This window comes from Panthera pardus, unplaced genomic scaffold (genome assembly GCF_024362965.1).
Source record: "Panthera pardus isolate Hobbes unplaced genomic scaffold, ASM2436296v1 HiC_scaffold_13, whole genome shotgun sequence".
NCBI lineage: Eukaryota > Metazoa > Chordata > Mammalia > Carnivora > Felidae > Panthera > Panthera pardus.
Genome location: NW_026526688.1, coordinates 16,677,852 through 17,175,405, shown reverse-complemented (window position 1 = coordinate 17,175,405; position 497,554 = coordinate 16,677,852). Strand labels below are relative to the sequence as shown.

Below are 497,554 nucleotides of genomic sequence, written 5' to 3'. Positions count from 1 at the left end.
CATAATGTTACAGCAAGGGGACTGGGAATCCATACATGTATCAAGAATTATCTGTACAACGAACATGTAATAACTCTTACATGTATGTACCAATCATTATTATATAGATAGACACTGTATTAATGAATAAAATAAAATTTGTTTAAAAGGAATGACAGGTTTTTGGGTTTTTTGTTTGTTTTCTGCTTGCTTGTTCAAGTAGAAACAATATCATTGGCTTTCTTCACCAAGTATTTATGTTCTTTAAAAAGTACTAGAAGCTTCCATCCTGGGAAGATGGTGGCATAGGACGATGCTGGGCTCACCTCGTCCTGCTGATCGCTTAGATTCCACCCACATTGGCCTAAATAACCCAGGAAACTAGCAGAACGGACTCACCGGAGCCAAGCATAGAAAGGAGGCCCATGGAAGAGGGTAGGAAGGGCAGAGAGGCAGTGCATGCTACAAGGACTGGCGGGAGGGAGCCGGGGCGGTGGAGGGGCAGCCCGCCTGGCAAGGCAGAGCCTCCGAAGTCTGGCTTGCAAAAGCAGAGGGGCTGTACTCTGTGAATTCTGACAGCCAGGGGGACTTAACATCTGGAATGTTAAAAGTCAACAGCTCTGCTCTCAGATAGCAGGGAGGGCGAGAGGACACTGGGAGGGAGAGTTGTTGAGCCCTGGAAGACAGAGCTCAGCTCAGCGGGGGAACAACAGGGCTGGTAAGCGCCATCTACCTCTCCTATCCCCCAGCCAAAATTCCAAAGGGAACTAGTTCCCGTCACTGAACTTGCTTGTACCGTGCAAATGCCCAATGCTGTGCTTCTGTGGATCCATCCCTCCGACGGGCCTGCCTCCTTCCCGGTACTGCAGGGCCCTTCCCACAGGGGACCACCAGGGGCAAAGCTAGCTAAGTCTGCCCCTCCCACCCCTGTGCACCTTGCGGATCCACCCCAGCTAATACACCAGATCCCATCAAAGCAGGACCACAAGCCTGGCAGTGTGCAAGTAGCCCAGACAGGGGCCACGCCACTCCACAGTGAGTACTGCTCCTGGGAGGGGGGGAAGATAAGGTACACACCAGTCTGACTGTGGCCCCAGCGGTGGGGTGGGGGCAGACATTGGGTCTGACTGTGGCCCTGCCCACCAACACAAGTTACTCAGGACAGCACAGGGGAAGTACCCTGCAGTTTGGAGCCACCACAGGGACTACCCAAAATGACGAAATGGAAGAATTCGCCTCAAAATAATCCAGGAAGTAGCGACAGTTAACGAATTGATCAAAAACGATTTAAGCCATAAAACAGAACAAGAATTTAGAATAATAGTCATAAAATTAATCACTGGGCTTGAAAAAAGCATAGAGGATAGCAGAGAATCTATTGCTACAGAGATCAAGGGACTAAGAAATAGTCATGAGGAGCTAAAAAATGCTATGAATGAGGTGCAAAATAAAGTGGAGGCAGCCATGGCACAGATTGAAGAGGGAGAAGAGAGAATAGGTGAAGCAGAAGATAAAATTATGGAAAAAAGAGGAAGTTGAGGAAAAGAGAGATAAAAAAATCCAGGAGTATGAGGGGAGAATTAGAGGACTAAGTGATGCAATCAAACAGAGCAATATATGCATCATAGGAATTCCAGAAGAAGAAGAGAGAGAGAAGGGGGTTGAAGGTGTACTTGAACAAATCATAACTGAGAACTTCCCTGATCTGGGGAAGGAAAAAGGAATTGAAATCCGAGAGGTAGAGAGAACTCCTTTCAGATGTAACTTGAATCAATCTTCTGCACGACATATCATAGTGAAACTGGCAAAATACAAGATTAAAGAGAAAATTCTGAAAGCAGCTAGGGATAAACAGGCTCTAACTTACAAAGGTAGACACATAAGAGTAGTGGCATACGTATCTACCAAAACTTAGCAGGCCAGAAAGGAATGGCAGGAAATCTTCAATGTGATGAACAGAAAAAAAAATATGCGACCGAGAATCCTTTATCCAGCAAGTCTGTCATTCAGAATAGGAGAGATAAAGGTCTTCCCAAACAAGCAAAAACTGAAAGAATTCATCACCACTAAACCAGCCCTACAAGAGATCCTAAGGGGGATTATGTGAGTGAAATGCTGCAAGGACCACAAAGTACCAGAGACATCACTACAAGCATGAAACCTACAGACATCACAATGACTCTAAACCCGTATCTTTCTATAATAACACTGAATGTAAATGGACTAAACGCTCCAGCCAAAAGACAGGGTATCAGAATGGATAAAAAAAAAAAAAAAAAAAAAAAAAAAAAACAAAAAAACAAGACCCATCTATTTGCTGTCTACAAGAGACTCATTTTAGACCTGAGGACACCTTCAGGTTGAAAGTGAGGGGATGGAGAACTATCTATCATGCTACTAGAAGTCAAAAGAAAGCTGGAGTAGCCATACTTATATCAGACAAACTAGACTTTAAATTAAAGGCTGTAACAAGAGATGAAGAAGGGCATTATATAATAATTACAGGGTCTATCCATCAGGAAGAGCTAACAATTATAAATGTCTATGCGCCGAATACAGGAGCCCCCAAATATATAAAACAATTAATCACAAACATAAGCAACCTTATTGATAAGAATATGGTAATTGAAGGGGACATTAAAACCCCACTTACAACAATGGATAGATCATCTAGACACAGGATCAATAAAGAAACAAGGGCCCTGAATGACACATTGGATCAGATGGACTTGACAGATATATTTAGAAGTCTGCATCCCAAAGCAACAGAATATACTTTCTTCTTGAGTGCACATGGAACATTCTCCAAGATAGATCACATACTGGGTCACAAAACAGCCCTTCATAAGTATACAAAAATTGAGATCATACCATGCACACTTTCAGACCACAATGCTATGAAGCCTGAAATCAACCACAGGAATAAGTCTGGAAAACCTCCAAAAGCATGGAGGTTAAAGAACAGATTACTAAAGAATGAATGGGTCAACCAGGTAATTAGAGAAGAAATTAAAAAAGATATGGAAACAAACGAAAATGAAAATACAATAATCCAAACGCTTTGGGATGCAGCGAAGGCAGTCCTGAGAGGAAAATACATTGCAATCCAGGCCTATCTCAACAAACAAGAAAAATCCCAAATATAAAATATAACAGCACACCTAAAGGAAATAGAAGCAGAACAGCAAAGACATCCCAAACCCAAAATAAAAAGAGAAATAATAAAGATCAGAGAAGAAATAAACAATATAGAATCTAAAAAAACATGATTCAGACAAAATCATGAATGAAAATGGAATTATTACATCCAATCCCTCAGAAATACAAGCAATTATCAGGGAATACTATGAAAAATTATATGCCAACAAACTGGACAACCTGGAAGAAATGGACAAATTCCTAAGCACCCACATACTTCCAAAACTCAAGCAGGAATAAACAGAAAATGTGAACAGACCCATAACTAGTGAAGAAATTGAATCAGTTATCAAAAATCTCCCACCAAATAAGAGTCCAGGACCAGATGGCTTCCCTGGGGAATTCTACCAGGCATTTACAGCAGAGATAATACCTATCCTTCTCAAGCTATTCCAAAAAATAGAAAGGGAAGGAAAACTTCCAGACTCATTCTATGAAGCCAGCATTACTGTGACTCCCAAACCAGACAGATACCCAGCAAAAAAAGAGAACTACAGGCCAATATCCCTGATGAATATGGATGCAAAAATTCTCAACAAGATACTAGCAAATCAAATTCAACAGCATATAAAAAGAATTATTCACCATGATCGAGTGGGATTCATTCCTGGGCTGTAGGACTGGTTCAATATTTGCAAATCAATCAATGTGACACATCACATTAATAAAAGAAAAGAACCATATGATCCTGTCAATTGATGCAGAAAAGGCCTTTGACAAAATCCAGCACCCTTTCTTAATAAAAACCCTTGAGAAAGTCGGGAGAGAAGGAACATACTTAAAGATCATAAAAGCCATTTATGAAAAGCCCACAGTTAATATCATCCTTAATGGGGAAAAACTGAGAGCTTTCCCCCTGAGATCAGGAACATTACAGGGACATCCACTCTCACCGCCTTTTTTTAACATAGTGTTGGAAGTTCTAACATCAGCAATCAGTCAACAAAAGGAAATCAAATGCATCAAAATTGGCAAAGATGAAGTCAAGCTTTCACTTTTTGCAGATGACATGATATTATACATGGAAAACCCGATAGACTCCACCAAAAGTCTGCTAGAACTGATACATGAATTCAGCAAAGTTGCAGGATACAAAATCAATGTACAGAAATCAGTTGCATTCTTATACAATAATAATGAAGCAACAGAAAGACAAATAAAGAAACTGATCCCACTCACAATTGCACCAAGAATCATAAAATACCTAGGAATAAACCTAACCAAAGATGTAAAAGATCTGTATGCTGAAAACTATAGAAAGTTTATGAAGGGGCGCCTGGGTGGCTCAGTCAGTTAAGCGTCTGACTTCAGCTCAGGTAATGATCTCACAGTCTGTGTGTTCAAGCCCTGCATCGGGTTCTGTGCTGACAGCTCAGAGCCTGGAGCCTGCTTTGGATTCTGTCTCCCTCTCTCTGACCCTCCCCCGTTCATGCTCTGTCTTTCTCTGTCTCAAAAATAAATAAAAAAATTAAATTAAAAAAATTAAAAAAATTAAATTTAATTTAATTTAAAAATTTATTTAATTAAAAAATTAAATTAAATTTTAAAAATTTTAAAAAAAGAAAGTTTATGAAGGAAATTGAAGAAGACATAAAGAAATGGAGAAACATTCTGTGCTCATGGATTGGAAGAATAAATATTGTTCAAATGTCAATACCCAAAGCTATCTACACATTCAATGCAATACCAATCAAAATTGCACCAGCTTTCTTCTCGAAGCTAGAACCAGCAATCCGTTGTGGTATGGAACCACAAACGACCCTAAATAGCCAAAGTAATATTGAAGAAGACCAAAGTGGGAGGCATCACAATCCCAGACTTAAGCCTCTACTACAAAGCTGTAATCATCAAGACAGCATGGTATTGGCACAAAAACAGACCCACAGACCAATGGAATAGAATAGAGACTCCAGAATTAGACCCACAAAAGTGTGGCCAACCAATCTTTGACAAAGCAGGAAAGAATATCCAGTGGAAAAAAGACAGTCTCTGTAACAAATGGTGCTGGGAGAACTGGACAGCAACATGCAGAAGAATGAAGACCACTTTCTTACACCATTCACAAAAATAAACTTGAAATGGATAAAGGACCTGAATGTGAGACAGGAAACCATCAAAACCCTAGAGGAGAAAGCAGGAAAAAAACTCTCTGACCTCAGCCACAGTAATTTCTTACTCAACACAACTCCAAAGGCAAGGGAATTAAAAGCAAAAATGAACTATTGGGACCTCATCAAGATAAAAAGCTTCTGCACTACAAAGGAAACAATCAACAAAACTAAAAGGCAACCGACGGAATGGGAAAAGATATTTGCAAATGACATTATCAGACAAAGGGCTAGTATCCAAAACTTATAAAGAACTCACCAAACTCCACACCTGAAAAACAAACAATACAGTGAAGAAATGGGCAGAAGACATGAATAGACACTTTTCCAAAGAAGACATCCAGATGGCCAACAGGCACATGAAAAGATGCTCAACGTCACTCCTCATCAGGGAAATACAAATCAAAACCACACTGAGATACCACCTCATGCCAGTGAGAGTGGCTAAAATGAACAAATCAGGAGACTATAGATGCTAGTGAGGATGTGGAGAAATAGGACCCCTCTTGCACTGTTGGTGGGAATGCAAACTGGTGCAGCCTCTATGGAAACCAGTGTGGAGGTTCCTCCAAAAATTAACAATAGACCTACCCTATGACCCAGCAATAGCACTGCTAGGAATTTACCTAAGGGATACAGGAGTGCTGATGCATAGGGGCACTTGTACCCCAATGTTTATAGCAGCACTTTCAACAAGAGCCAAATTATGGAAAGAGCCTAAATGTCCATCAGCTGATGATGGATAAAGACATTGTGGTTTATATACACAATGTAATACTACTTGGCAAAGAGAAAGAATGAAATACGGCCTTTTGCAGCAACGTGGATAGAACTGGAGAGTGTGATGCTAAGTGAAATAAGTCATACAGAGAAAGACAGATACCATATGTTTTCACTCTTAGGTGGATCCTAAGAAACTTAACAGAAGACTATGGGGGAGGGGAAGGAAAAAAAGTTAGAGAGGGAGGGAGGCAAACCATAAGAGACTCTTAAAAGCTGAGAACAAACTGAGGGCTGATGGGGGGTGGGAGGGAGGGAAGGGTGGGTGATGGGTATTGAGGAGGGCACCTGTTGGGATGAGTACTGGGTGTTGTATGGAAACCAATTTGACATTAAATTTCATATTAAAAAAAAAAAAGTACTAGAAGCTTTCCTTTGGATGGTTGCTTGATTTCCCTCAGAGTACATTAACTGCCTTTTTGAATTTCTTGTCCTTGTTTCTTGAGTATCTCCTAGTCTTTGTAGGAGGCTGTGAGTCACAGCAAAGAAGTCAGGTATGAACAGATTGCTGATATTTCTACTGGTTAACAGAAGACCGGGGGTTCTCGAAGGAGAGAAACTGAAGTCGATCGGATGCTCTTCCGAAGTGAAGTCATTTTAGATCATGGCTGAAAATAACTCAGGATGCTGACCTGACCTGGGCTTGACAAGAGTTCAGATACATAAAAAAAAACTCTGCTCCTTCTTGAGGATAATGGGTAAGGGAGAAACGGATACACCCAGTATCTTTTTTTTTTTTAAGTTTACTGCCTCAGTGCCTTGTAGCAAGAGCAGGAAGAAAGGAGTTTGTCATCAATATGACTTCAGGTGTCATTTCATTTTTTTCAAAGGTCCCCCTTTGCCTCCCACAGGACTAGTCCATCATCAAAACAGACATGCAGTCACTGGCTAAGTTTAACTATGTGACTGGGCAGCAAATTAACTCACACTGCATTCAGATATGTAAAGAAAAGGTAGCTTCTCAATTTCTCTAGACCTGATCACATCTCACTCCTGAGCGTCAGCCTGCTGGGGTTAGTGGTGGGGTGGGACTGTAAGTCAAGATTTCGTTCAACCTGATTTATTAATTTAAAACCCCCATCTTCAGCACATGCTCAGTTTCCCGGATTTCCTCTTTCTCTTCTTCTTCCCAAGCTCTCCCAACACAAAGGGAACAGACACAGCCCTTTGCTCTCCTCCCTTAAAGTTCCTCACATCCGTTACATCCTCCCCGTCTGGATCAGAAGGGATCTCCAGACCATGCCCTCCTAGGTGCAAGGTAACTTCACTGCCGTGGTAGAAACACTGTGATCTCAGATATCCAAGGTGGGTTTTCTATATGCTTAAGAGATTCAGCAAGTTCTCTTTCTCTCTCTCTCCATTTCTCAAATCTCTCTCTCTCTCTCTCTCTCTCTCTCTCTCTCTCTCTCTCACACACACACACACACACACACACACACACACACACTCTTGCTTGTTTTCTCTTTCTCACGCTCTCCTCTCCAAAGTCTGGCCTTTGGTCTTACTGTCTTGCTGCTCACAGCAATAAAAATCACATTTGCATATTAAGGTATTATAGCTGCAATAGAATCCACTTTTCCCTTGAATCCCTTCACTTCCGTGGCTGGGATGCCCAGGCATTAAGATTTACTGGAAATGGATACATGTGAGAAGAAATACATCAGAAAATACATTTCAAAATACATTGTGCTCATTGGGAACCATCCCCAGAAGGAAGGGAGAGGAGGGCAAGGAACTTTCTTTTCACCGTCCTTCCCGTCTATCGTGTCATCATATTTCATCTGAGGAAAAAATTAGTCCAAGGGCTGTTAAGGTGGCTAAGTCATGCAGCTTTAAGAGGGCAGATCACAAGGAAGAGTTTCCTCTGGAAAAAGAAAACTCACGCAGAAAGCTGCGTATCTGTTTGCTTGCTCGTTGCTGATTTGCCTTTGAAATATGGAAGTCTGACAAATTAATCACTTGAAAGGAGAGTGTCTCCGTGCCAAGTTCAGGCTTCTCCAGCAGCACCAGACCACTTCCTGTTCTCCCGGGTAGCCAGATAAGAACAAATGGGCCTCCTCTTTATTCTCCAGTAGAAGCCCTACGTGGCCGGGACCAGGCTCCTGGCCTCATTATGTCCGGGTGGGGCTGGGAGGCCCTGTAGGTGCGACTGACCTTGATTTGATCCTTTCCTAGGAAAGGAAAAGTGAAGGCAGAAAGGGGTTCCTGAACCAAGCAGTAGGTGACACCAAAAGAACTGGGAAGTTGAATGCACAGACGGAGCCCTACGTTCTTGTCACACTGAAACGGAGAAAAACGCCCCAGCTCTCGGACACCCACATACCTTCCCTTCTTGCTAATCTTCCTTCCTGGCTACTATTCAATAACTGAATCCTTTCTCAGGCTTTTAGCCAGCTTTAAGCTTGTAGAAAGAGGATGAAAAAAGTGCACTCTAAGACCTTGGGTTTTTTTTTTTTTTTCTCCTCAATGAATCGATTTGAAAGGCCAGCTGGCACACCTTCCAGAAACGTGTACAAACGCCTAATGGAGAGATCCCGTGTAGCTGCTGCACGGCTGTCCAGGCATTCCCAATCGTGCTTCAGGCTGCTGGCCTGCCCTGTAGGGGAGTGACCTAGCAGCGACACGTTTTCCCACCTGCAGCGCGGCTTGAAGCAGCTCAATATTTCCTGGGGGGGGGGGGGGGGGGGGTTGGGTGGGAAGGACATACATGTTGATAGATCCATGATCAAAACTGCCGCATTTAAAGTGAGGTCATGAGGGCACACATCATCTCAGTCTCCTTACTGCACTTCCTTCCCCGGGGGATGTCGGAGAGGGGAACGTAAAGTTGTGAGTGTAAGTATTTTTCCGTGGAAGGCGCCATCGTTTTTTTTTTGGGGGGGGGGGGGGGAGCGCTGTTCCATTCTCAAAGAGTCTGCCGATTTGTTCAACAACATTTACCGAGTGTCAGGTATCTGCCAGGCATTGTACTTGATAGTGAGGATATCACAAAGAACAGGGTGGATAGGATCCTGCATGAATGGACCTTATAAGTTTATTTATTTTAAAAGAGAGAGCGTGCAAGAGGGGGAGGGGCAGAGAGAGGGAGAGCCAGAATCCAAAACAGGCTCTGGGCGGTCAGCTCAAAGCCTGATGCGGGGCTCGAACTCACAACCCTTGAGCTCGTGGCCTGAACCAAGATCAAGAGTAGGATGCTTAACCGACTGAGCCACCCAGGCGCCCCCACCGATGGACTTTACAAACGAACGGGGTGGAGGGACACCTTAAGCAAATAAAAATAAATACACAACCACGTGCATTTTGCTTTCTTCTGAAGGTTCTGGCACTATGAAGGAAATGAAGAGGGTGATGTGATGGTACCTAGCTGGGTGGTAGGTGCAGTAGATATTGGATTGGCTTTTCCAGCTCCCGTCCTGTCCCACCTAAAGATTCCCTTCCTGAACTGGAGGCAGGCTGCCTGCTTACACTGCAGAGGCAGAAAAGTCAAAAAGGTTGTTTGTTTGTTTTTTAATTGAACTGACCTTTCCAAGACTCCCTTGCACTTGGGGGTCTGACTGCGGCCCAATGTGAGACAGGTGGAGGAGATGGGCAGCACCAGACGGGGCACAGGTACGAGGAGGTGAGTTTAGGGGCCAGTCCGCTGGGAGAAGCACTAGCATCGTCCAGTGCTTGGCCAGAAGCTCCTTGCCTGACCTCCAGGGCTGTAGGTATAGCTGTGGCCGAGAGATGGCCACAGGGACACACGTGTGGTGTGTCGGGTCTCCGAGCTGCCGCTCCAGACTGCACAGCTCCCAGGAGCGCTGGGCAGGACAGTTTCCGGCCCCTTTCCCTGTGGCAACGTACCTTCCTCTGCATCCAGTGCGGGATCCCCCGGTGCAGGTGCAGAGCTGGGTCTTTTCCAGCCTCTCCTCCAAGGGTGACAGATGTACTTCTCCTCCACCCCCAGCGGCAGGGCACCTTTGTCAGGGACCCTTTCCTGCTCTGCTGCGAATAATCCTTCTCAGGTGCACGCAGAGGAAAACTGCGGGGAAAGCAGTGAGTGCGTGCGTGCATGCGTGCGTGCGTGCGTCAGCGCGTCCGTGCGTCCGTGCGTGCGTGCGTGCGTGCACCTTCTCCTGGCGTCTGAGCCTCCCAGGCCTTCCAAGTGAGCTCACCTGCCTGCCCTCAGCCTGTAACGATTCGTTCACATTCTAGCCGTTTTCTTCCCACCTGCTTTTCCGGCGGCCCCATCCTCTCCCTTGCATTGGCAGAGGTGAAACAGCCCGTGTCACCCATTTTCTCTCAACAGACTTGTTGCTCTTCCGAACTGAGTTTACTTGGCTGCTGTACAGCCTGAGGTTTCTGATGCGCTCAAGAAAAGTCACGGTTTTGCAGATCACCGGGCCTTTCCCCGTTGTTAGGGTGGTAGTGACCTCTCCTTCGGAGCTATCCACTCCTTAAGCAAAAGCAGAATTCTCTTTCTGGTTATAGAGATTCAACATTGGGGGAGGGGGGTCTGGAGTTTGGGTTGTTCCCTGGAAGGTGATCAAAGCACCTTCGCTGCTAAAAGCTTCAGATGTGAAACATTTGCTAATTCCCTGGGCATTTATGGTCCCACAGCTGCTCGCAACCCAGAGAGAGGGCACACGAACAACTGTTATCGAGGGGGGTGAGGAGTGCCCTAATGGGGGTGGAATGGGAAGAACGCGACGGGAATAAACAGGACACGGGATGCTGAGGGGGTATAATCGTTTGGGTCACTTCTGGAATCTTCAGGAAGAGTTTTCCAGGCATGAAAGGTGAGGCGACATCCGCAGAAGATGATTCCTTCAATTCCTCATTCACTAATAAGAACGCCATGTCCTGGCAGGGTTAGCCGGGATCCGAAATTCTCGTCTGGAAACAGTCCCTTCAACCCCGGTCTTGACCATGGTCAGCTCTGTGCCCATGTCCTTCAGGTGAACTCAGCATTTCTACAAGGTCAGCAGGTCCCAGGTCAGCAGAACTAATAACAGAAACTGTAGTAGACTGCATTTGACTAAAAGCAGTACTTTCTTCCAGAACAATCCAGAATTTTGATACCCATACCTAACATCTATCCTTCACGCTTAACCCTTTTATGTTTTTATTAACCTCTAGATTTGCTATACCCCGAGTGGGTGGATGCCTGGCCATTGGCTTATTTGGACCCCTGGGAGCAGACATCAGCATTGCTCTAAAATGAAAAGGGAGGCTAGACGGTTGCCGAAGATCTCCCGTTTGGGGCCCTTGGCCCAGCCAGGATGGCACAAAATGTCAGCACCAAGACAGGAATATGGAGCCAAACACGGACTTGCCAGAGTCAGATGCCCAAAGGAGATGGGGTGTAGGCCAGTATTTATCCTTGGCACAAAACCTGAGTCTGCGGCAGGCTGGGGTTCGACAGAGTATTAACACAGCAAAGGATGTCAACTCCCAGGCATGTGCGTGCAGTAATGAGTCTGTGGACAAATCCAAGATCAGGAGGTGATAACAGATAAAACCGGGAAGCAGGACAAGAAACTAGATTGCTCAGGTGATCTCATGAGGCCGCTGAGACTCATGTGTGCCAAAGTCTACCCCACCGCCCTCGGCCCCATTGTTCAGTCAGCCTCCGTTGTCACTTGAATATCACTTTCCGAAAGCTACACACAGCATACGTACAAAAACACGCGGGCCTTAACTTCAAAAGTAGGACAATGGGGAGCAAGGAAAGTACACAGCCAACGTGCAGGTGGGTCTGTGTTCTCAGCATACTGTAGCGTTTACTTCAGAATATTAAATTTGATAGTGATACATTGAAAGGTAACTTGAAATACATAAAAAAAGGTATATGAAAGGCACAAACCTTATTATTCTAAGAAATAAAGAAACACGTTTCAGTGGTTGCCAAGTTTCCCTTTTCTGTAACTACTGACTGCTGAAGAGAGCAAGTATCAGACTACAGAAGAAGACAGAAATTCAGTGTTGTAGAAAATTCCATACTTTGCCACCACATATGCTGGCGCATGGATGCCCTCATTTCTTGGCATTTCAGGGTCCACCTGGGCAGGGGTGGTGGCTGAGCCCCGACCTGTCAACACGAATTCCTCTTTGCAGACTAAACAGCTGGCCCTTTCTCGGTTGTGTCAGCATCCCTTTGACCTCATTTGCTGTTACTTTGAACTTTCAAATAAGTATAAAGTTAAAATAGTTGTCAACATTGGCCAGGCGTGATCTTAGATATCCTGAGGGTCATTATAAGAGAACCAGAAAAAAATTATTTTAAGTCCTTGTTTCTCTTATTGGAAATGTGCCTTCACATTCTATCTTCTCGGCATAGTATAAGGGAATATGTTTCCTCTTCCTTGATTCCTGAGTCCGAGATTTCAAGGAGAATTTCTTCTGAATTACTCCCTCCACTGTCCATTTCCTTCCGTAGCAAACACATGCATGCTTATAAAAATGGTTGTGCAAGGGCACCTTACTGTGTCGATGCCCTGGGAATGTGCACTAGACAATCTTTAAAGAAAATCTCTGTAAGTGAGCCATAAAAGGATAAGGACATATATCACCCAAAGTGTAAAGTCACCAATAAAGTATTTTCTTCGCGGGGAGACTTTTATCAGTGGGGCTAGAAGAGAGCTGACTGCACAGAATATAAATTAGTTTTCCATTACTTGTATGTGTATATATATATATATACATATATATGTAACTTCATATATTTATATATATAATATCATTATTGTGTTGTATTTCTAGGTGAAAATCCTAAACCCCCAAATTGAATTGAGGAAGTGTTTTAAATGATAACAGATGAACACGCGTTTTCCTCAATAATAACATTTGCTCAGAGCTTTATACTTCTGTTTTCATATACTTTTACTTGGCCCCCCTTATAAGCCTATGAGGTGGACAAGGGGACGCTATTTCCTCATCGAACTGATGAAAAACTACATACATATTTAATGGGGATAGAAACATCTTGAATTTGCCATTACAGAAGCTGAATTATGAATAGAATGGATACATGACTCACTGCCCCAAAGGCTGGATCCAAACATGTAGCCATCATTACCCAGACCAGCCAGACAAAACCAGGATTATTTGGGCCTGGATTTTATCCAGTAAATTGTATCTGTTGTACCCTTCACTTTGGTAACAGTAGATTTCCCTGGGAATCACTGTCTCAGGCAAAAAGAAAAAAGAAAAAAAAAAAAAAAACAACCAATAAAAATAAAAACAAGTATGTTGATTTCCAGTTCTGACTTCTAACCACGAGAGGGTAGTATTGCTCTTGCATGCTCTATCTGGTATCTGTTCCAAGATTAAAGACTGGAAACCTGAAATCAGTTTATCCCACACCTTCACAGGGTATCCCTAAACCGTAAATATCAGGGATGGGGCTTTGAATCTCCAGTTCTAGGTAGTGTCTCATTTGCCAGACCTAAGCACTGATAACTGGCCTCTATATCAGATAATGTGGTTTGGATGGAGGCAAAGAGACGGTCTTTCTTCAATTAACCACTCTCTGATTTGGGGCTCCAGCTAAAGCTTTAGAACCCACAGGCCTCTTCCTATGTGTTAAGCTACCAATGAGCAATTGTCATCACAGGCTCTTATATTGTTAGCCTGATTCACTTTCTAAGCTTTTAAAAATATTTTTGAGAGAGAGAAAGAGACAGAGCATGAGCAGGGAAGGGACAGAGAAAGAGGGAGACACAGAATCCGAAGCAGGCTCCAGGCTCTGAGCTGCCAGCACAGAGCCTGATGCAGGGCTCAAACCCAGGGACCACAAGATCATGACCTGAGCTGAAGTCGGTTGCTTAACCGACTGAGTTACCCCGGCGACCCAGCCTGATTAATTTTCTGGAGAAAAGAAAACAGTGAATATATTGCTTAATCATGGTATTAGGTATCAAAAATTATTAAAGGGTACAGCAGGAGGAGAGAAAAAATTCTCTGCTATGATTAACTACTATATACAAATATGCTATATAAAATACTACATAAAAATATATATTGCATAACCTAAAGTATAATGTACTTTCACTAATGTTCAAAATGCTTCTGTGGTTATGTGTAGCTGGAAGGATGTTTCTGGGGCACGACAGTCAAGTGTTGCCAGGCGGATACAGAAAGAGCCTGTAAAAGTTTTCACTGTGGAAAATAATGATCCCTAAAAACTGAGAACAAACTGAGGGTTGATGGGGGGTGGGAGGGAGGAGAGGGTGGGTGATGGGTATTGAGGAGGGCACCTGTTGGGATGAGCACTGGGTGTTGTATGGAAACCAATTCGACAATAAACTTCATACATTGAAAAAAAAAAAGAAAAGAATGATCCCTAACTTTGGCTTCACAGCCAATACGACTTGTGCTCTTTACAGTGCTGACAGAAGATAACAGCTACTGATTTACAAACTTCTGCAGCAAGGTGCAGCCACACGTGGTCACAAACCTCATCTCACAGGGGACGGCTTCATTCACGTTTTCGGTTTCAAAGTTTCTCCCTCCTCTGAACTAAGTATCTGCCTCCCTGCGGCACTTACCTTCTGCTACCTTGTATTTATTGTAAGTCGATTTCCAGAGAGACGATTGATAATTCATTTCTACAGAGCTAAGGAGTCTGTGAGTTCCATCAACATCCCATTCGCGGCAATGATCTGTTTTGCGGGTTCTTACATCTCCCCGAAGACATACGCTCTCCAGGCAGCTCGTCCTGCTTTGATCAGATGGCTGAGAATCCTTGAGATGTCTCACCAACATCCTCCAATGTTCTGCCTCGCACACCCACCCTGTCTGCGTGTGTCACCCTAAAGGCCCATGACGGCAAGACCTCCTTGTATGGCTGCTGTCCATGTTACAGAAGAGGACCCCCATCTACTGACCCTCCCTGGGGTCTTCGATAACCCAGGGGATCCTCTCCCACACTTTCTACACACACCACCATAGATCCAGGCTGAGGGGCCAACAGATCACAGCTAACCTCTCCTCATCTGTCCTACTCACTCTATTTCCATGACAACCAACCCTGGGCTCGTCCTCCAGCCATAAACCTCCTCCTCGTGGTCATCTCGGGCACTGCTAAATTCCACCGTGGCTTTAGGTGAGCTTCCCTAAAAAGGGACAGATAACAGAAGGTGTTTCCCCTTAGGAAGCTCACATTCACGGCTTGGCCTTTTCCCGATAACTCAGTGGCTTGAACTGTACATAGTAGATGCCAAGAAAAGTTTGGTGAGAGTTGTGATGATGAATGTAGGAATTTGTGTCAATCGTAGGAGTTTCCTAGCCTGTCATCCAGTCAATGTTCATCCTGGTAAATCCTAAGATAGCTATCTTTCGTATTTAACACCCAATTTACTAGCTGGCGCGAACCATATGACAGAACCCATCTTTACTTACCTATTTCCAACGGTTTCACGTTTAATAAACCTTATCTCCCTAATGAGACCATAAAGTTTGTGAAGTCAGGGAACTGATCTTCTATTTCTCCTATTTTGTTTTCTCTCATTGCTGTCACATACTCTCTCTGTAATCTCCATGCCCAGCGTCCCCAGTCCCAATGGTCACCTCTTGTATTTCCAGTTCATTCCTTCTAGCCACCCATCAACAAACATGGTCACCTCTTGTATTTCCAGTTCATTCCCTCTAGCCACCCGTCAACAAACCTCCCTCACATGCACCCTTCACGTCTTTGCTAACACATCACCTCCAGAGACCTCTTCTTACCACCTTATTTAAAATTGCATTCTCTGCTTCATTTTACTCCACAGCACTTATCACTACAGACATGCCATCACTTTTTACGTTGCCGGTTGCCAGCCCCCGAGGAGAAAATAAGCTCCACAAAGCACTTGTAACTATTCTGTTCACTCCTGTAGCCTCAACGCCTGTAAAAGTGTCTGACACATAATAAGCATTCAAAAACTATGTGTTCGACAAATTGACAGATCAAGGATTTAACATCGTATTTCCCCGGAGTGGGCGGTTAAGAAATACTTGCTTGTTTATCTTAACACAGGTATGTTTGCACCCGTTTAGGAAAATGGAAGGTCAAGAGTCACTTAGGGATGGCGTGCCACCCTGAGGAAGCTCACCAAATGTGAAAATCTCCAGACAGAGTTTAAACGTGACTTTCTTTGGCAGCAAAACAGGCAAAGAATGCTTTGGTCTGGAGAGTTTGGAACCGGCTCCGCCTCTAGGATAGTCGGCTCAGGATTTCAGAACAATTTGCCCAGCAGTGCTCTTTCCATTGATAATGTGACACTAACGATTGGCAAGGCTCTGTGCTACAAAGTACGGAGAGTATTTAGCGGGTAACACTTGGCTACATTAACTGTTCCTAATGTTTCCCTTTCTCTTACAATTAGGGAGACTAGGTATGAATGTGCCATGGCCCCCAATGTTATTTGACGTTGCAGAATGTAGGTGTACCAACCACGCCTGGTTTTTTTTTTTTCTTTTCTTCAGCTTCATCGAGTTATAATTGACATATAAACTAGGTAGGTGTAGGGTGTAGGGTGTGACGATTAGATGTGTGCGTAATTGCAAAATGGTTACCACGACGCGTTGACTACCGCATTCTTCAGCTCACACGATTGTTCTTTTGTTGTGGCGGTGGTGAGAACATTTAAGATCTACTCTCTCAGCAATTTGTCAGTGTGGAAAAGAGCATCGCTGGCTGTTGTCCCCCTGTGGTACATCAGATCCCCGCAGCCGATTCATTCGCGACAGGGAAGTTTGTAGCCTCCGTATTTTCTGCACTTTGACGCTTTACATCTGGAGCCTTCTGGACCCTAGGGGACAGCCCCTCACGCAGCTAGCCAGTTCCTACAGAGGATAAACAACTCACCCTCAGCCTGCCAGGAGCCCCGCCTTTCAAAACAAACCTACCATTCCAGACCCCATACCCCCAGCCACCTCCTTTATCAGGTTCTCAAACTCAGAGCCATTATTCCCTGCCCTAATTGCCCTCGGAGATTTCCAGAAACTTCAGAACACCCCGAGGCCCATTGAACTTATTCAGAGGAGCCAGTCTTGAGGCTGTTTACATTGCTGAGCCAGTTCCTGCCCACGAAGCCACAACACAGGCTCTTCCCCATATTTTTGCTCGCTCCCCCTGCCTCCTGCCTGACCCTGTTTCCCTGTGGGGCACCATGTGGTGTGGCATGTCCCCTCCTCTTGGCAAGTGTGAGTAGGAAACTACCTTTTCAGTGGCTATTGTTTCCTGGTCTGTTTGTCTTGCTCCCCCTAAATAATTCTAAAAACTGCATTTCAAAACAGTGGAAAATAAAATAAGCTAATTCGTGGTTTCTAGGGGCTCCCCTAGCTCTGGCATATAAATAAACAACTGCTATATTAACAAGCAAATAGGCTCGCAAGGATGAAAGTTCTGTAATTTAGAGAAGAGGAAAAGAGCACCGGATCATAACAGAGATGTCGGACTCAGAGGAGGGTTCCAGACTCCACCTTTCCACCTGCCCCCCTTTCCCTCTCTGGGGCTGAGCCTGAGTGAGGAGCGTCAACAGAGCTGCAAGAGGTTTGGGGAAGTAAAACTGAGACAAACGTTTATCCCACTTCCTCTCTGGGGTTCTAGTACTTGGCGGTTTTCAGACATCTCCCTGGTACGCACAAGAATTCTTTAAGGTAGGTCTTAATAATTTACAGATGAGAAAACTGATGTCTAAAGAGGCACACGCTTGTCAAATTCATGGGATTGAATTATAAGAATGATGCCTGTCCTTTACTGGCTGCCTCCTATAGGACACACGTATATACGCTCATGATGCGATTTTGTTTTGTCTGTTCCATCACGTATTACGGTGTGGCACAAATACGAAGCACACGGACGCTGCATTTATGCAGACTGTTCTAATTCTGAGTCTGCTATTGAGTAGCAAAGTATTTCACCGCCCCAGGTCGTAAGTCAGTTTTCATTTTATTTATTTATTTTTGTCTTTAAAACGTATTAAAGCAATAGATGAACAAAGTTCAAAAAAAAAAAAAAAAAAAAGAAGGGCAAATAGCCCTCAAGGTTCGTAATACAAAAACAGCAATCCCCATCCGACTCTTTTTTTTCTTTTTTTTAAATGTTTATTTATTTTTGAGAGAGGGGGTGGGGTGGGGAGTGAGAAAGAGACACAGAATCTGAAGCAGGCTCTGAGCTGTCAGCACAGAGCCCACTGTGGGTCTTGAACCTAAGAGCGGTGAGATCGTGACCTGAGCCGAAGTGGGAGGCTTAACCGACTTAGCCACCCGGGCGCCCCTACCCCCATCAACCTACTCCCCAGGGGCAAGCACTTTTTATTTTTTTAGATAATATTTCCACATAGAAGGTAACACGTCTATGCTGTCAGTTTTGATCAATCCATTTTAGACGATACCGATCACCTCGCTGTTCTAGAAATGAAGATTTAACTGCTAGACGTGGATGGGCTTGTCTAATGCCCCACGATGCCCTTTCCACCCCCACCTCCGCCTTCATAAAAGATATCTGTTACTTTTTGATTCCATAAACACTATTTATATTATGGTGACTGTAGCTTTGGCTTATGGCAGAAACAAGTCCTGGACGGTGCTTACGCTTCTCTTCTCCCAAAGCGTCTCTTCTTCTAGGGGTTACTTGTTGTCCTTCCCTGTTTTATCTCCATGATGCTTGAAACTTTCCAACGTTCAGTGTATCCGTTTTTCGGTTTTCCATTAGGTATTGTTCCGTCTCCTTTCCCTGGAATGCAAGTGCACGGGGGCGGGAGCATGTGTCTATGTTCCATCCACTGCGGTGACACGAGAACACACAGTAGGGGCTTCAGCACACCGTGGAGCATCCGCAAACACCATTGAGTGAATGGGCGCCCGTGAGAAAGGACACACTCGCGTGAAGTTAACAGAGCCGTTGCCAACGAGCGGGTGGGAAAAATAGAAATATTGTGTGATCTCCCCGAGGGGACAGAGAGGAGGAAATGGTGCTGAGACGGTGCGTCACACGGTTCCCAGCATTGACCTCTGTCTGTGTGCCTCCCCGAGCCCCGGGTCGTAGCTTCCGTACAGAGGAGGCGAGGGGATGGCAAGAGGGAAAACACAGGAAAAAGAAAGGAAAAAACATCTGCTTCCAGCTGTTTGTCGATCTGAACCATCCATGAATGAGATGTAATAGGATAATACCTGTCGTCTTGCCCGTGATGGATCAAACTTCAAATAATAGGAAGAGTTTGGAGGCGAATGTTCAGGTTAATTGATTTTTCTGCTTAACATCAGATTGCCAGAAAATCCACTTTAATTACTCCTTTGTTAAAAAATAGTTTAAAAGTATCTATGTCTACTTATTTCTTCAACAGAATAATATGTGGAGTATGATTAATTTGTATTTGGATAATGTGGTAGTTTTCATTAGGCTTAATGGAAGATTAGCTGTGGTCAGATAACACGATGTAGGAGAAATAACTGTCTCTTGAAGCCGTTCTTTCCTTGTCCTCATTTCACCCTATCTGTCCGATGGTGACATTTTCTATGTCCTTTATTCTAGCCTCTATGATTTTGCCTCTAAATAAGGGTATGGAACTAAGTGACCTGACACTCATCAGATTTTAACAGGCTATTATTCTGCAACAGCTTACATATGGAATATGAGGGGGGAAGGGATTTTTAATGCTGATCAAATCAAGTATCTGGGAAATCGTGGGTTTAAAATATTATTTAAAGGGGCGCCTGGGTGGCTCAGTCGGTTGGGCGACCAACTTCGGCTCGGGCTGTGATCTCATGGCTTCTGAGTTCGAGCCCCGCGTCGGGCTCTGTGCTGACAGCTCAGAGCCTGGAGCCTGTTTCAGATTCTGTGTCTCCCTCTATCTCTACCCCCCCCCCCCCCCCCGCCGCTCGCACTCTGTCTCTCTCTGTCTCAAAGGTAAATAAACATTAAAAAAACTTTTTTTAATATTATTTAAATAAACCCCTCATCATTTGACTATCGTGATTCTTTTCATCAACAGATGAAGAGCAAAAATTTTAGGCGTTTGGTAAATTTAGTCGTATGCTCCCCATTAAATGAAGTTTTACTGTGCTACATCCTGTACTTCCAGTAAGGGTGGAATTGTACTTCTGGTCATCATCAGTGATCAATGGTACATTTCATAAAATCAGAAACTCTCAGAGTTAGTCTTAAAGTTCTAAACATCATTTGGCCTATTTCTTATATCTTGATGTACAGGAAAAAATGGACCTAAAGGTATGTGTGTTTGTGTGAGAGACAGAGACAGAGAAACAGAGAGGAGAAAAGAAAATAAAGGCATTTAAAAAAAATCTTTGAGTGTATCAAACCCACAGCCACCCAAACTAGCAAGTTCTAGCTCCTGGATTCTCTTCTCAAAAAGGAAGCAAAAAAGTATCGGCAGAAAACAAAACAAAAGTTGAAGAACATCAAGTTCTTGCGTTTTCCCAGTTAACACATGGAACATTCACATGTAACCTTGGAAAGAAATAGCAATGAAGGTGTTGGCACCTCTGGGTGGAATCCATATGAACTCACAGATGGTAAAAATATTAATGGGCCCAAGACCTGAAGAGGTAGTGAGCCATCTTCATGAAATCCAGTAAAAATATTTTTTATGACTTTTAGCAGGACATACAATTGATATCAAATTCTTGTGGTAAGAATGGGAAAGTGGGGGGGTTATCAGTTAATAAGGAAACAGAGTGAATCCATTTGCTTTGTTGTTTGAAATTATTTTTTTTGTAAGTGCTGAAATGTTTTCCTTAATAAAGAAAATCTCATGATAAAATATGTGAGTGTATGGCAGGTTTTTCCTACAGGGCTTGGAAAGCAAGCCCAACACCAGACCCACATATCTGGAGTGGTAAGTCTCAAATGTGTTAATTTACAAACTTGATGTTTTAAGTTATAAAATTTTAAAGGTTCTTACAGAGTTCTCCTAAAAATGTTTCAAAGGAAGCGCTCCTTTAACTCTGAAACCTTCCTCCGCATTCATAACCCTACGTTTATAAAAAGCAAAAGGTGGATGAGAAGACCAAGGTTTCTGATGGTCCAGGGTAGGAGGAAACATACCATCGACATCTTCTGCAAGGAGAGAGAAGCTTTCAGAAGGTATCTAACAATGGAATGTCTTTCCTTCTCACCACAATTTAGGATCATCTATGTACAATCATGCCTTGTCACAGTTTGCAAGGAGAGAAGGCGATTCCAGGTAACCATCAACTTTGGGAGGTGTTTATTTTGTGGAGCCTCTGGCAGGGGGCAGATCTACTTTGGTTCAGCATCACACAAAAGTAGGCGGAGGCAAAGCTGTAAGGCATTCAGCGCTTGAAGTTTGACTTACTTGCTATCGACAGTTACTACATTTTTTCAATGGCTATGATAAATGCCATTATCAAGAAAATAGCTAGTTCATTGTAGACAGATTAGAAGTGACCATTCAAAATAGAAAAAAATATATATCACATCAAAATTATTTATATGTGTTAAATATATATAACTATATAACCCGTAGTTTGTGTGCATCCGTGTCTGTGTTAACACACAGTACAAGATACAACTCGGTGCTGGTGTCGCGGACTTGCATTTTTATGGAATGAGATTTCTTAGGGTTGTAGAAGGGGCAGGTGCACAGGTCTGTGGGGTACCCATCAACTTCTCCTTGGGGAGGAGCTTCCGTCTTGGCTTTCTGTCTCCCACGTCCCCAGGAGTATGAACATGAACTTACCTTCCCATGTAATGGTGATCCTACGTGTGTGTGTACATGTGTGTGTATGTATGTGTGCATGTATGCATATGTGTGTATATTTACATGTATATGTGTGTGTATATTTATTGGTATGAATATGTGTGTTTGCACACACTCCTCCAGGTCTTACTAGCCTGAAGAAATGGATAGAGTCACACTAAGTAATAACAGCACTGTCACTAGTCCTTCCTTAGCTCTACCTGACCGCACAGGACATAGGCATCCTGCCAAATTCTTTCCAGGCACCTTTAAAGGTCACTGAGTGTGTATAGAGGGGGATTGGCAGAGCAGTGGGTTTCCTTGTCCAATCAGACGACTGGAGACTTCCACCAGGCACATTTTTTTTTAATATGAAATTTATTGTCAAACTGGTTTCCATACAACACCCAGTGCTCATCCCAACAGGTGCCCTCCTCAATGCCCATCACCCACCCTCGCCTCCCTCCCACCCCCCGTCAACCCTCAGTGTGTTCTCAGTTTTTAAGAGTCTCTTACGCTTTGGCTCTCTCCCTCTTTAACCTCTTTTTTCTTTTTTCCCCCCACCAGGCATATTCTAGTAATTCTACAATGTACTAGGGGCTGTGGCTATTTCCCCACCCAGACACCAATGCACTGCACTGGTGACTTCCTGGTGCAAAAGCCAAATAGGAGGTCATCCGCGGAGAAGTGGCGAGACTGTCTCTTTCGTCGTTCCGTGTTCTGTCCCGTTGCGTGGCACAACCCAAAATAGCTCTTCCCTTTTGTGTTTGTTTTTCCTTCAAAGCCTCCCTGTCCTAGGACCAAGCCTGAAGAGCTAGGGCAGGGAGAGAGCTGAATGGTGGCACCCTGCTGCGCTCGGACTCACTCCACCCTTAGGTTGAGTATTTTAGAGAGAAATTATTATTGAGTATTTTTTGTGTCCCAGGAATGAGGGCTAGGTGCTGGGGACACAGTCTCCATGAACAACTTAGAATTCCCTGACCTCACGGAGTATACAGTCTAGCAGAGAAGACAAACACTAAATGGATATTTACAAATTAATTATGAGTATGTAAAGTACCGAGAAAGGGAGTTACTAGGTATGTGATTGCGACCAAAGGACCTAATCAAATCCAGGGGCTAGATTATTCCAGCTTCCGGGGGCACAAATCCACTTAAGAATGACAACAACAAAATCAGGAGACTATAGATGCTGGAGAGGATGTGGAAAAACGGGAACCCTCTTGCACTGTTGGTGGGAATGCAAATTGGTGCAGCCACTCTGGAAAACAGTGTGGAGGTTCCTCAAAAAATTAAAAATAGACCTACCCTAGGACCCAGCAGTAGCACTGCTAGGAATTTACCCAAGGGATACAGGAGTGCTGATGCATAGGGGCACTTGTACCCCAATGTTTATAGCAGCACTCTCAACAAGAGCCAAATTGTGGAAAAAGCCTAAATGTCCATCAACTGATGAATGGATAAAGAAATTGTGGTTTATATACACAATGGAGTACTACGTGGCAATGAGAAAGAATGAAATCTGGCCCTTTGTAGCAACGTGGATGGGACTGGAGAGTGTTATGCTAAGTGAAATAAGCCATACAGAGAAAGACAGATACCATATGTTTTCACTCTTATGTGGATCCTGAGAAACTTAACAGAAATCCATGGGGGAGGGGAAGGAAAAAAAAAAGAGGTTAGAGTGGGAGAGAGCCAAAGCATAAGAGACTCTTAAAAACTGAAAACCAACTGAGGGTTGATGGGGGGTAGGAGGGAGGGGAGGGTGGGTGATGGGTATTGAGGAGGGCACCTTTTGGGATGAGCACTGGGTGTTGTATGGAAACCAATTTGACAATAAATTTCATATATTGAAAAAAAAAAGAATGAAAACAACAAACCAACCGAATTTAAAAGGAAAATGTTGTCTCCCATATTCATAAATTCCAAGAGTAAATATTTTTTTCGGGCAAACCCACATTAAATACTGTTGCAAGGACCCTGTGTTTATATCTTAGCTCTGGTTTTTTGTTTTGTTTTTTTAATTTTTTTTTAACATTTATTTATTTTTGAGACAGAGAGAGACAGAGCATGTACAGGGGAGGGTCAGAGAGAGGGAGACACAGAATCTGAAACAGGCTCCAGGCTCTGAGCTGTCAGCACACAGCCCGACGCGGGGCTCGAACTCACGGACCTCGAGATCATGACCTGAGCCAAAGTCGGCTGCTTAACCGACTGAGCCACCCAGGCGCCCCTAAGCTCTGGTTTTAAGATGTGGGCTTGATTCTAGGGAAGATTATGTCGACGTGATGGCAAGATGTCTTTTATATCTTCAGACGTACAACACAGCGGTTCAGCAGCCCCATAGGAAAAAGAGCTCTTTTTTCCCCAATAGTTCAAAAAAAGTCCTGTGGTCAACTCTCTTTAGAACGGCTTATGTCATGTGACCATCCTTAACGTAATCACTGTAGCCAGAAGTGTGGGATATGCCAATGGTCCAGACCAGGATTAACCCCCATATTTGAAGCCCGGGGATGGCAACCGGGACCTCCAAACCACGGAGGCCAAGAGTAAAGAGGAATGCCACGACGTTCCAAAAGAAAATCAGGATCCTTTTATCAAAGGAAGGTGTTTGAATAGTGGGCAGCAAAACCAACAGATCTTTTCAACCCAACTTAAATTTTTTTTCAAGCGCTGAGAAGTCATTCTCGCTAGGGTAGTTGCATTTAGGCTCACTTCATCCACAATTAATCATACTAATGTGCTCCTGTAAACTTAACAGAAAACTCAAAATGTCTTATAAATCACCGTATACTATTTTGTTTTCTACAAGTATATACAAAGCATATTTTATAGGGCAAATTCAATATTATAATGTTGTAAGTAATGAAGCTAACAAGTCAACATATTTAATTGGAAGTATGAATGCATTGCTGACCTAGAGAATAAGGGAAAGCATATTTAGGATTTTTACGGGCGTGAAGAAAAACGGTTGAGAAATGGCTCCTGGAATTTACACATAAGTGCAAATAAAACCACTCTGTAAGTTTTAAACACGAGCCATCATCACGAGGAACCTTAACCATTAGAACGTGCCTTGAGTGCTTTATTGGGTTGGTAAAATTATGCTAAATGCAATTCAGCCTGAAAATTTCTGTGGAGTTGGTTTATTCTGATACAATGGAATGCGAGTGACTGAGATTCTAAAACCTGGCAACTCCCCCGATATTACCATAATTGGGGAGAAATTCAGCCGGAGCATGAAATCTTGTGTTTATGAGGGACCAGTTTATCTGAATCCTTGTTTTCCAGGCTGTAAGCAATTATGGTGTTAGCTCAGCAAATGTGGCTTCTAGAGTCCTCAAGCCAGCAATAGTTATAGTCCCGTTATTACCAGATAGGAGTATATTATTCTGAGTTATAATACAACGCTCATTCATTCCTCCTGTTCATCTTTAACAAATGAATAAGGGGCTGGTTTCTGACCTGAACACAGAACGGAGCTAGTTGAAAGTATTAAAAACCTAGTGGAGACAAGCAAAAATGTTTACGAGTAGTATTTTTGTTTCTAAATCATTTGCAAAGCTTTGGAAAATTTCTGACTCATGAAAATTCAGTAGTTTGAGGAGTCAATCTGTGAACAAGGTAGTAGAAAGTGGCATGCAATTGAAATGTAAATTTACAGCCCGCAAATTTTTTTCAAAGTGCAAAACTGTGGTTGTGAAAAATATTACAGGACACTAATGAACGGCACTGGACTTAGAAAGTTTTACCCGGCTGGCAAAACAGGCATTAGATGCCAAAACTTAATCCACCATATGTAACGACTATACTGAGAGTAGGAAAGGCAACACACCTATTGAATGCCAAGAGCTTCTCATTTCATTCTGTTACCAAACGCGTTACACAGATGAAGAAATTGAGGACCGGGAAGATTAAGAAATTTACATCTAGAGGGGCGCCTGGGTGGCTCAGTCCGTTAAGCGGCCGACTTCAGCTCAGGTCGTGATCTCGCAGTCCACGAGTTCGAGCCCCGCGTGGGGCTCTGTGCTGACCGCTCAGAGCCTGGAGCCTGTTTCGGATTCTGTGTCTCCTTCTCTCCCTGACCCTCCCCCATTCATGCTCTGTCTCTCTCTGTCTCAAAAATAAATAAACGTTAAAAAAAATTAAAAAAAAAAAGAAATTTACATATAGAAATTTACATATAGAAATCACACCTGAGATAGGAACCAAGGTCTAGCTGGATTGCCAATGTATGCCCTTTGGCTACACCATGTCATTCCAAGGAGCACCGAGGGTCACTTTTTCACCGTTTTCTGCAAGGAGTAAACTCAGTTTCTGTATGCTGATATATGTTACTGTATAAATTTACCTCAGATATGTGACTTTTTCCATATATATGTGGAAATATTTATTTATTTATTTACTTACTTAAATACTTCAGAATCACTTGTTATATCTTTTTGTATGTGTGTCTGTCTGCCTTGAACAGCGGTGAAGTATTCAAATAAATTGACTCTTTACATGTGACACTTTCGATCTAACTCCGTAGAAGACACCACATGGTAAATCCTATTACAATTCAGACATTATAATTCTCGGATATTCCAGGATATCATTTACTCTTGCCTTCTAACTAAGCCAACAAACTAGTGATATTGTCGAAGCTTACTTTACCTATGCACGTTGTTGGAAATCTGCTACAAACATATTCAAGTAGCATGTGCTGCAAGCCTTCTGTATATCCTGTCACATCTTAACGACCACTTTATGGGACATTTGATTGTCATCAGAGTTGACTCAGTTTATAGCCACCACTCCTGTACTTGGTGAATTCTTTTCCTAACGCATCCACCTGGAGCTGCACTGCCTGTTAATCGATCCGAAAAAAATGGACGCCAGATTTATTCCCCAGACGGTCCTTTTTTATTTGCTCAGCCCATGGCCCTCTCCGCCTTACAGCGCAGCCTCCATATTTTCCTTTCCCTCCAAGCCATTTCCATTTTGCAGAATTCAATTTCTGGCTTGAGCCCATGTTTCAGAGGAATGAGGTCACCCAAATATCATTTGCCAGATCTCTCCGCTGAAGGACAATAACCAAGGTCTAAATGGAAAACCTCACACAAAGCCCGATTAGAATTTGCGCTAATGAGACTGGGGTATTGGTTACAATGATGCTATCTCTCAAAGGCAGCATAGTTACCATCAACGCCCCGGTCATCTTCCTCTCCTCTTCAAGCTCTCTTGGGCAGACCCAGAGACTCCAAGTCTAGATGTGACCTTGTTTTCCAAGAGCTTTGTTTTCTTTACCGTTTGAGGTGGCCAGCGCAGGTTTTAAAAATTAAAGCATAACATTCTAGAATACAGCAGAGGTCTCTGACTCCAACCGCAGTCAATGCAACCCATTGTTTTATACTTTTCAGTTTCATCACAATCGTGGCACATCGTAGAGGGATTTCAGTAGTCAGAAAATACATGCATCTGGAACTGGGAGCCCGAATTTATGTTCAAATTGCTTGCCCTATGGTTTCGTTTAAGGCACCGAAGTTCTCTGGGCTTTTCTTTCTCCATTGTTAAAAAATTGGAAAAGAAATCATAATGCCTGCCAAATTCTCCTCAGACATGTCGAACTACTACAGAAACATGCAAACGATAAAGGCTTATGGCATGTAAATGATTGTTATGTTTAATGTGACACCAGAAAAAGACTTCAACCTTCCGATGATAAATACCGCCGTCCCAGGAATGGTATGATAAACCAAATTGAGTTTTCATCGCTGTGCATATCAGAAAGGAATACTGAGCCGGTATTTTTTGTACACATCCGAACAGGCGTAACTCCCATGAAATTATGCTTTTCATGGAAACTTTGACCGTATTAATCTTGGCAGAGTTTGGGTAATATTTTTGGAACTCTGAAAGGACTCTTTCATTTTAATTCCCATGAAAGGCTTTATTTTTATATACTGTATTAGAGTAATCCAAAAAGAAAAAAAAAAAAAGACACCATCATACTGCTGATATTTCACGGAAATGGGAGATCAGAAGAGTAGCCTCAGATGTCACCTTCACCACAACTGTAACCTACGTATGAAAATGAGCCTGCTTTCCACCTTTATTCACTAATTGTTCATTTCACCCTCAGTAATCTCATGAGTTCATGTTTGCACAATCCATTAACAAATGGGCATTTTTGCCTTTCAGCGGTTTTTAGGCAAAGTGAGTCAGACACCTCCAGCTGCTTTCTACTTCTAAAACGCCTAACTTTCCCAAAGCACAATGACTCTTTCAGGCCGCCGCAGCCGTGACCTAGTCTGAGTGCTGTGCTGGCTTGCTGGGATTGTCAGCCAACTTCAAGGCTGGCAAATGTGCCCAGAAAAGCCAAAAGACTTGAGAAAAATCATCTTGCAGTGCTTGATTGCTTTACACGTACTATGCTACTCACAGGAAGATTTCGTTACTATTCTCAACAGCAGAAGTGAAAGAGGGATGTTGAAGGATTAAGAAGTCCTAAGGACTCAGACCCAGCACCCTCAGAATATGGTAAAAGAGAAGCCACCCATCCTTCTCCCATGAAAACCGCCTTTAAGTGGTTTGGCCAAAACAAGTTTCTCTAACAGTAGGTGATTGTCAAGGCTCCAATTAGTAAATCCCTAAGCCCCAAAGTTAATTATGTGAGTAATGAAAAGTGGTGGAAAACTCTCATTCCCGGGAAAGGGAAGAATCCGATCAGCCATTAGCCCCGTTGGGTGCATGGAGGGATTAGAGTTCACCACACAAAAAAAATGTTCATGGTCCTCACTAAAATGGGATGAGAACTCTTTAGTGATTATTACTGCTAGGTAAGTGTCAGGAATTTTTGGAAGGCAATAAGAAGACAGCAAAGGACACTTGGGCGGCGTCCTCTCTTACAAGGGTCGTTCAACTCTGATGTACTATGAGGGAAAAATATAAAAATATGTGTAAGATATTAGGGAAAAGGAAAGAATATATTTTTAAAAGGATTTTCCTTTGGTAGGTGCATCCAGGAATCTCTTAACTAGTGTAATGAGAAAAATTCTGGTATTTAATTATTGAGAGTAATGTCAACCCCACAAAAAAGGGAGGGTCAATTTATACCAAAGGGAGATAGTATGCTATCAAAACGTTACACAACTGAACATGAGCACGAAAAACAATGGTGAAAGACTACAGAAATCGGTAAGTTTGGTTAAGGCTTCAAGCCCAAGATACCTGCAGACCAGCACATTTAGTAAATGAATTGGAGTCGACAAACACAGGGAGATACCACCTGAGAGAATTTATGAAATGCTAAGGGCACTGGGAACTTCACCCTTAAATGGCAAATGAGCTAATAATTCCTTACAAGAAATATTACTGGGTTGGAGGAGGCTGCTGGAAATCCACCCAAATCTCTTTTCCATTTTTCCACCACATTTTTCCACCAGAGACGTTGCTGTGCCTGTCACTGCCCAATCAGATACCACATTTCCAAGTCTCCCTCGTGTACAGGTGTAACCATGTGACTAAGTACTCAAGACAATGACAATGAAGTGATGTTTGCCACTCTGGGTCTTGGCCCTAAATCATTGGGGAAGCATGCTTCCATGCTTCTTCCCTTTCTCTCAACCTGAAATACTGAGGTACCATTGACCAAAGGAGGAAAACACTCTGTAGAAAGGAGGGGGAGAGATGATGGAAGAAATCTGGTCCCCTGAATGCCTGCCTGGAGAGGAGCCACACTGACAGCCCAGACCACTCACCTCAGTACTGTCACCAGAGAGGGAGACAAACTTTTAAACTTTAAACATTTAAATATTAAATATTGTGAAATAGCCCCAATTTGCTTAGGAGAGTCCTGTCTTATTTGTTGTCTTGGTAGAGTTAGAAAAAAAATTCTCGGGGCGCTTGGGCGGCTCAGGCGGTTGAGTGTCCGCCTTGACCTTGGCTCAAGTCATGATCTCATGGTTCATTAGATCAAGTTCCACACCGGGTTCTGTGCTAACAGCGTGGAACCTGTTTGGGATTCTCTCTCCCTCTCTCTCTCTCTCTCTCTCTGCCCCTACCCCTAGAGCGTTATCAATCTCTCTCCCTCTCTCTCAAAATAAATAACATTAATAAATGGATTCTCTTTCACCGCCAAAATAACAGCAACCCTATTTTAATTCAATGTATCATGCTACCTCTTTATATCAGCACCTTAACTTGTCCAAAACTAGTACAGAAATTAGTACCTGGAACTTGCACGCTAACAGAAACCGAAATATGTGTGAATAGCAGTCATGTGGTGGGAGGTGAGGGTGTGTGTATATGAGGTTCGAAGACAGGAGACCCTTGTTATACTCTAGTAAAATATTCGATAAAATTGTCCCCTATGGTAACTTGAAAGGCAGACCGTGAGTATATACCAACACCGTAGCCAGAGTGCCGAAATGTTAATTTGTTTTGGTTAGTCCTTGCAGGATTTAGCAAGATATTAAAAGAAAGAAATAAGCAAGAATTGGCAAGTTTAAAAGCAGAGATGAAATAGAACAGATGGGGTTGGAAACACCTCCTCCTGCTTCTATTCTTCAAACAGCAGTAGATTCATAACTGTTGTATCTCAAAGAACTACCGTTAAACAAAAGCAAAAAAATAGACCAGATTAAGAATGTTACCTTTACACACAAAAGCACTCTTCCAGATGTCCTCACAATAGGTGCCTTTAAAATAAGGAAGAGAAAAATGGATCTCGGAAGCCAGGAAGTAAGGCTGGCCTAAGAACTATGGGCAGAAAAGGGTTTTGGGAGTGGTGACTGGAACCCAGGGCTGACTGGAAGAAATACTACTATTAGAAAGTCTAGTATAGGGCACCTGCCTGGCTTAGTTGGTGGAGCTTGCAACTCTTGATCCAGGGGTCATGAGTTCGAGCCCCGCATTGGGCGTAAAGATAACTTAAAAAAAATTAAGAAGCCTACTAAATTTTTGAAATCACAAACCTGGCTTACAAATGCCCATGACTGTTTGAACGCTAGCGAACACATATTCCCTGTTCACTTCGGATATCGCCAAGGAAACAACGAACAGAGAAGACCTCCCCAAAATGGCACAGCCAGGGGCCAAGGAAGATGAAGGTCAAGAGAACTACTCCGAGCGAAGCAGAATCAGCTGTGGCAGGATGAACTAGCCGAGCATGCATTTAACTGTCAGGGAAGAAGGTCTACAGGATTCCTGCCCAGTAAAGAACATCAGGGAATTAGCATTGTGTCCATCCCTTTCCCCGACAGGGAATTAGCATTGTGTCCATCCCTTTCCCCGACTGAAGTCTTGTGGGTTTGCTCCTCCTGCTCCACCCCCGTGCAGGGGTGTGGATGTGAAGGGGGGCACAGATATCCGGCCCTTTACTTTATGGGTCACTGGACAATGTGCAGCTACCTCTGGACCAGGTCAAAAAGATTGGCCATTACCTAGAGGACCTAGACCTTGAGCCGGGTCCAGTGCAGATGGAACATTGAGGAGAACAGATGATGGATGGTTCGGTGAATGGGTGAGGACACACACACACATATTTTGGTGATGCTTGGAGGGATTTGAGGGGGCGAAGCTAGTTATACATCAAGTTTTTCTCCACATTTTTCCTTAAAAGTTGTGCCGCGTCTTGACTCGTGGCTGTCCTTCTATAGGTAACATTTCTGAGCCTCCTTTGTGGATAGCGGTGACCTTGTGACTGAGTTCCACTCTTGGAATTTGAATGGAAGTGCTCCTTGCCGCTCTGGATGGGGGCCTTGAACTATCGGCCACGTGCTTCTCTCTCCTTTCCCTTCACCAACGCGACACACGCGGGTGGCTTTGACCCAGCCCCGGTCTTGTAGCAGAGGATGCCCCAGACAAGGCGGAAGCAACCTTGTTCCTGCCAGGCTTCACGCTTCACCTAAGTGTTGTTACGTAAGAGAGATAAACTTAAAGGTTTTTACATCACTGTTTGGGGGGGATTTCTTTTCTTTTTTTAATGCTTCTGCGAGAGAGAGAGAAAGAGAGAGAGAGAGAGAGAGAGAGAACATGTGCACACAGGGGAGAGGCAGACAGAGAGGGGGACAGAGGATCCAAAGCAGGCTCTGTGCTGACAGCAGAGTCTGATGTGGGGCTCAAACCCGCAAACCACGAGAACATGACCTGAGCCCAAGTAGGATGCTTAACCCAGTGAGCCACCCAGGCACCTCTGGGGGATTTCTATGTTACCTTAGCTAAGTCTTGACACTAACTGATTAGAGCTCATCGTAAATTTGGTTTGTCTGTAACCAATTAGAGCTAATCGTAAGTTTGGTTCGTCTGTCTGCCTCTCTGTCAGGTAAAGCAATGTGCGGTGAGCACCTACTAGGTGTCAGAAACCATGCCAGACTTCTAGACCCGCTGGCCACGGCCACTGGTCAGTCCTTGCTGCCCTACCCCTCCGGCTTCATGCTGTGTCCGGGGCTCTGGTTTGTATTCTCTTGTTTATACCACTGCCTGCAAAGCCACACACATTGGAAGTGGAACTGGAAAGGGAACCCACGATTTCCTGACTCTAGAACTGTTCATCTTCCAATTTATAGCTGCTCACTTTTGTAATTAATCTTCAAACACGCCCAAATCTTGCAGGAATGTAAGGGCTTTAAAAAGAAAAAAAAAAAAACAAAACCCAACAGACAAGTTTATTTTGCCTTTTCTATTAGATGTTAGAATCATTCTGCCAACATTTTCATAACTGGAGTTTTTTATATAAATAAATAAAAGCACAGTAGGCCCAATGCCAATTTAAATTCATATGCTTCGGTTCTGGGAATTTTCCATATGCGTCAAGTTACAATTGAATTTTTAGTAAAGCGGCATTTTAGGCAAGTGTGTTAGAGCTTCAAGATGCCGTGGCTACAGTGAATAGCGGGGTAAAATACGCTATTTTCATATCCCAACATATATTAAACTTCGTAACGAAAAAGGCATTCGCAACTTAAAAAAAAATACATACTTCAAAAGGAATGTTCTTTGGTTCATCTTGGTAAAATCCACGCGGTTACCTAAAATCTTATTACACAACGTTTGTTATTTCTTTGTGAAGGAAAAGCAGAAGGAGGCGGTTTTCTTTATTTTGGCAGTGTGCCGATCCAAAGATGACATCTCTTTTTATAATCGGTGCTGGTTAATGTCGGTCCTTATTCTATCCTTTAAGATCATGAATGTTTCATACATAATGCTGAATGAACGAACTCCTCAAGAAACCAGATGCCTTGTCTCTGAAATTCTCAAAGGGAAGTTGGGAGAATCTAGATTTCCACTGTGCCTACAACAAGATGCCGCCTGTGTTCAGCCTGGTTCTTGATCCTGGTTCAGGATGTGCTTCCCAGGCAGTTGTTTGGTGCTTCTCAACATGACATGTCTATGGTCTCAACTGTCTTTGGTGACGTTTAACTCTGGGGGCCTGCTGCGGTACAAAATTTCATTATTCCCTTGAGCCGTCTCTGAGCTGTGGCCTGACTTCGGCTGGCAGCAAATTAGGCATCTCTAGGCAGAGGCTGGGGACATTAGAACTGGGGAATGGAAGGTGGAAAAGGAGCAGAATCACAAGAGAAAGAGCAAGGAGCACATGACTCACAGAGCAGACATCCATTTACGTGAGAAGGGACGGCAACCAGGTAAATGTTCAGAAACACTGATGTAAGGCACCACTTGAGGCTCTAATACGGCCCAAGCAGAAGTTTCTGACATGCTTCCTTCCAAACACCCTGGGACACAGAAAATTGAAAGCTACCGTGGAGAGAGAAGCTTGAAGCTGGCTTGGGAGAAAGGAGGTAATTTATGAAGATAAGCCTTGTTTCAACTGGGTTCTCCTTAACCAGAACCAGACAAGTCCTTTACATGGTGACTCTCAGGAGGCAGCATAGAAAGGTGGGGAAATTTGGATTCGGAAGGCTCAGAAACCAACCAAGTGTGTGCTATCTAACAATTGCCACTCACTAAGGACAACTGAGGCTCAATCCCAGCAGGGAGCTTTGGGGAGACAGTGAACAAGGTAAAACTGACTTCATAGATCCCCACTGGTCTGATGTTGAAGAAGGGGCTAGACAATGAACTTCCAGGTGATATGGATAGAACACTACTAAGAGAATATATGAGATTTACAACAGATTCAGGTTTAAATGACGTTTCCTAGGTGCTGAGCATTGTGTCACCTTTCGCAAGATGTTTTGCTTTGTCTTCACCATAATCTGATAAAGTAGGTACTCTTGTCCTCATTTTGACATAGGAAGCAACAGAAGCTCAGAGGAGATCAACGCCTTACAGAATATGATATGGCTACTATACAGGAGATCCTGGATTATATTCAGGTTTCCCAACTCAAAATGCAGTGAAAGGCAAAAGGATACTGCGGAGAACAAGGGTGTTCGCGTCCTTTTCTCGTTTGTACTCTGTTGAGGTCCAAGGTAATATCCAAATCTCAACAATCAGCAATGGCGTGGGGGTGACCTGAGCAGAACAGTTGCTGGCCGCTATGTGGAACAGCTATGCCTGGCCGCCCACCAGCCCTGCCATTCACTTTGGGCCAGCTCCTTAACCTCTCTGGGCTTTAGTCTCTTCATCTGCAAAATGGGTATATAAGATCTACTTTAAACGCTAAAAACTTTGCCCACTGTCAAGGCTAAGTAAACTCAGCTCTATTCCATTTGTTCCAGTCCACATAATTGATGCCCTAACACCGAGGCAAATTCTCAAATCAGTTTGCTGCTGTTGTAAATACCGATGTCCATAACGAACAGTGCACGCCAAAGAAACCAACCACGTCTGCAAACCTAAAACGAGAGGCTGGTATTGAGAGAAACAACATCTACTCCAGCTTCATTAAGCCTAAATATAAAAAATTAACATTTTCCTTTGTCTAAGTTTTCCCTTCGGGTGCCATGAGCATTACAGAATTATGACTAGCTTGTTTTTCTAGTTTTTAATTAGTTCATTAATCCATTGTTAAATAGTTATGAAGCAGCTTTATATGCCAGGCGCTAAGCTAGTCCCGGGTTGGAGGGGTGAACGAAAGAGGCAAGGTCTCCACCCTACTAGACCTTAAGAGTCTAGTTGTGGAATCAGGTGCTAACAAGAGGTGCAGGAAGAAATATTATTTTATTTGTGATTCCAATGGAGGATAATGGATGTGAAAGATAACTAATGTTGCATAATATAGGCATTGAGGAAAACATTCTTTTTTTTATGTTTACTTATTTATTTTTTGAGACAGAGAGAGAGAGAGAGAGAGCAAGCTGAGCAGGAGCAGAAAGACAGGGAGAGAGAAATCCCAAGCAGGCTCCGCACTGTCAGTGCAGAGCCCCAGGCGGCGCTCGAACTCACGAACTGTGAGAACATGACCTGAGCCGAAACCAAAAGTCGGAGGCTTAATAGACTGAGCCACCCAGGCACCCCGAGGAAACCATTCTTAAATCAAACCTTTTAAAATGTTAACCGTTCCCCAAAAGAAATTACAGATAGATGTTTCCTAGTTCTTATTAAAGGACAGTTTCAAGGATTCTCCAGAAAAAAATATTTTAGTTTAAAAACCAACAGTATCACCTGCGAACGATTCATTTAGATTGAATTCAATTCAGTTTAACCCCGTTCAATTCAACTAATTCAACCTAATCCTCCTTCTGCGAGCATTGCATTGTATCAGTTTGGAAATGAATGGTTCTTTCTCTTGGTGCCCTAAACATTCACTCCCCTTCCCAAGGCCCTAATAAGCTTTAGACTTGACCTCATTCTACCACCTAATGAGAGCTCAGAGGATGACGTAAGTGGCAAAGCAACATGCCTTCGCGTACCCGCAGGAACGAATTGTAAAGTTTTGAGGTATTTTTTTAAACGAATCAAGGGAGTGATTGACCTGTCCAGTTGAAAGCAATTAGAGAAGAATTATGCTCTACTCTTTTCTAGACTAGGTGGCGACAATTGCTATCTGTGTGCAGTTTCTTCTCTAAATTCGAATTTTCTAAAAATGATGCGAATTTTGTGTGGTTTTTCACTTAAAAAAAAAAATGTCTGTGGCCCTTTTCATGTACTTACAGCCCAGCTTCATCTTTTAAAAGTCAGTTTCAGGGGCTTTAACGTCTCACTCACAGTTTGCCCATCAGCAGTGCCAGAAAGGCTGCAGAGAATGAGATAGGGATTTTCACACTCCATAGGGCTCACAGGAGTCTGTGCTAACTGAGATTTCTATCCATTGGAAACATGTTTTCTGCCTGCACAACTCTAATGAAACTGAAGCGAAAGAAATTCCACCACTGAAGATTTCCATTGCTTTAGCAAGAATGACAAGAACCTGGCAACGATTGTGCGTGAGCTCCCTTCGGTGCGCCACAACCTCCACCACATGTCTGTTTCCATTTTCCGCAGGGCTGAGAAACGGATGGTGGTCAAAAAATGTTTCAAGCAAAACGTGATGATGATTTCGTGTGGCTAATCCTGTGATTTTACTTTTCATCATCCCCTCGATAGGATGAAATGTCTAATAATACGGACAGGGGCTGCTTACTTAGTTTGGAATTCACTAAATTTTGTTCATGTGTCTGCATGTTGACGGAGAAAACAAGAGACGTGGGAAAGGTCACTTGGTGTTTTACGGTGACTTGAGATTACCGTGCTATTATCTGCAATAATCTTCGATTTGTGCCACACGCCTCTTCAGACAGAGAGCCCTGGTTGGAAGTGACCTTGAAGACATGTTAGCCCAAGGACATCATTTGATAGATCAGCCATCTCCAGGAAACTCTCAAAGAGAGCTATTTCCAACCTAAGTGACTAACTAAACCTAATGATCTCTAGGAAGCCTTAGTCGAGGCACTATTACACCAGAACGAACTTGCTTCTGAAATGTGCCTGGAGATACTATCAATCCTGAGATTGATATTCTTAATTTTTCATTTGGGGGCTTCAAGGATCCTGGGGAACCACAAATTGTTATGAGGGCATGCCTAAAGTTACATGGGTTTTTGTTTGTTTTCTTCTCACCCCCCCACTCCGCTCCGAAGCTTATAAAGATAAATGTCTTTCCCTTTGACAACAAAGAGGTTTGGTTTTCTTTCTAATCCTTTATTTTTTTTTTTACCAGGAAAAACCTAATCTCTTAAAGACTTCAGATTTATGAAAAAAATCTCAGCTCCAACTCCCTGCCATGTGTTGACCTAAAGCCTTGCCACTTCCTGCTCCCGCATTAGAACACAAAACACTAATTTCCCCGTGTCAGCAAATAATTCCAGGGTTATACTGCATTAGCCTTTCCTGAACCACTTAGAAATAGAGTCAGGTCCTTCAGTTAAATGTTCAACTAAGCGGGGTAAATATTTATTGTTTTTTTCTCTGCTCTTTTCAAGGTTTTTTAGAGTCATTTTCCAGAATATCTAATCCATAGTATTTGGGGAAGTAGATGTCAATATATTATTATTGTACTTATGACAGGCCACAGTACCCTCGACAGTCCTCTATCTGCCCTTTTCAAACACTTGCACATATTACCTTTCTAGCCCTCTAAGGAATTGACTTTGAGAGCCCTGTGTTTATTGTGAAGGAGAGTAACACATTATGTCTTATTCAAATGTATCCTGGCGTTCTTAATTCCAACCTTATAGTTTCTTCGTTTATTTTCCTTCTATCAGGGAGGAAAATATTTCATTTTTCAGTCCTTCAAGAGTAAATAAATTCCACATCATCTACCAAAAACAGTGGAAGATTAAGAATAGAAGATTATTTTTTCTAAACTTCAAGAAGAATATCGAGTGGAAGGGGAAAAGTTATAAAGGCCAAAGTTTAGAGAAACATCTCTTTAGTATATTTATGCCACAATTATTTACTGAGCTCCTCCCAGGTGCCTAGCAGTGTATGAGTAACTGGGGAGAAAGTGATGACTTTAGACAACCCTGGTTGCTTCCCTTATAGGGCTTTACAACGATACCGTGTTCTAGAAGAACAAATAGTTGGTATGAGCCAAAGCGTAATTAGTATACTGCGTTTCTCAAAGGCTATTTGCGGACACAGATTCATCCAGAAAAATGAAAAGCCTGTGAAATTAAAGGCTGCTTGAAAGCTTCACTGCTTTGAATGATACTGATCATGGAATTCCCTAGGTCTTAGCACCACGGCCACGAATTTGCAAACTGGCTTCCTGTCTACAATCTTATTTTTTACTTTAATTTTCTGTAGTTTCAACATGAGTTTACACATGAATATATTGATTCCGCGTAGAACTCAGTGCGTCTTTAATCTGAATAATCACGCCTTTCTCTACTTCTGAAAGAAAACCCTCTCATACCCAGCACTTACTTAAATTTCATACAGCATAGGTGTCCACATCAACGAGCTCATCTTTTTTAAAAAAACAAGAGGGGCACCTGAGTGGCTCAGTCAGTTGGGCATCTGACTTGACCTCGGCTCAGGTCGTGATCTCGCGGTTCGTCAGGTCCCCGGTTCCTTAGTCTGAGCCCCACATCAGGCTCGCGGCTGCAGAGCCCCCTTCAGATCCCCTGACCCCCTCCTTGCCCCTCCCCCACATGCGCGTTCTCAAAAGGAAATAAACATTTAAAAAATAAAATAACAATATATCTTTATACATCGTCGACCCCCATTCTGGCTAGTCTTTTTTCGAAAACTCCCATTAGGTGTACATTGGGCATTCTCTTTTTGTCCACCTTGTGTTTTAACTTCTCTTCCAGAAATTTCCATCTCTTTGTTTCTGCTTGCTTCATCTTATGCGACTTCCTCACACTTCTGTAGCAGATGCCCTTGTACCAGGCAGCCCACCCCTCCTCTAGCTGTTGTGAGTGCTGGGTGTGCCTTCTCTGGAGAATTGTCCTGGATGACAAGAGGCACCTCACCAGGAAATGCCTGGAAGCTTACTCCTCTCCTCCGAAGGGTAGCTACCCTCCTCCCCTCAAAATGACTGGTTGTTTTGGGGTCAAAGGCCTCCACCATCGTCCCTCAAGGTGGACAACTCTATGCTATTCGAGATGTGCAAGTCCCTCCTGGATGGAGCTAAGGCTTAATCACCTGAAACCCATGTATGCGTGACGTTTCTTCCTGCCCTGGCCTGCATGCTGTTCCTTCCCATAAGCACTCACTCCCTATCTCAGGCTCTGCTGAGCTGAGATACCCTCACTCAAGGCTTCTTCCTCATTGTTGCTAACTTCTCTTCAGTGGTGTTTCGTTTTTAGAAATTCTATTTCGTTCTTTTCCAGAACTGTGGGGTTTTTTTCACTCTGTCATGTACTTTGAGCATGGTTTCCAATTTTTCACTTATGCCTTTGTCTTGCCAGAAGTGGACAGCTCCTGAAATCTCTGCTTGTCTCTTAGCCTCCCAGTTGCTGACTTCTCGTTGGTTCCTCGGGGGCTTGGCCCACATGTGTGTAGTTTAGGAATCAGCCAAGCACTTGTGAGGAATTTGATGCTGATTTTGGAGTTTCAACTGTGGCTCCCTTTTGTCTAAGATTTTGTCCCCTTGATTATTAGTGATTCTGGTATCTTTGAACTCCAATTTCTGTGTCCTCAGCATGGTAAGACTTCACCTTTCTGGCTTGATTTTTGAGCGTGATTTCCTCCTGCATTATGTGGGTTGGGAGGCCCCCTTATGGGAAAAGTCAGATAAATATGGAGGTCACTTAATATCCGTTGTCTTTTTTTCAAAGATCTTCTACTGAACAATTTCTGCCTGCTTTGAGTTGCATTGTTTTTTTTATGTTTTGTCTAGGGTCTATCATTATTATCAGCATGATAACATAGTTTATCTCATAGAAACAAACTCCATTATTATGTCATTCACTGTAAGTGTTACATTTCTACTATTTTCCTAACTTATTTGACCCCTGTGGCTTCCCTAAAGCATGAGTTTGTAACCCCTATTTTAAATTTATAGTTTTTGTATTTTTTTATTAAATTTGTTTTGTAATGGATGCTGAGCTGTTGTTTTAATCTGAAACAACAAACCTCTCAGTGAGAAGGAACTCTTTTCTGGATTTACAAAGAGATAGAAATGGTATATCCCATAAGTGAGAGATCTGAACACTGTGATGAGAGCATCCTGTGGAAGGAAGGCATAGGCCAGACCTCCAAGCAAACGATGCTTTCGGGAGGCAAGACTCTAGGCTTCTGGATCCCCAGCTTCAGCAAAGATCACCTGCCCTATTGGAGATCTGGAAACAGAGATCAGAGGGACTCAAAGAGAAGTCAGTGGTGATCATGGTAACCTTGATGTCCATTTCTTTACAATCACGAAAACCTCCCAGAATCTGGAGCAGTCCTGGGAAGTAGCCCCTGTAGAACTGGAACTATCATTCCTCACCAACACAATGAATGGGACTTGAGAGCCAGAATTAAGTTCATATAAAGGAAATAGAGAAATGTTTGCTCTACAGCTGAGAGTCCTTTTTTGCTGTCCCATAGTAGACAAGGTGACACATTTATAGACCCTTTTCACAAGGTACAAATCAGAGCACACCAAAGCATACTTTTGCAAAACAGTGTTTTGTGCATGGATCATATCAACACATATGAGATCAGGGGATCCTGCTCCCCATGGCATCACTTGACCCTGTCAATTACTGTGTCCGAAGAAAGAGATACTCGTAAAAGTGAGCTCTGTATCTTTAGACCAGGTAATGGTTCTGGGCAGCCCCCCAGCTCATCTATAGGAGAATAGAGAGTTCACAAGCCTTTTTCCCATGGCTCAAAAAATTATAACCGTGAGAAGAATTTTTAGAAGGCTAAAAGGGAAGAGATTGTCCTCCAAGATGGAGCAAACACAGATAACCGTGCTGGGCTTTCCAAATGTGAGATGTGACCTAGACAAGCTTCAACTATTGATATGCTTTTCAAAAGTAAGTTTTATTGTATTATTATTTGTTCTTTTACTGAATGAATCTTGAGCACTTACTCAATAAGGGCAAAGCACTAATTTAGGCATCAAGAACGCTAGAGGGTCCTAATTAGAAACAGTTCTACTTCTGGATAAGGTATCTAAAAACATAGGAGACTTCCTTTGTTTATCAGAATGACTGGGAGTTTCAACTGACGTTATTAACTGCCAAGGACTTAGGAATGGTTTAAGTGTGGCGCAACGTACACGATGTTCCTGCAAACAAAGAATACCAATAGCACCTGCCCTGGGCAGCTTGTTCAAGAACACAGAAACCACTCTAGCTATTTCAAATGAAAAACAACTTACCGTGAATTTGGCATGGTCGAAGCCACCGTAAGTACAAGGCAAAGAAGGCTCTTGCTAGCTCTCAGGTTTGCTGTTATTCAGAGATTTATGAAGTTGCTCCTGCCACCCTGGTCAGGAACTACAGGAATCCAGCACCAATAGTCACAGCTATCTTCACAAAGGGATGCTCTGAGGTTGCTACCAAACCACAGTTTATCTCTGTACCCAGGGAAAAATAAAAGCCTTCCGCTCCCTTATTGCCTTTCCAAATCTAAGCCAGAACCTAACTGAGAAGGATCCTGGAAAATGTAGTGCCCAGTTTCCTGGTTCCTGTGAAACACAGGAAAAGCAGAGATTAGAGGTTCTCAAACCTTCGCAGCTCTGGGAAGGCAGAGATTATGGTTCAAGTCCAGCCAAGACAGAAGGAAATCTGTAAACATCTTGGACTTACCATCGAAAGCTCAGAAGAGGCTTGCTTCAGGAGAAAGGATCATGTCTCAGAACTATAATTTAAGGAGCCTAAATTTAAGGACAAATATGAAATAGACCTACCGTAACAAAACCTAAAATCAAGTCTCCGCAGAATCAAGGATATCCACCAAGTTTTAACTGTCTGCCAGAATGAAACTGTATACTTGTTAAGGGAAGAAAGTAGAACTTCAAGTGTCTACATGATACTGTACATGATACTATATTGTACATGATGCTTAGAATCCAACATAAACTTACAAGGAATGCATAAATATGGGAAAATCGGTTCATAACTAAAAGGAAAGCGGGCAATAGAAATAAAGTCTCAATTACCCAATGTTGGAAGTAGCAAACAAGGACTTTAAAACAGCTACTATAATTATGGGGTGGCTGGGTGGCTCAGTCAGTTAAGCATTTGACTTCAGGTCACGATCTCACAGTTCACGAGTTGGAGCCCCACGCTGGGCTCTGTGCTGACAGCTCAGAACCTGGAGCTTGCTTTGGATTCTAGGTCTCCCTCTCTCTCTCTGCTCCTCCCCTGCTCACACGCTGTTTCTCTCTCTCTCTCTCCCTCAAAAAATAAATAAATAAATATTTTAAAAACTAAAAAAGAAGAAAAAAGAAAAACAAAGAAAAACAAAACAGCCATTATAATTATATTAAAGGACGTCTAGGACAATATGGACAAAATGCATGAACTAATGAGGGATTTTAGTAGAAAATTGAAATTGTGAAATAGAACCAAATAAAAACTCTAGAGCTAAAAAATATTTAAAATGAAAAATTCATTGGAAGGGCTAAAGAGCAGAATGGACACACAGATGAAAGGATCAATGAACTTGAATACAGTTCAACAGAACTTACTCAAAGTGAAGTATAGACAGAACAAAAAAAAAGAGAGCAGAGTGCCTGTGACCTAGTGACAAGAACATACAGCGTAACACAGAGGTCCGGCTTATCAAAGACAAACCCAAGGTCAAAGACATTCAGCAAATCCCATGTAGGATAAAAAGAAAGATCTCACTTGGGTATGTCATAGTCAGATAGGTAAATTCAAAGACCAGGAGACAAATCTTAAAAGTAGCCAGATAAAAGAGACATAGTATAGTCAGAGAGGCAATAATAAGAGTTATGGCTGAGTTCTCCTTAGCAAAGAAATGGAAGCCAGAGAACAATGAAATAACCTCTTTGAAGTATCAAAAGAAAATGTGTCTACCTAAAATTTTACATCCATTGAAATTTTCCTTCACTGTGAAATGTGAAAGCAAAGACTAATTCGGGGGGGGGGGGGGGGAATGGCCAGAATGAATCTTCAGCAGTTTTGCAACACAAAGCATATACTAAAGGATGCATGTCAGGTAGAAGGAAATGGTCTTGGTGAAAACTTAGACCTGCAAAAACTGAACACCAGAAATGGTAAACATGTGGGTAAAATGGAAAATAGTTTTTCTTAATTTCTTTAAAAGTCAAGTAACTGTTTAATGCAAAGATAATAAAAATGTGCTGCAGAGCTTATAAGAGAGAAGTAAAATGTACGATATAACTACACAGGAGTGCCTGGGTGGCTCAGTTGGTTAAGCCTCTGATTTCAGCATCAGGTCATGATCTCGTGGTTCATGAGTTCAAGCCCCGCGTCAGGCTCTGTGCTGACAGCTCAGAGCCTGGAGCCTGCTTCAGGTTCTGTGTCTCCCTCTGTCTCTACCCCTACCACCCTCACTGTCAGTCTCTCTCTCAAAAATAAATAAACATTAAAAAAAATTTTAAAAACTAGCACAAAGGGCTGGAGGGGGTAAATGGAATTATACTGTTTTCAGTTTTTTATATTGCATATGAAATAGCATAATATTAGTTTTATGGAGATGGTAATAAGGTTGGGATGTGTATTGCAATGCCTAGAGCACAAACAAAAATAGGGGAAAAAATAGTTCAAAAGCCGACAGAGGCAATAACATGTTACACTAACAATTATTCAATTAATCCAAAAACAAATAAAGTAAGATAAAAGGCAGAAAAGATGGAACAAAGGAAGAAATAGGGGAGAAGTAGAAAACCAATGTTAAGATGGGAGATTAATCTAACCACATCAATATTTACATTAAATAAAAAGATAACTGAACACTCTAATAATGTTAGAGAGTGTCAGGTAAAAGAGAAAGACCCAATTGAATGGAAGATACTTTAAAGAGACAAATAGCTTGAGAATTTCAAAAAGTGGGGAAAAAAATACCATGCAAACACTAATCCCAAGAAATATAGTGTGGCTATATTATCAGACAAAGTAGGCTTTGTGATGGGGGTATTAAAGAAGATAAGGAGGGATATTTCATAATTATAAAAGGGCCAAAATATGAAAGACATTATAAGAAAAAAATTACAGACCAATATTTCTCATGAGCATAGATGTAAAAATCTTCAATAAAATGTTAGAAAATGAAATTCAGTAATACATAAAACTGATACTACATATGACTAAGCAGCATTTATCATAGGAATGCAAGGTTGGTTTAATACTTACAAATGAATTAATACAACTCACACCTAATGGAATAAAAAAACAAATCATACGATCATGTCAGTATATGCAGAAAATGCATTTGACAAAATTCAGCACCTAATCAGGATGAAAAATAAAAGCACCAACATTGCAGCATGTAGGAATAGAACCTCCTAAAATTGGAAAAGTGCACCTATGGAAAGCCTACATCTAATATACTTACTAAGATATTGAATAGTCCACCCCAACCTCCTAACATCATAAACAAGTCAAGGATTCTTAATTTAACAAATTCTATCCAGCAGGCACTAGAGATCCTAAACTGTACAACAGGCAAAAGAAAAGAAAAATTTAAAAACAGGAAAGAAGATGGAAATAAAGGCATAAAAATTGAAAAACAAGAAAGTGGTGAAACTGTCTATTTGAAGACTATCCATGACTGGATACACAGAAAATCTAATGCATTCTATACACCACTAGAAGTAATACGTGAATTTAGCAAGGTCAATCTATACACTAGCAATCCAGGATTCCAGTTATGGAATGAATAAGTCATGGGGATGAAAGGTATGGCATAGGGAATAAACAGGAAAAAATATATATTGGAAAATGCAAAATGTTAGGAGAACAATTTAAAAATCCTCTTAAAGCAGATTCTTCAGTGTTTGCTGTCCAGTGGGGAACAGGTAAGTGAATATATACCTAATGTCATTGAAAGTCTTAAGGTTTTAAAAAAATAACATACTCAAACTCCTTCAGAGAGGCACCCCAGATAATAAAGCCAAAGTCTCCATAAGCCCCAAGACATAACCAATGTCAATAGGTAGTTTTTTATTTCTGGTATTTCCTATGCACGTGCTCACGTACTTTTACTAAAAATGAGGTTATGCTACCAAATTGTGTACCATGATTTAAAGTCTAAGCACCCAAGTCTAAAATCTGATTTATACACCTGCAATTATTCACTGGGTTACCAGAGGTTGTATTCCCTTGTCTTATTCAGCATGGAGGTTATCTGTTGCTAATGTGTTTATAACTTGGTGGAGAAGGTGAATTCAGATCAATTGAAATCCCAAAGTGGAAATAAATCAGCTGCCTCAAAATATTTTAGGAATGGTACAGTGTATAAATGAACTGACTTTAAAGATAAATATAGTGGGGCGCCTGGGTGGCTCAGTCGGTTGGGGGTCCGACTTCAGCTCAGGTCATGATCTCGCGGTCCGCGAGTTTGAGCCCCGCGTCAGGCTCTGGGCTGACGGCTCGGAGCCTGGAGCCTGCTTCCGATTCTGTGTCTCCCTCTCTCTCTGCCCCTCCCCCATGCATGCTCTGTCTCTCTCTGTCTCAAAAATAAATAAACGTTAAAAAAAAAAAAGATATGGGGCGCCTGGGTGGCGCAGTCGGTTGAGCCTCCGACTTCAGCCAGGTCACGATCTCGTGGTCCGCGAGTTCGAGCCCCGCGTCAGGCTCTGGGCTGATGGCTCGGAGCCTGGAGCCTGTTTCCGATTCTGTGTCTCCCTCTCTCTCTGCCCCTCCCCCGTTCATGCTCTGTCTCTCTCTGTCCCAAAAATAAATTAAAAACAAAAAACAAAAAACAAAAAAACAAACAAACAAAAAAAAGATAAATATAGTAACCAGTAGAGTACAGAGGGAAGAAAAGATAATGCTTAATGTCACGCTGATACTTGTGGAGAACAGGTATTTTGTCACTAGATTCCAATGCTACTCTTACTTTATAATTGTGGCTTTCCACCTTCTTTTTAGCAACAGACTTCTTTCTTCCGATGAAATTTTATCAGGAACCCAAATTTATGAAACAGATACAACCATAGCTATTCTGATTGAATAGTTTGCCAAAAAGCTAGTTTGTCAAGGCCACATCTTCTGTCCTACCCACGTGCCTCGTTCCCCAGAAGAATTTCTAGAACTCCAGTGAAGTTTGGAAACCATCAGTATAAAAGACAACAGTTTTGTCTATTCTTTTACTCATCTTCCCTCTCCCTAATATCATTCCTTTCTCTCCTTTTGTGAAAACTTAGTAACTAATTAAGAAAGAAATTGTTTTATATTTTACTGGTTTGGGTCATATAATCAGAAGAATGGTTGAAAGATTAAGATGTTGGGGCGCCTGGGTGGCTTGGTCGGTTAAGCGTCTGACTTCGACTCAGGTCATGATCTCACGGTCCGTGAGTTTGAGCCCCGCATCAGGCTCTGTGCTGACCGCTCAGAGCCTGGAGCCTGTTTCAGATTCTGTGTCTCCCTCTCTCTCTGCCCCTCCCCTGTTCATGCTCTGTCTCAAAAATAAATAAACGTTAAAAAAAAAAATTAAAAAAAAAAAAGAAAGAAAGATTAAGATGTTATGATCAATAAATTTAAAGTGTCATCAAATGAATGTTTCATTTTGATAATTTTCAAATCAGTGCAGGGACACCTGGGTGGCTCAGTCAGTTAAGCATCTGGCTCTCGATTTTGGCTCAGGTCATGATTTCAGTTTGTGGGATTGAGCCTTGGGTTGGTCTCTATGCTGACAGGGTGGGGCCTGATTGGGATTCTCTCTCTCCCTCTCTCTCTCTCTGTCCCTCCCCACCTCAGAATAAATAAACATTTAAAAATTAAATTAAATTAAATTAAATTAAATTAAATTAAATTAAATCAGTGCCTTTGTTGGCCCTTAGTTTTCAATTTAATGATCAGCTCCATTGTTTCCATCAGGAATTGACTTTCACCGTGGGATTCTCACCTGAGAAATTAAGAATGGGATATACATGAATGTTCAATATGTTAAAAATATAATGGGTATTGGGGCGCCTGGGTGGCTCAGTCGGTTAAGCGCCCGACTTCGGCTCAGGTCACGATCTCGCGGTATGTGAGTTCGAGCCCCGCATCGGGCTCTGGGCTGACGGCTCAGAGCCTGGAGCCTGTTTCGGATTCTGTGTCTCCCTCTCTCTCTGCCCCTCCCCCGTTCATGCTCTGTCTCTCTCTGTCTCAAAAATAAATAAATGTTTAAAAAAATTTTTTTTAAAAAATATAATGGGTATTGTAATTTTCCATCACAGCAAAAGCTTATACACAATTTTAAAGTTCTAGATTTCGACTGGAAATGTATCAGCTAGCCAAGGTATCTCCAGTTATCTCATGCTGACTTATGCTTTATTGATTCTATTCATATTTGATCTATTAAAGATCAAAGGAGTCATACAAATTCTCATCACAAGAAAACAAATGTTGTAACTATGTATGGTGGTGGATGTTAACTAGACTTAACGTGATGATTGACATGGAAATGTTGGGGTTCAAAGCAAACAGTCAAGAAAGAATTCTTGAGAAGTCTTTGGTGCAAGCAGGTGGTTTTATTAAAGCACAGGACAGGACCCGTGGGTGGAAAGAGCTGCAATGGGGCGTCAGGAACAATTAATTATACACCTTCAAGTTGACAGAGGGTTAGGGATAGTGTAAATCTCGAAGGAATTTTGGAAGCAAGGTTTCCAGGACCTTGAGGGGGCTGGCTATTGTTAGGAAATGGCCATTTATTACTGTTTACTAAAACCTTAGTCATGAGACCCTTCAGATGTATATCAGTGGGCTGTATGCCTGGAGGATGATTGCTAACATATATATTGGGAGGTAGATATGAAGGAAGTTTCCAAAGGAATTTTATGTTAAAGGAGACTTACAGGATCCTGGAGGTTGGGATGATATTAGGATAAGGTTGCCTCTTGCCCTTAGGAAAGTCTTAACATGGAGGCAGTTGAGTTCCTAAAGGAAGGTCACTCTACCTGTCTCAAGGACTTGTCAACGGGCTTTAAGTTGGCAAGGAAATTTCAGTTTTTTTCTTTTGCCTTTGTTTCCCACATCAATGGTCATTTTGCAATGTATACAAATACCAAATCATGATGTTGCCTGCCTGAAAGTATTATAATGTTATATGTTGATTACATCTCAATAAAACATAATTTTATAAAAGATAAAGGGAGATGAATTTTTATCTAATAAATGCAACTCATTTGGTATTCTACATCTTCAAATCATGGAGTGCATCTAGGGAAAGCCATAAAAGGATTACTTGGGTGGGGGGGGATAAGGTAGTGCTGACCTTCAATAACACTTTTGTTGAATTTTGGTCTTTATCAGCTTTCTTCCGGAGTGCACATACCACTGAATTTTCCTTGTTTCTCTCCTGGTTCTCAGTACCCTACTTTGCCTCCTTTAAACTTCCCTCTACCCTCTTACCTTGAGACAAAGTAGGAAGATGCTTTGAATAAAACGCATTCAGTTCAATTTCTGTTTCCCCATCTTCCTTTGCTTTCGTGGGGGCCAAGCATCAACAGCAGGCAGCTATGATTTAAGTGTGTCTGAAGGAGATAGAAACAACACAAGTTTGGTTGAGGGGAGACTTATTTTTATCAGGGAAGAGAGTGGCACCGTAAGGCATGTTTTAAAGCAGAGAGCTCTCTGCTCGATAGAATTACATACAGAGACAGAAGTATTTTATTTCCTCCGCTTACTGCCCAGCAGAGCTAACAAGACTGAAACAATTTATCAGAATAATAATTAATTTTATCCGAGCACTGGTCTAACAAGTGCCTTTCGTGTGAATCAGCATCATAAGTCTCCGTTTTCATGAAAATAAATGAATGAAGTAGGTCGAGGTGGTAAATCTAGACCAATAAGGTTAGCTGTTAAGGCAATTCTGAAACAAAGGATTTCGGCTCTAGTAAGCAGACACCAGCCAGTTGCATTGTGTTTGGAATCCGCAGCTGAATATGGCTTTGAAGCGAACAGACAAAAGCAGTGGCAGACTCAAAAGAATTAAACTACTGTAAACCAATGCCGAGGAAGGAAAGGGGCTGCCTTTTCATACCATTGGTTAATTACCAGAAGTGTGTTTTGTATCCCTGTTTTCAGAACTGGAGCTGACAGCTAACATTTATATTTCAAAACTTTAGAGTTTCCCTTACTTTATAGTACGGTTTCTGCTAGAAAGGCATAAATTCAATAGGTTAAATAGGTCGTCTGCCCATTTTCTTGGCTGTTTCACAGCAAAAGAAGTTACTCTGTTATTCAATTGCGTTCTGAAAGCAAAGACTTAAGGAAAAGTCTGTAATCAGTTTTGGAAAATTGCAACTAAAGCTAGAGAAAATTTACAAAAAGCATTTTCTTGTATGGATTACATAGACATAGGAAGAGGTAAATTTAAAGAGTATCTGTGGGTGTGTAGTATCTCTCGGTGTTTGTATGAAATGGAGGGTATAGGACAGACAGGACAGATTATACTTTGGCTAGGTCAGTCTCTTCTTCCTATACTTGTGCCTCCTAGCTTCTCTCCCTATACCTTGAAATCCACAGTCCCACACAAATTTGGGTACCAACATGAAGGAGGTATTCAGTCTTCGATGAAAAAGTGAACGAATGGGTAAAACGATTGAATAAAAATACTCCTTGTGGAAAACTGTCTTTTATAACAAGTTAGTCTTATAAATTATATCCTCAAGATAAAAACAGATGGTAAAGGAATGCTTATTTTATTCCCTAACCAAAAATGCTGATTTAAAAAAGTGTTTCCTATGACTGTCAAATCCATGTAGATCTCTATAATTGGCACGAGTATCCTTGACCTTCTCCAAATTCCCCAACAGTCATCAAATGGGCACTTGAAGTTTTTTTTTTATTACCTTTGTTTTCATTTGTTTAACAGTCACTAAGAAGTAAAGTTTATAACTGATTTATAAAGTCATAAAATACTTCCAGTGCTAAAGGAGTAGGACATTTTATTTTACAGCTTCTTTCATATTCATAAATGAGATTGTATTTTATATTTAAGTAATTAAAAATAATTTGGAGAAAATATCCTGAATATATTTGTATATTCCTCTTGAATGCTATTTTATTTTATTTCACTTTTTCATCACTTCAGGGTTTGGAACACTGCATGCATGTCTGATCATTGATTGTAAGATGTGTTATTTTTTTCTAAAGTGCCTCTAAGTAAGAAGTGATTGAAATTGATCAGACTGAAAGAAAATGCCCACAAGCATATTATATGCAGGGGAGAATTCCAGGTAGAATTCAAAATTTTTGCCATGGAAGCCAGAGATGATCTTGAGAATTAAGCTGGAACTCAGTAATAAAATGCTTAAATATTGGGGACTTTTATTACCTTCCATAATCCTCAATATCAAGCAAAGTATCCTACAAAAACAGATATTATAGAATAAATTATCACACTTATATGGGATTGAAAAAGAAACACATGAGAAAACTACCACTGGAGAAGTGGGGGAATTATATAGTTTTTGTATTTCGTAAAGAGCTCTGCTATGTCTTAAGATTATCTTAGATTTGTTTAGCACTAAAAGTTTTGAAGGATCTACAGACATTTGATTATTATAATGTGGGTAGTGAGTGTGGTAGGCAAATTGAAGACGGTTGAGATTCTGAATGTTTATATGACTTATCCAAGGTTACTCAGCTGATAGATGGCGAAACAAGCATTAGAATTAAGATTCTGGGGGACGCCTGGGTGGCTCAGTTGGTTAAGGGGCTACCTTCAGCTCAGGTCATGATCTCACAGTCTGTGGGTTCAAGCCCCACATCAGGTTCTGTGCTGACGGCTCAGAACCTGGAGCCTGCTTTGGATTCTGTGTCTCCCTCTCTCTCTGCCCCTCCCCTGCTTGCACTCCATCTCTGTCTCTCTCAAAAATAAATAAGACATTAAATTTTTTTTTTTAAGAATTAAGATTCTGGGATGCCAAATTATACCACGTCCATTGCTTCTATGCATGAGCCAGGCAGCCCTTAACCACAACTACAATTTCACCACCAGTGACCAACAAAAAACATTCCATGTTATTTCTCTAACTCCCCGTAACTCCTTTTCTCTGCCTCCAAGATTGCCTACCAATACGACCTGCTTCTAGTCTTCCCATGACAAGAAACCTAACCTCCATGAAAATTCTGTTCCCAGAAAGTATTACATCCGTTTAGAAACTTCATTGAGGATATTGAGAGAAGTTGATATCTCACTAGCATCTGTTTGATATCTCACTAGCATCTGTCTTGTTCTATCCCCACAGACTAACAACCAACAAGTTCTCTTATGGAGAGTTTTCAAGGAATTTCTTGCCCATTACACAAGGAAATTTGATGGACAATGTTTACATATGCTTTTGAAATACGTTGTGTTTGTGACATTATACAGGTCACATTGTACATGCTTATTTAGCATGGTGTGTTACTCTCATTTTCATTCCTATCAAAGTCTTAGTTTTTTTTTTTTTTAACACAAATTCAATATGAAGACCAAATTAACAGGTTACTAGAGAAGTACAAGTACTTACGTGGCAAAAGTGTACTTCTTTCTTTTAGGTGTTTCATCACTTAAAAATTATTTAATTTTGTTGAAAATTTTATGATCCATTTTTTAACGGTATAGAAAATATATAGGGAAGACACGTTTCCCCTCCCCACCCTGGACCCTCTAGATTTGCTCTCCAGCGGCAACCATATTCAATGGATTAGTTCCTTATGCATCTTTCTGAAAGGTATTAATACTTCCTTTTTTAAACACCATTCCTTCTTTTCACGTTGTTATCAATCTTGCATTTTCCCACTTAAACCATCAGTGAGTGAAGAGTTACAAGTTTACCTCTTTTCAATATTCTGCTGTAATTTTTATTTCCATTAGAGTTACACATGTACACAGAGGCAAATTCAGTGACTGCAAACACAGCAATCCTTGCCATTTCTTGTTCGCCAGAGGCAGTCACATTAAAAATTCTAAGTTAATTCTAGTATTTATTTGCAATGTTCCTGTACTTACAATTAATACAACCCAAGGCAATCCCGCCAATTGTATGAATCTTCTCTCGAAACATCAAATATATATTTTATCAATTTATCCTCCTAAAACATCTCTCCTGGAACCTTCTGGCCTGCTCCATTTGGGACAGGTTGTTCCCTGGTTTGGTTACATATTATGTATTTTGAAATCTTACTTCAATACCATTCTAGGAGGGAGAGCTCCTTTGCCTTTTTATTGTGTTGGGTCCCAGGTTTTTTTTTTTAATTCTCTTATTTTGGTGGGGTACATTCTCCAATAAACTCCTGAGAAAAGGTTCTCAAGATGGAAAATTTAAAGACCTCTCATGTCCAAAACATATGTCTTATTCTATTTGAACTTTTCGAGATAATTTGGCTAGATGTGGAATTTTGGATTGGAAATTATTTTTCCTCTGAGCTTTAAAGACAGTTTTCCATTGTTTTTCAGCTTCTAGTGTTGCTGTTGAGAAGAATAATAGCATCCTAATTCTTGATCCTTTTCATGAAACTCATGGTTTCTTTCTAAAAGTTTATAGAGTCTTCTTTGCCTATTTTCTGAAATTCTACAATCATGAGGCAATCATGTGCTTTAATGACATATGTGCATTCTGGAAACTCATGGGAATATTTCTTAAATTTTTTGATGGTTTTCTTCCTGGCGTCTTCTTCATTCTCTCTTGCTAGATTTCCTGTTTTTCAGATGCTGGATTCCTAGACTATACTGCTAATTTTCTTATCTTTTTAACATAATGTTTCTCTTTCTTTTTGCCTTTTGGCTCACTTTTCAAGAACATTTCCTCAACTTTATCTTCCAATCTTTCTACTGAGTTTTCCAAGAGCTTTTTTATGTTTCATGTATTTCTTTCTTGTAGTTACCTGTTCTTGTTTCTCAGATACTATATAATCAGTCTTTATTTTGCATGGTAGTACAGGATTATAAAAATGACCAGACAAGATAAAACTGTAATCTTATTAGTGGGGGAAATGACAACTGTTCTGCAAACTTAAACAACTTTTTCAAAACATTAAAACTCTCACTACAAGTTTTAAATGTGCAGGGAAATAAAAAACAATCAAACATATACTTTCTTAGGATACTGTGATTTAAAGCACTAAAAACATGGAATATCGAAGTGTTTTTGTTCTGGAAGCAACGTTTGCCATATTTTCAGGGTATAACCCACAATACTAAGTAAATATCTTTTCCATGTCTTGGTGAATTGCCGTACTCCTTTCCAAGTTTGGATCAGCTTCCAACCATTTTAGTGTCATGAAATATCTCCAAGAGCCCTTTAAAGTGATTATTTTGCTGCTATCACTTCCTTTCAGATATCTTCATCCTTTTCATAACAAACACTTACATTTATATAAAATATCTGCTAATTATCATATCCAGTTGCCTTAACCAATCCTTGGAATCCAGATGCAAATTTTATGACAGCATCCTTTTCTGCTCTCTCAACCTCACAAGATAGCATAACATTAATCAACTCATGCCAACTTTTGAAACAATCAAACTCGCATTTACTGGCAATAAAAGTTTATTCTTCCATTCCCTTGTAATTACCTTTTTTTAAAAAAAAAATATGGCAACAACATCAACACTAACCCGAATGCTAGCCAAACTAATTATTGTTTTTTTATTACAGTCTTCAGTTCAACCATAGGCATCTTTCTGCTCCTGGTGCAATTTAAACTAAAAGACGTTGAAACAACTTTACCTGACTTTTTATATTCATTAGGCTTTCTCAGTATGGTTCCAAGAGACCCTTCCTAGCTTCTTTTGCCATCACCATTTTCTTATATCCAATTTCACTTTCTGTCTTATCATCTTTCATTTCATTTGCTGCCTTAGATCTTGGGATCTTGGGATCTTGGGATCTCCAATTCCTTCTTTTCATTATCCATCCTGGAAAATGGTGCATGGGTTTATCATTGGGAGACAAGGAGGTCACACAACTCCAGACTTTGCTGTGCATGCATGAACTAACAGATGCCCAGTGACCAATCACCGACAGACTTTGAAGGAAGTGATGTGATAGGCTACTGATGACGATGTGTATCTATTATTAATGACTGTGGGCAGAAGAGCTAACAGGGAAGCTTGTGTTCTATGCAATTATCCACAGTTAATATGTTGTGGTAACCGAAATTGGAACCGTATTACCAGGAGAATGGTATTATAAACTAAACTGTGTAATTCATATTCATGAGTATTAGAACCATGCAAAGTGAGAACTGCCTGTGCATCCCTTAATTGAACAAGGGAAATAAAAATCGTATTGAAACTACTTTGCGGTGCCTGGGTGGCTTGGTCAGTTAAGGGTCTGACTCTTTGTTTCTGCCTGGTTCATGATCTCACTGTTCGTGGGATCCAGCCCCATGGGGGAGTCTGCAACCACAGCGTGGAGCCTGTTTGGGATTCTCTCTGTCTCCCTGTCTCTCTGCCCCTGCCCTGCTCATCCTCTCTCTTTCTCTCTCAAAATAAATGAACAAACATTACACTGCTTTCCCTCTACACTCAGTGTTTCCTCCAATTTGGTTTTTTTTTTTCCATGTTGGTTTGTCTGTTTGTTATTTTCCCATTTCTATTTCATTTGTTCTGTTCTCTGCTTTGATTTTAGAGCCTTGTTTGATCTGCTGGTACATAACACTGGATGCTGCAGAACTTACTAACGTGGCTTTCACTGCTGGGTGATCTGGCCAGGCCATTTCTTAGAGAGTAGCCAATTTTAATGTGTTTAAGTCTTATCTTTTGGGATGGTCAGAATCACAAGAGAACACTCTTCAAATGTCCTTTCTGAAGAGTATATACCTTGCTACCTGTCTCCTAAAAGTTTGGTGTGGTCAAGAAGGCCTGTTTTCTGTTTTCTCCCATATTTTCATTTAAGTGCCTTTATTCTTAACCATGCCAACCCAGGGACATACTTGGTTTAGTCTCTCCAGAGAAAACCCTCAGGTGTTCTCCTAAGGTAAAGGGTGGGCAGTCAGGCCACCTGCTGTTATTAGGCCCCCACCTCCCATTGACTTCCAAAGGTCCATTGTGTCACCAATTCCAGAGCTTCTTGGGGCGGGCCTGTGTAAATTGTGTCAACTTTTAGGACTTTCCCTGGCTGCTAGTCTAGGATTCAGCTTTTCCTGTTTACTTATCACCTATCTGTCTACTTTCTAGTTTTCCAAATTTGGTTGCGATTTTCCCCTGTTTCTTTGTCCTCATGGGTGCATGGTTCTTAAAAACTTTATTGTCATTTTAGTTCTTGTGAGGTTTTACGAGGGAGAGAAGGTTAAATATATGTAGTCAACTTATCCTTCATTTGAAGCCTCTCATTTTAAAAATATGCCAGTGGGTATTTTTTAATATCCTGTACTACATCCTTAACCAAAGTAAAGTATAAAATTCGACTTAATATATGGATAGACGATAAAGGTGTATTCTTTTATTCTTTTCTTCGTTTGCCTGCCTTCACAGAACAAGATTCGATATTTCTTACTGTTACTGTTTTCTTCCAGGGATGTTAACAAAGGCTTTACCATTTGTCTGTCATTGATCTTTCTGTTCTCATTATCATGGCTATTCAAAAGCAACCATGAATATTGTAAAAGCATTTTGTATAAGTGATTTATGCCACTTTCTTGAGATGGCTTCAAATAGCCTTATTCCACTGCATCTCCCAGCATTTTTAATACCCCTCTTAATATATCCTGTCACCCCCATCTGTTTTGATTTAATGTTGATCATACAGACAAGCTGTGCTGGAGAAAGCCACCTGATCACATCAGTACTGTGTTATGTGTGCATTAGACTCCAGGTATTTTCAGAGAGGAAACATAAAACTGCTCTTGTTAAATTATATCTGTTTTATTAGGTTCCTCCTGGGTAGATTGTGTAGGACTTGGGAAAATCAAGCATTAGACATGTTCATAGAACATGCTTTATAAAAGCAGTTCAGTGTACCCTGCCATCAATTCCCTAAGTGGCAATTCTCTGACTACGTCCCCAGGGAAAATATATTGAACAGCCGAAGGTTAAGGCAGAGGAGTACAGTGAGACAGGAAGCAGCCAATCAGATGGCGAGGGTCTAAAGATCTGATGCCTCCGGGCAAGCAGCACCAAGCTGAGCTGGTTAGTCTCCTTTTATCGCAGAGGAGCACCACACACATGTCGTAAATGGTCCCTGTGTTGGCCGCAGCCACCAAGCAGACCCCGTAGCTAAGAAGAGTGGGATGCATGCCCAAGCAACTCATTCTGCACAGCGGCTGACAAGACAACGATATTCCTGTGCTGGAATGTTCTCATTCAAAGGTATCGGTTCTTTTTCATTGAGTTGCTATATTTCTTAAGAATTACCGACAGCAGAGATGCTGGTGCCGGAGAAAGATCTCTCCGCTTTCTAGCAATGCTTTGTTCCTGTTCTCAGTCTAAATGCCAGCCTTTTGAGATGCTTAACCTCTGGGGGAGCCAGGAATAAGCAGAATAAAGGAACACTTTACATTGCTTAAGCTCATGGTGCACAGACCCTTTATCAGGACAGACTCTTTGTTATTGTTGCTATTGTTCTGAAGGTAAGCCGGCTAAAAATGCAGCTTCAAATTGTCACATTCTGCTACATATATAACTAAAGAGACCCAGGGAAAGAACTGGGGGGGAGGGGGAGGGTATAGGGGGCTGCATATCTTAAAGGTTGCTGCAATTTATCTAGCCATCTACCAGCCTCAGAGAAGAGAAAGGGCCCCACAATTGCTGATCTAAGGTAGAGGAAAAGAATTTTGTCAGTATGAGGATCCCTGTATGCTTAAGACACAAGTTTTACAGAAAACGAACACTTTGCACATTCTCCTCCTGCTTAATAATTAAAATGCCTTAATTATCATTTATTACTGACAGCTGGTAATTGTCCAACAGTCATCAGCATATCAGGAGCCCTTGTTTTAGTTGCCAAGGTAATTGAAAGGATAATTTAATATGTTACAGAGTAACAAAAGACTCATGAGAAACATATTGCATTAGGTGAGGCATGAGATTGCTTTGTGGAGCATGTATTTTTTAGAGTGAGTCCCTTCTTTTGTTTCCCCTCTGTCTGGATTGATTAGCCATTAGAAGGAATGGAAAAAACAAGGACTTCCATCAGGTACCACATATTTAGACTAACAATCATTCTTTATTCTATACATCAGGCAAGATTTAAGTTACGTCTGACATTAAATTGCTGGTCATAAGAAAGGTTTTTCTGGTTAAGCTGTTCATTATCCCCCACGGGACATTTGAAATCGCGCTTCGGTGGGCTGTCGATGGTGGCCTGAATGAAGTCAAGGAAACTGTTGTCCCAGGGAGCAGAAATGATTGCAAGGAGCGTTCTGCTGGTTTTCCAGCTCTGTCTCAAAGGCAGGGCCCATTATGATTCTAATCTTCACGGCGAATTATCAAGGCTAACTTTTTCATATTACATCTCTTGAAAGCTCTCCCCAGGAATACAGATTCTTCAGGAAGTTATTTTTTCAAAGAAGGGAAATTTTAAAACATTGATGATAGTTTCTGAATTGCCAGGTCAGCGGTATTTTTTATTCTCATTTTTGTTCATTTATGTATTGATTATGGCCTGTGGGGCTCAATACACTTTGCCTCTGTGACGTCATCAATTTATATTACTGTACGCTTTGTGATTTTCAGTTTCTTTCAATATGTACAAGGTGCATGATTTTATTTATGCAATATCATGTAAGGCAAGTAAAAGTAATGCATATAGCGTTTGATAGTAATATTTGAAAATCACTATTTAAACTCGGAAAGTCACTATTTCGCTATACGTAATATAAGTCATTATAATAAGGTAACAGAAAAATTAAAATCTTAGCTTTAAAATTTAAAAATCAACTATAAAATAAAAAAAGATGTTTTTCATATATGTGTAATTATTACCTTCTATCTATGTTTAAACACAGATTGCCTTGGAGACGGTAAAATTAACCAATTAATTGGATGACTGTAGGGAATTCGTTTGCAACTTTGATGGATGGTAATGGGAATATAGGAATTAATATTATTTTGCAAAAGAGAACACAGAGGCATATCTTATGCTTCGACTATAAGAAGCATTTTTATACCTAGGATGATGTAAAATTTATTTCTACTAAAGAAGAATAAAAAGAACGGGCAAAATGTAATCTTAGAAAATAAGGTCAATAAGGAGTATTGGGACAGCAAGATACTGGTTACAAGGAATGAATTAAAGCAAAAGAAGGCGCCTTTCCTCTGAGGCAGTTTAGGTCGAAAATAATGGACTGAGATTAGACTTTGGCCCTAGACAGCCCTGGCTTAAATCCCAGGCCTACTACCACCAACTCCCTGCATGACATAGGTGGATTAGCCCCACCTGGCTGCCTTGTGAGTTAGAAGGTCCCGTACTCATAAGTGGTTTGTGTAAACACGAGAAGGATGTAATTAAAATGATATGATATCAAAGTCGGTTCTGACCTCATTGGGGCATTCTCACCCCACTGGTGGGGTGAAGATGGGATCATCCCTTCCTTCCAGTTAGAAGAGGGGACTGGAAGCGGGAGAAAGGCCATGTTAGTTCATCGCTGTCTCCCACACCGTCCATTCTCTTCCATCTCCTTAGTGATGTCTACACTTGTATCTCTGGAGAGCAGTGCCTTCAGTGGGATGCTTTGAAACTTATTTAAATGCAAATAGCCTTGGCCAGGACACTTGGAGGTAGTATTACACCTTGGTCTTCTGGCAGGCCCTGAGAGCAGATGGTGATAGGGAATGCTGAGTAGGAGAGAGATTTTAAAACGGTGTGGGGAGGGCGGGAGGGGCGCGAAGGGGGTGCTAGTTCCAGGCGAAAGGGATGCTATTGAGAGAGGAAGAGCTCCTTGAAGATTCCAGAGGCTGGGAAACACATGCTATCGCTCCACGATAATGTAATAAACCCCTACAGAGAGACCAGGTCAACTAGGAACATAAAATTAGGCTGTGGGTCCGAAATCAAGTAGAAAGCCTAGGCGGCCAGCTGGGTGAAAGATATGAGGCATACAAATTGTTTCTCCTGGTCACTTGTGAGGTTGTTTGTGCCAGTAATGGCTTCGCGCTGTTCAGAGGAAGGACTTATTTACTGGCTTGAAGGGGGATAAACAAGGGGAAAAGGAAATGAAATCTAAGGGACAGAGCAAAGTTTTACTTTCATGGCACAAAGGGTGCATGTGAGGAGATCATGTGAAGAATGTTGAAAACCAAGCTCAACTTAGATGTACGGAAAGAGCATCGACATAGCCTCTGAGCGGGGCAGGGGGAGTCGGGGGCGTTGCTCTTCCTATCTGTGTAAGTCTTCCAACCTCCCTCCCCCCCCCATCAAGGCAACTCAAAGGGCACCTCCTTGATTTTCTCAAACTTGAAATGACTCCCACTCGCAGCCATGCTCCCACCTGTTTACGAGTGACTCAGTCTAGAGGAGACTGCTTGCTCCTGGAGACCCAATACTGAGGACACTGCCCTGAGAGTGTGGTGAATGGGAGGGTCCTGATGTTGGCTCCGTCGTTTACTGGTATCTTGACTGTACCTTTCACGTCACTGGAATGTAAACACTTCTGGAAAAAGTAACACTATGCAAAGCTACTCTGACCTTCCTCTTTTAGCACTCTAGTTTTCACCTTCCATATTCTAATTTTCACTTTTAACATTCTGCCGCCTTCTTATAGTTTTGGCGATGTTCGTTCATGTATCCTTCGCCAGGTTGGAGTCCCTTCAGGAAAAGGGCAGACTGTGACTTCACGTTTTGCCATTGCCTAGCAAAAGGCCTGTCACATAGAAAATACTACGTAAATATTTGCTCAACTTATTAACACAGTTCATTTCCCAAGGAGCTCGTGGATGTATGTGTATTGTACTACTAAGCTACCTGGGTTACACAGAGGATCAAGTGGTCAAACTAATAGCCTCAATTTGTCCTTGCAATAAAATCTGTAAACCAGGGGAAATTTACTTTTGTTGTTCAACGTCTCCCAGCAGCCTCCGGTCAATGTATCTTGGCACCCCGGGCGTACGGCTGGTCCCAGGGACCTATGTTCGTGCCCAAGCAAATCCAATCCGTCCACACTGACAAAGGAATAGCTCGCTCTTATTAGCGTAGGTGCCATGCGCAGAATGTGCTTGGGAGTGTCAGGGACGGCTGTCACGATGCCAAGGGACACCGGAAGGGGCTGCCCCCTCCACCGGAAGGGGCTGCCCCCTACTGGGAGGTGGGGGTTGGCTTCTAAGAGGGACGGAGGGCAGGGTGGACAGAGCAGCCGCAGGAACCAGGCAGGGAGCTGAGTGGCTGGAGCCCGATGACGGACCTCTAGAATGAGCCAGAGAGAGCAGCCCCCTTCTAGCCATCAGAGAACACGTGAACCCGCTCTTTAGACACCGCACGGAGCAGTCCTCTTTCATCAATTTTGCGGACCTTTCTTAGGCCTCTCTGCAATCCGTGTCATGGACTGAGAAGGGAGGCCAAGTGCATGTTTTCCTTCATATGTCCGAAGCGGTTGTGGTGGTACCTGCCTGCTAATGACCAAAGACGGTGTCATTATAAAATCTCTCTAAGGCAGGTGGTGGAAAACAGTGGAGTTATTCTGCTGGAATGCTACCAAAAAGCTGTCTTGTTTTGTTTTCCTATGATGTCATTAAGGGATCGTTTGAAGGTCGTGTCTGGGTTTATGATCTGCGTGTGAATGAATCAGTCTAAGATGCCATCCTTCCCAGCCCCTTTGAACTCTACCATGAGAATTTTTCCCACCGGCGGACACAGGGAAACACTTGTATGTTCATTCAGGGGACGTTAAGCTTCGTCTGGAACCGTCTGGGGACTCTCTGCTCCATTCGTATTTTGCTCACTGAGACATTCAAGCTCCCTCCCCGCAATACCATGAGAACAACCCGCATCGTGCATGTGACTGTACAGTTTCTGACTTGTCTCTCTAAAGCATATTCAGCCCGTTTTTAAAGGAAAATCAGGCAACGCTAATAAAAAACAGACTGCCAGTAAGTCAGCATGTGTATTAAAAATTAAAAACATTGTTCCCAGCTCGGTCTTTCTTAAGGCTCCGAGCAGGCATTTAAAAAAGTCATTACTGGGGTGCCAGAAGGGGCACTTTTCACTGCTGGGCCACATTATTGGGCACACAAGGCCCGCTAGGTGAATATTTGAGTTGAGAATCTCTGTGAGGTAACTAATAAAAACTATCCCCAAACTCTCAGCCTGTGCCATTAACATACAACTTCCATAACCCACCCTGGTCTCTCCTTCGACCAACTGTGGCAAACCGTAGCTTTCTCCCTTGACTACTGTCCTTCTGAGAATTTATACGTTACCTGCTTCTGATTTCATTTTATTCTTCAGCCCGGGGATTGCTTCCCTAATTCGTTATCAAAGACGGGGTGAGTTTTTATCTGTAGCTTGAGGTTACTTCACAAAACTCATTCTCAATACCACCCATTACCAGTTCTAGCAAAAATTCTTTGCTCTCGTCTTCTTTTCTTCTTGCCCTTCAGTCCTTATGGTGAGACGGGGGGGGGGGGGGGGGGGGGGACCCTCCTTGAGTTGATGTGACAAAATGCCAACAAGCGTTTTGAGAATGCCTATGTCCCAGATAGCTCTCGACCCACCGATTTCTTTAGATTGCTTTCCGTTAGCTTTGCTTAGACTCTTACATCTCTCATTAGATTTCGATGGGCTTTTCTGATTCTAATGGGCTTTCTTTCTTCAACCTACTCTCCATACTGCTGCAGTTATGATGTTCAAAAACAAATCTGTCCACATTATTCCTTTGCATATGACATGTCAGAATGCCACTCCTCACTTAGTCCAGCCCCTCCCCAAATGTGGTAAAACAGAATATGAACTTTGCAATCAAGCGGACCTTCCTTCAGATCGTGACTGTACCAGGCGTCTAGTGGGCCCTTTGATTTTAGTATCAATGAAACGGGACTGATTCTATCTACCTTGTATTTCATTTGAAGTTTAAATAGGACAATAAATGCCAAGTATCTCTGATGCTGTCTGTTGACGAGCAGGCATGTAATAATTTGGAAACAATTCTTTCTGTCCCAGAGTCAAGTCCAAATGCAATTCTTGGCATGGCATCGGGGGGACTTCTGCTCTCTGCCACACGCCTACCTCAGTGGCCTTACCTCCTGCCCCTACCAATCCACTGCCTCCTTCCCCAACCTTACTCTCTAGCAGTACTTGGATTCTCAAACAATATAAGCTGTGTCCGTCTGCATATCTCTACGGGTGCCTTTACACACGGTGTTGTTTCCTGGACATGGCATGCAGGCGGTCTCCCTGCTCACGTTCTCACAAATCTCCCGTTCACCATTCAACACATAACTCAGGAATCATATGCTTCCGCTCATTGATATTCTTAATACCTTATCATAAGACATTAACATTTGATGATCCTTTCTCTCTGCCAGGTGCTCTCATTTATCCAGGTGCCAGGTGCCACGTTATCTAAGTTGATGCTGAAATTCATCACTCTACTCATCACAATAGTTGGTTTGTCTTCCCTACTACATTTTGAACCACTCGAGTGTAGAAAAATGTGATGACCGTAGCTCGAATGAATGAATGAATGAATGAAGGGCAAGACAGATGGGTGGAAGAAGACAGGGAGGATTCATGTGTAATAGGAGATATAAAACCAGTTCCTGAAACGGGCCCGGTATTTTAGAGAGAAAGCTATGATGAAGCCCAGGAATTTGAAAGATGCTGCGTCAATAAATAAACAAAAACAAGCAAAACAAACTTAAACCAGAATGGACGGCGGGGATTGAAGAGATAAGTACAAGTACAGTTGGTCTGATGGGAAACATAAAAAATAAGAAGAGAGAAGCCAAATCAGGAAGCTCCTGAAAAAAGAGTCGAGGACCGCGTTAAGTGTGGATTTCAGTTTCCAAAGAAACTAGCCAGAGAAGTCTAGATAGAAAAAAAAGCAATCACTTCTGGAATTAATAGTAATGTATTCTGATCAGCACTTCCATAGTGCTAGGCCATATGCTAAACATATTACATGAAATGACTTATTTAAACTTTTCAAATCCCAAGAGAAGAGGGATTCTGTCATTCTCATTTTATAGATAAGGCAACAGAGGGTTGCCAGGCTTGTCTACGACTCCAGAGCTGGAAATTGGAAAGTTGGGTTTGAACCCAAGTTTACCAAAGTCCAGTTGCTTAGACCCTGTATTACGCTGCTCTTCTGGTAAACTGTGGGAGATGGCTCAGGCTAGTGAAAAGATGAATTACTTCGGAAGAAAAAACGTGGCATCATCCCCAAAGTTTGGAACGTGAGGAAAATTAAGAAATGGAAAGCCAAAGGAACGGAGATGCTGGGGGAGACAGTCTTCCATTCCGTGTTGGACTCATCGAAGACTATGGGATTTCTCTACCTACAGAGTGTACCCCCTAAAAGTCCTGTTCCTGGGAATACTGGAGACACTGGAGGATTGTATCCCTCCAGATGAGGGAGCGGTGAGAGGACGGCAAGGGAATTCAAGAAAACTGAAAGGGGGAAAACTACGAATGCCAGGACCATGAACTTCGGAGGCAAAAATCCGTGCTCCTTTGACCCCATCTTTACCATGCATGTGTGACTGCTAGAGAATGGGGTAGAAACTGGGGGAGAGGCAGCACCAGATTACAGCCCAGGGACCCACACGTTAAGTTACTGCCCGAGGAGAGGTGGTTGATTTTATCCCTCAACACAGACAGTCATTGATGAAGGACAATTTCTGGAGTCAGGGAGCAATCCAACAGGCCATAATTTTGCATTTCATATCATTGAATGACATATGTTTTACCTGTTTGATAAAATAAAAAGCTACCTGACATTTTGGGGAAGGTTTTATTACCTTATTCAGGACTTTACATGCCACGGTTTAAAGAAGTATGCTGTAAAATATGTCCTTTTTGACAAAATGAGGTTCAGATGTTCATTAAGTGTTAAATTTCTCCCGGTGATAATATTTTTGAAAGAATGAATCCATTATTTCGGGAAGAGGGGAATAAGGTCGAGGAAGAGATGGAAGTTTGTTTTGCTTTTCGGTTTGTTTGCTTTGGTTTGTATTCCCTTTGCTGACATTTTGATTGGAACACTATCTACCAAGGGAAAATATTTTGAAATATAACTGCTTGATGAATGCCATACATTGATTTTTCTGCAGTTCATTCACATCTCTATCTAACCCTCATCACGAGCTTTGTGCCTCATGCATTTTCGGAATCTTTCAGAGAGACTTAAAAATGTGTTTGTGGGTTTATTGCTCTTTTCAGCCCATCCCTTCTTTCTCCATTCTCAGCCACCTTCTCAATTCTCTCTCAATTTTGTTGTTGTTGTTGTTCAGGTGATGGCAGTACCTTGTATTGCCGGGTCTCTGGGCCTATCCCCTTCAACCTCTGCCTAAAACCCAGCATTCTCTTTCTCAAATGCAGATTTACTCATGTTGGTAACTTCAACTTTTTTGGAATGGCTCTTTGTTCTTGGGATAAAGTCCAACTTCCCCCATGGGTTACAAAGTCTTAACCATCTCTCAACCTGTGAGATTTTCTCCTAATTACCTCTGCACCCACCCTTCTATTCCATACATTTTGAACTACTCATAGGTTGCCAAACATATCTTGTCATTTCACACCCCCACCCCCACCTCAAGCCTTTCTGATTGCCAACACTTCCCACCTGGAGCGCGTTCCCCACACCTCCATGCTGCGACTTGATGACTTTGACCCCCAACACCTCCATCTTGGCATGTCACCTGTTGTAGCAATGCCCTGCTCATTCTTTCCACTGCTCACATACTTACCCAGCACGGATTAGACATCCTTCCTCTAATCTCAGCACCCGATTCGTATTTTTAATGTATGGGCCATGGTTTATTTATGTCTGCCTGGTTCTCAATGAAGACTTGTTGAATGAATGAATAAATGAATGTATGAATGAATGAACAATGAGAAAAGCAAGAATCCTCTAAAATGAAAAGTGGAAAAGAAAAAAAATTTTTTTCCCAGGGGCGCCTGGGTGGCTCAGTTTGTTAAGCATCTGACTTCAGTTGAGGTCATGATCTCATGGTCCGGGAGTGAGTTCCAGCCCACATCAGGCTCTCTGCTGTCCGCGCAGAGCCTGCTTTGGATCTTGTCTCCATCTCCCTCTGTCCCTCCCTCTCGAATGCACTCTATCTCTCTCTCAAAAATAAATATTTTTAAAAAGAAAAAATATTTTCTATAAAAACATAATAAATGAAACACTGTAAGAGGATCTATAGATGAAATCCAATATGCTTTTAATTTTTTTAAGTTTATTTATTGATTTTGAGAGAGAGAGAGAGAGAGCAAGTGTGTTGGCAGGGGGTAGGGGGAGAGAGAGCAGAAGAGAGAGAATCCCAAGCAGGCTCTGTGCTGTTAGTGTAGAGCCTGATGTAGGGCTTGATCTCATGAACCATGAGATCATGACCTGAGCCAAAATCAGGAGTTGGATGCTTAACCAACTGAGCTTACCCAGGGCCCCCAAAATCAAATATACTTTTAAAGATTTTCCGGAATTGTGCAATGATCAGGAAATAACTTGGGATTTGAACTGTCATCATTTTTCATTCTTATTGTAAAACATTGCCCATTAAATTAAGTCCCTCTGACCTAACCTGAGTCAAAATTTTGAAGACAGAGTTAAAAAATGTGCTAATTAACATAGTATACCTTTTAAGTGTTGATAAGCTTGGCTATACATTTGGTTTGGCTTCCTCATTTATCTAACATTCTGTTAGAAAGAAAATTGATGGGTTCAGAAACTCCTCAAAATGGCCAGCTTCTCATTGTAATAGTCCCTCGCTGACAGAAGCAAATAGGTAGATTAAGCCTCCAAGCAGTCACGGTGCTGGTATTGTATTTATCTTAATCGCTGAACATCAATATTCTATTTAATGTTCAGGACTCCTTTCCAAATCAACACGGACTTTTAAGTAAAATGTGGGGAGCACTGGCATATACGACCACTTTGTTTACTGTGATTCATAAGCTCTAAAGGTCCCCAGAGCACTAATGATCTTACAGTTGAAGCATCTTTATCAGGGCTCTTTGTCCCAAGGATTGTTAATTGCTGCATGTGAGGAATTCAATAAGAGGGTGATTTGTAGCAGATGTTAGACGCCATTCTCGGACGGTGGTACCGATCCTACACTTAACTGTGCCATAGGATTCAAGGGAAAACACACTGTTTCATGGTTGCTGGCTTTCCCATAATATTTATTGGCCTACAAACAACTTTCATGAAATTCACAGAATCACACTTCTTTATACTTGTCTTCGTTTTCCAGGACATAAAGTCCCTTGATCTGTCTGTCTAATGACTGCTTTCAATGAAGCTTCACACACACGTGTTGCAGAACTTTTTTGCATGCCAGCATTTGCTTGCTAAATATTTATGACTTTGTTCCACATTTCAGTTTTTCTATAGTGTGCGAAGTGTAAATGCATCAAAAACGCTATGTGATTTCTGCATTCTGCATTGCAGATCCAAATTTTAGATGTGCTCTATCTTTATTGTATTTCATTATATTTATCTATGCTACGTCTTTACGGTATTTTACTCTATTATACAAATTCCTAGCCTGGACTCATTCGTTGGAAATGGAAGATCATGCGATCCAGATCTCTTGAAATGAAATGAAACCGAGATTCAGTCTATGTAGGCATTTAAGTGGCTTGGCCAACATCATATACCCAGTCACAGAAATGTAAGTGTTGGAACCCTGATCTTTAAACTCCCAAGCCAGTCTCTACGCAATGGCTTTAATTTTGTACCTAATATCCCTGCTTGGGGCCCTCCAATACATTTCACGCCAGTCATTTTTTAGAATTTGCAACAGATTCGGGAAAGGAGAATAGATAGTTGTTTGGGTAGTATTATAGGATAGGGAATTTTCATAAAATGGCTCCTAATAAAGAGTGCAGAATGACAAATGTAAGTGGGACATAGCTTTGATGGGTAATTTTCTAGAACACCATCATTAGCTTTGTTTTGACATCTTTCCATTTAATATGCAAACAGTCAACAGAACAGTTGAAAGAATGGTACATCAAATATCCACTACCTAGATTTATTTTTTTTAATTTTTTTTCCACTACCTAGATTTAATTGTCAACTTTTTGCCATATTGCTACAAGCCCAGACATGGGCATTTTGAAGAAGCATTGGAAATTAAGTTGTAGACATCGTGATTTCACTCCTAGATATTAGATATCCCAAGATATAGGACATTCTTTTACACAGGCTTCATTCCACAACACGCCTAAGAAAATTAATGGTCTCTTAATATGATCTAATGCCTATTTCATTTTCAAACTCCTTTGTTCCTTTTAAATTTTTTTAAGTATATTTGAGGGGAGGGGTTGGACGGACAGAGAGAGAGAAAGAGAAAGAGAGAGAGAGAGAGAGAGAGAGAGAGAGAGAGAGAATTCCAAGCAGGCTCCGCCCTGCCAGCACAGAGCCTGATGCAGGGCTTGAACTCACAACCGTGAAATCATGACCTGAGCCAAAGCCAAGACTCGCCACTTAACTGACTGAGCCACCCAAGTGCCCCTCTTTTAAAACAATTTTATTTTTTTGTTCTTCAATCAGGTTATATTTGAGGCTCATGCATCTAGTCTCTATTAATCTAACTATATTCCTCCCAACTGTTTTTCCCTGTGACATTGACTTTGTGAGGAGAACGAAGTAGTTATCTTGTAAAATGTCCCACAATTAGAATTCACGTGGTTCTTTCATTGTGATGATGTTTACCTTGTTTCTCTTTCCCTTTGTCTCCTAGAAATGGAAAATTCTTACAGCTTGCATAGATATTGTTTATATGTTTTGGGCAAGATTGTGTCTTAAATGATGTTTTATATGGCATCCCATCTGTGGGCATATGTTCATTTCCATGAGGCCAAACTTCAGCAATGCTACATTTGATTTTTTGATTAAGGTGGTGATTGACAGATCGTCCCATTACAAAGAAAGGTTTTCCTCTTTACAATCATTAGGTGATCTGAAGGCTGATAATTTGTCACTATGTGGAATAGCTTGTCCCCCAAATAACTACTAAATCTGTCCATATTGAAATGGCCTTAAACAACTGAAGAGCTCTCTTGGTTATATCTTGCCTGAATGTGTTCAAGTTGTGATTTATGAAAGGAATTCTTTTCACTAGAAATACCATTAATACAAGTATAGTCCATCAGAAGAAATGTCAAAAGCCTCCTAAAAATTATTGTTGAATTAAATGGTCTACATTACAGAAAATATAGATGATGTCATACCGGATAACTGTGGGATTTCTTTTCTCTTGTCCTAACAATTAAATATGCCACTGTCTGTTCATCACCTAGGCATTAAACACATCTCTTCTGTTACATTCCCAGAAATAATTAGAGCATTTTGGGATCCATGACCTCTTACTCAGGCCATTCCCTCAGAATATGAACCACTATGAACTGTAAAGGAAGATCTGAGATGAAGGCACACATCGTCTCTTTCTCTATATTATAAACTCTCTAAGGACAAGAACTAGAATTCTGATTGTTTTTGGAATAAAAGCAGGGGCACGGGTGCAAATTATTCTAGGTGAGAACATGAGAACACATTGTCCTGAGGGTTAGGAGTAAAGAAAATATAAAACCGGGGTAACGTAGTCACTTAAATACATGCAATACTTGACCCGAGAAAGAGAAAGAGTGCTTTGCTAAGCTCTGGGGGCTGCCGTCCCGGAAGCTTCCATTAATTCCCTCCTCCTACCAGCATCTCAAAGTGATATGCAAATTCCAAGGAGAAGAAAGAGGACATTTTGTCAGTATCGAGCTGAGTTTCTTTGAGTTCTATTTTTCTCATATGTAAAATAAGTAATTTGAAGTTTATGATCTCCACTGTTCTTTCCACCAGAACAACTAGAGGGATCCATGGGCCTGAAGTATGCTAAGATTTGAGGTGAGGCTGAAGAAATGGGTACAATTTGTGCAAGGATGAGGAAAGAGAAAAGAGGACAACCAGACCCAACAGAGTGTGGGCTGAGTGAGAGGCAAAGACAGAAAGCAGAATGCCTCATTGCCTGGGAAGCAGGCTTTGTTTAAGAAAATCATGCAAAGTAATGCTGGAAAGGCATGTAGGGCTCTTCATTTATTCAAGATTTTTGAGGGCCTGCTATGTGTCTAGACAGAGAGGATCCAGGGATAAGTAAGACAGACAAAGCCCCTGTCCCCATGGAAATGGCCTACTGGTGGGAGAAGACAGATAACAGACAAGTAATAATAATAATAATAATAATAATAATAATAATAAATCTCAATCAATCAATAATAATAAGCAATCTCACAGCCCTATAATAAAGTTTAAAAGGACAGGCTTTGGAGCCAGTCTGGATTCATATCCCACCCCCTCATCTTGACCTCAAGAAAGATATTTAAGCTTCCCATGCCTCAGTGCCTCACCTGTATAGTGAAGGTAACAATGGTACCTATCTCGTTGGGTCGGTGCGGGGATCCATAAGGAAAATATATTTTAGAGTTTGACTGGATTTACAGTACAATGTCTGACACATGGTAGATTTGAAATAAATAAATTTTAGCTATTATTATTATACTGGTAAGTGCTGTGATGATAGTAAAGTAGAGTAGTAGTGTGGTTTTTAAGCATCAGCATTATTAACCTTTGGGCCAGATAATTCTTTGTTGTGGGGGACCGTCCTGGGCATTGTGGAAGTTTAGCAGCATCCCAGGTTTCTACCCATTAGAGGCCAGTAGCATCCCGTCCAGTAGTGACAACCCCAAATTTTCTAGACGGTGTTCAATGTTGCCAGGGAAGCAAAATCGCCCCCGATTGGGAACCACTGAGGTAGAGAATAAACGGGTGCAGTGTTTTTAGACAGGGTGGTATAGAAAGAAGAGCTCTTCGAAGAGAAAAAAGAACAGAGCCCTGAATGATGGGGGGGAAAAAAGTAATGGAAAAAACCAGAAGAGAATGTGCTGGTAGCACACTTCACCAGGATAAAGGCCTTGAGGCAGGAACAAGTTGGTGTGGCCAGCATGGCCGGAGAGGGGGTAAAGACACCATCAGAGAAGTAGGTTGGGTCAGGGAATAGCAGACAAGAGAGACTGTAGTAATAAATGTGGATTTTATTCTTTATGTGCTGAGAAGACATTAGAGGATTTTAAGCGTGATGGTGTGAGTCAGTTTCTGTTTTGTAAGTTTACTCTCAGACTGCTGAAGGGCAGATACGAAAGCAGGGAGACCAGTGAGGTGACGAATGCATAGTCCAGTCAGAGATAAGGGGCTTGCACAGGGGAAGCTAACGGTTATGGGGTGGAGACGAAGAGATGTAATCAGATTCTAATATATTTCAGGAGAAGAACTTATAGGATGGGGTAAGTGTATGAGGAATAAGGATAAATGGGGGAGAGGCAAGTTGGTACAAAAGGAGTTTCCATGATTCTGACTAGGCCTTGTAAAGTTTGAGCTCCCAGTGGTCAGCCAGGCAGTAGTTGGGCGTTGGCTAGACTAGTCTAGAGATGAAAGAAGAGGCTGGGGCTGGAGATATATGTTTGGGTGGTGTCCTGGAAGATAATAAGAGAAAAGCTTCAAGAAGGAGAATGGTGGGGCACCTGGGTGGCTCAGTTGGTTAAGCGTCCGACTTCGGCTTAGATCATGATCTCACAGTTCTGTGAGTTCAGGCCCCACGTCGGGCTCTGGGCTGACAGCTCAGAGCCCGGAGCCTGCTTCGAATTCTGTGTCTCCCTCCCTCTCTGCCCCTCCCCCACTCACACTCTGTCTCTCTCTCTGTCAAAGATAAATAAACATTAAAAAAAAAAAAGAAGGAAGGAGAATCAGCTCTCAGTCAAATGTTGCTAAGGCCAACTAAGAGGAGGGCTTTGGATTTGCATTCAGTTGACGAGGTGGAGAAAGCCATTGAATGTGACAAGGATGGGGATGAAAAGTTCTCTGGAGCATGTTATAGAGGGGTGAGCAGTAAGAAAACTGAGAGAGAAGCTTGGGCACTTCTGCTAGGACGGGGAATGGATGGATGGAGGAGTAGGTTTGGAGTGATGTGGGCAAGGGGAACACTACCTTCTTGTTAAAATGGGAAACACTGCAATGTATTCGAGTGTCGATGGAATTATTCCAGCGAAGAGAAAGAAATTGCTTGTCCCGAGAGGCATTAGAAACAATTTCATGAGAGAATCTACTGAGTAGGGTAAGAGGTAAGGGTGCCTCTAGGGCACAGTGGAATGGTTTGTCTTACACCGAGAGAGGGAGGGACAGTTCCATAAAAATGAGAGAGAAGAGAAATTCAGGCGGAGTGGTATAACTGGCGTAGAAAATGAGATAATCCTCGTCAGACTATTTCTATTTTCTGGACAAAGTGGAAGGCAAGCTCATCAGCTCATCGAGTATGGCCGGAGAACGCAGGTTGAAGGGTTGAAAAGAAAATAAAAAGGTGTCAATTAGTCCTTCAGGAGAGTGAACTAGAGGATTTATGTGGACATGGGTTAGAAACGCCGGGCAGTATTAAATTAACTCTTTGAAATGTGTAGTCATATATTTAAAGCAAGACCTGTCAGCACGTTTCTCTGCTTTGCGTTGGCCACAGTCATGCTTTGAAACTGACATCAAGTAGCTGGAGATTGTCACTAGACTGGTGTATCACTGGATATGTCTACAAAGGGAGAACGAGAGGCGAGGGAATTAAGGAAGAATACGGGGGGGTGACGTACAAATGGAATGGGTAGTGGAATCCACACAGCTGGATAGGAAAAGCAGCACATGGTAGAATGGAGTCTAAGGGTCGTAAGAACTTAGGACCAGAGCCCTGGAATTCGGAGGGACATAAAAGATTCTCGGAGCGGAAGCAGTAGAACCGTCGTCTAAAACGATAAGAGATGATTATCAGAGTGGAGGCTTACAATAGATTCCAAAAGTGGTCGAGCCATTGAAGACGAAGGGTAGAATGGTAGAGAAGTGTGACTTTCAGGACAAGACGTTTGGGCTCATCTTCTTGAGAAAGTGGTTTAACATGGAGCTCGTGGACAGGCTTTCGAGCGCTGAACTCGAATAAAAGTGTGCGTAGGGTGTGTGTACTATCTCCTGTGTGAGACGATCCCCAATTCTCCCAGATTATCAAAAGATCATCTGAATACACAATATTAGGAACCACTCTAGAATCTAGGAAGTGAGCAGTCACTGGAAGTGTCTGGGTAGGAGTGTATAATGAACATGCTATTTAGAAAAGTGAGATGGTGTTTGAAGGGGCCGAGAAAAGAGGAGCTGTTCTAAGTAAGGAGGAGTGAAGAATTCTCCACTGGCATTGCACAGAAAGGGTCAGGTGCACAGAATACCACCTCTGGGACTGAAGGCCAGTGTTAACCTGAGGCAGCATCCCTGTCTCACACCGTATTGCACTCAGCGCCTCTACTCTCCCCATTTCCCCCTTCCCTTCCTTTTCTTATTAAAATAAAGTAGCGGTTTGTGCTTCATGGTTTTAATTACGTATCATTCATGAGCTCTTGAACCCCGATTCAATCAGTTGAATCCTCCTGTACGAGGACTTGACCAAAGACGCAGAGTTTCACTCAGTGAACCTCTCACCACTTTGGGCGCAGGAGGACAGACCTAGAAGTACGTTCAGCAAAAGATTTTGCGTGTTTGTTCTTTTGCTCAGGACACACGGGGTGCCAGCTTCTGAAGGTAATCACAGAGGGCCAGTCGCCCTTGAGATTAAGGCAGTACGGTGTCACTAAGGAGCAAAAGGTTTGGATTCGGGGAAAGGTGAGGCAGCCATTTCACTTAATCCTCACAGTATCTCTGTTAATAAATTGTATCAGCCAAGTGATGAGAAACTGAGAGGCGTTAACCTGCTCATGATTAGACAGCTAGTAAATTACGGGACATCACATGCTTCATGAAAAGGCACTGCGGTGGACAGGGAATGCAATTCTCAGAAGTTGAAGAAGTATTTGCTTCTAATTCTCTTAAAGCACTCACGCCCGCACCATTATAAGACTAGTGAATGTTCCTGAAAATTGGATTAACGTAACAAGCAGAGAGTAAACTGGCATCATTAAAATCAATGAAACGCCATGTCAGTAAATAATAACTCATCATTCCAGAAGACAATCGTGAGCAGAGCTTCAATTCAACTCGGAATAAAAATGATCATGCTAGAATTGTTTAGAATGTAGTTCTATCGGTCTCTAAGAAGTGGAATTTGCTTTTTAAAGCATTCTGATTAGACATTCCTGAGGTCTTTCCACCTTCAGTGACGTTGATAACTATCCTAGAGCAGAAAATAGGGAGCAGGGAAAGCAAAGGAGGTTCTCGCACATTCTGGGCCCTGCAGAGCTAGGGAAATCCGCTGTAATCTACATCTCTAGCCACCATCGTGGCCATATTTCCTGACCTGAAAACTGGGACAGGTGGCCTGACAAAAAGACAGACCAGTCAAAAGTAGGCCTATCACAGAAATATGGGTTTATAGTTATCATATTATTAGCAATGGTAGAAGGAGTCAACTTGGAAAACTCAGGCTTACAATTTAGGTCAGATTTGAGATTTAACTGAAAATTAATTTGTGAATATGTCACACTTGTGCACATTTAATGCTATCTTGAAAGCCGACCACCAACTTGTACTAAACTTCCCCTTTCTGAGTTCCCATCCCTGCCGGGTATACATTTAGTGGCTTTGTATCATCGAATAGAGTTTTTATATTTTCCGTTGCCCATGCCGAACTCTTCATTAAGACTTCATAATCCTGGTGCCTCGTAGAGTACCCACTCCTAGTAGGCCCTCGGAAATGTTTGCTGAAGGTATAGAGGATGAGTGAAACTGAGGCCAACCACAGCCACAATAAACTGCAGGCCTTGCAACTTCTCCTGTGAAAGCTTCAGGCTTACCCTTTGGGTGTACCTAAAACTGGGACTATTTGAATAGCACACGTCCCCTCACTGAAAACTTACCTATGCACTACCCTCCCGCTTAATTGTCAGACAAAACCTATGTCTCCTTGCCATGTTATCCCATAATGCTTTGCATTAATTGCCTATTATCTTTCAAGTTGACTGTGGGTACCTCCATAGAAAGTAACACCCACACACACATCTCAGAATCAGCTCACTTCACTAGTTAACTGGAGAGTTTCAAACCGGTGATAATTAAACCTATCAATACCAAGTTAAAGTTAGAATGTCTCAAGAGCTCGTTCATGGGTGCTGACCATGGCTCCTCAGCGGTGAAAATGCTATCCTTTTTTGTTGACATCTGTTCTGATTATTAAATATCTTAATATTGGCAAAGTACTTGGAATGGTCCTGTTATACAGTGAATTCCATTTATGTGTCTCCAATTATTTTGTTCTCTACACTTTTCAACTTTGCCCTTTTCATCTGAGGGCAAAGCAAACTGATTCAAAAGTCAAGGACTCTCTTAAACATGTAGCCTTCCATAGATTTTATTTGGCTTTATCACTGTAGACAAGCAGTATTGAAGAATGAAACAAATGAGAAATTTTGTATTGACAGTCAAGACTCAGGTCTATATAGTGGGACAGAGGTACATGGAAATAGTAGATACAATGCATTAAACCCCTTGCACCTTTAAGATCAGAGAAGCCTCTCAATTATTGAATTTGGCTTGAGTTTCATTACACAGCTCATCGGGCAGTTGGCACTTTGCCCATTGGTTTGTGGATATAAACTGTGTTTCTTTGTGTTTTCTCAAGAATTAGAGAAAGAACAATAGCCTTTGGTTGCTGGTTTATTTTGGTATCTTTAACGATTTGATCCGAGATAGAAATATACAATATATTTGGTACATACAAGGTGCCACCAAAATATCTAAAATGCAAATAAAGCAACAGCCACTTGACCCTGTAACAAACTGTCTGCAAGAATCATGAGCAAGTACCTTATATTTAGAGGACCCTAGGGATGCACGTAGGGGACCGTGGAATGATTTTCAGGAATATCTGACTAAAATCTTGACTATCTAGTCAGATTTGAATGTTAACAACTGCCTGGCTTTCTCTCCTATTATTTTTTTAATATGTAAAACTCACATTGCTTTATAGAAAGGTAAGAACTTTCTAAATTAAAGCAAATTGGATACCTTGATTCAAGAAGGATGTCTTTATTTGGCTTTACCACTAGAATAGAAGCCCTTGGATATTGAGGACCATGACTTTTTCATGCTTTTATCCTTAAGGGCCTACAGTGCCATCAGGAGTGGTACTCAAACTATTTGTGGAATGAATAAATGAGGGAAATAAGGAGAATCCTCTTACCTTTTAGACCCTCACTCGAATAGTTTTTGAGTTGCTATACCATCCACTGAGGGCAGGAGAAAGACAACACAAAGATTGAGAGGTAGATCAGTCGATCAGTCAGCCAAATTGCCAGCTAGGGGGGGATGCTTCTAATGAAACCTCCCAGGAAAAGTTTGAGAATGTGTCTTCCCTAAAGATTTTATTTTTTCCTATGGGTAAAAAAATGTTTTGAAGATGAAACTTGATTTAGAACAAAACTAGAATCTCTGGAAAGCATGCAGCATAGCAGGCTAGATATAGAGACAGTTAAGAGCCAGTCAGAGGTCAATGTCTACCCCTAAGCTTTACAGTCTTTTCAAGAAAGATTCTAATTTCAGGTGGCCTACTTTCACCGTAATACCTCCATGACTTAAATTGTGTCCTCTAAAATTCATATTTTTAAGTTCCTACTCCCCAGCCCTCCAGAGTGTGACCTTACTTGGAAATAGGTTGTTGGCAAGGTAATTAGTTGAGGGGAGGTTATGATGGGCACTTGGTCCAGTGTGACTGGTGTCCTTATAATAAGGGGAAATTTGGATGCAGACACGCATGAATATGGAAAACACAACGTGAAGATACAGAGATTGATTGCACATGCATCTACAAGTCAACGAATGCCAAAGATGGCCAGCAAACCACTAGAAGATGGAGGAGAGCCAGGGAACAGATTCTTCCTCACAATCCTCAGAAGGAACCAACCACAACTAACCCCACGGACACCTTGAGCTTCCAGACCTCTAGCTTCCAGAACCGTGAGGTAATAGATTTCTGTTGTTTAAGTCACCCAATTTGTGGTATTTTATTACAGCAGCCCCGTGAAGCTAATAGGTCCGCAGAAAGCATTCAATCACTGCTCTAATGCTTTAATGGCTACTGCTGAATACCACAGTTATTTAGCAGTTATGATAATTCCACAATGATACTGTTGAAGCGTTGTAACTTTAAAGTAGACATAAGATCATTGGGTGGATAGTGTTTTTATCAAGACACGAAAATATAATTAACCATGACCCACTGTAGTGCCTTTGAAGACGCTGCTGGTGTGAGTGATTCAGACCTTCCTTGAGGAAACTGGCCATTAGGAGTCACGGTGATACTTAATCAACTTTGTATTTCTGAGAGGCTAAAAATACTCATCGTAGGGCTGGGTGCATGGGATCTACATGTTTTATCCATGTTGTAATGATTTAAAAAACACTTAATTAGCAGAAGAAGACATTTTTAGGAGAAGCATTTAGAAGCAGAAGGCATAAGAAGAATTCTGTTTTCCTTATGAGTGCCAAGGTGTTGACTAGAGACTTGCATTATCTCATAGAAGGATAATTAATTTAAGGATCACTTTGTGGTGTTTAAATATCTGCATACGGATGATAAAAGTCTCAAGAAGCTTTCTGTATGAGTTGGTAGAAAAAGGTGTTCCCTTCTGGGGATACGTCATAGATGGCTGGCCAAGAGGACCGAGCGCGGGTGGCCCCTCTGCTGTAGGCAGTTTACGCAGATGCTAGGCTCCGATGCTTGCCAAGGAATGCAGCCTTGCAATGTGGGGAATGTTACTTTCAGGTGACTCTCTGTTCTCTTCACATTTTCTAACAAAATTTTGTCTCTGGATAGAGAGAAGAGGCCGTGCAGTTGGCTTCAATCCTTAATGATGTTGATTTGGTACAAGTTTGTAGGTCTATTTTTAGCCAGCCTTATACTTAATGCGTGAGGATTTTTTTTTTTCATGGCAACAGCAGCCACTGGCCAAAGTACACATCATCATCCTTGCCTTGTATTAAGAGGAGCAGAGAATCACAATCTTCCTACTTGCTGGCAGAGACAGCCGACCTTGTTAAAACTATGTGTGGGTTATTAAAAGATGACTTAGCTCCCTCTTCTAAACTCTTTAATGTCTTTACATGAGTCCTCCAGATTCTTAGGGGATCAATCCCCTTTTCTTCCTTTATCTACTGCCTTCTTCTCTGCTCTCCCTCTGACAAAATCCTCTTCATCCCAGAAGCAGAGTTGTGCAGTACCTCTAAGTAATCTTACTTCCTCGTGAGCTTGGGACCCAACCCTCCAACTGGTTTACTAGATATTTGTTTGTTAACGTACAAAGAACGTTTCCTCCTTAAGAGGCACACTGGGGCAAGCTCCCACAGGAAGTTTTTTTCACTCACTCTTACTTGCTCACTCTAAATGCCTGCAAATCTAGAGGCCACACCATTTCATTGCATATTGTCATTAATTTCTTCTCCCTCTCTGTCTCTGTCTGCATCTATCTGTCTCTGTCCCTCGCTCCTTTTCTTTCTTTCTTTTCTTTGTTTTTTTTGTGTAAGTATTTTTCTTGTAATCAGACTATAAGCGTTACCTGGACAAAAATTTTCTCCCTAGCTCCTGAAACAGTATTGGGTATGGGAGTTGCTCAACAAACATTTGTTGATAGATTTTGCTTTTCTCCATTCCCGCTTTCCCCCACTTTCCCATCATTCCCCTTCCTCTCACTTCCTCCTTTATTTTGAATAAGAATGAAATATGATCATAGTAAGTTCTTTAACATGATCATAATTTATGTAATTTGGCACAGAAATGTTCACGTAGGTCATAAAAGTGAATACGTGTTTTCAATTCAGATACGGTCATTCAATCAGTACGTCTCCAACTTAACTATCGATGAAATCGTCTGTTTCAATTGGGTGTGCATATTCATGTGTTGAGATTTTAGAGATTCTTAACATTTCACAGGCACTTGGACTTTTATAAACATATGCTGCACCCATGCGTTCATTAATAAAGGGAGAGGCAGAAATTCACAGAAGTTCTTATACCCATCATGGCTACTTTGCCCATTACAGAACTCTGCCTCTTTTTATTTTATAGGAACAATGTAGAAACTATGGTTTTTCACATTGTTTGGAAACAAATGGATAGCAATTAAGGGAGAAGATCCTATTTTGTGAGTTGTGCACTCAGAATAATGTATGACAATGATAGGAAAAAAATAGAAAACAGAGAAAGCTCAAGAGATTTGAAATCTCCCAATTTAAAACTACATCCTAGTGTTACAGTGGAGAGAGACTTTTTCCGCCCACTGACATGAAATAACAAACACTACAACTTTGTGTTACTTTGTTATGTTTGGAGGATGGGGAGGTGGGTCTGTAAACCATCCTAGTAAATCAGTGCAGTCTTACTAGTTTCATAAGTTTTCAGCATAAGGCATAGATTCTTATAAAAAAAAATAATGACAATCACAGCAATAAGCATTCATTCTGCACGCTGTGTGGCAGTTGGAGGGTTAAGCACTTTGCACAGGTTATCTCATTTACTCTTCATGAGGTCAGCTCTCTTATCATCTCCATTGTACAGATGGCAAGAATGAAGCCCGGAGGTAAGGTATCTAAGTTCAGCCTCCTTTAAATAGCAGAATATGAAACTCAAATGCCAGCTTCCCTAACACCAAAAGTCAGGCTTTAAAAAAACAAAACTCTTTGCTATTTAAGAAAAAACAAAGTTGACGTCAATAGAACCTAAAGAGGAGGTGTTTGACATGAACAGATACTCAACATCACTCATAATCAGGGAAACGCAAATCCCAACCACCACGGGGTATCACCTCACACCTCTCAGGATGGCTAGAATCAGAAAGATTCAGAAAGATGAGAAATAACAAATGTTGAGGAGGATGGGAAGAAAGAGTCCCGCTGTTGGAGGGAATGTAAATTGGTGCAGCTACGGTGAAAAACAGCATGCGGTTTCCTCAAAAAATGAAAAATAGAAATACCATATGATCTACTAATTCCACGGCTGGTACTTACCTAAAAGACAAAACCAAAAATGAAACAAAAACAAAAACAAAAGGAGTAATTCAAAAAATATATATATATGCACGCCTATGTTTATTGCAGCATTGTTTACAATAGTGAAGACATTGAAGCAACCCAAGTGTCCATCGGTAGATGAATAAAGATGTGGTGTATGTTTATATACAATGGAAATAAAAATAATGAGATCTTGCCTAGAGGGCATTATACTAAGTGAAATAAATCAGACAGAGAAAGACACATACCATATGATTTCACTTATCTGTGGAATCTGAAACAAACGAACAAACATACAAGCAGAAATAGACCCGTGAAGGGGCGCCTGGGTGGCTCAGTCGGTTGAGAGTCTGACTTTGGCTCGTCACGATCTCACGGTTCGTGAGTTCGAGCCCCGCATGGGGCTCTGGTGCTGACAGCTCTGAGCCTGGGGCCTGCTTCAGATTCTGTGTCCCCCTTTCTGTCCACCCCTCCCCTGCTTGTGCTCTCTCTCTCTCTCTCTCTTTCAAAAATGAATAAACATAAAAAAAAAAAAAAGACTCATGAAAGAAATAGACCCATGAATACAGAGAACAAATTGATGGTTGCCAGAGCGGGGGTGGGGGGTGGGGGCGCGTGGGGCGTGGGGGATGGGCAAAATGGGTGAAGGGGAGTGGGAGACAGAGGCTTCCAGTAATGGAATGAGTAATTCATGGGGATGAAAGGCACAGCACAGGGAACACAGTCAACGGTACTGTAGTAAGGTGGTACGATGACAGATGGTAGCTACCCTTGTGGTGAGCCCAGCATAACATTCAGAATGGATGAATCGCTAAGCGGTATGCCTAAGACTAATGTCACATTGTGTGTCAACTGTATCTTAAATTTTTAAAAAAGATGAGGTGTTTGGACACTACAAACTCGATTACAAGAGACTTTGGAAGCAGGAGGGACAATGACTTAGAGGTCGGAGTGTGAATCGAGTTGGACCAAATGGATCCCCAGTGATCCGGGAGGTGCTTATGGAAACCTGAGCCACCTCCCTCGGAGGCCTTATCTTTAGATCTGCAGAATCAGAAATCTTACAAGATGGTGTTCAGAAACCCACCTCTGTAACAAGCTCCCCATAGGACTCTTATGGAAACTAAAGTTGCAAAACCACTGTTTTAAGCATGATTTCTTTCCTTTTACAGGCAGGAAAAGATTTCATTTAAATGTGTACATTTAAAAGAAAATCACTGTAATTTGGATAAACCTTGGAGTTACAAACTAGTGGCCTGAATGGCAGCAGTTTTCAGTGTGGTCGGCACTTTGGTGTTTTTTCTTAAAGAGGGTATAAACGCCTACACAAAGGGCACGGACCCCCTACTTAACTATGCTGCCCATGGCTTCCTAGCACTGTTGCCTTTGTAAAACACTAGGCTGATCCCTGAAGACAGCTGGAAAGAAGAACATTCTTTTAAATGGGATCCATGTGATACTGGGATAAATGGTGTACTTTCTCAGACCCAGTGTTCCTGACTCTCCCAAAATGCTCTTGACTTATCTACATAGTTTTTTCTCTTTGGTCATGGGATTAGAGAAGAAAGGAATCTTTTTTCTTCATTTCGTCTTACCCTCAATAAATGAACCAAAGGGCATCCTCATACGTCATTTGAGAGCCCAACTCTTTTCGAAAAAGGACAAGGGAAAGAATGAAAATGAATAAATTAGAAATATGAATATTTTTCAGAAACTAGGGAAGGAGAAACAAAATTTATATTTTGTTATAAATTAAAATTTATATTTTGTTATAAATTAAAATTTATATTTTGTTATACATTAAAAATTTATATTTTATCAGTCAGTTAAGCATCTGACTTTGGCTCAGGTCATGATCTCACAGTCCGTGGGTTTGAGGTTTGAGCCCCACGTTGGGCTCTGTGCTGACAGCTTGGAGCCTGGAGCTGGCTTCACATTCTGTGTCTCCCTCTCTCTCTGCCCCACCCCCATTTGCTCTCTCTCTCTCTCAAAAATAAACAGTACAACTTTTTTTTAAATTTATATTTAGGCTCAGAAAACAGCATATCAACTTAAATGGCTCAGACTTCAGTGTCATTTGGTGATAAAAGTTCTAGGAATTACGAATCCCTTCAGTGTCCAGAGTAGTACAAAACATACAATGGTTTTGAAAAGAAGAGCTAGGTTAAAAGTAATCAAGACACATTTAGGGGAAAAGATTAGCCATCCAATGAATTAATCCAATCTAAGAGAAAAAAATAATAAAAACGACACATAACCTTAACTTTATTCAATCAATAAGGGTAATCGCAAGTAATCAAGCTTTCATTTTCTAATATGTATAGTTTTGAAATTAAGACCTAATGGAATTTTCATGAATGTTTTCTCACTTAATTAGGAGCTGTTAGTTAAGTACTGAGTGCTGAAAAATGTCCTTAAAACAAGTTAAGAAAACTAAACAAATATATATATATATATATATATATATATATATATATATATATATAGACATAAATTAACATGATTTTAAAACAGGATGACAGGTTCAATAAAAAGAAGGAAAGAAACTATATAACCATTTCTATTAGACTTTCCTTTGGCTTTTGGGCTTGCATGGGGCTCTCCCAAATTTTCTCTGCTGATTGAGAATTACATATTTGTGATTAGGTTTCACTGACACAGTCAATGTCAAGGTCGGCAATGGGTGCCTCTGTAAGGAGAGCCCATGTCGTACTCAAAGGTGACTGTAAAAGTTACTCACTTAGAAATAAAGAAAAATCCTTGTGGTACATCAGAAAGCTTTTAAACGTGCCAGCTAAGCTAGCATGTTTCCAAAGGAAACACCCGGAGATATTGGCAGAGGTAAATAAATCTATAAGGAGGGTCACCAGATATTCACACTGAAGTAATATAAAACAGAAACAAACTCTGCTCTAAAATTAGCAGACGCATTTGAAAAACTTGACTCATAGAACAGAAATCTATGTGGTTATAAAAAAAATGTCATGGAGACATTTCAGACTCAACATGTCCAAAGCTAAATTCTTTCCAACCAATCTGCAAATGAATCAACGTTTCCACCACCCTCGAAATGATCACGCCAGAAACCTAAAAACTGTCCTTTAAAACGCTCCCTCCCTTAGTGGTCATCTCCCACACCCAGCACGGCAGCAAATCCCAAGGCCCCGCCTCCAAGACCTCTCCTGAATTCACCCACTTTTCTCCAACTCCACCGCCACCACCCTAGCGTCAGGCACTGTAACTTCTTCCCTGGAAACTGTGATGTGGCCTCTTACCAATACTCTCTTGACATCGTAGCCAGGATAACCATTTTAAAAATGTCAATCAGATCACACCCACTCCTGTGCTTAAAGCCATCCGCGATCCTCTGTGTACCTCACACAAAATCCCCCATGAGGCATAGGGTCCTGCGTGGTGCAGTCCTTGCCTGGTTCTCCAATCCCATTCTGCACTGCTCTCCATCTTACTCTCCGCACCCCGGCACGTCTGGGCAGTTCTCCCTCAAAATCTTCATGTATGTTGCCCCGTGTGCCTGGATCCTGCCCTCCCACATGCCACACTCCTCCTTTCTACCAAGGAACTGGCTTCTCACTCTTGACTTTCCAGCTTAAATCCTGGTTTGTCAGACGAAGCTTCTGTGTTTGTGATACTGGGGGGGGGCTTCGGTCTTCAATTTGTCCTTTCTTCTAGCACCTTGCATTTGGACTCATAGTGTTTGTAAATTTGGTAAATAAAATACCAACGGAGCTTAAGATCTGCTTCATCCTTTAGATCTTAACCCTGTGAGGATGGGATCAAATGTGCTTTCTACCCCAACTCTCTACCCTGTACCTACAGCTACAGTACAGAGCCTGACAATGGTCACTCAATAAAATGTGTAAAACGGATAGATAATGTTTGACTTTAAACATTTTTCATAATACATTGACAAAATGTATTTTTTCAAATACGCATTAACAAATACGTGTATTTTATACATATTTTGAATACGTGACTATGACTTTAAGAACATAACAAAACTTATTATCATGGTAATCTCTGAGTGGTGTCATGCACTTAAGAATATATATTCCTGAAGGTGCCCGGTTGGCTCGGTCTGAGGAGCATGTAACTCTCAATTCCGCGGTCATGAGTTCAAGCCCCACGTTGGGTGTAGAGATTACTTATAGCAATAAACTTTAAAAAATAAATACATAAGTAAATATAGTTCTGCTTTCTAATGATCCATTGGCTACTTTCATCTTTAAAATTAGCAACAGCATTCTATTTTTTAAAGTGTGTCCCTCTCTCTTGTACTAATCTGAACTCTGACCATCCACTATATGCTGCACTATATCTGGGGCTACAGCTTCAAGACATTGTGTTTATCAGTGTCAAACCCAACTGTACCTGTACCTATTTAAGGACCAGTGACATTAGAAAATGTGCTAATTCTCAAAAAGCAGCATTACTGCTTTTGGAGAAAAGTCCAAAGGGGCCTCAGCAAATCACTCAGGATCCCTGAAAATAAAACTAATGATAAGACAATTAGAGTATCATAAAGGCGAGCAGAACAGGAGAACATCTTCTATCCCTCCGTATGAGAACAGGAGAATATCTTCTATCCCTCCGTATATCTATCCTCAAGGCATAAAGTGCTCAACCCATTCACATACTCATTTCATTCAATCCTTCATTTCACAAACATTTATTGAGACTTACTAGATTCAAGGCTGTGCTCCAGGCTCTGGAGATAAGGAACGACACAGACCAGGCCCCTTCTTTCGTGCTGGTTCCATTCTAGACGGACAATACACAGTACAAAAGAATGAACTGATACACGGTAGTTTCCTGCTTGAGCTGCTGGTTGAAATTCGTGTCCTGAGCATCAACTGCTTTAAGGATTTAGGAAAATATCTAAGAAAATAAGAGACTTTTTTTTTTCTTACTTGGCTTTTTAAAATAAAATTTCATTTTTTTTATTAATTTAAGAAGCTAAGTTTAGAACCCTAATAACAAATCTAAGGAAAAAGGTAGGAGATTTTTCTCTCTCCTTTTGTGCCTTTTTTATTTATAAATATAATGTGTCGTTAAGCCTACATTCCACAGTAATCATCACCATGGAAATAAGTATTCATTGCCCCTCAGATCTCAACTGAAGTTTCATAAATGTTTTATAAGAAGGTTTATATAAAAAGTATTATGACTGATCTCTGAGAATAAGCTACTCAGGAAAGGACACAAGACGTACTGTACTAACTCCATGAGCCACAGGGATCCAAGGTTGGCCAGAATAGAGCCAACCAAGAAGACAGAAGGATATAGCAAAAGACACTTGACTTTATTAAGTATATACTCAGTATCTGCTGGGTTCGGTTAAGGACCCCAACCTAAAGGGTATTTTCTTTAACCTTCACAACCTCATGGGGAGTTAGCTATTATTGTACCATTTTACATAGGGGAAAACTGAAGCTCAGACAGACTGCATAGTTTTCCCAGATCCCTCTTGTCCTTAGAAACTTCAGCCAAGGGATCTAACTTCAAAGTCCTAACTCCTTGTGTTAGGAGTCAGCTAATAGGAACTTAGGTCCCTCAACTGACTAGCTTGAGACTCTAAGCAGTTTACCTCATAGGTCCTTCTTTCCTGATCTATAAATGAGAATAGTAATACCTATTTCATAACAGGATATCAATTTTTAAAGGGAAAGCTGTGTGAAATCACTTTCTAATCCATAAAGTACTCTAGGAAACATAAGAAATTTAAAATAAAATTTTCTGGAAAAAAATGGAGAAGAAATGATCATCAGCTATATTTGTGGAGGAAAGATAAGGTCAATCGCTGTCATTAATTACAAGTGATAAAACAAAAAGGAGAGCAGAAGTGGTATGTCACTCATAATAAAAAACAGGTTGTGACAGGTTCCAGAAACAGTAAGAAAATCACCACAATAGGATCCATTCCTGGGACCCAGTTCCAGGATTCGTTGCTATGAATTCAAGATGTAAGAGCTGGAAGGAATCTTTCCTGGAGGAAGCAGCACCAGGGGAGCTGGGGGCCTTGCTCAGAGCCAGAGGCAGAGTCAGGACCCCGTGTGGTCCCCCAGCCATCAGTATTCTACAAGTCACTTTAAGTAATGGGCTGTGGTAGGGGCTGGAGATGGGCAAAAGCCACTGCTATCAACAACCTGCCTGAAAAAGAAATGAAATTGAGGTCTCAGAAACTGTATTTATAATAAAGAATGACCACACAGTAGTGGCAAGATAAGCTTTAACACTAAGTTCCTAACCCCCCAGTGTGGTGAACTTCACTTCAGGTAGCCATCATGTGTCCGATCAGGGCTGTGGCACCTGGTAACTGCCATCAAGAGCTCACGGATCAAGGGACCATGTGAGAAACCGAATCTGTTCGTAAGACGAAGAATGCTTTTTGCGAAGTGACCAGCTCCTATTTTCCCAATGTGAACTAGTGTTTGGAGCAACTCACTGCCTTAATAAGACGATCGGTGATGTTCCTGAAACAGGTAGATCAAATATTAGAGCAGCCTCAGGAAGCTAATCTCTGGGAGCGAGGCTCTCAAGAACGTTCATGCTGGGGCGCCTGGGTGGCTCAGTCGGTTAAGCGTCCGACTTCAGCTCAGGTCACGATCTCGCGGTCCATGAGTTCGAGACCCGCGTCGGGCTCTAGGCTGATGGCTCAGAGCCTGGAGCCTGCTTCCGATTCTGTGTCTCCCTCTCTCTCTGCCCCTCCCCCGTTCATGCTCTGTCTCTCTCTGTCTCAAAAATAAATAAACGTTAAAAAAAAAATTAAAAAAAAAAAAAAAAAAAAGAACGTTCATGCTGGCAGGGCTGACGACCCAAAGCACCTCTGTGAAATCCTAGCAGGCTTGCAAACATCTTGCATAAAGAAATCAGCTAAAAATAGCATCTAACTTGGTGGTAGGCTGATAGCCCATATCATGGAAGCATAAATGTCCGTCCTTTGTGGTAGCCTAGGAGCTCAGGATCTTTATAAATCTGTCTTCTCATCGACATACTCTTTACTTCTTAGTATACCAATTAAAATATACCCCCACTCCTTTTTCCTCTCTTTCTCTCTCTCCAAACTTCGCTGTGAGACATATTCTTTCAAGACACTAGGCAATCATTTAATAAAATGCTTTTCCAAAGCCACTATTCCAAAGCATTTGGGTCGTTCTTCCTCTCTCCGTCAACAACTCACGATTAGGAGGTAGTTAATTTGAACAGACCCGTAAAAGATGAGATTCGGTTTTGAAGTAACATAAAAAAAAAAAAAAAAAAAGACGAGCCTACAGTGATTGTCAAGTACCTACAAATATGCTCAGCTAATCCTCATGGCATTGCCGTCATCCCCAATTTAGAAATGGCTAAGTGGGGCGAGATTAAAGCTGCCCCAGAAAAGATTAAAGAGTAGCTATCTAATGTCTTTGAGAAGGAGAACCATGGAAAATTGAAGCCCACAAATCATACCGAAATGCCACTTAAGCCAAGAGCTATCTGCTTTGCCTCCTGTCCCCTCCCTGATCTTCCGCACCCTTGTGGAGAGGAAGTCAGGCTGCTAATTGCCAAGGAGGGCAGCAGCATTTTCCCAGCCCTCCGCCTCCCTGGGCCGAGTCGCTCCCGTCAAGGGTGGCCGTCTGGCATATTTAATATTCAGACCTTCACGACCGTGTGTCTCATCGAACTGATCCCTGAAGAAGCATCCCCACAACCCATCTTTGCGGTTGTCATAGTCCACGAACTTGTGCAGGTGACCTGCGGTGCGATTTTATTAGTAAAAGAGAGAAGAGTAACGTCCTCTCTTGTTTGTTCTCTCTTTTCTTTTTACCAGCAAGATGAATTTTATTAAATTCTAAGATTTAATGCATGGAGTCTGAAACACCCCAGGTTCTTCAGGAAAAGAAACCAGTGAAAATTCACAAACGCAGGGTTGTTGTTGTTGTTGTTTTTAAATATAAATTTCATTCAAGTTTCTCATTTAAAAAATAAATAAATAAAAACCTTCAAGGTTTAGGTTACATCACGCTTGGAATGTTGAGTGGCTGGACTCTCAGACATACACATTCTATTCTGTTCTGCTTTTTTACCTTCCATGGCTCGAGCACTTTTAGGAAGGGTGGAATGGGGCTACTTTGTGTGGCAACAGTAGATGAAGCGGGATCTGTTACAAGTTCCCTGGCTGAAAAAGTACGCTTCTTTCGGCACTATTGTACATCAGCTGTCTCCAGTTACAGCCAAAGTAGGTGTGTAATATACGACTAGACTTGCTACGAACGCAGACACACAAACCCCAGGACAGAGACACCTTGTGCTACAGTAAGGTGATCTGCCCCGGGCTTCCATTAAGTCATCCAGGGCACAAAATGGGAGCTCACATCAGACATGGTGGGAATTAGCTTGCTTTCTGATTTTTATCTGGCCATTCAAGAGCTTTTAAAAGACTGAATTTAAAAGTCCTCCTTTGTAGAAAGCCTGAAGGCCATTTAAATATCCCGAATTCAGAGCTATGAGTCTAAGATTATGCTGCCTTAATATTTAAAAAATTTTTTTAACGTTTATTTTATTTTTGAGACAGAGAGAGGCAGAGCATGAACGGGAGGGGCAGAGAGAGAGGGAGACACAGAATCGGAAGCAGGCTCCAGGCTCTGAGCCATCAGCCCAGAGCCCGACGCGGGTCTCGAACTCAGGGACCGTGAGATCGTGACCCGAGCTGAAGTCGGACGCCCAACCGACTGAGCCACCCAGGCGCCCCAGGTTGACATAAATATCTAACTTGCTTATCACTCTATTTAGCCGATTTCCTAATATTCTCTCTTAGAATTACTTTTTTTTCCCCCAATGTGAATGGCACACAGTCTGTATTATCCTCACATGGAAATACTAAGACTGTTAGTATTATTAAGGAAGGTGAATGAGGAAGGGGGCATCCTGAAGCTAATTCACTTCTTAGTATGATACTTCACTTTTTTGATTTTTTTGCAGAGTTTTTGTTCTTTTTGTGTTTTTTCTCGCATGGTCGTAGAGTCTGAAATATAGGGTTCTACTATCAGAAATCAATCACCCTGTTTTCCCTGAGTTAAAATGAAGCTGAATGGGGAATTACAGTATGTAAACAGTGTTTGAGGTGCCCCTGGAAACATTGCGATGTAGTAGGAGATGTCATCGGAACCATATAAGAAATAAATGTAAGACGTGGGAAAAACAAAGCCCGACACCGCACCTACGTAATTTGCCATATGTTATTGGGCATCAGGTATGTGCCCCCTTGGGCTTGGCCTCCCCATTTCCCATGGAAAGATGAATGCAAAGAATAAGATGCTACTTTCATTTCTAAATGAAAAGGAAGATAAAGAGAAGACGAGGAGTAAACAGTGGAGCAAGACCATTGTCACCACCATTTCTAGCTATTTCAATCTAATAACGTGCCTCTGGGAAGCGGCTGAAAAGCCTATGTGTCAAATTGCTTCTTGTGTGGTATGTGCTTACCTTCTCTTATTTGGACTATCTTCCAGACCAGAAATTAGACTATATTTTAAAAAACTCTATAAACAAGCATTGGTCTATGCACTCTACATTATCTCATTTAATTATTACCAAATCCTTAACAAAGAGATCACACTAACCTCCGTGCACAGATCATGAACCAAGGCTCAAAAAGGTTAGGGAGCGTGTCATAACCACAGATCTGAGAATCGGCTGAGCTGCGATGTGAACCAAAGTCTGGATGTGGAGTCTGTGCCCATCTCAACTTACAGAGTTGCCCACAACGACAAACACCATCTGCCTTCAGCAGCACGTCCTATGACACCAGAGAGAGTAAAACTTGAGCCAGATTGCTGGGCAGCATGCTTATGTAATAAAGTATCTGAGAGGTACTTTTCAAACCCCAAGGAAGCTGGAGATTGAACTAAAGAATCATAAACCTATGTGTTAGGAGATGGGCTGACTATGTTGGTCATCAGAGAAGAGACTTGACCGCACTAAAGAAGTTCAGGAGGGGCGCCTGGGTGGCTATTCTAACTTATTCTAACTTACATGGATATATTATATACATATATATATAATATATATATTCTTTGTGTGTTGATTGCAAGATACTTTGTGTGGACTTTTAGGGAATCTTCATAAATCTTCACGAACATTTAAACCATAATAACGTAAGCTGTAGTAATCAGGATATCAACAGAAAACAACGCAATCAAATTAGGATACCAAGATGAGAGTTTAACAGTGAGACTGTTTTCAATGGCGTGGCCATCGTGTAGGGAAAATACAAGACATACGTAATGTCTGAGGGCTCTGTTTCCAAGTCTAGGCTGAAAGAGGTGAGTGAAGACAGACGGAGCTGTACAAAGGGCTGTCTGATATGTGCTGTGGTAAACACCACCAGGCTACGGTGACCTCTCAGGGAAGAGCTGAGAGAATAATGACACCCACCTTACTTTCTTCTCTCACCCTCTAATCAATCAACCCAAGTCAAAGCCAGAGGTCAAGTGCACCTGTTGACATAGTCCACAAAGATAATTTGGGCATAGGTGAAGGGTGGAGAGTGTGTCCGGAAGGGGAAGCAGAAGACATCCAGGACATAAATCTAAAAGAAATTACTTATAAGCAGAATTTAAACCGAAATTATTAAAAGTTAAGATGATAAAATCACTTTCTTCTTCACAATGTGTTATGAAATAAATTGCATTATCTGCTAAGAGAATCAAATTGCATGTCAACTTCGGAAAATTAATTACAAATTTAATTTCTGCAAAAAAATGCCGTATCGAAGATAATCGGAATGATGCGATAATTGTCTTTCTGTGACTGGCTTTTTTCACTTACCAAGATGTCCTCTAGGACCATCCATGCTGTTGCAAATGGTAGGATTTCCTTTCTTTCTTTCTTTCTTTCTTTCTTTCTTTCTTTCTTTCTTTCTTTCTTCTTTCTTTCTTTCTTTCTTTCTTTCTTTTCTTTCTCTCTCTCTTCCTTTCTTTCTTTCTTTTCTTTCTCTCTCTTTCTTTCCTTCTTTCTTTCTTTCTTTTCTTTCTCTCTTTCTTTCTTTTCTTTCTCTTTCTTTCTTTCTTTCTTTCTTTCTTTCTTTCTTTCTTTCAAGACTGAAAAGGATTCCATTTGTACGTATATAACATATTTTCTTTATCCTTTAATCGATCAATAGACATTTAGGTTGTTTTCATACTTTGGCTATTGTGAATAGTACTTCAGTGACCATGGGTGTTCAGACATCTACTTGAGATCTTGATTCCAATTATTTTGGATACCCACCCAGAAGTGGGATTGCTGGATCATACAGTAGTCCCATTTTTAATTTTGTGAGGAACCTCCTGGGTGGTTTTCTAGAAGGTCTGCACTGTGTTTCAGTCCCACTAACAGGGCACAGGTGTTCCAGCTTTTCTACTTTCTTGCCAACATTTATCTCTTTTTTTCTTTTATCACAGTCATCCTCACAGTCATAAGGTGATAGCCCCCCATGGTTTGATATTTCTCTTTCTCACGTACCTTATATAACCTCATTAAAATTACCAACATTTCCCCCTCTGCTTCCTTGCCGCCCGAGTCCATGTAGACCTTCACCACTGAGCATTTGTATGAGCTGCTTTGTCCTCCACCCTCCTTCCGTGTAGTCAACTCCAGTTCCTCAAATTCCAGCTCCATTGCTGCTTCGCCTACAAGCTTTCCTGACTGTGAGGTGTCGAACGCTCCAAATTATCAGTGTTGGGTTTGCTGCTTAACCCTCTTATCATAGAGGTGTCCCTTTCATTCAGAGCATGGATCTTGCTTGGCAAGCAATCGCTTGTCCCTCCACCATTAGATCTAAAGACGTGGGGTTAGGGCTGGTTAATTTTCTTCTCACTGGTACAAGTCTAGCACATAGGAAAGTCTTAATAAATCTTTCTAGAAGAAAAGAAGAAGAGGCAAAGAGATGGAGGGAGACAGGGAGGGAAAGGGGGAGAAATAGAGAAAAGCATTAGACGTCACATGTCAGCACGTGACTCCAGTACAACTGGCTTGTCTTTACCCTCCTGGTGCTACATAGTCTATCTTAATAGATGGCTTTTTTCCCCCAATGCACCATCATTTTTTCATGCCATCATTATGATCTTTTGAGTTGATTATCACTTAGGCTTCTAGCCAATAGGCAAAATGTTCCCAAGTCTTACATTTTAAGAAAATGCTTTGCAAGGTGTTAGATAAAACACTCATGAGTCTATGGTGACACCCTCAGAAGAAGACTCGCGTGAGACGAAATGGAACACAGCAAGAGTTGCTTCAGAAACAAATGCTCCATTCAGCTCTGTTCAGATCTCTCTCGTAAGCCATTGTTCACTTGGCTCATTTGCTGACATTAAAAAGCTGTTGGAACCTGGGGCGCCTGGGTGGCTCAGTCGGTTAAGCCTCCGACTTTGGCTCAGGTGGAGATCTCACGGTTTGTGAGTTCGAACCCCAAGTCGGGCTCTGTGCTGACATCTCAGAGCCTGGAGCCTGCTTCAGATTCTTGTCTCCCCTGCCCTCTCTCTACCCCTCCTCAACTCATGCTCTGTCTCTCTGTCTCTCTTTCTCAAAAGTAAACAAACTTTAAAAAAATTTTTTAAAAAAAGCTGTTGGAAGCAGTACAAAGGCCAAAAACTTATTTTTTAAATAATACGAAAAACTGAAAAAGTGTTATCGGTGACCCTGTCCCCCAGAACATCCTTTCGGATGAAAGCCTCTTGTTTTCGCCAGCTGCCCTTCACATCAGTCTTGAGTGCCCCAATTCATTACACAGTCCATCTGCATTTACAATCCTTTTGCCGCACGTTGCCACCGAAGAGATGAAAAAAATCCATTAGACATAGCTCAGGCTTTCTCCTACCAGCAGGGATCAGACAGTCCCGTAAAGTCATTTCCTATTAATTACAAATTGATTGTGTAGGAACACTTCAACACTGGTTTCCAAATGATAATAAACAAGCTGAGATTGGTTACAGAGGTAGGAGAAGAATGGTGTGACAGGAAGAGGGAAGGGGAGAGGCAGAGAAATGAAACAAAGCCGCCTGACCATCAAGCTTCGTGGTATTTATAAATGTCATTGGCACTGAATGATGGATGAGTTTCAGAAACCTCAAAACCCAAAGAATGCATAATGTTAACTTAATAGATTCTTTCAGGCCTCGGTTACCAGAGTATTTACAGTAATTGTACATTCACGGTAATAACATAATAGCACCTTTCAGCCCACATCTCAGATATTTGCACGGTTATAAACCATCAACTTCTGAACCAGCTGGTGCACAACATTCCCCTCTGTGCCTATATAACTTGTTATGAAACAAGGCTATTGAGTGGCTTTTCTAAGGTAACGGGGTAGAATGGCAACTCTGTGGACTAGATTATAAAAGCGTATTTCTAAGAAAGGGTAAAAGAGTGAAACATCGTGTGTCTAGAAATGACGCTGGAGTGGGGAAATGAGACTGTCACAGATTTTTCACCTGAGACTTACTGAAACAACAGTCGGTGTAATTAGACAAGATCACTTTCCATTTTCAGAAGTTGAAAGGAGGGAAAATACACTCATTTCTAAACTGCCCGGAGAAAAATGGACGCTCGAGTGTGTTTCATCTTTGTTTTGTGTGTTCGCTTGTTTACAGCTGGGTCTTGCAACTTTTTCAAAGCCACACTAAGCTTGTTATTGTCTGCATTAGAAACAAGTCGGTTATAGTATTGTGGAATTTCAAACCGGAAAGGGAATACTTTAAGACATGCCTACTTTGGTTCTCCGAATTTTCTCTTTCTTTTTTAAATGTGTGTGTCTAACATTTGTATGCGTCTAAAGGCGTATGTGCCGAAAACCTTAAGAAAGGTGTATGGTTTTACAAGGAGCTGCTGCATTTAAATTCAGCGTGACCTAGAGTTAACTGAGTCCCACGGGGGATATTATAAAGATTAAGTTGTGTCCTCTACAGGAACTTTTCTTTAAATTGAACCTTCAAAGCTCAAAAAATTTTATTTTTCTGGGAAAACATTCAAACTAAGTCATTGTAATGAATGGGCCTTTGAAAAGTCATTCATACGTCCTAAAACCCAGAATGATGAGAACCTACTCTAGTTTTAAGATCCCAGAGAAAGACAGTTCTTGCTGGTAAGAAATTACTTCCTCTAACTGCTATCTTGCTAGAATGACTGAGTCCCCATGCTCACCAGAGTCTCATCTAATTAAATCCTCAAGAAGAAATAAGAAAAATATTAGTGGCAGGTAATTGCTTAAAGCTTTTGACACAATAATTGAGATAAGAGAAAAGCCGGGTATGGATTACAAATTTAAATTGAATCCCATCTTAACTGTATCAGTTCAGACTTGTCTTAAAGGAGTCACCCGGTGAATCTTTCTAGCATGCCTTTGGCATATACTTTTGAAAACTCCAAATGATGGCCTATCAGGTCAATCTAAATCAAGGTACACCAACATTCAAAAACAATTTTAGACAGAATGCACCTCAATTGTAATGTTTTGTCGAATGCCATCTCACATCTTTTCAAAACTGGCTTTATTGGGTTTATGCTTATTTGTTCCATAAATAGATGTGATAATCACGACTCTGTTTTATATAATGCTAGTTTATGTAATAGGATATAACGGTGCAATGGCTCCCAGGAACATTATTATATTTGTTTGCTTCTGTTTTCCCAAATATATGAAAGAAGCCAAGCAGACTTGTACATTTTTAAAGTTTATTGTAGCTCTTGGATTGCCATCCAAATTGAATCAATTTCAACACAGCAAGACATTTCTAAATTCAATCCTACAGCACTTTAGCAAATGAAAACTATATTTTCCATGAGTCATTCTTTGAATTACAAAATGTTCATCATCCAGGAGGGTTTATTGTATCCATAAAACTAATGCAGCACAATAATAGGTGTTAATGTTAGCAGTATCCGGCTGTTTACTTAGCAACATTCAATACTAAAAGGTTAGCACTTAATGCTTCTATTTGTTGTCTAACATTGCAAATTGTTCATGCGATTGAGGGCTTAGACAGCAGGTCAAATTTTTTCTTGATAGTCTCCAGAGCAAAAACTGAACATTTATTTTTCTTTATAGTCAGCATGGTGAAATAGAGGACTTTAAAAAAATCAGTTGCCAGGATCCCAGGGGCAATCATGTTTTTCTCATCTAGGTTCAGCTTCTCATTTTGGATACTCTCCCTTCTTTTCTATTCTGACCAAATAGAAACTCCTAGGGATGGAAAGTACCCATCTCTGAATATCTAGAGTCAATCAACTAAATTGCTTTGCAGAATACTTATGTTCTATAACAGTACATAATGTCCTTCCTGACCATTAGGATGTATGAATGGCACTTATATTTTAGCATAACCTAGAGAATTTGTCCTACTTAAATTACCTTCTTCCTTACCCCAATTGAGAAAAGAGAAAGTATACAAAACATTTTCGTATCCATGTTACTGACTACCAATTTTCCTACATTGATACACTTATTCTCCAAGTAAAAACAAAACCAGTTCTTCCCCAAAATGACAGATTTTTTTTAAGAATTAGGAAGATCACTTTAAGTTGCTAATAACTTTTAACTGTTAATAAACTTTAAATTGTTAAATTGTTAATAATTGTAATATCAACTCTAACGTTAATAATGGCTTTAAACTGATAACTTTAAATTTTACTTCCTGATTAATTTGTTCTGTGTCGCAAAGAAATTACTTGAATGGGACTAGGAATTGAGACAATGTTCTACATTCACTTCTATTATACGTTTATTGTTTGACCGGTACCCACACTCTCTTCCTTTTGCTCAAGTGTTTTTGCTTTTTTTTTCAGGACAAAATACCTGCCCAGTAAACATACTGTAAGGAGGAAAATATGAATTTAGGTAGAAGGCTTTTAAGAATAAAAGTATTAGACTATGTTAGCTCTACCACAAAGTATATAAGAAGCACACCAACAATTTGCCACAGTGAGTGATCTTTTGATCTAGGATTGAAGGCTGAAAACCAAGGCTCTTATTAACGTATCCTTACAATAAAGTTCACAAAGGACATCGCTCTCCCTAAGGGCTTAGTGTACAGGTTTCTGAATCCTGCATAAAATTGAAAGGTTAAGTTTTGGGGAAAAGGGAAGCCATTCTTCATTAAATACAGTAAGAGGCCATTAAATGATTGAGAACGGTATACTAAGTCTACTAAAATCCAGACCGATTAAGCAAAAATCTCAAAGAAGTTTTTCTTAAATCTGACAAAATACATAGAAAACACTTTGGGGGAAAATGCATGAGAACTGACGAATTAGTTCACTCAGGATACATGTTTTTTAAATATAGCACAAAAGGGGCGTCCATTAGGGTTGCAAGGTAGAGAATGAGTTGGGGCAGAGCAAGAATGGAAAGCAGGACAGAAGAACGGCCAGCAGGCAGGGAAACGCGTTCCGACTACGGTGATAGGGGTGAGAATGGATAAAAGGGACAGAATTGAGAAATACGTGAGCAGGATAACCACTTAATCTGTCATCCAAATACGGACACCCACGAGAACGAAATGATATGCTAGAACGGTGCCCTGGACAAGCAGGGCTTGAGGTTATGACACCTGGAAAAAATAACACAAAAGACCACTTCAGGCTGATGGAATTTAAAGGGTGAGATTACATAAGAGGAAAAAAGTGTTCTGAGAAAAGAGAATGGAAGGATTAGCCTGACCAGGTTGGAAAACACATTGCAGAGCGACAATAAATTAAACGGTATGCTGGTAGGTACACAGTGGTCCCCAGCTTCCACTAACGGCTGTTCCAACTCGTTCCCAGATCAACGCAGTTGAGACACAGGGACGACGCCGAACGAGCCGTGCTGTAGGGCCACACCGCACCCACTTCATGGGAAGTAAAATCTGTGGGTGGTGCCACTCCCCGTCGCACTCTTTCATTCATTCGGTAAATATCCACTAAGCATCTACTCTGTCCCAAGCCTGTGCCAAGCAGTGAGGGTGCCACAGTGAACTGGACAGCTAAGATTGCCTGAAAGCATCTCCCTGGATCTTTTCTCTTATTTTTCTCAGAGCCATGAGCTTATATCGAGCCTCACGCAATCATTCTGCCGCCAATTGTAAGGCTCTCTGTCCAGTAACTTATCCATTACATCCTAGACTACCTTCATTATGTGGCGCCCAAGCAGAAATAGCCCCTGAGCTCAGTACCGGGTCTCCCTGCATGGCTTCCAGGACGCTGGAAATTGTGTGACTGATAAGGATCTCTTCTCTGCCCTGGTCACTAGAAAGCTGAGCCAAGTGTGGAACCTGCCCACAGCACCTATGAGAAAACTCTGGTATACGTGTCTAGCTTCATTCAGGGCTCCATTTGAATCTCACCCTTGGCTCGTTTGTTGATTTGTTGCTTATTTGTTATCATTTCCCCTTCCTGAAACCTATTTCAGTTTCATGCTATTTTGTCATATTTCTAATGCACGAAATCGTCTATGGAGAAAGGCATGGCGTATTTTGTAATAAATAAAAAGGGCCATGGGAACAGAATACAACCAAGCAATAATGTACGACACATACAAGAAAAATGTATGTATAGATAGTATCTCAAAACAATTAGGGAGAGAAAAATGACTTAACAAAAGGCCTGTTTAATAAATAGGATACAAAAGCAGCTACCTGAAAAGCAAATCATTTAGATTTATATTTCTGGTCTATAGCAAGTCTCAAATGGATAAGTCTTAAAAACAAAACTTAGTGTTTATCAAACTTGGCAAAAATGGAAGACATAACAAAGACATTTATCTAAAACTTGGTAACTGCTGCAACATGGGAATATAAACAAAAATAGAAAGTAAAATAGACTGTATAATATTTATAGAAATAAGATAGACAAAAGATTTCTCTCAAAAATATATACAAATTGCCAGTGTAGCTCTTCATAGCCTTTAGATTAGTAAATGAGGAAGAGAAACAAGTCTTTTTTTTTTTTTTTCATTCTCAAGTTAGTTAACATAAGTATAGTCTTGGCTTCAGGAGTAGAGCCCAGTGATTCATCTGTTACATATAACACTCCGCACTCACCCCAACAGGTGTCCTCCCCAATGCCCATCCCCCGTCTAGCCATCCCCATCAACCCTCAGTTTGTTCTCTGTATTTAAGGGTCTCTTATGGCTTGCCTCCCTCTCTGTTTTTATCTTATTTTTCTTTCCCTTCCCCTGTGTTCATCTGTTAAGGAGAAACAAGACATTTAACAAGAGAAAATGTGATTGGCAAACAAGCTTGTAGGAAAGTAAACATCTCTATTTGTCATCAGAGAAATGTCGATTAAAATAATTATGTGTTCTGGGGTGCCTGGGTGGCTCCGTCAGTTAAGCGCCTGACTTCGGCTCAGATCATGACCTCGCGGTTCGTGAGTTCAAGCCCCGTGTTGGGCTCTGTGCTGACAGCTAGGACCCTGGAGCCTGCTTTGGATTCTGTGTCTCCCTTTCTCTGTCCCTCCCCTGCTCTCTCTCTCTCTCTCTCTCAAAAATATATAAATATTAAAAAAAATTAAATAATTATGTGTTCTAATCCTTTATATTAAAAATATTTTAAAGTGTTAATAACATGTAAATTTGGTTGGAAAACTAGAATACTGTGCTGGTAGCAGTGTAATTTGATTTTATTAACAAAAAAAACTATAAAAATACTCATTTCTTCTTATAATCCTCCCTCTGTATATTTGCTCCATGAATACAGTATAAGAGAAAATATAAATACATAAGGAGGTTTATTGAAGCACTTATCTTTAGTAACAAACATCTGGAAATGACAGGATTGCCCAATAATAAAAGATACTCTAAATAAATTACCCATATTTTATTACTTCTAAGATGCCATCTATTACAAAACACACCACTGCGAAAAGGAAGAAGCACTACTAATTAAATAATAACACACACAGAAAGATCTTTTTAGGGTATTTCAACCTAAATTTTATCATATGTATTTTTGTGTATTTTGTGCCCACATAAAGTGAAAAATGTAAGGGAAGTAATTGAATTATCCTTAAAATTTCTCTCATACAGAATCCACTTCTTCTGAGTTACTTCTCAATTCTGAGTCATCAAAGTCCACGTTTTTCCATAAATCTTCCATAATTCTTCCTGCCGCCGAGAACATGAGTGATACAGCATTTCCTGTTAGAGCTCTGCAGTTGCCTCTGGGATTTTCTTCCAAGATGCACATACCTACCGTGGCCAATCCTGAGGCTAACGGTTTCTTGGTCTCACAAGAAGATGGCACCAAAAGGTTTTCAGAGCTAGGACTCTTATTCTCTCCTCCAGTGGCTCTTATGTTGTGTGTAGACCCACCATCAAGGAGTTAGAGTTATCCGGTTGTGTCACAGGAATGTAACCGTGTTTACTGCTGTGGGGCAATGGCAGCTGTCACTGCTGCTACTAGACCAATCGTGAGCGTCAGCTGCCCTTGACCGTGAGATACATCCTCGTCTAAGAGATGTTACGTTGTTTTTTAAATGTGCATCTTAGAACCTTATGATACGGGTTAAACGTATCCACCGAGAAGGAAATTTGTAGACTGAAAACAATCACAACCCTGTAGTGTGTTAGGCAGCTTTTACTGGAGATACGAGATAAGCTTCTGTTAGGAGACAGAGAGGAAATGAAGTTTAATAGAAATATCATAAACTTGAGTTTGAATCCCTTGCAACTTAGCACTTGTAAACTTGGATGAGCTACTTAACGAATCTGTCTGGAGTCTTTATTTTTGAACAGATCAAATGGAAAGTATTAATGCCTTCTTTGTGAAGCAGTTCTGAATACTAAATGATTTAGTGTGTAATAGTTTTAGTATATTCTTCATGGAACATTTAAAAAAATCAAACATTACCTTTTATGTAAGAAATGAGTCTTCCTAAGTGAAACCATGCAAATGAAAAAAGACTGGAAGAAAATTTGGATAATGTTAAATTATGATTTATCGAAGTTGAGCAATGGTTTCCATTTTATTTTTTAAAGTTTATTTATTTATTTTGAGAGAGAGAGAGACAGAGCGTGAGCAGGGGAGGGGCAGAGAAAAAGCGAGAGAGAATCTTAATCAGGCTCCACACTGTCAGTGAAGAGCCTGATGTGGGGCTCGAACCCCGAACCGTGAGGTCATGACCTGGGCAGAAATCAAAAGTTGGACGCTTAACCAACTGAGCCACCCGGGAGCCCCGAAGTTGAGGAATTGTTAACAAATATTTTATTTTTCATTAATTATATAATTCTTTCTGTGATATTGATTTATATCTATATTTAAAAAAAAAATTTTTTAATGTTTATTTATTTTTGAGACAGAGAGAGACAGAGCATGAACGGGGGAGGGGCAGAGAGAGAGGGAGACACAGAATCTGAAACAGGCTCCAGGCTCTGAGCTGTCAGCACAGAGCCCGACGCGGGGCTCGAACTCACGGACCGTGAGATCATGACCTGAGCCGAAGTCGGACGCTTAACCAACCAAGCCACCCAGGCGCCCCTATATCTATATTTTTACACACACACACACACACACACACACACACACACACACACACACGATTTAAGTACACAATGAAAGTTCCACACCAGAAGCCATGATTTTAAAGTTCTATCTGTGTTCCAAAACCTCAGGGAAGGAGAGGGAGGGAAGAACAAAGGTGGCAGGAGAGTAGAGGGATGAGAAAGGTAATAAAAGACTCCAGAATCTGCAGTATTAATGGGACTGGAGATTACCAAATGGAGTGAGAAATTTTGTAAAAGAGTCTTCTAAGGATTGACTAAGCCTCTCTAGCATTTCTTCCCAGTGAGAGATAGAAAATGCAGGAAACAGCGAAAATGGGGTAGGGTGTGGCCAGGCCCTTATTTTCCACTAGTATCCAGTATTTTAGCAATACCTGATTTCCATGATTTCCAAAATCATCTTCCTCTATGATTTGACGTGTTGCCCATATTGCAGAAGAAAGGGTCACTGGTGGGGAAGAGCATGGTTATAGAGCCAAACTGGTCTAGTGGGGATTCGGGCTGAAACATAAATCAGGTGTGTGTCTTGGAATTTCCTGTCATTATATCTTCAACAGTGTTAGTCACACAGCCAGGCAAGGTGTTGAATCAATGAACGTTGACTGACGGAAACAGAAATGCAGAAGAAAAACCAACTGGCAAAGTATGGTTGCAAGCTAACACTTCTTTGCATGTTTCTCTATGTTTGGAGATCAAGATTAACGTTTTTATAAGCTGTATTTATTAAATCAAGTGGCATTGAAACAGCATTTCACCACAAGCCCTCCTAGTTCCTCAAAATCTTTGGCTATAGTTATGAGATGATAAATCCCTGCTTAAAAGATTTTTAATATATTAACTTGACTTAAATTTATAAAAAAAAAAAAGGGGGAAGGACAGTAGAGGAAGTAGGAAAGTAGGAAATTATATATTTATATATATATATATATTTTATAATTTTTTAATGTTTATTTTTGAGAAAGAGAGAGAGAGCCTGAGCACATGTGCGAGTTGGGAAGGGGCAGAGAGAGAGGGAGAATCTGAAGCAGGCTCCAGGCTCTGAGCTGTTAGCACAGAGCCCGACGCGGAGCTCAAACCCACGAACCGCCAGATCATGACCTGAGCCAAAGCCAGACGCTGAACCCACTGAGCCACCCAGGCACCCCTTTATATATTTATTTAAGGATATTTCAGAGCCTCATGCCTCAGTATTTCATTGCCCACCATTTCTATCTTTCATCCTGATAAAATGAGATTGTGCCACTGTGTCCAAAGTAGGGCTCCTATATTTTACTCTCCTAGGCTCAACTCACTTTACTCCAAGTTTTTACTAGTTTTTAGAAATTTTCACCAAAACCCATTTAATTAAGGAGTCATTAGTCAGAGGTGTAAATAGTTGCCTCCTGAGGCAAAGACAAAACAATAAACCTTGAAAATGATTGCTACACCATCCTCTTGATTGCTTCTCTGGGTTTACTTAGTAGACAGACTCATTTTCCAGCAAGTCCTTTCTAAGGTTTAGAGTTTAGCAGCTTAACAAAAAAGAGGGGGGGGGGGGAGGAGGAAAGCAATATCCTTTTGGATGTATTTGTTTCAGGAGAATGGGCATGGAAATGTGTAAAGAGCTAAACAATTCCCTGCCCGATGACCTCTTAAGGCAGTTTTCCACAGTTACCTCTCAAATTTCCTTAAATATTTAATTAAATTTTATAATTAGCTATGTTGAAAACAGAGTTCTAAGATGGTTTCAATCTCTTAAAGGCAAGCAATTGTATGTATACGGTTATGTTTCACCAAGAGAGAGTATAGGTCTAATGAGTTTGAAAACTAAAGCACCTTTATATAAGGAAGGGATTTGAAATGAGTTAAACTAAATTGTACAATTTAAATACATGCAGAGAGGGGGAGAAAGAGAGGTTAGCTGTCGTCTACACCTATAACTATATCTATACTATGTCTTCATCTATATGCCCTGCATTTTTCTACTCAAGAACTAAGGTAGCTTACGGGGCACCTGGGTGGCTCAGTCGGTTAAGCGTCCGACTTCGGCTCAGGTCATGATCTCATGGTCTGTGAGTTCGAGCCCCGCGTCGGGCTCTGTGCTGACAGCTCAGAGCCTGGAGCCCGCTTCAGATTCTGTGTCTCCCTCTCTCTCTGCCCCTCCCCCACGCATGCTCTGTCTCTCTCTCTCTCTCTCTCTCTCTCAAAAATAAAGATTAAAAAAATTTTCAAAAAAATAAAGAAAGAACTAAGGTAGCTTAATAAACCAACAAAAGTAAATACTATGGACAGACAGTACATCACTTTAAATAAAATATCAACTATCAAAACATAAAATAATAGACAAAAAACAAAATTACTAGAAAAACAGTAACCGAAACATGCAGGCCACAACATGTGTTTCCTCAGGACAAAAGTGAAAATGAAAGCCTGGCAAATCCATCCCAAAGACTCTAAATACCAACTCCACAGGAGAACCTAAACTTTTTCTACTTTATAGCTGTAGAATACATGTCTTATGTGGAATTTACGAGAGCATAGGCATACACTGCTGTTAGTATATGCTGGGGGAGATTTTATATGTGTATAATATACAGATACAATATCATATATACCCACCTATTCATATATGACTCGAGATGACTACTGCTTATAGCTTCTCCCCATAAAAGCTAACATTATAACATCAAAAAGCAACTCAGGGAAAACATTTAAGGTGGGAAAACAGACTACTAAGGAAATTTGGTCTGAACATTCACCATCCCATGGTCTGACTTCAACCAACAATGACAAGCAAGCATCTAAAGAAATAGATAAACACAAATCTTCCCAACAATGTCTCATAAAGGTTATTTCTCTCAAGTGGGTATCTGGGGTGCAAGGAGCAAAAATCATGTATTAGAAGAAAGACCGTTGCCTTTTTATAGCTATAGATACCATAGTATCGTATCGGTGTGGGTCAGATTCATGTATAGAGTCCAAGATACATATAAAAATGTATGAAGAATGGGAAAATTTCATTCATTTTTCATAATGGTTCTTTCTTTTAAAAAATTTTTTTTAACGTTTATTTATTTTTTAGAGACAGAGACAGAGTATGAGCGGGGAGGGGCACAGAGAGAGGGAGACACAGAATCCAAAGCAGGCTCCAGGCTCTGAGCTGTCAGCACAGAGCTCAACACAGGGCTCAAACTCACGAACTGTGAGATCAGGACCTGAGCCAAAATCAAGAGTAAGACGCTTAACTGACTGAGCCACCCAGGCGCCCCCATAATGATTATTTCTTTACAGAGTGCTACATTAGGTATCTTCTTAAGCCATGATTTATGGGTGACAAATCTCAAGTCACTTCCATATACATTCATTTTATACCAATATGCAATCCTGCTAAAAATAATTTTAAATTTTCTGGTTGGGACTCAGGGATCTCCACAAATATCAATAGTAAACTTCCCAATGTCTGTAAAGGGTTTGCTTTAAATAAACAATTCATAAGTACATAACAAGGATTGTTTCCTTTTTGGATGAAGTGGCATATTAAATCTGGAGATGTATAAAGCAAGCCATGCTTCCAAAAGCGAACAGAAGTAACAATTTCTAGCATCGATATAGCTTACACGGCTTGTATACTCTACCTGTGAACACCACACAGAAACCAAGCTGGATTTCTCATACCTGCCTTTAGCGCCCTCTTCCTCCATAGAATTTTCTTGGAGATAACGCCCGCAGTCCACAACTCGGCTATCACCATGGCAGAGAACAGACTTCCACCCCCCCTTTCCACACACCTTCCTTACCTAGAAATAGTCAAGCATTTTTAATCACTTCTCCTAGGTTTTTTTTTCTAGAATAACTTTGATAATTACTTTGCTCTGTTTTCCCCCTGAGTAAAACTGGGAGTGGAGAGGACAATGTGACTTGTCCCAAATCAGCACTGCCCTGTAATACCTTGGGCTCAGCCACAATATGGGAAAGAGGCAGACAGCCATTGCCTCTCTGCCGGGCCCTGAAGAGTTTGTGTTTATCCCTATGTCAGCACAGACTAATGAAAAACCCTCATTTTTATTTTTGTTTGAAAGGCCCTGATTAACACTATTTGTCTTGCACTTGTGGTCTTTGACCTGGAAATTAATATAGGGTCATTACTTACAACACACATATACATAGAAAAAGACAGAACAAGTTAAAACCTAGTTAAAATGTGAACGTCAACTATTTTAACGGGTATATCATTATACTTTAGAAAGGGAATACTGTTATGTTTGAGAAATGGAATACTGTTTGGCTCTGGAGTCCAATATACTTACAAGAGAGTCATTTTTCAGAGCTCAAATATCTTGCAGACCTCTATAATAAAAGTAATATAACGCGTAGGATCTCTCGATTGAGAATAAATACTACTCTAAAGTCAATAGTATATTTAAGCAGCTTCTACATAGATTAAAAATATTACGTTAGGGGAACATGGGTGCCTCAGTCAGTTAAGTGTCTGACTCTTGATTTCGGCTCAGGTCGTGATCTCACGGTTCATGAGTTCGAGGCCCATGCGACTGACAGCGCGGAACCTGCTGGGATTCTCTCCCTCCCTCTTACTGCCCTTCTCCCACTTGTGCTCATTCTAAATAAATAAATAAATAAATAAATAAACAAATATAAACAAATAAATACACAAACTTTTTAAAATATTGTTGTATATACATAGTACATATACGCGCATCGTGCATAACTATGTACATACACATAAAGTCATCTGCAAACAAGTCCCGTTTTAGGTACAGTTTTATGGACTCCTTGAAATTACCCTCGAGTTCTCTCAGTGCAGTGAAGCCCACAGGTTGGGGACAGCTGATATCCTGGGGTTGCCTAGCTCCTGTTAGATGGCCCAGCAGGCTGGCATTATCGCCTCGCCCCTTGGAGGGGGCTGCACTTCTCATCTAGTCAGAAGTCCTGAGCCTCGTCACAGTCCCTGGGAAACCACTTTTTTTGCACTTTCTCCTTTTCTTGCCACATCAGGTGCAAAATCAGATTCCAGGTGGCCTCACATAATATTTGATGTTTACAGGTTGCTTCTCCATTGGGTTGCCTGCAATGTTATCTACTTCATGAGCAATTGTAGAGAAATACCAAGTCAGAGGAATGTTCTTTCTTCCTGCCTGCCTCTGAGATATTACCTACAGACAGAGCATCACACAAGGGGAGGCTCCTTACCGTCTCCCAGAGACACAGTGTCTCTCCAAAGTCCCGAGGCTGAAGAAGCCACAGTCGCTAAAGAAGCCTCTTCCTTTGTCTAGCTCTGGAGTCTAACCAGTGCCTCTGGAGTGAAGTGGGATAGGCTTACTTTAATGAATTTCCACATTCCTCTCATTCCCTGCCGCCATTTCTAAAGCCCAAAAATAGCGTCTTCCAATCCAGTTGCATTCCTTCTGGTATGTAGACCAAGATCCTGCTGCCCTTACATCGTGTGGGTGGTGGATATTTCGGGCAGGTCTTCCTCCCTCAGAAGTCACGTTCATATGAGGTTTTACGCTCGTAAATTAAATTTAGAAAATTAGGGTCACAAGAGGAGGCCATAGTTCTCAGGTGAAGAAAATTCAAAGGAGTTTAAAATAAATACGTGATGGTTTTTAGACTTTTGAGAAATACATTATACTGTTGCCAAGGAAGTCGGTTTCCAGAAGAATGAGGTATTTTTGTCCTAGAAGCAAAAATATTTGATGGCAAATAAGACAAAATTATAGGGGCCAGTAGTTTCCTAAATCAAGCACGATCTTAACAGTACACCATCGCCATTATCCTAGAGTTCTCTGCATGCCTTATTGGTTTTAATACTTTGATACCTTCCATTGAACGATTCCCTTGAACGTGATTCCTTTATAACCAGAGCCACTTTGTAAGTTTCAAGGTTATAGTGCACTTTGAGAGGCCCTGAGAAAGATTTTCACAAGGTAGTTACTACTGCTCACGCAGGCTCTTCCATCATTATCTTGGTTTAATGAATTATGCGTCAACATGCAAAACCTTAGCCGGAAAAGAAGATAAAAGCTCAATTATTTAAGCTATTCAACAAATGCTTTTCTAAAAAAGCAGGGTGGGGAGGAGGGGGGAAAACGGGTGATGGGTATAGAGAAGGACACTTGTTGGGATGAGCACTGGGTGTCGTATGTAAGCAATGAATCATGGGAGTCTACCCCCAAAACCAAGAGCACGCTGGATACACTATATGTTAGCTAACGTGACAATAAATCATATTTTAAAAAAATGTATTGGCCGAAATAAAGGGAAATGGTCTAGACCTGCTGGTACCTAAGGGTTTCTCCTTTTGAGGGGAAAAGGAATTTAAAGAAGGGTGCACATAACTACAAACTTAGTTTTCGTAATAGTCCCGACAGGCAATGACTTCTGCCCATTGTCTTCATTCATGGGTCGGGCCAAAATGGACAAGAAATAAATTGATGAAATAATGATGATAACAGGAGTAATAGCACAGCTACCACTTCCTGACGATCTGACACTATGTGACATACTTCACACTCATCATCTCTGAACGTCACAGTAATCTTAAAGAGCCAAAGTTTTTTCTCTAAGGATTATGGGTTTTTAATTCAGGATCAAGAGATACCAAATTATTTCATTGAGCATACCCCCAAAAAGATCACCACACAAAATCAAGTTGTATGACATTCCTTTTGGTTTTTAATTAATAGTAATAATGGTGGCTGATATTTAGTGCCTGCGTGTTATGTACTAGGTAGTGACCACACTGAGAACTTTCCATGGATCTAATACTTGCAACACCCCCACGGAATCAGTGTTATTGTCATCCTTAATTCACAGATGAGGAACCCGAGGTTTAGAGAGGGTCAGTAACTTCTCTAAAGGCGTGCGACTAGTTAATGGCAAGGCCCGATTCCGACTCTGCAATTATGACGTCAGAGCACGAGTTTTTAATTACTTTGCCACAGAATTAACATGTCAGTTGGGAACGCTGTACTAAGCCCAAACAGATACAGAAGTTGCTCTCAACAGAGGTGAGTTGAAGTAATATACAGAATTGACAACTTAAGAGATATAATAGCATCCTTAGCAGGATATAGAAGGCAATCAGGATTGAACATGCATGATGCCATATATATATATATATACATATATATATATATATATATATATTTCAAACATACCATTCATATCTCTAACCTCTCCCTCACACACAAAGAGCTTAGAATTCCCCAGGTAAGTTTTTCCCATTATCCTCTCTATGATCATTGACGTTAGTCTTCCCAAGAAGATAAGCGGTCAAAAGATTCATGTAATAATTGCCATTATCCGCAATCATTGCCAAGATCTGTAATCATTGTTAGAAAACCTAATTGTTAAAAGCTCTGCAGGTGAAGATTTGAGTGATTAGTAGGAATCTGTATTAATCCCAAACTAGCCCCTTGACATTTTATTTTTTTATTTATTGAGAGAGAGAGAGAGAGAGAGAGAGAGGAGAGAGAGAGAGAGCATACACTAGCCAGGAAGGGGCAGAGAGAGAGAGAGAGAGGGAAAGAGAGAATCCCAAGCAGGCTCTGCGTTGCCAGCACAGAGTCTGATGCTGGGCTCAACTTCACGAACCCTGAGATCATCACCTGAACCGAAATCAAGAGTCGGATGCTTAACCAACTGAGCCACCCACGTGCCCCAGTCCCTTAACATTTTAAAAACATTTCTGCCATATGTTATTTTATTGTACATTTTTCTCTTCAAAATTTTGGGTTAGGCAAGGGGAAAATCTACTTTGGGAACCACATTTTTCACAATATATGTATTCTGGAAAGATGGATATAATTAAATTTTATAAATGGCATCATCCTTTCATCCTGACTAAGGGGATTCCAGAGCTAATTCTTTAAGAAACTAAAAAAAAAATGCAACCTAATTTATCTACCTTGTTTCAGTTAGTTGAGATTGCAAATGTTGGATTTGCACCAAGTGAGGTCAGACTTGACCCAGAAAAAGACAAGCGTCCATAAATGGTATCTTAGATGACTTAGAACTGCACTGCATTCATTGGACTATCCTCAGGCTCTAGAGTAAATTTAGTTCTTGCTTTTAGTTACTGGATCAGATTTATGGTCTGAACTGTTGCAATATTTCTCCTCTCTCCACCTCCCCCCTCTCTCAACACACACACACACACACACACACACACACACACACAATCACATATATATCCAGAATATTGCAGCAAACTGCGGAAATTTCTGTCTTCCAACTCATCTAATCACACATCTTACAAACATAAAAGTGTTGAGTATATAATGCACACCTATTCTGGTATCACCGCCTTACTGAATTTTATTCCTATGTATTTTATTCCTATCTGTGATCTGTCTTCATCTGCTCTCGGTTTTGTCCTAAATTCTTTCAGAATTGTTGGGAAATGAGGTCTCTGTCACTTTGTAGGTAATCATCTCTGTAGACTAGCGCCCTTAATCATTTTATGGCCAGAATGGTTTTCAGGTAAGACTTACAGAACTGACTCCCTTGACCTCCCCATAAGTCCAGGTTGAATCCTATTTGGTGAGAAAACTGAGACTGGCTCTTGGCTAGAGAAACTCCCATTGTTGATGTAGAGGCTGTGTGGTGATCTGTTGGGGTCTCACTATGTAAGGGGCCAGTCTATTGTTTGTCACAAGTTAGGATCTATTCAATTTAATCTTCTACTTTTCTGTGTAGTAATTATTTTTTTCTATGTACTGTGCTTTTTTTTTTTTAACTTACGAACTACTGACTGTGTCTAAATTTCTCTTGTTTCTGTCTCCTCCCTTCTAATGCCACCGCTTCTCCCTTAGAACGACCTCATCTCTTTTCCTGTACACTGTGGCAGTAGCTTAACTAGTCCCCTATTTTCAGCTGCCCCCCCCCCTTTTAAACAAGTCTTCCATATTGTCCAGCATAGTAAGCATTTGAGGAATGCTTACGGAATGACCGAATAAATTCCTCAGTTATAAATACTGTGTCAAACCTTCAGGGTGCAGTACTTACAGACTCTAATATGACATTTAGCTCATGCATGCACAGATCTACTTATTCAGACAGAATTTGTTCATTTTTTTTCCCCTCATCTTTTTTTTTGCAACTCTAAACGTTGAACTCATGACTCTACTAGATGGTCTTACCTCTGGGAATTCCCAGGGGTATTGGTTGATCGGTTGGCTGGTTGATTACCAGATAGGTTCTAAAGGCAGTGCTCACAAAAAGAGACAATCAAGCATGACTAAATCTACATCCTGAAATGAAAAATACATCCCAATCACCGTGCACGCTTCAAACACGGTGAATGGTACACAAGATAAAGTGGGTCCTGAAAACAACAACCGATTATTCTTACCTGAGAACCACTGCTAACCCTTACCCGTGTGACTGAGGAATAGTTTCTGCCCTGGCTCAGCTTGGATCATCTTTGGCGTGTCCCAAATAACCTTCTCTACCCCAGAAGAGCTGCCTCTTATGGGCGGGCCTTGTGAATTGCGGGGTTGGTGGTACTACACCACACCATCGTTGTCCAATGCGAGCGCTCCGTGTCAGAGCCACACGTCTGTCTCTTGTGTTCTGCAGCAGACTCCTCTGGAAACTAGCATCCTTTCCATGCACCATGATGATGGGAAAGATGTTAGGCCCCTTTAGCTACAAAAGCATCTACTTGCTTGAAAAGTGAGCTAAAAGGAATCCTTCATCGAACCAAAGCGGGATACATTTTGTGTAGCTCTTCTAAACATCCCCTAGGCAAGAGTGGCTTGGGATCTTACCATTTGATCACACCATCCACAACGCTGTACAGAGTTACCAGCATAATTGTTACTTAGACTTACGCTCAAAGCACCTTTATTAAATCACACAATGCCTTAGGCTGTATAGTGAGGTTCACAGCCTCTAAATAATATTCTCTTTGCTTTGCCTGAAGATTTTGGGTATCACCCCATGCTCAACTGACAGCTTGTTAATGTCGTTCTTCATTTTATTCCTACTGAATCTTTGATTTTTTTTTGTTCTAGAGATAAAGACAAGGCAACAGGACTGAATGTAGATCAATGTTGTCACAAGTTAAATCTTTGTTTTTGTAGACTTTGTTTTCTATTTATTTTGCCACCCGTTTACTGACTAACCCCAAAGTAATACTGCACCTGAAATGCCCAGAAATTATTGTTAATATTTGCATTCTTCTCTCTGTCCCCTATCATATCACTGAATGTGATGGATTTAACTCCTACATTTATTTATTTATTTTTTAATGTTTATTTATTTTTGTGAGAGACAGAGACAGAATGTGAGTGGGTTGGGGCAGAGAGAGAGGGAGGCACAGAATCCGAAGCAGGCTCCAGGCTCCAAGCTGTCAGCACAGACCCTGACGCGGGGCTCGAACTCACGAGCTGTGAGATCACGACTCACGGCCGAAGTCGGCCGCTCAACCGACTGAGCCACCCAGGCACCCCAACTCCTACATTTAAAAACAACAACAAAAAACAACCAAAAACTCTCCCTGCTCTTTTTCCTCATAGACAGAGAACTAGGTTCAGGCCTCTCTTATCTTTGACACAGACTATTGAAATATTTTCCTTTCTAATCTGTCTTCTTATATTGTTCCCTTTTCATTTCCCACTGTTTAGTTGCTAGAATTATCTATTTACAATATAAATCTTAAAACTTTCGATGGCTTAGGATATGAATGCATTTCTGTGGGTATCGCATAAATAGAAATAGTATCGAAATCCTGTCCTGTGACCTTTGTTCTACCTTCATGCATGAATGGGATTTAATAAGAAAATATTCATAGGGTGGCAGGGTGGCTCAGTCGGTTAAGCATCCAACTTCAGCTCGTGTCAGATTCTCACCGTTCACGCTCTGTGCTGACAGCTCAGAGTCCGGAAACTGCTTCGGATTCCGGGTCTCCCTTTCTCTCTGCCCCTCCCCCCCTCAAAAATAAACATTAAAAAATTTTAAAAAAGAAAATATTCATGAAAGACGCAAAGCCTATTTCTATATCAAAAGTCACGGTATAATAGTCACTATGTTTCTGTACAATGTTCACCTCTGCTTCAGAACTGTCAAACTCTTCAGATCTTGAGCTTTCTCATGTCTTACCTTGAACTCACACCCGTACGTGTCCCATGACTTTACGCATGGCTACCTGTGGCAGGTCCTGGGACACAGCCCTTCCAGCCTTCAACATTCATGTTTCTACTTTTCCGGTGGCTCAGTAATACACACTAACAACTGACACGTGGTAACTTTTTTTTTCTCCATGTGTGACTATTGTCATGGAGGACAGGTATCCTTGGACAGCTGGGAACCACCGGGTGAAATTTGTCAACATGCTGTTACTACTTCCCAGTGAAGTTATCCTTCAAATGAGGGCCCTGTGACGGCAGCATTTGCAGAAGATAAGGCTCTTTGTTAGCGGGCGCACTGCAGACACATGTGCCTAAGAAAAGGGTACAGAGAACACCTAACGGGAGTCACAGGACACCCCTTATCAATCATTCCCTTTCATCACACAGTAGCTCTGCGTTTAGAAAAAGAGCAGTAAATCGAAATAAGGAGTAATTGCACACAATTCCCCGATGTCAAAACCCAGTGATTGGCTGTTTAAAGGAAAGCATTCTATCATGTGAGGTCTCAGTACCTGTCGCAGAAAACAGTGTCCTCCACGTTAAATTTTACTTACGATTCCAAAAGAAGAGAGCTCAGGAAAATTCCACTTTTCGAAGTTTTACCTTATCAGCATAGTAAGGCTCTAGTTAAGCTCTGTATAAATAATCTCTCAAATATTTATTTCTCTGGTATTCTTCCATTTTTAGAGTTGCCCTCATTCTTGCAATTGTTTGAGAGGTCTAAAGCTCCATTCTTCTACCGTTGTTAGAACTTTCCCTTTGCCTTCAAAATCAACTTTTGATGTTAGCGTCCATGATTAAATGAAAACACATTACCACCGGCATTTCCTTTTTCCTGGTCTGCATTCCCAGTCCCACTGAGGTCAACCCCAGTACAGCCTGTTCTTGCTATGAAAGCTACTTCAAGATACAATCCTTGCTCTGTGGGAGGGTGTTAATGCGACCTTCGTTAACTACCACTACTCTCTTTAATCTGACAGCCTGCTTATTTTGACATCTGCTAAATAAACTAAGAGCAGCAAACATGTCTAAATCTTTTCTCTGAGTTTGCCTCGAATTCAGAACCCAGCAATGCATAACATTACTCGTTTTCTTTAAGTGCATTTCCTTATGCATAAACCCATTGGACTCTTTTGACCAATCCAAAGCTATTTTCTGGCGAATGATCATTTGATCCTTCTTTAGAGATGAATTATTATGGCCATATCCATTCACTGGGATTTCAAACCCCATCATTCTAGTATACTCTTTTAATCAGTCCTTATTGACTCTTTTCTCTGGTTGATTATAATACAGGTAAAGGTTTGTGCTATAAATCTGTAATCCAATTTTTCCACTAATAATATTTTTGAAAGGAAAATTTCAAAATTTCATTTTGTTAATCTCAAAAAGAAATGATCAATGCTACCATGTGCTGAAGTCACTATCATTCAAGTTTCTTATTGTTACGGTCAATTTCTCAGAGAAGAACCCTGTCCTTCCTTCGCAACTGCCTTGTGTCAGCCCATCAGAGTCAGAGTACTGGTGGGCACCACAGACATTGTGTCCCGAGCACTGAGCAAGAAAGCAGCCACGCACTGGAACCGGATTCCGAGGGGTCCTGACTGACATGGTGCTATCACCATGGAACGGCAGATGGAACGGCTATCACCATGGAACGTCAAGTCTGAAATTAAGGGAAGTGTGTAAAGCAATGTGATTCGGTGAAGGGGAACTTCGGAAACCGATGTTGTGGCAATACTGGGTAGTGTATCAGTAGAACCAGCCTGGGAATCAGAAGGCAAGGCTGGGTCCAGGCTCTGTCACTAGCTGACTGGTGATCGTTCCCCTTCTGTCTCCTCTCCAGGAAAATGCTGGGCTGGGATGGGGCTGTCTCCAGGCCCCCTCCATTCTCTGGCAGTCTGTGATTTTCAAGCCACAGTGATGTTTGTCGTAGCAATGGGGGGCAATGTCTGGGATGATTGTGTGCTTTGTTCCCTTAATGGGGACCGAGGCAACAGCTCAATTTGGCCTGAACTGGGCTGTGTCAGCACAATGGAGCTGATTGGCTGCGCCCCAAAAGCAGACCCCAGAGAGATATTGGTCCTGACAGGCAAACAACTTAAGGGGAAAATTGGAGCTTTGTAGATAAGACATCTGTGCGCCTGTGATGCCCTTGGTCAAGTCTTCAGCGTAATATATGATTTCATTGTTATGGACCGAAATGCTCTAGGTTAAGACCATTCTTAAAAGAAGCTGGAGACTATGTCTGTGGCACTGGGAATATACACTGAAATTTTCAAAGTTATTTTTATTTTTGAAGACTTCCAACATCAGAAATGACTATCTCTTTATATTTCTTACTTCTGAAGCCAAGTAATATGTTGGAAAATTAGTCAAAATCTAATTTTAATGTTATGTGACTACGCTGGGGGCCACAAAGCACTTGACAGGTTTTACTCCCACTTTTCCCCAACACCTCCTGCCAACATTTTCTTCTGCGTTTGATCCTTTTGCTCTGTTCTTTTTCATACTTTTTCTTTAATATGTTCCCACACTATTTTTACTCTTGAAATATGCATATTGCGATGGTTGTGCCCATCACACTTTCCCAACATCCATGAATGAGGTACTGTGGGGCCCAGAACCCTCAGTATCACAGAGAACGAAGGAGTTTTATGAATCCAAGCCCTTTTGTTTTTTTTTTTTAAAGTTTATTTCTTTATTTTGAGAGAGAGAGAGAGAAACAGAGAGAAAGAGAAACATGGGAGGGGCAGAGAGAGAGAGGAAGAGAGAGAGAGAATCCCAAGCAGGCTCTGTGCTGACAGCTCAGAGGGGCTCAAATTCATGAACTGTGAGGTTGTGACCCGAGCCAAAAACAAGGGTCAGATGCTTAACTAACTGAGCCACCTGGGCACTCCCGAACTCGAGCCCTTTTAGTGGGTGTATTCCAGCACCAGCAATCAGTCCCTGTGGCCTCACCCTTACTGTGACAGTGGGTGCTGTCATTTCAACCTGTCCGTCCTGCTCCAACCAGACTCAAGAGTGCAGCTGTCAGGACCTTATAGCAAGCCCTGTTACAACACTTGTCCCTTTACCATATGCATTAGTCTGCTCAGGCTGCCCTAACAAAATATCATCGATGTGGTGGCTTAAACAACAGAAATTTATGTCTCATCATTCTGGAGGCTAGTAGTCCAAGATCAAGGTTCTGGCCAATTTGGTTCCTGGGGAAAGCTCTCTTCCTTGCTGTCTTCTTGATGTTCTCGCTCGCTCTCTCTGTCAAAACTAAACATTAAAAAAAATTAAAAGACTAGCAGATAGTAAATCTGAAAGGCAGATTTGACATGATTTAGAACGAGGCAATGATGAGACATTGGAAGTGATCTTTGGGGGGAGAAAAAGACGGCGGGGAAGAATTAAGTAGTGCGGCAGAGCAGGGTCTACTCGCATTTTCTGTACGTTAACATCGACGGACCTTAGCATGTTCTTCGTAACAGATGCAAACAGAGACGGATAGATTTTGAATGTTTTCCGAAAGGGGAAAATGGCTGCAGAGCTGGAGCTGGGGAGTTCGAACAGCAGAGAACCACTTCTGCCTCTAAGATAAAACAGAAAAGGTAGGACAGAAAGCCAAAGTACTGGGGGCAGAATAGTATTGGGTAGTTGAAGAAGCCTACCCAGCCTCAGGCTTCTCACACTAGGGACAGTGTGCGGCATGCTCTGACATGTGCCGTGCAAGAAACACGCACCGGGCGCTGACAATTCAGAAGACAGGTGGGTCGGTCAGGCTGGGCACTGTGCTAGATATTTTAAATGTATCTCACGCGGTCTACGGGCAGTCATGACAGGCTCTTCAGATGAGACAGTAAAGACTCAAGGGTTTGGCGACTTTTCTCAGCATTGAGTGTTGGGTGGTGGAGTTGAGGGACCCCCTCGTGGTGGCTGGATTGGAGACGGGGGCTGCTCCCCTCGTGCTGTGTAAAGGGAAGCCTTGACGCATCCGCAGGATTTTGCTGTACAGGGAACGGAATTCCAGAACATTGTGTGAGCAATTTTGAGGAGTCAGGGAAAGGCAGCAAAGCGCACTCTAGAGGTGAAGAGCACGATTCGTTTTCTTGGGGTCGCTTAACAAATTACCGCAAACCGGGTGACTTAAAGCAACTTGAAAGAAATTGATTCTCTGAGTTTGGGAGGCCAGATGTCCAAAATCAAGGTGTCAGCAGGGCCCCGCTCCCCCTAGAGGCTCGAAGGGAGAATCTATTCCCTTCTACAGCTTCTGGTGGCTGTGAGCACTCCAGTCTCTGCCTCTGTTTTCAGGTCCCCTGCTCCTCTCTATGTCTATGTCACATCTCCCTCCGCCTCTCTCTTATAAGGATACCTGTGATTGCATTTAGAGCCCACCCAGATAATGCAGGATAATCACACCTGCAAAGACCCGTTTTTCCGAATAAGGTGACATTCACAGGCTCTGGGAATTCATGCTTGGCTATATCGTTGGGAACCACGGCTAGCCCAGCACAAACACTTCGCGGTGTATAATAAATGCAGTGAGAATTCCGAATAAATTAGGACAAGCAATATGTTAGATGCCAGCAGACAAAAATCGAGAATGGCAGGTCTCCTACAGTTTGTGCTCGTCAGAACTATAATGGAAATGCGTAACAACTCAATGTGTATGTGTATCTACACTATGTAATTCAGTCATGATAACTTAATAAAACAAAAAGCAAAAGGGCCACTATTTTTACCCTGACCACAACGTAAGGATGAAATCTTTGAGGAATACGATTACAGACATGTAATTGGATTATGTGTTATGAAGAAGGACAGCAGCCGCTTCTTCTTGGTAACCCTCCAGAAAATAGGAGATGATGCTAATAACAATAATAAAAATAACCGAAGAGCGTGTTCCTGGAGGATAATACCAGTCCTCAGGCTTTCCAAAATCTTGCTCCGTTATGGTTCTCTGTGTGAGGATACTAACTTGTTTCACTTAAGTTACAGTAGCCCATTTTCTAAAATATATATATAAAAAAAAAACCTATTTCCAATCACTGGCAAGAAAAATATGTTTAACAGACCACAAAGCCTCTAGTCCATAAACCTGCGTCCTGCATGGTATAAGCTTACAGCGTCGGACTCTCAAATAATAAAGACCACGGGGTGGGATAGCCTCTAACTTGATTTCCCCTTCCTGAAGCCACATCGCGGCTCTTAATTAAGCAGTGGTTTTTCAACCCTTTAAACAACTAGATCTTTATGCCAGTCTTGGTACCGTATAAAAGAGGGAAACATGTTTCTTCAAACCCTGGAATTTTGCTTGCTCAAAGACTTCCTCAGTACACAGAGCACCGTCTCTTCGACTCAGCCCAGATAGCGTTTTGCTAACAGAAGGAAATGTATTTTTTTCCTACATCCCTTGAACTGTGAGTACACATGGAAGCGAGTACATCTACCCTCTCACTCAACAACCACGCTTTGTTACATGAACCCCATCCCCTCGCTCCTTCCTTGAATGGCTTCCTCTGCTTCCCACCGGATGGCTGTCCAGCTTTGCTAACGCAACTCAAACGTGCCCACAAAGCCCGCATTCCCCTCTCAGGCAGCCGGTTCTACCTTCAGACCAGCTGAAGGTTCTTCCTCTCAGAGTCGAAATGGCTTCCTCTGCAGTTTCCAACCATTGGGTGTAAGCTACATGATATGGAGCGCACCCAACAGTATGTAACTCTCTCCAAAGTGCAGCTTGCTGAATATTTGAAGGCGATGGTAATGTTCCTCTGGCCACGGAGAGCATCCTCCAGGCCAAATGACCCAGATCTCCTCACTCACCCTTCATGCCTCATAAACTCTGGTCATCTCACCATGCCGTTTCCCTTTTTTTGTTACAGATGTTCCAAATCCCTTTCAGTGTAGGCTTCCCTACACCGAATCCCATAATTCGGATTTGGCCTGAGCGGTAGATGGCCGAGCACATCCAGACACGCAGCATTGGTAGTCAACATCTCTTAATACAGCCTAAAGCGCCCTGGCCTTTTTGAAGCCCACCTCACAATTTTTTTTTTTTTTCAAAATAGTTTCTTGCAGGAGATTTACAATTCTCCAGATATTATAGTCAGGGAACAAGTCATTAATCAGCCTAACTTATTTCTTAGTTTAGTTTTCCTTCTTTGCCCACGGACCTGCTGGGTTCACTTGTAACACACCGTATTTGCTCGAAAATACCTGTATCTCCCAACTTGTCACCTGGTTTATTACCAAGGAGCAAAGAAACGCATAAGAGAAGGAACATTTAATGCCATGGGTTTCCTCAGAGCTTTTCAATAGGAAAAACAAGTCGAGAACGGTGCCTTTTGGTACCTATATGTTAAAATAGAACGTTTTAAAATCAAGCATCATTTACCTTATGAAAACTTGTACAAATAAGACCAAATTCTTTTTCTCTAAAAAGATATCCCCAGAGAGTGTAATGGAAAATGGAGTGGGTGTGTGTGAAGCACGATTTGGCATTCATCGCACTACTTTTTTCTCTACAGAGATGCCAAGGATATTCTAGAGAAATCTGAAACAAAGAGCCAAGTGTTCAAGTTCACTTCTACATTATATAGTTTATTCTGTCCCAAACATTTTGAAGAGCATGATGAAAAGCCACAAAAATAACTGGTTAGTTCGTTTTTATTTGTGTTTATATATGGCAACATAGACGGTGGGCCTAAAGAGATCTTGAAAAGTAAACTACGAAATGCTAACTTTTTGAACTATGATTGGCAATGGATCCCATGAACTGAATGGGGTCTGTGAGAATGGAAGTGATCCAGGGTAAAACTTAGCCCCTGAGCAATAGGGGGTGGCCCTAAACACTACAGCCCTCGGAGCTAGGCCTTCAATCGGGGCCTGGCCCTCCCTGAAATGCTTTATTCAGCGGCATGAGCCAAGGTAACAGGTGCCCTGGGGGGCTGTGTCTTATTTTGCAGGCAGGAATGTGAATGGGCGAGAGTGGACTTCACCTCCCTCACAGCTGTAGTTAACACAACAGCATTTTACCCATCCCCAACACCCCATCAGAAGGCTTCAAACAACAATTACTTATTTCTGGCTTCAGTCTTAATAGCTTTAAAGAATAAGGATTATCCGTAAGTTCCGTTTTGCTAAACAACGCCACCTTGCTTTCAAGCAACTTTACTTGACCATTTTGATCCTTTTTTTCTTTTTCTTCCTATTGGTATCATTCCCAAGGTTATTCCAGGACAGGTGTGGAAGAGCTGATACACACCTTGAGAACAGATGGCAGATGTGACATATCAAATTTGTCAGTACTACACCTGACTTTTTCTGCAGGAAAATCAGAAGCATGATAAGACTTTACCACTCAAAGTATTATATATAAGTCTATGATCATTATATATTGAATATAACATACTCAATAGATTTATTATGTATTGTATATATTAGTTTATATTTATATGTATAAAATATGTAATAATTACTTCCAAGGACTGGGAAAGCATTATGTCAATAAAATAAGAAAACTATCTAGAGATTCTCTATTATACGAGCATTCTCTATTACATGAGCATTCCAGGAATACACTGACTTCATAAAAGACTAAATGTTATAAATGTATTGGGCGTCAATAATATTATTGGTGACTAATATTATTATTGGCGAACTCAACCATGTGAAAGATTAAGGAAATTAACAACGTTATACTCCCTTCCTCGGTCCTTTCCCTACTTGCTGGTTTTTGGGTTGTAGTGTTAAAATTATTTTGCCAAGACGATAACACCTTCAATTCTGTAACCAAAATTCCCACAATATTTTAGCTTTAGTGTGATATTAAGAAAAAAAAATTATCCTTACACTCATCCTTACCATTGCTTTTCTATTCCTGACATTTTGGCTTTGGTTAGTAACATATTTGGCCAGATAACACAGTCCAAAGTTGTTGGGTTTGGTTTTTTTTTTGTTTTAGAAGAATTAATTTGTTCTATTCTCCCTGACTTTTGAAGAGGTCTGTGGCCAGCCTCAGTGTTTTGCCACTTGTAGATGGCTTCCTTTTTTATCCTGTCCGGATGTCTGAAAATTCTTTTTTCACGCCTGATGCTAAATAATTTTAAAAGAATATATTTGGGGATCAATTGTTCTGTATGTATTTCTCCTGGTATACAGTTTCTGCTCCTCGTTTCAGAGAATGTTCCTTAGTACCAAACTCTTACACAAAGAACTGTTGGGTTTCTTTTTTCTCAAATGCTATGTATCTGGATCACTGTTGTCTAGTCTCCAAATCTATTACCTTCTCTCTTGCTTTAATCTCTTTTCCTGTACTCTCACTACCATTATCTGTTTATTGCTGTCTCCCATGTACTGTTCTTCAAAGGTTATTACTTTGTTTCTTAATTTCCTTATCTCCCTTTTTATTTCATACTTTTGTTATTTGAGCATCTCAACTTTGTTTTACCGAAGTTACATTATAAAGTCCTTCTATGGTCCCTCTATAGTGTTTACTGGAACATCATTTAAATTTTACTTGCAAAATTTTTTTTTAATGTTTATTTATTTTTGAGAGAGAGAAAGAGCAAGCAGGGGAGGGGCAGAGAGAGGGGACAGAGGATCTAAAGCAGGCTCTGAGCTGTCAGCCCAGAGCCTGATGTGGGGCTCAAATTCACAAACTGTGAGATCATGACCTGAGCCAAAGCCGGATGCTCAACCGACTAAGCCGCCCAGGCGCCCCTCAGACTTACGCTTACTGAATTCGTCTCTTCTTCTTTTATTTCCCTCTTCTTCATCTCCTCTCTTTTCTCCTCTTCCTCCTATCCTCCCCCCGTCCTCCCCCACATCCTCCCCCTTCTCCGTGCTCCACATGTACAGCTACCATCCCATTTTTGCCATGCCTCTGCTTACCATAGATAGTACTTTCCAGATCTTTTGTTTGGTATCACAGAATGAGGGAAACTATCCTACACCTGTTATCCTTATCGGACCTTATCTGAACAAGGTCCATTTGCCCCTAACCTATCAGGTAAAAAATTGGGTGTTTTATTCTCTTTGGTTTTCTGCAGTTTGAGAGCTGGGCAAGAAAAGAAAATGCCACATGGTCCTGAGCGCAATGTTTGTTAGAAAAGATCAATGAGAAACCTAAGGGTAATCCTAGTTGTTTATGAATACCATATTGCTACTTTTGTAGACAGTTTCATCATTCTTGGTGTTTAGAGTTTCTTTACAAAAAAATAGATACATGTGTGTTCAAGATTGCCACAATAACAAAACAATATTCTTTCCCCCAAGACGCCATTCATTAGCTTATTTCTGTTACAGTATGATTGATCAGTTTTGACAGGGCCTAATCTTCTTCATTTTGTTTTAATAAGATCGCTTTTCTCAGGAAATCAATGCAATTGTAGAAAATTCACAAACCATATCAAACTTCACGAGCTCTGAGACCATGCGGAGTAAACCAGGAGTCGGCATGACATACATTTGATTTGAAGATTCAAATCACAATTGCGACCATCTATCCTAACATCACGTGAGGCTGCATTCACTACAACACAAGATATACAGGCCTGCTCTTTCTACCCTCCAGGGACAGGATCCCAAAATCTGCCGATGACAGTGGGGCAGGGTGAGAAGGTAGCACGCACGTGGGAAAATGTGCAGGAATCAGACTGATGCTGAGTCTGAATCTATCCAAATGTCGGCTATTTAATCATGGGCAATTTACATGTCTTCCCAAGCCTCGAGTCTCCAGTCTGTAAATGGGGAATGTTTCCATTTTCCTTTTATTCATTCTTTCAGTTTCGCAGTCGGAATATATCGAAAGTCCAGTGAGTGACACAGTTGCTCTCGACATGGGGTAAAGCAGGGGACAAGACAGGTGCTTCTCAGGGCGCTTCCCCCTCCAGTGTTCATGACAGGTATTTTACTGAAGCACAGACAAACAAGATCATTTCAGACAGTTGTGAGTCTTCACGAAGAAAACACAAAGTAATTGCGGAGTGAGTGCTAAATTATCTGCTGCCCCTGGAAAGCCCCGACACAGACATGAGCTCAGCCTGGTGGTGGGACAGCAAGAAGGTGCTGCTGCACCACGTGGCCTGAGGGGGAGAATCGTGGGAGATGATGTCAAGGAGGTAGGCAGGGACCACATCGTGCAGGCTGAGATAAGAAGCTGGAGTTCTATTCTAACTGAAGAGGGAAGCAATTGGGATGTGTTTATCGGGGATCAGATTTGAGCCGCAGGTTACCCTGGGTGCTGGATGGAAACGCGCTGCAGAAGGGCAAAAGTGTCAGCAAGGGCCCCGGTTCGGGAGTGGTTGGTTGCCATGATCACGGAGAGAGTCCAAAATGGTTGGAGTTAAGGTTTGACATTGGAGGTCGTAAGAGGTAGTTGTATTCAGCAAGTAGTTAAAGTCAACAAAGTTTGCTGCGGACTTGGGCGCAGGGATGAGGAAAAGGTGGAGAGCACGCGTGGATGCTCCGAGACAGAAGCCAGGCTCCCTCTGCTCATCTCCCAGGTCAGAATGGGGCGTGTACCTGTTGCTGTGACCACAGGTGAGGACTTCCTGTGTCCACATGAGGCGGTTCACGTAGGGAGGAGATGTAGAGCTGGAGAGATGGAGGGATGACACTAGGTGTGGCTTCTGGATTTTCGGCCTAAGGAGCTGGATAGGTGGAGGTGACATTTACCAAGATGAGAGAGAAGAAGGAAGGGACAGGGTGCGGTGGGAAGAGAGGGGGCTTGGATCAAATGCTTTGTTTTTGTTTTTAAATAAGATTTTATAGTGACCTTCGTATATGGGTTTCCTGAAAATTTTATAGCTTTTCAAATGATGTTAATTTCTTTTCACATTCTCACTTCCACTTAACAGCTAGAGAAAATGTATTTAAAAACTGTCAGATATATATATATATGCAAATTCTTGAAGTTTCTTTTCAGCAAGAATCACTTGGTTTTTCTAGGTATAAAATAATATCACCAACAATGAGAAGATTTGATCCTTTCTTTTTCAATGCATTTAAAATTACTTTATACCATGGGGCGCCCGGGTGGCTCAGTCAGTTGGGCGTCCGACTTCAGCTCAGGTCATGATCTCACAGTTTGTGAGTTCAAGCCCGGCATCGGGCTCTGTGCTGACAGCTCAGAGCGCGGAGGCTGCTTCAGATTCTGTCTGCCCCTCCCATGCTCGTGCTCTCTCTCTCTCTCAATAATAAATAAATGTTAAAAAAATAAAAATAAAATTACTTGATACCTTAATCATATATACTAAAACCTTCAAGGGTAGAGGGACCTGGGTGGTTCAGTTGGCTAAGCATCAGACTTCAGCTCAGGTCATGATCTCAAGGCTCGTGAGTTAGAGGCCCACACCGGGCTCTGAGCTCGAGCCTCTTAGATCCTCGATCTCTCTCTCTCTTCCCCTTCCCTGCTCGCTCTCACTCTCTCTCTCTCAAAAAAAAAAAAAAAACATTAAAAAAAAAAAAAAACCCTTCAAGGATAATAATAGTAGTAGAAAGTGTTCCTATCTAGTTCTTGACTTTAATTAAAAATATTTTAATTTAGTGCCTCTTTTAGACAATGTTTATTTTTGTTTTTTGGTAAAGAGTTGTTCTATTTGATTGTCTCCATTCATTTATATTTTTAATGAACAATGATTACTGAATTCTGCCTTTTCAGTATACCATTATACAATTTTTTAACTTTTAGGATAGATAATTGCATTTTCAAAATTATCAAATCAAATATGTGTGATGTTCATTCCTAGTTTACGCGGAGTATTTAGAGACCATTAAAGTTTCATACGGTTTGTAACTGTATTTGAATTGTTGTGTAACTGCATTCATTTCTTAAGAAAAGCAACTTATTAAACAAATATTTTTTTTCCCCTGAGTAACTTGGCTCTTTTAAAAAAAGATAACCTTCAAGGTGTTTTTTTTTTTCTTTTTTAATCAGCCCTTAACTTTATAGTTAATGTGTTTAACAGATTGCAAATTGTAATAATAGGTTTTATCCTTCTGGCTCTTATGGACAGTTATATATATGACATTATTATGGCTGCCGTTTATTGTGCCCTCAGGAAGCCATTTTTAAAGGAAATGTAATTATGTGTCTATCCTTCATGATCCAGGGGTTATTACAGCTAATTTTATTCTCTTATCGAAGCAGATCTTTGACTTATGGCCTCATCAACCAAGAGAAATTGCATTTCAAAATTGAAAACAATCCTAAGCTACAACCATGACTAAAAACCAACTAAAAAAGTACCTTGTTATTTTAACCTCATGAGCACATTTTCAGATTCTTAAAGTTTTTGGTTTTGGGGTGACGTGAATAGTTTGATAACACTCCAGTTTGTCCGGTACAAATTTAAGTTAATTGTTCCAGCATCCTACGTGGTTTACAATTTGTACTGGAATTTTCATTTTAAATGAATTGTTGTTGTTGTTCTTTTTAACATAACAATACATTAATATTCGCATTTCAGTAATATTTGTTATGAACATTTACATTTAAATAAGCTAGTAGTACTTAAGCCTCTACTTTGTTCTTCCAAGGTCCCTGGTCTATCAGTGTGTAAGATAGGTGAGCAGGGAAAGAGGGCTCATTTAGAATGGGACTAGATCTGAAAGCTGACCAGTGATAACCCTTGTCTCTTTGAGAAACACTGCTGGACATATTAAAACCAAGGCTTTCATTTACAATAGCCAAATTATGTAAGGAGCCCAAGTGTCCAACGATAGTTGAATGGATAAAGAAGATGTGGTTTCATACAATGGGATACTATTCAGCCATTACAAAAGAATGCAATCTTGCCGTTTGCAACAACATGGGTGGGGATCTAGAAGGTATCATGCTGAGCAAAATGGGTCAGAGAAAGACAGATACCATATGATTTCACTCATTTGTGGAACTTCAGGAACAAAACAAGTGAGTAAAAGGTAAAAAAGAGACTCTTAACAATAGAGAACAAACAGATGGTTACCAAAGGAGGGGGGGGGGACGGGTGAAATAGGTCAAGGGGATTAAGAGTACACTTATCACGATGAGCACTGAGTGATATATAGAAGTGCTGAATCACTATATTATACACCTGAAACTAATATAACACCATCTATTAACTACAAAACACAAAACACGTTCCTTTCAAATATAGAATGAATGTACTCAATGATAAAACAAAACGTCCCAGAGACAAACACACCTGCGGACAGCTAACTCCTTCCAGCCTCGGTGGAAGTATAAATTAGTAAATCCCCTTTTGAGGGTGAAGACATTTTACCAGTAAAGATCAAAGTCTAAGTGTGTAAAATGTTGAAACCTTAAAACGAAAGTTACTGCAATTCTTCTAGGATTCTGTCATACCCGGGGACTTCACACCCATGTCAAAAGTTGTATGAAGAATACAAAATATTCAGAATTGTTTGTTTGCCAGGGAGAAGACCTGAAAAGAACACAGATGACCACCTGTGGGGTGGGAAATGGTTAATTACGGTATAGCAACTCCATATTATGACATACTATGCAAGGTTTTTAAACAAGATAGATTTGTATATACTGAGGTAATTAAAAAAAAAAAAAAAAAAAAAAAAAAGGCTCGCCAGTCATGTTATCCAAAGAAAAAAGACCAGGGGCGCCTGGGTGGCTCAGTCGGTTAAGCATCCGACTTCGGCTCAGGTCATGATCTCGCGGTCCATGAGTTCGAGCCCCGTGTCGGGCTCTGTGCTGGCAGCTCGGAGCCTGGAGCCTGCTTCGGATTCCGTGTCTCCCTCTCTCTCTGCCCCTCCTCTGCTGATGCGTGCACATGTGCTCTCTCTCTCAAGAATAAACATAAAAAAATTAAACAAAAAAGATTTTAAAAGATCGAGCCCTTTAAAAAATATGAGTATTTGCACTTGTGAGGCATTATGTTAAACACTATATTCTGTAACATGGAAAAAAAAAAGTAGGGAAAAAAGTGATAATAACCATAGAACTTTGGAATCAAATAAATGGCCTTGTCTCTATTTTAGTGGCGAGGTCATTCACACAATTACAGCCAAAGACAAATAATGGAAGTTTAATGTCAAAAAATAATGGAAAACAATTGTTGAAATACTTAAAGATAGATACAGCAGAATTTATCTATAATTAGCTCCTTTATAAAAACTACCTAAAAATAGTGATAGAGAGACGAATGTGTTCAGAAAAATGGGAGTAGAGAATGCCTTGGCCCTAAAGCCGCTGCTTAACTTACGTAGGTCCTTAAAAGTGCATTTTTTAATTGCGAGAAGCAAAAGAAATCTAAAAATCATAAATAGGTAAAAGTATCCTATCCCAGGTGCTGAACAACAACAACAACAACAAATTATGATCTAACGAACAGATTCTTATAATTCCACTACTTACGCAAAACTAAAGTTCATAGTTTGGGGTATATCTTTTTATCGTCTCTCTTTACATTGACACGTGAACTTTCTCACAAAGGTAGAATCATCGTGTGAGTGTTTTACGCTGAAAATAATGTAGCCACGTTTTCTACATTATTAAACATTTTCTCAACAATAGTGTTTCCGTGGAGGCAGCGTATTCCACCGTCTCACTGAACTGTAGTTTGTTCAATCAACCCCTTGTTTTCTCAGATCGCCTTATTTTTTTTTTTCATCATTGCAAGCAATATGATGGACATCATGGCAGATAAATCCTGTATCTTTGGGATCAAGTATAGGGAGTGAAATTGCAGAATAAAGGGTTATAGGATGCTCTTCCATTACTGAAGTTAACACACTGTTTTAGTATGAAAATTAACGTTTGATATAAACTAAGCAAAGCTTTACATAGAAGTTTCTATACATTATATTTAAGGGGAGAACTGCTTAATTTGTATAAAATTGTTAAGAATATAGCATGTTTTTATGTTTGTATATTAATAATTCTTCTTAAGAGAACAGTTACATAATTTGGTTTAAAAAGTCTATTCCTTGGGGCACCTGAGTAGCTCATCGGTTTAGCGTCTGTCTCTTGATTTTGGCTCAGGTCATGATCTCATGGTCCTGATATCGAGCCCCAAGTGAGGACTCTGTGCTGACAAATCTGAGCCTGCTTAACATTCTCTCTCTCCCTCTCCTTCTGCCTCTCCCCTGCTCGCACATGTGCGAACGCGCTCTCTCTCTCTTTTCTCTCTCTCTCTCAAAAAAAAAGTCTATTTCTTATACCTTATTTTAAGGAACAAATTATTTTAAAATCATAGTTTTAAGCAATCTATGGGAGAGATATACAAAATAAATTATGAGCATAAAAGTGCTTTAAACTCCAGTCTTTCTCTAACATATTTACTTTTATACAAAAGAAGAGATTATAATCACTATAATGTGATTAGTCCCTTCTTGTGATCAGCACCTAGCAGCAGAGATAAAGAGATATTCATTTCTCTAAATTTCTGAATTATGACTTTAAACTTCCTTTTCTGGGTCAAGCTTTTTCAATTTCCAAGTTTAGTTGGAAACATAACTAAAACTATTAAAAATGTAGGTATCTTATGCTATAGCATTAAGACATTTCTTATTCAACTGGATTTATACTGGAATCAGTTGGAAATTCAAAAAGCAAGACAGAATTTATTGACAGCTGCCACTCAGGGGAGGAAAAACCTAGAAGCAGGTATTAACATATTTCTCTATGTCCATTTCCATAAGCTCACATAATGTGAAAGACAGCTATATGCTTCTGGAATTCAGTCTATCAGAGAAGATTCAAGAACACTTTATTATTTTTAAGTTTATTTATTTATTTTGAGAGAGAGAGAGAGCAAGAGCAGGGGATGGGCAGAGAGAGAATCTCAAGCAGGCTCTGCACTATCAGCACAGAACCCAACATGGGGCTCAATCTCATGAACCATGAGATCATGGCCTGAGCTTAAATCAAGAGTTGGACGCTTAACTGATTGAGCCACCCAGGCTCCCCAAGAACATTTTAAAAATACAGTCATTGCAACATACAAACTGATGACTTCCATAATGAGGGAAGAGCTATACCACTCCATAAGTCCTTCTTTGGGTGAATTGTTTGGGGTGAAAACAATTTGTGTGGGGTGTGTGTGTGTGTGTGTGTGTGTATGTGTGTGTGATTTTTTTTTATATAGAATTCACTTTATAATAGCGTTGATTTATCTATTCATTCTTTTAGCCAATATTTATTGGGTCCTCCATATGCCAGATCCTACGGCTCAACGGTGGGCATATGGTAATGAATAAAATGGGTGTGTCAAGCTTATGTATCATCAATTTACCACCAAGTCTACCAGTGATTCTTACCATAGAATCTCCCACAACTAGAGATAAGCAAGGACTGCGAAGGTGTGAGCAGTCAGGTCAGCCACTTTTGTGCTCCTCAAAAGACGCAACTGTCGGGTAGAAAGAGCCCCCTCCCTCCCTCTCCTCCCAGCATGGGAGCAAGGCTTTTGTTACCCACTTCTGTGGAACAACATAGAAGTGCCTGAGAGAGGCAGAGAAGTTCCTTTCTCTTCTCCCCTCTCCCCTTCCCCACTCTTCTCCCCTTTCCCTGCTCCTCCCACCTTCTTCTCTCCTTCTCTTCCTGAAATTAATCCAAAAATGATCTTCATTTTAGGCTCTGGCTGCATAGACAAAGTAAAAGACAAGCAATGTCTTGTGGCATGTTTCCCATTTGAAGCATCTAATAATCTAAAACAGAAAGAAAATACTTTCCTGAAAGCTGGTAGGATTTTTTTAATGTTTATTTTTGAGAATGAGAGAGTGTGAGCAGGGGAGGGGCCGAGAGAGGGGAACAGAGGCTCCGAAGTGGGCTTGCACTGATAGCAGAGAGCCCCGTGTGGGGCTTGAACTCATGAACACAAGATCATGACTTGAGCCAAAGTTGGTCGCTTAACTGACTGAGCCCCCCATCCCTGTAGGATGCTTTTATTTATCATCATCTCATCATTCTTCATTGTCATCATCATTGGTCATTTGCTGGTTTTTTCTGTATTCCAAGCACACACATGTATATACGCACATTTTGTGAAATTCTCACAGATTTAGGCAGCAGATATTGTTATCCTCCTTGCACAGAAGAAGGAAAACAGAGGCTGGGGCTATTTATGTGACTGGCCCAGGGTCATGCCTTTACTAACAGACAGAGCCCAGATAGATCTTCAATGCTCTAAATCAAGCACCAATTTCCCAAATTAACTGTATGTACTGTAGCGTGTGCTTCTCTGATAAGAGTTGCCTGTAGAAGGAGTCATTGGATTTCTCTTCTCTCCCTTGTATCTATCCCCCAATATAAATCAAACCAGAAGTTCTATTAAAGAGTCCCATCAGAATACACAAATGAAGCAAGACACCATCTTGATATATCTTTAAAAATCTATGACACATTTTAGATAAAAGGTTTAAGAGTACATCGATGCTAATTTCAGCATTTCCCCAAAGAAATTCCATATGGCTTGCTCTGATGAGCAGTACATCACGAGAGACCGACGTTACCCTGAGAGAGATGGGTCGCATCGACACATAAATCAGATTCTGTCATCAGCCACAAAGAGCTGACATTTATCAAGGTATTCTGCACAAAGAAATGTAAACTCGGATCCAGAAATCTGGCACAGTATTCGAGCTGTGCATCAGAGGGGAGCTGCCTTTCCATGACCGAGTGACTCTGGTGGGAAAATGTCTGCCATCCCAGAAGCTCAACCCCGTCTGCAGCCATCAACTCCAGGAGAGCCTTCCCTAGGAAGAGAGGGGACCTTATTCACTGCAGGAACACCTGCCTACCCAGCGGTCGCCGCCATAACCCCCATGCCTCAGAGCAGTGAAGGCAGTGAAAGAAAGGAGATTCAGAACCTCTATCAGGGGAAATCACTACCTGCAGGTCTTAAGAATCTGAACATTTCAAGTGCAGCTATCTCTTCTGTTCTCATTTCCTTCAGATAATCACCCACAAGTGGGGACGGCTGGACCATTTGGTCGTTCTATTTTTACTTTTTTCGAGGGACCTCCATACAGTTTTCATGGTGGCTGTTCCAATTTGCATTCCCACCAACAATGCACGAGGGTTCCCTTTTCTCCACATCCTCCCCCACACTTGTTATCTCTTGTATCTTTTATGACAACCGTTCTAACAGATCTGAGGTGATGCCTCCTGGTTTTAATTTGCTGCATGAACTTCCGATTTGGGAAATTATTTCTTTTGAGTTCCTACGTGTACTCAAGAGTTTGGTAGTCACCGTTGTGCATATGAAAAGAAGCTGAAAAAAGGAGAGAGAGAATGACCAATGTCACTTAAGCTTGTTTCCTCCAACCCTAACGCAGTGATGGAGTCTTAACAGATGCTCAGAAAGTTTAAATGAATGACTAAGGCTTCTTTCCTTAATGTTCATGGGAATATTTAGAAAACCAAGTCCTTGATTAACACTGCATCTATAAATGGGACAACAGTGTTATACGCCTTCCAACCAATAGCATCACCTCAACCGAAGTGGATTCGTAAAACTTTCCAAAAAGGCCTGGGTCCCAGGATTTGCCTGGCAACAATCATTATCCAAAACCTTTGGAAAGCTGGTGGTAATTCACCGCAGAAGGCACGTGAGAAAGCCAAGCGCGGGGCCTGTGTGGTTCTCCCTGAGTGATCAGTGCAGCATCTGTCTATGCCGACCTCAGAAACGCGCTGGGCAGGGTTTTCTGGTGCTGCCATCAGTTTGGTCTCATTAGAGACACAGCTCTTGTGATCAAAGTTCACACGGGATCAGAGACAAACAGTTTGAAACGTAATACTAGGAGAGTGGTTGTGGCTTCCAATTATTTTGAATGAGTCTCCTTCGTTGGGATAAAGAGTGGGGAAGCCTCCGGTAGGTCATGAGAAGAAGAGAGACAGGGCTCTGAGAGCGAAGGGTTTTCTGCGAGAGGCTGGGGCAGCCAGGAAAGACTATGCTGCCCTGCGGGCACCTGTCATCTCCTGAAGACTGCACGTGGCTTGCAACTCCCCCAGGTAGGGAACCCAACTTTTTACTGACGTCCCTTTGCGTGAGATCTCTGACTAATGGGCACGCCATAAGGACACTCTGTAATGACAATTATATTTTCCTCACTTAAAAGGCAGAGGGAAGCAGAAGTTTAGAGCATGCAATGGCCCAGCTCGTTTGAAATGTACTGTTTTAATCGTGGAACTTATTGTAGCGGCCAGCTGTTGTGATTATTTCGTATCTAATGTACCACACAGTTCGTTGAAAGTCTTCCTAAGTAAGATGTTTCAGCTCTTTATTCCGCAGAGGCTTATGGACATAAAGAGATTAGTGGGTTTTATGTTTTACGGTTATCTTTTGGTTGAAGAAAATGTTAATAAAGCAACTGACACATTTAAATGATTCCTCAAAGAAACTGATTCTCCCAGAACTAGAAAAAGGATCTCCTTCATTTTGCGGGTGGGAAAATGTGCTAAATGTGCAGAGTCAAAAGCAGAAACGAGGCTCAATTAGCCCATGGATCCATGAGACTTCTTCCCTGCCTGGTGACTACGGAAGTCCCTCCAACTTATCCACCCAATATCCAATTGCCCTTCTTACTAACAGAACCCCAGTGACAACATGCCCGAGCTAGAACTACATTTCTCAGCATCTGTGGCATCCAGTTTGGGTCAATGACGTGCCACCAGGCGTCAACAGCATGGGGCTTCAAGAAATGTTGGCACACGCCTTCTTGTCCTTCCCGCCTTCTCCTTTTCCCTGCCCGCAATGTGCATATGAAAGCTGGGGCTGTGGCACAACCCTCTCTGAGCCAGGTTTGTGGTCCGATTGTAAGGGTGGGAAAGCACAAAGCTAGGCACGGCCTGGAACAGAATAATACAGTGGATCCTTCATAGAAGGTCTTCATTTGCCTACTTACTCTTCTTGATAGAAAAAATCCAAACCTTGAATTTGTTTAAGCTGCAGTTATTTGCACCTCTCCTAGCGATCAAATGAATAACCTGAGAATACGAATGCAGACCTTCGGTAAATCGGATCAGAAAAACGTTTTCTATCAATCACGTATATCATCTCTGTCCTTAAAGTGCGCTGTTTAGAGCAGAAAACTGCCGGCCTGGTAGAGCCCCTGGCTCTTGGATGAGATCCCCGCCCTTCCCCTGTGTGCTGGTCTACTTTTTCCCCACTTATTCATAACCAGAAGCAAATTATTTCCTAATAGTCTGAGTATCCAGAATTTTGTTGTGACTTTTCTGCTCCATCAGATCAGCATTGCTTCTCCTCTAGATTCAAGCCCAGAGGATTTTGTCTTTATCACTTTGTACTTACAGCAAAACATTCTGACCTATCTTGAATGAACATCAGATTTGTATCTGACAAATTGTCCAAACACTGCCCAAGACAAGGGATATTTCTATATTGGTTCAGAAGGGAGACTCTTTCGTAGTTATGTGACACAGTGCAACATCCTTCTGGTTATGGAAACAATTTCTCTGCCACTGAATTTTGCCACATAGCTTTAGCTTTTCTCTCTTCCACTAAGCAAGCTTTATAGAAAGGGGTCAATGTTTAAAAAATTACAATAGGTAACAGTACACAAAAGATGTCACTTGGCTAAGATCTTAAACAGTGGTGAGGTAATTCGCTGAAATATCAACATGGCTATGTTCTCTCTCTTTCTCCCTCCATACCTCTCTCCCCTGCAGGAATGTCTTTTTCCTGAGATTTTAGGGTTTAGAACTATAGAAAGTAGAAGGGTCCTATTTCCACCCTTGGGAAACAAACTACGCTTTGCTACTCTTCTCTTCTCCATTCCTCTGACTTCCTAGTAAATGTTACTGGAATTTCCTGTCTTTTATAGCAGCTTAAATGAGTTGAGATTAGGCAAGGGAGAAAGGATTTGGCTTCAGAAGGCCTCTGAGGGAGAGATTTCCTAACAGATGAGATAGAGGGGGTGGTATTTTTCCTGCCAGTAGCCTGTGGATTTAGTTGATGGGCCCGCAGAGAGTTGGGTGCGTGGTGCCCCCTCAAGGAATACACTACCCCAACTTTGCCAGGGTCTTCCGGATCCAAACATGGCAACAAGCAGTAAAGTCCCCAGACCTGGAGGTGATACAGAGAGGTCAGATAATGGACGGCATTTGCACTTATGCCTGGGGCCTCTTCTCAATACCTCTGAGCCTGGAAAGATACCAGAACTATGCCTGATGGGGACGTGGCTCAAGAAAAAGAACCTCTGATAGTGACTAAGGTTTCAATTCTTGACGGTCCGATGGTCGAAATCAAATTTAAGTTGGACTTAAACAACGGAGGAATGTGATCATTCCTCCCCACTTGACTTCTTGGAGATGATATTCGCCAAGATTCTGACCTATAACATTGTGTCTAGGGGAAAGGAAAGATCTGCAAACGGAAATCTGTAACCATGACGCAAAGTTTTCCTCTGACCTTCGCACCTTTTTAGCTCTATTTGTGCCTGTGTATCTTATCAGATGAATAGGGATCATTCTGGCTTCATTCAGAGTCTGGATCAGTTGACAAAAATTCATTAGCTCTTTGCTAATAGAAAGTACTATCTTGATCTTTAAAACAAGCTTCAATATTTTAATGTGCCCTGCATTACACTTAAATGATACCTCTTCTCATTAGAGCACTGCCGGTATCATTTTCTCAGACTTCGGGATCCTGCCTTCATTCTGGCAATTCTGAAATTCTGACGTTGAAATAAACAACTAGCTGAAATAAATAATCCAGATTAGGGAATGTACATTTATCGAAGCTCAAAGTGCAGGGTAGAGCACTAGTGATAAAATAAATTCTGAGATGGCAGGAGTCTGCCTCTTTTACTGAGGTTTCTAGCCAACTGTCAAGATGGGAAACAAAAAATACAAAAATGCGTATCCAGATTAGAGTTAAGAATCTTGAGAAAAGGGGAGGAGGAAGGGAAAATGAAAAAACAAACAAACAAACCTGACTCTGCTCCACCTGCAAATAATTTTTAAAAATGCCTTGAACTAAATGCATTAAAACAGAGCCACCTCAATTTACGTAAAGCAAGCTGACTGAATGTGTTATTACCTCTACTATGAATGCGGCGACAAAAAGTAGGAGAAAGAAAATCATGCCCTTGAATCTGGTTCATGGCCCTTATAAACTGAATGTGTTTTAAAGGCAGGCTATGTGTATGAGTGTATTACTGCATCCCAGAAGGGCAGTTCTCTTTAACTCAAACCTATTTCCAATGTAAAATATTTTATTTTATTTTAAGTGTTATTATTAACCATTGGATTGAGTGAATTAGAACTGACATGGAACTCGATTTGGAGCAAGCACTCCTCTTGGGCTTCCGGGTAAACACTGCACATGGTTTGTTTGCTGTGAGGCCAGGAACACAGGCTGTTCAGTCTCCAAGCTGGTATTTACCCAACACCAACTTGCCCCAGCCACCCGCCGGTAAGAGTTGTCACTCTCTTACAACTGGCTGGTGACAGGGATCTTTTAAATACAGAAACCAATACAGGGATTAAACAACAACAACAGCAACAAGAAAATCCCGTCAGATATGACTACATTTTTGAGGTCTTCTGGAATTTCCCTTGGCAGTTTGTACGAATTATGACCTGCATTTCCTGGGTAAGAGTTCAAGAAGACACATGGCAAAAAGTCTAGTTAAGTCACGTTTGAAACCGGTTTGTGGACTGTGTGTACTTCAGAGCTAAACCTGTTTCGTCACTAAAATAAAAATCTCAGCACTCTGTGTAAGATAAACTAAAAGATAGTGTTTATCAGGAAAGAGATAGAAGTCTTGCATTAGGGTATCTAATAAAACTTGGGAGCAGAATTTAAAATGATGCTGCAGCTTGACTTGAGACCAGAACCAGATGTTATGGTAGAATGAATTAGAATGCATTAGAATGAATATATAATATACATATACATATACATATACATATACAGATACAGATACAGATACATTTATATATATATATATATTCTGGGTTATTTTATATATATATGAGGATATATTCTGAAGGCATACTACATTCTGCAATGGGAACATTGAACATTTTACAATATCCTATTTCCAGCAGCATCCTTACTAAACGAATTATTCACCCACTAAGGAAATTTTCAGCATCCTTCTACTTTAGCTTCTAGATGTTTCCTTCTACTTCAAATCCTTTATATTTGTCTCTAGTCTTCTCTACCATAACCTCTGGTTCTGGTCTCACATCAAGCTGTAGCACCATTTTAAATTCTGTTCCCAATTTATATGTGTGTATATATATATATTTTTTTTTTTTTTTCTCAGAATTTTTTTTTTTTTTAACTGGGTCTCGGGAGACAGAAGCAGTTAGTCTGCTGATTTTAGGTCTGGGATTTGTATAGGACACTTCAGCAAAGAGGACTATTTCCAACAGTTAAGGTAACTACTGGGTCTTGTGAGGAGTGGGAACGCCAGGGCACAGGGTGGAAGAACAGGGAGGAAAACAGTAGAAGGAGTGAGTCAGATGCCCTCTGTGGCCCCTGAGCAGGAGACCGGGTTGGTCAGTTCACTATTGTCACTGTGTCTTTGACGTTGCAGCCACTTGAGTTGGAGGTTGATAATTAAACGTAAGTGAATTATTCTCTTTTAATATTAAAGGGAAATCTAAATTATTCCATTTTGGCAGCCACATCAAAGACAGGACAACACAGAACAGAAAGACGCCCAAGGTCATGTCTAAGCTAAGCATTCATTTGGGGGGCACGCAAAGTTGTAAGAATATGGGCTGGGCAAGGGCAAAGTGAAGATTTATACCCTAAAACAACCACTTTAATGTCTCCTGTTATGTGCCAACTTCTATTAATCTTTACCTCCCGTTCTCACTACATACAACCCACTTTCTACAGGTCGTTCTATTGGCCCCCATCAAGTTACTTTCTTTTGGGAAACTGTTAACCAATTCCTTACCTGCCCCCACTTCCCAAATTCTTAGAACTTAATTTGATTCAATAAATCTAGCGACAGGGTGATGACTTCAAATCTTCCAATGTGATAAAAATCTAAATTTCAACTGGGATATTTCTATCCTAATTTTTCCACTTTGTAGAGGAGTTTGCAAATCCACATGTAAAAAGTCTTACCATATAAGTAATAAGCAGAGCACCAGGAAATAAATGTAACATAAAATAATCCTTCCATGTCTGAGAGACCACATCCGTTTGGGCTTTCAATACCTTTCCTTGCATCTAACGCTTTCTTGTGGGGAAAATTCAAGGTGATATTCTTTACCTCAAAGGTATTTGTTGGTTGGATGAGGTTTGTTGGTTTTTTTTTTTTCCTTGAAATATGTTTTCACCCTTCTGGCTTTTTATAGTATTATGAGAACAATGACCTCATTCTCTCCGGTTGATAATAACGGCATACTTTTTATAACTTGAAAAGGCATCTGCTTATTGATATGGGAGTTAAAATTAACTATAACGCAAGAGTTAGCCGCTGCGTGCCTCGCCTTATCTTGTGGGGCAAAATAAATAGGATGGAAAACATGTGAGGCTGGCATTTAAGTCTTTGGAAATGATCATTTGTGTTCTGGTAGAGACATTTATCTTCTTTGTATGCTTTATTTCACAGCTGAAAAATGAAAGAAACCAGTATTGTGGAAAATACCTCCTTCTCAATACGACTGAAATGGGGACAAAATAAAAGTGCTATAATGAAGAGGTCACATTTAATTCACAGGCATAACATCTGACAGGTTAACAAGGATGATGGATAAGCTGATCCTTCTCTTTGTAGGCGACACATCCCACGCGGGACTCTATTCTACTTAGAAACCACAAAAATACCATTCAAACTGATTAGAGGTTCGATCCTAAGCAAGAGGAGGGATGATAAATGAATTTAAGGGGCCTGGCAAGATAGAAAACCTGAACACTGAATAAGTGTAATAATTTTATGCCACGGCACGAATGTTCTTAAACTAATCTATGAAATCACTTAACCCCAAACGGATACGAAATCGGTACATTTAACGTGAGGTCTTTAGTTTAGGAGTTAAACCTGCTTGGATGGTGGGTTGCAAACAGTGATAAGTTCCAGACCGAAATGAGGATAGGACTCTGCACTGTACTGTGATTGCCTACTCACTCATCCGTCCTCCTCAATGAGTTAAAATATCCTTATAGGACTGCATATTATTCTTAACTCCTCAGGAACCAGCACATTGCCTGACACTTACAGGCACTTGATAAGTTCTATTGTCATTCAGACTATACACGTTGCTGAAAGAAGGCAGATCCTACCATTCTTAACCTAGCCCAGTGTCCTTTGTAAATTTTTTAATGCCGTGCTTATCCTATCGTAAAAATGCAAATATCGTGTGGAGGGATTATGCGTTTAGTCTAATCGGCATTGAACACGTTGGGATAACAGATAATTTAAGGTACTTGAGAGCTTTCCAGCACTCTCTCCTTGTCCCATCTCACCACGGGCACTGGCATTGGCAGGGATGAGGGAGTATATGGAGGCTGACACCAGACCACTGAGCAGGGGACCTGCAGGAAGGAGTCCACAGGGTTCTGAAAGGGTAGGGGGGTACCCAAGATGAATTTTACCAGCTTCCCAATTGTCATTATGCCCACGCTTAATCACCTATTCAGAAGGTGGCAGGTGTATGTGAGGAGGGAAGACACCCCCTCACCACAAGGGGGAGAAGGGAATGAGGCCAGAGGAAGAAAGGCAGAGCTCCCAGGCCTCGTCTCTAAGCCAAAATAATCCTATAACATGGAACATTCATTCAAGAAATCTGTTTCCTTGCATATTATGCGTAAGATACTGTTTGGGCCTTGCTAGGTGTTTTAAAAATGAATCACATCAGCTGCTACCTTCAAGGCACAAAGAACTTAGCAAGGGAGGCAAGAGCCCCGCACAGGGAGTCCCACAGTAGGCAAGCAGTGATGTGGGCCACATGAGGGATCTCGGTGAACTTTCTGTTGAGGAGAGGAACTTAGCAGGCTCTCCCACCATGATGGTGAGCCTGACCTCTGGTGACCCTCCAGTCAGCTGTCTTCACGATAGGCACACAAAAGCAAAGTTGTTCAAAGTCAAATTTCTCATGTCACTGCCCTGCCTGAAACCTATCAGTAGCCATTCTTCATTGCTTTTCAGAGAATTTAAATGCTATACCATGGCCTAGAGGCCTCCAGGCTCTGTATAATCTGGCCTCCTCGATCTAATCTGTAGTCACTGCCAGGCCCCTAGCCTGTCTCCATGCTGCACATGTGCAACTCCTCTCCCCCACTCTCCTCTCTTCCTTTCTCTTTCTCTCTGTTTCTCCCTCTCTCCCTGTGTGTGTGTGTGTGTGTGTGTGTGTGTGTGTGTCTCTATCTCTGTCTCCCTCTGTCTCTCCATTTCTGTCTGTCCATCTTTGTCTCTCCATGTCTCTCTCTCCCTCACACACGTTTTCTATCACATTTATAAAGTATGTCTAGAAATTATGTTCTCTTCATTGTCTCTACCCAGTTAATCCCTGTGGTTTTAATTTTCCTCCCCTCTGCCACCAGCACCTGCCCAATCAATCCACTGCCCTCTCTCACCTGGACTATCGTTGTCTTTGCCCTGCTTCCAATTGTTCTCCTGTTATCAAAAATCCACACAGCAGGCAGAGTGTTCTTGGTAAATCAGACCTCTTTTCACTTATTTCATTAAAATCCTGCAATCATGAAATCCAGGTTCCTTTCCATGACAGGTAAGGCACTGCCTCAGTCACCTTCTATTTCTCTGGCCTCGTCACGTGAATCTGTTTTCCTCCAACTCTGCGCTCTGTGACACCAGCCGTCTCTCAGTTTCTCAAGGACCCTGAACTCCCTCTGACCTCAAGGACCCAGACACATCCCATCTTCCCAGAACATTCTCCTCCTAGATGTTCTCATGGCTTTCTTGGCCACTGAGGTTTCAGCATAAATGTGAACTCCTTAGAGGATTTTTTTCTAAGCAGCCAAATCAAAGGACTAAAGTAATCTTTGGATTATGGTCTTATCACAAGGCACCCTTTATTATCTTCATGATACTCCTCACTGAATAATCTGAAATTATTGCCTATAGATTTGCATATTTGTTTACTTGTCTGTCTTCCCCTGTGCTAGAACGACGGCAGCCTTGTCTCTCCCGTGCGTACTATGGGGCTGGTGATTTATGGAGATTCAACAACTGTTTTCTGAATTAACAAGTGCATCCTCTTTCTCTTGGTCTTCTCAGTCCCCATTTGCTCACTTTTTGTATGTAATTCTGTTTCATATCACGTTCACGGTAGAAAGTTTCCCAGAACCTACAGGTGCTTACACAGTTACCTTACTTATGGACCACCTTCAAGCAGCCTCCAAAGTTAAATAGAAAAAAAAAAAAGTTATTCAATTATGGAAGAATCTTTAACATATGGTTCAAATTATAAAAACTCAGTTATCATTTTTACCTACCACTCATCTCTCTAAATAACTCACAGTATTTGTTTCTTTACCTGCTCATTATTTCCAAGCACCTGTTCTTGGAAATCATAGCCACTGGCATCTTACGTTTTGTTCACTATTCACACGCCTTCCTTCCAGTTCTTATCCTACTATATCTTTCTATTTACTCTCCCATCTTTTAATCGTCACCTATTATGCACCAGGCACTGAGAATGCAAAGATGGTCCCTGGGTTCAGGTAACTTACGGTCTCCTAGAGAGGACTGATATGTAAATCAGCCAGAGTAATATATGTTATGGGGTTAAGAATACAGTATGTGCAGGAAAGAGCAGTGCCCAAACCAGAGGAAGTGGCCGATTTTCCATGGGGGTGGGGGGAGGTTAGGAAATGCTTTGCAGAGGTAGAAGAGAGTGCACCTGCAGAGAAGGAACGGGCATTCCTAGCAAGAAAGCAAGGTCAGGAAAGGCAGGAGTTATAAAATAGTCCAGGAGCGCCTGGGTGGTTCCTGACTTCAGTTTGGGTCATGAGCTCCCAGTTCCTGAGTTCGAGCCCCACATCAGGCTCTGTGCTGACAGCTCGGAGCCTGGAGCCTGCTTCTGATTCTGTGTCTCCCTCTCTCTCTGTGCCTCCCCTGCTCGTGCTCTGTCTCTCTCTCTCTCTGTCAAAAATAAATAAATGAACTTAAAAAAAAAAAAATAGTCCAGCAGGTTGAGGCATTGCACAGAGCCTGGGAAGCACGAGGGGGGTGGATTAAGAGGTGAGAAGAGAGAGGCAAGCATGGACAGAGCATTAGAGGATGAGGTGTACCCTGTTGAAAGATCTGACCGCTACCCCGTGGTGAAAAAAAATGGCCACTGAAGATGTTTATTTCCCACCTTAAGAAACCCTAAGAAAGCCGTAGTCCATTTGCAGAACGAATTTAACTTCTTTAGTTTTTTCGACTGAAGACTTTGTTTTCCACTGTTCTTTTGGGTTCACCAAAGTTAATCCCCATAATGACAAAAATTTTTTAAACTTTAAACAATTTTTTTTAAAGTTTATTTGTTCATTTTGAGAGAGAGAGAGAGAGAGAGAGAGAGAGCAATAGTGGGGGAAGGGCAGATAGGGAGAGAGACAGAATCCCAAGGAGGCTCCCGGCTGTCAGCACAGACCCTGAGGCAGGGCTCGAACTCATGAACTGCAAGATCATGACCTGAGCCTGAGCCAAAATCAAAAGTTGGTAGCCTAACCAACTAAGCCACCCAGGTGCCCCCCACCCCAATAATGACAACATTTTAAAGGTTTTAGAGGAACTAATCAATAATTAGTACTTTCAAGGCACCACTGGAGACTGTTGTAAATAAATATTTAGACTCCTCTTAATGTTCTTAGCCTCTTTTGCTTTTGTTGTAAGAAACAGAGAAAGTTATCACAAGGAAAGAGAATTTTTTTATTATACCTTTTTTGGATTTTCTCCAGCTATTGCATGCAGTAAATTCCTGAAGCCAATTAATTCTCTAGGTAAAAATGTGTTCAGATTTTTGTTTAAAAGTAGATTTTGATGTTATTACATGGTGGGCAAGGTGGGCTTCTTTCAAATGTTTTCTGCGTCTCTTCCTTATGGCACGCTTTGAAACACCGACTTGCCTGAGAGACTGGTTTCAGTGTTTACAGCAACCTTAGCCCAAAGGCCATTTATGGATCTGGTAAAAAGGAAATATGTCAAATGGCCATCTACACCACCCAACGAATGCAAAGCACCTGGTTTGACCATAGCATGTTCATTTCGGCTACCTAAGGGAGAATGTGGGGGAGGGGGTGAGAATATGAAGTATGAAAATAGGTAGTAAAAAAAAAAAAGAGTATTTTCATCTGTGATGCTAACAAAACGTGGCTAAAGGGGATTTGGCGCTCGTGAAAATCCTGAGATTGACAAATCTCACAAAGCTTTTAGCTGAAGGCAAGACAATGGAGTGACTAAAAGGGAGGGGTGAGAGGAAGAAAGAAGTGACTTGCATCGTGTGTCTTCTACAAGCCAGGGGCAACCTAGGCATATTATTTCATAATCCTATCTATCGCTGGCCACAATTTTGAATCGTAGTCAGACGGTATTATTGGGATTTTTACCTGGAAGGAAGCTAAACCTCAATGGTCACACAGGCGTGTGGAAATGGGATTAGAATCCTGCCTGGCCCTGAAACCCACGACCTTTCTCCTTCCTAACACTGCTTCTCATTCTCCAGTAGGAACGTCCTGGTTAAGATGCATGATTTAAGTTGGACTTTGGACTAAAAGAGTAAACCAAAAGGAATGTAAGAAATGCATTGACACGTATCCCAGTGTTTGTTTGAATTTTATACTTGTTCAATTTGAGTGGAGGTATTGTATTATAATCTACAATGCAGATTTATATTTGGCTTACATTGAGTACCGACTGTGTGCTGAAAATCACAGAGATAAAGTTTTCATTAAAATAGAGCCACTCTTTCCACAAGCCCAACAACCAAGGCCGTGCCTTATCGTCTTTTGACAATCAGTCATGGTTGACTTCAAGGAACTAAATGAAAACGGCATCTTCACGCTGCACTGGACTAGTATGTCCGATGTCAATTACAGCAGCAAGTTGTGCTGATTCAGCAGGTGACGGTGGTGGTGAAGGAGAGCTTTCCTGGGCATTGAGACCCGGGAAGGGTTTAGTGTGAGTACTCACATCTCAACAGACTTTGGGCGCAGACTTTGGCTCCCATTCTGCTTTGATTCCTGATGATTTTTCAGCGTTTTTCCAAAGAAAAGCAGACCTCTCTGAGTGTGCTTTCAGAAAGTGCTCTCCTCAATGGTGTGTTTTTCAGAAGGAAGGTTGTTACCAGATCAATGTGCTTAAGGAAATGAAAAGCCCTTGATTAGCAGCCAAGAAGCCTCCTAACGAAATGACATTTCCCTCCAGGGATCTCAAGTGCTGAATAAAATCTAGTGCTCTCCGTGTAGAGTGCTTATGTTTGTTGTGTGTTCTTCTTTATTTTTTTAACGTTTATTTATTTTTGAGACAGAGAGAGACAGAGCATGAACGGGGGAGGGGCAGAGAGAGAGGGAGACACAGAATCGGAAGCGGGCTCCAGGCTCTGAGCCATCAGCCCAGAGCCCGACGCGGGGCTCGAACTCACGGACCGCGAGATCGTGACCTGAGCCGAAGTCGGACGCTCAACCGACTGAGCCACCCAGGCGCCCCATGTCGTGTGTTCTTCTGAGGTGCACTTCATAAACATGGGGACAACCATAATGCTGGCCCCCCAGAGAGATGAACGTGTGTGGCCACGCCAAGTGTCGAAGCAAAAGCTTTATCTGCCTCACACACCTGGGTTGTGTAGCTGAAGGTAAGTTACCGTTGACACGTCCCTAAAAGAACGCTTCGTGAGGCCCTCAGAGAGGGGGCGCCGTACTTGTTAGTCTGAAAACAGCATTATCTCCTAAAATCCTCCAGAGAACGTGAGAGCGTATCGTGAGGAAAAACTAAGTGCTAATTCTTGCCGAAACGGATAATCCCTTTTGATTTTTGCAGAGGTAATCAACTACTAGACTACGGTCCTTGTTCCATCAGCATCTAAATGTGTATGCAGAGATAGAGATTATAGTCTTTATGGTGTCTTCCTACTTTAAGTACGAGAAACCCACTGCCATATGGTTAGAAACTAGTAGGAAACATTTGAATCTTGTGGGAGAGTTTCACGGCACCAAGGACAAGTTTGGATTCAGACACTAGCAATTTCTTTCTCTCTTTCTCTCTAAGCAGCTTCTTCATTTCTCTTTCTGAGGGTGTGGGATTTCTGCAGCCACCACACGAATTTCTAGCTGTACATCCCTCTCCTCAAGATGATCTGTTTGGGAATACAGTCTTCGAGCTCCAAATTTAGATTCACCGTCGACCCGCTTTATTCTACTGAAACATAGCGATGTGTTGCGCAAACGGCAGTGCCTTGTCGTCTCTTAGCAATCGACCATAGTTTACCTCGAGCGACAAGAAAAATAAAACGTCTCAATGCCAAATTAGTACCTCAGACGTAAATTACAGCAGCAAGGCCTAGCTTGGAACAGCTGCCGTTTCCAGAAACAGTTGGCTGTAGACAGAGGTTCAGGCTCACAGTGTATGAGCATCTTAGCCGTTACAGCAAGATGCTTGGGGGGGGGGGGGGCAGGGAGGGCACAGACCCCCCCCCTCCCCCAAAGAAGATGAGGCAAAGAAATTTCAATATGTCTACTTCAGTGGCCTTATATAATTAAAGAGATTCCAAATTAAAAGGGAGCCATTGCATTTTACAGCTAAACTTCAAAACAAAAACCGTTACCACTAATATTTTTCATATTCCCTATACATTTGTCTCTACCTGGAACGTCCTCTATGCCCCCAACATCCTTGCTGACCAACTAGTGCTCAGCTCAGGTTTCTACGCTCTTCCTTAACTCTCCCCTTCTTAACTTCCTCACATCTGATCGTTCCTGTTTGGAATAAAACAAAACCAAAAAAACGCTTGTCACGCTCTTTAGTATAATCACCTGTTTAAAGATTGTGATGGCTAATTTATGTACTGGGTATTTTATTTCAGAGATTATTTTCTTAAACTCTTATGCAGAAATGAGTCTCAGTAGTGCAGATGGTTGAATCCTATACTAACATCTCAATAATAGATCTCTAGTTCTCTTTCCACCTATTTGGTGCTTACTGAAAGATTTACCAACAGTCCTAGACCCATGCTAATTATGCCTCAATTAATAATAATGAAGTCAGTGAGAGCGTGAAAAAAAAACCCTAGACACAAACCAGACTCCACAGCCTTGCCTTCATCTTAGAAAATACAAAAAAAAAAAAAAAAAAAAAATTCCTTCCTTTTCCTTCTTAGACCTTGCTCAGGGCTCCTAGGTGTCAGCTCCCTGAAAAAAGAATTTTTTTTTTTTCTGGTACATTCTCCATGTTTCTACTCCTTGTCTGATGGCACCATAATACCATGTGCCTATAGGTAAAAGACGGTTTCAGAAATTTTACAAAAATAGTACAGAGAAGGAAATCCTGACGCTTGCTTTCTATCTCACACAAGAAAATGAGGCTTGCATATTTCTCCCCCACAAGCGGACAGGAGATATATCTCATTTAATGTATCCCTCTTATCTTTCTCTTTTGCAAGAACAAGAATGAAAGATTATGAGGCTGACTAGTGTCGCCATTCGGACTGCACTCCCGTGTGCTGCACACATTTGGGGTGTGGTAGGAATCCTGTATGTGACGTAAAAGAAGCCAAAATCGTGACTCAAAGAATACTAGGGTAACACATTTTCTGGTTCTGCATTAATGTATTTGGGGAAAGGATCGGTACTTCATCCTGCAAGTCTTTGGAAAAGTGATTTTCTGTCTTTCAGCTTCAACGTATTCACTCATAAAATTAGCCTTCTAACACCTGCCTCCCTGAATGGTTGTGACGGCTGGTATCGTTTATCTAAAACCCCAAGCATATGTGAAGCGTCATTTACCTCCCTGTGGTCTTCAAGTTCAGGATGACACTCAAATGGGAAGCCAGACCCAGGGTCACCACACGTGCACTGACAGCAGGAGCTGTTCCACGGCTCGTGTGTTCATACTTCTCCTTCAGTTTTCTCAGTTTGCTTCCACCAGTCTACTCCCATCACTTATCTTTAGAGCATGGGGACCCTCATGATCGCTAAGGACCTGTAGCAGGGAGAAGGGGGGAAGGGGTAGGGAGTAGCTAGAGAACAAGAGATCATACAGATCACAGCTTCCTGGAGTGGTAATTCGCTTGGTGGTGAATAATTTAAAGCACTGTTTTCGTATTAATGCAAATAAAAAAGGAAAACCACCAGAACATGAAGTGCTGGTAGGAGACTGCTCCCGATTCTTCCCAGACACCCAGGATTTGAGTCCATTTGCCTCTGCATTTAGGGTTTGGGATGGATTTTAGAAGCAGTCAGAATGGAACAACCTGAAAGAGTGGTGAGCAGAGTAATGTATCATAGAGGTTAGGCCCCGAGAACCTAAAAATTCAATCTGAAATGCAACTCAGGTGAGGAAATCCATTTCTTTCTCAAGGTTCTCCCTGAATTCAAGGAAATCTCCGGAAACCTACAGCAAAATCAAAACCTGGGGACATAGCACAGAAACAACTAGCTGAGCGGAGTTTTCTAGAGCGGACCCAAATTAAAATGTTTGCCCTTATTGTCCCTGTAAATACAGGGGTGCTTGGTAGAGATGTACTTTTGTTTTTGTTTGTTTGGTTTGGGTTTTGGCTGGATTTGAATATGGCGACTATGGTCACTTTTTATCTATGAAAAATGACTATAATCCTCAAAAAAGACAGAATAGTACCCAGCTCTGCAAACATCAGTTTGGGACCAAAAGGTGTTAATGAGGTCTGTGGACATATGGAAATAAGCCTAAAGCACTAGTTCTCAACCTATTTTTTGTTCCAGCCTGCCTGAGTGATAGGACGTAGTGAATAGTAACTTAGAGGCCATGCCTTTATAAGAGGGTATATCAGGGCGCACTTGGGTGGCTCAGTTGGTTAAGCATCTGACTCTTGGTTTCAGCTCAGGTCATAATCTCAGTTTCATGAGCTTGAGCCCCGCGTCTCTACAAAGCCTGCTGGGGAATCTTTCTCTCTCTCTCTCTGTCCCTCCCTTGCTCACACTGCCTCTGTCTCTCTCAAAATAAAGAAACTTAAATTTTTTTTAATTAAAAAAAAATTTTTTTAACATTTATTTATGTTTGAGAGAGAGAGAGAGACAGCACGAGCAGGGGAGGGACAGAGAGACGGGGAGACCCAGAATCCGAAGCAGGCTCCCAGCTCTGAGCTGTCAGCACAGAGCCTGACGCAAGGCTCGAACTCACGGACCGCGAGATCATGACCTGAGCTGAAGTCAGTCGCTTAACCAACTGAGCCACCCAGGCACCCCAATTTTTTTTTTTACTTTTAATAAAAAAAAAATAAAATAAAAAATAAGAGGGTATATCAGAATATGAGAAATGGGAGAATTTATAATTCTGAAAAGTGCCCTGGGGATACTTACAGGAATCTGTTGCCTGTGGCAGCATTGAGTATATGGCTTTTGCTACTATAGTAAATGTACTAAAAGTTTTGAATTATAGTACACCAAATGGGTTTGTTCATTTAGTAATCATCTCTCGATACGCGCCAGGCTCTGCATTATAGGAGGGTCTCTGTTACTCAAAATTTTCCTCTACGTTCTTGCACGGGGGTGTCAATTAAAAAAAAAAAAAACACATCAGTTTGTAAATAAAGTTGTAAATACCAGATCATGATCTTTATGATAGTTTAAGGTATATTCTTTATTTAATTTCTGGGAATGTACAGGCTTTCTGAGTTCAACAATAGCCATGTTAGGGGCAAAATATGGAAGAAAAGTTGTGCATCTTTTCGGCTCTGGACAGTTTTGACAAGTGCTCTAACTATATCCTGGCCCCACTCAATATGACTAGCATCTTGCAAAATGTATGAGGTACAGAGCTCAATGCTTTTAGCACAGGTGGTTGTCCAGGGCAACTACTGTTTCTCAAAGAGGGGGCGGGTTTTTAATCACTCATGAACCGAAGGCATAAAGTCCTTTTTCTGCTCTACAAGAACAGAGAGATCGTTGAAGAAAACATTTTCTAAAGCCCGGGAAGCCAGGATACCGAAGAGCTACACGCTGTCATTTGCTTGAGTTTTTCTGCCAACCATGAAGAAACTGTCCTCTTTCCCTCTAGCAACTTTTTTTCATGAAGATGTGAGACTCAACATATGGGATAAGCCAATGGAGCAGAATGTTAAACTTCCTGTAATATCTCTGCCTCACTCAAGATTGCTGTGAGAACCCATGACATGTGGATGGCGAGGGAGCTGTGTGGTTCTCCCAACTCAGTCATTACCAAGTGTACAACCCACATGAAAGCCACGTTTGGTATTTCTCCATATTTTAAGAGGAAATGGTGACTCATGCCCGAGAGGCAGGGTGAAGAGGAAGGTCTCACAGGCCTCTCTAATCATATTCTTTTCTGCTCTGCGCTTACACCGTGAACAAGTGTCATTTCATAAGAAAGCAGAGACCAAGCCTGAATTAGTATCTGCACGGTCTTGAAGACTTGAAGGCTTATGCAGTTGGCAGTATTTGCCAGGGTGGATGTGGGTCAAAAAGGACTGTAGAAACCCTTACGCCACCGAAAACAGACCGTCTTCTCTACTCCAGCTGTTCGTGTAATTTTAATAACCATAAGCTTGTTTTCTGTTTTCTGGCATCCTAGATCTGCTCTTTATTTCTTTTTTAGCCTCAATAGAAATTAAGTGGTTTTGGCCATCACATTCCTGCCTGTCTTCTTTCAGTCTCCTGTGAAGAGGGGCGGATGGAATAAGGCCTTTTATAGTTCCGACACATTCACTGGACTCGACATAATGGGCTGCGAATTTCCCATCTTCATAGGCAAAGACCCAGGCCTGCCCCGTGAGAGCATGGCATGCTGGGCTACTGTCTTATTCTACGATGAGAGGTGAAGCGTCAAAGATCGCATCTAACAGAATAATTGCAGAGACAGGAGAGGGTTCGTTAGGAGAAGAATTTCAGAGTGTGTGAATGAGGATTTATCCTTGCATTGGAGTTAACTTGTCTCATTGGAATGCTACCAGGATCTTTAAAAAAAAAAAAAAAAGAAAAAAAAAAAGAAAAAAAACGAAAGAGGAGGGGAGGGAGAGTGGTAAATGACCATTCAACCCAACTGGTCTGAGCAGTCAATTCAGAATGTCACTTTGAATTCATGAATTCTTTACTTGGCACTGAAGAGAAATAATGAAGAAAGGCTTTTCCTTCAAGGAAAATACTGCTTCCAAATACAACGGGCTGTCTTGCAAAATTTCAACTCAGACTCACAGTGGCCTCAGTGAGGGGCCTGTGGCCCCTCGTATCGTGCCTGCTGACGAGAATGGCAAAGAAACAACAAGCATGTGCCAAGATGCAAGAACCTTATCAGGACCTTTTTAGGAAGAACCTGCTTTATCAGTGTGACAGAGGGAACAACAGTGGCCATTTTACTAAGGAGACAGTTCAGATAGCACACTCATGATTAAAGGGCATTACCCAAAAGAATAAAAATGAAACTTTTCCAGACCAGTCAGTATGAGTCAACTCACTATGACACAAATACATCACTATCACTTGCTTCTTTGATATAAATAAGCCACAGTGGTAAAAGTGCCACAGTAGATAGTCCCCTCTGGTTCATCTGGGAGCATCCAACGGTCTCAAGCAACTTGAAAATATTCAGGGTATGTGATTTGTAGGAATGAAACATGGAACTGTGCCCAGCAGACTTAATAGTGATAGGAAAAGCTTAAACCCTTTGTCAGGAAATGTTCTTAGAAAAAGAATATGCTTGATTCCGAGCCATGAGAATCTTCATTTCCATGACAATTTTTCCTAATTTTTATAAGGTTTATTTCCCGTAAATTTGTATCTGTTTGAATTTCCCTTTGCATACAGATTGATTTCCTGGTTTCAAACTCACAGAGTCACGAAGTTACTGACGTAAGAAAAAAATTGCCAAAGCACAATTTGAGACAGTGTGTCACAACGGGATTTCACAGGGTTAAGAAACACCCAGGCCCTACTCTGCAGTCACTTCCATTTCCTTTCTTATTCCATGATATTAGAGGATCTGTGGTTAAACGCAGGTTGACTGTCACCCGTATGACAGACGACTTCCCTGGAATGTCCTTGAAGACCTGCATCACCATAGGAACCATTAAATTTTATCTGAACCCTAGGCCTTTATGAAAAAAACAAATGGTCATAGCTATACCGTTTTCTCTGTCTCCATTCCACCGTACCCTATAACTTGGGGGTATCTGAAGCTAGAGTTTAAAGCATAATTCCCAAGGGTCTCTACAGTTCGTCAAACTCTCTGGATTGCCCTAAACTCAAGGCATGACTTGTGGACACATCGGCATTCTTAAGTTTCTGGATAGTTCAGATCCCAGAGCATAGGTCGGCCCAGCCCTGCATCTCAGCATAAATGTGAGAAGCTTGTAGAATGCCAAAGAGCCAGCTAGCTCTAACATGAAAGGCGAGTCAACTGTTCTTTGAGGAGACCAGCCATCAAAAAGAGTTGTAGAAAAATCCTTTCCATTGTGTAAGAGACATCACTTGTTCTAGACATTTTAGTCATTGTCTATTACGCCAATTACTGCCTGATGGACGAGTATCTTCAGATGTGGGCTCCCACAGTGCAGTCACCTCCAGGGCCCTACGGCACAACTGATGGCTCTGGAATAACGCGCTGCTAAGTAGTCTGTGGGGTTTAAGTTGTCACATTCCTTACGGAGCCGAGGTTACTATAATCGTCACTACGGCGGCCCCGGGAAGGGTAACGGGGTGGAGCGGAATTTCACACATGCCATGTGTCGCTTACTCATCCTGTGAAGTCTGGCTTGGATTTGCTGCAGTTGGGAAGAGGGAGGAGATGCGTCTGGGTGCTGCAAACACGGGGACCCCAGATCCTGCAAGAGCGGATTCTGAGCTATAATTGCTCACCATGACTCACGTGTCCAGCTGGATTTATGGCACCAGCATTTCACCGCTCAGCCGTCACCTCCACACGGGGCAGAGTGAGAATTGGGTGCATTAATCCAAAAGATACCGAAAGTGTTTGCAAAGGGACGCCAAATCAGATCATTTCTTCCAGACCCAAAGAAAGTGACTTACCTCACCATTTACGAAATAGGCAGAAACAAAATTAGATTTTTTTTTTCTTATCTTAGAACAAGTTGTTCCTGGTTAGTTAAGGCTCAAACACAAGGTGGTAAAGGAAATTAAAATAATATCAATATTGCATCTATTATTAAATACAAGATGAGTGTAAGTTTATGGGACATAATTTCTCTAATTGGTTTAGCCTGTGCTCCCTTTGGTCGTAAAATATCTCATCTCCATTGCCTCTATGGCTACCCTGAAGAATTCTCACAGTGAGTCATCCTCTTTTTCTGGGTATCCTCATTAAACCAAGAGGTTTTGTCAAGCTCTACTGTCCCTAGTTTTTACTTGACAAATAAGCTTCTTTCTCCAAATTAAATATCATAAATAAGATTTTTCAAACGCAAATGCCCCCTGGAGATTCTAAATCATTACGCCCTCCTTCTGTCCGCCTCCCCCCAAAATTTCCCTGGTTTTGAATTACAAGCCTAGAGGAAAAGACACATGGCAGCTTAACTTGATTAATGTAGCACTCAGCCGAGGCCCACATCTCATTCTCTGAAGAACGCCTTGCTTTCTACCTCATTGGATAAATGTATGCTATTATCTCAATCTTGCTTCAGGCTTTACCAATGAAATTGCTCTCAATAGGATTGCCAATGCCCTTTCATTTGCCTCAACCAACTGCTATTCTCAATCATTTTTCATAACCAGATTTACAAAAGGAAAATTTATTATACAGTACAATGCACCCACTTTAGGTGTATGGTTATATGAATTTTGAAAAATGCACGCAATCATATAACTCCCACCACATCAAAATATGGAAAATTTCCGGGGCGCCTGGGTGGCTCAGTCAGTTAAGCATCCAACTCTTGATTTTGGCTCAGTTCATGATCTCACAATTTCATGGGTTCAAGCCCCATGTCGGGCTCTGCGTTGATGGCACGCAGAGTCTGCTTTGGTTTCTCCCTCTCTCTCTCTCTCTGCCCTTCCGTTGCTCACACTCTCTTTGTCTCTCTCAAAACAAATAAATAAACTTAAAAAAAAAAGATACAGAAAATTTCCATCACTCCCTTTATAATCAAGTCCTCCCCCAATTCCAGCCCCTGGCAACCCTTGATCTGCTTTCGGTCCCTATAGTTTTGCCTTTCTAGAATGTCCCACTCCCGAAAACATGCAATCAGTAGACTTTTGTGTCTGTCTGCTTTCACTAGCAAAATCCATTTCATATTTGTCCTTGTTCTTAGATACATCAGTTTTTCTTTTTTCTTGCTGAGTAGCATTCTATTGTATGAATGTACCATTCTCCAGCTAATGGATATTTGTGATTTTTTTTGCATTGTAGCCCCTATAAACACTTATATGTAGGTTTTTGCGTGGCCACAGATTTTCATTTCTCTTAGATAAATACCCAGGGAATAGGATTTTTGGATCACATGAAGTTTATGTTTCACTATATCAGAAACCGTCAAAATGTCTTCCAAAATGGCTGTACCCTTTTGCTTTCCTACTAGTAACGAACGGGAGTTTCTGTGGCTCTATATCCTTGCCAGCATTTGCCATTGTCAGGTTTTTTTGTTTTTTTTTCTTTAATGTTAGCCATTTGAACACATGCGTCCAAGTATCTCATTGCGATTTTAATCTGCATTTCCCTAATAACTAATAATATTTGGCATTTTATCATGTTCTTATTTGCCATCTGTATCTCTCTGGTGAAGCGTGTGTTCAAAGCTTTTGCCTACTTTTTAATGAGTTGTTTGTTTTATTACTATTGAGTCAAGAAAACTTTTCATATAATCTGGATATGAATCTATTTTTGGATATATATTTTGCAAATATTTTCTCCCAGTCTGTGGTTTCCTTTTCATTTATCTCCTCAGCAGTTGAAAACTCAGAAGTTTTTGATTTTAAGTCCAGTGCATTAATTCTTCCATTTATGCCTTGTACGATTTCTGTGCTATATAAGAAATGTTTTCTCTGACCCAAGGTTACAAAGATTTCTTCTTCGTTTTCTTCTGGAAGTTTTAAAGTTTGTTTTATGGCAGTAAAATGTGCATCATATAAAATGCACTGTTTTACCCTGTTAAACGGTACAATTCGGTGACATTTAGTACTTACACATTAGTGTGCAACCATCACTCATATCTGGTTCCAGACATCTTCATCACTCCAGAAGGAAATCCCTTCGGGACCAAGCGGTCGCTCCCCCTGTTCCCCTCTCTCCTGCCTGTGGCATCACTAATCTGTGTTCTGTAACATCACACGGTGTGTGGCCTTTTGTGTCTTGCTTCTTTCATTTAGCATTAGTTTTCAAGGTTCATTCGTGTCACTGCAGGTATCAGCAACTCATTCTTTTTTATGACGAATATTTTAATGTCTAGATATACCATATTTTGTACATCCATTCATCGACTGAGAGATATTTGGCATGTTTCCACTTTGGGCTACTGTAAATAATGCTATGAGCATTTGTGTACAAGGTTTGTCCGACCACCTGTTCTCAGTTCTTCTGAGTATATACACAGGAGTGGAATTGGTAGGTCACATAGCAATACTATGTTTAATTTTTTTCTTAATTTTTTAAGTGTTTATTTATTTTTGAGACAGAGAGAGAGAGAGCACAATCAGGGGAGGGGCAGAGAGAGAGAGAGGGAGACCCAGAATCTGAAGCAGGCTCTGTGGTCTCAGCACAAAGCCCAACATGGGGCTCGAACTCACAAACAGTGAGATCATGACTTGAGTCAATGTCAGACACTCAACTGACTGAGCCACCCAGGTGCCCCAATACCATGTTTAATTTATTGGGGAATCACCAAACTATTCTCCAGAGTGGCTTCACCACTTTACATCTGATCAGCGATGTGTGAATATTCTGAACGCTCCACACCCTTACCAAAATGTGTTACTTATCTTTTTTTTTTTTTTTTTTTTTTTAAGTAAACTCCACAACCAGTGCGGGGCCCAACGTGGAGCTTGAACTCATGACCCTGAGATCAAGACTCGAGCTAAGATCAAGAGTTGGACACTTAACCAAATGAGCCATCCAGGCACCCCTGTTATTTATGTTTATATGATTATAATAACCAGCCTAATAGGTATGAGGTGCTATTTCATCATGGTTTTATTTTACATTTCCTTACTGACTAAAGATTTTGAGCAAATTTTCTTTTCTTTTTTTTTTTTGAAGATATAAATCTAACTTTAACATACTGGCAATGAACAAAAACTTAACTTTAGTGGATAGAATTGTTTAGTTTTACTTTTCAGTATCATCAGTTAGTATCAATTACTTTAGCTACATAAAATCTCCCATGATTCTACATGAATTTCATTCATTCCCTTATATCTTTTCTTCCGAGAAAAAATGTTCTCCAACAAGCCCATTTAGATGACTAAATCAACAAATGTTTCAAAGTTTTAATTTTATCATTTTTTTATTAATAGTTTTTTTTTTAATGTTTTTATTTATTTTTGAGACAGAGAGAGACAGAGCATGAGCAGGGGAGGGGCAGAGAGAGAGGGAGGCACAGAATCTGAAGCAGGCTCCAGGCTCTGAGCTGTCAGCACAGAACCCAACGCGGGGCTCGAACTCATGGACTGTGAGATCATGACCTGAGCCAAAGTCGGACACTTAACCAACTGAGCCACCCAGGCACCCCTATTTTATTATTTTAAATTCAAGCTAGTTAACATATAGTGTAGTTTTGGTGTCAGTATAGGGCAAAATAAGATAAAAACAGAGAGGGAGGCAAGCCATAAGAGCATCTTTTCATGTGCTTGTTGACCACTTGTATATCTTCATTAGAGAAATTTCTCTTCAAGTCTTTTGCCCATTTTTTAATTGGGTTCTTTGGCATTTTTTTGTTTTTAGCTTTATAGTTTTAAGTTTTACATTTGATTCTATGACCCATTTCAGGCTAATATGGTTCAAGATATTTATCAAGGTTCAAATTTATCCATACGGTTCCAGGTCATTTATTTAAAAGACTATCCTTTTTCCATTGAATCGCCTTGGTTGAATTGGACTGATGTTGTGGGATATTTTTAGCCTTTAGTTTCTCCCACTAATCTACACGTCTTTCCTTTAGGAATGTGTTATGCCATATACTCTTGGAATGTCCATTCTTGAACACTATAGCTTTATAGTTAAGTCTTAAAATCAGATAGTGTGACTCCCACAACTTTGGTTCTTCTCTTTTCCAAATTGGGTAGACTATTCAACTTCCTTTGATTTTTCATATAAATTTAGAATAAGTTTATCAATATCTAAAAATACCTTGCTGAGATGAGATTTGGACTGAAATGGAATTCGATTGGGATTTATTGCATGGAATCTAATGATCTATTTGGAGAGAACTGACATCTTCACATAACTGGGTTTTCTCATCCATGAACATATGTCTCTATTCATCTAGGTCTTCTTAGTTTCTTTCATTAATCATTTACAGTTATCAGCATGCAAATCTTACATGTATCTCCTTAGATTTATTCCTAGCATGTTATGGTTTGGGTGCCATTGTGAACGTTATTATTTATTCATTTTAGTTTCTAATAGTTTACTGCTAGCATATAGAATTATGATTGCTTTTTGTATATTTACTTTATATCCTTCAATCTTTACAAATTCATTTATTAGTTCTGGTAGCTTTTTTGCACATTCTTTGAGACTTTCTGCATAGCCTATCTCATCTGTGTGAAGAGAATCAGTTTTATCTCTTCTTTTCCTACCTGCACAACAGTTATTTCTTTTTCTTGCCTTGTTTCTCTGGTTAGGAACTCCAATACAATAAGGAATAATAGTAGTGAGGCTGGACATCTTTCCCTTGTTCCCAATCTCAACCTTTTTTTTTTTTTTTTCAATATATGAAATTTATTGTCAAATTGGTTTCCATACAACACCCAGTGCTCATCCCAAAAGGTGCCCTCCTCAATACCCATCCCCCACCCCCCATCAACCCTCAGTTTGTTCTCAGTTTTTAAGAGTCTCTTATGCTTTGGCTCTCTCCCACTCTAACCTCTTTTTTTTTTTTTTCCCTTCCCCTCCCCCATGGGTTTCTGTTAAGTTTCTCAGGATCCACATAAGAGTGAAACCATATGGTATCTGTCTTTCTCTGTATGGCTTATTTCACTTAGCATCACACTCTCCAGTTCCATCCACGTTGTACCCCAATATTTACAGCAGCACTCTCAACAATAGCCAAATTATGGAAAGAGCCTAAATGTCCATCAACTGATGAATGGATAAAGAAATTGTGGTTTATATACACAATGGAGTACTACGTGGCAATCAGCCTTGTTTTAATTGCTCTTTGACTTTCCCTTACTGAAATTCTCTTCACTGCTCTAACCCCATATCCTCCAGATGCCCTTCATATCTTAATGTATTTCTTTTGTAGGGGGCTCTTCCTGCAGTTACCTTTATAGGTTCCACAGAGTCTGTTTTAACCAGATGCTCTGTGCTGTTCACACATACTCCCTGTGTTACCTCACATACTCTTGGAATATCCAATGTTACCTATGTGTAGATGATCCCCAATTCCATATTCAATACCAGACCTTTCCCAGAAGACTTATTTACCCAATTGTGTGACAGTTACATGGCCCAGAGGCATGTTAGACTTAATATTTTTAATGTTTATGCCATCATTGCTATCCTCTACATTTGCCTTGACAAGTTGGTTTCTATAGTGATATTTTTATTTTTTTATTAAAAAACATTTTTTTAATGTTTATTTATTTTTGACAGAGAGAGAGAGAGAGAGAGACAGAGCATGAGTGGGGGAGGGGCAGAGAGACAGGGAAACACAGAATCCAAAGCAGGCTTCAGGCTCTAAGCTGTCAGCACAGAGCCCGATGTGGGGCTCGAACTCACGGACTGTGAGATCATGACCTGAGCTGAAGTCGGATGCTCAACCAACTGAGCCACCCAGGTGCCCCCCCCCCCTTTTTTTTAATTTGTTTTAATGTTTATTTATTTTTGAGAGAGAGAGAGAGAGAGAGAGAGAGCGAGCGAGAGCCTATAGTGATATTTGTAAAACACAAATCTGATTGGGTTGTTCCTTTGCTTAAACATTTTAATGACTTATTTCAACGCTTCACAATGGTTTGGAAGCCCCTACATGATCTGAGTCCTAATAACTCTCAGGCTACATTTCCTGTTATTTCCCTTGTTGTCCACTATGCTCTAGCTACATGAGCTTCCATTCTCTTCCTTGAGCTAACAAAGTTTGCTGTCACCTTATACAAGAAATACATTTTTGCATGACTAGTGCTTTTTGGCCATTTAGGTCATGCAGGCTCACATGTCTCCTTGGTGAAGTTTTCCTCTCTTCAGTCTAACTTAGCCAATACACCACTTACACATTATCTTTCATATGGTCCTCCTATTTTCTTCCTAAAAGTTGAAATGCCTTCACTTAATTATTGGTTTCTTTTGGTCTTTTACTTCTCCCTCTAAAGCTCTAGGGGAGCAGAAACATTGATAATTTTGATAATAGTAACTGTATCTCTGCTACCTATACCCATGCCTGGGCATATAGTAGATATCCAATGAATAATGAATGCTGAGTGAATTAATGGATAAACAATCTAATTCACCATCCACCTGGCTACCTAAGCCAGAAATTCGGGTATCATTTGATTTCATCAGAGTCTGGCCAGTAAAACAGATATTTTAAGCAGGAAAGTATTTAATACAGAGAACTAGTAAATTCCAGAATCAATTAGAAGCACGAACGAAGCAAAGGTCAGAGAAAACTGCTGCTGGCCATTAGGAAAATAAATTACAGAAATTTTGAGGAACTTCCACCAAAATCTCAGTAATCTATAGCACCCAAAGTGGTGATCCTTAAGAAATTACCCTGAAGCTACTAGCAAAACCGAATTCTGCCACCTGCCAAAACCCATGCTCCTACTCACCATTGCTGGGATAATAATAGTTTTTCCTTGTTTTCTGTTTTCTTAATCTTCCTTGAGTACCTTTTGTAGGAGGAACCTAATATGAGAACCTGCTGGCTAAAGAGTGAGAAAAATGTAGGTTTCAGGGCTCTGACATCTTCAATATAGAAGAGTATAGAAGGAAAGAATGGCAGTGAAACATACAGCCCATGAACTCACCCACCTCCAATACATGGGCAAGTGCTATAGACTTTACTGTTACATTTTCCTCAAATATCTCAAATGTCTTGCCTCCACTAATGTCTCCCACCTTTGCCTCCATTTAGGCCCTCATTATCTTTTGCAACAACTTACCTGGTATCCCTTTCTTCAACGCCTTGTTTTCTTAAAACAATCTGTCTAAAATATAATTCTGACTGTATTATTCTTCACTTACTTCAAGTGTTTTTAGTGCTTTGTATCATCTACAAGGTAAATTCAAGTTCCATAGCAGGGGAATAAGGACCATTCATGTTGCTTGGTACGCTTCCTGACCCCCTCCACCTAATATCCACTTATTCTTCAAGACATAGCTCAGGTGTCCCCTGCCCCAAGAAAATTCAAGCTTCACCCCCTCACGCTTCCTTCCCCCTGGCCTCTCTGTTAACGTCCACACCCAGGCTGAGTTAGGAGCATCTCCTTAGCGCTTCTATGCGTATGATAAGAGTTTATGGATCCGTCTCCCTGGCAAGAGAGTTGCCATCTTTAGAAAACAGATCCTGCCACCTGGTCTTAGTATCGAGTGCCTGACGACACAGAGCACACAGCAAACGTCTGATGAATGGTTGAACGAATAAATACATGCACACGTAAGTACTACGTGTCCGATCCCTTCATTATCTTGAAAGACTGTGTGTGCGCAAAGAGAATGTAAGAGAAACAAAATGAAGGTGTGCATAAAATGGGGCCAGGACTTCATATTTCTCAGAGACCATTTCTGATTTCTGTTCCAAGAGTAACACATTTTCTTTCCGCCTGCCTAGTTGGATTTGATGGAAAAGAAGATTGGAATGGCATTAAAAGGGTTTTTGTACCACTCAGATAGCTTACAGACATACTTAGAGGAAATTAATAGCAGGGGCCAGGGATCAGACGTGCAGATACTAGCATTGCTATTCTTTTGAATCAAGCAGTTGGCCACACAAAAGAGATGCTTACAAAAGAACCACACCAAAGTCCAGTCAGATTCAATCTAGCATGAATGAAAGATATTTCTGGTCTACAAATAAGTAGGTACTTACTACTTTGGCATTCTGTTTGGCCCATTCATGGGAAGCTGCCTGTCTGTTCTTCTCAGAGCATTTCTGTACTACAGGACGATTTTACTTTTTATCTGTTTACCCAGGCGATATGCTCAAAATGAGAAGGCCCCCTGTTTGTCCATAAAACACCCTGACTCTACCAATAAGCTAAACAGCCCAGAACCTCCCTCCTGGGCTTCACAACTAGTGAACTATACCTGGGCTCCCAGGCTGTCAGCAGTTGTGCTCACACTCACTTATAAGGCGTGAAACCCTGCTTGGAGCTTTGCTGCTCCCACCACCTTTTCCAGTCCTTCCACGGGAAATGACTCACGATGAGTGAGCACCAGTTTATCGCCTACCTAATAAACACAGTACATGATGCTTTCTTCCCCCACTCCACTCCCTGATGCCCTCTTAGTTCTCTTCTGGTGTCAGTGCTCCCTGCCTTGAGGACTCTGTCCCTCTGGGGGCCCTTCTTGGATCCAGCCAAATATCTAACGCTCCTAGGTAGTAACTTAAGATTTCTTTTTCCACCTCCCCGGATTCAAAGCACACAACATTTTAATCTGTACAAACTGCTTTTATTTTATGGTGCTATGGCTTTTAATTTGCATCTTAGAGCTTTATCAGTATGCCCTTTATGGAACAAGACTCAGAAGACAATCCCATCCAAAAAAAAAAAAAAATCCTGACAGCACTATCAACAAATTAAAAGCACAAGAGGCACTACAATGCATGAGATGTTCCACTGCTCTTCTCGCCTCCCCCCCACGCTTCTTCCCTAGGGAACAAACAATGTGCTATGGCTTTTTCTCTGGAATAGCGACTATAGGATGCATGGATCTTGTAAATATCACCAAAGAGATCCCTTGTGGCCCTCCTGCCTGACTCCCGGGGCCTGTGTCAGAGTCCCAGAACTGCATTAAGGGCATGAATGTTGGGTACAATAGTCTGATTTTTCCGGATCTGCTTCAGTCCTCGTCAAGAGACTCATTTGGAAATTCTCAGAATGTTATTCATCTTGTATACGCCCTCTTTCTCTGCCTGGACAAGTGACAAAGATTAAATCAGAAGGCTGGGGGCGCCTGGGTGGCTCGGTCGGTTAAGCGTCTGACTTCGGCTCAGGTCATGATCTCACGGTCTGTGAGTTCGACACCCGCGTCGGGCTCTGTGCTGACTGCTCAGAGCCTGGAGCCTGTTTCAGATTCTGTGTCTCCCTCTCTCTCTGCCCCTCCCCTGTTCATGCTCTGTCTCTCTCTGTCTCAAAAATAAATAAATGTTTAAAAAAAAATTTTTTTTTTAAACTCAGAAGGCTGTATCTGAGTTATCCTGGGCATTTACCATTTGAATTTGTCTTCTGACTCAGTTCTCTTCTGAAAAGCTCCTTTTTTTTTTTTTTTTTTTTTTCATAATGAAGCATGAGTCCCATTCTTCCGGAATCTCTTTAAAGACAGACAATAACAATAGAAGGAAGAGAGATGTTCTCTCCTCCCTTAGAAAATAACACCATATAGCATTTGGTCCTTGAAGATTCAGTGTCCAATTGATGCCCCATGGAAGATAATGGTACCTGCTAGGAGGACAAATACACGTCATATAACTCAACATCAACAGATGCCAGGTGGAAGTCAAGCACACATATTTGTGAGCATATGTGAGACACCTCCTGGTGATTCTCAAACCCTCATGATGAACTACTAAAGATAGGAAGTTCTGTGTCAAGATGAGGACAGTAATATCTGTATGGTTACAGTTTCTAGGACTTAACCAGTTTCCCTAGATGACAGAGCCTGGCAGAACTTATGTGATAAGCTAATACTTTATGGGAGAAAGAAGGAAGTGCAGTCCAGAGATCCAAGAGTGAGGGAAAACTGAAAGAGAGTCAGGCAAAGAAGAAAAGCAAATACAAGTTGATACATTACTGAACCAGCCAGAACTTCCCAAGGAAATATGGGTGGCTTTTAGGTAGTGTGGAGTGAATTACTACATCTCAGCTCTGTTGGCTCCTCCCTCTCTTGGTCAGCGTTAATCCCCCCACACTCCCAGGTTCTATGTGACCCCCTAGGTAACCTCTGGGGAAACCAGAGTGCTCATAAGTTGCATTGGGCCAGACCCGGGGGATGAATTGCTGTGGTGCCAACCCTACTAGACATATGGCGGCCTGACCCAAGCCCCAAGAGAAAAGAGGGGAAGCCTGTGGTGAGGACACGAAATAGCAGAGGCTATTGCTGTGGCTTTATAACCAGAGGAATGGCACGAGTCATGGCTGGGACGTCAGCTGGGAAGCCAGGCAGACAGCTGAGGCTGATGGGGTGAGTGGGACCAGCCAGACCAGGGTGTGTTTCACATGGGCCCTATACACAGTCCAGCGTGCCACAGGTTGGGAAGATGTGAGAGGGTGCTAGTTACATCCAACATTTGCAAATTTTAAATAACAGTCCTCAGAAAAGTGTCATCAACTGGAATTAGCATCAACTGGGAAACATTATAAAGGAAGTTGTCGAATTTCAGTAGCGATAAATACAGACTCACACACTTGGCTCAATGGAAGAGTTGTTAGGGACCATCTCCGCACACAAAAACCTTCAAATGGAAGAGGTCAGGTGACTTGCCCAAGCAGCACCACAAAGGAATCTAGAACCTTCCTTTTTTCAATGCAGGGCTTTTTTTTTTTTTTTTTTAATTAAAGAAGCTATGCCTTTGGGGGATAGTCTGTGTAGTCATAATTTAGGTAATATTTGTCTCTTTTTAAAATTTTTTAAAGTATTTCTTTATTTTTGAGAGACAGAGTGAGACAGAGCACGAGTGGGGGAGGGGCAGAGAGAGAGGGAAACACAGAATCCAGAGCAGGCTTCAGGGTCCGAGCTGTCAGTACAGAGCCTGACGCGGGGCTCAAACTCATGGACCGCAAGATCGTGACCAGAGCTGAAGTCAGATACTTAACCGACTGAGCCATCCAGGTGCCCTTAGATAATATTTGTCTTTAGATCCTTTTCATATTTACAATTTTGTATTTTAATAATTTTATGATGATTAACTACATAGAGATTTATAGGCTATTCAAAAGAAATACCTCTACATGTCTCAAAGGCTTATTTGTAAAGAGCGATCTGACTGCAGGAATGTTAACAATTATCTTAGGGGTTATGGCCATAAGTCTAAAGAAGAATACTACCTCAACTTAATTAGAATGAAAGACATCTGAGCAAAATAATGAGCATATATCATCTTTCAACCTAGCTGCATTCGATTAAAGATTGTAGAAGAACTTTTCCCATACTTGGCTTTTCTTCTGAGGTTTTGAAATGTTTAAGGGGGACAAAAGTGTTTCAAGAGCTTTGAAACCAATAACTTCCCTGTTCCTAAAATGTAAAAACACTAGAGCCTAAGAGTTAACAATTTCAAAAACATTTTTCAGGTTGAGGTTCCCTGGTCACCTGCAGTTCTTGGCCCAGAAGTAAATGGCATTGGAACTTCTGGAAACACTTTGGCCTTCATCTGTGTTGAGACCTGCATTTCACTAGGCACAAATAGTCAATAAACTCCATTTTAGGTAAAATCCAAAAATCCATGTCAATTCAACAATTTCTGGATATCAAGATTACTTAGATTTTATATTAATTTTGGTTTTTGTATACATACTATATTAGTGCTAATATACCTATATTGGGCCCCAGTATGCCTAATATACCTATATTAATTCTAATATACCTAGATATTAGAAAATAGTTCAATATTAATTTCTAGACTACTATGAAAATGTGAGGCCCTATGCATAGGCAAAAATATGACATGAATAATGTAAGATCTCTTTTTTTAAAAAAAAAAACCTTGCAGGTAAGATAAACACATAACCAAATATCCATTAGTAAAAGGCAGCAGATAATTGTTATTCCAAGTGTTGTGTGAACATAACCACCATACGGTTTTAGAAGTAGAAGTCTTGGACATTTCTGTAAATGGAATATATCAGAGTCAAGAGATCTCGAGTGGCTATCCTTAAACCACAGAGCCAGTTTTAGGCAAAAAAAAATGCATCTTTTTAAAACTCAAGTTACTCCCATACTTTCTTATGTACTTTAGTACTTTTAGGTATTAAAATTCAAAATCAGATTTGTTCCATGAGTAACTTGGAATGAAAGGAGCTTGATTCTTGGTACCAAAGACATGATTCCCTGGGTTTGAATCAAGGCTACTAGTCCTGTGAACTTGGCAAGTTATGTAACTCTCTGAGGCTCAATGACCTGGTCTGTAAAATGGGGACAGATTTTATGCTCATCTCATAGTTTCGTGTAAAGATTAAATGAGTGACTTCTATAGAACACTTAGTGATGCACACATAGTAAGCACTTAATAAATATTGTTTATTATGATAATCATTTAAATTGTTTTAATAAATTTATGAGACAATTTTGTGATACATTTACCCTCACAATCTCTCTTTTTTTTTTTTTCTGTATACCACATGGCCTTTTCTGTAAACTGACTTCTATCTGCTTGTAGAAGGAGATGCTGAGGACTGTAATGGGGAAATGTACAAGGGCCTCATTGTTCAGTTAGTTTCATCGGACCACTGTGGATTTTGACACATTAACTTCCCAACTACTTTAGTAAAATGCTCCATAATTATGCATTTTAACAAATGAGACAGATCCATGATCCGAGTTCCAGGTAGGTAAATATTTGCCTCAATCTTTTTATCAGCATCATTCTGGAGACCTAGGCTATTGGTTTTTTCTTGCCTAGAATCCCCAGAATTAAACTTGATTGTCATTATGAGAGAACTTAACTATGGATATGTCCAAAGGCCTCATATTTTCCTTTGAGTCTATCATAGATTACAAATGGAAATTCTTCAAGGCTGAGTTGAGTCTCTTCAGAAATTCCTCATCTTGTGAAACCAAGTGTCCCAACTTCAAAGGAGGTTTTCAAAGATTGAAAGTTGACTTCCATGCCATTATATTGGCTTCTGGGTAGAGGAGAACTGACATACGTGTTTCTCTATTACTTAATCCCCATTTGCTGAATACTGCTGCTGCTATAAAAACAAAATTCTTTTCAGAACTGGCAAAAACACAACAAAATTTTAAATCCCTCCATTTTTATCACTGTTTTTGAGCAATGCTCATATAAATTTTCATTTGAATTTTTATATTTGTAAGCATATTCTAGTGTTCTGTTGATAAATTCTTTTTTCCATTATAGTATAGATTCTCAGGGGAAAACATGAATGGCTTACCTGAAAATATAATGATATAAGTTCCTTCCTTTTTCTACTAAACAAGTCAATATAATTTTGAACTCCATGGGAATTACCATATTGTCTTATTTTCCTTAACCAAGCAACATTTTTTACAGTCGCCCTACATGCTTTATTCCATCCCATCTTTTTCCATAAAATTATTGAAAATTACTTTTAGAAGCACTTTTTTGATATATTTTATAACTTTAATGTTAGGTTACTTTATAATTTATGAACATCTTTACTTTTTTATTTTACTATTTTTTTGAAAAACAGTAATACAGGTTCTAGCAAAAAATTATTTTTATTGTGTGCAAATCAAATCAAACATATACTGGTACTCCATAATCTCCATGAGTAAGTCATTTTGGTATTAAAATGTATAAGACCCAAACTTAGAATTATTTTAGTTAGAAACATTTAAATTCACTCTTTTGGAAAAATAAAGAGAAGTTCTCATTTTAGGAAGCATATATCTGGCAGAGAAATATACACATTTAGCACTGAGCCATTCTACCTGAATGGAGAATTATATGTGCATATTTTTTCTTCACTTCATGAATCCAAACTTTTCAAGAGCAAAGGGGCATATTTTGTTCCTAAAAGCATGGTAGGAACGTATATGTGCTGAAAGTACACTGTAAAATAATGTGTTAAGCTAATCAGTGTCTCATAGGTATATTTATTTTATACATTGTGTTTATTTATTTGTGGAACACGTATTGTAAAAGTGGGTTTAGCAATTTTATTATCATCTGAATTATCTGGTAATTGGTGTCTCTAATGCCATAATTTATATCGATACTGTCCCTTGATTAATTCTAGAGCTATCTGTTGAGCGTGTGTGATGTTTCAGGAATTGTGCTGCTTGCTCCCGGACCTTCCAGTCCACTGAGGGAGTCAGACATTATTTATGGGATGCAAAACCGTCAGGTGCCTTCTGAATCAAAATTTAAGAATAGTTCTTTCCATCACAATCATAGCTTGAATTGTATTACATTTTAGCTTTTGGTTCATTGCGATGAAGATTAGTTGAGAATTAGTATTAAATATTCATTGGAAATTAAACACCCAAATTAAATATTAATTGAATTAAATGCCCTGTGCAAATCCTTGCAAAAGAGCCGACGAATTAGATGCTACAATGCCCATTTTACATATGGAGAAACAATAAGATGATATTCCATAGTCACAAAGTATTAAGCATTGACAATCCTTTTGTATTTCATACGTGGTAGTGAAGTATCACTCAAAAAGTATGTTTAAGGTATGTATTAATTATATGGTTTAATAATGCTAATTGCTTGACCTTTTACACTTGAGAGAATTCAGCTGGGCAAACTTAAAAGCACAGAAGCTACAGTATTACAAGATAATAATCCCGGGAGCCGGGTACATGATGTCATTTAATTAATTTGAATGACCAGTTTCTGGAATGCTTAAGCTTTGTTGGACTTTCAGGAACAAAGGGGACAGTGACCTCCCCATGAAAAGAATGCTGTGGATACGCTGATCAGTTACTTATCAGCTCTGGTATTGTAACTGTGCCAACCAGACGTGTCCGCATGACTTGGACATGATGTGCAGAGGCAGTTCTACTCGGACAGGGGTGATAAAAATAAAATTATGACTTCATTTCCCATGGATAACTTATTCTTTGTTCTTTGGAATTGGCTATCTTAAGACCATAGATGAGGAAAAGGTAATTCCGAAAACTGTTCCAGCTTATATAGAAGTATCTTTAATACTCTGTAGCAGCCAGACGGGCCAGTTCTTATAAATATCAAACATGACAAATTTGCTATTATGAGAAGAAAAAGAATGAAAGGCAAGTTTCAAAAACTATTAAACCTCAGCGTTACACTTGAATTCTAACTAATGACTAATGATAAAGAATTTCATTTTGTTCAGAAATGACTTCCAACTTAGATTTTGAAAATGAAGTCACAATAATTGTAAGATTGACTGTATTTAGGGGCGCCCGGGTGGCTCAGTCAGTTAAGCATCCGATTTCAGTTCAGGTCATGATCTCACATTCATGAATTCAAGCCCCGTGTAGGGCCCTGTGCTGACAGCTCAGAGCCTGGATCCTGCTTCAGATTCTGTGTCTCCCTCTCTCTCTGCCCCTCCCCTGTTCACTCTCTCTCTCTCTCTCTCTCAAAACATAAACGTTAAAATTTTTTTTAAAGATTGACTACATTTATAACCAGAGAACACGAACCATAGTGTTAATAATATTTAACATTTATTGAACAGTTAGTATGTGCCAGATATTGTGCTAAGCCCTTTGTAGGAGGTACTTCACTTAATGTGTAGCTCTGTTACATGCTATTATTAGTTCCAATTTAAAGATGAGGACATTGAGGTCTTTCTAACTTCACAGTTTTGGTGCTGGTCAGCCCTAAGGAGACAAACGGGGATTGCAGTTTTTAAAGCACCAATAACATGTCAGAGTATAGTGGGAAAAGTAGAACTTGGAGAGTCAAGAGACCTCCATTCTAGTCTAGACCATCAGCTATCTGTGGTCTCTATCTTGGTTACTAGCCCATGACCAACGCGCATCCTAATGCCTGTGACATGATAAATACTTAATAAGTCTTTACGGAATGACAAAATAAACAAACAAACAAACAAATAAAAGGGCTGCTAACTCAGTTTATGGTCTGGACGTTTGAGCTCCACCCTTTTTTCTTTTATATCTTCCTTGTTTTCAAAAATGATTTCAGGCATCATAATAAAAGATACAACTGCACACGACTTTAAAAGTAAGGTCTTGGGACGCCTGGATGGCTCAATCGGTTGGGCGTCCGACTTCAGCTCAGGTCATGATCTCGCGGTCCGTGAGTTCGAGCCCCGCGTCCGGCTCTGTGCTGACAGCTCAGAGCCTGGAGCCTGTTTCAGATTCTGTGTCTCCCTCTCTCTCTGACCTTCCCCCATTCATGCTCTGTCTCTCTCTGTCTCAAAAATGAATAAGCGTTAAAAAAAATTTTTTTTTTTTAAAGTAAGGTCTTTATGACCCTACAAGAAGGGAGAAAAGAAGATCTAATATCAAGGGTAAGATTAGCAGTTTCCTTTGAGATGAAATTTAGACTGAAAGTTGCTGCAGAAACCGCATCTGCTCGAAACCACCCCACCTACCAGCTTCTGCCACATTTGGCCAGAGCAACATGCACCTAGAAGGAGTCTTGGAGAAAAGAAGAAAAAGGCTCCAAATATCACCTATGCTGTCTAATTATTTTTAATCATTCAATCATTCCAATTCTAGACGATCATGCTTGGTCTATTTTAGAGTAATGATCTAAAACCCAAACAACAGAAAAACCTTGGGTTGAGAAACAGGCTTCTCTCTTTAGTGAAATGTGAAATACTCTAATGAACACAGGAATTAGAATAGATTGAAAGGTAGGAAGGTGTCTAAAGTGCAAGTTTAAAAGCCCAGAAAGAATTAAGTCAGAGCAAACCATAAATACCAACATAGCAGCCCAAATTAGCCCTCCTCCTCACTACCAGAATGGTTACTGGAAACAAAAGAGATTGTAAGAGAAAGAACAGAAATATGTTCCCCCACTATCACACAAGCCCAGCTTGACGTGATCACTTACAGCTCTAGGGAGGTTGTTTGTTTTGGGTTCAGGCACAGCAGTTTGATAAGAAAAGAATCTGAGCCAAATGGTGAGAAAGGTAAATAATTAACTATGCTACTCTGACAAACAGTGGTAATCTGAGATATCCAAATTATGCCTCAAAAAAAGAACCATTAGTACCAGCAAGGTTCCATCCTGAGAAGTTTTTCCTTATCTTTTGGAGTCAGCTTCTTTGCCTTTACTGCAGAAGCCACTCCCTTTGTTGAGTTGTACTTCAGAGATCAAAAGGAGACCCTTTCCAACACATTAAATATACACTCCTACTTCTTCAATGTTTATGATGGTATTTGCTCAGCTGCTTCCTCCCATAACTGTTTTCTGTTTGCAGAATAAAATCAGATATTGGGTGATTCAAAGAGCCATTCAAAACACAATGTGCTTTCTCACCTTACTGCCCTTCATATGTGTTCTGGATTTCCCGCCTCTATGTGGTTATCCTGCAGATTCGTTAATTCGGAAACTCCCAACAGCTTAGCGGCTCACCCTCAAACTATGGTCTGAAGGCATCTAAATGGCCAACCAGAATGTAAATTTTCTCACTGTTGTTCTAAGCACCTTTCAATTTTCTCCCCCTGTGTTAATAATAGTAACCAGGGAAAAGGAAATAAGGAAAAAATGTGAAGAAAAAGAAGTAAGAAGAATATGGGGTGCCTGGGTGGTTCAGTACTTTGAGTGTCAGACTCATGATTTCAGCTCAGTCATGATCCCAGGGTCGTGGAATTGAGCCCTGTGTTGGGTTCCATGCTGAGTGTGGAGCCTGCTTAAGATTCTCTCTCTCTCTCTCTCTCTCTCTCTCTCTCTCTCTCTCTCTCTTTCCCCCTATGATGGTTCTCTTCCCCATTCATTCTCTCTCTCTCTCAAATAAGAAAAAAAGTAAAAAGAATACTTGATTTAAAAAACTGTCATTATGAATATATAATAAAATGACACGCAATCACCATTGTGTTTCTTCAAATTATGTCATACATGAGGACTGGAACCCTTGGGGAAATTATGGTGGAAATCGTTGAATTCAAAGATATAGAATGCATTAGTGTTAGTTATACTTCCCCTCTTCTGTCCAGTCCAATTCAGTATAGTCACTGCAACTGAAGATTTAAATCTGAAAAGCTTATTATTTATTTTGATTTACTTAGCAATACATCTTTGGTACCACTCAAGAAATTGGGTGGAGAAATTAGGAAGTATGGATTGATTGTATAAAGCAGATATTTGGAATTAATAATCAGTGAAAAAATATCTTGGGACATGTTTTATGAAATAATTTTTTCACGGATGTTTTATTCCAGTGCCTAAGGATAGAGTAGGTGTTAACATTTTATATATAATGACTATGTGACAGAAATTGGGTGCAAAACTTAAAGAAAACCTACTCCTCTATCTTTTGATAAGTAGGATGTTCAATCTGCTCCATCTAACCTTTCAAAGTCATCTCCTGATTTGTGTATCTGTGTGTCTAGTGGGTAGAATGGGAATAGGATAGCAATTACCTTTTCTCTCTATCTCTCATTCTCCCCTTCCCTAAATTTTCCATGTTGTTCCGTCTAATATTTTTATTTATTTGTGTGCATGTATGTGTGTTTATGTGCATACTCTAATAATACTGAAAAGAAATTCAAACAAAATTAGAATCCACCAAGATTTCAATAGTTGGAATGAAAGACAAAATTAAGTTTTACTCATATCTATGCAAAGTCCTACAGTAGCATTCAAAAAATGGCTAGCTGCATTAGGACAAGACTGAGAGACAAATGGCTTTAAAACAGAGCTTTATTTAGCAACCATCTCATACTGTTCACACATGAATAGAGACCCAGTAGCAAGAATGAAGATCGTCGCATCCTTTTTTTCATGAGTTAGAGAAAACTTGGAGCAATCTTCACAGTTTAAAACAAAAAAAAAGAAGATATTCAAAGGATAGAGGCCAGGTATACACTTTTAAACTATTACAGATTAAGAACAAGTTTTGGGAATTAAGCACACTTAGTTTAAGGAGAAAATGTGTATGGCACATATGGAAGATAGATTAAATCTATTCTGTTATCCCATAGCATAGCAATGGGACCAACGAAGAAAGCAGATTCCACTAATATAAGGACAAGTCCCTGACAACAGAATAGGCTGCCTGGGAATGTAGAGCCTTCATTGCTGGAGCTGATCCACCTGGTAAAGACTGGATAGCGCTTGTCAGGGTCGCTAAGGAGAACTCAACCCCAGGGCAGCACTTACATCAACTGACCTGCAAGGCCCTCTCTCGACCTGAGAACTATCATTCAATGAAAGAAATGGAAATTGAAGAGTGATCAATGTGGAGACAAGAGATACTTGATTTGGAATTGCTGTACTATGCTATGTGTCTGCTTCTTGGGCCATGTAGGATGTGATCTTGCCATCACTGCAGGTAGAGCATAGTTCCTTGCCTTCCTAAGATGCTCCTGGGGTTCAGCTATAATTTGATGCTTACCTATCAGGGCAACTCTATCTTTTCCTTCTTTGTTGTGTTGGAGAAGAGAAATGAAATGACTGTGTCCCCAAGGACTCCTGGAAGGCCGTTTCAAGCCCCAGACGATGATGGTGATGACGGTGGTGGTGATGATTTTAGCGGGTGCAGCACTCCCTCCTATCGTCTTTTCAGGCCCGAGGCACACTCGTTCACCCAGACCCCAGGAGTGTGTACTGTTGAGGGCTGACAACTGCATCTCTCTTCAAAACTGGCTTCACCTGACGTTATACGGCCTCCATGTAGGCAGCCTGCATGTAATGAGTAGATAGAGGGGTACAAAGGCCCAACCTCCTTGACGTCACTTGGGACAACTGGAAAGGGTTATCTCAGCACCATAGCTTCCTGTGGCCTCTGCAGAAACTTTACCAGTGTGCACCTTCTCTCTTTGTCCAAGTTTCCTTCTCACACTCCCTCCCAGGTATTTTAAGTAAGGGCACTCCCCAGTAAACCGCCTCCAGTAAATCCCCTGCTTTTTGTCTGTTTCTGGAGAACTAGACTAAGACCACAGCAATAACGATGATGGCGATGAGGGTGACAACCATGGTGATGGGGGCAGGGGCGGTGGTGTTAGCAGTGGAGAAGGGAAGCAAGCTGAATTCCATCTCACTGTCCTTTATACTAGCAAATAAAAAGGTTCATTTGATCCTCATAACAATTTGTCAGTGGGCAAGGGCCCAAAGCATTCCCAACCTACAAATAAGGGAACGGAGAAATGCAGTTGGTGATTTGCTGATGATCATATAATTAGGGATACATTTTACGGTAATTCTGTCTTCTGATGCTCATTTTAATGTTATTTCACCCGATGATGGTGCCTGGCACATCACAGAACTCAGAAATGTATTTGTTCGATATACTAGCGTGAGTTCATTCGTCCCTTATCTTTCCTGTTCTCCCCACTAACGATGCAAGTTAGAAGAAAAGGGGGGAAACAGTACATGCTAACAGCCCTGATTTTGCAAGAGAGCCGTAATTTCAAATATGCTGAATCACTCGTGTCGATAAATTTGCTAATACCAGCTGACACGATCAGCTTCTTTCGTTTAGAATGAAGACACGACGACTTATATATGAATAAGGTACAGGGCAAGAAAAAGAAACTATTCACAAGAAAACTCAAGAAAGATTTCCATGACATGCAGACACATGGATTTACGTTAATCATAGACTGGTGTAACCTGAAAAACAGGTATAAATGGTCAATAAAGGCACATACCTCAGCCTGGTGAGTATACATGATGGGCCACTCTTGAAGAAAAAAATAGGTCCACTAAGGTGTGAATATAAAGAAAAACTGTAGGGAAAATCACCCTGGTTCTGAAGAATTGTTTGTTGTTAATTAAATGCATTGAGGTGGCAACGGACTTAAAAGAATTTGAGTCCACGCTTGATGCGGTATCACTGGTTAAAATATTGCTGACTGAGTCTTGCTGCCCCACTTTGATTTGCTCGAGTAAAATTCTTGTTTGGCTTGTTCAGCCATGGGCTTTCAACGCTTTCAGCCTAGCTTGTTTAATTAACTGCAGAAAGGCTCCCTGTGGTGACCTGGGCTATTTCACTTTGCAGGAGTTTTAGGTGAAGATGTTGGGTAGCACAGAGAGGAAATCTTAAGTGAGCTAGGTCATTGCATCTGAGAGAAAATCAAAACCATTCTTATTCCTTCTTCACAGTGGCCTTCGACTCAGTGCAGAGAACAGCTGGCAACAGAAGCTGTTTCATTCGCGTCAGGAGCAATTCTGTAGTTTGATTTTTAAGTGACGACTGTTGCCAGTAAAATAATCTAGAGTCTGAATTCTGATAATGCTTCCTTTTTCCACAGTTCTATGTGCAATACTCCAAAGCAATACAAAAGAGAATACCTTTATTCTAAGGTGCAGACCCTATAATGAGCATGATCGAAACAATTTAGCCAAAACAAATGGCAAAACCAAAGAAACAAGCAAACAAAAAACACCTTGGGAATGCCACCATTGCTTTTTTAAGTTGACTTTCAGTAATCTGATTGAAACAGGACCAACAGGAGTCTCTACATGTATAGGCAACCGATTAAGACAGTGCTTAACTAAGAAACTTAGTATAGTAGAAAGATTACGTGATTCTCTGACCTTGAAAGTCATGATTTTTCAAAGTCTGCCTTCTCATCTGTCAAGTAAAAATAATTCCTACTTGGCAAGGTCTACTATGAGGAACGGATTTAATATTTATAAAACTGGGGGCATGGTGCCTGGTACACGGTAATCTGCTAAATGAATTACATGGACTATGATTACACCGTGCTTTGAAATTAGAAATGATTTCCAATACACTAAAACACAGAACAAAATGAATAAATAAAAAGTTGTTTTCTGTGTGCCTAATAATTCTCTGCAACTTTAAGCACCTTTGAAAGCTGTGATAACAACTTTAGATTACGGGAGGCCTGAAACCGCTAAAACCACTTGACCTATAACCAGAGGATAGTATAATATCTTCGAAGAGTCTGAATAAAGAAGCAACGCCTGTATTTGGAAACACAATGAACTCACGCATGTTTCCTCTCAAAAACTGACGGGTAGGGAGAACTCAGCAGCCTGATCAATCTCAGAAATCTGCCTGCCTGAGCATCAGATTGCCTACTGCCCAGGCGCGGGGGCGGGGAGTTGGAGATGAACTTTGAAGTGTAAGTATGGGTTTGGACGAGATTACTTGGGAAGAGTCTTCTGGAAAAAGCAATCAATCTGGAAGAGATTTGGTAGGATATTTTTGACATATCAGATATATTCCTTTTTGTTACTGTTGCTTCCGTTTGACAATGGTACATTCACTCTAAATCCAATAGAGGAAATTTCTAGGCAAATCAGTAAAGGAAAAAAGCATCCAAGTAAACATTTTGCTTGATGTTTCCCACCAATTTCCTGGGGATTCATTCATTTATCAATTCCTTTCGGTAGACTAATTGGCCATACTTCAGTTCTTTGCAGACCCAACCGTGAATAGAGACTGACAACTTTTTCCCCAAAAAGAATGGCAATTATAACATCATAACCGTTACGGGTTGAACTGGGTCTCCCAAAAGATATATTGATGTCCTAAGCCCCTAAACCTGAGAATGTGACCTTCTTTAAAAACAGGGCCTTTGCAGGTGTGGTCAAGTTAAGATGAGGTCATAATGAATTAGGGCGGGCCCTACTCCAATGACTGGCAGCCTTCTAAGAAAAGAGAAATTTGGACACAGATACACAGAGGGAAGATGATTATGGGAAGGTGGAAGAAGAGGTTGGAATGATACTGTCAGAAGCGAAGGGACACCAGAGATTTCTGGCAACCGCCAGGGGCTAGGTAGAGGGAAGGAAGGATCTTTCTCTAGGGCCTTCAGAGAGCATGGCTCTACTCACCCTTAGATTTGGACTTCTAGCCTCCACCACTCTGAGACAGGAAATTTCTGTGGTGTAAAGCCAACCAGTTTGTGGTGCTCTGTTACAACAGCCCCTAGGACTGTTATCATCATAACCATTTTGATGTCAAAGATGAAGCTTGTGACGTTTAAGCAATTGCCCGAGACGACCTAAGTAGTAACACGTACTCCTGACTGCATACATGGAATGAGCTGTAGACTGTTCACTTACGGTTATTTCTCCTCAATGGCTGAACAAATTTTGAGATAAAATTTAGTGAATTCTCTACTTGACCTTTACATCAAACCACAGGCAAATGTGTCTGACTCATGTGTTTAAAAAACTCTATTCCATAAATATCTGACCTTGAAAAAGACCAACTAAAAATTGTCCATAATGCCTACATTCATTCTGGCCCTCTCTCTTACTGTACTTTATGACCAACACTTTTTAGTCTCATGTGAACTTGAAAAGTCTCATAAAGTAGGCCCCGACTTTCTCATTGTTGTTGCTGTTTATTTAAATATAACATGAGGGGTGTCTGGCTGGCTCCGTCAGAAGAGCATGTAATCTGGGGGTTGTGAGTTCGAGCCCCATGTTGGATGTAGAGATTAGTAAAATAAATAAATAGATATCTAGACAGATAAACAGACAAATAAATAAATAAAACGTGAACATATTTTATGCCATAAATAAGAAAGTTCTAGGTTCAAGACTCCTTGCCTTCTCAGAGTTTTCAATGCTCAAATGCACTGTAAAAGCCTAAGAAAGGGACATGATTTTCAGGATTTCTCTCTCTTTTTTTTTTGCTTGTGGTGCCCTTTTTGAATAGCTACTCACAGAACACACTTTTAAAAATATCATTCCATGGGGTGTCTGGGTGACTCAGTTGGTTGAGCATCCGACTGCAGCTCAGGTCATGGTCTCTCATGAGTTCAAACCACGCATCAGGCTCTGTGCTGACAGCTCAGAGCCAGGAGCCTGCTTCGGATTCTGTGTCTCCCTCTCTCTCTTCCCCTCCCCTGTGCATGCTCTGTCTCTGTCTCTCAAAAATAATTAAATGCTAAAAAATTTTTTTAAATATCATTCTACATAGTTATTTTTAAATAATTTTAATAGAACATCTTCCATGTAGAAGTACCATATCTATTTAATCAGTCCCTTATTATAGACATCAAGTAATCATTACCTTTAATGTATTCCTTGCATACTTTGTAAAACTCCCATACTTTTGAAAATATCATCGCTTGATGATTCTAAGATGCACACTGTCTGCAATTTAACAGCCCAGGAAACAATGTATTTCTCAGCCTGGTAGCAACTGTGATACCCTTGTCCTGTGTATACGTCGTCGTCGTAACTCACCAAATGTAAGAAAATACAGAAAACACAAGTGGTACACTCACTTTAAGAAGTACTCCTTACACACTCACTCTCCTGATGCCATAGTGCAGGGCTTCTTAAACTTTGAGGGTCTTAGAATGTTCTGGAATACCAACACAGAATACAAGAAGCCCAGGCTTGTTGAAATGGAACGTGGTCTATGCCTCTATTACCATTTTTCTGATTCAGATACAGGCCAAACTTTGAAAATTGTCAAGTAGATGATGATGGTGTGTGTTGGGGGGGGGGGGAGCATGAATACCAATGTCCCTGATCTAAATATCATTCAGAAAAGTTGAACCCTGAATATAAAAAATTTTTAGGAATAATTTAACTACTTTCACTTTCTTTATTTGTATGTGCAGTAGTAGAGGATGAAATGTAAATAATCGCCTTTAAAAGAGCTCTCTCAACAAATGACAAAAATGCTAAGGTAGAAAAGAACACTGTGACAATGTCATCGGCAAGTTTTTTCTTCTTTCTAGTGGAACATAAATACTGGCATATCTAATGATTTATGGGTCCTTCGTTTTGTTGGCACTTCCTTTGGCACCTAATATAATACCTTACATAAAGAAGGGGCTCACCAAATATCTCATAAAAATAGGCAATAAAAGAAATCAGAACATAAAACCCTATGAAAATACACTTCCATTAAAATATACTGCCTACATCAATGTGTTCGAAAGCTATCTTCCTAAAATACAAACATGATCACCTCTTTGTTCTTTTCAAACACCCTATGGTGGTTTCCCATTTCCTGAAGGACAAACTCCAAGGTCCTTAATGAGGAGAACAAGGTATTTCACAAACTATCACACGTCTACCTTTTCAGTCTCATCTCTTCTTGTGCCTGCCCCAGCCTGCGCTTCAGCTACATTCAACTCCTTGGGTTCCCCAAACTGCAAATTTGCTTTCCTGTCTCTGTGCTGCCCTGGAAATCCTATCCCTGATTTCCCGGACTAGCAAGCCCCTCTTTATCCTTTTGGCCCAGCTTCAGTACAGCCCCTTCATGCAGCTCAGGGACTAGCCATTTTCTCGTCTCCCATGACTGCCTGGATACAGTCGTACTGAAAGGCAAATCACATTGTAACATAACTACTTATTCACTCGTATTTTCTCCCACCCAGAATGTGAGCTGTAATTTAGTAATCTAACACCGGATGAGGTTCTTGGCATGTAGTACAGGATAAAGGAATGCTTGTTGGATTGAATCGAGGGATGGCCTTGGAGGAAGATACAATTCACCTGTGACTTCCCCCGCCGGCTCATTCATTCATTTGTTCATTCATCATATCTGCCTCTACACACCAGGTGCTGTGCTAAGCAATGGATATAGGGTGAAGACAAAACAAACGATCCCCGCTCTCCTGAAGTTTATAATCCCGGAGGACAGACAGAGTTTAAATAAATAAGAGCACAAGGAGAGTGTAACCGCACAACGTGCACGGTCTCTCCGTCATTGGGCTGCCCTAAAGCCCTGTCTGTGAGTGGTGTCGCTTTCAAAGTCCAGTTGTATACTTGAAGAAAAAGGTGACTCTTTCCTAAAAGGGCCACTCTGACACAAAACATGACTGATGACCCCTGGCTGATACCTGGCAGACAGAGGGAGCTTGCTGCCTACACACAATCGTTCCCCATTTCTTCTTCAATAATAGAACACTGATTTATCTAGGGCTACGTGTGTCCAGCTCAAAGACGGCACTTTTGAACCTCACTTGTAACTGGGAATGGGCAACGAGATATCAGTAGAAATACTGGAGTTACGGAAAGGTTCTTTACAAGAGGCCAACTCATAATATGATAGGTCGATTATATCTTGATTTTAAAAAAGAAAAAAAAGGAGGCCAACTCAAGTGGAAAATGTGCCCCCTTGCACTCCTTTGCTTTTTCTTGCCTGGAACATGTACATGATGTCTGCGGTACAAGCAGCCATTCTAGACTGTGACTATGCCTTAAGGATAGAAGCCGCTTTCAAAAGATGGCAGAACAGGGACCCTGGGGCCAGCTTTCTACTAGCCTTGAACTTTTTGTCTCTCACTTCGGCATGGTCTTGTTTAAGCACTGTAATTTGGGTTTGCACGTATATTCAGCCAATCCTAATCCTAACAGATAACCGTGATAAAACTATTTCTCATGTTACCAAAAATTGAACAATAACCTGAGTTTGTTTATAATTGCTGAGTTGAAAACCTTTTCATATATTACCTTACTTGATCCACATAAAAATCCTGTCAGAAAATCAGGGGATCCATTCATGTCACCTAATTTATGAAAGGACAGCCACCAACCCCCTCACGTATCTTGGACTTGGCTCATGGTATTCCCTTGGTTTATAGACTTGGTTATGTCGTTCCTTCATTAAGTCCTCCTCCTTATCCTTCAAGACGTAGTTTAGTATCAGCTCTCAGAAGAGTTTTCTTTATCCACCCTCATGCCCACAGTAAGTTAGCTGTGAAATGATTTTTGTGCTAATTTAAACCCACAAGGACTGTTTACAAAATTAATCTTCTTCCTTCGATGTACAAATTGTCCAAGACTATTCTTGCTCGTTACCAGTTTAAGCCAACTCACCGGCAACTAGGACCTGCGAGTCTTTCTTTTGAGGACAAAGGAAATGAATTCTGACTTGGGTAGGCGTGGGAAAAGAATCGCCATTCTTGATTATCATCCTAACGGGAAAAAATGAAGCCCCCGTCCAGGATTCCTCAAGATCACATGCTTTATCTTCCCAAGCTGTGTATGCTGTCACTGGTGGGCCTTTAACTGGGTATCTACGACATCCAGGCGTTTTTGTCTGGGGCGGGGGGGGGGGGGGGGGGGGGGGTTGTTTTTCAACCATTTTTCCCATTTGGCCATTTCAACCAATTCTCACATCAGGCAGTCGGATTCTCAAACATGTACCACACCAGGTATTACTCAGACCTCATCACATTATTTGTTCATTTTGACGAGTAAGTCAAAATTCTAACCGAACAATTCTAACCCCACGTGCCTGTAAAGGGGGTCGAGCCCCTCTGGCTGTCGTTTCTGTGAGATTTGCGCATGTGGCTCCCGCGGGCTTCGGCGGCCGCCTCTTCAGAGTTGGCAGAAACGGCCCAGCTTTCACCTCGCGCCTCCTAGTGCGTTTCAGCGGCTCAGGTGAAAGCGGCAGCATTTGTTCTAAAACGCTTCTTGCCAGGTTGTGTTTGCCAAGGCTGATGTGTTTCGTCACTAATTCAATAACGCGGTGACGGCAGGGCCCCCAGGCTTTTCTGTGCGACCGGGCATCGCGGCCATGGCCGCGGCCCGGAGGCACCTGGGCGTCACTGTTTCCAGAGGAAACAATGGTTAAGTGGAAAAGGTCACCAGAGATACACTCCGTTGATCTGGTCAGAGTGCCTCTCGGAGAACAAAGTGTGGCCCTTCACAGCGGAGTGAACGCAAGCAGCCTCCTCTTTCCAGGTCACTTTCCAAGCCTATCATTATGAAGTATAAACAACCAAATTCCGTGGGAGCAAGTGCGCTTTTTCTATATTGCTCACAGGCTCTCTGGCAACGCAGGCCTAAAAAGAAGACCCGTATGATTTTCTTTGGCAGGAGCAAGCAAGACATATTTGTGTTTGGGCTCACCAGGGCTGGGGGTGGGCTGCGGTGGGAGGGGCAGGGAGAGTTCATCGTTCGCTAGCTTTTTCTTTTGCTATGGGCTGATGCTACAATTTTTCCCCCACCTGGTAGCGACGCGTATTAATGCCCGTTTTAAGATAAAGTTGTTCTTGTAAGCTACCGTGATTGGAGACGTCCATAAACCCGGAGCTTGATAAACCTGAAATATTCAAAACAATGTTGTTATTATTAACCGGTCAAGACCAAGTTCTCCGGGTTTAGGCCTGGCCAAATCTTCTTCCTGTACGTCCTGCCACATCGTCCCTGTTCTTCACCTGGACAGAATGTAGGACTCCAAGTGAGTTTTGGTAATTGCTAATGCAATGTTCTTTTGTGGTGCACACATGTTATTTTTTGTGTTCATAGACACTCAGATTTTAAAACCAGTTTTATATGGCTGGCATTTATATGCTTATCGTTCGCCCTTTGGTAGGGTTTTGTTCTTCTGTAATCATTTTCTCATTTTAATTTATTCAATAAGTAGTTTTCCAGGAAGCCTTCCCTCTGCTGGGTTTGTTTCGGTTTCTGGTACCTCTGATTTGTCAAGGTCGTTCTGGATTCTTATCAAGGTCAGACTCTCTCAGAGGATGTGAAGGCATCTGATTAATAGCCTGTGGGTCAGTCTGCTTCCCAGCATACATTATTCTTAGCGGATGGAATCTTAAAAATAAATCCAATTTGCTTTGCTGAGATATTCCAATCCTCTTTCTAATCCTGCCCAACGTAGTTGTCACCCTTCCCATCTTGGTCCTACGTAACAGTGTATTGTTCATTTCATTGCTAATGTAACTAAACATGCAAGATTTGAGAACAAACTTTAGCATATTCTAGTCTATTTGTTGCTAGGAATTAGAAATTCAGTCTAAGCCTCATAATAGCCTGTGCTGTCCCATTAAACAAACCATGCTCAAATTCTATTCCCTAAGTTGTACAAAGAGCTTCTTTGTTACACCAGGGACCGGATCCCTTGGTAGACTGTCACCCAGCTGTGGAAGCTGGAGGGATAGGTGAGGCTGCAGGAGAACATGTTGCTTTGATCAACAGTTATCTCGCTGATTTTTACAGTGGCGAGGGAACCAGATTAAGAAGGATTTCAACATGGGAACCAAGGGATAAGTGGCTTAATAACAGTAAAGCAGGAAATACAGCAAAATAACAGACTTCTTTCAATAAAGTACAAAATATTTCCGATACTTTCTACCAAAATGGTCTCTTAATAATGTTAATAATCATAATGATAATAACCACCTTAATCCGTCCCTAACTTATCAACTCGTAGCTTTAACTCTGATAGTTAGGCCCTCATCAAGTAATCTTACCTTAAATCCGTTTGTGTTCTGAACACTATCTTTTGTTTTTATTTTAATCCTTTTTTGAGAGCTTTTTATCTTGACAACAAAAATTTTCAACTTACAGAGAACTGGAAAGAATAGTAAAATAAACTAGAAATACCCTTCACCCAAGATTCACCAGGTATTGGTGTTTTGCTGTATTTTGCTAGCCCTCGGTAAACAAATCCATATCTATCTATCCATCCATCCATCCATCCATCTACGTATTTATCATTACAAGAGCTAAATTATGCCATACATACACACACACTACAAATATACTTTTACGCATTATTATTCTTTCTGATGAATTAGGTGACCCTTCAACACGTTTCCTAAGAACTTTAACGCCACAACATAATCACCAAGTTATGCAAATCTAAAACGCAAACAACACTATTACCAAATATACAGTCCACATTCACATTCACCAGTTGTCTCAATGATGTACTTGCTGCACCTGTTCCTGGCCCAGCCCCTGGTCCAGGGTCGCACACAGCCCTCCACTGGCCTCCTTGCCCTCCTTCCATCTGTCCCAGCTCCTCGACCCTCTTTTTCACTCGTGCTACATACTATTTACTATTTTAAACATGAGAGCGATATTAATTTTTCCACTCACTTCTGCTGCCACATTTTTTGTGATGAGATTTGTAGGACCTTAGGTTTTGTTTGGGAAAATCATTCTTCATATGATGCCCGTAGTATTCAGTATTTTTCATACTGAAAAAAACATTCTGCATGGAGATTTTCACCCACTTCCAAAGAATAAAAACCAAAACAATTAGCAGTAGGAATTACTGGCTTCTCTTGGCATGCCAATGGATATCTTATCAAGTTCTAGTTATGTCATAAATTTAATTATAACACTTACATATATAAAACTTTTGAAAATGCTTTTAATGACCATTTTGTTTAAAATTCCACATGAAGACAACAACCTCAACGGAGGAAAGAGGCTAAAAGGGATGGACAGGAAATGTATAGGAGGAGGTAAGCGAAAAGATCATCAAACATGAACAGATATTTAGGGGCAACTGGGTGGCTCAGCAGTTAAAAGTCTGACTTCGGCTCAGGTCATGATCTCGCGGTTCGTGGGTTCAAGCCCCATGTCGGGCTCTGTGCTGACAGCTCAGAGCCCGGAGCCTGTTATGGATTCTATTGTCTCCCTCGTTTTCTGCCCCTCCCCGACTCGTGCTCGGCCTCTCTCTGTCTCTCAAAAATAAACGTTTAAGAAAAAATTTTTTTTTAACATGAAGAGATATGTAATTGTGTTAGTAATTAGAGAAACGCAAATTAAGACAATAACAAGCTATTACTCCGCACCTATTGCATTGGCAAAAATTTTAAAGCAGTGTAATGCCAAGTGTCCTACCATGGCTGATTGGAGCAAAGATTAGAATCTGACACAGAGCATTCTAGGTAGAAAGCTGCTGGCAATTTATGAAGCATCTCATTTGGCTCAGAAAGATGAGATGGAAAAATCCTATTCGTTCCCTGAAAAATCTGTATTTAGCAATTTTTTTTTTTTTTTAATGAACAAGTTAAGGAGGGACAATGAACGTCAGAGACATGAGGTAGAGCAGAACCAGAAGGGTCATGACAGGCACGGTGGCCAGAGCTGGGAGGGGTAGGGCTTGGGGGAGGTGAAGAAGCCAAAGGGCGCAGAAATAACAGAGCTCCCCCACAGAGAGTGATATATAACAATTACTCAAGAGAGCATGAGGGGCACCACGAGACATAGAAATTAGCCTCAGTTTCTGCCAGTCTTTTACTCGGAGTAGCTTGGGTGTTTTCCAGTTCTCTTTTGGGGGACTGGCATCTGGGGACATAGTGACGCAAGAACATACAAGATTTTTTCAAAAGAAGGCCCTCAAAATTCCCAAGGAAAATGGCTAAAAATATTCTCACACCTAGCCAAAGAATCAGTCACAGGTAGGTGTGGAATAAAGACATTTTCAGACCTGCAATCCAAAGAAAACCCACCCTCAAACACAAAATGAACTAAGATGTTTCTTAATAACTTTTTCTTTAATTTTTTTTTAGTTAACATATGGTGCAATATTGGTTTCAGGAGTGATAACTTTTTTAGCATGCCAACATTTAATCAAAATCACTTAAGTTTTTCTGAAGTTATAATACTGACAAAGGTGTGATATTGAAAAGGTGGATTGAAACACAGACTTCACACTCTCCAGTCATTCAGCACATGTTCAGACAGTGTTTTAGGTCCTCGTCCAAATTGTTTTAAGATACTGAAATATCTTAAAGTTATAATTAAGGGGCGCCTGGGTGGCGCAGTCAGTTAAGCCTTGATCACCGCTCAGGTCACAATCTCATGGTTTGTGGGTCTGAGCCCCACGTCGGGCTCCACGCTGACAGTGCAGAGCCTGCTTGGGGTTCTCTGTCTCCATCTCTGTCTCTCTCAGCCCCTCCCCCACTTGCTCCCTCTCTCTCTCTCAAAATAAATAAACATTTAAAAAAAGAAAATTAAAACATGGACGGCAAGTAAGACACGGATGGACAAGGTTGGCTTTTGGGGACGTGACAGAGCAGAAGAGTCAGACATGAAAGGACATAGCTAACAAGTCAACGGGACACAAAAAGTATGGCAACAGTAGAGGGACATCCCAGGTACAGCAGAAGCATGGCGGAGGCCCCTGCGTACTCTGCCTGGGAGTGTCATTGGCGGGGTGGTCTATTTGAGCAAGGTGTTGACAGATTATGTAGAAAAGGCAGATTTGGATGGAGGTCAAAGGTACTGGGCAGCTAAAATCTGGCTGAGAAGCTTTGAGGTAGCAGGGCCATCTGCTAGACAGGGAAGCAAGAAATAGGAGTAATGCAAGGTTACTGAAACGTGAGGAGTGAGGAACGGATTACGAGGCGGAAGTTGAAGGGAGGGGCAAGTTCAAGGTGCCACACGCTGAAAATAACTGAAGGGAAGGTAACTTAAATGAGAACAGGTGAGCAGGCTTCAAACAATATGGAGTCACGAGGACTGTACCAAGCAGAAAGGCCCATCCCCTAGATCTGTTAACCCTGAGGTGGCTCAAACCTACCAGATGTGAATGTGGTTGGAGAGGGAAGGGAAATGGGGTCACCAAATCTGCATCCACGGGGTTCTTAGCATACTAACGTTGGTGAATTGCTACGGAAGGCAAGCGTGCCGCTGGGGGTAGGGAGATGCAATCCTGGGAAAACACTAAATCGATGACTACTAACAAATAAAGCATCTACATTTACAAATCCAAAGTGTTAGCGCGGCTCTTTCAAACAGGTTGCTAGAAATGAAAAAAATGGGATGGTGTCTTAGAAATACATCGCATAGACCGTGACCGGTGACAGTATTGAAGAGAGGAGTGGGGATTTTGCAGAAAATATAAACGGTTAACAGCGTTAATCATGGGGAATTCCCAAAGGAGGTGACATTTTAAGGAAGGATGGGGTGTGATCCATCTAACAGAGAAAGTAAAACTATTCCTGCTTTGGAGATAATGTGTAAAGCAAAAGGTTTTTAATTTGGTTTGGATTGTTAAAGTATTTTTAAATTAAAAATAAGTTATAATTAGGTTAAATTAAATAAGTTATAGTTAAATTAAAAATAAGTTATAATCATTTTCTGCAATAGGAAAGGGGAATTTTTAAAATTCTATCTTAAATTGTATAATACATCAAAATATATTCAAATAACTAGATGCATGAAATCCATAGGCTGCCTCTTATAAAATATCCTTATGTGATTCGGTTGTTGTTGGCCCTATATAATGAGTCGTAGGGCTTTGTTTCAATCACGTGGCTACAAGCTCTTCATTTAAAAACACAAAGTATAGGGGTGCCTGGGTGGCTCAGTCCATTAAGCGGCTGACTTTGGCTCAGGTCATAATCCTGCAGTTTGTAGTTTGGAGCCCCAGGTCAAGCTCTGTGCTCAAAGCACAGAGCTTGGAGCCTGCTTCAGATTCTGCGTTTCCCTCTCTCTCTACCCCTCCCCGACTCACGGTCTGTCTCTCTCTCTCTCTCAAAAATAAAAAAAAAAACAATTTTTTTAAACAATAAAAATAAATAAACAAAAACACAAAGTCTAACTGCCCACATCTGCCAATCTCCCTTACGCCCATTCGATGACGTGAAGGTAGAATCTGTTTTGACAATGATTCCAATTAGCGTCTCTACAGTGACTTACATGTTATTAACCTGGAAAGACCCGAATCCATCTACCCAGAAGGGCTTCCCTTTCTCAATTTCACATGGAGCACTGGCTCATCTAGCAAAAGTTCCTCACGAAAGCTGAAAACTCAGAGCACTTGTGCTATCGGTGAAACATTTAGAAAGACACCGGAAGCTACCCTCCGCGAAAAATGAGGAGTTTGGTGAAAAGAAATTAACAAGCTGTGTCGGTGTGCCGCACATGATCAGCCATGCCTGCTGTCTAAGTCTGTCTGTTGGTTGTTGCCATGACTACGAAAAGCCAGTGGAACCCAATGAGCTGTCTGCAGCAGTGCTGAGAGGGCCAGCCATTTTACTTATGGAAAACCGTGTGGCATATTCTGCTGAGCGTCGCCCTGGAAGAAGCATTTTCGAAAGATCCATTCAGAGAAGAGAGAAGAAATGGGCAGGCTAGCACGCAGTTATTACGGCCAAGCATGCCCGCGAGCTGCCGTTTGGACAAGCTGTTGCCTGCTGTTCCCGTGAGCTGATTTGAGAAAGTGGAAGGCAGAGGGATCATGCTGCATATCTGCTATCAGACGGCAGAAGAGGGTTTTGTCTTGGGCAGGCAAGCTTCCCCTGCAATGTTATCGCAGCTGCTCTCTAGCTGCTTATCCTGAAAACTAGTGACCCCAAAGGAGGGCGTTACCATCTGCGAACGGCGGTCCTGCGCGCGGCTGCTGCATATGAGCCGCAGGTCTGAAGAAGCAGGTGTGTGCTCCGATGGGCACCGGACTGTAACGCAGGCGGGCGCTCTCGGGTGTACCTGCTTCCTGTTAACAGATTGTTGGCTCGCAGAGAATCTGCCTACACGCTGAGACCGAGGCTGGGAAGGAGGTCCCTGCGTATCTTCTTGACTGACAGAGGTAAGCTTCTTTGCCTTTTTTTTTTTTTTTAAAGCAATGCATAACAATAATTTGGAGCAAAACTTAACCTCAAAGATTTACACTCATTGTGCTTTCTGGATTTCCCAGAGAAGCATACACACACACACACACACACACACACACACACACTTCCATAAAATAGTGTCAGAAACATAGAGTTGTTATAGTGACTTGGGCTCCGGAAATTGTATGACAAAAAAAAAAAAAATTACAATATGCCTTGGGGTTTAAGATATTTAGTGTTGTAACAAACCATGACAGCTTGTTGTTCTGGACAGTCTTCATAACCAACAACCTTTCTCCCTTATACACAATGGATCCTTTTATTAACTGTACTTTGACATATATTAAGAGAACTACATGGAAAATCAGCAGTGTGAAAATTATGGAGCATTTCTGAAGCTTCATAAATGATTTCTTTGACAGCCCTTAACAGCATACCCACGTATACATTTCAATCAAGGAATTCCGTTCCCTATTTAGGTCACAATAGCCAGTGGATTTTGCACTTGCTTATTTTGAGCTTAGAGTCGTGGCGTGCCGTTTGATTTACTTCAGGGTGGTTGTAAAGCAAACGGTGTAGATATTGGAAGCGGCTCACACTTCCTTTCCTAGTATCACGCATGCCACGCTAGCCCAGAGCACAACACCCCCATTGTGCTCCCCCCCCCCCCCCCCCCCCGCCTCAGCATCCAAGGAAAGAAAGGAAGGGAGATCTCTGCACTGAGTTCAAGCACGGCTATATAGTATGTGCCGGTAAACTTCTTCTATTGCCCAGTTTTTCTCCCAAGCGGATAGGTTTCAGAGACAGAGACTGAAACCAAACACACTGCACACCTCCTGCAAACACTAACGTTTGCTGTGGAGGTTTGTTGTCAACAGCACAGACTTTGGATTGCAGGACGAGTTGCCCCTTAGTGAGTATTTCTTTGATTGAGAGTCTCTGAGGAACAGAGCTGTTTCTGTGCATTGAAATGGGTCAAATCAAAAGCATTGAGAAGGAAATGACCAAATAACGATTAAATTCGGTTTCAACAACATTCTTGCTTTCCCTAAGTCAACTCTATTGTTGGTCGACCAACGTATCAGATCGTTTACAATGCTACTGAAAATATTTCACGCAAAACATTTTGTTGGAAGCTTTGAATAAAAAGCTCTACTGAAGACTGAGGCTACCATGAAATGTAAAATAAAGAATATCTGAGAGCTCCTCCTAAGAAATGTATTTTTATTGCTTCCTTTTTCCCCAAAATACGGATGACATGGGAATCACCTTTATTAATTAAGTATAATATAATTTTTATTGCTACATATGAGCGTACGTCACCTGTTTCACAGAGACAGCAATGGCAAAAGCCCTCTAGTAAGTGACTTATAAAGTAGAGGGATAATATCTTTCAAAACTCATGTTCTAAATGTCACCGGTACTCAAGATACAAAGACACAGACTGAGCAAACTCAGTCTAGGGAATCACGTTCAAACATTTAATAGTGAGAACAAATAGGAATAATGCCTATTTGTTGCATGTGAGGCATTGTATGGAATAAAATGGAAGTGATAGCATTGTACTCCACTCCTGTTTAGCTTTCAAAGGAAAGCTACATGAACAGACTTAGTTTTGAGCTAAATTATGTAAATAAAAGTATCAGCCAAGGAAGTGTTTCTGTTACAACAGAATAAAAGGTAGAGAGAGCTTCTCTCCAATTTAATTCCTTTTAGAACTTTGCACAAAAAGATAAAAACACTTAGAATTAGCACAGTGAAAAGACCTGCAACAAGAAAACAATTTCGTATTCGTTTTTCTTCGAGTGGCCGTGAGACGAACAATCTGCGGAATACCTCAGGTGCACCTGCTGCCGCGCCTTCTGCCTTCATGGGGGCACCATGCGCGAGGGGACCCTTGGCTCACGGGAGGGGTGACACACAAACTTTATACCTGTGCTATTTTTCCCTACATTAATAACCTTTAAAGGCGATATGGTACAAAAGATTAGCATTCTAAGTCCACTGGTGCACGGCACATCTACACAGTTATTAATTCAACAACTTTAAGGACCACATACAGAGATGTAATACCTATCTTTCAAAACCACCCCTTAGCTTTTGTCTATTTACGTACCCTTACTTTCTGCCACTTCCCAGATCACTTGCTAGCAATATCAAATACTTTGTAATTTCCCAAATGCACTATGCCAAACTTTTTTTTAATGTTGTTTTTTGTTTTGGTTTTTTGGAGAGAGAGAGGGCACGAGCAGGGAAGGGGCAGAGAGAAAGGGAGACGCAGAATCCCGAGCAGGCTCCAGGCTCCAGGCTCCAGGCTCCGAGCTGTCAGCACAGAGCCCGACGCCAGGGCTCTAACTCATGAACCTTGAGATCAGGACCTGAGCCAAAGCCGGACGCTTAACCGACTGAGCCACCCAGGCGCTCCACTATACCGAACTTTGGCAAAGCCGCTGTACAGCCTTTTCTTTAAGTCTCCCCACAGTGGCAGCCACCTGTCATGTATCCTTCAAAATGTAGCCAGGATGTCTCCCCAGATGCTTCCTCACTTTCTCCTTCGCCTACATCTGAATCTTATGTCTGTAGTTCTGCTCCCTGTACCGTACTGCATCCTGTCTCTGCTCACAGGCTCCCAGAGTTTTATTGACCCATCAATGTACTTTGCCCGGTGTCCAGGACTTGGCATTTAGTCATTGTCCCGGTAACCTCAAACTTCACTATTTTCGTATTAGTGACTGTAAATACAGACTTGATCTCAAAACAGAAAACCTATTATATATTATACTACCTTATCAGAGAAACTCAAGATATTGAAAAGTAGCAATGAGTCTCTAATTTCCCTCACGATGAAAAGATGGCTTCAGGGCCACAATGTGATAAAAGCTATAAATGTCCTATATCAGCAATTTTTGAGGAATAATTTTACAAAATGTAAACTTTAAACAGAAATGGCTTGAAAGCTTTAGTAACTAGAAGATGCTGGGTTTTTTTTATTTACAGGTATTATGAATTTGCAGGGGTAAATAAGTATAGTAAGTACTCCTATTAGAAGTTCATTCTAAAATCAGACCATTTAAAATTAATATTGAATTGCTGATAATTGATAATTATAACGAAGATACTTATGGAATTATTCTTCATACTGAAGCTGGAAGGAAGTAGAGGTCATGAACTGGAAAGAGACCAAGTAATTGACATAGAACCTATAATTGCAGAATTTCTTTTAATTTTCCTAAATAAGCCTAAATATTACTGGTAATCACTGGTTACGTTAGGCTTACATTAGGCTACAACTTGGGCTCCTGGGTGAACCTGTTAGGATCTCTGTTAATATACACATACTTCTGGTTATAGAGACTTCCCACACTTTTACTATACTATATGGCATGATAATCATTTTTTTAGTTAGGCCTAAAGGCTTATAGCCTTTTATGAAAAAGTTGACACAATGCTGTAATCAAAAATAAGAATGGATTAGGAATTTTACTAAGAAGGATTTAATATATATTACTTTGTGTCCACAATAACCATGTTGAAAGCAAAAGTTGTATTTAATATTATATGAAATTTGTACATAAATTAGCAAAGATTAGGAAGTTTCAAATATCCAAATGTTTGAAATAGAAATCAAAATATTTAGAAAAATCACTTAAGTTCAGGTTTCTAGGGGCGCCTGGGAGGCTCAGTCAGTTGAGCGACCGACTTTGGCTCAGGTGATGATATCACAGTTCATGGGTTCAAGCCCCACATCGGGCTCTGTGCTAATGGCTCAGAGCCTGGAGCCTGCTTCAGATTCTGTGTCTCCCTTTCTCTCTCTGCCCCTCCCCCCACTCACACTCTGTGTCTCTCTCTCTAAAATAAATAAACATTAAAAAATTTTTTTAAAATTCAGGTTTCTGCACTTTTTCACATTATGATTCAGCATTGACTTTTAAAATAAGTATAAAATAAATGGCAGCTTTTAATTGTCATGCTGTCCTTTTAAGGCTTACTTTGGCTATCTTCCAGCTGATTTTAATGTATAGCATGCTAATTAAATAAAAGTGTAAGATGACATTGGTTCTATTCATCTTAAAGAACTAAGCACATTTAATCAGCTATTTTAAATTGTCCATAGTAATTAGACTTCAGGAAACGTGATTCTGTAGTATTTCTACATCATTTTTAGTATTTTCTATTTTAAGTAAGTTATATTTTGAAGGCCTAAATTATTTATAACTACATTTGATATTAAAATGAGTCTGTTCTTGTTGCATTTTATAATAAAGTATTATAATATTTTATTATATTAGCTATTTTTTCAAAATGTTCCCCAAACTAATGATTTCTTTATGGATATGTATATCAAATTCTAAATGATCACTGCAAAAAATTATATGGTGATTTTCCAAATCTCTTTACCTCATTTCTGAAAAAGTTAAGACATATGCCTTTAGCCTTAAGGAAACACTTCTGTAGCTATTAAGGAAACACCTCTGTAGCTACCGAGTTCCAATATTGACAATTAGGAACTCTTATTCCAGCTTAAGGTTAATTAAGATCATCTTATTTAAGTGACAGAGAACCAGCAAAGACAAGTTTCCTTGTTCGTGTTTTTTGTTTTTTTTTTCTTAAGTTTTAACAGCATGACATAGCCATCTGGAACTATACTTTCTTGTCTCCTGGTCTTCAACACAGAAATGTCTATTTCACCAGCTAGGAATTTTAGCCAAAAGACAGTGGTTTCCTCCTTCCCCATGCAGGTCAGGTATGCATATGTCCAGCGTTGATGATGCACCTTTAAAAAGCATTATTTGAAAGAAAAACAAAAAGGTTTTCACTTTTCTTAAATCTAACTAAAGATCTCACTTTCAAGGGAAATTTTCCTACCCCCCAAAATAATAATAACATAGCGATATTATCATTATAGTTCCTAATTTATTTTTACATCCAGGTTATAATTTAAGGAAAATTTATTTTTAATCAAGTATAGTATTTGAAAGTTTCAGTGCTTTTTAAAATTTGTGTGGTTGTCTACTTTTTAAATGCTTTACTTTCTATTTAACCTAGACATTCAATCTTTTGACTTTGTTTATGTTTTCTCAATTGTCAGCATAAATTGCGAATCAAAAATACTTTATTGTAATCAATTATATCCTCATTGATTGGAGAGTGAGTCCGATCAACGTAATAATAATTCTTCATTTTGGATTCTTTTCCTCATAATTTTTTTTTTCAGGAATGTGAGGAACAGCATAAAACCTGCAGGCTCTAAACCTCCTGATGTTCTCTTCAGAACAGTGGTTAAAAGGCTCAGCCATAAGGAATCCAAAAAACTACAGCAAAAATGAGCTTGTAACCAAGCTTTGCAGCACATGTTAAAATTCTCTAAGAGTGCAAGCAAGGAATGGCATGAGGAATGGTGTTTTTGTTTTAATGCACAGAAAAAGCATATGCAAATGAGACATTCTAAAGAATTATTATCGGCCATGCTGTAGAGAGTGTATCTGTGTAAATAGTCATTCTGTCCTCCTCTAAAAAGCTGAAGTCCCTGTACCGTCTTCTAAGTGGGGAAAGTTAGCTTCTTGAAAGACATTTGCCCTCTATGAAGGTGACCATGGTAGAGACAGCAGCCCTTTGATCAAAACAAAACAAAACTGAAAACGAAACATGCACATGCTTTTGACTTTGTGGGAAATCATCTACCATCTGGTGACAAGTCAGCTACTTCTGGCTCTTTAGGCTGTAGTAATATCAGATCATAATGCTTTATAAGGTTTCCTACACTTAACATTACTAATCCAAAAAAGCAACACTTGGTTGCTTAAAAGTGAGCTATTTCGTAGATGATCAAGATGCCTTCACATCTAAGTGTTTCAATTCTCTGTGTTTAAGTTAACAAAGGAAAAAATACTGGATAACGATTTCATCCGTCCTGGGCTAATTGTGTCATCTGGTGAACAGTTTGAGCCCTCTCTGAAACGAGTGTACCTAATCTGTCAGGTACATAATTGCAGTATAGTAAATATTATATACTATATCCTGTGGGGATAAGTAACTTCTAAAAGCATTTGCCTCTCAATATCTAGGTTTAAAGATTTACCTGGCATAGCATTATTAGTAGCAAGGATGATTACTAGTAGTGAAGATTAAAAAAAAAACTGATAACCACTTAGTTGTTCTGGAACAGTGTGAATAAACTTGCGTTGTTTGGTATACCTTGAGCACCGGCTTGAACCGTTTAGGTAGCAGAAGTCAACGAGGGCGCAGAAAGTAGCAAGAGCTAGCAGGAGGAAAAGGGCCAGGTTGCTTGGGCAGAGTGAGTCACAGGGAAAACGCGGCTTGCTTTAGAAGAGCGGCTGGAACATTGCAGGCATGCAGCAAACAGGTCAATATATGAAATATTCAGTCAGTATTTGTTGAATGATAAATGGCTCATAGTGATCAGTTCTTCCCTGTGTTGTGCTAAGGCTGCTTGAATTCAGAGACAAAGTAATAATTTACAACAACCATGATTTTTCTGAAATCATAAAATAAAATGACATAAATAAATAGAAACATATTTAACATAAATAAAAAACATCACAATTTTAGAAAATGCTATTACTTTAAAAATTAAATTACAGTCTTCCTGGTGAGAAGCACTGTATTTAATAATTCTATAAAACAAGAGTGGAACCAGAAGCTTAGATAAAGCTCAAATGTAACACATCGTTTGGTGAATAATTCAGACCAAGAAAAATTGATTTCTACTCTTCACTTTCTTAAAGCCTCTGGTTATAATCGCATTCATCAAGCAATATGACCAACTAAAGTTAAATTTTTCCTTTTTAAATAAGCCTAAGAGAGAAAGTTTAAACCTAAAATTACAAAATTTAAGATCTTTATTTTAAGGCTTTAAAATACAGTTAAATAGAGGAGCACCTGGGTGGCTCAGTTGGGTAAGTGCCTGACCAGCTCGGGACATGATCTCATGGTTCATGAGTTCGAGCCCCACGTCAGGCTCTGTGCTGACAGCTCAGAGCCTAGAGCCTTCTTTCGATTCTGTGTCTCCCTCTCTCTCTGCCCCTGCTGCTCACACCGTCTCCCTCTCTCTCAAAAATAGATAAACATTGGGGCGCCTGGGTGGCTCAGTCGGCTAAGCGTCCGACCTCAGCTCAGGTCACGATCTCGCCATCCGTGAGTTGGAGCCCCGCGTCGGGCTCTGGGCTGATGGCTCAGAGCCTGGAGCCTGCTTCCGATTCTGTGTCTCCCTCTCTCTCTGCCCCTCCCCCGTTCATGCTCTGTCTCTCTCTGTCTCAAAAATAAATAAATGTTAAAAAAAAAATTAAAAAAAAAATAGATAAACATTAAGAAAAAAAAAAATATATATATATATATATATTTAAATAGAGAATTCAGGATAGAAAAAGGGATCAGTCTGGGAGATATTTTCAATTTAAAAACTGTAAGAGCTGAGGGGAGCGTGGGTGGCTTAGTCGGTTAAGTGTCCCATTTTGGCTCAGGTCATGACCTCACGGTTCATGGGTTTGAGTCCCACGTGGGGCTCTGTGCTGACAGCTCAGCACCTGGAGCCTGCTTTGCATTCTGTGTCTCCCTCTCTCTCTGACCCTCCCCTACTTGTGCTCTGTCTCTGTCTCTCAAAAATAAATAAACGTTAAAAAGTTAAAAAAAAAAAAAAACATAAGAGCTAGAAGACTTTACATGGTAATCAAAGTATCTGCTTCTGATTAAACCTAAGAACACAATAAAAACCCGAACAACCAGAGTCCAATAAACTACAGAAAAAATTATTCAATTTATTCAATCCAAAATGTGTTGATAATATCAAATCGTATAGAGTTTAGTCTGTGTTAGGTACTATCCCAAGAGCTTTACACATGTTACCTTGTAATGAAGGATCTGGGAAATTACAAAACTTCCAAGGTTATTTTAATTGGAATTTTCCAGAAGTATTCAAATGATCTTAAATTACTTCCCAAAGAGAGATTTAATGAACAACACATTGAGTTGCTACTTCTTAGATGCTCTCATCCCACTTTGTACACTATATTTCTTTTATTTCATTTTTATGAAGTTTTTGTATATGTCTAATCTTTCTGTGCAAAAGTAAACTCCATGAGAGAGCAACAGAGTTTTATTTCTATTTTTACCACCATCATCTTGTCACATGTATGACCAAGAGTAAATTAAGTAAAGGATGATTAGCCCAAGTAGGCAGTTATATCGTATGTCAACAAATAATATTCACGCCAAAGAAAATGGATGTAGTCAAATTAATATATACTGTCTGTTATTCCATGTAACCTCCATCATGAGAGGGGCACCTGGGCTCAGTTGGTTAAGCGTACAACTCCAGATTTCAGTTCAGGTCATGATCTCATGGTTCGTGAGTTCAAGCCCTACATTGGACTCTGAGCTGACAGTGCGGAGCCTGCTTGGGATTCTCTCTCACTCTCTCTCTGTCTCTCTCTCTCTCTGTGTCCCTCCCCCACTCATGTTTGCTCTCTCTCTCTCTCTCTAAAAATAAATAAGTAAACTTTCAAGAAAGAAAAAAAAACATCATGAGAAAATTAATTCAGTCTGCACATCCTTAGTGTTTGTTTGCTTCTTTGTTTTGTTTTTTTGAATTGTTTGGTTGGTTTTTTTGTTTTTTTTTTTTTTCAACGTTTATTTATTTTTTTTGGGACAGAGAGAGACAGAGCATGAACGGGGGAGGGACAGAGAGAGAGGGAGACACAGAATCGGAAACAGGCTCCAGGCTCTGAGCCATCAGCCCAGAGCCTGACGCGGGGCTCGAACTCACGGACCGTGAGATCGTGACCTGGCTGAAGTCGGACGCTTAACCGACTGCGCCACCCAGGCGCCCCTGTTTGGTTGGTTTTGGTTAGAATGTTTTTCATGTAAAACACTAAGTTAAATGTCAGAGCAATCCTTTTTAAGTCATCAGACTCCTCAACAGAGGAAACACAATCTAAAATGATCTGGCTCATTTAAACCACTATAGACTTCTTCCCTGATGTAACCTCCTAAACAACCTAACTATGTGTTAGTTGTCTATGACAGTCAAGAAAACAATAAAAATGTAGGAAAGCATAGCTACCTCCTTTACCGTAAAAACCATTATTCATTTGTTGAAAATATATCTGTTTTGGGAAAAGGGCTTTTTTAGGTCAGTAATTCAGATGAATGGTAATGTATCCTGAATTCTTTGAAACTGACTTTATTTAGAAACATGACTTTTTACATGATATGTGGTCTGAAAGCTGATTATATCACTGGCTTCCTTTCTACCAGAGATTTAATTTTATAAGACTAACATAACTGATTGACTTCTGTAATAATGACTTTTTTCTTGAATTAAAAAAACCAACAACTTCCTTCTGCAGTTCACAAAGGGTTTTGAACATATTTTAAATTATTTTCTAGATTTATTGGCAGCAGAGAGGACTTCCATCGCCCTCATTATATAAATAAAAGCAAATGACAATCAAAGCCCTAAACAATCTAGTTTAGTTTGAAAATCACCTTCCTTTGACACAAAGTCCCACAGGTCCCTTCAGGGGGACATGCGCCTCATATATTGGCAGTTCTCCGGTAAAATAATTGAACTTGATCCATATATTATTACATGGTGCATTAATGCATTATAATCATTTTGAAGGCTACATTTTGCTTCCTTTGAAATGAATTGGGAAAACATACCCTCAAAACTCTGGTTCACTCTTCTTGGCACTGATATTTCACTATGCAACTGTCAAGAACTAAAAGATTATGATCATAAAATTATGTTTCCTGGGGAATGTTCCATTCACGAACTGCCTCATTCCCAGACTCCTCAGTCATTTTATTGCATTTCGCTTCTGAGTCTGTGAGAAGAGACGCTAGGTTTCTACCATCCAGATTAAAACCGGAAAGAGGAGCGAGCAGGAGCTTCTGAACTAGGACCTAAAAGGACCCTGGTCCTCCAAGTATTTGTTATCCGATGGGGTCATGCAACCAACTTCTGAGTTTAGCAGAAATTAGTGGAAGTATTGGTTTGAAATCTTCATGTTCTGATTTCCAACCAAAAGCAAAGCAGTTTTGAGAAATCTCTATGCATTCTATCTAAAGCATCTCCGAGAGTGAGAGTATTTTATCTTGGCCAAACAGAATGGTCAAATTATTAATTGATCAGTGTATTCTTTTGGGAAATAAAGTCAGAATGTCATCCGGCAAGTATAATGCCACATGACAAATGGTTTTAAAATTATCATCAAATTATATTTGGCCAATAAATACAACAGAGCCACGAATTTCTAACTGCCAAGAGGAGCGAAATATCTGGAGTCAGTCACCCTTTCCTGTAGATGGGCTTGACCATACACTGACAAGTTCTCTAACTCTCCTCCTTCCAGACTTTTAAAGATTGCTGTCTCGATTGTACGTTAGTATAAGTTAGCTAGTCACATCCTTTCCAATTTTATCTGATACTGAAAAGGAGGCTTTGTTGGGGGAAAGCAGAGAATGAGAAATCCACAGTTCTGCGTATGACTTAAGGAGAGAACAGAGCCAAGTTTACTATGATGGCAAAGTTGTAATTGTACATTTTAAAATGGTTTTTGAGTTTTCATATCATTCATTTATTGCACACCCATCAAGGACCTACCATGTGTTTAGGCTGAATGAAAAGATAAGAAAATGATCCAGAAAGCCATTAAAAGAGCTTACAGTGCAGTGAAAGAGAGAAGACAAGAGCTCTAATTTACTATAATTGAAGACAGAAGGTGATAAAGTGCTGTAAGGGGGATATAATCAATGCATTTATCTATTCTTTCAAACAGACACACAAAAGCTACTTTTATACAATGAAGAGGTAGAACCTCTGTCTCAAAAGATAAAGTTCTAGAGATGGTAATAACCAGCTCAGGGAAGGAAGGAAGTTTTCTGAGAATCAGGGAAGATGATTTAGAGAAAATTATATTTGAAATAGGACTTGAATGAGGTGGGATTTCAACAATTACTCAGAAAAACAAGCTTTGTAGGCATCAAGAATTGTTTCACTCAACTAACATTGAGTTCTCACCCGCTCGCTCGCTGCTTGAGCATAACTGCGTTGTCTGCACAACCAGTCTCTGAGGTATATACTATCATTGCCATTTTACATGAGAAAGGAAGAAACTGAGGCTTAGTGAAATGCCCCCCTGGATTTCATTCTTATGAGTCAGTTGCTGACTTTGAGGAGTGTTTCATTCCAATGCAGGGATAGAGGCATATCAAAAGATTAAGAAGTGAGTATTTTTAAGGATGTGGAAGTAAACGATACAGCTAGGAAATACATGGAGAAGAGTCCAGCTGATACAGTAGAAAGAAAAGGGGAGGAAGGACGAGAAATGAGGAAATTTGTGGCAGCGAGGAGCTAAGCCTGTTCATAGCTATGGACAAAGCTCCAGCAGAAGAGGGGGACGATGCAAAAGAAAGTGTCTACTCCAGGAACAAGACCCCAGAGGGGTTAGAGAAGGCAGGTAAGACCCAAGGACAAGGGATAGCCCAGCCTCAAAGGGAGTTGGGGAGCCTGGGACCTGGGAGTCGTAGAGGTAATGTAGTAAGTGGGGCCATTCCCTGAGAGCTATGAGAAGGTTGAAGAAGTTCACAAGGAGAGACTTCGCCACCCTGAGGTGTGGGTAAGGTCCAAAGATGCAAGTGAGGTGGAGGAGGAACCCGGTCCCATCCACAGTGGAGAATCAACAGAGACACACGGAAAATGGAGTAAAAGCCAATGGACCGAGAGCCAGGAGTTGAGGGCGTATCGGGCAGAGCACCGTCTCACACGCTCTCCTCCTGTATGCCCCGGCACGAAATGTCTAAAGACACATTTTTTTAAAAATTATTAATATAAATGACTATGACTTTGAATGGCCAGTGTAGGTGATATTTTTCTGATCCAGTCTTTTTAACAGGAAGTGGTATGTCGCCGGCTGGGGCTGGTGTTTAAAAGCATGGATTTCAGACTCATACACTGCTGGGTGGGATTCTCGGTTCTGCAGTCTGCTTACGGTGAAGACGGCCAAGGTATAAAACCTCCCTGCAACGTGATTTTCTCATCTAAAATGAGCATACCGAATGTCAAAGACACCTACGTTGTACGTAGCATAACGTCTGAAATAGAGGAGGGTTCCATGTCAACCACTACTGTTGGCTTTAGTTGTTCACGGATTAGGACTATATTGTAAGAATCTCCTAATTTCTGTGGTCCCGTTACTAGCTCTGAGTGCTCTAAAGTCTTTGGAAGCCACGCACGTGTGTGTGTTTGAAGGGACATGACCAAAGCTACTTTTCAGGGAGATCCTCATTTGCCCCATCAGGGTACGAAGTCTCAGCCTCATGGATCTCGGGCCCACCTTCTAATGCTCATTCATCAGTTGATCAGTTCAGGGTGGTAAAAGATACAGAATTTAAGAGGAATCAGGTAACTGGGTAGATGATGAGGCCATTAACCAAAATGGGAGTGGAGAAGAGTTCTTGTGGGGTTTTTTTTGCTTTGTTTTTTTATATAAGGGAGAAGATATTGGGACATGTAGGACTGGGTACATTTGTTGGAAATATCTAGACGAAGGTGCCTAAAGTAGGCAGCTAGAAATTCCATTTTAGCTATCAGGAAAGTGAAGGAAAACCTGAAACAAATTCGAACCTCAGACACAGCCTAATTCAAGACAGGAATGGACAGATGACTGTATACAGCTTGAGAATATATTACCTCTACCAATATTATATTATCACCTCCATTAATATTATGTAGTATTAAAGCCATTTTTTCTGATTATAACATTTTTAATTAATAAAAGATTACAATGATGTCTTTTTAGCCACTCTGCAGGAAAAGATCCACATTTCAAAGAGTGGCTTTTGCGGGTGAGAGGGGGGCATCTGGGTGGCTCAGTCAGTTAAGTGTCCGACTGTTGATTTCACCTCAGGTCATGATCTGATGGCCCTGTGGGATTGAGCCCTGCATTGGGCTCTATGCTGACAGCACAGAGCCTGCTTGGGATTCGCTCTCTCCCACTCTCTCTGCCCCTCTCCTGCTTGCACAAACTCTCTCTCAAAATAAATAAACTTTTTTAAAAAGTAACATTTTTTAAGCCATTGAACATGGTTGCTTAGTATACTTAAGTTAAAATATTTAAATTGCCTCCACCAGTTTTTTTCCATTTATCTTCACGCATGAATTTTAAAAGTGAGTACTACTTTTTAAAATTTCTTTGTTTAAAAAAAAAAGAAGTGAAATCTTACTGGACTAAATGCGGTTGTTGGGAAGAAAGAATGTAAATTAACGACCACCAGCATATTAGGCAAATTTTATTTTATGGAGTCTAGTATTGAGCAACAGTGATTTTTTTCTATTAAAGTCACAAGTGCGACCAATTTAACTTCCTTGGGAAATATAAATAAAAAGTAAAAAGGTAAATTATCTCCAAAACTTTTTGTGAAGATTAAGTGGCTTATGCATGTTAATAGGTTGTTCATGCCTATTGAACAGGGCCTGGCATATAGAAGGCGCTCAAGAAGTGTTTGCAAGTATTTTTTTAATGTTTTATTTTTATTTCTGAGAGAGAGAGAGAGAGAGAGTGAGTGTGGCAGGAGCCGAGAGGGCGGGGGGGTGAGGGGGAAAGAGGATCCAAAATGGGCTCTGCACTGACAGCACCGAGCCGATGAGGGGCTCAAACTCACAAACCATGAGATCATGACCTGAGCCGAAGTTGGGTGCTCAGCTGACTGAGCCACCCAGGTGCCCCCTCAAGTATTATCATCATTCTTATAGAACTCAGTTAAACAGAAAGGCAAGTGCTGTGCACCACTGACTGTCCAGGCTAACTCAGTTTAGTGGTGACCAGTGGGAGTCACAGCTTTTGAGGATGCTTCAGTCTTCAGGGACAAGGGAAGGGATGCTAATAATCACGCAGCATCACGAGTGCCAAGACAGGGGGGCAAAGAGTCACAGTAGGTGTGAATGATCCACCTGATGATTTCAGAAGTGTGCATGGCTCACAGGGAGGTTGTGGATTGAGAGAAAAACATGTGCGAATGAAAAAAAACAAAAAAAAGAGGTTAGAGTGGAAGAGAGCCAAAGCATAAGAGACTCTTAAAAACTGAGAACAAACTGAGGGTTGATGGGGGGGTGGGAGGGAGGAGAGGGTGGGTGATGGGTATTGAGGAGGGCACCTGTTGGGATGAGCACTGGGTGTTGTATGGAAACCAATTTGACAATAAACTTCATATATTGAAGAAAAGAAAAAAGAAAAGACATGAAAGAACACTGGAGATGGGTTGATGGGTCTTGGATGTGGGAACAATAGGGAGACGAGGGTCTGGTGTGCTGTGGGGTCAGCAAGATGGGTTTTGCTGTTACATGACTTTGGATTTCACTTCTAGCTCTGTGATGGCTAAGCGAGTATGTGGGAACAAGTCCCTCCGCCCCTCTAGACCCTCTATTTTGCTGTTTGTAGAGTAGAGATACTAGCACACGCCTGTGAGGATGATCATGAGTTAAATGAGATTATTGTAAATGAGGGCACAGCGCCTGCCTCCTCAGAAACACTGAAGGAATGGCAGCCACACCTATTCTTATCACCAATATCAGAATCAGCCTCATGCTAAGTAGTTTGAATGATTTTCTTTTTTAGTTTACTTATTTATTTTGAGAGAGAGAGAGAGAGAAAGAGAATGAATCCCAAGCAGTCTCCACTCTGTCAGCACAGAGCCCCATGGCAGGGCTTAATCTCACAAACCCTGAGATCATGACCTGAGCCGAAATCAAGAGTCGGACGCCTGACCGACCGAGCCACCTAGGTGCCCCTAAGTAGTTTGGATTAATTCTTTAGAAAAATAAAACCACCATTGGAGATTCTTTAAGTGGGGAAAAGTAATGCTCGTGTTTGTGTGTAAAAAAAGATAGAACTGTTAACAGTATATCAAAGTAAATAAAAAGAACAAGAAATGGTTACAGAGAGACAGTTTCAATACCTTAGGCAAGATAAAAACAGACATGAACTAAAGTGGGAGTCAGGGAGGAAAGAGTGAGGGATTTATTCAGCCAAGAGTACCATGTATCAGTCGCTTCCTAAGTGTTTAGTACGCACTTAAGACAGTGACTGCAAAGTCTTAAAAATAGGCAATTTTAATTCAGTGTGGTATTGCATTAATAGAGATGTGGGATGTGCACGGGATCTTCTTGGTGGAGGGGCTCATGAGGCATCCCTGAGGAAGTGTTGGGGGGCTAAAGAACACGTGGACATTCATCTTGGAATGTTCAGAGCCCTCCATGAGGAAGGAACAGTATGTGCGAGAAAGCACAGAGGCAAGAAGGACGTGTTCCAAGGGCTAATAGTTCTTGGTATTACCAGAATGCAGGGTGCCCGATATGGAGAGACAGAAAGTAAAACTGGACAAGCAGACAAGAGCCAGATTGTAATGTAATTGTGTTACACTGAGTTAGATGAGAAGGCACTGAAAGAGTTCAATCAAGAAAAGTGAAATAATGAGATTTCCATTGTAAAATGTCTAGCGGTATAAAAGCATGCGGGTGAGACCCAGTGATACAAGGATACCAGACAGAGGGATAGTGCAAACTACAGGAAGAAAGGCCAAAAGCCCCAGCTGGGATAGGACACTAGGTCTGGAGAGAAAGTGCTGGAACCAAGAGAAATGGAGAAAGAATCTATAGTACTTAATATTCACTTGGGGGTGAGGGCAGGGGTATAGCTTGAACTCTAGTTTTCGGTCTTGGGAAAGTCATATACTCGGGGAAAAGTATATTTAGGGGAGACTTTTTGAGAGTTTTTGAGATGGAGATACAAGGGGGCATCTCAGTAGAGTAGTTCAAAGCATGGTTTTTAAAAACAGGAGATTTAGACCGATAGGAAAAAAAAAATTAACCTGCAAACTGAAAAGCCACATATAAATTTAAATTTTCGAAGAGCCCCATTAAAAAAGGGTAAAAAGAAACAGATGACCTCAATTTTATAATATATTGTATGTAACCCAATATATCCAAAAGATTTCAGTAAGTAATCAGTACTAAGAAAAAGTAATGACTTATTTTACAATCGTGTGGTCCCTGTAACAGTACACACAGCACAGCTCTTGACCTTTAGAGCCAGTGCAAAAGATGTCTATTTGAGAACCAGAATAAAAATCTGAAGTTGCAAATGAAAGAGAGCTTATTAGGTGCGGGGGGTGGGGTGGGGGCAGAGGAGGAGTAAAGAGAGTTTACACAGTGGCAGGAGAGAGGGAGGAAGTACCACAGTTGCCCTAGACCTTGCTTTTCTATCTTTTAAGGATGTGAGATAAGAGATTAGAGTCTCAGAAAATTGGAGAGACTTGGATTATTTCTGCTGAACTTTTCTACAAGCAGGAACGTCTACATAATATGCAGAGCCTAGTGCAAGATTAAAATGTGAGACCCCTCATTTAAAAATTACTAATAATTTCAAGATGATTACCAGAGAGTATTAAACCCAGCCTGTGGCCCTTCGAAGGATAGGGTCAGGGGCAAATACTCAGATTACAGGACTGAGAAGCCCATACTGCACACAGCTTGCCTTTTTATGTATCATGTGTGAACACTCTTGCCTTCTGTGAATCAGATTCAATGCATTTAATAAGATGACTAGTGACATGATACTTTGGAGTATCACTGCTTGCAGCCACTCTTCCTGGCTTGAGGAAAAGCAGGCTCTTTCCAGGCTGGGGAGGGCTTGGGATGCATGAGTCCTGCTGTACGCTTCCCATAAACACACACACAGGCCAGGAGCTCAATCATGCCACAACATCATCACCCCAATCCTTGCATCATGTTGAGGGGGCCTACAGAGCCCCCAACCTAGTAGGTATCTGGCAGTCCTCATTATTATTTTGCCTTCTAGAAAACCCTTTTTTCCCACCCCTTCTCATGATAAGAGAGTATCTATCATGGAAGTCTACAGATTGAGCCTCCTCAGAAAATGGGAGGAACGCTGGACCAAGGAAACATACCGGAAATTTCCTCAAATGAGCAGAATACCAAGAGTTTGGGGTGGGGTGCACATTCGCAGGTCTAGTTCCAGGCTGATGTTTGAAGGTGTATTATTTGATTTTTTTTTTTTAATTGAGAGCTTTCTGTGAATGAAAGTCCCTCTACCTTAAACTGTAAATCTAATGACAAATTTCAGACTCTCTGTAGCACATGATATATGAAAGCAGTGGTCTACCTCATCGAATAGCACCAAAGACCAAAATGGCGCTAGATACTCACAAATGTTAGTGTGCCCCCCCCACTCCTTGCTCCAGTCCAGACTCCTCCTTCTTCCTCCCCCATCTGTCTCTCCATGCTCCTTTCTCTGCCCTATCGCCCCAGCTTGTCATTGCTTTATGTGATTGTCATAAAAACCCAAATTACAATTTGTCATTTATTATATTTAGTAAACAATTTTATGTTATTTATTCTTGGTTGCTTAGTTTTAAAAGTCAATAAATAACAGGGGTGCCTGCGTGGCTCAGCTGGGTAAGAGCGTCCGACTTTTGATTTCAGCCCAGGTCACGATCTCGTGGTTTGTGAGTTCGAGTTCTGCATCGGGCTCTGTGCTGACAGATTCTCACTCTCTCCCCCTCCCTGCCCCTCTCTGCTAGCACACTCTCTCTCCCTGCCCCTCCAAACCTCCCCAAATACATAACTTTTGTAAAAATCAGTAATAACAGTATTTTTTCTTAAGAATACTTAAGTATTCTTAAAGAAAATTTATATATTTTCTTAAATGTAAATAAATTTTTTTGAAGTAAATAACAGTATTCTTTCTTTGAAAAAGAAAGTATATGGGGCACCTGGGTGGCTCAGTCAGTTAAGCGTCTCACTTCAGCTCAGGTCATGATCTCGTGGTCCGTGAGTTCGAGCCCCACATCAGGCTCTGTGCTGACAGCTCAGAGCCTGGAGCCTGCTTTGGATTCTGCGTCTCCCTCTCTCTCTCTCTCTGCCCTTTCCCTGCTTGTGCATGCACTTGTGTGTGTGTGTGTGTGTGTGTGTGTGTGTGTGTGTGTATGTGAGCACGTGCCCTCTCTCTCTCTCTCAAAAATAAACATTAAAAAAAAAAACTTAAAAAAAAGAAAAAGAAAGTATGAAATACTTTTTAACATTTGATAACCTATAATTGATTCTCCCTGTGCATATGCCTTATCAAAAACAAGGTTCCTCTGATCCAGCATGAAAGTCCCCCCAGTTTTGCTAGAAAGGAGGGAGCAGACAGGGCAGGAGGCTGTGGAGAGCTAGGTGTACAAGGTCCAGTTGTGGACGTGACAGTTATGGAGGTGTGACCTCTGTGACCTCTGACACCCTTCAGCCACAGGTTTGGGGCCTGAAAAATGAGGGTATGATGCCTAGATCACAGGACCACTCATTCTATGATATGAAATAATTTGTGGGAAGTACCCAAGGCAGTGCCTAGCACATAACAGAGTCTCAATAAACAACTATGCCATTAAGAAAAAAAAAAAAAAAAATTCCTGGGGTGCCCAGGTGGCTCAGTCAGTTAAGCATCTGACTTTTGATTTGGGCTCAGGTCATGATCTCACAGTTCGTGAGTTCAAGCCTCATGTGGGACTCTATGGTGACAGTGCAGACCCGCTTGGATTCTCTCTCGCTCTCTGTCCCTCCCTCTCTCCTACCTTCCCCCTCAAGATAAAAAAAAAAAAAAAAAAAATTTAAAAATAAATAAATAAATAATAAAAACATTTCCTGGGATGAGGGGTGCCTGGATGGCTCTGTTGGTGAAGAGTTCCACTCTTGATTTCGGCTCAGGTCATGATCTCACTGTTCATGAGTTTGAGCCCCACATCAAGCTCTGCACTGGCTGTGTGGAGTCTGCTTGGGATTCTCTCTCTCCCTCCCTCCCTCCCTCCCTCTTTGCCCCTCCCCTGCTGGTGCGCGTGCTCTCTCTCTCTCTCTCTCAAAATAAATAAATAAATAAACTTAAAAAAAATTTCCTGGGATGAAAGAGAAATGCAGAAATCAATTACTAATAGATAAATAATTCAATTTAAAACTTCTTACTGTAAGACCCATCAGACATTTAACGATCACATAGTTCTTAAACTTGAAGTTTACCTTAACACTCAAAGAAACTTCTAAGAGAAAAACAACCCACTTCTGTAACTTCTGGTCTTGACTATATTGCATCATACCAAGGTGAACTAATCATTGGGTCACAAATTATGCAAAGCATCAACTGCAAACATGATGTTAGGATAGAATGGGGGAGACCACTATTTTCATTTCAAAGAATCGCCATCCTGCCATTAACTATGCTAACAGAGGAGAATTTTAATTACTCCTACAATTCTAAAGTACTTGCTTAAGAACGCATTATATGGTCTTTTTCCAATAGATTTACCTGCTTAATTATGTTTCTTTTGGACTGATCTAAAATTAATCTTCATGTCACATGGTCTTGAGCTTTCTGATGTACATGGTTAGTTAGTTAGGAATGTAAAATGACAGTAGGTATTCTTATAAATAATAATAATAATAGCTACCATTCATTGAATGCATACTGAGTCAGGCAGCTTGCCAAATTCTTCAAATGCCTTTCATTGACTATTCACAGAAACACTCTGATGAGGGTATTATTCTCATTTTACGGAAGAGGAAACAGGCTCTGAGAAGTTAAACAGCTTGCACAGGGTCACATATGAGGTAGGATTCAAACTTGGGTCAGCCAGATTCCAAACCCTGTACTCTATTTTTCTAGACTGCCTATTTGTGGGAAATACAGATCAGCCAAAAGAAAATGTTATAACTTCCATTTTACCATCCTCTTTATATTTTTGTTTGGGGCTTTATGAAAACATCCATTTACAAGAATACACCAAGTTTCTTTATTCATAAAGACCAGAAATAGCACAACAATAAAGAGGCAGGGAGAAAAGAAAATCTAGAAGGTCGATAATGATTTTCTTTGTGTTAAGTTTGTGGATGTTTTTTTCTTTCCTTCTTTTTGATTGTCCATATTTTCTAAATCTACTTAAAATTATGAAAATTTCAAAGTAAGGAGGTACATATAGATGAGGAACAAAGGAACTTGTGTGGCACCAGTCGTATTTAGACATCTAATTATGATATTACAACAAAGAAAACCAACAAACAAAACTCTCTGGATACAAACGTATCTAGAGATACGTTTTACTGTTAAAATTTGCCTCCACTTTAACTTGGGAGGTGACGAGGAAGATGTGCCACCAAGAAATGATCACTGCCAGCTTGGTCCTCTGAACTGGATGCCAGTGGGTCTGTTTACTGGCAACAATGGTTTTACCTCTGGATTAAGAATGATTAGTTCTACTTTGGAACAAAATACAGTTCAATTGGGGCTCGAGAAGAACTGAGAGTCTTGTGGCTATGTACATGTTGAACAATTTCCCTTTGTTAACTAGAGCACCCGGATCTAAAGAAGAAAAGTGGCCACTCTGAGAGGGTATACTTTGGGGAAAAACAATCTGACTTCTTTCACATTGTTGAGAGGTGATCTTAGTAAGAGGGATAGCAAGCGTTAGCAATAACTTTTTTGATGAATTCCATCTCACAATTAGTTTAAAACACTAGACAAAAGAGATGACCCAAGGCATTTAAGTAAGAAAAAGGAAGAGAGAAAAAAAAAAGAATAATTCAAAAGATCATACCCAAAGCAGTCACCATCCAACATACATTTGCTGACCTGCCTTGCCTAACTTTGTTCGCCCATCATCCCATCCTTCATTTTCGTCAGCATGAGGTAAGGTTTCCTCAGGAGTTAGGCTCTATACCGTAAGAACAAGACAGAAGTTCTTGCCCTCCTGGAGCTTTTACTCTCAAGGTCTACTTATACTTTGTATATGAGGCTGAATTGCCCAATTCATGAATTATAGGCCTGTATAAACAAAACATATAATCATATGAAATGCGGGAAAGCTTTTTCTTAAACATTTATGGTATTCATAAATGTATTACCTATATTTTGTTCTTATGAAGGTGGTGAATGTATGCATACCACTGAAAATAAAGGTGTGGCCTATAACAAAGTATACTCATTCTAATTTAAACAGGTGTAGTTTTTTTTTTGTACGTTTATTTATTTTTGAGAGAGAGAGCACAAGCAGGGGAGGGGCAGAGAGAGGTAGACAGAGGATCCAAAGCGGGCTCTGTGCTGACAGGAGTGAGCCCAATGCTGGGCTCAAACTTGCAAACGGCAAGATCACGACTTGAGCCAAAGTCAGATGCTCAACTGACTGAGCCACCCAGGTGCCCCAAACAAAACAGGTGTCGTTTTTAAGCTGTACTGAAAATTAGCATACGTTTCAGAATTAGTACTCAGAAAAACCTTCAAAGTTGTTTATGAAAAATGTCATTTTAATCAGCATCATTACAAGCAGCATATCTTAAAAGCATGTTAATATATTTGATTACTTTCCCCCCATATTCATGGTTTTCAATTCAATGTTCAAATTTTTCGGAGTGTAAACATTATGGAATATTTATAACCAAGTACCAAAATCAGTTGTCTTTCCATTTATGTGATGTGGAAGAGGGACAACTTCAATGATACGAGTCAATGCTGAGTCACAAAAGTGGCTCATTTCAGGAAAATATGAGCAGGGGATCTTGAGTTGTGCCCTAAATTAATAAAGCCAATTGTTGGGTGATAGATTTTAATGTGTTTATCTGTGAAATGAGAGAGACTTTCTACCAGCCCAATGGGACTATTACAAGAATGAGGAAGTTAACATTCTTGATATTAAAATGTTACGGTCTCTTTTACTTGAATTAACCATCTCAAAGTGTGAGTGGGTGGGCGCTTGGGTGGCTGTTGGTAAGCGTCCGACTTCAGCCTAGGTCATGATCTCGCTGTTCTTGAGTGGGAGCCCCCAATGGGGCTCTGTACTGACAGCTCAGAGCCTAGAGTCTGTTTCAGCTTCTATATCTCCCCCTCTCTCTCTGGCCCTCCCCCACTCGCGCTCTGTCTCTCTCTCTCTCAAAAATAAACATTAAAAAAAAGTTTTTAAATAAATAAATAAAAGTGTGAGTGGGTACGCAAATAATGGAGTAAAATATGAGTCCATAGATTTCTCAGGTCTTTTGAGGTAGACACAACTCCAATTTTAGAATCACTTAGCTACTCAGGTATCTTGTAATAACTCCTGAAGTTAATAGTCCTTATCCATTTGAGGGAAGGCCATTAGTGCATACTCAACAGATGAAATGGCAAAGATACACTTATTTTACTTGTCGAGCCACAATGATTATCATGTAAGTGAGAATTTGGAATGTCTTAGTTTAAATGTGGCATTGTGTGTGAGTGGACACTAACCAGTATGTGTTAAAAGACTGATTTACTTACTCCATTGTTTTGGTGTTTTCCATCTTACCCCAATGCCATTTTCTCTCAGAACAGAGTTAACACAACCACTGAAGCAGTGAATGGAGATAAGTGATGGGAAATAAAACCCAAATCTCCTTGCCTCCTTCTAGTCTGTGTAACTAGAGCCATGTTTCATCAGCTTAGAAATTAGCCAGGACCGTTCACGAACCTTTTGATCATAGTAGAGACATTGTTGCTTGGTGAAACCGAAATGGCAGACATAGCCCGTGAGGAACTGCTCACTTTCACTTGCAAATGGTGTTTTGCAAACGGTGTTAAGAGTTTATGTGTATTTCTACGTGTAGGAAGAAACTTCAAGTTCAAAACTATTGAACGTCCGAATCAAAAATTTGGAACTTCCCAGTGCACTAAGACAGGGAGAAGACGATTCAGAAGGAAGAACAGCAGCAAAATTACATAACCATTCCTCACCTTGTACATTCTCAAGAATTCTTTAATACTTACAAAGAGTTTTACGAAATATTGCATTAAAACTCAAGGTGATGTAAATGGGATTTCTCTCTTGAACGGTTCTGTTGTAAGAAACTAATGTGTTCTGAAGTTACTATGCAAATTTATCTTTTTTCAAATAAAAGTAAAAATGAGTTTGTAGAATAAAATTAGGATTTTATTTGATAAATTATATCGCTATAGGGGCACCTGGGTGGCTCAGTCAGTTAAGCATCTGACTCTGGAATTCGGCTCAGGTTATGATCCCAGGGGTGTGGGATCGAGTCTCACATCCAGCTCTGTGCTGAGCACAGAGCCTGCTTGGGATTCTCCTCTCTCTCCCTCTGCCCCTCTCCCCTGTCCTTCTCTCTCTCTCTAAAATAATATTTAAAAAATACAATAAAACAGAGGGGAGATAAATTATATCAATATAATGTATTGCATAAGTTTAATTATGTGATTATATATAAATATAACTTATATAATAGTTAATATAATTACATAATACATAAATTATAATTATAAACATAACTGATTTGACAAAATATATCTTGACAAAATTGTTTTGACTTTATTTTGAATAATTTCCGCATGAAACATGAAGGCTCTGAGTATCTCTGTATTTAACTCAAATCTGGATGAGTTACCACAAGTAAGAAGGAGTTCTCTATGGAGAAGGTCAGGAAAAGAAGGAAGGCGATGCTATTTCCTGTTAACAGGGGTTAATGACCATCTCAAAGCAGCACAAAAGTAAGCTTGAACAATGGCCTTCAACCCGATTTTTGATGGCTCAAGGGGCGGCGGGGAACAGAACAATATTATGTCAACTGGAAGAAAAACATCATCGCAACAATGACAAGCTAACCTGGTCCAGATCTGTGAGTGAAGCACCTCAAAGAGCAGGTGGCGCCCATAGCCCGGATGTGCCCTGAGACCCGGAGTCATGTCCTCACCATCTCACGTGCTTCGGTTTATAGGCTGTGGTGTTTGTTACTACCTGAAATTTCCAGCACCTTTGTGGTCACCCAAAATAGAATGTGGCACACAAGTCCAGTCTGGAGTCTCAAAGGTGTGTTCAAATGCGTGCCAAGTCTTTTAAAAAGAGGCCAAGTGGATAGATCTTAATCGGCCACATGAAAACAGAGTTCAGGTTACAGAATGGTAGAGTCACTTGCGGTTTATAGCTCAGGTGTGCCCACAGCGATGGGCATCATTTGCAAAGTCCTTTCCAACTCCTTCTTCCCTTACCCACTATTGGACGTGCAAATTTAAGGACGGCCTGAATTTAGTCCTCTTTATCTTTTTTGTGTAGGTAGGATTCCTTACAGGGTGTAATTGTAAGACTTGCCAAATAAGCGCATCCTGATATAATGCTATAAAATAAACTCAGCTGCAGGTTTCTCCTTGTAGGGAGATTTTACGAAGTGAGGCCTGTCTTAATAAAAATAATTTCTCACAGAATTATCCCATCTCGAGCCATTTTTCTACTTATCACGAGCGGTGTTATTCTCCTTTGATAACTGATTGATTCTAGGATCACCCTACTCAACAGTCTGGCCAATGCCTCGATTAAAATATACTTATTATTAAACTCTGAAGCTCCAAGTTTTACTTATTTCCTCATGCAGGTAGAGTCTGCTAATTTCTTTCCCCCACTGAATCCCTTCTCACTAGAATTACTGAGAATCTCTCCTCTCCTCCTCATGTCTATGTCTTTTCTTCTGTCTATGAAGACATGTCTTCCTGTCTTTTCTCTTTGAAACCCTCTTTTTTGTTGCCTTTAAAGCTATCCCTATCCCCTGACACTTAAAGGTGATACTTACTATTGTGAAGAGCATTACCCTCCAATTTAGTTCATTAGGGGGTGAAGGATGTGACTAGCACACCGCTAATCAGAGCTGTTTGCAGGCAAAAGAAAGTAGCAGTCGGTGCTAGAGTAGCCTTGGTGTTCAAGGTACAGACTGACAGTCCCAGGGGGACTTCTCCTATCTCGGATCTAGAATACACTGTCAGTGCCCTTTTACCCACCCCACCCCCCACCAGAACAATGCGTCTCAGACCCTGCTCCTAGTAGTGGCTTTTCTATAAAGTGATCCTGTACACCCCAAGTGTCAAAATGTAAAGGGGATGATTAGGTAGGCGTTGTAACGTTTCTTCAGCTATGACTTAAGGTTAAATGAAAGGTAAGAGATATGGGGTGCAAAACTGGTGCTGAAAATCTCCAAACTATGCCATGTCTGAGAAATCTTCCAGACAAAGATCTGGGGGTAGAACCACTACATAAAGCCTGACCACCTAGGATTCGTGTCGCTAGATTGAGACATAAAACCAATGAGCCACCAGGGTGAAGATACCTAGTATAAGAAAGAGAGAATGTGGGATGCAGGAGGGGTTCAGAGAGCAATTAGCAGATTTGAGTTTTATATAAAAACTCCTGTGAATTAAAGAAAGAATCAGGCACAGTTCACAAAAATCACGGATCTAAAGTCATTACCATCTTTGTACAAAGGAAGAAAACACAGGTAATATATAGAAATAGCCCCATTTAAAGATGCTAGTTATAATCCCCTCAGGTGCCATCATGATCACCACTGAGAACATTTCTCTATCCCTTCCAGCTTGTCCTTCCCTTCGAAATATGTTGTGTGAGGATAATGTTGTCCTTGACTTACTTTTTACTTAAATCTACTCTCCAGAACATCAGTTCAATTTGTCAATGCCTGTCCCTCTCAGCTATTTCCACTTAAACAAGTGAAGCCTTCTATGCATTTCTGTGGTTGTTTCCATGTTTTCCCGCTCAGTATCCCTGTCTTGGCTCATCTGATACACACACATACACACTCAGTTCATTCCAGTGACCAGACACTGTTCTAGGAACTGGCTGTACTTATGTTTTCAGAGGGAGTCCTGTTCCCAAGGAGCCTACGAGTAAGAAAAAGACCAGTCAACAGCAACAACGAAGTATCAAACCTATATGAACTATATTAAACCCTGTTCTGCAACAGGCTGTTAACTAAGTAACTGATTTTCACGGTCTCATTTCATCCTCTCAAAAGTGTTCTAAAGAAGTAGGTGGTGTTGTGTGCATTTTATTATACAAGAAAATCAAGGTTCAGACAGATTGACTTGCCCAAAGTGATAGGCATTGCCACTCAGGAAAATAAGCCTGGAGGTCAGCTCTGCATGATTCCAAAGATTTGATTCTTTTTTTTTTCTTTTTTACAATGTAATAATTGCTGTAATACAGGGATGCTTATGCCTCAATTATCATTCATTATAAGCGCGGTCAATGGATATAGGTGTTTGTAACAAAGATACATAAGATTATAACTCTGCCTCTCCCATCTGTGAGGTTATGATAGACTCTTACAGGGCCTTTAAAAGTCAATTCTCTGCTTCTTTTTAATGCCAGTATCTTTCCTCTTCAACCTTCTTCCACTCACCAAATAAGATGGTGCTAATGTTATTGCTTTAAGGAGGCCATTATGTCAATTATAGATAACGTCATGAGCAGAGATGGGAATTTTCTTAATCCAGTTATTGAACAACTCCATGAATTCTTGTTTAAAATCAAAATGGGGGGGAAAAACCCTGTAAAAGTCATAATGTGAGCTATCTGAAATAAGCTATATAAGGAAATTATATTCAATATCTAGGTATGTCTGATCGCTTTCATTTTCCCCATCAGCAAAGTACATGTATTTGTGAAGATTAATTGCACGTTTGTGAAGATCTTTTTTTATCTGATTTTTTAAAATTACTAACAATTACTGTGTGCCGTCGTGGCTTCCATGCGTTACCTTCTTACTCCTCTTAATATGCTCAAGGGTAATTAATGATATCCCCACTTTTCAGATGAGGGAACTGAGACACAGAGATCATGCCCAACTCAAGGAGCTGATAAGGGACAGAACCAGAAAATTAGCTAAAGACTCTTTATGCTCAAAGCCCATGATTTAACTTTATGGGTTGTGCCTCATTGAGATAATGATGGTAACAGCACAACTAACACTAATGAGTGCTTCTTGTGTACCAGGCATTGTTTTAAGGGATTTCCATATATTAGCCCATTCATCCTCATAATAATCACATGAGTCAAATACTGCTACGGTTCGCATTTCATCAACGAGACAAGGAAATTCCAGTAGCCGCACTGTTGGAAGAAATCTGAAAGTAGTCAGATTTTTATGGTTGGCAGACAGCCTCCAGAACCTTGTTCTCAACCATGCTACTCTTGGCAAATATTGAGAGAAAGACAAAATATTTATACATGACCGCCTGTTATAAAATGGAATATATTATGATTTATAGCCATTTCTTCAATTTAGGGTATTTAATCAGAAGCCATAAGACAAGAACACTTAAAATAGCTTCTTCATTTCATGTGTATCTTTAGTGTTTTTAAAACTGGAAAATTATTGGCTTCCTGATCCGACATCACTTCCTCTCAATTAAGACTGATAGCATTCACCATTTAAAAAAAAATTATAAGTAGAAATCTTAAAGGATAATTTAATATTCAAACTCAATACATTACCAGTCTTGAGGATCTTTTCAACATCTTTTTTTTTTTGTAACAAGGACAAATTTCATCATTCAATTTAGATTTTAAAGGCTGGGTAGGCTACGTCCTTTTTTTTTGTAACAAGGACAAATTTCATCATTCAATTTAGATTTTAAAGGCTGGGTAGGCTACGCAGAAGTTCAAAGTTTTCGGAACAATGCTGTGGCCATGTACACTGAGAACAGGATAAACAATGGGTTCCTGTTTTGTATTTCCTGCAGAGTATTACTATGTTCTTAGTCCTCTTGACATCACTGATCATTTAATGTTAGTTTTGGAAAATAGCATCAACTATGTTACTATATTTAGAACCAAAAATATTTAAATGATGCAGCGCTCAGGGCTTTAAACACATAGGCTCTGTTTGTCAGAGCAATTTTCACTCCATTTGGAAGTGATAAGAGCCTAGAAAACTGAATGCTACACTGTTGTGGGGGCTTATTGTTGATTCCAGAAGGTTCTTTCAAAACTTTGGAAACTAGACAGCCTACTGCTATCTTTCAGCCCACCTGATATAATAAACCACTTCTTAATTGTTTGTGTCAAGTACGTTTTCAACCTCCAAGTAAGAGATTATCTCAAGACGACCATTTCACCAAGTGAGAGTTTGGTTTACCTCAAACAACGAGAAGTCCAGTGTGGGTTCGACTCTGTCACCCCACCCTTAGCATGTGCCTCCCAGAAAGGAATTGGCATTTCTGTCAGCTAAGAGGAGCAGATCTTGGTTAAAGGGCAAGGGCTTTTGAGTGGCTCAGTTGGTCGAGTATCCACTTCAGCTCAGGTCACGATCTCGTGGTTTGTGAGTTCAAGCCCTGCCTCTTCGGATCCTCTGTCCCCCTTCTCTCTCTGCCCCTCCCCCACTTGCACTCTCTCAAAAATAAATAAACATTTAAAAGGCAAAAAGGGCAAAGAACCCTTCTTCTCAGGAGGTTCTCTGCTGTTATTGTGTATGTGATGGGTCTTCCCTACATCTTATTAGCCAGAACAGACGGCAAGAAAATTTGGGAAGGTAAAAAAAAAAAAAAAAAAAAAAAAACTAGGAAGGTAAGTTTTGAAATTGGCGTATTACCAGGATTCTACAGTAAAGATGAGGGCAAAAGTGGATTCTCAGTAGGTAGAAAGCATTGTCTGCCACAACTGTGGAACATAATTCATTTATTTGAGAGAGGAATAAGGATGGAAATCGTGACTTGATTATCAAAACGAAATGTATCAGAGAGAAACTTCAGTTGAAAAGGATGCTTAAAGAAACACTTGCTGTAAAAAAGAAGGGCACTTGCCAGAAGGCAAAAGGTGTTGGCTTTGACTCGGAGGTCCAACCCCACCCCGTGTCTGAACACAAAACATCCACTGCTGCTGGCAGGTGGGCCCTCTCCTGGAGGCCCGTCCAGATCTAGCTCCAGATCCCGAAAGTCTGGATGTATTCTCCCACACTCCCTTTCTTTTTTTGGAAAATTGAGCTATCATTACTCATTTCTTGACATTTCTGACAGACCCCTCCCATACCATCTTATTTCTCGTGCTTCCTTTTGTGAATAAGACTATTGTTGCTGTTTTTAGTAGGTTGACCTTGCTGGTTGGAGTATGCTCTCCCAAACCTCTCTCTAGCCAGCATGCTTGGAAGGGAGAGTATGTGTAGTCACGCCGAGGTAAACAAATGAGGTTGCTAAGAGCCAGAGGTGAGGGTCTGGGAGCCCCAGCTTCCCCTGGCCACCCGACAACTGGAGGGATCAATATTGCAGCAACATCTGCAACCCACCCGGACACACAAACAGATTGCACAAAGAGGTAGGAAGTTCTGGCTCAGAGGGCGGACGACACAAAAAATATTAGCATTTCCAGTCTCTGAAGTTTCCCATCCCCGACTTGCATTCATTTTGGAGGTCATTTCTCTTATACGCTTGATATAATGAATCTGTAGTTCCTTCCAGCCTTTGAATGCTGGTCCACCGTTCCCTGTTGTTCTTTACTTAACCGTCATCTCTGTGACTTACAAGGATGCTTTCTAACATTCCGTGTATTATTTACGTGTGTGATTATTCTTGTAAAATTAAATTTTATGGTCATGGCAATCATGGAAATGTGCCATGGATTATTGGGTTAATTCATTCTTTGAATCACTCAGAAAAGATACTTTTCATCTTCAGACATTCTTATTTATAGCAAATATCCCTCTGCCCAAGGTAGAAGAGAGGGTCTCACAGCCTCGTCTAAGACAACATGGCAAATACCAGCCTCCAGCCTCCAGCCTCCAACTCCTGCTATGTAGCCCAAGCCACATAAAGTTCTCCTTTCCTTTCCTGTTGACATCACCTTGCCCTTTGCCAGAGAACAAGACTGTAAATCTCCCAGCTACTCGTCAGTGACAAGTAATTCATTGTACGTTTATAACTAAGGGACAATACGGACATGAGAAAGCGCTTCATGCCATAGGAATCACAATGGCCTGACGGCACTGCGTTGTTGATATGGTGTTTCTCTTCTGTCTACTCAGAAACTAATAAACAATATCAGAAATGGGTCGCAGAGAGCCAGGTGGTATAACTATCTAGGAACCATCTAGGAAATACGTAACTCTCTCAACAACCCTAACCGCTTCACAGCGGGGACCTCAACTGAGCGATTATAATTAATAATACACCCTACAACAAGTCTTATTACATGGTTCTGAGAAAGGTCTGGAGATATGATGTACGAGTGCAGTAACTTGCTTTATTTCAAACCTATGTTAGAAGATTTTATGTAAATTATTATGATAATAGAATATATTACAGCCTGAAGGTTAAAACAAGTGACATTTGCCTCTTGAGAAAGCTTTTAAACCAAAAATATAACTACAAAGCAATATATTTCAGAGAATCCTCTTGGCTGGAAATAGCTACTTAATTAGAAGACACAGTTTTTTGCTTTTTACAGGATAAGACACTTTGTATTTCACAAGTTCTGATAAATCTATAACAAAACTGTCATCATGTGTTGCTTAATGCCTTCTGGAGAACTGCTTAATCATTTATTTATTCAACAAATACGCATTAAGCACTTACTTTGTGCCAGGCACAAATGCAATAAACGTGGAGGAAATGCAATATGAAGGGGAAACGGGAACTTCCAGGCTAATGGAGGAGAAAAGCATTAGTGCATCACACGAACAAACACGACCAAGTCTGCCACTCAAGGAAACAAAGAATATGATTGATTGTTCACGAGTGAAAACACAGGACCTTGGGTGGATCAGGGAAGCCTTCCCGAGGAAGGGGCACTTTGCCTGAAGGACGCACAGCATTAACTGCTGAGCACGGAAGGCATTCCGGTGACAGAGAATAGTGCATGCGACAGCCCTAAGTGTGGTCCATTCTAGGAACTGAAAGACCAGACAGGCTAGAAGCCATGGGGCTACAAGGTAGGGAGGGAGAGGTGGGCGGAAATCTAAGAAGATGGTGCAGAGCCTTAAATAGACCACCTTAAGAAGGCTTATCTTGAAGATGTTTATACCACAGTTAGCAACTGTTGCGTATGCCTCGATTTCAACAGAACATAAATATCAAGAAGAGCTATGGTTAGAAAAACAGCAGAGGTACTTTTTAACTATACGTGGGATTCAAACAGCACATATAAGACCGACAAAGGTTTAACCAGAAAACTGAGCTTGAACACGTTTTAAGATGTCTTTTCTAGATACTCTCTTGCATTTGATGGTAGTTCTCTAACCATTCCTTAAGATTGTCACCTTATTTGGGAAACTCCGGCCCCAGATTGCATAATGGCACACACAGGATGGCACACCATCTCCTAAGAAAACATTTGCTTCACTTTGGTAACCAGGTAGTAGAAATAATTGGACATATTATTGGACATTCGATATTGGACATTCGACAACTTTCGAATAACTACACCTGCAGGTGGAGAGTATGATGGGGCTTGCCAAACGTAATTCACACAAGCCCAAGCAAAAGCACAGATGTTGGCGTTAAGAAGGGGCTTCTTGCCCAATCCTTGTGCCTACGTTTCAGGGCACAAGTGTGTCGGGTGTGTGTGCCTGGTCCCAAATCACTCAAGCTCTTGGGCTTTCCTCATCAGTGCATGTATTCCCTGTTCAGCACTCAACATACTCAGGTTCCCACAGATCACCTGGCTGACACTTCCTAAGCACAAGATGCCGCCACACGTCACCATTGGTACTGAACGTGCTTCACTTTGTCTCAGGTGGTTGAAGCAGATAAGCATCAAAGATGTTATTTCGCTTCATCTAGCGCTCATTTTGCACCCAACATGCCTGACTTTGGGGTCCACCCCTTCAATCCATCAGCATTACCTGATTTCTAGAGTCTCTGTAGTATGAGACTCTGCCGCTTCAATACACCTTTGAAGCTCATGCCGGTGTTTCAGGCAGTCTTGCTGCCTCTCCCTAAGCACTGAAATATTTGACTAGGAGAATGATACATTGTTCTCCTGGAATATTAGACAATGCTACTCAACTGACATGGGCCAGGGAAGCCTTCCAACATGGAGAGTGCAACTTATTTTTCAAAGGACTTCAGGGAGAAAAAAATGTAGCCTAGAAAACAATATTCATGGGAAAACTACATTCACTTCCTTCCTACTGAGATCCTCACAAATAATAGGAAGTGATGAGGAATCAATCGAGAATTCTGAGTTCTCTTGGGAAAAAAATTTAAACAACGCTCAAAGAAGCCTTCAAAACCCATGCACTCGAGAAATCACACCCATAAAAGTCCCTGGAAATCATTTTGGTACCTAAAAAAAGTGACTGGATTTGACCATACATGGCAACCTGCAGTTACTTTACTCTATTTTCATTGTTAGGTCAATGATAGCATTTACCATGTGCCAGACGTTTCCACATTCTTTTCAGACAACTCCTTTAATCCTCATAACAACCCCACGAGGCCCCATGGTAGGGAAGGAAACGGAAGCAATGGGAGGTGAAGGAACAGGCCCATGGTCACAGAAAAATGGCAGGACCGCTATCCAAATCCAGACCCACTGGCTCCAGAATCTCTGTTCTTAAGCATTACACATGTTTAATGTCTTCTGAAACAACCAAATAATAAAGTGAGAAGGGAACCTACAGACGGTCTCTGCCCACAGAATTAGGATTTAATTTTTTTTTTTAATTTTTTTTTTTAACGTTTATTTATTTTTGAGACAGAGAGAGAGCGAGCATGAATGGGGGAGGGTCAGAGAGAGAGGGAGACACAGAATCCGAAACAGGCTCCAGGCTCTGAGCAGTCAGCACAGAGCCCGACGCGGGGCTCGAACTCACGGACCGCGAGATCATGACCTGAGCCGAAGTCGGCCGCTTAACCGACTGAGCCACCCAGGCGCCCCAGAATTAGGATTTTAAATACGATCACTGTGGGCCCCCCTTCTCTGTTCCAGTGAGGAGTGCCCTTTTCTCAAGCCCTCTGGAGCACGGAACATCCTGAGCCCACCTGAAAAGCGAGGAGTCATCTGGCAAACTGGGGAGATTGTTCCAAATACAGTGCTCGCTTACTTAAAGGCGGAACAAAGGTGTGCTGCAGGATAACAGAAGGTTTCTCTACTCCAGAACCTGTCTTCCTCCCAGTTCTATCAATAGAGAGTTACTTAACTTACCGAGATCCTCTTTTGAGATACAGATATCCTCTGGGACAGTTTGATCTATGTCAACTATGTCCTAGCATGCGTTGGTTTTAATTTGACCACCACTCGGCTCAGAAGAGTCTCAACTTTTATTGCACACAATGGAAGGAGAGAAAGAAATGTACAACTAAACTGATTTTCAACACTTCTATCTATTTCCCCCCTCCTCATCTCTGAAAGATTATTCCAGACCCAGCCTCTGAAACCGATCCTGTCCTTATAGAGAGTTTGAGAAATTCGGTCAACATGGCAGCTGGTCCCACTCATGACTTACACCAGGTTTTTTTCTAACCAGGTCCTCATCTTATTTTCTGAGCCTGCATCTCTGCTCAGACAACACTTGGTCTGGTGGTCTGGTTCCTCTGAGACCAAGGCTATGCTCTTCTTTATCCAGTCTTCCCTCCAACTCCAACCCTGGGGCAGCTGGGGGCTTCTGTCAGACTTGCAGAAGCCAGGAACACCTCCTTCCAGTCTCCCCGTGCTGGCTGCAACACCCACCCAACTCTACCGTGTGGCTCCCACCAACTCCAGTCTGTTCGAGTCTTATTCTCCCAGCATCTGACAGTCCCGAAGCGTCTGCCCCTCACTGCCCTTCCAGAACATGTCCGGTTTCTGGGTCCTGCTCCTTCTGCCTCTGGTCAGAGGGCCCCACTGCCCACCAAGCTCTCAGTGCTTGCTTTTATGTTAGAATTACGTGGGGGAGCTTTTCAGATATTTTGGGTTTCGATCGGATTAGTGAAAGCAAACTCTCTAGAGATGGGTCCAGTGTACTGATATTTTCAAAATTTTCCAGATAAGCCTCACATATACCCAGGAATGAGAGTCACTACGCTATATTAATTTCTCACAAATCTCAATGTGCACACATATAACCTGAGGATGTTGTAAAAATGGAGGTGCTGGTTCAGTAGGTATGGGTGGGGCCTGAGTTTTCACATTTCCTACAAAATTCCAAGTGTTGACTTTGATGTTGTCCATGGACTACTCTTTAAGTAGCAAGGCTCCAGACCAGTGGTTCTCAAAGTGTGGTTAAGAATCATTTGGGAAGGTGCCTGGATGGCTCAGTCGGTTGAGTGTCCAACTCTTGATCTCAGGTTGTGATCTCACAGCCATGGGATCGAGCCCCGCATCTGGCTCTCTGCTGAGCATAGAGACTGCTTGGGAATCTCTCTCTCCATCTCTCTCTCTGCCCCTCACCCATGCATGCACATGCACCTGCTCTCTGGTGCACGCTCTCTCTCTCTCAAATAAATATTTTTTTTTTTTTTTTTAGAAAAAAGAATCACTTGGGGACTTGTTAGAGATGCAAAATTCCAGACCTCGCCCCAGACCTACTACTAAATCAGAAACTGGGGATGGGATCCGGCAAAGGCTTTGACAAGCCTTCCAGGTCACTCTGATGCTTGCTACAGTTTGAGCACCACTGGCCTAGATGGCAGTGTGCAACAACGAAAGCCACATATATAATTTAAATTTTTCTAGTTGCCACATTAAAAAAAAACACAATTAAACAGGTAAAATTCATTTTAACAGTTTCCTTAACCTAGGATGTCTGAGGTACTCACAGTTCAATATATAATCAATATAAAACATGAGTTTACATTCTTTTTTTATAGTAAGTCTTCAAAATTCAGTGTGCATTTTGCAATTATACGACATCTCAGTTTTGACTAATCACATGTTAAATGCTCAATAGCCCATGTATCCACCATATTGGACAGCCAAGCTCTAGACTTAGAACAGTGATAATAGTATTAATTTTTATTGAGTGCTGGCTATGTGTCAGGCATTACTCGGTTAAGCATTTTATGTGATTATATAAGCCCTACCACAACCCTGTGGATTGGTAGTATTATCATCCCCATTTTATACACAGGAGGGGTTATGCCAAAGCCGTTATCTGTTGCACCAATATAGGAAGCCCACTCCCATATAAGCGTCCGCAATTGTTTTCAATCACTTTGTGTATAAAAACCAAAATGAAAGAGAGAAAAAAAATATGATAAAATCATGAAGATTAGTACTATGAGAACAGTTGCTAAGACATCAGTCGCTTGTAAAAGTCATGGCGGTGGGGCGAGTAGAAAAGACCCAATATGCTATCTTCTCATTTTTAAAAATGTGCCAAAAGTCCAACTTGTACTCTTCTGTGCCAGCAAATCTGCTGAAAGGTGTTAATCTGCTTGGCTGTTTGGACAGTTGGGATCTCTGGGGAATGGCGGGACCTTGATGAGTCATGACGCAAGACAGGGCTCATCCTGGATGCAAGCAGCTAGCAGGGTCAGAACCTGTCCGCTTAAGAGGAGACTGTGACGTAAAACGACTCTAGTAATAGTTAAACATGAGGCAATGGGCTTCTCTCAGTGTTCGTGTGGAAAGCAGGAGGTTTGGAATTTAACCAAATTCCAATGGCTGCCTTGGTGGTCTTCCTTTTGTTAACTTCCATAGTGTTGCAAAAACAGCCCATTTTCACACGTATTTTTCTTTTCATTATAAACTGTACAGAGGAAAAAGGAAAAACAATTAAAAAGAATTTCTAGGGGCGCCTGGGTGGCTCAGTCGGTTAAGCGTCCAACTTCGGCTCGGGTCATGATCTCTCGGTCCGTGAGTTTGAGCCCCGCGTCGGGCTCTGGGCTGATGGCTCAGAGCCTGGAGCCTGCTTCCGATTCTGTGTCTCCCTCTCTCTCTGCCCCTCCCCCGTTCATGCTCTCTCTCTCTCTCTCTCTCTGTCTCAAAAATAAATAAAAAAAAAAGTCAAAAGAAAATTAAAAAAAAAAAAAAAAAAGAATTTCTATCTGAGGCTCCAATTTGCCGAATTCCCATCTCTTGTTTTGCCAAGTAAAGCACCCTTTTTGAAACTGGCAGGTATTGGTGACATAGTAAAATGTGACCATTTAAAATAAATGAACAGAAAAATACATGATTCTAGACAGATTTTTAAAATTCTGCTATGTATTTTTAAAATAAAATTTTTTTTAATTTGATTAGATATTTCAAACTTAAGTTATAGTTCTTTTTTTTTTCATTTAGATGTCTGTGTAGTTTTTTAATTTTTTTAATGTTTATTTAATTTTGAGAGAGACAGAGCATGAGCAGGGGAGAGGCAGAGAGACAGAGAGAGGCAGAGAGAGAGAGAGGCAGAGAGAGAGAGAGTGAGAGTGAGAGTGAGAGAGAGAGAGAGAGAGAGAGAGAGAATCCGAAGCAGGCTCCATGCTCTGAGTTGTTGGCACAGGGCCTGATGCGGAGCTCGAACTCACAGACCCAGACCTCAAGATCATGACCTGAGCTGAAATCGGACACTTAACCGACTGAGCCCCCAGGCGCCCCATCCGTATAGTTTTATAGTGTAGGGTAGCTGAAGGATTTCACTATTTTATCACAAGACTTGAAATAGCAGTCATGTAACCGTTTTTTTTTTTATGTATCATGCATAATCTTCAGTATTTTCTATCATCAATACCAGTGTCTTTAACTGTAAAGACACAGTTGGATTTGATCTGAGCCTCTAGCAACCCACCTTCATAACATCCGTTATCAAATACATCCGGGTGGTTTTCACACTGGACTAAGGATCAGGGACTCTTCTCCCACCCCTTCTTAGCAGTACTTTCTCCCTGCCTAAGCATTCTCTAGGTTACTCTCTAGCATCTTCCTGCAGTCCCAGTCAAGAGAAATCCCGATCTCCCGTGGCCATGGTTTGAAGTCTCCTCATGTGACCAAGAGATTGTAACAAATGCTCTGTATTCTTTATTCTTGCTGCCTCGGTGTGCTGTGAGCCTTCTGAGGCAAGGACCCTGTTTATTTCACTCACTCTTGTTATTCTCACAATGTATGACACACAGGAGGCTCCCAAGTACCGGCCGCATAAATTGCTGAATGAATGAACAGCACTCCTAGATCTTAATTTATAATTCTAGAAATAAAGTGAAAGCCCCAAGTCTGCTGCTCGTTGTTGGTGACCCAATCCGAATTACTCCTTTGGAAGCACAAGCAAGGGATCCGTGTCTGTCTGCATCATGTCACTGAATGGTCCCCAGTCGCTGCCAACAGATAAGAAATGTCAACAGCTTAACCCAGTAGCTTTCAAAAATAGCACAGTTGACGAAACTGGAAATTTAGGTGCGTGCGAGAAATAAACCATTTGTGTTCAGTCTTAAGAAGGATAGGGTGACAACAGACATTCCTCGGAGAGATCTAAAATATTTTTTAAGACCCCCAGAAGCGAGTAATCAGCAGAAGAAACATCTTCCCTCTCAATAAGGCACAAAGAGGACACCTTCTTTTCAACACATCAGGTAAGTCATTCGGAAAACTTGAGGATTGCGGCACGGCACCGTGTGTCTTTAAGATTTCAGTCAAGTTGTTTCTGCTGTTGTCGTTTTCAACAGTGCTGGCAGTTTTCCTCAAAATGTAAATGAGTATTTGTACAGCGAACCACGTTGTCGTGGGTTTCCTGGTTCGTGCTCCCCCCCCCCCCACCACGTGGGGAAAGGGGGAGGGAGGTGGCGACTCAGGGAAGGCTTTTTCATCCCTTTGCAGACAACTCCGGCTGCTGTTAATGCTGAAAATAGCTCAAATGCTCTCAGAACAGTGGCACCACCCAGCAGCTGGGATTCTTTCCCTCTCTTATTTGCCGTCTCTCTTGCCTTTTTTTCCTTCAGACACTTGGATTGGACTTAATCTTAAACCTCTGGAGTTCAAGACCTTTTAAAAAGGGCTAAATAAACAATCTCTACATGTAAAAGGCCACTGACTCCTACTTCCTCTGTTTAGAGCAACTGTTGAGCCCAGCTGCCTGTAGGTAAGATTTTTTTTTTCCTTCTGGAATTATTTCATTGGTTTCTGATATGTGTCTGACGATCGTCTTTGACATAACTCATTTATAGTGAAGGTATGGGGCGGCTGTGCACGATTTGCAGGTAAATGTGGTGTTCCGGAATACAGCAATGGCATCTGGACATTTCTGTGGCTGTACTTTTAAACTTTGCTCAAAGCTCTCTGTCACGTTGACCTGTGATACATACTGGCCTGTGACTGAGCTACATCAGAACTCCAATTAACCTGACTGCCAGCAGTGAGAGGGTCCAGACATCGTAATTTTGTTGTTTAGACTGTTTACTTATTTTTAACTTTCTAAGGGCATGGAAAAAGAAAAGGAAAAAGCTGCAACCACCTGAGCCAAGAAAATGTCAGTAATTAGTCTTTAAGGAGAATGAGATAGCTCTATTTTATTTTGTTCTTGGATCACTGCTTTGTTCCTTGCTAATGTGGAAGCGGTTTTTTTTTTATGTTTCATTTTTTAAAATTTTTATGTTCCTGCCACAGTTCAGGTGACCTGGTTTTGCAAATGCTTTACCTAGCTGAAGGTCTTTGACTAGCAGGTTTCTGTAACGGGACAGTACAGTATTCTGGAAAGTCTTCTGTGCCTCTCCCCTCGCCCTCCTTATGCTCATGCTTGACATTTTGCAAAGTACTTTGATCTGTGGACTTTAACTTCAAACACAGCAGTTAACTTTGATTGTGGGTATTTACTGTGTTCAGTAAAACGACTTTTTTTTTTCCTCAATGCTTTTATACCATTTCCTTTCAATAATCTATGTGGCTTTGGTTTTCCTTACTGATGATGTCTGAGGTTTTACTTGTATAGGAACTCCCAACTCAAAGGAAAAGACTGTTTTATGGGAAGGTCTTTCACCTCTCACCATACAGACTTTAGGACAACTCTCTGCCCCCCTCTGAGCAGACGTGTGAAAGCAGCAAAGGACAGTGCATACAACCTGATTCTATCAACCCCTCCCTTGAGTTGCCCTGTTGCCTCAAAATTACAATGTGCCTTGGGGCCTAATGTTGCTTTTTCAACATGGACACTGAAATCCTTGGAATTTAGATTCTTGTCTCCAAAGAAGTTTATTTGGTATCTCAGACCACATGGCAAAAGAAAACATGCATTTTAAACACACTGATCTTCTGGGTAACTTTTAAACAATACAAAAAGACAAAAAATTAAAAGAAAGAAATTTTTTAAGAAGGAAAACTAGGGGAAAAAAAACAGAAAGAAAGAAAAACGCTTTGTAGCCAAAAGTCTGCTATGTGAGTGAAACATCTGCTAAATGAGGGATAAGAATTTTTTTTAATGAATTTCTTAGAATTGGCCAAGTGGAACAGTTTCTCGCCATGCAGTAGGCTTTTAAATGTTCTCTTTACTTTGAAGAAAACTCGTGTGTTAATTACATTGCTCTGTTAGCCTTTGCTTCCCTAGCCCAAGCAGAGGGTGTTTCCAAAGTCCTCTGCTAGGTACTGAGCTTGACGTTCCCTGGCACAGGGTCCCCGTGTGTTGTGTTCAGGTTAGGAGTAGAACGAGCCTAATCCTGTCAGGAGACTGCTTCAGTCCCAGCCAAGGAAGTGGCTCCTTACAGCGAACACAGTCTGCTCTCTGTACCCTGCACCTTGCCGGGAAGGAAAGCAAGTGGCCGCAGGACAAGTTTTCAGAGGGCTGTAGCTACAGAGGATGCTATGGGTTAGGAGGTCCCTTTAGGTTAGGAATAGAGGCAAGATAAGCTCTAGAGTTTGAGTTTAGTAGGAAAACCTAGAGATGCGCCCTCTGGTTTTTATTTCCAAAAGTTGGACATTTAATTGCTAGCTTTTTCCTTTCAAATCTGCATTTTAAGGAGTCTCTTCATCATCACATTTCTGCATACAAATTTTAAACCCTCCAGTTACTTTGAGCACGTGCTTCACTGCTTCCTAGGGCCTTTGAGGGTCTAGCATTTTCTCCCCCGGAGTACCAGGAAGCCTTGATTTGGCATTGATGAGCGCAGATATAGGCTGAAGGCAACATAAGTTTAGTGGCAGAATCCAGTGGCACCAAGATGAAGCCATTTGGAAGATGACAGACAGCCATTTCATTCTCCGGCAATTCATTTTTTTCTGTTTTGTTCTTGTTGAGCGGTTTTCTGTTTGTTTGCCTCTTTGCTTCCCTTCACCCCTTAATTTTACTCTGAAACTTGGGATTGTTTGAATGTGAAACTCAAGGTGAAAGCTAGCCAAAGCCACTGAGTTTCACACAGGTTCCACATGAAAGAAGTATTCTACCCAGGCTTGCTCGAAACTTGGCCCGTGTTTTACCAAAAGTTTCATGAATGTCAGTGGGCCTGGACTTGAAACACAATCCCAAACTGGTGACTTCTGGCGACTTTGAGGCTTTATTGTGTGAGTATAGAATCTGTCAAACAAGGACATCCATTATTTTCATATCTTCTACTGTAATTTCACGTGTACACACATTTTCCCCAATAAACTCTCATTTGTTCGGTGATATTTTAAGGCCAGGTTCAATCTTAATATGAATTTTTATAGCTGTGGTATTTAAACATTGGCAAATAGAAGTCTGCATTTCAAATTCCAACGCAGTCTGAACCACAGTGGTGTGAACATGTTGGTGTAATTCAGCTGAAGGAAGGAAGTCCCAGGAGAGTCATGGAATGTCTTTCTTTGCTTAAATATACCTCTGTGCTCATGAGGAACAAACAGTAACATTTTGTCCAGGTCTATCCGCTTGACAGTATGCCTTTTGTTCCCCCTCCAAAGGTGGTGTCAAATATATTGGTGGAAAAATAATAAACTTCCAGATTTTTTTTTTCACCTGCTCAACCGATACACTCCTAGGGAACATTGTAAGCATTGAAAAGTTCAGTACTATTACTTGTAATGTAATGTATACCGAGAATAAAGGAGTACTCAGCAGACTCAATTTCCTTCAGAAAAGCTGGGTGACCTAGAGCTGATGTGTGTATTAACAGTCAGATGGTGCAGGGTTTTGAAGGTGTGTGTGTGTGTGTGTGTGTGTGTGTGTGTGTGTTTATGTGTTCTAAGTAGGGGTAGTGGTGGGTAGAGAGGAAGAGGGGACTTGTGAGCTTTGCTCAGCAAATCTGTCACATCTGAAACAAAAAATAATCAAGCCCAGGATCTGAAAGCATTCCTTTCTTTTGTTGATCACATAAATACGTATTGGCTGAACACTGAATTGGGGGGAAGGGGACATATTATTTTTCTCATTAAAGATACCAAGGATTACATTCTGATCACTAGGATTCCAGAAAGGGTAAATAATCTCTAATAGAAACATGACCAGTTAGGAGACCTACGTAGCTAGAGATGAACTTGCATGAGTCAGTTTCAGAAAGATCTTAATGCTACTATGACCACTAAAGGTGCTAAGACAGCCAGAGAACTCAGATTTGATGATGTCTTTTTATTAGCTGGAGGGTTTCTGAACTCATTTGAGGCATTTTCCTCAAAATAAATTTGTAACCTCACTAAAGATTTAGTTTGACTAAATGTAGTGAGATTTACAGTCATTCGTTTATTATTTTTTATTTACTTATTTATTATAAGATTAAATTGCCATCAAAATACACTTTGAAAATTTTATCATCTTAGTCTTAAAATAGGCTTGTCAAAGATATAGTTTGCATTTTTGCAGGCGATGTACAAAATGACTACCTGATCCCGTACTAAATAAGGCCTTTGCAAAGCTGACAGTAACAAAGGTCTCCTGTGTAAGAGCTACATTATAACACTGACTTATTCATAATGTACTATATCTGATTTTGTTATCCCAAAACTAATACAATAGATGAAAGAAAGATGCACAAATGAAGGTGCTAGAGGAAATAAGAGAAAAAAATTGAGGGCCATTCTACCAGGGGGGTTCTCCCTAAACACATCGTTGCTCCAAGACTCTGATATTTTGAAAACTATCCTCCATAATAATACATAAAGAGGGAAAAGTTAAAAATACCAGGCTGACAAATGCCCATCAACTGATGAACTGATGAATGGATAAAGAAGTGATTGATATGTATTGTGGGGGGGGGGGGAATGTGTATGTGTGTGTGTGTGTATGTGTGTGTGTGTATATATATATATATACATACATATATATATACATTCTTGTTCCATTCACATACATATAATACATTCTAGTTCCATTCACACTGTTGCAAATGGCAAGATTTCATTCTTTTTGGTGGCTGGCTAATATTCCATTATATATGTATGTGTATGTGTATGCACACACATACACACACACACACACACACGCACACACACACACACATAATGGAATATTAGCCAGCCATCAAAAAGAATGAAATCTTGCCATTTGCAACAATGTGAATGGAACTAGAATGTATTATGGTAAGCGAAGTAAGTCAGGGAAAGACAAATGTCATATGATTTAACTCATATGTGGAATTTAAGATACAAAATAGATGAACATAAGGGAAGGGAAAATAAGATAAAAACAGAGAGGGAGGAAAACCATTAAAGACTCTTAGATACAGAGAACAAACTGAGGGTTGCTGGAGGGGGGGGGGGATGAGCTAAATGGGTGATGGGCATTGAGGAGGGCACTTGTGATGAGCACTGGGTGTTATGTGTAAGTGATGAATCACTGGGTTCTACTCCTGAAACCATTATTACAGTATATGTTGACTAACTTGGATTTAAATAAAATTTTTAAAAAGGCTGAAAATAAACTTCAAATTTGTGCATATGCAAATGTTTCTTTAAATCACAAAAAAGACCGTCTTTCAAGAATGACCTCACTAGTCATTTAGGAACGCAAAAATCAGTCACTTAAAAATCTTCTCTTGGGCTTACTTTATTGTCAGAAAAATGGAGTCCACATAGTACTTATCCATTCTCTAAGGGTATATTATTATAGCCCATATTTATAGTATTGCATTATTTTTCTTAAAAAAAATTAGTGTAGGTGATAGTTATCAGTGACAGATACCATGATCAGACCATGATGACACAACAGGGTCCCTGCCCAGATAGGGCCGAAGAGGATTATTTACCCAAACCAGATAAAACAATCATTTCTAGGAAAGTCATCCTTTTATAACTAAATATTTATTTGTTATTTGGGTATTATAAGTTTCTCTGAAATAAGTATTTTAAATAATCCTTTAATAATTATAATACTAATAATTATAATACTATAATACTATAATAATAATAATTATATAAAAAATATAATTTTAGTATTATAATTATTAATTCTCCTATCTATCTATCTATCTATCTATCATCTCCTCTCCTATCTATCTTCTATCTACCTATCTTCTCCTATCTATCCAAGATGGACTGTCAAAAAGTTGTGGGCAGAAACTGTGTCAGGAGATGGTGAGGTCTCCTTACCACTCTCATCCTGGGCTTTATCCTGGGGAATCATGAAGTAGGAGACCCCAGTGACACTCTAAGTCTCTCCTATACCCATTAGGAAGAACAGCCCACTCGGGCCACGGGCTAGAGTTAGGACAGAGGTGGGAGGAAAAGGAGACCCCCTTCCCTCTGTACTTGGGAAGAAGGCCTTCCTAAGTTTCTTGGTTCAACTTTCTTTTCACCTGGCTCTTCTCTTATTTCCCCTTTTCTTCTTCCAGGAGAAACAAAGGTCTTCCCTGCAAATTTTGCCATTTTTGAGTTGTTGGAGGAGGAAAAAAATCCAAGGGAGTTAGCTGTGGGGTCTATGAGATTCACACACACTACAAGGCTAGCCCACGGCCACCTGAGTTAGAAGAACACTGCATGCGTGCCACCGGTAGAGCTGTGTTTAGGTACTGTTGAATAGTTCATACTAGGATAAAAATTAAGTAGATACGAGGGACGCCTTTCAGGTCAAAACAATATCCATTTTTTCAATGTTTATTTATTTATTTTGGAGAGAGGAAAAAAAGCGGGGGAAGATCAGAGGGAGAAGGGAAGAAAGAGAATCCCAAGCTGACTCTGCCTTGTCAGCAGGGAGCCCGACATGGGGCTTGAACTCATGAAGCGTGAGATCATGACCTGAGCCGAAATCAAGTCAGATATTCACAACCGACTGAGCCACCCAGGCACCCCAAAATATCCATTTTTTTAATCAAACTTTTTATTTTAGAACAATTTTAAATTTAGAGAAAAATTGTGAAGATAGGGCCAGAGTCCCCATACACCCCCCACCAACTTTCTGCTACTATTAACCGCTGACATGAATATGGTAACTTTGTTACAATAATGGACAGTACTGATATGTTATTAGCTAAAGTCCATACTTTATTCATACTTCCCTAGTTTATACCTAATGTCCTTCTTCTCTTCCAGGATCCCATCTGGAATATTATGTTATTTCAGTCATGTTTTCTTAGTCGTGTCCTCTTGGCTCTGACGGTTTATTAGCCTTTCCTTGTTTTTGCTGGCCTTGATAGTTTGAGGAGTACTGCTCAGGTATTTTGTAGAATATCTTCCTATTGGAAGTTGTCCAGTTTTTTCTCACGATTAGACTGGGGTTATGGGGTTTTGGAAGGAAGATCACAAAGGTAAGGTGCCATTCTCATCACGTCACATCAAGTGCACATACTATCAGCATGAGGTATCGCTGTTGATGTTGACCTTGATCACCTGGCTGAGGGAGTATCCGTCAGGTTTCTCCACTGTAACATGAATCTTTCCTCCCCTTTCCTTACTGTACTCTTCCAGAGGCAGTCACTTTGAGCAGCACACGCTTAAGAAGTAGAGAGTTATACCCCTCCTCTTGATGGAGTATTTACATAAACTATTTGGAATTCTTCAGGAGAGATTGTCTATTCTCCCCCAATTTATTTAAATTCAATCATTTGTATCAGTATGAGCACATGTATGTATATTTTACACTTTGCATTATAATCCAATACTACTTAAGTAAAGTAGTGGCTCAAACTGCGTTGTGCAAATGGTTCCAGCTGTAGCCATTGGCCTCTCTTTCACTAGGCTCCTTGTGAGGATTTTCCCCCTGGTACTGCAAGATACTTCAGGCTCATTTTATAGATTCCCTGTTCCCAGTCCTAGAATCAGCCATTTCTTCAACGAGCCATGGCTCCTTTTATTTAAAAAATGATACTAGAAACCAAAACCAGAACATCTATTTTAATTTTATTATTGAGAGACAAAGCATGAGCAGGGGAGGGGCAGAGAGAGGGGGAGACACAGAATCTGGAGCAGGTTCCAGGCTCTGAGCCGTCCGCACAGAGCCCAGCATGGGGCTCGAACTCACAAACCACGAGATCATGACCTGAGCCGAAGTGGGACGCCCAACCGACTGAGCCACCCAGGCGCCCCTCTATTTTAATTCTTGAATGTGACATTATCAGTCACTTACTTTTTCACTGGAAAAAAATTTTCTTGTTGTATATGCACTCTCAGTCTGTAGCTGATAATATCTTGGTATGTACGTAAGGATAGCCTTTCTTGATTTTTTTCAGAGTAGCAGGACACATGCTGCCCACCTTTCTGTGATTTCGAAACAAATTTAATTCAATATGACCAAATTTGTTCTTTGTTGTTAGTTTTGGTGGGAGACTGAAAGTCTTAGATGTTGTCTTTAAGTCTTAAATGTACTATTGAAAGGCAGAAATCAGTTGTTTCTTCCTTACATAGATAAGAACATCTGACAGAAGTAGAAACAAGAAAAGGAGACCAGCCGGTGTGGAGCATGAGCCGTCAGGACTGTTCCATACTGCCCTCTTCAACTAGCCTTTGCCCTAGAAACTAAAAGTCTGTCCACAAAATAACTGCACCTGTAATTTAATGTACCATTCAGTATTATCAGAGATAATAGGTTGTATGTTGATTGTTTCACCAAATGCATAGCTATTTCATATTCAATAATTACTTTGATTTTCTTGGTTGTCTATTTAACCTAGGGCGCTATTACTCTTACCATGGGGTTGGTCATGCAGGCATTATGTTCCCCAATGTACACATGAGGACACAGACACCCAGATAAGCTGCCGCATCATCCTTTTTATGTCCCTAGCAAATAGCAAATGGTAGATTGGCTTTCATGTCGAGATTTTTAAAGTGTTCCATTCTACCCAGTTATACAATACAAAGGTATAGAACAGGTTAGAAATAATAGCCAAAGAATAATAAGAAAATGGCTAGCCCAAGCAATGAAGGAGATATTTCTGAATTATAACAAGTTTTAACTTTCTGTACTTCACTGAGAAAAAAAACATAAGCAAACAAAAGCAAATCTGAAGGTTACAAAGAAAGCCATGAATGTGCCACTAGCATAATGACCAAAAGGCTATAACTAGGCTGATAGACACAAGATACAGGCAGGAAAAAGAAATAAGGTTTAGCAACTTGACACGGTTTAAGGAAAATACTGAGTTCTCTTACAGAAGGTCAATTCGGTATTAGGAAGTATAGTATGGAAACATTAATCTCTTGTTCTAAATCTAACTTTTGGCTTGAAAAAAAGAAACTGAATTTAGTTTAATGGAAAACCACACGTCCAGCATGTGTTTTTAAAGCATTGCACTTTGAGGACTTTGACTCGTTGCATATCCTGGTTCCAGTACAACTTTGAATTGGTTTAATTCTAGTGGAGCCATTGCTCTTGACATGCATTCAGCTCAGTGGTACTTCTCTCATTCAATTTTGCAAACCTAAGAAATTTGGTCGGTTTTGAATTTAGCTCCAACTAGAAGTTTTGTGCTTGTTTGAACTGACCATTTAAACATTTTAAAACCATTTTGCAGCACTCAACTTTTAGAACAAATTCTTACTGTTAAAAACACCCAAGAATGTCAAAAAGTTACATACGGGTACCTTATAAGTGGATTTCTTGAACGTACAACCCAATACAGCTAAGAAATATACTTTTGATCTAAGATCAAAAATATTTTCTATTCTACGTTTATCTTGTTTATTCTGAAAGCATTCACTCTTTTAAAAATACTTAATATACTGAGACTAAAGACCATGGTTAAAAGTGGAAAATTATCCAAATGCAAATACGGCTATCTAAACATGCAGTTAGATTAGCAACCCTATCCTGTGGTCCCAGCAGAGCCACGTCGTAGAAGGTATGGCCTGGCATCTGACCGACCTTCACGTGCACATCTGTGAATAGACCAGAACAGTGAGGCTATACTGAAAGATTCAGCAGGACAGTGTTGGTGATAAATAAAGTTTTGTGCTAATTCAAGAGGGGTGTTAAATGTCAAACTAAGAGATCCAGGCCACATTCTCAAGTAGGAAGTGGTCATTATCCTTGACTCTGTGCAGGGCAATAAAAATGCTTACTTTTGGGAGAAGTAAGATAGCTTATAGAGTGTCAGCTCTTAGTCATGGAATTTAAAGAAGAAATCAAATTATTTGCTATAAAAATCATTTTATAATTGGGAATATAAAGTATTTTACATTTCTATTTAATTTATTTAACTAAAATTTTAAATAAACTATAAATTGCTTTTATAATTTGAAATAAAAGTTATTCACATATAATGTAAATTTTAACATGTTAACTTCGTATAACAATGTAAACAACTGTTTATAAATTGTTTACTATAAAAATCAATATTTCTGACATGAAGTTGAATCATTGAAATTTTCCTTTTTATCAAGGAAAATATAATTATCTTCATTCAAGGCAGAATTAAACCAAAGTTAGATATAAACAAGTTTCTAAACTTTATATTGATAACACAGAAGGCCGTAGCTTATGATACAGTTTTCAAAAATAAGAAGAATAAAAAAACTCAGTGAAAAAGTAAATGCAGTAGGAATTAGATGATTTATTATGGAAAGAATAATGAAAGTGTTTTTTGTAAATATATATATTTTTTTTTTTTAAGATGACTACGGATCTTTAACATAAAATACATTTTAGTTTGTGTTTGAGCAACTCTACTTTAAAAATTAATGAATGTATTTCATGTTCCAAAATTTACTTAGAGTTGGCATTCAGGCTTTGTCTCACATGGGGGGATTCATCACATAATAAGCACAGCTTGTGCAAAAACCTGTAAAAACGTGTCTAGAAGCAAAGTGATAATTTCTATGCTAAGCTGAGAAAATTTGATTGCAGTGAGATTTTTCCCTTCCTTAGAACATTTTATCTATGTTGGATACTGAAATTAAACAAAAAGCATTGGGAGTTAAAAGTCATCTGTGTCCACATCAGAATTTTATATATTCACACATATCCTTTTCCTAATCAATATTCTGAATGACTAAATGAGAGCATTTGTGTAAAAACACTTGGCAGAAAACCATTTCGTGTTTCTCAGTGAACATTACTGCCTTATAAATTTAACACTTGACTGTACTTATTAATTTAAGAAGAATGGTCTGCATATAATTAAGAAAGGAAGAAAATTAGGAGTTTACTAGTAAAACCAAATACTGTTTTCAGCGACCACAGATAACTACTCCTACTGCCTTAAGCAATTTATATTTATTGAATGAGGTATTCTCATAAAGATCTTTTTATGCTGCTTCAGTCATGATTTCTGAGAGACTCTTTTTCCCATCATATGTGAATCATACAGGATTTGAGGGGTAAAACCTTACACTCTGACTATGGACCAACCTCAATGCAGGAAAAACTGATGGCACCTAATCTTTCAAGAGAACAATTCATAACCAGACATAGAGAGGAAAGGCTTTCACCTTCAAAAACAAAAACAAAAAAAAACAAACAAAAAAAGGCATCCATCAAAACCCTGTATCAGGAAAGCACACAGAAACATATGGACTGAAAAATATGAAATTCAGACACTGGAGGCGGGGAGGAAGTTTCAATCAGGGAGATGTACAACACGCTTTAACTGAATTCAAATGTCTTCTATTTTAAGATGAATGGTGGGTACGTGGATATTTGTTATATTATTCTCTTTTGAATGCCTGAATAAAGACCTTCATCAAAAAGTCTTTTCCCTCTATTTCCCATGCCTTAAGTTTAAGATGTATTCTGTAAGCAGGATATATTTTAAATATATTGCTCAGTTGCTAACATTGAGAGATAATATTAATTTTTTTTATTTAAACCAGGCCAGATTTTCTGAAAATTTACAAAGAGGAAACTACAACAGATGCCACCATGTTTGGCCTATATTTCTATATTTTTGCCTAGAGTCCAAAACTTCTTCCAATGGTGAATCAGAAAAGAAAATGAATCTAGTTCTTTAGCAGACAAGTATCTACTGTAAACCTACATTCAGGATCATTTTTCCTAATGTATCGTTCCACAAACATTGTTACATACAATTCTTAGAACCTACTAAATGTGTCTGGGGTGCCTTGGTCGCCCAGTCTGTTAAGGGTCTGACTCTTGATCTCGGCTCAGGTCATGATGTCACGGTTCATGAGATCAATCCCAGCATCAGGCTCTGTGCTGACAGTACGGAACGTGATTTGGATTCTCTCTCTCGCTCTCTCTCTGCCTGTCCCCTGCTCACTCTCTCTCTCGCTCTCTCTCTGTTTCTCTCTCTCTCTCTCAAAATAAATAAGTAAACATTAAAAAAAAGAACCTACTACATGTGATCTTTACTCTTTAAACTACTAAATATTTTGTCATTATGCTTTATGAGAATTTGTAATGGGGTTTGGATCTAGCAGGGAGTAAGTAAGTGTATTTTATCTTACATTTTTATCATTGGCTTTGGCTTAAGAGATGGAGAAGAAAGGATTCTTGTTTTAAGATTCTCTATGCAATGAAGGTAGGAAAAGTGATTTGATAACGTACATGCAATCCTCTCAGTTCCCAAGGACCAAAGGTACAGTTAGAGACACATGAGTCCCAAGTTAGCACGATACTGTGCAAAGTGAGTGCTGCCTATGTTTAATACAAAGACTTCACTCTGTAACTTAATACATTTCTTAACATGTAATTTATTTAAAACATTTACATATTACAACTATTCCTTAATTTTTACATTAAGGGGGAAAAAACCCCTAATGACTTTTCATTACCATTTGGCAGGAATCAATATCTAATTTTGAGGATTTTTAAAAATATTTATTTGTTCGTCCATTCATTCATTCATTCATTCATTCATTTTATGCAATCTCTACACCCAATGTGGGCTCGAACTCACAACCCTAAGATCAAGAGCTGCATGTCCTTCTGACCGAGCCAGCCATGCACCCCAATTTTGAGAATTATTATTCTGATTTTTTTCTCTTTGTTTTATAGAGAGAATCATTCCAATATGCTCAATTGGAAAAGCTGGCAGACATTACTGTATTTTTAGAAGTTTTGACAAATGATGGATAGTACTGAATAATTTTTTTTTATTACAAGTAATTTTACATGTAGTCTGAAAACTCAGTACACGCCAAAAATTCATTATTTTAGGAGCATCTGGGTGGCTCAGTCAGTTAAGTGTCCAACTCTTATTTTCGGCTCAGGTCAAGATCTCGCTGTTTTGTGAGTTCAAGACCCATGTCAGGCTCTGCACTGGCAACATGGAGCCTGCTTTGGATTCTCTGTCTCTGTCTCTGTCTCTCTCTCTCTCTGCCCCTCCCCCACTAGTGCTGTCTCTGTCTCTATCAAAATAAAAAAACTTAAAAAAATTCTTTAAAGTTCATTATTTTAAATCATAAAATTCAAAGAAAAAATATTTTCTGTTTCTATCTAGGTAAATGCCATAAAAGTATACATATAAATACTTAAATGGTTAAAAATAAACACATTGAGAGAAACAGTGTTCTAGTAACATAAAGAGTAACTTTGAATTTCCTCATGTCATTGTTACTAAAGGTAGGAAACGAATTATTACTAATACAGAGTTCTATTTGGAAACAAATATGAGAAAAGGACTTTCAGATTACTACCATTAGACAGTGCTGATTCTCTGACCTTCATTAGAATCCCTTCTCCTTTGTCTTTGGTGACACTGAAGGATATTCCTTCGGTCTCTCTGATTACTCCTCAGTTCTCCCACAGGAGCCTCTTTCTTTGTCTGACCTTAAAGATATCCCCTTGGGTTCTGTCCCTCGTGTCCAATTTCCTCTGATTTCACCTGTTTCTTCCTTCATGATAATCCCCAAATCTATGTCTCTACCCCTGATCTCTCTCCTGAGTTCCAGATTCACATTTCTAAGTAACTGGTAAACATCTCATGTAAATTTCTGCAGAGCACCTCAAATTTAATACTTTTAAAACTCATCATCTACCGTCTTCCAATCTGCTCTTTTTCCCCAGGACCGTATTTTAATAACTGTGACACCAAGTTATTCAGAATCAGAATCTTAAACAAGGATTCACATTTTTCTTCATACCAACTGAAGTCACTACTCAGTGATTCTGCCCGCACGCATCTTCCTTGAAGCCAGAGTTATTTTACCAAAATAAACAAGATTTGCATGCAGATTTCCCATCTACCAAACTCCCCTGTCATACAGTAAATACATTCCCTTTGCTTTGTCTTCAGGCTTCAAGCACCAGGAAAGATGGCCATGTCAACCAAAGAAAGCAAATTCCGTACATGGTGTTTAGGCATCAGTAGCCCCGTGTTTTGCCAGATAAAAGGCATAGTTGGCAACTTTTCCAAACTCATTAGTAAGAAAAAGGTGTGGCTTACTGTGCCAGACATGGAACAGAGATCCAATGGCAGTCATGTTACTTATCTCAAAAAATGCTTTTCCTCAAGATTCTCCTTCTGACAGGGTAATGGCAGTGTTCACAAATCACCTGCTTTGTTGCGACTTATTATGTACCGATGTGATGGGTGTAGGCAGATGCTAAATGATCAATGTTTTGCTAAAAAAAATAAATTGGGTATAGTCAGAACACAAAGTTTTAAACCACAAACTCCATATCATCCATGTGGTATAAAAGAAGTCTTTAAGAAAAAAAATTAAATAGAGATTTAAATCTAAAAAAAAAAAAAATGTGCATATAGTAAATAAAGGAAATAGCAAATAGTAAACCTAAATAGAAAATAGTAAAATAAATAAATGACCGAAGCAATATAAAAAGATGTTATGACAATAGTTCACTCAATAAATATGAAATGGTTTAAGGCATTAAAAGTTGTTATCTGTGGTCACTTAACACACTGGCTTTACTAGTAAACTCCTAATTTCCCTCCTTTCATACTTATATGTAAGATCATTCTTTTTAAATATAAGTACAGAAGTGTTAAAAGTATGAAGCTACAATGTTCAGTGAAAATACAAAAACAAGAGATGGAATTATAAGCTGAGAATGGCCCTACTCATTGAGTTATTATGATAATTAAAGTAAATATAACTACATTTGCATAGCATGAGATAAAGGATAAAATTAGAAATATCAGTCTTCTGTGTCATCTAACATTTATAGCATCATTTGTCTTTCCAGCATTTAATCAATAATCATTTGTTGAGAGCCTACTTGGTACTCTGTCCACAGCACAGTGGAGACAGTTATTGGAAGGTAATTGCTGTGGCCGTGTGATTGAAATTGTAATGAGAACTATGAATGAAAAATGTGGGGGGCTATGAGAGCAGAGTCTGCAATTTTGAGAACCAAGGATCAATGACAAAAAGACTCTGGATTTGGAACTTAGTGAAATAATGGGGAAGATGAATTACTTGGGGGTAGGAATCAGAAGAGGTGTTGCGTTATTTCCAGAACGAGAGCCCCTTTTGTTAGCAGCTGAGGAATAAAGAGTATGGGGATGATTCCTCCAAAACCCAATATAGCAGGACCACCGTTAACATCCACTCTCTAGATACAAGTACATTTGTGTGATGGCCTTTGTCTCTTGGAGAAAATATCATTAGAATGATAGCTAGCTGTGCTACCATATACAAACCTCCGTGGATTACAGAGATAGTGTTGTATGCTCCTATTTAAATATCGAATGAGTATGATTTCTGAAATCACCTATGAAAAATGAATGTGACTTTGGAGAAAAACTTCTTTCAGCTTTGAGTAAGGATTTTCAAGATAAACATCCAAGAAAAACCCTAACAGAGGCGTATTGAAACAAAATTTCTCAATGAATAAAGAGCTTACTGATTGCAGCTATGAATTTGAGTATTTTGACATGTGTTCAGGTGTTTGCTTTGAGGCATGTGAGTTAAAAGTGAAAGAAAATGTTTAAAGTTTTCTTTCTCACTTTTAGCTTTATTTCAAAGAAACATGTAATTTCAACATAAAGGATATAGTTCTTCCATCGACTAAAACAAATATGTGTGCATGTAAATGAGGGAATTAAATCTTCTGGTTGGGGTTATATCTGTGCATTTTTATTATGTAACTGAAATAGCATTCATTTAAAAGAAAATATTTTCTGCTTTAATAGTATGGTAACAAACTATTCAGAGTAGGATTGATAATGATTTTTTTCTTCTGCTCCTAACACTTATTCATATTTTTGAAATCAGCAACAAGCTGATTTAAGAATGTCAGTATTGCTCTAGAAAATGCTGTTGAAATCACAAAGTGCATATCTGTATGTTTTTTCAGATTATTCCTTCCTTGTGCTGTGGCACAGTGTATTTTATATAAGTTGAATATTTAATCTTAATTGATTGCTGAAGTTGACTCAGAATACTGATTACAAGTATAGGATTTAGCAAAATGTGATAAACTTTGAAATAATGTAAGAGTAATGTAAAAGGATAAAAGCAATTAATGGAATTATAACTATGGAATCTTACAGATTTATTGTACTGATGAACTATCTGAACTATGACCATCTAACTTTGGGTATTTATCACTAGCAGTAACTCCTAACAGCATTCATTCAAAGCACTGCTAAATCTTATCAAGTTATTCCATTTTCCATATTCTTTAACAATTCATCTATTTCAGAAATTTCTTAGGTCTTCTCTACTTAACTCCTCCAGTATCATGAGATTTTGTGAATTGGAACTATGTTCTCTCTACCCACTGTCATTATATATACCCTGTCATAGTCATGTGGCTCACTCAACCCTTAGAAAAAGACATCCCTTTTCCCATTCAACGCACACACACACCTACACACAAATTTTATTCTGTTTCTCGACAGATCAAATGGAGCACCTTATCCCCATGTATGAAAAGAGTACAACAGAGCCTAATAATGTGTGGTATTGTGAGACCTTTTAAATTTTGACTTCTGGGTAGGAGAACGCACACCTGAGAAAAAAAAGCAATCAACTCTTGGAGGTTGTTAGTTGAAAGGTGCTTTCCTTATATGAGGCAGAAATAGTTTTCACTCCTACTTCATATCTTTGAGCCAGAAACTTATCTTTCGCTCAGGCTTTTGGCATACCACAGGATATGCTTCATATCTAAACTTAGAACACTGACGTCTTCATCACTGTAGAGACAAAACAGTCATTCACTCCCGCAGATACAATCTGAGCACCTTCCAAGAGGAAAGCACTATTTGGGTGGTTTGAACTCACTGTGTGAACTCATGTGTTGAACTCACTATTTGAACTCATCAGTGAACAGCACTGGTAAAAATTCCTGCCCCCAAAGAGCTTACATTACCTTAGGAAGAAACAAACAATAGAAGATAAAGAGGTGAATTATAGAGCAGGTTAAGACAGTAAGAGTGCTTTTAAAATATAGCAAGGTGGGGATTCCTGGGTGGCTCAGTTGGTTGAGTGTCTGACTCTTGATTTCCACTCAGGTGGTGATCCCAGGGTCGTGGGATCAAGCCCCACGTTGTGCCCCAAGTCAAGCTCCGCTTTGGGCTCTGCACTGAGCACAGAGCCTACTTAAGATTCTTTATCTCCGTCCCTCCCCTGCTCACACTCTCTCTAAAAATAATCACAATAAGTTTAACTAATTAGTTAAACTTAATTTAATACAGCAAGGTAAAACTTAAGTGTTCCTTCTTGTTGATGGTTGATTATTCTTTCCATTGATTTAAACTTACACTTCATTTAGATCCCATATGCCCAGTGGCCATGCATCCCAAAGCCACTGGGCCATTTGAATACATAAGCACTACTATTTGAAGAAGTATGTATATTCAAGTCTGTTAACCTAGCACTGTGACAGTAAGTGCTTCCTGCAGATGATTCTGACTCCTGAGATAGATAGATAGATAGATAGATAGATATCCGGATATATATATATGGATTATTTATACATATTTTAACATACATATAAATAATACATGTATTATTTATACATACAGATTATATATATATATATATATATATATATATATATATGGATTATTTCATTGAACTGTATAAAATGGGTATTGATAAATGCATTTACTAGAAAAGAACACTGAAGTGTAACGCGAGAAAAATTATTCTGATTTACTGGCAATTTGTGAATTACTGTTCAGGGCTGGGGTTTTTCTGCACCACTATTCTTACTAACGGTGTGAACAGTTGATGCCTTGATGTCAGCAACACTAGGAACAATAGTCCCTCCCCAGCCCAAAATATATCAAATATAGAAGTCTTTATTCTGGCCATCACCCTCTTTGTTAACAATCTCTCGAAGTTTCCATTTACTACATTCAGTCACATCAGGGGGCCAACCAATTTGTGGAATATATTGCTTGAAAAATAACTCCCATAAGAGTTAATAAGAGAGCTATTATTATGGCATCATTTTTGAACATCTAACCTGTTACCATCCAGGTGTATATTTCGAACTGGAGGGAAAGCAGAGGTTGTAAGGACTTGAAATAGCTGAACTAATTTATATCCTTGTCTCTGTGATATGTTATACAATAGGGAGCAATTCTATACCAAATGGGTGTCTCTCTGCTAGACTGGTGTGCCTCTGTGTCTTGATTATGTTACCTCGAAGGAGTTAATACAGTGGTTCATATTCCAGGGACTGAGAATAACTTAAAATATAATTGTCACGTTGGTACAAAGCAAGTGATGTTAAAGATAAATGCTATTTTCATACCTTGAAATTATTTTATAAAGGCATTAGCTTCTGAAGTCCCCTGAATAGCAAGTTAACAATGAGAAGAAACAAAAACAAAAATCTCTAAATGCGAGAATGTACAGTTAAAGACTAAAATTTGATATGAGGCTTAGGTGTGTGTTTTCCTACCCAAAAATCAAAATTTAAAAGGCAGTGAAGGTATTTTGTCCTACTTTGCCTTCTTCACATACCATGAATTTCTTTTCTCATTTCTGAAGCTAATCATGAAATGACAACATAATCAGATGTTTCTTTTTATAAAGCCATGTTTCTTGAAGGGGCTTAGCACACTCTAAATATCTTACTTATGTCATAATAGAAGCTGTCAAAGTCCAGAGAAGTGAACTAAACTTGATAATGTCTTAAAGTCTTCTAGTAGAAGATCAGGTCCCCTTGGGGGGCCTGGGTGGCTCAGTCGGTTAAGCATCCAACTTCAGCTGAGGTCATGATCTCGCAGTTCATGGGTTCGAGCCCCGCATCTGGCTCTGTGCAAACAGAACCTGCTTTGGATTCTGTGCCTCCTTCTCTCTCTGTTCCTCCCCCTGATCACGCTCTGTCTCTGTCTCTGTCTCTGTCTCTGTCTCTCTCTCTCTTTCTCTCTCAAAAATAAAGATAGATTAAAAAAATTTTTTTAAACAACAACAAAAAAAGATCAGGTCCCCTGAACAGCAAGCTTCCTGCTTTAACATGTAGTTCAATGAGGAAACCATCCCAAAAGTGGAGAAATGGAAACCCTATTCAGGATCCAGCCCTGGGGGTGAAGAACCTATATTACCTATAAGGGCATGTAGCAGATAAACTTTTGTTGGCTGACCACGTATACTTAAAGTTATGCAGAGTTCAGACCATACTCAGTGAAGAGTAGAGCATGAACTTTGGATGGTTTCAATATATATATATTTTTTTAATTTTGAGGACTCATTGATATGATGTCTTTCTAGGGAATAAGCTATCTAGAACTAGGATCCTAGAATAAGAGTAAATTTCATGGAATGTTCTCTTTATCAGAAAGCGACTGCCAGGGTGCCCGGGTGGCTCAGTCAGTTAAGCATCCGGCTCTTGATTTCAGCTCAGGTCATGATCTCACGGTTTGTGGGCTCGAGCCCTGCACTGGGCTGTCTGCTGACAGCACAGAGCCTGCTTGGGATTCTCTCTCTCCCTCTCTCTCTCTTCCCCTCCCCTGTGCTGTCTCAAAATAAATAAATCAAAAAAAATAAAAAAGAAAGAAAGAAAGAAAGAAAGAAAGAAAGAAAGCAAGCAAGCAACCGACTGCCTAGGTTTGGGGAAAACATGATTAAAAACCCATCTAAGTAAAGAGAAAAATTATACTATACTGTATAATTATACTGTACTGAGGGGAAATTTTTAATTTGATTTACGGTAATCTTTAAATCTTATAGAGATGCATGTTCAAATGTGAGTAATGATTTTTGATAGCATAAACACAATAACAATCATGAGCTAGATTGAGAAGACCTTCTGTGGCACATCTTCTATTTGATATTCTTGGAACATCCTCTCTCCAAGAAGCTGTAAGTGAAGAGTTCAGCTGATTTAACTTCTGTTCTGCCAACCACCGGTCTAAATCATTTGCACACCATTAAAATTCCTGGGTGTCTTCGTTTGTTTCACACCAAGCTGCCTTGATTTTGTGGTCGCTTCAAAATATAACATATGTAAAAATCTGGGACTTTAAAGCTTGTTTTGTTTTTTTTTACATTTAATCGGCGTATTATCAGGTAATACACTGATACTTACTTCAGCTCTGTTTTCTAACATTCAGAGTTAAATTTGTTCTTTGAATCAGGGTGACTGGGTATGAGATCAGAATAAATGAGATGCACAAACAGAAGACTTCTACCCCAAGTGAGATATGAGAAATGAGAAGCCATTGCCTTCTTTATATACATTTGAAAGGAAAGGTCTTGAAAGAATGAATAGGATTGTTCCCAGTCCAAATGGTGTTGATGGTGTGTTCTCTACAGAGTGGTGTTTGCTGAACTGTAAGAAGGTCAAAACGAGACCTGAGTTAATGGATGCTTTAGCCCTTGCTTGACCGTCACATCTGGGTTTTTAAGACTTGTTGCTACCTCCAAGCTCTATGGCAGTTTTCGTTGTTCTGGTAATGTCTTCCAGTAAAAATGTGGCTAGCATTATGCAGGATCTGATATTTATGCCAAATTTCAAGTTGAATATTTTATAACTAGGAAACTGTCTTCCATGTCAGACTCCTCACATCTGTGATATTTCCGATGTCTATTATTTTCTTGTGACTTTCCCTTCAAATACTTTAAAAGGGCATAATTCTGAGATAATCAAAGGGCAGTGGAATCTACAGGCTCATTCTAGGTGACAGCGACTTTTCCCCATGGTAAGACAAAGATACAGGGGATACTAATCCAATCTTTCCCATGAACTAGGCATGATTATTATGGGAAGAAAGACTGTAAGTTACAAAGGGAAAGGAGCATGATTTCTTGAAAGACCAAGAGAGTGTTATAGCCATGATGACTGACCAGGTCTGTTCCCAAATTACTGCTTGGAACAGAAGCCTTCCAACCCCATTCTCACCCCCACACTCCACTGACCTGCACTGGACATTTAATTTTCTTATGTTAAGCCACTAGAATTTAAAGGTTGCAGGTTATAGACATTGGCCAACTTTACGAAGTGGGTAAAATTACAGAGCTACCTGACTCTAATATGTAATATGTCAGTGTATTTTAATAAATTATGTAATTATATATGAAGATATATTTCTCAAGGGTAAATTTTTTTAAAAGATTGGTGAATAATATCAGGAACTCCTATCCAATGGTGCCATGATTTTAAAACAACTGGAAATCATCATCGAATTTAACTTTTTTTTTTTTTACTTCATTTGAAAGTATTTAAGTTATGTGTATGTCTTTTGGACAATGCTGACTAAATATTTCTGCCTTCTAAGAGGATAAGAGTTCTATTTAAAGTAAAGAATATACAAGATATTCATTGTTTTCTTCCACCTGATGAAAGTATTATCCTTTTTACTTTATTTGACAGGAGCATTTGTATAAAAAAAAAAAAAAAAAAAGTCTTTAAAAACAGACTTGAACCTGTCAAATTCCAAGCCAGGACTCTACGATCTGAATAGAAACCAGAGTATTCCAAGCCAGGACTCCAATTAAAATTGGAGATTACATTTTTAGAAAGCATATTTTACCTTGGACTTCTCAATGAATTAAAATAAACAAAGGAAATTTAAGAGTTTCTTTATTACAAAGCACATCGTATTGAATCCTTACGCACTTTCTAGTTCTCTTGACAATTTGTGTGTGTGTGTTTATACCATAACCCATCCTTTAAAAGAAATTTCCAGACAGTTCTATGTCATCATCAAATAACTTAGAAAAATGAAAAATGTTAGTGGTGGTGTTAAAATGGCTTTAGTTCTATACCCATATCCCCAAAACCTTTTTTTTTTTTTTTTTTTTTTTTTGGATTTATGGGTCAGTGTCCTACAAAAGCATGGTGGATACAGAATTAAGATTCATTCATTAGGTCTAATTAGGATCAAATATTTATTATGCACCAGTAGCTACACTAAGTGTACTTCCTAGGATGGAAATTGTTTGTGGCTAATGTGCTATAGCAATCATAGAGTACTGAGGGCTGTGTTAACTGGTCCCGAGATCAGTAGCCCCCTCGTGGAATGCTTTTCATCTCAGTATCTACTTTATATAATGTGGCTGAGGTTTCTCCTAGCATTCTAAATGTAGCATATTAAAGCTAATTTAAAGATCAGATATTCTTAATAATAGACGTTCAATGTTTTCTTGTCTGATAAATATCCATCAATTACCTCAAAGGGGATACAGATTATTCAGAATATACATTTTGTCATGACTAAATGGGTCAGCATTCATTAGCAGTTTGGGAAGACAAATATAAAAATGGGACCAATAGCTGGGTTTAATTAAGTTGTCACTTCCTTCAATCTTTTCTGTAAGGCAATTTTCCACTCATTATATCTGAATTCTTTCTGGAAAGGACTGTGCTCAGCATATCACTGCTTTCTATTGGCATGATTTTGATGGAAATTATTTTCAGTTTATAAAATGGGTGATGACGCTGAACACACTCTTTCACAAGTCTTGCAGTAGATATATGAATTAAATTCTAACCACTATAACGTGTGCTGCTTAAATTCCTATTTAACAAATGCATAATTTAACCTTCTTCAACTGTGCAGTACTATTTTACAATGAAGTAATGTAGTTTGTTTTTAAGAGAGCATTCTGTTTTCACTGGGATCCTCTAGATTAGTTTCTTAACCTTCACCCTAATAATATCTGAGGCCAGATAATACTTTGTTGTGAGGGACCGTCCTGCACACCGTCAGACATTTAGCGGCATCTCTGTTCTCCCTACCCACTAAATGCCAATGAGCATCCTTCCCCCACGCCCCGGTTATGACAACCAAAAATGTCTCTAGATTCTCAAATGTTCCCTGGGGAGCAAAACTGCCATGGCCTTCGATAATAAAACCACTGCCTTAGGTAATCAAATACCTCTAAATTTTACCTCTGCGTAAAAGTGGTTTTGCTTTTGTGGTACCGAGTCAGTAAAAACCCTTCTCCAAAGCCTCTTGGACTTGTCCCCATTGTTCCTCCACCCAGGCTTCTCCTGGGGAATATCAACTTTTCTTGGTTTCCTGGCTCTCTGTGTTCCATCTGCTCTTAGACCTCCCATCCTCTTACCTGCAGGTGTACGTGTGGATGCACATACTCTGTCTCTGTTGTGGTCAATATGTATCCACAGCATTCAGAACACCCCAACCATCTTCTGAGGACAGCCTCGACTGCCCTTCTCAGCTCTCCATCTATCTTCCTCAAGCTGGGGCAGAGATTGGCTTGGCCTAAGGATGCCTATTTCTTGCCCCTTTGCCACCCAATTTAGCAGAATGTCAAAGATGATCACTGGCTTTCTGTTCATCTCACTTTTTCCTGGGCTTGCCTCATTTCAGGTTGTCCTTGGTCTCCCCCACCCCTGCGTCTCAGTACATCTTCCTATATCCAGACTGACTGCAACACCGACATTCTTTTCAGATAGTTCATTTTCCCCCTTCCCTCTACCTCAATCTGAACTGAAAAGCTCATGAATTTCTCCCTTTTCCAAACTCATATAGTACTTAGAGCCAAGAGCATTCATTCGTAGTTGATTGAAGTGCCCGTGTTATATAACAATTCATCTGTGATTTTTTTGCGTCCTTGTTTAAATCTTACATCATGAACTTTTCACGGGGTATGTTTTGTTTCTTGCTTCTGAGACAGAAATTGTGTTATAAATTCTTTGCATCCCTTGAAATGCAACTTGTGTAATGGGAATTTGATTGCTATTTATTCATGTGGTTTGAATTTTAACACCTACATACGGTCAAGAAGAAAACAGCTATATCCAAAGGAAAAAGAAAGGAAGGAACAAGTGCTCCTAAGTAGCTTTAGAGTTTGTCCCCAAGTTTCAAAATCCAAATGAAAGCAAAAAAACAAAAACAAAAAACAACAAAAAAACAAAATAAAGAGCCACATTTTCTCATTCAGTTTCTCCATCACTCTTCAGCACTCCTCACCACACCAAGAGGGAGCATTAAATTCTCAAATGAGCAACACATCAGGAAACGTAGTTGCCAATGGAGCTTGTTTGTCACTCTGGAATTAGTTCATTTATTTTCCACTTGGTAAAAAATAACTATACAGAGAACAAACCAACTTTATCAATAAACTTTGGTGAAAACCAAAGATGGGGACTCCACAGCAGCCATTGATCGACTAGAGCTTTCCATCGGGCCATATGACTAGAACAGAACAGGCTGATTATCTTAACTATTATGACAGGCAATACAACGTTATTGAACTGTGAAATTCTTTTCAAATATATGATGTGAGGGGTGTAGATTCTGAATTCACGTGTGCTCTAAGTTGTTGATATTTTCCAATGGAGAAGAGAAGGTATTGGTGGCGTTACGAGCAAATTTAAACCCACAGTTTCATGGCGATTAAGCAGAATTTTATAATTTGGACATATTTGACAATATATAGTTGACCCTTAGAATGATCGACCCTTTCGATCATCCTTTTCATTTACACATGGGGAATGGCTTCAGAAGAGTTAAAGAACTTACTCAAAGTAATCCCTGAGTAGGGATTCTAACCTGGGTTTGTGTGAGTCTTAGCATCCGGCATCAGTCCACTACAACCTAGAGTCTTTTACAATATGTTGATGGGGTCAAAGGGAGGATTTGCATGTATCCAGATATGTGGTCACATATAAACAGTTTACTGATTCCCCAATGAATATGCTTAGCAACCAGCCCAACCAGTGTTTATAGATGGAAAATGAAGCCATAGCACTTGGTTGGGGCAGCAGGTGAGCAATAATCTCCAAGGAATAGCTCCTAATTTTTTGTTTATAAGGAGCTTAATGGATATACACTTGGTAGGCATGCAGTTTCTTTTTTCTTTTTCTTTTTTTTTTTTTTTTGGTTGCAGTAAAGGCTTTCATCTCCATTTCTGTATTTGTTTTTTCTACTTGGGCAACTGAAAGTCTTCCATTAGATCCATAAACTCTTGGCAAACTAATCTACCCTGGCCCATTCTGCCTATGCCTCTGCCACATAGCTCCAAAATTATTTCCTCATACGTTACTGCATACATGGAACGAATTTATCTTTGGAGTTTCCTCCCTTCGCTAAATTCCACTGGCCCAAAAGTCCATATACTCTAAGGTTAACAACTTAATACATGTATCTCTGTAATTTTGACCCAGAATGACCAGGAGTCAGAGGTCCATGAGATTAAGTAATTGTATATAATTAGCTCTGATAGCCAATCTCATCAAGCTTTCAGGAGAAAAAAATGTTCCTTTTTCTTTCTTTCTTGTTGTTGCTCAATACAACATGAGGACTTTATCGCCTCCCTCAAGGCTGACTCTCACTGGGCTATCAAGAAGGTGGGAAGCTCAAAGCAATTAAATCTTCTCTGACAGTGTCTACTGTTCCCAGAGGTGGCCCCGAGTGGGGCAATTCCCAAGAGCTCTTGGCAACACGATGCCTTTTGGCCACTGGGTGTGGCTCACCCCAGTCCCAGAACTCAATGGCTTTTGTAATAGCACCTTCCACGGACATTCCAGTGCTTCTCTCCACAGTGCCCAGGAGCCCCTTCTGGATCCCAGGAAGGCTGGGTTGTTCAGTGTCTTCCCTTGGCACCCCCCTCCCCAGAGTTTGCTTAATGGCAATGTCGTTGCTGATTCCTACCGGTAGCTATGAAATTCCATGGCTTTATCAAGGAGCAGTTTTTATTAAAAGGGTCTTGCTCAAAGTTCCCTAAATGTACATTAAAAATATATATATTGGGGCACCTAGGTGACTCAGTTGGTTGAGAGTCTGACTTCAGCTCAGGTCATGATCTCACCGTCCGTGAGTTTGAGCCAGGCATCGGGCTCTGTGCTGACAGCTGGGAGCCTGGAGCCTGCTTTGGATCCTGTGTCTCCCTCTCTCTGTGGCCCTCCCCTGCTCATTCTCTCTCTCTTTCTCCCTCTCTCCCTCCCTCCCTTCCTCCCTCTCCCTCTCCATCTCCCTCTCTCTCTCAAAAATAAATAAACATTAAAAAAAAGATTTTTAAACAACAACGACAAAACCCAAGCCATACATGTAGCAAGCAGAGCCATATTTCTAAACACACGTTTGGCTACTGTCTTCCACCCTCTGAAAAAAGATCATCTTAGTATGGTGTTCCCTCGGGGCGCCTGGGTGGCTTAGTCGGTTAAACGTCCGACTTCGGCTCAGGTCATGATCTCACAGTTTGTGGGTTCAAGCCCCACGCAGGGCTCTGTGCTGACAGCCTCTGACAGCTCAGAGCCTGTTTCGGATTCTGTGTGTCCCTCTCTCTGTATCCCTCCCCAATTCGCACTGTGTCTGTCTGTCTCTCTCTCTCTCTCTCTCTCTCTCTCAAAAATAAACACTTAAAAAACTGATGAATTAGCTCACTAACAAAATCTAGTTGGACTAGGAAATTACTTTGAGGTGGTTAACAAATCAATTTTATGCCCAAATATCACTAATGTCAAAACTACAGATTCCAAATCCGTAATAAATCTCCTCTCATCCATTTTTACCTCCTTAAAATTTCCCATGGGGCCCTCCCTTGAGAGCTGGGATTGGCTGGAGAGGGCGCTTTTGCTTCAATGTGCAGAGAGACTGTGAAATCCTTAAAGGGTTTGGGCACTCTGGTCCGCATCATGCCTCACTTCAAATCCCAGAAGCAGAGGTACATATGGAAGGGCAAGATCGATAGATGCTAAACTGAAATTATTTGCAAGACCGAATTGCATAAACAAGGCCAACATGGTTAAAAAGAACTTCACCCAAAGACTAAGTGGATTCAGGTAGTGTACATGGATCTCCTGAAAATGGGGCCCGTCGCTCCTGTAGCCCTGCTTTGCACACACCGAGGCCCTGAGGCACAGTGTGCTCCAGGGGGGTCCCAGTCCTCACTGCTGAGGCCAAGGTCACACATCTGGATGCTGTATGGTTAGATGTGAACTTCCTAGCTCCACGGTGTCACAGAAAACAGCCCCGTCGACCCCAGTGGACTACCTCCAAACTCACGGTATGTGACTCAAATAAAAGCGAGCTTTGTTACCAGCTCTTACCATGGTTTAGACCAATCTGGGGAGAAATGGAAGGATCCCTGGTCAGGAGGCAGCAAACGCCAAATCCTTCACCACCCGAGGCACAGAGCAGTGCGTGCTGAGAGAGGGCGCGGAAAAGCCATTGCCCTGATCACCTGTGGGTCTGACTCACCTGTCTGAGACCACATTGGGCACTAGTAAGGGACTGCCAATGGCACCGTCCTGGAACTTCAACTGTCCTTGGAGAGGACAGACTGCTTTCTCTTCCGTGGGGCTCTAACCGAGAGAAGTTGGGCACCTGTGCACATATCCCGTGAACTACCACCCTCTTGTCCTTTCCAATCAGATCACTGAAAGCTTGTTTGAACTCCCCTTCAAACACTTGCAACTAAATTCAAATGTCTGGGTCACAAAAAAGGTATATCTCTTGTTTATAGCTTAAAGCTTACAGGCTGCAACTAGGTTAGAGGACAATCTGGTTGATGGAAGAAAAATGTCTCCTCCCAAAGTGGTGCTTTCTTACAGCACCTAACTCCACGCAGGAATATTTTCCTGGGCATTCCTCACTGTACATCAATCCAGGATGAACTTAGCCTGTTGTGGCATGTCCATAACCTACGGCCACAACCCCCATTCCCACTTAAGTCATTAATCAGATAAAAGTTACCACCCTGGATCCACAGAAATCCGTCACACTTCTGAAAAACAACCCTAAAGACATGCCCTATGGCGATGTCAACGGAGGACTTTTCAGAAACAACTAAATGTGTTTGAATTAGGTCACTAGGGAATCATCTTTCCATAACTTTTCAGGCCACTTGAGTGTAGAGAAAACATTCTCTCCTGTAAATCTCACCTAAAGGAAACCCTGACAAAAGGCCACTTGCTTTTTCCCCCTCTGCACTTCTGTCATTTTCTTATTCTTTCTATGATTTGTCCCTCAGTTGTCTTTTACATAGTTTATAATATAGCGAGACATAGTTGAGGTTTTGCCGTTGGGGGGGAGGCCCTTGGGGGAGGAGGGTATTGCTTAAAAATGAAATCTATCAGCTAAAGAGTACCAAATGCTAGTTTCCTCCTTGTCTATTGCTACTTTGTTTTTTTACTATGAAATTATTTAATACATTCTCCCCAAGTATTAAGATAGTATTCTACTAAATATAATATGGCACACTACAGATTAGAGTAACACACTGATGAGTAATACAGAAGACTGGGCCCTGTTAAAGGCTGCTTGGAACTAGTATGCTTCCAAATCCTACAAGAATGCAATAACACAGACAGTGGGGTATACTGGTCTGAAACCACCGGCACTCACATAATCACAGCGTAACTGTATAATTGTAATAGCATCCGGCCACATGAACTCTTAGGAAGCAAAAGTGGGAGACACAATAATAATAATAATAATAATAATAATAATAAAAAGGAAAAAAGAAAAAGAAGATGGAGAAGAGGAAGAGAGAAAGAGGAAGAATTAGAAGAATCAGGAGGATGAGGAAAAACACAGAGAATCTTGAGTTTGCCTTATCCAACCCTGCCTTTGAACCCTAACGGAGAATGTGTGGGACTAGGAAAGGAGAATGCAAAGCGGTAGATTATGAAACCAAGAAAGAGAGCTCTAAACTAATGGGTGTGGATACTCAAAGGAGGCAATAAATCATTTCATAGCACACTTTTTAGGTCTCTGTCTTCATCCTCAGGGGCTAAAGACAACGTGGGATAAATGATTGCAAGACGTAGAGCCTGGTTTGAGACCGCTTAGCCGAGGGATTATCGGCTCTGGTCTTCACCATCCTAGGTAGCCATCAGGAAGCAAGCTGAGCAGTCTCTGTAAAACTAACAGCAACATCAGGGACCTAGTGGATACGCAAGAGACAAGGAGTTCAAAATACTTCAGGTTTTCACACTGAAACCTGAAATTTGGTGAGGTCAGCTAACTTACCCAGTGTAAATTTCCAGTAAGCAGCACCAAGTAAAACTACCCTGCCTCCTTAGGATGCTGCAAAAACATATAGGTAATAAATGGAAATGGTTGTAAAGATACGGTAACTTTAAAAAGCCAGTGTATCCAATAAAGAATTTAAAAAAACAACAACAGTACGAAACCTCAAGCTTACCCACTTGTCTCATCTTCAGATCTAAGGTTCAGATCTAGGGTGCTTTCAGAGATGGGTGTAAAGGAGATCCCTTCTCCAGAAACAAGAGCCGGTACGAGAGCCCGTGGCCAGAGGGCTCGGAGCCACCGGTGGCCACGCTGGCTGTGCCCGTGTAGAGTTAAGGAGGGCGCTGACAGGTACCGAAGCCTGGGCAGCCCCGGAATGGTGTCAGATGGTGTACCTACAGGTAAGCACCTCGTGTAGGCGTGCTCCCGGGGGGGAATGTCACATCAAACGGCCCAGGTCAAGAATTAGGAAACGCTGAGAATCTACTTTATGCTGGATTCGCGAGTGATTTTAGGAAATACTCCTCTTTCCTGACTTCCCTACATTTTCTCTCCTCTTTACGATAGCAGTTGTACGTTTATTTCTGACTTTTAAACTTTTGCTAAAAGTTTACTGTTGCTATAACAAGGGCTAACAGTTCGTGAGTCAACGGCACTATGGTGCACTGTTCAGGTGGATTACCTTATTCACCCTCAAAGTAAACTGCCCTGGAATATAAACTCCGTGAGGGCATGGACTTCTACTATCCTAGACTTTTCTGGATTCCCGTTGTCTGGGAAGGAGTCGGTAGTCAATAAATATTTGCTGAAGGGATGAATAAATGGAGGAGTAAGTGAAACAGCAACCTGTAAGATCGATAGGACTACCGTTCCCATTTTGCGATGTGCAAGGTTAAATGGCCAATCAATGCTGAGATCAAGATGCAAAGCCAGGTAGTCTGTCCACATAGACAGTGCTCCTGACGTACACAGGTACTGCCTTTACAGAGGTCAGTGCGTTTTGTTTTGTCTTTATTCACTGCTTGCTTTAGGAACTGAATAGCCCTCAAGTGCCAGCTGATAGGTTTGAAAGATGAGATTCTCGAAGGTTGTTTGAACGCCACACCCAAATTCTTGAAGCCAGGGCTGGCCCCTGAGGACCAGAAATTACAACCTTCACCCAGAGTGAGCAGAGAAAAGAAGCCAGTAGGGCAAGTGGAATTAGAAACAATGCAAAGGAGTTGAGATACCAACTGCAGAGAGAGGCAAGTGGGGGAATCCGGAAGGGCCTCTAGCCTCGGAGGGACTAGAGGCTGCCCGGAACCCCTGAAGCATGGGACAAGCCCGACCCCAGCCAGGACTGGATGGAGGCCCAGGTGTGGTGGGTGGGAGGCGATGAGCACATCTTCATAATAACCTCGAAGACCAAGCATTCAAGTTTCCTCGTGTGTGTGGCTTGTGGCTGGGTTAATCCAACTAAATGGGCCAGAAATAAAGCAGATGACAAGACAACACATGTATTTTTAGTTAACTTTGTGTGGATTCTAGTGCAGTGTCCAATCAGGGCCACAAAAGCCAAGGTGCATGATGACACGTAAGGAGGGAGGTAAGTCTCGGGCTTAACATCTGGTTCTAAAGCAGTGATAGGACTAGAGAAGCATAAGGTATTTTCCATGCATTTCTCTTACTCTCTCCGCCTTCTTCCTTTAGGACTCCTCTTGTTCTCTCCTACATACCATTAAAATTTCCAAATGATACACGGTTAATGTCTTTTTGTCATAGTCTGCATTCTTGTATTCATAGGCATTGTCAGATTCGAGCAAGGCGCAGACCACGGGTCCTGATTTTGCAATTTTTAGTTTAGACTTTCTCTACACAATTTTTGGCTCCAATTCTATGCCAGAAAAAAAAAAAGGAAAAAAGAAAAAAAAAAAAAAAACCAGTTCAGGCAGTTAGAGCTGATGTGAGGTGCTTATTTTGCATTTTGGCCTCACAACATTACACTGCAGCACAGACTGGGTGACCTTCAAGCCTTTATGTCACTGACTTTCAGCTCTCCTTAGGCCAGAGTCACAGATCATCCTTGTGTTGGAAATCGCCTTTTTGCAAAAGCAAAGGGGGTAACCTAAGCACTGTAAATAACGTGGCCTGACCACTCCAAAGGGATGTTCCGTAGGCTGACGTCTCTGTGCCGAATGACTTCCAACGGGAGGGCGTGTGTTTAGCTCCCTGCCATTTATGTAAACAGAACCAGGCGCCGCCAGCACCCGCGGTGCTGGGTGCCCCGACCGACCGTGGAGCACCTGTGCACGTGGGTCTGCCGGCCAGCATAGGTGAAGCCGAAGCTCAGTGTAGAAATAAGACCACCTCGCTCTACTCCAGTCCTGTAGAAGCCACACACGGCGGACTTGCATTTCTGTCAAAGGCTTCGGTTTTCCATCATCTATTTTTTATAGCACGGCTACTAAACCAATTGCAGCAAATGGAGGGTATTATTTCTGGCTTGGGCGCATCAGGATGCTGATTTGCCGTTCCTAGGAAGCAGGCTCACTGTGCTGGGTTTTATCGTTTACCATGGGAGACCCGGTGCGACAAAACGTAAGTGCTTTGAGATGCTTGACACTTTCACAGTGTAAATAACGAATTCCCCCCGTGCCTGACGGGGAAAGGGCCATGTGATCATAAGATGGGATAGGGGTGGAAATTTTATTTGGTGCCTTCTGTGGCAGGATGACAGAAGCAAAGCAAGTTGCCCCATCCTTCAGTATAGCGTTAATCTTTGAAGACAGTCTTGGTTTACTCTCAAGCAACTTTGTGACTTTTCAGAGTCGTATTTTCCTGTGTTCTTTCTGAAACGTTTGCATGTCCTTGTCTGTATGTGCTCTCCAAAGATAATAGGCTTGTGTTTTTGGATTTGAAAAAGAATGGCAAAGATTGACAAACCAGAAAGTTTAGAGGAAACCATTTATAAAGGACCACAGCCCCCTCCCCCTGTCCCAAACACACACACCCCTTCACACACTAACAAACACATAGAGATTTTAAAAATTAACCAGCTAACTAGCAATAGCATCATATATCAACTCAGAATACTTTTCACTTACAGTCGATTGACTTAACAATGATTCGTTAAATATCGATAACCGATGACCATAGATTATGCTGCCCAATGTGAAGCTTTAAAACTGCACTGTATTTCGCTAGGTGGTTAGTGGTTAATGAGAGCTAATGCTGTACAATTTATTTCTGTATAAATATTGATCACATTTTAGGTGTACAACTATTGCTTTTTCAAGCGTGTTTTTGTTTTGTCCTCTTTTTTCCACTTTAAGACGATTTATTCACTTTTTGACTGTGAACGTAAAAACCATTTTGGGCTGGTAAAAAAGAAAATACCAAACGAGCCCATACGAATTGCTACTTTTCAGCGTCCCTATGTGTTTGTGCATTACCTAACAGCAAAATCAATAGGACTCCAGAAATGGAAACAAGTCAGCTCTGGGTGGCATTATTCACTTTCTATTAAACTTGACAGGTAATTTGCAAGTTCACACTTTTTTAATGCTTGAGTTCTTGAAACCCTGACAGCTGAACCCTTCTAACCCCAGCTAAATACGCAACTAGAGAATAGAACCCAGAGGTTCCCTTGCGCCGGTATTGTTTCCAAGGTAATATTTTGGTCAAAGGCAGAAATTAATTCTTGTTTCATGCTTTCTAGCAAAAGGGCAGCAAGAAAAAAAGTAGAATCGCAAGTGTTATGAAACAAGACTGAACTTTCCATTAAGAGTCACGAAAAGAATTCAAAGACCAAATATTTAATCAAAATTAATTTAACAGAATCATATTAAGTAAAGATCCTTCCTTGGACCCACTGTGGAATTCTTCAAATGCCTTTTCTATATAAAGATATGTTTAATCTGATAGAGCAAGTGGCATTTTTATACCCCAGAAAAATTATTTATTCTTAGAAGAGAAGAAATCCTGGACGCGGAGCCAGATATGGGAAAAAAGTATTTATGGGGTAACATTTTTTGGCACGAAGTCGAAAGAAGGCAGTTTTTTAGTGAAACACTTGGCAAAGCACAAAGCTTAAAAATATTCCTAAACTTGCCCTGTTGCAAAACCACACAGCATGTTTTGCTTTTTCTCTTAGGGAAGAAACAGAAACCCTGGGCTGGGTCCGGCCTTATGAATCCTATCACTTTACTTCTCCTGACAGGGATTAGTTCAATTCACTAAACTCCCGTTGGAATGCCCAGCCTGTCATCTCTTCTGCACAAAAATGAAACACATAGCATTCTAAGAAAGAACTTAAAGCAGCCAATTTCTCAGAAAATATTTGAATGGCCCTCAGAGGTTAACAGCACAATCATTTACACAAAAATTGCTTCAAATGCGGATAATGTGTTCTTTTGGGGTCAGCAAAGTATCTGTGTCTGCTAAAAGCTGCACAAAAACAAGCTGCCGTGACTAAATCAGAAATGTAGGCAGATGCTGGGGAAGACGACGTGGAAATCACAAAAATGTCTTATCACTATTCCTTCTTAATTCTCCAGCTTCTTTCTCTCAGTGTTTTTTGTCCGGCAGCGTGTTATGTTTTGTCAAGCAGTTTCATTGAGATTGTTAAGCAACCAGCAAACTCTTTCTTCTAAAGGAGTAAGCCATTGTGCTATTTTTGACTCCCATTTGGAGTAAACAAAGTGTATTTCTATATGCTGAGTGGGAGTGAAAATGTTTGTTTATAGAGAGGAAACTTCATTGTACTATTAAAATTTCCCCCATTTTAAATCCCCAGAGCTCATCTGGAGGTCTAGGTCTTTCGACAGTAAAGAGAACCTGATTTTGTGGAGATGTTGTTATATATATATATATATGGGAAAGCCCTTTCTTTCCTTACATCTGCCTTCCCTTCAATGTGAAATGCAAACCGTCATAAAGGCACCCTACCTTCTACCAGATGCACCTAAGCTTCCCACCCGTGCTTCTGAAAGACAACCTCAGAACTGTCAGGAGTCTCACAGACCACCTCCTTTTAGAAAAGAGATGCCTTAAGTTTGTCGTTATTTTTTGTTTATTTGTTTTTAGTGTTTCTGTTTTGTTTTCTTTTAAGGATAGAATTCTCCTCCTCTCTCCATCCCAACTTCAGAAAAAAAAAAAAAAATCTCATGTCCTTTGCACTCTACTTGCCTTGTCAACACAGGTCTCTCTAAAAAGTGCAGCAATTCTAGGGAAGGCATAGCTTCCAAGGGAGCAAATTCTTGACACCCACGGAAGAGAAGACCCAGGCTCCTGATAATCCCTGTTGTCCGCACCCACCTCCCTCTCTCCTCCAGGCCTGGAGCAGGTATCAGCAGGCAGTCAGGGCTGGACGGCTGCTGCTCTTTGTACCAAACGCCTTTAAGCCCCAAACCTGAAACTTGAAAGCAATGGAAATATTCTAAGTATAAATGCCAAGTCAAAACAATCATTGGAAAATCAACCTCTCCTTCAGTCTTGCCCTGAAAAACAGGGAAAGGAGCAATACTTTTAAGGCACTTACATTATCACTGCAAAAGGAGGAATTGTTAGCAATCTCAATGCCAATGAATGTTGCCAATTCTTACCTTTGACCCTATTCTTTAGCAAAGAAGAACAGAAACTCAGATTAATAGATGTTGCTAAGAGCAACCCAGAACTCCGACATTTTTATTACGCCTTACTCGACCTGCTAACTTGGAGTAGACTTGTTAGTGATGGAGACGAGGGGAGAAATTATGCCACTAAGCATGCTACTGTTAGGAGAAACCGATCAGGCTTTCTCGTTGGGGAACCTTTCACGTTACCTCAATGGGAACAGTCAGCTCTGATTCCAAGTCATTGCTCGGAGTGAGCTGCTGTACTGATGACCCTTTTCTCTCCCTCTGCAGCGGTTGTGGGGCAAGTAGGTGGCAAATACGGATGAATGATTCTTGAGTGTAGTCTCGGAGTACCCTTGGGTCTCATGGGTTGTGTAAGATGACTCTGGGCTAAAGAAGACAACTGGAGAGCTGATGGGGGCTGACACTCAGCCCTTGTGCCTACGACTATTCAGGCACGGGCTCCATTTGACAACGGTGTTTGTCTGAAGCCTCACTTACAGACTGGCAAAGTACACAAACATTGAATGTCACCAGCTTCACCATTCTTTAAAGTCCAGCTGCCCCTCCTGGTTTTTCCTGAGTCCTAAGGTCTGCCCAGTAACCTCCAGTATACCAGTTCCTTCATGAGCAGACCGACTTCTTTTACCCGGGGCACTCACAGACAGGAAAGACTTTCGTAGGAGAGCAAAAATGATCTTTCCTCTACCCTTCTGAGTTCTTAGCTGAGATCCATGTAGTAAAAGACAGATGAATAAGAGAAAAACAAAGAGAAGTACAGTAACACGCATACCTCATGTATGCATGGGAACTACTGAGAGAAAAATGAGTAACTCCTTGACGTGGCTTAGAATTCACGCTTAAATTCTATCTTCATAGTGAAAGGGGAGTGAGGATGCAAGCTTCTTAGGGAAGAGTAAATGACTTTTGGGAAAGATGAATAGGACCTTGGAAGAAGATATTGCAGGTGTGATAGTGTGTGACAAATTTATCTGGGTGTGGTGTCAGCTTCTAATCTCCTCTTCTGTGACAAGAGTCAGTCTTCCCTGGTTGATGACACTCCAGGAAGGGATTTATGACAACTGAGTTCCTTTAGGGGGATCTGACTTTAGGCATATGAAGGGAGTTCAGAGAAAGCCTCTCCCTGTATTTGCTTTTCTCAGTGCCTAAAGCCCCAGATAACAAATATACTGTATATTTGGAGCGGCATGTCCTAAACTCCGACATATTTTGAGGTGGCACATTCCATTACCTTTCACTTTAAATGAGAATATCCATTTGCTCTTTGTTTTAATCCAATGATTGCATACTTTTAACTTTTGTTTTTTAGTGTAATACACCTCAAACTTGCACTATCACACCTGCATGAAGGTTGGTGTTTGTTTGTTTTTTAGAATGACACAACTATAAAGTTTATTGAGATTGCTTTTTCACTGACCTAGTATCCAAGCACCCAAGAAGCCATGATAAGGCAAATTATTTGGGACTATTACAATGGGTCACTTTTAACGCAGAGTATGTCTGAGGACAAATTCTGGGGTTAGGCTGCCTGTGTGGGAGGCTGGGTCCCACCACTTACACCAGGGAATCTGGCACCTGTCAAGCACCACCCTGTGTGTTATTGGGAAAATTACCTGAGTTCCTAGAATCGAGCTTGACACACATGGTAAATGTTGGCTGCAAAAGATACTGTGATTGTGTTGCTAGGAACTCAGAAACTTGAGGATTGCATTAAAAATTAAATTCTAAATATTTTCCAGGATTTTTGTTAATTGCAATTGCTAAATAAGATAAACTTGATCAAGGCACATGCACAGAATTTTAGTTATCTGTACATAAATCATTTATTCTGATCCATCATAGATGAAGGGGGGGAAGTACACGCACACACACACTCAAAGATTTTAATGACAGTCTAGAAATGGAGATTTAACTAAATTTTAATATGAAGGCAGATGCATTTCTAGTGAGGTTTTTATCAGATATTACTTATAAGCAGGTAGTTTAAAGAGAATGCAGACTTGGGAGAGATTTGGGGGTGGGGAGAGTTGTGTGTGTGTGTGTGTGTGTGTGTGTGTGTGTGTGTGGTTCACCTTTTCTTCCTTGTCGTCAGAATAGTTCCATTTAGGAAACAAGCTCTCTTTCCAAACTTGCAGATATCTGCACATAGTATTCTGCCCAGAAGGGAAAAAAATAGCTTACTATGATTCATTTGAAGCAAATCTCCTAGGATGTCAAAAGGGATTATTTATTGCTATTACAGGATTGATTTATCTGCGGAAACATGTATTCCTTCTCACCATGAAATCAGGACTCTCCCTTGAAATCGGTTGATTAGGCAACTACTTCTTAAAGGGATACGAAGACCCCTGACATGCTCCCACTAGCCTCCAAGTAGCTCCCCACATCCCATTACCCTCACTTCCTACCTGGTCTTAAATTCCTGTCTATAGCGTCTACTTTGTGTTTAGAAAAATACAAATGATTCCCTTAAAATATCTTATAATTTATCTGAGAGAGGAGAATGCATTCAACTTCTGTTAGCATATTTTAGAGGCTTAAATGGTCTGATAAGCTACCACACCGCTTTAAGCTGCAGAGAGAAGTCTCTGAGGGGGGATGTTCAATTAGTGACTGGGCAACAGCCATTTGAATTGCAGAGAAAGAAAGGACTGAATATCAAGGAAAGATTCTTTGAAGAGGGGGACATAAAGGAGTCTCCTTATATAATGAATTTTTCTTTGGGTAGAAGGAAAGATAGCAGAGCACTACGTGGGGGAGGGGGTGGGAACACTCTGGGAGAGCTGACTTTATCCGGCAGGAAATGGATTTGCCTCCCTCATATCCTCTATGTCTCCCTGCTCTCCCATCCTGCTACACGCAGATCTGGAGAAGACTAGGAAAGCAAAGAAGAGATGGGGGTAGCAGATACGATAGACATTAACACTATGGTCTCTGCTATATGGCACGCTTCTATTCTATTACCGTGCTGGTCAGTGGGAATGAAGCTTTGCTGGAGAAAGTTTGTTTTAAATAAAGAAACAAGGAAAGTAGAAATCAATCAGCAAAACAAATCAGAGCTGCCAAAGTCACACTGCCCACTTTTCCCTCCCACAAGACCAACAGCCCTGGGTAAAATAGCCCTGCTTTACCCTTTTCCATCTAATTTTGGTGACTAATTATGACATGTAGCAAACTAAAAATAATTGCAAGTATTTGCACAATTTCCTTTTCACATTTTTTTCCTCTGAGAAGTAGGTATCAAACCTTGTGAAGAAAAGAAGTATATAATGATAAAGTTAAGTTTTCCTCAGTACGATGTCACTGCTTTTTTTGTTGCTTTGCGATTGTGGGCCCGATCCCACCCACCTATTTATTGTAACATTTCTCTTCTAGAGCCAGAATAGGACAGACTCATATACCATTCTGATCTGGGTGCATTTCTTCAGAAGGTACGCTGTGTTCGTGGGGAATCGTGGCTGCCTGGGCTTGGGGCTGAAGAGGCAGGAGGAAACGTATGCATGCATTTCAACAACAAGATTTCCTAGCGAAGTGAACAAAATCAAATGATGGGCACCAAAGAACAGGAGTACACTCAGACCCCTCCTTCACACTCACGCCTGTTGTTTTCCCACTAGAGTTTCTGTCTTGAGATTCTGCATGGATATCCTTCATTTAAACGGATTGATGTAGAGGAAGCCAGTGTGGAAATCAAGGAAGGTGAAACGGTTATCGAGACAATACTCTTGCAGAGTGATTGTTTTGGAATTCTTTACTGGTTGGGGGTCTTAGGAACATTGTGAGGACACACACATTGTGTGTGTTAGGATTTTGTCCTAATAATCCTTCCTCGGGCTGCTTTTCAGTTACAGCCATCCCATGTAGTCCCTCCTTGTTACAGCAGATGCCTCTTACTTGGTAACGCTTCACACAGGCACAGGGACTGCGCTTATCACCACGTACACACCCAGGGCCACTCCATGCCTCTCGTGCTGAATTTTCCCTGGCTCTCCACTCCACTCCCCTCCTGTGGTGAGTAGGACAGCAAGGCCCCACTTCTGGATGTCGCTGCCTGCTGCTCTGAGCTAGCTGGATTGCTTCAGCAGCTGCCCCCCAAGCTTCTTGGCTCTCTCTTTTCCTGAAATCACCCTGGCCAAATAGCACCTAGATTCTACTCTACCATATGCTACTCATGCAACCCATCGTGGAGGAATCTACCCAAATCTACCCCCACGAAAGGCAAATTTATTTAGTTCCCTTACCCTTTCAAGACAAATTGTTTCAGTCTTTGCATTGCAAAACTGGGGAAGCCTGGAGGATGTCTTTTAGGCACTGTATTTGTTTTCTAGGGCTGCCATAACTAAGTACAAAAAAATGGGTGGGATACAACAAAAGAAAACATTGCCTCACAGCTCTTGAGGCTAAAAGTCTGAAATCACGATGTCAGCAGGGCCATGCCCCTATGAAAGACTCTAGGGAAGAACCCCTTCCTTGCCTTTCCCTAGCTTCTGGTGGATGCCAGAAATCCTTTCATTCCTTGGCCTAGGCCGGCATCCAATCCCTGCTTCCGCTGTCAAGTTGTATCCTTTCTTCTTCTTGTGTGTCTTTCTCTCTTCAGAAGGACACCAGTCATTGGATTTCGGGTCCACTCTAATCCAGTATGACCTCAGCTTAGCTTGATGACATCTGCAAAAACGCTGTTTTCTAGATAAGGTCATTTTTACAGGTGCAGAGGGTTAAGACTTCACGATATCTTTTTGGGGACACAGTTCATGCCACAATAACCACTACTGGACATTGGGTCATCCTCAAGCAAGAAGCAGCTCAAAGAATGTATCGCCTGCTCAAAGCACACCTGCCAGCCCCCTGACACAGCACCCACCCCCTCCCACATCCATGGAATCGACCCACTCCGCAGGGACCTAGGGGGTCCATGGTCTAATGTCTCGTGGGCAGGACTGGCCCACCTGGTCTGGGCTATTTCTCACTGAGGCCAGAGTACAGAGGACTAATCACCCCTCACTATCACCTCAGCACTTAGTTCTCCCTGAGAAATCATAACTACTGAAGGAGAGCTACTCCCTGGAAAAGAGCTACATGAACTTTAAACCCACAACTTACTTTTTCCCAAGGAGTATGATCATCCTTATAATAGATCACTCTTTGTTGACAACCTTTCTGTCACTCTTTGATGCCCTTCCTATCCACACACAAATAATTGAGATTATCTTTCAAGAGGATGGGTTTTCCTAAAACTTGATGGGTCCCTTCACTGTTGTGATTTTTGGAGAGCTACAGAATGTCTTGGGGTTACATATTCCCACATAAATAGCTCAGAAGATCCCCAATCTCCACCATGCTTTCCATTTCCTATTGATGCATTACTTTTAAAAGGAAAGTTTCGACTTCCTCGATTGTAAATCAGGTTTTAAATGTGCATACTTTTCAGGAAAAGGGACCGGATATCAGGGCATAAATACCAGATTGTAGAGTGTGTTATTCACAATCTACAATATAATCCGTGTGATGGTTTTAGTTCTCCATTTGCATGCTGGCTTGACTGTACATCTAGAAACAGACAGAGACAGAGGCAGAATGAGAAACAGAGAGAGAAAGTCTACTTTCTAAAAGTCAGTGCTTGGTCCCTGCGTCAGACCGCGTAAGAACAAAAGAGAATCCTACTGAAAAAAATAAATACCACCAGGCTTAGTTAGGTATGACAGTGCAAAGACATTTTATAAATATTTTGATAAGTAGATGCAAGAGAAAGTGACTTGTGAGGTAGTTATTTTGCATTATGCTACGTTCAAAGCCAATTGGAATTCTTCATTTGCATTAACCATCTGAGCTGTTTGCCATTTGGAGAACTGTTCTATTCTAAGTTCCAGCTCCTCCCCTACTAGGTAGGCAGCAGTGGAGCTTCTGTACTTGAATCTGCCCTGATGAGACTGTGCACTGAAGTTAGCTGCACGCATAACAGATGAAGCAAAGGATTTAAATTTACCACTGGGACTGAAGTGTGTGTGTGTGTGTTTTTTAAGTCATTAAAAGAGTATGGCTACTCGACCATGAGAAAAAGATGCAAAATAATGAGTGGCATGAGTCATTTCTTCCCACTTAGAAAAAAAAGGAAAAAAAGCAAAAAAACCCCACATAACTGTTTAGTGGTTTCCATAGGAAAAACACTCGATAAGCAGAGAGCAGCGACTTTTAAAAGTCCTTATCAATATACCATTTTGTCAGTCACAATGGAATTTGGATAGAACACTGCTGGGCGGCTAGGCTGGACTAAAGCCCCCTCCAGGATTTACAGGGGCCGACCTCGTTTACCTGTTCCAGCAGGAAGGCCAAGGGCCTGGGTGCCCAGCTGCAAAGGGGGAACCGCATTTAAAGCCTGGGGCTCCTCCAGTCCCTGAGTCCTGGGGCAGGGCCCTGAGCCGAGCTCTCTGCACATTCTAGCTCTGAGGCTGCCCGGTGTAAACAGACTTCTGCACACCCGGCCTCCTCCCAAAGGCCTGCGGCAGCTCACAGGAGAAATCTCTGACTGTCCTTTCTCCCGGGAACTGAAAAGAAACTTGCTCAAGGACTTCTGGTCAGAAATGCAGCGTCATCAGTGTTCTCTCAGGATTCATTGAATGTATATTGTTGCCTTTATTTTTGAAGATTCCTAAGTGCTGAGACATGACTTAGTAGAGTCTCTCAGGGGTCCTGACAGGGTCCCTGTGAACGGGAGAATGCAGGTTTCACAAAAGAGAAAAGGGTGATTTTACAAAAATTTTATCAAACATTTGGGGATATTTCTTTCTTGTTTTTTTAAAGAAAACTTCATAGTGACATTTTAATTTTTTTTTATTTTTTTAATGTTTATTTTGACAGAGAGAGAAAGAGCAGGGTGGGAGAGGGGCAGAGAGAGAGAGAGGGAGAGAGAGAATCCCAAGCAGGCTCCATGCTTTCTACGTGGAGCATGATGCGGGCTCCGTCACAAGAACAGTGAGATCATGACCTGAGCTGAAATCAAGAGTCAGGCACTTAACCCACTGAGCCACCCAGGCACGCCCGCAGTGACCTTTTTAAAAACCCAAATTAGAATTACACTGCTTGTGTTGATTTGCATCTTATACTTTTAGAATATCTTTCTATATCATTAAGTATTCTTTGAAAATGTAAATATATTAGCTACAAATATGTAAATTACAACACACCCCACGATAAAATACTAAATTTTTACACCTCTTAATGTTAAAGAATTTAGAAATGCTTCTACATCAAATGTTGTATTTTTCTCATCCCTTGAAAAAAATTACATAAGTTATGCTGAACATAAAATGTTATGGGTTTCTTTTTCCTGCCAAGTAGATCATGATAATTCTAAAATTGGGCAGAAGCATCTGAATGTGAGTCATTAGGCTGAGAAGAAAGAGAAAAAAGTAATAAAGTGCCTTCCCACAAAACTGAAGATCTCCACTATTGCTTGTATTTCACGGGCTGGAAACTAGGGATCTAAGCAAATGTTAAGTTGGATAATCTTCTAGAATCAACTAACCCTGAGGATTCATGATTCAGAACCTTCAGAACTGCTGGGTCAGGCGGCTGGATGGGAGGGGTGTTATCCCCAAATCAGTTTACCATAAAGATGAGGCAGACAGAAGGCACACACCATCTAGCTCTGTTCTTTACTCATTCCGAAAACGGAAATAAAGAAGAAAATCCTGTCTATAGGCTCTTAGAGAGGAGTCCTCTAAAAGCATTTGGTCAGCTGACCCAGAGAGAGATGGGTAGAAAGTCGATGAAAAATCTAGATTCTCTTTGTTTTTCAAGTATACAGACTTGAAAGTTTTTAGCAGCTTTACCCTGGATAAGAGTTCTCCTTGTTTAATACCAGTAGAACTTATACTGTATAACACATAGGGAAATTAAGGAGAATGGAAAATAAAAGAGCAGCCTCTGTGAATCGGAGATATGGCCTTCTGATACAAAGATAAACAATTATCTGTCATAGAATTCTTATCATATGTTATTCCCTGCTCTAAACACTTTACGTGTATTAAATTCTCACACAACCAGTGGTAAATATCATGCTATTCTAGAGCTGAGGAAGGAAAGACTGGAGGGCTGACTTCATTCACTCATTCTTTCATTACTCCCTCATGTATTTGGCTCCTAAAGGGTGACCAGCACAGTTTGAGGGAGATATTGTTAGGAATGGTCCATCATCGGGGCGCCTGGGTGGCTCAGTCGGTTGAGCGTCCGACTTCGGCTCAGGTCATGATCTCACAGCTTGTGAGTTCGAGCCCCGCGTCAGACTCTGTGATGACAGCTCAGAGCCTTGAGCCTGCTTCTGCTTCTGTGTCTCTCTCTCTCTCTGCCCCTAACCCACTCACATTCTGTCTCTGTCTCTCTCAAAAATAAACATTAAAAAAAAAAAAAAAAGGCATGGGCCATCATCTCTGCCTCCTCCCAGAGCAAATGGGACTCACAACTGGGATTTCCACTGTCTGCTTGTCTTCAAAGCCCTGAAAACCAACACTCAAAGTGCGATTTAATGACAAACCTGTGACATCTCCCAGGAGACCAGTAAATAACATCTTAATTTATTTTCTTCCTGATTTGAAAAGCGCCACGATTAACTTTAGAATTAGGAATTAAAATAATTGGTGCCATTGTCCATGATTTTGTGATGGCTAGGTGGATGCAGGAGGCAGCTGATTAACCAGATTTAGAAATAAGGCCCCGTGGCTTCACTAGTCAAAAATAGTCTTATTGACCTCCACATATGAGATAAGAATGCTCAAAAGGCAGTAGTGAAAGAAGTATTCACCAGTATTTACCTAGAACACAAGATTCACCATTGTTTTCAAAGTTAGACAGAATGGCAAAAAGAGAACCTTAGCAAAATATTTTCAAGTGATCCCCAACCACAAATGCAGATTTTTGGCAAGCCAAGGGTCCTTATCAACCCCGCAGCCAGGTGAAAACATTTGTCTGACGAGCCTAAAAGCATGGATTCATGACCACACTCTTTCCACCACACCACCAACGAGCCTTTTTGAGGTAATACAGTCGTTGGCATTATGTTGGATCTCTGGTCGCCACATGGTGGAGAGAATCTTAATTGAGTCCTATTCTTGGGCTGGTTGGATAGGCCCACAGACCTAGGAAACAAGCACGTTGTTTTTGGAATAAAAAATCTTCTTTTGAACATTCTAATAATGTTCACAAAAGTTATCCTCCATAGGTTTATGAAAACTCAAATTATATATAAGAAATTGACCATGTATACCTCAAGCCTTTTTTGTTTTGTTTTGTTTTTTAATATCAGACCCCTGGTGGAGGGTTATGCCACCAGGATGGGTTTTACCTTAAAAGCCAATCATATTCCCACAAGAGTCACTCATCAAAGAAAGCATGAAACCTGCCTGGAGCAGATTCAGGGACAAACATTAACCAGTAATTCAAAACAGTGATTGAGGTGGTTTTATTTGGATTTAGTTATTTCTCTTGGACAAGCTATTCTTACTGTATCTTAAAATGTGTATCTTAAAGCCTGGCCTTTATCAAAATAAAATAAGCCTGACCACGGGACATTATTTGGAAATCAAATTTTATTAATTGCATAATGGTTTAATAACCTAGCTAAATAAGGCTTATTTCCTCATCAACACATTTTAAAAGAAGCTGATTGAAGAGAATCCCTCAGGCGCTTCTTTCTTAATGCAGGTATGATCTGATAAAAGCCTTCATTTGGTAATCTGATAACAAAATTATGAAGTTTTCACTAATTTCAAAGAATCAAAAGTATTCAAATTCATACAATTGACTCATCAAAAATGTCCTTACAATAGAGCATAATAAAGAGCCAACTACTGAACTTACTAACACCTTCCTAACTTCTTGTATGTGAGTACCATTACTTTGAGAGTAAGTCATCAGCACAATATGTGGACCCTGGGACCTATTTGAGTTAGCTGCAATTGTGACCGTAGAAGTAACAGGATCACGGGGCACCTGGTTAAGCATCCAACTCCCTGGTTTTTGCTCAGATCATGATCTTCCAGCCCATGAGATCTAGCCCCGAGTGAGGCTTTGAACTGGTAGAGCAGAGCCTGCGTGGGATTCTCTCCTCTCTCCTCTCTCCCTCTCTCTCTGTCTCTCTGTCTCTCTCTCTCTCTCTGCCCCTCTCCTCTAACTCGCTCACATGCTCTCTCTCTCTCAAAATAAATAAATAACATTAAAAAAAAAAAGAAGTGATAGGATCATTCATGCAAACTGTGGACATTCCTTAATAATCTGTCCACTTTCCAGAGGAGAAGAGAATTCGCTCTGATGAAGCTATTTCTATCACATCAGTGTTGATAGAAATGAGTGACTCATTTAGTAACCATGGAGATAATGCCAAGGAGTATAAGAGAGGAACATGTGTGCGTACTTCCAGATGCTGCTGCTTTTGTGAAAGCATCTGTTCAGGGATCTAAATCTGCTACGAGCATATTTAATGTCTCTAAAACGAGACTCATTTGGTTTTGCTTTCCCTTCACACTTTTGTTGATTCTCTGTAGTAGCTTCAAGTAAATATAATACAAGGCAACCCAACACTTCACTCACAGGACCCTGTGTTCTTTCCAGAAATGTGTCTCATATTTAAAGATGGGTGTCCAAATGTGCTAAAAACAGACCCTCCTCCCAGACACATTTCTAATACTTCTATTTGTGAAATCTCTGGTCAATGTCCAGGCTCCCATACTATATTTATCCTTATCTTTATATTTATATGTATGTCTTTCTATTTTTTGCATCTGTTTCAATAAGTTTCTAATATATCAATCATATATACTTGTAGGACAAACAGTACAAGAAAATAAGCATCCAATCTCCCTATTGACTCAAGCTAGGTCTAGTCTGTGTGTGGGGGGGGGGGGGTATCAATCTCCTTCTATCTCTTTAAATGTGGTTTCTAAAACTATCAATTATTCAGCTTAAGCAGCTCCTAACAAGTAAGCTTTGCTAGACTGAGTATTTAGGGGGACAGGTCTTTACAGAAATGACCATGAAAACTTTGGGTATTTTTCTATTTAAAATCAAATTCTGGGGCAACTGGGTGGCTCAGTCGGTTAAATATCCAACCTCAGCTTAGGTCATGATCTCGCAGTCTGTGAGTTTGAGCCCCCCATCGGGCTCTGTGCTGACAGCTCAGGGCCTAGAGCCTGCTTGGGATTCTGTGCCTCCCTCTCTCTCTGCCCCTCCCCTGCTCATGCTCTTTCTCTCAAAAATGAATAAACGTTAAAAAAAAAATTAAAATCAAATTCTACTAGTAGGTTGCTTTAATAATTCAGCAAGTATTTCCTGAAAGCCTATTTATGATTCACAATGAAGAATACAAAAGTGAATGAAGTATGGTACCTATCCTCAAAAAACAAAAACAAAAACAAAAAATAAATAAGACAAGATGAAGTGGCTCAAAGACGTACATTCGCTCAAATGAGAGAGCAAGCCATTTGTGTTGTTTACATAGGAGCTACTTCGAGATGAGCCTCTAAGAAATGGATATGATTTTAAGAGTAATTAAGAGTAATCCCAATGGAGGAAACATAGCACAAAAAAACGTGAGTCAAAACCATATCTGCCGTGCCACCCCAGTCACATGCTCTTGGGAGACAGGGACTTGTCTTGATTATTTCGGCACCTCTAAGACCCAAAACGATGTCAGGCACACGGCAGGCTCCCAGTTAAAATGTGCTCATAAAACTCAAAGGAAGGCTGAAACATAAAATGCACGTAAAAAGAAGTCGCCAAAAGTCCAATTTTACTGAAGAACAGACTATAAGAAAGGAAATAGAGTATAACGTCCTGAAAATTAGGTTGGGAACATATTGTGCCGGGCTTGACTTGGAATTTATTAATAGATAATGTGAAGTCACTATTCCTTTTCAAAAGATTGACCTTGTAACAACTGCACCATCCAATGGAGAGACTGGGGGGGGGGTGTTGCAGGGGAGAGAGAGAGAGAGTGAGAGAGAGGGAAGGAGGGGGGTGCTGGGGAGAGAACTAGAGACAGAAAAACGAATGAAAAGATTAATATGATAACTTATTTGAGAAAAAGAAATTGAAAGAAATGATGAGCCGGAAATTAATAGCAGTGGATATAAGTACTATATGAACCATAGCAAAGATCATCATAAAAACAAGAGCGGTTATTTCCTGATTAATGATATCCCAGCACAAAGTTAGAATTTTGATTGATTACCTCTTGGGATTCTCAGCACAGAATTGTTATACACAATTTTTCTCCGTGAGGAAATTGAGGCTTGGAAAGATTAGGTAACTTCCTCAAGGTAGCACTCCTAGAGGCTATATTAGGAGGCTGTATTTTGTTTGATCCTCTGGAATAGACTTCTACGTGGCAGGTGCCAGGAACCAACATTTAGAAGCTTTGTCAAATGCAGCTTGTCCTTTGAATAAAGATGATTAGCTAGAATTTCCAGCACCAGTGGAAATGATCCCAAGCTAGAATCTCTGCAGCACCGCGCTTTTTGCAGAGTAATTCCCATCCTTTTGTAACTACTGGATTATAGCAGGTTATAATGGTTTGTAGCTATTGACTCACGGAAGGCTGAAGTTGATTGTAAATATTAACAGAAGAAATGTTCAAAAATAGATGTCTAACTCTTTTTATGGAACTAATCAAAGATTTACTGTAATTGCTTTAAAAAGGGCTCTGCATTAAAATATAAACTGGCAACGGGGGCGCCTGGGTAGTTCAGTGGGTTAAGGGTCCGCCTATGGCTCAGGTCATGATCTCGTGGTTTGTGAGTTCAAGTCCCATGTCGGGCTCTGTGCTGACAGCTCAGAGCCTGGAGCCTGCTTCAGATCCTGTGTCTCCCTCTCTCTCTGCCCTTCCCCTGCACACGCTTTGTCTCTCTCAAAAAAATTAACATTAAAAAAAATTTTTAATAAAAAATAAATAAATAAAATGTAAACTGGCAACACAATCTTATACCTGATTCATTTTTTTTTTTAATGTATTGAGCATGTAAGATGTGCCAGGTGCTGAACTGGATGCAATGAGAAATGTAGCATAAAAAAGAAATTAGCCTTCATCTCACAGATATTATATTGACAGAGACAGACAGACATGACATAGGGAAGAAGTATTCTAGTACCAACACGAAGAGTAATTATAGTCAGTACGTTGGACACATGAACAAGCTGGCTTAAGAGTCTCTGTGTTTGAGGCTACAAAAAATACATGCATGATTTTTTCAGACACTATTTTTGACCAGGGGAAGACAAAATGTGCGTTACAGGGTTTAAACACATTAAAAGTATTTAAAAAAAAAAAAACACATAAAGAAATAGAAATTAATTCAGAGGTTGGGAAGCCTTGAAAACTGGTTGGGATTTGAGGAAATAAAAGGTTAAGGAAATTCCAAATCCAGATCAGGAAAATAGCATGGACATCATGGGCGATTCAGGAAGAGCAGAGAGACATAGGTGAAGTGAGGGATGAGGTGAAAATGATATTGAAAAAGGAGAATAGAGTCAGATCAGGTCACAGCCTTAAGGTCATTCTAGAGTGTCAGAAGTTGGCCTTTTTTATTTTTATTTTTATTTTTATTTTAGTGTTTATTTATTTTTTGAGAGAGTGTGAGAGAGACAGAACGTGAGCAGGGGAGGGGCAGAGAGAGAGAGGGAGACGCAGAATCCGAAGCAGGCTCCAGGCTCCGAGCTGTCAGCACAGAGCCCCATGCGGGGCTTGAATTCATGAACCACGAGATCATGACCCGAGCTGAAGTCAGACGCTTAACCGACTGGGCCACCCAGGCGCCCCAGAGGTTGGTCTTTCTGATGACCAAGAGCCCCCATAAGTTTTGAAAGGAGGGAGTGAGGTAATTGGACTAGGTTTTAGGAAGAGTCCTGTAGCAACAGTATAAATGGTGGTGAAGAGAGGTGGGAAAGTTAAGTTAGGTACACCTACTTAAGATCCAAAAGACAAACTATAAACCTGATCATCAGCCAACTCCTAAGGACTCTGTCACAGAGATCAATTCTGCAAATATCACAGCACACCAGAAAATAATTGCTGCTGAAGGATAACTAGTTTCTTCTGGAAGCTATGAAGACCATTAACTAGCTGCTATTTTTTTTTTCCTTTTTTCACTCTCTATGCATGAAAATAGCCCAAGTATTCGATAAAAACACACAAAAGTTGTCCCAGCACTGCTTAAGATCTAAATTTACGGTGTCTTTTTCTCCCTAAAATACCCAAGCATCCTCAAAAAAAAGCCAAAGCAGCTATATGTAAGTCAAGGAAACCAGGATCTTTTTAAGTTTTTTGTTTTTTTTTTTTTTTCCGAAAGAGAGAGAGAGCACAAATGGGGGAGGGGCAGAGAGAGAGGGAGAGAGAATCCCAAGCAGGCTGCACACACTGTCAGCGCAGAGCCCAACATGGGGCTCGAACCCACAAACCGTGAGATCCTGACCTGAGCCGAGATCAAGAGTCGGACGTTTAATCGACTGAGCCACCCAGGCACCCCGAGATCTTTTTAACACTAAGCTTGGGGTGTGAACTTGGAGGTTGAAACCATGAAAAGCTAACTTCTCACAACTGCTTCCTGCTGTCCAGCTGTAAAGGAATTGGCATATGCAAGAGAGGAGCAAAATTAACTTGGAGTACCAGTGCTCACGAACATACTAAAAACCATGAAGACTGTAGCTTTTTAGGTGTCTGCGCTTTGTGTACAAGGCATAGCAAGAACAGGGTGAAGTGAGTCAAGTGGTTGTAAATATGTAGCTGTAACACTGTTGGAGTCTAGATTAATATACTACAGCTGCTCTCTCTTCACTCCTCATGACCCAGGACCTTGACATTCACTGAAGCTAGGTCAACGTCCTGCTCTATGGCTGTGAGCTCCAGTGGTTCCTCAAAGGCCCTACAGAGATAACTGAACTAGAAAGACACACGCTTAAAAAAGATGCACTAGATAATTCCAAAGACACACTTCCCACGTGGAGCCCCCGGTTGTCTGCGCCTTAACAAATACTGGAAATTATTCTAAGGAAATGAATAGAATAAGGCTCAGAATACTGTTTGAGGCAAATCGGTGTCTCTGCTTTTTATGGGTATTGAGCCTTCTTTGTATCGGCCTGTTGGGTCTTTTTTTTTTTTTTTTTTTTTTCCCCTCCTAGCTTCCCTTGAAAACTCACAGCTATTTTCTCAGGATCCTCCTAGAAATAAATCACTCTTGTTAACATATGTCGCTTAGGTTTAAGCTCATTAAAACACACCCATTCTATGGGATCCATAATTCAAACTAAGTTGGTACTTACTCTCCAAAAACATAAGACTGTTTTCAAAGTTCTGAAAGGAGACGGAGCAAAAGAGGCTTTTTCTGTTTTCAGTGAAGTTGCTGCTATGCCACAGCGAAAAGGTATCTGTGTTATTTCAGGTGCTCGCTTTTATGGCCAAAGTTGTGCCCAAAATACAATATGCCTTTAAATGGCTCTGGGATTGATTAATTTCTCAGATGTTCTCCTTCCCCCTATGATGATGTGGATTCAGCTCTGGCCCACTTCAACTATTAAATTAAATTATACTAAATCTTAGAAAACTGGTTATTTTCCTGCACTTAGGGTACCCATTTTGGGTAGAGCTTTAAGTAACATTAACAGGGTATAAGAGGTCAGGCTAACAGACACTAAATATCAGAGGTGTTCTCAATACGTCACCCTTTAGTAAAAGAAAAAGGAAACAGGGTTGTTAGGGCTGACCCAGGGATGAAGGGAAAGGTCCCTTATTGTTTCTTCAAGTCCTACTCTTCCAAAGTTTTTTCAAAATTCTGACCCAGAATAACTACAGTTCCAGCCCTGGCTATGTTTCATCACCAATCACAAAGCTTACCCATTTCATCACCTTATCTGCCCTCCCCCGCCCCTCACTGGTCAACCATGATCTCCTTTTCATTTATTTTTTCAGGGCTATTGTGAAAGGTGATTAGTCCAACATCTCTTACATAACTCATGACCCTTTAGCGGGTATCAGTGGTATCCATTTTTATAATGACCCGGGGCTCAAATTATTGTTTTGGCTCAAAGCTAAAGAACTTCTCATTTTCCTCCCTTATGACACTTTGCTACACATTGATAAGGTTGTTTTGGAGGAAAATTATGATCTCACATAATAGTTTCCTCTGAATTATTTGGAAGCTGAGCAACACTGGACCTAATTATAAGGAACAAAAGTCTGTAATTTCTAAGAGGAAGACCTCAGTTCTCTGGAGCAGGCCTCTTCCTCAAGTGATTGATTTAGTCTCCTAAAACAGCTCCTCTTTTCTCCACAGCATTTTTTAACACAAACTCTTTTGCTCTTGCATAAAGATCTGGTATTTTCCTATTCTACTTTACAGTAAAGTATTTGGCTTCTTTGAAACTGTGGTCTAGGGTTCATCTTCTGGTTACACCAAAAAAATTCTTTCTCCATAGCGTTTGCCTCCCAACCTCATTCACATTTCGCGTCTGGATCAAAATTCCATGTGAATGTGAGAAAACAGAGTTCTGTCTTTTACTGGCTGCTCCAGAATTTGCTTACACATGCTTCAGAAGACTTCGCTGCTACCTGTGCTGTATTCTTACAGAAAGTCAATCACCACAGTGTTCTTGTCTACAAGGAGATAACACATCGAACGTCCCCATCACACTTAAAGAGCAGGAGAATTAGGAAGTTGGTTTTTATTGCAATTCATTTTTTGGTTCAAGGTGGATTTTGGTCTAGACTGTCTCTTATTAGACTGACTGATGTCATGAGGTAGACAGACCAGGACGTTTAGCACCATTCCCATGGCAAAGGGGAGAAAAGGGAAGCCAGGGTAGACAAAGTGACATGCCTCCAGTCACATGGATGAGTAGATGTTGGAAACCTTGGCTGAAGTCTAAGCTTCCCCCCTCCCCCCCAGCTTCACTGAGGTATAACTGACAAATAAAATTATGAGATATTTAAAGCATACAACATGACGATTTGATGCACACACTGTGAAAGGATTCCCCCACAGAGTTAATTAACACATCCATCACCTCACATGCTTCCCCCTTTCTTTTTTTTTTTTTTTTTTTTTGGTGATATCACTTCAGTTCAGAATCTGAAGAGCCTTTAAAGCCTGATTCCATGTTCCTCATCCCACAATGCCTCATTCCAAGGGACAGATTTATCAACAGCTCCACGGTGAAAAAATAGTAATTCATTCTTTGAGATGATACTGTAAATATCTTTCAAAAACGCAGGAAACATATTCTCCAGGTCTCAAAATCAAAGGATAATAAACAAAATGTCTTCCGGCACCCAGTACAGTTTTCTCCTAAGGTGGGTTGGCAAGGAACACCTGCAAGCCGGGCCCACCCTCTTCGATACAAGGAAGCTTTTGCCTTTTTTTGACAGAGATATACTTCTGGAATTTTTTTAGAAAATGTCTAGGAATGCTAACATTGTCCCTATTTCTGCGTTGTAAAGACAAAAGGCATTATACACACAATGTATTACATACAAGGTAAAATACAACTTGACTCAACAACTGGTTATAGCGATTGTCTCATTGGTAAAAAAGTTTTCATTATGTGTGAATAACCAGAATCTACTGGTATCAACTCAGGAAAAATGAGGAATTTAAGCCTTCTTTTTTTCCAATTTATTTTCTAAACTACAGAATAAATAATTTTGTTCCCTGTAACACATTCCATGGATACTTCATCTTTTATGGCTTGGACTCCCTCAACCTTCAGTTAATTTTTACCAGAAATGATCAATAAGGGGATAAATATCGGGCTTTGGGTGCTGCTTTACAGATTTACAAGTTCCATCTTATTAATATCATATTACTGTTCGTTGTGCCTAAGGCTCTTTCTTGAGCTACTGAATCATTTTAAACTCTACTGAAATGTCTCTTTAAATGTATTGTTATCATTAGTGATTAACAAGGTCTGTCTGGAAACTTAGAAATCAAATTTTACATATAATTTAGGCACTTGTTTTCAAATTGTTCATTTCAGGAATTTGGTGAAATGCATGGTGATGTTAAAAATTAACGCAGCTCTGTGCATGTCTTTTGAGTATTTCTTGAACAAAGGCTCAGCAAGGACTGTTTCAATGTGCAAAACTCTGTGTTTAGTCTTTGTGATAGAAAACTACAGAACGTGGCATGTATGTCTTGTTCTTGTCAAGGAATTTGTAGTCCAGTGGAGATGATAAAGCATTCAAGGAAGGAAAAAAGAAAGGAAGGAAGGAAGGAAGGAAGGAAGGAAGGAAGGAAGGAAGGAAGGAAAGGAGAGAGGGAGGAATGGAGGGAGGAAATAAGATCTTCAAAAGCAGCACAGGGTTATGGTGCCACCAGGAATATGTTTACTAGCCAACATTTCAACATGTGACAGAAGGAAAATAAAATTTACCAAAAATGCACAGACATTCTCCTTGTAACTATGCATAAATTGAATGAGATTATTATAACGTGTTGGATTCCAAGTGTCCAGTCCATTCATTGGGATAAAAGCTCAGGCCTGTTACAGAGATCCGAAAGCAATAGAGGCTTAAATGAGAGATATTTATTGCCCACTCAGGTAAAAGTACAAATTGGTAACACAAGAGGAGTAGGTCCATAATTATCAGACACCTAGGCTCCTTCCTCCCCACTCAACACACGGCTTCCCTTTTATGTTCAAGATGGCTGTTCCAGATCCTAACACCTCTCCCCAGAGAGGAGAAAAGGGGAAAGTAGTTGGAATGTCCTTTCCCTTTAAGGCCACGGCTCCTTGGAGGGCACACACATCATTTCCTCTCAAACTCACCAACCAAAATTTGATAGCAAAGCAAGGGAAACAGAAATGTCGTCTTTGGCTGGCTAAAGCCATGTGCCCGGTTAAAACTTCTAGTACAAGGTAAGAAGGTTGAGTATGTGGGGACAACTCTCTCTGCCATGTGTAGTAACCAGGCTATCGTCCTCCACTGCAGAGCTCAGCTGTTAGGTGTAAGAGGGGATTTGGGGTTTTGGGTTTTTGTTTTAATCACGTAGTCCTAGGGCTTTCATTTTCAAAAGAGATTAGAAATGCATCTTGGATGATTTCACAATCAAAGGAGGATTTCTCACCTTGTCAAGCGCTACTCATTTGCAGCCGAAAGCTAACACCTTATGCCAAGCTAGTCAGCGCCAAATACAATTAATTAGATTAAGCTTGTCGCTAAAATACCAAGACAAATGGCTTGAAACGTGGCACTGTCTCCCTTTGCCTTTTTCCCCCTCATCTGGTTTATTTACAATAAAAAAGTAGGTTGCAGGATGGAGTTGCAGAAACTGATCCTTATTAACTGTTACTCTATATATCGCATAACTGATAACAGAACGCTGGAGAGAAAAACGTATCTGAATTGTGTTAGCATAGACTGCCCTACCCTGGATCACATTTAATAATTGATTACAGTGTACCGTTCATGGTGGTTTGAGAGTCTCCGCACCTGCTGCCTCTCCAAACCAGAAACACTGAATTTTCCTTTTGCATTTTTCTTGGTAACCTCTCTCGAAGAAAGTGATTTGCCGGGGCAGTTTTTTAAGTGCACCATTTAAACAACTCTCTCGCATACTTTGCTTTACACAAGAGGCAACAGATAAGCTGTTTTATTGTAAACCACATTCCATTTCATCGTCACTGGGCGATCTTGCTATTTAACAGGGTCTGATAATCCATTTACGGAGCGTATTACTCGTTTATAGAGCAAAAGGAGGTCATCTAACTGTTTCTGATTTGCAGCTCTGGGTTTCCACATGACAGATTTGCCCAGAGCTCACCTGCAAAGGAAACTAGAGCAGACACGGCTCTTATATAGACAGATCATAAAATTACAAAATTTGTAATTGGAGATCAAGGCGACAATGTCCAACTACCTCATTTGCAAATGAGGAAATGGAAGTCCACAAAGGCCGAAAGATCCCTGAGGACACCCACCCAGTTAGCGACCAGAACCTGGAGCTCCCAAATCCCAGAGGTCTGTCCATTCTGTTGCTCAACACCCAGGCAAACACGAGGTTCAAGTGTCATAAACATAGATGCCCTTGCTCACAGGATCTGCTTAATAAGTGGCCAGCCTTAGGTAGCCTGAGGCGCATATACACCAAATTATTGAGAATAGGGTGGTAACCCACAACTAACAAGACAGCAGACTTAAGAAAACCTCAGCTTTCTCTTTGCTTCCTTGAATTTTTCCTGCTTTTGTTCATTTCCCCTATTTATCTAAACCTGTGGCTTCTCAACTTTTTCAGGTTTCATATACCTGACCCTCAAGCTCTCAGGTGGTGTTAAACTTGTTCAGGATGCAGTAAAATAATGTTAAAAATACTAATAACCATAGTGAAAATGATAGCTTATCTTATGGCCCCTTAAACATTTTTGCGTATCAGGCACTTTGCTAAGAATAATATTTTCTAAGTATATTACGTATATTATTTCACTGTAATTATATAGGTCAATTCCTACATTGGTCCTAAGAAGTATATACTATTATTTTTCCCCATTTTATAGGAATGGAAACTGAGGCACAGAGGATGTAAGTAATTCAGTCCAATTCACACAGCCAGTAAGTAGTTATTATTTAAAACCGGGTTGTCACTTTTAATCACTATATTGGCTATCACAGAAAAACAATTACATATCACATAACTCTCTGTCCAGGAGATGGTATGGCATAACAAAATGAGCCCTGGTGTTGGGGCCAGAAGCGTTACAGTCTTTTCTCTTTTTATTTCACCTCTATCCAGAGGTTTGAGCTTAATTAAACTCCTCCGTTGCTGGCCCTTTACCTCTTTTGACCCATGCCAGGTGCCCACCAATATGTGTAAGCACTTCCTTGAAACCATAAGCCATTCACCATACCTATGCATAATACTATTTTTTAAGAAACTGCTAAAAACTCATGACTTGGTTTGATTACACAAATATGTAGGAAGCATTGGTCACGTGCTGACTACCATTGACATGTAATTGGTCTTAGTAACAATTCTTTTCTTTTTTAATGTTTATTTATTTTTGAGAGAGAGAGAGAGGGAGCACAAGCGGGGGAGGGGCAGAAAGAGAGGGAGACACAGAATCGGAAGCAGGCTCCAGGCTCTGAGCTGTCAGCGTCAGCACAGAGCCCGACCCAGGACTTGAACTCACCAACTGCGAGATCATGACCTGAGCTGAAGTCAGACGCTCAACTGACTGAGCCACCCAGTCGCCCCTCAGATAACAATTCTTATACCGCATAGATCTTTTTGGCTCCCTTGAGCTCCCTGTATGCAAAATAGTCCAGGTTTCAATACCTCACTGCAAGTAACAGGAAAAAATTTTTCTTAAGCAATCACTGCCTTTTTTTTTGTTTTTTTTAACTTTTGGCACTTTGACAGTGGGGCGGTTATGCCCTATAATCAAAGGAAAACATAAACCGGTCATCTCCTAGCAACTCACTGAAGATTACTCTCAGGGAATAATTTGTGTGACTGAATCCGGGAGCAGATAACTTTGAACTCTGAAGCCAGGAGAACTCCTGCACTGGCCATTAACTCTTCTCAGTATGTTGCAAATACAGTGAACCTGTTTTTGATGGTGTTGCAGGAAGAATGCACACGACAATATTCCAAGCATGGGCAGTTTGATGTGAAAGAAACCGAAGAGTTTTATAATCTTTTTTTGCTGTTGTTAGAAACCTAATTGCAATTAAATGTCACTAGTAATCAAGATCATTTTGCTGCTCTGCAGTTTCCCCTTCCCAGAGCCAGTTTCCCAGCTCTCATATAAAGGGATCGTGGCATTCTTACCTTCCCTGATATCTTCTCCCAGTGGGCTTCTTATCTGCCTGCACAGTCTGGTGTCCTGGTGAGACCCGTCAATCAAAACAGTTTCCCAGTCAGTCTCAGGAAGCCGCTGTTCTTAGAGCCTTAATGTACAAAATAAAGGTGCAATCAACACAGATTCTACTCAGCCATCTGTGCAGGAAAGAAACAAATGTGACTTTAGAAGGATTTATTTCATGTCTTCAAACCAAGATTTAGTACATTCCCAAAATAATTAGTTTATAAAAAGAGGAGACCTGACTAGAGAAGTCATCTGAACAAATGACCACGGCAAGAAAGGGAACCCTATCTGAAATCATGCAGCCACTAGTCACAAGTATCACCATCAAAGGAACACTGACTTTTTAATAGCAGTAGTAACATTTGTGGCATGATGTGCCAGACCTACTTCTAAGTGCTTTGTGCATATTAATCATTGGCTCCTTCAACAACTCTAGGAGGTTGGCACCATTGTTATCCCTATTTATAGAGGAAGAAACTTCGTACGTTCAGAGAGAGGATATGTTGCCTGAAGTTATCCATGTGGATATGGTAGAATGAGCTTTTAACCCAGTTGGATTGGGCCCAAAGTCTGCGCTCTGGATCACAAACTAGCCTGTCCCCGCAGTAGACATTATCCGGTACCAGTCCCATCGCTCCGTCAGGAAACAAGGCAGAAGGTGATGCTACGGTTCTTGACAAGAGCCCATAAGTTGGATCAAAACATTAGTCCTGAAATACTTTTTCTACAAAATCTCCTGATGATAAAGAAATCGTGTCTGTTTCTATTTATTCTGAAGAGGAAGAAGACTGCTTTCTTTTAGGTCTCTGGCTTGTGTTTTGCACATAGAAACGCAACCTCACTTTGAGCAGACTAAAGAAACACAATGGACTTTTGGTTTGCTCAGTATTCTTCAGCACTTGCATTATAGGACGTTGTAGAGTGAACATGACTAGTCTTTTAAAAAAATATATTCTATTACATATCCCAGAAACATTTACTGAGCAGTTAGTATTTGTCATTTATCTATGAGCACTTAGATAGTTTTCCTTTATTACCTCTGAGCTGTGTCCTTAATCCATTCATAGCCAAGAGAGGGAAACATGAATGAAGCTGTCACTCATGCATACTTCCCAAGGGTTTTGATTCTGTCTCCATTTTCCATCTTTTGCATTTGAAATTGTTGAGCCCGGAAATGTCCTACTCATTAAATAAAATAGTTTTTAATCTACTGTCATGAAAAAAAATTGTTTTTAAATTCAATGGAGTGCCTTTTAATCCTGGTAAATTAGGGCTTAGGAAAAAAGTAGTTAACGTTACAACGCTTTTTCTGATTTTAAAATGTCAGTCCCATTTTTTCTGCCTTCATTCTTTTGCATTTAATTTAAAATTTTTCTTCCTTAACCTGAAAAGTTACGTTATTTTGTTTTACATCTGTCCCTTTGACCTTGTTACATGCCTTTTCACAACTTATGTTATCTCTTTCTCGGAATGCAGGAATATTTCTTGGAGAGGAAAGCTGTAAATTGCTAGAGACTAAGTTAGTATTAAAACAGAATGAATTTTGTTAAATCATCCCCGTTTTGCATTATTGCCTGGGATAATCCCTCTTTATCCCTGTGAAGTCAGCATAAATATTCATGACACCCCCTTTCACTCTTAGTATTGCTCTCTCAAATTAGGTAGGCATGCTTTCCAAAAGTGGTATAAAGCTAATGGTTAAGTAAAATAAATGTGTTTTTATTTGCAAACAAACTCTTGTAGATATACTAGAAGACACTGATATTTCCTAAAACCCATCATGAAAAACGCCACTGTAAAGCAGCTTATTTTTTAAATGATGATTTACAAGCCTTTAAATTGTGGTCCCAAACCGCAATTCCTTATCTTTTCATGGAGTCGTGTGCTCTGAAAATGACTTCTAAGTGAAAGTTTAAAATGATCTGCGACACAGAGACAGCAAGATGGCATTACAGACATTCCCCCCTCATCCTCAGGGGACACCATCCCAGACCTCCCGTGGATGCCTGAAACCACAGACAGTCCCCAACCTGATATATACTATAGTTTTTCCTATATGTACACATCTATGATAAAGTTTCATTTCTAAATGAGGCACAGAAAGAAATTAGCAACAGGAATAAAATAGAACAGTTATAACAACGTATTGTAACAAAAGTTATGTGAATGTGGTCTCTCTCTCTCTCTCTCTCTCTCTCTCTCTCAAAATATCTTATTGTCCTGCACTCACCCTTCTGGGGCTGAGGCGAGATGAGAAAATGCCCACCCAACAAGACGAAGTGAGGCGAATGACGCAGGCCTGTGACGTAACATTAGGCGACTATTGACCAGAGGCTACATCACAAGGAGGGACACCTGCTTCCAGAAGGCGGTGGACCCTGTAAATGAATTGAGGGAAAGCAACACACAGATAAGGAGGGGGCGGAGCTACAGTAGTTACAGCTGTTTGAAATTACTTCTGTGCAAATTTTAGGTTACAAGTTCTGGGTGCTGACGAGACAGAAAAGAGCCTAAAGCAAATTTAAATAGGGAGAGAGAAACATTAAGTTTGCTCAACCTGCCGTTATTCTGCACTCCGTCGGCTCAGTGTATTGGTAAAAGTCAAGTATAGACCAACTGTAGCGTCAGAGGCTAGCTAGCAGACCGGTGGCATGCTTTGAGATTTACTGTAAGACCCTGCTCAGAAATATCCTACACTCCAATCTGCTGGCTCCTCCGATGATTTGGAACACTATTCTGGAAAGAAATCGAAGACAGATCGTTCAAATGCATGTGTTAATTGTGTAAGGCAGTACCTCATTATTCAAAATCTTAACAAAACTAAAGGAAATTAAATGCAACATAGGAAATCAGCCACGTCTACAACTAAGTAGGGAAACCTGTTACCACCAAGAAAGTAACCTTTTCGTTATACCTAGGAGAGGTGGCAGCTATTCGGTCACATTTACAGGATTGAAAATTCAGATCCTGAGTAGTGGTGGCGACTCCAGATTTCACTGACTTAAGTCAGCACTGTTTGCAATCAATGCCCATGATCAGAGTCCAAAGTCTGATCGTGATGTCTGTCTAGTTTCACATGAGAATACAACAAAGGCAAATAATGGTGTTTAGTATAAACATGTGGCACTATTAATTTATGTAATGCTGAAATAGAATGATAGGGGAGCAATTAAGCAAGTGATGATTATAGTTTCTATTGTTCAAGTTATAAAGCACTGACTTGTTCCACTCTTTGATTTTCTTTTGTGCTCTCGTCCACAACGGCTAGGTTTCCACAGCCGCCTAAGGGCTAAAGTGGATAAAGCTGCCTAAGTGGTAAAAGTTGGTAAAGTTGACTACCTGTCTGAATTTCCTAAGGGAAAAAAAATATATTGACTTTAGTCATCGGTAATATTCATCCTTTCCCCTAACTACCCTGTGTGGGGCCACAAGATGCCATTGTGCAGGTGGGATCTCTGTAGACTCCACCCCATGACTGAATTTCCTGACTCTGAATCACATTCTCCCCATAATGGTCCTGGTTTTCTGAGCTTCCATTCTCATGGTGGGAAAGAGATAATAAACATCTAAGATGAGAGATGGTGAGAAGTGCTCTGAAGAAAAAAAAAACTTTCGAAGGGTAAAGGAAATACTGAGGTGGGCATTATATATATGGGCGGAGGGGGGTTATGGCAGGTGTCTCTGAGAAAGTGGCATTTGAGCACAGACCTGGAGAACCAAAGGGATTCATAGAGTCAGGGTCCCAAGCAGTGGCAGAGACTGTGGGATCGCTGTGGGCTTGGCATGTCCCAGAAGCGGTGAGATGGTCAGCAAGCCTGGGGCGGGGAAGCATGGAGGGTGGGTGGTAGCAATGAAGCCAGGGGTATCATGAGGGCCCAGGGCATGGAGAACCCTGCAGACCATGGTAAGGATGGGAGATGGGAAGCCATGGAAGGGTTTTGAACAGCTGGATGAGTGCTCGCTCTCAGATTTTGGAGACTTCATTCTCAGTACTTAGGGAACAGAGTGTGAGTGGATGAAGGGAGACCAGTTGTAAGGCTACTGGAATAGTTCAGACTTAAATTCAGGTTGAAGGTGTTAGTGGAGAAGGTGATGAGGAGGATTTGGATTCTGGATACAGTTTGAAGGCAGAGATAGTAGGATTTGCTCGTAAATGCAAGAGAAAAACGAGCTGTATCCTGTCGCTTGGCTATAGGTTGGCCTGGGCAACAGAAATGGTGATGTTTGCAGAGAAGTGAAATGCTGCAGGAAAGGGTAGGAGAGGGGGCAGTGGAGGGGCCAGGGTGACTGAAGGGCCCCCAGTGGACACTGGCCACGTCCAAGTGTGGGTAGGCAGTTCACATTCCAAGTCTGGAATTTGGAAGACAGGTCAGGACTTGAGAGAGAAATTTAGGGATCTTCAAATAGCTCTAATTTAGGTTCTATAGCCCCTCCTTCAAGCATATTCATATCTTACTCTGTGACTGCCTTAAGTACGGTCACCTGAACCCCAAATAAGTTTGGGAACTTTGCTTACATTCTTAGGGTGGAAAAGAAATAATAAACACGTAAGAGGAGAGATGGTAAGAAGTGCTCCAGAGTGTAGATCCAGTTGTGTTCAAAAAAAATAATAATAATGCAAAGAGATGATGGGAGGGGAAAACACGGAGAGGGTGGGAGGAGCCCAAAGACAGGCTTCCCCCGGCTCTGCAATTTCTGTAGGGTTTTTTGTCCCTCAGAACTCACTTGGGTGATGCCGTACGGCAAGAGTCCGTGTGAACTGAAACACTGGTGAGACCTATAACGTTCTACAAATTTCTCTAGTCAAACTTGAGAAACTAAACACCTATACTAAAAAGTTGGCTAGAGCAGTTATGCAATTCGATCTTAACTGTAGAAGGTATCAAACCGGTGTTAACATAATCCCAAATATCTAATTAGTAGGATCCTTATTATGTGTTGGACATATTGATTTGCAATTTGCTAATGGAGCGAGGACTCGGTCTGGTGCCTCTCGAAGGCTTAGCAATGTTCACCCAAAGAACTTGGTTTCTCTGTGCCCCACCGGGCAGCACGGTCTACACACATCTCCACTAGCAGTGTGTCCCCTGGTGTCCCAAACAGACTGGCCAGTGCTCATGTCGGCCAGTAGCAGCCACTGCTAACACACAACTCAAGTTCCTCACCTGGAAAAATGGGGGCTGTGTAAAGCAGCTGTATAACGTGCACAGAACACAAAGAGAAAAACAAAAAACGATTCAGTGCGGGACACCAACAAGCATAATACAAGTAGAGGCATCGTGCCATAATGTGGGAAAGAACTTAAGTGGTAAATGCAGCAGAAAGCATATTCAACCCATCTTGAAAATTTGCGGTAAATAAATGTTTTCACTCTTACGTGGATCCTGAGAAACTTAACAGAAGACCATGGGGGAGGGGAAGGAAAAAAAAGAGAGGGAGGGAGCCAAACCATAAGAGACTCTTAAAAACGGAGAATAAACTGAGGGTTGATGGGGGGTGGGAGGGAGGGGAGGGTGGGTGATGGGCATTGAGGAGGGCACCTGTTGGGATGAGCACTGGGTGTTGTTTGGAAACCAATCTGATGATAAATTTCATATTAAATAAATAAATAAATAAAATACAGATCTAAACCTATCTATATTTTAGATCTAAAATTAAAAAAAAAATACTCAGACACTCCATGAGCAATAGAAAAAATCCTTTTTTGCCTATTTAACAAAAAATGACGGAAGTAATGAGTTTGAACTCTTAATTGGACCACTCACATGTTTCTGTCTTACAACTCAGGATGAGGAATAATAATGCCTCCAGAAGCCTGAGGGATTGCTCTGTGGCTTCTAGTTTAGGTTTTAGGATCTCTGGGCTAACGAGAGTTTTGTGGAAGCAAAGCTAAAAAAAAGCATCATGGTGACTTTGAGTCCTGGGAACCAGAATCACAGCATGCTAGAGTTGATAAAGAAAGGTCTAGTCCCACTCGTTTTACAGATGAGGAAACTGAAGCCGAAAACTTTAAGTGACTTTGTCTCTCCCCCCTCAAGGTACTTAAAATGTAGCTAGGAAGGCAATGCATCTAAAAAGTTAAATAAAACGGCAATCACATCAGAATGCTGCGTGAGTTTGTATCTCAGCGTATATTTCACACGAATGGCTCATGTGGTAAGGCTCCAGAAATACAGACAAAGCTGTGGGTGATTGAGCCAGGGTGCCGGGCGATAGAGAGCTTGAGGTAAACTTTGAAAACAAGTTTCAACAAGGTAATCCAAGATGTGAAAGGGAGCATGAATGTTTACACCAGGGAATAAGTAGGTCCATTTTTCTGCCATGCACGGGGCTATCTTCTCTTAAATGCAAGTGTGTGGGTATGCTGCAATTTACTTATATGCTTGTCTTCGTTGTAGTTTTAAAGTAACAAAAATGCTTCACAAACCCTTAGAACATTGGAGAAAAAAAGTCGCTAGTAATTATCCTGACCCTAATACTAAAGATTAGTCTTTCTTTGAAACCTCCCATTTAGTTTTAACAAAATGTAAGCTCCCTTGTTGTCAACTTAGTGCCCTTTTTAAAAATAAAAATTAAAAACTGCTGGAGAGCTCTTTGGTTCACAAGAACTGAATTGAAATTTTTGACAAATGGTAGAAGAGGAATTCAAATATCTATGTAATCAGCGTTGACTTTTATGTGTTGATACATATTGGAAAATCTGCCTGGAGAGAAAGAGAAAAGGGGGAGAGATATATACATCTACACGCACACAGAAGCCAATACAGATATAGCTAAAGATGGGAAATCCAGAAATAATGTTCTAATTCAGAGTATGTAAAAGCAATGATAAAGATAATATTAAAATGTCTCGAAAATATTTGTATCTTTGAAAGATGCTCACTTTTCAAAGACGACTGGTTGTGGGGCCTCTTCCCCCTCTGCCTTAATGATTTGAAGGTCGTCAAAACCACATGTTTCTTCCTCCTTTCTTTTTCATTAACACGACCAGGAAAGCACTGGGCAAGGAGAGAGCTGGAAGCGGGAGTCATGGAGGGTGGAAAGAATGGGCAAGATAATTCCAGGAAGAGCTCAAAATAGCTAATTAGTCTTTTGCCAAATGTATATGAAGCAACTTACTTTTTATAAGGTTCGTTCAGCTGAATTAAATGATTTCATTTTTGAATGTTCCTGTGATTATAACAAAAATATGACTCATCCAACTGATGGCTCATTCTTCTTCCTCTTGAGACTAAACCTTCAGAATCAGGATGAACAAGAAATAAATGGAGCCACGAAGGGTGGCCCTGATGATGGCTTCGGTGCTCACAAAATAAACAAATGCCGTCTGTGCTTCCTGTCTTTATGTTTTACCTGTATCTACGACAATAGAGTTTCTGGACTAAATGTTTTGACTACGAGTTGTTAGGTAGTAACAAATAGAAACCTTAGGAATGACATGACCGATGTTTGCCACAACTTCCATACGCTTTTGAGGGTGCTGCTTTACTGACTGATGAGCATTTTTGCTCTTGATCTAAGAGCATCTCTTCGTCTGAAAATTAAGAATCCAAGTCACCTCTGCCTTAAACTCATTATCTGATCATGCGAGAGCCCCCCAGGGCCCCGATTGTGCCCTTAGCACAAAGACATAGAAAAAGCTGGGGCTCCTTCAGAGGCAATGAAGATGGGCCTGGAGCATGGTAGGACTGTGATCTGGAATGATGCGCTCGGGGATGTCTGCAGGAAATGCCTCAGAGAAGTGCCACCACTGGTGTGGAGGCATATCTGCAGCATCGAATATCCTAGGGGCACTTGGCTGGCTCGAGAGTGTGCAGCTTTTCATCTTGGGGTAGTGAGTTCAAGCCCCCGTGTTGGGTGCAGAGATTACTTAAAAAAACAAAAACAAAAACAAAAACAAAAACAGCACAGTGATCCTCTCCTTGAAACAGTTTCACAAAGAAGCTTATGCCTCTGATTAAAAAAAATACGCAACGAAGTTTATACGCACTATGTTTTAGGGTAGTTATAATATGCGCGAGAATTTTCAGTATTGCTCATTACAGGTTATGCTACACATGGATGGATCCGAATTATAGTGGTCCTGGGCTGAAATTTTGGTCAACACCTAAGTTACATATTTATAAACTGCTGTAATCCTTCAGATTCTTAGATCTAAGAAAGACATTCTAGTGCGGTGTTTAAGAACATAAATTCTAAAGCCAAACCGCCTGGATTCCCAAGCTTGACTCTGCTACTTAATTGCTGTGTGATCTTGTGCAAGTTTCTTAACTTCTCTGAGTTTTCATTTTTTTTTTAAATCAGTAAAATAACAACAGTATTTTCCTCATCTGGCTGTTGTGAGCCTCAAGTGAATTAATATATATGTAAATACACTTAGAATAGTTCCTGGCACACAGAAAGCACTTAAAAGCTATTATTACCATTTAAGTTCTCTGGCAAGCAATTAATAAGCAAAGCAATAAGAAACATGTACATAAATATTCATAGCAGCACTATTCAGAATAGCAAAACAGCAAAATCTAGCAGCAACCCAAATGTCCTGAACAAGAAAGTCAATATGCAAACTGGTATATTCACACAATAGAATATTATACAGGAGGCAAAATGAGCACACTATAGGAACAGGCAACAATAAAGATGAATTTTAGCAATACAATTATATCCAGCATGATGACATCATTATAAAGATAAAAACAACTAAAATAAAGAGAGGATACATATGTTCAAGGAAACTCATAAAAAGGAAAGCAAGAGAATGACCCACATGGAATTCAGAATGACCGCTACTTGAGGTATGGGGAAATAAAAGATGAAACAGTGGCCCAGACCATCTGGTTAGATGCAGGTTCCTATCCAAGTCTATCTCTTGCTTTAGACGGCAGGTGTGTAGGTATTCAGGGGGAAGGGAGGAAGAGAGAGAAGAAGAGACACATGGACCTATGATAAGGCTTTGTCATGAACCAAGAATCACAATTTATCCAGTTATGTATCCTTGAGACATGCCCCCCAAAGTAACGACAATCATTGTCTGTTGCTAGAATCAATCCCAGTGATGTTATATTACAAATAATTAAAAGATAACACAGGTGAGGGATTGTTTGTATGTGTTGATCCATTTTGGCTGGGAAAAGGAGTAGCAAGATAGATACAAACACCATATGTACTGAGGATTTTTCTAAAATAAATAATGTTATTAGTCTTCTTCTCTTGGAAAAACAAAATGACAGGTCATGTTACTGTTTAGGGTTCAGACAGTGAAGACATGTTTGTTTAAAATGCATGATATAAACCGGTGATTTGGTATTGGTTGAATCAGTGTGGCAAGCATAGCATATTCATTACTAGTACCGATACTCCGGGATTCCAAATAACTTCTTAAATACATTTCACATTGCAAACAAAGCCATCCTGCCAACCACCAAAACGGGCTCCACCAACCTCAACATTTGCCAGTGATTTTCAGGAATGAGTGTGGATTTGTTAGCCTGATACCATTCAAAGAGTCGTGAAGTGACATATTCCAGAAGAGACACCATTACATGCAGATAAGAAAAACTTAGAAAGGTCATAGATAATCTAGTAAAAATGAAGGCAGGGACTGTAATGGGCAATTGAGGGCAATCGTCAAGCTTCTTTGCACGGTCTCTCTCCCTGACAAACTGCTTTATAATGGCAATCATTCCTTCACGCCCACAAATGAGGATGCCTTCATTGTATGTATATTTACCGAGCAAATTCTACCGCCCAGATATCATTAGGGGTGGAAGGGGTGGCAGAGAAGAAGCTAAGAAAAGCCCCCACGATTAGTGTCTGCTTATAGAATATGCAATACTAAACTTTAAGTACCTGAGTAATGAATATGTCCTGTATTACAGTTATTCATCTCATTGCATGTGTTCCTAAAGAGTTTTTGCTAAGACAAGAATAGTCTTTGTCTCACTAGGTAAGAAATCTGACCAAAAGTGATATGGTTACCTCTTTGAAACTTTAACATTCGCCATCTTTGAAGTAGTCATACACTGAACCAAGGGGATAAAAGTATCTGGAAACAAGTGGCCTGTGAGAATTGGGCAGGGAAAACAGACTGTGTGTGTGTGTGTGTGTGTGTGTGTTACTTTTTCTCCCACTTTTATCTGCTCCTACATATTTACTACTAGACGATCATCCATTTTGGGTTCACTGCTGCCATGGGGACATGAAGCCATAATATTAGTCTCTATCACCATTAGTTGGTCATGTGCTCCCATCTCCCCTACTCTGGGTATTAAACTGTCACTGTGCTTAACCTGGATTTGGCCTGTATAAAATCCAAAAAACTAAAAATGCTTATCATCTCACACATAAATCTCTTGGCCAAACGAACCGAGGGGCTTAGACGTATTTTGTCCTTTCTAGAGCTGAATGTCTCTTGTTTTACTTCTCAAAACACAGAGAGTTAAGGGAGAAAGAAATGACACGAGTAAACACTAAGTTCTAGTTATGCAGTGACTGGCTTCCAATTTTTTGATTAATGGATTAACGAATTAAATAAAGAATAGTTAGTGCCATTGCTTGAGACAGGGAATGATGGAAAATGGGATGAGGTTTGGGGAGGGGAGAATATCATGAGCCCAGTATGAAGTGGGGAATAAATATAAAGTATATTTGAACTGTATCTTAAACGTACAATTTGGAAATTGTGATAATTGGATGAGGGTCTAGGCTGTCATTTACCTTTTGTGATATTAAAGCTAGGTTCTTTTTTTAAAGTGTATTTATTTTGAGAGAGAGTACAGGAGGGGCAGAGAGAGAGGGAGAGATAGAGAACCCCAAGCAGACTCCACACTGTCAGTGCAGAGCCTGATGCAGGGCTCGAACTCACAAACCATGAGATCACGACCTGAGCCAAAACCAAAAGTCGGACGCTTAATCAACGGAGCCACCCAGGTGCCCCTAAAAGCTAGGATCTTAAACAAAATGCTAGCATAAATCCTTAGGCTTTTTTGAAACCTTTTTTGAAACACTTACTACATGTGAATTGACATTGTGTGTACAAATCATTCTTATGCGTTCATTAAAATAGGACCCTAAAGGACCCAGTCTGGACATTATTTCCTGGACCTAGAGTTAATCTGTATTTTTAAAGGAAAATAAATTGTTTCTTCACAACCATTCCACAATTCACCCTTCTCCCTAATTCAGATGGTCTTTCTCAATCACTCCAAATTAATGATACATTCATCACATAGTAGTTTTACAAATAGCCAAGCATATTAAATCATATCAGGTAAACGTTCTAATTCCAAAACTTCTGAAAAGGGGAGCAGGCTGACCAAAATTTTTGTGGCTCATAAGACTTTGGCAATTTGTTTGTGGGCCCGATACCTAACTTTTTCAACAGTAAGCAAAGCCTGGAGCAGTAATCATCCACGTGAAAAGTAACTTCAAATGTCACAGTACCTCCCATGCTATGGCAATTTAGCAAGTGATGATGTGACTGATTGAGCCAGAAAGAAAATGTAATGAAATTATTGGTTTGGAACACAACGTGCTGAAGATCTCTCAGCCTTTTGTCTCTTCAAAGGTCAATAGACAACTCTTTGAAATACGAGACAGGCAAAAGAATGTTAACATTTGGAATGCGAACCTGCATTCACCACTCATCTGCTTTGAAGGATTTCTCGCCCACCAACGCTAATAGAAAACAAAATGATCAATGATTCTTGTCACCCCCCCCCAATGTCTCTACCAACACCACACCACCCATGATGAGAAAAGACTTTACAAAGGTGATGATAATTTATTGACTGAAGTTTACTTTTAGGCAAATTGTTTTGGTATCGGTTTATAAAATGGATGTGATTTTAGGCAAGATGAAATCCTAAAATTGATCATCTCAGTTGAAGGGTTTTTGAGTTAATAGGGAAGACAATAATGTTATAGAGAGAGAATCCCATAGATCTTGTTTCTGGAGTTAAGTAACCTAGGCAGCCAAGAGGGAGACAGATTTGGATAATGGCTTTGACTTGGATTAATACGTGTCTATCTCATTCTGATGCTATTAGAAATACAGATCTTTGGGACACCTGGGTGGCTCATTCGGTTGAGCATCTGACTCTGACTTCCACTCAGGTCATGATCTCACAGTTCGTAAGTCTGAGTCCCACATCAGGCTCTGCACTGACAGTGCAGAGCCTCCTTGGGATTCTCTCTCTCTCTCTCTCTCTCTGTCCTCCCTTGCTCATGTACTCTCTCTCTCTCTCTCTCTCTCTCAAAATAAATAAATAAAAAGAAAAAAGAAAGACGGTTCTTTAAAAGTCTCCTTCTGAATTTTAATATATAAATGAGTCATTAAAATATTGACCTCTGGGGCGTCGGGGTGGCTTAGTCGGTTGAGCGGCTGACTTCCGCTCAGGTCATGATCTCATGGTCTGTGGGTTCGAGCCCCACATCTGGCTCTATGCTGACAGCTCAGAGCCTGGAGCCCTGCTTCAGATTCTGTGTCTCCTTCTCTCTCTGCCCCTCCCCCACTCATACTCTGTCTCTCTCAAAAAATAAACATAAAAAAAAGTTTTTAAATATATTGACTTCCAGTTAGATTCTGCTTAGTATCATATATAATCTTGTTGATAAGAATATTGGTTTGTATGTGAAAGCTCAATAAATATTTGTCAACCAAATATACGCTTCTTGGATTTAGGAAAATTTCAGACCATAAAAGGACCTTATGTGCTTTCGAATTTTAAAACAAGTCTTTCGTTTTATAAACGAAAAACCTCAGGCCCAAAGGAGTGTGGTGGTTTGCCCAAGCACACATTCACACATAAGACTTAATATTGATACTCACTTTAGAATATAATGGAATGTTAAAAGCAAGTACCTGAAAGTTCCCTAAAATCTGGGTTGTTGAATCCTGATTCTGCCGCTTACCAGCTGTTGATGAGTGTATATGTATATTTCTGAAGTTGCCACTCCTACAAGAAAGTTACTAACTCTGAGCCTATCTATTGTTTTTGTTCCCTCCCCATAGGAGCTACTTTTTTTTTAAATCGACATATAACTGACTTACAACATTGTATAAGTTTAAGGTGTATAATAGATTTATATATTTATATATTGCAATATGATGACCTACATTTTCTTATCTTTAACTCCGACACAGGAACTCAGCCAACATCCGAACAATAATGAGTTCACATTAGAAATTTTCTATGTACTATAGAAAAGTGATCCCTCTCCTCAAATACATTTGATGAATCAGTATCATGGCACAAGGTCACAACTCAGTTTCTAGATTTCCATTACCAAACGCTGCAACAGAAATGAGGCAATGCTTTTGCTCCCCATTAAAAAAGAAGAAATGATACTGAAGTCAGTGAGTATCAGATTTTTGTGTGGGGATGTCCGCACAGACACAGCCTCCACCTGTGGATCTGAAGTAGAACAGTGGAGTCCGTGTGAACAGAAAGCCCAGCCTGGGTCTTTACATTCAAGATTCCATGCCATTGCTTCACCTCGGGGTGAAACCAGCCTGCCCTGAAACAGCTTATGTCCTCATGCCGTTGGGAACTCAAGATGAAATCTTTTCTGCTTTTCAAAGAGCAGTGGAGATCCAGGGCAGATGGAAAAAAGTGGAGCACTTGTTTCCATAGATAAAGGGGCTGGGGGGGGGTGGGGGCGGACAGAAGACTGATAAAGAGTAGATCGAATACGGTTTAACTACATATGTTGAAATATACCCAACAAACATCTTAAAGAACATTCCAACCATTTTGGGATTTAGCCACCATGTCAAATAAGTAAGGATATTATAAAATGACAAAATCTTAGTTCAAATAAGTTTCAGCATGCTCCAATGTATAATTTAAGTATAAATTTGTATTTTGTTTTCTTTGCCTATTTTAGGTAGATTGAGTGAAAGTTTTAGCTTTAAATAGTGGCAGGGTATGAAGGACTATATTAGGTATAAAAAAGGAAGAATGCTGGGGACATGGGAGTTGGGTAAGAACTAGAAGTGACGTCATTTGGGTGGGCATTTTGCTGAACAAAAGGGCAATAGATACCAACCCCTGTTTTGCTGTATAATTCAGAAATCGCAAAGCTTTTAGTTTTAGGATGGGCTCATTTACTTTCTTTCCAATGGGAGTTATAAACCAGATTGTTAAAAACCCAGCAATTTGGATATCATGTTTCTTAAATTCAGGTACATCTTAAGGGAATACTAAAACTTCTAGTTGGAACTGTTAGGCATCTGTCTGCCCGTCAATGCAAAGCATAAATGTGGATTATTTGAGAGCATTAACCCTGAAAGCCACTGAGATGATTTCCCTGAGATGAAAGAAACAAAAACAGCAACAACAACGAAAACAATGGATATGCCAATAATTTTTCTTACTGCTGCTAACACTCACCTGGTAGCTCATTATGTTGTTTCTACCAAATCACTCAGTGGCCTTATCTAGCCTCCCTTCAGCAGTCAGTGAGAGCCTCCAAAGTCTGCTTACATGCTCGCATCCATGACAGGCTAGTTCATGGACAAACACAAAAAGAGGGCATTTTTAAATCGGGGTAACGAGGCCCTAACACAGCTGTAAAAGTGGGAACACATCCTTCTTGATTTATACAATAACCACTATTCCCTTATATATCAATTTAATTATATTTTCCAACAACTATGTCGCTCTTAGTTCATAGTCTGGTAAAGCCCCTAGACTTACTTCAGATAAAGTGACGTGGTTTAGCCAAATTGCAGGACCACAGAGATGTCATGAAGAAGTTTGCCAAATTTCTTGCCAAGATCTAGCAAGCCATTCTTGTGCGCCAATGAATAGCAATATGAAAATGATGATGATGATGAGGATTATACACTTCTTTTATCAAAAGTAAATAATCTTCACAATAAAAGATAACTATCGTTATTACCTATTTTCACTAGATCCAAATGAATAATGTCACAAACTCTCCACTGTTGAAAAAATTCCAGAAATGTGGAATTTTAATAAATGCAAGCTTTCCCGCATTTTCCCCCATTGGCCCATTATTGTCTTCCATGGGTTTTTAAAGAACAAATTGAAGGGGCACCTGGGTGGCTCAGTTGGTTAAGCCTCTGACTTCCGCTCAGGTGGTCATCTCCCTGTCCACGGTGTCGAACCCTGCGTCAGGCTCTGTGCTGACGGCTCGGAGCCTGGAGCCTGCTTCGGATTCTGTGCCTTCCTCTCTCTCTGCCCCTTCCCCGCTCACACTCTGTCTCTCTCTCTCTCAAAAATAAACATTAAAAAAAATAATTGAAGCAAATTTCTGCCACCACCCCCCAAGATTTTTTTCCCAAATTTCACATAGCAAATAGAGTTTCACCATTTGATATCTGAGACACATACAAACACAGGTTTATAATAATACTGGCAGTGTACTGAATAATATGGTCGAAGGGCACTTTGACATCGCTAAGTTATAGAAGCATTATTTCTGGTGTTTCTGGAAGCCCGTGTGTTCAATCAGAAGAAACACGTAACTTTTTTTCACAGTCAATTAACAATAAGCAGGATTATTTAACGGTAGTCACTTCATAAAATAACATTGCCATGGAAATACATTCGAATAAACATACTTATTAACTTCAGATTCCGAGGTTTTCTGAAAATACAGCCATCTATAGCTATTGGTCTGGGCTTTAGCTAAACAAAGGTTTCCATTTCGACTACGGGAGTTGGGCAGAAGGAATCCTTGTCATAAACAGCCACTATTTGCATATTAGTATTAGAAAAATAAGTAGATAGACTTCTGTCAAAAGCCCTTTTTTATTCGTCAACCAGTTTAGCCTTCTGATATTTCATTCTTTCCTTTAAACCCTGCCACATATGATTCGGCACTTAAGCACTATGTTTAACGTTATGCGTTGTAATTAATTGTAACCTATCGAGGGAAATTATCTTGATTTCAACTGACATTTCAAGACACCTTAAAGGGAGATGCATGTTCTTTGCTTATAGTCAGGGGAGCGAAGCCACATCTGAGTACTTTTGAGGGTATTTGACCTTGGAGCAGTCATTTTTCCTTACCTGAAATGTCTAATCTCAAAAATGAGTAGACTGATCTAAGATCCTTTTCCAAAGCTGGGATTTAAAAAAATAAAACACACATAAAATGATACTTCTCTCTCCTACCACAGCGTTTAATGTTCACATCCATTAAATTCTAAGTATGAAACATGCAAAACTAGATTAGAGTTTTCTTTATATCAGATCATTTTGTGATATCAATGTATAAAAATTAAGATGGAAGTTTTGAAAATTGAAAGTAGGGGGAAACTTATTTAGCGAAGCTCATAATTTAACAGTTCTTTTATTACTTTATTTCTTTTACATGGCACAAAAGTGTTTATTAGCTTTTTTTTTCATTTCAACTTTATTGGAGGTATGTATAATTGACAAATAAAATTCTAAGATGCTTAAAGTGTACGATCATGGTAATTTGATATATTTATACATTGTGAAGGGATTCCTGCCATCTAGTTAACATATCCATCACCTCACATATGTACACACACACACACACACACACACACACCCTTTTATTTTTGGTGAGAACATTTGGGCTCTACTGTCTTAGCAAATTTTAAGTATACAATACAGTGTTAATCAATCAGAGACACCGTGTTTTACATAATATCCTCAGATCCTATCCATCTTATAACTTTTACCAACTTCTTATCTTCCCCATCCTCCAGCCCCTGGAAACTATTTTACACTCTCTGTTTCTATGAGTTCAATTTTTTTTTTATAGGTTCCACATATAAATTATACCATGCAACACTTGTCTTTCTCTGTCTTATTTCACTTAGCATAATGCCCTCAAGGTCCATCCATGTTGCTTCAAGTGGCAGGATTTTCTTCTTTCTCATGGGTAATATTCCAGTGTGTGTGTGTGTGTGTGTGTGTGTGTGTGCACGCGCATGTGTGTGTGTATACATATCACATCTTCTTTATCCATTCATCAGTTGATGGATGCTTAGGCTGTTTCCATATCTTGGCTGTTGTGAATAACACTGAAATAGATATGGGAGTGCAGATACCTCTCCAATATCCTATTTTCATTTTCTTTGGATATATACCCCAAGAGGGATTGCTGGATCTTATGGTAGGCCTATTTTTAATTTTTTGAGGAAGCTTCATACTGTTTTCCATAGTGGTTGCACCAATTTATTCCCACCAACAGAGCCCGAGGGTACGCTTTTCTCAGCTTCCTCACCAGTACTTGTCAGCTCTTGTCTTCTTGATGATAGTCACTCTAACAAGCATGAGGAGTTAGGTCTTGGTTTTGAACTACACTTTCCCGATGATTAGTGATATTGAGAACTTTTACATGTACTTGTTGGCCATGTGTTTGTCTTCTTTGGGAAAATGTCTATTCATTTCCTCTGCTCACTTTTTAATCAAATGTTGTTGTTGTTGTTGTTGTTGTTTGGTTTGGGGGGCTCTGTTTTGCAATTGAGTTGTATGAGTTCTTTATGTATTTCGGATATTAATCCCCTATCAGACACATGATTTTCAAATATTTTCTCCCATTCTATAGGCTGCCTTTTCCTTTTATTGGTTTCCTTTGCCATGTAGAAGTTTTTGTTTTTATTTTTGTAAAACATTTATTTATTTTTTAAGTAATCTCTACACCCAACATGGGGTTCACATTCACAACCCAAGATCAAAAGTTTCATGCTCTTCCAATTGAGTCAGCCGGGCACCCCATTGTGCAGAAGTTTTTAGTTTGATGTACTTCCACTTGTTTATTTTTGCTTTTATTGCCTTGTTTTTATTGTCAAATCGAAAAACTCATCACCAAGTCCAATGTCAAGTAGCTTACACCCTATTTTCTTCTAGGATTGTTATGGTTTCGGGTCTTACCTTCAAGTCTTTAATCAATTTTGAGTTAATTTTTGTGTATGGTGTGAGAGAGGGGTCTAGTTTCATTCCTTTGCACTTAGCTTTCCAGTTTTCTCAAACCATTTATTGAAGGCATTATCCTTTCCCCATTGAGTTTCTTGGCTCCTTTGTCAAATTAATTAACCACATATAAATGGGTTTATTGCTAACTTCTCTATTCTGTTTCATTGACCTATGTGTCTTTTTTTATGCTAATACCATACTGTTTTGATTACGGCTGGAAATCGGGAAGTATGATAACACCCACTTTGTTTCTTCTTTCTCAAGATTGTTTTGGGGTCTTTTGGGGTTCCACACAAATTTTGGGATTTTTTTTGTTCCATTTCTGTGAAAAATGTGATTGGAATTCTGATAAAGATTACATAGAACCTGTAGATTGTCTTAGGTAGTACGGACATTTTAACAATATTAATTCTTTCCAATCCAGAGTATTTGCGTGTTCTTCCATTTCTTTAATCAATGTCTTATAGTTTTCAGTGCACAGATTTTTCACGTCCTTCGTCACATTTACTCCTAGGTAGTTTTTCTTTTAATGCAATTATAAATGTGATTGTTTTCTTAATTTTTCTTTCTGATATTTCATTATTAGTGTCTGGAAATACACTGGTTTTCCATATTGGTTTTGAATCCTGAAACCTTACTGAATTTGTTTATTAGTTCTAATATTTGGTGGAATTTGGTGGAATTTTTAGGGTTTTCTATATATAATATGTTATCCACAAATACAGACAGTTTTCCTTCTTCCAAATTAGAAAAGAAACAAATGATTCTTTTAAAAGATCAAAGACTTGCTGCTGAAAATAAAAATTTATGGTAGTCTGTATAATGGTGGAATGAAGGGGAGATACTTTCACTCACGGAACTAAACAGAAATGGCTGTCATCAGGATGCTATCACTGTAATTTGTCACACAATTTTTTGTGTGACATGTTATGGACATCTCTTTCTTCTGACTGTCACCCTTGGGCTATAAGCTGTCAAAGGTAATGGAAAAAGGATTTATAAAAAGCTAATTGTTACAACCTTTAAGTGTCACTTTCCCTTAGGTTCACTAGCAATAACTTAGCTGGGCTAGGAAACAAGTGTTTGATTTAACTATTTCTGTAGTTAATAATAAACCATAGGTACTCATGATTTAATGTTTGGGAGAGAGAGAGAGAGAGTGCATGCATGCATGCACATGAATGAGGGTGAGCAGGGGAGGGGCAGACAGAGAGAGAGAGAGAGAGAGAGAGAATGCCAAGCAGGCTCCACACTGACAGCATTGAGGCCCAACTCAGGGTTCAATCTCACAAACCCTGAGATCATGGCTTGAGCCAAAATGAAGAGTTGGATGCTTAACCAACCGAGCCACCAGGCACCCCATCTGACTTCAATTTAAAGCAATAAAATAATGTCCTATATACTTTCAGGGAAGTCTAGATCATTTTGTCAAGACTCAGTCCAAGATAAAAGGTATGCCTCAAAGTACCTGAAATATCGGGGAATGAGAATGATGCCAATTTGGGGATGGTTTACTGCAGAGGGGACGGGGATAGGTTTGATCCTGCTGCTGTTGCTATTGTAGAAGAAGATCACGACATTAGTATAAATTGTTTAGATGACTGGAAATAGGTAGAATTGGATTTTGCATCTAGGTCTGCCTGACTCCGTAACCTATCCTTCCAACACTACTCAGTTCACCTGTAACATGTGTTCCTATATTCTATTAATTCCTCACTTGTCTCTTTGATAATGTGCCTGACTCATCAGATCCCCATTAGAAATCTGCTTTTTTTTTAATTGGGAACCCATTTGGCTTTAGATTTACATAATAGAAACCAGTGGAATTTTTCTAGTACTTTTGAATAACTGACTTTGTTTTAGAGAAAAAAAGGCATTCATTTTTCAGTATTTAGATGTAACCTATAAGCATCCTCAATATAAAAGTTAAAGATCCAATGAAGGTAGGACACTAGAGGAATATATTTAAATTAAATATTTATAAATAAATATTTTTCAATTAAATCACATGACCATGTAAGGTGAAAAGAAGTCAGCATTCTTTTATAATTAAAGAAGAGTGGGGCGCCTGGGTGGCTCAGTCAGTTAAGTGTCCGACTTCGGCTCAGGTCGCGATCTCACGGTCCGTGAGTTCAAGCCCCGCGTCGGGCTCTGTGCTGATGGCTCAGAGCCTGGAGCCTGCTTCCGATTCTGTGTCTCCCTCTCTCTCTGACCCTCCCCCGTTCATGCTCTGTCTCTCTCTGTCTCAAAAATAAATAAACGTTAAAAAAATTTAAAAAAATAAATAAAATAAAGAAGAGAGTGATTCACAGACTTTGAGGCTTTGGAAAGCTCCAGAAAGAAAATTATTTACCAAGTGATTGACTTCTAACCAGTATAGTCTTCAGGAAAAATCTGTTACCAATTTTGACTAGGTTGCTTTGTAAAGTCTCAAAAGAAAAATTGCTAATTTCCATTTTAAACATGCTATTCCTCCTCAGGAAATTTTTCCAGGTATCAGGATATTTGATATAAAAGAATGTTTTGGTTAAATTTTGTTAAAAATATATTGTATATTCTTATAAAAATAATCAATGACCTCATGTTCTTTGTTCTTCACTATTCATGGTAATGATCTCTCCTTATTCCTAGAAATGATGTTGAATGTGTTCTTACCCCAGCGTTCGCATATAAATGCTGTGGATGATTTGGCTCTTGAATAATAAGGACTCATCTTCAGGCACCATTAGCTGGGGAATGTTGGGAGGAATTTTTAGTTATTGAAGGCTGAACATGGACAACCATGACCTTACTATCAACTGTGATGTCCGAGGAGCCTCTGAGTCAGTGTCATATACCAGCTGTCAATTCAGGGAACCCATTCAGAAAAGGGCTTGAGGTGGATACTTATCTTTCTAAATGCAGAGACTGTAAAGGATAAAATAATCTACTTGGGGTATTTCCTGTGAAAATTTCAAAACAGCACATTGACAGAAAAGATAAATTGTAATCAACCTACATTAAGTCATTTGATTGTAATTGAAAAATAAAATCATTTGGCACTTAAGAATACTTCTAATCCTGGGGTGCCGGGGTGGCTCAGTCGGTTGAGCGTCCGATTTCCGCTTAGGTCATGATCTCGTGGTTCATGAGTTCCAGCCCTGCATTGGGCTCTGTGCTGACAGCTCAGAGCCTGGAGCCTGCTTCAGATTCTGTGTCTCCCTCTTTCTCTGCCCCTCCCCTGCTCGTGCTCTGTCTCTCTGTCTCTGTCTCTCTCTCTCAAAAATAAATAAACATTAAAAATAATAATAACAATAATACTTGTAATCCCTTTAAAAAAAAGGGGGGGGGTACCTGGGTGGCTCAGTCAGTTAAGATCCCACTTTTGATCTGGGGTTGGGTCATGATCTCAAGGTTGGTGAGTTGGAGCCTTGCATCAGGCTTTGCGCGGACAGTAAGGATCCTGCTCAGGAATCTGTCTCTCCCTCTCTCTGCCCCTTTCCTGCTTGCACTTTCTCTCACTCTCTCAAAAATAAATTTATTAATTAATTAAAAACTTAAAAAAAAATACTTCTAATCCTACCACTGCCAGGGAAAGAAAGACAGAGCCAGACACGCATTGGCCACTCAATAGTTTATCCAAAGAGAATGGTACACATGATCCATTCCAAAGTTAATTCTGGTCAAAATCTGGTGCATAACCTCAGCATGCATCATTTGTATTCTTGTGTTTAAACTATGTCTCTAAAAAATCTAACATCCCTCAATGTTTTCCTACCACTTACACTGTGCTTCCTTTCTTCTAAATAACATCTGAACTGTAAATAGGTCAATTTCAAAATAACCCTAGCAATTATTGGATTAGAATTATTCTATGGAAAATATTTTGGGCAACTTCTCACATTAGCTGAACTAAAATTTAGTCCTATAGTTTTATAGATGTTCTTGGTGCTTCAGTTTGGGTCTACAAAAATGAAATGACTTACACAGAATTCTTGGCCAAACTTGAGGAAAGGATTTTGCCTCTGCTTCTTTCAGAATAGGATACCTGATAAACAAGCGAATTCAAGGAGAATTACAAGATTATGAGCACAAAGTCATGTTGGTGTCTTAGCCTGAACAATCAAACATCTTCTTAGGACCCTCATTCAAAAGTTAACTTAGCCAATCTATTGTTATATGCCTGTTAAGAATAAAGATTGCTCTGATCCATAAGAAAAAAAGTAGATGTTAGATCATCAAAAGAAACTCAAGCAGAATTAAAAGATTACAGACACAAGGTCATTGATGAAGGTTTGGGGGGGGGGGGTGCAGTTCTTGGGGTCTAGAGCCAAAGGCCAAGAAAGAATTCTTGAAGACATATTTGGTGCAAAAAGGTGATTTTATTAAAGCACAGGGACAGGACCCTGTGGGCAGGAAGAGCTGCTCTGGGCTTGTGTGGAGTAACTCATTATATGCTCTTAGGTTGGGAGGGGGTCAGGGATAGAGTCAGTCTCTAAGGTATTCTGGAAGCACGGTTTCCAGGACCTTGAGGGACTAGCTGTTGCTAAGGAAATGCCATTTATTACCGTTTAATACAACCTCAGTCATGAGACCCTTTAGATCCCGGGGCCATAAACTTGGAGTATGATTGCCAGCATATATGTTGGGGCAGTTGAGATAAAGGAAGTAGACTTACAGGATCCTGGAGGTTAGAATAATGTTAAGCTAAGGTTCTCTTTTGCCCCCAGCAAAGTGTCATCCTTGAGGCAGCTGAGCTTCTAGAGGGAGGTCACTCTGCCAGTTTCAAGGACTTGTCAATGGGCTGCAGGCAGTAAGGGCATCTAATATTTCATTTGCCTTACTTTCCTACACTACCATGGCAAACACTTAAACCCCTTTCCTTTGTTTTTGGGTAGCCAGGAGTATCTGAGGAATATCACACATATTTCACCTGGGGCGGGCGGGGGGGGGGGGGGGTGGTTGGGGAGGGGAGCCTGTATTTTGCCCTCAGCTTGTTCCACACTCCCTCATCAGTCACGTTTTTCCCAAGCATGAACAACAAACCCAATCTATTGCCATATGCATATTGGGAAAGAAGGCTGCCGTGACCCACGCCAAAACAAATAGGTTGCTGTATACAACTTAGTATACATATAAAGTTGTTTTTTACATAAAACTTTGGCAAGAACTGAACTTAAGTAAATACAGCTCCCCACCACCTGTTGAAAATCATTTTGACACTAATGCACAGAGTTCTTTGCTCTGTGGGTTATTTGCTGAGACTCAAGGTGCTCTGCATTTTATCATCAGTTTTCACTGTCTTGGCCCTTGTTCAATTCCAATTTAGGAGAATACTTGAAACACTGTCTCTTCTCGTAGCATGCAAACGCTCTAGGAATTTGATGCTTTCCAGAATAATCTATGCTTGTTCTGTAAATACAATCAAACACACTTTTCCAGGAAAGAACAAAAGAGATTAGATTTGCTTGAGCTTAAATTGTCTAAAGAGGGTTCTCAGTTGTGGACTTGTTAATGGGTTTAGTACAAATCATGGAAATTGAATCATGCATTTTTATTAGTCACCCAAGAAGCCTTTCGGTTTCAGGTTCTTCTGGAAAGCTCAATCACCCGTGGCTCTTCTTTTCACAACGTGGAAAATGTCTTGCCTGATCAGGAAGTTAGTCATTTTACATTTTGACATCTAAAACAATGAGAAGCTTAAAAGCCTCACGAAATTACATTTATAAGCAACAGGATACATCACTTTAAAGATGAAAATCTCAAGGATTTGTGGCGCCTTTCTTTGTTCCTGCTCATCCTATTTTACTTTTTGAGTGGCATATATTTTGTAAACATCTGCATTTGAATTCAAACAACAAATGTTGGCAATTAGTTCCCTAGCTTAGAGTGAAAACATTATTAATTTATATTGGCAGCTTTTGTATTCTGAGAGTTAACCTTCCTTGTGTTTGTTTTCTTTACCAATCAGTAGTGTTCCAAGGCAAACACTAATCTTTGTCATTCAACTCAAACACTAGGACAGGGGCGCCTGAGTGGCTCAGTTGGTTAAATGTCCAGCTTCAGCTCACATCATGATCTCACGGTTTGTGGGTTCAAGCCCCGCATCGGGCTCTGTGCTGACAGCTCAGAGCCTGGAGCCTGTTTCGGATTCTGTGTCTCCTTCTCTCTCTGCCCCTCCCCTGCTCATGCTCTGCCTCTCTCTGTCTCTCAAAAATAAATAAATGTTAAAAAATAAATGAATAAAGAAAGAAAGAAATAAAAACTTAGGACAGGTTTCAACATAAAGCGTTCTGAAAAGGAGTGATAAAGTACAATTTGGGAAATGTCCTTTCCAGTCCTCATTTTCTGGGGACTGTTTATCCCTTCTTGTTTTAGCAGTTGCCTCTGACTTGGTCACAGACATCCCCTGAGGCTTTTCTTTTCCATTTATTTTATCCATTTAAGGTTAACATACTAAGAGTTTTGCTACCGAGAGATTAAAATAAATATGTTTGATGGAGCTTTCTCAAGGCTCCTGCACTGACCACTGCCTTCTTCCCTGACTTCTCTGGCATCTCTTCAATACGGGCCATGTTGAGGCTACCGAGTAGAGTTCTTCACAAAGGGCCACATTTGAAGGGGGGGGCGGGGAGGGGGAGCGTGTTCCTCTCATTTGTGTGCACGGAAAACTAAGAGAGAAAATTCATCAGAGCGAAGTTTCCCTCGCTCACTTTTTAAAATCACTTGGCCTGTGAAATTTCACTGTAAAATTCACTGTAATATTTAGTCACTCGGTATTGGACATGGCAGCTCCAGGCAAGAATAGGACACTCAACACGATCAGGTGACACAAAAACTACACAACTAGGATATTATCATCTGTATTGTTTTCAGTTTATAGTTCTAAAAAATAAGTTGGGGTGGAATATCATTACTGTGGTTTTATCCATTCTGTGTGTTTGCTGCTTTAGTATTTACCAAGTACCAAGGTATTCGGAAGTTAAGCTAATCATTAAAAAAGAAATCCTTGTTGGGACTGCCTGGGTGGCTCAGTCAGTTGAGCCTCTGACTCTTGATTTAGGCTCAGGTCATGATCCCACGGTCACGGGATCCAGCCTGGCATCAGGATTGGCACTGAGTGTGGAGTCTGGTCAAATATCTCTCTCTCTTTCCCTCTGCCCCTCTCCCAGGCTGGTGCTCTCATTCTCTCTCTCTCTCTCTCTCTCTCTCTCTCAAAAAAAGGAAATATTTTTCCTCTTGGTTCATAATTAAGTCTCCTATGAGTTAAGTGTGTTTTTTCCAGGCTATATATTTCACCATCTTCTCCCCGCCCTCCCGGTCCTGGGAGAGAAGATACGTATCATTGTACTTAGCTGGTGTTTGCATTTTGATTTTGTTCTTATAATTTCACCGTAGTGATGGGCAAAACCAGGCTTTCTGGTAGAGGTGAACTTCAATGCCCATATTGCAAGACAATGATAGCTGATGAACAGAGCCAACCATATGAGGACAGGAGAAATGGTCAGAAAGGAGGAGAAGGCAAAAACTCTGGCAGGGACAAGAAACACAGGGAGTTCATTTGGTGCTCCTTGCAGAGACTGAGGGAAAATGTATTTATCAAAAGTCTTTCTTGACAGATCATGACAGACTGCTTCATTTCAGCCTATCCCAACTTGTCCATAATGTCTAAATAAGTATTTTAAGTGATCAGATGAGAGAGTGCTGATGTACCTGGAAACCGAATATATGGGGGCTGGAAAAGTTTGTGTTCATCCAACTCAGGAGCAAAGGCAGGTTGGCTGGGGGTAAACCTCTCTTTCAGAGCTCTCGCTCTTAAAAGAATTGCTTCCTATGACAGCACGTCCTTCCCCTTTGGTCTTGGTGTATGGAGAAGTAAGAAACTCTAAAAATGGGCTGAAAGAATATGCCAGGGAAAGAACTAGGTCATCTCACATGACATAAAATAATGCACAATATCTTAAAACTTTTTCTGCAGCCGGCAACATTCCACCAACCATTTCTAGTGAATTAACCTCAATTGTTACACAGCAAATACTAAATTGGGAAGAACCACAGCATCAGGTACTGAAACAGAAATAGGTTTTATATTTCCTGTGTCTTAAGAAGAAAAAATAGGTGCATCTCATCTTTCTTGACCGTTTCCTCAAAATATATGCTCAATTCATTAACTATTCCCTGGTAAGAAACTGACCCAGTAATAAATTAAATAATGTAAGGTCATGATCTCAAACAAAATAAATTAAATAATGTAATAAATTGAACAATGTAAGGTCATGATTTCAAAGTGCCAGACTACCTTTCAAAATTCTGGAAGAGGACACTTAACAACCAATGACCCTTTGGGGCTTAGAAAACAAAAACTCTTAGCATAAATGTTTGTGAAAGAAATTTAATTTTTAACACAATTGAATTCCTCGCCATTTTCATCCATTAGTGGTCACCATTAAGCAAAAACCTAAGTTTATGTTTATGATCAAGGACCAATAGTAACTGAAGTTTAGTTTGAATAGAATTATACATTCTGCCTACCTTATTCACCCCGATTTAAAATAAGACTAACGGTAATGTGCTATTAACTCACAGGTACACCAAAAACAAAACAAAAACACTTGTTCATGGTATTTTGTTCCGCATACTAGTGAGCAAATTAATGCATCATTTTCTTTCTACAGGAAAACTGAAGATTTTAATAACAAACCCTCCAAGGTCAAAATGAATACAGGTATGCTGTTTCTGTTAGTTTCGACCCTTTCAAAATCATCTTGGCCCTAAATCATTAAGTTTAGTACTCTGCTGATCTGATTAATCTAAATTCATTACTTGACTTCTCTGTTTTTGTGCTCCAATCTTATAGCTATCAAAAGTAGACTTTTCTGTTTTGTTATCTACTCTTACTCCCTTTTTCTATGATCATATCTTGAAATGGACAGGAGTTCCTAAGCCCTAGGAAAAAGTAGCGTATCATTTGATGCATACATTTGTAATTTCTCACTTAAAACAAGCTAAATTCATAGGCAACTTGCTGCAGTAGAAAATATTCAAAGTCCCCCTTTTATAAACACTTCACGTTAACGATGTTAGCAGACAGAGTGCCAAAGCTTCATGTGAGATCAGCTTAATTATTCTAGACATAATACACATAAAGTCATAAGTACTATATTTTTAGAATGAGAACACTGTCTCCAAATAGCTTTAACAACACCGAGGTCTCTGAACTCTGTATTATGTAATGATGCACGTTAATTGTAACAGTGTTTATGACACATGCTAGGTACATATGAATTTTCTTTCCACAGTAGAAATATTTTGAGTTCTATTTTCACCTTTGCCCCCTTGACACTTTTATATGGGCTATCAACTGATTCTGAAAAACAACTTTCTCACTGCAATTCTGGAACCTGTGTTCACAGATAATGCCATTTCCTTCCACAAGTGGCCCCTGGAAAGCTAGCCAGTTACTCCGTGGCAAAGGGAAAAGGGTGGCCCGAGATATTTTCTCACATCAAGCGGCTTGCCTGGTTGCCATCTCTTAGTGTTAGCAAAATGCTCTGAGGGACGATTAACAACCATTGGTGAGAACCAATATCCGATCCCTAGATCAAGTGTAGAGATACGGACACTTGTCTTTCTGTCCGTGATCCTGTGGTTGCCCCTTAGCAGAAACCTGCTCTAGCTGACCTCAGAAAAGTGTGGGTCAGCCGACCCCCAAAAATGCAGTTATAAATGTGGAGACTAATAGGCGAGATGAGGATATTGGAGACAGTCAAAACATATAAGGAAAGCTGAGAAATCAAGAGAGATGAGAACCCTAGAGAAGAACCAAGTAAAGGCATTTGGACAGTTGGAGATGTGGGACAGATGTGGGAGAGTCAGACATGGGAAATGAAAGGAGAAATATTACAAGGCAAAAGGATTGAAGAAAGCAAATAGAACAGAGAGAACACAGCTGAACAGGAGAAGGCATGGTGGGACAGTTGTCACTCCAGCAAACCGTCCACTTGGGGAGGTTATATTCATTCATTCTTTGCAGGCATCTCCTCACGGATTAAAGTGGAATCTAACTTCCCAATTTGTGGAGTGCTGATTTGCCTTTATAGTATAACCCTATTAATGACGGAGGTGTAATATGTGATCATACTAAATATGTCATATTCATTACAACGCATTCAGTAATTAATCTTGCTAGTGTTGGAATTCAATCCTTAAATAGTAAAGTAGGCAGGGAGAAATTCGTGCGTTTGTTTAGGTCTCTGGGGTACTTGAGCCAAGTTATCACTCCAAGTCTGTTACATGAATGCAACCCCTTCTAAAGCATGCTCTCATTTAAAAGGAGTGAGTGTGGCTCTGTATAGAATGCTGATTTGCAAAGTTACTTTGCTTACCTGGGTGAATTTACACACATACAGGCATGCAAAATATGATATTCGAACATATGCATACAAAGTGGGTTAGAAGTGACTGGACCCTTTTGTTTAAAACGCCACAGTACTAAAGACAGCATCCTCACTTTGAGATCTCACACATATCTTCAAGGAAAAGCAGAAAGTATCAACACATGAGTAAGTAGATACAGAATGCAATAGATTTTTCTGTTCTAGCAATTTCACAGATGTCTCAGCTTTTCGAGGGGAGCTCTTTATTAGACAGTGAATAAAAAACGGATTCTCACGTCATCTTACGTAGGTCTTAGCTTAGAATACAGACACAGTTTAACCCGGAGGTTCCTACACTTTCTGGTTTTATAGTGCCGAGATAGCTTAGGAATATTTAGCCATCCTCTCAAGCCAAAAGAAATACTTCACAGTTCTATTTATTAAGCAGTAGGTGCAGACAACTTAATAAGTACCCATGTTCTACCAACTGAGAAGCAATTTGAAAAAATAATGCACTTTCACTTAAAAAAATAATCATTTTTTTTATTCTTTATAACCACATTAATGTACTTATTAATGGGACGTGTGTGCCTGTTGGACGCACACACAACTTCTCAGACCATGGAATTAGAGCGTACATCACCACTCTCTTTTGCCGGCCCCAAATTATTTTCAGAGGGTCCTTGCTTTTTGCCGCGGTGATCACCAACACCCAGCTTTTCAAAGATGTGATATCATCTAAAGGCAGACCACACAACTGACTACGTTGAAAATGGGACTAGCTCAGGCTAGTAGTTTTGTGCAGTGTCTGATAGGGATCGCTGTGTTCTCCTCAAGAACACAAAATATCCTCCCAAGCCCTTGCGAAGCTCCTGATGGGGCCCGGGGGGGCCTCAGCACGCAGTTTTGGAACCATGGGCTGAAGGAGTAACCCCGAGTCTCCTCATTTTGAAATTTTCAGATGTTCAGAATTAACGGAACTAGAAGATAAGACTTCCCGGAGGTCACTGTCCACTTTCGACGCCCTTGACTACACGATCCTTTTACACCACTCATGGCTGCTATACAGCCCACATTCAGTGACATTGCCTCCATTTTATCCGAAACACTCCTCTTGTAGATTTTATTTATTTATTTATTTATTTATTTACTTATTTATTTATTTATTTTTGCAATTTGCTAAAATCCTCTTGGTGCCCCTCTTACAGGTATCTTTAGTACTGTATGTTTCTACCATTTGTGTCTATGTTTGGCCTTTGATTTATTTGACTTCGCCTCTGTTGCTTCATTTTTCTGCTCTAGTTATCATCTGCATTAGGAAATCGTGATTTTCAACATATATCCAAGAAATTCTAGTTTGATATGGGAATCATTCCACCACTTGTAAATTCTACTGATCTTACTGCTTGCGGTTTTACCAATAATTAGTTCAAGTCGCACTTCTGAGCTCTCTTAAATTCTCTCACTTCCCATACACAAAGTGCATCCTCTTCTTTAAGAAATAAACGAAAGGGGAAAAAAGGAGATTAGCCTGTGGCAATATACGATGATGATGCTATCACATCGGTGGTTATAGGATTTGTTTTTCTTGTTATAACCTCCAAAAAGAATTCAATTTCAGTTGTTTTCATTCCCGGAGAAGGAGCAAAACTATTTATTGCACATTCCATGTACAAAGGAATGTGGGAATGAAATTGGAATCTGTTCCTAACTAGAACGTGAACCTTCCGATTTTAGAAGTCTTGCTACTCTGAACTTCTCATATCATGTTAAATAGCTGATGCATTTTCACTTATTTTATTTCATGTTGTGATTTCCATAAAGTGTAAGTATACAGATCATCATATATATTGTTCAAAGGTATAAAAGCAATTTAATTTTTTAAACATTGGTCATTGCAATCCTGTATATATCAATATTGCCTTTGATTCCAAATAGGAAGACAGAGAATTTCTAAAATGATACATGTTTCTTTATGAGTCCTATAGATCAAATAGACCATGCCTGTATCAGTTAATAACTTTTACTTCAAGAAGTGATTCAAGCTACTTTTAGGAACCATAAATAGCTAAAATACAGTAAAACCTAAATGATGGATACAAAACATACTATATCATACGTCTCAGTCCTGAAATACAGGCTGTCCATAACTCCAAAAGCTACTCGCACTGCTTATAAATTTAATATTAATTGAATTTACATGTTACAAAGTTGAGTTCCCTATTTGTGTTTTCATTAAAGAAAACCATTCACATATTAAGTGTAAAATCTGTGTTTTCACTAAAGCATTGGCATCTATTGCTAAAACAGACTCCTGGTTTTTCGGTTCTGTTTTGTCTTAGTCTGGGGTGGGTGTGAAATTTTCAGATGTATCCCATGGTTACTCATTCTGGCTGTTCATCTTCCTCATGGATGTCTGGCACATTCCACTTGAAAATGCATGACAGTGCATGTGCTTTCCCCTTTGCTGTGGCCTCTGCTATATCATTTTTTTGCTTTCAGATAGCGGTGGGTGTGCTCGCAAACGTGCTGCCATGTCTGTTACATTAACATCTGTGAAGAGAGTTCAAAGTTCTCCAAACCTATTGGCTGCAGGTATAATATCACTAACTCACAGAATGTCACAATCTACTGGCTTTATCTGACCTTTCTCTCCTTCCAGAATTATCCTGTGCGGATGATGAAAGTGGCTGTAAATACCTTTCTAATGCCCTACGAGTTCTTATTTTTCTTGTCTCAAGAATAGCTCCCATCCCTTATGACTGTTTTTATTCTAAAAATAAAAAGCCAAACGAAACTGATATCTTGCAAAAAGCATGTTAAAAATCTAATTAAAAACAACAGTCACCTGACAAAAATGTGTTGCGTAACAGCTACAAGTGTTAATAACGAATTCAGTTTTTTTTTTCCACACGAACTAAAGCAATATAATATTCAGTTAAGATAACTTCCACATGGTTCAGTTGTTTTCTTTTTACCTGAAAACTGTCGGGTGGTGGGGACACGGGGTCAGGAAGAGGGATTTTCAGGAAACCGAATCATTATGAATTCACTTCTTGACCAAAGGTTGCAAACAATATGATAGAATAATAGTCTTGAAAAAGACCCTGAAACGCCCTTTAATCCAGTCACCAAAGACTCTTCTAATATATATTTTAAACGTCTTGATCTGAGTAAGATTAATTGGTACCCTCAGATATAAATATCTGCAGAAAGCCATTGAGAATGTGATATTTTCAGCATCCAATGAGGTGGGTCTCTGGATGACAAATGTCTATCTGACTTACCTAAGCCTGTGGGCACAACGTGCCCTGAGAGGGGCTGTTGCTGCGGAAGATGAAAGTGAACCCAGCACCCCCAGTGTCTGTAGGCCCTGAAATATGCCTAGACCTTATTGTGACTGGTTTGTGGGTTGGCTGGTTGGTTAGTTGGTTTGATTGTGGGTTGGTTGGTGGGGCTTCCTTGTTTTTTTATTTGTAATATTTGTAAGTTCGGGAGAAGTTGGAAAGAGATTGAGAGTGTTTAGATAATTTTAATTCATACTCTGCATATCAGTGCCTTTAATACACATACATTTAGTGGTTAATTATAGTGAGAATGTCCTTGGTTAAAGCCACTTGATCCTAAAGTACTCAGCTATGTTGAGGGAAAAAAAACAAGCTTTCACGTGCAGAATCCCACTCTTAGCCACCACCACCTCCAGGTCACAAGTGTATTTCAATGTACAAGTTTAAACACCGGTCCAGGTGGTTCCATAATATATTACATTTTTTAAACGCAAATTGCATTGCAAGGTATGTAGTAGGACATCATTTTGGTTAAGAGAGATCTTCGTGTGTGTATTTGTACATGTTTATTCCTGTGTATATGAGCGTGGAAAAATGTTAGAAAAACTCAAGTGTCGTTTATGTTGGATACCCGAGAGAAAAGGGAATAAAGGGCAATAAGAAAATAAATAAATAAATTGATTGATTGATTGGTTAAGTAAATAAGTAAATAAATAGAATTCCAGGGCCATCAGGTGATCGGAATGCCTAACCACAAATGCCACCGGCATTTCAACCAAGTAAAATTCTGGCCCAAGCTGCTCGGACGCGGACCATCTGAGGGTACCATCTAGGGAATGTGGCACTACTTCAACAATGCCAGATTGTTATGATTTACAAAAGTTTACTAACGGAATAGTAGCATATTGAAACAGAGATTGCCATTTTGGAGACTCAAAACTAGAACACCATCAATTTCATAACACTCAATTTAGGAGAAAATATTTAATGCTTCAGAATCCAAATAATGGACAAGATTTAGTACTTTAGGAATATGAAATAATCTTCAGTAATAAGAGTATGCAATGGCTCTGGACCATTTAAACTTTTAAAAAATATATTCATTTTTGAGAGAGGGAGTGCAAGTGGGGGAGGAGCCGAGAGAGGGAGAGGGGGACAGAGGAGCCGAAGCAGGCTATGCACTGACAGCAGCAAGCCTGATGCAGGGCTCGAACTCACGAGCCGTGAGATCATGACCTGAGCCAAATCTGCATGCTCAACCACCTGAGCCACCCAGGTGCCCCAACCATTTAAAATTTTATATCATTAGGGGGCCCCTGGGTGGCTCAGTCGGTTAAGCCTCCCACCGTGGCTCAGGTCATGATCTCACCATTCCCAGGTTCAAGCCCCGTGTTGGGCTCTGTGCTGTGAGCTCGGGGCCTGGAGCCTACTTCGGATTCTGTCTCTCCCTCTCTGTCCCTGCCCTGCCCCCACTCGTGCTCTGTCTCTCTCTCTCTCTCCCTCAAAAATAAATGAACATTAAAAAAAATTTTAATTTTGTATCAGTAGGAGTAAGACTTCTAGAGAATGAAGTCCCCTGAACTTTGCTTTTCATTGTTACATTAAAACTGGATCTCTTTTGTATTTATTAGACACATGAGACATGATTCCTTTCTCAAGGAACTTTTAATTATGCTTTGAAGAAAGAAATCAGCCTCTTTTTATGCCTCTTACATGATACGGTAGCCTTCACAAGAACTAATTCGACATAGTGTTTTTTTGTGAATCAAAAGAGGATTAGTAAGTACTTACTACATTATGTATTATTAAAATAAAACAACCTTTAAGTAAAAGACTACCTCTGCAAAAGATTCTAAGCTCCTCTCTCTCCCCGCTCAGTCACAGAGTCAGTATGAGCTGCTAGCGATCAACTATTTGTCCTTTAAATCGGTGTCTTTCTCTTTATCTTTTAGGAGAAGTAATGTCCCAATGGGCAATTCATAGCACACAGAGATTTTCAACCTAAGCTAGAGCCACAACAATAAGTATGTTGGCTATGGACTACAGAGATACCATAAGCCTCTCAAAGGACATTTTATTTTACCAAAATGCGTGGCAGTCTAAGATAACACCAGTATGGTGTTATGCTTTGGGACTGGACCACTGTGGTAAGAAACTGGGTCTTACCAACACCACCTGTGTATTATATATACACCCTTGGGAAATTCCATCTGTTTGGACTTCAAGTTTCCTTTCTTAAAAAAAAAAAAAAAAACCCAAAAAACAAAAAAACAAACCAAGAAAAAATAAATTTTTTGACATTTCCTACCTCTCTGAGAACATAATCATTTCCCAAACTCACAAGGATTTGCCAAAATTAAATAAGAGTAAATGAAGAAAATAAATAAAAAGGCTTATCACAGCACTTAGAGACACAGTAGGCATTCAATTAGTTGCCTTGAATTAATATGTTTAATTAATTCTTGCAAAGCATTTGAACCCTCTAAAGAAAGGAACTATAAGAATTAAAATCATCATAATTTTCACAAAAGTATAGTTTATAATGTCTAATATAGCCTACCAGTGGAAAGGAATTTAAACAAAACCTCAGGGGAGAGATTATGATATAACAGGTACCACAAACACAGCTACATAAACATCGTAATGGTGGAATCATCAAATTGGAAAGGACCTTTGAGGGCATCCAGCCCAATCCCCGAACTGAGCCACGAATGCCTCAACAAGTTCTGTGACAGGTGTCCACCACCTTCTGCCTGGACACAGGGAGTGTTCGTTGTACCAGAGAAGAGACGTCGTAGTTCTTAATTCTCACACACCCTATTCACATGCACATGCAAAAGAGTCAGGGAATGATAAATCTGTCCCATTTACTCATTCTTTAATTTCCAGAGAAGCAATGACCATCAACTACACAGAACATTAGAAACTAAAATCTCTGATCCCTGGAATTCAAGCTCTGTTTTTTTCACAAATGAACAATCATGAATCACGCTCAAGATACTGGGCAAAAACCATTTCCCCCACGAATCTGCCAAATCATTTACATGCTAGACCTTTAAAAAAAAAAAACCCTATATTCTCTTTATTTGACATGGTTCCAAGACGCTTTCTGTTACCTGCTCCAAATCACGCTTGCCCTCCCTTTCCTAAGCTTTCTTGGCAGAAATTAAATAAAAGCGAGGCTATGGTGAACAGTATTCACGTGGGATGGTATTTATCTTTCAGTGCCTCTGAACAATTATAATAAAATAGCAAATCAGGACTTGATGTATTAGCTTTATACAACTGGATTTATTTTAAAGAAACAAATGTTGTACATTTGAATATCCTTAAGAGACCACCCACTTAAGAGTAGACTTTAATCGTTAACATAAGAACTCATTAACATATGGGTTCATCCTGAAGTTTTAATCCATGGCCATTTTTCTCCTTTCTCCTTGCTCATAATTCTACACACTTGTGTCTACCATGGTAAGCAGGGCTATTCAGTAGAACTCATCCTCATTATTTTTTTTTTTATTTGAGTACAGTTTGAAAAGCTCGCCATTATTAATATCTCATATTTCCTGTAGCATACGTACAGTTTCATTTGGAAGTCCCTGGGCCCAATACAGGGGACGAGGGAAGCCTCTGGTTGAACCTAGAGTGACTATCTTGTGAGTCTTGCACTTAATGTTTATTCCCCCGTTGATTCCATAATCTCCAGCATGGTCACCAGTAAGAAGAAACAGAATTGCCCCTCTACAAACGACCAATTAGATAAAGTGTATTTCAAGCATCCTTCAGATCTGCTCTAAATATACCTTCCTCCCCTTCACTGTGTCTATACCTCTTGTACCTCCAAGCATCTGACTCCTTCCACCTCCATCCCCGGCATATACCCACACACCCTTCATTATAAGCTCAGTTTTATCAAACTAAGGTCAAATAAACTCCCTACTCTTACGCAGATAATTATGATATAAATAATAATTATTAATGCTCCTTCCCTTTTCATTGCCATTCCAGGTCCCAAAACTTGTTCCTTGTCCACAAACAGTATGTGACACCCAGGTGGTTATTACATCTCTCTCCCTGAGGGCCCCAGAGCAGACTTCTAATGATTGCTCTTTGTTGCTACACCATGTTTGTTTTCTTTATAAAGTCCTCATCTTTATGAGGTGATTGAGAATTTCAATCACTTCTGCTTCCATTAAATCCTAGAAATAGAATCTAGTAGTAAGCATGTCACATGTAAGTCTTCAAAGTTATTGCTTTTCTTTGCGGTAGCCATTTTATTATGGCAAAATGATTTTGAACTCATTGGAGATAAATTCCATACTAAATTAGCAATTATCACAAAGGATGAAGATTTGTCAGTCTTCTGTAACTCACGTGAGCTGGAGACATGGTAATGTACTCTGTGCTATGTCACATGTTTGTTCCTTTCATTTGGAAAGAGTCCATACCAAATATTTTATCTAAAAAGCAAACTCTCATTTCTCAATTCATTTTTGTCACTCCAAATTCATGTGTTTAGATTTCAAAGTATCCCATAAGCGTTAGAAAGAAAATGAAGAGTCCTTTTCACATGTAACATTCGTGTTCTATCAGGCATTGAAATACAGCAATTTAATAATGGTCTCGGGAAACCTTGAGGAGGAGTCCAGGACTGGACAGAAGATCAGGCTGGATGACCCCTAAGGTCCTTTCTAAAGTTCAGGCTTTATGATTCTGTGAGAAGTTGGCCATGTGGTATAAAAGAACAAACGATTACCTCAAGTGTACCTCGGTTACAGAGTATTCTTGAATGTATAATTCAAATAAACCCCATAGTAAATATGCCATTGAGCCATTTTCCAACTATGTTAATACTGAACTTGTTTTCCATAGCTTTCTGCAAGACAATGGAATATACCGTAACAGCTCTTTCATATTTGAATACAAAATGATTTTAAAATGGCAACAAGAAGAAAATTCAAAGTCCAGAGAATGATTTGAAAATATTGCAGAATATGGTGGAAACACCTACACTTTCTTAAAATATAAAAATGAAATGCAGGCTACAAAAAATTGACTGCTATCTAACATAGGACTTGAGTATGGTTACTAACACCAGGGCAGTGAAAACTAAGTATCTTGTGGCTTGATTTAATGCTTGGAGAAGCAGTTATTGTTTTCAGACCAGATACCTTTTGATCCTTTAATTTAGTATTTAAAAATTCATATATCCAGCTTGGGCAATAATAAGATAAAATTACATGGTTGCAATATTATTGAGGGGAAAAAAATCAGTGTTTGTTATATGTGTTAATTACATATTATGTTTAATGAATGATATTTTAATTGAAATAAACATAAATGCACAAGCCTCTCATTTAGTAGATTGGACTTACTTCGAGTTTTAGAAATGAGATCATGTTTGCAAAAAAAAAAAAGAAAGTGGTTGTGGTTCTTTCCCAAATGATCTTTACTAGACTGTTCATTTCTTTTACCCTGGTATTAATTTCAGCATTTCTTTTTCTTTTAGGACGTGATTCTCAGTCACCAGACTCAGGTACAGAAAAGCTATTCTGAATGACCATTACATTTGTTGTGAGTTTTTTTTTGTTAACATATTTGTAGTCACATTGTTGACCTCACAGTAAACTTCAATTGCATATACACTTATGTCTAATTTCTAGAAAGAAATTAAATTCTATTTTGGAAAAAAAAATAAATTTTACCAAAAAAATGTTAAAAGTGAATGTAGATATTTTTGTATCCAATTTGTCTTCCCTTAATAAAAGCTTGGAGCTCTTACAATGATCGAAATCAAGAGACACTGAACGGCGATGCTACATATTCCTCTCTTGCAGCAAAAGGTTTTAGAAGCGTTCGACCAAACTTACAAGAAAAAAAGTCACCGACTCAGGTAATCTTGCACGGCCTTGTTTACTGTGTGATTTTAAACATGGTTAAAAATATGCTTTAGAGTCTCTTCTCCAGCAACATGTGCATATTTAGATGCATCTTTTATCTTTAATGTGTTTTTGCTTTTGGATCTGTATTCCTTGCCAAACTTGAATTCACAACATAGAAGACAAGTTTTAAGCTCAAAACGGGCTTTGTGGGGCTTTTTTTCTGATTCAGTTCATAAAAGTACAATCACTTTCTACATAATGTTTATGATATTTCCTTAAATTCATAAAAAGCTGTCAGCCGATGCTTTGATTTCGAAGTTATGCGGTCGGCCATACGTTTATTCAATAAATAGGAGTTATGCAACTGTTCATTATATTAACTGAAAGAACCTTGTGTTGGAGATCTTAGTAAAATTGTGCCCCAAATCTTAAAAGTGTTACCGAAACAGTGTGAATAAATATAGGATACCTATACCTCAAAGTCTGAAATTATGCATATATCCCAAGGCCTAAAAAATTTGCCAAGAGAACACATGTTCATTTTTAACATAATTTTCAAGAATATAGATGGAGTCAAACTTCATAATGTATTCTCCATAAAAACCGTTTTCTCCCAGAGGGCAACTATTGATAATAAATTACAAGGCATTCTAAATGGAACAAAAATGATCATTTAATCTAGCCAACAAAATGTGTAGAATAATAAGGAGATATGACATTGTTTTACTTTCTTTAAGGGTAAGGTTGACGCTGGTTTCTTTAATGACTAACTTTGACTTTCTCTCTGTTTTTCCTTCAACATTATTTCTCTCTCCGGATGCTTTTGGCAATCCAGGCACCCTTTCCACCGCCCAGAAAAGAGAGCTTTTGTACTTCCTTGATAACCAGCCACACACAGGGTGACATTTTAGATCAACTAGTAACTAACACACAAACTCCCTCCTGTACGAAGTACTTTACTAGCAGAAAACCTCTTGAAGGAACTATGCATTCCAATGATGACTCAAACCAGACAATTGTGTATTCGGAAGAATCTAACACAACTGTGTCATATACCCAAAAAATCACTAACCCACTACCAGCAGCTGCCAGCACTGGTCCCCCACCAAATGCTGACACCAGCACCCCATTTCTACAAGAGGATTACACGCAGGACTCTCAAACTCGACGAATTTCTACACTGAAACTAATCCATAACCAGGATCTAGGAAGTAGTGTCCACTTTAATACTCCACGGTTTTCCCAACCTGTTGAGGTACCATCGTGGCTCAAAAGGCCTTGCTCACCACCCCCTAACCCAGTGCCTGGGATATACACAGCATCTCTTTCCATTCAGATAACTCCCGTTTCAGGACACGATCCTGAAAGCCACAAACAGCTACCTGAGCTTTCTCCAGAGACCACAAAGATACCTCTTCAGCAAGAGAGACAAAAATCTGCAGTTGCTGCGGCCTCCCAGTCCTCAGACTGCCGGGTGGTACATTACACTTTCCAATCTCTTCTTACAGGTGTTCAGTAGAGACCCTAACTCCTCTGATTTGGGCTTCTTATATAACCAAATGCTTTGTTAGTTTCCGAGCAGGAAGGGAAAGGAGAAAGAAACCATCTTCTTATTTCAAACCCTACTAAGTTCATCAATAGATTTCTAGGTATCTTTTAATTAAAAAAATACATATCAACCAATATATATCAACCAATATCTATTGTGTATATATACACTATATATATATATAGTTATATATATATATATACATATACAACCAACCAATATATATGTGCATATATATATATATATATACAACCAACCAATATATATGTGCATATATATATATACAACCAACCAATATATATGTGCATATATATATACATATACAACCAACCAATATATATGTGCATACATATATACATATACAACCAACCAATATATATGTGTATATATATATATATATATATATACACAACCAACCAATATATATGTGCATATATATATATATATACAACCAACCAATATATATGTGCATATATATATATATATACAACCAACCAATATATATGTGCATATATATATATATATATATATATAATATACACAGATTTTTAATCCAGAAATCATGTGCTAACATTTCTTCCCTCTAAGTATTGATGAATTGGTTATTACTGAATACTCTGCAAACCACCTCAGCGCTCAAAGAATTTTTAAGTTTCACAGAAATATTTTTTATGTCAGGCCTTTGAGTGCCTTGATTTACCTCATTTACCTATATAACATAATTAGCAATTACAATTCACTTTGGCAGGGAACATGTATTTTAATTCACCCAGCATTTACTCCTTTGCACCTCAATATTCATTTTCACTGAAACTTGATCCATTTCTACTGCTTAAAATTTATCTCAGGACATACAGTTGTCAGTCTTTAATATCCAGACTGTTAGGAAGTAAACCCTTATTTCCCTATATGTAAAATGCTCTCATAGTGTCATTCTCCTGGCATTTATTAATCATTTAGAAGATAAATGTTCCTCTTCTTGGTTTCTGCAACCTGATATAGTGTTAAGAGCATAAGCTTTAAGGATAAACAGCAGATTTCCGTTCAACTCCATCACTGGCTATGTGATGAGGCAACCTTCTTAACTTCTCTGTCGGTCTGAGCAGAGAAATGAGAATAATAATTAATCCTTAATTCCTAGGTTATGGTAGGACTAGGGAGAGAGTGGAAGTAAACCATTAATAAAGATAAAATACAACTACAGCAGTAGTGGGAGTATTGGAAACACTAATACCCAAGTAAATAATCTCTATAATACGATTTCCTGTAGCTGCACTATTAAAGATCATCCAAAACATATCCTTGAAGAGATATATTTTTAAACTTTGTAGAAAATCAGACATCTGATTGACACCACATCCCTTTTCCCACCTGTACAGCAGAAACCTTAAGCTTAGATGATTAAAAAGACAAACGGTGGCGGGGGGGGGGGGGGGGGGGGGGGGCCCGGGGCGGGGCACCTGGGTGGCTCAGTCGGTTAAGCGTCTGACTTCGGCCCAGGTCATGATCTCGCGGTCTGTGAGTTCGAGCCCCGTGTCGGGCTCTGTGCTGATGGCTCAGAGCCTGAAGCCTGTTTCAGATTCTGTGTCTCCCTCTGTCTCTGACCCTCCCCTGTTCATGCTCTGTCTCTCTGTCTCAAAAATAAATATTGAAAAAAAAAAAAAAAAAAAGACAAACGGGTATTTTCATACCTCTGCTAAAAAGATCTCCTTCATCAGCTGATTGTGATATGCAAAATTAATTCATTAGCGAAATTTCTTTGAATTAAGGTAATATCTTTTGAAAGCCCCTATGAAATATGATAACAATAATTATAATAGCAACTAAAAATACTAGGAGTTTATTATATGCAGGGAAACTTAAGTTCGATAACTTTCTTTTTCCACGGTTTTGTCACTATCCATGCCGACCAGAGATAGTTGGTTTCATTACATAATCCCCAGAGAATCAGCATGAAACACAAATTAAGGTGTTGAGAACCTGTCACTGTTATTCACTGAACAATTATTTATTGGGTATCTACTATGTGTCAAGTCTGTTCTAGTCACAGAGCTGTATTTGAAACTATTGAGAATTAAAATCTTGCCAGAGAGAGGCAAAACTTAATAAAAAAAAAAACTTAAATAGGTGGATTATATACATCAGAAGGAGATTCTGTAAATAACTAAGCAATACTAAGCAGGGATCCGGGGAGCAGACTCCACGTTATTTGGGATAGTCAAAGGATCCTCATTGAGAAGACCGAACAGCTTTGAAGGGGGAAGACTATTCCTGTCAGAGAGAGCATCGTGTAAAGGCTTTAAAACTGAAGCATGCTGGGGCTGCTCGAGGACCAGCAGGGAAGCCAGTGGAAAGGAGAGGGAGAAAGGCAGGTGCAGAGGAGGCAGAGGGGACGTCAGAGGTAACAGTGGCCAGATGACAGCAGTCCCTGCAAACACTGCAAGGATTTCAACTTTTACTCTCAATAAAAATGGGAGCCATTGGGAAATTTCAAGGCTACCGCAATTGTCATTTAACTCGTGGTCTAACTGAATCATTCTGGCAGCTCAGGGGAGAACAAACTATGCTAGGGCGAAAGGAGGCCAGGCAGCCAGTTAGGTGGCTTTTGCAACCATTTACGTGAGAAATGATGGTGCTCGAGGCAGGGTAGAAGCAGCAGAGGTGAGGAGAAATCAGATTCTGGATGTATTGTGAAAATAGAGAAAACAGGACTGCCTGCCAGACTGCATGGGGGACGTGAGGGAGAGAGAAGAGTGAAGGCTGACTCCAAGGTTTTGAATCTTTGCACCTGAGGAGGATGGAATTTGCCAGCCTTTGCCCACACAGACTGGATAACTTTGGGTAGAGCAGGTCTGGGGGAGAATCAGAGGTTCCACTGGGATATGGTTAAGTTTGAGGTGTCTATGAGATATCCACATGCAGGGGTGGAGTAAGCGGTCCAATATAGGAGCCTGGCATTCAGGTAAAGGGTCCAGGTTGGAGATACCAGCCTACAGATGGTTCTCGTAGGCAAGAGACTGAATGAGATCACCAGGGCATGAGTACTGAGAAAACAAGAGGCCCGAGGACTGAGCCCAAGAGCATCCCAATAGTAAAAGAAGGAACCAGCAGAGGAGACTAAAAGAAGCATCCACTAAAGGAGGAAGAAATCCAGGAACATGTGGTATCTTAAAAGCCCAGCAAGGAAAGTATACGGAGAAGGAAGAGATGGTTAAGTGCACAAATACTGCTGACGGGGCAAGTGTACGACGAGTTCTGCTAAGTCATCCTGGACTTAGTTGTGGGTACGGAGACTTTCTTGGAGTGGGCTTAAGAGAGGCTAGGAGAAGAGCAATTGGACAGACATCCTTTCCAGGCCTTATTATTGTAAGCCCTTTCATCCAGTGATTCTCCCTCTCTGAGCCTCAGTCTTTCATCTGTAAAATGGGGATAATAACGGCATTCATCCCCTGTGAAGTTTGAATAAGATACTGTATACAAGGAGTCTGGTGTAGAGCCTGCTACATAGTAACCCCTCGATATGTAGAAGTTGTTATTTTAAAATAGTATCCTTTTTCCAAACTCTACCTCTGATGGGGAAAAGGAAATCTGTTGTTTTCCACAATACGTTTTTTTAGGAGTGGATTAAAGTTTATTTCATCTCACCTACTGTGTGTTCCATGATGAGAGTGTGTTGCCCTTTATAGCATTTTGTCAAAAGGTGGCATGAGATTATTGCACTTTGGGCTTGCTTTTATTGATTGATTGATTGATTGTAGTAAGAATATTTAACATGAGATCTACCCTTTTAACAGATTTTAAAGCGTATCGTTAACTATAGCCACAATGTTGCAGGGCAGATCTTCAGAACGTATTCATGTGGCATAACTGAAACATTATACCTGTTGAACAGCAACCCACGTCCCTCCCAACCCCCCCGCCCCTGCCCCTGGCAACCGATTTCCTGTTCTCTGCTTCTCTGAGTTTGACTGTCTTAAATACCTCATGTAAGCGGGATCGTGCAAGATTTGTCTTTCTGTGACTGGTTTATTTCACCGAGCATAATGTCCTCAAGGTTCATCTGTGCCTCATGTGACAGGATTTCTTTCTTTCTTAAGACTGAATAGCATTCCATTGTATGTACATATCACAGTTTCTTTACTCCATTCTTCCATTGATCCATATTTAGGCTGTTTCCCCATCTTGCCTATTGTGAAAAATGGGCATTGTTAAGTCTCATTTTCCACGTAATGGCCTCTCACAATGGTGACCTTTGCATTTTAAATACTTACACTCCACGTTCTGGTGAGAAGTCTCATCAAATACTGAGAGCTGTAGGCTACACTCTATGAATCAGCCCAATATAGGCTCCATTATAAAGAATTAGCCTCCCAAGAAATTACCAGACCCAAGAAACAAAAATTCTCTACACTGAGAAGTGAAAAGGAAACTTCAGTGTTCTACGAATTCTATTTACTTTTTTTTTTTTTTTTTTTTTTTTTTTTTTTTTTTTTTTTTTTTTTGCTGTTTTTGTTAAAGTCTGTCCGTTGGTTTAAGAAGAAAACAGCAACCTACTTTTAGGAATTTCTATTCTCTCCATATTTGATAATTGAACATAGTGTTTGATTTTCTTACTAATTTATAAATAGAACCAAAATGAGGTGTGTTACCCGACTATCACTGTGGGAACAGATACCCTGTTGCTAAAAAAGTCACATTGTTCTTCAGTGTCAGATAAGCGGAGGTCTAAGCCAGAAGCTTTGAAAAGACAGCAAAAGCGACACCCTAAGTATTTTCCCTGGCATTTGTGAATGCTGTTCCCGTTGCTTCAGGAGGGTAATCTCGACCCTTCTATGATGAAATAACCTAATCAATCATTTGTCAGAGCCTACTTTCACAGCTGTGGCTGCACATATGTTAGAGACTCGGAGGAGAATTTATCTCGCTGTCACGTAGAGGAAGGAGCAAAGTCATCTCAGTGCTCCATGCAATCAAGACGTCTAAGTTAAGGAAGGCAGAATAATGAATAAACGTCAGCAGTGCAGAATGGTAAGAAAGGTTTAGAATACAAAGTATGCTTTCTGGACCAATCCCATCGATACCACACCGATCGCTCATGTGTTCCATTAGGACGGCCAACCAACATCCCATATTCTTCTTTGTGAGTCTGTTATGCTGTCAGCCGATGGCAGTTTTCATATTAATGTTCTCCTTACCCTGCTCTTTGCTTTGTGCAAAGCATGCCTGTGCTTTCCAGGCATTTCATTTTTTTTTTGTACTAAATGCTTTTTTTGGTACTGTACTAAGTACTTTACGTACATTTCCACACTTAATTTTCACCAGCTTTAGGAGATGGGTTTTACTAATGTCCACATTTTACACATGAGGAAACGGAGGCCAAGGGAGACTAAATGACCTGCCCAAGTCTGTCTGACTCCAGATCCACAGCTCTACCAGTAGCTTCCACTGCCTCTATTTTCTGAGATAACTTGACTCCTGAAGCCCATCTTCTGGCAACATTCTTAAAATATGACACCTTCCTAGATTCAAAATCATATTCTCCATCAGAGTACCACAGAGGACAGTGGAAATATTCACTCCCCTGATCAGATACCACACTGTGTGCCCAAATCTGGGTGACAATTTTGGATAACTTGCACCCACAGGTAGGGACTGTAATGCTGTTAAGATCTCTGGTAAAAGGGTCTTCCTTATGAGACTATAGGGCAATCTTGTATCACTGAAATGCCAGTGGTACAGCCAGGCCTTCGGGGAACAGGGGAATGACCAGTTAGCTACTCTTTCTCCATTTTAGATGCCACCTAGTTCCTTCTGTCCTCTGTGAGTCAGCCTCGTTCTCTCTTAGCTTCTATCCTCTCATTGCTTCAAGTTGTCTGTGGATTCCTATGACATTGTCTGGTGCCAGTTATGCATGAACTTGTGTCTGGGGTTGTGGGGAACACTACTGCCTGACTGGGGCATTCAGTGTCATATAATTCAAATTCCCCGGCGGGAGGAAGTGCCTAATTGGCCCAGTTCAGTTCAGTTATTCTCCTGAACAATCAGCTGTGGCCAGAGAAATGGAATTGCCTAATACAAACATGGCTGCCAGGTACTTCCTCCCCAGCATCCTCAGGACGGGCAGAGAGAGGAGGTTGATTATTACAGAAGCAGGAAGGGGGGGGGGGGGAGGTAAAGATTGACTTTTACTTTTCCTAAAAATTCTTAAATTGTTTATTTAAAAATTATGGAAATTCAAAGTCTTAACAATGAGATGGATAATTATATTACAAAACTCCATTATAAGTACCCATCAGCAATTTCCATTATTTGGTCATCCATTTTCAACGGTCAACTCCAGTTATCCTGGTAGTGTTTTAAAATCAACATAAGACACCATTCCCTTAAGTTAGTAGAAATTTTAGTACCTTTATCCAACGAGTGAAGAGAAAAAAAAATAATGAAAGAACCATTATGACACCCAATAAAATATAAATGATTTCTCAATATAAGGGGATTGATTCTTATGTAATTCCCTCCTAGATTTTTTTATTCAAGTAAATTACTGTCTACTCTATGGAAAAATAGAGAATAAAACCAGTCAAATCCCTTGCCTGATATTTCTCAAGTATTCTGTATGCTCCTCGGGAAAGGAGACCTACAAGATTAAGGTCCCAGACCACAGTAGCATGTCAAGCCAACTGGAGCCCAAGACAGAAATAAAAATATGTGCCCGTATATATATGGTGTTATGTATTGTTAATTTTTTCTAGAACATTGAAGTCATTTTTAAAATATTCGAAAGTTTAAAAAGTAGGTGCATGAAAACCAACATTACGTTTCAATATTTTATTTACACAAACAGAATTTATTATAATCTTACTTCCTCTTAATTGAAAATTGTCTTCTTTGTGATCATTGTTAGTCAAGGGGAAATTGTCCAACACAGCTGTGCTCTCCACTGAAAATGAGTTCAGGAAAAAGAAGATTTGGGAAATTCTGCTGATGGGTTTGCTTTCATTAAAAAATCCAGGATACAATTTTTTCCTTTTTCCTTGGTCTTCAGTGTGACTTGTCATGTTATTTAAATTTTTGGCATTTGGTTCTGTATGGATTTTGGGGGGGACATTGATTTTGTTTTTTTTTTTTCTAAGATTGCATGAAAATAATGTTTGTCTCAATTACTGAATTTTTTTTTTTTTTTTAATTTTGAGAGAGAGAGAGAGTGCATGCGCAGGGGAGGGACAGAAAGAGAGAGAGAGAGAGAAAGACAGAATCCCAAGCAGGCTCCATGCTCAGTGTGGAGACTGACGCAGGGTTCGATCTCACAGTTTGTGAAATCATGACCTGAGTTGAAATCAAGAGCCAGACACTGAACTGACTGAGCCACTCAGGTTCCCCCCAGGTACTGAATTTTTGTCACTCCTTTCAATTTTGCACCCAAGATAAGGGTCTCCTCATGTCCCCTGAGGCCTGGAGTTGCCAGACTATGCTTCCTTTCCCGGTGCCCCAGTTTTATACCCAGCCCACAGCCAACGACCCTTTTCTCACCTCCAGCTTCTGGATCTACAGGGTCAGCAAACTGACGGCCCACAGCCTTGTAACTATAGATACGTTTGGCTGGCCTGCCACGGGGTTTATTTTATTTCTAATTTGGCCGCCTTTAGGAGGAACATGCCTTCTCCATCCTACTGTGGTTCTCACTATTCCCTCTTATCTAACGCCTGACCTGATCTACCCATTCTGGGTACATCCCTGGCCCTGGGTAGGCACTTGAGTTGGCAAGGCCTACGCACGACCAATACACCTTTTCCGCTGCTGAAACTCATCCTTCCTGAGCCGCCTCATTCCTTAGTTCCTCAAGGAGTCCAGCCTCGAGTTAGTGATCTCTTTCATCCACAACTTCACCTTAGCATTCTGGGTTGAATTCATGCGGACCCAGATGTTCAATGCTGCTCTCTCTTGGAATATTGAGTACCTTGGGGTTTAAGCGCTGTCCCTTTCCTTTGTAGAAACCAGGCAGCAGCAAACTGGTGTCTCTAGCTCCTCTCTCCCTCCCAGCTCAACAGTTGGAGAAAGTGAAAAGGAACTTATACCCACAAAAGTTGGGGACTGTGGGCCTACAGCCAAGCACCTTAACCTTACATGTCTTGGAAGATGGAGACACAAAACAACTATGATGATTTTCTGCAGTCATCTGTCTATCTGCCACGAAATTCAGCAGGAAAACAAGTTCTCTTGTTTTTTACGTTAGTGTTTCCTACTCCAAGTAGTCTGGATTGACAACATACTTCCTCTTCCCTTTTCAGGCTCTTGCCCCCACTCTTATCACATTTTCCTCAGAGAAACATGTAGCATGTGGTTTTCTCTCCTGCTGTGTCTAAGAGGGCATCTCATCAACGAGGAGACCAGGGTCATGCAAAAAACTAGTCTAAGATGTAATTTACATCTTTATGGCAAGCTATTTCAAAGCTTTTGTGTGAGTAACCTATAGACTTGATTTTTTTTTTTCTTAGTTTCATCTATAGCAATTTAAATGTGGTATGACTCACCAAGATGCATTCCATCTGTTACACACACGCGCATTAGGACTCAAAATTGTGAGCATATCAGGAGGTAGGGAGAGAAATTGGCAAAGTGGAAGAGTTCTGCAGACAAGCTCTTGAAAGAACAAAAGAATGGATAGAGACCATTCCTAGACACAATGCCACACAAACAAACTGATCATATTACCCACGACAACAGTGGTTTTAGAGACAATCTGCTTTAGCATTTGACATGTTTCAAGTCCAAAAGGATACATACGGTAAGCCAATCCAGGGAGAGATACAGCCATTAGCTTTTCCTTTTAATTTTGAAGGGGAAGGAACTCCTTTGAGCAGATAACTCAAATCCTTTGGCATGATTTATATTATTTAACAGAATTTTCACTGAGCATAAGTAAAACTAAAGAGACCCATGTTCCATGGAAAGCTCTTCAGGGAAATTACATTATTATGAGAAATTCCATGGACACCGTACTCACCCGAGATAGCTTTGTATTGAATTGCATTCAGAATTCTAGCAAAATCCTTACATTTTAAATTATAATTATTGTAGTTTCATAATATTATAGTTTTACTTCATAATAATGTAATTTTACTTTATTATAAAAATGTAATAATAACATGCATACATTACTATGAGAATATTTTAAATTCTGGGTAACTTGGAGATTTCTGTCAGTTAATTCTAGAGATTTTAAAACTGTATACAGTAAAGGGGGCATCTGGGTGGCTCAGTTGGTTGAGCGTCCAACTTCGGCTCAGGTCATGATCTTGTAGTTCGTAGGTTCAAGCCCCACATCAGGCTCTCTCTTGTCGGCACAGAGCCCGCTTCAGATCCTCTGTCCCCTCTCTCTGCCCCTCCCTGACTCGTGCTCCCTCAAAAATAAATAAAACGTTAAAAAAAAACCCACAGAGACAGTAAAAAAGTATCACTTTCAAAACAAGTGTGTTTAAACAACAACAACAGCAATCATATTAAATAAAAATAGGATAAGGAAACCTGTCTTTTTATCCAGGGTTGGAATTTCTTAACTTGTTAGATTAATCGAACAAGTTGAGAAATCAGATTGTTGGATTATGGTATCCACAATCCCCAGAGTTTATGCAGAATTTTACGTAGGCATGAATTTGTACACTTTTCTTAAGAGTCAATAGTCTTCATCAAATTTTTTAAGCTGTGACTAAGAGAAACCTTTTTACGTATTTGTTTTAGAAGTATTTGTTTAAAAGGCTGAAGAAAAAAATTAATTATGACTTTTTATGAGAGGAACAGGTGTATGGCACCAACTGTTAGGAAAATGCTGGCTGGCCAAGAACACCGAATAGTATCACCTAAACTTTTCCTAGGCAAGATTTCTAAGTTTATACAGTTTTCTTTAATTCATTCCTCCCCCTGGTATCAATGTCCTGCAATACTTCTGGCTATCTGTCTTACAACTGGCACCACACCAAACACTCAAAAACAAAAACAAAAACAAAACAAAAAAACCTCTGTTCTGAAGGGGGAAAGGAAGAATTAAGAAAAAAAAATTCTTTTTTGCTTCAAAATTTCATTTACTCATGATGAGGCTGATGTTTATCATCACAGTCGACATGTGTGGGTAGACATCACAATGGTCAGAAGAGATAGCTATAAAGCCTGTAATGGGCCATCCACGCTCTTCCTTTTACAGACAGCCCCTCCACCATGGTTTTTAGCCTCTTGGGTTATATAGCCTTAGAGGCATTAAAACTTATTTTTCTCCAGTTTCTTTCTCCTTTACCTAAGACTTAAAACCAACAGTGGCTCTAACCAACTAAGGTACCTTCTAACCATCATCAGGGGCTGGTTTTTGTCTTCACTTCATTTTCACAAACAGGTGTCTCCATTTGCACAGTTAGGATGTTTTAAAGTTCAATTCTTTTAGTGTTTTATAGTGAAATCAAAATATCCTTTCCACTTCATTGTTTTTAGTTCCATCATTCTTTAGATCTGTAAGTCAGAAAAAAAATGGGGTAACCTGGTTTTTTGGGGGGGGGATTATTTCCAGGGGGGAGGCAGTCGGGGGAAATCTACTATAAGATTTTTCTATTGAAGCGAAAGGAATTCTGCTGGCCAACAGACGACCTGATATTATTTTGCTGTCACAGGGACACAATACAAAACTTCTGAGGGAAAAATTCCATGATGCCAAGCCTCTCAAGCCCCCACCCCAAATTACAATGCAGTGCTACGTGAAAATTGGTCTTATTTCCAAAAACACTTACTGGATTTATTTTCCTCACTTTTTCATGCTTGCTCTGTACTGAATGCCGGTAACTAATCCTTTGAATATATTTCTTAAAAGGGCTTGCAAATACAGCTGATGATTAAGCTGAATAAAGCCTTCTCTGCCACATTGCAAAAAGAGATGTCCTTATTAACTGAATAATTTATATCTCTTGTTATGTTTCCCTCATACTCAGCCTGGAAACCAGAACTTAGCTGCCCATGTGCCAGAGGTAAATGCTTCACAGGCTCACAGGCAAAGCACACCAGAAGCCTCTTCACGCTTTTCCTTCCGTGGTGCTTTTGAACTGAACCACTTCTTACCTGACGGTGACCCCAGCCCAGCCTCACCGACTCTGTCACCACCTGCTGATCTGGGGCCTTCACACCTGCATAGACCAACCCCCCCCCCCCCCCCGAGCCTTTCACACTGCTTTTTGCAAACCCCTTCCCCTCGCTCCTGTCCTCCCTGCCCACAGCCACACCGCAGACTCTCTCACTTACAGACTTGTCCTGCTCCTCCGGTGAGTTCTCCCCAACCATCCCACATGCGCTCAGGAAGCTGACTCTGACATCCCTGACCGTTCTGCTTAACTGACTGAGCCACCCAGGTGCCCCCGACGTCCCTGACCATTCTGAAACACCTTCCCGACCGTGGGTCAGAGGTCATCTGTGACAGATTGCAGCACCAGGCAGCCATGCGGGACATTATTCTTCCTTCCTTTGCCTCCACCACTTTTTAAACAGATCTCCACGGGCCAGACACAAGGACCGATTGATTTCTCGTCTGCCATCTCACTTTGCTGCCAAGCGTTTTTATTCACATAGGTGTAAATTATACCTAAACCGATTCCGCACAGTCTGTCCAGAAAATCCTCTACAGTCATCCTCAAAAGCCTACTTTCAGCTGAAAAAGTCAACTGTCTTCTGATTCATTAAAAAAAAAAATTTTTTTTAATGTTTATTTTTGAGAGAGACAGAGCATGAGTGGAGCGGGGCATGGGGGAGTGTAAGGTGGGGAGGCAGAGAGGGAAACGCAGAATCCGAAGCAGGCTCCAGGCTCCGAGCTGTCAGCACAGAGCCCGACGCGAGGCTCAAACTCAAAAACAGAGAGATCATGACCCGAGCCAAAGTCAGACGCTTAACCCACTGAGCCACCCGGGCGCCCCTATTCTGATTCATTTCAGAGTCATTTATATTTACACTGTGTTGCTCTAGCTAATGAGTTGTACAGTGATTTGCTTTGATAAGTAGTTATCTCAAAAAAATAATAAATTATCTCAGAAATTTAGATAAGTATACATATATTATGATGATCGAGTTATAGCAAAAGTCTTAACATTTTTCCAAAATTTTAACCCAGTCTTAAATCCTGGTAGATAACGGTTTACCTCTGAGATTCACATGAATTTGTCCTGTGTGAATAGTTCACATACCCTTGTTTCTCGCATACATAATTGCTGACCGCATGACGCTAATTCTCGCTTCTCTTTCACTAACCGCTACATCTTTTGAACCTATCTGTCTTATAGGGGCGAATGATGTAAATACTCCTAGTCTACACTGCAGAAATTTAGCCCTCTGATCTTTTGGAATTGTTTTTCCTGAGCCATTCTGGGTTAGACATTTATGAATTCATTTATTGTTTTATATACCAATAATTCATCTTTCATTTAGAGCAATATATAAATAGTCCCCATACAAATGATATCATTTAAATATGTCTATATGGCAAGAGTCCCTAGCAAATGATTTATGAATAACTAAATGCTTTCAGATTTTAAGGCACAGATTTTCTTTTTTTTTTTTTTTTAAGTTTATTTATTTCGAGAGAGAGAACATGAGGGTACAAGCAGGGGTGGGGCAGAGAGAGAGGGAGAGAGAGAATCACAAGCAGGCTCTGCACTGCCAGCATATAACCCGACATAGGGCTCAAACCCACAAACTGTGAGATCACGACCTGAGCTGAAACCAAGAGTCAGACACTTAACGGACTGAGCCACCCAGGCACTCCTAACGCACACATTTGCCATCACATATAATGTATAGACAATGGCTTCAGTTTGAAAGGTATCTAACTTTAGGCAAACAAAAAAAGTGGAGAATTTTTTTCTAAAATTGATTTTATGATGAAGTTTGAAATAAGCACCATTGTAAACAAAATTTTCGTTGTGCTACATAATTTTTATGTCATGTCAATGTCATAAACCTGAAAATTTCATGCATGGAGAAATATTATAAGTCACATGCTTTTCAAGACATCGCAATTATAGAAGACAAAAGACTTTTTAGTATCTTTCTTAAATACTTAACAATACTTTAAATGGGGTTTAGTATTCATTCAATGGTTGGGTATAAAACTTTGCCATGAAATGTTCCCATTAGTGACTGGCTACAGAAAAAACAAAACAAACAAAAAAAAGGCCCTCACTTTGCAGGGCTAACACCCTACCTGCCAGTACAGCCAGAAGCTCAGTGGTCCTGGGATTCTCCATGTTCTACTATGTTTTCAATAGTTCTCCGTTTTAAAACTTCAAGCAATAGTAGGGCCTTTAACCAAAAACACAGAACAGTAATAGCATATAAAATTATGTACTAACCAATTCAATTTGCTATATTTAAGACTCCTTAGGAGCTTGAAAGGCCTACATACATATAGTCTTACGGGCACAATCAGAGCTAACTGGAACTGAACTTAGTTTCAAGTTGCAGGTCAAATTGCACATAGGTCGTCCATGAGACGATTTTCCTAATAAGTATTACACTATAACAATAAAGTATTTTCTAAAATTCTAATGGTATTATTTCATTAGTAAAATCCTGGTCCGTTTCACATGATGAAAGATGAAGTCTATTTGCAATATTTACTTTCTTAACCCATAATCAATATTATTGCAACTATCAAAATAGGATTCAAGCCAACTTTTCTAAGTGTAGTAACACAGTAACATGATGGTTTTTAATAAGAATTCTGCTTTTAACACTCATTGTAACACATTATAGCAAGAGCACCATAATTATATTTACAAAGAACAACCAAACCAATTTGGGCAAGGTGGCAAAAATATTCTCAGGTAATTTATCAAACTTGTAGACAGGCTCTGAGGCATTTGGATGGGCCAGTGCCTCGGATCATTTGAATGTCCAGTGCTGTTCAGGTATAAGACCTATAAGATATGGTGGTTTGTGACAGGAGAGTGGTTTCTGTAATAGCTCAGAGAAGCACTTAATCAGTAAGCACAATCACTGTGATGGAATATTTATTGACCCCAGGGCAGATGTGGTATGACTATAAAAATATGAAATTAAATTAACTCTTGGCCATTTTCAAAACATGAGCTTTAAAATGAAAAATCAAGGAAATATGTAAGTAATTGACTACCTACATTTCAGGCCTGTCTTGTAGAAGTTTAATTTGTTTTAGGATCAGTAGAAAAGTAGAAAAGGTTCGCAAATGATGGTTCTTTATCTGTGTTTGTGTGTATTCAGCTGTCAAGTATTTTAACCAAATGCTCTTACTAATGTTTTGTCTCATTTGCATGCATTATGTAATCTCCCCCGTGCCCAGGCTCGGCGCTGTGTTGCGGATAGAGAGGCATCCTTAATAGTGGTGAGCTCAGCCTCTGTGAACTAAGTTGATCCAATTCAATTAGAATATGTATCCATTGAATATCTACTATGTTATTAGCACAGGTCGAACATTATAAAAAAACATAAAAGCAGCACATATATGACTATCTCCAACAAGTATCTTAAGATCTCGCTGGGGATATAATATACTCAGATATAAATCAATCAAAACAATAAATTCTCAAGAAACCAAAAAGAGACCCATAAAGTACTAAATGAGATTGCAATAGGGAGAAGCCGGTGGTTTATCATGCCTTTCTGATGCTTTGCCAGAAAAGATTGATTCTTTTAGAATAGGATAGATTGCTTCATGATATGTAAATCCAAACGGTTGTGTTCCTTATATTCCTCACTTTGCCTGGATGTCTCAACTCTCTTCTCAGAGCCAGATAACGGTGAATGGAAACTCAGGAGGTGCTGTGAGCCCAATGAGTTACTATCAAAGGCCGTTCTCCCCTTCAGCTTACTCTCTCCCAGGCTCGCTCAACTCAAGCATTATCATGCAGCATGGCCGGTCACTTGGTAAGTCTTTTGCAGTCATGATTTCCATGACAATTTCATATAACAAGTACAAACCACATGAGAAAAACATCAGAGTAATTTTTCCAAAGAGGTGGGATATTCAACACTCCAGTATTTAATGAACCTATGCTAGGGGAGGAATTAAGAGCAGAGGAGTCACTGGAGAAAATAGGCATCCAGCTATCCCAAGACAATGACTACATCTATATCTGAGCCTGGAAACAACTATTAAGTGTTTGTGGTTTGAAGTAGAGAGAAGGTGGACAGTCAGGCAGGAGAGTTCTCCCCACCGGAACATTCGTGTAGCGCATTTCCATGGATGGCAAATACCATCCATGTTCAAAACAGCTCGTTCTTTTGTGGAAAAGCTTTCACTGTAGAAAATTCTCTTGGCATATATACAGAATTGTTTCACAGTTAAAACAGTCTAACAGGGGGAGAGCTGCCTCACAAAAACAGTAAATAGTAAACTATCGCCTCACAAAGTAGCAAAACACTCTTTGAACTGAGACCAGAAGACCATTGGCCTGGGACAGGAGTTCCTTTAAATAATGATCCCTGAAGTTGCTATAGAGAGAGTTCTTAATCCTTTGAGGACTAGGAATTAGATGAAAGAGAGAGCTCTCCTCCAGAAAAAGAAAAATGCACATTTGAACGTTCATACAAACTTTCAAGCGTATCATTTCACGGGCCCTGTGATTTTTTTTTTTTTTAAGCCTCCTGGATAAGAACTTGTACTGTATGATCACAAACACTTTTACGTGGCAAATATAGTAGGACTGTTTAGAAAACAATGTATTTCTTAGTTTTTAACAATGTAAAAAAGCAAAACCCCGAAACACTAAAAACCAAACCAAATCAAGCCGTCGTCCGAATTCAAGCTGAGAAAGGTCCCATGATGTTGAGGGACCGGAAGGCTTCCCTCCAGACAGCCGGGAGGAAGGCAGAGGAAAGAGGGCAGGCAGCACACCTCTCAGAAAGGCTGAGACTGATCCCTCCGGGCCACCGCCAAACAGCAACAGAACACAGGCCTTTCACTCTCCTTTCCTCCTTGAACAGCAAGCAGGACCTCTTCTCCCCCAGCACCCTTTGTTCGTTGAAAGACATGATGCCATCCAGGCTTACCCGGGAACATTCAGCGTGTGCGTTATGGAACTCAGCTTCTGTGGTCAACAGAGCCTCTGGAACACTCACATGGAGCCCTGAGACTCACCGAAGAAAAGTCTAAATATACTTGTGCCTTCTCTAATGGTGCTCGTGGGGATCACCTGTGAATGTTATAATGCTGTCTTTTTAGAGTATAAGAAAGTAGGACGTCCTTGTGCCCAGACACTGCTCTGAAACGATCAGTCCGTGGTGCAGTATTGTAACAGGAGTCCTTTATATCGAGACTTTTAAAAAATGTTTATTAATTTATTTTGTGTGAGAGAGAGAGAGAGGGAGCATGTGTGTGCGTAAGGGGGGAGGGGCAGAGAGAGAGAGAGAATCCCAGTTAGCACAGAGTCCGACGTGGGGCTCAATGCCATGAACCATGAGATCATGATCAGAGCTGAAATCAAGAGTCAGACACTTAACTGACTGAGCCACCGAGGCCCCCCATACCTAGATTTTTTACATAGCTATGCATCATCACACTCCTTTAGTAAAACTACAAATTATTCTAGCCATAATGTTTTCTCAAATAATTATTATCAAAGTCTGACTCTTTTTCCTCATCACCTGTCTTAATACACACAATTTTGTCCCTCCCACCCCGAGAAACAAAATACATAAATACTTGAATGTAGACAGTCTTTCTTATTAGAACATACTGATGGGTAGATTTACATATAAGCCATACTACAAGGAAAGAAATGTCCCTTGTCCCACTGGAACAAATTCCAATCAGCCAGTGCTGAGATAGGTTCTGAGAATGTACAAATCTATCCTGCTTCGAGAAACTTTATATTAAGCTGAGGACAAAAGACTACAAAAGTGAGAGTTAGTGGACCTATAAAAGAAATATAAGGGCGCCTGGGTGGCGCAGTCGGTTAGGCGTCCGACTTCAGCCAGGTCACGATCTCGCGGTCCGTGAGTTCGAGCCCCGCGTCAGGCTCTGGGCTGATGGCTCGGAGCCTGGAGCCTGTTTCTGATTCTGTGTCTCCCTCTCTCTCTCTGCCCCTCCCCCGTTCATGCTCTGTCTCTCTCTGTCCCAAAAATAAATAAAAAACGTTGAAAAAAAATTTTTTTAAAGAAATATAAAATAAAAAGCTAACTTATATAAGCTATAAACTCCTTGACTCTAACGAACCATATGTGAAGACAGAGTTCATACTCCTTGCTTAGGCTGGGACTTTGCACATAGGAGGTGCTCAAAAATTATTTATTGTTTAATAGAAATGCCGCCATCATGGTTCCTGACTCAAACACTTTTTGGAACTAAATGGGAAATCAGAGTCAAACATCACATTTGGAATTGCTTGGAAAAGATACCGTTTCCTTCCTAGCCTTATTCATTCTTCATCAGAAATGTATCTAAAATGCTTTTCTGTTGCAAACTAAACTGAATATAGCCATAATAATAGCAATAGCAGTTATAAGTGTTACAATAGATTTTAGCTTACAGGAGTCCTATCTGTAGTTATCCTTATAATGATGAGTTAAATCTTTTAAAATCTTACTTATGAATTTTTATATAAATTTGTTAAAAAAAAAATACAGTCATATATGGGGCACCTTGCTGGCTCAGTCGGTTGAGACCAGCTCTTGGTTTTGGCTCAGGTCATGATCCCAGGGTCATGGGATCAAGCCTCCCATCAGGTCTCCCTCTGCCCCTCCCCAACTTGTGTGCTCATGTGTGCACTCTCTCTCAAAAAAAAATTAAGATTCTCTCTCCCTCCCTCTGTTCCTCTCCCCTGCTTGCACTCTCTCTCTCTCAAGTAAAAAATAAACAAATAAAAAAATACTATCATATGTTTTGAGATAGATAGATTACATATATATTCACACATATATGCATATATATGTCATCAAGTGATGGTATCCTGAAACATTAGAGCTCTTCCATATCCACATAAAAAGAGACCTTTCTGGGGTGCCTGGGTGGCACAGTCGGTGGGGAGTCCGACTTCGACTCAGGTCATAAACTTGCTTTCGTGGGTTCGAGCCCCACGTCGGGCTCTGCGCTGACAGCTCAGAGCCTAGAGACTGCTTCGGAGTCTGTGTCTCCCTCTCTGTCTGCTCCTCCCCTGCTCATGCTCTGTCCCTGTCTCTCTCTCTCTCTCAAAAATAAAGATTTTTTTTTTTAACGTTTATTTATTTTTGAGACAGAGAGAGACAGAGCATGAATGGGGAGGGGCAGAGAGAGAAGGAGACACAGAATTGGAAGCAGGCTCCAGGCTCTGAGCCATCAGTCCGGAGTCTGACGCGGGGCTCGAACTCACGGACCGTGAGATCGTGACCTGAGCTGAAGTCGGACGCTTAACCGACTGAGCCACCCAGGCGCCCCAAGATTTTTTTTAATTAAATAAATAATTATGCTTCAAAGTAACAGCCAAGATATCTGGCCATCATGTCTACTTAAATACAAATCAGCACTAATAATTTGAAATCATCCATTTAACCCATGAGCCTTCACCCCATCTAAGTATGTGTTTGGATGTGGGGATTTCTTAATGTGATTTTTGTTTTCACTTTATTTATATGAAATTGCTGCTGTAGACTCAACAGTCCTATCTTCTGCTCTAAGAGGACATTCCGGTGCTTTCAAATAACAGTAGTCAGCAACTTCACACAAAGATAATGTCTTGGTCTGCCTCCTCGTCTCTAAAACGGAGCCCCCCACGGGGCACCAGGGTGGCTCAGTTGGTTACGTGTCCAACTCTTCACTTCAGCTCAGGTCATGATCTCACAGTTCCTGAATTCGAGCCCCGAGTCAGGCTCTGCACCGACAGTGCAGAGCCTGCTTGAGATTCTCTCTCTCCCTCTCTCTCTGCCTCTCCCTTGCTGGTGTTCTAAAATCTCTCTCTCTCTCTCTCTCTCTCTCTCTCTCAAAATAAATAAATTTTTAAAAAGTAGTAACAAAATAAAAAGTAATTAATTAATTAAATGGACGGTGAGGTGAGCTAATAGATGTAAAGTACTGTCTTAACACAGTGGCTGCTACACGGCCACACGGTCCTTCCACAAATGTCACCCTCCCCCTCCTCCTTCTTCAGACAACGACAGGATCTTGTTGTTACTGTTCTGTTGGGTATATACCTACATGCTAACAACGAGTGGCTCGAATGCAAGGTAAATGGGTCAAAAGAGAGAGCGATGGAAATAGATTCTACGTTACAGTTGGCATAAATATACAAGAGGCTTATACTTATGAGTCCTTGCGCATCAAATACATGATATGTCACCAAATTTTCTCGGCAGATTCCACAGAGACCTATCCCCAGCACGCGCAGTCTCTGGACGGCACCATGGGCAGCTCCATACCACTGTACAGATCCTCAGAGGAGGAGAAGAGAGTGACGGTCATCAAAGCCCCCCACTACCCGGGGATCGGGCCCGTGGATGAATCCGGAATCCCCACCGCAATTAGAACGGTAGGAAATGCCAGCGTGGTGGCTGCAGGGCTATGCCCAGGCTCTACAAAGGCCGGATTGTCAACGGCTTTGTGCATTCCTATGGTCTTATATAACGAGGATTGCCCTCTATGCCATTTGAGTTCTCGTGAATATTATGTTGTATGTGGCAGAGAAAGAGGAAAAGAACTGTGGATTGAAGCTAATCACAGAATCTGTGTTTGCATCTTAATTGAAAATCACGAAGATTGTGAGTTTTGTTGAATAAAGGTATATTTTGTTTTGTTTCACCTCTTCCAGGGAGCGTTAGGGCAATAGAGAGAAAGGAGAAGGAACGAGACAAGGTGAATGCTTTGACTGCTTTGCCAATAAACCAGGGATTTGTTTCTTGAAATGGATGTGTGTTAACATCAGGAGATTGGGAGCCGTGAATTGGCAGCTGGGCGGTGAGATGATTGCAGCAAAGGGAGTTAATGTCATGGAAAGAAAAAAAAAAAACTGTGAAGAAAAATACACATTTTAGTGTCCCTCTTCAGCTGTGCCTGCTGTGAGCCCTCAGGGATATTAAGTGAAAGTGTTTGGATTTTTTTTTTTTTTTTTGGCTTTAAACTCTGCCAAAGCACTGCTCAGTGTGTCAGGGCAGCCCCTTCTGGCAAAGCTCAGCAGCAGCAAAGGCAGCTACTGAGAGCCCGGGCAGGCAGCTGCTCACTGACCAGTCTACTCGCAGAGAAGGTTTGTGCTAGCCGGCAGAAGGAAGACTCTGGAAGCCAGGATGAGGGCCGCAGCACGTCTGCAGGTGAACTGGGGGGCTTTGCAAGGAGAGGGCTCAGGCTGCATACTCCTGCCTACCTGGCAGGGGTGTTGCCAAGAGCTGCTTCCCTGGAATGCAAACCCTGGGGGCTGGGGGTGGGGAGGGGGTGCAAAGACAATAGTGGATAGAGGAAACGAATGGGAAAGAGATCAGGAAAAAAAAAAAAGCAGTGGTAAGATTGCATTTCTCATAGATGGGGATTGCGCGTTCTGAGAGAAGAGTTAAAAAATGGATTATTCCAAGCATCTGTATCAGAATTGCAAGCCAGAAAGTCAACCTGCACAGCAGTTGATGGGGCTGTAGACGCACTAGATTCTGGGAACGCTGAATGTGACTAATTATCAAGTCCTAACAATCTATGTTGGAACTGATGATTGTCATATTTAAGTCACAGAAAAAGTTCAGGGATTGTGACTAACGGTCTTAAGACAACTGCATGTTTCTGGTGACGGTGTTTGGTCATTTGTTTCCCTTTGAAGGTTTCTGACTCAAAATGGTTTAACTGGAATCTTTTTTCCAAATAACGTAGGGATGCAGTGTCAGACAGGTATGGTGTCATTGGTTTTGCTTAATCGACCCTCGAGTCATAGTATATACACAAATTAGGATATTCCTGACTCTAACTTGTTGTAGATTCTGTCTGAAAAGATAGTGTCTGAGACCTCTGGGTGTGTTTTTAACATGATGAATGATATATAAGAAACAACATGAAAAGCTGGACCAGTTTTTTTTATCCATCCGACATAATTTTCTTAAACAGCAAAGACTTGCTTCTTAGTTTTCCAAAGGAAAAATAACAGACATTGTCAAAGGTTAGTGAAAATCAAGTAATATTAAAATTCTAGTGGTCTGCCTACTTGCAAATCAAAAGCATGTTTAGATATGCATATGCAAATACATATACTAAACATTCAATGCTGGTTCCCCTTCTGTAAAATAGGAAATAAAATGTAAGCAACCCAGAAGTTCCCTATAAGGAACCGTAATTTTTAGGCACAGCTGTGCTCTTATTTAGACTTTTAAAATTGTACGCACAAGGTACAGGTCTGTGAAGACTCTTACTTGCGTTCCCCGTTTTTCAGCCTCGCCAAGCACATCCCCAAGTATAGCTGTGTTTATAAATGTTGAGTCAGGCCGTCTCTGAGCCACAGCAGGCCAAGAATCTCCAAGGTTGTTTTTCTTTCTCATCCGTGTAGAGAGTAATGATTATCAGACTCAAATTGCTTTACATGGACTTTCTGCTCAGTGTATCCACCAAAGGCAGTACTGTCTCAGTGTATCATGTTGTAGCCTCATTTTAGACAACCAGCCTATACCAAGGAAACAGAATTTTGTAAGCTAGAAACTCTAGAAAGCCAAAAGTCAACAAATGTACCTTTGAGTTATTTGAATGAAGGCTCCCCAGTCTGCCCTCTCTCATGTGACCTGGGACGTCTGGGTTAGCCTTTTACTGCCATTCTTAACAACAACAAAAATCGCTGGGGTTCAGATCCCAGGAGGCTGTCTAATTAAAGCCAGCTAGTTAAGTGAAATACAAGACTCTTTTTTTTCTAGTTCAAATATAACACCGTTCGAGCATTTTCAAAGCTGGAAAGGGGCAAAAATAGAATAGAATCACTGTATACTCGTACGTAGAAAATATGTGTCTTTTCCCTTTTTGGAAATCTCTGCGTGATAAATCAACACCGAGTTTTGATACTTTGTAAACTGTAGAAAAGTAAAATCCAGGTGAATTCTGCCAAGATTATAGAAAACAAGTGAGTCGTGAATTGCTAGTAGTTACTGCCCATACAAAGTAACCTTGAAGGACACATACAGAAGCAAACTTCCTTAAACTTGAGTAGACTTCTATTTACTTAATCTCGGTATTAGACATAACATGTCCATGATGCCATTTATAAAAGAAACTTCAAATGCCCAGAGTGCTTCTTTTAGAAAGGGACAAAGAGTTTTAGTGTTGCCCTATACCAGTTTCATACTCCTCTTTGCCAACCACCGGGCATTTCCTGGCATCTCTGTGCTCACCATATAAAGCTAGCAGATGGCAAAACTAAGCTCCTGCCTGATATGTGCCCTCCAGCAAGTGAAGAAAAAAAAAATCCTGTCTGTCAAGATACACTGCCATATACAGGGATATAAGTCACTTATTTAGGCTTCCTTGTTGCTATTGGTTGTGTCCAGGTATGGCTGGGAAACATGTTTGCACCAACTTACATCTTATTTTCTATTGCTGAAGACATAAAGGAAACAGAGCTTAACAAAAGAGAAACTGATCTTTTATGAAAGTGTCCCTTAAAGATACATGTTCAGCCACTTTATTTAAATCAGCCAATAATAACTAAACTCCTGATTCATCACTGCACCCCTCCCACCAGCTCCCATCATTTGAAAATAAGGTCAATTAACAATCTCCTCAAAGCTTTTCCAATGTAGAAAGAGCCTACAATGAATGAAGAGGTGACTCAGAACAAAGTCAAGTAGCTCTTAATATTAATCTATATTTGCTGTGATTATCAGAACCATGTATGCTCAGAGACCAAAATAAATTTAGATGCGGCACAAAACCCTCAATTTCCAGATGAAAAATGCAATTACCACATTTCTGAGGGGAAAAAAATAGGATATAAAATCTAAACGAACGCTCAGTCTTTTAAAAAGTACAAGAATATTTGTGTGGCAGTCCTAACAGAATATTTTATATCAAGAGAATGCTCTTGGAAAATCTGGTGTATTTATCACTATATACAGAATGATTGGGTTTCTTGCTGGAGTATTTCTGGAAACGTTGAGATAAAGATCTTGCCAAGCAAAATCTTTAATTACGATTATAAAAGTGTAGGTCTACTTTCACAGGTATGTAATCAGGTAGAATTCCATCCAATAACCTGGGTTCTTTCATTATTTTATTCTATAAATATGTTATGTTCCTTACTGACTGTTACTATTTATTGAGCATTTCTTACATTCTAGGCATTGTTTTAGGTCTTATATACATGGTTTCATTCCATTTCCATCACAATCCTATGATGTAGATATAATTATTTCATCTTAGGAAGGACAAGCTGAGGTTCTAAAAGCTTACCTAAATGATCCAAATTCATACTGCTAGGAAGTATGAAACAACAATTAAAGGAAGCAAGACTTGAATCTAGGTTGAGGTGACGTTAATTTCTTCTTTCCACTACAACCCAGTTTCTATCGTGTCCTAATCCAGGCATGTGGAAAGAGCTTCTACTCTCAAGGAATTTATAATTTAGCAAAGCAAATGCTGCATACATTTATTTATCATGTTAAAAAAAGTTTTAAACAATGTCTACATTTTTTTAGATTTACCGCAGGACCCTTGACTGTACTACATTCGGGGTTTTATGAACTTAAGCTAGTAAATATCATACTTTTATTTCTCTAAGTCTAAGCTGATCAGAATACAGTAAAAAATATTCCCTAGTTAATTCTAAAAATGATGTTTTCAACAGAACACTCACGAAAATGTTTTGAAGGATAATGATAATTAGCACCAAAAGGAGTTCAACAAACTATTACAACACTACAACTTTTATTCAGTGCATTTTATATAAATATGTTTGTACAAATATCAACTATCTAATGCTGGGCACAAGTGCGATTTGGCCACAGCATATAATGTCCCAATTCAGCCTAAATTCAGCCTAAAGGGGTAACATACTTACAAACCTCATGCATAACTAGGTAAGTTACTAGTATTGTCATCATGAAATAGGTTTTTGTTCTTTTTTGTAATCACAGACAGAAACCTGCTATTAGAAAAGATAAACTGTAGAAAGAAAAACGTGGAGGGGCAAGCAGTGTTGACTCAGCACCGGTTTGGTAACTACTGAACATTCTCTCTTACAGACAGTTGACAGACCGAAGGACTGGTACAAGACGATGTTCAAGCAGATCCACATGGTACACAAGCCGGGTATGTGTGTTGTTCTGTTTTCTGATCGGATCCTCCAGGCCAAAGGGTATATGTGTAGCCTCCTGTAGAGTTCAGGTTCACAAAAAACGTTCAGACCCTAGCAACTCCATGGCGGTCCCTCTTTCAACATTCCTCCTTGTTTTCCTTCTACCGTCCTCAAGTCACAGACACCTGAGCTGCTGCCTCACCCCTGAGCTGCCAAGAAGCCTCTTATTAGGTGACCCTGGAGGGGTGCCAGGTGCTCTGGTCCCTTCCTCCCTCCCCAGCCACAGTCTGGCGTGGTGTGGGGTGTGGCGCTGTCATTGTTCCTCTGTCCACCCATGCCAGCTGCTGATTGAGAGAGAGAGAGAGAGAGAAAGCAGAGGTAGGTCTCACCAGCTTGACAAAAGATCTCGAAAGCACTTCCGGAGGAAATTCATGATTCAGAAGAGAAGGCTGGCCCAGGAAGTGAGGAAAAAGCCCTGGCCCTGCATGCTGGGGAGAGGGCAACCCAGCAAATACGTTACGGACCAGCGAGGTCAAACCGCAGCAGCTCGGGAACAAAGCAGTATTAGAAAATTCGAAAAATGGTGTTATGCACCAGGCAAGAGACCCTGGTTTTCTACCAAATTGTTTTTGTTTCTCTGAAGTTCTACTGTCTTGTTACGATATGGTGACCGAACGTGTATTACCATGATATTTATGTTTCATTTTCTAGATGATGACACAGACATGTATAATACTCCTTATACATATAATGCAGGTAGGACGGGGTTCCTTGCTCGCAATGAATACCGTATGCTTGGAATCACTTCCCACTCACTGTGTTACCACTGTTTGAGCGCATGTTTTCAGTGTAGACAATTAAGAGGATGCTTTTCTTTTTTCTTTTCTCAAAGCATGCATAACAAAAGGATCGATCTTTTCCCATGGAAATGAGAACTAATACTGTTTTGTCTCCTTCATTCTCACACTGTCCGTTTATTTGCAGCTTCAGGAATGTTTAACCAAAGTATGAAGGACGGCTTGAAAGAACACACTGTAACTGGGGTACAAAATAAGATAAAGATCTCTTTTTATCAGCAGAGAGAGTGATCACAATTGCGTAAGATCTTTCAGATACACTTCACAAAAAAACGAGTCAAGCAAAAGTATTTTGTGACTTTGTCCATGCTTTTGCTCCCAAAATGCAACCATTCATTGAAGGATTTTTAAAAATCCCACTCTGCTGAGGCCACTTTTCTGACTCAGAGTTGCCAACAGTCATAATGGCATGACTTCAATTCTGGGCGTTTTCTACTTGTATTTGAGGGCATTGGTATCTTGTGAAATGGTTGCAGGGCCGGAGTGAGGGATCCCTACAAAATGCTTCCCTTTCCCCTAAACGTCACATTAGGGGATCCTATATAGGGCCTCCTGTCACCACTCAGCCCCAGGCTAGTGACTGTTGAACGGTTTCCTTTCTTGAGAGCAGGCTCTGAGGCTCAGGCTGTTCACCTGCACCCTTGTAAGGGGTCCCCTGGCCAGCCTGGCCTCAGGCCTGCATAAGGTTCTTCCCTCCTTGCTGCCTGAAGGCCAGCACTCAGGCCCTTTAACTGTCAGGGACTCTGCTAGGAGTCTCCAAAGACAAACAGAGAAGAAAAAACAGGCAGAACGAGCTTAGCAAGCTGCAAGACCTCTGATATTTAGGTCTTCATTCTTCTAGGTGACAGCAGGAAGCCCAGTAAAATCTTTCCCTCAACTTGTATCCCAAGCCACAGGTACTCCAAACTCACCTCCCGTGTTTAGCTTGTTCTAAAACAAAATTCAGCCAAGTAAATTTTAAAGATAGTATTGGATCTGTTCCACGATTCACGAATGCGGCCGCATCCAATCTAGCCGATAGAAAGGAGCCCTGAGGAGCTGTACAAAATGAAAGGCTTTTATAGGCAGAAGGGAGCCAAACAAGGAAGTTACACTAGGAAAAAAAAAAAAAAAAAAGGAGATTATTGCAAGGTTCCTTTTGCTTTAAGGGGAGGGCAGGGGTCTGTGAGTGAGATGACCTCACTCCTGCTGGTCAGGCGATGCTTGACTGTCTGGTTTAAGAGGCCATTTCTGCTCAAAACTGTAATTAAGTCTCCACTGGGTGACGGGGGTGCTTAGCATAAGTGACTCCATTTTGGGCCTCTTATGTTTTTAACAAGCTGTACAGTTGACGTCTGACCGTGGAACCCAAGCAAAGCAGTACGTGTAGACACTGTCTTTCCATTTGTCATGGCAAGTTGTACGGACCCTCAGGAGAAGCAGATGAGTGAAAAGTGACTTAACTCACAAGTCTGAGGTGGCAGGAAATTCAGAATTTTTATTATTATCTTTACTATTGAAATTCTGTAGCCATTAGTAATTAATAAATTGAAGAGTAATAGTTACATATAACCTTGCAGAGCCCTTTTGAGATAGTTTTGCCGTTTAATTGGTAGACAAAGCAACTGTAACTAGCCTCTTCCCTCTCTACAAACCCTGAGTCCCACTGTGCTATGTCTTGCCTCTTTTTTTTTTCCTGAGCCATCTCTGCTTCCCTCTTCCCCGACCCACCCAAACCAGTCCTCCAGGGCTCATCCTAGTGCCATCTGGTCCATAATATCTTCTCTGACCAATCCACCATCCTCTAAAATGTTTCATTCCTCATATGCATTTTCCTCATCTGGCCTTTGTCAGATTACCAATTATTTGCAATCACAATTCCATTCGTGTCTCATTTCCTCAGATATACAACAAGCTTGCTGAGGATTTTGTGTCCTTGAGCCTTGCACAGCACATATACAACTTGCTCAATATTTTGTTTGACTGGGGCACCTGGGTGGCTCAGTCTCTCGAGCATCTTGACTCCTGATTTTGGCTCAGGTCATGATTCCAGGGTCGTGGGATCGAGTCCTGCGTCAAGCCTCACGTTGGGCTCCAGGCTGAGCAGCGTGCAGCCTGCTTAGGATTCTCTTTCTCCCTCTTCCTCTGCCCCTCTCCCCACTCATGCATACTCTGTAAAAAAAAAATAAACTAAAATAAAAAATTGAAAAACTATATTTTGCGTGATTGCAATTAACATGTCAATTATCACAGGTAAATCAGAGCTTTTAAAGTAATAGAAGATATTTGGAAACAGTTCTATGAACTATTTTTAATCTTCTCCTGAAACCTTAACTATGTTATTTGTTTATATTATCCAGGAGAAAATTTGCTGACTATCTGTAGATTTATACCTAATACCAGTCTGAATCATTACTAATTTAAAAATGACTGTCAAAGATTTACTGCAATCAATGATTGTGTACAGAACCTATCGCTAATAAATTAATATATTAATAATGATTAATAGATTAATAATATTGATAAATCGATTAAGAACATACCGCCTGATGCATGCGTGATGAATATGCTTGCCAATAAAAACTTGGGCAAAATCATTGGATGTTTTGTGAGGTATAAACAATTTAATGCACTTTTAAAATGTTTTTCTGCTTCTGTTTGTTTTATTGTGCTGTGTTTCGTGATAGGCCTGTACAACTCACCCTACAGCGCTCAGTCACATCCTGCTGCAAAGACCCAGACCTACAGACCCCTCTCCAAAAGCCACTCCGACAACGGCACTGATGTCTTTAAGGATGCCTCCTCCCCCATCCCTCCCCCGCACGTTCCTCCTCCAGTTCCACCACTTCGACCAAGAGATCGATCTTCGACAGAAAAGTAAGGCATTTTCCCCAGACGTGGCCTCTGTTTAGTTTAGGATACAAGTAAGCCCGGATGGCACTCCGTAGAAGAGTCAGTGCTTACCTTAGCAAGATACTGCGTGTATAACCTTATTAGTCAACATATATGCCATGTTGACCTCCCCTATTGGGATTGTGACAAACACTTCCACAATCTTTTTTTTTTTTAATGTCTATTTATTTTTGAGAGAGAGAGACAGACAGAGTGCAAGCAGAGGAGGGGCAGAGAGAGAGGGAGACACAGAACCCGAAGCAGGCTCCGGGCTCCGAGCTGTCAGCACAGAGCCCGATGCGGGGCTCCAACTCACAAGGGGTGAGACCATGACCTGAGCCACAGTCAGATGCTTAACTGACTGAGCCACCCAGGCGCCCCAAACGTTTTCACAATCTTGGCTCATAATATCATAATCACATGAGCACAATCTCAGGGTGCCTGGTCATGATGTTGTGGTTCATGAGTTCGAGCCCCACGTCGGGCTCTGTGCTGACAGCTCAGAGCCTGGAGCCTGCTTCGGGTTCTGTGTCTCCCTCTCTCTCTCTCTGCCCCGCCCCTGCTCGCACTCTGTCTCTTTCTCTCTCAAAAATAAAATAAACATTAAAAAATTAAAACAAAAAAACATGTGCACAATCTCTACTTTTTGATCAATAAATGCATATCAGAAGATAAATAAATAGAAATAACGGACATGTACTTCCTTTGGCATAGCATGTCAGAGATTATGCCGTTTTCATTTTCCTCAGGTTCAAAATGTTAGGTCTGTTCATTACTTAAAATTTCCCCTCTCATACACAAAAGCCTCTCTTTGAAAGCAGGCAAAATTATTCATAAATAATAAATAAGGCATTAGTTAGTAAGTGTCTATCTGTGACTCATTTATACCAGCTTTTCAAGATGATACTAATTTTCATTTCCCCACTGAAATGTTTTTATAGAAACTATTTACACGAAAATAAAAATTTATAAACATACTGTTACTGTGCATTTTTTAAATTAGGATTATGACTAATAATCCTACTTATAGGTAACCTTTATTGAGAGCTCACGATAAGCCAAGCACTATGCTAAGTGCTTTTCCTGGATTATATCATGTAATTCTGAGAATGACTCAATGAGGTTTGTTCTACTTTAAACCCATTTTAGAGAGAAATCAACTGTTTTAGAAAATTAAATTATTCAGCTCATATAGCCAGTATGTCCCAACTCAGCTCTGATTAAAGTCATAGCTCATGAGATACAGCAATTAATGAAAAAATAAGCATTATTTAGCATCAGTACTAATTTTTAAGCATCCACCTATCATAAACATCCCATAAATATTATATTCAACATGCCACTGTACCATTAAGAGTAACTGGTGATCAAATTGGGTATGAGATATGAAAATAGATATACATCATGTATGAAGAGATCCTCACTTTAATACCAATCTCCTCGTGATAAACTATAGGTTTGTAAGTGTGATGTCTTAAATTTGAGACATAATTGTCTAGATACAAAATCGTATCTCTGCCACTTAAAGAGAACCAAAATTAACTCAAATTTAAATGTATTATATGTTCTATGTTTAGTGGAAATAAATCTCTCATTAAGAAATATGATAATCTCTTAAAAATTTCTAGACGTCTTTCACATACATTGTCTCATGTGATGCTCAAAATACATCTGTTGAATATCAGTCATCAGTTACTGGTAAGCCAGGACTTGTCCCCAATTGTCCTGTCTCTTAAAGCATTTCTATTTCCAATGTGCTTCAGAGTGAGAATTTAATCTCATTCCATGGGTCAGAATTGCTCCCATCTATAGTCAGAAAATTCTTCTCGCAGAAAAAAGATCCTCACAAAGGAAGCCTTCTATAGCCCTGGCTACCTAGAAAAGCTTTACTTTCAAAGTCCCTCGGTGACCGCCTTTTGAAGGATATTAGTTCAGGAAAAAGAGCTGCTTCCAAGGTCTCTTATGCAATAGGATGGCTGTCTCACTCTGGTTTTTCAAGGGTAAGACCAAAGGAGGCTCTGCCCTACCACACAGCTTGCTTCTCTGGATGGCGATCCAAGGGACACTTTTGTCCTTTTCACAGACACACTGGGATGCCATTTGTAGGGTAAATAAGACGAAACATGGCGTGTGCATCACTCCTTGTCACTTTGGATCAAGGATGCCCGGTCACAGAGTGGTGCAAAACTCACGTAACTCAATGGAGCATAACCGCCACCTATTCTAAACACAAGTATACACAGCTGCTATTTGTACATGATCCCAAGGGTTTACAGGCAGATCACTGGCAGCATGTGCGTCTGTAAACCCCTCGTGTGAGTTACGGAGCCAGCAGGGTAGTCGCTTATGAGAGAAAAAAAATAGAGGAAAATAGAATATGAAATAAAAGTCTTTCTTTAAATCACTTATGTAAGACAACATATAAATGGGGTATGTTATGCAGATTAACTTTTTATCCTGAGATACTTTTTAAAACTCGATACTAAAATTAACTTTGTAAACAGATAGCCAATGGTTTTATAGAACAGCTTGGGGCATAGAGAATTATTTTATATGTAATTTGTTGTTTATTTCTAGGCATGACTGGGATCCGCCAGACAGAAAAGTGGACACAAGAAAGTTTCGTTCTGAGCCCAGGAGTATTTTTGAGTATGAACCTGGGAAGTCATCAATTCTGCAGCACGAAAGACCAGTAAGCACTTGTCATTCAACAGAATGCCAGTTCTCTAGGCTTCTGGGTTCCCAAGTAGACCTGAATTTTGTATCGTTTAGTAATTTTTGTCTCAAACGTAATCTATGTATTTGGCATTATTTAAAAATCAAGTTTATTTTGTATCACGATTCGTGCATATTGCCTGAGAATTGAAGACACACGCTCTAATTTATTGCCCCTACCAACCAAATATGGGATCCATTTGCATATAACTATAGCTGGGCCTCATCATGGCCCTGAGCTTAATTTTTTAAAAAATTCGTAACTAATGGCTTGTCTTATTAGTCTTAATTGCTAGTCTCCATTGCTAATGAGAAAAATCATTCATTAGTCTCTCTGATACAAATGAACCCACACAGTTCCATCCCTTGGCTTCCGTATCTGTTGCTTAATATTTCTTTGGATTAAGGGGAAATTTCTGAAATGCCTTTCAAAAAAAAAAAAACAAACAGTTGTTTTAATTGATTCTTATTAAATCTCTCTCAGGTTACCAAGCCTCAAGCTTCCTGATTGTCAATCTAATGGATCAAGATTATATTTAACTTTGCAGAAATTTTGCTAGTTATTTAATGTATGCAAACAAAAAGAGATATAAACTTGAAAAGAGCCACTTGCCGCTTCAAAGAGCAATTTAACAAACAGGTTATTCCTCGGTCTTGGTTTTTATTTCCCTCCATCCTCCTTTCCAAGTCCTTTGCTTTCCTTCCTAGATAAGTGCCCACAGGATCCCTTTGAAACTATGATTCCTTTGCATTTCTATCAAAACCTGCTTCTAGAAAGCCATTTGCAATTTACTCTCCTCTTTGCCTTAGAAGAATTTGGGGTGGTGTCAGTGAACAGGAAAAGGAGAGTTGTCTTTGTTTACTCCCTTAAGAGTATCCAAGAAAGCACATTATTATATATAATGCAAGGCCAGCCCTGAAATTTGATTGGAAACCTTTGCCTTACCACACCCAACATAAGCATCCTGCATTTAGCTTTTGAAACCCTGTACTTATGGTTATGTTCTTGAGAAACATGTTCAAAAACCTTATAATCACATAATTCACGCATAATATTTATCTAAGCCATCTTTGCTTTTCTTCAAATAACCCACATCTTTTAGGGTAACAGAACTTCACCAAAAAAAAAAAAAAAAAAAAACTGAAAGAAAAAAAAAGGAACACCACTGGTTTGCAGGCTTAGTGCAAACTTATAACCCATTTACTAGGTTATATGACTGAATATCAGGACACGTTGAAATGTCTGGGATGAGAATTGCGTGAACCACAATGTGACCATTGCATAAAATTGAAAACAGCAAAATAATTATGCACAACAATGAGACTCCGATTTAAATATAAATAATAAAAGGCTCATTAATAATCATTCTAAGAATGCATAAGAACATTGTGATTATATTGGAACACTTGAGTAGCTGTGATCTCAGGCAACAGGATTGATTTTAGAAGCTTCCTCACCAGGATATTTCTATTATTTACTCAGTCAACATTTACTGAGCACCAACTATGTGCTAAGCATGGTGCTAGGGACACAGTAGTGAACAAGACTCTATCTTGAGGAACTTTGAGTCTTTCATTTAATGGGTGTGCAGAGTCAGACTTGTATTTTAAGAAGAACCGAAAGTTCTGGAAGTATTTGTATTGCTGGAGATTTGGGTACAGACAGGGCTCTGCAGCCACAGGAAAAAGAGGGGAAGGAATGGAAGGAAATGAGAATAGATACCTTATGGAGAGACAGAAAGAATCAACATTTCTACTCCTCCTGAACAATTTTGCTGGGGGCCAGCATTATGCAAAAAGGATTTGGGCTAGGAGTCTACGTAATTTTGGCCAGGCTTTTTTATTCTAGGACCAAGCTATTATCCTCTTTTTCTTTTCATCGATCCTGAAATTCATTCTCATTGGCTCTCTAAATTAGAAAACAATCCAAAAGGCTAAGTGCACAGTGGTATCTCAGACACTGGCTATATACTGATGTAGTTTACGTACAATGCTGGCGTATCTAAAGATACCCACAAGATACAGAGGATGAAGAGCAGATTTGCTAAATGAGAGTGATGTAAAAGCACACAGACAAAACTTCAGGATTTCAATGGAATGCTCTCCCGCATCTTTTTACCCCAAGATGGTGTGTGAGCATTCCTTTGCTCCTCTCCTATTTAATTTTTGTAAATTATACACAACCTCTTGGTAATTTTCTGTTGCCTTTTTGAATTCCTAGATGACCCCCTCCTCTGCCCAGTCTTCCCAAGTGTTATCTTGGATTCCCTTTTCCCCCAAAGATCTCAAAGTCCTACCACTAGGACATATGCTACAGATAACCCTTCTTCTGGTCCACAATGTACCCATTGCCTGGATTACAGTGACAGCCACCCAATTATTCTCCCTAATTATCCAGTCCAGTCTCTGCACCACAGCTAGGGAAATCTTTTTCTTTTTCTTTTAGGCTTATTTATTTCTGAGAGAGAGAGAGAGAGGGCGCACAAGTGGAGGCGGGTCAGAGAGAGAGAGGCAGACACAGAATCTGAAGTAGGCTCCAGGCTCTGAGCTGTCAGCACAGAGCCCTATGTGGGGCTCGAACCCACGAACTATGAGATCATGACCTGAGCCAAAGTTGGAAGCTCAACCAACTGAGCCACCCAGGCGCCCCACAGTTAGGGCAATCTTTATGAAACTTTATAAAACTTCCTTCTCAAAACTTTCTCCTGGCTCTCAAGTATCCTTAGAGCAAACTCCAAATTTCTTAATGTAATTTCCAAAAAACCTTGTGATCTGGGTTCCTGCTGACCTTTTCAGCCTCGTATCTCTTCCTGCCTACTAACCATATTCCAGCTAGACAGACAGCCTTCAATTTCTGCCTTCCTGGACTTTTGCACAGGCTTTCTCTCCACCAGGAGGGAAAAGCTCTTTCCATCACCTCTCTCTTCACTGGAAAATCCCATCTCACCCGTGGCCTTGTCTCTTTTCCCCAGGGCATCATCACTGACTCCTCCACCCCGGGTGTAAAGCTTCCCTCCTGTGTGTCTGTAGCACACATTTCCTCCTCACACACTGAATAGTAATGGCCTGTTTACTTGTCTGTGTCCCTCACTGGATGTTAAGCACCTTGAAGGCAGGACCATGTCTAGTGCACCCGTTGTATCCCCAGCACCTAGCCCGCTAGCACTTAGCACACATGATGGGTGTTTCATTTAGTGAATAGCCATCGAACTAATAAGTGCATGAAAGAACATAGGTTTTACCCTTGTGGTTAGTGGATAAAGCTGGTGAGACAGAATCCCTGTTTTGTTGCTTCTCTATGAAGTCGATACATTCTTAGTGACAAAAGGCACAGTGGGTCTCCATCACAGCACACACAATAGCTTTGACACACTGCTATTCGTGACCGTGGCTCACAAATTCCATGATTCCATGGAGTAAGGACAAGGTGGGCAGAAGAGGTGTTACTATTTGAATAAAAGTCTTTACCCAGACTCTGGCCAAAGGGATCCCCTTCTTCTTTAGGAATCAATGAAATACGCATTTTTATTTTTAACAGGAACGTAAAGGTCAATGCAACTTTTTGAAGCATGTAGATATTCATTTGACTATAAACTTGAAAACACTGATTAAAAGGGCCTAACATTTGATCTGCAAACGTACTTTGCAATTACCAGGAATTTATCTTTAACTGACTTGAACCACAATTTATTCCATAAGGCAATCATACAAAACTCTCTGCTGAGATTATATTGATAAAAACTTGACATCCCATCTGGCTTGGATATATTTATAGGTGAGCCCAAAGTAAAGTAAAGTAAAGTAAAGTAAGCACTTACTCAGGACCTCTCTATACATGATAAAATAGAAAACAATATGAAGATATTACCTTTCTCTACAACAACTTAGCACAGAATGATAAAAGCAGAGAGAAAAAATCATCGCAAGCACTGTGCAGGGTTGAAATGCAATGCAAACCCTCAGTGAACTTACACTTCCTTATCAGTGAAGATTGTCAAAGCTTAAAGTATAAAAATTTGGGGAGTTCTATCTGATGGTTTGAACCATAAGGAATGATCCCAGCTGACAATTATGTATATCATCGATTGTGGAACCACAATAAATATAAAACATAGTAGTGAATGCCATCAAAGCTTTAAACTCTCATGAGCATAAATTTTGAAGAACTAAGTTACGTTGGCACTTCTTTTCGTTTGGAACAACACATCAAAATTCTATGCCTGCAATGAGAATACGGAGAATCGTAGAGTTCTATAACCCCAAAAGCAACTAAATGGTTTGAAACTATAGAAAACACAAAAACTTTAAAAAGTGTTCCCCACTGGTTGCCTTTAAATAAGAATCCTGTCTGATTTATAGTTTTAGGTTTTCTTAAATACTTCCTCTTGCACTGGTACATGACATTTGTTTTAAGGACAGATTTGCTGGGTTTTTCAAAATGAGAACCAAAAAGGTTAGAAAGATGTGCAACGGTATATCTGCTTTTTTGTTGTTTTTAATGGGCAATTAGAGTAAAGCATAACCACGCTTCCTAAGTGAGTTTTTCAGTGTTCCCATTGGTGTCAAACAACTCAAAGGAACTTTCAGGTTACGCGTGGAACCTGAGATTCCAGGTGATGCACGATTTAGTGAGATTGTGAGTGTGTATTTGTGTATTTCTGCTGGCTGACCATCTGTATATGTATCACTAACTTTTGTGAGGCCTCTATGTACCTCAGCCATGGATCTAGATGGCTACGTAATACATGACATTGTTGCGGAACCAAAGGGATCCAATAGGTCAACCACAGTGAAAAGACAATTCTTGCTCTGTCATTTGCATTTCTTTACCATCAAGTCTGTACTCAAGTATGTGCCTTTCATTAAGTTCCAAAGTTATAGATAATTGCCAATTACCATTGTTTGAGGCATTCTCTCTGCTCATTTCTATTGGCATGGCTCTAGATAGTTGCCCAATGAGACTATAAATTAAATTTTGAATCTACAAAACCATAATTCATGAAACACTGTCATTTTAAGATATGATGCAGGAAGGTAGATATTCTCCCTCTTCCACATTCTGTCACAGAAATATATCTCCATAAATCAGGATTTTGTATATCTGTTGGTTATACAGTTTCTTAAGGTGGAAGTCAAAGTGAAGTTGTAACCACTGGTAAATATACTTATGTGTTTAGTAAATTTGCTGCCCTCTGCTGTTCAAAATACTTTTAAACAAATTTGTTTCCTCTAAGAGAAACTGCTATCTCCCTTTAGCAAAACAAAATACTGTACATGAAAGCAGAGATTATAGAATAAGAATTAGTAATATTACTAAGTATATAATACTAGAAACAATGACATTTGAAAGAACCAAAGATTGATTTTCTTCTGGAAGAAGTACTAGGCCTCTAGAGACACAACAAAAACTACTAGAAAATTCTAATACCCATTACCCCAAAAATCTGCTCCAATAGAACTATTCCATAAAATAGTCATAAGCCGCAGCTATTATCTAAATGATAATTGGAGAAAAACAGTATTTTACTAATACTGAAACCTCAGTGAGTCCTTTTATCCTACTGAATCAAGTGTAAATTGAATCAAGTTTTCTGCAACATTTCCCATAGTAATTACAGGATGTTCTCCACATTATAACAGGAAAGCAAAATAGTATTTTAAAAGAAGGAAAAGAACAATCTCAACACCAGAACACCATTGTGGTTTCTTTGTGGATGTGTGTGTTTTCTTCCTGTGCTCATCCAGACACAGACTTCGTGATATCAGTGCAAACGCTGTACAAGCACATGATCATATTTGGCTTTTATCACTTAGCATTCCACCATAAATAATCCCCAGAGTTACTACCCAGTCTTTATCATCACGACCATTGCAAATTTTGGAGAACTTAGGCCCTTTCACTATTTTGTTACGATGCCTCAAATTTCTCCCTCATTGTCTATAGCTACTATTATAATCTCCTATTATAAAATATTGAAATAAAAAGCACATCTCTAAAATTACTTTGATTATAACTGATCGTTGCACACAGACTGTATATTATTAACAAAATGATTGGGAATTCAAAAAGTCAGTAAAAGGCTTCGACAAGCTAATGTCAAAATAATCGCTTTTGTTTGAATGTGGAATATCTCAAAGCCCTCAATGTTACCAAGAACATGTCCTCTTCTGGACATGGTGGATGGCTTTTAGGGCGCTGGTGTGCGTGTGTGTGTGTGTGTGTGTGTGTGCGCCTGACTTAAAATATTACTGTCAAATTGTACCATGTTTGATTAGTGTCATGTAATAATTTATCCAAGAAGCAATAACCCATCTGTAATACTTTAAGCATTTTCATTTAGTATGTAATCGCCAGCCTGAATCAGTCTGATCAGCATATATTATGCAAAAGCATTAAGGATATCGTTGGAGAAAGCAAATGTTCCACGTCTGTTTTTTTCTATTACTAAAGCAATTGTATGTATTTTCTCCAACTGCTAATATTAACACTCCTAGTTTTTCTATCTTGAATACAATATTCTGAAACCACCAGAGGGGAGAAAGTCGGTTATAAAAATTGGTTTTTTCTCTAAACCAGCGTGTCAACCAAATCAGAGTGGGACTCCATTGTTCAGCCTCTCCCCACCCTTAGCCAACTACTGTGAAAACCCAACCCCATCCAAATCCATTTCTCCAGCTCAAGGTAGACAGATAGAAGTGGATACTTGGGGTAGCTCATTAAGCATGATCATTCTTTACTTTCTGGGAGGCTCCTTGTCTTCACATCTTGTCAGTGCTCCAGACCATTCCTAAGTTCTCTGGGTCTCCCAAGGGACATCTTGCCTTTTCTGAAACATTTCCTCCTGCTAGCTGACATCCTCTTCATGGCATCAAGAACCTCCATCTAATCAATCAGTGTTTCCTTCGCCCCTCTTTCTTGCAGCCCCCTCTCCCAACAACTCCGACACCTGTTCCAAGGGAACCTGGCCGGAAGCCTCTTTCTGTCTCACCACATGGAGGAGTAACTGGTAGCCCCTCCCCTCCGCCCAGGACTGGCCTCCCCATTCCAAGCCCGCGCACCCCGGCTCTCTCCCCCATCTGGGTGAGCTCCTTCCTTCTTTACCTTATCTAATGCCCCTCGGGAAGCTCAGGGGTGGCCCTCACTCTGCAGAGGTTAAGAGGACAATCAGATCCCAGCTACTCACCACCACCTCCACCTTGCTGCCCCTTTCTTTCCCAACTAGACCCCAGGTTCTTCACGCCAGTCGACCCCTAACCGCCTCCCAGCACCTCTCACTCCTCCCCCTCACCCCGCTCCCCACCTTTGCCCTCCTCTCCCCGCCAGGCTCTCCCTATATCTGCACCCAAGCAAACTGTCTGCAGACTGCAGGCTTACACGCTGGGATCAGTGAGGGCAGGGGCGGTGGCGTGACTCACCCGGATGAGCTCCTCGGTGGCTTAGTTGAGTCTATTTTAACTTTAATAGGCTAAAGTTAGCCTCTTTGAGGTGTGCTCCCCGTGCTCATTTCGCTCACAGAGTTTTTCATGGTTTATGCCTCCAGCTAAGGAGAAAACTCAAAAGAGAGGACAGAGGTGGACAGAGAAAGTGACTAGGGGCCTAGGTGATGCCATCGAAGCTCATCTTCATATCCTGATTTTACTCATTTTACTTTACTTCCTTTGTTCGTCCTGCTGAGATTCGTTGGATGAGTCGGTGCCTGTTTGCGTGCGAATGCGCGTGCGTGTTTTTCATACCACACGGCGTTTCCCTCACTCAGCTCAGTGTGCCTTTTCCTTCCCTTTTCCTTCACATCTGCTCCAGAATGATCGCATAAATCCAGATGACATAGATTTAGAAAATGAGCCCTGGTATAAATTCTTTTCAGAACTGGAGTTTGGACGCCCGGTAAGTGAGGCCAGACTATTAATGTAAGAAAATTAGGGGAATGTTGTTTGACTGATAAAACATACTATCCTCGGAAGAGATAGGTGCCATTCACAGAACAAGAGCCGAACCTGTGCTGCATATGCAAATTCGGTACAGCTGAGCCCACATTCACTTCTGTACCGAAGGGTTAAACATGCCCAGACACCTCCTATGCAGCTTCTCTTTGCCCCACACCATGCCTTAGACTTACTTTCTATCCAAACAAATTCAAAATGCTGAGACAGGTCTTGTCCTGGAACAGTTAGACAACTGTTGCAGATTTATTGAAGATTCATATTTGTTTACAGTCCCTTTTGGTCTCGTTCAATCACAGGAAGTACTGTGGCATTTATAACAGTAATTACTATTATTAAAGCTCCCATTTGCTGAGGAACGACCAAGCACCTGGAGAGCGCTGGGTTCTGAACTCACTGTCTCAGTGAGTCCTCTGGATGCCCCTCTAATAAGAAGAAAGCGGAGACCAGAGAGGTTAAGTAACTTGCCCAAGACAGTAAGTGGTCGAGTCAGAAGTTAAACCCGGGTCTACCAAACAAACAGAAAAACTCTGGGCAATTCCCACCATAATATATTATCAGTATATTCCCACTATAAAATACTCATTTACTCACAGGAATATAGGGAAAGAGAAAAATAAATAACCCCTGTGGACCTTGATTTCTAGTTTTGCTAGTGAAACATCTTGTCCCCAAACCCGCCAAAGGCAGACCTTACGAGAACTGCACAGTCTGCTTGGGATAGTCAACCTAAGCCTTAAATAACGATTTCCTTCCTTAAGTTTTATTGGGGAATTCTATCTACCAATAGCTGTGCATTTGTTATTTGTCAGTGTATTTTTTATATTACTGGTGGTACTGGATTTTAAACTCTCTAAGATACCAGTTATTCCACTGCACAGAATTTTACTGAAGATCAGAGAGCATAATCTTTCTTTACCATGCCACGTACTGATTTGCATACTCATAAAGTGACCATATATTGGTTCCGGGGCGGGGCGGGGCGGGGCGGGGTGGGGGGTGGTTATAGTCATCCCTTTAGTCCATTGAAATGCAAGGGACACTTGGTTAGATTCCTTATCTTATTGAACTGGATCAAAAGTGACTGTAAATAAATATATGCCAAAAGATTTTTCCTAGAATTTCTATACTTAACAGGAAAAGTGTTTTCTCTCATTTTTTTCCTAATTTGTATCCAAGTATTCACATGAATGCATTTTATTTTAGAGGAATAAAAATTCTCTAGCTTTATTTTATGCGGATTGTTATTACTGATTACGTGGTTTGTAGGGACCATACCGATTTCTGTTCTGAGCATAAATTATCAGCATTTTTCTATAGTCATTTTTAGCCACGCATGGAAACTCACCAGCTATCCACCTGCTCCTTTAATGTTCCTTTAATACACCTCGCATTCCTCTGTGGCTAGAGACTAGGAGTGCTCATTTTGATCTGATGAGATGAACTTACAAATTTACTAATCAAACCACTAGTAATTTTGCCCAGTGCTTGAGAGTATTTTACGAACATTGCACCCTTCCTCCTGGGCCACCCCCATTTTGCTCCATTCATGCACTCTTTTTGTGTATCTGATGCTGTCAGCACTCAGTTTCTAACTGTTGTCACCTTTTCCACATGTCCATTCCTTGCTGCCATTGATTCTCCTCCATATTCCATCTCTACACTTCTGCTTATGTGGTGCATCTACACCCAGCCTCCTAAAAAGCCTCTGGACTATGTTCAAGATCATTCTTCTGGTGTTTCCAATGAGGTAAAAACAAATTATTCTCTTTTTCAGCTTTCTCTCTTAGGAGCCGTTACTGTGATTCTGAACCATCCGCGTTTTAACAGTTGACCATAGGGTCTAAGCTATTTTGGAGCACCCACCTTTGCACCCTTGTGTCGTATACAGTATCATTGCTTAGACATTAATTATACCAAAGTTTTGGCTCTTTCTGCAATGTAGGTGAAGAATCACGCCAGCCATAACTTTCAGTGGAACTGTTCAACATAGTCCTGGAGTGTGATCATTAAAAAATCAAAAGTAGCACTCTTAGCGCATATATCAACTACCTGTTTTGATCAGATTGCACAAAATACTAGGCAGAGTCATTTTATCATCGTGCTTGGAGGTGCAGAATGACAGTTTAGATTCTTAATTACGTGTTGATGCCCCACATATTCTTAAAATTTATTTTAATTCTTTCATTTTCCTACATACAATCTGTGGATTTTAGCATCAGATAAAATCAAGAATGGGGCTGACAAACAACTGGGACACATGTCACAATTTCCCAGTTCAACACCCTTGACAGGCATTACTAATCCTTCTCAATGCTATAATCCAGGCTGCCACTATAATAGATTATGACTGGCATATGAGATGAAATGCATTTGCCATCACTCATGACAATCTGCTAGGCAAAAAAAAAAAAAAAAAATTCCAGGCAATGTCAAATTTTATTTGATTTAGTCAAAGAGAGTATGAAAAAGGAAGAAACATTCCAGAGTCAAAGGATTTTATCCTGCTCTCTGCAAAGAAAATTGAAATTATTTTGGAAAGCATATTTAAAGACTTACTGGTTGACATAAGCAAAAGTGACAGTTTTGCTAAACATCAGCTATATAAAAGCCTCTGTGTGGGAATTCTTAGAAGTAGCTGGAATGGGAGCAAAGTGCATAAACTGGTTTTACACAGATTTTCTGTGGTCCTAAATATATACAAAGACACTTAATAAATACCTTATTTTCATCAAAAAGTCTTAACTTGGTAAAAAACAAAAAAATGTGCAACTAGAAAATAAAACTACTAAGATACCTATGCTTCAGGAAGTACTACTGACACACAGTGGTGACAACTGGAATTGCAGGCACAGTCTCAGAAGAAAATACCCAACTTCCTGAAGCTTCAATTTTGCAATTCTAAATTATGCATCATAGTGTACATTAAAACAGAGAACTAATCAAAATATTTATATATTAAATAAAAAGGAAAATAGAGTAATCAAGAGCATTCTAGGTTACTGAATGTAGTCATTTCTAGAGGCTTATGTTTTGTAGACAGGCCTATAGCCTAAAGACAATCAAATACAACAAGCAATTCTATTCTGTATGTTATGTTACCTTCACATCTGAATAAAGGGTATCATTTCAACATATGAAGAGCCCAAGAATTTACTTTGGAATTCAATTTGGTCAGATATTTTTTCTGATATTTTGGTCAGATAGTTCTAGGATGATTTTAAGGTGGTTGGTTCTTAGAGAAGTGAAATAAAATTCAGAGATCACCAAGTCCAACTCACTCATTTTTAAGTCAAGAAAAGTAGAGCCCCAAAATTAAAAACATATATGTCCAATATCACAAGGTAAGAGGGTGGCAAGTTAAAAATAAAACATAGATCTCTTAACCTCCACTTCTATGAGGTTTCCTCTATACCACACTTCTTAGCACATCCAAGAGATGTATTTGGAGTTCAAATCTTTCAGAAACAAGTTATTTACTTAATACTATTCCTTGTCAACTATTTTTGTAAAATGAGTTCTATAATTAACATTACACAATAACTTGGGCTAAAAATTGTAGAAATTTTATACATTCTACATGCTATGGTAGTGGCCCAAAAAAAAAATCACATAAAAAAAAAGCACTTTGCTGATGATTTAACTGATTTGCCATTATTTCTTTGGAATTGAGAAGGAGTGTTGTACGATTCTGTAGCATATTACTCTCACATCATGGTTTTTCAGAGTGTAAACAAATACTCTGCTAAGGTACTAGATATTATCTTTAATATCTTTATGTAAAACATTTCTGGTAAAATTTGTAATTGATTACATATCACCCTGGCTACCATTTATCAAGTGCCTAGCATATGCCATGAATAACAAACTTTTTAATCAATACAACTGAGAAACTGGCATTAATGATGAACAATTAAGGACTTCTAAGCAAAGTTAAATCACACGATCACTTAGCAGAAAGAGTGATTCAGTGTCCATACTTTATCAGAATGAACTTAATTTAGGTATGTTAAAATAATGGTAATATGTAAATAGTAGATCATAATAGGTAAAATAGCTAACCCCTTTTCTGGACACAATCTCCATTTCAGAATGAGTGTCATTTATATAATTATCATTCAAGTTTTTCTCTTGGTCATCTATCTACACCTCCTCCTGTTTCCTTGTAATTTAATATCGAATGTCTTCCTTTGACTATAAATAAAACTGGTTTCAGTTTCTTTTGCATTATGGAAACCAGCACAAGGAGGAATCATTGTCATTTCTTTGCCTAAGTCTAAAACACAATAAATTTATCAGTATAGAGCGTTCACTTCTTACACTATGTTTTCTCTCATGTTACAGTTTTGTTTAGGCTCATCCCAAGCTGGCAATTCAAAATCTCTGGTCACCCTAGGGATGTTCTGAAATTGACACTTTTTGATAATCAACTGTGGTTTGTCATTTCCGTGAATGCTGTGCTCTACACAGATGGCAATACTCTGAGGCTATTTGATGTTGCTCTTCTGCAGACTTGTGGAGTTAATGTTTCTAAATCAGAATATTTTATTCATTTCCTTCTTTGTTTTCCCTCTTATTTAGTGTTTATTTTTTTCACTTTTCCAGTGTACGATTCAGACTTTGGCAAGTTAAGTAATTATGTACATTTATCAGACAGTGGACCAAATTTCTTTCTTCTAATTTTATATTTATCGAGAACCTAGGAATCCAAATATTTTCTAGGAATTAAAAACATTAGACTATGCCTTTTCTGTCTCAAAGGAGGGGCCATAGTCTCCTGCAGAAAGGTGCTTTTGTTTGTTTCTGGGCAAGATTCCATTCGCATTCGGTAAGAAGAAATTAAATGAAAATATTAATTAACAGAACCAACTTTAGAATTATTCATAAGAGGGCTTGTCAGACGATCTACATAAAGAATCTCAAAATTACATACTAATATTTTAATTGGTTAATTGGTGCCGATTTACAAGTACAAAATAAAGTTATAGAAATGGGTTTTAAAGTGTGGTTTAGTTTCCACTTAAGTAGGTTTTTAACACTCTGGTTAAATATTTCTGTGTGATAGGAACTTAAATAAAATCTGTCAAATCCTGCCTTTTGGGTTGACGTTTTTAAACTTTCATACGGAAGGCCATTTTTAAACTAGAATTTCAGCTCTTCATCAGACCAAAGTTTGTGATAAATAATGGATCATCAAATGTGGCCCGAACACATATACAGTCTTACACATATATACTTGTATACATTTTCCTATACATTCTAGACGTCGCACCATAACTACTTTCGCTCATTCTGCAGTGTCATTTCAAATGTTCAAGAGCTCAAAACAGATCCTCTCTTGCCTTTTAGGTATTTCAGTAATTATTCTAGGAGATGGCCATGGGGAGTAAAAACTTCATATCTAATAATTTTGCCTAATATCTGTTTCATTGTCCTGTTCAGAATGAAGGGGTATGAAAATGGTGTGTACAACAGGTATTTGGAATTATGAGTCACTTTGCATTATCTATTTCTCTTTGTTCCTACAACCATGGACAACGGAGAATTGGTTTTCTCATGGAAATGTTAAAAGTCCACTTCTGTTTATAAAAAGGTTATATTTGGGTTCATTAATCATTTGTTTAAACTAACCCTGAACTTAACTAATTTGAAAGATGTCAGTCTGTACCTGATTTAAGTACCAGATAGTTTAGTTTAATTTCAAACCAAATTCGGTGGTATTATTAAAATGCCATCTCTGTGTTGACAGAGGAAAGATGTCTCAGTTCTGCTCAAATGTTATACTTTGAAGGTAACGCCTGGCAACATGACAAAAAAATTTATAAAGAAGGTTTATGTTGTATAAGGGTCGAATGATGCCTACAAATATTTTTTTTTAAACAACAAACCATCCCTTAATGTAGAAGATTCCTACTTACAGTCTATTTCCTACAAGAAGGAGCAGTTAACAACTTTTTTTTTTTGCCCCAGGCAATGTTTGGTTTGTGAATAGTTTGAGTTACAAAGAGAAATACAGCGCGTTATATCAAAAGAGAAAGTAGATAGGAAGAAAGTAGAAATCGAGTTGCATGATTTCTCTTTGAAAGACATTTTATGATCAAAATACATGGTATTTTTATCGCAATTTTTATAATATTCATTTTAGGATACCTAATTTAATGTCCACGGACAAATGAAATTTTACCTTGGTAAAAATTTTCATGGAACTATTTTTCTATCTTAACAGGCCTCCTTGTATCAATCCTCAATAGACAGAAGCCTAGAAAGACCCACTAGGTAAGAATGTCACTACATTATGCAACCAGAATATTCAGTGAAATGATAATGAAGATTACGTTACCCGTCATTATTATTCTAAGCGCCATACTTTATGAAGTTGTTTTATTGTGTTTTTGCATCACTGTATATCAGCATATTCAAAAATTTATAAAAACTAAGTGAAATAATTCTGGGTTCCTCTACCAAGAAATTCTCCCCTTCCCTATCTCCTCTCTATCCAGTTTTCTTTTCTTTAAACGGGAACTATAAACATCTAATTTTCAATATTTTTTTTCAACGTTTTTTTTTTATTTATTTTTGGGACAGAGAGAGACAGAGCATGAACGGGGGAGGGGCAGAGAGAGAGGGAGACACACAGAATTGGAAACAGGCTCCAGGCTCCGAGCCATCAGCCCAGAGCCTGACGCGGGGCTCGAACTCACAGACCGCGAGATCGTGACCTGGCTGAAGTCGGACGCTTAACCGACTGCGCCACCCAGGCGCCCCTAATTTTCAATATTATTAGATGATACTTACGATGGCATATTTGAAAAAATGTGTAAATTATTAGAAATTTTCTAAGTTATGTTCTATACATATTTGTTCATTATACTCTGACTGCACAAATCAAAAACACTGTTGCTACCAATAAAGAATGGCTTACTATATACCACACATTCTAAGTACATAAACATATTCAATCCTTAAGACACCACGGTGAGTCAAGTACTGTTCTCCCCACCTTAGGTCTGAACGCACTAAACTTAGGCTTCATTACTTACCAAGTTTACATAGCTAGCAAGGAGCAGAGACAAACCAGAACTGAGCCAGAATAACTTGGAACTACCCCTAACTGTCCCACGAATTCACCAAGGTTAAGTCCTGCTGATAGGCTTTAAATATCACTTGACTTGAAAGCATTACCGAAATTCAGACACAGCTCACTAGCAAGAGTGAATAATACAAACTCTCAGCCATATTGTATCACCAACAAGAAATATAAATTTGCCCTTCTACAGATTTCTCTCGGCGTTAAGTCAAAAACTTTGTAAATTGGGTCCTTTGTAAAGTGGGTTCATGGGGGCCATTCAGTGACATCAATGTCACTAAGTAAAAGGCTCCTCAAATTCCTCTCATATCTTTTACATCTATAGACACTCCTAAAGTATTTGAGTTTCAGAGTTCTCATCTGACCTAAGATTGCTATTAAGACTGTGCACAGACCCTCCCGTGACAGGACAGTGACGGCAAAAACAGGTCTAGGAAAAGACGGCTATCCTCTTCAGAAGAACAAAGACAAATTCTGAGGTCCAGCTCCAACTCTATGCTTGCAAAGTGTGTGTTGCATCGACTTATTTACGCAATAATGGTAACGTGCACACCTCGCAGGTTTGCGTGTGGGCTGTGCAGACAGAAACGGCAGCAAAGCAATTGTGTATTGCTGCCTCGTGGGAGCTGGTGTTGCTGTTCCTGCTGTCGCTGATGTAATTTTGTGTAATGATCGGACAGACAGCATGCCGCGTGATGTGTATCCTTGTTCACTAGCGTTTGTCCTGAGTGATCCTATATTCAGATCGAGACCGTGATAAAAATGTCCTGCCATTATAGACAGCTTACACCATTTCATACAACCGGATGAAAGTCTCCTTAGACGGTTTGGTTGCTGGTCAGATCGTGATTCATTCATCACTTCACTGGGAAAATGTTAGAATTTCAGTGTAAGTGTTTTCAAGCTAAGATTGGTAGGAAAAGCCGTAGGGAAACCTTGGGGTAAGAGGAATTTGTCTCATCAGGTGACTTCCTTTTTTCCAGTCCTTTCTTTCATGTCGGGCACGCTTCCCCGGATATAGTCATGTTGTTGGAACTCCTCTAAAATACAGTCTCAGGGGCACCTGGGTGGCTCAGTCGGTTAAGCGTCCAACTTGGCTCAGGTCATGATCTCGAGGTCTGTGGGTTCGAGCCCCGCATGGGGCTCTGCGCAGATGGCTCAGAGCCTGAAGCCTGCCTCGGATTCTGTGTCTCCCCCCGCCCCCCGTCTCTCTCTGCCCCTCCCCCGCTTGCACTCTGCCTCTCAAAAATAAATAATAAACATTTAAAAAATTAATAAAAAAATAATAAAATACAGTCTATGAATATTTTTAAAGAGATGATAAAGAAATAGCACTTAATAGCAAGGAATGAATTCTGAAAACTGCAGTTCGGGGGAACAGAGGTAAGAGTTGTACCACTGTCACTAGCACATTCCATCAGTCTTTCTGGTTCACATACTAGCCTCCTCTAACAGCAGCCTGACTGAAGCTGATCTCTTCTTTTAGTGCCACGAGCATGGCTAGTGACTTCAGGAAAAGGAGGAAGAGCGAGCCTGCGGTGGGGCAGCCGAGGGGCCTGGATCACGGTGCACGCAGGACCAGCCCAGGCCGAGCGGACCTCCCAGGGTCAAGCGCCACCCTGACCCAGTCCTTCATAAGTTCCTCCCCTTCTTCCCCGTCAAGAGCAAAAGGTGAGCAATCATAGATTGATGGGTAAGCAATTCACTAGCTTAGTTTTAACCTAGGCTACCTGTGACAGCTGGGCAAGATTAACCGTGCAGAGATAGTTAGCGTTTAAATACAGTGTCTTGAATACAATCCAGTTTCATAACAATAGCTTTCTTTTTACACAGACTAGGTCAGGTTGGTGAGCTATGTGAGTGGCTTAATGGACTCCATCATCTAGCATATTCAATGCTTTTGTCCTCCAAATGTATCATTTGTGGTTTTTTTGAACAAATTCAGAGTACCTAATTTATTGTCAGGCCATTAAAAGATTACATTTATAAATATTTGCGTATTTTAAAAAAATGGTCTAAAGTTCCTACAACTAGCAAAGTTAATCACATCTATAGAGTAGGAATTAGAAGTAGCAACAAAGAACATTGTTGCCTAAAACGTACTTTGATTTTTTTAATTATTTAATTCGAGACAAAATTTTGTCTGACTTACGGAAGTTTATTCTTTCGTCATCTGTTCTATACTTTGGCCAACATTCACATAGATAGTAGAATATCCACGTTACGCGTGTAACATGGTGTTTGATTCAGAACAGTCCACTAATAAGAACCAACTGGTTTCAAGCCATACTTGGAAAATTTAGATATCACCAAGCCATTGCTCCATATGGCCTCTCTCCTCTCTGGAAGTTCAGTGAGCTGTGTTGAGAGAGGGCAAGTCTCCTTCAGGTCTCTGGAAGACTGGTTAGTGCATTATTGCTGTGGTAACGGGAATATTCCCAAGATGGAGACTGAGGATAAACCAGCATCTACAGGTACCTAAGGCCATACCTAATTTGGGGCCCTGAAATCTTCCCCAATCTCCTGGCATTGAAACAGAACACAAAAGGAATTTGAAATGCGTAAAGAACTTGCGCTCTAACAGAAGTTTCCCCTAAATAGCACAGATTCGGCCACACGTATCAAACGTAAGCACGAAAAGCGTGGCCATGTGGCAATCAAAGCTAAGTGGTAGCTGGTTTGTGTGCAAAACACAGGCTGGTTTGGATGCCTGGACTCCGGATAGGTGGGAGTCACTAGCCGTCTTCCATGGCCTAGTAAAAGTGGGCCTACTACCTGGAAGGTTCAGAATGAGTGAGCCCCTTTTACGATACCTTTCATCCAATTAACAGACATACATTTATCAGGTTCCACTCACTTATGCAAATGAATATTTTAAGATAGTAAATAGGTCATGAAATACCATTGATTCATTATGCTTGGAGAGCACCCAAAAATTAAAAGGATTCTGATTAATTTACATATTTGTTTTTACCCTAGGGAGTGTTGACTCAACTTCCTTTCCCAAACATTACATATCTGCTTGATGTGCTTATCTACTTTTGCAAAGTTTGGATAAGGTTGTAAGACAGGAACTATCAAGAGAGAGATTTTCCCTCATCAGGTTTCCTTCTAAGATGAAAATGTCCCATTGGATGTTAATTTGGCCTCTCATTTATGAGTTAACGCAGCAGAGCATAAGAAAAGAGTATTTCTAAACATATTCTAAATTGAGGTCAGTTTTAGCTATTATCAAATTGCAAATTATTTTTTTAAAAAAAACAACCTCCTTGGAAAAAACTAAGATGCATTAACCTCTGATGAGAATTTTATACTATATCCAGTTACTCTTAAGAGAATCTGCCTCATAGAATGAGGCAATGAATGAGGAATGAATGAGGTAAATTTGTAGAGCAATGAATGAGGTAAATTTGTATGTTTAAAGAGCTTGTACTGTGTGTCTTGGAGAAATATTAACAGCAGTATTTCAAAGCATCTTGATTTTACAAGTTTGGAAAATGCTTTGTCTTGTTGCTTTTTCTATCTAATGCCCACGAAAAGTTACTTAATACAGTTACGGAAGTAGTAACTAAATGCAAATTTATAAATTACTCTTTACCTCTCTACCATTATAAATCAAACGAGACTCAAATCCTGACCCTATTCAGTTGATTAAACCTCTACCGCTTTTGGCCTTAATTGGTGAACCTTTAAATTACACCGGGTCAGGCTATTAGCTTCCGAGGTACTTCTGTGGTTTTGGCATACCTCGTTTGCGGAAAGATGTATGAACACAATACAAATAGGTATCGAAGCTACACTAATTACTCTTTATATGTGGTTTTGTTAACCCTAATATCTGCGAAGCTCCATTCATTGAAAAAGTATTACCCTGCCTTAGAATTAGGATTTTCTTCCTCTAAACTTGAAGCTACATGTGTAACAATCCGTGTCTAGACTAAACCATGCTAACTGCTTTCCCTCTGCTATGCTATCTGATGCTAACTGACATGCTTCCTCTTTGTGAACCTTTTAACTTCTCCAAATGTCTCTCTTCCACCACGCTGGCCTGGATTAAAAGGTGGGGATGATATGTGTCCATCCCTGTATAGTTACTCAGGACTCAACGGCAACCCCTCCAATGAGTTAGATTACTGTAACGCTTACAAGAGGCAGCAGCATTTGGATGTCCCTCGTGACTCACAGAGGGCCATCACGTTCAAGAACGGCTGGCAAATGGCCCGACAAAATGCAGAGGTCTGGAGCAGCACTGAAGAGACAGTCTCCCCCAAACTCAAATCCCGTAGTTGTGATGATCTCCTAAATGGTGACTGTGACAGCTTCCCTGACCCAAAAGCCAAGTCAGAAAGTATGGGCTCTCTGCTATGTGAAGAGGAGTCCAAGGAGAGCTGCCCTGGGGCCTGGACATCCCCCTACATCCAGGAGGGCCGTGGTAACGGCAGATCGAGGCTCCGACACAGGTCAGCCCATGACGCCCCAGGGTTCCTAAAAATGTACAAGAAGATGCACCGCATTAATCGCAAGGATTTGATGAACTCAGAGGTGATTTGCTCGGTGAAGTCCAGAATCCTGCAGTATGAAAACGAACAGCAACACAAGGGCCTGCTCCATGGCTGGAGTCAGTCCTCCACTGAGGAGGTGCCCAGGGACATGGTCCCCACTCGCATTTCTGAATTTGAGAAGTTGATTCAAAAGTCAAAATCCATGCCAAATTTAGGAGATGATATGTTCTCTCCTATAACCCTAGAACCCCAACAAAACGGTTTATGTCCCAAGAGGCGGTTTTCCATCGAGTCTCTGCTGGAGGAAGAAAATCAAAGTAGACACCCTTCTCACGTACAACGCAGCTACGAGACCAAAACCCTGGTGCCGATTCACATCGAAGTCACCAGTGACGAGCAACCGAGAACTCATTTGGAGTTTTCCGACAGTGACCAAGAAGGAGTTGTGTCTGACCACAGTGATTACATCCACGTGGAAGGGTCGTCCTTTTGCAGCGAGAGTGACTTTGATCACTTTTCCTTCACATCCTCTGAGAGCTTTTATGGATCCAGCCACCATCACCACCACCATCACCACCACCACCACCGGCACCTCATCAGCTCCTGCAAAGGCAGATGCCCTGCCTCCTACACCCGATTTACCACAATGCTGAAACATGAAAGAGCTAAACACGAAAATGCCGAGGAGCCCAGAAGACAGGAAACGGACCCCGGCCTTTCTAAACTTGCGTTTCTAGTCAGTCCCGTGCCTTTCCGGAGGAAAAAGAACTCGACTCCCAAAAAACAGGCTGACAAGGCAAAATGTAAAGCGTCTGTGTTTGAGGCTCTGGACTCTGCCCTTAAAGACATCTGTGACCAAATTAAAGCTGAAAAGAGAAGGGGAAGCTTGCCAGACAACAGTATATTGCACCGTCTTATCAGTGAGCTGTTGCCAGATATTCCGGAGAGGAACTCATCACTTAAAGCTCTAAAAAGGAGCCCCGTGCACCAGCCTTTCCACCCACTGCCCCAAGATGGTGCTATTCATTGTCCATTGTACCAGAACGATTGTGGGAGAATGCCTCACAGTGCCTCTTTCCCAGACGTGGACACCACCACCAACAACTACCACCACCAAGACTATGAGAGTGCACGGAGTCTCCAAGGTGGATGAACTTTTCTTTCTCTGTCCCTGTGGTTCAGACACCCACCATCCAGCTCTTTCATTTTCCATTCCTACATCTCATCATTCCTAAGCTGTGAGACCACTCGGCATCGTTATGTGTTTTTGAAGCAAATGCTTGTTGTGCAAACATGTCTTCCTGAATAGTCTCATTTGCCCATGTGATAATCGGACTTGACGTGTGGCTTAAAGTGATCACCAATTCACAAAAATTTATTCATTCAAAATCAAAAGGGAAAACCATCTTGTAGCTTAATGTTAGGGTTGAAACAACATACGTCGAAACAACCAGTTAAACTTATCTTATCAATTTAAAAGGATCCCATCAAGGAAGCCATGATTGAGTATCAGTATCCTTAAGAGACTGATGACTCTTGTTTTGTCGTAAAATGAATCAAAACCAATAATCTAACAAACAGCTTTTACTTAGTTATTATATTAACTTGATAGTCACTCACTCAATAAATAAATTCCTTACATTCAACGTCAAGATACTACATCCAAACACTCAGGAAGCAAAACTGAACTAGTCAATGTAGTGATTGATGGACAATGAAAAGAGAATAGGATTTGTTGAACAACCTTTAAAGGGCACATGGGATAAAATTTTTGTGAATACCTCTTTAAGCTGTATAGACAGAAGTCTCATTTCCATCATTCAGTGTATTCATTTTCGTTTCCTTTCCATTACCTTATTTTCTATTTCCGCTGAAACAATCTTCTATTGACATTTGAATTAGACCATTTAGGTTAAAAGTGACCCTCAACTCCATTTTCATAGATGGATTATCACCTTGGAGTGGCAATATGCGGACAAATAACAGTTCAAAGGCAGAGGACTTTTTTTGAGGTTTGTTAGGGGTTCTGATATTTTTTTATACAAGTTGTATACAATTCTCTCTCTCTCTCTCTCTCTCTTTTTAATTCTTAACAGACATCTGTTCACTATGTAAGTTTTCAGAAGCTGGAAAGAACATTCCCTGCTGGGATTTGGATTGTCAACAGTCTGCTATGCACTGGGCATTGCAAAGTGCTCTACACACTATCTAATTAGCACTGGCACCAACCTAGGTGATAGGTATCATTATAAGCAGTGAGACCCAGGGGAGACAAGAGATTTGACCAAAGTCAGTTAGGGAGTAGGTAAGAGAAAAGAGATGCAAACTCCTAGTAATTCAGTATTTGTAGTATAGAATATAATCTCTATAGGTTAAAAAAAAAGACAATGCAAATTTCATATTAATGTACTGTATATGTGACTCAATTGTTAGCGGCCACTGCACAAATTTGCTTTATTAGTATTTATCTTTGCTTTCATTTATACCATACAACACGCTTCAAAAACAACAAATTAGAATTTTTTAAAACAGTGCCTACAATTTGAAATTTTCACTGATTGAGACGTCATAATTTAAGTTTATAATAAGTCCGCTACCTTTTCCAGTTTTTCAATATTGGATAATTCCAGCTATTCAAGTAAGTGTATCAACGATAATAATCACCTCTAAATTTTATGTACGGATAGAGTACCTTATTGAAACTTGATCTGAGAGGGCTTTGAAATGCATTTGAAGGGTATTTGTCTTTTGATAACATACCCTCTTTCCAATTTTGTTTAGCCCAATTGAAAAATATTTTATATGCCATGGATTAGTAAAAGTGATTTACAACTTAACGATCAGTATGAAAGCTTTCATAAAAGTATTTCCATTTTAGAAACAGAAAATATATGGCACAGAATCTCTCTCATGCTTGAAAATAACTGAGTAAGTTTAACCTGAAATATTTGTGGCCATGTTACCTTACTAAATCTAAAGACTTTGGAATTCACAACCGACAGTTAGACATTTGTCCTTATATGTCATGTAACTCGTGTCCACCTGCTGTTAAATAGACAATTCTGTCTTATAGTCAAAGTAGTCACAATCTTTAAGTAATGTTTTCTTTTTATGAATTAGCATTTTTTAATTCCTTTGTAGCTGGATTTATTTTATTTTTAATGCTTCTTGGTAATCAATATAACTAAATCTGTTAAAGGGATAAGAGAAAGAATTTACTAATTTTGACCCAGTTATACTGGTAAAATTCTGTAACAGAGACTACTGAGATATTCTTAGACTCTAGTTACATTTCCACATACAAATGTGTAAAGTATAAGAAACCATTAAGAGATACTTATAATCATAATTTGGGAATGTAATTATTTATACTGTGCTTTCAGATGAACAAAAACAATTCAGTATTTCATAAGCAGCGTAGCAATCAATAGGATACTTCCTGTTTAGAGAATTTTTATCCCTTTGCTTCTTGGAATAAATATATACTTTCTGATAAGGCAGCTGAACAAAAGGGAAGGCAAAAGATAAAGGCCTTTTAAGCCTTAGGATGACATCTTAAAACTCAACAACTATGTACCAACGGGGTGGGGGGATAGGGGGACAGAGCGTGTAGGGATGGGGCATGGGGAATGGACACGACCATAGTTCTGCCATCATCATGCTTTATTTTTCTTTTTCCTTACTACATTCTTAAATTGTTCCATGAGATGTCTTAGTTTTTGTTAATTGTTGCTATGTCCAAATTCTCCATCTTCTATAGGCCCTATAAATGTCCTTAGAAGTTTATCGATTTTCAGTAAGAGAGAGAGTGTGTGTACGCATGAGTGGTGAAGAGGCAGAGAGAGAGAGAGAGAGAGAGAGAGAGAGAGAATCCCAAACAGTCTCCATGCTGTCAGTACAGAGCCCAACTTGGGTCTCAAGCTCACAAACCGTGAGATCATGACCTGAGCTGAGATCAAGAGTTGGACGCTCACCCGACTGAGCCACCCAGGCTTCCCCTGCCCTGAAAAATAATTACAAATTGGAGGCAAAAGGAATAGAAAGTATTAAATCTCTGAGGTGAGAAATCCCCCCACCCCTGCCATCACCCCGCGAGTATGAACTGTCTATACCAAGTGCTGCAGCATAATTAATGTAACAGTTACATTTGGGATTATAACACTTCTGCAACCTCGGATACTTTTCCCTTTTGCGATGCTCTGGTTTTGTGTCTTCCATCACAACTTTATCGTTTACCTATGAATCTTATACCCATGTCTTCCATTGTGCTATGTCTCTAAATCCGAAGGAGAAAACAGTTGCCACCAGGGACCATGGCTAAAAAAGGTCGGCTTTTAATTATGTGAACACTCACTCTGACCCTGTCCTTTCCCACAGACCATGAGTCCCCTAGAAGTTACTCATCCACTATGACTGACCTGGGGAGAAGTGCACCGAGGGAAAGAAGAGGAACTCCAGAAAAAGAGGTAGTTTGTTCAATAGCACTGGAGTCTTTTTTTCTGCAACGTACTTGATAAAGCACTTGCCAGCCAGAGTTTTTTCCAAAACCAGTAAAGAGCCCGGATCAAGAACATAAAAATGACGAGAGAGAAACTAGAAACACCTTCCCTGGAGGTTGAGCAAAGGACTCAAGGCAGCACGCACCCCGACCCTAGCTGTAGATGTCCCCCAACCGCGGTCCGGTTCCGGCAGCGAGGCCCCGCCGAGTCTTGACCTGACACCCGTGAATTAACAACCGTGCTCTGCGAGAGTGTTGAGCTGGGCTGCCCCATGGAGGAAGGAGATTTCCCAGTACAAATTTCGCCCCTGATGTAGAGGAGAGCTCTAGGTCATCTGTGTCGCAAATCAATACAAATTCGACCTAATTTTTGCTGGCCTGCTTTTGCTGGAAAATCACTTGGAAAATCACTGCTCCTAGGAACCAGGTACCAGCTAGCTTTGTGCATGGTCCCGAGCCAGGGCTGGAGCTCAGGTTCACGCCGTCTTGGAGCCGTGAAGGTTTGACGGCAACTGAAGCTGGCCTGGGACTGGTAGCCGCTCCAGGAGAATCCCTACAGGTGTCTCCTGCAGCCCAGTACCCGTGGGACCCCCCCAAAGAAGTCAGGAATGTCCCAGGTTGCCTAACATTCATGGAATCCCAAGGAAAGAGAGTGGGGTGAGGAGATAACTGAGAAATAGAAAAGGCAGAGCTGAATCGGCTAGCTAGGGCGTGCAGGGTGATTGAAGGTGAGTGTGTGTCACATCTTATCACGACTAGAAGATGAACGGCCGATTTACCGTGTCAATAAAGAATTCCTGAACCCTCCTGGGAATGCAAGATGACCAAGCCTATACTTTGGGCCACACACTCGCTTCCCAATGAGAATTGGGCTAATATTTCTTTGCTACTATGTTAATAAGTGTTAGTAAAAGGGATAATGGCTTCCTTCGTGACTTTTTCCAGTCTTTTTATTATGATTCCAAAGGAGTTGTGTTAACACATAAGACACAGGGCAACTGACCCAGGAAAAGCCAGAATTATACCTGGGACAGATCCCTCTGGAATTGTACTGCAGTGTTCATCTACCTTAGTTTCTTTTTTTTAATTTTTTTAATGTTTCCTTATTTTTGAGAGAGAGAGAGACAGAGACAGAGACAGAGACAGAGCACAAGCCAGGTAGGGGAAGAGAGAGACGGAGTCACAGAATCCAAAGCAGGCTCCAGGCTCCGAGCTGTCAGCACAGAGCCCAATGGGGGGCTCGAACTCACAAGCTGTAAGATAATGACCTGAGCTGAAGTCGGCTGCCTAACCGACTGAGCCACCCAGGTGCCCCCATCTACCTTAGTTTCTAAGAGGAAATATGATATTTAGTAATTACGGTGAGCAAGCCATCTATTACACTCCTGTTATAGCTTAAATACCTAAATGAAGAACTAATTGGTTGACTTATGAATTGCATAGAGGGTTTACATTATATATGTTTACTCACTCCTTGTGCTTTCATTTCCCTTTAATTCACATGAAATTGCTTTCTTGTAAAAAAAAAAAATCCAAATTTTAAGTTAGCACTAACTGTTTACTTTCCCTTTCAGAAATTGCCTGCAAAAGCTGTTTACGATTTTAAAGCTCAGACGTCTAAGTAAGTAAGATAAATATTCATTATGTGACTTAGGTTGGCTTTAAATACTTTGGTAATACTTTAAGAGGTGAATATTCTAATGGGGTGTATTACGATAAGGTCTAAGTCCCAATTCAGCGAATTCAGCAATCAGCTATAACTAATGGTTCCTTCACAATTAATTGGGATACGGCTAATTCTATTTTCATTTGTAATTTTCTTGAGAAACGTTGGGTTTTAAGTGACACTGAACATCTAGTGTACCATGAGTTCAAAAGGATAGGGCAAATAAAACGGAATTAAGAATCTTGTTTTCGGGGCACCTGGGTGGCTCAGTCGGTTAAGCGTCCGGCTTCGGCTCAGGTCATGATCTCGCAGTCTATGAGTTCAAGCCCCACGTCGGGCTCTGTGCTGACAGCTCAGAGCCTGGAGCCCGCTTCAGATTCTGTGTCTCCCTCTCTCTCTGCCCCTCCCCCACTCATGCTCTGTCTCTCTCTGTCTCAGAAATAAATAAAGGTTAAAAAAATTTTTTTTAAAAAAGAATCTTGTTTTCTAGAAGTTTTGTGTCAAGAATAGCATAAAAATTCAGTGTTGGGGAATAATTAACACTCACTGGGAGAATTTGATAACACCTATTTATCCAACTATATCCAGGATAGTTTGTGGGATTGAAGGGTAGAACTGTGTACAAAGATTCTTCGAGTAATATCTCCACGTCTTAACACTCAAAACTTGGAGATCCTGAGCAAAATTGTCTCCTGTGGTCCTTTTTTTCTTTTTTCTTTTTCTTTTTCTTTCTTTATTTTTTGAGACAGAGGTGGGGGGGTGGGAGAGAAGAGAAAGGGAGAGAGAGAGAGAGAGAGAGAGAGAGAAAATCCCAAGCAGTCCCCACACTCAGTGCAGAGCCCAAAGTAGGGCTGGACCCCACAGGAGATCATGACCTGAGCTGAAATCAAGAGTTGTACACTTAACGGACTGAGCCACCCAGGTACCCCTCCTCCTGCACTCTTTTGATGTTAGTGTTTTCATACTCCTTTGCTGCAGTATTTTTTTTAACCTTTGTCCTTATGAACTTGTTCATCAGATGGGCATGTGGTTAAGAAAGGCTAGGGAGGGAGGCAGTCTCCCAGAAGTGTCATGGCCCATGTGTACAGACCTTATTTAAGAAACTTTGGTCTCCATTAGAATTGAAGATATTGAAATCATTGTACATTGGCATTAAATTATCCTTTGTTGTTTAGACGGAACATATATAATATATATATAATACATAATAACAAAATACTTTATTCATTAAAATGCATATTATATTACTAGTTCTAGAAACTGTCTCTGACATAAGACATGTAAAAAGATAAAATCACTCAGATTTTTGTAATGCTGCTGAGATGGAGAATGAACTAAATAGGAAAATGCTATTTAGAAATTAAGATGTTGGGGCACCTGGGTGGCTTAGTCAGTTAAGCGTCTGACTCTTGGTTTCGATTCAGGTCATGATGCCACAGTCGTGAGTTCGAGCCCTGCATCAGGCTCTGTGCCTCTCTCTCTGTCTCTCTCTCTCTCGCTGTCTCAAAATAACTAAATAAACATTTTTAAAAATTAAAAAACAGAATTTAAGATGTCAAACGTGGCTTAAATCGGGTATTTAAAAAAATCCTGACGAAAGCTTACCTCTTTTTTCCTTTTTTGATGAGATGAGTAACACCTGCTTCGTGCCTACCACCTTCTCGCCCTTATTACTGCTCTGTGGTTATGGTGCGACAACGTGCATGATGCATGCCGATTTCATAAGCGAACGGTACAGAACATGTAAATGTCATTTCTTCTTTGTGACAAGCCATCAAAAGCTTTTTTAAGTGTATGAACCCCTGAGGAATGACAGGGCATATGACACGGGAAAGGTATCCACCCAGGGCCCACCGCTTTTTGACAAGGCTCAATAAAAAACAAGCCGTGAGAGAAAGGTGAGGTGTAGTGCAGAGGCGAGTGTTGGGGTGTTGATTGTGTCGCTGGATTTTGTTTGCTCCAGTTGCCAAGCCTGATGCCATCCTCCAAGGCCATGTCCTCCTGGTGCAAGCTCCGAGTCAGCAAGGGTTCCAGGCTTGCAAATGGCACAGCCCTCCTGCAGGGTTATCTGCAACACCCCCCCCCCACCTTTCACCAAATCTTCCTAAACCAACAGGATCTAATTGTGTAATTGTAGCCTTCAGGGAAGTCGATTCAGTAATCACCCATGGAAGTCATCCCATAATGTTAGTAAAAAACAAAAACAAAAAATGTTTCCCACATACCATAAATACATTTATCTGACTGCCGTTCAATCATATTCCTCTCGTTCTGTTTTTAGGAGATGTAAAGAGCACTCCCCAGTGTAGTTAACCTATTTGACACAAAAATCGAGGTTCTGGACGACTCACACAGCTTTCAAAGGCTCACACACCCAGAAGCACTGACTGTTAACAAAGGCCCAGCCACATTTTTACGTGCTTTTAATTAATAGCTAGATGTGGGTGCTTTTTTGTGCCTAACATCTTATAAACAAGAGACAGACATATCTGCTTTAAAGAAACATCTGTTTTAAAAGCTACTTGTCTTAAAAAAACAAAACTAAAATAAAATAAAATAAAATAAAAGCTACTTGTCTTTACCTAATGCAAAAAGTTTAATTTTTTAACAACACAGCTAACGATACAGCTCAGTAACTCACCAGACATAATGTCTCAATTGTTAAATAGGAAAAAGACATAAAACGTCATTTCCAAAGGTTGTCAGTGGCCACCATTCTAAAAGGGTTTGGGAGGGAGAAAGCAAGCTTACCATTATGGGACTCAGAAATTCTGGGTCTGAGACGCAGTTTTGAAAGCTGTTAAGTGAGATTTCTGTCCTTTATGTAGAAGGCTTAAAACATTTAAATACAAGCCTTTAAAAATAGAAAAGATTTCTTTTCATATTTGAAAGAAAAAGTTTTCTCTAATTGACTTGTTTTTAAAAAAAAGCTAAGCTTCCTAGTCTCATTTCCAGAAACAAAACACACCTGGTACTCAGAAAGCTATTGGATTGCAAACATTAAATATTTTGTTTTTTGTTTTCTACATCAGGCATTTGCATAAAAGAAGGGAGTGCTGTATTGGAATGTAAGACTCCTTGAATCTCCTCTGTCTTTAGGGTTACTGAAAATTTAACACACTTTCAATGTGAAGATTTTAACACTTCGAACTGTGCAATAATTCTTTAATTAGCAACAGTTTTTTATTTTTTTTATTTGAGAGAGAGAGTGCACACAAGTGGGAGGGGGTTCGGGGTGGGCAGTGCAGAGAGAGAGGAGAGAATCTTAAACAGGCTCTGTGCTCAGAATGGAGCCCAACTCGGAGCTGGATCCCACGACCCTGAGATCATGACCCGAACTGAAATCAAGAGCCGGACGCTTAACTGAGCCACCCAGGCGCCCCTAATATGTAACAGTTTTTCAATTAATTATTTTAATCAATGAGAAATATGCTACATCTGATATCCAGCTCTCTTCATGATCCATTCTGCACATATAAACGATCCAACTCAAGATTCTGAACTAAACATTGCAGAAGATTCCAGAATGGGGAGGCAGATGTGTAGGAAAGTAGGGCTCTTGGGAAAAGATGTGAAATAAGTGTCCTCCGACAAAACGTAATTACGAGGGCAAAACAGCAAACAGACAGTTACCTGGATAATGAAGCCGTCAAAAACAGATGCAGTGGGGATGAGAAGGTAGGCATGAATTATCTAAAATAAGTAATGTTTTTATAGCTTAAAACTACATACCCACATCTACCTACTTAGGAAATAAGCAGGCATATAGGTTTCTTCTTAGAAATAACCAAAATGGAAAAGCATAGATGGTGTCCTGAAAATACTTTTACTTTTTAAAAACAAAAGCTATAAAGGCAGCAAGCAACCCGTGCATGTCTTTAGACTTAAAACATGTTTATGTCTGCGCTCCATTGAAGAATAAAATCTTTTTCTTTACACAAAATAAATTCCTTATCAAGATATGCCAGTTAAATAAATGCCCGACAACCAGCTTCCAAGACGTGTAAATAAAAATTTTTCTGATGATGGCGCTTCGGTGCTAAAGCTACTTATTCTCCTTATTGTAAGCTTTAGCACATCCAAGGGGGCCAGAAAGAAAGAGAAGTTAAGGTTCTATCTCACTAGCTTCAGAACTAACAAGATCAGTGCAGAGCGAATCTATCATTACGCCAAGCCTAACAACTCCTCCACAGTAAACTAATGATTACGCAGCAATAGTCCATCCTGGCCTTTCAATTTCATATCAGTTTGCCTGTGCCTTGTATCAAACACGAGGTTTCTATTTGTTCGGTTTTTGAAATCACTTTTAAAGTTATAAGTGAATTCTAAGGGTTTGCAACGAAAATCCTGATGTAACTGGGCTTGACGGATTATTCCATACTGAAAGTACGTTTCTCAGCCAAATACAGATCAAGTGAGAGTGTTGATCTTAAGAGTAATGGCTACACATCAGGGGTCGGGGGGGGGGGGGTGGGGAACCCAACCCTGAAACGTGTCTCTTCCAGGGAGCTGTCATTTAAGAAAGGAGATACTGTCTACATCCTCAGGAAAATTGATCAAAATTGGTATGAGGGAGAGCACCACGGGAGAGTGGGCATTTTTCCCATCTCCTACGTGGAGGTAAGTCCTACCCCTTCCCTCTCCCATGGCTGCTGTTTCCAAAGTCGCCACAGATCAAGAATAGATAACTTTTTTCCCCTCGTAGAAACTCACGCCTCCTGAGAAGGCACAGCCTGCAAGACCGCCTCCCCCAGCCCAGCCTGGAGAAATCGGAGAAGCTGTAGCCAAATATAATTTCAATGCTGACACAAACGTGGAGCTGTCGCTGAGAAAGGTACCCTGGCCGTTGTCGTCAACAGGGCTTTTGAAAGGCTGTGTATTTCCAAAACTAAAATAGGTTATCTATTTCCTTGGACGTTTTTGTGTTTCCCCCATGTGCTACAAAGGACTCTATGAGGCCACCCTGAGGCGCTGTCACCTACCGCTCCGTGTCCTTCCAGAAGAGGTCCCCTGGGGGATGCACAGCTTCTCAGAGAGACTTTCCCTCCAGGCTTAGCATGGCAGGTTCCACGTCTCCTCCAAGGGGCGCCTCAGGCTGAACAGCCAGGAGCTCTATACATGGAAACATCAAAAGGAAAAGCACTTGCATACACTTCAAAATATTGTTTGTCCTGCTGCCTTATTATTCAAATTAAAAAAAAAAATGGGTGTTTCAACATTTACTTTTATCTTGGAATCCAGGAACGGTCCTAACGTAATGAAGGTACTTCTCCCTACAGAGCCTTTTTGAGGAGACATTTTTGTGCAGGGCTGTTCCCCTGATCAGCCTTCTCTAGGCCTCATGACTGACCCAAATTTCACTAGCAACCGATCCAATTCTAGTATGTTAGTAATATCAGGAAGAACTCTTTTTCTAATTTTTTAATGTTTAGTTATTTATTTTGAGAGAGAGAGAGAGAGAGAGAGAGAGAGAGAGAGCATGGGGGGAAGGGGTAGAGAGTAAGAGAGAGAGAATCCCAAGCAGGCTCCGTGTTGACAGAGCCCTATGTGGGGCTCGAACTCAGGAACCGTGAGATCATGACCTGAGCCGAAACCAAACACTGGATGTTTAACTGACTGTGCCACCCAGGTGCCCCCAGAAAGAACTCTTTTTAATTTGTTTCTGCGCAGAAAGATCAAACAAACTATCTTCATGATTTGCTAAACCATCACATTCGTTTGTTTGAGTTGACCACGTGTCTGCACAGAGCACAGGCTAGAGAGTCCCAGGCAGGGTGGTTCTAGAACTCCTTCACCTACTGGCGAATCCCTTAGCCAGGGGCAAGGAAGGCAAACGACACGGTTCTTGTACCGGCAGAACCTCATCCCATTCTCCCTTCTCGGCCCTGGTTCTGCATCATCAACCCATTCTCCTCGTCTACCGTCCCAGCGACAACACAACATTCCATGAACCATCCCGGCTGATGTTTCATACTATAAAGAGAAGCTTCTGCCAATGCAATTTATAGCTCCAGCAACAGCCTGGCAACAGCAGCGTGCTGCCCAGAAAATCAGTGCAATTTTAACATTAGGGAGATTTACTTTTCCTCGGTTATGTTCTATGCAGAGGCCAATCAGAATGGATAGTGAGTGGTGTTACACGATCTTGATCCAGACCAGGTGGGTGTCGGCCCTGGGCACAGCTGTGGATTATCTAGGGTACGTCCTTTGCCCCATCCTGCCAGCCTTACTCTTTGCTCCTGCTTACCACATGTAGATCAAGAAAGCAAAACGGTATGCCATTCAACTTCCTCCCTTCCGGAGCTTGACTTCCGTAATCCATTTCAGATACACAATCACAGCGAGCTGAGTTGCACTGTTTTGAAGCTCTTCCTGCAGAAGGTCGTTTCCCCGAATCCTGTCAATGATAGGATAACGCTACTGTCATTGAGGTTTTCCCTGTTAAACTATTCTGCTTTTTAAAGTAACTGATACAAGGCATTTCACATGGTACCGGTGTGAACATGTGTAAGCCCATTCACACAAACCAAGCATCCTTAGGGGAGATTCTAATGTCATCGATGAATGATTACGTATTGTACATGTTGATAATCTGTAATTTGGGAATGAGCTCAGAGCCTTCATTTTCATTCCCCTGACAAAAACAAACAACAAACAACAATCATAACAACTGGAGGTATCAAACTTTCCCAGATGGAAAGCTATTGCTTATTAGAAACCATTGACAATTGACAGTTTTTATGTTACCACGTCTGTATTTATAATGCATTTTCCTAATATTCATTGCAGGGAGATAGAGTTATTCTTCTTAAAAGAGTTGATCAAAACTGGTATGAAGGTAAAATTCCAGGAACCAGCAGACAAGGCATCTTCCCTGTTTCCTACGTAGAAGTTGTCAAGAAGAATACAACCAAAGGTGCTGAGGACTACCCTGACCCTCCAATACCCCACAGCTATTCTAGTGATAGAATCCACAGCTTAAGTTCAAATAAGGTAAGAAGACATCCTAGCATATTAGCGTCATGTTTGGGAGCTTGATGCAAGATCATCGACATGGGATGTTAGGCATAGACTAAAACATCATACCTATTGCAAAGCGACAAAATGTACATGTTATGTTTCTGAGTGTGCGTGCCATGTCAAGTCAATATAATTGAATCTTTCTGAGGGGTGCTAGCACAAAGGTTTCATGCTTGATTTGGATAATTTTATTTTCAAAGTGAAATACTGAAAGAGAAAACATTAGCATCATAAAATCCTATATGATATACGTCTGTATGTATGTATGCAATTATAGCTGCTTTTTGAAACTCAATTTTTTTCTGAAGCTTGATTTTATTTTTAGATATGCATGTTTTACATGGATTCTATGCAGGTGTAAGTAGTAAATATAAGTATAGAATGTATTGATAGGTAGATAGATAGATCCCAAAATGGTTTATTTCAACAACACATGGTAATTGAGTTGACAAAATTCTATGAAAGTCTTGGGGTATTTTGGTACAGAAAGAGAGAAAGTAAAAATTTTTAATTAAGGTCTGTAAGTCAGTTTGTTTATTAGTTTGAATGAAAATGTCATTGGTTCTTAGGAGTCCTCAAGTTTGTTTTATTAGGTTTAGGATGATTTCCACTGTCTCACTAGAGCCAGTAGCTAAAGATAATTACCTTTCTCAACATGTAGTTTAAAAGGGACTTTGCTTCCTGAACTGGTTGATTAGAAAAGGCTATTCCAAAAAAGAAAAAGAAAAAGGCTATTCTACTTTCTTTACTCACAGTGTGAAATTGTTCTTAATTTTCTATTGAATTATATATAATATGTTGTGTTCTTCTCATGGATGGTATTTAGGGATTTCTGTCTCCTTTTCATTGACTTTCAAGAGTAAAACTTTAAATTACCAAGGAATTATTTCCAAAATATTGTAAGTACTTCCCAACATTTTAAACATTTTGTTTCCCATAACTTACTGAAAATTTTAACTGAGACCAAGGCTGGGACATGGAAAACTAAACCATTTGGCCCTAGCAAAATAACATCAACATCACAGACATGAAATCATTTCATGTCCCAAAGCAAGAGAGCATCCCCAGTGACCTAAACTACTCCTTGAAAATGAGTCTACAAGGATTTTACATATGTAAATGAGCTAAGAATCTACTATCCGAAGAGAAGCATTTTCTTTTAAAAGGGCATTTTATTTATTCTACTCTTTGAAGACTGGGTTTCCGTTGCAGGGTGATTGCTATAAATCCCTTATCACTGAATAATAGAACAGTTTGGCAACACTGGATAACAGAACGGTAATCAGATTGTGTCTGGTTGATAATAAAGTTTTCCAGAATCTTCTTTAGTAGGTTGACTTCACTACCAGAGCTTAGCGTTAGAGAGCAACATCCTTCCTTCAATAGTTCCTACTGATAAAAAGACAATATCAGAACCTTCAACCATATATTTGTCTTATTTACCATTCAGTCATCTTAAAAAACTACCAGATGAATTTCAAAGCAACTGTACCTTCAAACAAAATATTATAAGAAAGAATAGGCATTTATCTAGAAAGCCTTATTTAATATTTAAGAAATTCTTCCATAATGTCTTAATTAATACTGGCAATGTAATACTGTAGATCACAGTGTTTTAATCCTTGTTGTGGATATGATTTAAATGTATTTTCAGTTTCCTAAACTTTCTCTTAGAATACCAGATTTTACGATTTATAAATAGAGAAATTTCACTAAAAACTAATTAGTGTTTTATTCTCACTGCTGGGAAGAAAATATGTTGAAAAGCTTATGTCCATAATTTGAAAAAAAAAAATGCTTAATGATTTCGACCCATCTGGTAATCTATGATATCATTGACTTAATAAGGGAAACTTCTCACTAGTGTTGAACTGGATCATTTTCAGAAAAAGAACTATAATATACTTCTAAGCCATGACATCCAAAATACACGAAATGTTATGTATCCTATTTTCTAACTGGTATTTGCAAATAGAGGAAAGAACTCATTGACTCATGCATCACTCTGACACATTTAAATCACATTTCCTGACATACTATCTTTATTTTAGGGGAGATCCAAATGGAAGTTGATACCATTTCTGATATTTCTGCTTTTAGTGTAGTTGAATCCAATTCGAATGCTTTAGGGAGGAAAGGTAATTATGTGATTTTTGTATTATAGGTATATTTATGTTATGTAGGTATCTCAGATACGTAATTTGCCTTTTTGTAGAAGCAAGTCCATTGTAAAGCTAAGCATTTGGAACCTGTTAACATGTATACTGGCAGCCGTCGTGGTAACAGCACCGGAGTAGTGGCAGTAATAGTGACAGTGGTAGTCATGACAACAGTGGGATTGAAAGATCTTTCTTCCTTGTCTACATAGTATTCCTGACCATGAGAGAAAATGAAAGCGAAAAGTAATCATCTAGAATTCTTATGCGTTTCACAGAGGTTCAAAATCTGTTATTCTGTTGCATAACAAAGAGCATAAGATAGAATGCTGGCCAATAAGAGAATTTCTCTAGACTATGAAATGAGACTTAGGTAATTTCTGTCTTACTAAAAACTGAACATAGACAGGACCTGCTAGGGGTGGCTATCTATCTAGTAACAGACCACATGTATAGTATCACTTTGCATCAGGTGCTAGGAGGACTAAAGACCACCTGAATCTTCTGTTAGGATGCTCACGTGAGTTTTGTGACTCTTTGGCTTATATACCCCCACCCCAAGGTGACAGGACATCATATTTCCTTTAAAAAAATAGCTAAATAAATTGTATTAATGCCCCATTCCGGTTAAAGGACACAGAAGTCAAAAGTTAAGTGGCCTTAGGACCAAGAGTGCCGAGTGCATGAGTGAGGTCTCATCCTAAATAACCAACGAGAAAATGCATCTCCAAAATCTTCCAGACCCAAACCATCTCCCTGGAGAGAATGACAGTAAAATGCCATCCACCAGACTGTCAAGGCCTTCCTACGTACAGCATGTAGCATTCTTTCCAGTTCAGCAATAGAATGTCTTAGAATGTTTCTAGGCAGCCCTTCCAGAACTACTTTTAAGGAATTTCCATTACCATTCTGTTTTGTTCAATATATCCAAAATATACTGATAATAGTAAGATCCACTGAAGTATATTTTTACTTCAGGAGATTAAGTTTCATAAATTATACTCCACAGGTTTACATAAAAGAATGGGAGTCCTAGCAGAAGTTTACTCCCCTTAAAATCATATGTTCCCTTTCTATGTAAACATTTACTTTGGGTTTTTTAAACCTTGAAGTAGTAGTTATCTTTACTTTCATTCTGATCAGGGGTTTCTGCTCTTGGAAAATATTTTTCAGAATTGATTCACTGGGAAATGTATTCATGCATAATGATGTAAAAATATTTTATGCCATACGCTATAATTACGTTGCAAAACATAAGTGAAAAAATCATGGAAGTTCAAAAGATTTGGCACTCTTACAGGCAGAAAGAACAGTAGTAAACAAATTCAGGGAATAAGAAAAGTTTTCGTTATTGGTTTTCATTTTACAGTAACATTATTTCAGAGTCATATGTGAAGCCTAGTTTAAAAGAGCTGATCCCCTAGATAAAATCACTTAGGGATTCACTGTCTGACCTTCTTATCTCTACTACAGCTTTACCTTATCATTTGACACCTAAGACCCCTTCCAAATACTAGGAGAGTTTCATTGTTCAGATAACCTTCCAGTTAACATGCGAAGGATTTTATTTAAATTCCGCAAAAATATCCACAAATCGAGACCACGGCGTAAAATATGTTTCTATTTATTACCACAACTTCCCTGCATTTCTCTGTCTCTGTGTTTTGATGTATGATTTTCTCGGTTTACATTTTAACCTTATAATCCCTGCTCGTTTCTAAGTTGGCTTTCAGTGAACCAGCCCCTCCTCCCACGCACAAAGCTTCACCGGGCTCAGATAGGACAGCCCAGGGGCGGCTGCGTCTGACAGCCGAGTGCCCACCAGCAAACCCTCTGACCCCAGCACCGCCTCACTCTCTGGACAATTTCTTGGATGAATTGGAGAAGCTTGGTGCTTTAACCTTACCAGCCGACCAAGCCAAACCAAATATCCTAGAGGAGATCGTCCTCGAAATTAAGGAGGAGCCCTCAGATCTCCTCCCCTTGCCTCCAGCATCCGCACCTGCCAAATCCCCTTCTTCTCTGCTGCCTTTCCCCCGCTCAGGGGTGACCTCAGCCGCAGTCCGGCCTTCTGAGGCAACACCACTTCAAGATCCCAGAAAGACAACTCAGAACAAATGTGCAGGTTTGACAAAAAGACGAAAGGGCTTTGGAGGCCCTGAGAAAGTACCCGAAGTCCTAGGTGACAAGTTTGTGGCCTCTGCACACACTAATGTGGCTCCCTTGCCCCAAAGTCTCCCCGCCATCGGAGAGGAAGATGAGGATATCTATGAGGGGTTTCTGTCAGGCGTCCCAAGAGGGCCAGAGTGTCGAGAAGCGGATGCCTTGTGGTGTGCCCGCGACGGCACAGAGGTGACACCAAGCCTGAACATCGAAGAGGAGGAAGAAGAGAGGCAACCTGACTGTTTAAAATATCCAGTAGCCACCCCCACAGACCCTAGGATCCCTAAGGAAGACAGCAGTGCAGTGAAAACCAGTACTGAGGTATTTTAACCTTGCCTAATTACCAAAGAACTAACCCGTCTTAACTATATTTAGCTAGTACAGTTAATCACATTACTAAACGTCAATTTTGGCATTGCCCTAAAAGGCTTCCTCCTAAGAAACACAAGCACTACGTAAGTTGGGGGTGGAGGGGTGTATGGAAACTCACCAAATTTTAGTAAGATGATGTAAATGTCTGATATCATTCCATTATTTGTTTGTGACTAGAAATTCATATTTTAAACAGTCTATAATTGATAGTCTTCCTGACTTTTTGTTACTAATAATGATAGCTACATAGTTGAACTCTTACTGAGTATCAGTGTTCTAAGAACTCTTCGTCAATGAGATGGGTTATATTATTAGCCCCACTTGAGAAATTAGAAAACTGATACACAGAGAGACGAGTCCAATTCCAATGGCAGTTTGTAAAAAGGGAGAGAGACAGAAGAACCAAAAGGCACGCCGGTACCCTTTTAACTCTCGGAAGAAATAATTTCTGCAGGTTGGTGACCACTTAAGACTACTAATGCATTTTCATCTTACAAAGAATCTTGAGCAATGATTTTAATTAGTAAAGAGGGGACATACCCTAAATCTTTAGTTTGTAAATTTTTCTCTTAAGACAAAAACAAAACTTCATTTCTCACATATGTAACCTGTAATTTAGAAAGAAAATACGATTACTGGCAAATACTGAAATTAGGAAACAAAATGTTTTGTATCATGCTACTCTGCAGTCACTTTCCCCCATGGATCGTCTATTTTAAATCTTAGAAAACAAAAATAATTTTTAAAATCCCATAGTTTTCTATTAAGACCTTGCCAATAACAAATATAGAGGCACGTGGCCTGTACTATAGGACGTTCGTGGGCTTAAATAATGATCAGTGCCTATGAGACCCCTGGACATCCACAAAACCCCGAGGCTTGGCTAGTTCCTCAACCAGGAGAGAAAAGGTCATCTGCACAAAGAACCCAGCCATGCCTGTATTTGTATAAAATAAACAAATACACTACTTAGTAAAAGAGATCATTCATTACAGAAAGTCAAGCATGTTTCTAAGTCAGTTATTCAAATAGCTGCTGGCACACATCAGTTCCCCGGCTTTGTAACTAACCAGCTAGAAATCGTAATCTACTTTACAAGCAAGTAACAAAGAGTCATTGCAGGTTTGTAGTTTTTCCTTCATGTTTAGAAGCAGCCATCCTGTAAATATATTCTAAAATTGTAGACTATGGGGGGTTCTTCTGTCCAGCCACCCACATCAGAAAAATGATCACACTCACTGGGGATTTTGAGTCAAATTCGAAAGAAAAAGTTAAGCAAGAATTTAAAGCAAGAATTTGTCATAAATGTCACTTCCCAGGGCATTTGGTAACTTGAACATTATTCAACTTTGGGGGATATTCTCTAAAGACCACATAACCTCATTCTGGGCACAAGTGTAATCACATCTTGTCTTTCCTCAATCTTTAAGCCGCCTTCATTTTCTCCGGGAGATCGAACGTCTACACCTTTTCCCAGCGGTGTCCTTCCCTCCCTTCCTTTCCATTCTCCCTGGGCCTCTGTCTCTGACTTGGCCTCTACACTTTCTCAGACTACCCAGCCCTACACACCTCCCCTTCTCCCTAAATACCCTTATCAACAGGAGATAAATTCACCAAAATTAAAGGTAACTGCATCCCGAGTGTGGTTTATTGCATGCCTTTAAATGAATTTTATTAATTAGATGTATTTAGATTTGTGCCATCTTACAAGTTCTAAGAAGTCGTGTAAATATTGGTTGCTAACTTTTAACATCATTGGCATGGCCTCTATCCCAAAAATTTAAAAGACACGCTTGCATACCCAAAATCAATTTTACATAGAAAAATAAAAAGCAATCATTAGGTATTTTTTTGGAGAACCATCCCATTCAAAGACATCAGCTTGGTGCCTGTCATCTCCTGTCACTTCTCAGTGGGCTCACTGCCTCCCACGTTTCTCACCCATCAGCAGGTTTAGCAGAGCCCAAGGGCAGGATGATCTTCAGCACTGTCTTGAGCTCTGTTCTTCCACAAAACTGAAGTAAATTAATGAGGATGCAGGAATGATACTTCCCTTTGTTAAAAGCACCCAACTCAGAGCCCTGTGGGCTGACAGTTCCCCTAACTTTCAACTCCCCATAAGGACACCAGGAAAAAAGACTTTCAACAAAATTAATGACTGGCCCTGGAAAGACATTTAATGACAACCACAGCATGAAATGACTCCATCACAGAAAAGCTTGGCTTCTACAATCAGCATGATCCTGAAATCTCTTCCTTTAGACAAAAGGTGATAGACTTCAAATAATAACCCATCCTCACATCCAATGTTTTGAATGTGAATGAGAGCCTCTGCAGTTAAGGGAAAACTCGAAGGCTCTGGTAGAGTCGAGTTTCTTTACCAGGAAGCACCAACACCAGAGAAATGCCATCTGCACAATACTCCCAACTCCCATCACTAACTCCATCCAACAAAATAGTCCAATGTGAATGTGAATTCATCTAATGTGTGAAAGGAATTTTTGAAAAAGTGGAATACTTTAAAGACTAGTTGCTCTTTGCCCTTTGAGATTTCATTTTGGCCGGCATGAAATAATTAGGAAATCTTAAAAATAATAATACTTTAGATATTATCTAAGACCAGGAATTTGCCTCGCCCCCCCCCACCCCCATTCCTTCTGTGGTTCTCTTTTTAAGGCCAAAGTATTTATTCCCTGTCTTTCCCTACTTGTTCTTTAGCCCTTAAACTTAGTTAATAAATGGCTAAATAACTTTAGAATCAGTTTGGATTTTTAGAATTTAGAGAGATAAAGATCATTCACTGGCATTGTACTATCAAGGACAAAACCAAGATTTATGCAAGTTCATTCTTCAAGAACCAAGCTCAACTGATACACACGTTAGGTGTCAGTTGTTTGCAGAATGGTATGAGAGAACGGACATATTTACAATAACAATGTTTCCAAAGAATACTTTTCATAACTACATCAAATAACTAACTCCGGAAAAATGAAGTGGTTTTTTTCTCTATTTTATCTCATACTCAAGAGCAAATGATAACTTTCAATCCCCCACTGAGTTTTTGAAAACCTTATAAATGTCTTTTTCTATTCATTGGAAAGATATAAGTTGATGAATTCGTTGGTGCTTATTGTAAATATAAATGCAAATTGAAACAGCTGCAAATCTCAGGCCATTATTATAGTTTAACCCCACGTCTGATACTGATAAACTGTGCAGGCTTGAGTCCTCTAAGAAGCCTTCCTATTTCTTCCATTTCAAGAATGTTATACGTTATGCTCGTTACCAAGAAAGTAACCCTGCACTAAAAGCAAAGATAAAATAAAATTTTAATAATGTTTTAGTAGGTATAGCATAGTATGCATGAATCATTACACTTTTATCAATCCTTATCAACCATTTAATGCACTTTTATTCTTTTAATAAAATTTGATGCAATTTTACTCCTGTGAAGTATCTTCTGAGACAATGTAAGCCTGTCATATCCAATCCAAAATCTTCCATAAACGCAAAATTCACCAACACGTTATCGATGACAGAAGGCTGAAAATGTACATATAAATTATGAGCAATGCATAAATCAGAAACCAATATTTTCTCTACTCTTTTGAACATCTTTTTTTTTTAATAATGGTTTTTCATAATAAAAATTATCGTAATTCTCAGTTCTCCTATAAGCCGAACTTCCAATTCCATCTAAGAGACTTATGGCATGTGGACTCTTTATGAAGAGATAGAAGGACTCTTCTTTGGGCTTCTTCCAAGAAACTCAATTTTTGTGGGCCCATTGGGAAGTCTCCTCACTCTAAAGCCATCCCATCAGAGAGTGACCCCCTTGAGCACGGTTTCCAACATGGAATTAAGCCCTGATTCTTCCTAATATGTTCAAATGATCTTTCCAGCTGTTTGTCCACATCATTCTAAGAGCTAAATGTCTTTTTCCTCTATGAGCCTTGATGTTTGTAGAACCCCTCCCCGCATCAGTCGAAATGGGGACAGCTGCTGTGCCAAAAAACTCAAAATAACAACGGCTTAAACAACATACAAGTATATTTCTCTGGTACCTAAGTGTCGGGCATCCAGGGCTGGTATGTGGCTCCAGAATCATCAGAAAACCCAGGAGATTCCATTTTATTTTTGCACATCATCTCCCCAGTGAGAAGCCTCCACTGCCTGGTCCAAAGTGGTTGCACCAGCTCTCGCAGCCCCTTCCTATTGTGTATCCCGTCTGTCAGAACTTATCACATGAGCACATTTAGATCCAAGGAAGACTTTATTCAGAAGGTCCATGTGCCTATCAGGATTCTAGTACAGAGGACAGACAAGAAAAGGATGGATACTGGAGCACATCAAGCATTCTCTGCCATAACCCCTTAGAGAAAAATGTTTAATGTGTTTCGTATCCACAGACTGCAGATTTGAGGTCAGTCATCATAAAAACTTTCTTCAGTGAGAGTTTAGAAAAGCATGTTTTTATTGAAAAGTCCTTTCTTTAGTCCTGCTGAAGTTCCCATAAGTGACCCAAATACTTGTCAAGGACAAGTGGTAGATCCTGTCCACTACTGGAAAGAAAATAAAGCATACTCACGCACAAGAAAGGTTAGCTTATTCACTGTCCTATTAAAAATCTTACTTTGGAAGAACGCCAAAATAGTCACAAGGTGGAGTTAGGACAATACTCAGTATTTAATTATATTTCACCATTTTCCCCCAGAAAAGCCATGTTTTCTTCCTATGTGTTTTGTCAGAAAATTTGCCCCGACAAGCAATTGAGACTTTTTATGAAACTTTATGGGTGTTGAGTGAAATTTCCCTCTATTTTACCTTGCATCTACTCAAATGTGCACAAAAAAAAAACAAAAAACAAAAAAAAAAAAAACAGGTCCAATCTGAGGGTGTCTTGGATCCCACTGGTAAACATTCTATTAAAGACGTACAAATTCTTGTATGTGTTCTTAGCCATCGATATCGCACTCAAACATCTTCTTTATGCCAGCTTCTCTCTGTAAGTCTTTCTCTGCTGTGCCTGTTGAGTTCCGTATGAAAGCGGCACCTGACGCCTGTGGTGTGAAACCTACAGGCAGCCAGAAGAGCTGTCTGCAGACTGGTGAACCCTTCCCGCTCTGCTGCTATGCAAGAGTTTGGCATGCTGCGTGCGTGTGCATGAAAAAACAAAACAGGAAAGCTTCTCCTGAAGGCTGTAAACCGAAGACAAGAACTAACTAACCTCTTATGGCTTTTCCAGGCTGACTTAAAAAGCGAGATATTTGTCTTGGGTAAGCCTCCGCGTAGCCCAGTGATGTCTAGGAGACACTGCAGCTCACCTGTCAGAGGGCTCAGCGGTTCCCACAGGGTAGGGTCAGAACGCCCCACCTTGAGCCAGGCACCCTGGCCATTCACCCCCAGTGGGTGGCTCCTCCTTAATTGTCATTGCTGTGCTTTGCCCGTAAAGTAGGGCCAGAGGTACCCTTGAGACAAAGTGACCCCAACCATGATGAGCTATGAAATCAGATCAACACAAAAATCCTCTGCTGTCTTTAAGCAATGTGTTTTCCTTTTGTGTGTGTGTGTGTGTGTGTGTGTGTGTGTGTGTGTAAGCTTTCCAAAATCCAAAAAGGTCTGACCAGATTCTCATGGTACAAAGGAGGGCGTAGCGTATGTCGTCTTCTACGTCCGTCTCAGGTTTCCACGTTCTCTGTAAATCGCTGTTTTCCAGTCACGGTTTTTAGTGCGAAGAATAAGGCTGCTACCAATCATATACTGAACTCGCACGCTTCCAGTGATGTTTGCTTCTGTGGCATTCCGTTTATTTCAGTTTTTTGTTTTGTTTTGTTTTTCCCTTTAAATTCACGATTGTTGTTGCAAAATACCCTGTTGCTCTGGTGATGTGTGCTACATTCACTCCATGACGCTTTTTAAGCCAATGCTACTGCCCTGGACTCCAGATACTCCCAGGCTCTTGACAGCTTTGATTGAATTTAAAGGTGAAATTACTTTTCCCTGTAACTCTTTGGTTCTGTAACATCACATCGAAAGCGCTTTCCTATGAACGGGTTGTAAATGGTATTATCAGTTCTGGGGAAGGCAGCCAAGGCTTGTAGGGATTTCCATCTCCTCAAAAGTCAGTCTTTTCACCATTTCTATTTGATAAACCCTGGTTTAACCTCACCTGGTCTATTACATGACTATGCTTTGCAAATATTTAAGGGCCCAATTGATTGCAAAGAGGATTTCCTTTTCTACTTTCAAAAAATGTAGATACCTCTCTGTGTTTATGCCAATTTTGTGCTTTTTGCTTTGCATAATGAGACCTCACTTTGTTTCTGAGGTAGAGATTTGGGTTGCCATAGAGAAAGAGGAATGTTGATTTGAAGAGATTCTTAGACTCACTCACACAAGGGCCTTCTAGAGCCAAAACAAAAAGAAAGATTTTTCCACAATTAATGTGGCCCAGCCATAAATTTCCCATGGGTCAATGAGATGCTATGTTTTGGGTCACCTCAAGTTTTTTTTCTTTGCCAGATGTATACATTATGTACATGTGTTTGTGTGGAACATACATTTTCTATATTCTTTAGATTCATCCAAAGTTGTATACCATCATTTAAGAAGGAAAAATAATCCTATAAACATAAACATGGGACTTTTATTAGGGGAATGTCATAGAATTCTGGTTGGCAAATACTACACCTAACATTTTCTGGAAAAAAATTGACTGAAAAACTCTAGAAGTGCTTATAACTCTTTCAAATATTCTTCCACATTAGTATTTAAAGTAACAGCCAATCCTCACTCAAGAATCACCAAATACTAGATAGAGCTACCAGAAATGCCTCTGCCGAAGCACAGATAGACAAATGGCTTCTGGACAGACTGCATCTCCCCATCTGAGCTAGGCAAGTAGATGTTTACTGAAACCAGAGATTCTAGGATATTTCAGACCAGTTCCCTTATGGTTAGGTTGGTTCTGGCTTTGAATATTAGCGTGTGCTTAAAACTTGTCCCATTTGTATCTGCTTTTGATAACTTAAAAAAAAATAGCTACACTAAAAGAGAGAGAGAGGAAAAAAAAAAAAAAAAAGATGGCTACATTGCCGAGGAAAAAAGTTAAATATTGAGGATTCCATGAAAACAACATGGCGCTTCATTGGGTTTTCCAATTTTACTATACTCTTAAGACACATGTAGGACTCTCTGAATGTCACAAGTGTATATTCTATATTGCTCACAACACTGCTAAGAAGTTACGAGTAATGAGCAGAGTTAAAACAGAAACAAGCACAGACCTAAAAGACGGGTGGCTACACAGAGATCTTTTCTCAAGAATTTAAAACACAGGAAGGGAAGTAGGTAGTCAGAAAGACACATGAATATCTATTCCACAGCGTTCTGTGGTCTTTAAAGTAGCCTTTCAAAACGAATCCAGGCTGAAGGAACGAAACTTTGTGAGAGAGCTGTCCGAAGGCAGAAACTTTTAGCGTGTTGCTTCCACTAATCACCATTCGGTGGCAATAGAGTGCAAATACGTTACAGATCTTTTCCTCAAGGTTTGTGCCTTATAACAACACCAGGACGGGGGAAAGGCAAAAGATAGTCTCCGAAGATAATTGGCTTGAGTATCCGTATGGAACATAAACACCCGCCTAAAAGACAAAATAAAGATGCTGATCCAGCTAATCCATCACGGTCATCTTTTACTATGAGCGCCAGTCAACATTTTAATTCTGTTTCTTCTCTTTACTTATTTGTGATTTAAGAAATGATCTGTGAGTTTGGGTTCACTGATCTGAAAAATGAAGCTGAATTGTTACCATGATTGTTTTTACATGACTGGGACACTTGAGAATTAATTGGCACAGCTCTCTGACAACAGAGGGTTAAGGTTGATGAGGGCACCTATACATAACGGAGGAAGTGTGTCTGTGGGAACGGATTCCCTGAGGGGGGACAAGATTCTATTCACCATCCCGACCAACTCTTTGGTTTTAGAGAAAAGGAAGCTCAGGCACATATCCAAGGCTACGTTGGTAGTCAGTGCCAATACCATGAAGACAGGAATGTGCCCTATAATGCTACTTGTTCCTCTATGGACCAAATATTTTTTAAATAAATTAATTCAAATACTGTAGCTAGTCACATTTCCTCAAAACTGGTTCCTAACTATCCAGATTCACATGGAGATGATTCCTGTTAAAAGTAAACTTAGAAAAGTTCTGAAGTCACCAAGATAATACTGCTAATAAAGGCTGCGATAAATCTTGGCCTGAGCATGTGAACAGTATAGAGACCTGGTAAGTCAGAAAAGGGGGTGGGAGGTTCATTAAAGGCTATAAAGGAAGAGAAAAGACATACTGCGAAGGATTGGTAAAAACAAGGACATTACTGGCTGGCTCAGCCAGGAACGTGAGTCCCCTTGAGACATAGACACCTGTGGCATCAAGGGAGCCACATACTTCTGGCAACAGCCCCATGTTCCCAGTTGCCAAAGGGATGATTCATTTAAATAACTTATGGTATGAGTTGAATTAAAGGAATTAAAGTAGAATTGTAATGATGACAACAAAAGGTCCCATATGGACTTTAAAAGTAGATTGTTTTATTTCAATGAACAATCTGATCTTTAAAGCCATATTTAGGGGCACCTGGGTGGCTCAGTCGGTTAAGAATCTGACTTCAGCCTAGGTCCTGATCTCATGGTTCGTGGGTTCGAGCCCCATGTCAGGCTCTGTGCTGATAGCTCGGAGCCTAGAGACTGCTTCAGATTCTGTGTCTCCCTCTCTCTCTCTGTTCCTCCCCGCCTCGCACTCTGTGTGTGTATGTCTCTCAAAAATGAATAAAACGTTTAAAAAAATTAAAAAATTAAGTCATATTCACATTTAACAGAAAAGAGCAATGAAATTCGACCTCCCAGATTTACCAAGCACCGGATGCCATGATAGAAAAGTAAAACTTTTACTCAACTTAAAAATATTAGAATGACTTAAACATGTAGAAAGAGCACAACGAAATACATTTTACAAAACATTTTCTCTGAAGATAAGAAAAGATCATCAGATGATATTTTCTTATTTATAACTTTGTTCTGCACTGTAACTGGTGCTATGATGTTTTTGCGAGACAACAGTAGCTGTCCTCGAATGGGCTTTGAAATATAGCATTTTGATTTTTTTAATTCCATTTTTAAATTTTTTTGAGCGATTAACATGAGCATTTTCAATATCATGTGGCTTGAATGTATAATCTTTGGCCAGAAATTTTACTCCTGGAAGTGTGTTCTAAAGACTGTCCAAAAGAAGTAAATAATTCTTTGTATAAAAATGTTTATAGCATTGCTGCTTATGAACGTGTAAAAAGGCTAGACTAACCTTAACTTCGAAAACAAAAAAGAGAAATGGTTAGGAAAACTAAAAAAATATATCTACACCAACGTGAGGGCATATTATTCTGCAGTGGCTTAAAATGAAAAAGAAGACTAGACAACTATCAGAAAATATTAATAGTAATTGATATATATGTATTTTATTTCTGCATAAAAGTTATATATATATGATTGGATGAGGATTTGAAGAAATTTAATAGGATATAGGCTTGTGGATGGCTTATATTTATTTTACATATAATATTTACTTATTTATATTTTTATGTTTGTATTATTTATATATAAGAATTATAGAATCATTCAATATATTTATGTTGAATTAAATGGCCTTAAAATGGTTAGAAAATGGTTTAGTTTTGACTTCTCTTAAAATAGTATATTTTATCATTTTAATAATAAATACATTGTGAGTAATTTTATATTGATTTATAGAAGTTTTGTATTCTGAAGCCATACACGTTTCCAATCATTTCCATCCACTCTGTAGTCTTAGGTTTATATATTCCATGCACAGACTGCTGAGTGAAATTTCTAAAAAGTAAACACTTCCAATTAATAGACTGAATGCTTAAAGTTTTAGTAATGTAAGTGCCTGGTATCCTTTTTTTTTTTAATGGTTATTTATTTTTGAGAGAGCACAAGCGGGGAAGGGGCAAAGAGAGAGGGACAGAGGATATGAAGCGGGCCCTGTGTTGACAGCTGCCAGCAGTAAGCCGGATGTGGGGCTCAAACTCATGAACCTGTGAGATCATGACCTGAGCCGAAGTCAGACGCTCAACTGACTGAGTCACCCAGGTGCTCTAAGTGCCTCATCTTCTTATGCTAGAAAGACAGCTTGGATGGGAGGGGAGTGAATACAGAATTGAGGAAGGGGAGCAAATTATAGACTCACAGACTGAAAGGAACCCCAGAGTTCTCCATCCATTCTTGGACCAGTGGGATTTTTATGGACAATTTGTAGGGTAAAATTCCCAGCCTGTCGGTAATCTACTCATAATGCAGGGACCCACGAATTGGCCCTGATGTCTAATGACATGGATCCATCTAACTCAGTGGTCATCAAGAAGTCACTTTTATAAGTGTCATGCAAATGCCTACTTATCGCATTTTAGCACGCAGCCATCATTTAGAAGAGGATGTCTTTGAACCGTGTTGTGAATGAATTGTAATATTTTTCTTTCCCTGAAATGGTAACATTTAGGTAGTCGGTAGAAACTGCGTTGAGTTTACATATTCGACAAACATGTTAACTTTCATTCGTTGCAATATTTGTGTGGATATGTGGGATGCTAAGGTTTGTCATTTCCAATATTATAAGTATCTATTACAGATACTGGTCTTGATGCTTAGTTTAAAAAGAAAGGAAACTCTTTTGAGAGTTCAGTGCACTGGGAATTTCTACCAATATTTCTCTTCTAAGGTAAAATGTTACATGTTACCTGGATATTGTTTGTTACCCTCTAGTTAAAGTTCTCTGTTTTCTCTTTTTAAAAATGCATGTGTTCTCTCAACACTGAGAACAGAGAGTGTTAATTCAAATGTAGCATGGGATGTCTGCCTATCTACATTTTCATCCGTACCGTATGTGAAAATGTTGTCTGTGAAGGAAAAGTAGAATGAATGTGGACACTTTGCCGTTAGACTAAATGTGGTTTACTTTCCGCTTGTTTGAGAAAACGCTGAAGAATAAGGTTGTATGAAGGTGTCCAGATTTCCCATTCTAGTGATTTGGTGTCTATGTTCTTGCCATATTCCTGGCCTTTGAAAAATCAATGGGACTAAACCCTGACTTTTCCTTAAAGCTTGAACAGACTAGATTCTAGATACATTCCAAATATTTGAACCTTGGTTATTTTCATTTAATTCAAAGCACCCTTCAAAATATTTGGATTATTAATCCTGCAGAAACCCTTTATTTGGTTTTTTTTCCTTCCTCTTGGTTTTTTACAACAGGAAATATTAAATGTCAAGAAAAGTACCATGCCATTATCCAAATTATCTTTTACTTAGTACCAGTTTAAACGCTGATTACATTGAAAATCATTTCATTTCAGCCACAGCGTCCTGTGTTTACTCATGAAAACATTCAAGGTGGGGGGGAACCGTAAGTATTCTTCTTATCTTCTAAGTTCAAGACTAACCTTGACTCACAAAATAGACAACTGGTGTACCAAAACAGAGGACTTTGCAAGTGAAAGAGGACAAAGTAACTAAAATGAGGCCTCTGTGATCAGTCTCTTTCATAACGTAGAGCAGAAGTTCATTTTAAAAAGAAACCCAATCATTTTGCATAGCAGCCTTCGATTCACACACCAGAAAAACCTAACGGTGCTCCAGTGATGCCTAAGATTTAGGCATCTGCCTCCCTCTTTGTTCTACCAACCATACAAATTCCAGTAACCACGGCTGTAAAGACACAGAAGTGCCCTAACAGTGGTTGTACACATATCTGAAGACCAGAAGCATGTCAAAGTAGACCAGAAGTGATACGTTAGTAACAAAATTCCAAGGTTACCTTTTGACAAAGGTCTTCGGGAATGGCAGTGTATTAAAACAGTCACTGTCATTCAGTTAAATGCCTTTTTCCGCTTACAAATTCCCTCTCCTCTCTGACCCACAAGTCACCTCAAATCGAAGGTGTCACACATTGTCTTTAAGATTCTCTTTTGCGTGTGTATCCATTTCTGCTCCATCTTGCCCATGATAGATGTTCAGCGGCGACATACTTCCCACTGGCTACTGCCTAGCCTGTAAGTCAGGGGCTAGACCCCTGGGAAGGAGCACGGATGGGAGCACGGACAGAACTAAACCTTGTGAGGTACCCCTGAGCACAAGCAGGGCCTCCAGCCCACGGGGCGCACGCCCTGCCCCCCTGGGGTAGAGCAAGTGGCCTGGGGCCTTCCTGACCTCTGGCTCCCTCCTGGCTTCTCAGGGACCTGGCAGTGAGCTGAAAGCATGCTTTTCAGAAACCATCTCTCACCTGAGACTGCCTGTCACCGAGTCCAGCCAGAAAGGTTTTCTTGTTAGGGAAAGATTATGAAAAGAACACGCTGGAAGTAAGAATCATTCCAAGTTCCATTTAACTGAAAAAAATTAAAAGAAATCAAGTATGACTTGTAATTCTAAAGTTTTGGTTTGTTGCCTTATTTAAGCAAATGATAGGAGCACAACACAAAAAATAAATTCCGGGCCTGTTTAGGTCTGTTGTGTTACCAGCACATCGTATTAAGCAGCTGTTAAGGAGATTACGCATTAATAGGTATATTATGTTATACTGTTTTATGTCATAGAAAGTTAATACTTCCAAGTGTGGTCATTTGGGTATTTATGGAAACCACAGAGCTCACAGGTGGGAGAAGGCACTTTTTCAAGGTCCTGCTGTGGACTTTAGAAACATCTACTAAACATTACTAAATTTCTGTGTGATTACAACCCCAAGGAGTGGGATGATGGGGTGTACTTAATTTCTTTCATTTAAAAAATAGATTGGAATGAAAATAGGTACCTAAGGTTATAATGTTGCCGCAATTCAGAATTATAATAAAATGTGTTACAGGAGACATTCCAAGTTATAGAGACAGCTTCAAACTTGGCTGAGCATTTTTTATTTAAAAGACAAATTTCTTTTTGAAGCATCCTGACCTCACCACCATCATTCATCTCACCGACACATCTTTCAAAATAGCATTTTAATTGTAATTCGGCTGCATTTCCTGTCGTGCAACACTGGTTTTGAAAGCCAGCAGAGGCAGAGGGGTTTCCGGAAGGTTTGTTTATGTTTTCCATGAAACTCCCAATTTTTTTCCTTTTCCTTTTTTTTTTTTTTTTTTTTTTTTTTTTTTTTTTTTTTTTTTTTATGTGTGTGTGGTCTAATTAAACCCGAATGGTAAGTAAATGTTGAGGCGCATACTGGCTTTTGTCATACCAAAGTGAAGTAGGAGTTTGTGCCAATTTTGTTTTTTTTAGCCCTTGGGACCTTGAGATTCTTCAAGCAGCTGGGGTTTGGTGGCCTTAAATGGGCCTGTCTCCATAAGAGTTTGGACAAGTGCCCGAGGGAAGAAGGCTGAAGCCTCAAAAGCTCAATCAGAGAATCAGTGATTCCCAAAGGGAGAGCTTCAATGTATATCCATAGAATCAGCAGTCCAGGAATGACTTTCTCCCTCAAATGTGACACTGGCAAAGGGACCAGGTTGAAATCAACTTTCCCCATATGAATATAGAAAAGATAGCGTCCCTTTACCAGAGCAGCCTCCAAATCAAATCCTTAAAGCAAACAACAAAATAATGGGTCTCCTCTAATCAGGGCTGGCCCTGTGCAAATATCAAAATTAAGCAATGTTGGTTTTCAACACCTCCCTGTCTTTTTTACCACTGCTCTGGGATTCTGGCTACCTTTCTCTGTCCTTCTCCATAATCGGAATCCTTTTTCAACAGAAGACATCAGATGCCCAGTTTCAAAAGAAGTACAAGTGGCAGAAAAGATTCCCTAGCAGGATAACATATTAACAGGGAAAGACAGCTCTAATGTTGTGATTTCAGGCTTTGGTACCAGCCAGAGAAAATAATGTATTCTAGGAGATGATGTTAGGCATCACATCTCACCAGCTCTTTCCCAGACAACCACCACCATCGCTAACCCCCACCACAAGCCAACTTTATCTGGGTCCCCCAATCTGAAAAAGTTCATGGACAGAGAGGAAAGCCAACGGAGCCATGTCCCTGATTTATGACATGCTGTTTGAGTTCAAATGATAGAATAGTTTTGTTCCACCAAAATGTGATTTTCTGACTGAATGAAGTAATTAGATGTAAATCATTCTTGTTCCAGCAGTATTCAATATTATCTGCTTTCTAAAGTTGACCTTAAAAATCCAAAGTGCCCTGAAATGTGGTTTTTATTTTTTTGCATTGGCAGAATTACACAACTGATATAAGAAGCAGCAAAAACAAAAGTTCACTGAGTTTTTAAAATCCCCCTCATTCTATTGGTAATATTTTAATAGTGATATAAAGTTTTCATGTTAATTGCATATCAATTGCTTCTTGAACTGCTCAGCTGCTAGGACTTGTGTCTTCACTTTCCGAAATGCCAATCCATGTTAATATGCAGTAAAATACATACTATTTTGTTAACCACAAATTCAATTTTACTGATCAATGTCACCCAAATAAAGGCGTTCAAAGAATTCAGGCAGAGAAAGGAAACTGGTAGCATTCTGTCAGTAATTCTTTTTTACATAAAATTATTTCAAGGGAGAGTTCCAACATCAAACACAATTTCTCCAGGACCTATTTTAAAACAAAACTTATACCCATAATCTATTCTTTGATATTGGCTCAGTAATCACTGAGCATAGAATACACCTGCTTGACTTCAGAGGTAAATTACATCAGATTTTCAAATTCTAAATCCTCATAGAACACTGATTCAAACTATAAAACTAAGTGGCTGTAAAGAATTTCTGTTGGCGGAAAAAATAACCTTTTCTTTTACAGTAATCCCCACATAGCGATTTAGAAGACATGACTAACACAGTTTGCACATCTCAATTTAGAATCACTTGAAAATTCAACTTGGAAGTCCCAATTATTTGCTTTTGATTATAGTCAGCTAAACCTGTAACCCTTTCTCATTTTTACATTGCTGGATAATGCACATATCACTTCTTTTATATTCTATACTCTTATTTAATGTCTTCATGATATCTGTGAGTGGACAATTGGAATCCAGGTCTGATTTAGAAATGTCAAAATGTTTTAATCCAACTTGTGGATACTCTAACCTTCCACAAATACTCCTCACTGTAGTCTTGAAATGTTATCAGAGTGGTCTAAGTCCCATGAAAATCTAAACATTTCTATTTACTTTTCACGCTTACCAAAGATTTATACCAATTTCACATGTTAATAAGAATAGAAACATTGAAAGTAAAATGACTATTGTATAATTTTCTATAGTTTCACAAAGGTGTAAAGATTTGTTTTTAAACGCATCCATTTGTCCTGTTTAAGGTTTCAGGCTCTGTATAACTATACTCCTAGGAATGAAGATGAGCTGGAACTCAGAGAAAGCGATGTCATTGATGTGATGGAGAAGTGTGACGATGGATGGTTTGTGGGTATGTGTACACTTCCTTCCACACCCTCCTTCCACACCCCTTTGGCCGCCTTAGAACTTGCTCGTATTTGCTCACTTGCCATAGACAAAGGCACTTGCGATGCCTCGGATCTTTCACACATTGCCCTGCATTTTTAATATGGCTTAGTATCTACTGCTTTGGCCGTATGTGATTTTTCTGCTAGTTTCAGTGCCACTTCCACTGAGAGAAGCAAATGTCTTCCAATAGCACCAACCAGGAAAGACTGAGGTCTAAGAACCATAACGACGGTGTTTCCTAAACGAGAAACAGTATCACTCTGTCGGGTGGGCGGTTAGGTGTCCGCAGTGAGGATCTAATTGGAAAAACCAAGATGCAGCGAGCAGTTCATCTACCTACTAGGTCCGATGTTAAGTGCCCTGAAAGTTCAATGATCCACCTTTATGTTAATTTTTGGTAAAAGTGGAGAGAAGTTCCATTCTTACCACTTAAAAGGCAATCACGTTCTTACCATCTTAAAAGAAGACTAGAGCTTTTCTGAGATAACTTTTGTAGATAAGAGAATCATACAATGGGACACACAGGAAAGAGGTAAAAAAAAAAAAGGAAATAAAGGCACAGGGGATAGAGGAGACAAGATGAGGAAACGAGGGCTTTCTATAGACAGGTAATCAGTGAGGAAAATAATAAAAGAACCGAGCAGACACCAGCCTCTGCTTCTGTTCATATTAATCCCCCCATTTAGAACAAAAGTAAATGGCTAACCCACACAGGGGAAAAGAAAATCAATCAAACCAAGACAAGAAGTTCCAGAACGTAAATGAAACCGTAGAGCCTCTCTTCACTCCATTCGCGCTAGAAATCCTAAGGAAGAATTCAGCACACCAACCTTCATTAACGGTTTCGAAGGAATTCTGTTATTTGAAACCAAAGGCAATCATGATGATGGCCAGTCGTACCTGATGATGAACCCCTGTCTACAAATAGTTCTTGGCCTTTTTTTTTTCTTTAGTGACTGTAAATTTTTATGTTTTATCAAGGACTCTGGCAGTGCTATTTGTAAATGAATGAGGCGGCATTCAGCGTGATCTTCTATGACATCACAAAACTGGATGGTCCCCGATAGGCCATTGTTACACCGTGTCGCACTTTTCTAGTCCATCCCATCACACTGCCAGCCTTGTCTTTATTTAGATTGTCCTCGAAAACGTCACTTCCCCCGGTGCTTTTTCCTTTCCTCACTCTTGCCTAGCAGCCTTGGTGATGGAGTATCCTTATACTTAATATCATTACACTTAAAAACCCACCTCCTCGGCAGGATTGTCTTTCCCTTCAGGCAGGGAGGCTGAGCTTTTCCCTTTAGTCTGGTGTGGGCTGGGAGCGCAGCGCCGAACCTTAGGAGGCAGTGAAGGCGGCAGGCAGTCCAAATAAAACCGCTCACTTTGTCTGCTATGCCTTCAAGTGAGTTTGCTCTCTTTCCCAAACCCTGCTGGGCTTGCTCTCTTAGTGAAGGCTTGTAAATGAAGAGCTTTCAAGACTGCAAAGATAAACCGATTATTTCATTGCTGTCCGTTTCATTTGCTGCTTCTATTTTCAGGAACCTCGAGAAGAACCAAATTCTTTGGTACTTTTCCCGGAAACTATGTCAAGAGGCTGTGAATCACTCTCCCTCCTTTTTACGCTGCATTTCAGCACCACATCTGTATAACCTTGCCTGAAAGATACCCTTAGGCCTCCTCCTCCCGCTGTCCTGCCTTCCAGTTTCCAGTAGAAGTCACCCACTGTCACCATCTCTATCTGCCACCAGACCACCAGCAAAGGAACTTCCTGCTGCCCCGCCCTGGGGAGGCTAGCAGACTTGCTTCCGCATGAAAGTGCATATCCCTGATGTCTGCTCTAAACTTTGAGAAGTCGATACGTGAGATCAGAAAGAAAATCATTATAGTTAGAAAGAGTTACGTATTTGAGGCAAAAAAAAAAAAAAAAAGGAAAAGACTCTCTAGTTCACTTCGAAAGATATTCTCCCCTCAGGCAGCCAGAGATTGTGTATTACTAAATGCTGTCGTTTGCATTTTCGCATCCTTAGCTTGGCAGTGTATTTTCCTTTCACGAGTTTGCCTAGTGTCCTGGTTTACACGACATGAAAACTGTACTTCGGCTATCGTTTGCCTGCACTTATATATTGTAATACGCACAGTGATTACAAAAATCTAAAGCAAGAGTAGGAAAGTTAATCCGAATGAGTGTGATTTTGTTGATTGAATGTGAGTTTTCAAATAGGAGCCTTTTCCTGCAGTCTCTTCTGTACTTTTTAGAAGTGCAAACCGTAAGTGATTAAGAGCCTTTGGTAATAATCATGAGACTATAAGAGGTTTAGCTAGACTACAAAAAAAACAAAAACAAAAACAAAAACAAAACCTATTGTGTTGTAAAGTTGCATTGCTATTTTATATTAAAATGTAATAATCAGCATCATGAACAATGAGCTCTTAGTGTTTTATTTATCTGATAAAATTTTAATAAAAACAGTGTTAGTGAGAGGTGCAAAGAATTATCCTAACGTAGACACTTGAAAGTATCTGTAAGCAATATTCATAGGTAAGATTTCACTGTGTGCACACATATACATTTGAGATTGTGTGAAAACAGACAATCCATATGGTATGTTGTACATTTTATGGAAATGTAAAGGAATCCCACACATTATTTTATAGATATAGAGTACTTCAGAAGCATCACAAGTATGAAGGCTGGTTTTAGCAAGGATTATGATCAATACAATTATTTTTACTATGATAATTATTTTTCTTCTATGGAACTCAGAATCCTGGCTACATTTGAGGACAGGAATATGTTGAGCCTGATTTTCCTGGTGTGTGTAAAAATATTTCCTCGGAATACATTAGGCACTTTTTAGAGGCAATGTTAAATCATTCGGGTTATATTTTCTGCCCTGAAGTAGACATTTACAAACTGGTTTTGGGACCTGAAAGATTTAATGTGGTCAACAGTGCCTGAATTACACATACCTTGAGAACTAGCTTTGTATTTCTTATGACTTTGCATAAGAACTATTCATATTTGGATCTTGGGCACCTTATAGATAAAACTTTTTATGGCGTTTCTTCTGTGGACAGTGATTGATCTTTTCACAACGTACGTAGACCCTAGCATTTTGTACATATGTTTGCTCTTTTGTACAGACTATTTAGTTGTTGAGAAAATGGGAATTTCCTAATTTGGTCTTTATCCTTCACTTTAAACTACGCTAAAACACTTTCAACAGATTATCCTTTACATATCCCACAGATCACAAGCACGCCTTGATTGCGCGATTCTGTAAGATAGCATTTATGCAAAAGTTTATGAACTTACAAGATCTGAGCAGCCAAACTGAAATGTACATAAATACTGATTACAGAGGAATTTCATTAGAAAGAAGGTAAAGAAACATCTTTGAGTAGACTACCTTGATTACTGTCAAATTCACAAGCAGCTTTATTTTAAAGGCTTTGGGTTTGAAATTGAGTCAACTGCATGCAGCTTTGCTGATAAATGAATATTTATCTTTGATGCCATTGATGAGAAAAGATTTCAATATCTGTTGCCTGTCATATTTAAGAAAAATTACTGTTTCTACTCTCTGTATCTGATTTTAAAAGGAAAAATATTCATACCTGGCTTTCAGCTTATTGACTTTGAATTCTTATAAGCGAAGGTCATTGTGTTTTTCTTGAATAGACATCTAATAAATTTTGCTTGGAAGTATACTTTAGTTTTTCTTTTTGACATTTCTCCGTAAGAAAATTGTGTAGTTTACCCCCAATTTCTTCCATAAGCCAAGAGAAAATGCATTTACTCTATGTTCTCCTGATACACAAATGGAGAAAAGATGTGTATGCATCAGCTCAGAGAAGAAATATTCTTTAAACTCATCACTAAACCTCATTTGCGGAATGAATACTCTTTGGCTGAAAATCACCACTCAGCTAAAAGCAACACATTTAAAAATATTTCTGCCTCAGAAACAGCTATTTTTCCAAGAAGAAGTTAATTACATGAAGTTGGAAGCACTTTCTCAACTACCTTAAATTTTAAAATTACTTCCCTAAAAAGCTTTATCACCATCGGCATGGGCAGTCCCTGGTAACACCCACAAGCTTTTGGCAAATTTCAAATTATGTGCTTTTCTCACTCACAAATAGTAAAGGGCTAGCTCCCCACCTTGGATCCTTTCTAATAGACCTTGGACCCTTGTGGCTCTATGTGTATCAACCCTCGTCGACATCTATCTCTCACATTCAGAAACACATACATTCCTCTGTTGGCAATTGTGTTATCAGAGGTGTTTTGTCAAGTTGGTTCACCTTCATTCTCACCTTGGACCCTTCCATTCCATTGGATAACTTCCACTGTATATTAGCTCTCCACCAAAATGTGTTCCCTTTGTGTGAAGAATATGCCCCAGAATATTCTTTTGTTCCTGTTTCCATCAGAGCATTTATGGGTAATTTCACCAGGTGAATCTGAATCTGATAAGGTCGGGGTGCTTGTTTGTGTACTCCGGGTGTCTCCCATTGCTCTCTTCAAGTGAATCTCTTGCCAAATGATCAACACCCTGAAAATACAAATCTGGGATTTTAAAAACACACCCATCAAAATCTAGATTCCCTCTTCCCACTTGAGAATTACTCACTTGTGCTTCTCCGTAAAATCTGCTGAAATGGCGCAGCAGCCTTATCAAAGCCCCGCGCCCAGGAACCCCCTCCACACCTTTGCGGTTTGCCCAGACTTGTATCCCCGCCATGCGGGTACTGCTCTGAGGTCCAGAGCAACTACACCACAGTGTGACGTGCCTGCGATGCCTCCTCATTGTGGATGCCAGGATTCCAGGTGGAATCTTGAATTACTTTTTGCTTTAGAATTGCCTCACACTTAGTAACCTATCTTACTTGATTTTATGTCAACGCACGCTCATCATCATACACCAAAAATTACTTTAAGGCATGTCATTTATGCTACTAGAAGCCTCCCTGGCAGGTGGAGTAGGATCCCTTGTTGCAAACTCAATATGGCGGGGCCTGTAAAGCACTGTCTGCTTATCCACCTCTATCTGCTGTGGACTCCCATCTGTGCACTAACTGGCCATCTCAGTCAGTGAAAGAGTAGCAACAAGGGACCCTCTGGTACCTTAGGTGCCAAATTTTAATCCCTCCTTTAGCGACACCCTCACTAAAAGCAGGTATGCCCAGCTCTTATTTTTTTTTTTTTTTTTAATTTTTTTTTTTTTTTCAACATTTTTTATTTATTTTTGGGACAGAGAGAGACAGAGCATGAATGGGGGAGGGGCAGAGAGAGAGGGAGACACAGAATCGGAAACAGGCTCCAGGCTCTGAGCCATCAGCCCAGAGCCTGACGCGGGGCTCGAACTCACGGACCGCGAGATCGTGACCTGGCTGAAGTCGGACGCTTAACCGACTGCGCCACCCAGGCGCCCCTGCCCAGCTCTTATTTGATGGAAAGCAAAAAGAACCTGTTTGAGTAACTGTTCCCATGATCATTCACTGCTTGATCTCTGTGTAGGTGGTCAGTTCGTGTGGCCTGATTATTTCTTCCTATTCTTGTCCAGATTTCAGCCGCAAGAGGTGGTATACTTTGAGGAATCAGGTAATCCAAAAGACTAAGTATTCTGTCAGCTTCCAAAAGTCTGTTTATTTAAAGACTAAATCATTCCATCCTCCTTTCCAGATTATAGCCTTCTAATAGCTATTTACATATCAGTTATGGTTTCAAATCATGTCCTCATCGTGAATGATTGGGTCAGAGCACAAGCAGAGATTGGCATTATTAATAAGTGATCTATACCAGGGATTGGCAACCTAAGGCCTGTGGACCAAATTCAGCTTGCTACCTGCTTTTTTATGGCTTGCAAATTAGGAATAACCATTGGCGTCCCACTATTTGTATAGATAGACATTGGCGATCAATTTGATGATAGGGAACACAAATTTTGAACCCCAATTAAGTGAAATGTTGTCTCCCCAGAAAAAGAATCTGTTTCCTCTCACTGGTAGATCTATACTAAAAACTTTACCCCAATATTACTGTATTTTGAATTTCATCAATAAACTGGTGGAAATTTGTTTTCTCTTTGTTACATAATTGTGTACATACTATCCTCAATTTTGCCTCCTGGCACACAAAACCTAAAATATTTACTATCAGTCTCACTAGAGAAAAAGCCTGTGACACCCTGGTCTATGCCAACTGACAGCAACAAACCGGAAAACTGACCAGAGGGAAAGGAATACTGAACGTCCGCTGTATTACCAGGCGGTAACTTACATGCGGCCCACGGGTTTATCTTCACAACAAATCTAAGAGGAAATCAGCTTTGTGCCTATTTTATAGGTGACGAAGCTGAGGCTCTGAGAAGTTGATATGAAATATAAGATGGAAATCAGATTCAAAATATGGTTGTCTATCTTCCAAGCCTGTGCTCTTTCTTCTAAATCAACCAAGCTTGGTGCTAAACATGTTGTTGATCTAACTGTGCGCTCCGAGTTAAACAGCTACATCCGCTTACCTACTTCCGCCCCATCATTTTCCCAGACTCTGCCATCACGAGCAGCCAGCCACTCATAACAGCCCCTTGCTGTGCATGGGATGACGAGAGAGGGTGTAATAGCGAAATAGTGTTTCCCTGAGGAAAGCTAACTTTCGTTTCTAAAAGCACATGGTAACCAGGGAGAAAATGACTTTGATTATTGACATGTTTTAATTGAGCATAAGCCTGTCCATGAGTTATGATTCATTATGGCCCTACGGGCTGTTGCTTAATGAGCCAACTCAGCTCTGGGAAACTCTGGGTGCTTTGGGAAGTTCTTGGTATTGTTGAGCCACTGGGAGAGAGACAAGCCCAGCATGCTCCAGGAACGCAGTGTGCTTACAGAACATCTTTTCAATATACCAAGTCCCAGGATACGCTAGCCATTCTCCGCTAGACGACTCGCTAAGCCTTAGCTCACTGCTAAATTCAGCCACCCGGCTCAGGAAAATTCCATCTGAGCTCATGCACATACATATATCTTGACCCAAAAAACTTTCAGTGCAAGACAGAAATCTGCCTAGCAAATCTTCACCTGTTCTTTTGGGGTTTCTTGTTTCATCCTTTTCCCTAAAATACGATGGGTGACTCAGTAGTCCCAGTGTCTTCTAAAAATAAGTGTCATTTCAAACAAAACTCTTGTTACTAATAACAACACCCGTGGACAAGTGTCAAGGAAGCTTGAGAATGACTTCTTGAAGCATTTTTTTCCTTTTTAATTATACAGGCAACAGACACTTAACGGGAAAAAATTAGAAATATAAATGAGTAAAAAGAAGAAACATAGAATCACTAACAGTCCCATTTAGGGTACAGATTACACTTTGGAATACACTCTTCCAGAGTGTTTTCTGCACGTGCAGATTAGTGTGTTTCTAGTACGTAGTGTGCAGGCAAAAGTGGGTTCATACCGAACATACTGTTTCATAACCCGCACTTAATATTGAGCAGGACTCTGAAAACTAAGAAGAAGGAGGAGGAGGTGGAGGGGGGGGAAGGGGGGGAGAAATCAGGTTTCCAAGTCAATGTGACACTACCAAGGTTCATAAAAAGAGTGAGGAAAAGTCAAAGTCAATCCCCAGGACTTATGAACCTGTAATTAATTCAAAGTCAAGAGGCAAGTATTACAGAATTACCACTAGGCTGGAAAATCTGTTGCAATCTGAGGAATTGCTATGGGGAGGAGAGAAAACACAAAGAGGGAAAAGAAAATAACATTTATTAGCCCCCTACCATAAGCTATCACACGTGTGAGGCATTTTTATAGCTAAGGAGTGGCCAAAGAAACAGAGATATTAAATTGAAATATATGTGAACTTCAGAGCAGTGGAATGCAACCTCCAAACCATCTTGGACGTTAGCAAAGTGCACAGGTTTTGAGTCAAAACTGACAGGACAGATAATCATTTATTTTGAAAGTAGATATATTCCAGACAAGTTAGATCGAAAACGTCTTTATAATGTGAAAGCACAGCGCTGCTCACCCAGGACAATGTTGTTTCTCTCCTAGGGGACACTAGGCAATGTGTGGAGACATTTGTGCTTGTCACAACTCGGGGTGGCAGATATCACTGCTGGCGTCCAGGGCGTAGGGGCCAGGAGTGCTTCTAAACCTTCCCGGATACAGGGCCGTCCTCACAGCAAGTATGTCTGTAGTGCTGAGGTTGACAACTGCTGCTCGGGGGAACCCATACTACTTAGGGGAATCATACTGTAGCTCATTTTATTAAACATTTTTTTTTAATCCATGGTTAAAGAGCCGAGAGCCAGAGGCCTAATGGTCTCTATATTCTCCCTACATCTGGCAATACCAGATCCTTTGGCAGAAAGCAGTCCCTCTTTCCCAAATTTGGGAGGTAAGAACAAAATGCATACGAAAGTACATATGGAGTAAGATAAAAGGTGATTGCTTATAGATAAACATTAATCTGTGGAAAATCTCTGTGGACAAAATGGCCCATCTAGAGCAGAGTACATTCTCTCCTACAGAGGATCTCAGAGAGAGCGTCGTCGTGTCAGGGGCTGGGTGTGTGAGGTAAGACGAGTTCAGTTATTAGGAAGCTGTTCGTAGGTCTCATGGTTGGTGAAGAGAGACTCCACCTCCTTCCAGAAGACACGCGGACCATAGGGGGTTGGCGACGAGGCCAGCCTGGGCTCTGAATGAGAACCTGGAAGGTGCCATCTCCTGAGGCTTAACTTGAGGCCTCCAACTGTGCCCCTCAAATCATTCACACCATCTGCAGTGAGAGTCACATCTACGTTCCTAGTGAATAAAAGACTGGGAACATCCTCATCTCTAGTCAACACCTACAGGAATAGTGACCGTTTAAACACAAAACGAGGAGCTCAGTCTCTGGTATGGCTGACCTATATCCCCCCAAATTCGTATTTCAGTTGAAGGCCTAACCACCAGGACCTCAGAATGTGACTGTGATTGAAGGTAGGGCCTTTAAAGAGGTAAATAAGGTAGAATGAGATCGGATGGGTGGCCCCTAATCCAGAATGACTGCGGAGATTCAGACACAGATGTGCGCAGAAAGTAGACCGTGTAAAGACCCAGGGAGAAAACAGCTACCTCCAGGCCAAGAAGAGAGGCCTCCAGGAGACTCCTTTCCTGTTGACACTTTGATCGTAGGCCTGTAGCCCCCCAAGGTGAGAAAATAAATTTCTGTTGCTTAAGTCACTCAGTCTGTAGTCCTCTGCGACGGCAGTACTACAAAAATAATCCAGTCCTTCCCTCGGGACCTCTCACCTCTACACACTCTTCCTTCTCGGCTCCCCAATTCTCGGTGGGCAGTACACGCAGAACACGTATCTTGCTCCCGAGGTGACGACTGCAACTCCCCCTCCCCCAACTCTGTCCTCCATCTGAAATTCGCATATAAAAACAAGAGATAACAAAGGATAACTATTGAGTAGTTCCTGCTTACGCCTTCACGGAGAGAAGAGACCCCTTTTCCCCGGCACCGCACGCGTGCCCGTGCACGCGCACACCCACCCACCCACATAGAGCCACCTTAACAAAAAGGTTCAGTAATAACATACCTTATGGAATCATAGGTCATTGAAGAGCATTTTCCTGAATCTTGAGAACGTAAGATCAGGCGCTGAAGCACAATCTCATTTCAACAAATTTGCTGAACTCATCTTGGTGGCTAAAGGTGTCTGTATGGGGTTTATTGAGAAGCTACCCAAAGCCTTTTATGTCTCCACAAGCTCCAGAGATTTCTGGGTTATTCTCTTGCTAGCCTTTCAGAACTCCGGGTCCCCAAGTTTTGCAAGGGCTGCTGCCACGATGGCTACCCCCTCAGTGGGAGGCACACCTCAATTCTAGATGGTAACTGCACAACTTGGAAAGGGTGAGCTGCTGAGGCCAAAACCAAAGAAAACAAAACAATTAATAGATGCCTGGATCTTTCCAGAAGATACCTCAAGTACTCACACTCTTTTGAGATCTCTAGTTGGCACCTAATTCCACAAGACCAGACTACTTGACCTATTTTGTGTCACCAGATAGTCTTAATGTGATGCTTCAAGAAGACATCTCAAATACATACTCAGAACAGCCTTCAAAGGAAGTGTCAAAAATCTGCTAGTTTTCCTTCCACAAGGAATGGAGGGTGGCACTGAAACATTAAACCGACTCTTGTTTGCCACTAAATATAGAAAACGTATATAAATATGTCAACATTTATAAATATGTAAATACATATATATTAATATATATATATGTGTGTGTGTGTGTGTATATATATATACACACACACACACACACATATATATCCTTATGGGCTGGGTTAAAATATGGAAAGATAGAAACTGAAAGCTAATAAAATCAGAAGTTGTTAATTGGATAATCATGATATCAAGATTATCAATCAAGAAATATCAATGTTCTTCCTTAGGGTATAAGTATTAAGGTCATGATGAGTTATAAGTTCAAGAATTTATAAATAGGGGCGCCCAGATGGCTCAGTCGGTTAAGTGTCCAACTATTGATCGCAGCTCAGGTCATGATCTCACGGTTCATGAGACAGAGCCTCACTCTGGGCTTCATACTGATAGCGCTGAGCCGGCTTGGGATTCTCTCTCCCTCTCTCTCTGCCCTCCCCTGCTTCTGTGCTCTCTCCATCTCTCTTTCTCTCTCTCAAGACAAACAGATAAACTTAAAAAAAAAGAATTTATAGATAATACTTATTCCAGAAAAATCCCCTTGGACAAAACAGCAAGGAGTCAGTATGTCTCTTCTAATGACTCAATCATATCAAGTAAAATTGGTGTCAAAATTACATTGGCATAAATATTGGTGTTATTGGGTCTATAATGTAATACCAACCAGTAGCACATTTTTATTGTCACTGCTCAAGACACTAGACTCTATCTGAGCCAATGCTACTCCCTTTTGTTGTTGTTGTTTCCTATAGATGAGCTTTGATACAAGGACTAAAATTCCAAACAAACTTGGCATTCAAGGCATTCTGGCTTGAACATTCCCGACCGAATGCCACCAACATCTCCACTAAACACCCTTGGGGATGACACTCAAAGCCATTGACACGGCAAGTCATGACTCTTTCTGATAATTCCACTGCGCTCCTCTTGGTGACTCAATATCAATACAGAATGTTTAATTCAAAACAGAAGAAAACACACAGAGAGACATCAAGATATTCAGAATCTGTGTATGTTGCCATGGACCAGGCCAGAAACATGAGATTTGCTTACTTACACAGAGTCGCTGACAGCATAGGCTTCTCCCTAGAATTATTGGCATTTCCCCCCCCTTTGCCTTCAGCAAAAAAGGATAGCTACTGGAAGACAGAAATGAATTGGAACTAGCAAGTTTATCTTTGATCTACTCCCTAGGAGAAACACTGACACTGTTCAAAGTATTTACAACAGGGCCTGTCCCTCACTCTCTTTTTCTTCTTCTGTCTCCTACTGGAGGAGTCTTAAAATGCTCATGAACTCTGAGCTAGTGCTATCTAGACCTCCCACCCATCCAGGATCCCTCCACACACACAGTTATGCCTTTGGTCAGCTGTCAAACGATACGAAAACAAGCTCAGTGGACATCTGCCCATGGATTAATGGGCATGGCATTTCTTTCAGTATCAAAGATAAATTGCTAGACAACTGTATTGAAAACCACAACATACTTCTCAACACTGATGATACACGGAGGAGATGACCTATTTCCTAAATGGGGTCATGAATAATCTTCCTCCCTCAGGAGACATTCTTCCCCGCAAGAAAAGATTTAAAGCAACAACAAGGGCCACGGTGCAAATTTCCAATCCAAAGTTGTCTAAGCCTCCTTTCTGATGATGTATTGTATGGGTGCTGATAATTATTTGATGATAATTATTTGGGGATCATTCTGGAATTCAGTTTAAAAAAGGAATAAGTAGAAAAGTGTGAATGCCTTGCTTTGCCAACATGAGTCCTATAGAACAGAAAAGTGTATGTTTCAAATCCAACCTTACTCGGGTGTCTAAGGAAGTGGCCTTGAACTGGTGACAACTTCATTTAGCTTGTAAAGTGGGTACAATTTTTTAAAAACACATAGCATTTATCTGAGTAGTAAATGAGATAATACAAGCAGAACCTAACACAGAGTTGGAACTACATAAAGGCTAGTTCCATGCTCTCTTTCTCCTTTTCAAGTTACCATTTTGGCTGATTCTAATTGGCATCAAACATTTGGAGTTACTTATTAGATAATCCTCTTCCTCCACTGCCGAGTTTTAGAGGTAGGGTATTTGAAGTGGACAATCAGAATACAGCACTTAAAAATATTTTTTATTTTTTAATTTTTTTTAATGTTTACTTATTTTTGAGAGAGAGACAGTGCAAGCAGGGAAGGGGCAGAAAAAGAGGGAGACACAGGATCTGCAGCAGGCTCCAGGCTCTAAGCTGTCAGCACAGAGTCTGATGTCAGGCTCGAACCCATGAACCATGAGATCCAAGTCGAGGCTTAACTGACTGAGCCACCCATGCATCCCTAAAAATACATTTAAAATCAATAAGATTTTCAAAGAAGATATTGTATTGCATAAAACAGGTGTTGTAATTTTTCATAGTAAGCTAATCAGTTCTAAGGAAGCAAGTGACATAAAAATGGAGTTAAAAACCAGAAATAAAAAGAGAACAGGGCGAAAAATTAGATAAAGTGCTATCAGCCATTGGTTATTTTGATGATTCCAACACAGAGATCTAGTCTGTGATAGAGGCTGCAGAAACCCTAGTGGGCAAGAGGGGTGACAAGATAGGCAAGCAGACCAGAGGTCTGGAGCCGGGCATCATGGCGCTCTGAATTCTGCCCTCATACGATCTGTGACATCAAGTCACTGAGATGGCCAAAATGTCAATATCCTCATGGGTGAAATGAAGAAAATCAACTGAATCACCAAGACCCTTCCATTTCTAAACTGTCCATGAAATCTTAATGGGAAATATGTGAGGAAAAAGGCCAGAAGACTCGGCGGCAACTGGATATGAGTCTCAAAGAAATGGAAATTCATAAACATGAAATCTTAGGCTAGAATCCTGCTGTGGTGGGTTCGGTGAAGAGTACAGCACAGAATAAAGAGTGTGAAGAGACTATTTTTTTTAACAGGTAAAGACAATAGAGGAAACATGAAAGTACATAAGCATAGGGGTAAGTAAACAACTCTAGAAATCAAAAATAAAATAAGCTTAAGAAAGTAAAAAATAAATAAATAAATAAATAAAATAAGTTATCATTTTCACCTAGCAAATTGGCAACTGTAAGGTTGTCTCCACATAATGTTTGCATGAATGTAAGCTGATAAAATTTTTGGATGACAGTCTGACAGTTCATAACAAAACTTTAAAATACTATGGATCCATTGCCAGCAACGTCATTTGTATATATTTATTTGATACTTTTATTTTACATATTTCTTTTTTTAATGTTTTTATTTATCTTTGAGAGAGAAAGAGAGACAGAGCATGAGCAGGGGAGGGACAAAGAGAGAAGGAGACACAGGATCCCAAGCAGGCTCCAGGCTCTGAGCTGTCAGCACAGAGCCCAATGCGGGGCTCAAACTCACGAACCATGAGGTCATGACCTGAGCCAGAGTTGGATGTTCAACCAACTGAGCCACCCAGGTGCCTCCAATTCTACGTATTTCTAATATATCTTTATACATTATTTCTATATATTCCATATATATTTACTAGAAATAATTATCAATGTGTTCAAGTATTTAGCTATAAGTAGTCATTATCATGTTATTTCTGACATCAATTAATTTTTTAAAACTTAAATATCTAACATTAAGAATTGCTAAATACAGGTGCCTGGGTGGTGCAGTTGGTTAAGCGTCCGACTCTTGATCCCGGCCCAGGTCATGATCTCACAGTTTGTGAGTTCAAACCCTGCATCTGCACCATCGTTGCAGAGCCTGCTTGGGATTCTGTCTCTCCCTCTCTCTGCCCCTCCCCTGCTTGTGCACTCTTTCTCTCAAAAAAATAAATAAACTTGAAAAAAATGTTTAAAAAAAGAATTGTTAAATAAATTGTTAAATAAATTGTGGCACTTTTTACTATGAAATACCCCATAGTCATTTTTAAAGACCTCATGGAACATTATTTAATGATGTATAAACATGTTCACAATACATTGTTAAGTGAAAAAAGTGCTACAAATCTTCTGTTTTAGTAAGAAGAATGTGTATTTTTACATATGTGTATATGTACCTAGAAAAAAGAAGGGCGTGTGTGTGTGTGTGTGGACCTAGAACAAGTGTATTTGGTTGACCCTAGGAAACTGCCAATTTTATAAGTAAAAAACAGTCAAATACCAATCAGTTCATAGGGTTCAACCAAACACACAAATACATAGATACTGAAATGAGACTAGAAAAATATTCACAAAAATGTTGACTATGACCATATCTTAGTGATTATGGATACCTTTATTTTTCTAACTCTTTATAATTAAGATGTGCTTCTTTTGATATATGAAAAAGTTATAATGAGGTCAAATATTTAATTTACACATTAAATAAGCCTAAAATATGTCATTTCCCAGCTACTCTGGCTTCCAAATCCCCACCTTCTGGCTAACAGAAATATATAATATAGATAATTATATCGGGAGGAAGGAGAACTTAACATCTTCATGGCAGTGGGAAAGCTCTGGGGTATTGGGCACAATGTCCTCTACCTCTTCTGGTCTCCAGGGCTATGTCCCTTATCCCCTGGGTATCTCCTGGCCTCTAGGGCTGAAATCTGAGGATGGTGTAACTGGTGATCTGATCTCCCTCGGTTTGGTCAGGATGATCACTTCCTGGCTGACTCAGCCTCATGTTAGCTCCTGCGGGCCGCAGACTCCTGAATATCTGCCATGCGCTCCCTCCAGCCTCTGGCCCAGCAGTGTACCCAGCCTCTGCCGGGGGTCACCTCACCCCACCATCGTGTATACCACTGTAGATTCTTCATGCCTCGATTCTGTACCTCTGTGAGATAAAGAACAAAGGAAAAGCTAAATCCCAGAGCCCTCTTTCTGCCTGAGTGTACTGCTTTGTCCAGCGTATTCTGAGTCGGCTGAGGTCCAGATTGCTCTTGAAGTTAATTCACTTTAAAGCGTAGGCCTCCAGAAAGGAAATCAAGAGACACACCAGTCACTTCATTCTTTCTCTCCTTCTCCATCTTTCCGTCATTTCTCATGACAGAATATGGTCCAGCTTTTCTTTTACTTCTGCTATACCTCATGTCCTCGCCACCTCTACTCCAGCTAAATACATAGACTTCTATGTAGTCTCTTCTCTGCAACATGAAAAATTCTCTGAATGGTGGCCCTCTAAGCTCAGTTATCACTTTGATAAAGGGAAGTAGGAAGCCTTTCTCAAGAAATGGGCTGCAAGACAATTGCTTATGTCATTCTGGTTTTTAATCACATAATATTAATATTGGGTATTACCTTGGTCTTTCTCTTGGCATTTCTCCTATGAAAATTATGTTTAAATGAATGCTGAGGGCAGAAGAGGCAAAGGTTTTTGACTCATGAAAGAAAAAAAAACTAAATATTTTAAGACTTTCTCTCCATTATAAAGTTATTTGAAAAAAGGAATCAGTCTAAAATATACCTAGATAAAACAGGGAGTCACCAGGAGAGGAAGAAGGCTTTGAATAGAGACTTAGAGGCTACTGAAACTTAATGAAGGGAATTCACAAAAACCAGTGCAAAATACAGAGAAAGTTCGGGAGGTAAGAATAAAAATGTCCTGTATATTTTTATTTGTAATATTTAAAGTTTCCCTACACACTCATATTGCCTCAAAGAGAAATAGTTATGGTACACACAAATCTTCCTGCCATGGGCATAAAACTTTCAGGAGACCAAGGTAAATAATCAAGACACCAAAGTCCATAGTTCATTTCTCTACCATCTTGTTCCAGAAAGAATTTCAGGCAACTAACAGGGATAACTCTCACACTATAGGAAAAAATGATTAGGGAGCTTCAAAAAAAGGATGATTCTTCTAAAAAGGCATTCAAAGATGTAAACTTCCTAGTTCACGTGGACAAAATAGAATATGAAGAGAAAGAAATGTTGGAAATGAGATAGCTTAGATAGAAGAAGATAAACCAAGGTGCTGGAAAGAAATGGTGATTCAGTCAAAGGAGCCATGGTGAAAGAGTGCGGGGGAAGTGACTTCGGCAGCTCAAAGCTGTAGGAAGTTGACTCTGAGGGCTCTAGGAGGAGCAATATGGAAGCCAAGAAGCCAGCGGCCACCCTGGTCGAAGTTGGGGGAAATGATCGTCTGCATCAGGGCAGCAGCAGTGGAATATACGTGAGAGTACAATAAATGAGACTTGGCCACTCACTGGATTTAGGGATTGGAGGAGATGGTAGGGTCCACGATGTCGATGAGACTTCAAGCCAAGCCAACTGGAGCAATGGTAAAAACATGACAAGAAATGGCCCACTTTCAGTCTTGCTCTGAATGACAGCAATTTATTTTCCACCTACAAGTTCTCTGTTAGAGAAATATAAGTAGGCCAACAAGTAAAGGAGGAAAATTTTTTAAATTCACAAATTTGTACCAAACACGTATATTCAGTGGAAGTACGACGTACAATTCGTATGTTTTTCACAAGTATTCTGACTTAAAACATACGTTTATCATTTCTTATCTTCAAAGGGTGAACAGAATCAAAGCGCAAACACTTCACCAAAAGTATCTGAATTTACACGTGTCATCTCACGTTGAGTTTATGTGTTGTAGATCACTTTTCGTGTAGTTCTCTAAGAAGTACTTTTTGCTTCAAGTGGTAGTTGAGTTGAATTCTGACTACCAGTTGAGTTTTTTATGAAGTTTATTATTTTTGTAGAAAAAAATATAAAGCTCTATGTAAACTATAATCCAACGTGGTACCAGATTAGGATATTTGGAAAATCAACATTTGATTAATAATTCTCAGGGGCACCTGGCTGGCTCAGTTGCTTAAGCATCCAACTCTTGATTTCCACTCAGGTCATGATCTCACACTTCATGGGATGGAACTGACAGCACACAGCCTGCTTGGGATTCTCTCTCTCCCTCTCTCTGTCTCTGTCCCTTCCCAGCTTGCACACGTGCGCTCTCTCTGTCTCTCTCTCAATGTAAACAAATAAACTTAAAAAAAAAAAACCTATTTCCACATAGAGGGGCCTTTACTCATACCAGTACTCAGATGTGTGAAGAAAATCACCACTTCCTTATTTTCTTTATCCAGCCTGATCTTTTCCATGTAGTTTTTGTTAAGATATAATCCACATGCCATACCCCTTTAGAGTGTACAATTGAGTGGTTTTTAGTATATTCACAAAGTTGTACAACCATCACCACTATCTAAATTCCAGAGCATTTTTATCACCCCAGAAAGAAATGTCATACCCCCTAGCAGTCACTCCCCACTTTCTGTCCCCAGTCAGCCCCTGGCAACCTCTAATCTACTTTCTGTCTCTATGCATTTGCCTATTTAATTTTTTTAAGTTTCTTTATTTATTTTGAGAGAGAGAAAGAGAGAGAGTGGCGAAGGGGCAGAGAGAGAGGGAGAGAGTTCCAAGCAGGCTCCATACAGCCAGAGCAATGAACCGTGAGATCATGACCTCAGCTGAAATCAAGAGTCAGATGCTTAACTGACTGAGCTATCCAGGCACCCCGCCTTTGCCGATTTTAGATACTTCACGCCAACTGAATCATATGCTACATAACTAACCAAACTGCCCCTATGAACTCCAACTCTGTTGGGTGGCAGTAAAAATTTACGTTAGCTCAAATTTAGCAATCGGTAATATCTTAGATGTTTCTAGTTTAAGACTCAGCTTTGTTTTGGAAAAGACTCAGCTTACAGTACACTCACTAACAGATTTTGTCTCCCCTTCCTTCCTCCTTCCCAAGTTGATCTGGGCACAGAGGAAACCTTATGAGTCCCCCTAGCAATGGTGGGAGAGTGGGCTTCTCTCCTCTGCTGGCCTCTTCAGGGCAGTGGCCTGACCATGTTGGACTCTGGATCGGTGCCCCTCAGGACAACTGATCCCAACAGGATTTTTGGCAGATGAGAGCTACTCTTGCTGCTGACACTTGAGCCCTCAACTGCCCCCTGCCAATCCAGACCGCTGCCCATGACAGCTTCCTCTTGCCAACTCCAGGCTGCTGCCAGCTCACGGTCCTCTCAGTGCCTCTGTGTCCCCTCTGAGGGTGAACCTGGGCCTTTTTATCCCCACTCTACACCCCACACCTGTCACAGAATCCAGCCTATAGTAAACATCCAACATTATTTTTTGAATGGGTAAATAAATCCTTCAAAATTCAGCCAAAATATTATCTCCCCTGTAAACCTTTCCTCAAAACACGGATCCTTCCTTGCCCCCCACCTCTTGCTCTGTGCTCCCATGATGGAGCTGCGGTCTGAACGCAGGCAACTTGGTTCATTCAGAATCAGTGCTTATAAGCCTTCTGCAGAAGGAATTAAAGGCAGAGAGAATCACATTTGCAGAATCACCTGCAGAAGGATGGTTAGGTGACTAGGGGCCATGCGGGCTGAGGGTTTGAACTTCATCCTGAAGGCAAGGACAAGCCCGACTTCATCAGTTTTCTGTTGACATGTGTGTCTCGGCTCTTCAACAGGATTGAAATCTCTCCAACAGAAACTCAAATTTTTCTCCACTGATGACTGGTTGATAGCCTGACGCCAGGCGCTTATGGATGGTTTCTGACACACTTTATAGACCACAGACTAAATAAATCCAAGCACTTCTGAGTTAAAACAGCAAATGTGGAGTAGCGGTACCAAATGGAAACGTTCAGATTTGGTACTGTGTACCAAAGTGGAAAAAAAATTAACATTAAACCTGGACCATTATGTTCATATCAAAGTTCCATGTGTTTCTTTCAAAGTCATCTCAGGACTCTACACACACACACACACACACACACCGCTCCCTTCGGGAAGTTGACAGGAAAGGAAGGAGAGGAAGGCAGGTATTCTCCCGACTAAGTCCGTGGAAAAGCTTTTTCAGAGAGGTCTCCCCAGAGCCAGAAGAGCTGTTGATCAGCTGTTGAGAGATGGGAAACAAAGATGAGGCTTTGAGAACCACTGGCATCCCAACAGAGGCCACACAGAGCAGCGGTTGTGAGCACTGGTTCTCAACCAAGCCTTGTGGATCCAGACCACAGTTCCAACACTTACTGCACATTTTGGACAAGTTGCTCGTGCTCTCTCTCCTTGTAAGCTGAGATGATAATAGTGCCTACCTGCTGGGGCAGTGCTGAGGGTGAAACGGGTTGATATAGTGTAGAGAACATTAGAAAAGTGACCCACCGGCGTCCCAAGCATCACCCTGTGCTACTCTAACCTCTTAACGTGATCCTTGACTAAAGGGGAAATACTCTATACTTCCCTTTCTTTTCTTTTCTTTATTTTTATTATTTTTTTAATTAGAGAGAGAGAGAGCATGTGAGTGGGGGAGAGGGGCAGAGGGAAAGCAAGAGAGAGAATCCTAAGCAAGCTGCATGCTCAGCACAGAGCCCAATGTGGGGCTTGATCCCATGACTCTGGGATTATGACCTGGGCTGAAATCAAGAGTCGGACACTCAACCGACTGAGCCACCCAGGTGCCCCTAGACCTTCTTTTCAGTAAGCATCATTTCACAGCCTTGTATTTCATCCCAGTTAACTATTTCTTTTATGCTGTAATGAAGGACCCAAAAACCCACTTATATATTAGTGTTAGAAAGACACCTTTATTCTCTCTTTGCATAGGGCTTTTCTAAACTCCAGCCAATTGACATCATCCTGCTGTAGGGGAACACCATCAGAATGAAGTAAATCCCCTCAAACGAAGAGTCAAGAAAGGTGAACTTGAATCAAAATACTCCTGGCTTCCCTTTGTTGGTTTGTGATGCTCCAGCCTCTGACCCAAAGGTGAAAGAATCCTGTTCTGAAAACGGATACAAACCCTGCAGAGATTTGGCTCCTGTTAAGCAAATGCTTCTTTGAGAAAGAAAAGACTGTCATTTTACAATCCTATCAAGTTATACAACCCTGATTTCTGGAAATGAATTTGCCATTGAAAGCATGAGGCAAACACCTTTTTAAATTATTTCAAGCAATCTGTGGAAGCCTAATGCCAGCCGACCCTCTCAAAGGCCTCATTGTGAGCGTTTGTGCTTGGAGGCTGTTAATTGCTGGCCTCCTTCCATCCTCTCCTGCGAACACAACACCATATTTGTCTCTCAGCTGTCACTATTTGTTAGGGGCCTATAAACAGAGAAGATTCTTTCTTAGCAACCACTATGAACAAGTAAAATCCTACCTTCCCCTCCTCGCCCCACCCCGACACACACAAAAAAAAACAGCCTGAAATGAGGAAAGAAAGGAAAAGGAACCTTACAAAGTTACTTGTGAAGTCGAAATGACAAACCAACATGGAAAGTTTCCAAATTGCTGGCTGCCTTTGGCTTTGGGAAAAAAAAGAAAAACCATCAAGAAGCTTTCAGAAGCCAGCTGCCAGAAGATTAAAAGGCGACTAGAAATGACCTCACCACCATTTGCAGACGTCTGGTCACACGGATATCTGCAAGATAACCAAGAATAATCCAGTTACGTTGCTCGATTTTATTTCCTTGGAGAATGCTTTGGGCTTCATCTTGCTATATTTAGTCTTCAGCGTCAGACGCCATGGGAAGCCATTGCCAAGGCCGCTCAAGGATGACAAGTTCATCCCGAGCAGGTAAAAGTTCTGGAAACCAAAATCATCAAAAAAGCAGCTGGAGAACAAAGCATTCAGGAGATTCTGGAAAGGAAGGGATGTGGGAAGACAGTCTCTTGTGACGACAGCTGTAGAACAATCTCTGATGGCCGTTACAGTTTGGACATCTACAGAAAATCATACTTATAAAGAAAGCATGAACCTTGACCTCAGAAAAGAATACTGCAGAGGATCTGTGGGAGCACCCCTGGCCATTTAAGCTTTCGGGAAGTTTAAAATGTTTCTGGAGTTAAATCAGTTCACTCTTGCCAGCCAGAGAACAGCCAGTTTGGAAAACAGGACTCGTAGGCATGGAAACAGCAAGCATCTTGGTAATGAAACTCATTACAGGGTTTACTGGAGAAAAACTGGACAATCCTCAAGAGGAAAGGACAGATTTGGTCCAGAGAGTGTGTGAGGCCAGATAGTATGATATCTACAATGAGGATAGCAAAAATATGCTAAGTTTCAATAACTGAGTGGAAAGAATTAAACTTTTGGAAGCCATGATCTTTCAAGGGCTGCCTGTCTGCAAGCATCAGTATAGATAATAATCAAAGCAGTAAAAGTGAAAGGCACCCAGACGAAACTTGTTCCAATCCTATATTCCCATTATGCCACTGAAGACATATGACAATTAAGAGATTGTTCGGAACTCCCACAATTGAGCTTCCCAGTTGAGCTCCCACGGTTGAGCTCCCACAATTATTGCTTCAAAACTGGAAAACATGAAAGTATTGCAGATGAAAAGCCTTCACTGAGTGCCAGTTTTCACACCATCTCATTTTGATCTTCAAAATAGCCCTTTGATAACGGGCTATTTTGCAGCATGTTAACTGCTGCATTACAGTTGAGGAAACTGAGGCCCAGAGGAGTTGAGGTTGGTTAGCCACAGAGTCAGGCTTCTGACCTCATGCCAGGACTCATTCTCCCCTCCCCCCTTCTCCATCTTGCACAGGCTGTGATTTAGGTAAGAATGCAGCAACACATTCAGGCACAACAGCTCCCTCTTATGGTATTGGTTCTCTCCCACCAAAAATACCATTGCAGGAGAAGGCAGAGGATATAGTGGGTATTGTTAACGTAAAAATGGGAAACTTTGTCGTAGATTATTTTTATATTTTTAAAAAGCTCTGGCACCTGGGCAGCTCAGTTGGGGAAGCGTCCAACTTTAGCTCAGGTCATGATCTCATGGTTCGTGAGTTCGAGCCCCATCTGGGGCTCTGTGCTGACAGCTCAGAGCCTGGAGCCTGCTTCAGATGCTATGTCTCCCTCTCTCTCTGCCCCTCCCCTGCTTGTGCTCTCTTTCTCTCTCTCTCTCTCTCTCTCTCTCTCTCTCTCAAAGATAAATAAACGTTAAAAAAAATTTAAAATATCTTTTCCTTGGTGACAATTTTTTTCCTTCTGTTTTCTCTTCCTCTACTTCTTTCTCTTTTCTACTTTCTCTCTCCACTTTTACACATTCACCTTATGTTGGAGTCCCACACATTCTTATATAGCATCACCATGTCTGGAGGACCTCACTCGAGCTCAAGACCCCCCAAAGTACTCATGATGGCCAGATGTACTTCAGTGAGCACCCCACCCAAGTCCTCCTCTCACCTAGGACTTCCACCCCTGTACCCCACTCCAGCTGCTCTGTGGGCTGGTAACTGAATAGTAAGGCAGAAATGGACAGCATCGAGGCCTACAGAGCAAGCTGGAGAATGGGTCACAGCTGCTGCCAACTTCTTATGACCTTTGGTCTCTTAGGAGGCCATGTTAACATAATTGGAGGAACAGTAGAAAGTGGAAAACTGAGGAGAAAGCATACTAGAGGTTAATAGATGTGATGAGTCTCAATTTGGCTGCCCAGACTTTGGTTGAAATCTATGGATAGAGTTATGGTTTGAGAACATCAATGTGACCAAATATAACTGAAACTACTGTGGAAATCACCATATTCCAACCTATTTCCCCCTTTCCTACCTATAGTTTTTAATCGTTTTTTTTTCTTCTCCATTCCTCCCAATTGTAATTCAGAGAGTTAAGAAATAAAAAATTCTTCATGTCAAAATACTAAAAGTGGTGCCTTTTGTTAATCCTAGCTACAGTGGGTTATGGGGTCCCCTGGTGACTTAAAGAATATGAATTTTCTTTCCTAAGTATCCAATTTAATACAACATATGAAAATAAAAGGAAGAGAGAGATCCCAAAACTCCTTCAGTCACTAAAAAACAAAAATTCTCTAGGATTATTTGTTATACACATAATAGTATATGTTTGTAACTATTAATTTACATGAAGTTACACTTTAAGAAAATGCATATATACTACCAATACCAAGTGTTGGCAAGGATGTGGAGAGACTGAAACTTTCATACACTGTTGGTAGGAATGCAAAATGGTACAACCACTTAGAAAGACTATTTGGTAGTCTCTCAAAAAGTTCAATATACACCTTCCATAGGATTCAGTCAGTCCAGTCCTAGGTATTCACCCAAAAGAATGTAAACCTAAGTTCACACAAAGAGTTATCACAAATGTTTACAGCAGCATAAACCAAAACTGAAACAACTCAAATATCCATCAAAGGTATGAATATCAAACCCTTATGATAGAATACTGCTTAGCATCAAAAATAAGAAGCCAGGGGAGGAGGCTGGGTCGACAACTAATACAACAACATAGGTGAATCTCATGCTGAATGAAAGAGCCAGACATAAAAGAGTTCATACTACAATACCATTTACACAAAATCCTAGAAAATGCAAACTAAATCCATAGTGACAAAAGTAGATGAGTGGTTGCCTGAAGCTAGGGAGGGATGCTGCTAAGTGTCCTACATTATATGACAGCTTCTCCACAATAAAAAGAATTGGGACCAAGTATCAACAGTGCTGAGGTTAAGAAAACTGATCTAGTCTGATCAACAAAAAAAGAGAAAAGATGAAAATTACTAAAGCCAAGAATGTTAAAGGAGACATCACTACCAACCATACAGAAATTAAAAAGGATCATAAGGGCATGCTATGAACAACTTTATGCTAACAAATTAGGCAATTCAGATAAAATAAGAAGATTTATAGAGAGACATAAATTGATGAAACTGAAAGAGAAAGAGAAAACAAGAATAGACAAGTAAAGAATGTGAATTACTAAATGAAAATCTTTCTTCAAAGAAAAGCCTTGGCCCAGATGTCTTTATTGGTGAATTCTATAAAATATTTAAAAGACAAGTAATACCAATCCTTCAAAAACTCTTTCATAAAATATGAGCAAAAATTTCCCAAAATCCAGACAAAGACATCACAGGAAAACCACTTACCAAGATTCTTCACGAGTAGAGATGTAAAAACCCTCAATAAAACATTAGCAAAATGAAGCCAGCAACATGTAAAAAGGATTATATACCATGACCAAGCAGGATTTCTCTCGGGAATATAAAGTTGACTGAATATGTAAAAATCAATCATTATAAAATCATTTTAATAGAATAATATGAGTATAGTGCAAAAACTACATGACCATCTCAATACATGCAAGAAAGCATTTGATAACATCTAACATCCATTTGTGATGAAAAGTCTCAGTACCTAGAATGAAAAGAATTTATTTAACTTGATAAAGGGATCCTATAAAAACTCTGCAGCTAGCTTATACTTACTGGTGAAAGACTGAATGTTTTTCCCTCTAAAATTGGGGGAAAGACTATATATTTTATGATTGCATTTACATAAAATGTCCAGAAAAAAGTAACTCTATAGAGAGAGGGGGAAAAAAAGATATTGACAAACTAATACTATTTTGCTAAATATAGTTTTCCTTCCTAGAGCAATCTGGCAACTTCTGGCTAAGCTCCTCTCTGGTCTCAGGATGGTTACATTTTTCCAGCAGCTCTTCTCCTTCCCCAAAGAGCAGACACTGGCAAACACTACCCCTGGTGCAGAGGGGTTATGTGGCTCCCTCAGAACCAGAAGAGGTTCTGCTTCAGGAGCACAGGACAGGAAAACTGAAGAAAATACTTTTAAAGCCCAAGAACCAGAATTTCATCACTCAGAGGAACAAGTTTATGCCTAAGGAGACAATGAGTAAATGTTTTAGGAAGTAATGCCACTCAAACATGAAGATACCACCCTTGAGTCAGGAAAAAGACAGAACCCTGCCTATAATAGCTGTGATTTGGAGAAAAATTTCTCTGTCATCACTTGATAAACAAGCCACACAAAACCTCTAGGAAATCGCAGAAGTTTTCAACATTAAAAGAGAAATAAATGGAATCCAGTCAGAGAGAATTCCTGAGAGCAGAAACACTATCACCTGAAAATAAGTGACACTATATTTAGACTGTTGTGAGCACAGTCATTATCATGTGGATACAACTCAAATCCCTTTGTTGCCCTCATATAATGTAGAGTATGGCAAGATCTTGAGTCCTGCCGATCACTGGTAGAGGAAATAGATGTCACCTTCCGTCAACACATCTATCTGCATTTCAGTCATTGACATTGCTGACTGCTGCCTTTCCCCATGTATCACTTTGCAACCATATTCCTACAAAGGGGCAGAGGACCTAGATTAGGACCTAGGGATTAGGAGCCTGACCCTTTCTGTTTAAGGGCCAAAGACTTCAAAATATACCTAATGAACTAGTATGATCCTATGTGAGACAAAGAACAGAAAAAGACAATAGAAACATTTATCGTGATGATGAGATCAGGCTTCTGGAGGATGGACCCAGACACAATAGCAGGGCATACGTAGAAGAACTGTCAACCCGGGGCCAAGTGTGCAGCTGATGCTGGCATCGCATGTTCTAGTCGCTCTGCCACAGTGTATGTACTAAAAGGCAAATGGCTTTACATGGTAATGGAAAGAGATGCGCCACCAAAAGCTATTAGGTTTGGGATCTGGGAGTTTTGTTGTGGGATGTTCTTGGCTGAACGTGAGCATGGGAATAGAAAGTCCATTCAGTGTCCTTGCCCACCTGTGGGGAGGCAGAGACACTGGTGACCAGGGAGACCTGAAGGTGCAAGGCCAGATGCGAGCACTTGCGGCTCCGAGGCTCCATCTTCCCAGAAACCCCGTGGGCTTCCCTGTCATGCAACTGTATCACCTAAGTAGCACTATCCCACTAAGAGGAAAACAGAAACAGGTGCACTCTCATCACCTGTATCTGGGCTACCTTCATGCTGAGAGGCGGAGACCCCAAAAGAGCAAATGGGGAAGATTAGTCCTATTGTGCCGAGTGTTAGTGTCTGAGGGAAAGAGACCCAGACCTATTGGAAAATAAATAACGTGGAAAACTTGGAGCCTGTCCTGCTCCCTGTTCTCCCAATGACAGAGGGCTGCTGCCATTTCTATATAATTGGCTCCTCCCTGCAGCACATTAATGTCAACAGGGAAGGAAGGGTCCCAAGGTGCCCCAAACCAGGGAACCAAGGCACAGTCATTTCTGTACTTAGCATCAATACTGATTTCCCAAGGAATCTTGTGTCAGTGAAAAGTCACATATATCAATTAGTTTTTAATACTGCATACTTGGAGTTTATGACTTTATTCTTGACTTATTCACAAGTACAGTCTGTGCTTAGCTGGCCGAGTAGGGGAAAAAAGGAATGTATGTACTTTCCAGCTTGGAAAGGAATGTGTACTTTGTGCACATTAGTCTTATTTATCATCTTTGCTCAGTTTTAAGCTTTTTGCTAGAAACCATAAGATGGGTTTAAATAAAGTACAAAGGAAATTGGGCTCCATCCGTCAATACACTAAAACACCACCAAAATTAAATGTCATAAGGTTATGCCATTTCATCACTTGTAATTAATACTGTGCGTGTGGACCCCTTCTGAGAAAACATGTGTATAATGTTTAATTTCCTACAAAAAAATTCATCTTCTGGCTTCCCCACAAACTGAAAAATTACATAGCGAGTGGGTAAAAGAGAAAACTATTATACTCTCATTGGCTAATTTTAAAGTGACATTTATTATAGAAAAATATTCTCTCATCTAACTAGTCAGAAAATGAATTGTTTTTGGAGCTTTCTACCTTTTAAAAAGAATGTCTGACTTGAGACTAGCTATAGTTTGTATATAGCCATGTAATTGTGCTTCTGCTCAAATCAAAATTCAGTGCTAATATATCTATCAGGAATAATTAAAAGAAAATGACTGAAGCAGTTTTTTTTCTTTTTCACTAGAATTTTTCAGGTCAGAAAAGGTAGTTTTTGTTATGTTTCCCTCCTTCTGTGTCTTAAATAGGGTCTTTTGATTCATTCAAGAAATTACAGCATTTAGCAAGGAGAGACCCAGGGACTGCGCAAAGATCCCAGGGAGCTGGAATAGAGCTCAAGAACTGAACGATGCTGGTGGCACCATCGTCCTGGGAGTGGCGGGCAGAATTCTAAGATGGTCCCCAAGATTCCCACCATTGGTGTATACCCACTGTGTAACCCCTCCCCTTGGATGTGGAGACACTGTGAGGACGGCGGGGTGGTTGCTCCTTGATTATGTTGCTCTAGAAGACACCACAGTAGAAAACTGGAAAGAGATTCCCTGTTGGCCTTGAGCAGAGGACCAAGCTCAGCCATGGTTGGCCTTCTGACCCACAGAAATTGTGAGATAATAACCTTGTCTATCTTAAGCCACAAAGTTTGTGGTCATTTGTTATTCAGCCATAGAAAATTAATACATTGGGTTACCTTCTTGCCCTTCAGGGATAAAAATGTGACAATGCCCACCACTCTGGTGATACACAGTTCACATCCTCCCTTCTCTGCCTTTTGGTTCTTCATACTCATGGCTCCCTCGTGGTTTCCTCAGGAACCTCCTGCTTCATGTCTCTGTGCTATTTCTATTTATGTTCCCGCTAATAAGTGAATGCCTCTCTCTGCCTCATAGAAGCCGGGCAGACAAATAAATAGATGTCCTTATAAGCAAATTACCTCGGGAAAGTATCTTTTTGGTGCCAACTAATCCTCACAACAATGTTTTGAGGTAAATACCAGTATTATTCTTAGTTTTGTAATAAATTGAGGAGTTAGGTGACTTGAGCAGGGAAGCCAGCCCCAAACCCAAGCCACCCTGCGTTGTGTCTTCCGCTCTTTTCTCCTCTTCTGCACTGCTGCTAGCTTGAAATAACACAAGGTTCTCATGAATGTCACCCAGACAGCGAGAACTCTACCCTGGAGAGTACTGATCATATATCTTCAATCCTTTCCTCTTGAGACGAACCAAGGATAAACCCCTATGAAGCCATGTCCAGCTCCCCTAACTATGTTGCTCTTGTTTCCCCAAGTAAAATCAGAGTCAAGAAGAGCTGAATACAAAGATGTGCTGGCTCTGTGACCTTGGGCAAATTAGTTATCTCTGTGAGCTTTAGTTTTCAGCTGCAAAATGGAGATGTAGCAGTGAGTTGTAACTTAGTCCTAGGGATGCCACATAGAAGTTCACAAAATGGCAGTTTTGGTGCCGGTGGCACTGGTTATTCATCAAGGGCAACTATCATGTCTTATAACTCTATATCTTGACAATGGAGCAACCTCTAAGTAGGACTCAAACGAATATATTACTTAGTTAAATCACAGACTAATCTGAGTAGATGTCTATACTAGTGGAGGATTTTCCACACACACACACACACAAAAAGGAATAGCTCTTTTTTCTTACAGGAAATAATTTTTGAAGAATTGAAAAGCCTTCAGAAGTCCCTGCATGCTTACCAAGAATGGATTTACTCAAGACAAATGGCAATCTTGCTTTTTGGAACCCTCTGAATGGGCCAGATCATCACCAGGAGAAAACTGCCAGAAGGTTCATCATATGTAAATTCCACAGAATGAACCTGCAGAAAAAGGGTTAATTAAGGCAAGAGCAGAGACTTCGGGTATCATGTCCTGGTTTCCTCATAAGTAAAATGAGGATACTAATGATGTTTTCACGGTGTTACGGAAAGCATTAAATGAGTTCATATACACCCACAGTGCCTAGAACAATGTCTGGAAGGAATGTGATAAGCACCGGTAAATTTTACAGTTTGTATATCCAACCAAAGTTGTTGAGTTCCTACTATATACCAGGCTCTGTGTTGAGCACTGTGGATATGAATGGTGAGAAAAGGAGAAGAAAAAGATTAATGTTTATTGAGTCTTTATGAATGAATCACTCTGACAGTTGTTTTACATACATGATCTTGGTTTTTAATTAGTAACCTTATTAGGTAGATATTATTTGCCCTATTTTATAAATGAAGTAAAGAGAGATTAACCATGTTTCTAAAATTCACAGAGCTAGTAAGTGGTAAAGCAGGGATTCGAAGCCAAGACTAGGCTCAATCTTGCTTTTGCTATAAATAAAACACAATCCCTGTCCTTGAATGAACCATCTACAGAGGAAATCCGCACATAAATGGCGAACTATGATAAGGTAAGTGCCAAAGTCGAGTTATATACAAAGTGGAGATATTTACCTATAGGAGTGAGGAATTACTCTGGGTACAAGAGAAGTGACATGTGAAGGATAAATAAGATTTCTCCAGGAGAACAAGAGCATTCGGGGGGTGGAAGGGGATGTGAGGGAAACAGTCACAGATTCAGAGGCACAGAAAATGCCTGAAGCATTAGAGGATGCAAAGAAAATGACCAAGAATGCCATCCCATGAGTGAGAACTTTGGTGGGCGTCCAGCCGCCTTCCCACACAGTTTTTCTCCAGTAACCCAAACTCAGGTCTGCTGCACACCTAAGCTTCAGGGCATCTTTACAGTACCTCTGCCTCCCTCCTTGTTCACTGGTGCCCATTGCAGTTTTTGTGACTGCATCTAGTCTGTTCTCATTGTGTCTGGATTGTTCTACAATAGCTTCTATAGCCTACTCCATCAGTTTCATCTGCTTCAGATTTTTTTCCATCAGTTCCATCTGCTTCAGAACATATATTTTTCCAAGGTTGCTTAGCCTTGCCTCCATTCCAGGCAAAATTAATCCTTCTGCTTTGTCACCAGGCTACTTTCTACAGACCTCTTTAGAGCCATTATGTTATGGGGCTGTTTATGTGCCTCTTTTCCCTAATGTGACTTCCTTAGGGCATCAGTCCTGTTCATCCCCAATGTCTAGTCCAGTGCCAAACACATAAACATTTGATAAATGTATCAAGTGAATGAGTGAGTGATAACCCAAAGGCCCTTGCGAGATAGTTAAGAGCCTCCATCACATGGGTCCACCCAACCTATCCAGTGCTTCCTTCCAACAACCTTAACAAGAACATTTTAGGCTGGTCTTATCTTTACTCAGTCTTTCTCCTACCACTGCAACCATTATCCAAGCTCCTCGCTGCTTCTTCCTTTACCATTAATCCATACAGGGTGCTTTTGTCTACCTACATCGTTTTGCTGATGTTTACCAGCCTACAAAGCTAAATCCTCTCTTCTCTGCCAACTAGGATCATGTGCAGAAAAATCAGACATCCTCCCTGACTACTTCCCACCCCTGCAATTTTTTTTTTCAGAATTGTCTTTAACTTTTGAAACTGCTAACCCCCATTCTACCCGCGTATTACCTCAAGTTATTTTATACAAGCATGTCTTGTCTTCTCAAAGCCAGGGAATGTCATTTCTAGCTTCATTTTTATCTGCCATTACACAATGTTAGACACACAGAAGTTTATTCAGCAAATAAGTGGGAAGCTGGTAGATTCGTAATGGCTACTTAAGGGCTAATCTAACGCAACATTATCCGGAATATTTCTAGTAGTAATAGCAAATTACTGTTTCTATTATCATTACCACTACGTGTGACATATGGACAGGGAGTTTTATGAGAGACCAGGCTAATATTCCTCTGGTAGGAGAACTGAGATGTAACTGACCTTTGCCATGTGTAAGGATTTTCGGGGGATATGATGTAACATACCTAGATCCAAGGCTGTGTGATTGTCTCATGATTGGATTTTGCTGGCTTGAGAGCTCAAAGTTTGAACCTTTAGCACACAGAGTCCAAGTCTATAGGTTTCATCTACACTCCTGGGTCCACCTCACGAGGTGCACGTACTGCAGCCTTCGTTCTGCTCCCCACAGCTCTGGCAGACAGCCACACTGTTCTCATCCAAACCTTCTCATCTGGAATGAGTAGATCCATCTTTGCCAGAACAGGCTTTAGCCCTAAACCAAATAGGGCAGCTGTTTGCCAAACTTGGAGATGACGTTTGATTCTAATGATCAACGTGGAGCTGAGCCACTGAGGAGTAAATGACAGAATGGAAAGTAGTGATGCTCAATTTCCAGAGTTAACAGCCACCATGTATTTTTATAGGATCTATCCAGTTGGCTCTGGCCTTTAGGGCTTCAATAAAACTCATCCTCATTATATTCCTTTCACATTTGTGGGAAGAATGCAAACGGAATGTTTACTTATACAAAGCTTCTCTTCCTGCAAAATTAAGCTGGAAATCTTGAAATAAAGGGAATAAAAAAAAAAATCTTGACGTGAATTAAGAAACATGGAAAGAAAACCGAAAGGAAAGGAGTGCTTTACAATTCTCCTTTCTTGGTTATTTATTGGTTTCCTCTAAACACCTCACACTTCAAAACATCAGAATTTAAGCTGAATATCTGGTCCAAAGTAATCAAATCTCATTCTCAGGTTGTCCTAACCTAGGATAAAGAGAAGGTCACAATTAAAGGCTAAAGACCGCAACACTGGCCCTGCCCCCCCAATTCTGGAGGACCTCCAACTTGCCTTGAATTCTCTAATTCTCCTCTACCTCGCCAGGGGTATTTCACATGCGCTCCACTGTGCCCTCTTGCATGGCCCAGCTCCTACGACTGTTTATACCCAAAGTGGCAGTGTATGCCAATGACACATGATGAAGTCAAAATCACCAGGGCCCAGAGAAGCTGCCGTCACTTCTGTCTATGCCCACTGAAGTCACTGGTCCTGAGAACAGTTCCCAGGAGAGTGGGCAACGGAACTACACCAATGGGCTCCCTCCCAGAGGCAATGATATTGCTGCTAATCTCTACTTACGTCCCAGGGCCACCAACCCCAGAAGCTAGCCGTGCCCAGGGTTGAGGGTGCTATTGGCTAAGGAAGTGGTCCTCTTAAGACACCAGTTGCTAGCACTAGAGTAACTAGCAGTGTGTGCGCTTACATCGCATAGATATTTTCATGAAATCACTCCTTGCCTTAGGCCTTAGATCCATTGATATGACCAATCTGGAATGATAACCACTGGATATACCCCTCTCCTTTTAAAGTGGTCCATCGACTCGCACCAGCTTTTGAGTATTTACCCAGCCTCTTACTCTCTCTTCCCTTACTATCAATTTCTTCAGAAGGGGTCACTCCTGTAACTGCTCTTCATTTAAATATTCACTTCATACCCAGTGGGCTCACAAGCCCTTCATTCACCCTTGCCCAGATAATCATGAATTCCAAGGCGTGCCTGCTGCAAATATGTGCTTTCTTTTATTGAGAGTATTTACTTCCAACACAATGAGAACTGGTCTTATCGTTATTCATGCCACGTGGTAGAGAGACCTAGAAAAATTCAAAACTTGAATGCAAAAAGCATAGGCGACCAGCTCTATTTGGACTACTTGAGTGCTTTGTTTTTCTTTGTTTTCTTTGTGTCCCTGGAACGAACTGCATGATCTTCTTTAAATAAAGTAAAATCTGTGCCCTAACCCTGAGAGAGAGAGCCCATTAAAACCTTAGTAGAAGATGGTACAGGAGTCTAACATCAATAAAAGAAGTTGCCTGTTCCTGACAATTCATTTAAAGCTGCAGTCATCGATTAAACTTGAATTTCCTAACTGGGTAGAACAATGTAAATATCTTAAGACTCTCTAGACGCTTCTGTGATAAAGACAACTTTTCTTTCAAGGACCCCAGTGAAAGACTCCTAAGAAGACGTACCACTGAGGGCTCTGAAAACGCTGGTTGCCACTGTTCTGGCCTCCACATCACAGCTGGATGACCAGGCAATATTAAAGCTCCTAGACAGACTAATTCTGTGTCTTCTATTTTAAACTCCTTTGTAAAATGGAATCGGACACGCCTGCAATTCTAGGAATGCCTGCTAAGCCTCCCACCAACCTCTTGAGTCAATCACCATCTCATCCACCTTCAAAAAATACTTAACTAAAAAGATATCTTGCTTCCATTGAGGCCCTGTGTTATTAAAAAGCACGTTTTAGGTTGGGAGGGAGGCTAAATTTAACCCATGAGAGAGACAAGACAGCATTTTCCTGGGACACAGGAGCATATCTCCACACAAAGCACATGAAAGGCAGTCAGTCTTCATAGTCACTTCTCCGTGACGCCCATAGATACAAGTTTTTCCTTTTAATCTTGGCTTCTTTTAAATATCATACCGCCAGGTAAATGTACAACTTATTATTTATGTTTCACTTGCCAATTAGCATAATCTTTAAACTATTTTGCTTATATTTTTAGGCAGCACACTATCTTCAGTTATACATAACTAACATTTTTCAAAATATTTGAAACATCTCAAAATAGGTTTTAAATCATTTTACAGTCTAGCTTTCAGGAAATTTGTACTTTGTAGCAGGTCAATTTTCCACTTGGAGAATGAAAATTTTAAAAATGCAAATCAGGGGCGCCTGGTGGCTCAGTCGGTGAAGCCTCCAACTCTTGGTTCTGGCTCAGGTCATGATCTCACAGTTTGTGAGTTCGAGCCCCTGTCAGGCTCCGTAGCACAGAGCCTGCATGGGATTCTTTGTCTCCCTCTCTCTCTGCCCCTCCCACACTTGTGCTTTATCTCTCTCTGTCTCACACAAATACATTTTTAAAAATGCAAATCAAAGGACTCATATTAACAAGCAGGTTTCAACCCATTTCATGCCCTCAGACCACAACCATGAACCCAGTCAACCACCAAAAGGATTCATGTCCCTAGGTGGACATTCTTTTTTGACAGACATTCATTTTTGCATCTAAAGGAATGTATAATTTAATTTCTCGACCTTTTCCAATTTTCTGAGAAGAGAGGTGACCCCAAGAACATTACTTCCTTTCACTATCCCAGGAATTGAAAACACATACCAACTTCGTGTCCCCAGCTGACTTTCAGACAATCAGCTCCAAGAAGATATCACTCCATGACTGTAGCAATTCAGAAAAACTTCAGAGAAGACTACAAATTCCAGTTGAGTATCATAGTCATGAGCTTATCAAAACATGAAAGAACTCTGCTTGCCTTGCTGGACATACTCTGTAAGTGAATAGTTACATATGAATTATGGATCCAATTTCTTCCATGATTTAAGCTAATTTTTTTATTGTGGTAAGAACACTATGAGATCATCTCTTAACAAAATTTTAAGTGTACAATACACCATTGTTAAATTAAATGTTTTATTGCAGATCCCTAGAATTTAATCATCTTGTAAAACTAAAACTTTATACCCATGGACGAATAGTATCTCATTTCCTCCTCCCCGCAGCCCCTTGCAATGACCATTCTACTCTGCTTCTATGAGTTTGATTATTTTCAATACCTCATATAAGTGGAATTATGTAGTATTTGTCCTTCTATGACTAGTTTATTTCACTTAGCATAGTGTCCTCGAGGTTCATCCAAATTGGCACATATGGCAGGATTTCCTTCATTTTATTTTTTGTTTTTTAGGAAGAGAGATTGAGGGTGCACACGCGGGGAAAGGGGACAGAGAGAGAGAATCTTAAGCAGGCTCCCCATGGAGCCTGATGCAGGGCTCAATCTCACGATCCTGGGATCATGACCTGGGCCGAAATCAAGAGTTGTATGCTCCAACAGCTGAGCCACCCAGGTGCCCCTCCTTTTAAAAGGCTGAATAATATTTGTTGTGTGTATATACCACATTTTCTTTATCCATTCGGCTGTCAATGGCCATTTAGATTGTTTCCATAACTTGGCTGTCGTGAATACTGCTGCAGTGAACACAGAAGTGCGTATATCTCTTTGAGATTCTGATTACAGTTATTTTGGTTATATACTCAGAAGTGAGATTATGGGATCATATGGTAGTTCCATTCTTAATTTTGGGAGGACCCACAATACTACTTTCCATAAGGGCTGCACCATGTCGTATTCTCACCAATAGGGCACAATGGTTCCAATTTCTCCACGTTCTCACCAACATTCATCTTTTTTTTTTTTTTAAATAACAGTCAACTATTTGATAGTAAGTTAACTTTTGATAGCAAGGAAGATTTGTAGACTTTCTTATCTTCTCTGACTCTTTTGTAAAGAAAGGTGTTCAAGTGGCCTTTCCTCAGTTGCCTTCCACAGAGAGTGAGTGGGCTCTCTGGTATATCCTATCAAATCAGAGTCCCACCTATATAATCACATTTCACATTAATTACTTCCTTACCTCAAATACAGTCGTATTTGGGGTTAGCACTTCAATAACTTTTCTACTGTAACTGTGTATTCAACAAACATTTATTAGGCACCTACTGTGGGTCAGACATTGTACCAGCCATGGAAAATAGAAAGCAATTAAGACTGGCCTCACATTTAAGCAGCTTAATGTCTTTAGAAGCCCTGCATCACAGTACATTACAACAGTATGAAATACAATGTGTATTTGGAATGCAGTGGCTTAATAATTATTAATCACTTAATAAGTGATTGCAGTATGGTTGGTATGTGCTAAGCAAGGAGAATGCACGTGGTCCTATAGAAAAACAGAAGAGAGGCACCCTAGAGAGCGGGGATGGTCAGGAAATACTTCCCAGAGAAAGTAATACGGAGCTGAGATTTGAAGGCTCTGTGGAGTAGGCTAAATGAGCCATACAGATGGAAACAAAAATAGCACCTACATTATGATGAAGCTCATTAGAGAAACATATTTGGTTTGTAGTCGAGTGAACTTGCTAATACATTATGAACCGCCCCCCCCCCCCATCTCACCCTTATCTTGGCACTGACAGTGCTCCAGGGGAAATTTGGGGTCTACAGAATAGGATTACTATCTCACACTGGGCCTGACAACAGAGGGAAGAAAAGGCACAGGATCCCCGATCCTTAGAGTTTGTTAAGACAATAACTCCACCCCATTAAGAAATGTGGACCAACGCCTTCAAATGCCATTATGGGAAAAGGAAGAGTAAGGGGTGGGGTAGGAAGACAAGGATAATAGAGAATCTCTCCTCACGAAAATAAGAAGGGCACAGGCTATGTATTCCTCTCTACCACCTTAAGACCAAATATCATCTCTCGCTTGGATTACTGTACTAGCTTCTTAGCTAGTCTCCCTGTTTTCACTAACCCAAGCTCCACGCAGTCACCAGAATATTTTTTCATTGTAAACATGCATAATGCTATGGACTGAATTGTGTCTCCCCGTTGCATTTATACATTGAAGTGCTAACCCCAAATATGACTGTATTAGAGGTAAAGAAGTAATTAATGTGAAATGCAATTATACAGGTGGGACCCTGATCTGATAGGATATATCAGAGAGCCCACTTACTCTCTCTCTGGAAGGCAACTGAGGAAAGGCCACTTAAGCACATGCAGAGAAGGCAGCTGTCTGCAACCCAAGGAGCGAGCACCAGACATCAGCCCTGTCGGAACCTTGATTTTAGATTTCCTAGTCTCCAGAACTGTGAAAAGATAAACTTCTATTGTTTAAGTCACCCCATCTGTGGTATTCGTTATGGCGGCCCAAGTTTAATACACATGGGATAAAACTTAGCACCTTAACCATTTTTAAGTATACAGTGGCATTGGGTGCATTCACAGTGTTGTATGACCATCACCACTGTCTAGTTTCAGAATCTTTTCACCACCTCCAAAAGGAAATCCCATTAAATAGTCTCTCCCCAGTTCCCACACCCCAAGCCCCTGACAACAACTATCTGCTTTATGTCTCTGTGGATTTGCCTACTCTGGACTTTCATATGAATGGAATCATACCATATGTGATCTTTTGTGTCTGCTTTCTTTCACTCAGCGTATAATTTTCAAGGTCCCTCTATATTGTAGCATTTATCAGTATTGTCTTCGTTTTTAAGATGAAATAATATTCCATTGAATGGATATACCATATTTTTTTATTCATTCATTAGTTGATAGACATTTCAGTTGTTTCTATCTTGGCTATTTAAATAGTGCTGCTATGAACGATTCATATACAAGTTTTTGTTTGAACACCAATTTTCAATTATTTGGGGTGTATATTTAGGAGTGCAATTGCTAGATCATAAGGTAATTCTGTGAATTTAACTTACTGAAGAACCGTCTGTTTTCCTCCAGTGGCTGCACCATTTTACATTCCCACCAGCAGTGTGTGAGGTTTCCAATTTTTCTACATCCAGCCAACAGTTGTTATTTTAGAGGAATTTTTTAAAAATATAAACCTGATATCATTCCTCTGTTTGTAAAATAAAAGCTAGACTCTCCATCACGGCCTACGATGTCGAACACTATTTTGTGTCTGCCCCCTCTTCTCCCTCATCTCTTGTCACTCTCTCCCTCAACCTCTGAACTATAGCCACTTTGGGCTTCTTAATATCCAGTGAAAATGCCAAGGCCACTCTCAACTCAGGACCTTTACACACGTTGTTCCTAGACCTAATGGCTGTTCTTGCCCAGCAAAGATCTGTGTTCAAATAGCCCTCCTCAGGAGAACATGCCCAGAGAACCCCATGTGAAGAAGTCCCACACGTTCATATATACCTTTTAGCACTTGTTTTCTCATTCCCTTGCTAGCTCCTTGCCTTCATAACTTTCAAAACCATCTGCAATTCATTGTCTGTTTTATTCTGTCTTCTCTCAATAGAATGTCAGTTTCATTAGAGCAGGATCTTTCTCTGTCATGTTCATGTTCACAGCTGTGTCCCCAGGAAGTGTCATGGTGCCTGGTACAGAACAGACACTCAACAGATATTTGTTGAATCAATTATTTAATCTGTGAATGAATAGATGAATTCTAGGCCAAAGAAGCATCATCGTTAAAGACTCCAGTGAGTTCTGCTAGCCATAAGAAGTGTTACTTGGTTGGAGAAAGCATGTCTGGTCGGGAGTAGGGAGGTTGAGGACAGAGGTCTGGTTTGAGGCAGAGCATCTAGGCCCTGTGGGCTACGCTAAGGAGTCTGATATTTATCCTGGAAGCTACTGGAGAGTCGCTGAGGAATTTTAAACAGATAAATAAGGGACATGATTACTCTTACATTTTGGAAAAGATCACTTTAGCAGCAGTGCGCAGAATGAATTGGAGGTTATAAAACCAAGGACAAGGAAAGAAGTGAGGAGAGTTTGCTAGTCATGCCGGGAGGAATGTGGGGTAACTGAACTAAAGGAATGGACCTAGAGACAAGGGGCATGATATAAGAGCTGGTAATGTACTGAGGCAATCCATGAGATGTGGTCGGCTGTCATATATTAGGGGTGCCTGAGGGCAGGAGTGGAAGAGAACACTCAGACTTGAGCCTTCAGTAACTGTCACGGTGGTGATGCTGCTCTTCACCAGAACAGAGGGGAGAGGAAGGAAAGAAGAAAAAGATTTGAACTTAGGACAAGTTGAGTTTGAGTTTCTCAGAAAGAAAAAGTTGAATAGGCACTGGATCTCGTGTCCAAAAAAATAAAAAATGGTAATAATTGGTTATAAATGTGATCGAGGGAGGTAGGCTTTAATTTCTCAATTTTCTTAAGTTTTTATTTATTTATTTTGAGAGAGACAGAGACATCATGAGTGGGGGAGGGGCAGAGAAAGAGAATGCCAGTAGGCTCCGCACTGCCAGTGCAGAGCCCGATGAGGGGCTCCAACTCATGAAGTGTGAGATCATGACCTCGGCCAAAATCAAGAGTCGGATGCTTAACTGACTGAGCCACCCAGGCGCCTCTGTCGGCTTTAATTTTGAAGCAGAAAAAAGCTTTGGGTTTTAATAAAAACACGTAATGAGATTCCAAAACATCACAGGAGAGTGGGAATCACTGACGTTTAAGAGCAGCTATAGAAGAGGCCTTTTGAAAGAACTAAGAAGGAGCATTCCCGTGATCCATGTCAAAGAACAGCCAGAAATCTGTGGAATGACAGGATCCAAGGGATGAACGATTTTAACAGAATACCTAGGCTCAGGATCTTCATGGAGTTTGGTTTCAACCTGTACCATGAACATCCAAGGTTATGTCTAAAACTTAGCGATTTCATTATTCTAGGGGAACAGCAAGAGTATCTTCCTTGCAGATGGTTTCCTGTAGAGTGAAGACTTTCCCTCCAACCACTACCACCTGGGCCAGGATTTAGACTCTATAATGTTCATTTCCTTCCTGGTGTCACCAGAAAACTGAGGAAAATAGGGCAGAAGTACTATTTTCCTCCACTCCAGAATGTGTCTCCCACAAAAAAGGAGGCTCAGGATAATATTTTCCACATAATTTAAATATGGATTACATAAATTACTCAACAGTTAGTTATCCCTACTTTTCACCTTAAGTTAAAGAATGTCTAAAAAAGAAAGAAAGAAAGAAAACTAGACACCATTAAGATGACTATACATGGGACCTAGTTCTCTCTTGACTTAATTGACATGTTGAGTACAGAACACACACGTTTTATTTGTTAGGAGACCAGCCATGACGCCCAGTGGTGAAACAGGTGGAAATGCTCAAGGAGATGGCCAAGGCGTCTGTGATAGATTACATTCTAGCATTAGTGCTTTGCTTCAAACCTCCTGAGTGACTAAACCCAGGCCAGGCATCCAGCCATCCAAATCTACAGCTCCCTGTGCAGTCCCCAGGGTTTCCACCGACTCCATTCTCATCTGAAATGTTTTCATAGTGATGATAAACTGACTCCAAATAGAAAAGCCCCAAAACACATGTTCTCTGTTACTCAAGAATGAGTTCGGTTGTGTTTTTATCGTAAATATGCATCCTGGCTCTTCTGACTGCTCGCTAGTCAGAAGGTACTAAAAATATGAAGGTACATCTACAGAAAACTGAGGGCAGTTAATTCTATCAAGTAAAACACCATTCAACTGAAGATTAGGTCTTTGATTTCCTGAGATGCATTTAGGCAGGAATTTCTAGGATCCTGAAAACAGCATTAACAGGCTATAGTGAGCAAGACTGATTTCAGTTTCTGGGGAATCCTTTTCCACGATGTTTTGTGACCTTACCTTAGTCCCCACGGAAAATGAAACTTCAGTGGGAACAGAGCTGCTGGCTTTTCAGTGACCTCGAAACTGCACCCACCAGTCTAGAGAGGTTGTCAGACGCTCTCTGGGGTCAATAAACCTTAGCAAATGTGCCTTAAAAGGAAACATGGAATGGCAGAAGAATCAGGAAGACACAGAAAGAGGCAGATCCAGGTTTGAATCCAGTTCTGCCACTTACCAGATGTACGATCTCGGACAGATTCCATACCTTCTCACAGTCTCAATAGCCTAGGATAATAATATCTATTTTGCAGGGTTGTTTTAAGAATTAGAAATAATTGGCATGTAGGGGCACCTGGGTGGCTCAGTCAGTTAAGCCTCTGACTCTTGATTTCGGCTCAGGTCATGATCCCAGGGTCATGGGATTGAGCCCTGTGCCAGGCTCCACACTCTGTCTTCTCTAATAGAGATTATCTCTCTCTCCCCCTCTGTCCCTCTCCCCCACTAGCTCTCTCTCTCTCTCTCTCTCAAATAAATAAACCTTTTAAAATTTTAAAAAAGAAATAATTGGCACACAAAATGTTTAGCACAGCATCTGACACATCATGGTAGCTCTTCTGATCAAGTTCACTTTCCCAGAATAGGAAACAGGTAATTAGGGCATGAAAAAAGAAGCATCTTACTCAACCTGCCAGCGGCAGGAAGCAACATGCCCTCACTTAGTTTGAAGTCCACCCAGGAGACAATCCAGTAAGGATGAAAATGCCCACGTTAAGCTGCTTCTGTGGGAAAAGATTTTTAAGATCTCCCTTACTCTGACCAACAAATTCTCTCTCTCCCCTCTCTGTGTCTCCATCTGTCTCCATGACGCTGCGATTTGCAAAAGCACTAGCACTAAAATGGCAGCCACCAACAGTAACAGAGGCTGGTGCCCGAGAGAGTCCTTTATTTGATGCTCAGCCCACACTGCCTCAGTTCATGTTTCCAGCATACTAATGATTCCCTTGACTGTTATTAGTTAATTCGGTGCAAACAGTGGGAAAACTCAGTGACATTTCAGAGGGGAATACCAAATGAACTTGAGCTGAACCATCACATCGTCCCAAGGAGTGTGACGACGTGGGAATGAAACAATATAGGCTCCTGCCAGCACTGAGGGCAGACACAAAGCATGGAATTCAGTGTGGCTAATTCCCCAGAAGAGATTTCACAAGGGCCCAAATCCTCCAAAGCATGAAAATCACACGGACTCCTACCAAAGAGGAAGTCAGACACAATGCGTGGAAGGGCTTGGGAGCACTGGCTGACTGCCCAGGCCCTTGGATGTGTGGCTTTGCACAGCCAAACCAGCAAGTACATGCAAACACAGCCAGAGCAAGGTGAAGCTGAGGGAGATAAAACTGTAAACAGTGGGCCTAATGGCAATTGTCAAGGAAGGTGCTTCAGGGAGGACTACTTAGAGGAAAGGATCGGGAAGGAAGAACCAGCTTCCCCAACCGAACAGATCTCAAGACCAAAACCTGTTTCTACCTACCAATAATTACTGACCCCCTATTCAGTGCCCAGCACTGGATGGCAGTTGTGGTAGATTTTAAATAAACATAGCCCGTGTCCTAGAGGAGCCTATGGTCTGATGGGCAATGCAAAAATAGCTCCCTGAAAATGCCATCCTTGTAAGATTATGTGCCTCCCAAAGTTCAGATCCACGTTCCGTTGCTTCGTGCGACCCCAGCAGCCATCACGCTGTCTGGTGCTCGGTTAAACTGGAGAAGAGCTAAGTTTGAAATTGGGATATATTGACCAGAAATAAGAACTAAGTAAAAAGAAACTTTGATACAGATGCAGGTGGTCAACCATGTCTTCCCAGAAAATGTGAAAAGAGAGTGGGATGGGATACAGAAGAGAGAACATTCCAGAAAGGAAGAACAGCACATATAAAGACGTAGTAGTTAATTACTCTTTCTAAACGTGTGGTCCAGACACCAGCCACAATGGACTTGACTCCAGAAACAGAATTCAAATCTCTTGTGAGTGGAGCCCAGATTTGCATTTCTAATAAGCACCTAGGCTCTTCTAACGCTCATCAAAATTCAGAACCACTGACTAAGGTAATCTCAGATTTAAACAAAGACATATTCTTCCCTTAACGACAAGCATAAAGGAAGAGAGGTAGGGAAGGAAGAGAGGGAAGAAGAAAGGAAGGAAGAAAAAGAAAGGAAAAACAGTGAAATGTAGGAACCAAGACGGGAAGTGGAGTCAGAGTCCACTCGCCTGGCTCTGCAGTGACCGCTGTGTGATGAGGAAACCAAATCTGATACAACCACGCACATGTCACATGATAAAGGGCCCCTAAAGCCCTTCAGTAGCAGAACTGGCCTCTGTCCTAGGGATAATAAAGTGCTGTTGCAGGTTCCTAACCAAGACAGCGACAGGATTTCAATCCGACAGTAGTCTGTGAGGTGGAAAGAACGGGAGAGAGTTTTGGCAAGGAGGCAATCTCAGAACACTTGCCACGGTCGAGGTGAAGTCACTGAGTGCCTGAAACACTCAGGCAGAATTCTAAATGAAGACCTCAATTTATGGGAGCCCCGTCTGCTCTCAGAGGAAAAGGGGTCTGTCCTCTTCAAGACTTAGACCTCCAGTGTCAATCCCCCGATCGACATTCCTCTCGCTTCTTCCAAATCTTCTTCCCTCTAACTTCAGCAAACATCACTAAGCTTTCCTTTTTTTTTTTTTAAAGGTCTTTCTCTTGGCCTGCATCCCCCCAGCTGACCACCCAGGTCTCCCCGTTCCTTTTATTTAACAATTCCTTGACGAGAGGGTCTATATTCACCCCTCTTCCCGTTATTCTTCAAGCCACTCAGTCTGCTTCTGTCTCACCATTTCTGCTCCTGCTCCGATAATCTGAAGCATCACAACCACCAGATCTATCAGCACTCACCATGGCAACTTTCACTCCACCTCCCAGTGATAGCTGCCTTCTCCTTGAATTCTCCTCCTCGTGTATCTTCCATGGCACTTTTGAGTGGTTTTCTTTAAATGCTTTATAAGAGCAAAACCACCTTTTCCTACTCCCGCCCCTTCATTGCTGCTGTTTCCGCTGTTCCTCAGAGTTTAATCACTAATCGTCTTTGCATTGCTTCACACACCTAATTTCCTCGGGTGATTTCACCCCGTATCAGTTACTATCGCCGTGTAACAAATCATCCTAAAGTTTAGAAGCTTAAAATAACCATTTTATTATCATGCATTACTTATTAATTTTTATTATTAATGTTAATAATTGCATCGTTTATTATTTATCACAGAATCTGTGGCCAACAGTTTGGAAAGTGTACAAGTGAGGATGACTCCTCTCTGTTCCACAATGTCTACAGCCTGAGCTGGGAGGACTTGGAGGCTGGGGGTGACACAGAAGCTGGCGGCTGGAAGGAGGAATCCTCTTTTAAAAATCTTTTTTCAATGTGAGCATAGTTGACACACAATGTTACCTTAGTTTCAGGTATACAACACAGTGATTCAACTTCTCTATTCCTGATGCTGAGCTCGCCGCAAGTCTAGCTACCATCTGTCCTGAAATCTCACTTGCAAAATCATTGACGATATTCCTTAGGCCATGCCTTTTACTCCCGTGATTTAGCCATTCCGTAACTGGAAGCCTGTATTTACCACTTCCCTTCGTCCATTCTGTCCTTCCTCCCTCTCTCCCCTCTGGCGGCCAGCAATTCATTTTCTATATTTGTAGGTCTGATTTTGCTTTTTGTTTGCTCATCTATTCATTCGTTTTTTAGATTCCGCATAGTGAAATCACCCAGTGATTTTTTTCACAGTGTGAACACACACAGTGTCTTATCCAGTCTATCTTTTTATTTCACTACCTTCTAGGTCCATCCGTGTTGTCACCAATGACACGATCTCATCCTTTTTATGGCTGCCTAATACTCCATCGTGTGGGTGTGCATGTGTGATGTCACACACACACCATTTCTTCATTATCTGTTTGTCTATCAGCGGACACTCAGGTGACCTCCGTATCTTGGCTATTATAAATAACACCGCAATAAACATAGGGAACACATATCTCTTCAAACTGGTGTTTTTGTTTTCTCTGGGTAAATATCTAGTAGTGAAATTATTGGATTATATGGTATTTCGGTTTTTATTTTATTTGTTTATTTTTTTTGAGGAGCCCCCATACTGTTTCCGCAGTAGCTATACCAGTTTACATTCCTACCAATAGGATATGAGAGTTCCTTTTTCTCCACATCCTCACCAGCATTTTATTTCTTGTCCTTTTTATTTTAGCCATTCTGACAGGGGTAAGGTAATATCTCTTTGTGGTCTTTGACTTGAATTTCCTTGATGATGAGTGATATTGAGCATCTTTTCATGTGTCGGTTGGCCCTCTGTATGTCTACTTTGGAAAAACGTCTATTCAGGTCTTCTGCTCATTTTTTTAATCAAATTATTTATGGGGGGTTTTTTTGGTGTTCAGTTGTATGCATTACTTATATATTAACCCCTTAACAGATATATCATTTGCAAATATCTTCTCCTATTCAATAGGTTGCCTTTTTGTTTTGTTGATGGTTTCCTTTGCTGTGCAGAAGGTTTTGGGTTTGATGTAGTCTCAAGAGTTTATTTTGGCTGTTGCTTCCTTTGCCTTAGGAGACATATCTAGAAAAATGTTGCTATGGCCAATGTTAGAGAAATTACTTCCTGTGCTCTCTTGTAGGATATTTATGGTTTCAGATCTCACATTTAGGTCTTTAGTCCATTTTGAGTTTATTTTTGTGTATGGTGTTAGAAAGTAATCCAATTTTGGGGGCGCCTGAGTGGCTCCCAGTTGGTTAAGCGACAGACTCTTGATTTCATCTCAGGTTATGATCTCATGGTTCATGAGTTTGAGCCCCACATTGGGCTCTTTGCTGACAGTGCAGAGCCTGCTTCTCCTTCTCTCTTTCAAAATATATAAATAAATTTTTTTAAGAAGTGATCCAATTTCATTCTTTTCACATAGCTGTCCAGTTTTCCCAGCACCACTTATTGAAGAGACTGTCTTGGGGTGCCTGGGTGGCTCAGTTGGTTAAGGGGCTACCTTCAGCTCAGGTCATGATCTCACAGTCTGTGGGTTCAAGCCCATCAGGTTCTGTGCTGACAGCTCAGAACCTGGAGCCTGCTTCATGTTCTGTGTCTCCCTCTGTCTCTGCCCCTCCCCTGCTCATGCTCTGCTCTCTCTCTCTTTCTCACTCTCGCTCTCTCAAAAATGAACAAACATTTAAAACAAAATTTTTTTAAAGACACTGTCTTTTCCCAGTTGTATATTCTTGCCTCCTTTGTCATAGGTCAACTGACCATTTAAATATGGGTTTATTTCTGGGCTGTGTACTCGGTTCTATTGATCTATGTGTCTGTTTTTGTCCCAGTACCATACTGTTTTGATTACCACAGCTTTGTAGTATATCTTGAAATCTGGAATTGTGATAACTCTAGTTTTGTTTTTCTTCCTCAGGGTCTATGTGGTTCCATAAAAATTTTAGTATTATTTGTTATAGTTCTGTGAAAAATGCTGTTGGTGTTTTGATAGGGATTGTATTGAATCTTTAGGTTGTTTGGGGCAGTATGGACATTTTAATAACATGAATTCTTCCCATCCATGAGCATGGAATATCTTTCCATTTGTTTGTGTCATCTTCAATTTTTTTCATCATTGCTTTATGGTTTTCAGAGTACAGGTCTTTTCACATGTGCTACTTCTGGAGCCTTGGAAATGGAATTTCTTTTTAAATTTCTCTTTCTGCTACTTTGTTATTAGTGTATAGAAACGCTACAAAATTGGGGCATGTGGCTCAGTCGGTTAAGTGTCCAACTTCACCTCAGGTCTCGCGGTCAGTGAGTTTGAGCCCCGCATTGGGCTCTGTGATGACAGCTCAGAGCCTGGAGCCAGCTTCAGATTCTGTGTCTCCCTCTCTCTCTGCCACTCGCCACTCGTGCTCTGTCTCTCTCTGTCTCTCAAATATGAATAAATGTTAATTAATTGAAAAAAGAAATGCTACAAATTGCTGGGTATTATTTTGTATCCTGCAAATTTACTGAATTTGCTTATTAGGTCTAACAGGTTTTTGATGGAGTCTTTAGGTTTTGTATGTATAGTATCAGAGTCATCTGAAAATAGTGACAGTTTAACTTCTTCTTTATCATTATATATGTCTCTTATTTCTTTTCTTATCTGATTGCTGTGGCTAGGACTTCCAGTACTATGTTCAATAGAGTGGCGAGAGTGGCCATCCTTGTCTTGTTCCTTACCTTAGGGGAAAAGCTCTGTTTTTCTGCATTAAGGATGATGTTAGCTGTGGGTTTTTCATAGCTAGACTGTATTATGTTGAGGTATGTTCCCTCTAAGCCCACTTGGTTGAGAGTTTTGTTTTTTTTTTTTTATCATGAATGGATATTGAATTTTGTCAAATGCTTTTTTCACATCTATTGAGATAATCACATGATTTTTAGCCTTTATTTTTAAATGGTATATCACATTGGTTGATCTATGAATATTCAACCATCCTTGCATTTCCAGAATAAATCCTGCTTGATTGTGGTAAATGATCTTGTTGATTTATTGTTGAATACAGTTTGCTAATATTATGCATTTTTGCATCTATATTCAAGGATATTGGCCTGTAGTTTTCTTTTTTCATGGTGCCTTGGTCTGGTTTTGGTATCAGGGTAATGCTGGCCTTGTAGAATGTATTTGAAAGCTTTCCTTCCTATTCCATTTTTTGGAATAGTTTGAGGAGAATATGTATTAACTCTGTGAATACATCTGGACCTGGACTTTAATTTTTTGGTAGTTTTTGATGACTGATTCAATTTCATTACTAGTAATTAGTCTGCTCAGAGTTTCTATTTCTTTCTAGTTCAGTTTTGGAAGATTGTTTCTAAAAATTTATCCATTTTGGAAGATGGAATCTTAACTCACTTGTCTGGTGCCTGGTCTGGGACTACCAACAATAGCACCAACATGTGACCTTTCCATGTAGCTTGGCCTTCCTCACAGCATGGCACCTCAGAGCTTTCACATGGCAGCTGAAGGTTTCGGTCCCAAATGTTAGAATCAATAAGACAGAAGTTAAATCACCTTTCCTGACCTAGCCTCAGAAGGCACACTGTCATTTCCACCATATTTTGATGGTAATCTAAGAGTTACACATCTGTACAAGTTCAAATGGATGGGATATAAACTCCACCTCTCAAAATGAAGAATGTCAGGGGCACCTGGGTGGCTCAGTCAGTTAAGCAACTGACTTCGGCTCAGGTCATGATCTCACGGTTTGTGGGTTCAAGCCCTGCATTGGGCTCTGTGCTGACAGCTCAGAGCCTGGAGCCTGCTTCGGATTCTGTGTCTCCCTCTCTCTCTGTTCCTCCCCTGCTCATTCTCTGTCTCTCTCTGTCTCTCAAAAATAAATAAACGTTAAAAAAATTTTTTTAATGAGGAATGTCAAAAATATTTGCAACCATTTTTTTAAAAACTCTAGCATTCATAGCTACATAGCTCTAAAATATTTATCTCAAGCCCAGATCTCTAGACTTTTATATCCAATTGCTCTATATTTATATATCAATTGCTTATTGTACTATCATCACTACTAATAATAGCAAATGAAGAAGTAAAACTGTCACTATTTGCACATGATATATATTACACATAGAAAACCTAAAAGACTCCATCAAAAAACTGTTCAAAGTAATAAGCGAATTCAGTTGCTACAGGATACAAAATCAATACACAAAAATCTGCTGTATTTCTTTACACTAATAATTTGAATGATCAGAAAGAGATATTAAGAAAATAATCCCATTTACAATCACATCAAAAAGAAGTAATACTTAGGAATAAATTTAACAAAGGAAGTAAAAGACCTGCATATTGAAAGCCACAAGACAATAATAAAAGAAACTGAAGAAGACACAGATAGATGGGAAGATATTCCGTTTTTGTGGATTAGAAGAATTAATACTGTTAAAATGTCCATACCACCCAAAACAATCTAGAGATTCAATGAAATCTCTATCACAATTCCAATGGTATTTTTCACAGAAATAGAATAAACGATTTTTAAATTGGTATGGAACCATAAAAGACCCTGAATTGCCAAAGCAATCTTGAGAGAAAGGAGAACAAAGTAAGAGGCATCATATTCCTTGATTTCAAACTGTATTACAAAGCTATCATAATTAAAACAGTATGGTGTTGAGGTGCCTGGGTGGTTCAGTCGGTTGGGCTCCGACTTCAGCTCAGGTCATGATCTCACAGTCCGTGAGTTCTAGCCCTGCTTCGGGCTCTGTGCTGACAGCTCAGAGCCTGGAGCCTGCTTCAGATTCTGTGTCTCCCTCTCTCTCTGCCCCTTCCCTGCTCAAGCTCTGTCTCTGTCTCAAAAACAAATAAAAACATTAAAAAAAATTAAAAAACAGTATGGTGTTGGCAAAAGAAACAAGCACATAGATCATTGGAACACAATACAGTCCAGAAATAAACCGATACATGTATGGCCAATTAATGTACAACATGGGAGCCAAGAATATACAATGAGGAAAGGACACTTTCTTCAATAAACGGTGCTGAGAAACCCAGACAGTGACATGTAAAAGAAAAAAACTGGACCACTACCTTACACCATATACACAAATTAACTCCAAGTGGATTAAATGCTTGAACACGAGACCTGAAACCATAAAACTCCTGGAAGAAAATATAGGCAGTAAGCTCCTTGACATGGATCTTGGCAATGATGTTTTAACCAAAGGCAAAGCAACAAAAGCAAAAATAAACAAGTGGGACTACATCAAACCAAAAAACTTCTGCACAGCAAAGGAAACTATTAGCAAAATGAAAAGGCAGGCTACTGAATGGGATAAAATAACTGCAAATTATATATCTGATAAGAAGCTAATATCCAGGAGCACCTGGGTGGCTCAGTCAGTTAAGCATCCAACTCTTGATTTCAGCTCAGGTCATGATCTTACAGTTCCTGGGATTGAGCCCCACAATAGGCTTCATGCTGACAGCACAGAGTCTGCTTGGGATTCTTTCTCTCTGTCCCTCCCTCACTCACACACACACACACACACACACTCTCTCTCTCTCTCTCTCTCTCTCTCTCAAAATAAATAAATAAACATATAAAAAAGAAGCTAATATCCAAAACATATGAAGAATTCATACAACTCAATGGTAAAAAAACAAAAACAAAAACAAACAAGTAATCAAATTAAAAGTGGGCAGATCTGAAAGGACATTTTTTTAAAAGAAGACATATAGATAGATGGTCAACAGTTCCGTGAAAAGATGCTAAACATCAATAACCACCTGGGAATTACAATTCAAAACCACAGTGAAATATCACCTCACACCATTCAGAATGGGTAACATCAAAAGGACAAGAAATAACAAGTGTTGGTGAAATTGTGGAGAAAAGGAAACCTTTGCACACTGTTGGTGGAATGTAAATTGGTCCAACTCTTAAGTGTGTAGGTTCCTCAAAAAATTGAAAATAGAACTACCTTATGATCTAGAAATTCCATGTCTGGCTATTTATCTGAAGAAAACAAAAATGCTACTTTGAAAAGATATCTGTACCTCCATGTTCACTGCAGCCTTATTTACCATAGCCATGAGATGGAAACAATCTAAGTGTCCATCAATAGATGAATGAATAAAAGAAATTGTGATGTGTGATGTGTGTGTGTGTGTAATATTATTGAGCCATAAAAAATAATGAAACCTTGCCATTTGTGACAAAATGCATGGACCTTAAGAGCATTATGCTAAGTGAAATAAGTCAGAGAAACACAAATACCATATGATCTCTCTTATATGTGGAATTGAAAGAAAGAAAGAAAGAGAGAAAGAAAAGAAAAGAAAAGAAAAAGAAAAGACAAGAAAAAAGAAAAGAGAAGAGAAAAGAAAAGAAAAAGAAAATCCAACTCAATTTCTGATTGCCAGAGGCAGGGAGTGGGGAGGTAAGGGAGAACAGATGAAATAGCTTTGGGTTTTTTTTTTTTTTTTAATTAAAAAAAAAAAATAAATGAAACAAGTGTTAGAGACCCGACATGTGCCTAAATTTCACAGCAATCAGGACAAAATACAAATTAAAGAGATAAAAGGTTAAATGCATTAATCTCTTCACCCTGGGTTCCAAAGGCTGAAGTTGGGAATTTAGGTGAGCAGGGGATACTGTGGAATGTCCTTAATTATTTATCATCAGAGATGTGCTTACTGCACATGACTACCTCTGCGACATGATACACACCATATTTCTATATTATATATAGTCAGTTCTCATTATTCCCATTAGTTATGTTCTATAAAGCTGCCACAAACACCAAATACTGGCAGGAAATACTGAACCATTGTTCCTAGGGGAAATACAAGGTTAGGTTCCTATGAGCTTCTGGTCACAACGTTTTCATCAACCAATCAATACATAACCTTGTAAAAACCTAATAATAGCAAATGATGATATGCATTTAACATGTGACAGGAACACTTGTAAGCATTTTATACTTGTTAACTCAGATAAACCTTACAATAACTCTAGGAGGCAAGTACTATGATTGTCATCATTTTAATAAAGATGTTAAATAATCTGCCTAAGATCATGCAGCAAGGATATAATTCAGGCAGTCTGGCTCCAAATTTTAGTTTTATACCCAGTACACTATACAGCAGATATTCTATAGGTATTTCAAATTTAGCATTACCAAAACTGCGCTTTAATCTGCCACAGCCTCATTAAAACAAAAATATCTTACTGTACTTCCTATATATTTCCTCCTTGTTAATAATTTCAACATTCACATAATACCCAAATGAAGAAGTCTTGGAACCATCCAATCTCCTAACCTCACTGATTCCCCATGTGAGATCTATCCTCAGATTGTGTCAATTATCCTTCTAAATGATTCCCCTAACTCCCCCATTCGTCTCCACCCCCCACTGCCCAAATCAACATCTTCTTCTGTAAGTTTTAAACTGACTCCCTGTTTCCTATCCCTTACAACTGTGATTCATCCTCCCAACGCCCAAAATAATGCTTGTAAAATGCAAATATGATTATTATACATGTTGCTTAAAACTCTTCAAAGGTTGCCGATAAGATAAAATCAAAATGTTCGTGTAACAGACAACATCCCTTGATATAGTCCCTGACTACTATGTCCCTTGTCTCCTGTTCCTACCCAGTGTGCTAATATCTATCCACACCAAATTACTTGCCCATCTGTTTCTTGCCTCCCTGCCACTGCACATCCTATACACGTTTTTTTTTTCTACTTTAAATGTCCTCCTTCCTTTTCCCCTTTCAATTCCCAGTCACCTAGAAAATTCTTATTTACCCTTCAAAATCCAGCCCTAATGTCCCTTCTTCTGGTAACACTCCTTGACACCTTCCCCAAGAAGACTTGATTACCTCATTTTTCACCAGTGTATAGAATGCTGACTCGGCACTCATCACATAACGCGATCACATTTCACATCTCCATCTCCCTTGTTTATTAGTGGCTCCTAGAGGACAGAAAGTGGACCTTGTTTATCATTGTATTCCCAGTGCCTGGCATGTCATAGATGCCCAGTGAATGCTTGTTGAATGAACAAATGAGTGACTGAATAAAACCACAATACACAGTGACATTTGACATATAGGAAATAAAGAAGAGGCAAAATGTACAGCATCTATCCTACAAACCATTTACAATAGTAGACAAATGAACAGAAATGAGGAAATTGGGAGGCATAGGGACCAGGAAACCAGCTTAAGGTGAGTAAAGAAAATGATGGATTTGGGTTTGAACAGGTTGGATTGTACATGTACCATTAAGTGGTTAGAAAAACAAGATCAGAAAATAGATGAGAGTTCTAGGTTAAAATTATAGGTTTGAGAATTTAAAAAGAAGAGATGATTTTTTTTTACCAACAGGAGAGTTTTCCAGTTATGGAAGAGGAGAATGAACAATTTTACCTACTTTCTCTCTTTTTTTGAGTTTATTTATTTTGAGAGAGAGAGAGAGCACATGCACAAGTGAGGAAGGGGCAGAGAGAAAGAGGGAGAGAGAGAATCCCAAGAAAGACAATCTGATAGCACAGAGTCTGATGAGGGGCTCGATCTCATGAACTGTGAGATCAGACCTGAGTCGAAATCAAGAGTCGGATGCTTAACCAACTGAACCACTCAGGCGCCCCTTTACTGACCCTTTTCTAAAAAGAAAATGTTAAAGGACTCTCTAAACACGGTTTATAACAATAATCACAAAAGTCGTATTTAACAGAACCATAAATAGTTTATCATAATTTTTTTTTCCAATTGGTCCTTCTGTTTTTATCTCTACTATCATAATCCTTTAAGAAGGGAGATACAAAAAGAAAATTATGAAAGGGTCATCCAGAAAGCACTTTTCTTAGAATAGGACCCAACCAAAAGCAGAAACCTCTAGGAGTGATTAGGGTCAGGCCACTGCTTCTTCCTTAGAATTGTCCCTCACAGCTGTTCTCAGCCCTACCCTGACAGTCACCTCTGAACACTTCCTCACTGACCTCAGTAAACAGTAGGATAGAGAAAAACTGCCCATTTCATGTCCCTGCTTTCCATTTTATTGGCCTTAAGAACTAATGAAGTATTATATTGATGTTGTACAGATGTTGCTTATATCTAAATGATGCCCAAATGACATGTAAAAAGGCAGAAAGCAAAAAGCCTATAATCAACTGGTTATATAAGCCAACTCAGCAGGTGAGGTATAAATAATTGGTTATTACAATTACACTATGCCAAATATCTTGTGTGATTTTTTTCTTTCTGAATTGACTGCTGGCTGTGTGGGCGTACCATGCAGACACAATCAGTGACTGACAGAGGAAATGTGATTTGCAACAATATAGCCAGCCCGAACCAGCAAAATCAACAAGAATATATGATGCTTATTTCCTGTCTAACCCGATATAGGTGGGGCCCTGGAAAATGTTTGAGACCAGAAAACACCTATCCCCTGGGACTTTTTTTTTTTTTTAATGTTTATTTATTTTTGAGAGAGACAGAGAGAGACAGAGTGCGAGAGAGGAGACATAGAATCCAGAGCAGGCTCCAGGCTCTGAGCTGTCAGCACAGAGCCCAACGTGGGACCTGAACTCAAAACCGTGAGATCATGACCGGAGCCGAAGTTGATGCTTAACCGACTGAGCCACCCAGGCGCCCCTCCCCTGGGACTTTTATATAATTCACCACAGGGGGCAAAGTAGTGCCAATGCTGGTTTTGTGGTTTACACTATCCCCAGGCTGCTATACTTGGCTTAGAGCTTCCTGAATCTCTTCGTTATCAGTCTTCAAACCACTTCCAAAGAAACTACTCTATTAAAGGTAAGGTACTGCTCCGGTCTCCAGGACTGATTATGGCCCTATCATATTGGGCATGAAGTCCCGGATCCTCACTCTCACGTTTTAAAAGCATTTCATACTTGCCTGCCCTCCTCCCTCTCGCCTGCCTTGTGAATGGGAACGTCCTGGGTTCTAACGCCAGAAACACTCGATTCCACGCTGAGGAAGGAACCTATGCCTGGACCCTCCCCAGACTCTCCCGGCCTTGACATCTACACCAGGCAGACAACGGTGGCAGGCGGACCTGGGTTTGTGATCTTACACAAGTTACTCAACTTCTAAGAAATTTTCTCACCTAAAAAAAAGAAAAGGAATTATAAGAACATTCTAATGGATTCGGCCTGAGGACGAAGTAAGGGCACGTCAGTACAGCAATCGCTACAGCACCTGAACCCTGGTGATATTCCATGAAGGTTTGTCCCCCCTTTTCCTCCATGCAGTTTCATCTGGCTTGGGGATCCTCTTGATCCACGGCACTCCACCCAGCACCCTCACTCTGGCTGCAAAGCCCACACAGGACACTCTCAATTCCTAGGTTTCTATTATTCTCACCTCCTAAGTGCATCAAAAAAATAAGTGTAGAGACTTCATTTGAGGGAGTTGACAACTGCTCCAGTCAAAATTAAACTATATTTTCAGTATAGTGATGAATCATCTTCTCGTGTATACTCTTAAATATTTATTTTCGAGAGCGAGCGGGGAAGGGGCAGTCTGCACTATGAGCACAGAGCCCTATGGAGGGATCGGTCCCATGAACCATGAAATCATGACTTGAGCCGAGGTAGGGGGCTTAACCGGCTGAGCCACCCAGGTGCTAACGTATGCTTTTAAACGCTCACTGGACTGAGTATGTTTGCATGACATTTTCACTTGTATATTTCTTTGTTTTAAAAAATAGGTTTTGAATATATGTGTATACATGTTAATGTATATCATATATACCCATCAATAAATGTGACTATGTGTACTTAATTGCAGAAATGCTTAATAATTATTGATGCTGTGCCAGCCACTAGGCAGAAATAGCTTATTTAATTCTCAAGATAACCTGAGAGAAGTACAATTATGACTCCTATTTTACAGATGAAGAAACTGAGACTTAAGGACGTTAGGTAACTTAACCAAGGTCACACAGCTAATAAGTAAATATTAGCTCACTCAAAATTGCTAAACAACTAACTGCATTTATGAAGCTTTTGTTTCATTTTCACTGGAAGCATAGAAGCTGTGCTTTCAGTGCTTTTAACTCCGAATGAAGCGCACTGCTGAGCTCCGCGTCGAAGATAAACAGGAGGACAGGTGTTACTTTAAGAGACCACTGGAGGTTGTAACCCGAAGCCTCCTCCAGCGCCGGCCAGAGTGGTCTGGGAGGCTGCACCCAGCCGGTGCGCGTCGGTAAACTCCCGCGGGTCTGGCGCGTCTCTTTCTTCCAAAGTTGGAGCTCTCCTTGGTGGGAGGGGGTGGGGACGCGGGTAGGCCAGTGACGTCACTCGGGAGCGGGGATAAAGCTCCCCGGCCGCAATCGGGGCGAGGGCACTTTCTGGGGAGCGGAGTGGCTGTCCTGCTCGGGGACACTTGCCGCGGGCAGGGCCACCCCTCGCTGCGCCCCGGTCCCTGGGAGCCAAGGCCACCACGCCAAGAGCACCATGCCCCAGAACGTGGTTCTTCCGGGCCCCGCGCCCTGGGGCTTCAGACTCTCGGGGGGCATAGACTTCAACCAGCCTTTGGTCATCACCAGGGTAGGTGTTTTCGGTTCTTTCGCTGCGAGTCGGGGGCTGGCGTGCGGAGGGTTGCCCAGGAGCGGAGAGTGGCCAGCAAGCCCCGGGTGCGCTGGGTGTGGGTCCTCCGCTTCGGGCTCACAGTTCGAGGGGCGGTAGCAACTTGGCAAAGCAGCTGGGAGGATGCAGGGCAACTCACGAGAATTTACAAAGTCCGCTCCAATGGTCTCTGCATCCTCTCGGTCCCCAGCAACTTTCCAGGAGAGGTGAACTGACAGCGTGATTCCCCTGGGCTCCGAGAAGGCTAGGCTGCGAGGGGTGGGGGCGTGGGGGCTTCTGCTCTCGAACCCCCGTTTCCTTTCAGTAACAAAAGAAATGAGGTCCCAGGAAGGAGGGAGGGATGACTGACATTGGCGGTGGTTCCTCAGAGCCAAACGCGCACGTGAGCGCTTTTCTCCTACGGATGAAAACTTCGACACAGCGCTGATCGCAGGGCACAACCTGGGTCGGCCAAGTTGGAACCGCTCATATCAGCCCAGACGGGGAAAATATTATGCACGTGTTTTCCTAGGTTTCCAGGCATTTTGAATAAATATTTTCCAAAGCTGGGAATTTGGCTTAGGAATCATCACCTTATAACTCAAACTACAAAGAAAACCCGTCAGATAGTTTAGTTTACCTGATGGAAAGTCACATTCAGCCTAGTAACTCTGAAAATAGTACTTTATTATCAGAGTCCAGCTTTCCTTACTTAATATTCCCTGGAGTATTGTCTAATTTGAAAAAAAAAAAAAAAGAAAGAAAGAAAGAAAAAGGAAATTTCGGGATTTCTGTCCTGTCAGTAAATAAGTGATTTGTCTAGTTGATTTTTTTTTCTAACACAAGTGTCTGTCTTAATAGAAAATTATTACTTCAATTATCAATATAAGGTATATTAAACATAATCAAAAAGCATAAACTTTCAGAATATTATACTTTTCTTATGTTTTCTTCTTTACTGCTTATAGTGTATTTTATAAACGTATACTTTATAAGCTGACTTACTCCTATAGAGTTTTAATCAAGGTAATACCTTTTAAATTCTGCTTTACTTATATATCTATGAGTTTGGGGAACCAATGTCTTTTTAAAATATCTCACAACATGTACCATACATATATACATACGCATACCATGGAACATTTCAAGCTTTGTTTTACATTTTTTGAAAACATATAAACACATCTGACATGTGTTTTTGTATGAGACATGAAAACTTAACATACCTCCAAAAAAGTTCCTAAGTAAATTAAGCAGAAAATGGTTCAGTGATCTGGGCCAAGCAATGAATGCCTTTTATGGATTTACCAACCAAAACGGTTTCCATTATCTCTACTAAGAAATATTTTTAAAGTTTCTGAAGCAGTTTTCATTTGCTTAGATGAAAGGAAATAAGCTCTTGAATCTTAACAAAGGATAACTCATAGTAAACACTAAAGAAATAATTTCGTCACCAAAATCTCTTAAGTGATTTATAAAAGAAATATCTTGCTATTACTACGTAACACATCAATATGATTAATCTTATGTTTGAAATTTTGCATTGTTGACATTATAAATAACGTTTATTTTAAAGCAGTACTTATATTTTGCCACTGGAGCTATTGGCAAATGTAGTTGACACGACAATTATTATTTGGGAGGCCAATTCATACTTGAATTTTTGATTCATTACTAATTTGTATCACTCATTTTGACATGGTTCAATAACAATGCGTGACCATAAATGATTATTTCATTGGACTCTGCCTTTTCTCTTCAATTAATTTAATTCAAGAATAGCAGGTAAAATTCAGCTATTTTGTATTCCAAGTGCTCCCCAAACCATGCGCATGACAGATTCATATTGAGTAAATGAAAATATATTCACTTGAACTTTTTTGCCATCGTGAACACCTAACTGAGAATATTTCCATTAAAATTATAAGAACAGTAAAAATCACTTGTAACAACACTAAAAGATATTACACAAAACGAATGATCAGTGTTGTAATTAAACAGTAAAATTCGGGGTGCCTGGGTGGCTCAGTCGGTTGAGCATCCGACTTCGGCTCAGGTCATGAACTCACATCCCCTCACCAGGCTCTGTGCTGACAGCTCAGAGCCTGGAGCCCGGTTTGGATCCTGTGTCTCCTTCTCTCTCTGTTGCTCCCCTCCCCCTCAAAAATAAATAAAGATCTCAAAAAAAAAAAAAAAAAAAAAACCACAGTAAAATTCTATTGCTTGTATCATTTTTGTATTGTACGGACCGGTATTGGTATGATTGTATGTGTGTTAGTGCACTCCTTTGCTTCCTGGGCATGCTCCTTAGCCCTTTATATGCACTAACTCACTTAAATCTCATAATAATCCTGTAAGAGAAGTAGTAGTGATACCTTTTTGCACATGAGAGAATGCAGCTTCAAGAATTTCATTAACCTGCTGACGATCACAAGTGGACGGAACTTGACACTCGCCCTGCCTGCCTCCAAAGCCTGCATTCTGAAGTCCACACATTTAAGAAGAATCTTGCTTGTTGTGCAGATCTTTGCCACCAGGTGTTTTGCGCCATCCGCTTCACCGCCCGGTCCTACTGGTTCCCAATCTTTAACATCTACCATGTCCCTCTTTTTCCACCACTGTCCCTCTTCAAGCTTCCGTGACCTCACACCGAGCTCTTTGTCTGCCCTCCCAGACTCACTCTGTATCTTCCTACCAGCTGCCTTGGGGAGGGCTTCTCTCTTCCCCCTTCTTAAAAATCCTTCAATGGCGACACCAGTTTAGAGAGAATAAAATGTGTGGTCTTTGCTCACATTCCCGGCCTCCGCCCTCTTCCCAACTCAAGTTTCCAACTTCGTTTCCTCCCTCTCTCTTCCTTCTCTCTCCCTTTCCTCCTCGCCCTGCATAGGTTGACCGGCATTTGTGTCACTGCCCTGGACGACTGAGATTTCTCTACCACATCTACACCCATCATTTTTCTCCAGATTTCTCCTCCTCACTCTACCCCACTGTCCTCTGTGCCTATGGAAACCCAATCAAATACCACTCCCATAGTATTCTTGTAATAACAAGCATTTCATCCATTTGCTTACCATAGCTTTTGCCCTACAACCTCTCCTTTATACCATGCTTTGTGCCACAGATGTTTCAGTACATCGGTATCCCACAAGTTGCATGCTCCCCGAAGGCAGGAACTTCTAAAATTTAGGGGCCACTCAGTGCTGAGCACGGAATATAGACATGACATGAATGATTGTTTAAATTGTTCGCTTTTGATGTAACTATTATTATCACAATAGGTGCAGATTGTATGCTCAAAATATTCTACAATAAAGATAAGTGAGAATTGTTTTATTGTTAATTGTTCTGTCTGTGTGAGCTAAGTTCCTGAGTATGCAAAGAATTGAGAAACCAATGCCTAGACTTAATACCACCAAAATTCCTATAAATGAGACACGTGCCTCAAGTCAAATCGGCTTTTGTCTTGCAGCAAGCTATGGCCTTCCCTCCTTGCTCCACACTCTGCAAATGCAAATGCTCCTAGACGGTGGGCCTCTACTCCACTAGAGTTGGGGCAGGGGGTTGCCAGTGTGACTCTCTCTAGCAATTGATATTACAATTCACAGAATTAGGTAGGGCAAAGGGTCCCCACTCCAGAAACCATTGGCAATCCACTTAATCAGCTGGGTTGATTTGTATCATAAAAGACATCAGAAGTAAGGTAAACCAAACTCCAGGCACCCTTGACAAAAAATTAGCAGTGGGTTGTGATACGCACAATCTGTAGGAAAATAGTTTCTAGGCAATAGGTGTGCTATGCCAGGTGCAATATGAATTTCCGTTGTGTATGTGGAAGGGTTGTTACTGCAAACACCATACATTACTGGCCTCTGCATTTCGCAGAATAAATCTGAGGCTCACATCTCTAAGTGAGCAGCTTTTCTTTTTCTGGCAAGAAGATTCTAAGGAGTCTCTTTCTTTTTTTAAATGTTTGGACCACCCAGAAGGTGGATCTGCTATCACGGCCAAGTTACAGATGGTTTGTTTGCACAAATGGTCCAGTTTGGAATAAAGTACAAGTTTCTTTTGTGTATGAGATGTAAAATTATTGTATACATCTGATACTGGTATGTACTTTCCCACTCAATGCCTCTCCCTCCCCCTCCTCCTCCCTCCTTCCTATTCAGAGCACAGTCCGGCCAAGATCACGGCTAACTGAGAACACTATATGGACTTGGGTACCAATATAGAAAATGTTACTGTATTCTTAAGTTTTGCAGGCTTGAACATAGAAAAGTATGTTACTCCAATATAAACTATATTTGAAATTTGAGTTTTTAGAAAGAAATGCTTACAGTTGAATGCAATCCTTTACCAGGATTCAAGTGCAGTAGGAAGGTCAATGGGACAACCTGTTGAATTTTATTCGACCAAAGACATGTCTGCATGGCAGTGCTGGTTCATATGTTCATAACATTCATTATTAATTATCTATTAATTGCAGAAATATCTGTTAATTGCACAAATATCCCACAAATATCTATTGATTGCAGAATGTACTGTATGTGGAAGGCACTGTGGGGGATACAGTTATAATGTAATGGGTTTCTACACCCCTGAGACGCTCGAATAGGAGAAGGGACATAATACATACATAACACAGCCTGTCCAGGATTCTATGACACAGCCTGTCCAGGATTCCGTGCGAAAAGTATGGCCAAGGGTAGGAGGAGTCAGGGCAAAGACTGCCTGCAGGAGGGGCCTTGTAGGATGGTGAAAGAACTTGAGCTGCAGAGTTAGACCTACAAGGAATTACAGATTTTCACAGGATGTGTGACCCTAAGCAAGCTTCTTCTACTCTGAGAGCATCAGTTTTCTCATCTTAAAAGAGTGTCTTGAGAATTCAGTGAGATAATAGTTCTCAGTATTACAATACCAATAATAGTTCTCAACCCCAGCTGCACAGTAGATTCACCCAGATAACTTGTGAAAATACTCATGCCCAGGCGCTATGTATAGAGCTTCTGATATGATTGGTCTGAGGTATGGCCCTAGAAATGTAGATTACAGCCAGGCACCAGAGGGCTTTAGATGCCAGGTAGATCATTGGAGTTTATTTGCAGGCAACAGAGAACAACTGAACAACGGGCTCTCTCACTATTTTGACTCATACCCCACAGCACAGCCCTTTAGTATATACTTGCCTTGTTCATAACTATTTTAATCATTTTTATCCTTAACATAAATGTGTCACCACGGCCATATCTTGTGCTTCCCTCCTGTCTCCTGCAGTAAGTAGAATATTATAGATGCTTTACCTGTGATTTAAATTAGTTTTTTTTCCAAATGGACCCAAACAATACATTGATATGAATAATGGAAATCACCCGAGGCATTTGTTGAAACACAAATTCCCTCGTTCCTCTCCTAGAGTGTATGATTTGTGATTCCAGGCATTTAGGGTATGATGGGAGTCTTTATGACAGGCAAGAACCCCAGGTTCTAACATGTTCTAACTCAAAGAAAAGACTTCTGGTCTTAGGAGTTTAAAAATAGATAGTACTGATGTTGACAAACTATAGCTAGAGAAAATTAAAAGTTTAATATTATTTTTATCCCTGCAAGTGACACTAGGGATGGAAACTTTTATTCTTCTAACAGTTCTGTGTCTGGGAGAATTTCCAAATGGAAAACAGCTATGAAATGTCTCCCAAAGGCTGAGATCTAATAATCCCCATTGTCTTCACCAAGCTTCTATTAACTGTTCCTATCACAAAATGATGACAATCACTATAGTGACATGATCACAGAATTGAAGTGAGTACAACAAATATTTTAGTGATGAGACTGAAGATCTCAAAGTATGAGAATTTATTACCGCAGCAATTTTATTCATTTAGACGAAACTTGGATATCCCTTAGAGCAACAATGTTAAACAGAACTGATAGCTAGATTAAGTAAATAGAGAAAGAAAATGAATGAATGACTATCCTCAAGTAAAATATTAAAAACAACCTAGTTTATTCCTGGAGCAGTTAGAGGTTTAAGTCAAGTCCTATGCATTCTTCTCCTCTAAACAGTGGAAATGTGCAGATGTACCAATGATGGGTTGACATTAATAGCTATAATCTTTGGTTCTGTAGGGAGTAGGTCTTTTTGTTCCATGAGCTTATTTAAATATCCACTTCATTCATTTTTAATTATCCATTAATTCTAAACACTGGAATATACGCTGCAATGTATTAGAAATATACATGCTACTATAGATATTCTCAAGAACTTCCAGTCTGGTTGCCAAGACAATACACAAGTAAATAAACAAACATTAAAATACAAATTGTCTTCAGGAAGGAAGTGAATAAAATGTAATGGTGGAGAATGATGGGGGAGGGTCTGGAGAAGCTACTTCAGATGTTTGGGGAAGTCTCTTTGAGAATGTGATATTTAAGTCTAGACCTAAAGGATGAGGAGAAGCAACTGGGTGAAGAGTGGGGGAAACACTTTGGGCAAAAAGAACAGTGCATGTGAAGCCCTGAAGAGGGTTGCCCTATTTGAGGAACTAAAAGGAAACTGCAATAGCTACAGCACAGTGGGTGATGGGAGCAGGAATGGTGTAAGATGATGTTAGAGAAGTAGGTAGGATAAAACCAGGTAAGGACTATTAGGTGGTTGTAAATAATTGGGATTTACCCAGAAAGGGAGTAGGTATAGCAGTCAAACACTGAATACTCAATATGGTAATAATTTCTAATTTGCTATCTTTTAAACATTTAATAACCATACATTTCCCATTAAGTATTCCTTTCATCCCCCCAGCCCACCCTCCCAAAAAAGAAATCCATGTGGGTTTCTTGTAGATAGCATAAAACTGGATTTTTTTTTTTTTTACCTAGTTTGACAATCTCTGTTAAAACATCAGAATATGGTTAGACCATTTACATTTAATGTAATTACTGATAAGGTTCAATTAAAATTTAGCATCTTGTTAGTTGTTTTTATTTGTTCAATCTGTTTTTCATTCATGGAGAAGAGATTGTTTATGGATGCAAACTTCCCTGTGTCTGCCATCCCCAAGGGTTCTCGAATCTCAATGCTAACTTTAGTAATTTGTTCATAATTTTGACTGAATTCTTCTTTATGGCTAAAATGGTGGTCCCATGTTCCTCTATGCTCTGATACAGTGATACAAGTTGCTTACTTTCTGTGGAGGCACCTGTCTTTCCTTGGATCCCAGGCCAGTTGGTTGCCCTGCAGCTTTAGCTCTCTGAATAGTTCATTAAAGGTTATAATTTTGTATATTATATGGCTTCTTCTTATCAATGCAGGAGTCATTCTCTTTCTAGCTTTCTACAGCCTATATCCCCCTTCATATGAATTTCAAAGATCATTACTTATAGGGATGCTACAGTAGTTTCAATTCAAATACAAAAGCTCCCTAATTTGGGGGAGTTGTATTCCCAAATAGAGAGTTATGGGTGAAATAATACCTAAAGAATGAACTGTTTTGTTTAAAGCAAAGAAAATATGATTCAAGCAGGGATTTAAGGAAGATGTTTTAAAAGAGAATAAGAGAGGTCATTATAGATGACATGTCATTAGTAAAAAACAAAAATATTTAGCATGGTGGAAAAATAGAGCTAACACAATTGACCAATTAAGAGTTATTTTAAGTTAGATTTAAAATTCCCTGCCCAACTTGTACCCCAATGTTTATAGCAGCACTCTCAACAACAGCCAAATTGTGGAAAGAGCCTAAATGTCCATCAACTGATGAATGGATAAAGAAATTGTGGTTTATATACACAATGGAGTACTACGTGGCAATGAGAAAGAATGAAATATGGCCCTTTGTAACAACGTGGATGGAACTGGAGAGTGTGATGCTAAGTGAAATAAGTCATACAGAGAAAGACAGATACCATATGGTTTCACTCTTATGTGGATCCCGAGAAACTTAACAGAAACCCATGCGGGAGGGGAAGGAAAAAAAAAAAAAAAGATAGAGTGGGAGAGAGCCAAAGCATAAGAGACTCTTAAAAACTGAGAACTGAGGGTTGATGGGGGGTGGGAGGGAGGGGAGGGTGGGTGATGGGTATTGAGGAGGGCCCCTTTTGGGATGAGCACTGGGTGTTGTATGGAAACCAATTTGACAGTAAATTTCATATATTAAAAAATAAAAAAAATTAAAAAAATAAAATTCCCTGCCCAGTGAAACATTTAAAATGTTACCAAGCTGAAGATATAAATGTCAGTCACAAAACTCAAGATAGTGCAGAATGTTGGTTTTTAAATGATGCCATGATTTCTTCCAGATTACTCCGGGAAGCAAGGCGGCAGCTGCCCACCTGTGTCCAGGAGATGTCATCCTGGCTATTGATGGCTTTGGTACAGAGTCCATGACTCACGCGGATGCACAGGACAGGATTAAAGCAGCAGGCCACCAGCTGTGCCTCAAAATTGACAGGTGCTCTTTAATTAATGGTGTTAAAATGTGATCTGTTTTGCAGGAGAACCTGAACTAGAACTAGAAATGATTTCATCCTCCCAGTGCAAAGGAGTGTCACAGGGCCTAGAATTTTGACTGGCTTTTTTTAAACATATCAGCCACTTTGGTCTGTTCTTCACTGATGTCAGTCTAGTAGTTGCTAACAAACTATTTCTGAAAAGAATTCTTTGGAATGTCACAATAATGAAAGAGGCTAAAAGAATTCTTTTTCCTGTTAATAGCACCATTAAAGGTACTGGCCACAGAAACAATGTACAGGACAGCTACTTGTACTGTTGTTCTAAATGCAGTAGAGAATGGGATGGAATTTAAAGATTCTCCAAAAGAATCTCTTGACTTACCAAAATGTGATCATGTTGAAAACCAGTTGCTAATACCCTGTATGCCATTGGCTGTTTTGTACAGAATTCAGCCCAGAAGAATCTGACCAGGTATAAGAGTGCCTGTGGAGTGAGAGTGTTAGAGAATGAGACATTTCTAACAACAACAACAAAAAAAAAAAAAATTAGGAAATTGAACCTGATCTCTTGCCATAGCCCATTGTGAAAATAATGTTTTCACATTAAATAGTGGTTGTTAGTGTGTGTTTATCCTGCTGTTATTGTATTCCCAACTTTCCCTGCTGTGGTTCAGAAGGCACAATCAATCAGCCAATTGCCATTTCAGGGGTGAGATTGACTCTTTTCCTATTTACCCACGACCTGTGTTCCTGCCAAGCACACAGTCCCTTAGGAGCACATGGTCCCAAACAGATACATGAGAAGGACATGAGATTGGACAAAGCTCATTTCCTTGATGCCAACAGTAAATCCCCCTGGCAAACCACTCCGTGTCTCCTGCAGTGGCCTGGGTAGGAAGGAGGGAAGGAGGGAAACCTAGAGCATTTGCCCTGTGGTCATCGGCCTCCAGGATCTTCCTCTCCTGTACTGTTGCCTGCAGGTACTGGCAACCTACTTTCTCCAGAAACTGTACAATGTCTTTTCCTTCGTTCAGGCTCTTATAACAAAAATACCATAGACTGGTTGGCTTAAACAACAAAAATTTATTTCTCACAGTTCTAGAGGCTAGAAGTCTGAGACCAGGGTGCCAGCACGGTCAGGTTCCTGATTATATCCTCACATGGCCTTTCTTGGTGCATGCACACAGAGACAAGAGACCTCAGATCTCTTCCTCTTTATGTAAGGACATTGATCCTATCATGACAGCTCTACCCTCATGACCTACTCTAATCCTAATTACCTCCCAGAGACCTCACCTACAAATACCATCACACTGGGGCCTGAGGCTTCAACATGGGGACTCGTGGGGGGACCCAAACTTCAGTCTATAGTAGTCCTCCATGCAATTTTTATCCACTCAAGTTTCCCCAAAAGTATGCAAAAAACTAATTAGATGGGAGAATACAGAATAATGACCAGGGAACATTGCTTTTCCTTAAACTATCAAGGTTTGATAGTATCTCGATAAATATTATGGGAGATGAAAGTATACTATAACTGAAAGTACCATTAGAATTTGGAGCTTACAAAATTTCTTTTATTTACAGGGCAGAAACTCGCTTATGGTCTCCACAGGTATCTGAAGATGGGAAGGCTCATCCTTTCAAAATCAACTTGGAATCAGAACCACAGGTATGAATTTTAGAGTAAATGATATTCACATTCTATTTCCTTTTAAATGATGTGGACGCCTTCCAAGAGGAAGAAGTGGCAAATACAAAAAACTTAGAATGAGCCACCTGATGGAGCCATTGTCTGTCTTTACCCTGTGAGATTAATTTGTATTATCCATGTGCTTTTTCCATCAGGAAAAAAAAGAAGTATGCCCAGACAAGCACCTTGTTAAAAGATAGATATGTTCTCTGGAAAAATTTGGCTGTATCTATGTACAGTCCACTTATTTTTTCATTCTTTTTGATGGACTTCTGCCATATGACCATGACATAATCCAAGAAGTTTAAAATGTTAAAACAAAGCTAAACAAAATTAGGGTCTAGCATTTGAAACAGGTGTCTCTAATTTAATAATTATTGTGAACTTCAATTCTTCCAGGTCTTCACCCAGATTTTATTTTACATTCTTCTTTAATTCTCAGTTCTGGAGTTCTATAATTAAGTTTACTCGACAAAAAAGGGTTTGCATTATGTAATCATGGTGATATTCTGCCCATGCAGGAGAATTACAAAAGACAGAGGATTTTCCCTTGAGGCAATTCTAATGAGCTAAATTAATCTAATAATCTGATGCCTATCTGACCATGTCTATTTTCAAAAGCTCCAAAAACACTGAAATTAAACTAACCCTCAATCGTGCTGTATGCAAAATGTAATTAAGGAAAGGATTTTAGAACCTCTCCTTAGCCAGAGGTTTCCCAAGTTTAGAGAGACAGCTACATAAACTGGGTATCCCTTTTTAAAAAAAAATTTTTAATGTTTATTCATTTTTGAGAGACAGAGAGAGACAGAGCGTGAGCAGGGGAGGGGCAGAGAGAGAGGGAGACAGACACAGAATCCGAAGCAGGCTCCAGGATCCGAGCTATCAGCACAGAGCCCGACGTTGGGCTCGAACCCACGGATCGTGAGATCATGACCTGAGCGAAGTAGGACACCCAACCGACTGAGCCATCCGGGCACCCCTGGGTATCCCTTTTTAAACAAGCATTCCTACTAAACTGATTAAATATTCCCAAACTGTAGTTTTCCTATATAACTGCTGCAAATGCATTGAAAACATATTTGTAATTTATGCTTTAGCAACATCTGCCTTTTCAGGATCAACTCCTGCATTTGTCCCTTCCAGTTTTCCACTTTCTTCATAAGCCTCCATTTTCTCTTCAGTAAAAACACGTTCAGAGTAACGTGTACCTGTGTCTCATCGGGCTTCTCAAAGACCTAAATAAAACACTATAGAAAAAGAACTTGGCACATCGAATTGTTTATAGAGATTTCAATTTAGTGGGAGCTCTTGGTGGGACTGGTATGGTACCCGCCTCCCACCAGGCTGTGATCAGAAGGCCTCTGGCCTCTCCTGACAGTGAGGCGGGAGCTGCCCACGCGATAGGACCTCCTGGACACCAGGACTGCCTTCCACATCACCATTACAAGGGTCATTACAAACTGCTTTGGATCAAAACTTTATTTTCAGTTCAAATACAATCCCCCCAGAAGAAGAAACATCCTGAGTAGTTTAACCTTTAGAGAGCATGAGTTTATTAGATCCTCGCCCTAGACCTTTGACTGGAAGAAAGGAAGAGCCTGAGCCTAAAAATCATTAAGAGCAAAGGAGGAGAAAACAGGCCCCAAAGGCAGGGAGCGGGAGCGTGATCTGGGCTATCCATGAAGGTGAGGACTGCTGTGTCTGTTCTCTTTACTCTGAGCCTCCCGGGCAGAGCACACAGCAAGCGCTCAATAAATACCTGACAAATGAACGAAAGGAAATGGATAAACTGCCTCTTCTACCATCGCCCAGGACCAAACCTGGGAACCAATTCTCAGAATGGTGCTTGGCTGCCCCCAGCCCCGGCAGCTGCAGGGTAAAAGTGGTCATGCAAGTTGAATGCGATTTAGGTCAGGCGAGAGCTCAGCTCTTCAGAGAAGGGATCTGAATGCTGGTGGTGGCTTAGCCCCTGGCCTCCGAGGTGGATTGGTGAAGAACAATACCTGTGATCAACATTACCTTAGATAGAAGACAAGACTGCAGGAGGAAAAAACAAAGTTCCCAGGCAGAGCCGTCACTTGTAGATAGTCCTTTGCAGGAATCCCTGAGCTTCGTCCCACCTCCAGTTCATCCCTTAGAGGCAACGCGTGAGAAAAAGAGATCATGTGGTGCTTTAAAAAACAACAGAAAGAAAGGAAAGTTTAAGGCTCACACATATGCATTTATTGACCACCCAATCTCTTATTGTCACCAGGACGAAATGGATAAAATTCTGAATTTCCTTTTCCGTATATAGTACACATCCAAAATTGTACTGCACCCTTCCGCAAATTAATTTTCCATTCCAGACTTCTCCTAATGTTCAAAATCTGATCTCACCAATATGAGCCGCTAAGATATGGGGTCAGGGGCACCTGTTGGCTCCCTCGGTGGAGCATCCGACTTCAGCTCAGGTCATAATCTCACGGTTTGTGAGTTGGAGCCCTACGTCGGGCTCTCTGCTTTCAGGGCAGAGCCTGCTTCAGATCCTCTCTCTCTCTCTCTCTCTCTCTCTCTCTCTCTGTGCCCCTTTTCCACTTGTACCCTCTCTTTCAAAAATACATAAACATTTTTAAAGATTAATAAAAAAAAAAAAAATAGATACGACCAAAGTACCAAATCCCCAGTGATCCCTCACCATGTTGCAGTACCTGCTCCGGCATGTGGGTGCCTCAGCAAGTATTTAGCAAGCACAGGCTGAGCTCAGACCAAAATGGGAGCCTGTGTTTTGCTAACATCTGTCCAGAAGTGGAGTTTAAGGGAAATTGTCTGAGTTTTCGTTCTAGAAGAAGCCCCTTTTATAAATCTACAAGTTTGAATTTATGACCATAATTATTACAAAAACTGGACTTTTAAAAATAACCCTAATTTTAAATACTCTGGCCTCTCCTCAATCATATATTAGTCCACGTGTCCTACATCTTGGGGTTAAGCAATATGGATATTTAGGATAGCACAAATGGGGGAAACATAGAGAATGAGATAGGTTTAAAAAAAAAAAAGAACGAAAGGTGAAGCTTGGGTTAAAGGCTCCAGAAGCCAGTCAGATGGAGCCTCTGAACATTCCTTTACTTTGAGTCATGGCTCATTCTTACTGGCACCCTCTCAGGGAGGCCGGTGTTCGAAGGTCTCAGAGATAACAACCATTTCAGTTCTTCCCTTAATGGGCCAGAGGCCTCCTACTCTGATGATCCTCAGGCCAGATTTCTGCATGATCGGTTCACGTAACTTGGCACTTCAGGACGGACATTCCCTACGAACATAGCTCAGCCTTAGCACAACCCCTGCGATCTGAAACGCCAAAGCATAAACTGAACAAAATGCAATGATTGAAAGAAAATGATAAGCAGTGAATTTAACTTGGAGCATGAGTGTGGAGGAAAGCTAAACGGAGGTTATGTTTGTCTTCTTATTTTATTTTTTTAATTAACACGACGCCACGCAAAACGATGTCTTGCAAAGAGAGGTCTTCCCCCCACGCACACACCCAAAATAGGAACTTTGCAAATAAGGCAACTTTATGGACAACAAAGATGTGTCTGTCTGAGAAATAAATGCTGTTGATATATCATGCTTCAAGACGCCGCTGTAGATGAGTAGAAAATGCCATCGAGCAAAACAGTATTTGAGCTCTTATTTCTCAAGCCAAGTGAAACTTTCATTGTAAATTCTGTGACCTTGGCTATTAGAATAAAATACTTTTCATTTTAAAAGTAATGTATATTCGGGGCGCCTGGGTGGCTCAGTCGGTTAAGCGTCCGACTTCAGCTCAGGTCATGATCTGACGGTCTGTGAGTTCGAGCCCTGCGTCGGGCTGGCTCTGTGCTGACAGCTCGGAGCCTGGAGCCTGCTTCAGATCTGTGTCTCCCTTTTTCTCTGCTCCTCCCCCACTCACGCTTTATCTCTATCAAAAAATGAATAAATATTTAAAAAATTAAAAGTAATATATATTCATTGAGGGGGAAAAATATTACATCCTACCACACAAGCCCTGCCACAATTAAGAAAATGTTAGTGTATTTATTTCCAGTCTTTTCCCTATGCATAGATTCAGGCTTTGGGGACTTTCCTTTTACAGTTATAGTAACAACTGACATGAAATTTTAATGCCTAGTTTTTTTTTTTCATTTGTTCATGCTATTATTAAAAAGTTAAATTTTGTTTTTTTGAATTTAGACTTGAATCTTAGACTTAAAAAGAACCTTAGAAGTTGTTTAGATCAACCCACAGCCATTGAATAAAAGCCTTCCATCCACACTGAACCTGGCCTGGGAGCAGATATGCATTTTCCTATACAAAGCATTATATTAGCATTATATATTAGCTGTAGGCTAACGGTATGTTGTTAGAGGTCTGTGTCCTTCAAAGCCGGCATTCTCAAATAAGACATTATGCTTATCTTTGTTTAATGTTAGTTGAACAACTCAAAATTATAATGTAGCTATCACAACACAGGAAAGATGCTTTTCAGAAACGAACATCATTCATTTCTAAATGAGAAGATAACTGTTTCTGTCTCCATAAAAGAATTACATCCTTGGCCCTAGAAGATCTGATAATAAAGACGTATAGGAACTCTACACACAATCAAGTGAGGTATGGGTTGGAGTTGTTTATATTTTCAAAAGATAGATTTGTCTATCAAAAGATAGATTTGTCTACAATTTTGTGATGACTGGAAGGCGGCCCATTCAAAACAAGCTTTCTTAATCCCCAAACTGTTCCCTACTATATACGGGAAACACTTGAAACAGATCACTGAAAAAAATTTGCAGGGGTGACTATTTTTCTTTTGAGGGGTGAGCATGAGGTCAGGTGGTGATTGTTCATAAATTCCAAACATGACAAAATACCATTAGTTCTTCAGCGTGCCTTGATCGAAGGTATGATCCCTTGTTTTCCTTATTTTCCCACCACTTTTTTTAGTAAGTATATACATACGTCTATGTATGTACCATGAAACATGTTGTTTCTTTTGGAGCTGGTAATAGCCTCAGTTCTTGGGCTGAATCTTTATATATGTACAACTTCTTCAAGTAGGAAGTTGAAAGGTGCAACTGTCTTGGAATGCTGTCACTGCTGAGGTCATCCTAAGGGCTTGGAGATTGTTGTCACCAGCTGCATTCTCCCCAATATCAGCAAGCCTCCATCTAGTTGCCTAGCTTTTACTCTGTTGGCTCTAGCACTTTATTAATTCAAACTATTATTCCTTAGTATAAGCTCCTAATATTTAAAAATAACATTTAAAATGCATTCATTAACTGCAGTGGTTACTTATTGAATTCCCAAGAGATGAGAATCATTTGGATGCTTTTGTCTGGGTAAAATAAACACAAGAGCTGGACTGTATTGACTGCTGTATAATTTTTTACTGGTATTACTGTTACGAATGATTTTCCAGAAAATGTAAAAAGAAATTAATGTGGAATACCAAACTTGTCATTGGCTTTGTCTTTTGATTCTGTTTGACCATCAACAACGATGGAAGACTTGGATATAATGTTGCCTCCCCGTGCCATACTTAAATTTGTTTACCTTTGATGTATACAACTTCATTGTGCTTTTTTGGAATGACTCTAGCAGCCCATAAACTAATGCTTTGCAAAGCCTAAATACAAATGTTTGAAGCCTATATTAGATTGAATTCTATATTCTTTTATATCCTCTTATGATTATGTGCAGAAAGTAAGGTTTTTTTTTATTTTAACAAATTACACATTTATGACCTTTGCAATATATAACCAAAACTGAAAGCAAAGAAAAAGGTTGGAGCTGATTAACTCAAATGCTGCTTTTCGGAAGCACTACTAGAAATTATTAGTGCACAAATATTTTCAGTGAAGATGCCTCATTTACAGGACAATCACCACCCATGTTTCTTAATCATTTTAAGACTAAGAAGAAATAAGGGCAGCGACTTTTTTCCCCATAAAACCATCATATCACATTAACTAATTTTTTAAATTCAATTCTATTTATCAAGATCTTTAAGGCCTATCATACTTTGTTAAAAAAAATTCCACAAAGCTTAAGTCCTTCAGTTCTGCCTGATTCACTCTTTTAATTAGCCTGAGAAATTAATAATTTACCAAAACTAAATGAGGCAATTAGCCTTCTTCTTTCATTTCAAAAAGAGTAACAAAGGCTTGAATCATCACCACTGGCATTACCTACAATTATTTCCAATTCACTTTTTTCCTGCCCTAATAAGGCTAATCAGAAATCATAAAAAACAACAACAACAACAACAACAAGCAGAATTCATCATTAAATCAGCCAAAACAATCAGATGGTGGCACTGTATAAATGTGTGACTACACACATTTTCCCTTATTCTGGGACTCAGCATTTTTCTAAAGCCACATTTGGTGATTTCAGTCATTCTGCTGCCTAACAGCAGCAACCCTACTGTCCCCCAACGAACTCCTAGGCAGTGAGCCACTATTCTGGAGGTAAAAATAATGAATCAGTAAGATGCCAGTCAATCCAATCACACTATAGGATCACAGCCTATTGTATTCAACTCAGACCTTCTCAAGTTTAAGAGGCTATTATAATACGCGGCCCAAGGTTGATGAGAGAAAAGTTGCTCTCTACCACATCCCCGATTTTCAGGCACCAGGAGATTTGGGGTAGCTGGAGTCACAGACTCAGTACGGCTAGTATTTGAAGCTGTACCCCATTTGCCTGTTACAACTATTAAAATTTTAAGTGAACTTTTCCAAGAAACCTAGATGGGGGAATAGGGACTTCGTGTGAAGAGTGGCTGCTCAGAATCAAAACACCGAAGCATCATGTGGCATGGGTCCCTAAAGGAAGCTGTCGGTATGTTCTCAAGCACAAGAATCTGTGTGCAAAACTCTGGTTCCTCCCCTAAGAAACGAAGACAGTCTCTTTTTCTAACAACAACCAAAAAAAGCGCCATCCCACGATTTACTCATTTGTAATGACAAGAAGAGAAAAAAATGACATGAGCAAGAATATTACAAGACCTTCTTGGTTTTTTTTAATAAAAACAGCCTCCTTTCAGTAACATTTCAAAGAATCATAAATGTTTGTGCTAGTTGAAATCTGTGTGAAAAATTGGTGGCACATTCACCAAAGTAAGTGAAGTCGATGTGAATGCGTGAGTGAAAATATTGGAAAGATTTATCTTACTGATTCTGCCAAATGAAAAGATCTGGAAAGAGAATCAGCTTGTGTATATTTTAGCCTTCCCTCCTGGTTTTCTTCTGTCGCTTAGGAGAAAAAGATATTTAATGACTTTACGAAATTACAAATCTCTGTAAAAATTGGAAAACCAGATTCCTACATTAAAAAATAATAACATAGAGTTTCCGATCATTCAGGCATGTTTCAGAGTTTGGGACTCGGATGTTTGATCCTTTTCTCCAAGCAATAAAGTGGAGATCCTCTTGTGAGTCTTATACATTAGCTATCTGAATTGTTGACTTTAGTCCTTCTGGGACTAAAAGAAACATGAAAAGTTCTTTAAACACACAACGTGCAATCATCACAAAAAAAAAAAAGAAAAGAAAGTTTCCATATACATGGTATCCCTGCTCTCATAAGGAAAAAATAGTCCTTTAATGCTTATTATTTGTTCTAAACTTAAAGTTAGAACATAACGCAAAATAAGAATTTTTTTGTGGTAGGCATAAAGAAAAAATAAAACTTTTACTTGGATTAGTTAAAATGATTCGGTATAAGTATTCATAAATGCTCCCTCTCTCTGATTGTTTTGCCCCTCCTTTTCCTAAAATGGAGGAAGCTGTAATAAGATATTCATAGAAGAGAAAGTGTATATAAGTTCTCCTTGAGAAAAAGTTAACTATGATAATTCTTCTAAGCCACAAATCTCATTTCTGACATCGAATTTCAGTATCCAAATGAGTCATATGAGAATTTCTTAACAACTACAGCCGTGAAAGTCAGTAGGGCCAGACAAAAAGAATAACGTTCGAATTCTTTTATGATATTTTAAATAAGGTCAATTCATCTGCACCTTAAAAGTGGCTGAATACAGCACATGTAAATTTCACAGAAAATGTAGAAAGGTTTATGCATAACTCCTCCTTTAACCTTGCCGTTAATCTTGCAGTGGGGTGAAGAAGCCTTGATTAACAACAGCGATGCTCTAGGTTTGCTCATTAATGGCTTTGTTGTGCGTTCTGTGGCTCTGTGTATCTTGTCTGCCATTGTACAGGAGTTCAAACCCATTGGTACCGCGCACAACAGAAGGGCCCAACCTTTCGTTGCAGCAGCAAACATTGATGACAAAAGACAGGTAGTGAGCGCTTCCTATAACTCACCCATTGGGCTCTATTCAACTAGCAATATACAAGACGCGCTTCACGGACAGCTGCGGGGTCTCATTCCTAGTTCACCTCAAAAGTAAGTATCCGACTTGCCTTCTGGCCACCATGCTCTTAACAGTGATAGTACGGTTTCTTTTCCTTTCCAAAGTCCAGCTCTTGCTGTTTTATTTTTACTTTCCTGAAGGCACAGTCAGATGTTTAGTTTAAAGACAAGCATCTAGAACAGATCCAGAATGTTCTGGAGTCCAGTCTGCCAGTTCCTGAACATTTAGTGAACAGATGCTTAAAATGAAGAAATCGCTCGGTTCCATCATCCCCCTTCTTAGTCATGTCAATATTTGGTGGTAAATAATCTTCTCTGTGCAATTATCATTCATTTACTTTTATCTAAAAAAAAAAAAAAAAAAACCCACAAAAACTATCTTCCACTGAGGAACTTTTTAACCCTTTGTTTTTACAGGATGTGAACTACTTTGAACACAAGCACAATATTCGGCCCAAACCTTTCATAATCCCAGGCCGAAGCAGGTCATAAGCTCTGAGATTGTGATGTCTGGAGTGCATGCTTCTCTAATAAATCCTTACTAATCACTAAGAAGAGTAACCCTTAGGGGTTTGGAGTGACTCTGCTCATTTTGAAGCCTATTTCAAAAGCAAAAGAAACAAACTCACTTTTAGCAGAGAACAGTAGGTAACTAACGTCCATTTCCGAGAGTAAATACTGACCAGATTATAGAGCTGTGAAATGTTAGGCAATCACCACATATATTTATAACTAATACCCCTGCTGCTCTGAGGATCCCATCAGAACACAGTGACCTTTGAGGCAGGCAGATGTACCCCATTCCCAGGGCACGAGAGCCCAGCCAGCAGGAACAAACATGGACACCGGCACCCTATCAGAAGTCAGGAGACAGGCAGGGCCCAGTGGGAACGCTGGTGCAGCTTTCTATGTTTCACAGGCTGTGAGTAGCCCACCTCAGCCCTTGTTTCTCACAGCACCATTAGCCTGCTGTGTAATCCCACTCGTTCTAGCTCTTACATAAAAATAAATGTGGGGGCACCCGGGTGGCTTAGTCGGTTAAGCGTCTGACTTTGGCTCAGGTCATAATCTTCTGGTTCCTGAGTTTGAGCCCCACAAAGGGCTCTGTGCTGACAGCTCATAGCCTGAAGCCTGCTTGGGATTCTCTCTGTCTCCCTCTCTCTCTGTCCCTCCCCTGCTCATGCTCTGTCTCTCAAAAATAAATATTTTAAAAAATTTTAATAACAAAAAGTAAATCTTCATCCTTATGGACACTTGCAAAGAAAAAGAGGCCACTTGAAAAGGAACTTTGCCACACAGAGGAGAGCAGTATAAGGAAAAAGCTGGGAGAGAGGGAGGTATGTTTGTTACCCTCACAGATATAACTGTGTCCAGACTGCAGTAAGAACAGGCCAGCTCTTCAGTGCTGTCCATCAGAGAAACAGATCATCATCTTCAGTCAGATGATCCTTTTCAAATAAATATCTTCTCTAGAAATTGTACTCCAACCCCAAGGGGGGGTGGGGGGGAAACGAATGCCCTGTGTTGGCACATTGGGAAAGAGTGACTTTAGGAAACCTCAAACCCATTCCTCTGACCTCAGCTACATTAGTCAGCCCAGAGGAAGGAAGTTGGCAGTTAGGATTATTGAATAATGATCTATATCCAGTGTCACAAACTAGCGGCCCATCCAACTTACAGAGGGTGTTTTATGTAACCCTTCTGTTGTTAAAAACAAAACCAAAACCAAGAAACTTAAGTAAATGCCTTAAGATGGAACATCTAGTCTCCATCCTGTCAAAATGCTCACCACTCCCGATACCTGGCCTATTTTTATGTAAGTATAACCTGCTGGCCCCTGGGGGTGTCCAAGTTTATGATACCTGCTCTGGATGGTCAATCATCGCTTGATATGTGATCTGTGATCTCCTTGTGCAGACCTTTCCGTGAGCTAGAGTCAGGGCCAGAGGATTATCTCAAAATAAGCTGGCCGATTTTGTGAGATCAGACTCAGAAGCAGTAGAGTGGAAGAGCAGGAGACAAGGCTAAAAAGGCAGTGACTACTAAATACATTTTCCCCCAATAGAAGGGAGCGCCTTATATCTTCCCAGCACCTGGACACAAGGCTGGGACAGACTAATGCTCCATAATGTTCTTAGATAAAGGAACGAAGTCCTAAGGGTACCTAATAATACTTGAGTGGCAGGTAGAATCAAGAGCTACCACCCTACCTCATAGACGGAACTCTGCACAAGCCTTTCTTTACTTCGTTGTTCCCTGGTCCCCATTCTATTTGCTTGTATATCTTCTCCCTATTTCCCCACCTTCCACAGCTTCCCAGCCCCTCCCCCAAGATCACAACACTAGATAAAGAGTTAAGATGCTATGTTACTATTGAATAAATATATATGCAACTTTCTAAAGAAGCATAGTAAAATTAATGCACTTGCATTCTTTTGAGGTTGGTTCAACTGGAAATTCACTAATCCAAACCCTAGGACTTTAGGCGATGAGTGAAATGACACATCAGAGTAACACAGATCTTGCCGTGGCTAAAGACCAGTAACACATTTAATTTCATCATAATTCAGGGAAAGTCAGAGGGATTCAGGTAGCTAATGGCCTTCTTTTATTTTCATTTTAACTCAAACATGGTGATAGTGACAAGCCACTCATGATTTTGTTATTGTCAGGTGCCTTTCAATATAGCTGAATTTGGGAGAGGAGAGAGGAGAAACAGGGACAAAAGGGTTTGCTTTAAAGACAGGTACCCAGGGCGCCTGGGTGGCTCAGTGGGTTACGCATCTGACTTGGCCTCAGGTCATGATCTCATGGTTTGTGAGTTTGAGCCCCACATCGGGCTCTCTGCTGTCAGCACAGAGTCCTCTTCGGATCCTCTGTCCCCCTCTCTCTGCCCCTCCCCTGTTCATTCTCTCCCTGCCCCCCCCAAATAAACTCTAAAGACAGGTACCACATATAAATCTTAAAGAATTGTAAAAATGCCTCTACTATCTTTCCTTTCTTCCTGTGTCCCGTATTTGTTCTAGCTTCTGAATTTCTTGTTCTTACCAAATGATCCTTCATCGAGGTGGAGTTTTAGGTGGCTATATACCAAGCTACAGCCAAATGAACAACTTTTTAATCCGAAGTGGGAGACACTAAATTGTTAATATGTTAATCTCCCTCGGGCCTGCCTGCTAGTTATGGTTCTTTTATTTCATAATTGAAGCATATTAAAAAATCAGTATTTTCATAGGCAAATATGTAAATTTTTAAAGCCAAATTTATACCCAAAAATATACACAAGATATTTTGGAGATCCAAATGATAAAATAGAATCCTCTGAGTGGTTTTTGGACAGCTCACTTCCAGAAGTTCATCCCAAAAAGTCTGTACACAGGCCAGGGAAATTAGTTCTCTGTCTGATGATATGGAGGCATGAAGTAATTGAGTGTATCATCAAGCTTACACATGCCAAGTCACTAAGTCAAAGTCAAGAAATCTCATTCGTATCTACCTTTCCGGGTCACAGGATAGGTCATGGTGACCCATGATACTACCCACAGTGAATGGAGCTCATCAAAACTATTTACTTAGAGCATCAGTTCAAGAGATCTTTTAAAACTGTCCGAAAATTTATAAAAAGGTCATTCTTGTTTGCTAAGGGTATATTTCCTATGTATTCAATAACCAGGGGCTCCTAAATAGAATGATAAAGAAATCAGGCAATAGAAGATAGAATCTTTGCTCAAATAAAATTATGTACACAAGCATGCTATATACAAGAACACTAATAACAAAGATTACTAATTACAACTACAAAATAATGTCTATCTGTAAGTTCTGATTGCTCATAGCTTACCCATCTACTGTCTAGCTCTAGTCCTGACACAGAGCCTTTCACCAACTATGGTCGATTTCAGGAGCAAAGAGAGTGTTGAACTACAAAAATGATAAAAACGCCGCTCGGCATTTTGTAGATGATTAACCAATTTACAGACTGGGCTTTAAATAGGGTCTCAACAGCCAGGAAGTAAAGGGGCACATCCATGTATACTCGCCTCATTTAGGTCATGCAGGTGGTCGAACTGGATAACACCAGACAAAAAAAATTAAAAAATCCATTTAGTGACATGAGTTGTTCACACTAAGCAGGCTACAACATTGATGTAGTCAGCAGAATCGATGCCCAATATCCTTCTGGTTTTTGCCCTCTATATGAGGCTAAGGTTAGCATTAGCAGCCCTAGAGAGTAAATGCAAGAGCCATACCTAAGCCCTAAGAGAAAACGGACTTTGAGATAAACACATCATATAAATTGTTCTCTGCCTTGAGTTTATAGCAACACTAACCTGCAAGCATGAAAAAAATTTACAAATACTAATTTTTTTTTTGGTTTAGTCTTAAATGATTGTGCTTAAAAAAAAAACAACTCAGTATATTCCATTTTCTTGTAAAATGCATTTCTCATGCTGCACTTAGAATGCATGTAGAAAAATTACTTTTTAGTCACTGGCATGTCAGTTGTGACTAGCCTCCTATCCAGATTCAAAGAGAATTTGAAATCTCCCTAGCTGTTTTTAAAACTGCATGAATGGCCTTTCTCGTGTTTTAATAATAAGTCCCCTCAATTGATCTTTAAAAGGAAATGAGAAATATGCATGGAAATATATGAGTACCTCCAAAATGTTACATAAAATAGTTACATATGATGCCCTAGCTGGCATCTAAAGAGTCCAAGACTACCTTATTTGCCCTCTAATCAATTAATTTCAAGGTGACAAGCATTTATTGGCTGTTTCTAGAGCCTGTATTAAATCACTGAACAATTTTTTAAAGTGTACTCTTCACAAAATTAAAGCACGAAAGTAGAAAAAGTTAACATGGTAACAAGAAAACGTTCACAAAGTAGCTTTCAAACATAATCTTTATCACAGAACCAACGGAGAACCTATTCAAGGAACGTGTAACTGCATGTCTGAAACATCTGCTTCCTATTTTGAAATGTTTAGCCTAAATATCTGATTGACCTTCATGCTGCAAAGCCAGTTACCATTTGTGAAGGATCATTTATTAATGTTTTCATTTTAAACATTGCAGCTCATAAAGGTAAAAGGACATCCAGCCAATGTAATTTCCCTGCATCATTTGTTTGTGATGTTGGCAAGTTTAAAACTGTGTGGCCTGTTTTTAAAAAGTAAAGCGAGTTCCATCTTTTCTACTTTATGCACACAACTCTATGTGTAACCCTCGGCTTAACATATTGCCTAGTAGAACAGAGCCAACAAATGCAATATCACCTGTACTTTTTAATTTTCTTGAACTTTTTTCCATCATGAATTTTTAAATGTCTCCCCTTTTTAAAATATACTCTAGCTAGAAATAAACATTTCATTTGAATTTGATTGAATTCACTTCTTACTTTCTGTCTTCAATTCCTTTTAACCTCTCTGTACTTGTTCTCTGTGTTCTCCTGTCTGGATTTTCTGATTCCTGTGTCACCTCTCTGTGTAACGTGGTCATTAACACAGTGGATGCAGTACTCCGTCCGGTATTGACGGTGGCAGTGGACGTAGCACCCCTTCTTCTGTCAGTACTCTTAGTACTATTTGCCCAGGTGACTTGAAAGTTGCTGCTAAGATGGCCCCTAACATTCCTTTGGAAATGGAACTTCCCGGTGTGAAGATTGTACATGCTCAGTTTAATACACCTATGCAGTTGTACTCAGATGACAATATTATGGAAACACTTCAGGGTCAGGTTTCAACAGCTCTAGGGGAAACACCCTTAATGAGGTAATACGAGTCTTTTTGAATGATGGGCATATTAATTAAACACATGGGCAATGTCAACTTTACCGGTGTCTTTTAACGTTGTCTTAATTGGAAGAAGGTTATGTGGAAAGCTTTCAAGAGAAAAATGCTAAGGATGTATTGCAAATATCTAGACATAAAGATAAAAGTGACTTCCAGAATGAGCTAAGTAGAGCTTAATGGGACAGATCGCAATAAAATGAAATCATGGAAGGACCAAATGTATGTATCTCTTGGAAAGCTACAATGCTCTTTACAAATGTCTGGTACAACACTTTTCAAAAGTGATTTATAATCTGGCATACTCTATGCTTCTCCTTTGGAGGTCAAAATTTGGGAAAGGGATGGGAAGTTCAGAGGAATTTTAAGAAATGACACCTCTTCTCTCTGTTAACGGTATCTTATGGAGAGGTAATTATTTTTTCATTTGGAATTTTTGCCATGAATAAAGTTTTATAAGCTCAAGCTAATAATGTAAATATTTAATTTCTGTTGGTCTCTTATTTTGACTACTTTCTTCTTTATTATGAATATTTGTTCAAAGCACTTTTGCCATCAAGCTTTTCAATTAAAAAGATTTATTATAAGATAAAGTCTTATTACTTCTTTCAGTATTACATAACCGCTTTTTATAAATTAAAGTTTTATAATGTTTAAGAGTACTATGTATCAATTCCCAAAAATATCTCTTGGGATGAATGCAATGAGATAATAATCATGTAATGTATCTCAAAGCTTTTTTGCAAGGACTTTCAGATATATAAGATGATTTTCAAATAGGATATAGGTAGAAAAGTATGTGCAGATAGCAACTACTTTTCTAGATAATGCAGTTAAATGACATAAAATAATAAAGCATTTAGTGCCTGGCATGTAGTATTATCATTGAGGCATTTTCTTAGATTTGAATTGTATTTGTAGAATATTAAAAATAAAGCTGCTATCGTTGTTAGAAGTGAATTATAATGTGGCTATTAAAAAACATAATGTAGTCAATATAACTGAAAGTTTCTACATTATGTACTTTCACATACGAGTTGAACATCTTCAATTTATAAGCAAAACGATACCTTTGCTGTTTTTCGAAGTTAACAAATTAATCTTAAAAACAAAATGAAGCCATACCTTTCAGTTTAATATCAGAAGTGAATCTGAATTTTACTGACCATTTTATGACCAAGAATAATCAAACTGGGGTCACTCCTGCACTTCCTACCACATGTTATGTTGTCTTTTTTATGAGAAAAGTTAATTGTGTTCACATCATAATTATATATCCATCAGACACGAGTGTTATTTTTTTAATTGCTATTCCCTGACAATCACATTTTAGTTGCCCTCCAAAGTATTCTGTCAGATGGAGAAGTGCGGTGATGTAATTTAATGACATCTTCAAGGTGACCCATGTGAATTCATACCATATTTTTTAACTGTAATAGAGACTAACTTGAAAATACAGAGGCTTTGTTCAGGAGTTACTGCAAATATAGTGATCATTGCTTATTCATGCCTTGTAGCTTCTTGCACATCCCATGTGTCATGATGCTCCTGACACTGCTTTCCCTGCCATCCTGTGTTTCAGTGAACCTGTAGCCTCTGTGCCCCCCGAGTCAGATGTGTACCGGATGCTCCATGACAATCGGAATGAACCTACTCAGCCTCGCCAGTCGGGCTCCTTCAGAGTGCTCCAGGAATTAGTGAATGACGGCCCTGGTGAGCAGCCGCGAATGTCTTGCTGGGACAGCATTGATGGAGGCCCTTAGAAAAGTCAAGGGATGGGAGGGCAGTAAACATCCTGGGAATGAAAGTCTAAAAATGTATTCAGTTCAGTGATCAAATGAATCTTTCCTCCGAAGGATTTGGGTGGTGCTTGGTTTAGGAAAGGAGCTTCCAGAATGTATCCAAATAGCCACCAACTCGGTGATAAAAGAGCACCACGACAAATTCCCTCCACAGTAATCCAGGGGCTAGTTCAGCTTCAGAATCGTAAAGTCCAATTTTCAATGGATATTGCAAGATTTCTCCGCCTCCCCCCATACTCCACGGTATCATCGTCGTCGTCCAAATTTTAAAATAACACTGTGATGAACCCTTACTGTGTTCCAAACCCTGTGCTAAGTACTTTGCATACTTTATCATTTAATCCTCACAATAACCTGTGAGATAGGAACTATTATTTTCTCTAACAAATGAGAAACTGAGGCATAGAGAGAGCGGATTTGTACAAAGAGACACAGCCAGTAAGAAGCAGGGCTGAATCTCTAGCCACCCCTGCTGTCCTCGGGGCTCACACTCTTACCAATGTTTTTCCATCAACAAAAGATACACTGTCCTTTAAAAACCTGCGCAGTATGCAAAATGCCCCACTAGGATAGCTAATATTTTTTTTTAAGGAAAAAACAAGTGTTCGTGGGCATGTGGAAAAACTGGAACCCTTGTTCGTTGTTGGTGGGAATGCAAAATGGTGCAGCCATTGTGAAAAACAGTATACGGGCTCCTCAAAAAGTTAAACATAGAATTAGCATAATAATCCAACAATTACATTTCTGGGTCCATACCCAAAAACTTGAAAGCAGAGATTCAAACAGATACTTACACACCAATGTTCATAGCAGCATTATTCACAATAGCCAGAGAGTGAAAACAACACATTTGTCTACCAACTGATCAATGGATAAACAAAATATGGTCTATCCACACAGAATATCATGCAGCCTCAAAAAATGAAATTCTGATACATGCTGCAACATGGATGAACCTTGCAAACATGCTCAGTCAAACAGGCCAGACACAGAAGGGTAAATATTGTACCCTTCATAAGAGTACCTCATAAGAGGTACCTAGAATAGGCAAGTCTTAAGACAGAAAGTAGAATAGAGATTACCAGGATCTGGGAAGAAGAGAGAATGGGCCGTTACTGTTTAATGGATACAGGGTTTTTGTTTGGATGATGAAAGAGTCCTGGAAATAATCATTGGTGATGGTTGCACAACCTTGTGAATAGACCTACTGCTCCCGAATTACCCATTTTAAAATGGTTAAGAAGGTCAATATTATGTTATGTATATTTTACCCCAATAAGAAGCAGGAAAAAATGCAAAAGGTATTCTGCCTTTTTGAGCATTTTATAACAGCTCCCTATGACGACAACAAATGTTGACTAATTCTGTTTTGTAAGGCCATGCTTCAGAACAAGTTATGCTTGAACCGGTCCTACTCCTTTTGAAATGATAGCACCCGTGCAACTTAAGAATTCCTTAAGTTAAAGTGCACACCTTAAAATAGAAGCAAAGTAGGAACTAGCCAGTAGCCAGCTGTTCCCTTGCCATAAATGGAAACACTTTGTTTTTCAGATGACCGTCCCGCTGGAACTCGGAGTGTGAGAGCTCCAGTTACAAAAGTCCATGGTGGCCCTGGCAGCACACAGAAGATGCCACTCTGTGACAAATGTGGGAGTGGCATTGTGTAAGTTTCATTTTTAACCCAGGAATTCACTATGAATCTTGGTATCTGTTCTCTATTTCCAGTCAGTAACTTGAAATATATCCACAACATTCAGCACATTTGACCAGAATTCCTTCGACACACCCTAAAACTGGCATGTAACGTGAATCGGCATTCTGGACTCATAATTTCATATATTTTCCCATAAAAATTGTCTTAGAAGTATATTTTAAAAAAATCACGTCCAAGAATCACAATTTCACTTCAAAAAGCCTTCCCTTTGTTAATATACAGTCTTTAAATATTTTCTTTTCTGTATAAACTCAGGGAACCGAATACTAAGGTCATCAGGTTGTTCACTGAAACACATTTTCTTTACTGGGTTTCTTAAGTTACACAAATACTGAAATATAATTTTTAAAAATTCAGTCAGCTTCCATTTCAAGGGCCCTTATGTTTGAATAGCCACACTTGCTAATTCAGATCTTCCAGTGAAGCAGGTCATTTCAATCTCTCCACTGCAAATGCCCCACATGCCCCACGAGGCCACTTCTCCCACCCCTTTATCCTGTTCCTCTACTCTTAGCTCACACTGAGGCACCATCAGTCCAGTTTTCCAGGATTCATCCCAGGAGGGCAGTGGGAGCCAAGCCTGCTTAGAGCAAGTGGGGAATGTGACACAGAAAGAAAGAAGCGGGACACGGAGCTCTGGAGCAGAGAGGATCTCATAAAACACAAGCGTTTATAATGGTACCAAAAGCAGTTACCTCATCCAAGCTGAAGTAAGCTGTTTTGACAGGAGAGGTCAGTCCGCCCACCCATGGCAATCCCATCTCTGCTCTTGGGTCTGTTTTCTCTGTGCTCCATAGAATAACGGCTGCACCACCAACATAGAAAGCAGTCAGAGGGACTTGTAGCCCTGTAGGCAACCTTGGTCACAATCAGAATCCTGTGCAGGGGTGTGAGTCTTACTCATGTCGTGTTTTGCTCTTTCAAAGAAACAATCGGCAAAGACCACGAGGTAAGATCCCATAACTTTTGTAGAAACGACTTGTTTGAAAACTCTGAAAAGGAGGCACCCGAGAAACACGGGATGTGTTCCTGTGGTCCTCAGGGATCTGGCTGACAATGACGTCAGTTTCACAGCCCTGCTGGTTTTACAGCTGGAGGCTGTTTCCTGAATGTGAAACAGATAACACCTGCCAGAAGGCAGTTGTTATCTCCCCTTGTAGCATGTTTTCGGCTCTGTGGGTTTTGTTTGTTTGTTTGACTCGATCTCCCTTTTCTCTACAGCGGTGCTGTTGTGAAGGCGCGGGATAAGTACCGGCATCCGGAGTGCTTCGTGTGTGCCGACTGCAACCTCAACCTCAAACAGAAGGGCTACTTCTTCGTGGAGGGCGAGCTGTACTGCGAAACGCATGCAAGAGCTCGCATGCGGCCCCCAGAGGGCTACGACACAGTTACTCTTTATCCCAAAGCTTAATTGAGTCTTAACGCAGACCAGAGCACGCAAGCCCTCACGCGCACTTAACGCAGGAAGACATCAATGGCTTTGGGCAGAAGTATAGCCAACTGTCGACTCCAAATCTAAAACCAAGGCTTTTTAGACGTTTATATTATTGTTACTGAAGAAAAGGAGTGGGAGACAAATGCCTGCTATAAATGTATGTGTAAACATACAGTAGCTACGTTTTGCAGCTCTTTTTCTCTCTGGGGCTAGCAGTAACTGACATTTAAAGCAATAATTTTTTTGTATGTCCTACTCCACAATTTACATATGTATTATGACATCAAGATATTTGGGGAAGTCTAATTATTTTTCCTTAACAAGCTGTTTTTGCAATTGTAGTAAACACCAAATGACAATCTTGTATTCTAACACAACTTGCAGCTGTCTGTTACTGTTTTAAATTATAGTGCATGTCAGAAAGAAATTCCCTAGATTTCTCTAGTTTCATATTCAATTATACCACCAGATGCAACATACATAATAAATACATAAAATATTTTTAAAATACCTAATGAAGTGGCACGCAGTGAATTCAGATAAAATCAACATTCCAACAAGAAGTCCGATCATATCTTGACACATACACTAACAACTCAGGTATTTTAAGAAAAATGTGGTTTGTTTAGTTTTTATAAGTCCTTCACTCTTTCTTATGAGCCCACAATTTCTGCTGATAGGAGGAACATTTAAATTTGCTAATTAAAGATAATTCATTCCCTTTCCATTAAAACAGTTGCTTATGCTTTGAAATGGTCTCTTTCATTTTAAATGCTTCTCTCAGATAAACTATTCAGTCAAATTCAAGGCTCAGACCTCCCTCAAGGCTGTCTCTTCATGCCCTAAATTTCACCATTGCTGCTTCCTCCTTCCCAAGATGGCATCTCCCAGATGAGACAGTTTCAGGACCCTCCAGGGGAAGGGAGGGGCTGCTGGCCTCCTGGGGCCCTATTGTACCCACTGCTAAAATCCATGGTTTCACTTGTGGTTTGTTTTCTACCCATGGTTGGCAGCAGGCGACAAACCTACCCCCAGCATCATCTCCAGAAATCTCAGCTCAGCCTTCTCTGGAGTCATGGATCCATCTCAGACCTGAATTCCATCTGGCCCCTGTTTTGTCAACTTGCCTCCCACTATGGTGGCCACTTGGCAATGTCCTTAACTTACATGTCTTACCTACTTCCTATGCTCCTCATTGGGGATACATGGGAAGCTTCTGAAACTGTCCCCTCTGCATACAAACCAAGGCAAACTGGTAGGGTGTGAAGGTGGGGAGGTAGGGACTGTCTTACGCCCTCTGTCTCACTGCTTGGTCACAAAGTAATCTCTACCCTATTACAGCCACTGCCAATGAGCCTGGGGCAGGTAATCTCCTATTGTCCCAATGGAAAACAGGGCACATGTTGTATTGCTCTGGGATTCCCCCAAACTTAACCAATTATTTCTGACCCTGACCTGTCTGAGGTTTCGATCTAGTCAGAGAAGCCAGAACACCAGCCTGGCCCCTTAGGCATTTGAGATTGCAACTCGAGTCCCTGTACCAAAACAAATTCATTACCAGAGGCATTCAGATAAAATAAATAAAAAACATAGAGATCAAGGCGATGAATGTACCCAAAGTAGATTACTTTTTTTTAGATGTTATTTTAAAATATTTTGGTCCAATATAGATAGGAAGCTATAGAACGAATAAATGGTAACTGACTTAGAAAACTCAAGAAAGTTGATATCCAAAGCAGCAGTGGAGAAAACTGAAAACCAACCCGATACACCCTCCAGAATCTTGCCAACGTGTGGAAATGATCAGCGCTGGCATTTCTGGACTAAGGGATAAAGGTGGCATGACTATCAGGTGGAGCAAGGAGAAGCTGTTTGAGAAATATTTAATCCCCACAGCTGTCGCCTCTCTTATAGCTCACGGCCCTTTCCAGGGGAAGTCCTCTAGGTATTATCTGTAGTAGGTAAAACAACACCTCAGGTGGAATCAGGAAGCACAGCTGAGGATATGTGTACTGTACTAAAAAGAGGTTAAATTAAGAATGAAAGATTTCATGATAAAAGTGTACGTTAGACATTATGTTGTACATTAATGGCCATTGTATATCAGTATCAGTATATAGAATAATCAGTATATCAGTATGTAGAATATCAGTATATATCAGTATATAGAATAATAACGAATAACTTCACGTTTAATAACAAGAAAAAAGTATATAGTTTTTTTAATAGTATAGTTCTAATCCGAAATTCAAAAGAGATAAAGCTTAAATCTGGTAATTCAGACTATGTGACCAAGGCTCGTGAAGTATGCCCTGAAGTTGCATGTTCATTATATTTAATAAAAATTATTCTTTCGACAATGAAATCTAGAAATTTCAACATGGAAAGAATTAATGAATATAAATGAATGCAATAATTTAGATATAGCTTTGCACTCACAGTGTAGGGCCTGCTTGGGATTCTCTGTCTCCCTCTTTCTCTGCTCTTCCCCTGCTCAAGTTCTCTCTCTCTCTCTCTCTCTCTCTCCCTCAAAAATAAACATTAAAAAAATAAAATAAAAATGGCCTGAAGACACGAACAGACATTTCCCCAAAGAAGATACCCAGATAGCCAACAGACACATGAAAAGATGCTCAGCATCACTTATCATCAGGGAAATGAAAATCAGAATACAATGAGGTATCACTTCACGCCTGTCAGAATAGCTAAAATCAACAACACAAGAAACAAAAGGTGTTTTCAAGGATATGGAGAAAAAAGAACTCTTGTGCACTGTTGGTGGGAATGCAAAATGGTGCAGCCACTCTGGAAAACAGTATAGAGGGTTCTCAAAAAGTGAAAAACAGAATTTCCTTATGATCCAGCAATTGCACTACTGGGTATTCACCCAAAGAATACAAAAACACTAATTCAAAGGGACACATACACCTCTGTGCTTATAGCAGCATTATTTACACTAGCCAAGATATGGAAGCAGTCCAAGTGTCCATCGACTGATGAATGGATAAAGAAGATGTGGTATGTATATACAACGGAGTACTATTCAGCCATAAGAAAAGAATGAAATCTTGCCATTTGCAATGGCATGAATGGAACTAGTGAGTGTAATGCTAAGCAAAATAAGTCCGAGAAAGACAAATACCATATGATTTCACGCATATGTGGAACTTAAGAAATAAAACAAACAAGCAAAGGGGAAAAAATGAAAGAGAGAAAGAGAGAGTAAGAAACAGATCTCCTAATTATTGAGAATAATCTGTGGGAAGACGGTGGAGGATGGGTAAAATAGGTGATGGGGATTAAGGAGTGCACGCGTGGGGATGAGCACCGGGTGTTGTAGAGAAGAGCTGAATCACTATATTGTACACTTGAAACTAATAAGACACTGTATGTTAGCTCACTGGAATTAAAAGTTACATAAAAAAACGAATGCAATATGAACATTGTTCTTAAATATATAAAGTACAAAATAAACATAGCAGTGTTCAAATGGAAAGGAATTAAAATAAAAAAAAAATGAGAAAGCAGTATGTCCCCCTCCCATATCAGCATTTTGTCTCTCAATAAGTTCACACCAGATTCTACATAGGAATTCATGCCATGAACAAAGACTGCCAACCGATTTTGATTTCGCTCACAGAATAATATGTCTCCTTAGTAAACAGACTAGTCACTGTGTTTATATTCACAAGCTTATTAAAGCTAACATTGATCAATGAAATTATGCATTAGGATTAAGAATTGGGTATTTATGAACTTTGGACTCATGATTAACTAAATTATAGGGTTTTCTTTTTTTCAGAGTAAACCTAGGGCGGAGTTGCTATGCTCTCTACCAATAGGATGAAACATTGAATAAAAAGCAGTCCTAGTTATCACATATGTTTGCATCTGTGTGAGCGGAGTAAAACGTAATGGTTAATGTGACACACAGGCAGTTTACTCATCTCCGTGGAAGAAAATCTCCCATTTGTCCAACATGAGAACACTCCAAGATAAACAGAATGGATCTCTGGGTTTCTTCTATTAACAACTTCAGTTGTCAGTCTGTCAGGTCGACCTTTGAACAGATTGGATTTCTGCCCTACAAAACTGCTACTTATAACCAGTACTCTTTATTATCATGTCATCATAACCTGATGTTCTTTTATTATTTATGCCGGGCCAAAAAAGGCAATTCAAGAAAGAACGAGATATTCAGATAATTCAAGGAAATAAACCATTCAGCTCCTCTATGACCACTTCGATAGTCCTCTCAACTCTGTTCATTTTTAAGAGCACTCGATAAATATTGATTTGAAAACCTACCAAGTAAGAGATGTTGAATACAGGCATAACAATACGGATTTTTGAATATTTTTCTCTACAGTTACAAATTAACATTTTTAAGCTAATTAGAATGCTTCATGTGATTAATTTTAAAACAAAGCCCGTATAAGAAGTGGTTGCTTATAATTATTTCCTTCCAAATTTTTTAGTAGTATTATCAATCATTCATTTCAGAAGAACACAAAATCAGGTATCAACATTGCCTTTTTAGTTACCTGAAAACTTTGTCTAAATATACAAAGAATGTCCAACAACATGTTTTCCTTTCTCTAGGAATAAGGCATTTCAGCATGTCTTAATTTATGCAAACCCAAAGCACAATTCCATTGTCCATTATTCAAAGAATAATACAGTATCTGCTCTTAAAACCTAATTGCCACCCCTGTCATAAGTATTAACCAAAAATGGGCTTTAAACTAAGATTATATTAAATGCCAAATATTTGGGGATGACAATTATTCCATTCCTTTATTTATTCAATTTTTCACCTGATGGAATATGTGCAAGCTATTATTTCTGCACCAAAAGCAAAACTACATTGTGAGTTTGAGAACTACCTCTCAGGAGGCCAAGTTCCAATTATATATCCTTTTCTGGAGTATAGGTGCTGAAAAACACAGGTATGTGTATTAGCCATCATATGTATATGTGCCCAGACATGCACATATCTCTGTTTCACAAAAGCATGGAGGTTATGCAACCAATGTCATATGTAAGAACTGCTTTAGGCACTGTTATGCCCACAGGTGCACTGGTTGCTCAGCCTGTCCTTTCACGCATCTGGGCTCCAGTTGCTGCTGTCTGACTTCCCAAAGCTCCCAACCATGACCCTTTCAGAACACTGCTTCATGTCACAGAGCTTTTCACGCCTCCTCATGAATACATTTGTATTTCATCCCAGTCTTTCTGATCGATGCTGGCTCTGCCATCGGATAGACTCATCTGTGCTAACAAGTACTAAAAGTCTTCTACTGCCCCCATTTATGTCAAATATTTGTGTTTTGTGTATTTTGAAATGCCTTCAATGGTACAAATTCTAGATAGAGAAAAATAAGTTGGAAGAGAACTAGAGGAATAGGTAATGGGCAGGATTCGGACCAAGAAAAAGACATGTGCAGGTTTCACATTTGGAGGGATGACATAGAGCTTTCCTCCCTCTGACAGAGCCCAAAGCAATGGGCATTGCACTTTCTCTGGACCAAAGCACTTAGCTCAGATAAGTGCTCTGTTTGTGAAACTTGCAGAGGCTGAGTGGGTGTTTACCAGTTTGAGTAAATTTAAAGGTAGTGGTCCCTATAGTCTCCGTTAGACTGAGAAGTCTAACTCAGCTCACACAACTCTGTGAATTTACTAAGAACCACTGAATTATACTTTATTATTTTTTAATAATATGTTCTATTGTTTTTTAAAAAAATTTTTAGTTAGTTAATATGCAGTACAATATTGGTTTCAGGAGTAGAGTTGAGTGATTCATCATTTACATTCATCACCCAGTGCTCATTATTACAAGTACCCTCCTTAATACCCATCACCCATCTAGCCCATCTCCCACCCACCTCCCTCCATCAACCCTCAATCTGTTCTCTCACTCAGAATCTCTTGTGGTTTGTTTCCCTCTCTCCTCTTTTCCCCCACACTTCCTATATGTTTGTCTGTTTCATTTCTTAAATTCCACATATGAGTGAAAGCACAGGGTATTCATCTTTCTCTGATTGACATTTCACTTAGCATAATACACTCTACCTCCAGCCACATCATTGCAAATGGCAAGATTTCATTATTTTTGATGGCTGAGTAATATTCCTGTGTGTGTGTGTGTGTGTGTGTGTGTGTGTGTGTGTGTGTGTGTGTACACACACCACATCTTCTCTATATGTTTATCAGTCAATGGACCTTTGGGCTCTCTCCATAGTTTGGCTATTGTTGATAATTCTGTATAAACATTGGGGTGCATGTACCCCTCTGAATCTGTATTTTTGTAAACTTTGGATGAATACCTAATAATGCAATCGCTGGGTCACAGGCTAGTTCCATTTGTAGTTTTTTGAGGAACCTTCATACTATTCTGCAGAATGGCTGCACCAGTTTGCATTCCCACCAGCAGTGCAAGAGGGTTCCCTTTTCTCTACATCCTTGCCAACACCTGTTGTTTCTTGTGTTGTTAATTTTAGTCATTCTGACAGGCATGAGGTGGGATCTCTCATCACAGTTTTGATTTGTATTTCCCTGATGACGAGTGATGTTGAGCATCTTTTCATGTGTCTGTTAACCATCAGGATGTCTTCTTTGGAAAATGTCTATTCATGTCTTCTGTCCATTTCTTAACTGGGTTGTTTTTTGGGTGTTGAGTTTGATAAATTCTTTATAGATTTTGGATACTAACCCTTTACCTGATATATCATTTACAAATATCTTCTCCCATTCTGTAGGCTGCCTTTTATTTTTATTGATTGTTTCCTTTCCTGTGCAGAAGTTTTTTATCTTGATGAGGTCCCAATAGTTCATATTTGCTTTTGTTTCCCTTGCCTTCAGCAATGTGCCTAGTAAGAAGTTGCTCCGGCCAAGGTCAAAGAGGTTGCTGCCAGTGTTCTCCTCTAGGATTTGATGGTTTCCTGTCTCACATTTAGGCATTTCATCCATTTTGAATTTATTTGTGTGTATGGTGTGAGAAAGTGGTCCAGTTTCATTCTTCCACATGTCGCCATCCCAGTTTTCCCAACACCTTTTGTTGAAGACACTGTCTTTTTTCCATTGGATATTCTTTCCTGCTTTGTCAAAGATTAGTTGACCATATAGTTGTTGGTCCATTTTGGGGTTTTCTATTCTGTTCCATTGATCTATGTGTCTATTTTTCTGCCAGTACTGTACTGTCCTGATGACTATAGTTTTGTAATATAGCTTGAAATCTGGAATTGTGATGCACCCAGTTTTGTTTTCCTTTTTCAGGATTTCTTTGGCTATTGAGGGTCTTTTGTGGCTCCATACACATTTTAGGATTGTTTGTTCCACTTCTGTGAAAAATGCTGGTGCGATTTTGATAGGGATTCCATTAAATGTGTAGATTATTTTGGGTAGTGTAGACATTTTAACAATGTTTATTCTTCCAATCCATAAGCATGGAATGCTTTTCCATTTCTTTGTGCCCTCTTCAATGTCTTTCATCAGTGTTTATAGTTTTCAGAGTACAGACCTTTTACCTCTTTAGTTAGGTTTATTCCTAGGTGTCTTATTGTTTCTAGTGCAATTGTGAACAGGATAAATTTCTTGATGTCTTTTTCTGCTCCTTCATTACTGGTGTATAGAAATGCAACAGATTTCTGTACATTGATTTTATATCCGGAGACTTTGCTGAATTCATGCATTAGTTCTAGCAGTTTTTTTGGTGGAGTCTTTCAGGTTTTCTACATAGAGTATCATGTCAACTGCAAAGAGTGAAAGTTTGACCTCTTCCTTACCAATCTTTATGCCTTTTATTTCTTTTTGTTGTCTGATTGCTGAGGCTAAGGCTTCCAGTACTATGTTAAGTAGTAATGGTAAGAGTGGACCTCCTTGTCTTGTTCCTGACTTTAGGGGAGAGGGTCTCGGTTTTTCCCCACTGAGGATATTAGCTGTGAGTCTTTCATATACGGCCTTTATTATGTTGAGCTACGTTACCTTTGCTTTGTTGAGGGTTTTTATCAAGAATAGATGTTGTATTTTGTCAAATGCTTTTTCTGCATCTATTGACAGGATCATATGGTTCTTATTCTTTTGTTTTTATTAACATGGTAGATCACATTGATTTGTGAAAATTTAATCAGCCCTGCAGCCCAGGAATAAATCCCACTTGATTGTGATGAATAATTCTTTTAATGTACTGTTGAATTCAATTTGCTAGTATCTTGTTGAGAATGTTTGCATCCAGGTTCATCAAGGAGGTTGGCCTGTAATTCTCCTGTTTGGTGGGGTCTTTGTTTGGTTTGGGAATCAAAGTTATCGTGGCTTCATAGAATGAGTCTAGAAGCTTTCTTTCCATTTCTACTTTTTGGAACAATTTGAGAAGAACGGGTATTAACTCTTCTTTAAATGTCTGGTAGAATTCCCCTGGGAAGCCATCTGGCACAGTACTCTTGTTTGTTGGGAGATTTTTTATTACTGATTCAATTTCTTTGCTGGTTATAGGTCTGTTCAAATTTTCTATTTCTTTCTGTTTCGATTTTGGTAGTTCTTTTTAAGAATTTGTCAGTTCTTTCCAGATTGCCCAGTTTGTTGGCATTTTGAATTATACTTTAAAGGAGTGAATTATTGATATGTAAATTATATCTCAAAAAAGCTATTAGTTTTAAAATAACACTTAATTTAAACATGTATTTGTCACTAATCTGTTAAACAGACAGATTCATAAGATGAGAAATGGTTAGGACCAAAAGAAACAACATTAGTAGAAATGTTCCTTCTTATTTAGGTGATTCACAAATTCACATTTTCTGGAAAATGTTTGATCAATGCTAAAATAATAGCAATAGCTAACACTTAACATGGCTCTTGCTATGTATCAAGAACTGTTCTAAGTGCTTGACATGTATGAACTCATTCAATCTTCACAGCAGTGCTGTGAGGCAGGCATTACTTTTCTTCCCATTTTACCGACAAGGAAACTGAAATACAAAGAAGTTAGCTAAGGTTTCTCCTGTAGTAAATGACAGAAACAGAATTTGAACCTGGGTAGTTTGGTTTTAGAATCCATGCTCTTGAGTCCCATCTCTGCTGCTTCACATTATTTCTGCACAAGAGATTTAATAGCTTTTAGTTTAGAGTAATTATAAAGCTTCCATGGGACAACAAAGCCCTCAGTGAGCTTTATAAAAATTGTCTCCTAGATTCCATTTCAACACAACTTACTCCAAGTTGTTGGTTACAAAACGGTGGTTACAGAAATGAGCTCTGGACATTGGCAAACCTGAACCAAAAACTAGCTCCACTATCTTCTGGCTATAAGCTATGGAGGAATCATGAAATCTCCCCAGACCTCAGTTTCATCAACCATAATATTAGGATGATAATCTCTACTTTACAAGGTTGTTGTAAGGACTAAATTAAGATAATTCATATAAAAATATCTGACATGTTTCCTACTAAGTAATGTGTAAACTCCTAAATGTGTAAACTCCTTAATGTGTAAACTCCTATTATGTATACTTTTCACCATTCAATACCAGATTCAAAATGGTGTTTCTACGCCTTCTAATTGTTCTTGGTGTCCAAAATCGAGGGCCAATCAAATGAGCACAAAGGTATCAAGCTAGAAGATTCACAGAACTAGATGCCTATTCCTGGCAATCCCAGGAGAGTCGACATTTCACACTGAGAACGGATCAGATTCATGAAGTTCACTGGAAGTTTTCTTCATTGAGGAGGATAATTTTAAAAGTCTGATTTCATGCAACCTGACTCCCCCAAAGACTCACTGGCAATATTCTGTTATCCCCAATGGTAAGTTCAAAGAAGTTCTTATATACTTTAAGGATTTAGAGGACTAACAGAATTTTAGTGAATCCAAGTAAAAATTCCAGTTGCTCAAACAAAGGCAAAGAATGGCAACAAGAACAAAACCTATAGGTTATAATCTTGTAGCTATAAAGAGGACTAAGGTCCCTTTATTGACTACATGTATTTTATTTGAGTGTATAGACTCTTAATTGAATGCTTATAAAATTTTTGACATAATACTGGTCACATTTACACATTATTTCTAATCCTTATGACTTTGCCAAATAGATGTTTTACAGATGAGGAAAAGTATCAGAGAGCTTAACTTTTGTACAAGGCCAAACAATTAAAGAAAAAAAAACATTTAAACTCGCTAATATTCCCTAGCAATAAGTAATATGTTTTGAAAATCTTTAAACCTATAAATTCTAAATACTATTATAATTCTTCCTCTCTATAGTTTTATTTACATCAGTCTTAACTTGCAGTCCATGTTTATTCTCTTTATAATAAGAGACATCTCTTCCATAAGTGCTAGGAAAAGTAGTGTGGAATAATAAAAATATTAAGTAATGAGACAGTAAGGAGATTGTCATGGCAAGAGCTCTAAATAAGGATCTGGATTCATTTCATTCAGTGAGGGCATGTCACCAATGTGGCTAGGTTCTTGGTTCAATTTAGAAGTTTCATTCTGTTCCAATGGTCATGGACACTACCTCTGACTCATGTCATAGCTCACAGCTGAAGTCAAGCAAGGAATATGGATTTCTTATTGCAAACTCATTCACTCTGTTGGAAGTATGCATTAATGGTATCTTCATATAGCAAAGGAAACATGCTACTATTATTAAAGTGTGACAAAGTGGCCTTTGTCAGTGCAGCTCCTTTAGTGTCCAAAAATCAGAAAGCAGTTTAGCATCAGAAGAAGGGGGTCACATACTTGGAGCTGAATTAGACTCCTCGGTCTAGAAAAGCCTACAGAGACCGCTACCTCTAAATTTACCCAAACTGATAAACGCTACTCATCCTCAAGAAGCTTCACAAATGGGGCACTTATCTACCTGAAGTACCTTGTTTCAGAGAAAGGGCATTCGTTCCCCACTGATAGTCTCTGTCAGAGGGAGGAAAGCTCTATATCATCTCTACAAAGTGGCCAAACCTTCACATGTTCAAAGAGACTGTTGGTCCTCTGTCTTCTTCTTGGTCCAAATCATGCCCATTACTTTATTCCTCAAGTTCTCTTCCCGACTCATTTTTTCCTTTCTGTCTCTATCACCGACTCTTCGCGCCTGCAAGCATGACCCATCCTAAAAATATCTCTTTCCCTAATACCCATTCCTTCTCAAGCTACCTTGATAGTGATCTAGGTCTATCCCTTTAGCACACCAAACTTCTCACAGGTAGGCCAACCCCACTTTTACCGCTATTAATAAGTTCTCTTAAAATGGCAACCAGGTTCCTTAGCCAAAGCTAATGGCCATCCTTAGTGAGCTTTAGGTTTCATTCTACACAGATGAAATCAGGTTAAAATCAGCACTAAAAGAACCTTAGAGAAGGCAGAGTAGAGGTGTTGACATCTGGCGCAAGACTTTGAGCTATCAGAGGACATTATGAATCACAGACTCCCTAAGTCACCAGCACACCAGCACAGTCCCCCTCTCTTGCCTTAGGAAAATTTCCCAAATTTATTATACCCTAAGTGTCATTTGGTTACTTTTTCACACTACTGTGGATCTCAGCTATGAGTGATAGCCTTGTGATCTCAGGCTTAAAAAAAAAAAAAAAAAGATCTTCTGAAGCTAAAAAAGCCCAGAAGTATTTCAGTCTGGTAATAGATTGCTAAGAATAGATTTGACTAGCTTGTGTTTGTGCAGTTCTCTTGATTTTGTTCCAGATTCTTGAATCTGCAGCTGTTAGTCAATAGGTAAAAGTGGATTCTCTAGGAGAAGTTACCATTTGAAGATTTTGAAATACTGTGACTCACAGATTTTTTTTTTCCATTGGCAGTACAGAGATTCTAATCCTGTCCTTTAGCAATGAACTTCACGATCCAAAAAAAAAAAAAAAAATCAGATGTTTTCAGGGAAGCTGTTGAACTGACTGACATGTGTGACCAGAGAAAGCATATCTCCTGACAGAATATGGTCCGCTGTCTATCTGACATAAGGCCAAATGAAATAAAAAAAGAGCCTCAGCACCCTGAGAACCGTGATATCATCTCAGGAAATAGGAACTTTTAGCTCTAGTATTAATTAAATTTATACTTTCTCTATACTTTCATAAAATTTAGACAATATGGCATCCTATCTCATAAAGCCATAATTTGTTATGGGGAAAAAAATGGAAATAAACTGATTTTGGCCAAACCAGTGTTTCAGAATCAGGAAGTCTGGCACCGACCAGGTACAGAGTTTTTAAAAATTTTCTAAACCTTCCCATGTTTAAGTTTTCCTCTATACCAATCTGGAAAATAATTTCCTTCATAAAATTCCACAATTCTCAATAGTAATAACTGTAGGTAAGAATATTTTACCAGGGGCACCTGGGGGGGGTTCAGTCAGTTGAGCTGCTGACTTTTAGCTCAGGTCACGATCTCAAGGTTCATGAGCTCAAGCCCCATGTCAGCTCTGTGCTGACAGCTCAGAGCCTGGAGCCTGCTCCAGATTCTGTGTCTCCCTCTCTCTCTGCCCCTCCCCTGCTTGTGTTCTGTCTCTCTCTGTCTCTCAAAAATAAATAAACATTAAAAATTAAAAAAAAAAATGAAGAAGTACTCCGATAATAAAGGAGACATGCCAAAAGTACACAGAAGCAAGCTAAAGAAACTCCCACTGACCCAACTAGGAAAATTTTTGCAACGATGGATCATGTTAGCAACAGAAAATAATCCATTGTGACCCACCAAATAAAATAGGAAACTCTGAGTCCATGAGACTCTGATTAAAGATACACATCACGACAACTACATGCAGTGCAAGACTTTGGACTGGATCCTTTTGCTATGAAGGACAATATTGGGAGAATCAGTGAAACATGAGTGGGGTCTGAAGATTAAACAGTAGTAATGTATCAGTGTTAATTTCTAGATTTTAATGGCTGTATTGTGCTCATAATGAAGAATGTCCTTGTAAAATACATATCACAGCATTCAGGAGTGGCAGGACACCATGTCAGCAACTCCCTCTGAAGGGTTCAAGAAAAAATGAAACATATATCAGACAATAGTTCCAATTTCACTATAAGTTAGTGATAACTTCAAAATTAAAAAAAATTAAAGGAAACCAAAAAGGCAAAAACAAAAGGCAAGAACTGGAGGATATTTCAAGCCTATTTTCACAACTCAATTAAAGACCTATTTTTAATATGCTAAAAAGCATACAATTATGAGTAAAAAGAGCAAGCTGAAGAACAAAATATAAATTATGATACCATTTATGAAAAATTTTTAAACAAACAAGAGCAATCACCTATATTACTCATGAAGACACATGTAATTACTATAAAAATATAAGAATGGACTGGAAGGCTATACCCAAAATTCAGAATAATGGTTTCTTGTGGGAGGAACACGGGAAAGGAGGAACAGGATAGGAGGGAGTGGGGAGTTCAATTCTATGTAATGTTTTATTCTTTCTAAATAAGTAGAAATCAACTATGCCAATAGAGTTATAACTGTTAATTCTGGGAGATGGAGGCAAAGGGTTAGTTACATATTTCTTTGCATTTTCCATTTTTAAATTTATCCCAAAAAATTAATAAATAACACATAATGAGGACTTCACATTTTACAGGCCATCTAAATGTGCATTTACTTAGAAGCTTGTCAAATTTTTAGAACTTTGGCAAATTCAACAACAGAGTTGACATACAATACATATTAGGCAACACAATGCCCTCTGTTTCAAAATATAAAGTTTTTCTCCATCAAAAAACTGCTAGAACTGATACATGAATTCAGTAAAGTCACAGGCTGCAAATCGGTTGCACTTCTATACATCAATAATGAAGCACCAGAAAA

The 497,554-nt window shown here is 40.3% G+C and overlaps 2 protein-coding genes and 1 long non-coding RNA gene across 56 annotated transcripts; 2 read left to right on the top strand and 1 right to left on the bottom strand.

Moving 5' to 3' along the window:
• Positions 1–55,835: 55,835 nt before the first annotated feature.
• Positions 55,836–403,085, top strand: SORBS2 (sorbin and SH3 domain containing 2). 50 transcript variants are annotated; one of them, XM_053900849.1, is made up of 31 exons: positions 55,836–56,002; positions 220,677–220,816; positions 303,357–303,406; positions 307,560–307,652; positions 313,854–313,880; positions 314,113–314,237; positions 315,062–315,703; positions 326,746–326,781; positions 330,562–330,700; positions 335,102–335,274; positions 339,938–340,004; positions 340,702–340,746; positions 343,514–343,703; positions 346,296–346,410; positions 353,356–353,514; positions 354,235–354,318; positions 356,068–356,124; positions 360,601–360,650; positions 362,948–363,132; positions 365,522–367,108; positions 370,341–370,429; positions 372,036–372,082; positions 376,633–376,747; positions 376,833–376,961; positions 378,917–379,120; positions 383,026–383,787; positions 385,269–385,463; positions 389,084–389,191; positions 395,272–395,321; positions 399,230–399,336; positions 400,913–403,085. In XM_053900849.1, exons 3-31 carry the CDS (start codon positions 303,397–303,399, stop codon positions 400,972–400,974), a joined length of 5,652 nt encoding a protein of 1,883 aa, XP_053756824.1. In that variant the 5' UTR covers positions 55,836–56,002; positions 220,677–220,816; positions 303,357–303,396; the 3' UTR covers positions 400,975–403,085. The 50 variants fall into 50 exon arrangements, with proteins under 50 accessions (XP_053756824.1, XP_053756823.1, XP_053756865.1 ...); XM_053900848.1 differs by lacking the exon at positions 55,836–56,002 and adding an exon at positions 182,384–182,960; XM_053900850.1 differs by lacking the exon at positions 55,836–56,002 and adding an exon at positions 220,028–220,310 and having other exon boundaries at positions 399,260–399,336.
• LOC109250997 (uncharacterized) lies at positions 276,169–466,849 on the bottom strand. Of its 3 annotated transcripts, XR_002073299.2 has the most exons (7): positions 466,618–466,849; positions 463,285–463,386; positions 450,742–450,836; positions 433,232–433,400; positions 378,375–378,524; positions 377,110–377,239; positions 276,169–276,863 (listed from the first exon to the last, which is right to left on the bottom strand). It is a non-coding gene; the product is annotated as an uncharacterized LOC109250997 (long non-coding RNA). The 3 variants fall into 3 exon arrangements; XR_008421551.1 differs by lacking the exon at positions 276,169–276,863 and having other exon boundaries at positions 376,961–377,239; XR_008421550.1 differs by lacking the exons at positions 276,169–276,863; positions 377,110–377,239 and having other exon boundaries at positions 378,264–378,524.
• Positions 454,218–484,494, top strand: PDLIM3 (PDZ and LIM domain 3). 3 transcript variants are annotated; one of them, XM_019422261.2, is made up of 8 exons: positions 454,219–454,439; positions 462,750–462,901; positions 464,490–464,574; positions 473,416–473,483; positions 478,509–478,772; positions 480,373–480,503; positions 482,144–482,255; positions 483,528–484,494. In XM_019422261.2, the coding sequence occupies exons 1-8, from the start codon at positions 454,347–454,349 to the stop codon at positions 483,715–483,717; spliced, it is 1,095 nt and encodes a 364-aa protein (XP_019277806.1). In that variant the 5' UTR covers positions 454,219–454,346; the 3' UTR covers positions 483,718–484,494. The 3 variants fall into 3 exon arrangements, with proteins under 3 accessions (XP_019277807.1, XP_019277806.1, XP_019277808.1); XM_019422262.2 differs by lacking the exons at positions 473,416–473,483; positions 478,509–478,772 and adding an exon at positions 472,844–473,031 and having other exon boundaries at positions 454,218–454,439; XM_019422263.2 differs by lacking the exon at positions 478,509–478,772.
• Positions 484,495–497,554: the final 13,060 nt, after the last annotated feature.

Excerpts from the sequence above, each read along its gene's own strand:
- SORBS2 (XM_053900849.1), top strand. Across the intron at positions 307,653-313,853 it reads TCCAAACCTATTGGCTGCAG|GACGTGATTCTCAGTCACCA; the intron begins GTATAATATCAC and ends TTTTTCTTTTAG. Across the intron at positions 315,704-326,745 it reads AGTCCTCAGACTGCCGGGTG|CCTGGAAACCAGAACTTAGC; the intron begins GTACATTACACT and ends CCTCATACTCAG.
- PDLIM3 (XM_019422261.2), top strand. The coding sequence starts at position 454,347 with ATGCCCCAGAACGTGGTTCTTCCGGGCCCCGCGCCCTGGGGCTTCAGA. Across the intron at positions 462,902-464,489 it reads CTGTGCCTCAAAATTGACAG|GGCAGAAACTCGCTTATGGT; the intron begins GTGCTCTTTAAT and ends TTTTATTTACAG. Across the intron at positions 478,773-480,372 it reads GGGGAAACACCCTTAATGAG|TGAACCTGTAGCCTCTGTGC; the intron begins GTAATACGAGTC and ends CCTGTGTTTCAG.